General features: G+C 37.6%; 2 protein-coding genes and 2 pseudogenes across 5 annotated transcripts in view; 2 read left to right on the top strand and 2 right to left on the bottom strand.

Moving 5' to 3' along the window:
* Window positions 1-88370: 88370 nt before the first annotated feature.
* On the bottom strand, window positions 88371-88572 carry LOC123323574 (annotated as a pseudogene).
* A 6231-nt stretch (window positions 88573-94803) lies between these two features.
* LOC110572525 lies at window positions 94804-204436 on the top strand (annotated as a pseudogene).
* Window positions 204437-208553: 4117 nt separating this feature from the next.
* Window positions 208554-374392, bottom strand: ABCB7 (ATP binding cassette subfamily B member 7). 4 transcript variants are annotated; one of them, XM_044911522.1, is made up of 16 exons: window positions 374220-374392; window positions 281060-281137; window positions 279013-279099; window positions 268652-268771; window positions 251732-251864; window positions 250610-250878; window positions 249879-249967; window positions 249700-249787; window positions 248521-248695; window positions 247423-247580; window positions 246721-246884; window positions 246433-246562; window positions 242740-242911; window positions 239718-239821; window positions 235487-235594; window positions 208554-210394 (listed from the first exon to the last, which is right to left on the bottom strand). In XM_044911522.1, the coding sequence occupies exons 1-16, from the start codon at window positions 374385-374387 to the stop codon at window positions 210179-210181; spliced, it is 2259 nt and encodes a 752-aa protein (XP_044767457.1). In that variant the 5' UTR covers window positions 374388-374392; the 3' UTR covers window positions 208554-210178. The 4 variants fall into 4 exon arrangements, with proteins under 4 accessions (XP_044767457.1, XP_044767458.1, XP_021542544.2 ...); XM_044911524.1 differs by lacking the exon at window positions 208554-210394 and adding an exon at window positions 228877-229013; XM_044911523.1 differs by lacking the exon at window positions 268652-268771.
* Window positions 374393-414768: 40376 nt separating this feature from the next.
* UPRT (uracil phosphoribosyltransferase homolog) overlaps window positions 414769-423257 on the top strand; it is a 30505-nt gene continuing 22016 nt past the window's right edge. The window contains exon 1 of the mRNA XM_021686986.1: window positions 414769-415298. Within this exon, the coding sequence (XP_021542661.1) occupies window positions 414928-415298 (371 nt within the window). The 5' untranslated portion in view covers window positions 414769-414927. The remainder of the gene's footprint in view (window positions 415299-423257) is intronic.

The raw sequence follows: 423257 nt of genomic DNA, 5'->3' as shown, positions 1-423257 counted from the left end.
TATATATATATATATATATATATATATATATATATATATATATATATACCACAACTACTTTGTCCATTCATCTGTTGATGGACATCTGGACTCTTTCCACAGTTTGGCTATTGTGGACATTGCTGCTAGGAACATTGGGGTACAGGTGCCCCTTCTTTTCCCTACATTTGTATCCTTGGGGTAAATATCTAGTAGTGCAATTGCTGGGTCATAGGGTAGCTCTATTTTTAACTTCTTGAGGAACCTCCATACTGTTTTCCAGAGTGGCTGTACCAGCTTGCATTCCCACCAACAGTGTAAGAGGGTTCCCCTTTCTTTGTATCCTAGCTAACATTTGTTGTTTCCTGACCTGTTAATTTTACCCATTCTGACTCGTGAGAGATGGTATCTCATTGTGGTTTTGATTTGTATTTCCCTGATATCAAGTGATACGGAACATTTTTTCATGTGTCTGTTAACCATTTGTATGTCTTCTTTGGTGAAATGTCTGTTCATGTCTTCTACCCATTTCTTGACTGGATTATTTGTTTTTTGGGTGTTGAGTTTGAGAAATTCTTTGTAGATCTTGGATACCAGCACTTTATCTGTAATGTCATTTGCAAATATCTTCTCCCATTTCATCGGTTACCTTTTAGTTTTGTTCTTTCCTTTGCTGTGCAGAAGCTTTTTATCTTGATGAAGTCCCAATAGTTCATTTTTGCTTTTGTTTCCCTTGCCTTTAGAGACGTCTCTTGAAAGAATTTGCTTTGTCCAAGGTCAGAGGGGTTGCTGCCTCTGTTCTCCTCTAGGATTTTAATGGATTCTTATCTCACATTTAGATCTTTCATCCATTTTTAGTTTATCTTTGTGTATGGTGTAAGAGTTTCATTCTTCTGCATGTGGCTATCCAATTTTCCCACCACCATTTATTGAGGAGACTGTCTTTTCTTCCATTGGGTATTCTCTTATGCTTTGTCAAAAATTAGTTGACCATAGAGTCAACTGCACTCTCTATTCTGTTCCATTGATCTATGTGTCTGTTTCGTTGCCAGTACCATGCTGTCTTGATGACCACAGCTTTGTAATATAGCTTGAAGTCAGGCGCTGTGATGCCCCCAGCTTTCGTTCTCTTTTTCAACATTCCTCTGGCAATTTGGGGTCTTTTCTGGTTCCATATAAATTTTAGGATTGTTTGTTCCAGCTCTGTGAAAAATGTCGATGGTATTTTGATAGGGATTGCATTGACTTTGTAGATTGCTTTGAGTAACATAGACATTTAAAAAAATATTTTATTTATTTGACAGAGAGAGAGAGAGTATAAGCAGGGGGAGTGGCAGGCTTAGGGAGAGGAAGAAGCAGACTCCCCACTGAGCAGGGAGCCTGATGTGGGACTCGACCCCAGGACCCTGGGATCATGACCTGAGCTGAAGTCAGATGCTTAACCAACTGAGCCACCCAGACGTCCCAGTAGCATAGACATTTTAACAATATTTGTTCTTCCAATCCATGAGCAGGGAATGTTTTTCCATCTCTTTGTGTCCTCCTCAATTTCTTTCATAAGTGTTCTGTAGTTTTAAGAGTACAGATCCTTTACCTCTTTGGTTAGGTTTATTCCTAGGTATCTTATGGGTTTTGGTGCAATTGTAAATGGGATCCATTCCTTCATTTCTCTTTCTTCTGCCTCATTGTTAGTGTATAGAAATGCAACTGACTTCTGTGTATTGATTTCATATCCTGCCACGTTGCTGAATCACCTCTATCAGTTCTAGCAATTTTGGGATAAAGTCTTCAGGTTTTCCACATAAAATATCATGTCATCTGCGAAGAGTGAGAGTTTGACTTCTTCTTTGCCAATTTGAATACCTTTTATTTCTTTTTGTTGTCTGATAGCTGAGGCTAGGACTTTTGAGTACTATCTTGAACAATAATGGTGAGAGTGGGCATCCTTGTCATGTTCCTGACCTTACGGGAAAAGCTCTCAGTTTTTCCCCACTGAAGGTGATATTCACTGTGGGCTTTTCATAGATGGCTTTTATGATATTGAGGTATGCCTATACTTTGAAGAGTTTTAATCAAGAAGGGATGCTCTGTTTTGTCGAATGCTTTTTCTGAATCCATTGAGAGGATCATATGGTTCTTGTTCTTTATTAGTGCAATGTATCCCATTGATTGATTTGTGAATGCTGAACCAGCCTTACAGCCCAGGAATAAATCCCACTTGGTCGTGGTGAATAATCCTTTTAATGTACTATTGGATCCTATTGGCTAGTATTTTGGTTAGAATTTTGGCATCCATGTTCATCAGTGATACTGGTCTGTAATTCTCCTTTTTGATGGGGTCTTTGGTATCAGATCAAGGTAATGCTGGCCTCATACAATGAGTTTGGAAGTTTTCCTTCCATTTCGATTTTTTGAAACAGATTCAGAAGAATAGGTGTTAGTTCTTTAAGAGTTTGGTAAAATTCCCCTGGGAGGCCATCCAGCTGTGGATTCCTGTTTGTTGTGAGATTGTTGGTTACTGCTTCAATTTCCTTGCTGGTTATGGGTCTGTTCATGTTTTCTATTTCTTCCTTTTTCAGTTCTCGTAGTTTATATGTCTCTAGGAATGTATCCCTTTCTTCCAAATTGCCTAATTTGTTGGCATATAGCTGCTCATAATGTATTCTTTTTTTAAAAAAAGATTTTATTTATTTATTTGACAGAGAGAGATATAACAAGAACAGGAATACAAGCAGGGGGAGTGGGAGAGGGAGAAGCAAGCTTCCCGCCAAGCAGGGAGCCTGAGGTGGGGCTCGATCCCAGGACCCTGGGATCATGACCTGAGCCAAAGGCAGACGCTTAACGACTGAGCCACCCAGGCACCCCTCATAATATATTCTTAAAATTGTTTGTATTTCCCTGGTCATGATCTCTCCTCTTTCATCCATGATTTTATTTATTTATTTATTTGGGTCCTTTCTCTTTCCTTTTTGATATGTCTGGCTAGTGGTTTATTGATCTTTTTAATTCTTTCAAAGTACCAGCTTATACTTTCATTCATCTGTTCTTTTGGTTTCTTTTCATTGATTTCTGCTCTATTCTTTATCATTTCTCTTCTCCTGCTTGGTTTAGGCTTTATTTGCTGTTCTTTCTCCAGCTCCTTTAGGTATAAGGTTAGCTTGTGTATTTGAGACTTTTCTAATTTTTAAAGAAAGGCTTGTATTACTATGTGCTTCTCTCTTTTTAAAAATTTTTTATTAACATATAATGTATTATTTGTTTCAGGGGTACAGGTCTGTGATTCATCAGTCTTACACAGTTCACAGCACTCACCATAGTACATACCCTCCCCAAAGTCCATCACCCAACCACTCCACCCCTCCCACCCCCCTCCACTCCAGCAACCCTCAATTTGTTTCCTGAGATTAAGAGTCTCTTATAGTTTGTTTCCCTCTCTGGTTTCATCTTGTTTCATTTTTTCCTCCCTTCCCCTATGATCCTCTGTCCTGTTTCTCAAATTCCTCATATCAGTGAGATCATATGATACTTGTCTTTCTCTGATTGATTTATTTTGCTTAGCATAATACCCTCTAATTCCATCCATGTCATAGCAAATGGCAAGATTTCATTTTTTTGATGGCTGCATAATATTCCATTGTGTATATATACCACATCTTCTTTATCCATTCATCTGTGGATGGACATCTTGGCTCTTTCCATAGTTTGGCTATTGTGGGTATTGTTATCATAAACATTGGGGTGCATGTACCCCTTATGATGACTACATTTGTATCTTTAGGGTAAATACCAAGTAGTGCAATTGCTGGGTCATAGGGTAGCTCTATTTTCAACTTTTTGAGGAACCTCCATACTGTTTTCCAGAGTGGCTGCACCAGTTTGCATTCCCACCAAAAGTGTAGGAGGGTTCCCTTTTCTCTGCATCCTTGTCAACATCTGTCACTTCCTGACTAGTTAATTTCAGCCATTCTGACTGGTGAGAAATGGTATCACATTGTGGTTTTGATTTGGATTTCCCTGATGCCGAGTGATATTGAGCAATTTTTCATGTGTCTGTTGGCCATCTGGATATCTTCTTTGCAGAAATGTCTGTTCATGTCTTCTGCCCATTTCTTGATTGGATTAGTTGTTCTTTGGGTGTTGAGTTTGATAAGTTCTTTATAGATTTTGGATACTAGCCCTTTATCTGATATGTCATTTGCAAATATCTTCTCCCATTCTGTCAGTTGTCTTTGGTTTTGTTGACTGTTTCCTTTGCTGTACAAAAGCTTTTTATCTCGACGAAGTCCCAATAGTTCATTTTTGCCCTTGCTTCCCTTGCCTTTGGCAATGTTTCTAGGAAGAAGTTGCTACAGCTGAGGTCAAAGAGGTTGCTGCCTGTGTTCTTCTCAAGGATTTTGATGGATTCCTGTCTCACATTTGGTCTTTCATCCATTTTGAGTTTATCTTTATGTATCATGTAAGAGAATAGTCCACTTTCATTCTTTTGCATGTGGCTGTCCAATTTTCCCAACACCATTTGTTGAAGAGACTTTTTTTCCATTGGATATTCTTTCCTGCTTTGTTGAAGATTAGTTGCCCATAGAGTTGAGAGTCCATTTCGGGGTTCTCTATTCTGTTCCATTGATCTATGTGTCTGTTTTTGTGCCAGTAACATACTGTCTTGATGATTACACCTTTGTAATACAGTTTGAAGTCCGGAATTGTGATGCCACAGGCTTTGCTTTTCTTTTTCAACATTCCTCTGGCTATCCAGGGTCTTTTCTGGTTCCATACAAATTTTAGGATTATTTGTTCCATTTCTTTGAAAAAAATTGATAGTATTTTGATAGAGATTGCATTAAATGTATAAATCACTCTAGGTAGCATAGACATTTTCACAATATTTGTTCTTCCAATCCATGAGCATGGAACATTTTTCCATTTTTTTGTGTCTTCCTCAATTTCTTTCATGAGTATTCTATAGTTTTCTGAGTACAGACCCTTTGCTTCTTTGGTTAGATTTATTCCTAGGTATCTTTTTTTTTTTTTTTTGAGAGAGAGAGTGAGAGAGAGAAAGAGCACAAGAGGGGGGAGCGGGAGAGGGAGAAGCAGACTCCCTGCTGAGCAGGTAGCCTGATGCGGGACTCGATCCCGGGACTCCAGGATCATGACCTGAGCCGAAGGCAGTCGCTTAACCAACTGAGCCACCCAGGCGCCCTATTCCTAGGTATCTTATGGTTTTGGGTGCAATTGTAAATGGGATCGACTCCTTAATTTCTCTTTCTTCTGTCTTGTTGTTGGTGTATAGAAATTCCACTGATTTCTGTGCATTGATTTTATATCCTGCCACTTTACTGAATTCCTGTATGAGTTCTAGCAGTTTTGGGGTGGAGTCTTTTGGGTTTTCTGCATAAAGTAACATATCATCTGCAAAAAGTGAGAGTTTGACTTCTTCTTTGCTGATTCAGATGTCTTTTATTTCTTTTTGTTGTCTGATTGCTGAGACTAGGACTTCTAGTACTATGTTGAACAGCAGTGGTGATAGTGGACATCCCTGCCGTGTTCCTGACCTTAGGGGAAAATCTCTCAGTACTTCCCCATTGAAAATGATATTCGCTGTGGGTTTTTCATAGATGGCTTTTATATGGAGGTATGTACCCTCTATCCCTACACTGTGAAGAGTTTTAATCAAGAAAGGATGCTGTACCTTGTCAAATGTTTTTTCTGCATCTATTAAGAGGATCATACATTTCTTGTCCTTTCTTTTATTAATGTGATGTATCACAGTGATTGATTTGCAGATGTTGAACCACCCTTACAGCCCAGGAATAAATCCCACTTGGTCATGATAAATAATCCTTTTAATGTACTGTTGGATCTTATTGGCTAGCATTTTGGTGAGAATTTTTGCATCCATGTTTATCAGGGATATTGGTCTGTAATTCTTTTTGATGAGGTCTTTGTCTGGTTTTGGGATCAAGGTAATGCTGGCCTCATAAAATGAGTTTGGAAGTTTTCCTTCCATTTCTATTCTTTAAAACAGCTTCAGAAGAATAGGTATAAATTCTTTAAATGTTTGGTAGAATTCCCCTGGGAAGCCATCTGGCCCTGGGCTTTTGTTTGTTGGGAGATTTGTGATTACTGCTTCAATTTCCTTACTGGTTATAGGTTTTCTATTTCTATTTTCTATTTCTTCCTGGTTCAGTTTTGGTAGTTGATACATCTCTAGGAATGCATCCATTTCTTCCAGATTATCTAATTTGCTGGCATATAGTTGCTCATAATATGTTCTTATAAATGTTTGTATTTCTTTGGTGTTGGTTGTGATCTCTCCGCTTTCATTCATGATTTTATTTATTTGGGTCATTTCTCTTTTCTTTTTGATAAGTCTGGCCAGGGGTTTATCAATCTTATTTATTCTTTCAAAGAACAAGCTCCTAGTGTCATTGATCTGTTCTACTATTCTTTTGGTTTCTATTTCATTGGTTTCTGCTCTGATCTTTATTATTTCTCTTTTCCTATGGGGTTTAGGCTTTATTTGCTGTTCTTTCTCCAGCTCCTTTAGGTGTAGGGTTGTGTGTTTGAGACCTTTCTTGTTTCCCGAGAAAGGTTTGTATTGCTATATACTTTCCTCTTAGGACCGCCTTTTGCTGCATCCCAAACATTTTGAACAGTTGTGTTTTCATTTTCATTTGTCTCCATGAATTTTTTTAATTCTTCTTTAATTTCCTGGTTGACCCATTCATTCTTTAGTAGGATGCTCTTTAGCCTCCATGTATTTGAGCTCTTTCCAAGTTTCCTCTTGTGATTGAGTTCTAGTTTCAAAGCACTGTGGTCCAAAAATATGCAGGGAATGATCCCAATCTTTTGGTACCGGTTGAGACCTGATTTGTGACCCAGGATGTGATCTATTCTGGAGAATGTTCCATGTGCACTAGAGAAAAATGTGTATTCTGTTGCTTTGGGATGGAATGTTCTGAATATGTCTGTGAAGTCCATCTAGTCCAGTGTGTAAATTAAAGCCTTTATTTCCCCATTGATCTTTTGCTTAGATGATCTGTCCATTTCAGTGAGGCGGGTGTTAAAGTCCCCTACTATTATTGTATTATTGTTGATGTGTTTCTTTGCTTTTGTTATTAATTAGCTTATATAATTGGCTGCTCTCATGTTAGGGGCATAGATATTTACAATTGTTAGATCTTCTTGCTGGATAGACTCTTTAAGTATAATATAGTGTCCTTCCTCATCTCTTATGATAGTCTTTGGTTTAAAATCTAAATTGTCTAAGGATTGCCACCCCAGCTTTCTTTAGATGTCCATTAGCATGGTAAATGGTTTTCCACCCCCTCACTTTCAATCTGGAGGTGTCTTTGGGTCTAACATGAGTATCTTGCAGACAGCATATCAATGGGTCTTCTTTTCTTATCCAATCTGATACCCTGTGTCTTTTGATTGGGGCATCTAGCCTATTTACATTCAGGGTAACTATTGAAAGATGAATTTAGTGCCACTGTAGTGCCTGTAAGGTGACTGTTACTGTATATTGTCTCTGTTCCTTTCTGGTTTATGTTACTTTTAGGCTTTTTCTTTGCTTAGAGGACCCCTTTCAATATTTCTTGTAGGGCTGTTTTGGTGTTTGCAAATTCTTTTAGTTTCTGTTGTCCTGGAAGCTTTTTATCTCTCCTTCTATTTTCAATGACAGCCTAGCTGGACAGAGTATTCTTGGCTGCATATTTTTCTCATTTAGTGCTCTGAAAATATCCTGCCAGTCCTTTCTGGCCTGCCAGGTCTCTGTGCATAGGTCTGCTTCCAATCTAATGTTTCTACCATTGTAGTTTACAGACCTCTTGTCCCAAGCTCCTTTCAGGATTTTCTCTTTGTCTCTGAGACTCATAAGTTTTACTATTAGATGTTTGGGTATTGACCTATTTTTATTGATTTTGAGGGGGGTTCTCTGTGCCTCCTGGATTTTGATGCCTGTTTCCTTCCCCAAATCAGGTAAGTTCTCTGCTATAATTTGCTCCAATATGCCTTCTGCCCCTCTCTCTCTTTCTTCTTCTTCTGGGATCCCAATTATCCTAATGTTGTTCTGCTTTATGGTATCACTTATCTCTCAAATTCTCCTGTCGTGATCCAGTAGTTGTTTATCTCTCTTTTTCTCAGCTTCTTTATTTTCCATCATTTGGTATATCATTTTTATATCACTAATTCTCTCTTCTGCCTCATTTATCCTAGCAGTTAGAGCCTCCATTTTTGATTGCACCTCATTAATATCCTTTTTTTATTTCAACTTGGTTAGATTTTAGTTCTTTTATTTCTCCAGAAAGGGATTCTCTAGTATCTTCTATGCTTTTTACAAGCCCAGCTAGTATCTTTAAAATCATCATTCTGAACTCTAGTTCTGACATCTTACTGTCTGCATTGATTAGGTCCCTGGCAGTCAGCACTGCCTCTTGTTCTTTTTTTTGAGGTGAGTTTTTCTATCTTATAATTTTGTCCATGAGAGGATAAACAAATGAGAGAACAAAATGCTAAAAATATGCTAAAAGGATAACAACGACCCCAGAAAAATATACATGAAGCAAATCAGAAAAGACCCAAAACCAGGGGGAAAAGAAAGGGAAAAAAAATTTGATCAGGCTGGTGAAAATAACAGAGCCACACACTAGATTTTGGGTGTATTTTGGTCTGTTAGAAGAAATTGCTTCCCAAAATTTTAAAGAAAGAAAAACTTATATATGTACAAAAACAAGGGGAAATACGATAACAGGATGGAATATGACTGTAAAGATGAAAATTAAAAAAAGATTTCTAAAAAGGAATTGATAGATAAGAAGTTGGTTGAAAAAAGAATAAAAAATTTTTTTAAAAAAGAGAGAGAATGTGATCAGGTGGGAGAATAGGACAATGTCATACACTACATTTAGGGTATATTTTGGTCTGTTAGAAGAAACTGTATCCCAAAATTTTAAAGAAAGAAAAACTTATATATATATATAAAATAAGGTTAAATACAATGAAGAGATATGACAGTAAAAATGAAAGATTAAAAAAGATTTTAAAAAAGAAATTGCCAAGATAAGATGTTGGTTGCAAAAGGAAAGAAGAAAAATTTTAAAAAATATAAAAAGACAGAAATAAAGAAAATTTAAAAAATTAACTTTGAAAGACTAAAGAATCATGGGAAAAAAGCCATGAATTCTATGTGCTTTATTCCCCTAGCACTGGGGTTTTGCCATTCTCATTGATTGGTAAACTTGGTCTTGGCTGAATGGTCTTGCTGATCTTCTGGGGGAGGGGCCTGTTGCAGTGATTCTCAAATGTCTTTGCCTGAGGTGGAATTGCCCTGCCCTTGCCAGGGGCTGGGCTAAGTCATCTGCTCGGGTTTGCTCTCGGTAGCTTTTGTTCCCTGAAAGCTTTCCATACAGCTTTGGAGGACAAGAAAGAAAATGGTAGCCTCCCAATCTCTGGTCTTGGAGGAGCCGAGAGCTTGGCCCCCCACTCCCCAGTGCACCCTCAGAGAAAAGCAGTCAATCACTCCTGTCTCCCTGGTCTCCAGCCGCACTCCATGTTCACCCGGCCTGTGACTGAGCATTTCTATCTCTGGCACACGACCTTGTTTGAAGTCTCCAAACCCAGCAGATTCCTGTGGTGTGCTCCCGTGCTGCTCCTCCTGGGGGAGGAAGGGGAATATCCCTTGATCTGCCACTTGTTGGGTCCTTGCTCCAAGAGCAGTGGCCCGATTGTGCCACGGATGACAGTTTATGGCAACCCTGAGGTGAGAGCCCCCTCCTTGGCTCTGTCTTTACAGCTGGTTTCCCCACTCTGATACCTGGGAACTCTGCCACACTCAGGCACCCCTGGTCTTTCTGTGACCCCGAGGGTCACAGAGTCCACACTGTCCCAGCTAGTGTTCCATCCCCTGCTTAGCCACTGGAGCAATGTCCCTCAGTGGAGCCGACTTCTAAAAGTTCCAATTTTGTGCTCCGCTGCTCTATCACTTGCCAGTAGCTGGCTGACGGAGGCTCCCTCCCCCGGCAGTCTATCTTCCCGTACATTGCCTCGGATTCACTTCTCTTCACATCCTACCTTCCAGAAAGTGGTCGCCTTTCTGTTCAGAGAGTTGCTGCTATTCTTTTCTTCGATCTCCTGTTGAGTTTATAGGTGTTCTCAATGGTTTGATAACTATCTAGCTGAATTCCTGGGACCAGACAAAGTTTAAGTCTCCTACTCCTCCACCAACTTGCTCCTCCCCCTCCTATGTACTTCCCTCTTAAGACGGCCTTTGCTGTATCCCAAAGGTTTTGAACAGTTATGCTTTTGTTTCATTTGTTTCTATGAATTTTTTAAATTCTTCTTTAATTTCCTGGTTGACCCATTCACTCTTTAGGAGGATGCTCTTTAACCTCCAATTATTTCAGTTCCTTCTAAATTTCCTCTTGTGATTGAGTTCAAGTTTCAAAGCATTGAGGTCTGAAAATATGCAGGGAATAATCCCAATCTTTTGGTTCTAGTTGAGACCTGATTTGTGACCCAGTATGTGATCTATTCTGGAGAATGTTCCATGTGCACTCAAGAAGAATGTGTATTCTGTTGTTCTAGCATGGAATGCTCTGTATGTATTTGTGAAGTCCATCTGGTGCAGGGTGTCATTCAAAGCCTTTGTTTCCTGGTTGATCTTCTGCTTAGATGATCTGTCCATTGCTGTGAAGTCAGTGTTAAAATGCCTTCCTATTACTGTATTATTATCAATGCATTTCTTTAATTTTGTTATTAGTTGGTTTATATAATTGGCTGCCGCTGAGATAGGAGCATAAATATTTAGAATTGTTAGATTTTCTTGTTGGATAGACACTTTAAGTATGATATAAGGTGCCTCTTCATCCCTTACTACAATCTTTGGTTTAAAATCTAATTTGTCTGATATGATGATTGCTACCATAGCTTTCCTTTGATGTCCACTCGGATGATAGATCGTTCTCCACCCCCTCACTTTCAATCTGGAGGTGTCTTTAGGTCTAAAATGAGTCCCTTAGAGACAGCATATGGATGGGTCTTGCTTTTTTATCTAATCTGATACCCTGTGTCTTTTGATTGAAGCATTTAGCCTATTTACATTCATTGTAACTACTGACAGATATGAATTTAGTGCCATTGTATTGCCTATAAAGTCCCTGTTTCTGTAGATTGTCTCTGTTTCTTTCTGGTCTGTGTTACTTTTGGCTCTCTCTTTGCTTATAGGATCCCCTTTAATATTTCTTGTCAGGCTGGTTTAGTGATCACAGATTCTTTTAGTTTCTGTTTGTCCTGGAAGCTCTTTATCTTTCCTTCCATTCTGAATGACTGCCTTGTTGGATAAAGTATTCTTGGCTGCATGTTTTTCTCATTTAGTGCCCTGAATATATCATGCCAGCCCTTTCTGGCCTGCCAGGTCTCTGTGGATAGGTCTTCTGCCAGTCTAATGTTTCTACCTTTGTAGTTTAAGGAGCTCTTGCCTTGAGTTTCTTTCAGGATTTTCTTTTTATGTCCAAAATTTTCAATCTTCACTATTATCTGTTGGTTTGTTGACCTATTTTTATTGATTTTGGGGGCATTTCTATGTTTTGGACTTGAATGCCTGTCTCTTTCCCCAGATCAGGGACATTCACAGCTATGATTTGCTCAAATATATCTTCTTTCCATCCCCCTTTCTTCTTCCTCTGGGGACCCCAATAATTCTAATATTGTTTTACTTTATGGTATCGCTGATTTCTCGAAGCTCCCCTCATGGCCCATTAGTTGTTTTTCTCTTTTTTCCTCAACTTCCTTCCTTTCCATATCTTGTCTATGTCACTGACTCTCTCTTCTGCCTCATTTACCCTAGCTGTTAGAGCATCTATTTTAGACCTCATCTCTGTTACAGCATTTTTAATTTCAGCCTGATTAGATTTTATTTCTGCACTAAGAGATTCTATAGTGTCTTTTATGCTTTTTTCAAGCCCAGCTAGTAACTTTATAACCATTATCCTGAATTCCAGGTCTGATATTTTACTTATATCCATATCGATTAGGTCTTTGGCAGAGAGTATTACCTCTGGTTCTTTCTTTTGCTGTGAATTTCTCCTTTTAGTCGTTTTGTCCAGAGCAGAATAGATGAACAAGGGAACAAAATGAAAAATATCAACCACGACCCCAGCGAAATACACACTAGACAAATCTGAAGAGTTCAGAAACCAAAAAACAAAAGAAAAAAAAAGCAAAAAAATAGAGAATATAATCTCCCAGGTGGACAAAAAAGGGTGACCCACTTGGTTCTGGGTGTATTTTGGTCTGTTTGTTAGAAGAAACTAAATCCCAAAATAGTAAAGAAAGAAATACTTATATAAATACAAAAATAAAATTGAATACAATAAAAGGAAGCCAAACATGAAGAATATATCTATAAAATGTAAATGTAAAAATGAATGTTAAAAGATTTAAAAACAGAGAATTGGTAAAATAAGAACCTAGTTGAAAAGGAAAAAAAGAAAAAGAAAATTTTAAACTGAAAGGTAAAAGAATCATGAGAACAAACCTCGAGTTGTATATACTATTTTCCCCTAGCACTGGAGTTTTGCAGTTCTGTGTGCTTGGCGAAGTTGGTATTTTCCTAATGTTCCAGCTGATCTTCTGGTGGAGGGGCCTGCTGCACTGATTCTCTGGTGTCTTTGCCTGGGCGGGGTTGCACTGCCCCTTGCTAGGGGGTCGGGCTCAGTGTAAGCTGCTTTGGATTGTTCTATGTGGCTTTTGTTCCCTGAAGTCTTTCCACACTGGTTTAGAGGATGTAAATAAAAATAGCCATGTCCCAATCTCCAGACCCAGAGCTGAAAAATCGTGACTCCCTCTCTCCTGTAACCCCTCAGGGAAAAGTGGTCTTCACTTTTGTGTACTCCAGTCTCTGCAGGTTCCTGCAATGTGCACCAGTGCTGATCCTCCCAGGGGAGGGAGGAGGGTCACTGTAGGCCTGCCACTTTCAGGGCCCCCACTCAGAGAGTGGTCCCCTGATCCTGCCACGTTTCATGGTTTATGGCAACACCCAGATGAAGGCCACTCCAGGGCTCGCTAATTGTACCTGGCTTCCCTGCTCCAATGCTTCAGAACTCTGCCACACTGAGGCATCCCTATTCTTTCTGTGAACCCTGGGATCCTGAGACCACACTGTCCCACCTAGGGTTCTTCCCTGTTTTGCCACCTGAGCATCTTTCAGGCAGGGACATCTCTCACTGGAGCAGACTTCTAAAAGTTCCGATTTTGCACTCTGGGGCTACATCATTTTCTGGTAGCTGGCTTAAGGAAGCTCCCTCCACCCACTATTTATCTTCTAATATATCCCTTTCAATTCACTTCTCAGCACCTTCTACCTTGCAAAAAGAGGTAACTTTTCTATCTGTAGAATTCCAGCAATTCTTTTTTTACATTTCAGTTTTAATTCATAGGTGTTCAGAATGATTTGATGATTATCTAACTAAATTCAAGGGACCAGATGAAACAAAGTCTCCCACTCTTCTGCCATCTTGCCTTTATAGCTAAACAATACACTCTTAAACAATCAGTGGTCTGGTCTGACTCCAGTTTGCCTCAGTCCCAGCATGGTGGACTCCTTCCCCATAAGACCAGCAGAAAACCCTACCCACACCAAGTCTCCTAACCAGAGTTCTGCAGCACTTCAATTCTAGTGGAAGTAATAACAGCTTTCATTTATCAAGCAGACCAGAGTACACCTAGTTAAAACATGCCACATTCTGGGCAAGGACCAAATACTCCCCACTGCAGGTAAGGAGAGCCTCTGCAGAAGACTGGCCTGAAGGATAGAGCAGCTCAAACACAACAGCAGAGTGCATGCAGCACACATGAGACACTCCCTAAAGCGCCAGGCCCTGGACACTATATGACCTGTTCTTCATAAAGCCATGGTTCTCAGGACCAGAAAACATAATGGGCTTATGTAACACAGAGAAGAAGGCAGAGACTTAGGCAAAATACCAAGATGGAAGAATTCGTCCCAAATGAAAGAACAAGATAAGGTCACAGTCAGAGAGCTAAGTGAAACAATTATAAGTAAAATGCCTGATGGAGAATTTAAAGGAAAAATCATAAGGATACTAGCCGGACTTGAGAAAAGAATGGAGGACTTCAGGAAGACCATATCACAGAGATAAGAGTTAAAAAAGAATCAGTCAGAAATAAAAAACACAATAACAGATTGGAAACAGACTTGATACAATGAACAAAAGTCTGGAAGATGCAGAGGGATGAATAAATGATATAGAGGACAAAATAATGGAAAATATAAAAGCTGAACAAAAGAGAGAAATAAGAATTAGGGAACATAAAAGTAGATATAGGAAACAGTGACTCCATCAGTTATAATAACATACATATTACAGGAGCCCCAGAAAAGAAAGAAAAGGGGACAGAAAATTTATTTGAAGAAATAATAGCTGAACACTTCCCCAATCTGAGGAAGAAAACAGACATCCATATCGAGGAGGCACAGAGAACTCCCCATCAAAATCAACAAAAGCAGGCCAACACCAACACATATTATAAGTAAACTTGCAAAATATAGGACAAAGAAAAAATCTTAAAAACACCAAGACAAAAGAAGTCTTTAACTTACAGGGGAAGACCCATAAGGCTAGCTAGAGATTTCTCAACAGAAACTTGGCAAGCCAGAAGAAAGTGGCATGATATAGGCAAAGTGCCAAATGGTAAAAATCTGCAGCCAAGAATACTCTATCCAGCAAGCCTATCATTCGGAATAGAAAGAGAGATAAAGAGTTTCCCATACAAAAACTAAAGGAGCTTGTGATCACTAAATCAGCCCTGCAAGAAACATTAAAGGAGAATTTGAGTGCAAAGGAAAGACCCAAAGTGACAAAGACTAGAAAGGAACAGAGAAAATCTCCAGAAACAATGACAAAACAAGTAATAAAATGGCAATAAATACATATCTATCAATAATTACTCTGAATATAATTGAACTAAATGCTCCAATCAAAAGACATAGGGTGCCAGAATGGATAAAAAACAAACAAACAAGACCCATATGTTGCCTACTAGAGACTCATTTTAGACCTGAAGACAGCTGCAGATTGAAAGTGAGGGGATGGCAAAACATTTATTATGCAAATGGATTTCAAAAGAAAGCTAGGGTATATTGGACAAAATAGACTTTAAAACAAAGACTGCAAAAAGAGATAAAGAAGGACACTATATAATAATAAAGAGGACAATCCAACAAGATCTAATAATTGTAAATATTTATGCACCCAGCATGGGAGCACCAAAATATATAAAACAATTAATAACAAATATAAAGGAATTAATTGATAATAATACAATAATAGTAGGGGACTTTAACACCCCACTTATATCAATGGACAGATCATTGAAACAGAAAATTAACAAGTAAATGATGGTTTAAATGACACACTGGATCAGATGGACTTTTTTTTTTAAGATTTTATTTATTTATTTATTTGTCAGAGAGATAGGGAGAGCACAAACAGGGGGAGTGGCAGGCAGAGGGAGAAGTAGGCTCTAGGGAGCTTGACATGGGGCTCAATCCCAGGACCTTGGAATCATGGCCCGAGCTGAAGGCAGATGCCACCCAGGCATCCCTGGATCAGATGGACTTAATAGATACATACAGAACATTCCATCCTAAAACAGCAGGATACACATTCTTTAGGAATACAGGCCCACCTCAAGAAGTAAGAAAAATCTCAAATAAACAACCTAATCTTATACCTAAAGGAGCTAGAAAAATAACAAAAAACAAAACCTAAAACCAGCAGAAGGAAGGAAATAATAAAGACTAGAGCAAAAATAAATGGTATAGAAACAACAACAAAAACCCACAATAGAACAGATCAATGAATCCAGGTGCTGGTTCTTTGGAAACATTAATAAAATTGATAACCCCCTAGCCAGACTTATCAAAAAGAAAAGAGAAAAGATACAAATAAATAAAATCATAAATAAGAGAGGAGAAATAACAACCAACACAACAAAAATATAAAGAATTATAAGAGAATATTATTGAAAAATATATGTCAACAAATTGGACAACCTGGAAGAAATGGATAAATTCCTAGAAACATATAAACTATCAAAACTGAAACAGGAAGAAATAGAGAACTTGAACAGACTAATAACCAGCAAAGAAATGGAATCAGTAATTAAAAATCTTCCAACAAAGAAAAGTCCAGAACCACATGGCTTCACAGGTGATTTTTACCCATATTAAAGAAAATTTAATTCTTGTCAAACTATTCCAAAAAATAGAAATGGAAGGAAAACTTCCAAATTCATTCTATGAAGCCAGCATTACCCTAATACTAAAACCAGATAGACTCCACTAAAAAAGAGAACTACAGGACAATATCCCTGATGAACATGGATGCAAAAATTCTTAATAAAATACTAGCACACTGAATCCAGTGGTACATTAAAAGAATCATTCACCACAATCAAGTGGGATTTATTCCTGTATTATAAGGGTGGTTCACTATTGGCAAATCAATCAACATGATATATCACATTAATAAAAGAAAGGATAAGAACTGTATAATCATTTCAATAGATGCAAAAAAGCATTTAACAAAGTACATCAATTCACGACAAAAACCTTCAACAATGTAGGGTTAGAGTGAACTTACTTCAACATACTAAAGGTCATATATGAAAAACCCACAGCTAATATCCTCAAAAGGGAAAAACTAAGACCTTTTCCCTTATAGTAAGGAATAAGATAGGAAAGTCCATTCTCACCACTTTTATTTAACATCGTACTGGAAATCCTAGCCTCAGCAATCAGACAACAAAAAGAAATTAAGGCATCCAAATCGGCAAAGAAGTCGAAATTGCGCTATTTGCAAATGATGTGATAGTTCATATAGAAAACCCAATGGACTCCACCAAAAATTACTGGAACTGATACATGAATTCAGTCAGTCGCAGGACAAAAAAATCAACATACAGAAACCTGTTCCATTTCTATACACCAATAATGAAGCAGCATAAAGAGAGATCAAGGAATCAGTTCCATTTATAATTGCATCAAAAACAATAAGATACTTAGGATAAACCTAACCAAAGAGGTAAAAGACCTGAACTATGAAAACTATAAAATACTGATGAAAGAAATTGAAAAGGACACACATAAATAGAAAAACTTTTCATGTTCATGGACTGGAATAACAACTATTGTTAAAATGTCTATACTACCCAAAGGAATCTACACATTTAATGCAATCCCTACCAAATACTACCAGCATTTTTCAGAGCTAGAACAAACAATCCTAAAATTTGTATGGAACCACAAAAGACCCTGAATAGCCAAAGCAATCTTGATAAAGAAAAAGAAAGCTGGAGACATCACAAGTCTGGACATCAAGCTATATTACAAAGCTGTAGTCAAGACAGTATGGTACTGGCACAAAAATGGACATATAGGGGCACCTGGGTGGCTCAGTTGGTTAAGCGACTGCCTTCGGCTCAGGTCATGATCCTGGAGTCCCTGGATCGAGTCCCGCATCAGGCTCCCTGCTCGGCAGGGAGTCTGCTTCTCCCTCTGACCCTCCCCCCTCTCATGTGCTCTCTCTCTCATTCTCTCTGTCAAATAAAATAAATAAAATCTTTAAAAAAAAATGGACATATAGATCAATGGAACAGAATGAAAATCCCAGAAATAAACCCACAAATATATGGTTAATTAATCTTGCACAAAACTGGAAGGAATATCCAATGGGAAAAAGTCTCTTCAACAAATGGTGTGGGGGAAAACTGGACAGCAACATGCAAAAGAATGAAACTGTACCACTTTCTTACACCATATACAAAAATCATTTCCAAATGGATTAAAGACCTAAATGTGACACAGGAAACCATTGAAATACTAGAGGATAACACGGGCAGTAATCTCTTTGACATTAGCCATAGCAGCTTCTTACTAAGTGTTTCCTGAGGCAAAGGAAACAAAAGCAAAAATAAACTATTGGAACATCATCAAAATAAATAGCTTCTTTACAGTGAAGGAAACAATCAACAAAACTAAAAGGCAACATATGGAATGGCAGAAGATATATGCAAATGAAATATCTGATAAAGTTTTAGTACCCAAAATATATAAAGAACTTATAAAACTCAACACCCCCCAAAAATAATCCAGTTAAGAAATGGGCAGAAAACATGAATAGATATTTTACCAAAGAAGACAACCAGATGGCCTACAGACACATGAAAAGATGCTGAACATCACTCATCATCAGGGAAATACAAATCAAACCATAATGAGATATCACCTCACACCTGTCAGAATGGCTAAAATTAACAGCACAGGTAACAACAGGTGTTGGCAAAGATGCAGAAAAAGGGGAACCCTCTAATCCTGTTGGTGAGAATGCAAACTGGTCCAGCCACTCTGGGATACAGTATGGAGGTTCCTCAAAAAGTTAAAAATAGAACTACCCTATGAGCCAGCAATTGCACTACTAAGGATACAAAAATATGGACTTGAAGGGATACATGCACCCTGATGTTTATAGCAGCATTATCAACAAGAGCCAAATTATGGAAAGAGCCCACATGTCCATCGACTGATGAATAGATAAAGATGTATTATATATATATATATATATATATATATATATATATATATATATGGAATATTACTCAGCCATAAAATAGAATGAAATCTTGCCATTTACAATGACATTGATGGAGCGAGAATATTACGTTAAGTGATATAAGTCAGTCAGAGAAAGACAAATACCATATGATTTCAGAACTTCTTTTTTTTCTAAAGCTTTTATTTATTTATTTTAGAGAGAGAGAGAGCACAAGCAGGAAGGGCAGAGGGAGAGGGAAAGAGAGAATCTCAAGCAGACTCCACGCTGAGCACTGAGACAGACCCAGGGCTCAATCTCAGGACCCTGAGATCATGACCTGAGCCAAAACCAAGAGTTGGATGGCTAACTGACTGTGCAAACCAAGCACCCCAGTTTGAGAATTTCTATTCAACATTGTACTCAACACCGTAGCCAAATAAATTAGACTGGAAAAGAATAAATAAAAGGCATCAAAATTGTAAAAAAAGAAGTAAAACTATCTCTATTGACAGGTGCCATGCGCTTTTATACAGAAAATCCTAAAAAGTCCTCAAAAACACTATTATAGCAAATAAATTCACCAAATTTACAGGATATAAAATCAACACAGAAAAACTGGTTGTATTCCTATACATTGACAACGAACAATCCTTAAAGGAAGTTAAGAAACTATTTCATATTTAATTTTATCTGTAGAATAAATACATGCATCTTAAAGTGCTATTTTGGTGTGTCTAAGAATTTGTAGTTATCAGTATCTCTTATTTTTTTAAAAAAATAATTCTATCCTTTGGAAAGACCACAGTATACTTATTTCTCTATAACAGGACAATTGTATTTCTAAGTTTTTATTTATTTATTTACATATTTATTTTGATGTAGTGATCCACGATTCATTGTTTTCATATAACACCCAGTGCTCCATGCAGTATGTGCCCTCCTTAATACCCATTACCGGACTAACCCATCCACCCACCCCCTCCCCTCTAAAACCCTCAGTTTGTTTCTCAGAGTCCATAGTCTCTCATCGTTCATCTCTCCCTCTGGTTTCCCCCTCTTCATTTTTCCCTTCCTTCTCCTAATGTCCTCCATGCTATTCCTTATGTTCCACAAATAAGTGAAACCATATGATAATTGACTTTCTCTGCTTGACTTATTTCACTTAGCATAATCTCCTCCAGTCCCATCCATATTGATGTAAAAGTTGGGTATTCATCCTTTCTGATGGCTGAGTAATATTCCATTGTATATACGGACCACATCTTCTTTATCCATTCATCTGTTGAAGGGCATCTCGGCTCTTTCCACAGTTTGGCTATTGCGGACATTGCTGCTATGAACACTGGGGAGCATATGGCCTTTCTTTTCACTACATCTGTGTCTTTGGAGTAAATACCCAGTAGTGCAATTGCTGGGTCATAGGGTAGCTCTATTTTTAATTTTTTGAGGCCCCTCCACACTGTTTTCTGAAGTGGCTATACCAACTTGCATTCCCACCAACAATGTAAGAGGGTTCCCCTTTCTCCACAACCTCTCCAACATTTGTTGTTTCTTGCCTTGTCAATTTTGGCCATTCTAACTGGTGTAAGGTGGTATCTCAGTGTGGTTTTGATTTGAATTTCCCTGATGGCTAATGATGATGAACATTGTTTCATGTGTCTGTTAGACATTTTTATGTCTTCTTTGGAGAAGTGTCTGTTCATGTCTTCTGCCCATTTTTTGACTTGATTATTTGTTTTTTGGATGTTGAGTTTGAGAAGTTCTTTATAGATCTTGGATACCAGTCCTTTATCTGTAGCATCATTTGCAAATATCTTCTCCCACTCTGTGGGTGGCCTCTTTGGTTTGTCGACTGTTTCCTTTTCTGTGCAGAAGCTTTTTATCTTGATGAAGTCCCAAGAGTTCATTTTTGCTTTTGTTTCACTAGCCTTTGGAGATGTATCTTGAAAGAAGTTGCTGTGGCCGATGTCAGAGAGGTTACTGCCTATGTTCTCCTCTAGGATTTTGATGGATTCCTGTCTCACATTGAGGTCTTTCATGCATTTTGAGTTTATCTTTGTGTATGGTGTTAGAGAATGGTCGAGTTTCATTCTTCTGCATGTGGCTCTCCAATTTTCCCAGCACCATTTATTGAAGAGACTGTCTTTTTTCCATTGCATATTTTTTCCTGCTTTGATGAAGATTATTTGACCATAGAGTTGAGGGTCTATATCTGGGCTCCCTATTCTGTTTCATTGATCTATATGTCTTTTTTTGTGCCAGTACCATGCTATCTCGGTAATCACAGCTTTGTAATATAGCTTGAAATCAGGCTACGTGATGCCCCCAGCTTTGCTTTTCTTTTTCAACATTTCCTTGGCGATTCAGGGTCTTTTCTGATTCCATACAAATTTTAGGATTGTTTGTTCCAGCAGTTTTTAAAATGTCATGGAATTTTGATCGGGATGACATTGAAGGTATAGATTGCTCTGGGCAGCATAGACATTTAACAATGTTTACTCTTCCGATGCATGAGCATAGAATGTTTTTCCATCTTTTTATGTCTTCTTCAATTTCTTTCATGAGTGTTCTGTAGTTCCTAGAGTATAGATCCTTTACCTCTTTGGTTAGGTTTATTCCGAGGTATCTTATGGTTTTTGGTGCTATTGTAAGTGGAATCGTTTCTCTAATTTCTCTTTCTACAGTGGTTTTGTTAGTGTATAAGAAAGCAACTGATTTCTGTGCATTGATTTTGTATCCTGCCACATTACTGAAATGCTGGATGAGTTCTAGTAATTTGGGGGTGGAGTCTTTTGGGTTTTCCACATAAAGTGTCATGTCATCTGCAAAGAGAGAGAGTTTGGCTTCTTCTTTGCCAATCTGAATACATTTTATTTCTTTTTGTTGTCTGATTGCTGTTGCTAGGACTTCTAGTACTATGTTGAACAATAGTGGTGAGAGTGGGCATCCTTGATGTGTTCCTGATCTTAAGGGAAAGGCTCTCAGCTTTTCCCCATTGAGGATGATATTCACTGTGGGTTTTTCATAGATGGATTTTATGAACTTGAGGAATATTCCTTCTATCCCTATATTCTGAAGAGTTTTAATCAGGAAAGGATGTTGGATTTTTTCAAATGCTTTTTCTGCATCAATTGAAAGGACCATATGGTTCTTCTCTCTCCTCTTATTAATGTGTCCTATCACATTGATTGATTTGCAAATGTTGAACCACCCTTCCATCCCAAGGATAAATCCCACTTGGTCGTGGTGGATGATCCTTTTAATGTATTGTTTGATCCTCTTAACTAGGATTTTGTTGAGGATTTTGGAATCCATATTCAACAGGCATATCGGTCTGAAATTCTCCTTTTTGATGGGGTCTTCGCCTGGTTTGGGGATTAAGGTAATGCTGGCCTCATAGAATGAGTCTGGAAGCTTTCCCTCTGTTTCTATTTTTTGAAACAGCTTCAGCAGAATAGGTGTTATTTCTTCCTTGAATGTTTGGTAGAATTTCCCAGGGAATCCACCAAGCCCTGGACTCTTGTTTTTTAGGAGGTTTTTGATCAGTGCTTCAATCTCGTTACTGGTTATTGGCCTATTGAGGTTGTCAATTTCTTCCTGTTTCAGTTTTGGCAGTTTTTAGGTTTTCAGGAAGACATCCATTTCATCCAGGTTGCTCAGTTTACTGGCATATAGTTGTTGATAACAATTTCTAATAATTGTTTCTATTTCCTTGGTGTTAGTCGTGATCTCTCCCCTTTCATTCATAATTTTATTAATTTGGGTCCTTTCTCTTTTCTTTTGGATAAGTCTGGGCAGTGGTTTATCGATCATAGTAATTCTTTCAAAGAACCAGCTTCTAGTTTCATTGATCTGATCTACTGTGTTTCTGGTTTCTAATTCATTGATCTCTGCTCTAATCTTAATTATTTCTCTTCTAATGTGTGGCTTAGGCATCGTTTGTTGCTTTTTCTCTAGTTCTTTAAGGTGTAGAGTTAGTTGGTGAATTCGGGATTTTTCTATTTTTTTGAGTGAGGCTTGGATGGCTATGTATTTCCCCCTTAGGACCACCTTTGCAGTATCCCATAGGTTTTGGACTGATGTGCTTTTGTTCTCACTGGTTTCCATGAATTGTTTAAGTTCTTCTTTGATTTCCTGGTTGACCCAAACATTCTTGAGGAGAGTGGTCTTTAGCTTCCAAGTGTTTGAATTTCTGCCAAATTTTTTCTTGTGATTGAGTTCCTGTTTTAAAGCATTATGGTCTGAGAAGATGGAGGGAATAATCTCAATCTTTTGGTATCAGTTGAGACCTGATTTGTGACCCAGTTATGTGGTCTATTCTGGAGTAAGTTCCATGTGCACTTAAGAAGAATGAGTATTCTGTTGTTTCAGGGTGGAGTGTTCTGTATATATCTATGAGGTCCTTCTGGTCCAGTATGTCATTCAAAGCTCTTCTTTCTTTGTTGATTTTCTGCTTAGATGATCTGTCTATTGCTGAGAGCGGAGTATTGAGGTCTCCTGCAATTAACGTATTGTTTTCAATATGACTCTTTATTTTGGTTAACAGTTGGCTCATGTAGATGTCTGCTCCCATGCTGGGGGCATAGATATTTACAATTGTTAAATCTTCTTGTTGGATAGACCCTTTAAGAATGATATAGTGTCCTTCTGTGTCTCTAACTACAGTCTTTAGTTTAAAATCTAATTTGTCTGATATAAGAATTGCTACCCCAGCTTTCTTTTGAGGTCTGTTGGCATGGAAGATGGATCTCGATCCCTTCATTTTCAGTCTCTTGTAGACAACATATGGATGGGTCCTGTCTTTTTATCCAATCTGCAACCCTGTGCCTTTTTATGGGAGCATTTAGGCTGTTCACATTGATAGTGATTATTGAAAGATATGAATTTATTGTCATCATGTTGCCTGTGAAGAGCTTGTATTTATAGATTTTCCTTGTAAATTTCCTTTTCTATATCCCTCTTGGGGTCTTTCTCCTTTTATAGAATCCCCCTTAATAATTCTTGCAGGGCCAGCTTAGTGGTCACATATTCTTTCAGTTTCTGCTGGTCTTGGAAGCTCAGCATCTCTCCATCCATTCTAAATGACAGCCTTGGTGGATAAAGTATTCTTGGCTGCATGTTCTTCTCATTTAGTACCCTGAATATGTCTTGCCAGACCTTTCTGGCTTGCCAGGTTTCTGTGGATAGGTCTGACATTATTCTGATGTCCTTCCCTCTGTACATAAGGAATCTCTTCCCCCTAACTGCCCTTAAGATGGTTTCCTTGGTTCTAAGATTTGCGAGTTTTACTATTACATGCCAAGGTGTTGGCCTGTTTTCCTTGATCTTGGGAGGGATCCTCTCTGCCTCTAGGACACAAATGTTTGTTTCATTCCCAGATTAGGGAAGTTCTCAGGTATGATTTGCTCAAATATATCTTCTAGTCCTCTCTTTCTCTCCACCCCCTCAGGGATCCCAGTGATTCTGACATTGGAACATTTCATGGTGTCAGTTATTTCTCTGATTCTATTTTCATGGATTCTGAGTTGTTTTTCCCTGGCCTCCTCTTTTCCTTTTTTGTCTATTAGTTAGTCTTCTAGGTCACTAATTTGTCCTTCTGCCTTGCTTACCCTAGTTGTTAGATTATCTAGATTGGATTGGATCTCACTGATAGCATTTTTAAGTTCTGCCAATTCAGCTTTCATTTCTGCCCTTAGAGACTCTATGTTGCCATTAATTGATTTCTCCATTCTAGCTATTGTCTTCACAATTGCTAGCCTGAATTCCACCTCCAACATCTTGGTTACATCTGAATCCATTTGTAAATCTGTGGCATAAGTTATAGTCTGTGAGTCTGTCCTATTTTGGGGGTTCCTCCTCCTACTCATTCTGTTAAGTGGTGGTTGAGGGAATGTATAGAGTCCAAATTATTGATCACAACCCAAGCAAGATGCACTTGTTTTCTAGGGACCTTAGGGTTGCTGGCCTCTTTTTCTCCCAGCCTGTCTCCTGGGGGAGGGGCCTGCTGTGCTGTTACTCAGGCAACCCTGTTTGGGCAGAGTTGCCCTGCCCTGTGGTGGGGGTGGGCTCCGTGAAAAGCGGTGTTTGGGAGATTTGTTCTCTGGCGGCTTTCTGCATCTCTTCCAAGAGTCAGAGCAGAAGCGACCATTTCCAGCCCTCTGCCTCAGAACAGAGAGATAGCAATCTGTTCTTCAGTGAGCTCTCCAGGCCACACTATCTCTGTTTCTGTCTGTGCTGCTATAAACTGCAGTGTCTTGGGTTATGTGTCCCTCAGCAGTGCTCCCAGTCCTCGCCTCCAGGTCAGAGCACGTCTCTGCCTTTTGTGCTTCTAAAACCACTAGGTGCCCCCCGTTCCCAGCCACTGCCCACCACCCTGGGTTTCCATCCGGGGGGCTGCCCTAAAGTCCTTTCCCCATCGCTACCGGTCTGCAAGTCTGTGCCCGGTCCTCAGCGTGGGAGGCTATCTCTCCCTGGTGGTGTAGGATCCCAACAGTTCGGCTCCCTCCCCCTTCCATTTATCCTCTGATATCTGCCTGCAGAATCATGGCGCCCTGCTTTGTACCTCAAAACCAACCGCTTGCGATATTCTGTTTGTAGAGATCCAGATCTATCTTCTTACATCTCAGGCTGATTTTGTAGGTGTTCAGAGTGGTCTGGTAGATATCCAGCTCAATTCTGGGGACCTGTTAGAATAGGGTCTCCTACTCCTCTGCCATCTTTCCCCCCTCCCTGTATTTCTATGTTTTTAAATAAGAAGCTCTGTGATTATTTAAAAGGAAATCATTTCATTTACAATAGTATCAAAAAGAATAAAATACTCAGGGATAAATTTAATGAAGGAGATGTAAGACTTGTACATTTAGAACCAGAAAACACAGTTGAAGGAAATTAAATAAGACACAATGGGAAGATATTGTTAAGATAACAATACTCCCAAATCAATCTACAAATGCAATGTAATCCCTGTCAAAATCTCAGTGGCCTTTTTTGCAGAAGTAGAAAACTAATCTTCAAATTCATATGGAATTGTAAGGGACTCAGAATAACCATAATAATCTTGAAAAAAACCCCAAGCAATTGGAGGACTCACATTTCCTAATTTCTAAACTAACTGCAAAGCTACAGTAAACAAAACAGTGTGGTACTCACATGAGGATAAAAATATAGATCAATGGAATAGAATTGAGATTCCAGAAATAAACCCATACACCTAGGGTTAATTAAATTTGACAAGGGTGGTGAGGACATTCGATCAGGAAAGAATAATCTCTTCAACAAATGCTGCTGAGACAATTGTATATCGGCATGCAAAAGAATGATATACATTTATGCCACACCATATAGGAAATATTTATTGAAAATGGTTTAAAAATTTAAGTATAAGAGCTGAAACTATAAAACTCTTAGATGAAAAGCATACAGGTAAATCATCACCTTGGGTTTGATGATAGTTTCTTAGCTATGATACTAAAAGTATAAGCAACAAAAGAAAAACTAAATTTGAATTCATGAAAATTAATAACTTTTTGCCTCAAAGGAAACTATCAAGAAAGAGAAAATACAATCCACTAAATGTACTCTGGTATCCTGAACATATAAAGAAAGCTTACAACTAAACAACAAAAAGACAAATAACCCTGGGCAAAAGACTTGAAAGGACATTTCTTCAAAGAAGATATACAAATGGCTAATAAGCACATGAAAAGATGTTTAATGTCATTAGTCATTAGAGACATGCAAGCCAAAAGTACAATGAAATATCACATCACACCCAGTAGGATGACTGTAATAACAAAAATGAAGAGGAATAGTAAGTGTTGGTGAGGATGTGGAAAACATCACTGGTGGGAATGGAAAATGCTATAGCCACTATAGAAATCAGTTTCATGATTCCTCAAAAATTTGAACATATAGAACTACCATAATCCTGTAATTCCACTCCTTGGTGTATACCTAAAAGAACCAACAACGAGTGTACAAACAAAAACTCATTTGAATATTCATGGCAGTACTATTCACAATAGCACTATTCACAATAGTCATATGTCTATCAGTTGATGAATAGACAACCAAAGTGTCATATACCTGAAAGAGAGGGAGAAGGTGGTATAGTAGGAGGACCCTAGGCTTGCCTTGTCCCACAAACACAACTAGATAACTATCAAATCATTCTAAATACCCCAGAAATAGACCTGAAGACTGACAGAACAAACTCCACCAATAAAGGGAGAGAGGAGGCCACATTAAAAAGGTAGGAAGTGCAGAGATGTGGTTTGGGTGAGAAATGGATTACAGTTGCTGTGGAGGGTAGGGAGCTGTAGCCATGGAGAAGGGCGAGAGAGAGAGAGAGAGACAGAGAAAGAGAGAGAGAGAGAGGAAGGAGAGAGAGAAAGGATCACACAGGGGAATGCATAAGGAGAATATTTCCCCAAAGCCATTGGCTTGGTAAATGAGAGGGGGCAAATTTCAAGAGTTCTTACAACCAGTGAGGCTTAAAGCCTGGAGTTTGAAAGGTCAGTGGGCTTTGCTTGGATAGAGCCCAGAGGGCACTGTCCTGCTCCTGGAGAGATGGCAGGCTAACAACCCAGGGGCAGATAGCATGGAAACAGTGATCTGAAGAGCTCCTGGGGCACACAGGGGGATTATTTGCTCTTCTGAGTGTGTTCCTGAGAGGCAGTGTTCATGGAGACACCTCTTCAGGAACAAAGGAGCTGGACAGCACCATTTCCCTCCCTTGCCCCTCAGCATAAACACAGAGCCACCAGAGGGAAGTAGTGCAGAGCCAACACTGGCTGCCTAACTTGTTTATACCAAGACTCACCCTCTTGCACTCCAATGGAACTGCCCTTCTCAGTCATGCTTGCCTCAGTCCCACTGTGGTGGGTCCCTCCCCCAGAAGACAAGCAGAAAACCCTGCCCATACCATATTGCCCAACCAGAGAGTTTTGCAGGACCTCAGTTCCGATGGAGGTAGTGACAGGTCTCATTTCACAAGCAGACCAGAGCTCACTTAGTTGAAATGTGCCACACTCGGCCCAGGCACCAAACATTGCCCACTGCAGGCAAGGAGAACCTCTGCAAAAGACTGACCTTAAGGATAAAACGGCCAAAACAAAAGAGCAGAGTGCATGCAGCATGCATCAGAGACACTCCCTGAAGTGCCAGGCCCTGGGTATTATATAATCTCTTCTTCATAAAGCCATTACTTCCAGGAACAGGAGACATGTCTATCTTTTATAAAATAGAGAAGAAGAGAGAGACTTAGACAACGTGAGAAGACAGAAGAATTCATCCCAAATGAAAGAACAAGATAAGACCATGGCCAGAGATCTAAGTGGAACAAATATAAATAAAATGCCTGATGGAGAATTTAAAGCAACAATCATAAGGATACTCACTGGGCTTGAGAAAAGAATAAACAACATCAGTGAGACACTTACCACAGAGACAAAAAAAAGTTTAAAAAAGTCAATCAGAGATGAAGAGTGCAATAAATGAGGTTAGAAACACACTTGATGCAATGAATAGCAGGCTCAAAGAAGCAGAGGAGCAAATCGGTCACTTAGAAGGGAAAGTAATGGAAGGTAATAAATATGAAAGAAGAGAGAAAGAAGAAGTATGCAACATTAGAACAGACTGTGGGAACTAAGTGACTCCATCAAACATAGTAACATTCATATCATAGGAGTCCCAGAAGAACTGGAGAGAGAAAAGAGGGCAGAAAATTTATTTGAAGAAATAATAGCTGAAAACTTCACTAATCTGGAGAAGGAAACAGACATCCAGATATAGTAGGCACAGAGAACCCCCATCAAAATTAACAAAAAAAGCCAACACCATGTCAAATTGTAAAAAAATATCTTAAAAGCATCAAGACAAAAGAAGTTCTTAACTTATAAGGGAAGACTCATAAGGCCAGCTGGAGATTTCTCAACAGAAATTTGGCAAGCCAGAGGGACTGGTATGATATATTCAAAGTACTGAATGGGAAAAATCCATAGCCAAGAATACTCTATCCAGCAAGCCTATCATTCAGAATAGAAGGTGAGATAAAGAGTTCCCCAGACAAATAAAAACTAAAGGAATTCATGACACCAAACCAACCCAGCAAGAAATATAAAAGGGGACTCTTTGAGTGGAAAGGAAGACCGAAAGTGACAAAGACTAGAAAGGAACAGAGAAAAACTCCAGAAATAATGACAAAACAGATAATAAAATGGCAATAAATACATATCTATCATCAATCATTTTAAATACAAATGGACTCAATGCTCCAATCAAAATACAAAGGGGGTCAGAATGAATAAAAAACAAGACCCAACTATATGCTGCCTACAAGAGACTCATTTTAGTCCTAAGGACACCTGCAGATTGAAAGTGAGGGGATGGCTCCTACACTGTTGGAGGGAATGCAAGCTGGCACAGCCACTCTGGAAAACAGCATGGAGGTTCCTCAAAAAGTTGAAAATAGAGCTACTCTACAACCCAGCAATTGCACTACTGGGTATTTACCTCGAAGATACAAATGTAGTGATCCAAAGGGGTACGTGCACCCCAACGTTTATAGTAGCAGTGTCCACAATAGCCAAACTATGGAAAGAGCCTAGACGTCCATCAACAGATGAATGGATAAAGAAGATGTGGTGTATATATATACACAATGGAATATTATGCAGCCATCAAAAAACCCCAAAATCTTACCATTTGCAATGATGTGGATGGAACTAGAGGGTATTATGCTAAGTGAAATAAGTCAATCAGAGAAAAGACAAGTATCATATGATCTCACTGATATGAGGAATTCTTAGTCTCAGGAAACAATCTGAGGGTTGCTGGAGTGGTGGGGTGGTAGGGATGGGGTGGCCGGGTGATATACATTGGGGAAGATATGTGCTATGGTGAATGCTGTCAATTGTGTAAGACTGATGAATCACAGACCTGTACCTCTGAAACAAATAATACATTATATGTTAAAAAAAAAAAAAAAGAAGATAGTAGGAAGGAAAAAATGAAGGGGGGGAAATCTGAGGGGGAGATGAACCATGAGAGACTATGGACTCTGAGAAATAAACTGAGGGTTTTAGAGGGGAGGGGGATGGGGGATGTGTTAGCTCGGTGATGGGTATTAAGGAGGGCACATATTGAATGGAGCACTGGGTGTTATACTCAAACAATGAATCATGGAACACTACATCAAAAACTAATGATGTAATGTATGGTGACTAATATAACATAATAAAATAAAATTAAACAAAAAAAAGAGAAGAAAGGGGATGGAGAAACATTTACCACGCAAATGGATGTCAAAAGAAATCCAGAATGGCAATACTTGTATCAGACAAAATAGACTTTACACCAAAGACTGTAACAAGAGATGAAGAAGGGCACTATATCATAGTAAAGGGGACTATCCAACAAGAAGATCTAACAACTGTAAATATTTATGCACCCAACATGGGAGTAAGCAAAATATGAAACAATAACAACTATAAAGGAACTAATTGATAATAATGCAATAATAGCAAGGGACTTCAACACCCCACTTACATCAATGGACAGATCATCCAAACAGAAAAATCAACAAGGAAATAATGGCTTTGAATGACACACTGGACCACATAGATTTAACAGATATATTCAGAACATTTCATCCTAAAGCAGCAGAATACACATTCTTTTCAAGTGCACAGGGAACAATCTCCAGAATAGATCACATACTGAATCACAAATTAAGCCTCAACAAGCACAAAAAGATTGAAATCATACCACGCACCTCCTCTGACTACAATGCAATGAAACTAGAAGTCAACCACAAGAAAAAAATCTGGAAAAACCACAAACACATGAAAGTTAAATAGCATACTACTAAACAGCAAATGCGGCAACTGGGAAATCAAATCAAAGAAGAAGTTTTAAAATCCATGGAAACAAATGAAAATGAAAACACAATGGTCCAAAACATTTGGGATGCAGCAATAGCAATCCTAACAGGGCAGTATATAGCAATACAGGCCTACCTAAGAAGCAAGAAAAATCTCAAACAACCTAACCAAACACCTAAAGGAACTAATAAAAGAACAACAAACAAAGGCTAAAGCCAGCAGAAGGAAGGAAATAAAGATTAGAGCAGAAATAAATGATATAGAAACTAAAAAAAAAAAAAAACAAAAAACACAATAGAACAAATCAATAAATCCAGGAGATGGTTCTTTGAAAAAGTTAATAAAATTGATAGCCCCCTAGCTAGAGTTACCAAAAAAAAGGAGAAAGGACCTAAATAAATAAAATCACAAATGAGAGAGGAGAGATCACAACCAACACCACAGAAATATAAGCAATATAAGAGAATATTATTGAAAATATATGCCAACAAATTGGACTACCTGGAAGAAATAGATAAATTCCTAGAAACATGTAAATTACCAAAACTGAAATAGGAATAAATAGAAAACTTGAACAGACCAGTAACCAGCAAAGAAATTGAGTCAGTAATAAAAAAAAAAACCTCCCAACAAAGAAAAGTCCAGGACCACTTAGCTTCACAGGTGAATTCTCCCAAAAATTTAAAGAAGAATTAATACCATTCTTGTCAAACTATTTCAAAGAATAGAAATGGAAAGAAAACTTCCAAATTCATTTTATGAGGCCAGCATTACCCTGATACCAAAGCCAAATAAAGACTCCACTAAAAAATGGAACTATAGTCCAATATCTCTGATGAACATGGATGCAAAATTTCTCAATAAAATACCAGCAAACTGAAGCCAACAATACATTTAAAAAAATTATTCACCATAATCAAGTGAGATTCACTCCTGGGATGCAAGGGTGGTCTGGTATTCACAAATCAATCAATGTAATACATCACATTAATAAAAGAAATGATATAATCATTTTTAATAGATGCAGAAAAAGCCTTTAACAAAGTACAACATCCATTCATGATAAAAAACCCTCAACAAAGTAGAGTTAGAGGGAACATATCTCAACATAGTAAAGGCCATCTATGAAAAGCCCACAGCTAATATCATCCTTAATGGAGAAAAACTGAGACCTTTTCCTCTACAGTCAGGAACAAGACAGGGATGTCCACTCTCACCACTTTTAAGAGTACTGGAAGTCCTAACCACAGCAATCAGACAACAAAAAGAAATAAAAGGCATCCAAATAGGCAAGGAGGTAGTGATACTTTCACTATTTGCAGATGACATGATGCTCTATATAGAAAACCCAAAAGATTCCACCAAAAAACTGCTAGAACTGATACACGAATAAGTCAAGTTGAAGGATACAAAATCAACATACAGAAACATGTTGCATTTCTATACACCAATAATGAAGCAGCAAATTAAGAAATCAATCCCACTTACAGCTGAACCCAAAACAATAAGATATCTAGGAATACACCTAACCAAAGAGGTGAAAGACCTGTACTCTGAAAACTATAAAACACTGATGAAAGAAATTGAAGAGGACACAAAGAAATGAAAAGACATTCCACCCTCATGGATTGCAAGAATAAATATTGTTAAAATGTCCATACTACCCAAAGCAATCTACACATTTAATGCAATCCTTATCAAAACACCACCAGCATTTTTCACAGAGCTAGAACAAACAATCCTAAAATTTGTATGGAACCACAGAAGATCCCAAATAACCAAAGCAACCCTGAAAAAAAAGCAAAGCTGCAAGCATCAGAATTCCAGATTTCATGTTATATTACAAAGTTGTAGTGATCAAAACAGTATGGCATTGTCAAAAAAAATAGACACAGATCAATGGAACAGAATAGAAAACCCAGAAATGGACCCACAAATTGATGGTTAATTAATCTTCCACAAAATAGAAAGGAATATCCAATGGAAAAAAGACAGTCTCTTCAACAAATGTTGTGGGGGAAAACTGGACAGCAACATGCAAAAGAATGAAATTGAACAACTTTCTTACACCATACACAAAAATAATTTCAAAATGGATTAAAAACCTAAATGTGAGATAAGAAAACATTGAAATCCTAGAAAAGAACACAGGCCACAACTTCTTTGACATTAGCCATTGCAACTTCTTTATAGATAGATCTCCTGAAGCAAGGGAAGCAAAAGCAAAAAATAAACTATTGGGACTTCATCAAAATAAAAAGTTTCTGCACAGCGAAGGCAACAGTCAAGAAAACAAAAAGGCAACCTGTAGAGTGGGAGAAGATAGTTGCAAAGGACATGTCGGATAAAGTGTTAGTATCCAAAATCTATAAAGAACTTTATAAAACTCAATACCCCAAAATCAAATAATCCAATTAAATATGGGCAGAAGACCTGAATAGACATTTCTCCAAAGACATCCAGATGGCCTATGGATACATGAAAAGATGCTCAACAACACTGATCATCAGGGAAATACAAATCAAAACTACAATGAGCTATCAAGTCACACCTGTCAGAATGGCTAAAATCAACAAAGCAAGGAACAGCATATGTTGGTAAGAATGTGGAGAAAGGGGAACACTCTTGCACTGTTGGTAGGAATGCAAACTGGTGCAGCCACTCTGGAAAACAGTATGGAGGTTCCTCAAAAAATTAAAAATAAAACTACCCTATGATCCAGCAATTTCACTACTAGGTATTTACCCAAAAACTACCATTTCAAAGGGCTACATGCACCTCATGTTTATACCAGCATTATCTATAATAGCTAAATTATGGAAACAACCCAGGTTTTTATTGATTGATAAAAAAATAAGGAAGATGTTATTTATATATTCAATGGTGTTATTTATATATTCAGTGGAATATTACTCCACCACATTCACCATACAAATGAGATTCATTCCTGGGATGCACGGGTGGTCTGGTATTCACAAATCAATCAATGTAATACATCACATTAATAAAAGAAAGGATATTATCATTTTAATACATGCAGAAAAAGCATTTAACAAAGTACAACATCCATTCATGATAAAAAACCCTCAACAAAGTAGAGTTAGAGGGAACATATCTCAACATAGTAAAGGCCATCTATGAAAAACCCATCTATGAAATCTTGCCATTTGCAATGATGTGGATGGAGCTAGAGATTATTATACTAAGTGAAATATGTGAGAGAAAGACAAATACCATATGATTTCACTCATATGTGGAATTTTGGAAACAAAACAAATGAGCAAAGGTGAAAAATGAGAAAGAGTCAAACTAAGACTCATGTATAGAGAACAAACTGATGGTTACCAGAGGGGATGTGGGTGGGGGAATGGGTGCAATAAGTGATGGGGATTAAGGAGTGCACTTGTGATGAGCACCAGGTTTTTTATGTAAGGGTTCAATCACTATATTGTATACCTGAAACAAATATTATACTGTATGTTAACTAAGTGGAATTTAAATAAAAACTTAAAAAATAAGTAAGATTACAAAATAATTCAATGAAAGTAGGCTTTATCAAGAAGAAAAAAGAAAATATATCAACATTGCTTTGGCACTTTTGAAACAAAGAAAATTTCAATGTATTTTCTTCTCTAGACAGAGTAAGATAATGACTACAATTTATAAAATGAATCATCTTTGTACAACTTGAAAACTGTATTCCTTTGAAATTAGGATTTTTTTGAGAATTACCATTATGAAAACTTGTCTCGATGATAAGAGGTCTTTTGATTATATTAATTTTTAATAAATGCTGGATTTTAAGGACAAAATGGGGAGAGAAGTAAGTGTGGGGTTTTTCTACTGGGTTTACCATAAATAATGTACATTAGCATGCAAATTACTGTTCTTGCTTAATCTTGTGCCATTCATATAGCTGTAACTTTAAAAGCTACCCAATATGGTCTACCATAGCCTTGGCAGAAACAAATTAAAGTAACCTAAGCTCCAGTTTTGGGGACTATGGTGCAATGAAAAAGATATTGAATTTAGCATTAGGAAATCTGACATTATTATGTCACCTTAGGCAATCGATTTCTCTTCTAGGCTTCAGTTTTCAACCGCTCTATAAACTGGAAGTGATACAATGGCTAAACAGGAACCAACTTCATTTGCTTCTTCCAAAGCTTATTCACCAAACTGGAATCAAAGGTCTATAATGTGAGGTCCAAAGATTACTCATAATAGCTACTATTTATTGAGTACCTACAACATGATAGGCACTGAACTTTATGTACATTATCTCACTTAATATTTGCAGCATTTAATATTAATAACTATGTAAGAGAAATTATTATTACCCATATTATACAAAAGAGAAAAGTGAAGCACATGAAAGAAGCAGCAACATAGAGAAAATTCCATAGTAAATATCAGAAAGAGGAATTCAAAGCAGGTTTGTTTAAACCTCAAGGCTACCCTCTTCTAACCTTTTATAATCCAGATCACAACAAGACTTGCTCTAACTGTATATATAAACAATAAATTTTAGATTCCTCAGCCCGGTATTCAAGATCTTCCAAGATAAGACTTACATTGTTTACTTTCCAATGTCATCTCTCAGTATGACTTCCCCTTTCATTTTCCTTTTCCTTCCATATAATATCTGTAGGCTATGTGCCACAGACTGGCTCCTTCCTATAGAAAGTGTGTAAGAAAACATCCTACTTGAGTAGAAGTTGTCTCCATTTCAGGGTCTCATTGTTGATAGCATTCCCTTGTGTCTGGTGTTAAAACTACAATTCACATATTTAGCATAATCTTATAGACAAATCCAAACCCTCCATTAGCTTCAGGTATTCACTTATATCTCAATTCTTAGCTAGTAGCAGTTGTCACAGAGCGTCAATTGAGGGGACTAGCAGTGAGGGGGTAAGACTGAGTTCATATGCCTTCAGGAAAAGTCATCCATTCCTCTAAGCAAGGTAGTGTTACTTAGCCATCTCTCTGAGCCTGTTGGCTAGTTAAATTCTTTGAACCCACCCTCCTCCAGACTGGGAGACACTAGCAGCATCATATAGCCAGCTTCTCACATTCTTGGCTCCCCACAGCACAGTAACAAGATTCCTTTATTTCCCACAAGGTCCTAGGATGCTAAACTCCTAAGTGATGTAGGAAGAAAGCCTCTGTGCTCTTTGCTCTTGCCTTTCAGGCATCAAGAAAAACCTTAAAACAAGGGGGGTTGGGGTGGTATAATATATTCTCATGTGAACATAAGAGAAGGAAAAAATCTAGCTTCAAAGAGAACATTTATGTTGTTTGACTAATCCTTCTCCTTTCAACTAGATATCTAAATTATAACGTTCTGAAAAATATGCTATGATTTAGTGAAGATTAGATAGAAAGCCGAATTGGACCCTGGGAGTAATTAGGAGGTAGAGTTTCATGCTATCAGTATTTCTAGCATTCAGCCTCAGTAAACAGTAACTAACACATTTCAAAAGCTATTCTACTCACTATTAATCACTAACAATAACTCCTTTGGTACATACACTTTACACATCAGATCCAAATAACATCCAAACTTAATTAAAATTATACACATACAAATATGCAACCCCCACACCAATTTAATGCATAGTTTCCTTAGCTTGATAGCCTCTTTTTAAAAATGTATTTAAATAAACTTCTTCATTAGCTCCTTAAAGCAAAATAAATCTTTACCAAGTTATTTAGGATCTTTAATCTTCATTGTGTTTAATATTTCATATTCTTTTGATAAGCAATGAATTAAGATATTGTATCCTTTGTAAAGATGCCAAATTAGGTTCACTTTCTGTTCATTCAAGGATGATGCAAGAAACAGATCAACTAAATATTACATAGGACAATATGATACCAAGAAGATGAGGGGCAGACTAAAGAAGATCAGAGTCAGGGGTGCCTGGGTGGGTCAGTCGGTTAAGTGTCTGACTTGATTTCAGCTCAAGTCATGATTTTAGGGTCCTGAGATTGAGTCCCGTGTCTGGCTCCACACTGGGCAGGGAGCCTGCTTAAGATTCTCTCTCTCCCTCTCCCTCTGCCCCTCCCTCCCTGCTCTCACTCTCTCTCTCTAAATAAAAAAAAAAAGATCAGAGTCAAGGCTACAAGAGACAGAGCTAGTCTCAGCAGGATAAGAAATAGAAGAAAGAAAAGCTGAGTTAAAAAAAAAAAAAAACAACAAAGAGAAGATTAGAGAAAGGTATCCAAAAAGAGAGCTTTAGAAAAGCTTATCACTTATCCCATTTTACTGACATCCAGAATGCTTAACTATTTGCCCAAGGTTATAAAAGAGGCAGGACTAGGTCTAGAGGCCAAGTCCTTTGGCTCCAAATTCAGCACAATTGCCACCTTCTCTCTTGGTGTGATAGATTACTGGCTGGCTGAGTTGGGGAAAACTGCTACAGTGAACAAAGCACAAGTCGAGTAACACTGCTTTTTAATCCTAGAGGGCATTTACTTTCTTTATACCTTAGTTCCTCCTGCTGTCAAACACCAATCATAATAACAGGCCCAAAATTCCTAGGGAGGATGTGAAAATAAAGAAGAGAGGTGAGAAGACACTTAGAAAATAATTATTTTATTCAATTGAGAATCTTTAAGGAGCTGTAATAATTAGATGGCACAGCCTTAATTAAACAAAAAGAAAGCAAACAATACAGAGCCTCTACATTATTTTTCATTAAACTCAAAATCGAAACAAAACAAAAAGCAAAATGAAAGGCAGATGTATAAAATAACATGCTGGAAAAAAATGCACTGATTAACTGTCCTTAGGTCCCTCCTTGAGACAAGTCACTTTACCAAGTCCTGCCCACAGATGCCACCAGAGACCAGAGCAACTCTATGCATTCTAAAGACAAATTTTGTAAACGTTGGGTGGGATTAAACCAGTATTCTATTGGAGACAATAATCTATTTGAAGCAATAAACATCTTGTGAACGCATTTAGATAAGAACACATACATATATGAATATAAACAAAGACATATTTCTCTTACAACTAGTGAGTTAATAACTACATCAGAACTAATAGCCAGATTTCTTCACTCAGAGTTCAATCCACCAGAATGTGAGTTCCATGACAGCAGAAATTTTTATCTGTATCATCTGTATTTCCACTGATACATCGCCAACATCACCAGTACTCAATGTTTTTATTGAGCACATGGACTGATTTATCATGTATTAAGGACTCAATAAAGAAATTAATGCTTTTAACACTTTTATTTCTGTTGTGAAGGTCAAATGAGATAAGAGCTGTGAAGACTTTTTTTTACCACAAATGGCAATATACATGAAGAGGGATCGTGAACATTATAATCACAGCATTTTAGAGCTTAACAGTACCTTAATATTGGCCATATATACAGCTACTCAGAACCAGAATTTCTGAATAGATTTTTCAAAAAAGTCATTTATTGTCATCCCTGTAGCACATCTCAACAAAATGGACAATGGGTTACCTGTTCTCGCTCCCAGGAACTGGTACTGCCAGGATATTTACCTGTTATTGTATTTAATCATCACAACCAGTTGCCACGGTAGAAATTCTCATCCTATTTTGCAAATAGAGAAATTCTGAGCTCAGTGAATTTAACTAGGAGGCCCAAGTGGAAAAGCCAAGAACAGATCATTAATCAGTCAGATCCTCTCATTTTCAGATAAATATATATTTCTACTTCCCAGTTTGTGTCTGCATGATTGTATACAAACATCCCAGTATCTCTGGGACTAACTGTAATAAGAATATAAAATAATCTTGCTGGTATAAAGTCAACATTTACAGTACTGTTGTGAAATCTAAAGTGTTACAGAAGTGCACAATAGTACTATGGATCCAGACAAATATTCTAATATGCCTTATTCTACCTCAACTCTTAGCCATGTGCCAGGTATCATGCTATTCATTGGAGGGAACAAAAGGGAAGCATAGTCCCTGTCCCTGGGGAGCTTCCAGTTTACCTAGGAATACTGTGTCTGATGCATGTGAAACAAACAATTTGACAATAATAGAAGGAAAAATATGTAATTGACACAAACCAATTAGCCAACAATTCACGACTGAATATATAATTGACATGAAACAATTATAGAACAATGTGAGATTGAATATAATTGACTTCTTGCTTTTTAACTCCGTGTTGGTTCATAAATGACACCCCATACATTTTTGTGTTGTCATGGAGCCTCAGGGAACTTTCTATTGACTTTAATTTCTAGACAAAGTGGGCTGAGCTCTGGGACTGGCTTGGCAATGTTCTAGTCGCTGCTGTCAATAAGCTGCCTTGCCCTTCCAGAGACCCCCACAGAGGGCACAAAATCTTTGCATTAGTGGAATAGAGTATGTCGATTTAAATCACTAATCAAGAAGACTCAATTTAATTAATATTTCTATAAAAATGCATACTTGTTTGATTCAACCTTAATACACATTCTTTACAACTCAGATACAGAGTTTATTTTTAGGAGATATGTAGGAATATAATTAAAATAATGACTTATATTTTACATTTTTAAGATTAATTTTCAGCTTCATCATGAAACTGAATTTTTTATCTTATGTATCAAAGCTAACAGAAGTAAATTCTTTCAGGATCACTGGAAAATGCCTGGAATTAAAACTACTATCCTATTTCTGTCAAAGTCACAATCATTTCAGGGTTTCCAATCTGAGCAATTAGGAGCCATTCCTGTGCCCTAAATCTATTGGAGTCACCAAATCTAATCACTATTGTATCTTTTTGCAATTCTAATAGTACCCTATGCTAGGCCCTCATTCTCTCATAGTTGGGTTAGAGCAAGACCTTTCTAGCTGCTCTCTGTGCCTCCAAAACATTTTCTACACTGCTTAGCAAAAACATCCGCTTGAAAAACATCCTCTTTGCATATGCCCTAATCTCCCTACTCAAAAGCCATCAGTGGTTCCCCACTGCTCACAGTGGCTCCCTAGCCTGGTATTAAGGCACTTCATGATATGAACCTAATGTATTTCAACATCCTCTGCCACTATTCCCTAATATAAATTCTTGCCCCTTAAACAAACTATTGCATTACTGGCTCCCCCATACAACAATATTTCCATTTCTGTCTCTCCACCTTAACACCATTCATTAATCAAATAGGGAATTACATTATTTTCTTTAAATACTAGTTTCTTTCACTATCCTGTTCAAGTTCCATCTTTTTCAAAAAGTTTTCTTCAACTACCCTAGCTCACAATGACCTCTGGCTTCCTTTTGAAATTTATTTATTTAAATTTTCTCTTCAGCTTTATTGGGAGATAATTGACATTACCCTCTCACCAGCATCTCCCCATTTCCCTCACCCCCCAGATCCTAGCAACCACCATTCTACTTTGTTTCCATGAGTTTGGCTTTTTTAGATTCCTTTTTTTTTTGTCTGACTTATTTCACTTAGCACAATGCCTTCAAGTTCTACCCATGTTGTCCAAATGGCAGGATTTCTTTCTTTCTTATGGCTGAATAACAAACACACACACACACCTCGTATCTTTATCCATTCCTCTGCTGACACTTAGATCACTGTTTTCCAGAGTGGCTGAACCAATTTACTTTCCCACCAAAAGTGCACATGGGTACCCTTTTCTCCACATCCTTGACAACACTTGTTATCTCTTGTCTTTTTTATGATATCCATCCTAAAAGTGTGAAGTAATAACTTATCATGGTTTTGATTCGCATTTCTCTGATGATTAGTTATGTTGAGCACCTTTTCATGTACCTGTTGGCCATTTGTATATATTCTTTAGAAAAATGTCTGTTCAGTTCCTCTGTCCATTTTTTTAATTGGATTTTTTTGGTTTGTTTTTTGTTTTGTTTTGTTTGTTATTGAGTTGTGTGAGTTCCTTATCTATTTTGGATATTAATCCCTTATCAGATATATGATTTGCAAATATTTTCTCTCATTCCATAGGTTGCCTTTTCATTTTGTTGATTGTTTCTCACCAAAAACAATGAGCATTTATGCTATTTTTATTTAGAGCAAAATTATCTGTGTGTTAAATTAAGGGAACATATCTTTGAATCTTACAAATCCAAGGTAAGGGGTTTTTTTAAGAAATTCAAGCCCAGTCAATATGAAAAGAAACTAAAATATTGGCTTTTGTAGCTAATTTATTCAACCATTTTCTTTATAGATTGGAAAAGATGAGTTCCTGCTTTCTTAATTCCCAAATGATTTGTTCTATTTAGAATGAATAGGTAATGAATAAGCAAACACTTTCTTCACACTTAGAGATAAAAGCATTGCTTTTAAAAGCTAGATTAACATTTTAATGGTTCTTGATGATCCTCCTGCTTAAGTGCATCCCCCTTCACTTGATACGACTTTCTTTAAAACCTCATCAGTAAACATAGATTTCCTGAATGAGTTATACTTAGCCCTAAAATTTCTTACTTTTATTTAAAGGGATGACAGCAAAACATCCACATCACAAGTAACTCCTTTTCTCCAGCAGTTGAGGATTTGGCAAGAAAATGGGTCTAAGATAGTATAGCATCTGCTGTGACTTATTAAACCCTCCCAACAACTTAAATGATAATGTAATAAAATCTGTGAAGGTTAACATATTAAAACATACTTTGTACAGATTTCTTACACAATGCATTTTATACACTTAAAAGTCCAACCTAAAATCTGATTTCTCCATTTAAATTATTGATTCTTATTCACCCTTATCTATTTGTACCATTAGAATAGGGAAGCAAGCCATAAAAGACTCTTAACAATAGAGAACAAACCGAGGTTGATGGATAATATAAAAGTGTATTTTGTTCTCTGGTGTGAAATAAAAGAACTTGAGAGATTCAGAGATGTTTTTATTTAGTTAAACTTCTAATTTAAGCAAAAGCTCACAGTGAAACAAATATCTAGTGTTGGGAATAGAAAACTAAACAGAATTTCAATACATGAATTTGCTGTTTTTATTCTTTGTTTCTTATTTTATTCATTACAAATGGACTCACAGAATGGAAAATTATTGTAACATCAATGCTGTCGCCTAAGTCTTAAACTGTTAGTTCCTATGGAAGAAGCCCCACACTATGCTAGTCTAGCATAGTTCATACAACATCATGGTCTACCTTCCAGAAAATTAAGGCAAGACAACAAGCTTTCCACACAATCTTTTATGAATAATGAAAAATAACATGCCAGATTACTTTAATAACCCACATACCACAGGGTCAGGAAGACCTTAGAAGTCACCTAAACTAAAGCTTCATCTGATGCTGAAGTACCTCCAGTGAAGAGTCCTCTCATTGCCTCTTTTTTAAAAATGTATTATTATTTTTTGTTATTATGTTCAATTAGCCAGCATCTGGTACATCATTAGTTTTTGATGTAGTGTGCAACAATTCATTAGTTGCGTTTAACACCCAGTGCTCATCACAACACGTGCCCTCTTTCATACCCATCACCCGGTTACCTTATCCCCCCACACCCCTCCCTTTTGTAACCCTTAGTTTGGTTCCTGGAGTCCAGAGTCTCTCATGGTTTGTCTCCCTCTCTGATTTCTTCCCATTCAGTTTTCCCTCCCTTCCCTTGTGGTCCTACACTCTATTCCTTATGTTCCACATATGAGTGAAACCATATGATAATTGTCTTTCTCTGCTTGACTTATTTCACTTAGCATAATCCCCTCCAGCTGACTCCTAAAAGTAGTCACCCCATTCCATGCTCACCTATGTTGAAACAAACTTCTTTTCCATATAGCTTCTGCCATATAATAGAAGTCTAATTCTTCTTTCTTTTAAGTCCTTAAAATATGTAAAGAAAGAAATCATGCCACTTCTTTTCAGTGTTCTCTTTTCTAGGTAAACAATCCTATTTCTTTAATCTTTTCTACAACTCTACTTTCTTAATATTAATAGCCTTAATTTATTTAGTCCTAAGTGATCTTACACAGTAGAAATATTAACCTTCAATCTCAGTGCTCTAGAAGAAAACAACTGTTTGCTTTTTAAAAGAAGGAGCCTTTTCTGCCTTCTCTTCCTATACCTCCTCCATTCCTTCCCTAACATTAATTATCTTATTTCTCTCCTCCCCTTTTCTTCTTTCTCCCCCCCCCCACCACCCAGGATAATTATTTAAACTGACCATGATATAAAAGTGAAGAACATTTAAATTATTTGCGATATTTACTTGGTTCCCATTCTAAATTTTTAAAATCTGGTAGGTGAGTTTATCTTTGTATAGATTTTATGAGGCATTTATATGTGGAATCTAAAAAAAACCACCAAATTCATAGAAATAGAGTAGAATGGTGGTTGCCAGGGGCTGTGAGGTGGGAAAATGGGGAGCTGTTGGTCAAAGGTACAAACTTAGTGTCATAAGATGAATAAGTTCTGGGAATCTAATGGACATCATGGTGATTATAGTTACCGATACTTTAGTATACACTTGAAAGTTTCTAGGAGATAGATCTTAAATGTTCTCACCACGAAAAAGAAATGATAATTATGTGAGGAGATGGATGTGTTCATTAACCTTATTGTGGCAATCATTTTGCAATATATATGTGTATCAAATCATCATGTTGTATACCTTAAACTTACACAATGTTATATGTCAATTATATCTCAATAAATCTAGGAAAAAGCTATAACTAAAATAGGTTGCTTTTTTACTTTTATTTATTTGGGGTCAGGGCTTCCTGAAAGGGAAAAAAGTACTTTGTCTTTGCCATGAGGTATTTCTTTAGCACTTCCTAGTTTTCTGTTACTCCTACAGACAATCAACTCTCAATATCCTAAGATGCTAGGGGACAGAGAGAAAGTTAATGATAAAAACTACATCAAAACCTCATTTAACTCATTAGTTTTCAACCTTCTTCTTTCCCTTCTATTACCAAATTAGGAAGTTTGACTGATTTGTGGCAAAATTCTAGTAACCTGCTCAATCCTTACTTAAGATATAAATTATCCTTCTTTTCTCAAAGGAGTGCAGTCAGTTGTCACTATTAATTAAGTCCAGTAGCTATTAAAAATAATTATCCTGGGTGGGGGTGGAACATGTATTCCCTACCCTGTGATAATCTCACTCAGAGTTATTTACAGATCACTCTTATCACATCTCAGCACCTTATACCATTTAGAACAGTTAACATAATTTCCCTTGCATTGTTCTTTATTCCTCTTCATTTAATTAAACTAAAAACTATGTGGTGGCAAGGGGGTGGGATTCTGTTTATCTCTGCATCCCTGACAGAACTTTTCATGTAGTAGGTACTCAGTGCCTACTTAAGAATGACCCTTCAGGTCCTCTCCTAGAGATCTAAGAAAACTATCCCAGCTCCTGACTCTTCTTTGGGCTGCATCACTTGGGTGAGCCTTCTATTTATAACTCTGTAGCATTTGTCATTGCCTAACCTAAGATTTCAAATTATTATTATTAATGAAACCTTTCAAAACTAATGGGTCCTGTTTTGGGTTTCAATACTTTTCACTGCTTCCTAAGTCTCCTTCCTCCCCACACCATTTACCTCAAGAGAACAAAGAATAGTTGCTTGCAGTAAACCTCCTCAACTCCCCTGGCGAGCCTCATGAACACCTAATACAGGGGGGGCTAGAGAGGAGAGACTGAGGAGATTTCTAGTCCACAGATGACCTGTCTGATTTCTTTTTAAGTGAGCTAAGGTGCCTTGGTTACTCATTTAGACCAAAATAACAGACCCTCTCTATACTTTTGGCTGTAACTATATCAGAGCTCCAAAACATTTTGGAAGAGGTGTTGCTGCTGATTTGATAGTTATTCAATCTCTGATTGAACTCAATAATTCAATAAGCATTTTTTAGAGAGGGAGTGGCGGCAGAGGGAGAGAGAGAGAGAAGATCTTAAGCAGGCTCCACACCCAGCATAGAGCCTGACTTGGGGCTCGATCTCATGACCCTGAGATCATGACCTGAGCTGAAATCAAGAGTCGGGCACTTAACCAACTGAGTCACCCAGGCGCCCTCAAATAAGCATTTTTATGCTTCTTATGTACAAGGTGAGGTAAGAAAGAATACAAACTTAAGAGACTGGAATATTAACTTAGCTGTATCTAGTAATACATCTATCACCATTTTCTCAGCAAAACCAGTTGGACATAAATGTTTTAAAAGGGGGCCAGGGAAAAAAAAGGGGGGGGCAGGGTTTGCCCTGATTGCTTAGTGGTTGACAGATATAGCATGGATAGACAAACAAACAACCCAAACCCCATCAGAGCAGCTATTTGCAAAGAAAATGGTCATCTACATATATCACTTGTTAACTACTAAATGCTTAAATGCCCCCTAGCCACAGGAATTAGGATTGCTAAATTTGACCTTATTTAATGTACTGTGTACATTACTCAGTAATTGGTGCTGAGGGGGAGGAGCTACATAGAGAAGTAGAAGCCACACTAAATAAGGATGATAGAATTATAATTTTCCCTATAGTATAAAACAGAGGCCAACATAGGTCCTTGCTCTACCACTAATATGTTATGCCTTGTTTTCCTGCTTCAGGAAATGGATGATCTCCTGTGAGGATACACATGGATCAAAAATAAAAATAAAAGTTCTGTTTCCACAAAAAAAGCCCACCTACAGGGTCTCAATTGAGACATTTCAAATAACTCACATTCTATGTCCTCATTTGCAGTGAGGACTAGAAACACCAATCGAGAGATTCAAGCATGTTGGCATGCAACAGATACAGATTAAGAGTTCAGGTTGTAATGGTGGGGGACGGAAAATGAATGAGACAGTGAGAATAGAGGAAGGGAAAGTGAAGATGCTAAGTATATGCGCCTATATGGCCATTAAAGTAACAAGAGAATCAAGTTCTGCTGTTTCCAGTATACGCAGTGCTATTTCAACATCACACAAACACATTTGCAATGTAATTCAAGAATTCAAATGGACAATGTCTTTATTTTACAACTGACAAAAACTGAGCCTTTCCTCCTAAAAGTGAGTTACAATTTGCCTTAAAAATAAATAATAAAAATCCAAAGGGGGAAAAAGAACCTATACACCAAACCCCCTAAGTCCTAACTGTAACCTTCTCTCTCAAAACATTTCTAATTATCAGCTCCCAAGAACAGTATAACAGAAGAGGCACCAAGCTTATTTCATTATGCAGCTGAGTCTTTCCACATAAGTAGTAGATGCTTTACTGGCAGCAGTTTAGTTGCTCATCTAATCCTTACTTAACGTAAGTGTTTTCAAAAACCTGCTACAAGAATTTTCAAATAGAAACAATTAGCACCCATTGTAATTAACATCTTCTTTCCCAAAGCTAACAGTTCTGTTCTGCCAGAAACCATTGATTCTCCTCCTAATCACTCTGAACTGCTATAGCTGCTAGGCAAGGGGCCCAGTTTTAAAGGGTGAAATCATCTTCAATTTTATCTACTAATATTTTCTCCACACCCTTTAAAACAAATCCCCCTTTTCCAGGCAGATAGAACAAATAATATGCATACTCATCACTGTATAGGATTTAGTCAAAAGCCCCTTCACCTCACTTAAGAGATATACTCCATTCTGTTTTCAATCTGTCCAATTTTTACTTGAATTTTAAAGCCCAGTGTAAGTTCTATTTCCACCATAAAACCTTCTCAAGACCATTCTGGCCTATGGATATCCCACTTACGGAATATTTTACTAGCTCTCTGTACCACTCATTTCTCCCTTATCATACACTAGCCAGCACTATTACCTAATTATTTCAATCATATCCACCTGTCTAGAAATTCTGATATGTGAGGATGACAGAAGGACCTGAGTGTGCTTGGCCTGCAGAAGAGATGTTTCAGGGCAACATTAAGTAAATATATTTTTAAATAATTGAAGCTTTGTCATATAGAAGAAGAATTAAGAATTAACTTGTGCTGCTCCAGAAAGTAGAGTTTGTAGGAAGTACATTTGAGGACTACATGAGTAAGTTATAAACATTTATCATGTACTTACTATGTCCCATGTACTAAATTGAGCACATGCCCACATCTTGTCTCGGTTAACTATTGGAGGTTTTCCTAATAATATAACTGGGTAACAAGGGAATAGTGTACCTTACAAAGTAATCAGCTCTTTTCTTCAGAACTGTGGGAGGTAAGGATCCTATGAGAGGGGATGAGGGGTAAGTGGGGGATGGAACTAGAAGATTCAAAATGTCAAAAACTAATGATGTACTATACATTGGCTAATTGAATTTAAATTTTAAGAAATGTTCCATTTCAATGCTGATGTTATATGGAGTTTGCCCATAATGTAATGAAACAAATTTGTTTTTAGAAAACAAATACAAGTGTATGCATACACATGTGTTCTACTTCAAAGAAGTCGCCCTAGAAAACTTGAACTTGGTCCCAAATGATAAAGCTGCTCAAAGGACAAAGACCTGTCATCCCAAAGTAGATTCTAAGCAACTTGCTGCAGGCTCTGGAGATAATTTCAATAAAAGAGTACCAAAACCACCCTTAAGCAATGGCAGTTTTGTGAGGATAATATAAGTTTCCTAAAGTGATCAATTTGGAAGGGGCAATATGCATTTGCATATGCAACTGTTGGTTTTTTAAAGCAAATATTTATTACTTAATAATCACAGTTCATATACCTTGTCTCTCCACCTTGCTTGTTGGCAAGGACACTTTCAAGGTGGCAGTGTGCACAGTTTGTAACACTCTCTTCATAGCTCTTAAAAGGTAACTATGTCAATGCAAGGTCACAAGATAATTGATGGTAATGATAATAATAACATAAAATTAAAATTTAAGTCCATACTATGTGTAAAACACTTGCTGAGCATATATATTCATCTCACACATTAAATGGCTCTTCAATCAACTAAATGGTTAGGCAACTCAGAGACTTAACTGACTCCTCCCCATTCCTCCAACTGAACTGTTCAATCCTACAACTGAATTATTTCTTTGCCTTTTAATCATTGATACAGCTCATGTCTGGTCTGGGCTGCTTATTTACCAATTTTAGTCGGCATTCCCACAGACAAAAGCCCTTCCTGTTGAATAACATTCAAAGGTTATGATTATTATCTATGCCTGATTTTTCTCCTGTGATCAAAAATATGTGTCCTTGCTTATTTAAAAAATCAATAAAGCAAAACTACTGGTTGGGCAAGTAATGAACACAAATGACCTACTCCTCCATGATAAACAAAGCAAATTCAAGCCAGCTAACAAAGAAACCAGATGCTTAATAGTGATTGGGCCCATGTCCTCAAAATACTGTGGACTTAAAGCACATTAATAATTGTATTAGTTTCCTGTGGAACAGGAACATGGTGGCATAAAAGAATAGCAATTCATTCTCTCACATTTTAAGAGGCCAGAAATCTAAAATCAAGCAGTTAGCAAGCCACACTCTCCTCTGGAGGCTCCAGGGGAGAGTTCATTCCTTGCAGCTTCTGGTAGTTACTAACAATTCTTGGCTTGTGGCTGCACCTTTCTCTGCTCCATCTTCATATTGCTTTCTCCTCTACATGTCTCTTTTCTTCTGTGTATCTGTGTTATTTTCCCTTGCATATTTCTTAAAGACACATGTGATGGTGCTTAAGGACCACCCAGATAATCCATGATGATCTCCTTATTTTGAGGTCCTTAACTTAATTAAACCTACAAAGACTTCTTTTTTTTTTTTTCAAATAAGGTAACTCCCATAGATTCTGGGGATTAGGGCATTGACAGATCTTTTTGAGGGCTACCATTCAGTCCACTACAATACTCAGTGTTTAAAAAAAAGACACTTATTAGCACTTGCTTAACAAGTTCAGAATAGCTGAAAAACTAATAAGGAGATCTTGATAAGGAACTGAACATTTAAAAAAACGGTAACTATTAATATGCTTACAATTTGACAAAGTACAGCATCCTTTCTTGATCAAAACTCTTCAGAGTATAGGGATAGAGGGTACATACCTCAATATCATAAAAGCCATCTATGAAAAACCTACAGCGAATATCATTCTCAATGGGGAAAAACTGAGAGCTTTCCCCCTAAGGTCAGGAACGCGGCAGGGATGTCCACTATCACCACTGCTATTCAACATAGTATTGGAAGTCCTAGCCACAGCACTCAGACAACAAAAAGAAATCAAAGGCATCCAAATTGGCAAAGAAGAAGTCAAACTCTCACTCTTTGCAGATGATATGATACTTTATGTGGAAAATCCAAAAGACTCCACCCCAAAACTGCTAGAACTCATACAGGAATTCAGTAAAGTGGCAGGATATAAAATCAATGCACAGAAGTCAGTGGCATTCCTATACACCAACAACAAGACAGAAGAAAGAGAAATTAAGGAGTCGATCCCATTTACAATTGCACCCAAAACCATAAGATACCTAGGAATAAATCTAACCAAAGAGACAAAGGATCTGTACTCAGAAAACTATAAAATACTCATGAAAGAAATTGAGGAAGACACAAAGAAATGAAAAAACGTTCCATGCTCATGGATTGGAAGAACAAATATTGTGAAGATGTCAATGCTACCTAGAGCAATCTACACATTCAATGCAATCCCCATCAAAATACCATCCACTTTTTTCAAAGAAATGGAACAAATAATCCTAAAATTTGTATGGAACCAGAAAAGACCCTGCATAGCCAGAGGAACGTTGAAAAAGAAAAGAAAAGCAAAGCCGGCGGCATCACAATTCCGGACTTCCAGCTCTATTACAAAGCTGTCATCATCAAGACAGCATGGTACTGGCACAAAAACAGACACATAGATCAATGGAACAGAATAGAGAGCCCAGAAATGGACCCTCAACTCTATGGTCAACTCATCTTTGACAAAGCAGGAAAGAATGTCCAATGGAACAAAGACAGTCTCTTCAACAAATGGTGTTGGGAAAATTGGATAGCCACATGCAGAAGAATGAAACTGGACCATTTCCTTACACCACACACAAAAATAGACTCCAAATGGTTGAAAGACCTCAATGTGAGACAGGAGTCCATCCAAATCCTAAAGGAGAACACAGGCAGCAACCTCTTTGACCTCAGCCGAAGCAACTTCTTCCTAGAAACATCGCCAAAGGCAAGGGAAGCAAGGGCAAAAATGAACTATTGGGACTTCATCAAGATAAAAAGCTTTTGCAAAGCAAAGGAAACAGTCAACAAAACCAAAAGACAACCGACAGAATGGGAGAAGATATTTGCAAATGACATATCAGATAAAGGGCTAGTATCCAAAATCTATAAAGAACTCATCAAACTCAACACCCAAAGAACAAAGAATCCAATCAAGAAATGGGCAGAAGACATGAACAGACATTTTTCCAAAGAAGACATCCAAATGGCCAACAGACACATGAAAAAGTGCTCAATATCGCTCGGCATCAGGGAAATCCAAATCAAAACCTCAATGAGATACCACCTCACACCAGTCAGAATGGCTAAAATGAACAAGTCAGGAAACGACAGATGTTGGCGGGGATGCGGAGAAAGGGGAACCCTCCTACACTGTTGGTGGGAACGCAAGCTGGTGCAGCCACTCTGGAAAACTGTATGGAGGTTCCTCAAAAAGTTGAAAATAGAGCTACCATATGATCCAGCAATTGCACTACTGGGTATTTACCCCAAAGATACAAAAGTAGGGATCCGAAGGGGTACGTGCACCCCGATGTTTATAGCAGCAATGTCCACAATAGCCAAACTGTGGAAAGAGCCAAGATGTCCATCGACAGATGAATGGATAAAGAAGATGTGGTATATATATACAATGGAATATTATGCAGCCATCAAAAGGAATGAGATCTTGCCATTTGCAACGACGTGGATGGAACTGGAGGGTATTATGTTGAGTGAAATAAGTCAAACAGAGAAAGACATGTATCATATGATCTCACTGATATGAGGAATTCTTAATTGCAGGAAACAAACTGAGTGTTGCTGGAGTGGGGGGTGGGGTGGGAAGGATGGGGTGACTGGGTGATAGACACTGGGGAGGGTATGTGCTCTGGTAAGTGCTGTGAATTGTGCAAGACTGTTGAATCTCAGATCTGTACCTCTGAAACAAATAATGCAATATATGTTAAGAAAAAAAAAAAGAAGAAGAAGAAGGTAGCGGGAGGGGAAGAATGAAGCGGGGGAAATCGGAGTGGTAGACGAACCATGAGAGACGATGGACTCTGAAGAACAAACAGGGTTCTAGAGGGGAGGGGGGTGGGAGGATGGGTTAGCCTGGTGGTGGGTATTGAGGAGGGCACATTCTGCATGGAGCACTGGGTGTTATGCACAAACAATGAATCATGGAACACTTCATCTAAAACTAATGATGTAATGTATGGGGATTAACATAAGAATAAAAAAATAAAAAATTTAAAAAAAAACAGTGAATGTTAATTGTTGTGAACCTTTTGGAAAACATTGTAACAATATGTAACATAAACTTTTAAAACTACAAAAAAAATGTGCTTACAAAGACAATAAGGATATTAATTAAATATGCAAATGGACACAAATTTCATCTTTTCAGCTACATCTGTCTGTAAAGATAGTACAACTTGGGGTGCCTTGGTGGCTCAGTCAGTAGGACACATAACTCTTGATCTCAGGGTCATGAGTCAAGCCTCATGGTGGGCACAGAGATGCAAAAAAAAAAAAAAGTACAACTTACAGTGTCACTATGTTTAAAGTAATAAATATAAGCCTATAAAACTATAGATTTTTTTTCTTTTTTTTAGAAGGAGATAGAGAAAGCATAAGCGGGGGAGGAGAGAGGGGCAGAGGCAGAGGGAGAGGGAATCTTAAGCAGGCTCCACACTCAGCATGGAGCCTGACACAGGGCTCAATCCCATGACCCAGAGATCATGACCTGAGCTGAAATCAAGAGTCGGGTGCCTAACCAACTGAGCCACCCAGACACCCCTAATACTATAGATTTTTAATGAGAGATTATCTTGAGAGTGGAAGATGATAAGTATGGGAAGCAAGATATCAAAAAACAAACTAAAAAACACTATCTTTAAAAACGGTGATATTCTCATCAGTTTGGGATGAAGGTGGAGTATCTTCAGCACACCTTGAGGATGATTCGCCAACCAAAGGATTGTAGTAGTAACACTTCCATTCCATAGTTCTAATATACATAAGCATTCACTTACTCATTTTGGAGTACTCAGCAAACACAGGAATGTGTTAAATGCTATATAGTAGTGGTCTTAAAATTGTGGCCTGTACCATGAAGATTTTTCAGTAAATAAGAAGGCAATGATAGTTTCAAAGGAATTCATTTGAAGATCCTCAACTTCCATATGTATTCTTTCTTTAATATGAACTGCCTGAGAAAGAATCTGAGGTAAGGAGTTCCTTTTCACTATGGCTCTTCCTTGTCTTTACTCAAAAAATGTATACTTCTCACTTATTCTGAATCTTAATATGTGCAAAGTTTCAGGTACAAAAGTCTCCAAGGCATTAAATACAGAAATAATTCCAAATATTGTTGTAACTGTTGAGAAAGTCAATTATTCTGTTAACTAGGTAATGCATATTTTGCCAGGCAGATAGCATCTAATTTTTTACTTTGAACAAAATTAAAGGATGTTCAGCTTATATATAATTAAAATAATTTTTGATAATAGATCATTGTAATTTGTGTCAAATAATGTGAAAGGAGTTCAAAGAATTGGGTAACATTGATAAATAAAACTTCCATTCCCGGGGCATCTGGGTGGCTTTACCCATTCATCCATTCATCTGGCTTTATCAATTCATCTGTCAATGGACATCTGGGCTCTTTCCATATTTTGGCTATTGTGGACATTGCTGCTATAAACATTGGGGTACAAATCATAGCTGTTATATGTTAGAGATAGCAGTCAGAAGGGGAAGGAGATGCTTTTGAGACATTAAATTAAAGGAGAGAGGCAGGAGAATGCCAATGCCTAGGAATACTCTCATCATATACATGAATTCAGAAGGCTACATATCTCTCCTTTTTGCTAACTTTACAACTCTTTTTGGACCTGGGGTGGAAGGTTTCAGAATGAAGGAGAAATGAATACAGTTTCACAGGCCACTATTTAAGTTTATTTATTGAAATATTATTTCTTTTTTTTTTAAAGATTTTATTTATTTATTTGACAGAGAGAGAGATAGCAAGAGCAGGAACACAAGCAGGAGTGGGAGAGGGAGAAGCAGGCTCCCCACTGAGCAGGGAGCCCGATGTGGGGCTCGATCCCAGGACTCTGGGATCATGACCTGAGCCGAAGGCAGATGCTTAACGACTGAGCCACCCAGGCGCCCGAAATATTATTTCTAGAAAAATTACCATGGCTCTCCTCTCTTGTAAACTTATAAGCAAATAGAGGGATCCATGTAGGAGACTAAAAAGACATGACAACCGAATGTAGTACATGACTCTAGAAACAATCCTGAAATGGAGAAAAAATGCTATGGACATTATTGGGTCAATTGACAAAATAGGAATACAGAAGATAAAGTATTGCCCCAATGTTAAATATACTGAATTTGATAACTGTACTGTAACTATTTAAGAGAATTTTCTTATTCTTTGGAAACATACACTAAAGTAGTTAGTTTAAAGGGCCATAATATATGCAACTTATTCTTAAAAGGCTCAGGAAAAAGATTTTACATATATATACACACATGAGAAAAAATGATAAGTCAAATGGGGCCAAATATTAACAATAGATGAATCTGAGTGAAGAGTATGCAGGTATTTTTTGTATTATTTTTGCAAACTTTCTGTAAACTTAAAATTATTTCCAAGTAAAAAGTTAAAAAATGGTCCCACTAAGAGGACTATTTCTCCACCAACACCAGAAAAGTCAAATTAAATATCTAGGAATTCGGAGTGACATCAGTGGGAAAATCCTCTCCTTTAGTCACCCAATGAGATTACTGGCAAACAGTGTCAGAATTAATATTAAAGGTCTGCAGCAATCCAGGGAGCATTTATTCAAGAAAAATGGTTGTATCTCAGTAAGAACAGTGAACTTTGGTAGTTTTTTTTTTAACTTTTCCTATTCCTGTCTCAAGCCTTGTCTTTATTTGACTTGACTGGTAGCTCTCCCAGTGCAAATAACCTTTCCCCCAGAGGCATTTGTTGAAAACAGTCAGTGGAAATTGTTTCACATGATGGCTGTTTGGACAGTGGATAACAGATGAGGCAAACAATAGGCTAACTAAAAAGCATAAAAGGAAAGCTGGGGAAATATGTATAAGGATTTGAAATACTCTGACATATTCTTGGGGATCTCGATGGCCATATGCATGTGTAGGGCTATACTCATGCCCAGGGCTATGTACCTGCTCAGGAAATACCCGAGAAGGGTCTAAGCTCTCACCTCTGGCTGACTCCGAGGTTCTACACAAGCAGGAAGTGAAAGCTAAGGTAAAGTTGTCGACTAACTGCCTAAGTGTTGAAGACACAGCCCCAACATGCACACAGAGCTTCTTGGCAAAGACTGGGAGATTTATTGGTTCAAGGTATCTACGGAAATCTCTGTCTAATCATTACCTGACCATTAAATTAGTCAAGCGGAGACTTCAGTGGCCATATATGACAATGAATACAGACTCTACCAAATTAATTCAGAAAATCAACAATAACAAACCCTGTAGAGGTAGCAGAAGATCTGATTTCCAGATATGCCACACTGTATTATTTCAAATACCCAGTTTCCAATAAAAAACATTACCAGATATGTAAAAAGCCAAGAAAGTATGGCTCATACACAGGAAAAAAAATAGCAGTCCATAGAAACTGTCTCTGAGATAGCCCAAATGTTGAACTTACTAGACTTTAAATCAGCTATTATAAATATTTTCATGAACTAACAGGAATCATATCTAAAGAACTAAAGAAAATCATGAGAACTCTAAAGAACTGAAGAAAATTATGAGAACTGTGTCTCACCAAATAGAGAATATCAATAAAAACAGAGATATTATAAAAATGAACCAAATAGAAATTATGGAGCTGAAAAGTGTAAAATGGAAGTGAAAAATTCACTAGAAGGGCAAAACTGCACATTTGAGCAGGTAGAAGAGAGAATCAATGAACTTGAAGATAGGTTAATTTAGATTAACAAGTCTAAGGAAAAGACAAAAACATGAAGAAAATTAAACAAAGTTTTACAGACCTGTGGAATACCATTAAATACACCAACATACACATGATAAGAAGCCCAGAAGAAGAGAGAGGAAAAGGGGCAGAAAGAATATTTGAAGAAATAATAGCCAAAATCTTTCCAAATTTGATAAGAAACATTAATCAACAATCCCCAAAGCTCCAAATTCCAATAGGATAAATTCAAAAAGATCTACACCTAGACACATCAGATATCTATGATAAATTCATCAGGAATTATTTTATTTAGATGTTGGTATAAAATGGGAGAAAAGAGGCTAGTATGAAAAAAAGTAAAGAGAAAACAAAGGGGAAAATGTTAAGATATTTAGAAAATTATTTATCACTTAAAGATCAGGCCTGTGGTCTTTAGTATGTGAAAGCAACTGGGAAGTAAATTTCAGGAAAGCTATACAAAGTATACATGGTAAAGAGCATTCTCATTTCAAGAAGGTATGACATTTAGAGGGGTGGTCTGATATTGAGCCATTGCTGAACACTGGTCATGGTATCTATAGACTACATAATTAAATAATTTGTTACTTAAAGTTAATTTTCCTTGTGGATTATTTGATAATTTCTTTTTAATCCCACACTGACTTCCTATAGACTCTTGACACATGTAGGTGTTCATTTAAAAAATCATAATAATACACTTTAAAGCTCAACAGAAAAGATTTTAAAATCATCTGATGCTTGGGACCATTTGCAACACTTTTTTTCTTCCTTGCCATGGATAATGGAGAAATAATCATATATTGATATTCAAATGCATTCTCTAATTAACATACCAATAAAATATTTCCAACATTATGTGTGCATGCATAAATTCATTAGTATTCACTATTGAACCATATCATATTTGCTAATGGCTGCCAGGCTTAACTCAACCTTTAGGAACTTAAATGCATCTATTTCAAATGGCAGAGTTTTTATGCAAGGTGAACTACAATTAGAGGACTATCTCATTTCCGCATCACCTTATTTTACACCATTCGTGAGCAAACACTCCCCACTTCCCAGTGCATAAACCACACACAAACTTGGAGGGAACAGCAAAGGAGGAAGAATGGAAAGCAAACATAACTTCCTAAGGAAAGACACAGACTTAACTCCTTTTTCCAACAGCAACAGAACTCAAAGCTCAGCATAGCGCCTCCCACCTATGAATTTCATCTGACCTAATGAGGAGGGCTTAAGAGAAGAGGGAAGGAAAAAACTGGAAAAGGTCAGGTTTCCAGGACTTTACCAACACTTGCCCTTGGTTACATTTGGTGATTCCCAGAGCCCCACCCCTACATTGCAAAACTTAATATTCTGCACACTACAAGTAAAGGTTTTATAAGAGTTTGCAATTCCTTTAGGGCCACACTGAATGCACCGAAGGAATTCTTATTCCAGCCTTTGTTTTTACTCAAACACAAGCACTGTGATAAAGCCTAAAAGAATGAGCTTCATTTATTATCTATAATGTCAAAATTGAAAAGGTTAATCACCATTAATCAATGGAAATTAGGAGTGGATAGCAAATTATTTATCACATGAACGAAGGGGCTTTGAATTGAAGCCCAAATATAAAACCACAAACACATACCCAGAGGCTCAGGCATCCCTTTCACACTCCAAATGGCTACACCCCTTCCTCCCATGTGCACTGCTCTCTCTTTGGATCCCACATGTTCACATCTGTAGCAGCTGAGTGTATCACAATATCTTCTTACACATAAGACTATTGGAGAAAAGCCTAGGCAACCATCACATAAGCCACCCACCCCCAAATTTTCCTCTCAGTTCAACCTAAAAGAAAGTACCCAATTCATCTTCAAACCTCAAGAGCACTTCATTAGACAGCTTCTAGGCGCTTCTGGCCAGATTTGTGTCCTAAAGCTGACAGGAGCCGCTTATGCCTAATCTGCAAGTAAAAATTGAGGCGTATGGAGTCTGAGAATTGATAGAAGCAAGACAGATATACAAACAGCCACTCTCAGGCAAATGTTGGCAGCTGATTCTGTGTCCTTGGGTGTGTGCACTGTACCTACAACCCCAGAGGAGCCCAATACCCTTCGTGAATCTCCCCTCAAGTGGACTGTGATGCACACTCATTTCTTCACAGCACCATAATACTATGCAGGTGTTCTGAGAGCCTTTCTTACATTTACTTAGATGGATAAGCCCCAACACATGCATGCATGTGCACACACACATAAACACACACACATACACACACAGACACAGACGCACACATACAAAGCAAGTACAGGGGAAAGAAGCAGAGAGCAAATCAAAACAACTCCTATGGGACCCAGACTCTTCACTTAGGCCATAGTTTCTCAATCTGGGCACCACTGATATGGTGGGTTAGATAATCCTTTTTGTGTGTGTGTGGAGGGGACAAATGGTTCACCTATGAATAGTAGAAAGTTTAGAAGCATTCCTGGCCTTCACCCATTAGATGTCACTAGCAACCCCTCCACCCAGTTGTGACCAAAAATGTCTCCAGACATTGCCAAATGTCCCAAATTTTCTTCCTCCCTCCCTTGAAGACCACTACTTTAGACCAAAAGGGTTCCTCCAGTATGGCTCCAGTCAGCATGAAAATTGCCCCATTACAAAATACATCACAAAAATAGATGTAAGATAAACTAGTCAGTCCTTCTAGTACAGAGTCAGGGAGGAGGTTAGAGATTTTCATGACCAGAAGTCCCTCTCAGCAATGGAAAAGGGTCCCTGACATCTAGTAATGAGTCTTTTCTGTGACAGCCTAATCTAGGATTGTCTTGGCTTCTTTTCTGACATAGCTTCCCACATAGTGTTCAAGCATTAAGTGACCCAGCTGAGCCCCTCCACATGTGATTTCCTGCCAAACAATTTTCCACATTTCCTCTCTCAGCAAGTTCTCACATTTGCCAAGCAAATTCACATGTGTGTGTGTGTATATATATATATATATATGAGAGTGGGTTGTGTAGTGAAAAGTTAATCATCTAAAAACCTTATTAGCTCTATCCTTAGTTCTTAGTTAGTTGTATGGCCTTGAGTTAGAATGGGGTAATAATCCATGCTCTGCTTACCTACTGAGGTGTGGAGAGGATCAAATGAGATAGTGGATGTGAAGGTACCTTGAAAATACAAAACACTATACAGTTATAAGTTTCTCATTATTTCCATTAATGTCCAGGTCTGCAAAACTGATAAGACAAAGTCAGCTGTGTGGGGCAGGATGGGATATTTTAATTCCCAGGGTCAAAATGGAAAAGTAAGAAAGAATGGAATGGGATGGGAAAGCAAATTGTTAGGCTTTGAAATGAACACCACAGTGAGATGGATGGATGCCAAGTAATAACATTGGATGATGAAAGGTTTTCTTTTGTTGGGGCACAGAAGTGGCAAAGACCATATGGACATGGAAACCAAAATTATAAAGGAAACATCATTTGATTTAAAAGCTTCAAGTCCTCTAAATTTCAAAAACAGTGTTTCTCAAACTGTATGCATTGGAACTCAACAAGTATTTCTCAAAATATTACTAAAAGGAATTTTCAGCAAATGAGTTTGGGGAAAGTTGCATCTCCCCAGAGTCACAATATACATTAACAGAAAGACTCTGGAAACTTACAGTAAATAAATTGTTTTATTTTGCTTAATCCATTATTTCTTAAATACATTTGACTTGAGAAATTATTTATTTATTTATTTATTTATTTGTTATTTATTTATGTCTCTGTTAAGATCAGATTGAGAGATGTAACACTCAAAGGATTTCAGGATCACAATTGGACTATAAAGAAAATGAGTCAGTCAAGGTGGTTGTTGAGTGTACATGTGGTTTCATGTTACAAATACAAGACAGAAAGGTAAATCTATCTTCCCAGAGCACTGATCAAATTCTTCTTGAGGTAGCACATCTAGTTCTGGGTTCCCAAATGCCATGAAAAAGAGAGAGTTAAAAAAGACTGTGAAAGTGATAAATTCATTAAAGAAATGGGTTGAAAGATCTACACTGTGTACATCTCAGAGTCAGCTGAAAGATAATAAGAGAGAGAAACGAGGGGTGCTCAGTGAACAGCCATAACCAGAAACACACTTCTCCTCAGTTTGCTTTAGCTTCTCTCTATCTTCCTGCTTCAGGTTCTTCCTGACCCAATTTCTCTCTCTCTCTCTCTCTCTCTCTCTCTCTCCACCCCCCTCCCTCTTTCGCGCTCTCTCCCTCTCTCCCTCTTCTCTCTCTCTCTCTCTCTCTCTCTCTCTCTCTCGACCAAACTCGTATTTAGTTTCTTCCTTCTCCCCATAGCTCACTACACTACACATTCCAGCTGTTGTCCCATGGGCCTCTGTCTTCATCTTGGTTGCATGTCTGATGACCTTGATCCTATTTCAGGACTTTGATCCTAGACCTACATGTTTCTCTTAACCACCTACGGGAGAGGTTTGTGCTGCAAGTGAAGAAGATATTCCTAACAGAGGAAGTATAAGAGACAGGTTTTCACGGACAGTATTAAAACTGAATACTTATCTACCCTTATTAATTAGGTGCAATTTTACTTTGAAGAGAAAACACAAACTAGAAGAGAATAGAAGCCAGGAGAAAGAAAATCCAGAAGCTACACTTTAGAGCAACTGGAAATTGACAACTAGCCTGAAAACACATTAAGGGAATCAGGTATAGGCACACTAAAGAGTCCTAGAGAAAAATTAAAAAAGAGAAACCCCAGTATTAAATAATGTGGGCATGCTCTAAAATACATTATTTGAATTATGTACATGTTCACATATTCTTGATTAAATTAAAAAGACATTTTATTCCTTTTCCAAAAATCCTCAACAGAACCTGCAGCCACAAGGACAAACCCACACTCCACTGCAACACTTAAGCATTTCCAAACTTGGAAACTAGACTTCCAACTTTTTCAAGCCATATGTCAGAGGGACAATGACTGAATACTGAATGGCCGTGTGAAACCGCAGGAGCTAGTGAGAAATGTGGCCACAGCAAGCTATTGAAGCTTTGACCCTGCTTGCCAGAAAGCAGTACAGTGGAGGGGAACTAAACCTAACAGTGGCAAGACTACATCATAACTACATCTTGCAGTACCCATTCTGTCACTGCCACAAAGTAAATAAGGGGAGAAAAAAAATCCCTTTCTCAAAACAGACCTAGAGTGGGTGTGTAGATTTGATCTGAAAGTCTCATTTTACTTCAGTGCTTTGGGGAGGGTGGGGAAGAGGGAAGGAGAGAGAGGAGGAGGTGAGAGAAAAAACACAGCCATTTTTTTTGTAATTAAATTTCAGAACCTTTTCATTATGCAGTTTCAATTCATTGAAAGTTATTTTTCCTTCCAGCCCCCCTCCTTCCTTAAAACTCTTGCTCCACTCACTACCCGCTCCTGTATGAACACACACACACACACACACACAAGTGTTACCCTTGAAATGAATCAAAGCAGGCAGAGCAAATCCACCTCAGTACTTGCCTTTGTAACCAGGGATGTAAACAATATTCAAGAGGTTTTCTGGCCTTGAGAATGGTTTAACAATAATGGTACAGTTCCACTTTTACTCAGGAAAACCTGAAAGGAAACTAAAAGGCTTAATAGGTACAAATATTGGGCTTCAGCTACAATCAATAAATAATGCCAAAGTGGAAGAATGGCAGTGCATGGCAAGGTATTGAATGATGCTGTTTCTGGTAATCCTCCAGCAAAAGCTTTTGTGAAATTTTATGCTGCTAATCACATTAAATTGACCTCCGAGGGCCAGGACATAATGTTTTGTTATTGTTGTGTGTTTGTTTGTTTTACTATTTAATGGCTCTCATTTTTAAGCTTAATTTAAATTAGGGGATGATGCAGGGGGGAAAAAAAACAAGTAAATCCAAGGTTTGACTTGACGAATTTGTCCAGGAAAGAGTATGGGATTTGGACACAGATGCTTAGGCCTCTGGCCAAGGAGAAATTATTGCTGTGGAGCATGAGACTGAGAAGCCCAAGGCTTCAGTTTTGAATTAATCAAGCCGTGTTTTTTATATATTTGATTCAGTCTATTCTACTTCTCCAAAATGGCTCCTGCCTCCCTCACCTTTTCACAGTTCAACCCAGAGTGAAGTCATAAAGAATACAGCACAAAAAACTGGATGTTCCCAAGCTGGGCTAGTACAAAACATTTCCCCAGGGTCAGCAATACTTGCATGTACAATGACATATTTTGAGGGAAGTTTTACCAAGTCCTAAATATGTATTTTTTTTTCCTCCTGGAAATTCTACAAAGCAATATTAGTTGACTTGGCCATAGGCCATAAAACCTAATTAGTTCTGTGAAGTTGTTCAATGTTTAAGCCTAAACATTAATGGACAGAGAAACAGACCCAAAGAGGTTTTCTGAATTCAAAGCTTCAATGCAGAGGGACAAAAGCTAAAGAGAAGATAGAAAGGGATCAATTTCTCTTTAACCTGGGCTCTAAGGGAAAACAAAAACCCAGGGAGGGAAAAGAGATATTAGTGACAGGGCTTCCAGGACTCTACAGGGCTCTGGGGAATTAACCAAAGATCTTACACACAGCTAATAAAGCATCTACATTTTTCTTTTTAGGCACTCAGGCCACTGTACACATAGTATATTTGTCATTTTCCTCAGAGCCTGGTAAAGTAGGAAAAGCAGGCACTTTTATCCTCGCCACCTTAATAGAGCTTTAGAGGCTTTGTCCTCCTGTCAGAGTCCCTAGGGTTTCACTATTGAGTGATACGTAGATACATATTGCATAAGCAGAGTTGAAGCACTACCTTTAATTCAGCTACTTCATCAAATCTCAGATCCACAGAACAATGGTCAACTCTGTGTTCATTTTCCAACATCAGCTACCTCATTTAAATGGCACTATTTTAATGACAATAAATGTTGCATGGGCACTGTGAAGTGAGAAACATCACCCTGCATTAATACCCCATCTGCTTGCCATTTCCCTAAGATCCTGAGGCATGTTTCAAACCAAGCATAGGAGAATTTACACCTAATTAAAACCACAGGGGGAATGGAATGTCAGAGGCAGAATTTAGTTTCTTTCTTAGAATTAGAGTATTTTTGAGGTGTCCGACTAGTCTGTCCACTGGACTTGCTGAAGAGGGAAAGAGGGAAAGAGGGTAAGGGAGAGAGAGAGGAGAAAGAGAATGTATGTATGGGAAAGGGAGTGAGCAAGGAGGAGGAGCTAGACAGTTATATTTTTAAAACTAAAGATGATGACTTAGCTATGAAGAAATGAGAGTACTAGAAATGGACTGATTTTTATCCCCACATTTTTCTGTTTCCCTCTGCATGCCTAAGCCCTGCAACTGCTCTTCTGGTAGACTCAGAAATATAGATGATAGATAGAGAGAGAGAGATATAGAGATAGATATATCACACGTACACACACACACATATAAATTTTAGTAGAAGTTACACTGAACAGCCAAAACATAAAGAAACAAAAGTCTGAATAATCTACAAAGCAGATGACTTCAGATAATAGAAAACTGAATGTGTCTCATTGTATTATTCTAGAAGCTAAGGGGGAGAAAGGACTTTTCCTTTTTTTTAAAGTTTAGTATCTATCTTTGCCACCTAGTTCTAAGTTCTAAGTCCTAAGGCTGCAGAACAAATGGAAGAATTAAAATCTGAAAGTTTTTCTTTTGTTGTTTCTTCCTCTCACATTTTTTAAAGATTTTTATTTATTTATTTGAGAGAGAGAGAATAAGAGAGAGCACATGAGAGGGGGGAGGGTCAGAGGGAGAAGCAGACTCCCCACCGAGCAGGGAGCCCGATGCAGGACTTGATCCAGGGACTCCAGGATCATGACCTGAGCCGAAGGCAGTCGCTTAACCAACTGAGCCACCCAGGTGCCCCTTCCTCTCACATTTTTTAAAAAGACTTAAAGGGTTTATCTGATGAGGGAGCTAAGACCTGTATAGACTATCTTATGCCTGGCCTTAAGGTCACAGCTAAGCAAGCCATTTTATTTTGTGTGCAACATTATTATACTTAGTCTTGTGCATTCAGCAAACATGGGAGAAAGAAGAGATGAGAGAATGTAGGAGATTTGGCACCCAAGATGGAAATGGGAAGACTGGGTTCAGATAAGTTAGAAAATTTTCTAAATACTTGATACCCATGTACCCACAATAAGAGAATGTCTATGGATGGTGTGGAAGCTTTTCTTCAAAGTCTCATTTTGGGCTCATCAGACCCTTTAGAGAAATTCTTTTCTCCTAAATTTACTCAAAGCTGCCCGACAACCAGGGCTAGTCAAGGCCATTTGGACCTAGAGTCATTACCTGGCTCTGCCATTAATTTAGATACTCCTATCTAGGGGAAGGAACGTGTTGATCACATTTACAATGATCAATACTTTGGGGGATAAAGGAGGATTAAAAAGCTCAGGTTTCCAAAGGACTTAGGTTTTCTCCAGTTAAAAAAAAAAAAAAAAGAATTCACATTCCTTATATGTACCTCAGAACCTCTTTCAGGTATCAAAGAAATAAAGTTCATGATTTCAAGTAATTAAAAGCCCACCCCAATCTCCTCTTTTTCTAGAATAAATTCAACTACTTAGTCATGCTTACCAGGTTCCTCTATCAACCCTCCATCTCAGAGATCCATAAAGTATTAAAGCTAAAAGACCTTCCTTATCAACCTCCACTCTTGGAATAGGGATTTGTGTCTATGCTCATTTACTCCTCCTTATCCTTTGTTATCAGAGTTGAAATGTCTAGCCTTCACTCTCTTTGCTGCCTGCTTCTTTCTCCAGATACTTCCCCTCCCTCAGCCCTAAAATTCAACCCTTTCTATTTGCCAACCAAACCTCCTACCTTTCAAATAAATTACCTTTTCCATCCCCCCCCAAACCAGTAGGTGGCGCCACAGACAGCTAGCTGTTTCTTTTCAACTGATGACTCCTTGAAGGCAATAGGCTCTTTGGGTATGGCAAAAATTCATCCCCAAAAATTGTGATCTGAAATATTCTGTATACACTGCAGTTTCTGGTTTGAACAAACTGGTTTTAATATGGAGGGAGTGATCAGGTAGAAAGGGAGAAAAGTTTTCCAGCTCTTTTATTTTCTCCACACAAGTACCAGCCCGTATGACAAAGCTCCTATTATCTTCTTGCCCTGGTTATTAAAGAGCTGAGACATCTCAGTAATAAAACTTGGTGTCACTTGCCAAATCTCCCAGTGCAGTCTCCGCAACCTCCAAAATAGAAGAGAAGGGACTGGGCACTGAGGTGTGTATGTGTGACAAAATATTACTGTATAAATTATCTGGGGATTATACACTGTTGGGATTAGCTGCACCTCAGCACCTTTCCATTAGAATGTGATAAGTGGTGAAAAAGAGACAAAGCTAGCTGCCTAATATCCGCAGCAAGCAAGGACAATTAGAAAACATTTATTTTTGTTCTGTTCACACTTCTATTTCCAAAGTTAACCTATCTGCCTCACAAAAGGGTTAGAAGGGTCAAAGAAATGAGTTCCTAAGTTGCCTTGAAAAATATTAAGCTTTGCACAAAGCAGGAGCATTATACTTCTCCTAGGGGTCTTCATTCTAATAGAGGGTCATTTATTCATGATAAAGCTTGTGTACTAGGTACTATCACAAATAGTTTCCAGAAGTGAAACTACTTTTGATTTCTCTCAAACTTTATAATACAATGTTGTGGAAGGTAAAGAGAGTGGAAGGAGGTAGTTCAAGTAACTGACAAAATGGAATGTTTCCAGAAGAAAACAACAAAGAGAGAAAGGAGTCAATAAATCTGTCACATGAGGAGTGTCTAAAGGAATGGGTGGGAAATGTTTAGTCTGGAGAAGAGTAGATGGGGTAATGATGGTTGTTTTCAGAAATCTGAAGGGTTGTTACACATAACAGAGATTTTTTGTGTGTGTGGCAGAAGGCAAAACAAAAACCAACCAGGCTCAAAAGAAAATAAAATTAACCCACAATAACGGAGATATGCCAAAGGAACACAGGAGCTAATTGAAAAAGCTCCCAATGGTCAAAACTAGAATGATTTGAGAAACAATATAGAGTAGAATTGGACTATAATCCAAAGTTTAAAATAAAAATCCATCAAGGAAATGTAAATCAAAACTACAATGAGATATCACCTCACACATGTCAGAATGGCTAAAATCAACGACACAAGAAACAGCAGGTGTTGGTGAGTATGTGGAGAAAGGGGAACCATCTTGCACTGTTGGTGGGAATGCAAACTGGTGCAGCCACTCTGGAAAAGAGTATGGAGGTTCTTCAAAAAGTTAAAAATAGAACTACCCTATGATCCAGTGATTGCACTGCTTAGTACTTACCCAAAGAATACAAAAACACTAATTCAAAGGGATACATGCACCCCTAAGTTTATAGCAGTATTATTTATAATAGCCAAATTATGGAAACAGCCCAAGTGTCCATCAATAGATGAATGGATAAAGAAGTGGTATATATAAATGAAATATTATTCAGCCATAAAAATGAATGAAATCTTATCATTTGCAATGATGTGGACGGAGCTAGAGAGTATAATACTAAGGTGAAATAAGTCAGTCAGAGAAAGACAAAAACCATATGATTTCACTCATATGTGGAACTTAAGAAACAAAACAAATGAGCAAAGAGAAAAAAGGAGATAGAAATAAATGAAGAAACGGACTCTTAACTATAGAGAACAAACTGATGGTTACCAAAGGGGAGATGGGTGGGGGAATGGGTTAAATAGGTGATGGAGATTAAAGAGTACACTTATCATGATGATCACTGAGTAATGTATGGATTATTGAATCACTATATTGTATACCTGGAACTAACATAACACTGGATGTTAACTATACTGGAATTAAAATACTTTATAAAAAATCCATGAGCCCATACTGATATAAATAAATGATTGAATAAATAAATGAGAGAGAACAGACACATCTCCAGTGCACAAGAATTCCAAATAATACATGTAAATACTTCATTCTCAAGGAGGTGGTACATGATTCTGCAGTCTTAAAATGTGGACTGCCCAAAGTAACTCCTTCCAAAGAACACATTATGGAAATTTTAAAAAGTAACTTCACAGTGGAGAAACCTGACAAACACACCTTAACCAGGTCATCACAGTCAGCATCAACAGTGATAAGTCATGTTGATAGATATGTACCCATGATATGATGTGATGAGAATAGCATTTTACCTCTCTGGTCTTCCACCCTAAAACACATTAGTCTAATCATGTTAAAAACATCAGATGAATCATAAAGGAGGGACATTCTACAAAATACCTGACCACTAATCCTTAAAACTGGTAAGGGAAAGTCTGAGAAACTGTCACAGTCAAGAGGAGCTAAAGAGACATGATGACTAAATGTAATGTGGTATCCTGGATAGTCCTGGAAAAAGAACATTAGGGAATTAGTAAGAAAATACAAATACATACTTTAGTTAATAATAAAGTATTGATATTCATTTGTTAGTTGTGACAAATGTACCATAGTAATGCAAGATATTAATAATAGAGGAAACTGGATGGGGGTTTATGAAAACTCTATACTTGTCACAGTGTTTCTGTAGATCAAAAACTGTTCTAAAACAAAAAGTTTATTTAAAAAAACAGGGAGGTGCATCTGGGTGGCTCAGTTGGTTGAGCGACCAACTCTTGATTTTGACTCAGGTCACGATCTTGGGATTATGAGATCAAGCCCTGCATTGGGTTCGGCACTCAGTGTAGAATCTGCTTCATATTCTCTTTCTCCCTCTCTGCCCCTACCCTCACTCTCTTTCTCTCAAAATAAATAAATAAAATCTTTAAAAAACCCAACAGGGAAAGCTACAAGAAAACACATTTTAGCTCAGTTTAAGAATAAGTTTTCTGAAAAGAACTAAAAAGTATCCAAGTTGGAAATGAAGAAGAAATTTATCTCTATTTAGATGACATGACCTTATATATAGAAACCCCTAGAGATCCCACAAAAAAACTGTTAGAACTAATAAACCAATTCAGCAAAGTTGCAGGATACAAAACCAACACACAAATATCAGTTATGTTTCTATACACTAACAATGAACAATCCAAAAAAATTAAGAAAACTATTCCATTTACACTAGGATCAAGAAGAATAAAATATTTAGGTATAAACAACAAAGAAAGTTAAAGACTTGTACACTGAAAAGTACAAAATGTTGCTGAAAGAAATTAAAGAAAACACCAATAAATAAAAAGACATTCATGTTTATGGATTGAAAAACTTAATGTTAAGATGTTAAGATGTCAATACCACCCACAGCAATCTATAGATTCAATTCAATCCATACAAAAAAAACCCATGACAGTTTTTGCAGAAATAGAAGAATCCATCCTAAAATTCATATGGAATCATAAGGGACCTCAAATAACCAAAACAATCTTGAAAAGAAGAACAAAACTGGAGGCATTATACTTCCTGACTTCAAAAATTACTACAAAGCTACAGTAATAAGAACATTATGAAACTGGCATAAGGACAGACATATATACTAATGGAATAGAATAAAGCACAGAAATAAACCTCCAAATTAATGGTCAAATAATTTTCAACAAGGGTTCCAAGACCATTCAAGGGGAAAGGGACACTGTTTACAATAAATGGTGTTGGGAAAATAGGATATCCATATGCAAAAGAATGAAGTTGGACTCTTACCTCACACCGTATACAAAAAATTAACTCAAAATGAATCAAAGACCTAAATGCAACAGTTAAAACTATAAAACTCTTAGAAGAAAACATACAAGAAAAGTTCATAATGTTGGATTTGGCAATGATTTCTTGTCCACAATACCAAAAGCCCAGGCAACAAAAGAAAAAAACTAGATAAATTGGACTATATCAAAATTTAAAAATTTGTGCATCAAAAGATATTATCAACAAATAGAAAAAGCAATCCAGAAAGTTGAGGAAGATGGCAAAAGAATAGAGGACCCACAATTCTTTTCTGCAATTCTACAAATAGAAAAGCTAACACTTTTTGCAAGGTAGGAGGTGTGGAGACATGAATCTGGGCAGATATGTCAGAAGATAAACCCAGGAGAAGGGAGTCACCTTAAGCTGGCTACTGGAAAGTGATAGAGCAGGGGAGTGCAAAATCAGAACTTTTAGAAGTCTGCTCCTGTGAGGGACATCCCTGCCTGAAAGGTGCTCAGGTGGTGAAGTGGGGCAGAATCCTAGTTGGGACAGTGTGGTCTGAGGATCCCCAGGGTCACAGAAAGCACGTGGGTGCCTGAATGCAGCAGAGTTCCCAAACATTGAAGTGGGGAAGCCAGCTTAAATTAGCGAGCCCTGGAGTGGCCTTCAGATAGGTGTTGCCATAAACATCTGGCAACTACTCTCCAAGCAGGGGCCCAGCAAGTGACAAGCCCTGGGAGACTTTGCTCTGTCCCCTGGGAGGAGCAGCGAGGGTGTGCCCACGATCAGGCAACCTCTCCCCAGCAGGGGCCCAGCAAGAGAAGGGGTCGCAGTGAGAACCCCCTCCCCCACCCAGGATTGGTGCTGGTGTGCACCACAAGAGCCTGTGGAGTTTGGTGCACACAAAAATGATTGACTGCTTTTCCCTGAGGGTGCACTTAAGAGTGGGGGCAGAGATCTTTCAGCTCTGGGGCTGGAGATCAGGGAGCTGCCATTTTTAATTATTTTTTTTCATCCTCTAAAGCAGTGGGGAAAGTCTTCAGGGAACAAAAGCCATGTAGAGCAACCCAAAGCAGCTTATACTGAGCCTGGCACTCTGGCAAAGGGTGGTGTAACTCCTCCGAGGCAAAGACACCTGAGGATCAATGCAACAGGCCCCTCCACAAGAAGACCAGCTAGAACATCAGGTGAATACCAAGTTTATGGATCACTCAGAACTGAAAAACTCCTGGGCTAGGGGAAAATAGTATATAGAACTTGAGGTTTGTTCTCATGAATCTTCAGTACTTCAGTTTAAAATTTTCTTTTCCTTTTTCTTTTTTTCCCTTTTCAACTAGTTTCTTATTCCACCAAATCTTTGTTTTTAAGTCTTTTAATTTTCATTTTTCTAGATACATTTTATAGATATATTCTTCATTTTTGGCTTCCTTTCACTATATTCGATTTATTTTTGTATATATATGTAAGTTTTGCTTTCTTTACAATTTTGGGATTTAGTTTCTTCTAACAAACAGACCAAAATACACCCAGGACCAATTGGACCACCCTTTTTTGTCCACCTGGGAGATCATATTCTCTCTTTTTGTTTGCTTTTTTTCTTTTGTTTTTTGGTTTTTGAATGCTTCAGATTTGTCTAGTGTGTATTTCACTGGGATCGTGGTTGATATTTTTCATTTTGTTCCCTTGTTCATCAATTCTGCTCTGGACAAAATGACTAGAAGGAGAAATTCACAACAAAAGAAAGAACCAGAGGTGATACTCTGCAGAAGACCTAATCGATATGGATATAAGTAAAATATCAGGCCTGGAATTCAGGATAATGGTTATAAAGTTACTAGCTGGGCTTGAAAAAAGCATAAAAGACACTAGAGAATCTCTTAGTGCAGAAATAAAATCTAATCAGGCTGAAATTAAAAATGCTGTAACTGAGATGAGGTCTACAATGGATGCTCTAACAGCTAGGGTGAATGAGGCATAAGAGAGAGTCAGTGACATAGACAAGATATGGAAAGGAAGGAAGTTGAGGAAAAAAGAAAAAAACAACTAATGGACCATGAGGGGAGCTTTGAGAAATCTGTGATACCATAAAGTAAAACAATATTAGAATTATTGGGGTCCCCAGAGGAAGAAGAAAGAGAGAGAGGGAGGGACAGAAGATATATTTGAGCAAATCATAGCTGTGAATGTCCCTAATCTGGGGAAGAAAACAGGCATTCAAGTCCAAGACATAGAATCAAAATCTCAAAATCAATAAAATAAGTCAATGCACCAAGAGATAATAGCAAAGCTTGCAAATTTCAGACATAAAGAGAAGATCCTGAAAGAAGCTTGAGGCAAGACCTCCTTAAACTACAAAGGTAGAAACATTAGACTGGCAGCAGACCTATCCACAGAGACCTGGCAGGCCAGAAAGGGCTGGCATGATACATTCAGGGCACTAAATGAGAAAAACATGCAGCCAAGAATACTTTATCCAATAAGGCTGTCATTCAGAATGGAAGGAGAGATAAAGAGCTTCCAGGACAAACAGAAACTAAAAGAATCTGTGGTCATTAAACCAGCCCTGCAAGAAATATTAAAGGGGATCCTGTAAGTGAAGAGAGAGCCCAAAAGTAACACAGACCAGAAAGAAACAGAGACAATCAACAGAAACAGGGGCTTTACAGGCAATACAATGGCACTAAATTCATATCTGTCAGTAGTTACAATGAATGTAAATAGGCTAAATGCTTCAATCAAAAGACACAGGTGTCAGATTGGATAAAAAAGCAAGACACATCCATATGCTGTCTACAAGAGACTCATTTTAAACCCAAAGACACCTCCAGATTGAAAATAAGGGAGCGGAGAAATATTTATCATGCTGATGGACATCAAAAGAAAGCTGGGGTAGCAATTCTTATATCAGACAAATTAGATTTTAAACCAAAGACTGTAGTAAGGGATGAAGAGGGACCTTATATCATACTTAAAGGGTCTATCCAACAAGAAAATCTAACAATTCTAAACATTTATGCTCCTAACTCAGGAGCAGACAATTATATAAACCAATTAATAACAAAATTAAAGAAACATTGATAATAATACAATAATAAGAGGGGACTTTAACACCCCACTCACAGCAATGGAAAGATCATCTAAGCAGAAAATCAACAAGGAAACAAGGGCTTTGAATGACACACTAGACCAGATGGATTTCACAGATACATACAGAGCATTCTAACCTAAAGCAACAGAATACACATTATTCTTCAGTGTACATAGAACATTCTCCAGAACAGATCACATACTGGGTCACAAATCAGGTCCCAACCAGTACCAAAAGATTGGGATTATTCCCTGCATATTTTTAGACCACAGTGCTTTGAAACTTGAACTCAATCACAAGAGGAAATTTGGAAGGAACTCAAACACTTGGAGATTAAAAAGCACCCCACTAAAGAATGAATGGGTCAACCAGGAAATTAAAGAAGAAGTAAAAAATTCACGGAAACAAACAAAAAAGAAAACACAACAGTTCAAAACCTTTTGGATGTAGCAAAGCCGGTCCTAAGAGGGAAGTACATAGCAATACAAGCCTTTCTCAAAAAAATTAGAAAAGTCTCAAATACACAAGCCTAAAGAAACTGGAGAAAGAACAGCAAATAAAGCCTAAGCCAAGCACAAGAAGAGAAATAATAAAGATCAGAGCAGAAATCAATGAAATAGAAACCAAAAGAACAGTAGAACAGATCAATGAAACTAGAAGCTGGTTCTTTGAAAGAATTAATAAGATCAATAAAGCCCTAGCCACACTTATCAAAAAGGACAGAAAGGACCCAAATTAATAAAATCGTGAATGAAAGGGGAGAGATCACGAGCAACACCAAGGAAATACAATTTTAAGAACATATTATGTGCAAATACATACTAACAAATTAGGCAATCTTGAAGAAATGGATGCGTTCCTGGAAACTTATAAATTACCAAAACTGAAACAGGAAAAAATAGAAAAAGCTGAACAGACTCACAACCAGCAAGGAAATTGAAGCAGTAATCAAAAATCTCCCAACAAACAAGAGTTCAGGGCTGGATGGCTTCCCAGGGGAATTCTACCAAACATTTAAAGAAGAACTAATACCTATTCTTCTGAAGCTGTTTCAAAAAATCAAAATGGAAGGAAAACTTCCAAACTCATCTTATGAGGCCAGCATTACCTTGGTCCCAACACCAAAGACCCCATCAAAAAGGAGAATTACAGATCAGTATCACTGATGAACATGGATGCCAAAATTCTCACCAAGATACTAGCCAATAGGATCCAACAGTACATTAAAACAATTATTCACCACGACAAAGTGGGATTTATTCCTGGACTGCAAGGTTGGTTCAACATTCACAAATCAATGTGATACATCACATTAATAAAAGAAAGGACAAGAACCATATGATCCTCTCAATAGATACAGAAAAAGCATTTGACAAAATAAAGCATCCGTTCTTGATTAAAACTCTCCACAGTGTAGACATAGAGGGAACATACCTCAATATCATAAAAGCCATATACAAAAAGCCCTCAGTGAATATCATTCTCAATGGGGAAAAACTGAGAGCTTTTCCCTTAAAGTCAGGAACACGACAGGGATGCCCACTCTCACCACTGTTGTTCAACATAGAACTAGAAGTCCTAGCCTCAACAATCAGAAAACTAACTAACTAAATAAATAAATAAATGACATTCAAGTTGGCAAAGAAGAAGTCAAACTCTCACTCTTTGCAGATGACATGATAATTTATGTGGAAAACCCAAAAGACTCTATCCCAAAATTGCTAGAACTCATAGAGCAATTCAGCAATGTGGCAGGATACAAAATCAATGCACAGAAATTAGTTGCATCTCTATACACTAACAATGTGACTGAAGAAAGAGAAATTAAGAAATCGATCCCATTTATAATTGTACCAAAAACTGTAAGATACTTATGAATAAACCTAACCAAAGTGGTAAAGAATCTGCACTTTAAAAACTACAGAATGCTTGTGAAAGAAATTGAGGAAGACACAAAGAGAGGGAAAAACATTCCACACTCTTGGATTGGAGGAATAAATATTGTGAAAATGTCTATGCTACCCAGAGCAATCTACACTTTCAAAGCAATCCCTATCAAAATACCATCAATATTTTTCACACAGCTGGAACAAACAATCCTAAAATTTGTACGGAACCAGAAAAGACCCTGAATAATCATAGGAATGTTGAAAAAGAAAACCAAAGCTGGGGGCATCACAATGCCTGACTTCAAGCTATGTTACATAGATGTGATCATCAAGACAGCATGGTACTGGCACAAAAACAGACACAGATCAATGGAACAGAATAGGGAACCCAGAAATGGATCCTCAACTCTATGGGCAACTAATCTTGGACAAATCAGGAAAGACTCTCCAATGGAAAAAAGACAGTCTCTTCAATAAATGGTGCTGGGAAAATTGAACAGCCACATGTAGAAGAATGAAACTGGACCATTTTCTTACACAAAAATAAACTCAAAATGGATTAAAGACTTAAATGTGAGACAGGAATCTATCAAAATCCTAGAGGAGAACACAGGCAGCAACGTCTTTGACCTTGGCTACAGCAACTTCTTGCTAGACACATCTCTAAAGGCAAGGGAAACAAAAGTAAAAATGAACTACTGGGGATTCATCAAGACAAAAACTTTTGCACAGCAAGGGAAACAGTCAACAAAACTAGAAGTCAACCTACGGAATGGGAGAAGATATTTGCAAATGGTATATCAGATAAAGGGCTAGTACCAAGATCTATGAATAACTTACCAAACTCAACACCCAAATAACAAATAACCCAGTCAGGAAATGGGTAGAAGGCATGAACAGACATTTCTACAAAGAAGATATACAAATGGCCAACAGACACATGAAAAAAAAAATGCTCCACATCACTTGCATTTCAAAATACAATTCAAAACCATACAGTTCAAAACCATAATGAGATACCACCTTATGCCAGTCAGATTGGCTAAAATTAACAAGTCAGGAAACAACAGATGTTGGCGAGGATGTGGAGAAAGGGGAACCCTCTTCCACTGTTGATGGGAATGCAAGCTGGTACAGCCACTCTGGAAAACAGTATGGAGGTTACTCAAGACGTTAAAAATAGAGCTACCCTACCACCCAGCAATTGCACTACTAGGTATTTACCCCAGAGATACAAATGTATTGATCTGATGGGGCACCTGCACCCCAATGTTTATAGCAGCAATGTCCACAATAGCCAAACTGTGGAAGAGTCCCAATGTCCATCGACAGATAAATGGGTAAAGATGATAAAGACGTGGTATACACACACACACACACACACACATACACACACACACAATGGAATATTACTCAGCCATCATAAAGGATTAATATTTACCATTTACATTGACGTGGATGGAACTGGAGGGTTTTATGCTGAGCAAAATAAGTCAATCAGAGAAAGGAATTATTATATGGTTTCACTCATATGTGGAGCATAAGAAACTGTGCAGAGGATCATAGGGAAAGGAAGGGAAATCTGAATGAGAAGTCATCAGAGAGGGAGAAAAACCATGAGAGGTTCTTAACTATAGGAAACAAATTGAGTGTTGTTGGAGGGGGCTAGGCGGGGGGCTGGGGTAATTGGGTGCTGAGCACTGGGTGTCATAGGCAACTGATAAATTATTGAACACTACATCAAAAACTAATGATGTAGTATATGTTGGCTAATTGAATTTAAATAAAACAAATGAAAAAGGATTCCATGGAATGGGAAAAAATATTTGCAAATCATATATCTGAAAAGGGATTGGTATACAAAATATATAAAGAACTCCTACAACTTAGCAACAAAAAACACCAAATAACCCAATTTAAAAATGAGCAAAAACTTAAATAGACAATTCTCCAAGAAAGACTTTTTAAATGGCCAATAAGCACACGAAAAAATGCTCAATATCACTAATCCTTAGGGAAATGGATATTTAAACCACAGTGAGATACTACTGCACAAATATTAAGATGGTTATTGTTAGATAAAAAGGAAAATAACAAATTTTGGCAAGGATATAGATAATTTGGAACCCCTGTGCAACTCTTCGTGGGAATGTAAAATGGTACAGCTGCTATGAAAAACAGTTTTTCAAAAAATTAAAAATAGAATTATCATATGATGTATAAATTTCACTCCTGGATATATATCCAAATGATTTGAAAGCAGTCTTGAAGCAATATTTGTTCACAGAAACATTCTTCACAATAGCCAAAAGGTGGAAGCAAGTGAGTATCAACAGATGAATGGTTAAACAAAATATGATATATACATATAATATATATATACATATATGTATATAAAATATGATATATACATATAATAGAGTATTATTCAGCCTTAAAAAAGGAAATTCTGACACATGCTACAACATAGATGAAACTTGAGGACTTTATGCTAACTGAAATAAGCCAGTTACAAAAGGACAAATAAATATTGCATGATTCCATTTATGTGAGGAACCTAGAATAGACAAGTTCATAAAGACAGAAAATAATATGGTGGCACTGGGGGCTTGAGGGAGGGGGAAAGTTGGAAAATTGGAAGTTATTATTTAATGAGTACAGAGTTTTAGTTTTGCAAGATGAAAAGAGTTCTGGAGATGGATGGTGGCTATGATTGCATAACAATGTGAATGTACTTAATTTCACAACTGTACACTTAAAAATAATTAAGATGGGAAATTATATGTTATGTGTATTTAGCACAATTAAAATAATAAAATAAAATAAAAAGAATAGTGTTCTGGCATGGACTGCCTTTGGAGGTAGTTGCTTGTCTATGGATATATCTAGGCAAGGTAATCCAGAAAAGTTGATTAATGTATCAGATAAAAATGGTTTTAGATGATCTAGTTATTATCAGGAGGTAGAACAAAGAATCTTTGTGGCCAAGAGTCAATGTGAGACTTGATAAACATACAATAGCCAGGAAGGTAGTGCTTCTAAATTTTGTTGTGATTTGCTGCACAAAGCACCAGTGAGGCAAAACTTAAAACATCTGTCTTCTTCTAGCAGGCAGTTAGAAATGGTACAGTTGCTGGTTTCCTCCTTTTCCATTATACACTTTTTCCCCCAGGGATTCCTGCTGAACAAAGTATTATGTATGCAATTTACAACCCCCAGAGACATGTACTATCTTACATGTTGCCTTCAAATAGTCCTGTGCACATATTTCTCCCCTAATAAAACAGTTTCCCTGAAATGAGGGCTATTTTACTCACCTACTCACCTACTCATTATTACTCCTACCACCTCCTTCCTCCCAGCTATAGTATCTTAAACTTAGTAGGTAGTCTTTAAGTATATTATATCTATGAACAACTAAGCTTCAGATAAATGGAATGAGATAGCTCCTTTAATACACCTTCCAGAAATTGAGAGCCTGTCTCAAATCTCAAGACAATTCCAAACCACACTGTATGCCTTTAATGTATATTAAAGTCTCTCTCTGCCTGACTGTTAAGCTGGGACATTGGTCGCCTGTCCTAGGACTGGAACTTACACAATTGGCTCTCCTAAACCAAGAAGTCCATTATTCATCTATTTCCGATGTCTCAGGTAAGTATATATTGCAGTCCTCACTGGAAAAGACAAGAGAGGTAAATAGATGAGGAAGCCCAAAAGAGTTGCAAGGGACCTCAGCCACAGACCAGTTAGATCAGTTCTTCTCAATCTTTTCATTCATTTCCAAACCCTTCTAATATCTTTTTTATAAGGCCCAAGGCTTCTATGAGTTTTTTTTTCTTCTGGAAAAACTGCATTTATTAATTAATAGCTTTTCCATGTTCACGCATGCACACACACACACACATGCGTCAGACTTTCTGATCAGCATGGATAACCAATGTTACTGTGCTTGGTTGTTGTAATTTGGGGAAAAACAAACTTGACAGATAACTGGGGCAGCTGTATGATAGTTCAGTGCTCTATTTTCATTAAAGTTTGAAATACTGAAAATGACTTAAGGATCCCAATGATTACTTTTGTGGTCCATTAGAATGACCAGAGACCTCAGGCTGGGAACCACTGATGTAGTTAGCTCCTCTCCCCTCCATTTTTGAGTCACGAAGTAAGGCTTTTGCCAAATAGAAAGTTAATCTTTGAGCTGGAATTAAAACTCACCCCATTCAAGGCCAGTTGCTTTCTTGGCTTTCTTCATGACACTTTTGGCCTATAACTTTGACTCATCTATGATCAGATTTTTTGTAAATGTCATGAAAGGGACTTTTGGTCAAAATCTGTATTAGAATTCTCCAGAGAAACAGAACCTATCTATCTCTATCTCTATCTATATTGATATATCTATATTGACATATAGATATATCACTTCTCTTGTCTTTTCCAGTGAGGACTGCAATATATACTCACCTGAGACACTGGAAACAGATGAATAATGGGCTTCTTGGTCTGCCACCCTCCTTGAGTCTGAGGACAGCTGTAAGCTTTCTACAGTCCCCTTATGCTCCCTACACCCACACATTCAGACCTGACTGGTTAGGGGGGGCCTTTGGATTGGCAAAAAAATTGCAAGGTTTCCCACAGCCAAGCTGGTCAGCATGCAAGCAAGTTCTTTGGAGTCTATATGCAGTAAGTGCCACTTCACATTTCCCAAAGCCTTTGAAAGGTGTGGCAGGTTAAGACTCCCACAGAGAAGCTATCTGCCCACTTTGAAGGGGAAATGCTACTCAGTGCCTAAAGCCACTCCTTGTTAAAAGCAGCTTTAGCTCAGCAGCTTTTGCTGTGGGGAGGGGAAAAGGGTGTGGAAAGAAGCTCCCTTGAATTGAAACTTGAATCTTGGGGGTAAACACAGCTGGGACTTGTTCCAACATTGGCTTCTATGGCCTGGAAACAAGAGCACCCTATGTCCCAGCGAAATGCATGTTTGCTGAGCCTCATCCTGCCTATTTCTAAATCTCAGTCAACTGCAGAAATAAGTGTCCTTAAAAATAAAATCTTTTGGCAGGGGAGAGTGTTCTTTTTAGAGGGATTTTAAAAATTATTTCAATTTAAAATCTTAAATATTCCCAATCCTACAGTCCTCACTAATTCGCAGGCATACATGCACATGCAAACGAACACACACACACACAGACACACACACACACACAGAGCCCCCAGTAAGCTTAGGGCAGAGATGCAGCTAGCCACTGGTGTGACTCCTAGCTTTCCAGCCCTGCGCAAAAGAATAGAGCCTGGAACTGAAAAATTGAAACTGTCAGGCGCTTCTGAACAACTGCAAATAGACACTTGGCCAATGTAAAGAGAATCAAAGACAGCAAGGGCCAGCTAGCAAAGAATTAAACTGATTAAAGCAGAAGCACAGCGAGCTTCTGTGGGCTAAGTTCTGGCTTTCCAAGACCCTAAAGCCAGTGCTTTCATTTTTTTAAATTTATTTTTTAATTTCAGCATGGTGCTTTTTTGCTATGCGAACTTGAGCACGTGGCTTAATCTCTCAGTGCTTCGTTGTTTCAAACACACTGAATTGTCTAGGATGATAAACCATTACCTCTGTCCCAGCAGGTCTTAATAGTTGAATGAAGTTTTGCATGTGTTACAATAAACGCAACCAAAATTGTACTCAACAAATTCTAATCGTGTATGTGTGTGTGCATAGAAATGGTGTGGTTTGTCAGGGACGGATGCCTCTCTGTCATAGTAAATGCTGAAAAAGTTTTAAAGACTATCATCCTCTTTGTGCTCCAGCTCTGGAAAAATTACACACCCCATTCCACCCCCCTGACCAGGGAAAACAACCACTGTCCTTTCCTCAGGGTTGGCTTCTTTGAGCTGAGCATCTCCAGAACTGGTTCCCTGTGGGCCTCAAGGGCACCTCTTAACCTTGGTTTGGAGGAGGAGGGGTCTATCAGAGCATCTATTGGTCACACGCCAAGCCGTTTCTGAGCACAACTAACCATTCTGAATGAATATTTCAGGAGCAGGAATCATGGAAATATCAATCTTGTTGTTCTGTCTTTTAGAAGAATAAGATCTGGTCAAAGGACAGGAACAAACTTTCTGGGAAATATACCATAATCCTCATTTCCTTTTCTACACAAGTCCTTGCCTGTGCTATTTTAATGGCTAAATAGCAAATTGTGCCTTAAAAATTATTCACTGGCAAGATTTCAATGTAGAAATCTGCCTTTTGAAAACAGTGCATTATGACATTATAATGTTAAGTGGAAGAAAACCAAGATAGGTAAAACCACAGAAACATAAAGATACACAGGAAAAAAGATTAGAAGATCAAAATATTAAAATAGGCAGTCCTTGATTTCTTCCTATTTTTCTATTCTTTTGTTTCTCCCACATATTATTAAAATGAATTATTTTTATAATAAAAAATATAGTTTTCAATTTCTTTCCTCTCTCTTTTTCCTTTTTTGAACATGGAAAGATTTCACATACAGGACAGGGAGCCAAGAGTCTCAAGTACAATATTAAATGGATGTGTGCCCTTGCTAAGTCATTTACCTTCTCTGGGCCTCTGTTACTCTCATAAAATGGGGTAGGAGACTGACAAGAAGGTATCCCTAGAGAGGCTTCCAATTCCTTTTTTTTCTTTTTTTTAAGATTTTATTTATATATTTATTTATTTGAGAAAGAGAGAGAGAGAGAGAAACAGCATGAGAGGGGAGAGGGTCAGAGGGAGAAGCAGTCTCCCCGCTGAGCCGGGAGCCAGATGTGGGACTCAATCCCAGGACTCCGGGATCATGACCTGAGACGAAGGCAGTCGCTTAATCAACTGAGCCACACAGGCACCCGAGACGCTTCCAATTCTGGTCTTTAATGTTTTATAGCCAAAATCACTGAGCTGGCTGAGTAGCCTATAGCCTTTGCAAATTAAAATCTACAGTAGGACTTAGAGTTCTCTGGTCCTAAGAGCTATCAGTTGACAGAATTTTCCAATTTTCGGATTATATATTATTTTATCATGAAAAAGTAATGTACATGTCATTGGCTCTAGGGCATTGTTAGAGTGGAAAAGGGAATGTAAAAGGAAAATGAAATACAACCCAAACAAGATGTTGAATGAAAAAAAGAAACAGGGGACCTGGGTGGCTCAGTTGGTCAAGCATCTGCCTTTGGCTCAGGTCATGAACTCAGGGTCCTGGAATCTAGCCCCATGTCAGGCTCCCTGCTCAGCAGGGAGTCTGCTTCTCCCTTTCCCTCTTCCCCTCCCCCGCACTTGTGATCCCTCTCTCAAATAAATCTTTTAAAAAAAAAAAAAAAGACATACATTGCAGAATGACACATACATTAGGATATTACTTATGTAAATTAAGAAAAACACACAGAACAATTCTGTCTATATATTTATATATAGAATATATATTCTAGTCTATATAATATGTATTCATATGTACATGTATATGAATGAAATGGAAGAATACATGCCAAATACATACCAAATTCATTTTTGCCTCTGGGAATGGATAGAGAGGAATGGGGTTGGAAATAGGAGACAGAATTTAACTTGTCTGTAACATTTTATTTTCCCACTAGAAAAAAATATCTAAAGCAAACTTGATGTTAAAAATAGTAACAGAGAAACAATCTGGTGGTTACCAGAGGGGAGAGTGGGGATGGGTGAAATAAGGGAAAGGAATTAAAAGGTATAAAAGTCCAGTTATGGGATGCCTGGGTGGCTCAGTCGGTTAAGCGTCTGCCTTCAGCTCAGGTCATGATCCCAGGGTCCTGGGATCAAGTCCCCCATCGGGCTCCCTGCTCAGTGGGGAGTCTGCTTCTCCCTCTGCCTGCCACTCCCCCTGCTTGTGCTCTCTCTCTCTCTCTGACAAATAAATGAATAAAATCTTTAAAAAAAATAAAAGTCCAGTTATAAAATAAATAGGAGATGGGGATACAATGTACAGCATAAGGAATATAGTTAATAATATGTAACAATTTTTATGGTGACAGATGGTACCTAGATTTATTGTGATGATCACCTTATAATGCATATAAATATTAAATCACTGTTGTGCATCTGAAACTAATATAATATTTTATGTCAAATTACACTTGAATAAAAAAATCTTACAATTTTATTTGTCAATTACATCTCAATAAAGGTGAAAAAATAAAAGAAACTTAAAAATAGTAATAGTTATTATTCAACATGAATAAGTTCTAGAGGTCTGCTATATAACACAGTGCTTTACTTAACAATACCGCATTGTACACTTAAAAATTTGTTAAGTGGGTAGATATGTTAAGTGTTCTTACCACAATTTTAAAAAGTTACATTTGTCAATTCTGAGTAGAGATCCAAGTGTGTTTGTTACATTATTGATTCTTAGTGTTTTTCAGTATTTTTCTAATTACTCAAAATAAAAACATAAATCATTGTTAAAAGCAAAAAATGAGATTTCTTTTCTATATTTTTCAAAATCTGTGAAATGTTTTGATAAATGACAAATGATTTTAATCTCAAAACTAGAAAAATGGAAGAGAGGAAAAAGTAACAGGACAAAGAAAAATGAAAGAGGGGTATCACCGGGATTAGATAAAGGCCCTGGGAACCTTAGGAACTTTTTGCCCAAAAGTAACTAACAAATTCCCATTTTAGATCATAAGCCAAAGACTTAACAAGTGGACCTATTACAAGATGGGAACCCCTGAGTGTTCCAGCATCCATCCTCTACCATATATTTAAAACCCCACTGTGTTTCAATGATTTTCTCTGGACAGAAACTTCCAGTGAGTCTCCTCCAACCGCTTAGCCTTTCAGGGACAAATTTTCCATCTCAGCTTCCAAGGCGACTGTTACAACACCACAAATCACCTTCTGCCATCCCTTCTTAAGCCAAATTCCTACTGATTTCCAGGAATCATATGGGGAATGTGGCTCTCTGAATTTATTGCCTCGTAGTACTCAGCTCACAACATTTCTTAAACTAAATGTCTTACTATAAAAGCTGAACATGCTGAAGATAAAGCTTTCCTTATTCCCCTACTGGCCTCCCCCAACCTAATCCCTGTCACAGTTAGAAATGCCATTTTATCCCCCAACTCTGAAGAAATCTCAGTCATCTTGGCTCTTTGCTGCATACTGATCAATGATTGAATCCATTTGTTTTTATCAACTCACTATCTCTTGATTTCCCCCATGGCCCCTTTTGTCAGCCCTTTCCCCCAAACCCTCCTTGCTTTTTGTGGGCACTTCACAATATGATGTTTTTAAATGGCTCTTCCCCTGGCCATCTGCCACACCCAAGAGCCATAACCTCTCTCAGCTGATGTAACTTAAGTGCTGGCTCCAGACTTTGCTCTCTAAGGGTGGCAATGACCTTGCATGCATCCAGCCACACAATATGCCAGGAAAGGAGCTGCAGTCAAACAAGCTATGGATCCCAGGCAACATCAAGGGGAAGGTTAAAGGCTCTGCTGATAAGTGAGGGGGAAATTTGGGAAGGTGGTTAGGTAGGAGAGTGTTAAATGGAAAGGATAAGTACAGGCTTCATGTGTTCAGAAACCAGAATCCTCCGTACCTCACTGTTCAAAAAGACCACTGATAGGGCATTTATTTATTTATTTATTTATTTATTTATAATTTTTTTTAAAGATTTTATTTATGTATTTGACAGAGAGAAAGCAAGAGAGGGAACACAAGCAGGGGGAGTGGGAGAGGGAGAAGCAGGCTCCCCACTGAGCAGGGAGTCTGATGTGGGGCTCGATCCCAGGACCCTGGGATCATGACCTGAGCCGAAGGCAGACGCTTAACAACTGAGCCACCCAGGTGCCCCCTGATAGGGCATTCTAAGGGAAGGGATCAGGGCCTGGCCTGTAATGATCACTCTGTCCCTTATTTATACTGTGACTTTGAGCAACTCAATGTAAAGTATCTGAGACTCAATTCCCCCACCTGCAAATGTTACCATCATGGAAACTCTTACTGTGGGAAAAGCCCTTAGAGATCAACCCTCCACCAAGCCTTCAATTCAGTTTAAAAACTCTGAGGCCCAGGGAGGAGAAGTAACTTGTCATACACGGTCTTCAATATTTATCTTTCCTAAGTTCATGAGGTTGTTTGTGAGGCCAAATGAAATAAAACATTGGAGCCTTTTAAATTCTTTAGAAGAGAAGGGCTATAGAATTATAAGGTGTTATTATTGGCAGTATTAGTGCCTATACTCCCCTAACATAACTTAGTCTCTTGAATGAAGACACATCAATCTGAATTTTCACTTCCTCAGGTCTACTAAGCACACAGTTGTCTCTTTCAGCTGGCTATCTCAGCAACAAGACAGCAGCTCTCTGCCCTATTGTTCACTGCAGCCTCTCCCACCTCAAATTGTCTCAGCTGCTTGAGCACTCCTTCTACCCGATGGTCTAGAAATAGCTGGTCTTCCCTGCACCCTCCTCTGGGCCCAGATGACCAGTGATACCTTACATCTCGTGACAAACAGCATTTCAGTGCCATAAGTAGATGACATGGAGCAGGGAGAAGTTCATTACCAAGGGCCTCCTAGAGGGTTACTGGGAGTGGGGTCAGAACCACAGAGATCAGAAAAAAGCTGAAGAAGTCCAAAAGGACAGAGGGTAAAATAAAGAGGTAGGATCACACTTTTCCTTTCAGTACCTATTATGCCAAATGTCTTTTCATTTAAAAGATGGGACGCCTGGGTGGCTCAGTTGGTTAAGCATCTGCCTTCGGCTCAGCTCATGATCCTGGAATCCCGGAATTGAGCCCCGCACCAGGCTCAGTGAGAGGGAGCCTGCTTCTCCCTCTGCCCCTCATCCCGCTTGTTCTCTCTCTCTCTAAAGAAAAAAGAGTAATTTGAGGCTGCTTTTGTCTAGTATATGCCCTGGATACCTGAGGCAGTCCTGTAGACTTTTCAGTTTAATAAACTGAACTTCCAAAAAATAAAGGACCCTCATTCCTGACATTAGCCATATCCACTTAAGGCTTCCATTAGTCAATGGGACTCCATGTTGGAAGATATCAAAGTCATACCTGAGGGTAGAATGGTAGAGGTGAAAATCAAAAGAGAGAGATTAGTCCACCTACCTGTTCTTTAGCATCTTTCAGTGGTTGGCTAGAAGTAACTTGGCCTTGATGAATCATGAATCATTGGGATCAGTAATATCATGACATCACCACCTTAACTGAACAATAAACAAGTCTGACTTTCCATTTATTCAGGTGCTAAATATATAGAAATGTGTAGCTACCAAAGAACTGTTGAAATAGGACCAAAAAACAAAACAAAACAGTGGCTTATAGGAAAAGAGTGAGATCAATGGCAAGGAAGGCTGATTCTAAGTTCTCTTCCCAGATCTGTATAGCAGTATCCTGACCCTTTGGCCACTCTGCTTAACTGGTGACCACTGTCTTCAGAATTAAATAGCATATTTGGAGCCTTCTTGAGAGACAAAGTGACAAATTGGGATTTTGGTTTTTCCCACCATATCATCTCCACATCTTTGAGTAAGAGACCAGGCATATTCACCTCTTCCCACCCCCCCCCACACACAAAAGGATCAAGGTAAGCCATAGCCTTGGGTTAAACAACCAACACTTTGGCTTTGGGTTATAAAGCATGCCTATCTTTCTCTTTACCACACAAATTTCAAACTGCTTCCTCTTCAGATGCATATGTGTTTTTGTTTAGCTTTAAGTCAAACCACATAAATCCGTAAAACTCACTGTAACCTGGCACAATTCCCCTTCCTTTCACCTATTTAGCCAAATGGATTTGACTGTGTCATTTATGAAACATCTTAACATGTCAAGGCTACAGCTTTGCACATATAACATTTGCTATAGGAAAAGGCAATGTAACTCAGTAAACAGTGGGTATACTTCTTTCTTTGCCAAGAGGTACAGTAGATAGGCAGTCCATAAAAACAAGCACACAGAGATATACACACAAATACAGAGAGCCAGTAAGGAAAATGTTACTGAACTGCCCCAAGGGGAGATCAAAAACACTGAATCTACATTGAGGAAACCCCTACAAGTCAAAGGAAAGAGAGATTTCAGAAAGCAACAGTTATGCCAGTGCACAAAGAAGCTGTGTAAAAGGGTCAACTGATTCTCTGAGCCTTGGACAAAAAGTGCCAAGAAGTTAACATGGAGCTCTGTGAAGGACAGAGTTCTTTCACAAATGCTTCCCACCTGGCTGAGATGCTGGAAGCTTCAGGGATCTGAACATTGGGGCCACAAAGATGCCAGATAAACCCTAGATTCTAAAAAAAAAAAAAAAGAATAAATACCCTTTTCATAACCTACTCCTTTCTGTTAATATTTCCTCAATCGTTATTTCAGTCATGGAGATGGAGTGTGTGTTGTTATGAATAAACAAACTAACTTCTCCCCAATAGGGGAGATTATCTCTTTAACCAAACAGAGTAGTACAGGAATCTGCAGCATGTCACTCCACTTCTCTTACAAGAGTCAAGAGGAAAAAATTCAGTTAATACTATGATATAGTTTCTACCAACTCTGCTGGGTCCATACTATCCAGGTGAGTTCGCTGTTGCCCATATCTCCCTAGTATTCATCTCTGCCAAGATGACAGAGATGTTAGAATTATTTCACAAATATTTTAAAGCAGTCATGATAAAAATGTTTCAATAATCAATTATACTCTTGAAAGAAAAAAATAATAGTTTCAGCAAAGAAATAGAAGACACATGGAAGAACCAAGTGGAAATTTTAGAAATGAAAGACACAATAACTGAAACTTAAAAAAATCTCAACAGAAGGGTTCTATAGCAGAATGGAGAGGACTGTGGAAAGAATCAGCCAACTTGAAGATAGAATAATAGAAATTATTCATCTGAAGAACAGAGAAAAATAGACTGAAAAAAAAATGAACAGGGCCTCAGGGACCTATGAGACTATTAAAAATATCTAACTTTCCTGTCATTAGAGGAGGTCTGGAACAATAAAATATGAGAAGGCAAGACAGAAAAGGTATTCAAAGGAATAATGGCTGAAAACTTCCCAAATCTGGCATAAGATACATACCTACAGATTCAAGCTGAGAGTATTACAAACTGGATGAACCCAAAGAAATCCATGCCAAACACATCATAGTCAAAGTTCTGAAAACTCTAAAGACATGAAAAAAAAAATCTTGAAAGCAGTGAGAGAGCAATGATGCCTTAACTACAGGGGAAGAAAACAATTTGAATGATTTCTCATCAGAACCCATGGAGGCCAGAAGGCAGTGGCACAACCTTTTTTCAAGTGATGAAAGAAAAGAACTGTTAACTCAGAATCCTATATCTTGTGAAAACATCCTTCAAGAATAAAGGGGAAATTAAGAAATTCTCAGATGAAAGAAAATTGTTTGCCAACAAACCTGCACTAAAAGAATGGCAAAAGAAACTTCTCTAAAAGGAAAGAAATATAAAAGAAGGAATTGCAGAACCTCAGGAAGGAAGGAAGAACAACAGAAAAAACAAAAGTAAGAGTAAATACAATTGACTTTGCTTCTCCTGTTGAGTTTTCTCAGTTATGTTTGATAGTTGAAACAAAAATTGTAACACTGTCTGATGGGTTCTAAATATATGTAGAGGATATACTTAATTCAACAATATTATAAATAAGGGAGGATAAAAGTTTAAGTTTACTCAAACAGGTAAAATGTTGATACTAGTAGATTGTGATAAGTTATGTGCAGGCACTCCAGAAGATAGTTTTGCAGTTTCTTAAAAACTAAACATGCACTTACCATATGATACAGCAACCACACTCTGGCATTTTCTCCAGAGAAATGAAAATTTATGCTTACATGAAAACTTGTACACTAACCTGTACAGCTTTATTTGTAAGAGCCAAAAACTGGAGACAACCAAAATGTTCCTCAACAGGTAAGTGTTAAACAAACTGTGATACATTCATACCATGGAATACTGTTCAATAGTAAAAAAGAATGTACTGTTTATACATAAAACAACTTGGATAGATCTCAAGAGAAGCATGCTGAATAAAAAAGTCAACCTGAAAAGGTAACATACTACATGACTCCATTTATATAATATTTTTGAAATGACAAAATTATAGATATAAAAAAAGATTAATGATTGCCAGGAGTTAGGGATAGTGAGAGTGAGGGGAGTAAGTGTGACTATAAAGAAAATAAAGGAATAGCATAAGAAAGATCTTTTGTGGTGATGGAAGAGTACTTTATCTTGATTGTAGTAGTGGTTACACAAATCTACACATGTGATAAAATGACACAGAACTAAACACACCCATTGTTCCAATGTCGAGTTCATGATTTTGATCATATATATATATATATATATATATATATATGTAAGATGTAACATTTGGGGACACCGGGTGAAGGGTATATAAGACATCTCTGTCCTTACAACATACTGTGAATCTACAATTATTTCAAAAGATAAGAAAAAAAATCAAGTCAGTGTGGTAAGCAGAGTAATGACCCTTTAAAGTAGTCCACATCCTACTTCAAGAACCTGTGAATATGTTAAATTATGTATCAGGAGGGGCATTATGGTTGCAGATGAAATTATGGTTGCAAATCAACCAACCTTGAGATGAGGAAATTATTCTGTATTATCTATCCAGGTAGACTTGATGTAGCACAGAGGTCTTTAAAAGTGGAAGAGGGAGACAGAAGAGTGAGAGTCAGAGAAGGACATGAGACAACGAAAGCAAGATTGAAGGAATGCAATATAAGGAATTAATCTACCATTGCTGACTTTGAGGATGGAGGGCGCCCTTGAGCCAAGAAATGTGGGCAAACTCTAGAAGCTGGAAAAGGCAAGGAAAGAGAATCTCTCCTAGAGCCTCCAGAAAAAAATGCAGCCCTGCCCACACCTTGACTTTAGCCAAGTGAGACCTATTTCAGATTGCTAACCTCTAGAACTGTGGGAAAATAAATTAATGTTGTTTATAAACTACTAGGTTTTTGATAATTTGTTACAGCAGCCATGGCAAACTAATACAATCACCAACTAGTGGTTAAAAACTAAATCACTCAAAGATGGACAGCTGGCTTTTTGCAGAGTACATTCAATTCATTATTCAAAAGTCAGTAACTCTGTACTATAGTCTTAACTCAGTGGTTAATACACCATGGCTAATGCTATTTGCAATTCCACATTACCAATGATAGCAATGATAGAAATCTTGCCTCAGAATTGCAGGGAAAAGAAACATGTTACTCTTTATTAAATAGGGCCTCCTAAGTCAATGCAGAAATGAGAACAGAAGCATTTGTGCCATGAAGGCTGAAAATCTTGTCTCAGCTACAGATACCTGTTTGCAATGAATTTTTCTGTTGTGTTAAAACAGGGCATCTTAAATAAATTAAAAAATATATTTAAAAAAGGGGGGGGTGCCTGGGTGGCTCAGTCGGTTAAGTGTCTGCCTTCAGCTCAGGTCATGATCCCAGGGTCCTGGGATCGAGCCCTGCTTTGGGGTCCTGCTCAGCAGGGAATCTTCTTCTCCCTCTCCCTTTGCCTGGGGCTCCGCCTGCTTGTGCTCTCTCTGTCAGATAAATAAATAAAAATCTTAAAAAAAAAACAGGGCATCTACACTTATTTTCTAATGGGGAGAATATAGAAACAATAGAAAAATGCATCGAATTAGAAAAAGGCTGGGGTAAATTATTACAGATGATAAAAAGATCTAGCTAGGAACAAAGCTAATTTCCTATAAGACAAGAGAATCTGTTTTATTCTTTTCTGTCCCCAGTATCTCAGTGCTTAGCATATAGTAGGTGCTCAATAAATGTTTGCTAATTAAAGTAGATATAATGATTAACGACCTTTCCAAATTTAGGATTCTATTAGCCCTCATACTCTGCCATACTCCAGACTGCTAAGATAAAAAGCAGAGACAAGCGATAAACAGTTATTCATGGATAGGGATACCACCGATTCCTACCACCCCAACTGTAAGACACAGATATGGCATATGTTCTTGTTTGCAGAGCTTAAGGAGCTTTGCTTTTAATATATCATGTTAGATCACCAGGATGGCTAATAATCCAAAATGTCCATGAGTACCAGGGGTCCTCATGAAGATATCTGGATACCACCTTCCTCTCTCAATCGATGCTAGCAAAAGTTCCCTATTTTGGTCAAGGCCATTGGCTAAGATAAAATATAAAAAGAGGTAGATGAAAGAGAGATGCGGGCAGGCAAACATGCATGAGGTTTTATGGAATATATTTCAATTAGCAATAATCGCGCCTCGGATAAACCTCATTGGCTACGATACTGCCACTGCGCAAAGCTATGGAATATATTTCATATATTAATAATGAATTTGTGAAGAGTGAGTGTTGAACAGGCATTCTTAAGAATTTGAAAGTTGACAAATCAAGGATTTAGGGATACTATCCTTGACTTGTTTTTGGTGAGAATAGTCAGTCAAAGTGAGTGCTAAGTGATCCTTTTTCATAATAAAAATACTTGTGCAGGTTAATCAGAAAAATGCTTGTAAGAGAGCAGTGGACCAGAAGTATATTAATAAGGGGCTTTCTTGAAAGAATCATTTTCATGGCTTCCATTTCAAGCTACCATGACCATGAAAGCCGTGCAACAGGAATTCTTGTAACAACTGAGCAAAGGCTAGTGCAGAGGTTTTTAAATCAGAATGTATGGTTGGACTTCCTAAAAATGTATGCAAGTGTCATATATGTAAATGTGCACTTTTCTGTAGACAGTTTCCTTGGCATTCATCGAATTTTCACAGGAGTTCATGCCAAAAATAAGGGTTAGGAACCACTAAGCTAGGTGGTGATGGCCCACTTTTCCTACTCCCTTACTCAGTAAAGCATGTCTTCAGAATGTGTTCCAGTTATTTAGTAACTAAAGAGACAGAAGGTCTCTGTTCAAGCAAGTTACTGAGACCTGGTCTCTGGGTTAATAAATCACATGCATGCTTGGAATAACATGGCAAATATTGGAAAGGAGGCCAGAAAGAATTTAGTAGCACCACAAAATTTAGGTTACTGCAACAGGCAGGAAAGAAAAGATCACTATTAACGTTTGGACTTAAACAAACAAATTCACATGTGGATTTTACTTTTGGGGTCATCACCGAGCCACTCCACCAGGTTCTGAACAATCTCTGAAACCCTAACTATCAGCTGATAAGTACATGTTCAGGAAATGTGGACCCATTTTAACACTGGCCTAAGTAAAGCTCAATTATGAAGGAGACACTTGAAAACATTTGCAAAAGCAACTCTAAATAGCTCCACATTTTCTTCCTGTTTGCATTATTCTTTTTCCATACTGGGCCAGATTTGGCCTGTGGACCATAGTTCCTTTTGACCCCTGCCCTAGATCAGTGAAGGCCAATCATAGATACTTAGAACTGGAAAGTAGTTTAAAAGGTCATCTTCACCATTACAGAAAAAGCAAATGGAAATATATGTAATAGCTACATATAGATATATACATATAAATATAGATATAATTTATATATTTACATTTGGCAAGACCACATGCAAACTATTTGGGACAGAGAGATAATTACTTGTGCATTTCTCAAAACATATTCTAAAAAGATGAATTCACACTTCTGTTTGTACAACCTTCTTTTGTTTTAAAACAGCCATGGTAAAGATGATCTTTCTAAACCCAAATGCCTTCTGGTATGCTTTAAGCTTATTACCTATCACCAGTCTTTCATGAAAATAAGAATAGCCCTGCTCCAGCATGCAGATAGCACCTCTTTGTTTGATTTAAAGATGCCTTATAGTTAGGATGACCACAGAAATTTTGTCCAAACTGGGACGCCTTTGAGGGTGAAGTAAGTATGCTGGGACAAGAGGTTTAAACCATAACATATGGCCACACCACTTACAGACCTCCATAGGGGAAATGGTTTAACTTGCCCCAAAGAAAATCTATCTCTGTGCCTTTTCTCAATGGAGGATGGCTTGGCATTACTCTAGCAGTCAGGCCCACAGTATAATCTTGGTCTCTAATCTCTAAACCCCCTCAGGTTAAATATTAGGAGTAGCTCCTTGCTTAGGCTAGTTGTGTAATACTTGAAAGGGGCTACTAAGGGAGAAAAATGTAACTTTTTAAATGAGGTTTGGGAGTGTTTGAGAAAATAGTAGATAATTGTTTATATCAAAATCATTTTGTTGGGAATGGATACAATGACCTATTAAAATGCTTTTTAGAAAAATAAAAATTATATGCATAATAGCTGGTCCTGAAGATTTCAGTCCTTTTTCTACCAGAGAACAAGGGAGGGAAAGACATCAGGTCATAGTGCTTATCAACAGAAAAAGAGACCAAAAAGAGCACATTCCCTAGCAGAGGCCTGCAAATCACCAAGGGAAATGAAGGACTGAAGGGAAGAGAGACAAAGAGCATCCTCACCCCTTACCTATAGTTGGCCCAGGAAAGGCCCTACCATCAGTATAAGGCAGCTTCTCCCCACCACCCTCCATCCTCCAGGCTGACCCCATCCCAGACCAGATCTCCCCAAGGTTGTGATGTGCTTACTGTTGCAGAAGGCTAGTGTTGCTTAAGAAGAAAGGAATGGTGATCTCTGCCTAAAATGAAATTTTCTTGGTGAGAGAAAAGATCTGAAGTTAAAGGTAGGCCCAAGTGATGATGCAGTCTCATCCAGTGCCCTTTGTTTTGTTTTCAAGCAGCCCTGGAAACGTGGCACAAAGAGCATGGCAAGTCCTTTATGTCCAACCCTATGACCTTGGGTTTGAAAGGGTGCTTTCTGGTGGAGAAACTGTTAATGAGGGAGCTAGTTGATGGACAAATTTTTCATAGGAGGTAAAAGGAAAAATAAAAAAAAATTAAAATATCCAAACCTGAAATCTTGTTTTGTTTTGTTTTGGTTTTTTTCTGTGCAAATAGGTGTTTGTATTAAAACGTGGGGGCAAGACCTGTGGGCAGAAAGAGCTGCACTGTGATTGTGAGGAGTGATTGATTATAAACTTTTAAGTTGAGGGAGATCAACTTAATAGAGATAAAGGAAGTTTCTAAAGGGATTTTCATATGTTAAAGAAGACTTAAAAGATACTGGAGGTCTGGCTATTGTCACTGAAATCTTAGCAGAAAAGCTGGGTAGCCAGATGACCTACTCCTTATTATATCATTTCCCTTCCCTATCATCCTTGGTTCTTCTCTCTTTTTGGTTGCTACAAGCAGGAACACTTACACCACGTATGTGTCACCAGATAAATAAGTTTAAAGATAATGTGACAATCAAAGGCCAGTTAGAATCTCCTTCTCTCCCTTTACTAAGGTATTTGGAGGGGGAAAAAAGTATTCACTAGAACTGGACTTAGGAACAGAGAAACTGCAATCAATGAATGCTTTTTGGGTTAGGCTAGTGCCTCTTGGTTAAGCAAATACTTTGGTGAAACCAGGACCTCCATGGTGATTTTGTCAGATGAGCACATCTTTGAGTGTTTAAAATCCAGCACTTAATCACTTTCCTCATCTCTTTTCTCCCACTCCTAAACACAGGCAACACCACCATATCTTTAGTTCTCTCTGCTTACTGGGTAGTTTACAGGTAATCAGAGGATTGTGAAAAAAATAAAAATGGAGAAAAGAGGCAGTGAAACAGAGAGAAAGTGACAGTGTTCTGCACTTGTTTGACTTTGGCAACAGGGTGTTATAGGTTTGCGTGTGTGTGTGTGTGTGTGTGTGTGTGTGGTGTGTGTGTGCCTGTGTGTTTTAAAAAGCATTGATGCATCAAAGATTTATTCACTGAACAGGTTGATTTATTTAACAAACTTGACATATGTCAAATTCTACCATGTGCTTACATAATTGTTACCCATTAATCAAAGCTATTATTTAGCCAAATATTTGTTTTAAAAGTATTTTCCTTTAAATGACTTTTTCTAGTCCACTGCACAATCAATCAGTGGTTCATTTTTATTCTGTTCTGTTCTGTTATGTTAACAACAGCTATTTTAAATTTAATCTTCTAGGGCCATTCCATCTCCACCCAAAATCTATTCCTTTTTTTCCTAGTAACAAATTTCTGGTTAAAATCACATAATAGGGAAAAATTTAAAAATATGTACAATGTCCTTTCATGGTATTGTATTTTACACTCTTGATTTCAAAAAAAAAAAAGCAGTTTCTCAACATACTGATAAAATCACAGATCTGAATACTGTTAACCTAAGAAACTGGTTATAAGGACAAAAGGATATGATTTTGTGTGTGTGTGAGTGTGTGTTTGTGGAGTGTGGAAAGGTGGTTGGGACAGCTAGGGAAGAGCTAGGTGGATAATTAAGATAAAAGAAAGTAAATGGAGTCAAATTTCAAGTCTTGAATTTTGTTGAATCACCCTACTCCATCTGAACACATGTACACAAAAAATTATATTTTGTTCAACTCAAATGCATGCAATTGGAAGGTATTTCTGAGAAACAAAAATGTCTAATCACTAGCTACCAGTTTGAGTTCTTCTATTGCAAATATGCCATTTGCAAAAAGAAGAGGCTCATTTTGATCTCCCAGGTCAAGGTGTGAGGACTAGGAAAGATGGGGGCGGGCCGGGAGGAAGGGAAATCCCACCACCACACAATTAAATCTTTGACCTAGTAAGCAAATACGTTTTTGTTGTTACTGCTGGGTAAAATGTACAAGTCTTCCAGAAATTAGACACAGTAATAAAAATGTACCAGCCCAAATTTAAATTGCTCACTAGACAGATGGTTAATTATATTCACAGCCACATATTTCACTGGGATAGTTTCAGACACTCAGCCAGTTTTATTTGATTATCCAGTTTCCCAGTTAATATGTAAAATGACAGTTACTTAGGGCTTTTCTGTTCCCTTCTAAAAATGTATTTTAAATAAGTGTAAATTCTCCTCAGCCACGAGAACATCACTGCTGTAAATAAAATGTTTGATTATGGCACCCTATGTGTAAAAGATGTAAGGGAGATTCATCCCCTGAAACCCGAATGGTCTCTGTAGTTCAGAGAAGACTATTGGAACACCTTTTTTCACCAAGCAAAATATTTCAGGAACTATCAGCACACTCTGCTCCTCCGCCAAAAACAACCGAGGAGATATTTAAATCACTGGTTGACATGCTTTCGATGCTTTTTAAAAACAGCTCTAGCAGCCCTACACACAAATCACGTCTCTTCAGATAAGAGTCTAGAAAATGGAACGTTAGGAAAAGGCCACATAGCTAAGTACACTGCTGTGCACAGAATTCAACAATATGCTGGGAGCCAAAACCCAAAAGCAAAATATAAAACCCACTGATTCCAAAATGCAACCAGAAGCTCGACAAAAATCAAGTGTGCCGATGTTGAAATGGAGATGCCAATTTTTTTTTTTTTTTTTTTTTTTTTTAACTTCGAAAAAGACAGGAAACCTTGCGCGGGTGATTCGGTCCCTCACGAATCAGACAGAGAAGCAGTCATGCTGAAACCACTGGATTCCTCAGCAGAACGGCGCCAACTCAGCGGCGCGTTTTCCATACTTTCCCGGAGCGGGCCCCGCTCCCCACACCGGCTCGCGGCCTCCCAGCCCCACCGGGTGTGCGAGACCCCAGCGGACGTGTGCAGCGGGGCGCGGCAAAGCGAAGCACCAGAAGCCACGCAGGAAAGTGTCAATTCGATTGCCACCGAAAGCGGGAAGGGGCCGAGGGCCAATTTCCGCGAAGGTGACAAGCTGGGCGAGGCTCGCTGGGGCCCCCAACACACACCCTACCGCGGCCCTCGGTCGGGTGGCGTGTGCTGGGGAGCGCTCCTTGGTTGGCAGGGCAGCCCCAAGCGCGTAGGGGGCGCTGACGACCGTACTTCGCACCTTTGCCGCTTTGGCCCTGGCTCCCAGTCGCGGCCGCCGCGTGGGTTTTCCCGCTCGCGCGGAAGCGTGCGGTGTTGGTGCCAGTTCCCTGGCCAGGATCTCTCCGGCACCAGCCCGAAAGGAGGCGGCCCACTGCTGTCTTCGATGCCCGGCTGCGTGCGTGTGAGCCGCCAAGGCTCCGGCCCGCTCGCTTCCCCTCCCCCTTCTCCCAGCGCAAGCAGAGGCCTTTCCTAGATTGCAGTGCCTGTCAGGGCTAGCCGAGATCTCTCGCCCTTACCGCCTCGCTCCCTAGTACACAGACACACAAATGCACGCCATTCTCACACAGAGGTCCTCCCTTCCGTTTTCCCTTCCTCCTCTTTGAGCTTGGCTTCCCTCAATTCGTTCCACCCCTTGCCACCTCGAGCCAGCCGGGGAGCCTGCGAGAAGGCCAGGGAGCTGGTTGGTAACGCTCGTACTCACCTCACAGGCCGACTCAGGAGGCGCAAGTCGCTGGCGGGCTCAGGCAGCGGGCGCTGGAACTAGCGCGGTCGCAGTCAAGGCTGGGCTGCCGCCGTCGCCGCAGCTGCTTGAGCTGCCGCCGCCGCCGCTGCTACTGCTGCCGCCGCCGCCGCCGCCTCTGCCTCAGCTCCATGCGCCAGGCCCGCCAGGTGGACGCGCCTGTGTCCCTCAGGCGCCGCCGCCGCCGCGGTGCTAGATGGAGTCAGAGCTGTCGGGCTCTGGCCCTGAAACTCAGCACCGCAGTGACTATGGGCTGCTCCCGGGCTCCGTGCTTCGGGTGCACCACCGCACGCTCGGGCCGGGCTACCTCAGCAGCGGGCTGCGCGCGCGGCGTTGGAGCCCTCTCAGTGCGGTGGCTGCGGCGGTCGGCGGGAGGGAGAGAGAAGGAGGGCGGCTGCTACTGTCGCCGTAGTCGTTAAAGCTATTGCTAAATGCTGTTACTGCCGCTACTGCTACTGCTACTGGTGTGGCGGTGGCGGCTGCTGATGCTGATGCTGATGCTACTGGTTTTCCGTCCCGGGTTCTCCCCCTGCCTCGTCCCCCCTCCCCCCTCTCTCCTCCTCCTCCTCCTTCCCCTCCCTCCGCGGCTTTTCTCAGAGCCTCGGCGGGCGCTGCCTGGTCTCCCCTTCTCCCTGAGATGCCTCTGCCCATTCAGAAAGGTGCCCAGAGTGGGACTGCCTCGGCTGCCACCATCGCTATTGCCCCTGCCATTGTTTCCTCCAACACGGTTGTGCTTGCTGGCCGCGTTCCCCCCTGTATCTCCCTTCCCCAGCACAGCCTTCCCTTTCCCTCCTGCGCTCTCTACCTTGTCTACGGTCCCTTCCTCATGTGCCCCCTCCCACTCTGTCCGTCTGTCCCTCCCTCCCCTTAGGCGCCCGGGAGCGCGCACTGCGCGGCCACCTGTCATAAAGGGCGCGCACCCCCCTTCCCCACCCCACCCCGCCCCCCACTCGCATTCTTGCAGCCAGCCCAGTCCACCGCGCCGGTGGCGCGTTCTTTCCTAGGCAGACCCGCAGCCGGACACCACTCTGCCACATCTTTTAGGGCAGTTATGTGTACAGAGAGGGGCGCTCTGAAGTTTGGGGAAGAACAGTCCAATGGCTTCTTCCACCAAGCATCTAACCTTTCGATCTCGACGATCTCTACCTACCCTTAACTTCAGAGCCTAGGCCCCCAGGGGGTTGGGTCATGAAGGGTTGGATGAAGGGCCATTCCCCAGAGAATTGGAAAGGGGAGTTTTCTGGAATAAAGAAGGAGAGAAGAAGGGAACATGAATATGCCGGGAAGGAAAAGGAATCTGCCTGAATGCGGTAATTGAGAAATCCCTTAGGTGATCATTACCGAATTCAGAATTCCTGGGAACCCAACGGGAAATGGCAAGGGATTGTAGAGGAACCCAGAAGGGACTCTTTAGCACCTTGGAGCCCTGGGTGTAAGGTTGGGGCCTGAGCCTTTGAACCACCACCACTAGGAGCCAGGGCAAGAGATGGAAAGGTTGGTGCTAGAACAGAAGGGGTAAAACTAAATTATTTTGTGTATACTTGCTCCAGCAGCCCATTGCCAAAGCACAGCTTCTCCAGTCAGTCAGGGCCCAATTTCAGGTGTCTCTGCTGCCACAGCTGCAGCCTCATTTTGCTGCCACCATTCAGGCTTTCAGACTGGATGTGTGCAACTTCTCACTGTTACCCTCAGCAGAGCCTCTATGGCCTGTCACACAACCCCTCCCCAGAAATAGCACAAGTCGGGGTGGGGGGGGGAGGTTCTCTTTCTTTGGCAAAGTACAAGAGGCAAATGTTCTAGATATCCCACTGTCAACAAAATATGGGCTTCCTTCCATGGGTCTTTCATTGCTGAGCAGTATAGTGTCTGTCGGGCATAGGGGCCCTTTTACAATTTGTCATCTCCATGCCTTGGTTTCTAACATTCCACCTGCTTGGAACATTCCTGTCCTTTCCCCATCTCATTTTGTATCTTTGAAACTCATCCATAAATAATAGCTCATCCTTAAATAATGGACACTTACTGAGTCTTTATTATGTGCCAGATACTGTGCTAAGAATTTACACAAACTATTTTACTTAATCCTCACGATTGTTTTAGTCCCATTTTACAATTGAGAAAATTGGGTCACAAAGAAGTTAGATATACACACCTTGAGAATAGAAACAATATCTTCTTTATCTTGCATTTGTTAAGCACTATGCAAATACATTTGCATCTTTCAGGCACCGGGGTAAATATGAAGAAAAAAAAGATTTGGCTTCTGCCCTCAAAAACAAAAACAAATAATATTGAACATGTGAAATGCTACACTGTGTATTGGCTGGATCTCAATGGTCACAATGAATTGCTCTTTTCCCATTGTTGGAAAGCACATTGTTTTCACATGTATTAACCACATATGCTATTCTTCCTTTTTAAAGTTAGTCATTTATTAGTTACCAGTTATAATTTATGTCAGTGCTCTCCACCCGAAGACTAGCAGGAACACACCTATTGTTGAAAAAGTTAGGTTTATTACTTGTTACAGTGAGGGAGAATGCACATCATAGATGTTATGGGCTGAACTGTGTCCCCTCCCAAATTCATATGTTGAAGCCCTAACCCCCAACACCTCGGAAGGGGACTGTATTTGGAGGCAGGACTTTTAAAGAGGTGATTAAGTTAAAATGAGGCAGTTATGGTGGGCCCAAATTCAATCTGACTTGTGCTCTTATAAGAGGAAAAAATTTGTACACACAAAGAGACACCAGGGGCATATGTGTACAGAGTAAAGACAATGTGAGGACAAAACGAAAAGGCAGCCATCTGCAAGCCAAAGAGAGAAGTTGGAGGAGAAACCAAATGTGCCAATACCTTTATATTGAACTTCTAGCCTCCAGAACTGTGAGAAAATAAATTTCTGTTGTTGAACCACTCAGTCTGTGGTATTTTGTTATGGCAGTCCTAGCAGACTAATACAATAAGGAATCATAGGGTGTCTTAGTAAAAGTGTGGTAGAAAAGGAGAGTCTTAGGAAGTAGGGGTTCATTCTGTATTAAATGCCATCAGCAAGCAAGGGCAATTCTATGATTGGGCATCTTAATAAATCTTATCTGTAAGATTTGGGTAGACTAAAGTGGGGATAAAGCTTTTGTGGTTGATATAGTGACCTTGTTTTTGTTTATGCTTAGACTACATTATGAAGTGCCCTTGTTTTGTCTCACTTTATCATGTTCTCAGAGTAACCTTGTCTGATGTTGGTATTTTGTGAGATTGTGTATATCCAACAGGGGAACAACATGGCCTGCCTGTGTATGCCAAGCCAGCTTTCATGTATCAGGAGCTGCTTTTTTCCCGCTCATGTGTGACTACTTAGCACCATTTATTAGTTGTAACTAACTTGGCCTTAGGCAAGTTACTTTACTTCTCTATGCCTCAGTTTCCCCATCTATAATTGGGAGAAATGGAACTAAACATAGGGTAGTTGTGGGAACTAAATGAAAAAATATATATGATATCCTTTGAACAGTGCATGGTACTTAGGCAGCATTCATTGGATGTGGGCTATTATCCATTTTTGTTTTCTCCAACAGACCCTTGAGCACAAATTACAAATTATTATAGTTATAATTGGTACTTTCTCCTTGCTAGACTGTGAGCTCCTTGAGGGCAGGGATATTGTCTACTGCCATAGTAATCATAGCCAACTTTTACTGAATGCTTTCAATGGGCAAGGCACTGTTGTTAGTTGTAGTTATTTCAAGAAAGCTTTTGAGGCCCGATCTCTACCTGTAGCCTAGCCTAGGTGCCTTCCTCTGTGTTCCCATTGCACCTGGGTTTACCTTAAATTACTATACTCAGCATATGATACTAACACTGTCTACTTATGTATCTTCTTCCCCTTCTATACGGTTCACTTAAAGAGAGGAGAGCAGGTACTTTTTAATTTACAAATAAAATGTGTTTATATTTAAGGTGTACATTGTGATGTTTTGATATATGTATTCATTTTGAAATGGTTACCATAATCAAGCTAATTAACACGTCCATGACCTCACATAGTTATATATTTTTTTTTGGTGTAAACACTTAAGACAAATTCTCTTAGCAAATTTCAAGTATAAAATACAGTGTTAACTATAGTTATCATGCTGTACTTTAGATCTCCAGAACGTACTCATCCTGAATAACTGAAACTATACCCTTTGACCAACAGGTCCCCATTTCCCCCATCCCCAGCCCACAGTAAACACCATTCTATTCTCTGTTTTTATGAATTCAACTTTTTCAGATTCCACATGGAAGTGGGATCATGCAGTATTCGTCTTTCTGTGTCTGGCTTATTTCACTATAATGTCCTCCAGGTTCATCCATGTCACAAATGGCAAGATTTCGTTCTTTTTAAGGGCGCCTGGGTGGCTCAGTGATTAAGCATCTGCCTTCGGCTCAGGTCATGATCCCAGGGTCCTGGGATCGAGCCCCGCATTGGGCTCCCTGCTCTGCAGGAAGCCTGCTTCTCCTTCTCCCACTCCCCCTGCTTGTGTTCCCTCTCTCGCGCTCTCTCTCTCTCTGTCAAATAAATAAATAAAATCTTTAAAAAAAAGATTTCCTTCTTTTTAAAGGCTAAATAATATTTCTCTCTGTCTCTGTCTCTCTCTCCCTCTCTCTCTCTCTCTGTTTCTGTGTGTGTGTGCAATATTTTATTTATCCATTTATCCATCTACAGACACTTAGGTTGTTTCCATTCCTTGGCTATTATGAATAATGCTACAGTGAACATGGAAGTGCAGATATCTCTTCAAGATACTGATTTCACTTGACAACGGGTACTTTTAACTTTGGTGTCCAAGTCTGAACACAGTACCTAGCACAACAGAGGCACTCAATGTAAAGGCACTGATCAGATTTTCACTACATTCTTTGCTTTGTCTAGGGTGAAACTCAGGTCAAGACAGCTGTCTTGGTCAACATCATCCCTTTCCCTGGGATCTTACTGACTAAAAAAGTAACAAAGAATCTGTTCTATAGTTGCCCTCCCTATAAGGTAGATCTAAGGAGAGAATCACTGTGAGACCTTAATGCAAGAAGGTGCCATTTAGGAACTATTGGTCCCTGCTATTTAACAGTCCATTGTAGCATGTCCATTGGGGCAAATTAAGGTAATGAAAGCATATGAGACTAAGACCTAGAATCTTGGGTATTGACCTTAATTTTGCCATTGACGAACTTGTGATATTCAGCAAATCACTGAACCTCTCTGACCCTCAGTTTTTCCATGGGGGGAATTGAGAGAATAATCTATTCACCAGCTAATAGAGCTTGATAACAAAGATTAAAGAGCATTTACTAGAGTTTCTCTTTGGAGAAAACATCTAACTCCTCCATTATTTCCATGTTACATGCCTGGATAATTCTTAGCCTCTAGAATTGGTACTCCAAAATGGCCACAGCCTTTCAGATACCAACCAAGTGTCAAGGATTCTGTGGTTTTCAGCCTGCCATACTTCCTAACAGTCCCACAACTCAGCCTGTTCTCAGTGAAGGGAACTATAGTGTCTGGAAATTGGGGGGCATAAGAGATGCTGCCATCCTGAAGCTGGACCCAGGAAGTTTCTTTTTATCATGCTGAGGACAGACACAGTGTGTTTTTTCAGCTCAAATTTATGTTCTCCTTATCCAAAAGGGGTGAAGCAAGGTGAATGACAGAATAACATTATCACAGTATCATGTATGTATACAAGGGAGGAAACTACCATATTGTTTTTCATATAATGTACCATTATTGTGCCCAGAGACTATATAACAATCATAATAAGGATGCCTGGCTGGGATGTTATGGCACCTTTCCCTGGTGAATTCCAAAGAATGGCCTAAAAGGAATTCAGGGGATCCAGATCTGAAACCAGCATTGCCTGTTCCTCTTATTTTAGGGGCAGCACCCAGCACATTGAGGGCCCCCTTTAAATAGAATGGAACTAACAAGCTACCTCAGTACTTCCCTCCTTTGTCCTAAATGGCATTAAAAAACCATAGTTCTCTCCCTCTTGACAATAGACAAATGTTTCATTTTTTTCCTTCAGCATCCTAGGAGGGGCAAAGGAATCCCCATTCTATGAGTTATTCAGCTAGTGATTGGCTGGGGCCCTGTGTTAGGTATCAGGAGGAGAAAACAGAGACAGTTAAAGGCATATTATTACCTCAAAGAATCCTATAGTCTATTAGCCTAGGGAGGAAAACAATACTCTTAGGCTGTGCAGAATGAGGGCTGAATGAGAGGTGAGAATAAGGCAGGACCTCTTTGGTCAGGAGACCAAAGGAGTTTGGGGGGTCCCTTGGCATGCACCAGGTGTGGTGGTCCAGAGGGAGAAATAGAACTATGACAGGCAGTGAGGAGAAGAATATATTGAGCATGGGGAAGAGCATGAGCTGAGGAAGTGCTGAGACAGGATGGTGAGAAATGTATTTGGGAATCAGTGACATGTGTAGTGTGGCTGGAGCCAGGGCTTGCTCCACTTGCCAAATTTGGATAAGTTGAATAGGGCCAGACTGAGGAGGTTTTGGAACTCTAGGATATTTTACCTTGAATTCTTGCTCTCAACTTTATAAATGTGGACAATAAAGGTCATGGCCACATACTAGATAGATAACTAGATGAGGCACTGAATCTTTGGGTTCAGATTGTAGCAATGGTGAACATTTATGAATTATGATGAACTTTCACATACATCATGGTGTTTGTTCATAACAATCTCTTTAAAAACAATGCTCCAATGCAAATATTCCCCTCCTTGAAGCCTGCTTCCTTAAACCTTAAAACAAACAAATAAAATTTTTGGTTGAACTCATTGTTTTTATGGTGGTAGAGCTGAGTTGCAACAGCTAAGCCCACAAATTGAGACAAGATGAGCAAAATGCTGGTTCTAATCAAGAGTGTCTGGGGTGTCCTGACCCCCATTTGCCCAGCATGCTCAGGTGCCATGGCTGCTGTGTTCAAAGCCAGCCTAGGAAGAAACATCTTCTGCCACTCTCTCTCGGGGTGAGCCTTTGAAACATGCTGAGACAGGATGAGTGACTCAAAGTTAGGGAATTGAGGTCTAGAGAAAACCGTTTCCATCCTCAGTTGCCAAGGGCCATGGGAGAAGCCCTAGATGAAGCCACAGGCCAAATGTTTGTGGCCTGGCATCACTGAGGAGGTCCTGAGCAACGTGAGAGCTGAGGTGTGGGTGGTGAGGAAGTGTGTCCAGACTCAGGGCAGGACCTTGGACAGGGATCAGCAGGCTTCTTTAACCAGATCATACCAGTGTAATACAGCTCTCCAGCATGTAGCTGTGTGCCCAAGTGGCACAGCAATCTGTGGATAAATTGTCAAATGTATGATGTGGGTTTTGGGCTTCCCTGGGTTAGGCACCACCCAGAGTGCCCTGCACAGTGTGAGCTCCCTCAGGCACAAATTCACAGGTCTTATTCAGTGTGGAAGGTATTAGAAGTGTCAAATGTTCACCGTTGGAAATTGCAATGTAGTCTCATGGTTTGAACAGTAGTCCTAGAGTGAGGAGACCCAGCCAGACTGAGCTCAACTAGCCCCAGAAACATCTGGTCCAGAGCTTCTTGTACATACTTCTCTCTTCTCCTTGAAGGAAGGACCTTAAAGGACTCCTTTTCGTATAAAATCCAACACCTTAGTCTATATCTCGTTCCGACACCCCCACCAACACAGGTAGAGGAAAGCAGGGTAAGCACTGGACTTGGAATCAAATGACCTTGGGTTCTGTACCTTACTGATGTGATCCTAAGCGGTTTTACTGAGTCTTCTCAAAGCCATAATCTCCTCCTCTGTAAAAAGAAGCTAATAATAATAATCTCTACCTCACAGAGAATTTGTGAGAAGTTCATGAGTTAGGTGTATAAAAACAGTTGGCAAAAGGTTTGGCATATAGTGGCATATAATAAATATGTCTGTGCATGTACTGCAGAAGTTTCTAAAATCTCCGTTTCTGCAGGAAGGCTTTCCTAAGTCATTGATGGAGAAGTTGTGAGCTTCCTTCTATCTACATTAGCAGTACCCATAATATTCTCCTTTTGCCCTGTTAATAGCTGCTGCTCCTGCTGCTAATTTTGATAATGGTGGTTATGATGGTGATAGTGATAGTATAATGTGGAGAGTAATGACTGGCTCAGACCATATAGAAATAATATAGGTAAAGGAGAATGAGAGAAAATTACATTAGGAAGGAAACAGACTGGTCTGGAAACAAACTCTGGCTGGGTTCAAGGCCTGTGCTTCCCTGAACTAGTCTCTTTGGGTCCATACACATAGGCAATCATGCCAAATCCCCAAGGACATTGTTCTGGGGATTATGCAGTCTAAGTAGATCCTGCCCAGTATAGGTATTCAAAAGAGTAAGTGCAGAACAAGGCAAGAAAAGAGATGTTCCCATTCATCTAACACAAATACTCCCTGAGCATCCTTTTTGGCTACACACAAACCAATCCATTGGCATCTAAGAAATGTGGAATCAACACACTACCCAGTGTGGTTACTTGTTCAGAGCAGTCAGTGAGTGTCCTCAGCTTTGTTAAATAGCAGGGTATTCTCTCTTGTTACTTCAAACCTTCAAAATCTTTAATGGCTTCCTAAACTTTGAATAACAACATGTTCAAATCCCTAAACTAATAATCATGAAACAGTCCCCATACCTTTCCAGCTCTACATAGCTGGCACTCCAACCCCATGAACATTCTCCATTTTATATCTCCATGTCTTTGCTTATGCTGTTCCCTCAACCTGGAATGCCCTTTTTGCTCCTCAGCACATCAAAATCCTTCTCTTCCTTTAAGGTCTAGTTGAAGTGTCATATCCGTTCCAAGGTCTTTCTTTAGTCTTCCTGTATTATTTCCCTAGAGCTGTTCAATAAATTACCATAAACTTGGTGGCTTAAAACAACAGAAATTTATTCTTTCCCAGTTGTGGAGCCCAAAAGTCTGAAATCAAGGTGTCTGCAGGACCATGCTCCCCTCAAGGCTCTAGGGAAGGATCCTTCCTTGCCTCTTCCAACTTCTGGTGGCTCCTGGGATTCCTTGGCTTGTGGCAGCATAACTACAATCTCTGCCTCCATCTTCACATGACCTTCTTACCTGTATCTCTATTGTTCATCTTTATATATAGAGGCTTGTCATTGGATTTAGGTTTTATCCAGTTAATCCAGGATGATGTTATCTCGAGGTCCATTACTTAATTACATCTGCAAAAATCCCTTTTCCAGATAAATTTACATTCACCAGTATCAGACTTTAGAACTTGGACATATCTTTTGGGGAGCCACCATTCAATCCACTACATCCTCCAAGACTGAATTAATATCCTTTTCATTTGAATTTACTCAGCACATTCTGCCTTCTGTATCATAAGTGTGTGAATACAAGTCTGTCTCTCTGACCAGAGGGCATGTTCTTCAATGCCAGGAACTATGTCTTATTCATCTCTGTGTGACCCATTGCTTATTTCAGTGCCTGACATATATTAGGGATTCAATTAATTGTTGTTTATATTTCAAAATGGTTGCTTTACCTTTCACCTCCAGGATAAAGGGAAGCAGCTGTGGAAGGCAGGCTGGGTGCAACAATGTACTTCCTAACCATCAGAGTTATGATGTAGAATAAGTGCTTGCCTCTGGGAAAGTATTGGCTCCCCTATCACCAGGAGGCAATTGTAACTCCCTGTAGTATTATAGTTGAAACAGCAAGGATTTCTTGAGAGTTCCCAAGTCAAACTATCCTGTCTCCTTTAGCATATCTTTTAGAATTTACTAATTCATTCATTTAATTAATTGAGCCCTTATGTGCCAGACACTAGGCTTGGCATGATACGGAGATACATAAATCTACAAGATATAGGTATTTCCCTTTATAAGTTTAGAGTCTATCCAGAAAGGAAACATACACACATATGACATTTATGGGGCTGGACATAATCATCTGCAGCTAGGTATAACTGATGTACTACTGCTAAGGATAAGTTAAAGAGCCCATTGCCTAAATGGAACCATGGACTCAGTCAGGGAAGGCTGACATTTTTTCTGAAAACATCTATTGTCTTTGGGTTTCGTATGATACAGTACTCATTACCCAGGGCATGTATACCCTGCCCAGTTCGTGGATCAAAATAAAACATGTCTGATTACCACATTTTAACCACCAACCCTTTAAACACAAAAGTAACTCAATTCTTTACTCTATATTGAAGTCCTAAGAGGGTAAGGTAGACCACCAAGAGGTCTATTTGCATGATGTTTCCTAGACATACACTACTCACCCACCATGACTGGCTGTGAATACGATTTTGGAACTGACAGTCCAGGGTCCCAGAAGCTGAAATTAAGATGCTTGAATAAAGTATGAACCTTTAACAGGATGCCTGAAACTCCTGGAATGAAGTAGGGGAGCGTGGAGCAAGGAGGGGAGAGCTGAAGGATATGTGTTCCCCTTTGGGGCCCAGAGACAAAAAGATAAGGAGCTCAGGATAGGATGGGGGCTGGGTATAGGAAAATACTCTTGCTCACATATTCTCCCACATAAATGAATGAAAAGTAGCCATGGGGGTAAGGGGATAGAAGGAGGAGTCCTGGCACCAAACTAACCAGGGGAAGGATTGGAGCCAGGTGGCTGAACATTGTGGCTGAAAAGTAAACTCTTTAGCTTTCCTGGGGTGCTGTAGTTTTGACCCATGAGATTTATAATATTACCAGTGAACACATGTATGGTGCTTTATAATTTATAAAGTTATTTCACATTTACTTCCACATAGCCTTTGGAGATTGAAAAGAATAACCAAATTCATACCTCCACATGATGCTAGAATTCCGTGTTAACCATTCCATTTGATACATAGTGTGGATAAAGTGATAATTATTATATACTTACCATTTAACAAGGGAAGAAACAAGCCAAGAAGGTCAAGTGACTTAGCCCAGTGAAATAGTTGATAAGTGTTAAAGTTGAACCCTTACCAGAAATACTCAACTATTTGCTGTTCCCAGAAGCTGCATGTTCTTTCATGCTTCTATGCTTTTGCACAAGTTCTTTGTTCTGCCTGGCATGTCCTTCCCCCCTTCATCTGTCAAGGCCTAACTTAAATGCCACCTCTTTATGCCCCCCCAAAAGAATAATTGGATCCTTCCTTTGGGCTCTTATGATACCTAGTATAGTATAAATCTCTATTAAAGCACTTATTTCCATGTATTACAAGTATTTGAGCATGTGTCTGCTCAAATGAACTGAGAATTTCTATCTCTTTGAGGGCAGGGACCTTACTTTCTTCTCTTTGTTTCTCTGATCTTCAGTCAGTGTTAAGCACTTACATTTCAAGGATAAAATGTCTAAATAAGTGAGCTGAAGTTTTCATGCATACTTTTAAACCACCCATGGCCCCACAGATGAATGTTCCTAATGGATGTCTCCAAAGAATGATTGGTTCTTTTTTGAGCCTGGCTTAGTCAACATGTTTATCAAAAATATGATGAAGCTGGGTCAATTGCCAGGCTCCTTATTCAATATGAAGTCACCCTGACCAGGACCACTGTCCCTATAAGAGGTTCAGTTCCAGGGTAGGTATAACCTTGAAGACAACTTACCCCACAGAAGATGCCCTCATGTCTCCCTGACTGAACTCAGATGGCCCTAAAGATGGGGAGATGGTTGAAGGAGGAAATATGAAGAGAAAAAAGGAAAGTAGGGAGGGAAAGAGAAAAGACAAGGAGGGAAAGATGCAAGGGTGAGAAAGAGCTAGAAGGGAGGGGATATCAGAAATAATCAGATGTGCCACATGGAATCAGATGATGGATGTTGCAGAAGTTAGCTTAATTGGTACTATCCTCATATAAAATAATATTGAGTTCCCAAAAGCATGTAGCTGAGGCTTCTTGTCATGCATTCTGACAAGGAACACCTGTGCCCTTTATACTTTGCAAGAATAATAGCAAGGTACAATTGACATAGTTTCTGGTGTGAGGCAGATGTGGATTAAACTTCTGACCTGTGGGCTCAGGTCTTGATCTCAGGGTCAAGAGTTCAAGCCCTGCTCGAACAAAACAAACAAACAAACCTCTGAACTGTGGGACTTTGGGCATGGAATAACTCTCTGAGGCTCATTTTCCTCACCTGTCAGATGAGGATTATATCTACATTGTAGGGCTATTTATTTTATGAAGATTAGTGGTATTATATATAAAGTGTGTGGTAAATAGGCAGTCAACAAATGACAGCTACTATTATTATGTGCTGTCAGGAGGTTGCATAGTGAAAAAAGCACAGACTTTAGAGAAAGACCAAGGTTTGAACCCTATTTCTGCTATTTACTAGTCAGATTTCATAAACTCCTTCTGAGACATTAACTCCATCACCCTTTGAATTGCTACCTAGGCAGTGTAGTATGAAAGTTAGGAGCATGGCCTCTAGAGTTTTATTTTTTTATTTTTATTTATTTATTTATTTATTTATTTATTTATTTATTTATTTATTTTAAATTTTATTATGTTATGGTAGTCACCATACAATACATCATTAGTTTTTGATGTAGTGATCCACGATTCATTGTTTTCGTATAACACTCAGTGCTCCATGCAGTACGTGCCCTCCTAAATCCTGGTTTACTGTGTCACCTTGAGTAAATCACTTAACATTTTTGAGCGCCAGTTTCCCCATCTGTAAAGTGGGAGGAATAAAAATAGTATCAATTCCCTAGGGTTGTTGTGGGGATCAAATGAGTTAATTTATGTCAAATGCTTAAAACTGTTCCTGGCAGATACTAAGACCTCAATAAAAATTAGCTATTGCTATCCTAAAATACTTTCCATATTCATCATCTCATTTATTTCTCCCAACATCCTGTGAAAGATGTATTCCAATTCTCATTTTACAGGAGAGGAAACTGAGGTTCAGACTTGTTCAAACTTATATAGGTAGTAAATGACAGAGCCCAGACTAAAAAGCGTGTTTGCTCACCAGCTATAAAGTCTCCCTTCTCTCCACTTTAAACCCAATACTACATTATTTCTCAGTGCTTTCTTTAATGCCATGCAATGTGTCAAGTGTGTCAGAAACTCACATTGTGGAAATGCAGTATAGACTCATCCTTTATAAATATGCTGATGGACTTTGACTTGCTTATTTATTAGAGGACACATGAGTTCTGAACATTCAGCTACATATCACCACCTGTGAAAGCCAGATCCACCACTTCCCTGCCTTGCAGAAGTCATTGAATATTGTCTTCCCCCAGAAGTCAGAATTATCTTCCTTTGCACATTTGGTCATTCTGCCAATATGCTTTCAACTTTGGCCTAATCAGCTAGAATTTAAAGCTCTAAAATATTAATTTCCACAAACATGTTTGCAACCCAAGAAAGTTGGCTAAAAACACATTTCTGTAAAGAGAATCCTAATTCTCTAATTTATGGGATGGAGCAGAGGGTCTTAGCTTAAGCACATACCTTTTAGCATAGGATTCAGACATGTCTAGAGTACTGATGGGGTAGTCTCTTTTGGGATCTATTTAGATGAGAGACTGAGAAGTCTTCTGGAAAAGAATTCAGCCTAAGGGAAAAAAGAATAGAGGCCCACAAGATTGGATCAATAGCATGAGAAAGAAAGGTAAAACTGAATAGAGCTCTGTTGCAGTGTCTACCACTTAGCTTGTTCTTTGGCCCAGATCTTGGGACACTCAAGATCTGATTTTTAAAGTGTGTGACAGGAGGAAAAACAGTGACAGCTCTTTTGCCAAAAACAGAGCAGATATAAGAAACATAAGGCAGTTCTGCTTTGGGAGCTTTCTTGTTAAATGTAGCTCGAAAATGGAGGCATATACTGGATCAAGGAAGGCACATGGTGCAGCAAATAAGGCCCTTAACATTAATTTCTGGTGGTAGCACCATCGTTGGTGTACAGTGGCAGTGATGGCAGAAGTGGCCACAGGAGCTCTGGAATAACAGAGGCCTTCAGCTAAGTACCACAGGAAAAAGAAAATGGTGGAAAACAAGCTTCAACTGAGAGGACTGTGCTTGTAAGCACATTTCCTGGTTAACGCTTGACTATAATTAGGTTATAATATTCTAGTCCCTGCCCAGGAATTTACTTTATAGAATTTACTTTGCCAACTCTAGGATGTTCTTTGTCCTGTAATCACCTAGTCTCAGCTGCCCCAGTCACTCCAGCAATTTTCAGCATCATTCATATCTCTCTCCCCCCATGCATTCGACTGGTTATGGTTTATATTTTATTAAAAATAATAGCTTGGGGGGCGCCTGGGTGGCTCAGTTGGTTAAGCGACTGCCTTCGGCTCAGGTCATGATCCTGGAGTCCCTGGATCGAGTCCCGCATCGGGCTCCCTGCTCGGCAGGGAGTCTGCTTCTCCCTCTGACCCTCCCCCCTCTCATGTGCTCTCTGTCTCATTCTCTCTGTCAAATAAATAAATAAAATCTTTAAAAAAAAAAAAAAAAAAAAAAAAAAAATAAAATAGCTTGGGGCGCCGGGGTGGCTCAGTCGGTTAAGCGTCTGTCTTTGGCTCAGGTCATGATCTCAGGGTCCTGGGATCAAGCCCCGCAACGGGCTCCCTGCTCAGCGGGGAGCCTGCTTCTCCCTCTCCCTCTGCCTGCCGCTCTATCTGTGCTCTCTATGTCTCTGTCAAATAAATAAGTAAACTCTTTAAAAAAAAATAAAAGCTTTACTGAGACATAACACACTAAACATTTCACCATTTTAAAGTGTACAGGTCAATGGTTTTGTTTTTTATTTTTTAGGTTTTTTATTTTAATTCCAGTATAGTTGACATACAGTGTTAAATTAGTATCAGATATACAATATAGTGATTCCACAATTCCATACATCACGCAGTGCTCATTATGACAAGTGCAATCCTCAGTCCCCATCACCTATTTAACCCATTCCCTCTATCCCCTTCCCATCTGGTAACCAACAGTTTGGTCTCTATAGTTAACAGTCTGTTTCTGGGTTTGCCTCACTCTTTCTTTTTTTTTCCTTTATTCATTTTTTTCTTTCTTAAATTCCATATATGAGTGAAATCATAGGGTGTTTGTCTTTGACTGACTTATTTTGCTTACCATTATACTCTCTAGCTCCATCCATGTTGTTGCAAATGGCAAGATTTCATTCTTTCTTATGGCTGAATAATATTCCATTGTATGTATATGCCACTTCATCTTTATCCATTCATCTATGGATGGACACTTGGACTGCTTCAATAATTTGACTATTGTAGATAATGCTGCAGTAAACATAGGTGTGTATGTATCCCTTTGAATAAGCGTTCTCATATTTTTTGGGTAAATACCCAGTAGTGCGACTACTGGGTCATAGGTTAGTTCTACTTTTAACTTTTTTTTTTTTTTCGGAAAGAGAGACCACGAGCGGGGGCGGTGGGGGGGGGGGGGAGCAGAGGAAGAGGGAGGGAGAGAGAGAATCTTAAACAGGCTTCACGGCCAGGGTGAAGCCTGATGCAGGGCCCAATCCCACAACCCTGAGATCATGACCTAAGTCAAAATCAGAAGTCTGATGCTTAACTGACTGAGCCACCCAGCGCCCCTATTTTTAACTTTTTAGTGAAACTCTATACTACTTTCCACAATGACTGCACCAGTTAGCTTTCCCATCACCAGTGCACAAGTGTTCCTTTTTCTCCACATCTTCACCAACACCTGTTGTTTCTTGTGTTTTTTATTTTAGCCATTCTGACAGGTGTAAGGAGATATCTCACTATACTTTTGATTTGCATTTCCCTGATGATAAGTGATGTTGAGCATCTATTCATGTGTCTATTGGCCATCTGTATGTCTTCTTTGGAGAAATGTCTATTCATGTCTTCTGCCCATTTTTAATTGGATTATTTGTTTTTTGGGTGTTGAGTTGTATTAGTTCTTTATATATTTTGGATACTAACCCTTTATCAGATATGTCATTTGCAAATATCTTCTTCCATTTAGTAGGTTGCCTTTCAGTTTTGTTGATTGTTTCCTTTACTGTGCAGAAAATTTTATTTTTATGTAGCCCCAATAGTTGACTTCTACTTTTATTTACCTTGCCTTAGGAGTCATATCTAGAAAAATGTTGCTACAGCTGATGTCAGAGACATTACTCTCTGTGCTCTCGTCTAGGATTTTTATGATTTCATGTCTCACATGTAAGTCTTCGATCCGTTCTGAGTTTAATTTTGTGTATGGTGTAAGAAAGTGATGCATTTTCATTCTTTTGCATGTAGCTGTCAGGTTTTCCCAGGACTATTTGTTGAAGAGACATCTTTCACATTGTGTATTCTTTCCTCCTTTGTCAAAGATTTATTGACGATATAACTGTGGATGTATTTCTGGGTTTTCTACTCTGTTCCATTGATCTGTGTGTCTGTTTTTGTGCCAGTACCATATTGTTTTGATCACTACAGCTTTGTAATATAAATTGAAGTCTGAAATTGTGATACTTCCAGTTTTGTTTTTCTTTTTCAAGATTGCTTTTGCTATTCAGGGTCTTTTGTGTTTCCATAAAAACTTTAAAATTGTTTGTTCCAGTGGAGTGAAAAAATGCTGTTGGTATTTTGATAGGGATTGCATTAAATGTGTACATTGTTTTGGGTTGTATAGACGTTTTAATAATATTTGTTCTTCCAATCTATAAGCATAGACTATCTTTACACTTCTTTGTGTCATCTTAAATTTCTTTCATCGATGTTTTATAGTTTTCCGAATACAGGTCTTTCACCTCTTTGGTTAATTTTATTCCTACTTATTTTATTTTTTGGTGCAATTGTTAAAGAGATGGTTTTCTTAATTTTTCCTTCTGCTGCTTCGTTATTAGTTTATAAAATGTAACAGATTTCTGTACACTGAATTTGTATCCTGCAACTTTATTGAGCCCATTTACCAGTTCTGGTAGTTTTTTAGTGGTGTCTTCAGGGTTTTGTTTATATAGTACCAGGTCATCTGCAAATAGTGAAAGTTTTACTTCTTCTTTATCAATTTGGATGCCTTTTATTTCTTTCTGTTGTCTCATTGCTGTGGTTAGGACTTCCAGTACCGTGTTGAATAAAAGTGGTGAGAGTGGACATCCTTGTCTCATTCCTGACCTTAGAGGAAAAGCTATCAGTTTTTCCCCATTGAGTATGATGCTCACTGTGTGTTTTTCATATAAGGCCTTTATTATGTTGAGGTACGTTCCTTCTAGACCTACCATGTTGAGATTTTTTTTATCATGAATGGATGTTGTATTTTGTCAAATGCTTTTTCTGCATCTATTTAGATGATCTTATGGTTTTTATCCTTTCTCTTTTTGATGTGATGTATCACACTGATTGATTTGTGAATATCTAACTGCTCTTGCAACCCAGGAATAAATCCCATTTGATCATGGTGAATGATTTCTTTAATGTACTATTGGATTTGGTTTGCTAGTATTTTGTTGAGGATTTTTACATCTATGTTCATCAGAGATTTGTGACATCTTTATTTGGTTTTGGTATCAGAGTAATGCTGGCTTCACAGAATGAATTTAGAAGTTTTCCTTCCATGTCTATTTTTCGTAATAGTTTGAGAAGAATAGGTATTAACTCTTCTTTAAACGTTTGGTAGAAGAAATAAAAGGCATCGAAATCAGCAAAGAAGAAGTCAAACTCTCACTCTTTGCAGATGATATGATACTTTATGTGGAAAGCCCAAAAGACCCCACCCCAAAACTGCTAGAACTCACACAGGAATTCAGTAAAGTGGCAGGATATAAAATCAATACACAGAAATCAGTGGCATTCCTATACACCAACAATAAGACAGAAGAAAGAGAAATTAAGGAGTCGATTCCATTTACAATTGCACCCAAAACCATAAGATACCTAGGAATAAATCTAACCAGAGAGGCAAAGAATCTGTACTCAGAAAACTATAAAATACTCATGAAAGAAGTTGAGGAAGACACAAAGAAATGGAAAAACATTCCATGCTCATGGATTGGAAGAACAAATATTGTGAAGACGTCAATGCTACCTAGAGCAATCTACACATTTAATGCAATCCCTATCAAAATACCATCAACTTTTTTCAAAGAAATGGAACAAATAATCCTAAAATTTGTATGGAACTAAATGTTTGGTAGAATGCACCTATGAAGCTGTCTGGTCCTGATTTGTTGGGAAATTTTTTTATTACTGATTCAATTTCATTGCTGGTAATAGGTCTATTCATATTTTCTATTTCTTCCTGCTTCAGTTTTGGTAAGTTATACATTTCTAGAGATTTATCCATTTCTTCTAGGTTGTCCAATTTGTTAGCATATAATTTTTCATAATATCCTGTTACAATTGTTTGTATTTCTGTGGTGTTGGTTGTTATTTCTCCTCTCTCATTTGTGATTTTCTTTGAGTCTCGCTCTCTCGCTCTCTCCCTTTCTCTCTCTCTGATGAGTCTGGCTAGAGATTTGTCAATTTTGTAGATCTTTTCAAACAACCAGCTCCTGGTTTCATTAATCTGTTCTATTGTTTTTTTAAGTTTCCATATTATTGATTTCTGCTCTAATCTTTATGATTTCCTTTCTTCTTCTGGTTTTGGGTTTTTTTCCTAGCTCCTTTAAGTGTAAAGTTAGGTTATTTGAGCTTTTACTTGCTTCTTGAGTAGACCTCTATTGCTATATATATCCCTCTTAGAATCACTTTTGCTGCATTCCAAAGATTTTGGAGAATTTTGTTTTCATTTTCATTTGCTTCCATGTACTTTTTATTTCTTTGTTAACCCATTCATTGTTTAATAGCATGTTATTTAACCTCTATGTATTTGTGGTCTTTCCAGATTTTTTCTTGTGTTTGATTTCTAGTTTCACAGTGCTGTGATCATAAAAGACTAATGGTATGACTTTGATCTTTTTGAATTTTTTGAGGTTGTTTTTGTGGCTGAATATGTGATCTATCCTGGAGAATATTCCATGTGCATTTGAAAAGAATATGCATTCTGCTGTTTTAGGATGGAATGTTCTGAAATTGTCTGTTAAGTCCATCTGCTCCAGTGTGTCCTTCAAAGCCACTGTCTCCTTGTTCATTTTCTGTTTGGATGATTTGTCCATTGATGTAAGTTGAAGCCTCCTTCTATTTTTGTATTACTATCAATTAGTTCCTTTACATTTGTTATTAGCTGTTTTATGTATTTGGGTGCTTCCTCATTGTATGGATAAATATTTACAATTGTTATATCTTCTTGTTGGGTTGTCCCCTTTATGATTATATAGTGTCCTTCCTTGTCTCTTGTTACAGTCTTTGTTTTAATGTCTATTTGGTCAGATATAAGTTTTGCTACCCTGGCTTTCTTTTGACATACATTTGCGTGATAAATATTTCTCCATCCCCTCACTTTTTTCAATCTGCACATGGCTTTAGGTCTAAAATGAGTCTCTAGGGGCACCTGGCTGGCTCAATTGGTAGAGCATGTGACTCTTGATCTCAGGGTTATGAGTTTGAGCACCTTGTTGGGCATACACTTGAAATGAATCTCTTGTAGGTAATACATGGGTGGGTCTTGTTTTTTTCCTCTCTGTCACCCTATGTCTTTTGATTGGAGCATTTAGTCCATTTACTTCACAGTAATTATTGACAGATATATATTTGTTGCCATTTTATTACTTGTTTTGTGATTGTTTTTGTAGATTTTCTATGATCCTTTCTCGTATTCTTTCATGGTTTGTTGGTTTTCTTTAGTTATATTCTTGGATTTCCTTCTTTTTATTCTTTGCATATCTATTGCTGGTTCTTTATTTGTGATTACCATTAGGTTTGTGCATAATATTTTCTGCATATAGCCGTCTATAGTAAGTTGAAGGTCACTTAAGTTTGAACCCATCTTTTACTCCTCTCCCCACCATGTTTTAGGTATATGGTGTCATATTTTACATCCTTTTATTTTTTGAATCCCTTGACTGATTTTTACAGATACACTTATTTTTATTCCTTTTGTGTTTTCTACTTTTCATACTCTCAACTATGGTCTTTCCTTTCTAATCAAAAAGTCCCCTTTAATATTTCTTTTAGGGCTGGTTTAGTGGTCATGACATCCTTCAGCATTTGTTTGTCTGAGAAAACTCTTTATCTCTCCTATTCTGAGTGATAGCCTTGTTCAATAGGGTATTCTTGGCAGATTTTTTCCTTTCAGCACTTTGAATCCATCATACCAATCCCTTTTAGCCTACAAAGTTTCTGATGAAAAATCCACTGATTGCCTTATGAAGTTTCCCTTGTATGTAACCATCTTCTTTTTTTTTCTTGCTGCTTTAAATTTTTTTCCTTATCACTACCTTTTGCCATTTTAATTACATGTGTCTTGGTATAGACCTCCTTGAGTTGATTTTGCTGGGCATCTTTGTGCCTCTTGGATCTGAATATCTGTTTCCTTCCCTAGATTAGGACAGTTTTTCAGCCATTATTTCTTCAAATAAATCTTCTGCCCCCTTTTCTCTCTCTTCTTCTCTGGGATCCCTATAATGTGAATGTTATTATGCTTGATGGAGTCACTGAGTTCCCTAAGTCTATTCTCATTTTGCTTAATTTCTTTGTCTCATTTATTCAGCTTGATTACTTTCCATTACTCTGTCTTCTAGGTCATTAATTCATTCACCTGCTTCCCCTAGCCTGCTATTTATTACATCAAGTATATTTTTAATTTCATTTATTGTGTTCTTCATCTCTGATTTTTTCTTTTTTATCTCTTTGTTAAGCGTTTCACTGATGCCCTCCACTCTTTTCTCAAGTCCAGTGAATATCCTTATGATCATTCCTTTAAATTCTTTATCAGGCATATTACTTATATCCATTTTGCTTAGGTCTCTTGCTGTGCTTTTGTCCTGTTCTTTCATTTGGGACAGATTCTCTGTCTCCTCCTTTTGTTTAACACTCTTAGTCTGTTTCTCTGTGTTAGGAAATCCAGCTATGTCTCTTGCTCTTGAAGGTAATGGCTTTATGAGGAATAGGTCCTGTAGTGCCTTGCAGTACAGTGCCCCCTATTCTCCAGGACCAGGTACTTCAGAGAGTGTCTTCTATGTGTGCTGCATGTGCCCTGCTGTTGTGTTCTGACTGACTTTTCCTTCAGTCTAGTCATCTGCAGAGGCTGTCTTTGCCTGTTGTGGGCAGTGTTTTGTCCCCAGCTGGGTGTGGTGCATTTTAACAAGGTGTGTGCTGTTTTGCCTGCACAACGAGACCTGCTTCTGCCACTACTGAAACTGAGGCCCCAGGTGGGAAGAAGCAGTGCTGGTGGGACTAGAGCTAGTCTTTTAGGAGAGGGGACTTGTAGCATAAGGACTGAGGCAATTGTGACTGAAGCAAAGGGTGGATCCACTGAAGCCAGTGAGTGCAGGGCATAGTGTAAGCAAGTTAGGTAGACAGTGTTGGCCCTGTGCTGGTTCCTGCAGGTGGCCTTGTATTTATGCTGAGAAGCAGGGGCGGGAGATGATGCCTGTCACCTCCTTTGTTCCTGGAGGGATCTTCCTGGGATCTCTGCCTTTCTAGGCCATACTCTGTGATGAGTAAATAACTCTCCCTCCCTTGTGCCCCAGGCTTTTTTCAGACTGCTGTATCCATGCTGTATTTACACAGGCTGTTTGGCATGCTGTCTTATTAAGGGCAGGCACCCAACTTCTTAATGCCCTCTTGGCTCTCCAAGAGCCAAGCTCACTGATTTTTAAAATCCAGGATTTAAGAGTGAGGAGTTAAGATGGCAGAAGTGTAGAGAGACCCTAAGCTTGTCTCATCCCTCGAACACAGCTAGTAGTTATCAAATCATTCTGAACACCTGAGAAATCAATAAGAGACCTGAGAAAACAAACACTTCAAGTCTACAAGTAGAAAAGTGACCACTTTTTGGAAGGTAGGAAGTGTGGAGACTTGAACCCAGTGTGATATAGCTGAGGATATGGCAGTGGGGAGAGGGTCTGCATAAGGAGGCTACTGCAAATTAAAATAAGCAGTGGAGTACAAAATCTGAACTTTTAGAAGTCTGCTACTGAGGGGGACCTGCTTGGCTTAAAGGGGCTCAGGTGATGTAGCAGGGCAGAATCGTAGGAGTGACAACATGGTCTGAAGATCCCCTGGGTTGCAAGAAGATCAGATGATGCCAATGTGCTGCACTGTTCCCAGGCATAGGAGCAAGAAAGCCAGCTGGGAGCTTGGTGCTGATTTTCTGTTCTGTGTTGCCATAAACTGCAAACCATTGCATGTGACCAGACTTTCCCTGGAGGAACAGTGTGGCTCTGCACCATGGGAGTCCCTAAAATTAGGAGTTTTGAAACTTAATCACCTGCCTGAAAAAAAAAAAAAAGCTTGGACACATGTAGGGTTCAGACAGAAACCAGAGACACAACAGAGCTGATTGATTGCTCTTCTGTGAGGGCTCACTGGAGAGTGGAGGACGCAAATTTTAAGCTCCAGTGGTAGAGGGCAGGGCACCACCATATTCATCCCACCCATCCGCACTGAAAGACTTCAGGGAGCAAAAGAACACCATCTAGTGGAGGCTGGAGCCACTTACACCAAGCCCGCCCACCTGTGCTCTGGAGCATATTTCTACTGAAACAAGTCAGCCTAAGAATCAGCACAGCAGTTCCCTCCCCCAGAGGACTAGATAAACAACTTGCTCACACCAAGTCTACTGAACATGGTACTGCAAAGCTTCAGCTCTAGGGGACACAGGACATAGCTTCCTTTTTACTTTTATTCTTTATTTTTACCATTATTTTTCATTTATTTTCTTATTTTTTTCAGTTCTTTATTTTTATTTCCCTTATTATTTTTTATTCATATATATATATTTTATTTTTTGTTTATTTTCATTACATATATAGGTATATATATGTATATGTGTATATATATGTATATATATACACACACATATATATTGTATTTGGGGATCTAGATTCTTTTAACAAACAGATGAAAACACACCCAAGACCTAGTTTTTTGTTTTTTTGGTTGTTTTTTCTTTTTTATCTTTGCTTTAAAAGCGTTTTGCTTTTTGTTTTTTTTTCTCCTTCTTCTTTTCTTTTCTGGACAAAATGATGATATAGAGAAAATCACCCCAAAAGAAAAAACAAGAAGTATAACTCATGACCAGGGATTTAATCAATACAAATATAAGTAAGATCACTGAACTAGAATTTAAAACAATGATTATAAAGATACTAGCTGGGTTTGAAAAAAGCATAGAAGACATTAGAGAATCTGGAGAGATGAAAGAACTAAAATCTAGTCAGACAGAAATTAAAAATGCTAGAAACGAAATGCAAACCCAGTTGAAGCCATAAAAATGAGGATGGATGAAACAGAGAAGTGAATTGGTGGTATAGAAGATAAAATTATAGAAAATAATGAAGTTGAAACAGAGAGGGAAAGAAAAGTAATGGATCATGAAAGTAGACTTAGGAACTCAGACTTACTAAGATATAATAACATTCGTATCATAGGAATCCCAGAAAATGAAGACAGAGAAAAAGGGACAGAAAGTTTATTTGACAAATTATAGCTGAAAACTTCCCTAATCTGGGGAAGGACACAGATAATAAAATCCAAGAAGCACAGAGAACTCACATTAAATTCAACAAAAACCAACATTTGCCAAGGCATATCAGAGTCAAATTCACAAAATACATAGACAAGGAAAGAATTCTGAAAGCAGCAAGGGGAAAAAAGTCTTTAAACTACAAAGGAAGACAGATCAGGTTTGCAACAGATCTGTCCACAGAAACATGGCAGGCCAGAAGCAAGTGACAGGAGATATTCAACATGTTGAATGGGAAAAATAAGCAGCCAAGGATTCTTTATCCAGTAAGGCTGTCATTCCAAATTGAAGGACAGATAAAGAGGTTCCCAGACCAAAACAAAAACAAAAACAAAAAACCCTACAAGAGTTCATGAACACTAAACCAGCCCTGAAAAATTTTTAAGGGGGAATCCTTGAGTAGAGAAAAAAAGACCCAAGTTATCAAAGACTAGAAAGAGCAGAGAACATCACTAAAAACACCAACTCTACAAGTAACAAAATGGTACTAAATTCATATCTTTCAATAATCACTCTGAATATAGATGGACTAAATGCTCCAATCAAAAGACATAGGGAATCAGATTGTATTAAAAAATAAGATCTATCTATATGCTGCCTACAAGAGACTCATTTTAGACCTAAAGACACCTGAAGTTTGAAAGTGAGAGGATGGAGAACCATCTATCATGTTAATAGATGTCAAAATAAAGCTGGAGTAGCAATACTTATATCAAACAAGCTAGATTTTAAACCAAAGACTGTAACAAGAGATGAGGAAGGGCATTATATCATAATTAAGGTGTTGATACATCAAGAAGATCTAACAATTATAAATACTTATGCCCTCAACTTGGGAATAACCAAATATATACAACAATTAATAGACATAAATAAACTCGTTAATAATAATACTATAATAGTAGGGGACTTTAACACCCCACTTACAGCAATGGACAGATCATCTAAGCAGAAGATCAACAAGGAAACAAAGGCTTTGAATGACAAACTGGACCAGATGGACTTCACAGATATATTCAGAGCATTTCATCTTAAAGCAGCAGAATACACATTCTCTTTGAGTGCACATGGAACATTCTCCAGAATATATCACATACTGGCTCACAAATTAGGCCTCAACAAGTACAAAAAGACTGAGATCATACCATGCATATTTTCAGACCACAACACTATGAAACGTGAGGTCAACCACAAGAGAAAAATTGGAAAGACTTCAAAACATGGATGTTAAAGAATATCCTATTAAAGAATGAATGCCTTAACCAGGAAATTAAGTAAGAAATAAAAAAATACATGAAAACAAATGAAATTAAAAACACGACAGTCCGGGCACCTGGGTGGCTCAGTCGTTAAGCATCTGCCCTCGGCTCAGGTCATGATCCCAGGGTCCTGGGATCGAGTCCCACATCAGGCTCCCTGCTCTGCGGGAAGCCTGCTTCTCCCTCTCCCACTCCCCCTGCTTGTGTTCCTGCTCTCACTATGTCTCTCTCTGTCAAATAAATAAATAAAAAATCTTAAAAAAAAAAAAACACGACAGTCCAAAGCCTTTGGGATGCAGCAAAGGCAGTCCCAAGAGGGAAGCACATTGCAATACAAGCCTACCTCAAGAAGCAAAAGTCTCAAATACACAACCTAAAATTACACCTAAAGTAGGTAGAAAAGGAACAGCAAATAAAGCCTAAATCCAGCAGAAGAGAAATAATAATGATTAGAGCAGAAACAAATGATACAGAAACAAACAAATAAACAAAAGTAGAACGGATTAACAAAACTAAGAGGTGGTTCATCAAAAGAGTTTAAAAAAATTGATAAGCCCCTAGCCAGACTTAACAGAAATAAAAGTGAAAGGACCCAAATAAATAAAATCATGAATGAAAGAGGAGAGATTGCAAAACAACACCACAGAAATACAAACAATGATAAGAGAGTAGTATGAAAAAGTATATGCCAACAAACTGGGCAACTTGGAAGAAATGGACAAATTCCTAAGAACCTACAAACTACCAAAACTAAAATAGGAAGAAATAGAAAATTTGAACAGACCCATAACCAGCAAATAAATTGAATCAGTAATCAAAAATCTCCCAACAAACAGAAATCCAGGTCCATATAGATTCCCAGGGGAATTCTATGAGACCATTTATTTTAGAGAGAGAGAAAGAGATAGAGATAGAATGAGAGTGGGGGGCAGGGGAAGGGGCAGAGGGAGAGGTAGAGAGAGAATCTTAAGCAGACTCCATGCTCAGCACAGAGCTGAATGCAGGGCTTGATCTCATGACCCTGAGATCATGACCTGAGCCAAAATCGAGTCAGATGCTTAACCAACTGTGCCACCCAAGTGTCCCCTACCAGACATTTAATGAAGAGTTAATACCTGTCCTCCTCAAACTGTTCAAAAAATAGAAATGGAAGGAAAATTACCAAACTCATTCTATGAAGCCAGAATTACCCTGATTCCAAAATCAGACGAAGATCCCACTAAAAAGGAGAATTACAGGTCAATATCCCTATGAACATGAATGCAAAAATTCTCAAGAAAATATTAGCAAATCAAGGGATGCCTGGGTGGCTCAGTTGGTTAAGGGACCAACTCCTGATTTTGGCTCCAGTCATGATCTCAGGGTTGTGAGATCGAGCTCGGCATCAGGCTCCATGCTGGGTGTGGAGCCTGCTTAAGATTCTCTTTCTCCATCTCTCTCTGCTCCTGTCTCCACTCACACTCTCTTTCTCTCTCAATAGAGAATAGAATAGAATAGAATAGAATAGAATAGAATAGAATAGAATAGAATAGAATAGAATAGAATAGAATAGAATAATAAAATTAAAATAAAATAAAATAGATGGTTGTTGGTATTCAGGGTTCAGCCTGATCTCTTTCCCTATTGACATACCCCTGTTGCAACAGTCTTCCTGAATAGCCTTCCTTCCTGTTTTAACAGGTCTCAGAATGATTTTTCCTTTAACAATGTATGAAAATGTGGTGTATTTTTTGCATTTCCAGATGATTAATGAGATTGAACTTGACTTCCTTTGTTTATATCCACTGGGACTTCCTTTTCTGTGAGTTTCTAGTAAATATTTTTTACCAGATATTTAGCCGGTTGACTAATTATCGATTTTTAGAAGTTCTTTATATATTCTGGATAATAATTTTTTGTCTGTTATATATGTTGTAAAAATATTCACTGATATAATGTATCATTTGTTTTGTTTTGTTTTTTACTTTCACTGATGTTGATGATTCTTTCAGGTATTAAATGATTTGTTTATTCTCAAAAAAAATAGATGGTGGTTTCAGTTTCACTAAAAAGTATTAGAAAATTGAATATTCAACAGTACATTAAAAGAATTATGCACCACTATCAAGTGGGATTTATTCCTTGAGTGCAGGGGTGGTTCAACATTGGCAAATCAATCAACATGATATACCACATTAATAAAAGAAAGGATAAGAACTATATGATCCTGTCAATAGATGCAGAAAGAGCATTTGACAAAGTGCAGCATCCTTTCTTGATAAAAACCCTCAACAAAGTAGGGGTAAATGTAACATATGTCAACATCATAAAGCCATATAGGAAAGTCCCACAGCTAATATCATCCTCAATGGGGAAAAACTGAGAGCTTTTCTGCTACAGTCAGGAAAAAGACAAGGATATCACTCTCACCATTACTATTTAAATTTCTGCCCTTCCTACCTTCTTTGATGTGGCCTCCTCTCTACCTTTAGTTTTGGAGTTGTTCTGCCAGTCTTCAGTTCATTTTCTGGGTTATTTACACTGAGGTAAGTGTTATCTAGTTGTATCTATGACATGAGGCAAGCTTAGGATCCTCCTACTCCACCATCTTTCCAGCCTCACCTCAGTGGTTTTAATACCTTGACAGAATTTTGCAATCAATTTTAGAATACTATCATTACCCCTAAAAGAAACAAGAAACCCTGTACCCATTAGCAGTAACTTTCCATTTCCCCCAACCTCCCTGAGCCTAGGCAACCACTAATTTCTTTTCTGTCTCTATCAATTTACCTATTCTGAATATTTCATGTAACTGAATGGGTCATACAGTGTTGTGACTGACTTCTTTTACATACTATAATGTTTTCAAGGCTCATCCATGTTGTGCCACATATCAAAATGTCATTCCTTTTTATTGATTAATAATACTCCATTGAGTAGCTATATCATATCTTATTTATCCATTCATCAATTGATGGACATTTGGGTTGTTTCCATTTTTTGGCTACTATAAATAATGCTGCTATGAACATTCCTGTACAACTTTTTGTTTTCATTTCTCTATGTATATACCTGAGGGCAGGATTTCTTGATTATATAAAAAATCTATGTTTCATCTTTGGAGTACCTGCCAGATTGTTTTCCGTTTTCCCTCTATGATTTTACATTCCCACCAATGTATGAGGATTTCAATTTTTCCACATTCTCACCAACACGTGTTATTATGTCTTCCTAGGGGGTGAAATGGTATACCATTGTGGTCTTTATTTGCATAGACATAATGAGTAATGATGTTGAGCATCTTTTAATGTTCTTATTGGCAATTTGTATATCTTCTTTGGAAAAAAAGTTTATTCATTTTCTTTCCCCACTTTTAATTGGGTTATATGTCTTTTCATTATTGAGTTGTAAGAGTTCTCTATATATTCCGTGTAAAAGTCATTGGCAAAAATGCAGCTTGCAAATATTTTCTCCCATTAATTGGGTTATCCTTTTACTTTCCTAATGATATCTTTTAAAACCCAAAATATTTTAATTTTGGTGAAGTCAAATTATCTATTTTTGCTTTCTCACTTGTGCTTTTGATGTCATATTTTGGAAACTAATGTCTAATCCAAAGTCATGTTAGAAGGTGGAGGAGGGATGGTAAAGTATCCTCTAGACCCAGAAGGCACTTTAAGACTGAAAAACAAAGCAAGCTACTCCATACCATTTACACAATTTTATTCAGGGTAATGTACTGATTGGGGGAATGAGCAGACAAAGGATCCAGGTGCCATGCAGCTATTGTCTACCCAGTCTAGATTGTCATACACAGCTTTTATACAGTGAGCTGCACTGCAGTGAGGTCAAAGGGTAATTATCTAATGTCATGCCATCTGTGTGCCAGTCATCTCTACTAGTTATCTAAAGTGGCACATTCTGTGTGCCATGTTAGGGAAGATCAGAACAAGCCTTCAAAATTCCACTCAGGGCATGCATTAACCTCCAAGGGGCCTGGAACACATAGCCTCAAGGGAGGTCATTGCACAGGCATGAATAAGATGGAGGGCCAAAATGGGGTCAGTGTTGTCAGCTCTCCTACAAGTCACAAAGATTTATTCATGTTTTCTTCTAAGATTTTTATAATTTTAGCATTTACTTTTAGGTCTCTGATCAATCTTGAATTAATATTTTTATGTGGTGTGAGGTAGGTGTCCAACCTAGGTCTTTTGCAGATGGATATTCAGTTGTCCCAGTACCATACATTGAAAACACTATTCTTCCCCCACCCCACTAAATTGTCTTGGCACACTTGTTGAAAAGCAAGTGAACATAAATGTATGGTTTTTTTCTGGACTCTCAATTGTATTGCACTGATATATATTTCTATGCTTAAGCCAATACCACAGTCTTGATTACTATACCTTTTGCAGTATGTTTTTAAATTGGCAAGTGTGAATGCTCTAACTTTGTTCTTTTTAAAAAATGTTTTGGCTATTCTTCATCCATTAAACTATATAAATTTTATGATCAGCTTGTAACATTCCATGTTCATGGATTGGAAGAAAAAATATTGTTAAAATGTCTATATTGCCCAAAGCAATCTACACATTTAATGCAATCCTTATCAAAACACCACCAACATTTTTCAAAGAGCTAGAGCAAACAATCCTAAAATTTATATGGAACCAGAAAAGACACCAAATAGACCAAGCAACCTTGAAAAAGGAAAGCAAAGCTGCAGGCATCACAATTATGGACTTCAAGTTATATTACAAAGCTGTAGTGATCAAGACAGTATGGTACTAGCACAAAAATAGACACATAGATCAATGGAACAAAATAAAAAACTCAGAAATGAAATAAATAGCAAATAGCAAAAATAAACTATTGGGACCTCATAAAAATAAATAACTTCCTCACAGTGAAGGAAAAAAATCAACAAAACTAAAAGGCAACTTACAGAATGGAGAAGATATTTTTTTCTTTTTTTTTATTATTAGGTTCTGTTAATCACCATATATTACATCATTAGTTTTTGATGTAGAGCTCCATGATTCACTGTTTGCGTATAACACCCAGTGCTCCATGCAGAACGTGCCCTCCTTAATACCCATCACCAGGCTAACCCATCCCCCCACCCCCTCCTCTCTAGAACCTTCAGTTTGTTTTTCAGAGTCCATAGTCTCTCATGGTTTGTCTCCCCCTCCAATTTCCCCCCCTTCATTCTTCCCCTCCTGCTATCTTCTTCTTTCTTTTCTTTTCTTTTTTTTAAAGATTTTATTTATTTATTTGACAGAGAGAGACACAGCGAGAGAGGGAACACAAGCAGGTGGAGGGGGAGAGGGAGAAGCAGGCTTCCCACGGAGCAGGGAGCCCGATGCGGGGCTTGATCCCAGAACCCTGAGATCATGACCTGAGCTGAAGGCAGACGCTTAACGACTGAGCCACCCAGGCACCCCATCTTTTTTCTTTTTTTTTTTAACATATAATGTATTATTTGATTGAGAGGTACAGGTCTGTGATTCAACAGTCTTACACAACTCACAGCGCTCAACATAGCACATACCCTCCCCAATGTCTATCACCCAGCCACCCCATCCCTCCCACCCCTCACCACTCCAGCAACCCTCAGTTTTTTTCCTGAGATTAAGAATTCCTCATATCAGTGAGGTCATATGATACATGTCTTTCTCTGATTGACTTATTTCGCTCAGCATAATACCCTCCAGTTCCATCCATGTTGTTGCAAATGGCAAGATTTCATTCCTTTTGATGGCTGCATATATTTTTAAATGCCATAGCTGATAAATGGTTAATATCCAAAATCTATAAAGAACTTTTCAAACTCAACACCAAAAATCAAAGAAGACTCCAGTTACAAAATGGGCAGAAGACATGAATAGACATTTTTCCAAAGAGGACCTATAGATGACTAACAGACACATGAAAAAGTGCTCAACATCACTCATCATCAGGGAAATACAAATCAAAACTACAATGAGATATCACCTCACACTTGTCAGAATGGCAAAAATGAACAACACAGGAAACAACAGGTGTCAGTGAGGATGTGGAAAAAGGGGAACACTCTTACACTGTCTGTGGGAATACAAATTGGTGCAGCCACTCTGGAAAACAGTATGAAGTTTCCTCAAAAAGTTAGAGATAGAACTATCCTATGACCCAGCAATTGCATACCAGGTATTTACCCAAAGGGTGTAAAAATACTAATTCAAAAGGATAAATGCACCCAGATGTTTATAGCAGCATTATCAACAATAGCCAAATTATGGAAAGAGCCCAGATGTCCATCGACTGATGAATAGATAAAGAAGATGTGGTATATACATACAATGGAATATCACTCAGCCACAAAAAAGAATGAAATCTTGCCATTTGTAATGATGTGTAGAAAGTATTATGCTAAGTGAAATAAGTCAGTCAGAGAAAGACAAATACCATATGATTTCACTCATATGTGGAATTTAAGAAACAAACAATTAACATAGGGGAGAAAAAGAGGCAAACCAAGAAATAGAGTCTTAACTATAGAGAACAAACTGTTCTAAATATTACCAGAAGGGAGTTGGGCAGGGGGATACATTAAATAGGTGATGGGTATTAAAGAGGGCACTTGTGATGAGCACTGGGTGTTGTATGTAAGTGATGAATCACTAAATTCTACACCTGAAACTAGTATTACAGTGTATGTTAACTAATTTGAATTTAAATAAAAATTTGGAGAAAGAAAGGAAAAAGAAATAATTCAGCTGGGATTTTGTAGGGACCTGTAGATCAAAGTGGGAGTATTGTCATTTTAGCAATATTAAATCTCAATCCATAAACATGGGATGTTTTATTTTTTTATGTCTTCTTAAATTTCTTATAAGAATGTTTTATAGTTTTTAAGATATGTTTTGTTCTTTTATTTTTAGATTTATTCCTAAGTATTTTATTATTTTTGATGTTATTATAAATGGAATTATTTTCCAGATTTCATTTTTGAATTGTTCATTGCTACTGTATAGAAATACTAGTGATTTTGTGCATTGATTTTATATCCTATAACTTTGCCTAATTTGTGTATTAGCTCTAATAGGTTTTTTGTGGATTTTGAGGGTTTCTGAGATATATTATGTCATCTATGAAGAGGAATAGTGTTACATTTTCCTTTCCAATTTGGATGTTTTTTATTTCTTTTTCTTGTCTAAATACTCTGGTTAGCATTTCCCTTCCAATATTGAACAGAAATTATGAAAGCGGGCATCCTTATCTTGTTCCTGATCTTAGGGGAAAAGCTTTTAGTCTTTCATCATTGAATATTATGTTATCTGTGGGCTTTTTCATATATGGCTTTTATTATGTTGAGGAAGTTCCCTCCTATACCTAGTATAATGAATTTTTTTTTATCATGAAAAGGTATTAGGTTTTGCCAAAAAGCTTTTTTCTTTGTATCAAATGAGATGAAATAAAAAATCCAAGAAAAAAAGAAAAATATGAGAAAATCAACATTATTTTTAAAATGGAAAGAAAAAAAGAGATACTACTTTGTATAAGAGCAAGTACAATAACCTAAGTCACTGCTTCAGCAGGCACATTCTTTTTTTAAGATTTTATTTATTTATTTGAGAGAGAGAGAGCAGGGGGAGGGGCAGAGGGAGAGGGAGATAATCAAGCAGACTCCACACTGCAGAGCCCATATCAGGGCTCAATCTCATGACCCTGAGAACATGACTTGAGCCAAAACCAAGAGTTGGACACTTAACTGATTGAGTCACCCAAGCGCCCCCAACAGGCACACTCTTGACAACCTCTTTGCTTTGAGGCTTTACACTACTCCCACAGAAGGAAAAAATAAAGTACACATGTGAGAAAAAAATATAATCAGTTTGGTGAAAATTAAGTGCTTTAATGACCTTGGTGTTTTAGCCATTATAATTAGAATTCTGTTCTCCCGAAATAAAGACAAAAATCTATATGACAGAAACATTTCTAAGTAAGTACAAACCAATAGCCCACTTCTTGCTGTAAAATTGTAAAGCAATGGCTGATGAAGTTGAAGTCTCTGCAGGAATTTCACCTTAATATGACTTCAAGTTAGAAAGACAATGGGCGGGGGTGGGGGGTGCGTTAGCCTGGTGATGGGTATTAAAGAGGGCACATACTGAATGGAGCACTGGGTGTTATACACAAACAATGAATCATGGAACACTACATCAAAAACTAACGATGTAATGTATGGTGATTAACATAACATAATAAAATAAAAAAAAGAAAGACAATGGCTTGCTCTTTTCAAAGCTTACCCACATTCTCCCCAAATCTGGGTTAAATGCCAGAAGAACAGGTAGTTGACTTTAATGTTTGAGGGAATATCAGAAAGACTTCTACATACTTCTCACTAGGCCCTGAGAATTGGGAGGGCTGAAACTAAATCTCACTCATCCTGGTATCCTCAGCATCTAGTACAGGGCCTGGCCTAGAAAATAGACATTCAACAGGAACTGGAGAACCAATCTATGTGCATTCTGAGACTGATGTGAAATAGAAATGATAGTAAAACAGCTTAGAAAAGTGTTCTTAGCAAATCAACAAGTCTCAAAGGTTTACAAAGTACCTTCACACTAGAATATGTGGCTCTCTCTCTCAGAGAATTGTCAATAACTGGACCTTGCCAAGACTAAAAGAATCTGACATAAATGTCTAGCAAGCATCCTGCCACAACATTATCTGGCATATATTTCTGAACTAAATAAGTATAGAACATGCTCTTTCTATATAGCTGTCCTTCAGGACTTTCAAACTGAACTTGTTACCCTCCCTACAATTTTACCCTGTATCCTGGAAATCTGAGTCATCCTTGTCTCCCTTCTCTCCTTTATCCAAATCTATTCTACCTCAGAAATGTCTTGTGGATATGCTCCCTTCCCTTTTTCTCCTTATGCCACTGTCCTAGGTCAAACCCTCATTCTGGACTACCATAGAAACCTCACCAGTTTCACTACTTTAAGTCTTGTTGACCCTATTTAATCTTTCATATCACAGCTGGTGTGACCTTTTTAAAAGCTACAAAACTCATCCTATCATTTCCTTGTTGAAAACCATTAATAACATTTCAATGCCGACAGGAAAAGCATCCTTACATCTTTAGCAAACAGGGTTCTTCACAAGCTATAGCTGATCCATCCTTTCAACCTCATATCCTACCACTTAATTACCACATGTGTATGCTCCAGTCATACTAACCTTTTAAAAAGTTTCCTAATATGCCATGCTTATTCATACCTCCATGCTTTTGTACATCTTATTCCCTCTGCTTGGAATGCCCTGCCCATTATCTCTGCTTGGTGAACTCCTATTTATCTATCAGTTCAACTCATAAGTCAGTTCCTTTGTGAAGACTTCCCTGACTTCCTAAGGCAGAGGTAGTCAATTTGTTCTCTATGTTGTGTACAATCCTGTTATAGCACATTGCATTATAATTGTTTTTTAGCATCTCTGGCCCACCATTGAACTCAATGGTAAGGATTGGATCTGAGTTGGAATTATCTTTACATCCCCAGCCTCCAGCACAGCACTGGGTATAAAGCAGGCACTCAGAAAATATTCGTCAATGATCAATCCTTCAACAATATAGTCTTGCTGTTGAGGCTTGCTACAAAGTCACACTGGCAAATGAATAGAAAGCCCATACATACCTGAATTCAGATGCTCACGGGGATGGATCTGGGTTATAATCCTAGAAAGCTTCATATACAGATAAAGAGGGATTATTTTCTCCCATTAGACATTTTCATTTTTGAGAATTTTGAAAATATAAAAAAAGAATATTAGTCTTTCAAGCGTACAAATAGAATGTTGAAGATGAAAACCAAGTTCTTTACTAAAATATTTTTAGTTTTATGGATGGAAAGGGACTTGATTTTTATTTAAAATTTTAGTTAAATATACACTTACATCACTAAGTGAACAATTTGAGAGTTCATATTCATTTCTTATTAAAATAAATATATATGTTTTAGGAAAGGAAAATATTCCAGAAAAGGTTGTTTTTGTTAAAATAAAACACCTTAATTCCTTTTTTTAAATATGGTCTAGCCAAAAATAACTTAACAATATCAATGATTAGTCTGCTGAATAGTAAATGATTTGCCTTCCAATGACCCCACAAGCATCTACTTCAATTAGCTTTAGCAAATTAAAAAAAAAAGACATTATTTAGTTTCCTTATGTAAGTGCAAAATTAATCTGAAAAGAGTGAAAAAATGATACATCGCTTTAAAGTGTATTAGTGTGTACCTTCTAAAATGAAATCTACTGTGAGTTAAAGAACCTGCATCAAGGCTACAGCAAACAGCAAGAAAACATTTTTCCAAGAAAAATGTCAGAGATGTTGTAGTTAATAATCTGATTCATGAGTCAAATACAGGATTATTCTCACTGACCCCTAACTTTCCTTCAAATGCCAATATTTTGTAGTTCTATAAAATCAAGTCTTCCTTACCTGTGATTTAAATATATTGACTTTAAATAAAATCTGCCTTATCACAAAGCATATTTGTTAATTAAATCCAATTTTCTTTTTTTATTGAGGTATAATTAACAGTGTTATATAAGTTTCAGGTAACAATATAATGCTCCAACAATTCTTTACATTTTTCAGTGCTCATCAATATAACTTTACTCTTAATCCCTTTTATCTATTTCACTCATCCCCCAACCTCCCAACTGGCAACCACCAATTTGTTCTCTGTATATAAGAGTCTGATTTTTTGTTTCTCATTTTCCTTGTTTGCTCATTTGTTTTCTTTCTTTAATTCCACATATGAGTGAAATCATATGGTATTTGTTTTTCTCTGACTTATTTTACTTTTTTAAATCCTATTTTATTTAAATTCAATTAACATATAGTGTATCATTAGTTTCAGATGTAGAGTTCAATTATTCATCAATTGCATATAACACCCAGTGCTCATTACATCATGTGCCCTCCTTAATGCCCATCACCCAGTCACCCCACCACCTCACCCACCTCCCTTCCAGCAACCCTGTTTGTTTCCTATAGTGAAGAGTTTCTTATGGTTTGTCTCCCCCCCTGATTTTCTCTTATTTTATTTTTCCCTCCCTCCCCCTATGATCCTCTGTTTTGTTTCTTAAATTCCACGAATGAGTGAAACCATATGATAATTTTCTTTCTCTGACTGATTTCGATTAACATAATACCTTCCAATTCCATCCATGGCATTGCAAATAGTAAGATTTCATCCTTTTTGATGGTTGAGTAATATTCCATTGTGTATATATACCATATTTTCTTTATCCATTCATCTGTCTATGGACATCTGGGCTCTTTCCATACTCTGGCTATTGTGGACATTGCTGCTATAAACATTGGGGTGCAGGTGCCCCTTCAGATCACAATGTTTGTATCCTTTGGATAAATATTTAGTAGTACAATTGCTGCATCATAAGGTAGCTCTATTTTTAATTTACTTATTTTACTTAGCTTATACACTATATCTCTATCCATGTCATAGTGAAAGGCAAAATTTCCATTCTTTTTATAACCAAATAATATTCCAGTGTGTGTGTGTGTGTGTGTGCACGTGTGTGTGTATACATCTTTTTTTATCCTTTCATTTATGGATAGACACTTGGGCTGCTCCATATCTTGGATGCTATAAATAATGCTGCAATAAACATGGAGGTGCATATATCTTTTCAAATTAGTGATTTTGTTTTCTTTGGGTAAATACCCAGTAGTGGAATTACTGGATCATATGGTAATTCTATTTTTAATGTTTTGAGGAACCGCCATACTGTTTTTCACAGTGGCTACACCAATGGACATTCCTACCAGCATTACCCTGATACCAAAATCAGATAAAGTCACTACAAAAAAAGAAAACTACAGGCTAATATCTCTGATGAACATGTTTGCAAAAAATCCTCAACAAAATGTTAGCAAACCTAATCCAATAATACATTTAAAAAATCACTCACCACAACCAAGTGGGATTTATTCCAAGGATACAATATTCTCAAATCTATCAACATGATACATCACATCAACAAGAGAAAGGATAAAAACCATATGATCATCTAAACAGATGCAGAATAAGCATTTGACAAAGTACAACATCCATTCATGATAAAAGCTTTCAACGAAATAGGTTTGGGGGAGCATACCTCAACATGATAAAGGCCATACATGAAACACCCACAGCCAACATCATACTCTTTGGTGAAAAATCTGAGAACTTTTCCTCTAAGATCAGGAACAAGGACAAAGATGTCCAATCTTACCACTTTTATTCAACATAGTACTGGAAGTAGAGATTCAAATTGGTAAAGAAGAAGTAAAACTTTCACTATTTGCAGACAATATGATACTATATATAGAAAACCCCAAAGAGTCCACCAAAAAATGACTAGAACTGATAAACAAATTCAGTACAGTTGCAGGATAAAAAATTAATATACAGAAATCTGTTGCATTTCTATACACTAATAATGAAGTAGCAGAAAGAGAATTAAGATAACAATCCCACTTAGAATTGCACTAAAAAGAATAAAATACCTAGGAATAAACTTAACCAAGGAAGTGAAAGACCTGTACTCCAAAAAGTATAAAACATTGATAAAATTGAAGATGACCCAAAGAAATGCATAGATGTTCCATTATCATGGATTGGAAGAACCAATATTGTTAAAATGCCCATACTATCCAAAGAAATCCACAGATTTAATACAATCCCTATCAAATCACATTTTCAATGCCTTTCATTACAAAACCAGAGATGGCCTTCCATAATAGGAAGAATTGGGACCAAATGATAAATTAAAAAACACACATTCAAGAATGCAAGAGCTCTTTTAAAATGACAGTTAAGGGGGGGTGGAGTTCATTTTCTGAAAAAGTATTAATAACAATTCTCAATACAATTCAAAAAGTACAAATAGTACCCTGCATTGGAAAAATAAGAAACTAATCACCTTTAATAAATATCCTTTTAAAATAATAAGTTGCTAGTCTCTTTTTATTTAATCAATAGTTTTTGAACTGCTTGTAATTTAAAGTTACAATCTCTTGATAGATTCAGGATACATTTTTCTGTAAAGATCATTCTTTATCCCATGATTTCTTTTAGGGCCAATTTTCCCACATACTGGTTTTCCCTCATGTGTAGAAAATCTCTAGCAAGCTTTTGAGAGGAACATAACATAGTTAGTCAAGGTCACTGACTCTAGTATCAGTCAGTCTTGGGGGTTTAGATCCCTGGTGACCATAAGCAAGTTTCTTTAACTAACTGAAGTTCAGTTTTACCAGATATGCAATAAGTTCTAATAAGGATTAAGTGAGGTAACATTCTTCTAATAAGAAGTGATCAATAATGGTTGTTATTATTATAGTGCAGCCTACAAATGATCATCTGGAGCTGCTTGAATTTTGCACTATGTAGAGTTTTTCAATTAAAAGTATCTTGGTTTTTTTTAACTTCATAAAACTTTGATTTAGTCTTTACATAAAGAGAAAAATATAAAAGGCCAGGAATTTTTATTATTTATTTGTTCATTTATTTTTACTTCAGTATAATTGACACAAAATGCTTCAGGTATGCAACATAGTGATTAAACTTCTCTATATGTTATGCTATGCCCACAACTGTGACTACAATCTGACACCATATAACAGTATCACTGACTATAGTCCCTACACTGCCTTTTATTCCCCTGAGTTATTGATTCCATAACTGGGAAACTTCATTCATGCCCCACCATTCCCCTCCTCTCAGGCAACTATCAGTTTGTTCTAACTATTTATAGATCTGATTCTGCTTTTTGTTTGTTTATTCATTTGTTTTTTAAAATTCCACATATGAAAGGACTCATATGGCATTTGTCTTTCTCAGTCTAACTTATTTCACTTAGCATAATACCCTCTAGGTCTATGCATTTTGTTGCAAATGGCATGATCCCATTCTTTTTTATAGCTGCATAATATTCCATTATATATATATAATCTCCTTATCCATTCACCTATCAATGGACACTTGGTTGCTTCTAAATCTTGGTTATTGTAACTTTATTTTTTAAAGATATAAGTGATTTAATTTTAGTATTTTAAATTTTTTAAATTTTAATTCCACTATAGTTAACATATAGTACTATAGTAGTTTCAGTTGTATAATATACTTATTCAACAATTCCATGCATCACCCAGTGCTCATCATGACATGTATACTTCTGAATCCCCATCACCTATTTCATACATCCCCCAGCCCCTCCTCTCTGATAACCATCAATTTATTCTCTATAGTTCAGAGTCTGTTTCTTGCTTTGCCTCTCTCACAATCTCTTATTCATGCTCATTTGTTTTGTTTCTTAAATTCCACATATGAGTTAAATCATATGGTATTTGTCTTTCCCTAACTTATTTTGCTTAGCATTATACTCTCTAGCTCCATCCATGTCATTGCAAATGGCAAGATTTCATTATTTTAATGGCTGAATATTCCAGTGTGTGTGTCTGTGTGTGTGTCTGTGTGTCACTTCTTTATCCATTAATTAATCAATCTATGGACACTTGGGCTGCTCCCATAATTTGGCTATTGTAAATAATGCTGCTATAAACATAGGGGTGCATGTATCCCTTTGAATTAGTGTTATTGTATTCATTGGGTAAATACCCAGTAGTCTGATTACTGGATCCTAGGATAGTTCTATTTTTAACTTTTTGAGGAACCTCCATACTGTTTCCCAGAGTGGCTGCACCAGTTTTCTTTTCCACCAACAGTGCAAGAGGGTTCCCTTTTTTCCACATCCTCACCAACACCTGTTATTTCTTGTGTTTTTTATTTTAGCCATTCTGACAGATGAATGATATCTCATTGAAGTTTTGATTTGCATTTCCCTGATGATAATTAATGATGAAAATCTTTCATATGTCTGTTGGCTATCTGGATGTCTTCTTTGAAGAAATGCCAGTTTATGCCTTATGCCCACTTTTTAATAAGGTTGTTTTTTGGATGTTGAGTTCTATAAGATCTTTATATATTTTGGATGATAACCCCTTAGTGGATATGACATTTGCAAATACCTTCTTCCATTCCATAGGTTGCCTTTTAATTTTGTTGATTCTTTCCTTGCTGGTGCAGAAGTCTTTTATTTTGATGCAATCCTAATAGTTTATTTTTGCTTTTGTTTCCCTTACCTCAGGGGACCTATATAGAAAAAGTTGCTAAAGCAGAGGTCAAATAGGTTACTCCCAGTGTTCTCTTTGAGGATTTTTAAGGTTTCAGGTCTCACCTTTAGGTCTTTAGTCCATTTTGAATTTATGTTTGTGTATGGTGAAACAAAGGGGTCCAGTTTCTTTCTTTTGCACGTTGCCATCCAGTTTTCCAAACACCATTTGTTCAAGAGATTGTTCTTTTCCCATTGGATATTCTTCCCAGCTTTGTTGAAAATTAACTAACCATAGAGTTGTGGGTTTATTTCGGTTCCATTGATCTATATATGTATTTTTGTACCAGTACCATCTTGTTTTTGATTACTACAGCTTTGTAATATAACTTGAAGTTCAGAATTGTGATGCCTTCAGCTTCACTTTTCTTTTTCCAGGTTGCTTTGGCTATTTGGGGTCTTCTGTACTTCCATACAAATTTCAGGATTGTTTGCTCTAGTTCTGTGAATAATACTGTTGGTATTTTGATGGGGAGAGCATTACATGTGTAGATTGATTTGGGTAATATAGACATTTTAACAATATTTTTTTCTTCCAATTCATGAGCATGGAATGTGTTTCCATTCCTTTGTATCATCTTCAATTTCTTTCATCATTGTTTTATAATTTTCAGAGTACATATCTGTTACCTCTTTGGTTAGGTTTATTCCTAGGTATCTTATGGTTTTTGGTGCAATTGTAAATGGGATTGATTCCTTATTTTCTCTTTCTGCTACTTCATTATTGATGTATAGAAATGCAACAGATTTCTGAACATTGATTTTTTATCCTGTGACTTTGCTGAATTCTTTTATCAGCTGTTGTGTGGAGTCTTTCAGGTTTTCTATCTATAGTATCCTGTCATCTACAAATAGTTTAAGTTTTGCTTGTTTGCTACTGATTCGAATGACTTTTATTTCTTTTTGTTGTCTGATTGCTGTGGCTAGAACTTCCAGTAGTATGTTGAATAGAAGTAGTGAGGGTGGACATCTTTGTCTTCTTCCTGACCTTAGGGGAAAAGATCTCAGTTTTTCCCCATTGAGAATGATGTTAGCTGTGGATTTTTCATATATGGTGCTATTATGTTGAGGTATGTTGCCTCTATTTTGTGGAGGGTTTTTATCGAGAATGGATGCTGTACTTTGTCAAATACTTTTTATGCATTTATTGAAATGATCATATGGTTCTTATCATTTCTCTTATTGTTACATTGATTGATTATTACATTGATTGATTAAGGAATACTGAACCACCCTTGCAAGTCAGGAATAAATCCCACTTGATCATAGTGAATAATTTTGTAATGTATTGTTCAATTTGGTTTGTTGGTATTTTCTTAAGGATTTTTGAATCTCTGTTTATCAAGAACATTGGCCTGTAGTTCTCTATTTTAGTGGTACCTTTATCCAGTTTTGGTATCAGGATAATGCTGGCTTCACAGAATGAATTTGGAAATTTTCCTCCCTTTTCTATTTTTTTTGGAATAGCTCAAGAATAATGGGTATTAACTCTTCTTCAAATGTTTGGTAGAATTTACCTGTGAAGCCATCTGGCCCTGGACTTTTGTTTTCTGGGGAGATTTTTTTTATTACAGATTCAATTTCATTGCTGGTTATCAGCCTGTTCAAATTTTCTGTTTCTTCCTATTTCATTTTGGTTATTTATGTTTCTAGGAATTTATCCATTTCTTCCAGGTTGTCCAGTTTGTTGGCATATAGTTTCTCATAGTATTCTCTTATAATTCTATTTCTGTGGTGTTGGTTGTTATTTCTCCTTTCTCATTTGTAATTTTATTTATTTGAGTCCTTTCTCTTTTTTTCTTGATAAGTCTGGCTATAGGTTTATCAATTTTATTGAGTTTTTTCAGAGAATGAGCACCTGTTTGGATGCCGGTGTGGCTCAGTTGGTTATGCATCTGCCTTCAGCTCAGGTCGTGCTTCTGGGGTCCTGGGATCAAGCCCCATATTGGGCTCCCTGCTCACTGGGGAGTCTGCTTCTCCTTCTCCCTCTGCCCCTCCCCCCTGCTCATGTGCTCTCTCTCTCTCTGCTCTCTCTCTCAAATAAATAAATAAAATCTTTTAAAAAAATAATGAGCATCTGTTTTTATTAATCTATCCTTTTTTTTCTCAGTTTCTATATCATTTATTTCTGCTTTCATCTTTACTTCCTTCCTTCTGCTGGTTTTAGGGTTTTGTTGTTGTTCTTTCTCTATCTTCTTTAGGTGTAAGCTTGGGTGGTTTGAGATTTTTCTTGCTTCTTTACGTAGGCTTGTAATGCTATAAACTTCCTTCTTAGAACCACTATTGCTGCATCCAGAGGTTTTGGACTGTTGTGTTTTCATTTTCATTTGTTTCCATGTTCTTTTTCATTTCCTCTTTGATTTAGTGGTTGACCCATTCATTGTTTAGTAGCATGTTCTTTAACCTCCAGGTATTTGTGGTCTTTCCAGATTTTTTTCTTGTGGTTGACTTCTAGTTTCATAGCATTCATGTTATAACTTCAGTCTTTCTTAATTTGTTAAGGCTAATTTTGTGGCCTTATATGTTATCTATTCTGGAGAATATTCCATGGGCATTTGAAAAGAACGTGTATTCTGCTGTTTTAGGATGAAATGTTCTGAATATATCTGTTAAAACCATCTGGTCCAGTGTGTCATTCAAACAACCATTTCCTTGTTGATGTTCTGTTTAGATGATCTGTCCATTGATGTAAGTGGGGTGTTAAAGTCTCCTACTATTGTTGTATTATTATTAATTAGTTCCTTTATGTTTGTTATTATCTGTTTTATATATTTGGGTGCTCCCATGTTGGATGCATATATATTTACAATTGTTAGCTCTTCTTGTTGGATTGTCCCTTTAGTTTTATGTAGTGTCCTTCTTTGTCTCTTGTTACAGTGTTTGTTTTAAAATCTAGTTTTTCTGTTGTAAGTATTGTTACTCTTTCTTTTGACATCAGTTTTTATGGTAAATATTTTTCCATCCTCTGACTTTCAATCTGCCCATGTTTTTAGGTCTGAAATGAGTCTCTTATTGGCAGCATATGGATAGGTCTTTTTTTTTTTTAAGATTTATTTATTTATTTTAGAGAGAGCATGAGTGGGGGGAAGGGCAGAGGGAGAAAAAGAGAATCTCAAGAAGACTCCTCACTGAGCACAGAGCCCAACACGTGGCTCAATCCCACAACCCTGAGATCATGACCTGAGCCAAAATCAAGAGTTGGACACTTAACCAACTGAGCCACCCAGGTGCCCCTGGATATGTTTTTTTTGTTTTTTTTTAATTCACTCTGACACCGTATGTCTTTTGTTTGGAGCATTTAGTCCACATTCAAAGTAATTATTGATAGATACGTATTTATTGCCATTTTGTTACTTGTTTTGTCGTTGTTTTGTAGCCTTTCTCTAATCCTTTCCACTCTTTCTCTCTCTCATGGTTTGTTGTTTTTCTTTAACGATATACTTGGGTTCCTTACTCTTTATTTTTTGTACATCTATTACTGCTTTTTGATTTGTGTTTACCATTGAGTTTACCTCTTTTGTCTGTTTCAAATTTTATTTAAATTCCATTTAGTTAACATATAATGTAATATTAGTTTCAGGCATGGAATTTAGTGATTCATCACTTACATATAACACCCAGTGCTCATTACAACAAATGCCCTCCTTAATACCCATCACCCATTTAGCCCCTTCCCCACCTACCTCCCCTCCAACAACCCACAATTTGTTCTATATAGTTAAGAGTCTGTTTTATAGTTTGCCTCTCTTTTTCTCCCTATGTTCATCTGTTTTGTTTCTTAAATTCCATCTTCTGCATATAGCAATCTATATTAAGCAGATGGTTGCTTAATGTTGAATTCATTCTTTAATCCTCTCCCCTCCATGTTTGAGATATTTGGTATCTTAATTTACATCTTTTTGTTATATGAATCCCTGGACTGATTTTTACAGAAATACTTCCTTTTCTTCTTTTGTGTTTTCTTTGTGTTTTATATTCTCACATATGGTCTTCCTTTCTACTCAGAGAGTCCCCTTTAATATTTCTTGTAGAGCTGGTTAAGTGGTCAAGGACCCCCTTAGTTTGTTTGAGAAACCATCTCTTTTTCTATTCTGAATGTTAGCCTTGCTTGGATACAATATTGTTGGCAGCAGATTTTTGCCTTTCAGCACTTTGAATATATCATGCCACTCTCTTCTGGCCTACAACGTTTCTGCTGAAAAATCCCGATAGCCTTATGATATTTCCTTTGAATGTAACTGTCTTCTTTTGCAACCTTTAAATTTTTTTCTTTATCACTATTTTTTTTGCCATTTTAATTATTATGTGTTTCAGTGTAGACCTCTTTGAGTTGGGTTTGTTGGGGGATATTTATGCCTCCTGAATCTCTATGCCTCCTGAATCTGGATCTCTAATCCTCTCCTCACATTTGGGAAGTTTTCAGCTATTATTTCTTCAAATACATTTTCTGTCCCCTTTTCTCTCCCTTCTCTTTCTGGGAACCCTATAATGCAACTGTTATTATGCTTGATGAAGTCACTTCATCCCCATGATGAAGTCACTGAGTTCTCTACATCTATTCTCACTATACAGTACTTGTTTGTCTCCCACCTGTTCAGCTTGATTGCTTTCCATTACTCTATCCTCCAGGGCACTGGGACATTCTTCTGCTTCCTGTAGCCTACTATTTATTCCATCTATTGTATTTTTAATTTCATTTATTGAGTTCCTCATTTCTGATGTTAGTTTTTATCTCTTTGTAACTGATATCCTTCACCCTTTTCTGAAGTCTGGTGAATACCTTTATGATCATTATTTTAAATTCTCTATCAAGCATACTACTTATTTCTGTTTCATTTAGATCTCCTGCTGTGATTTTATTGTGATCTTTCATTTGAGACAAATTCCTCTGTCTCCTCATTTTGTCTACCTCTCTGTGACTGTTTCTGTGTTAGGAATGTCAGCTATGTCTTCTGCTCTTGAGAGTAGTGGCACTATGAAGAAGAGAACCTGGAGTACTTTGCAGTGCAGTGTCCCCTGTTCACCAGAAACTGGCACTTCAGGGGAGTCTCCTATGTGTGATGTTTGTGTCCTGCTATTATGTCTGAGTCACTTTTCCTTTCAGTCCAGATGTCTGCACTGACTGTCTGCTGTGAGCTATGCTTTCTCTCTGTGGTGTTAGCGAGACCAAGGCAGGCCAGCTCTGAGGGGACATGACAGTAGGAGGACTTGGGGGCAGGGCAGCAGTGTTAGCAAAATTTGCACTGAGCTGCTAGTCCTAGGCCAGATCCCCTGAAGCATGGCAGTGGCTTGTGGCATGGCATGACTTAGCAGCAGTGGCTAGGGACAAGGCCCGTGGAAGCAGCCAGGGGTGGAGGTTGTCTCTCTTTGTGGTGGCTGAATGTGAAGTGAAATGGCAGCTAGGGGCATTCGGTGTCTGTGCAAAGTGGATGTGTGGGGTGCACCTGACATTAGCAAAATTTGAGCTGAGCCATTAGTCCTAGACCAGACGCACTGAAGTTTGATGGCCACTGGAGTGCAGTGCAGAGGCAGCAGCTGGGAGAGGCCTGTTCAGGGTTAAATTTGTGCTGAGCTCTGGGCCTAGGCTTAGAGTGGGTGAGTCCTCAGGAACACTCATGGGCTGGGCACACTACTAGCAGGTTAGGTAACTAAGTGTCTGTGCAGTGCCACCTCCCACAGGTGATTGTGTTTATGTTGGGAGTAGGGGGAGGAAAATGGTGCCTGCCAGCTCCTTATTCCTGGAGAAGTCTTCCAACACACTCCAAAATCTTTACTAACAGATGTCCTTCCTGTCTATCCCAGGCATTGCACAAACTGTCAATTCTATGTTACCTTTCTGTGGGCTGTTGTCTTTTTAAAAGCAAGGGACCTAGCTATCACTCACCTAAGGCTAAGTTAGCTGACTTTTAAAGTCCCCAGAATCCAAGTCCTGCTCGTTATACAAACTCATGGAATTCAGCCCTTCTGGTTTCAAGGCCAGATGTTATAGGGATTTATTTCCCTGTGTGGGTTCCCTGGCGTTTTCCCCTCTCCATGGCCACAGCTCCCTCCCTCCTGCTGCCTGCTCCCAACCACAGGTAGTCTGGCCTACCTAAACTCTCTGATGTGGCTTCTTCTGTACATTTAATTGTGGGGTTTATTCTGCCAGTGTTCTGATTGCTCTTCAGTTTATTGACTAGGATGTGAGTCATAACTACTTGTAAACATGGGACAGAATGAACTTAGGGTCTTCCAACTCTGCCATCTTCCTCCACAAGCTATTGTAAGTTTTTTTAATTTAATTTAATTTTATTATGTTATGTTAGTCACCATACAGTACATCATTAGTTTTTGATGTAGTGTTCCATGATTCATTGTTTTAATAAAACACCCAGTGCTCCATGCAATACGTGCCCTCCTTAATACCCATCACCGGGCTTACCCATCCCCCCCCTCCCGTCTAAAACCCTCAGTTTCTCAGAGTCCATAGTCTTTCATGGTTCATCTCCCCCTCCAATATCCCCCCCTTCATTTTTCCCTTCCTTCTAATAATGTCCTCCATGCTATTCCTTATGTTCCACAAATAAGTGAAACCATATGATAATTGACTTTCTCTGCTTGACTTATTTCACTTAGCATAATCTCCTCCAGTCCCATCCATGTTGATGTAAAAGTTGGGTATTCATCCTTTCTGATGGCTGAGTCATATTCCATTGTATATATGGACCACATCTTCTTTATCCATTCATCTGTTGAAGGGCATCTCGGCTCTTTCCACAGTTTGGCTATTGTGGACATTGCCGCTATGAATATTGGGGTGCATATGGCCCTTCTTTTCACTACATCTGTGTCTTTGGGGTAAATACCCAGGAGTGCAATTGCTGGGTCATAGGGTAGCTCTATTTTTAATTTTTTGAGGCACCTCCACACCGTTTTCCAAAGTGGCTATACCAACATGCATTTGCACCAACAGTGTAAGAGGATTCCCCTTTCTCCACAACCTCTCCAACATTTGTTGTTTCTTGCCTTGTCAATTTTGGCCATTCTAACTGGTGTAAGTTGGTATCTCAATGTGGTTTTGATTTGAATTTCCCTGATGGCTAATGATGATGAACATTTTTTCATGTGTCTGTTAGCTGTTTGTATGTCTTCTTTTGATAAGTGTCTGTTCATGTCTTCTGCCCATTTTTTGACTGAATTATTTGTTTTTTGGGTGTTGAGTTTGAGAAGTTCTTTATAGACCTTGGAAATTAGCGCTTTGCCTGTAGAGTCATTTGTAAATATGTTCTCCCATTCTCTGAGTTGCCTCTTTGTTTTGTTGACTGTTTCTTTTGCTGTGCAGAAGCTTTTTATCTTGATGAAGTCCCAAGAGTTCATTTTTGCTTTTGTTTCACTAGCTTTTGGAGATGTATCCTGAAAGAAGTTGCTATGGCCGATGTGAAAGAGGTTATTGCCTATGTTGTCCTCTAGGATTTCAATGGATTCCTGTCTCACATTGAGGTCTTTCATCCATTTTGAGTTTAACTTTGTGTGTGGTGTTAGAGATGGTCAAGTTTCACTCTTCTGCATGTGCCTGTCCAATTTTCCCAGCACCATTTATTGAAGAGACTGTCTTTTTTCCATTGCATGTTTTTCCCTGCTTTGTCAAAGATTAGTTGACCATAGAGTTGAGGGTCCATATCTAGGCTCTCTCTTCTGTTCCATTGGTCTATATGTTTTTGTGCTAGTAGCTGTCTTGGTGATCACTGCTTTGTAATATAGCTTGAAATCGGGCAACGTGATGCCCCCAGCTTTGTTTTTCTTTTTCAACATCTCCTTGGCGATTCGGGGTCTTTTCTGATTCCATACAAATTTTAGGATTGTTTGTTCCAGCACCTTGAAAAATGTCATTGGAATTTTGATCGGGATGGCATTGAAGGTATAGATTGCTCTGGGTAGCATAGACATTTTAACAATGTTTATTCTTCCGATCCATAAGCATGGAATGTTTTTCCATCTTTTTGTGTCTTCTTCAATTTCTTTCATTAGTGTTCTGTAGTTCCTAGAGTATAGATCCTTTACCTCTTTGGATAGGTTTATTTGGAGGTATCTTATGGTTTTTGGTGCTATTGTAAATGGAATCATTTCTCTAATTTCTCTTTCTACAGCTGCATTGTTAGTGTATAAGAAAGGAATGGGGGTTTCTGTGCATTGATTTTGTATCCTGCCACATTACTGAATTGCTGTATGAGTTCTATTAATTTGGGGGTGGAGTCTTGAATTTTTCACATAAAGTATCATGTCATCTGCGAAGAGAGAGAGTTTGACTTCTTCTTTGCCAATTTGAATACATTTTATTTCTTTTCGTTGCCTGATTGCTGTTGCTAGGACTTCTAGTACTATGTTGAACAATAGTGGCAAGGGTGGGCATCTTTGACTCGTTCCTAATATTAAGGAGATGGCTCTCATCTTTTCCCCATTGAGGATGATATTCGCTGTGGGTTTTTCATAGGTGGATTTTTATTAACTTAAGGAATGTTCCCTCTATCCCTATACTTTGAAGAGTTTTAATCAGGAAAGGATGCTGTATTTTGTCAAATGCTTTTTCTGCATCAATTGAGAGGACCATATGGTTCTTCTCTCTCCTTTTATTAATGTGTTCTATCATTGATTGATTTGTAAATGTTCAACCACCCTTGCATCCCGGGGCTAAATCCCACTTGGTTGTGGTGGATGATCCTTTTAATGTATTGTTGGATGCTATTAGCTAGGATTTTGTTGAGAATTTTGGAATAAATATTCATCAGGGATATCAGTCTGAAATTTTCTTTTTTGATGGGGTTTTTGCCTGGTTTGGGGATTAAGGTAATGCTGGCTTCCTAGAATGAGTCTGGAAGCTTTCCCTCTGTTTCTATTTTTTGAAACAGCTTCAGGAGAATAGGTATTATGTCTTCTTTGAATGTTTGGTAGAATTTCCCAGGGAATCCATCAGGCTCTGGACTCTTGTTTTTTGGGAGGTTTTAGGTCACTGCTTCAATCTTGTTACTGGTTATTGGCCTATTCAGGTTGTCAATTTCTTCCTCTTTCAGTCTTGGTAGTTTATAGGTTTCCAGGAAGGCGTCCATTTCATCCAGGTTGCTCAGCTTATTGGCATATAGTTGTTGATAATAATTTCTAATAATCGTTTCTATTTCCTTGTTGTTAGTCGTGATCTCTCCCCTTTCATTCATAATTTTATTAATTTGGGTCCTTTCTCTTTTCTTTTGGCTAAATCTGGCCAGTGGTTTATCGATCTTATTAATTCCTTCAAAGAACCAACTTCTAGTTTCATTGATCTGATCTACTGTGTTTCTGGTTTCTATTTCATTGATCTCTGCTCTAATCTTAATTATTTCTCTTCTAATTTGTGGATTAGGCATCGTTTGTTGCTTTTTCTCTCGTTCTTTAAGGTGTAAAGTTAGTTGATGAATGCGGGATTTTTCTATTTTTTTGGGTGAGGCTTGGATGGCTAGGTATTTCCCCCTTAGGACTGCCTTTGCAGTATCCAATGGGTTTGGACTGATGTGCTTTCGTTCTCATTGGTTTCCATGAATTGTTTAAGTTCTTCTTTGATTTCCTGGTTGACCCAAACATTCTTGAGCAGAGTGGTCTTTAGCTTCCAAGTGTTTGAATTTCTTCCAAATTTTTTCTTGTGATTGAGTTCCTGTTTTAAAGCATTATGGTCTGAGAATAGGCAGGGAATCATAGTCATTTGGTGTCGGTTGAGACATGATTTGTGACCCAGTATGTGGTCTATTCTGGAGAAAGTTCCGTGTGCACTGGAGAAGAATGAGTATTCTGTTGTTTTAGGGTGGAATGTTCTGTATTTATCTATGAGGTCCATCTGGTCCAGTCTGTCATTCAAAGCTCTTGTTTCTTTGTTGATTTTCTACTTAGATGATCTGTCTATTGCTGAGAGTGGAGTATTGAGGTCTCCTACAATTAACATATTATTATCAATATGTCTCTTTGTTTTGGTTAACAGTTGGCTTATGTAGATGGCTGCTCCCATGTTGGGGGCATAGATATTCACAATCATTAGATCTTCTTGTTGGATAGACCCTTTAAGAATGATAGAGTGTCCTTCTGTGTCTCTAAGTTCAGTCTTTAGTTTAAAATCTAACTTGTCTGATATAAGAATTGCTAACCCAGCTTTCTTTTGAAGTCCGTTGGCATGGAAGATGGATCTCCATCCCTTCACTTTCAGTCTGGATGTACGTTTAGGTTCAAAATGAGTCTCTTGTAGGCAGCATATGGCTGGGTTCTGTCTTTGTATCCAATCTGCAACCTTGTGCTGTTTTATGGGAGCATTTAGGCCATTCACGTTGAGATTATTGAAAGATATGAATTTATTGTCATCATGTTGACTGTGAAGTCCTTGTTTCTATAGATTATCTCTGTAAACTTCTGTTGTATATCCCTCTTGAGGTCTTCCTCCTTTTATAGAACCCCCCTTAATATTTCTTGCAGGGCCGGCTTAGTGGTCATATATTCTTTCAGTTTCTGCCAGTCTTGGAAGCTCTGCATCTCTCATCCATTCTAAATGACAGCCTTGCCGGATATTCTTGGCTGCGTGTTCTTCTCGTTTAGTACCCTGAATATGACTTGCCAGGCCTTTCTGGCTTGCCAGGTCTCTGTGGATAGGTCTGACGTTATTCTGATGTTCCTCCCTCTGTACACAAGGAATCTCTTCCCCCTAACTGCCCTTAAGATGGTTTCTTTGGTTCTAAGATTTGCGAGTTTTACTACTACATGCTGGGGTGTTGGCCTGTTTTCCTTGATCTTGGGAGGGGTCCTCTCTGTCTCTAGGACATGAATGTTTCATTCCCCAGATTAGGGAAGTTCTCAGCTACGATTTGTTCAAATATATCTTCTAGTCCTCTCTGTCTCTCCACCCCCTCAGGGTCCCCAGTGATTCTGGCATTGGAACGTTTCATGGTGTCATTTATTCCTCTGATTCTGTTTTCATGGATTTTGAGTTGTTTCTTCCTGGCCTCCCCTTTATCCTTCTTTTCTATCAATTGGTCTTCTAGATCACTAATTTGTTCTTCTGCCTAATTTACCCTAGCTGTTAGATTATCTAGATTAGATTGGATCTCATTGATAGCATTTTTAAGTTCTGCCAGCTCAGCTTTCTTTTCGGCCCTTAGAGACTTTATGTTGCCATTAATCAATCTTTCCATTGTAGCTATTGTCTTCACAACTGCTACCCTGAAGTCCATTTTTGACATCTTGGTTATACCTGTACCCATTTGTAAATCTGTGGTAGAAGTCACAACCTCTGAGTCTTTCCTATTTTGGGGGTTCCTCTTCCTAGTCATTCTGTTGAGGGGTGGTTGAGGGAATATATGGAGTCCAATTTATTGACCACAACCCAAGCAAGATGCACCTGTTTTATTGGGACCTTAGGGTTGTTGGCCTCTTGTTCTCCCAGCCCGTCTTCTGGGGGAGGGGCCTGGTGGGCTGTTACTCAGGCAATCCTGTTATGGCAGAGTTGCCCTGCCCCTTGTGGGGGGCTGCTGACCTCAGTGAAAACCATTTTGGGGGGATTTTTGTTCTCTGGCAGCTCTCCCTGGAGGTTTTCCATGTCTCTTCCAAGAGTCAAGGCAGAAGAGATCATTTTCAACCCTCAGAACAGAGAGATTGCAGTCTGTTCTTCAGTGAGCTCTCCAGGCCACACTATCTCCACTTCTGTCTGTGCTGCTATAAACTGTAGCATCCTGGGTTATGCTCCCCTCAGCAGGGCTCCCAGTCCTCGCCTCCAGGTCAGGGCATGTCTTTACCCTTTGTGCTTCTAAAACACACGTTTGCACACATGGCCCCACCACTCCAGGTTTCAGTCCAAGGGAGCTGCCCTAAAGTCCTTTCCCCGCTGCTACTGGTCTTCAGGTCTGTGCCTTGTCTCCAGTGCAGGAGGCTATTGCTCACCAGTGGTAGGATCCCCACTACTCCCTCTCCCTTCCGTTTATCTTTGGATATGTACCCATGGAATCACGGCTCCCTGCTTCATACCTGGAAACCAACCGCTTGTGATATTCTGTTTGTAGAGATCCAGATATATCTTCTTACATATCAGGCTGATTTCGTGGGTGTTCAGAGTGGTCTGGTAGATATCCAGCTCAATTCTGGGGACCAATTGGAATAGGGTTCCCTATTCCTCCATCATCTTTTCCTCCCCCCCAGCTATTGTAACTTTTAAAGATCACAAGTGTTGGTTAATGAAGGTTGCTAGTACTTTTAGCTGTTCACTTAGATTTACAAACTTAATTTCACTTATGACTTTTCATTATGGGATGAAACAAGATAGCCTTTTCATTTCACTTCACAAAGTGGATAACAGGATGAAAATCATTGGCTTAAGCTATAAAAAATGAAAGAGCTGATTGATTCACTAAACAAGTAGTTATTTATCTAGTGTCTATAATATGCAAAGTCTAAGTCAAATTCCCACCAAATTCCCACCCAGATAAGAAAGATGCCTTCTTTGCTCATTTGAAGCTTACTGTTCAGTGGATGAGATATAAAATACAACTTTAGGGGTCCTTGGGTGGCTCAGTTGGTTAAGCATCTAACTTCTGCTCATGTTGTGATCTTGGGGACCTGGGATCAAGCCCCGCATTGGGGCACTGACCGGGGAGTCTGCTTCTCCCTCTCCTTCTGTCCCTCCCTCTGCTTGTGCTCTATCTCAAATAAACAAATTAAAAATAAAAATAAATAGATAAATAAACTTTGTTCTTAGAAAACACAACTTTAATGCAAAGCCCAATGTGGTTAGTACAAATAGGTTAACACAAAGTGTGGTCAATTTCTCCTAATTTCTTGAAACTTTATCTCTTGACATAGATTCTTTATTCTTTTAAATAATTTATCCATGTATCTTAACTAAAGATCCAGAATCATGTTACCATCTACTTGTTCTCAGTGAAAACAGAGTTTAGGTCCACCTTTAGTTCTCCATACAAATGAGGAAGGGCAGAAATTTTTCACATAAGTCAAAGATCTCATTTTTCTATAATTGTTTCAACTGCTTTCCCACAAATTTCTGTTGTTACATATTGTTATTGGTATTTCTGCAGACAGCCAAATGGGTTGCCATTTCTCTGGCAGGCTCAGTCCACCTCTTTGAATTAAATTGGGCAAATTAACAGGTTGCTATATCTCTAAGTGAGGTAGTGGAGATGCTGATCTGTGGTGGTAAGGACAAGCACAATATTAGAGACCTTGGTTTGAGTGCTGACTCTACCACTAGCCAGCTGTGTGACCTTGGGAGAGTCATTCCTATCTCTATGTCTTTATTTCCTCATATTCTAAAAATAAGGATAGCAATATTAATCTCACAGTGTTGATGTGAGCCTCAAATGTGAAACTGCTTCATAACCTACACAATTGTGTACCTGTGGTTGCGCAGTTGTTGTTGTTGTTTTTTTAGAGGAAGCTGGTCTTCTTCAACCCAGGACATCTAACAATTATTGGGCCTTCTCGTCCAAACTGATTATATTCCTTATCGCAGAAGGCTTGTGATTATCCTAAAGGAAGCTTGCAGGTTCTTAGCTAACCACTGGTAGTTTATTCATTTGGATGAGATATTTAAGGGCCTCATGATAATTTCTAACCTCTCTCTTAATAAAAAGCTAAAATTTCCACCATCTCAGAGTTGGGGTTTTTGGATAGCAAGTATAAGAGGGAGCAAGAAGATGATGATAATAGTGTTTAAGATGTCAAGGGATTTTAGAAATTAAGTAGTCCAGTTATCTCATTTTACAGTTGAGGAAACAGAGCCTGATTATGAAGATGAATTGTTATGATAATAACAACATCTAGCATTTACAGAATGCTTCCTTTGTGCCAGGAACTGTCTTAAGTGCTTTACACACATTATCTCACTTAATCCTTACAATTACTCTCTGGAATAGGAATTGTTATTATACCCATTTTACAAATGAGGAAACTGAAGCACAGAGAGGTTAACTTGACCAGGGTCACATGATTAGAGAGTAACAAAACAAATAATACAAGGACTCTTTGGCATACTTTTTCTTTATAAAATCATTCTGTCTACTGAAAATAATTGAAACTTTTAAATATGGCATTCAAGACCCTCCATGATCTGGCTGCAGCTTATTTCTCCAGCCTTGTCTCCTAGATTGGTCTTCATGTATCTTGCACTCTATCAAACAGCTTGCTGAATATGTCACATGCTTTCCTAACTTGCTTTGGCTGTGTTTCCTTCTATTCTCTCCCTTGGCCTCTCCCCAGGTCCAAGTGTTACCCATCTTTTAATACTCTGTTGAAATGTCATTTGGTTCACTTAGAAATGACCTGAACCTCCTCTGTGCTTCTGAAGCTCTTTTCAGGGAAGGGAAGTGCTTGTATTCTGGTTTAGTCAGAAAGAAGGACCGACAAGAGAACCTCTACCTTTTGTCAGTTTCTGGAGTCCTGCTTGCCTTGCAAGCTTGTCATAAGGATGTGATGAGGCAATGGATTTGAATGGGCCTCTTGAACTGTACTGTACTGTACTGTAAAGGACATTATTACATTTTCAGTATCCTTTTATTGTCCAGGTTTGGGAAAGCAGAGCCCTTCCAATGTATGCCTGTTTTTAGGAGGGAAAATTTTCATTTTTAGTCTATATTAAAGAAAACTGAAAATGTCAAAATTGGATAAACAAAATGGCAAGGAGTGAAAGGTAACACGGACAAATAAAAATACAGACTTGTATTAGGTGATGACAATGTGGACAAGTACAGTTACAAATTTCTGTTGTTTTTACAACAGAGGAACATGAAAAGATAGAAAAGTGAAGACAGTTGCTTGGATTGTGTATGTTAATAGCTTCTGTTTGATTTGCAAAATCTGTGTTCATTTAAAATTCCTAAGAGAGAGCTTATGCTCTTTGCTGATAGAGTGATAGGGCCATAGTGCAATAAAATGAAGGGTAGCTACAGGCCAAGGCTTATTTATGTCTATGTGTACACATAAAAACCCACCTCCATGTTGAAAGATGACACTCAAAAGCCTTCAGAGAGACAGTGGCATCTGCTATGGGGGAGTCACACTTGGGACAACTTGATTGACCATTTTTGGCATATGCTGGTCTAAATTAGTTTGTCTATTGGCTAACAATCTTTTCTGAATTAAGTCCAACTCTCAGCAGGCACATTTCCATCTGGTTAAGTTTAGAACTCAAGCTGTTTTTTTAAACTACCTTACACCAATACTAGTTGAGGCAAAGGTTTGTATATATTATATCACTTTTGTCCTCCTTTGAAAAATTGTCATTTCCCTTCACTTATGCCAGGGTTGAATGATGTGGTCACTGGGGCTTTTTGAGCCTGGAGTTTGAAAAAGAGCAAGGATGGATTTTTTAAAAAAGACGTGAAGGGAGAAAAGAAGGAAGAAAATGAAGACATCTGCAAAAACTGGTGTGTTTGTATGGTAAAACAGGAAGCTAACGTGTTAGGAGCCTGAATTTTCTCAGGAGGGAGGTAGCCCTGATGAACAGCTGCTTAGGGCAGACAGAGCCTTTTGCTCCTTGAGTGTCTCACTGTTTCTATGTCACGCACTAGCCTTTGGGACAGTGCATCATATTACCAAGTCACATACGTGATTAGAAGAGAGATGACAATAAGCAAAGTCATGTGGCATATGACATGTAAATCAGAGGCCTGAGGGCTTTGTTTGCAATCAGCTCAATAACAATGTTGTTGACCTTTCCTTAGCACAACTCTGCTCCTCATTTCTGGGTGTTAATTCCAATAACACAGTTGGCTGGTTTAGGGATGAAGGCGAAGAGTGAGTTAGAGAATTGAGAGACATGGTTAGTATTTCTTCAGAATGTGTTCACATCCTTGATATTGATAGAGCAGTCTCAGACAGAGCCTCTCATTTCCAGGTGTTTTGTGATTCTGTTGTAGGGCTGGGATTTAGCAGTTGTCTCATGGTTAACACTTTGTAAAAACACTTTTCACTTGATCCATAGTCTGGATCAGGCTAGCAATCAGGAAATTTCTGGGATGGTGCCAGAAATCTAAGGATGGTCAGTTCTTTTTTTTTTTTTTTTCAATTAAACAGTTTTAATCTTGAAATAAGTGAAGACTCCGGAGAAATTGCAAAAATAATAGAGTTCCCATATACTCTACCCAGCTTTCCACAATGATAAAATCTTATATAACCATAGTACATTATCAAAACCAGGACATTGACATTGGTACAATACTATTAAGTAAATCATAGACCTTATACAGATTTCATCAAATTTTACATGCATTCAACCATTTATTTGTGTATTTTTTTAATTTTATTTTACTTTATTATGTTATGTTAGTCACCATACATCATCAAAACATTAGTTTTGATGTAATGATTTGTGTATTTTTTTATAAATCCTACCACGTATAACTACCACAACCATCAGAATACAAAAGTATACTATCACCAGAAAGAAGCTCTCTTCTGCTACCCTTTCACAATCAGTCATACAGGAGTGTTCAATTTTAAAATTTTTAAATTTATTTATTTATTTATTTATTTATTTATTTATTTATGTATGTATGTATGTATGTATGTAATCTCAACACCCAATGTGGGGCTTGAACCCATGACCCCGAGATCAAGAGTCACATGCTCTTGTGAATGAGCCAGCCAGGCACCCCCCAGGAGTGTTCAACTTTAACTAAATTTTACTTTGTTTTTTTTTTTTTTGTTTATCATTAGTTTCAGAGGTAGAATTTAGTGATTCATTAGTTGCATATAACATCCAGTTATCCCATCCCCCCACCCACTTCCCCTTCAGGATCCCTTAGTTTGTTTCTTAGAGTTCAGCATCTCTTATGGTTTACCTCCCTCTCTGTTTTTATTTTATTTTTCCTTCCTTTCCCAATGTTCATCTGTTTTGTGTCTTAAATTCCATGTACGGGTGAAATCATATGACATTTGTCTTTCTCTGACTGATCTATTTCCCTTAGCATAGTACACTCTAGTTCCATCCATGTCATTACAAATGGCAAGATTTCATTCTTTTTGATGGCTGAATAATATTCCATTGGTATACACACCACATCTTCTTTATCCATTCATCTGTCAAAGGACATCTGAGCTCTTGGCTCCATAGTTTGGCTATTGTGGACATTGCTGTTATAAACATTGGGGTACATGTGCCCCATCAGATCAATACATTTGTATCTTTGTGATAAATACTTAGTAGCACAATTGCTGGGTTTAGGTCTATTTTTAACTTCTTGAGGAACCTCCATACTGTTTTCCACAGTGGCTGTACCAGCTTGCATTCACACCAACAGTGTAAGAGGGTTCCCCTTTCTCTGCATCCTCGCCAACATTTGTTGTTTCCTGTGTTGTTAATTTTAGCCATTCTGACTGGTCAGAAGGGTTATCTCATTGTGGTTTTGATTTGTATTTCCCTGATTCCCAGTGATGTGGAGCATTTTTTCATGTGTCTGTTGACCATTTGTATATCTTCTTTGGAGAAATGTCTGTTCATGTCTTCTGCTCATTTCTTGACTGGACTATTTGTTTTTTGGATGTTGAGTTCGATAAGTTATTCATAGATCTTGGATACTAGCCCTTTTATCTGATATGTCATTAACAAATATCTTCTCCCATTCTGTAGGTTGCCTTTAAGTTTGTTAACTGTTTCTTTTGCTGTGCAGAAGCTTTTTATCTTGATGAAGTCCCAATAATTCATTTTTGCTTTTGCTTCCCTTGCTTTTAGAGATGTGTCTAGCAAGAAGTTGCTGCAGCCAAGATCAAAGAGGGCACTGCCTGTTTTCTCCTCTAGGATTTTGATGCATTCATTTAGGTCTTTCATCCATTTCGAGTTTATTGTTTTGTATGGTGTAAGAAAATGGTCCAGTTTCATTCCTGGACATGTGGCTGCCCAATTTTACCAACACCATTTTTGAAGAAACTGCCTTTTTCCATTGGAACTTCTTTCCTGCTTTGTCAAAGATTACTTGATCACAGAGTTGAGGGTCCATTTCTGGGCACTCTATTCTGTTTCACTTATCTATGAGTCTGTTTTTGTGCCAGGACCATACACTCTTGATGATTACAGCTTTGTAATATAGCTTGAAGTACAGCATTGTGATGCCACCAGATTTGGTTTTCTTTTTCAACATTCTTCTGGCTGTTCAGGGTCTTATCTGATTCCATACAAATTTTAGGATTATTCCATCTCTGTGAAAAATGTTGATGGTATTTTGATAGAGATTGCATTGAATGTGTAGATTGTTCTGTGTAGCATAGACAGGTTAATAATATTTGTTCTTCAAATCCATGAGCATGGAATGTTTTTCCATTTCTTTGTGTCATCCTCAACTTCTTTCATAAATGTTCTGTAATTTTTAGAGTACAGATCCTTTACTTATTTAGTTAGGTTTATTCTTAGATATCTTATGGTTTTGGGTGCAATTGTAAGTGGGATCAATTCCTTAATTTCTCTTTCTTCTGTCTCATTGTTAGACTCTAGAAATGCAACTGATTTCCGTGCATTGATTTTATATCTTGCCACAATTCTGAATTCCTGTATGAGTTCTAGCAATTTTAGGGTGGAGTCTTTTGGGTTTTCCACATAAAGTATCATGTCGTCTGTGATGAGTGAGATTTTGACTTCTTTGCCAAGTTGAATGCCTTTTATTTCCTTTTGTTGTCTGATTGCTGAGGCTAGGACTTTCAGTACTGTGCTCAACAATAGTGGTAAGAATGGGCATCACTGTCATGTTCCTGACTTTAAGGGAAAAGCTCTCAGTTTTTCTCCATTGAGAATTATATTCACTGTGGGCTTTTTGTATATGGCTTTTATGATATTGAGGTATGTTCCCTCTATCCCTACACTATAGAGATATTTAATCAAGAAAGGATGCTGTATTTTGTCAATTTTTTTTTTGCATCAATTGAGAGGATCATATGGTTCTTGTCCTTTCTTTTATTAATGTGATGTGTGTTGATTGATTTGCCAATGTTGAACCACCCTTGAAGACCAAGAATAAAACCCCCTTGGTGGTGGTGAATAATCATTTTAATGTACTGTTGGATCCTTTTGGTTGTTACCTTCATGAGAATTTTGGCATCCATGTTCATCAGGGATATTGGTCTGTAATTCTCCTTTTTGATGGGGTCTTTGGTTTTAATATCAAGGTAATGCTGGCCTCATAGAATGAATTTGGAGGTTTTCCTTACATTTCTAATATTTTGAAAACTTTAAGAAGAATAGGTATTAATTCTTCCTTAAATGTTTCATAGAATTCCCCTGGGAAGCCATCTGGCACTGGACTCTTTTTTTTGTTGGGAGATTTTTGATAACTGATTCAATTTCTTTGTTGGTTATAGGTCTGTTCAGGTTTTCTATTTCTTCTTGTGTCAGTTTTGATGTTTATATGTTTCTAGGAATGCATCCATTTCTTCTAAATTGCTTAATTTGTTGGCATATAGTTGTTCGTAATATGTTCTTAAAATTGTTTGTATTTCTTTGTTGTTGGTCGCGATCTCTCATCTTTCATTCATGATTTTGTTAATTTGGGTCCTTTCTCTTTTCTTTTTGATAAGTCTGGCCAGGGGTTTACTGATCTTATTATTTCCTTCAAAGAACCAGCTTCTAGTTTCATTGTTTGTTCTTCTGTTCTTTTGGTTTCTATTTCATTGATTTCTGCTCTAATTTTTATTATTTCTCTGTTTCTGCTTGGTTTAGGTTTTATTTGCTTTCCTTCTCCTGCTCTTTTAGGTGTAAGTTTAGCTTAGATATTTGAGACTTTTCTAATTTTTTGAGAAAGGCTTGTATTGCTATGTTCTTCCCTCTTAGGACTGCCTTTGCAGCATCCCAGTGGTTTTGGTAGCTGTGTTTCATTTTCATTTGTTTCCATGACTTTTAAATTCTTCTTTAATTTTCTGGTTGACCCATTCATTCTTTTTTTTTTTTTTTTTTTTTTTAAGATTTTATTTATTTATTTGAGAGAGAGACTGAGATAGAGAGAGCATGAGAGGGGGGAGGGTCAGAGGGAGGAGCAGACTCCCCGCTGAGCAGGGAGCCCGATGTGGGACTCGATCCCGGGACTCCAGGATCATGACCTGAGCCGAAGGCAGTCGCTTAACCAACTGAGCCACCCAGGCGCCCCAACCCATTCATTCTTTAGTGGGGTGCTTTTTAACCTCCAAGTGTTTGAGTTCCTTCCAAATTTCCTCTTGTAATTGAGTTTATGTTTCAAAACATTGTGGTCTAAAAATATACAGGGAATAATCCCAATCTTTTGGTTCTAGTTGAGATCTGATTTGTGAACCAGTATGTGATCAATTTTGGAGAATGTTCCATGTGCACTGGAGAAGAATGTGTATTCTGTTGCTTTAGGATAGAATGCTCTGTATATATCTGTGAAGTCCATCTAGTCCTGGGTGTCATTCAAAGCCCTTGTTTCCTTGTTGATCTTCTGCTTAGATGATCTTTCCACTGCTGTGAGTGGGGTGTTGAATTCCCCTCCTATTATTGTATTATTATCAATGTTTCTTTAATTTTGTTATTAATTGGTTTATATAATTGTCTGCTCCTGTGTTAGGAACATAAATATTTATAATTGCTAGATCTTCCTGTTGGATAGACCCTTTAAGTATGATATAGGGTCTCTCTTAATCTCTTACTGCAGTCTTTGGTTTAAAATCTAATTTGTCTGATATGAGAATTGCTACTCCAGCTTTCTTTTGATGTCCATTTCCATTATCAATGGTACTCCATCCCCTCACTTTCAATCTGGAGGTGTCTTTAGGTCTAAAATGAGTCCCTTAGAGACAGCATATGGATGGGTCTTGCTTTTTTTTTTAGCCAATCTGATACCCCGTGTCTTTTGATTGGAGCATTTAGACCATTTACATTCATTGTAACTACTGACAGATATGAATTTAGTGCCATTGTATTGCCTGTAAAGTCCCTGTTTCTGTAGATTGTCTCTGTTTCTTTCTGGTCTGTGTTACTTTTGGGCTCTCTCTTCGCTTACAGGATCCCCTTTAATATTTCTTGCAGGGCTGGTGTAGTGATCACAAATTCTTTTAGTTTCTGTTTGTCCTGGAAGCTCTTTATCTCTCCTTCCATTTTGAATGACAGCCTTGCTGGATAAAGTATTCTTGGCTACATGTTTTTCTCATTTTGTGCCCTGAATATATCATGCCAGCCCTTTCTGGCCTGCCAGGTGTCTGTGGATAGGTCTACTGCCAGTCTAATGTTTCTACCATTGTATGTTAAGGAGTTCCTGCTTTGAGCTGCTTTCAGGATTTTCTCTTTATTTCTGAAATTTGCAAGCTTCACTATTATATGTCTGAGTGTTGAAATATTTTTATTGATTTTGAGGGGGCTTCTCTTTACCTCCTGGACTTAAATGCCTGTTTCCTTCCCCACATTAGGGAAGTTCACAGTTATGCTTTGTTCAAATATACCTTCTGTCCCTCTCTCTCTCTTCTTCTTCTTGGACCCCAATATCTAATAATTTTTGTTTTATGGTATCACTGATTTCTCAAAGCCTCTCCTCATGGTTCATTAGTTGATTTTCTCTCCTTTCCTCAGCTCCTTCCTTCCCATCATCTTGTCTTCTATGTCCCTGACTCTCTTCTGCCTCAATCACCCTAGCTGTTAAACCATCCATTTTAGAATGCATCTCAGTTAAAACATTTTTAATTTTGGCCTGATTAGATTTTATATCTGCACTAAGATCCTCTAGTGTCTTTTATGCTTTTTTTAAAGCCCAAGTAGTAACTTTATAATCGTTATCCTGAATTTCAGCTCTGACATTTTACATATAGCCATATCAATTAGTTTTGTGTCAGAGAGTATTACCTTCTTCTAGACATTTTGCCCAGAGAAGAATGGATTAATGAGAGAACAAAATCAAAAATATCAACCACAACCCAAGCGAAATCCACACTAGACAAATCCGAAGAGGTCAGAAACCAAAAAAGAAAAGAAAAAGAAGGAAAAAGAAAAAGGAAAAAAAGAGAGAATATAATCGCCCAAGTGGACAGAATAGGCAATCCATTTGGTCCTGAGTGTATTTTGGTCTGTTCGTTAGGAGACACAAAAATCCCAAAATTGTAAATAAAGCAAAACTTCTATATATACAAAAATAAATTAAATACAGTGAAAGGAAGCAAAAAATGAAGTATATATCTATAAAATGTAAATGTAAAAATAAAAATTAAAAGGAAACTTAAAAACAATTGATAAAATAAGAACCTAGTTGAAAAGGAAAAATTTAAACTGAAAGATAAAAGAATCATGAAGGAAAAACCTCAAATTCTATATACTAATTTCCCCTAGCACTGGAGTTTTGCAGTTCTGTGTGTTTGGTAAAGTTGGTATTCACCTGATGTTCTAGCTGGTCTTCTGGGGGAAAGGCCTGCTGCACTGATTCTCAGGTGTCTTTACTTGGGTGGAGTTTCACCATCCCTTTCAGGGGGCCGGGCTCAATGTAAGTTGCTTTGGGTTGCTCTATGTAGGTTTTGTTCCCTGAAGGCTTTCTGCATGGCTTTAGAAGATGAAAATTAAAATGGCAGCGCCTGAATCTCCAGCACCAGAGGTGAAATATTGTGGCCCCCTCTCTTTAGTAACCCTCAGGGAAATGCACTCTTCACTTTTGTGTGCCCCAAACTCTGCAGACTCCTGTGGTGTGCACCTGCGCTGATCCTCCCAAGGGAAGGAGGAGGGTCACCACCAGCCTGCCACTTGCAGGGCCCCCACCCGGAAAGCATTCACCCAATCCTGCAGTGTGTGCTGGTTATGGCAAACCAAGCTGAGAGCCCACTCCTGGACTCACTGACCATAGCTGGTTTACCACTCCAGTGCTTGGGAACTATGCCAGCTCAGGCACCCCCATTCTTTCTGTGACCCTGTGGGGATCCTGAGACCACACTGTCCCACCTAGGATTCTGCCCTGCTTCATCACCTGAGCACCTTTCAAACCAGGATGTCTCTCACTGGAGAAGACTTCTAAAAGTTCTGATTTTGAGCTCCACTGCTTTACCATTTTCCAGTAGCTGGCTTTTGGAGGCTCCCCCCCACCCCCAGATTCACTTCTTTGCACATCCTACCTTGTGAAATATGGTCACTGTTTTATTTGTAATATTGCAGCAATTTTTTTCTTACATCTCAGGTTGAATTCATAGGTGCTCAGAATGATTTGATAGATATCTAGCTAAATTCAAGGGATCACACGAAATGAGGTCCCCTATCTTCCACCATCTTGGCAGAAGTCTAGCTATGCTTTGCTTTTTCAAAATTGCTTTGGCAATGCAGGGTCTTTTATGGCTAAACTCATCTTTTAGAAATTTTTTTTTAATTCTGTGAAAAATGCTCTTGGTATTTTGATAGAGATTGCATTAAATGTGCAGATTGCTTTGAGTAGTATAACTATTTTAAAATTATTTGTTCTTCCAATCCATGAGAAGGGAATGTCTTTCCATTTCTTTGTGTCATCTTCAATTTCTTTCATCAGTGTTTTCTAGCTTTCAGAGTACAGGTCTTTCACCTCTGTGGTTAGTTTTATTCCTAGGTATCTTATTATTTTTGTTGCAATTGTACATGGGACTGATTCCTTATTTTCTCTTTCTGCTGCTTCATTATTGATGTATAGCAATGCAACAGATTTCTGTATGTTGATGTTGTATCCTGTGACCTGACTGAATTCCTGTGTCAGTTCTGGCACTTTTTTGGTGGAATCTTTCAGGTTTTCTACATAAAGTATGATGTCATCTGCAAATAGTGAGAGTTTGACTTCCCTGTTGACTTGGATGCCTTTTTTTTTTTCTTTTTGTTATCTGATTGCTGTGGTTAGGACTTCCAGTACTATGTTGAATAGAAGTGGTGAGAGTTGACATTCCTGTCTTGTTCCTGACTGTAGAGGAAAAGATTTCAGTTTTTCTTTATTGAGGATGACTTTAGCTGTGGGTTTTTCATATATGGCCTTTATTGTGTTGAAGTATACCCATCTCAACAAACTTTGTTGAGGGCTTTTAACATGAATGGATATTGTACTTTCTCAAATGTTTTTTCTGCAATCTATTGAAATGATCTTATGGTTCTTATCCTTTCACTTATTGATGTGATGTATCACATTGATTGATTTGTGAATATTGAACCATTTGTGCAACCCAGGAATAAATTTCACTTGATTGTGTGAATGATTTTTTAAGGTATCCTTCAATTCGGTTTGCTAGTATTTCATTGAGGATTTTTACATCTATTCTCATCAGGAATATTAGCTGCAATTCTCTGTTAGTGGTAACTCATTCCAGTTTTGGTATCAGAACATTGCTGGCCTCACAGAATTAACTTGGAAGTTTTCCTTCCTCTTCTTTTTTAATTTAAATTCAATTTAGTTAACATATAATATATTACTAGTTTCAGGGGTAGAATTTGGTGATTCATCAATTGCTTCTAACACCCAGTGCTCATAACATCACGTGCCCTCCTTAATATCCATCACGCAATTACTCCATCACCCCACCCACTTCCCCTGCAGCAACCCTCAGTTTGTTACCTATATTTACAAGTCTCTATGGTTTGCATCCCTCTCTGTTTTCATCTTATTTTATTTTTCTTCCCTTCACCTATATTAATCTGTTTTATTTCTTAAATTCCACATATGAGTGAAATCATATGGTATTTGTCTTTCTCTGACTGACTTATTTCATTTAGCATAATACCCTCTAGTTCCATCCACATCCTTGCAAATAGCAAGATTTCATTCTTTTTGATGGCTGAGTAATATTCCATTATATCTCTTTATCCATTCATCTGTTGATGGACATCTGAGCTCTTTCCATATTTTGGTTATTTTGGACATTGTTGCTATAAACATTGTGGTGCATGTGCCCCTTGAAATCACTATGATTTGTTTGTTTGTTTTTTCTTTTTTCTTTTTTTTTATTTTATTATGTTATGTTAATCACCATACATTACATCATTAGTTTTTGATGTAGTGTTCCATGATTCATTGTTTGCATATAACACCCAGTGCTCCATTCAGTACATGCCCTCTTTAATACCTATCACCAGGCTAACCTATCCCCCCACCCGCCTCCCCTCTAGAACCCTCAGTTTGTTTCTCAGCGTCCATAGTTTCTCATGGTTCATCTCCCCTCAGATTTCCCCCCCTTAATTTTTCCCTTCCTGCTATCTTCTTCTTCTTTTTTTTTTTTTAACATATAATGAATTATTTGTTTCAGAGGTACAGGTCTGTGATTCAACAGTCTTACACAATTCACAGCACTCACCATAGCACATACCCTCCCCAATGTCTATCACCCAGCCATCCCATCCCTCCCAACCCCCACCACTCCAGCAACCCTCAGTTTGTTTCCTCAGATTAAGAATTCCTCATATCAGTGAGGTCATATGATACATGTCTTTCTCTGATTGACTTATTTCGCTCAGCCTAATACCCTCCAGTTCCATCCATGTTGTTGAAAATGGCAAGATTTCATTCCTTTGGATGGCTGCATAATATTCCATTGTATATATATACCACCTCTTCTTTATCCACTCATCTGTCGATGGACATCTTGGCTCTTTCCATAGCTTGGCTATTGTGGACATTGCTGCTATAAACATCGGGGTGCACATACCCCTTTGGATCACTACATTTGTATCTTTGGGGTAAATACCCAGTAGTGCAATTGCTGGGTCGTAGGGTAGCTCTATTTTCAACTTTTTGAGGAACCTCCATACTGTTTTCCAGAGTGGCCGCACCAGTTTGCGTTCCCACCAACAGTGTAAGAGGGTTCCCTTTTCTCCACATCCTTGTGAACATCCGTCGTTTCCTGACTTGTTAATTTTAGCCATTCTGACTGGTGTGAGGTGGTATCTCATTGAGGTTTTGATTTGGATTTCCCTGATGCCAAGTGATGTTGAGCACTTTTTCATGTGTTGGCCATTTGGATGTCTTCTTTGGAAAAATGTCTGTTCATGTCTTCTGCCCATTTCTTGATTGGATCATTTGTTTTTTGGGTGTTGAGTTTGATAAGTTCTTTATAGATTTTGGATACTAGCCCTTTATCTGATATGTCATTTGCAAATATCTTCTCCCATTCTGGCAGTTGTCTTTTGTTTGTAGCCTTTGGATAAATACTTAGTAGTAGAATTGATGGACTGTAGGGCAGTTCCATTTTTAACTTTTTGAGGAAACTCCAAACTGTTCTCCAGAGTGGTTGTATCAGTTTTCATTCCCACCAACAGTGTAAGAGGGTTCCCTTATTTCCAGATCCTCACCAACATCTGTTGTGTCCTAGGTTGTTAATTTTATCTGGTATAAGGTGTCATTTGGATGCTGCTTATTTCTTATTGTTATCTGATTGCTAAGGCTAGGATTTCCAGTGCTATGTTGAACAACAGTGGTGAGACTGGACATTTCTGTCATGTTCCTGACTTTAGGGGAAAAGCTCTCAGGTTTTCTCCATTGAGGATATTAGCTTTCATATATGGCTTTTATGATGTTGAGGTATATTCCCTGTATCCCTACATTGTGGAGAGTTTTTATCAAGAAAGGATGCTGTATTTTGTCAAATGCTTTTTCTGCATCTGTTGAGAGGATCATGTGTTTCTTATCCTTTATTTTATTAATGTGGGGTATCACATTGATTGATTTGTGGATGTTGAACCACCCCTGCAGCCTGGGATAAATCCTGCTTGGTGGTTGTGAATAATCCTTTTTATGTCCTATTGGATTCGATTAGCAAGTATCTTTTGAGAATTTTTGCATCCATGTTCATCAGGGATATTGATCTGTAATTCTCCTTTTAATTTGTCTCTGTCTGGTTTTGGGATCAAGGTAATGCTGCTAGGATGAGTTTGGAAGTTTTCATTCATTTCTGTTTTTTGGAACCATTTCAGAAGAATAGGTATTAAATTCTTCTTTAAATGTTTGTTAGAGGAGGAGTTAAGATAGCAGAGAAGTAGGGGACCCTAAGTTCATCTGGTCCCTGGAATTCAGTTATCAAATCAAAGTTATCAAATCATTCTGAACATCTGCAAAATAAATCGGAGATCTGAGAAAAAAAAATGCTGCAATTCTACAAATAGAAAAGTGACCACTTTTTGGAAGGTAGGAGGTGTGGAAACTTGAATCCGGGGCTATATATCAGAGGATATGGGAGTGGGGATAGAGTCAGTTTAAGGAGGTTACTGCAAATTATTATAGGCAGTAGAGCACAAAGTTGGAACTTTTAGAATTCTGCTACAGTAGGGGGAACTTTTACAATTCTACTACAGTGGGGGATGTCCCTGGCTTAAAGGTGCTCAGGTGGTGAAGCAGGGGGAATCCCAGGTGGGACAGCATGGTCTCAGAATCCCCGGGGTCACAAGAAGAATGGGTGTGCTTGAGTGTGGCAGAGTTCCCAGGTATTGGAGCAGGGAAGCTGGGTGAAAACAATGAGTCTTGGTGCTGGCTTTCTGCTCTGTGTTGCCATAAACTGCAAACTGCTGCATGGTCACAGGACCACTCTTCTGGCAGGGGCCCAGCAATAGGCAGAAATGTGACAAGACACCCCACCCTCCCCTGGGAGTAACAACATGGGTCCACAATGTAGGAGTCCATAAAATTTGGAGACTTGAAACTCAGTCATGTGCCTGAGATAAAAATGACCAAGCAGTCATGGACTAGGTGAACACAAAGTTTGGATGGAAACCAGGGAGAGAAAAGTGATTGACTGCTTTCTGTGAGGGCTTGCTGAAGAGTGGGGGTGCAAACTTTCAGCTCTGGGGCTAGAGAGTGGGGCACCATATTTTCATCCAGCCCATCTGGGTTGAAAGACTTCAAAAAGCAAAACAGTGCCACATAGTGGAATCTGGAGCCACTTACACTGAGCCTGTGCCCTGGTAATGGAAGTGCATTTCTACAAGTGCAGGTGCACCCGAGAATCAGTGCAACAGGACCTTCCCCCAGAAGACCGGCAGGAACAACTGGCTAGCACCAAGTTTCCTGATCATAGAGAACTGCAAAGCTTCAGCACTTGGGGAAAAACGAATATAGCATTTGTGGGGGGTTTTTTCTTTTTAATTCTTCAGGCTTTCAGTATAATTTTTTCAGCAATTTACGAATTTTCTCAGCTACGATTTGCTCAAATATATCTTCTAGTCCTCCCTCTCTCTCCAACCCCTCAGGGATCCCAATAATTCTGACATTGGAACGTTTCATGGTGTCACTTATTTCTCTGATTCTGTTTTCATGGATTTTAAATTGTTTCTCCCAGGCCTCCTCTTTTTCCTTCTTTTCTATCAGTTGGTCTTCTAGATCACTAATTCATTCTTCTGCCTTGCTTACCCTAGCTGTTAGATTATCTAGATTAGATTGGATCTCAATGATAGCATTTTTAAGTTCTGCCAGTTCAGCTTTCATTTCTACCCTTAGAGACTTTATGTTGCCATTAATCGATTTCTCCATTCTAGCTATCACCTTCATAACTGTTACCCTGAAGTCCATTTCCGACATCTTGTTTATATTTCTACCTATTTGTAAATCTGTGGCAGAAGTCACAGTTCCTGAGTCTTTCCTATTTGGGGGTTCCTCCTCCTAGTCATTCTGTTGAGGGGTGGTTCAGGGAGTGTACAGAGTCTAAATTATTGACCACAACCCAAGCAAGATGCAGCTGTTTTATATGGACCTTAGGGTTGTCAGTCTCTTGTTCTCCCAGCCTGTCTTCTGGGAGAGGGTCCTGCTGTGCTGTTACTCAGGCAACCCTGTTTGGGCAGAGTTGCCCTGCCCCCTGTGGGGGGGGATGGGGTCAGTGAAAACCCGTTTTGGGGGGCTTTTGTTCCCTGGCGGCTTTCCCTGGCGGCTTTCCGCATCTCTTCCGAGAGTCAGAGCAGAAGAGACCATTTCCAACCCTCTGCCTCATAACAGAGAGATCACAGCCTGTTCTTCAGTGAGCTCTCTGGGCCACGCTATCTCTGTTTCTGTCTGTGCTGCTAAAAACTGCAGCGTCCTGGGTTGTGCACCCCTCAGAAGCACTCCCAGTCCTTGCTTTCAAGTTCTGATATGTCTCTGACTTTTGTGCTTCTTTCCCACAGGCAGCCCTGCTGCTCCAGGTTTCAGTCCAGGGAGCCGCCCTAAAGTCCATTTCCCACCGCTACCAGTCTGAGTCTGTGCCCCATCCCCATGGTAGGCTTTTGTGCACCAGCAGGCAGGATCCCGAAGTTTCCCTCCTCCTTCCGTTTATCTTCTGATATCTGCCCAGGGAATCATGGCTCCCTGCTTCATACCTTGAAACCAACTGCCTGCGTTATTCTGTTTGTAGAGATCCAGATATATCTTCTTACATCTCAGGCTGATTTCATGGGTGTTCAGAGCGGTCTGGTAGATATTCAGCTCAATTCAGGGGACCAGTGGAATAATCCACCATCTTTTCGAGTTTCATCTTACACATTTGTGAGTGGGGCTTTTTTGGACAAAATTTAAGTTCTATTCTCTTAGAATTTCAGTTATACATTTACACACCATTCTTGAATTAAAAAATGTAACCAAGAGGGTTTAAATGTCTGCTGATAAAGTGGTAAAGTTTAGTATCTGGGTCTTATACGACCATATCACATCCACTTAATGACAACAAGGAGAGCAGTGAGAACACACCATTTAGGAAATGGGTCCTATGAGGCTGATTTTACCAAATGAAAGTTGACATTGGGGTGTCATTCACTAGACAAGTATTTCTTCAGCACCTATTATGTATAAAGCATTGTGCTATACTCAATTTTATGTTTGTAAAGATCCATGAACTTTCACAATGTAGCATATGCTGTGGGGGGATGCATACTTCTGCCTCCAAGGAGCCTACAGTTTAGTAGAGGATATAGGACATATACAAAAAAGATATACAGAAATATAAAATTAACAGTGGTTTAGTGCCATGTTAGTGGTACACATGACTATGAAAGTTCAGAGATGAAGAAATAATTTCCTAGCAGAATTAAAATGGAAGTTTTACAGAGGGATGGACAGGATTTCATGTGTGCATGTGTTTGGAGTTCTTTGAAAATGTGAAAAGAGACTATAAGGAGGATGACAGAGCATCTGTTCTTGGATTCTAGCAACAGTAGGTAGGGAATAGTTTTAAAATACATCAGAGTAATTTGGGGTAACATATGAAAAGCAGCTTCCTGATTCTATGGGCAGTAAGACACTGGAAGACACAAGAAAACTTAGAAGTTTACAACTTTTTTAGGTTGAAGGTTAGATAATCATACACCTGTGATAGTTTAAAATGAGTACTTTTACAAGCGGGTAAATGGGACTACCTCTTTGGATGTCTTCCATAAGCACAGCTACAACATGCTTGAAAGGGAATTCATCTTTTTTCCACTCACCACCTTAAATTAGCTCCTCTTCCTGGGTTATCCACCTCAATGAATGACTCGACCATGCACCTGCTCAAGGTCAGAATCCTTAATGCTCTTTTCTCTCCTTCACTTCCCACATCCAAAATGCCACTAAGTCCTGGTTATTCTAGTTCTGGAATCTCTCTTGAGTTTTCCCACTTTTCCCCACCTCATTCTCACTTCCCTAGTAGAGTTCCCCATCATTTCCCCCTAAAGTACCATGTTAGCCTCCAAAGTGGTCTCACTGTGTGCAAATGTAAGATAAAAGGTTCCAGGGAAAGCTAAGTGCCCAACTTAAATTAATATGAAGTTTCTGTTATTTTAAGCTCTAGGATAGGCTCTTCCTCCATTGGTTGCCCAAACACCTGCCCTAATAAAATCCTAATTTTTCAACCTGGCATTCAAGACCCTCCAAAATTTTTACTCCTAGATTATCTCCAGTTTGTCTTTCATCATTCTCATTTCCCTAGTTTCAGCTCTTATTACTTCAAACGCCCATTCCCTTCATTACTTTAAAATGGAAGTTGAAACATATTAAGTGGCCTATACCACTGCTATCATCTCCCCATCAGTACATTTTACCTGCATCCCTCAATCCTGAAACACGTGTCTAAACTTGGGTTTAATTCTTTTTGTATTTAAATTCAATTAGCCAATGTAATTATCATTAGTTTTTGATATAATGTTCAAAGATTCATTAGTTGAGTATATCAGCCAGTGCTCATCATATTAAGTGCCCTCTTTAATGCCCAACACCCAATTGCCCATCTCCCCACCCACCTCCCTTTCCACAACCCTCAGTTTGTTTACTGGAGTCATGAGTTTCATATGGTTTGTCTCCCTCTCTGATTTCTCCCCAATTATTTTCACCCCTCTACTCCTATTGTCCTCTGCACTATTCCATATGTTCCACATATGAGTGAAACCATATGATAATTGTCTTTCTCTGCTTGACTTATTTCACTTAACATAATCCTCTCCAGTTCCACCCCTGTTGATGTAAATGGTAGATATTCATCCTTTCTGATGGTTGAGTAATATTCCATTGTATATATGAACTACATCTCCTTTACCCATTCATCTGTTGATGGACAGCTTGATTCCTTACACAGTTTGGCTATTGTGGACATTGCTGCTATGAACATTGGGGTGCATGTGCTCCTTCTTTCACTACATCTGTATCTTTGGGGTAAATACCCAGTAGTGCAATTGCTGGGTCATAGGGTAGCTCCATTTTTAACGTCTTGAGGAACCTCCATACTGTTTTCCAGAGTGGCTGTACCAGCTTGCATTCCCACCAACAGTGTAAGAGGGTTTCCCCTTTTCCACATTCTTGTCAACATTTACTGTTCCTTGTCTTGTCAATTTTAGCCATTTGGACTTATGTAAGGTGGTATCTCATTATGGTTTTGATTTGTATTTCCCTGGTGGCAAGTGATGTGGAGCATTTTTTCATGTGTCTGTTAAACATTTGTATGTCTTCTTTGGTGAAATGTCTGTTCATGTCTTCTACCCATTTCTTGACTAGATTATTTGTTTTTTGGGTGTTGAGTTTGAGAAGTTCTTTATAGATCTTGGATACCAGCCCTTTATCTGTAATGTCATTTGCAAATATCTTCTCCCATTTCATCGGTTACCTTTTAGTTTTGTTCTTTCCTTTGCTGTGCAGAAGCTTTTTATCTTGATGAAGTCCCAATAGTTCATTTTTGCTTTTGTTTCCCTTGCCTTTAGAGACATATCTTGAAAGAAGTTATTTTGTCCAAGGTCAGAGAGGTTGCTGCCTCTGTTCTCCTCTAGGAGTTTAATGGATTCCTATCTCACATTTAGATCTTTCATCCATTTTTAGTTTATCTTTGTGTATGGTGCAAAAGAATGGTCCAGCTTCATTTTTCTGCATGTGGCTGTCCAATGTTCCCAACATCATTTATTGAGACTGTCTTTTATTCCATTGGATATTCTCTCCTGCTTTGTCAAAGATTAGTTGAACATAGAGTCAACTGCACTCTCTATTCTGTTCCATTGATTTATGTGTCTGTTTCTGTGCTAGTACCATGCTGTCTTGATGACCACAGCTTTGTAATATAGCTTGAAGTCAGGCATTGTGATGCCCCCAGCTTTGATTTTCTTTTTCAACATTCCTCTGGCTATTTGGGGTCTTTTCTGGTTCCATATAAATTTTAGGATTGTTTGTTCCAGCTCTGTGAAAAATGTCAATGGTATTGTGATAAGGATTGCATTGAATGTGTAGATTGCTCTGGGCAGCATAAACATTTTAACAATGTTTATTTTTCCAATCTATAAGCATGAAATGTTTTTCCATCTCTTTGTGTCTTCCTCAATTTCTTTCATCAGTGTTCTGTAGTTTCTCGAGTACAGATCCTTTACTTCTTTGGTTAGGTTTATTCCTAGGTATCCTATGGTTTTGGATGCAATTGTAAATGGGATCAATTCCTTAATTTCTCTTTCTTCAGTCACATTGTTAGTATATAGAAAAGCAACAGATTTCAGTGCATTGATTTTGTGTCTTGCCACGTTGCTGAATTCTTCTATGAGTTCAAGCAATTTTGAGGTGCAGTCTTTTGGGTTTTCCACATAAAATATCATGTCATCTGTGAGCAGTTAGATTTTGACTTCTTCTTTGCCAAGTTGAATGCCTTTTATTTCTTTTTGTTGTCTGATTGCTGAGGCCAAGACTTCTAATACTATGTTGAACAATATTGGTGAGAGTGGGCATCCCTGTCGTGTTCCTGACTTTAAGGGAAAAACTCTGAGTTTTTCCCCATTGAGAATGATATTCACTGTGGGCTTTTTGTATATGGCGTTATGATGTTGAGGTCTGTTCCCTCTATCCCTATACTTCAAAGAGTTTTAATCAAGAAAGGATGTTGTATTTTGTCAAATGCTTTTTTTTTTGCATCAATTGAGAGGATCATATGGTTCTTCTCTCTCCTCTTATTAATGTGTTCTATCACATTGATTGATTTCCAAATGTTGAACCATGCTTGCCTCCCAGGAATAAATCCCACCTGGTCATGGTGAATAATCTTTTTAATGTACTTTTGGATCCTATTGGCTAAAATCTTGGCATCCATATTCATCAGGGATATTGGTTTGTCATTCTCCTTTTTGACGGGGTCTTTGTCTGGTTTGGGATCAAGGTAATGTTGGCCTCATAGAATGAGTTTGGAAGTTTTCCTTCCATTTCTATTTTTTGAAACATCTTCAGTAGAATGGGTATTATTTCTTCCTTAAATGTTTGGTAGAATTCCCCTGGGAAGCCGTCTGGCCCTGGACTCTTGTTTTTTGGGAGGTTTTTGATGACTGATTCAATTTCCTTGCTGGTTATTGTTCTGTTCAGATTTTCTATTTCTTCCTGTTTCAGTTTTGGTAGTTTATAAGTTTCCAGGAATGCATCCATTTCTTCCAGATTGCTTAATTTGTTGGCATATAGTTGCTGATAAAAATTTCTAACAATTGTTTCTATTTCCTTGGTATTAATCATGATCTCTCCCTTTTCATTCATGATTTTATTTATTTGGGTCCTTTCTCTTTTCTTTTGGATAAGTCTGGCCAGAGGTTTATCGATCTTATTAATTCTTTCAGAGAACTAGCTTCTTGTTTTGTTGATCTGTTCTACTGTTTTTCTGGTTTCTATTTCATTGAATTCTGCTCTAATCTTTATTATTTCTCTTCTCCTGCTTGGTTTAGGTTTTATTTGTTGTTCTTTCTCCAGGGCCTTTAGGTATAAGGTTAACTTGTGCATTTGGGATTTTTCTAATTTTTTGAGAGAGGCTTGGATGGCTATGCATTTCCCTCTTAGGCCGGCCTATGCAGTATCCCATAGGTTTTGAACTGATGTGTTTTCATTCTCATTAGTTTCAATGAATTGTTTAAGTTCTTCTTTAATTTCCTGGGTGACCCAATAATTCTTTAGCAGGATGCTTTTAAGCTCCAAGTGTTTGAGTTCCTTCTAAATGTCTTCTTGTGATTGAGTTCACGTTTCAAAGCATTGTGGTCTGAAAATATGCAGGGAATAATCTCAATCTTTTGGTATCAGTTGAGACATGATTTGTGACCCAATATGTGGTCTATTCTGGAGAAAGTTCCATGTGCACTTGAGAGGAATGAGTATTCTGTTGTTTTAGGATTGAATGTTTTTCATACATCTGTGAAATCCATCTGGTCCAATGTGTCATTCAAAGCTCTTGTTTCTTCGTTGATCTTCTGCTATATGATCTGTCCATTGCTGTGAGTGGAGTGTTGAAGTTTCCTACTATTAATGTATTATTATTGATATGTTTCTTCACTTTGGTTATTAATTGGTTTATATAACTGGCTGTTTCCATGTTGGGGGCATAGGTATTTACAAATGTTAGATCTTCTTGTTGGATAGGCCCTTTAAGTAGAATACAGTGTCCCTCTAAACCAAACAGTCTTTGGTTTAAAATCTAATTTGTCTGATATGAGGATTGCTACTCCAGCTTTTTTTGAGGTCCATTAGTGTGGTAAATTGTTCTCCATCCCCTCACTTTCAATTTGGAGGTGTTGTTAGGTTCAAAATGAGTCTCTTGTGGAGCAGATGGGTCCTGCTTTTTTATCCAAGCTGAAACCCTGTGTCTTTTCATGAGGGCATACAACCCATTTGCATTCAGAGTGACTACTGAAAGATATGAATTTGGTGCCATTGTATTGCTTGTAAAGTTCCTGTTTCTGTAGATTGTCTCAGTTTCTTTCTGGTCTATGTTCCTCTTGGGATCTCTCTTTGCTTACAGAATTCCCATTAATATTTCTTGCAGGACTGGCTTGGTGGTCACATATTCTTTCAGTTTCTGTCTGTCCTGGAAGCTCTTTATCTCTCCTTCCATTCTGAATGACAGCCTTGCTGGATAAAGTATTCTTGGCTGCATTTTCTTTTCATTTAGTACCCTGAATATGTCTTGCCAGCCCTTTCTGGCCTGCCAGGTTTCTGTGGATAGGTCTGATGTTATTATGATGTTCCTCCCTCTGTATATAAGAAATCTCTTCCCCCTAACTGCTCTCAGGATAGCTTCCTTGTCTCTAAGATTTGCAAGCTTCACTATTATATGTTGGGATGATTTGATCTATTTTTATTGATTTGGGGAAGGGTCCTCTCTGCCTCTTGGACATGAATGCTTGTTTCCTTCCCCAGATTAGGGAAGTTCTCAGCCATGATTTGCTCAAAGATACCTTCTACCCCCCCTCTCTATTTCCACCTTCTCTTGGATCTTGATGATCCTATTATTGTTTTTTTTCAATGTATCATTAAATTCTCTATGTCTCTCTTCATGTTCTATGAGTTGTTTTTCTCTGTTTTCTTCAATTTCCTTCATTTCCATCATCCTGTCTTCTAGATCACTTATTCTCTCTTCTGCCTCATTTACCCTAGCTGTTAGAGCATCCAATTTAGAATGCATCTCATTCATAGTATTTTTAAGTTTGGCCTGATTAGATCTCATTTATGCCTTCAGAGGTTCTGTATTGCATGCTGCTTTCTTCAAGCCTAGCTATTAGCTTTATAATTGCTATCCAGAATTCCATCTCTGGCATCTTGGTTATATCCATATCCATGAGTTCTGTGGCAGAGGGCATTGCCTCTGATTCTTAATTTATTGTGAGTTCCTCCTCCTAGTCATCCTGCTGAAGGATGGTTGAGCAAATGAACAGAGTCCAAAATATCAACCACAACCAAAGAAAAATGCACCTTACAAAAATCCAAAGTGGGCTTACTTCTTTATAATATTTTTTCCTACAAAGGCCAAATACCATTTAGAACACATTCTTTGTTCAATTTATGATAATAAAAGTCTGATGGCCTCTTAAACATGAGGAGTAATAGGAAGAACAAGCTGGAGAGAGAATGATAGGAATAGAAAAAGTTGTTTGCTGAGAGCCTTATTTGTTCAATGGAAGTAGGGAGGCTACTCAAAAGGTTATTACAAGAATTAAAAGGTGAGAGCCTCTACAACAAATTTTACACTAAGAATCTATTTTCATTTAACACACATTTACTAGACCATAGACAAGGGCCTTACTAGATGCTGTGGGAGTTACAAAGGTGGACAATTTGGTCACCACTCTTTGGAGCTTACAGTCTACTATGATATAGACAAGAAAAAAATCACAATGAGTACAAGGTTGAGTAACTAACTGGAAGGGTAACTGGTGCTTAAGTAGAGGCAAGAAAAAACCCCATGTTTGTTTTTTATTGGAACACCTGATTTTTTTTTTTTTGTCAGGGTCCATGGATTGTAACATGACCTACATGATACACTATGTTTATTATTTTTGTTAAGTTTTTAAATTCCAGTTACTTAACATACAGTGCAGTATTAGTTTCAGGTGTACACTTTGTTTATTTTAATAGTTCTCAAAATGTGTGAACGAGTGGAAATGGGGCATGTTGGATTGGAAAATAAAAGACAGCTTTATTTTTAAGTCTAGCTGTGACATTCAACTTTTTATATTAAGGAGTTCAATATATTTTCACATATAGTTTATCTCTCTTATGCCATACCTCTGAGATACAAGGAGACAGACATTATCCAGAATATGCAGTGAGGTCATATTTCCAAAGTCCCTCAACAACGAATAGGAGAAACAGGACTGGAATGTAGGTTTTCTAATTCCCACTCTAATATCCCCTAGTTTAAACTCTACTCCTTCCCAAGATGAAACTTAGAAAATATTAAGTAAAATACTCTCTGTTCAGTACTGTCAACTATGATTCATTTATTACATTTTGTTTATTTCAAATCTTAGTCCTTTGAAATGTTTTAAAGACATTGCATTGGAATTTATTGGAGATGGCATTTTAAGCCTAGGCAGACTTGGCAGGGTCTATAGTCTGAATTCCCAATAAATCTCACCATTAACAGGGTCTTTTAAAAGTCTGAGGTGTAGGTTAGGGTCTTAAAATGACAAGATTTTTAAAAAATGGGGGAAGGAGTTAAGATGGTGGTGTAGTAGAGGGACTCTGAACTTGCATTCAAGTCCAGGAGATACAGAGGACCCCTCACAATCAACAAAACCAGGTTAACACCCTTACATATAAATAATGAAGCTTGCAAATTTCAGAGATCAAGAGAAAATCCTGAAAGCAGCTCCGGGATAAGAGGTCCCTAATCTACAAGGGTAAAAACATAAGTCTGACAGCAGACCTGTCCACAGAGATCTGGCACACTGGAAAGGACTGCCATGATATATTTAATATGCTAAATGGTAAAAATATGCAGCCAAGAATACTTTATCCAGTAAGGCTGTCATTCAGAATGGAAGGAGAGATAAAGAGCTTTGCTGGACAAACAAAATCTAAAGGAATTCATGAACACTAAACCAGCCCTGCAAGAAATATTAAAGGGGATCCTTTGAGCAGAGAGAGAACACAAAAGTAATGAAGACCCAAAAGGAACAGAGAAGAGATAATCTAAAGGAACACTGACATTACAAGTAATACAATGGCACTAAATTCATATCTTTCAATAGTTACTCTGAATGTAAATGGACTAAATGCTCCCATAAAAAGACACAGGGTATCAGAATGGCTAAAAACAACCAAGACATATCGATATGTTGTCTTCAAGAGACTCATTTTAGACCCAAAGACACCCCCAGATTGAAAGTGAGGGGGTGGGAAACCATTTATCATGCTAATGGACATCAAAAGAAAGCTGAACCAGCAATTCTTATATCAGACAAGCTATGTTTTAAAACAAAGACTGTAATAAGAGATGAAGAAGGGCACTATATCATAATAAAAGGGTCTATTCAACAAGATCTAATAATTGTAAATATTTATGCACCTAACTTTGGAGTAACTAATTATATCAACCAATTAATAACCACATTAAAGAAACATAATGATAATAATATAGTAATAGTAGGGGACATTAACACCCCACTCACAACAATGGACAGATCAACAAGGAAACAAGGGCCTTTGAATGACTCACTGGACAAGGTGTACTTCACAGATATATTCAGAACATTACTTCCTAAAGCAAATAGAATACACATTCTTCTTGAGTACACATGGAACATTGTCCAGAATAGATCACATACTGGGTGACAAGTCAGGCCACAAGAGGTACCAAAAGGTTGACTTATACCATGCACGTTGTTAGCTTTAAAGCTTTAAAACTTGAACTCAATCACAAGAGAAAATTTGGAAGGAACACAAATACATCCTACTAAAGAATGAATTGGTCAACCATGAAATTAAAGAATAATTTTAAAAATACATGGAAACAAATGAAAATGAAAACATGACAGTTCAGAAACTTTGGGATGCAGCAAAGTCAGTCCTAAGAGGGAAGTATATTGCAATAGAGGCCTTTCTCAAGAAACAAGAAAAATCTCAAATACACAGGCTAACCTTACACATAAAGGACCTGGAAAAAGAACAGCAAAGAAAGCCTAAATCCAGCAGAAGAGAAATAATAAAGATTAGAGCAGAAATCAATGACATAGAAATCAAAATAACAGTAGAACAGATCAACAAAACTAGGAGCTGGTTCTTTGAAAGAATTGACAAGATTGATAAACCCCCAGCCAGATTCATCAAAAAGAAAAGAGAAAGGACCCAAATAAATAAAATCATCAATGAAAGAGGAGAAATCACAACCAACACTGAAGAAATTGACAAACAATTATGAGAGAATATTATGAGCAATTGTAAGCCAACAAATTAAGCAATCTGGAAGAAATGGATGCATTCCTAGAAGCAAATAAACTACCAAAACTGAAAAAGGAAGAAATAGAAAACCTGAAGAGACCCATAACCAGCAAAGAAATTGCATCAGTCATCAAAAATCTCCAACAGACAAGAGTCCAGGGCCAAATGGCCTCACAGTGGAAATCTACCAAATATTTAAAGAAGAATTAATACCTATTTTTCTGAAGCTGTTTCAAAAAATAGAAATAGAAGGAAAACTTCCAAACTCATTCTATGAGGCCAGCATTACCTTGATCTCAAAACCAGACAACGACCCCACCAGAAAAGAGAATTATAGAACAATATCCCTGATGAGCATGAATGCAAGAATTCTCACTAACATACTAGTTAATAGGATCCAACAGGACATTAAAAGGATTATTCATCAGGACCAAGTGGGATTTATTCCTGGGCTGCAAGTGTGGTTCAACATCCCCAATTCAATCAATGTGATATATTACATTAATAAAAGAAAGGACAAGAACAGTATGATCCTCTTGATACATGCGGAAAAAGCATTTGACAAAATATAGCATCCTTTCTTGATAAAAACCCTCCACAAGGTAGGGATAGAGGGAACATAACTCAGCATCATAAAAGCCATATACAAAAGTCCTACAGCAAATATCATCGTCAATGGGGAAAAACAGAGCTTTTCCCCTAAGGTCAGGAACATGACAGGGATGTCCATTCTAATTACTGCTGTTCAACATAGTACTGGAAGTCCTGGCCTCAGCAATCAGACAACAAAAAGAAATAAAAGGCATTCAAATCAGCAAAGAAGAAGTCAAATTTTCACTCATTACAGACATGATGCTCTATGTAGAAAACCCAAAAGACTCCACCAAAAAATTGTTAGAACTGATACAGGAATTCAGCAAAGTTGTGGGATATAAAATCAATGCACAGAAGTCAGTTGCATTTCCATACACTAACAATGAGGCAGAAGTAAGAGAAATTAAGGAATAGATCACATGTACAATTGTACCAAAAATGATAAGATATGTAGAAATAAACTTTACCAGAGAGGTAAAGGATCTGTACTCTAGAAACTACAGAACACTTATGAAAGAAATTGAGGAAGACAAAGAAATGGAAAAAAACATTCCATGCTCATGGGTTGGAGGAATAAACATTGTGAAAATGTCTATGCTGCCCAGAGCAATCTACACATTCAATGCAATCCCTATCAAAATGCCATCAACATTTTTCACAGAGCTGGAACAAACAACCTTAAAATTTGTATGGAACTAGAAAAGACCCTGAATAGCCAAGCAGAGAAAGTCAATTATCATATGGTTTCACTTATTTGTGTTATATAAGGAATAGCATGGAGGACATTAGGAGAAGGAAGGGAAAAGTGAAGGGGGTGATATTGGAGTGGGAGATGAACCATGAGAGACTATGGACTCTGAGAAACAAACTGAGGTTTTAGAGGGGAGGGGGTGGGGGGATGGGTTAGCCCAGTGATGGGTATTAAGGAGGGCACGTATTGCATGGAGCCCTGGGTGTTATACACAAACAATGAATCATGGAACACTACATCAAAAACTAATGATGTACTGTATGGTGACTAACATAACATAATAAAATTAAATTAAATTAAAAAAAAAAAAAGAAAACCAAAGCTGGAGTTCTCACAATTCTGGACTTCAAGCTGTCTTACAAGGCTGTAATCAACAAGACATTATGACACTGAAACAAAAACAAAAATAGATCAATGGAACAGAAGAGAAAACCCAGAAACAGACTCTCAACACTATGGTCAACTACTCTTTGACAAATCAGGAAAGAATATCCAACGGAAAAAGACAGTCTCTTCAATAAATGGTACTGGGAAATTTGGACAGCCACATGTAGAAGAATGAAAGTGTACCATTTTCTTACACCATATACAAAGATAAACTCAAAATGGATGAAAGACCTCAATGAGAGACAGGAATCTATCAAAATCCTAGAGGAGAACAGAGGCAACAACCTCTTAGACCTCGGCCGCAGTAACTTTTTGCTAGACACGTTTCCAAAGGCAAGGGAAACAAAAGCAAAAGTGAACTACTGGGACTTCAAGATAAAAAGCTTCTGCACAGCAAAGGAAACAGTCTACAAAACTAAAAGGCAAGAGATGTATGTGGATGTGTTCATATTTACATTGTAATGATAACTGTTAATGTGTGTGCGTCTCTTTGGCTGTACTATAGGAATAAATTGATTCAATGGAAATGTAAAAAAAAAAAAAACTAAAACTAAAAGGCAACCTATGGAACGGGAGAAGTTAGCTGCAAATGACATAACAGATAAAGGGATTATATCCAAGATCTATAAAGGACTTACCAAACTTAACACCCCCCAAAACAAATAATCCAGTGAAGAAATGGGCAGAAGACATGAACAGAAACTTCTCCAAAGAAGACATACAAATGGTTAACAGACACATGAAAAAGTGTTCAACATCACTAGCCATCAGGGAATTACAAATCAAAACCACAATGAGATACCACCTTACTAGTCAGAATGGCTAAAATTGACAAGACAGGGAACAACAAATGTTGGCGAGTATGTGGAGAAAGGGGAACCCTCTTACACTGTTGGTGGGAATGCAAGCTGGTACAGCCACTCTGGAAAACAGTATGGAGGTTCCTCAAGATGTTAAAAATAGAGCTACCCTATGACCCAGCAATTGCACTACTGGGTATTTACCCCAAAGATACAGATGTAGTGAAAAGAAGGGGCACATGCACCCCAATGTTCATAGCAGCAATGTCCACAATAACCAAACTGTGTAAGGAGCCAAGATGTCCTTTGACAGATGAATGGATAAAGAAGATGTGGTTCATATATACAGTGGAATATTACTCAGCCATCAGAAAGGATGAATGCTTACCATTTACATTGACATGGATGGAACTTGAGGGGATTATGCTAAGTGAAATAAGTCAAGCAGAGAAAGACAATTATCATACGGTTTCACTCATATGTGGAACATGAGGAATAGTGTGGAGGACCACTGGGGAAGGTCGGGAAAACTGAATGGGAAGAAATCAGAGGGGGAGACAAACTATGAGAGACTCTGGACTCTGGGAAACAAACTGAGGATTACAAAAGGGAGGGGTTGGGGGTAGGCAGTAGCTGGGTGATGGGTATGAAGGAGGGCACGTGTTGTGATGAGTACTGGGTATTATACACAACTAATAAATCATTGAACACAACATCAAAAACTAATGATGTACTACATATTGGCTAACTGAACATAAGCAAACAAACAAACAAATAAATAAATAAAAAGAAAGGATGACTACTGATCATTTGCATTAACATGGATGGAACTGGATGGGATTATGCTAAGTGAAATAAGTCAAGCAGAGAAAGACAATTATCATATGGCTTCACTCACATGAAGATCATAAGTAATAGTGCGGAGAACCACAGGGGAAGGGAGGGAAAACTGAATGGGAAGAAATCAGAGAGGGAGACTAACCATGAGGGACTCTGGACTCTGAGAAATAAACTGAAGGTTACAGAAGGGAGGTGGGTGGGGGCATGGGGTAAAAGGGTGATGGATATTAAGGAGGGCACATGTTGTGATGAGCATTGGGGGTTATATGCAACTAATGAATCATTGAACACTACATCATAAACTAATGACATACTATATGTTGGTTAACTGAAAATAATAAAAAATAAATTAATTCAAAATGATGTTTCTATTTAACTGATATATTATCTGACAGTGTTGTCACATGAGACTCAATAGGTTGAATTATTAACATCTATAAAGCTAAGAGAAATAGTTTCATCATATTTTAATTTACAGTTTTTCCAGTATATTTGGAGTATAGTCCTCCCTTCCTTGAGTCAAAAAACTCTACTGTGACATCAGCTTCAAGGTGAAAATGATTTTCAGCATCTTTAGAAATGGTTAGAGCAGTTATGAGTTTAGAAAATGATTCTTTGGGATGCCTGGGTGGCTCAGTCAGTTAAGCGTCTGCTTTTGGCTCAGGTCATGATCCCCAGGTCCTGGGATTGAGTCCCAAATTGGGTTCCCTGCTCAGCAGTGAGTCTGCTTCTCCCTCTGCCTCTGCTCTTCCCCCCACTCGAACTCTCTCAAATAAATAAATAAAATCTTAAGAAAAAGAAAGTGATTCTTCTACTCTACCAATTGTAATCCAGTGATCCATCTCTTAAGTATAAGAAAAAAATAAGTAAAACTTTGTTTTACTATTAAGATTATTAAAATCTAAAATAAGTTTTAGATAAAATTAAAACATTTAGAAGTTTTAAAAAATTTATAAACTATAACTGTAAAACCAGAAAAATAAAATGTACATCATGTGTCTCCACAAAGGCATTAAGGAAACTCTAGAATTTTAAAGTGGTGATTTGGTGAATAAAATTACAGAGATTTTTGCAGGTATAACAATAGATAGCCAGTATGAAGACAGAAGTAATGAGAACAAATGGAGTCATTTGTAAAGTATGAACATACCCATATTTATACCCTAGGCACAAGAACATACCCATTAACTGTCAGAATAATAATGTCATCATATATAATATGGCTTTTAGGAAGCAGTGTATACTTGTTAGAAAATGAGAGTGAAAAAAGCAAGTGTCTTACTATGATTATAAAAACCGATTTGGCCTCACGAACTCTAAAAGAATCTCAGGAACCCCCAAATTCCACTCTGAGAACCTTTGATCTAGACTTCCCACTTCCCAATATGACATGGAACCACTCAATCAATTTGTACATTTTTTTTTTATTGGCAAGATGAAGAAAAACTAGACTAGGTGACCTTCTGTAATTGCTTAGAAATCTCAGATATGAAGGTGAATAATTAACAGAATAATTACTCATCAGCCCCTCCAGGTCTCCTCTTATTTCCCATTAGATCTTGCTTATTATTCAGTTGAAATTGGGTGATGTGACAACCCCAGTCAAAAATGAAATATTGGGAACAGAGAATTCACAGAAAAGTCGCCAGTACATTTTCTCTCCCGAAGCAACATACAGAATTCCCAGTACTTCCCTCCTTTTCACCTGCCAATCCAGTTTCTGGAATAGAAAAATCTACAGAAATATGTTCCCAAGTGTCATGAACAATTAAAATATCTATTACTGTACTTTGGTGTCCACAAAGAAAATACCTACAGAAGTTGCACAAAGAAAAAGAGAAAGGAATCAAAACCTAAGAGAATGGTTGAGCTTCATTCTATCAACACAACAACAAAAATCGAACACAAAGACAGTAAGAGAAAAAAAAGAGGAATAAAATAACTACAAGACAAACAAAAAACCAGTTAACAAAATGGTGATAGTAAATCCTTCCCTATCAATAATCACTTTATTTTTAAGATTTTATTTATTTATTTGACAGAGAGAGAGCACGTAAAGCAGGGGGAGCAGCAGAGAGAGAGAGAGAGACAGAAGCAGGCTCTCCACTGAGCAGGTAGCCCAATGTGGGGCTGGAGCCCGATGTGGGGCTCAATTCCAGGACCCTGGGATCATGACCAGAGCCAAAGGCAGATGCTTAACTGACTGAGCCACCCAGGCACCCCTTTATCAATAATTACTTTAAATGAAAATGGAGTAAAATCCCCAATAAAAAGATACAGAATGGCTGAGTAGATTAAAAAAAACAAGATCCAACTATATTATGTTTACAAGAAACTCACTGTAGATTCAAGGACATACATAGACTGAAGGGAAAGGGAAGGAAAGAAATATCCCATGCAAATAGTAAGTAACCAAAATAGAGCAGGAGTGGCTATAATTATATCAGGCAAAGTAGACTTTAAGTCAAAAACCATCTCTAGAAACAAAGGTCAATATACAATGATAAAAGGATCAATTCAACGGGAAGATATAACAAAGGCAAATACATATGCATCAAACATCAGGGCATCTAAGTATATAAAGCAAATATGGATAGATCTGAAAGGAGAAGTTGACAGAAATGCAATAACTGTAGATTTCAGTACCCCTTTTCAATAATGGATATAACATCTAGACAGAAAATGAATAAAGAAATAGCTGACTTAACATCAAATGTACATAACAGACAGATATAGAACTTTTCACCTAATGGTAGAATACACATCCTTCTCAAATGCACATAAAACATCTTCAGGATAGATCACACGTTATATCATGAAACATCTCTTAATAAATTTAAGATCAAAGTCATACCAAGTATCTTTCCAACCACAATGGAATGAAACTAGAAATCAATAACAGCAAGAGTGGAAAAATCAAATACATGCAACTAAATGATATATACTTGAAAAATCAGTGGATTAAATAGGAAATCAAAAGGGAATTTAAATAATACCTTGAGACAAACCAAAATACAGCATACCAAAATGTATGGGATGCAGCAAAAGTGGTACTAAGGGAGAATTTTATAGTGATAAATGCCTACATTAAAAAAGAAAGATACCGGGCTCCTGGGTGGCTCAGTCATTAAGCGTCTGCCTTCGGCTCAGGTCATGATCCCAGGGTCCTGGGATCGAGTCCCACATTGGGCTCCCTGCTTGGCAGGAAGCCTGCTTCTCCCTCTCCCACTCCCCCTGCTTGTGTTCCTGCTCTCACTATCTCTCTCTCTCTCAAATAAATAAATGAAATCTTTTTAAAAATAAATAAATAAAAAAGAAAGATACCTTATAAACAGCCCAACTTTATGCCTCAAGGAACTAGGAAAGAAGAATAAACTAAGCCCAAAGTTAGAAGAAGGAAGGAAAATCAGAGAATGGAAAAAAAAATAGAAAAAAATCAACAAAACTAAGAGTTGGGTTTTTAAAAAAATGAACAAAATAGACAAACTCTTAGACTAGGAAAAAAACAGAATTCTCAAATAAACAAAAGTAGACATAAAAGAGGAGACATTGCAATGAATGCCTGAGGAATAAAAATGACAATAAGGGACCATTATGAACAATTACATGTCAGCAAAATACATAATATAGAAGAAATGGATAAATTTCTAGAAACATACAACTTACCAAGACTGAATCAAGAAGAAATAGAAAGTATGAACAGACCAGTAGAAATAAGAGGACTGAAGTAGTAACTTAAAAAAAAAAAAACCCAACAAAGAATATCCCAGGACTAGATGGCTTCACAACTGAATTCTAACATACTTTAAAAGAATTAATACCAATCCTTCTCAAACTCTTCCAAAAAATAGTAAAGGGAATACTTCTAAACTCATTGTAGGAGGCCAGCATCACCCTGATACCAAAGTCAGAAAAAGAGTACAATAAAACTACAGGCCAATATCTCTGATGAACATAGATGGGAAAATCCTCAACAAAATACCAGCAGACTAAATTCAACAACACATTAAAAAGATTACACACCATAACCAAGTGAGATTTAACCCTGAGACACAAGGTTGGCTTAACATATTCAAATCAATCAACGTGATACACCCCATTAATAAAATAAAAGATAAAAAATATATGATAATCTCAATAGATGTAGAAAAAGCATTTGGAAAATTCAATAATCATTCATGATAAAAACTCTCAACAAAATGGGTATGAAAGGAACTTACCTCAACACAGTAGAAGCTATCTATGAAAGTCCCATAAATAACATAATCAATGGGGAAAAACAAAAATTTTACCTCTAAGATCTGGTTACAAGGCAAGGATGGCCATTTTCACCACTTCTATTCAACATAGTACTGGAAGTACTAGCAAGAGCAATTAGACAACAAAAAGAAAAGCATCCAATTCTGAAAAGAAGTAAAAGTATCTGTTTGCAGATGACATGATCCTATATGTAGAAAACCCTAAAGACTTCAGTTAAAAAAAAAAACAAACCTCTTATAACTAATAAGCAAATTCAGTAAAGTTGGGGGATATAAAGTCAACATGCAAAAATCAGTTGCATTTCTTTACACCAAAAGTGATCTAACCAAAAAGGAAATCAAGGAAACAATCCCATTTACAATAGCACAAAAAGAATACAATATTTAGGAATAAATTTAACCAAGGTACACTGAAAACTAAAATATTGATGAAAGAAACTGAAGAAAGCACAACTAAACATAGATGCCCCATGTTTATGCAATGGAAGAATATTGTTACAATGTTCATACTACCCAAAGTGATCTATAGATTCAATGAAATCCATAACAAAATTCCAATGGCATTTTTTAAAGAAAAAGAACAAACCTAAATTTTGTATGGAACTACAAAAGACCCTGAATATTCAAAGCAATCTTAAGAAAGAAGAATAAAGTTGGAAGCATCATATTTCCTGATCTCAAATTATATTATGAATCTATAGTAATCAAAATAGTATGGTACTGGTATAAAAACAGACACATAGACCAATAGAACAGAATAGAGAGCCTGGAAATAAACCCAAGCATATATGGTAAATGAATTTTCAACAAGAGTGTTAAGAATATACAATGGAGAAAGGATAGTCTCTTCAAATGGTGCTGGGAAAACAGAATATCCACATACAGAAGAATAAAATTGGACCTGTATATTACCATACAAAATAATCAATTTAAAGTGGATTAAAGACTTAAATGTAAGATCTAGAACCATGAAACTCCTAGAAGAAAACATAAGGAGAAATCTCCTTGATATTGATCTTGACAATAATTTTTTGGATACAACACCAAAAGCTTGGGCAACAAAAGCAAAAATAAACTAGTGGAACTACATCAAATGAACAAGCTTATGCATAACAAAGGAACTTTCCTGACGCAGGACATTGATGAAAGCAAATATATTGTATTATCTATGGCTTCAATTTTTTCATAATTTAATTTTTTCCTTAGCCCCTGATTTGCAAATAATTGCTTGGAAGTCTCCTGTGACTCTTAGAAAAAAATCCCATAGGCTTGGTTAGCAAAACCATATTAAAACTGAACATAGAAGACACCAATTAGAATTAATTAGGCGAATTTACAAATATAAAACTTTCTTATCTTCCATAAATACATAGTGTAAGGAATCTTTGTAGTTCTTGGACCTGGCATTAAGATCCTAGGAGGCCAGATATGAAGAAGTAGTTCCCACATGACCTTATTAAGAGAAGTTGTGAGAAAAGATTTAAACCACCATCTGAAAAACTTGGATTTTTGTTTTGTTTAGTTTTGAGCTTTATTGTCTTAGGACAGCTAAACTGTATAGACTAGTAATTGGATTAAAATATTAAATGTAATAAAACTCCAGAGAAGACATTAGATTGCTCATTTTAATTGATGTTCTCTCACCCTAGTCATTATGCACCCTAATTAGCTTTGCAGTATGATGCTGTCAGAATGGACTAAAAATAGAATCCTCCAGTGATTTCTCCTCATACCCTGACCACATCTTTGGAAACTCTCACCCATTAGGCTTGGGTTCTTCAATTTCCCTGGGTTCTTCAAATATGTTGAAGAGTTGAAGGAGCTGAGAACCACTTCTTCACTCCAACAAAACTGAAGATCCATTGGTTAGCTGAGATGTGGAACAGATACCACCTCTGCTTGGTGTCAGTTGGCTGACTCCGGGCTTGTTGCCCAACCTCTCTGTACCACTATTTCATCATAGTTCTGAAGGCTAGATTTCTAAAATCAAGGTGTTAGTGGGGTCATCATCCTTTCAAAACCTCGGGAGGAGAATTCTTTCTTGTCCCTTCCAGCTTCTGGTAGCCCCAGGCATTCCTTGGCTTGTGGATGCAATCACCCCAATTTCTGCCTCTGTCATCACATGGCTGTGTTCTCCCTGTGTCCTCACATTTTCACATTTTTCCCCACACTATTTATTGAATGAATGATATTACTTACTATGAAATCTTTTCAATGAACCCTTGTTACCAGGGCCTGAAATCTTTTCATTGTTAACCAGGAAGTTCATTCAAAATTGCTACCAAATCTGTATTAGAGCTGGTCATGTTAATCATCACTTTCATAGACCATTAACTCAAAACATTAAATTAAAATGGCTACACAAATGGATGCAGAGAGCATACAAACAGTATTCTACAGGTTAAATGATACACTGATGAATTCCATGTGATCTTAAGATATGAAGAGGAATGTTAATATCTCTAAAACCGTAAAGAGGCATGACCATTTGAAATCAGTATGAAAGTTCCACTAAATTATACTTTTCACTTTTTCTTTTTCCTAAATCAGAGGGATTATGAGAAATGGCAATACCTTAGGAAAACCAAACTCCTGAGCAGAAATATAATTTTTGAGGACATTCAGCAACAAATCTAGAAAGCTGTTCTTTTCATTCTTTTTGAGTGATCTGCTTAAGAAAGTCATCTCACCAGAGTTTTATCAGGAGTGGAAGTGAGCTGGGAGAACAACTGGCTCAACCAGGGTTTATTTAGTCAATTCCTAATTATTCCATAATTGAAAATTTGATTCCCATATTATCAATGTCTAAACTTTCTTCTTCCTCTGGATTTTAGACCTGTGGTCATTTTTCTGCTCCCCCACTACCAGTAGGCTAAAGTGAGATAAAAGAAAGGATAATCAACCAATTTTCCTATGTTAATGAATATAGTTGGTGAGTAGGAAGGTGAAATGGGACTTAATAATTTATGGATTTCATGTATTTCTGAGAATTCCTGACCACCATGAAGATAGCTAACAGTTCATTGTTTTAGTGCCAGTTATTTATTATATAAATGAGTGTTAGGTACTGCATTAAAAGAAAAATAAACAGAAGGAAGGAGCATGCATGACCAGGAAACTTGCAAGGTAAATTAAGGAGCCAAACATAGGAAAAATCAGAAACTTTCAGGACCGTGGAATATTTTAGATACACTTTTTACAAAAAAGTTTGCTGATCCCTGAACTAAGGCATCTGAGATTTCCTCCAATTTTGATATTCCATACAACTATGAAATTAATTTAATAATGAATTTAATTTATAATAACTTATTAACTAATAACTTAGAGTTGCATTTTTTGTATAATCTTGCAACTTCTAATTTATGCAGTGGCTTTTCTTTATAGACAACTTGGCATCTAATATTACTAGTAGAAGGATTTGTTCTTCATGTTTCATGAGTACAGTTAAGGGCAGCATCTGTAGAGGGTTTACTTTTTTAAACCATCATCATTAAAAATATTTTAAGTGTGGTAAATGAACCTTTACAAATAGCAGTTAGAGACTCCGGTAATTAAAATCAGAAGAAAAACTGAGGATATTGATTTCTTATTTCATGGGCATGACTTCTTGGAATACAGAAGTAAAATAGTAGTAATATACTACAATGTCAATTATGAAAAGGAAACCTCATTAAAATAGAGTCTAGAGGTTTAGCAGGGGGAGCTCTCATGCCACCACTCATACTCTACTACAGACCAAGAGGAAAAGACAGACCTTGCAGGTGGATACTACTTTACTACACCAGCAAGAGGAAGGAAGACTTCCTCCTCCCTCAGCAACAGCACAGCCAATAAGAGACAGTCACAGCTCAGCCAATGAAAAGCTACTATACTTAGAACTCCCAATTTACTCCAATAAACTTTTTGTTTGCAACAGCCTTCCAAACTTCCCAATTTCCTCTATAAAAGAGCACTTCTCTCCTTTGTTGGGTAGATTTGCCTATGGTTTTGTCATAGCTTGGTTGTCCTAGATTGGAATTCTCTGCTTTTCCTGAATAAACGCATCTTTTGCTGATAATAATAGGCAGTTTTATTTTTTAAGGTTAACATTACTTGGTAGCCTTCATAGGGGTCCAAAGGAAATCTCCAAATGACTCCAAGGTTGGGGGAACAAACAGATGCTGGTACCCAGAGCTGATTGTGCTGTTTTCTTGCTGACTCTGATGTTTGAGGGTAAGTTTTCTCCTGGATTTAAAGCACTATGCCTTGTATCTGAGCTCTCCAGGCTTTATTTGGGATCTGTTTTAAGGCCTTGCTTTTTGTTTTTAACTGTGAGTGTACTCCTTGGCTTTCAGTCTCACTCCTTTTCAGAATCAGACTATTCCTGATGGAACTGTGCTAGCCTTTGGTCTGACTCCTTTTAGGAACCAGACTGTTCTTTTTGGAACTGTGCCAGTTGGAAATGGGTAGGCCTTTGTCTGACTCCTTCTTAAGATTGGACTGTTTTGGTTGGTACTGTGCCTGTTGAAACTGCACTAGCCTTTGGTTGAGTCCTACCTGGGACTGGACTATTCCTACTGGAACTGTGCTGGTCTTTGGTCTGATTCCTTCTGGAACCGGGCAGTTCCTGAAAAACCTCTTTTTTTTTTTAGAGGAATCCCAGTCATCAAAATATTTTGCCCCTTTCTGAGACTTCAGCCAGTTTTATGGTTAAAATCTAAGGTCCCTTAGCATGCACATTTATAATTATGTGGACTAACTTAGTCAAAAGTGATTTATTTATTTTTTTACTTTTTTGTTTTTATTTAAATTTCAGTTAACATACAATGCCATATTAGTTATAGGTGTAAATTTAGTGGTTACACACTTACATACCACACCTGGTGCTCATCACAAGTGCACTCCCTAATCCCCATCACCTATTTAACCCATCCCCCACCCACCTTCCTCTGGTAACCATCAGTTTGTTCTCTATTGTTAAGAGTCTGTTTCCTGGTTTGCCTCTCTCTCTTTTTCCCTTTGCTCATTTGTTTTGTTTCTTAAATTCCACATATGAGTGAAATAATATGGTTGTCTTTCTCTGACTGACTTATTTCACTTAGCATAATACTCTCTAGCTCTATCCATGTCCTTGCAAATGGCAAGATTTCATTCTTTTTTATGGCTGAGTAATATTCCATTGCATATATATACCACAGCTTCTTTATCCATTCATCACTTGATGGGCATTGGGGCTCTTTCCATAATTTGGCTATTGTAGATAATGCTGCTACAAACTGGGGTGCATGTATTCCTTTGAATTAGTATTTTTGTGTTCTTTGGGTAAATACCTACTAGTGCAATTACTGGATCATGGGGTAGTTCTATTTTTAACTTTTTGAGGAATCTCCATACTATTTTCCAGAGTGGCTGCACCAGTTTGCATTACCCTGAAGACGGTTCCCCGTTCTCCACATCCTCACCAACACCTGTTGTTTCTTGTGTTGTTCATTTTAGCCATTCTGACAGGTGTGCAGTTATATCTCACTGTAGTTTTGATTTGTAATTTTTCCCTGATGATGAGTGATATTGAGTATCTTTTCATGTGTCTGTTGGCCATTTGGATGTCTTCTTTGGAAAAATGTCTATTCATGTCTTCTGCCCATTTTTTAACTGGATTATTTGTTTTTTGGGTGTTGAGTTTGATAAGTTCTTTATATATTTTTGGATATGAACCCTTTATCAGATATGTCATTTGCAGCTATCTTCTCCCATTCCATATGTTGCCTCTTAGTTTTATTGATTGTTTCCTTCACTGTGCAGTTTTTTATTTTGATAAAGTCCCAATAGTTTATTTTTGTTTTTGTTTCCCTTGCCTCAGTAGACATACTAGCAAGAAGTTAGTATGGACAATGTCAAAGAGGTTACTGCCTGTGTTCCCCTCCAGGATTTTGATGGTGTCCTGTATCACATGTAGGTCTTTCATCCATTTTGAATTTATTTTTGTGTTTGGTGTAAGACAGTGGTCCAGTTTCATTCTTCTGCATGTGGCTGTCCTGTTTTCCCCAACACCATTTGTTGAGGAGACTGTCTTTTTTCCATTGGATAGTCTTTCCTGCTTTGTCAAAGATTATTTGACCATATAATTCTGGGTCCATTTCTGGGTTCTCTATTCTGTTCCATTGATCTATGTGTCTATTTTTGTGGCAGTATCATACTATTTTGATCACTACAGCTTTGTAATATAAGTTGAAGTCTGGAATTGTGATACTTCCAGCTTTGCTTTTTTTTTTTTTTTCAAGGTTGCTTTGACTATTCAGGGTCTTTGTGGTTCCATGCAAATTTTAGGATTGTTTGTTCTTGCTCTGTGAAAAACACTGTTGGTATTTTTGTAAAGATTTTATTTATTTATTTATTTGAGAGAGAGGAGAGAGCGAGCATGAGTGGGGGGAAGGGCAGGGGAGAGGAAGTAGCAGACTCCCTGCTGAGCAAGGAGCTTATGTGGGGCTTGATCCCAGGACCCTGGGATCATGACCTGAGCTGAAGGCAGACGCTTAACCAACTAAGCCACTCAGGTGTCCCTATTGGTATTTTTCCCCCATTGGTATTTTGATAGAGATTGCTTTGGATAGTATAGACATTTTAACAATATTTGGTCTTCCAATCCATGAGCAGGGAATGTCTTTCCATTTCTTTGTGTCATCTTCAATTTCTTTCATCAGTGTTTTATAGTTTTCAGAATACAGGTCTTTTACCTCTTTGGTTAGGTTTAATCCTATGTATCTTATGGTTTTTGGTGCAATTGCAAAGGAGATTGATTCCTTGATTTCTCTTTCTGCTGCTTCATTATTAGGGTATAGAAATGCAACAGATTTCTATACTTTGATTTTGTATTCTGCAACTTTACTGAGTTCATGAATCAGTTCTAGCAATTTTTTTTTGTGGAGTCTTTTAAACAAAAGCAATTTAGAAATTCAATTGCCATTAGGGAAAACTTCCGATCTCACCAAACTTGTTTCACTCAAAAGCAAATTAGAAAACCATGGCTTCTCAAGAGAAAAGAAAAAAAAAAAACTGAATGGGGTGCCAATTTTAAATGGTACCTTGGGGCTTCCAGATGTTTCATGATTCTAGGTTTCTTCTGCAAAATACCATTTCTAGGGCACCTGGGTGGCTCAGTCAGTTAGCATCTGCCTTCAGCTCAGGTCATGATCCCAGGGTTCTGGGATCAACCCCCACATCAGGCTCCCTGCTCAGCAGGGAGTCTGCTCCTCCCTCTCCTTCTGCCCCTCTCCCTGCTTGTGTGCTCTCTCTCTCTCTCATAAATAAATAAAATCTTTAAAAAATAAAAAAATACTGTTTCTAAATTAACTGAAGAAAACAATTGAAAGAAGTCAACATGACTTGTGAGACCTCCTTTTTTCCCCTCCCCAATCTTCCTTGTAGACATGTGGTGGCCACATTGTGCTTGGGCTCTGCCTCTGGCACCATTTCCTATATTCTCTCTGCCAAACTTTCCTTGTCCTCTGATTCTTTCCCCACTCCTCTCCTGAACCTACTGAAACCTGCCTCTTTAAATAAATCTTCTGAGGATTGAAATAAATATCAGGTTTCTTATGTTCTCTGGAATAAGGGTGAATTGCAAACCGTAGTTAGAGTTTCTTACAGTGACTGAGGGCCCCCATAGGTTTGCTAAAATTTTAGGGTAGCTATTTCAGCTTATCAACTTGGATTCTCAGATTTATATCAGTTAGTCCACATATTTGTTGTGAGGATAAGGCCAAACATTGAATGAAACTAGCCAGAAGGGAACATCCTGAAAGGGATTTAGAGAAACAAAGCCCTAACTTTTGACAAGATGCTAAATCACTCACTGGAAATCACAAAGCAATTACAGTAGCTTTTTCTAAGCCTGCTGATTGGAACAAAATTCAGGCTTGCACACAAAAGTCTCATGAACCTGTTCATGACTATTACAGTCAAATCCAAATTGTCTTTTAAAGAAAATTCTGGTCTCTCTTTAGATGTTAAAACCACCTGGGTAGCATTTAATTCTATGTTCATTAATGGGCTGAATCAGGATTATTCTCTTTTAGTTAAAAGGGCCTGCTCATTTACATCCTAGATGAGCCACCTAAAAGAAAGACCATTAAAATTCTCAATTTTTAACTTCAGCAAATGAAGGCCCCTAAACAAAACCAAAAGCCTTCTAGTTTATGGTGTTATTGGAAAGAACCAAGACATTAAAAAAAAAAGATTGTTACAAATTTAAGTGCTCCAGGCACCTTGAGCCCTCTAACCAACCTTTCCAATGTCTTCCTAATTTACAATAATCGGGCTCTGAAGAACTACAGGGGTTCTTCCCAATCTTCCTTCTTAAATGGCTCAGAAAAAGCACTCTCCAGATTGGGAGTGAACCTCTCTCTTTGTCCTTATTGACACTGGAGCTACACTCTTGGTGCTTAACCCCACTGCTATAAAGCAGTCCCTGCCTTAGAGTACTAAGATTGTTCAAATAGTGGTGGTATCCAATAAACCTTAACAGATTCCTGTCTCTTAACCTATTCCCTTCTGCCTAGGCCCTTTGAAGGATACTCACCCTTTTTCTTCTTAGTTCCTCCACCCCTATGCATTTATTGGGCCAAGATTTCATAGAAAATTGTCATGCCAGAATTTTTCCCAAAAGGGGGAAACAATTCTATTATTTGACAGTAGTAACCAAAATAGCCAACCAGGGGAAATAAATGACCCTTCACCATCTTTTCTGTCCTCTGTCTCTGATGGCACTATAGCTTAATTTGGGGACACTGATCATTTATACCTATTAAATCAGCTACCATCCTCTTAATGGGCAAAATCCTCAATATCCTTCTGATATTGGCAGAATCAGTGGTGTACCTCCAAGATGCAAATAGATTGCTCAAAATCCCTCTCCAGAACTAATCAATGCTTATAAGTGAAGAAGACCTTCAGGGCATCAAGCCCATACTAAATTATAAGGCCCAGGGTCTGCATTAGTCCCTGTAACACCCCTATTTTACTCGTGAGAAAACCCAAGTCTGAGGATGGTGGTTTGCCTAGGAGCTCTGAATAATAAATAACATTGTTATCCCTCGGTACCCCATTGTTCCTAACCTCCATACACTAGTGATATCCATTACCACTGAAAGCAAATTTTTCACTGTAATCAACTTATACAGTGCATTTTTAGTATTCCAGTTGATTAAGGGTAGCTGATATCTTTTTGCTTTCACTTGGGAAGAATGGAAATACACCTGGGCAGTAATGCTCCAGGGTTTCACAGAGAGTCCTTCTTACTTTTCACAAACCTTGCAAACTGATTTAAATGATAATAAAATTTTCTGTAGGCTCTACTTTGTTACAATATGCAGATAATTTGCTTCTCTGCTCCCCGTTCTCAAACCTCTTCACAGGAAGACAGCATTCACCTGTTTAACTTTTGGCCATAAAGGACATAAAATCTCCAGAGAACAAATGCAGTTTACTCGACTCAGGTTAGATACTGAAGGCATCAGATCTCAAAACGTGGACTACATTTGGATCCAGATGAAACCCCTCACACCTGCTTAATACTGACAGGTTAACTTTTGACTCCCCATGACAATTTAGAAATAACTCCTCTAACCAATGCAGATTTTTCACAGTTTACTGATAGTTCTAATTTACAGAACAAAAATGGTAAATATTGTATTGGGTATGCTATTATAACTCCTTTTGAAGCGATTAAGATGGCACCTTTACAGTTTGGCTACTTCAGCCCAACAGGCTGAATTATACACCTTTACTCAAGCTTCTTGTACTTTAGGCAAAGGCAAAACTACAAACATTTATACCAATAGTTGGTGTGTCTTTGGGGTAGCTCATGACTTTAAAATATTATGGAAACAATGAGATGTCCTTACCTTCAATGGGAACAATATTGAAAATGGTTCCTATGTCCAAACATTTATTTGATGTCATACTCTTGTCAGCTGCTCTGGCTATTAAGGTTCCTGGGCATTCCAGACTCCACATCCTGGAGGCCAAACTAATCCACCTCACTGATATTTCCAACAAAAATATTGTTCTCAAGGATACCAATAGCCAAACTCTGGTCATTTTCCAAGGGTTATGTTCTCCCAAATTATAAGTTTTAGAAAAATTGTCAAGAGATACCCAACAATTGGCCCCAGAAAGGGAAAAAATGGAAATCTAATAATTTTTGGCTCAATACAAAGAGAACTCTGGTTTGGACCAAATAACAATCCAGCCTACCAGACATTCTAAAATTCCCACTATTTACAACTGTATATGCATTAAACCATTGATCTACTGACAAAATGATAGCATTTATGAACCAATATTGGTGGGCAAAAGTTAATAAGGCTGCAAGAGGTGCCTACTTTGCTTGTCCCACCTGTCCAAACCACAATCCAGGGAAACCTGTTTGTACAAATGGATTTCACACAGCTTCTCCATCTCACGGATGTACATATGTTTTAGTCATGGTTTGTATGTTTTCTCATTGGACCTAAGCTTTCTCTTGTAGATAGGCCAATACCTCTTCTGTTAGAAAAGATTATCCCTACCTGGGGAACCCCTCTTGAACTTTATAGTTATTGGGGAACATATTTTACTGTGTTGTTTTGCCAGTGTTACAACACTTTCATTGTTCATACCATCCTCAATCCTCATAGTTAGTCACACTCACTAATGGCACTATTAAGACCTAATTGACAAAATTTGTAGAGACTCTCCAAAAACTTTGGCCTAAAGCATGGTTGCTGATCCTTCTAAATCTCAGATCCAGCCCCTTGGGAACTCATAAACTCATAAATCCCTTAAGATAGTCATAGGATGTCCACTGCATTTGTCCCCTGCCTCCTCTGACCCACAGTTGATATAAGGAGATACACTTCAATACTGTAAATACTTAATTGTTTCTATTAAAGTAACCATACTTTGGTAGAGCAGTCTTTTCACAGCGCACTCCTGGGAGATGATGACTTTAAGCATCACACCTTGCAACCTGGAGATTTTGTCTGTTGGAAAAGACACCTCCATAAAGACTCTTCAACCTCACTGGAAAGGCCTCCATCAGGAACTGCTAACAAACCCATGTGCCACCAAACCCCAGGGAATAGACTCTTGGATTTACATGACACATCTAAAAAAGAAAAGTACCCTGACTGAACCTACACACTATGTAATGAACGGAAAGTAAAAACTTCCTGGAATTGAAGCAGATGACATCTGATGAGACAGCTTTCCCAAGATATCTGGAGTAGGCTTGTATACATTTTTCTCATGGTCACATCTTCTAGCTCTTTTGTGGAAAGAAAATGCTCTTGTCGGCTTTTCCCAAACTCTTACAAAAGGGGGAAACTTCTCCTATGGCCTTTTGGAAACAGCCTCATCATGGTCCTGTGACAAATTAATTTTTCACTTGCCTTTTCTGAAAGGTTGGAAGGTTCAGAGTTCACAAAAGTCTTTCTTTCATCTAAACTGTTAACTAACTTTGGATTCTTATCCAAATTCATGGTCTCTGAATTTACAACCTTACAGACTGTATTATCAATAACACATATGGTTCTAACTAGTTCTTTTAAGATAAAAATACGGTTTTATATTGTTTTCAAAGTTTTACTGTTTTATAAAAAGTTCATCAGCTATTGCTTCATGTATATACCTGTACTATACCTTCTCAAATGCACTCAGTTAATTCTTTCAGTGTGCTCCTGCAGTGTTCACTATTTTGCTTTCATTGTTGCTTTAAGCAGAGACTTCCAAGAGGTATACATGACTCCAGGTTCGCCTTTATAGGGAGAAACTTTCTCCCCTAAGTTGTAATAAGTGCCAATCAATATTTCAGTTTGCTACTTTCAGTCCTAGAGTCCTGGTTTAGAACCATCATATATAACTTGGAATTGTTATGTTACTTATGTTTTGTATAATTAAGTTTTATATTTTGTTGACTGTTAAACCTTTTTTGTAGAAAAGATGTACCCAGTAAAGTAATGATGGGTTAGTGCATCAAGATGATCTTCCACACTTACGACCTTGAGAAGATGTAGACTTTAAGTAGGAAGTGCCTGAGAGTTTCTTCCTCCTAATCTTCCTTGTTACTCAAATGTGGCTTTAAGTGGTTTCCAAATACCATGCACTTTCCCTCTGATGTAAGATATGACAGCCATAAAATATTCTTCCTGGCTCTATGGAAAAAAACCACTAAATATAAAGAACCTGACTATTGATCAGTGATGCTTTCAAAGAAAGATCTTGATCAGAAGGGGGAAAGGTTAAAATTAATAAAAGGAAATAGAGTTGGGAGGTTCAGCAGGGGGAGCTATCACACTCTACCACTCATAGTCAATTGCAGACCCAACAGGAAGAGACCTTGGAAGAGACCTTGCCCCATGACCCATGGACATTACTCCAGCAGAAGGAAGGAAGGCATCCTCCTACCCCAGCAACATCTCAGCCACTATACTTAGAACTCCCAATTTACTTCAATAAACTTTCTGTTTACAAACAGCCTTCCCAACTTCTCACTTTCCTCTATAAAAGAGCTTTCCTCTCCTTTGTTTGGGGGACTTGCCCAAGGTTTTGTCATAGCTTGCTTTCCCTAGATTGGAATTCTCTGCTATTCCTGAATAAACCCATCTTTTGCTGATAGAATAATGGGCAGTTTTATTTTTTAAGGTTAATGCAGCATATGTACAAAAGACATCTTGTGTCGTGAGCCACATGACCACACAGGCTATAGTAAAGATACTTTACCTTGTACCCATTAACAACAACTTCCCATTCCTCCACAACACAGTCCTATTCTTAGGCAGCCATTAATCTACCTTCTGTTTCTATAGATTTGCATGTTCTAGAATGGAAGCATATAATATATGGGATCCATATGTAACACGTAACATGGATTAGTACTTCATTCTTCATTTTTACTGCCATATAATATTCCATGATATGGATATAAAATATTTTATTTATCCATTCATCAGTTGATGGGCATTTAGGTCGTTCACATATTTGGGCTGTTATGAATGATGTTACTATCTAGGAGTGATACTTTGAGGAACCATCAGACTCTTTTCCAAAATAGCTGCACCATTTTACATTCCTACCAGCAATGTAGGAAGGTTCAAATTTCTCCACATCCTTGCCAACAATCTTATTTTGTCTTATTTATTTTACCCATCCAGTGAGTTTGAACTGGTATTTCCCTGTGGTTTTGATTTGTACTTCCCTAATGGCAAATGCTGTTGAGCAACTTTTCATGTGCTTATTGGATATTTGTATATCTTCTCTGGAAAATTTATATTCAGATCTTCTGCACATTTTTAATTGGGTTATTAGGTTTTTTTGTTATTGAGTTGTAATTGTATTTATATATTCTAGACACAGTTTCTTATCAGATATATTATTGGAAAATATTTTCTCCCATTCTAAGGGTCTTTTCACTTTTAAAAAATTATCTATTATTTATTATTTATTATTTATTTATTTATATTTATTATGTTTAACCAACATATACTATATCATTAGTTTTTTTTAAATTTTTTATTGTTACATTAATCACCATACATTACATCATTAGTTTTAGATGTAGTGTTCCATGATTCATTGTTTGTGCATAACACCCAGTGCTCCATGCAGAACGTGCCCTCTTTAATACCCATCACCAGGCTAACACATCCTCCCACCCCCCTCCCCTCTAGAACCCTCAGTTTGTTTTTCAGAGTCCATTGTCTCTCATGGTTCGTCTCCCCCTCCGATTCCCCCCCTTCATTCTTCCCCTCCTGCTATCTCCTTTTTTTTTTTTTCTTAACATATATTGCATTATTTGTTTCAGAGGTGCAGATCTGAGATTCAACAGTCTTGCACAATTCACAGCGCTTACCAGAGCACATACCCTCCCCAGTGTCTATCACCTACTCACCCCATTCCTCCCATCCCAACCTCCACTCCAGCAACCGTCAGTTTGTTTCCTGAGATTAAGAATTCCTCATATCAGTGAGGTCACATGATACATGTCTTTCCCTGATTGACTTATTTCGCTCAGCATAATACCCTCCAGTTCCATCCACATCATTGCAAATGGCAAGATCTCATTCCTTTTGATGGTTGCATAATATTCCATTGTATATATATACCACCTCTTCTTTATCCATTCATCTGTCGATGGACATCTTGGCTCTTTCCACAGTTTGGCTATTGTGGACATTGCTGCTATAAACATCAGGGTGCACGTACTCCTTCAGATCCCTACATTTGTATCTTTGGGGTAAATACCCAGTAGTGCAATTGCTGGATCGTATGGTAGCTCTATTTTCAACTTTTTGAGGAACCTCCATACAGTTTTCCAGAGTGGCTGCACCAGCTTGCATTCCCACCAACAGTGTAGGAGGGTTCCCCTTTCTCCGCATCATCGCCAACATCTGTCATTTCCTGACTTGTTAATTTTAGCCATTCTGACTGGTGTGAGGTGGTATCTCATTGAGGTTTTGATTTGGAGTTCCCTGACGCCGAGCGATGTTGAGCACTTTTTCATGTGTCTGTTGGCCATTTGGATGTCTTCTTTGGAAAAATATCTGTTCATGTCTTCTGCCCATTTCTTGATGGGATTCTTTGTTCTTTGGGTGTTGAGTTTGATAAGTTCTTTATAAATTTTGGATACTAGCCCTTTATCTGATATGTCATTTGCAAATATCTTCTCCCATTCTGTCGGTTGTCTTTTGGTTTTGTTGACTGTTTCTTTCGCTGTGCAAAAGCTTTTCATCTTGATGAAGTCCCAATAGTTCATTTTTGCCCTTGCTTCCTTTGCCTTTGGTGATGTTTCTAGGAAGAAGTTGCTGTGGCTGAGGTCGAAGAGGTTGTGCCTGTGTTCTCCTTTAGGATTTTGATGGACTCTTGTCTCACATTTAGGTCTTTCAACGATTTGGAGTCTATTTTTGTGTGTGGTGTAAGGAAATGGTCCAGTTTCATTCTTCTGCATGTGGCTGTCCAATTTTCCCAACACCATTTGTTGAAGAGACTGTCTTTTTTCCATTGGACATTCTTTCCTGCTTTGTCAAAGATGAGTTGACCATAGAGTTGAGGGTCCATTTCTGGGCTATCTATTCTGTTCCATTGATCTATGTGTCTGTTTTTGTGCCAGTACCATGCGGTCTTGATGATGACAGCTTTGTAATAGAGCTGGAAGTCCGGAATTGTGATGCTGCCGGCTTTGCTTTTCTTTTTCAACATTCCTCTGGCTATGCGGGGTCTTCTCTGGTTCCATACAAATTTTAGGATGATTTGTCCCATTTCTTTGAAAAAAGTGGATGGTATTTTGATGGGGATTGCATTGAATGTGTAGATGGCTCTAGGTAGCATTGACATCTTCACAATATTGGTTCTTCCAATCCATGAGCATGGAATGTTTTTCCATTTCTTTGTGTCTTCCTCAATTTCTTTCATGAGTATTTTATAGTTTTCTGAGTACAGATCCTTTGTGTCTTTGGTTAGATTTATTCCTAGGTATCTTATGGTTTTGGGTGCAATTGTAAATGGGATCGACTCCTTAATTTCTCTTTCTTCTGTCTTGTTGTTGGTGTATAGGAATGCCACTGACTTCTGTGCATTGATTTTATATCCTGCCACTTGACTGAATTCCTGTATGAGTTCTAGCAGTTTTGGGGTGGAGTCTTTTGGGTTTTCCACATAAAGTATCATATCATCTGCAAAGAGTGAGAGTTTGACTTCTTCCTTGCCAATTTGGATGCCTTTGATTTCTTTTTGTTGTCTGATTGCTGTGGCTAGGACTTCCAATACTATGTTGAATAGCAGTGGTGATAGTGGACATCCCTGCCGCGTTCCTGACCTTAGGGGGAAAGCTCTCAGTTTTTCCCCATTGAGAATGATATTCGCTGTAGGTTTTTCATAGATGGCTTTTATGATATTGAGGTATGTACCCTCTATGCCTATACTCTGAAGAGTTTTGATCAAGAAAGGATGCTGTACTTTGTCAAATGCTTTTTCTGCATCTATTGAGAGGATCATATGATTCTTGTTCTTTCTTTTGTTAATGTATTGTATCACATTGATTGATTTGCGGATGTTGAACCAACCTTGCAGCCCAGGGATAAATCCCACTTGGTCATGGTGAATAATCCTTTTAATGTACTGTTGGATCCTATTGGCTAGTATTTTGGTGAGAATTTTTGCATCCATGTTCATCAGGGATATTGGTCTGTAATTCTCCTTTTTGATGGGGTCTTTGTCTGGTTTTGGGATCAAGGTAATGCTGGCCTCATAAAATGAGTTGGGAAGTTTTCCTTCCATTTCTATTTTTTGGAACAGTTTCAGAAGAATAGGTATTAATTCTTCTTGAAATGTTTGGTAGAATTCCCCTGGGAAGCCATCTGGCCCTGGGCTTTTGTTTTTTGGGAGATTTTTGATGACTGCTTCAATTTCCTTAGTGGTTATAGGTCTGTTCAGGTTTTCTATTTCATCCTGGTTCAGTTTTGGTTGTTGGTACATCTCTAGAAATGCATCCATTTCTTCCAGGTTATTTAATTTGCTGGCATAGAGTTGCTCATAATATGTTCTTATAATTGTTTGTATTTCTTTGGTGTTGGTTGTGATCTCTCCTCTTTCATTCATGATTTTGTTGATGTGGGTCATTTCTCTTCTCTTTTTGATAAGTCTGGCCAGGGGTTTATCAATCTTGTTAATTCTTTCAAAGAACCAGCTCCTAGTTTCGTTGATGTGTTCTACTGTTCTTTTAGTTTCTATTTCATTGATTTCTGCTCTGATCTTGATTATTTCTCTTCTCCTGCTGGGTTTAGGCTTTATTTGCTGTTCTTTCTCCAGCTCCTTTAGGTGTAGGGTTAGGTTGTGTATTTGAGACCTTTCTTGCTTCTTGAGAAAGGCTTGTATTGCTATATACTTTCCTCTTAGGACTGCCTTTGCTGCATCCCAAAGATTTTGAATAGTTGTGTTTTCATTTTCATTGGTTTCCATGTATTTTTTTAATTCTTCTTTAATTTCCTGGTTGACCCATTCGTTCTTTAGTAGGATGCTCTTTAGCCTCCATGTATTTGAGTTCTTTCTGACTTTTGTCTTGTGATTGAGCTCTAGTTTCAAAGCATTGTGGTCTGAAAATAGGCAGGGAATGATTCCAATCTTTTGGTACCGGTTGAGACCTGATTTATGACCTAGGATGTGATCTATTCTGGAGAATGTTCCATGGGCACTAGAGAAGAATGTGTATTCCGTTGCTTTGGGGTGGAATGTTCTGAATATGTCTGTAAAGTCCATTTGGTCCAGTGTGTCATTTAAAGTCTTTATTTCCTTGTTGATCTTTTGCTTAGATGATCTGTCCATTTCAGTGAGGGGGGTGTTAAAGTCCCCCACTATTATTGTATTGTTGTCAATGTGTTTCTTTGCTTTTGTTATTAATTGGCTTATATAATTGGCTGCTCCCATGTTAGGGGCATAGATATTTACAATTGTTAGATCTCTTGTTGGATAGATCCTTTAAGTATGATATAGTGTCCTTTCTCATCTCTTATTACAGTCTTTGGTTTAAAATCGAATTTGTCTGATATAAGGATTGCCACCCCAGCTTTCTTTTGGTGTCCATTAGCATGGTAAATGGTTTTCCACCCCCTCACTTTCAATCTGGGGCTGTCTTTGGGTCGAAAATGAGTCTCTTGCAGACAGCATATCGATGGGTCTTGTTTTTTAATCCAGTCTGATAGCCTGTGTCTTTTGATTGGGGCATTGAGCCCATTTACATTCAGGGTAACTATTGAAAGATAGGAATTTAGTGCCATTGTATTGCCTGTAAGGTGACTGTTACCGTATATTGTCTGTGTTCCTTTCTGGTCTATGTTGCTTTTGGGGTCTCTCTTTGCTTAGAGGACTCCTTTCAAGATTTCCTGTAGGGCTGGTTTTGTGTTTGCAAATTCCTTTAGTTTTTGTTTGTCCTGGAAGCTTTTTATCTCTCCTTCAATTTTCAATGACAGCCTAGCTGGATAGAGTATTCTTGGCTGCATATTTTTCTCGTTTAGTGCTCTGAATATATCCTGCCAGTCCTTTCTGGCCTGCCAGGTCTCTGTGGATAGGTCTGTTGCCAATCTAATGTTTCTACCCTTGTAGGTTACATATCTCTTCTCCCGAGCTGCTTTCAGGATTTTCTCTTTGTCTATGAGACTCGTAAGTTTTACTATTAGATGTCGGGGTGTTGACCTATTTTTATTGATTTTGAGAGGGGTTCTCTGTGCTTCCTGGATTTTCATGCCTGTTTCCTTCCCCAAATTAGGGAAGTTCTCTGCTATAATTTGCTCCATTATACCTTCTGCCCCTCTCTCTCTTTCTTCTTCTTCTGGGATCCCAATTATTCTAATGTTGTTTCGTCTTATGGTATCGCTTATCTCTCGAATTCTGCCCTCGTGATCCAGTAGTTGTTTATCTCTCTTTTTCTCAGCTTCTTTATTTTCCATCATTTCATCTTCTATATTACTGATTCTCTCTTCTGCCTCATTTATTCTAGCAGTTAGCGCCCCCATTTTTGATTGCACCTCATTAATAGCCTTTTTGATTTCTACTTGGTTGGATTTTAGTTCTTTTACTTCTCCAGAAAGGGTTTCTCTAATAACTTCCATATTTTTTTCAAGCCCAGCTAGTATCTTTAAAGTGATGATTCTGAACTCTAGATCTGACATTGTACTAATGTCCGTATTGAGTAGGTCCCTGGCAGTCGGTACTACCTCTTGTTCTTTTTGTTGAGGTGATTTTTTCCGTCTTGTCATTTTGTGCAGAGGAGAATAGATTAATGAGAGAACAAAATGCTAGCAGAGTAACAACGTCCCCAGAAAATATACTCTAAACAAATCAGAAAAAACCTGAAGCAGTGGGAAAAGAAAGGGAAAGAGAGAAAAAAGAAAAAGAAAAAAAAGAAAAAGATAAAGATAAAAACAAAAACAAACAAAACAAAACAACAACAAAAAAACCAGAATGTGATCAAATATGATCAGTGCCACACACTAGATTTGGGGTGTATTTTGGTCTTTTAGAAGAAAGTGCCTCCCAAAATTTTAAAGAAAGAAAAACTTATATATGTACAAAAATAAGGGTTGATATGATGAAGGGATGGAATATGACTGTAAAGATGGAAATTATAAAAAATTTTATAAAAGGAATTGATAAGAAGTTGTTTAAAAAAAGAAAGAAGAGGATTTAAAAAAAGAAAGAAAAAAGGGAGAGGATGTGATCAGGCAGGGGAACAGAAAACACCATATACTAGAGATTTAGGGTATATTTTGATCTGTTAGAAGAAACTATCTCAAAATTTTAAAGAGAGAACAACTTATATATATAAGCCAAAAATATGGGTAACTACTATGAAGGGATAGAATATGACTCTAAAAATGAAAAATAAAAATGTTTTTTTTTAAAAAAAAAGGGATTGATAAGATTTTGGTTGAAAAAGGGAAAAAGAAAAATTCAAAAAGAATAAAAAAAGAAAAAAAGACAGTTAAAAAAAAAATTAACTTTGAAAGACTACAGAATCATGGTAAAAAAGCCATGAATTCTACGTGCAGTAGTCCCCTAGAGCTGGAGTTCTGCCGTTCTCATTGATGGGTAAACTTGGTCTTGGCTGGCTGTTCTCGCTGATCTTCTGGGGAGGGGCCTGTTGCCTTGGTTTCCAAATGTCTTTGCTGGAGGCAGAATTGCCCCGCCCTTGCCCCCTCCCAGCTAAGTAATCTGCTGCGGTTTGCTCTCCGGGGCTTTTGTTCCCTGCGAGCTTTCCGTACAGCTTTGGAGGCGGAGAGTGAAAATGGCGGCCTCCCAATCTCCGCCCCGGATGAGCCGACAACTCGGGGCCCCGCTTCTCAGTGAGCCCCCAGAGAAAAGCCGTCAGTCACTCCCGTCTCCCCGGTCTCCAGCCGCACTCCGTGCTCACCCGGCCTGTGACCGCGCGTTTCTATCTCTGGCACCCGACCCCGGGTGGAGTCTCCAAACCCAGCAGATCCCTGCGGCGCACTCACGCGCGGCTCCTCCCGGGGGAGGAAGGTGAGTCTCCCCGGATCTGCCGCTTGTTGGGTCCCTGCTGGAGGAGCAGTGGCCTGACTGTGCCGCGGATCACAGTTTATGGCAACCCCGAGCTGAGAGCCCGCGCCTGGGCTCCGCCTCTGCAGCCGGCTTCCCTGCTCCGATACCTGGGAGCTCTGCCACACTCAGGCACCCCCGGTCTTTCTGTGACCCGTGGGTCCTGAGACCACACTGTCCCGGAGGGTCCCACCCCCCGCTTAGCCACCAGAGTGACGTCCCTCGGCCGAGCAGACTTTTAAAAGTTCCGATTTTGTGCTCCGCGGCTCTATCACTTGCCAGAAGCGGCCGACGGAGGCCCCTCCCCCGCCGTCTATCCTCCCGAATATCGCCTCAGATTCACTTCTCCGCCCAACCTACCTTCCAGAAAGTGGTCGCTTTTCTGATGAGAGAGTTGTTGCTCTTCTTTTCTTCGATCTCCTGTTGAGTTTGTAGGTGTTCAGAATGGTTTGATCCCTATCCAGCTGAATTCCTGAGAGGAGACGAAATCCAGGTCTCCTACTCCTCCGCCATCTTGCTCCGCCCCCCTGTTCTATCCATTATTGAAAGAGATTTTGAAATTTTCCACTATTATTGTTGAGTTGTCTATTTCTCCCTTCAATTCTGTCAGTTTTGTTTCATGTATTTGGATAGGTTCTTAGGTGCATATATGTTTAAAATTGTCATATCGTCCTGATAGAATTTCTAATATTATGAAATATCCCTTTTTATCTCTAGTAGCATTTATTTGTTATAAAGTTTATTTTGTCTGATATTAGTATAGGTACTTCAACTCTTATGGTTCATTTTTGCAGAATATATATATGTATATGTATATATATATTTCCCATTCTTTAAAAAAAAGATTTATTTGAGAGTGGGGGGAGGGGCAGAGGGAGAAAATATTCAAGCAGACTCCTCACTGAACATGGAACCTGATATGGGGCTCAATCTCACAACCCATGAGATTATGACCTGAGCCAAAACCAAGAGTTAGATGCTAACCTACTGAGCCACCCAGGCACCCTTCCCATCCTTTATTTTCAACCTATTTGTATCTTCGAATATGAAGTGCTTCTATAGACAGGATACCTGTTGGATCAAGTTGGATCTTGATTTTTTAATTCAATCTGACAAGCTCTGCCTTTTGACTTCTTTAATTCATATTTAATATTGTTACATCTTCCACTTTAATTTTTTTCTATATGCCTCATGTCTTTTTTTTCTATTCCTACCTTATTGCCTTCCTCTTGTATTAAGTGGATATGTTCCAGTGTAACATTTTGATCCCTTTAATATTTTAAGTATATTTCTTAGTTACTTTCTTAGTGGTTCTTCTAGGGCTTACAATATACATCCTATCTTCTCAGAATTTATTTCGTATTTCCACCGAAATGTGTTCCAATGAAGTATATAACCTTTACTCCTATATAGCTCCTTTCCATACCACCTTTTTGTACTATTGTTATATCTAATACATTTATATATGTTACATTTATATATATGTGTGTGTGTATCTCAAACTCAATAATACATAATTAAAACTATTAGTTTGTATGATCTTATATCTTTCAAAACATGTAAGAGACGGGAGGTGTATATTCATAGCTTGTTATATTAATCATTGTATATACCATTTACCATTTCTGGCTCTCTTCATTTGTTCTTGTGGATTCTGGATATCATCTGGTTTCATTTCCCAAGAGTTACTTTCATTACTCCAAGACAGCTTTGTTTCCACTCCCAACAAAAGAATACACATTGCTTCATGTGGTTGTTTTCTAAGTCAGCTTAAGTTTTAAAAATTTTCTTGCTCTACTGGCAGCATTCGGTGGCAGAACGTCTCATAGGAAATTCTCTATTCCCAGACATGGGTCCCTGGGCTTCTTGCCCCAGAAACACAGTGGCTGGCACCATGGAAGGTGAAGAGCTTCCCCAAGGATGACTCTTCCAAGCCTATCCACCTCACAACTTTGCTCAACTACAAGGCTGGCATGACTCACATTGTGTGAGAGGTCAACAGACCTGGATCCAAGGTGAAAAAGAAGGAAATTGTGGAGGATGTGACCATTGTGGAGGCACCATCCATGGTGGTGGTGGGCATCATGGGCTGTGAAGAAACCGCTCAAGGTCTCTGTACTTTTAAGACCATCTTTGCTGAACACATCCAGGATGAGTGCAAAAGACACTTCTATAAGAATTGGCATAAGTCTAAGAAAGCCTTCAACCAAATACTGCAAGTGGCAGGATGATGATGGCAAGCAGCAGCTAGAAAAGGAGTTCAACAGCATGAAGAAGTACTGCCAAATCATCCATGTCATCACCCACACCCAGGTGCCCCTGCTTCCTCTATGCCAGAAGAAAACCCACCTCATGGAGATCCAGGTGAATAGAGGCACAGTGGCTGAGAAGCTGAACTAGGCCCATGAGAGCCTGGAATAGCAGGTGCTTGTGAACCAAGTGTTTGGGTAGGATGAGATGATAAATGTCATTGGTGTCACCAAGGGCAAAGGTAACAAGAGGTCACCAGCCACTGGCACACCAAGAAGCTACCCTGCAAGACCCACCAGGGACTGTGCAAGGTGGGCTGTATTGGGGCACGGCATCCTGCCCAAGTGGCCTCCATGGCATGGGCTGGGCAGAAAGGCTACCATCACTGCATTGAGATCAACAAGAAGATCTACAAGATTGGCCAGGCCTATCTCATCAAGGATGGCAAACTGATCACGAACAATGCTTCTACTGATTATGATCTGACAAGAGCATCAACCGAGTTGACTTTGTCCACTATGATGAAGTGACTAATGACTTTGTCATGCAGAAAGGCTGTGTGATGAGAACCAAGAAGCAAGTGCTTACTCTCCACAAGTTGTTGCTGGTGCAGATCAAATAGCAGGCCCTGAAGATTGACCTTAAGTTCATTGACACCACTTCCAAGTTTGGCCATGGCTGATTACAGACTGTGGAGGATAAGAAAGCATTCATGGGACCACTTATGAAAGACTGAACTGCAAGAAGAAGCTGCTTAATGTCAGAAGCAGATTGTGCAACTGGTGGGATCTCAATAAACATTATTTTCCAGTGGAAAAAAATTTTCCTAAAAGAAAGAAGAAACATGCAATTATACTGTCTTTTACTAAGTATCTACATGAGTGACTTTATTGGTGCTGTGTGTGTGTGCATGCACACATGCGTGTGTGAATTACTGTCTGGTGTCACCTGCTTTTTGCCTGAATAATTTCCTTTGTATTTCTTGTAATATAGATTTACTTGCAATGCAATTTCTTTTTACTTATATGGTAACATCTTTATTTCACTTCATTTTTGAATGATAGTTTTGTATATAATATTAATAGTTTATTTTCAAAAAAATTTTAAAGGTTTTTATTTGTCAGAGAGAGAGAGCACAAGCACAAGCAGGGGGAGCGGGGAGCCCCATGTGGGACCCCATCCCAACACCCTGGGATCATGACCTGAGCCAAGGCAGACGCTTAACCAACTGAGCCACCCAGGCATCCCTTGATTTTTAATTTCAGCAATTTGAATATGCAATCCCTCTGTCTTCTGGCTTTCACTGTTTATGAGAAACCTCACCTATTAATCATATTGGTGTTTCCCTGTGTTTTCCCTTATGTCATTTATCTCTTACTGCTTTTACAATTTTCACCTTATCTTTAGCTTTGAACATCTGTTTTTCCTAATTGGTGTTTGTTGAGCTTTTTTGATGTTTAATATTTTTCGTCAAATTTAGATGTTTCCATTCATCTCTTTGAATATTTTTTTCTGCTCCTTTCCTCTCCTCTGCTACTTACATTTTGAGGTACATTGGTATTTTTAATGGTGTCCCACATCTCTCTTCAAGACATTTTTCATTTTTCTCTCTGTTCTTCGGATTGCATAATCTCTATTGATCTATCTTCAAGTTTGTGGATTCTTTCTTTGGCCAGCTCAAATATACTATTGAGTTCCTCTAGTAAATACTTCTCAACTCCAGAATTTCCATTTGGTTCTTTTAAAGTAATTTCTATTTCTTTATTTATAAATCTTTATATGCTATAGCTACCATCTGGGCCCCCTTAAGCAGTATTTACCGCCTGTTTTTCCTGTGTATGCATGACACTTTCCTGTTTCGTTGCATTTCTTATAATCTTTTGTTATAAAGCGGACATTTTATTATAGTATCTTATAGCAACTCTGGATAATGATCCTCCTCCCATAAGGGATTAGTATTTGCTTGGTTATTTCCCCTGCAGTGTGCAGCCTGTTATCTCTTTTAGTCTAGCCACCTAAGGGTTATCTCTGGGTGGGCATAATGCACTTATTGGCAAGATTTTTACCCTTTACCATTGGATGTGTATGTGCTTGGAGGCTGCTATGTCAGGGGGTTTTCTTTTGACCCATGTTCAGCCAGGACTAGTAACTGGGAGTTTCCTTCTCTTTTCTGGGAGGGCAGTTTTAGACATATACATAGTCTTCCAGATTGCCAAGGAGGCGTGTGATTTTATTTTTAAGCCTGTGTTCCTAATAGTCGCCTCTAGATCAGAACAATCTATTGTTCAGTGTTTGGTCAAGTTCCTTGACCCAGCAAAGCTTTTGCTCTGTGTTGACGGGTCTGCATGTACTGGGAAATGCTTTTAAGTCTGCCCCATGTTCTGCTCTAATTGTCCTGAGTAGGTGCAGCCTAGCACATGCACACAGTCTTTTCAATCCCCAGAGTTGACTGTGCTCCCAGGAAGGCTCTTTTTGGTTCCCTCTTGGTTTCTCTTTATTAAAATTCTGGCTGCTCTGCTGCTTTGTTTGCACCAGCTCCGCCTAATTGCTCTCCACCAAGATCTCCATTGTTTTTGACAATGTCCTTAGGGACAAAGTTCTCCATGCTCTTTCAAATGAAGTCAGTCCCCCAGGCAGAGTGGTGGAATTCTTTGTCCTCACTGCATACCGTCCCACTTAGAAAGAACCTGTGCACCACTGAACTGAAGCTGGGGCTAAAAGGGCCCAGAGTGAAAACACCACTCTATGAGTGGTGCGGCACTGGGGCATGGTGTCAGTTCCTGGTATTCTCAGTTTTCCTCTCCTTGAGTGAAACATCCAAACTTTGAGTAAGCTGGGGTGGAAAAAATCAGGGCCTCACTATTCTCAGCCTGCACACATAATAGTGCCTCCACTCAAAGAATGGAGGCTGGGTGGTAGAAGGTATCACCAGTCCTCTTGGCTGTGCCTGTGTGGAATAAATTTCTGCAACACAGAGTTGGGGGTAAGAAATGCAGGCAGCTACCCTGCCAAGGTGAAACCACAACCCTGGAGTGGGAGCTGGGGGAGGAGCCCTACCTCCTCCCAACATCTTCACCACACCTGCCTAAATAGAGTACCCAAGGTTGAGCTTCTGTAACACAGACCTGGTATGGCAGAGGATATGCAGGTAATTCAAATGCCAGAATCTTCCTGTTCTTACTGATAAGTAATAGGTTTTCTTGAATCAATGTTTTCCCAATTGATATATGCTCTTTGGACAATTTCTAGAGATTTTAAATTATTGTTAAAAAAAATAATTTCAAACAGTTAAGTTGTTTTGCTGGAGAGAAGGTCTACTGAGCTCTTCAATTCAACATTCTGGAAGTCTCAGCCTTCAATATATTTTTAAACTTAGCTTCTGAGTAGAAATGTCCAGCCAAAAGAGAAATGGAGTAGGTGTCAAGAACCAGGGTTTTCATTCCAAGTTGGTCGCTAGCAAGACCAGTGATTCCTCCTGAAATTCAGTTTCCGAATGAGGAAATTACATTAAAGGCCTCTATATTCCTTCCAACTCTAAAAATCCTACAATTTTATGAACTAGAAATGGAATAGAAAGTAATCGGTGAAAAACATTGTTCTGTAGCTGTGTGAGAACAGGATATATGAAAACAATCCACTGCCTTTTTAAACCAAAACTGTTCCAACTTGTTTTTATTTAGAACAATTAATTCTAATTCTACTTAATCAAAATGCTAGTTTTGCATGCTTTGCAGTCAAGAAATTTCTCCACCCCAAAGGTTTCCTTCCTAACCATTAGAACTGAAAAACTTGGGGCAACGGAAAGTTGCCTTTCACTGGTTGGTCATCAAGAATATGACAGCTTAATGCTAAGTGAAAGCACTATAATTTACTACCATTTTACCCATATTATGAACTCTGCAAACAATTACTTTCTCTCTGAGACAATTCCAAGTTTTCACCTTCTGCATAAGGCTCTAAGGCCATACCCTTAGAGTGTCTATTGATTATCCATACTTACTCTGAATGTGTGAATGACAAAATATCAGTTCTCCCTATGCATTACAGAAACGAGTTGCTTCAATGGGCCACCCATTTCTAGTCACAAAGACATATTGTTTATTTAGTAATGATTATCTGCACAAATTGCAGATATAAACTGGTAACAATAAAACTGGTAAAGAGCCTCCCTTTCGAGTCATTTTGTCTTAACTAATCAGTTTTAACCAGCTTATTTGACTTAATACTGTCATTTACTATACAGTTTACATTCAAAATCTATATACTCAAAGCAGGGGGGAAAGGGACTTCCTATAATTTAAGAAAGCTGCCAATGCAAATATATTTAAAACCTTTCAACTACTAATCTACAACAGAATATCCTATGATAAAGGCAGAAGGTATATATGAATTATGAATATACACTGGCAAAAGATGCTACTCACCAACACACCGAGCAATTAGGAAGGATGACAGCAAGACGACAACATAGACAAAGTGACCCGGAAACAAGAATTCATATAATCTTTAAATATCTTACCCTTAAGCAAAATTAATTTATTATTTATTTATTTGGGGGGGGGGCAGAGGGAGAGAGAGTATCTTAAGCAGGTTTCATGTTCAGCTCAGAGACCAATGCAGGGCTTGATCTCACGACCCTGAGATCATGACCTGAAATCAAGAGTTGAACGCTTAACAGACTGAGCCATGGAGGTGCCCTTTAAAACTTATTTTTAAACTAGCCATTTGTACAAAATGATCTTTGTCAACATCTAAGGGAAAAGGCAAAATATTTATCTTAAAGGTATGTAAAAGGTGCACATCCCTGTAAAGGAAAAATAAATGCATACTTCGAATTTGTCCAAATGCCTAGGCCTCTTTCTGATTCTCACAGCTGACCCTCAGACTTGAACTGTCGAAAAAATTTCCAAATGAACCTATCTGTCCACCAAGATATTTCTATGTTAAAAACCTTCAGGAAGGCATCAGTTTTTCTGATCCCAAATTACTCTTGTTTCAATTTAATTTTTGTAAACTGGGATTTGCTTAGGAAGGAAATATGCAATTTTTAAAATAGAGGGATGTAAGAAATAAAACCCTATCATCTTGCTCCATTTTCAGAGCCCATATTCTAAAACTGTAGCTTATTCATCCCAATCCATTAAAAAAAAAGTTTCAACATTTAAAAATTTATACTTTATACCTTTTTATGTGAATATGTAATATTGTAATGTAAAATTATTGTTATAATAAATGCCCCTTTTTTGACATTTTCTTCTCAGTGAATCTTTTGTCTATTATTTCACTGTATAGAACCATCTTAATATGATGAAAATATTTAAGACTTACTTAATGGCCCTTACAATAACTGTGTTTTTTAAGTTATTCAAGTTTTTATTAGCTGAAAATACTGGTTAATGACCACATGATCCAGTGGCCTAGAGACCACCTCTAATCATATGAAAAGAAAACAGCTTCTTCAAAAAGAAAAGAAGATACTCAAATTGGAAAAGAGAGGAGCTTCTAAGTGAACATATACCAACATTTTATTAACAGGTAAAACCTGATCATTTTGTTTGGGCTCTTGTTATGACACATTTAAAGGAACTCATTAAATTACTGAAAAAGGAAGGGATGACCTTGTAATAAATTCTGACGTGTCACTGATTAAAGTCCCAATCATCTAGAGTACATATACATAATATTCTCCTATTTACCTCAAGGTCATTAATAATTTTTAAGTGGTTGCTGCTTTATATACAAGTGTGAGCATGTGCACACACACATATATGTGCATGCATACATTCCATTTAGTTGTTTCTTTATATAACTTCAGACACCAAAAGCACTAGAGTTAAGATGGAAATAGGAGGGCAATTAACTTCCTAAGCTTTTTAGATCATTCCCAGTATGACAACTGTCAAATTACATCAGGGTTTTAAGTGTTTGAAGAGAAAGGCATAAATTTTGGTCCCAAACAAGAGCAATAACTCATTTTGATGAAAAAATAAAATTCCCGTCACTAGAGATGCTGGTTAATGATGAAGAACATTCTACATACATACATGAGAATTAAGGTTTTTCCTCCAAAAGATATACAGTGGCAAAGACTTTAAAAAATGAAAGTGTAGGTATCTATCACTGAAGTATGTCAGTGGGGAGGGAGGAGAAACAATGAACCTACACTGTCCTCTTAAAAAAAAAAAAGAAATGGATACTTTCCATCTAAACTGTCAGCATAAAGGAAATTTAAAAAACTATTAAAATTTGGAATCCAATGTAATTCATCTGGTTATGGATATCAAATGGCTATCAGGCCCCCAAAATGGAAATGGGGCAAAGTGAAATAGTAACAAAAACGATGCTTTGGGCACAAATAAGGCAGTAACAAGAAAATAATTCGTGGCTAAATACAGACATCACATGAAATATTGTGAAAGATGTAAAACTCAAATTGCTTTTCAAATAAATCTTACCTAAAAAAAGGATTATAGAAATGGGAATGTATGATTTCTTTTTTAATAAAACAATTCTGCTTCAGTGCAAATGTGTCAAAAAAAAAATGTCTTGTGCAACTTAGCAGGAACAGTTTCCACAGCCTTTCACGCTGTTGACAATTTCTTCTTGTAGTTTCTTCCTTTCCTCCTCTTTGGACACATTTTCTTTCTTTGCATCCCATGTGGGGTTATTATGGTTCTGCACACGGCTACTCTGTGTATGCCACATTTCTGAATAGATACTGCCAGGGTTTGCAAGCAAACCATGGTGGGTACCACGTTCAGCTATCTTACCCTAAAAAGCAAAAGCAAGAGAAACATAGAAAAAGGTCATATAACTAGCGTAATAACTGAAAATACATAATAATTTCTAACTAACGATTTTGAAGGATTTGCATTCATTAAAATACCTCTCCCAATTCCTCATCCATAGTATAAGTAGGAAAAATTGAGGTGGGAATGCTTTCTTCCCTGTTAAGCTATTAGTCCAGTGAACAAACAAAAAGCTGTGAAATTCCATATACTGTAAACCATTTCACTTAAATAAAATTTTAATGTTTTATTTTTAATTCTGAAGGGCAGAAAAGGAAGGTGAAAAAATTTTAAAGGTAACTGTAATTGGTAAATATTTAATCAAAAGCATTGTTATTTATTACAGGGACATAAAAATAATACCCTGAAATCGTTATGTATACTTTAAAATAAAAAAGATTTCTCCATGAAAAGCTACTTCTTCCAGTAGCTATTTTTGTTAACAGTGGATATTAAACTTAACATTGCAGATTTGGTATAGATTCCAAACTCTTATCTACAATTAATTTGTCTCTTGACAGCTACTGTTAAACATGGTGGGAGACAAAAGGAGTTTTGTCACTTTTACTGGTACTCCCAGTTTTAGGACCTTTACAAATATACCCTTAAGCAAAACAACTAAAATTTGTTCCCACATCTGAGTGGTTAATTTAAGACTCCTCTTTCATTGCTAGCTAGGCAGTTTAAAAAAGAACTATTTTGCTCAGCTATTTAAATTCCTCTGGATTGTGAAGAACACAGTTCTCAACCTTGGTATGTGTGGACCACTTCATTGGCACAAAACTCCCCATGGGTTACATGTTTTATATTTTTCTATTTACCACTGTCAAAAACAAAATCCTCCGTGAAAACTTCATCAAAAGCTACTAGAAAAAATGGAATTATTTTTGTGGAAATACCAATGAAATAAATCACAAATAATTACCCTGTAGTAAAAATGTATTTTAAATTATTTTTATTTGTATTAAAGTACAAATGTATATATCCTAAAAAGTTAAGATTAAAAAGCTTATAACAAAAAGGTCTTTTGTCTCCTCCTTCATGCCTATCGCCTTCCTATCCCCAAATTCATAGCTATTTCTTCGGTATTTACACATACATATATGCATATATACATGTATTATGAAATTCAGCACTCCTATACTATCCCACATTACCACTATTTCATTTTTACACTCTTCCAATAACATTGGTTATAGCACAAGTGTTGTTTAAGTTAATATTCAGTGTTTACCTTATTATGACCATGTAAAGTATTACCTGTTGAGTCAAGTAGATACTAGAATTTTATGTATTTTTTCTTGTAAAATTTTTTATTCTTAGTAATTGCCTTGTTTTTTCATTTTCTAATTTTTCTAAGTCACTATTGGTAATTCTCTCTAAACTTTCTTCCAGAATTATAAAGCCCATCTGAATACTATTTTTCTCATAATCAATTATATTAGGTAATCTATTAGTTCAATCCTCCATGACTACCTCCCCTTTGAGACATTCCTCTCACAACTTTTAAGGTTGTTTTATTTATCCTCAACTTTGAAATTTTATGATAATGTGTTCTGGTGTGTGTGTGTTTTCCTTTCCATTCATTGTGCTGGGTACTTGGTGGGCCCTTTCAATCTGGAAACTCATGCTTTTCCCAGTTTGACAACTACCACATTTTTCTCACTTCATCCTCTCTCTAAATTTACACTATTTTTTTGCTAATTCATTTGAGAATGAGTTACAGACATCACTACATTTCACTCCTACATATTTCATTAGCATGTATCTCCTAAAAACAAGAATATTTTCATACTGACTAGAATACAAATATTATCACACCCAAGAAATTTATCTAACATATAATCCATAGTCAGATTTCACCTACTGTCCCAATAATATATCCTTTATATACATATTTTTCCACCCAGAATCCAATCGGGATCAATACATTGAATTTATAAGTTTTCAAGTCTGTGTTAGGTATGTGTTACACTGACATTTCTAAAACATCCAGGTGCGGTTTTTTTTTTTTTAAAGATTTTACTTATTTATTTGACAGAGAGAGAGAGAGACAGCGAGAGAGAGAACACAAGCAGGGGGAGTGGGAGAGGGAGAAGCAGGCTTCCCGTGGAGCAGGGAGCCTGATGTGGGGCTTGATCCCAGGACCCTGGGATCATGACCTGAGCGGAAGGCAGACACTTAACGACTGAGCCATCCAGGTGTCCCCAGGTGCGTTTTTAAAGAATGCCATTTAAGTTGTTTTTGTTTAGTTGTTTCTGATTATTAGATTCAGGCTAAACATTTTTGGTAGAAATACAATATAGGTGATGATGCGCCCCACTGCATCAGATCAGGAGGTACAGAATGTCAATTTACTCCACAATTAATAATAAGTTTGATCATTTGGTTAAGGGAATTACATTTCTCTATTTTAAAGGTAATTTTTCTCTTTGAAATTAATAAGTAATCTATGGGTTACATTTTCAAACTGTGTAAATATTCCATTCCTCAATAATTTTTTCACCATTTGGTTTTAGCAACCAGTGATGATCCTTACCTGCAGTCATTATTACAATGGTAGCTGCAAAATATGACTTTTTTCTAAATTCGTCATTCTTTCTACAAGTGTTACTTGGCATTCTTCTTAAAGAAGAGCTTTCCCTTTCCCCATACTTTTGTATTGTTGTGAAATTATAGGTTAGGTTTTTTTTTAAAGATTTTATTTATTTATTTGACAGAGAGAGACACTGCGAGAGAGGGAACACAAGCAGTGGAAGTGGCAGGCAGAGGAGAAGCAGGCTTCCCACGGAGCAGGGAGCCTGTTGTGGGGCTCGATACCAGGACCCTGGGATCATGACCTGAGCCAAAGGCAGACACTTAATGACTGAGTCACCCAGGCGCCCCTATAGGTTAGTTTTTTATTGAACATATCATAATTCATTAAGTATCGTTATTTTTTTTTATGTTCAAATTATCCCACATTGGGCCAGTGGGAGCCCACAAAAAAATGGTTCTTGTGTCTTTGTGATAGGTATTCATTAGTTTTCTCACTCCAGATACTGAATCAGTCATATATTCAAAGAATTTTGGTTCCTTTTAGTGAGGAATAGTATTTAGTGCTCAAGATTTATGCGCCTGTTATACTTATTACTACTGGGATTTCACTGCTTCTAGGCCTTTTCACTGAAAAGTTAGGAACTTTATCATTTTGAATACCTACTGATAATTCTGTTCCAATATAACATCACAAGGTTGCTCTTCTTCTTGCATTCCATTATTACTATCTTGACCACTGTTTTACAACATGGGTATATTTACTCATATGCTCACTCTTAAAATATACAGAAAACAATTTCAAATAGGCTATTTCCATACTACTACTAATAACAAAATTAGGTTCAAATTTTGATTTATTTTTGTCCTTATATTCCACTAAGGGTAAATAATCAGAGTAATGTGTTCAACAGTTACTTAGATTGTTTTGCTTCTGCATGTCTTGTTATCAATTTGTTATGCAGTTTCACTTCTTTCTGTTTGTAATCACTTTTTGCTTTTCCCCATCCTTGCTGACTTTCAAAATTTTAAATATATAAAAACATTGCCATGGTTCAAAAGTAAAAATAATAAAGTAGCTAAGATGGTAGAGTAGGAGGACCGTAGGCTTGCTGCATCCCTCAAACACAGCTAGATAAATATCAACTCATTCTGAATACCCAAGAAATTGATCTGAGGACTGACAGAACAAACTGCACAACTAGAGGGAAAGAAGAGGCCACATTGTGGTAGATAGGAGATGCAGAGACCTGGTTTGGGGAAGAAATGGATCATGGATGCTGCAGAGGGGAAGGCGCCCAGGTTGCAGAGGGAGGCGAGAGAGAGAGAGAGAGAGAGAGAGAGAGAAGCACAGAGGGGATCACACAATGAAAACACTTCCCAAACCCATTAACTGAGAAACTGACAGGATGATTCAAAAAGTACACACTGCACTACAACAGTAAGGCAAGAAACCCAGACACAGACAGAAAACAATAATCTAAAACACACTTAGTGTACATGAAGGGACTTTATTTGCTCCTTGGGAGTGCTTCCCTGACGAACTGCCCTCTCAGGGGACAAAGGAACTGGCTGGTGCCACTTCCCTCCACTGGCCTTCAGCATCAACTAGTAACTTCAGTAAATAGAAGAGTGACAACACAGGCTGCTTAACTGCTTACACCAACCCTGCCCCTCTGCTCTCTACTGGTGTTGCTTCTCTCAGGCAAGTGTGCCTGAGAACCAGCACAGCGGGCTCCTCCCCCAGAAAACCAGCACAATCCCCCACAGGCACCATATCTACTGACCACAGACTTCTGCAAATCTTCAGCTCTAGTGGAAATGGCACCAGGTCTTTTTAAACAAGCAGACAAGAGCACAACTAATTAAAACTCGCCACACTCTGGCCAAGGTCCAGACACTACTCACTGCAGGCAAGGAGAAACTCTGCAGAGCACTGATCTGAGGGATAGAGCAGCCATAACACAGCAGCAGAGTGCACACAGCAGACAGCAGAGACACTTCATGAAGCGACAGGCCCTGGACATTATATGACCTCTTCTTCATAAAGTCATTACTCTCAAAAGCAGGAAACATAACAGGCTTTCCTAACACAGAGAAGAAAATAGATACCTCAGCCAAGACTGAGGAATTCATCACAAAAGAAAGAACAAGGTCATGGCCAGGGATCTAAACAAAATACATGTAAGTAACACGCCTGACCCATAAATTAAAGCAACAATCTTAAGGATACTAGCTGGGCTTGAGAAAAGCATAGAAGAGACCTGGGAGATGCTTAATCACAGACATACAAGAGCTTAAAAACAATCATGCCAAAATGAAAAATGCAATAACTGAGATTCAAAAATGACTGGATGCAATGACCACACGAAAGGAAGAAGAAAAGAAACGAGTAAGTGATATACAAGGTACAATTATGGAAAATAAGGAAGCCGATAAAAAGGGGGGAAAAATCTAGGGACACGAAAGTAGACTAAAGGAACTCAGTGACTCCATGAAACATAATTACATTTGTATCACAGGAGTCCCAGAAGAAGAGAAAAGGGGACAGAAGATTAATTCGAGGAAATTAGAGCTGAAAAATTATAATCTGGGGAAGGAAACAGACTTCCAAGTCCAGGAGGCACAGAGAACTCCCATCAAAATCAACAAAAGCAGGCCAACATCAAGACATATTGTAGTTAAATGAACAAAAAAGCAGAGATATAGAAAAAAAATCCTAAGAGTAGCAAGACAAAAGGAGTGCCTAACTTAAGAGGGAAGACAAACTATATTAGCAGCAGACCTGTTCATAAAAATTTAGCAGGCCGGAAGAGAGAGGCATGATATATTCAATGTGCTGAATGGGAAAAATATGCAGGTAAGAATACTGTATCCAGCAAGGCTGTCATTCAGAATAGAAAGAGAGAGAGAGTTTCCCAGACAAACAGAAACTAAAGGATTTCATGACCACTAAACCATCCCTGCAAGAATTATTAAAAGGAAATTTTTGAGTGGGAAAGAAAGACCAAAACTGACAAAGACTAGAGAGTAACACAGAAAATCTCAAGAAACAATGACAAAACAAGTAATAAAATGGCACTAAATTCATATCTAACAATAATTACTCTGAATGTAAATGGACTAAATGCTCCAATCAAAAGAGATATGGTGTCAGACTGGATGAAAAAAAAAAAAAAAAAACAAGACCCATCTATATACTGCCTAGAAGAGACTCATTTTAGATCTAAAGACACCTGCAGATTCAAAGTGAGGGGATGAAGAAATATTTACCATGCAAACAGACTTCAAGAAAAGCCAGAGTAGCAATATTTATAACAGACAAACTAGACTTTAAACCAAAGACTGTAACAAGAGATGAAAAAGGGCATTATATAATAAAAAAGGGGTCTATCCAATAAGAAGATCTCCCCCAGAAGCATTCAAATACATAAAACAATTTAAAAAAAACATAAAGGAACTCATTGATAATACAAAAACAGTAGGGCATGCTTATATCAAGGGACAGATCATCTAAGCAGAAAAATCAATAAGGAAACAATGACTTTGAAGACACACTGGACTAGATGGACTTAACAGACAGATTCAGAACATTGCATCTTTTTTTTTTTTTAAAGATTTTATTTATTTATTTGAGACAGAGAGAATGAGAGAGAGAGAGCACATGAGAGGGGGGAGGGTCAGAGGGAGAAGCAGACTCCCTGCCGAGCAGAGAGCCCGATGCGGGACTCGATCCAGGGACTCCAGGATCATGACCTGAGCCGAAGGCAGTCGCTTAACCAACTGAACCACCCAGGCACCCCCAGAACATTGCATCTTAAAAGCAGCAGAATACACATTCTTTTCAAATACACATGGGACATTCTCCAGAACAGATCACGTACTGGTCACAAATCAAGCCTCAACAAGTACAAAAAGAATGAAATCATACCATGCATACTTTCTGACCACAATGCTATGACCTTGAAATCAACCACAAGATAAAATTTGAGAAAAACCACAAATACTGGAAGGTAAATAACATGCTACTAAACAATGAATGAGTCAACCAGAAAATAAAAGAAATTAGGAAAAAACACAGAAACAAATGAAAATGAAAACATGGCAGTCCATAACATTTGGGATGCAGCAAAAACAGTCATAAGAGGGAGTATATAGCAATACAGGCCTACCTCAAGTAGGAAGATCTCCAATATGCAACCTAACCTTACATATAAAGGAGCTAGAAAAAGAACAACAGTCATGAAAACTGGGTGTTATATGCAACTAATTAATCAGTGAACATTATATCAAAACCTAAATACATTGGCTTAATTGAATTTAAATTAAAAAAAAGAAAAAAAAAGAAAAAGAACAAATGAAGGCTAACACCAGCAGAAGACATGAAATAATAAGATTAGAGCAGAAATAAATAATATCAGAATCAAAAAAACAGCAGACAGATCAATGAAACTGGGAGCTGGTTCTCTGAAAAAATGAATGAAATTGATAACCCTCTGGCTAGATTTATAAAAAAGAAAAGAGAAAGGACCCAAATAAATAAAATCATGAAAGATAGAGAACTCACAAACAATAATACAAAAATACAAATATAAGATAATATTATGAAAAATTATAAGCCAACAAATTGAGTAATCTGGAAGAAATGGATAAATTGCTAAAATCATATGAAATACCAAAACTGAAACAAGAAGAAACAGAAACCTTGAACAGACGGATAACCAGTGAAGAAACTGAATCAGTAATAAAAAATCTGCCAACAAACAAGACCATGGCGAGATGGCTTCACAGGGGAATGCTATCAAATCTTTAAAGAAAAGTTAATACCTATTCTTCTTATTAGAAATGGAAGGAAAACTTCCACTCATCCTACGAGGCCCGCATTATTCTGATTCCAAAATCAAAGACTCCACTAAAAATGAGAACTATAGGCCAATATCCCTGATGGACATAGATGCAAAATTTCTCAACAAAATACTAGCAAATCGAATACAGCAGTATAGGAAAAGAATCATTCACCATGATCAAGTGGGATTTATTCCTGCGCTACAGGAATGGTTCAATATTTGCAAATCACTCAATGTGATATACCACATTAATAAAAAAGAGGCTAAGAACCATATGATCCTCTCAATAGATGCAGAAAAAACACTTGACAACATAAGCATCCATTCTTGATTAAAAACCATCAACAACAGAGGGACAGAGGGAACATACCTTGACATCATAAAGGCCATATAGGAAAGACTCACATCTAGTATCATCCTCAGTGGAGAAAAACCGCTTTTCATTTATAATCAGTAAAAAGACAAGGATGTCCACTCTCACTACTTTTATTTAACATAGTACTGGAAGTACCAGCCTCAGCAATCAGACAACAAAAAGAAATAAAAGGCATCCAAATCAGCAAAGAAGTCAAACTTTCACTATTTGCAGATGACATGATACTCTATATAGAAAAACCAAAAGACTCCACCAAAAAATTGCTAGAACTCATACATGCATTCTGTCCATTTGCAAGATACAGAATCAATGTACAGAAATCTGTTGCATTTCTATACACCTATAATAAAACAGGAGAAAGAAAAATCAAGAAATCAATCACATTTACAATTATACCAAAAACCATAAGACACCTAGGAATAAACCTAAACAAAGAGGTAAAAGATCTGTACTATGAAAACTTAAAAAACACTATGAAAGAAACTGAAGATGACACCAAAAAAGGGAAAAACATTCTACGTTCATGGACTGGAAGAACAAATACTGTTGAAATGTCTATACTACCCAAAGCAATCTATACATTTAATGCAATCCCTATCAAAATACAAACAGCATTTTTCACAGAGCTAGAACAAATAATCTTAAAATTTGTATGGAAAAACAAAAGACCCCAAAATGCCAAAGCAACTTTGAAAAACAAAGTTGGAGGCATCACAATTCTGAACTTGAAGTTATTTGTAGTAATCAGGACGGTATAGTATTGGCACAAAACAGACACATAGATCAATGGAACAGAATAGAGAACCCAGAAATGGACCCACAAATATATGGTCAACTCATGTTCAACAACACAGGAAAAAATGTCCAAAGGGACAGACAGTCTCTTCAAGATATGGTGTTGGAAAAACTGGACAGCAACATGGAAGAGAATGAAACTGGACCACTTTCTTACACCATACACAAAAATAATTTCAAAATGGATGAAAGACCTAAATGTGAGACAGAAAACCATCAAAATCCTAGAGGAGAAAACAGGCAGTAACCTCTCTGACATCAGCTGTAGCAACTTCATACTTGGTATTTCTCCAGAGGCAAGGAAAACAAAAGCAATAATAAACTATTGGGACTTTTACTGCCACTTTATTGAATTCATGTATGAATTCTAAAAACTTTGGGGTGGAGTCTTTTGGGTTTTCCACATAAAGTACCATGTCATCTGCAAAGAGTGAGAGTTTGACTTCTTTGCCAATTCGGATGCCTTTTGTTTGTGTTGTCTGATTGCTGAGGCCAGACTTCTAGTACTATGTTGGACAGCAGTGGTGATAGTGGACATCCCTGCCATGTTCCTGACCTTAGGGGAAAAGCTCTCAGTTTTTCCCCACTGAGAATCATATTCACTGTGGATTTTTCATAGATGGCTTTTATGATATTGAGGTATGTTCCCTCTATCCCTTCACTGTGAAGAGTTTTAACCAAAGGATGCTGTACTTTGTCAAATGCTTTTTCTGCATCTATTGAGAGGATCATATGGTTCTTCTCTTTTATTTATGTAGTGTATCACACTGGTTGATTTGTGGATGTTGAACTACCCTTGCAGCCCACAAATAAATCCCACTTAATCCTGGTGAATAATCCTTTTAATGTACTGTTGGATCCTATTGGCTAGTATTTTGGTGAGAATTTTTGCATCCATGATCATCAGGGACATTGGTCTGTTACTTCTCATTTTTACTGGGGTCTTTGGTTTTGGGATGAGGGTAATGCTGGCCCCATAGAATGAGTTTGAAAGCTTTCCTTCCATTTCGATTTTTTTTTTTTAATTTTACCTACCATTTCGATTTTTTGAAACACCTTAAGAAGAATAGGTATTAATTCTTTAAACATTTGGTAGAATTACCATGGGAAGCCATCTGGCCTTGGACTCTTGTTTGTTGGAAGATTTTTGATTACTGCTTCAATTTCCTTGATGGTTATGGGTCTGTTCAGGTTTTCTATGTCTTCCTGGTTCAGTTTTGGTAGTTTATAGGTCTCTAGAAATGCATCCATTTCTTTCAGACTGCTTGATTTGTTGACATATTCAGTAAAGTGGTAGGATATAAAATCAATGCACAGAAATCAGTTGCATTTCTATACACCAACAACAAGACAGATGAAAGAGAAATTAAGGAGTCATCCCGTTTACAATTGCACCCAAAACTGTAAGATACCTAGGAATAAATCTAACCAAAGAGGTAAAGAATCTGTACTCAGAAAATTATAGAATACTCATGAAAGAAATTGAGGAAGACACAAAGAAATGAAAAAACGTCCCATGCTCATGGATTGGAAGAACAAATACTGTGAAAATGTCTATGCTACCTAGAGCAATCTACACATTTAATGCAATCCCTTTCAAAATGCCACCAACTTTTTTCAAAGAAATGGAAGAAATATTCCTAAAATTTGTATGGAACCAGAGAAGACCCCGAATAGCCAGAGGAATGTTGAAAAAGAAAAGCAAAGATGGTGGCATCACAATTCCGGGCTTCAAGCTCTATTACAAAGCTGTAATCTTATCAAGACAGTATGGTACTGGCACAAAAACAGACACATAGATCAATGGAACACAACAGAGACCCCAGAAATGGACCCTCAACACTATGGTCAACTGATCTTCGACAAAGCAGGAAAGAATGTCCAATGGAAAAAAAGACAGTCTCTTCAACAAATGGTGTTGGGAAAATTGGACAGCCACATGCAGAAGAATGAAACTGGACCTTTTCCTTACAACACACACAAAAACAGACTCAATGAATCAAAGACTTAAATGTGAGATGGGAATCCATCAAAATCCTAAAGGAGAACACGGGCAGCAAACTGTTCGACCTCAGCCGCAGCAACTTCTTCCTAGAAACATCACCAAAGGCAAGGGAAGCAAAGGCAAAAATGAACTATTGGGACTTCATCAAGATAAAAAGCTTTTGCACAGCAAAGGGAACAGTGTGACAAAACCAAAAGACGACCAACAGAATGGGAGAAGATACTTGCAAATGACATACCAATAAAGGGCTAGTATCCAAAATCTATAAAGAATTTATCAAACTCAACACCCAAAGAACAAATAATCCAATCAAGAAATGGGCAGTAGACATGAACAGACATTTCTGCAAAGACAACATCCAAATGGCCAACAGACACATGAAAAAGTGCTCAAGATCACTTGGCATCAGGGAAATACAAATCAAAACCACAGTGAGATACCACCTTACACCAGTCAGAGTGGCTAAAATTAACAAGTCAAGAAAGGACAGATGTTGGCGAGGATGAGGAGAAAGGGGAACCCTCCTACGCTGTTGGTGGGAATGCAAGCTGGTGCAGCCACTCTGGAAAAGAGTGTGGAGGCTACTCAGAAAGTTGAAAATAGAGCTACCTACAACCCAGGAATTGCACAACTAGGTATTTATCCAAAGGACACAAACATAGTGATCTGAAGGGGCACCTGCACCCCAATGTTTATAGCAGCAATGTCCACAATAGCCAAACTATGGAAAGAGCCCAGATGTCCACTGACAGATGAATGGATAAAGATGATGTGGTACAGAAATTAGTTGCTTTCTTATACACTAACAATGCAACTGTAGAAAGAGAAATTAGAGAAACGATTCCATTTACAATAGCACCAAAGACCATAAGATACCTCCAAATAAACCTAACCAAAGAGGTAAAAGATCTATACTCTAGGAACTACAAAACACTCATGAAAGAAATTGAAGAAGACACAAAAAGATGGAAAAATATTCCATGCTCATGGATTGGAAGAATAAACATTGTTAAAACGTCTATGCTACCCAGAGCAATCTATACCTTCAATGCCATCCCAATCAAAATTCCAATGACATTTTTCAAAGTGCTGGAACAAACAATCCTAAAATTTGTATGGAATCAGAAAAGACCCCGAATCGCCATGGAAATGTTGAAAAAGAAAAACAAAGCTGGGGGCATCTCGTTGCCCAATTTCAAGCTATATTACAAAGCTGTGATCACCAAGACAGCATGGTACTGGCACAAAAACAGACATACAGACCAATGGAACAGAAGAGAGAACCCAGATATGGACCCTCAACTCTATGGTCAAATAATCTTTGACAAAGCAGGAAAAAAAATGCAATGGAAAAAAGACAGTCCCTTCAATAAATGGCGCTGGGAAAATTGGACAGCCACATGCAGAAGAATGAAACTCGACCATTCTCTAACACCATACACAAAGATAAACTCAAAATGCATGAAAGACCTCAATGTGAGACAGGAATCCATCAAAATCCTAGAGGAGAACATAGGCACTAACCTCTTTGACATCGCCCACAGCAACTTCTTTCAAGATACATCTCCAAAAGCTAGTGAAACAAAAGCAAAAATGAACTTTTGGGACTTCATCAAGGTAAAAAGCTTCTGCACAGCAAAGGAAACAGTCAACACAACAAAGAGGCAACCCACAGAATGGGAGAAGATATTTGCAAATGACACTACAGATGAAGGGCTGGTACCCAAGATCTATAAAGAACTTCTCAAACTCAACACCCCAAACAACAAATAATCAAGTCAAAAAGTGGGCAGAAGATATGAAAAGACACTTCTCTGAAGAAGACATACAAATGGCTAAAAGACACATGAAAAAATGTTCATCATCATTAGCCATCAGGGAAATTCAAATCAAAACCACATTGAGATACCACCTTATACCAGTTAGAATGGCAAAAATGGACAGGGAAAGAAACAACAAATGTTGGAGAGGTTGTGGAGAAAGGGGAACCCTCTTACACTGTTGGTGGGAATGCAAGTTGGTACAGCCACTTTGGAAAACAGTGTGGAGGTGCCTCAAAAATTTAAAAATAGAGCTACCCTATGACCCAGCAATTGCACTCCTGGGTATTTACCCCAAGGACACAGATGTAGTGAAAAGGGCCATATGCACCCCAATGTTCATAGCGGCAATGTCCACAATAGCCAAACTGTGGAAAGAGCCGAGATGCCCTTCAACAGATGAATGGATGAAGAAGATGTGGTCCATATATACAATGGAATATTACTCAGCCATCAGAAAAGACGAATACCCAACTTTTACATCAAAATGGATGGGACTGGAGGAGATTATGCTAAGTGAAATAAGTCAAGCAGAGAAAGTCAATTATCATATGGTTTCACTTATTTGTGGAACATAAGGAACAGCATGGAGGACATTAGGAGAAGGAAGGGAACAATGAGGGGGGGATCAGAGGGAGAGATGAACCATGAGAGACTATGGACTCTGAGAAACAAACAGGGTTTTAGAGGGGAAGGGGGCAGGGGGATTTGTTAGCCTGGTGATGGGTATTAAGGAGGGCACGTACTGCAGGGAGCACTGGGTGTTATACGAAAACAATGGATCGTGGATCACCACATCAAAATCCAATGATGTACTGCATGGTGACTAACATAATAAAATTTAAAAAAAAAGTATGACAAAAAAAAGATGATGTGGTATATATATACATAATAGAGTATTACTCAGCCATCAAAAATTGAAATCGTGCCATTTGCAATCATGTGGATGGAACTACAGGGTATTAAGCTAAGCAAAATATGTCAGTCCGAGAAAGAATTATCATATGATCTCACTGGTATGTGGACTTTAAGAAACAAAACAGAGGATCATAGGGGAAGAGAAGAAAAAATAAAACAAGACGAAATGAGAGAGGGAGACAAACCATAAGAGACTCTTAACCTTAGAATACAAACTGAAGTTTGCTGGAGGGGAGAGAAGTTAGCAGGATGGGGTAATTGGGTGATGGACATTGGGGAGGGTATGTGTTGTAATTAGCACTGTGTATTATATAAGACTGATGAATCACAGACCTGTACCCTTGAAACAAATAATACATTATATGTTAAAAAATAAATAAATAAACTATTGGGACTTTTCAAGTTAAAAAGCTTCTGCACAGTGAAGGAAACACATGACAAGACTAAAAGGCAACCTCCAGAATGGGAGAAGGTATTTGCAAATGACATACCTGATAAAAGGGCAGTATCCAAAATCTATAAAGAACTTATCAAACTCAACACCCAAGAAACAAATATCCAGTTAAAAAATGGGCAGAAGACGTGAACAGACATTTTTCCAAAGAAGGTATCCAGATGGCTAACAGGTGCATGAAAAGATGCTCAACATCTCTCACCATAAGGGGAATACAAATCAAAACCATGGTGATATACCATCTCACACCTGTCAGGATGGGTATAATTAACACAAGAAACAACAGGCACTGGCGAGGATGTGGAGAAAAAGGAACCCTCTTACACTGTTGGTGGGAATGCAAACTGGTTCAGCCATTCTGGAAAACAGTAGGAAGGTTCCACAAAAAGTTAAAAAGAGAACTACCCTACCATCCAGCAATTCCACTTGTAGGTATTTACTGAAAGGTTACAAAAATACAGATTCAAAGGTATACATGCACCCCGATGTTTAAAGCAGCAGTATCAACAACAGCCAAACTATGAGAAGAGTACAAATGCCCACTGACTGATGAATGGATTATGAGGATGTGGTATACACACAGGCATTGCACATGCGCGTGCTTGTGCACGCACACATACACACATCACATACACACACTGGAATATTACTCAGCCATCAAAAATAATGAAATTCTGCCCTTTGCAAGGGTGTGGATGGAGGTAGAGAGTATTATGCTAAGCGAAATAAGTCAGAGAAAGACAAATACCATATGATTTCACTTGCATGTAGAATTTAAGATAGAAAACAGATGAACATGGGGGGAAAAGTGACAAATCATAAAACAGACTCTTAACTATAGAGAACAGACTGAGGGTTGCTGGAGGGGAGGTGGGTGGGGGGATGGGTATTAAGGAGGGCACTTGTGATGAGCACTGGGTGCTGTGATGATTCACTAATTTCTATCCCTGAAACTAATATCACACTCTACGTTAGGTGGAATTTAAAAACTTGAAAGTAAAAAAATACATATATAAAAAAGTATAATCAGGAAAGTCATGTTCCCTTTCCTATCTCTTCTACTTCTTTCTATCCCCACTCCACAAGCAGTCAATGTCTTTAGTTTCTAGTTTATGCTTCCTGAGTTTGTTGTTGTTATTTTCTCTTTTGCTAATAGTTCTTTTTATTTGGCACTGATATACAAAAATGAAAGGCTTTAGTATATTTTATGTTAATCAAACTCTTAAACACTGTTCTGAATTGCCTTAGTATAGTAGTAATTAATATCCATGATCATACCTCTGAGCCAGTGAAAGACTGTGAATCATCAAATACTAAATTCTTTCCAGCTCAATTTAGGACAATACCATTTTTTGTAATTTTTTATTGAAATATAATTGACATACAATGTTATATTACTTTCAGGTGTATGACATAGTGATTAGACAATTGTATACATTATTCAGTGCTGGTCATGGTAATGTAGTCACCATCTGTCACCATAAGGCATTATTATAATATTATTGACAGTATTACTTATGCTATACTTTTCATCTCCGTGACTTATTTATTTTGTAAGTGGAAGTCTGTACCTCTTAATTAGAGAACAAACTGGTAGTTGCCAGAGGGAAGGTGGATGAGAGAATGGGCAAAATGAAGTGGATTAAGAGGTACAAACTCTGAGTTTCTTTTTTACAAAAATAAGTAAATATAACATATTAGTGTTTTTCCCCATCCTCCTTGCAAATAGCAGCACACAATAGATTGTGAATTGTTCTTTCTTTCATTTAACAATGTATCTGGACCTCATGCCATATAAAACTCCCTTTACTCTTTTTTCTTAACAGCATTTGTCCTTATTTTAAAAATGCTTCATTTTCCATGACCTGTGACGATATTAATTATATAAATTGCCTTATGCTCTTTGCATTTTCTACTGAGTTCCTTTTTTTCCTGCTTGTTTAAGAGGTCTTCCTTTATTATGCACTGACAATAATGGAGCATTAGAAAACTGACTGGAAACTCTACGTGCATGGGAACAGGATTTTCAACTGTGGGGTTTCACTGAAGGATGATCATATGGATACATGGTCATTTTTGCTGGGGTCTCCAAATACAAATATCTTTTTTTTCTGGGGCTACTTGTGTTTTCTGCAGAGAATTCTTCAATTATCTCCTGATGAAGGAAGGAGTGGTGATAGTAGAAATAAATAAATGGTTAGCAAGGTTCTTGGAGTCAGTGGCAGAAGGGGCTCTACTGTCTTCTTTTTTGGTGTGTTTTGATTTCCAGTTAATCTTCCCCATCTTTGTTCATGTGCTTGATAGTTTCCTGTCTAGAGCCTCTTTGACTCCATTTCCTGACAAGTCAACCTACAGCCTCTTGCCAAGGCTGGGGAGCAGTAATCACCAGGTTGTGGGGGTAAGGAGGGACCTTGAGAATTCTATTTCTTATGTAGATGTAACATTAATACTACAAGGCACTGCTGACAGAACATATGAGATCACATAAGTTTCACTAGAAAATGAAAGCCTCTGATCTTCATAATCAAGCAAATACAGAATTATCAAATTATAAACATAAAGATATTTTAGATAATGTGCTATAATCATTAATAAATTAGTTCCAATTATAATCCAAACTTCAAGTGGCAATGTTGTGATATAACTGTAGATACTGTCAACCCCATGGCATGAGACAAGAGCGCACAAGCTTGTTCAAGTACTTTTACTATTTTATAAGACTATCTGCATGCCTGCATACAATGGAAAAGTTAGTAAAAAAGCACCAACAGCAGATTTTATTTCAGATTCTGTCTTTATAATTTTTTTCCTCCAAGTTTTTATTTAAATTCCAGTTAGTTAACACATAGTGTAATGTTAGTTTCTGGTGTAGAATTCAGTGATTCATCACGTACATACAACACCCAGTGCTTATCACAACAACTGCCCTCTTTTGAACATCAACTGGATAATAAAGTATATTTACAACATTTCATATTTAAGGCATTGTGGTATATAATCATACTGAAAACAATTAGTTTATTTTCTAATGAATGTAAGCACTTATGAAAAAACCAACAAAAAGATCTAGGGTTGCTCAAGTACACACAGGTAAGACTATATAACTATATGTATGTATATAAAACACATATATACAAACACATACACACCAATTTATATGAGGTGTGAAAAATTCTCTCTCAATAACTGAATATAGAAAGCACATGGGAATGCTTTTTCTCTCTCAACATCCAGTATTCAGGCTTTCAAAATGATAAAGAACTGAAGGTTTATTTATTAGAAGGGAAACATAATCATAGAAAAGGCTAAATGGAAGGTGAAAAACTGAACAATATTAGAAATAACCAAGTACTAGGATATGGGAAAATATATCCTTACAAAGAGTGGAGAAAGGGAAAATTATCACAATTTTTATTTTTTTATTTTTTTAAAGATTTTATTTATTTATTTGAGACAGAATGAGAGAGAGAGAGAGCTCATGAGAGGGGGGAGGGTCAGAGGGAGAAGCAGGCTCCCCGCCGAGCAGGGAGCCCGATGTGGGACTCGATCCCGGGACTCCAGGATCATGACCTGAGCCGAAGGCAGTCGCTTAACCGACTGAGCCACCCAGGCGCCCCTATCACAATTTTTAAATCTACCAATCACTATAGTGGTATTCTGAGTTGATCAGAACACTTAGATAGTACACTCTTAAAGTAAATCCCTCAGAAGGGATAAAGCAGGCTATCCATTTCCCCAGGAGGAAAAAAATGAAAATAATCATGTTTGCAAGTGACTATTTTATGGTAATTTTCTTTTAGACATCAAGGGTATGTGCAGATATTAGAAAAAATAAAAATAGAAAATACAAAAACAATAATGAACAATGATTCTGTACAAAGCAAAACTGAATGCAAAAAATTATTTTATATATACACTCTCTAAAACCTGATTCTATCATATGAGGCTTTAAGGCTTTCCTGATATAAGTTTGCTTTTAATACTTCAATGAAAAGGGAGTTAATAGTTTATTTCTTCTTGGAAGAAAAATGCCTTTGTTTTCCCATCAAAAGGAAGTAAAAATGAAGTCCTATCAGGATTCAATCTCATTTAAAGAACACAAATTCTGCATTTTTCTTTAGAAACAATATTTAAGTTCTTTGTGTTTGTGACAATTTGCAATGTTCTTCACGTACTAAACTTTTTTCTGATTGAACTGCAACTAAGATACAGTGTTATATTAGTGTAAGTTTCAGGTTTAAAATACAATTATTCAACAATTCTATAAATTTCCCAGTGCTCATCAAGTGAAGTGTACTCTTATTCTCCTTTACCTATTTCACCCATCCCCCCACACACCACCCCTCTGACAACCACCAATTTGTTCTCTGTATTTAAAGGGTCTATTTTTGGTGTCCCTTTTTCTTTGTTTGAATTGTTTCTTAAATTCCACACATGAGTGAAATGGTATGGTATTCATCTTTCTCTGACTGATATCACTTATCATTATACCCTCTAGGTTCATGCATGTTGCTGCAAATGGCAAGATTTCATTTTTTTTATGGCCAGGTAATACTCTTCCTTATCCATTCACCTATGGATGGACACTTGAGATGCTTCCATATCTTGGCTATTGTAAATAATGCTGCAATAAACATAGAGGTGCATATATCTTTGCAAGTTAGCAGTTTCATTTTCTTTGGGTAAATACCCAGTAGTGGAATTACCTATTTTCAAATTTTTGAAGAACCTCCAGTTTGTTTTCCACAGTGGCTGCACCAATTTGCATTCCCAGCAACAGTGCATGAGGGTTCCTTTTTCTCTGTATCATCGTCAACATTTCTTATTTCTTGTGTGTTTGATTTTAGCCATTCTGAAAGGTATAAAGTGATATCTCATTGTGGTTTTAATTTGCATTTCCCTGATGATTACTTATGGTGAGCATCTTTTCATGTGTTTGTTGGCCATCTATATGGCTTCTCTGGAAAAATGTATATTCAAGTCCTCTGCCCATTTTTTTAAATCAGATTATTTGGTTTTTTGGGTGTTGAGTAGTATAAGTTCTTTATATATTTTGGATATTAAGCCCTTATCAAATATATCATTTTACAAATATCTTCTCCCATTCAATAGGTTGCCTTGTAGTTCTGTTGATGGTTTCTGTCATTATGCAAAAGCGTTTCAGTTTGGTGTACTCACAACAGTTTAATTTTGCCTGATTCTCCCTTGCCTGAAAAGACTTACCTAAAAAAAAGTTTCTACAGCCAATGTCAAAGAAATTATTGCCTATGTTTTCTTCTAGAATGTTTACAGTTTCAGGTCTCACATTTAGGTCTTTAATCCATTTTAAGTTTATTTTTGTGTATAGTGTAAGAAAGTGATCTGGTTTCATTTGTTTGCATGTAGCTGTTCAGTTTTCCAAGCACCATTTGTTGAAGAGACTCTTTCCTCACTGTATATTCTTGCCTCCTCTGTCATAGATTAACTGACCATATAAGTGTGGGTTCTTTTCTAGATCCTCTATTTTCTTCCAGTGATCTATGTGTCTATTTTTGTGCCAGTACCATACGTATCACAGCTTTATAATATATCTTGAAATCAGGGATTCTGATACATCCTGCTTTGCTCTTCTTTTTTGGATTGCTTTGGCTATTTGAGGTCTTTTGTGGTTCCATCCAAATTTTAAAATTATTTGTTACAGTTCTGAGAAACATGTTGTTGGTATTTTGAAAGGGATTACACTGAATCTGTATAGATTGCTTTGGGTAGTATAGACCCTTCACCGATATTAATTCTTCTAATTCATGAACAAGAAATATCTATTTGTGTCATCTTCAATTTCTTTCATCAATACTTTATAGTTTCCATGGTACAGAACTTTCATCTCCTTAAGTTTATTCCTAAGTATTTTATTAATTTTGGTACAAGTGTAAGCGAGATTGTTTTAATTTCTCTTTCTGCTACTTCATTATCAGTGTGTAGAAATGCAATAGATTTCTGTACATTAATCTTGTAATCTGTGACTTTACTGAATTCATTTCTATGAAAAATTTTACTTCTTCCTTATGAATTTGGATGCCTTTTATTTCTTTTTCTTGTCTCATTCCTGCAGCTAGGATTCCTAGTACTCTATTAAATAAAAGTGAAAGTTGACATTCTGTCTTGTTCCTGTTAAGAGGAAAAGCTCTGTTTTTCACCGAGTATGATGTGAGCTGTGGGTTTCCATATATGGCCTGATGATGTTGAGGTATGTTTGCTTTAAACCTACTTTGTTGAAAATTTTTATCATGAATGGACGCTGTACTTTGCAAATGATTTTCCTGCATCTATTGAGAATAACATATGGTTTTGTTCTTTTCTCTTATTGATATGACCTATTATATTAATTGATTTACAAATACTGAATCACCCTTGCATCCTGGGAATAAATCCCACATGATCGTGGTGAATGATTTTTTTAAATTTACTGTTGGATTCGGTTGGCTAATATTTTGTTGAGGATTTTTGCATCTATATTCATCAGAGATACTGGCCTGTAGTTTGCTTTTTTTGTAATATCTTTATGTGGTTTTGGTATCAGGGTAATGCTGGCCTCACAGAATGAATTTGGAAGCTTTCCTTCCTCATCTATTTCTTGGAATAGTTTGAGAAGAATAGGTATTAACTTTTATTTAAATGTTTGGCAGAATTCACCTGTGAAGCCATATGGTCCTGAACTTTTGTTTGTTGGGAGTTTTTTGTTTTTGTTTTTTTGTTTTTTTAAAGATTTTATTTATTTGAGAGAGAGAGCACATGAGATGGGGGAGGGTCAGAGGGAGAAGCAGACTCCCTGCTGAGCAGGGAGCCCGATGCGGGACTCGATCCAGGGACTCCAGGATCATGACCTGAGCCGAAGGCAGTCGCTTAACCAACTGAGCCACCCAGGCGCCCATGTTGGGAGTTTTTGATTACTGATTCAATATCATTTCTAGTAATTGGTTTGTTCAAATTTTCTATTGTGTCCTGATTCAGTTTGGGAAGGTTATATATTTCTATAATTTATCCATTTCTTTTAGCTGTCCAAATTGTTGGTATACAGTTTTTCATAGTATTCTCCTATCATCTTTTGTATTTCAGTGTTCTCGGCTGTTATTTCTTCTCTATTTCTGAATTTGAGTCCTCTCTCTCTCGGTAAGTCTGGCTAAAGGTTTATCAATTTTGTTGGTCTTTTCAAATAACCAGCTCCTGGTTTCATTGATCTATTCTATTTTGGTTTTTTTAGTCCCTATTTCATCCATTTTTGCTCTAATCTTTATTTCTTCCTTCTACTGACTTTGGGCTTTTTTGTTGTTGTTGTTCTTTCTTTTCTAGCCCCTTTAGGTGTAAGGTTAGGTTGTTTATTCAAGATTTTTATTCTTTCACAAGATAGGCCTATATTGGTATAATCTTCATCTGAGAACACTTTTTGCTGCATCTGAATGACTTAGAACCATTGTGTTTTCATTTTCATTTGTCTCCATGTATTTTTTGATTTCTTCTTTGATTCTTTGTTGATCCATTGGTTGTTTAGTAGTATGTTGCTAAGCTTTAAGTGTTTGTGTTTTTTTCCATATTTTTCTCACAATTGATTTTTAGTTTTATATCTTTTTGTTTGGGAATGATGCTTGATGTGGTTTTATCTTCTTAAATTCAGAGACTTGTTTTGTGCCCTAATATGAGATCTGTTCTGGAGAATGCTTTGTGTGCACTTGAAAATAAGTGTATAAGGCTGTTTTTTGATAGAATGTTCTGAATCTATATGATGTTAATTTCATCTGGTCCAATATGTCATTCAAAGTCACTGTTTCCTTTATTTTTCTGTATAGATGATGTACCCACTAATGTAAGTGGGGTGTTAAAGTCAATTATTATTGTATTAATTTCTTCTTTTATGTCTGTTAACACATGATGTTTTTGGGTGCTCCCATGTTGGGTGCACAAATATTTACAACTATTATATCTTCTTCCTGGCTTTTCCCCTTTATCATTATGTAGTGTCCTTGTCTCTTGTTACAATATTTGTTTTAAAGCATGTTTTGTGCAATAGAAGTATTGCTCTCCTGGCTTTCTTTTCACTTCTACTTACATGGTAAATGTTTGTGTCTTTCCTTTCAATCTCCATGTGTCTTTAGGTCTGAACTGAGTCTCATGTAGGTAGCACTTAGATGGCGCTTGTATTTTTTATCCATTCAGTCATCCTATGTGTTTTGATTGGAGCATTTATAGTCCATTGACAGTCAAAGTAATTAATGATAGGTATGTAGTTATTGCCATTTTGTAACTTGTTTTATGGTTGTTTTTGTAGTTCTTTTCTTTCCTCCCCCCATCTTCCCCTTTCCCTTGTGATTTGATGGCTTTCTTCAGTGTTATGCGTGGATTACGTTCTCTTTACTTTTTGTGTATCTACCACAGGTTTTTGCTTTGTGGTTACCATTAAGTTCATATATAATATTTTATGCATATAACAGTCTATGTTAGGTTGATGGTCAGTTAAGTTTGAAGTCATTTTTAAAGTAGTAAAATTTTACTTCTCCCACATTTTATGTATATCATACTTTACATCCTTTTATTTTATGAATCTCTTGATTACTTTTATAGATATAATTTATTTTGTTTTTCTGCTTTAACCTCCATACTGGTTTTAAAAGTGATTAATACACCATTTTTATTATATGTTTGCATTTACCTGTGAAATTTTTTCCTTTCATAATTTTCTTACTCCTAATTATGGCCTTTTCTTTCCAAAGATTTCCCTTTAATTTTTCTTAAAGGCTGGTTTAATGGTGATGAACTCCTTGAACTTTTATTTGCCTGGAAAACCCTTTATCTCTCCTTGTATTCTGAAGATAGCCTTACTGTGTAGAGTATTCTTGGTTACAGGTTATTTTTCTGTTAGTAGTCTGAATATACCATGCCACCCCTGTCTGGCCTATGAAGTTTCTGCTGAAAAATCAGGTGAAAGCCTTAAGGGGTTTTCCTTGTATATAACTGTTTTCTTTTCTCTTGATGCTTTTAACATTCTCTCTTTATCACTACTTTTTGCCATTTAGTTATTATGTGTCTTGGTGTGGACCTCTTTGGGTTGATTTTGTTGTGAGTTCTGTGTACCTCCAGAATCTGGATGTCTGTTTCCTTCCCCAGGTTAGGAAAATTTTCAGCTACTATTTCTTCAAACAATTTTTCTGCATCCTTCTCTCTCCTCCTTCTGGGATTGCTATAATGTGAATGTTATAATCCTTAATGATGTTCCTGGGTTCCCTTAATCTATTCTCATTTTTTATTATTCTTTTTTCTTTTTGCTGTTCAGCTTGATTCTTTTCATTACTCTGTCTTCTAGCTCACTGATCCATTCTTCTGTCTCCTCTAATCTGCCATTGATTCCCTCTAGTGTAGTTTTTTTTTTAAAGATTTTATTTCTTTATTTGACAGAGAGAGAGAGAGAGAGAGCGCAATCAGGGAGAGCAGCAGAGGGAGAGGGAGAAGCAGGCTCTTCACTGAGCAGGAAGCCCAATGCAGGGCTCGATCCCAGGGATCATGACCTGAGCTGAAGGCAGATGCTTAACTGACTGAGCCACCCAAGTGCCCCCCACCTAGTGTATTTTTAATTTCAGTCATTAAGTTCTTCATCTCTCATTGCTTCTTTTTTATATTTTCTATCTCTTTATTAAAGGTTCATTGAAATTCTCCACTCTTCTGTCTAGTCCAGTGAGTATCTTTATGACCATTAATTTGAATTCTTTATCAGGCATATTGTTTATCTCTGTTTCAATTAGTTCTGTTGCTTTACTTTTGTCCCATTCTCTCATCTGGGACATATTCATCTGTCTCCTAATTTTGCCTCTTTGTGTTTGTTTCTATGTATTAGGAAATTCTGCTAAGTCTCCTGATCTTGAAAGTAGTGGCCTTATGAAGAAGAGGTCCTGTGGTGTCCTGTAGCATAATGTCCACTGTTCACCAGAACCAGGAGCTTCAGGTGTATCATCTAGTGAGTTGTGTGTACCCTACTGCTGCGGCTAAGCTGTCATGCCTTCAGTCATTAGATGCAATGGTCCACTTTTCATGTTCTGGGTGTACCAGGCAGGGTTTGGTCCCTGTGCTGTTAAGGGAAGAGTCTGGGGCCACTGTGGGCTTGTAATTCAGTAGTGTGAGCAGCCAGACCAGATGCCTGTTCTCAGCCCCTCTGCCTGGGCTGCAGTCATATCAAATTGCGGGGTGTTCTCCCTCTGTTGCCCCCAAGAGGCTTTCATTGGTGGGCGGGGCCTGTAGTCAAACCAGATGCCTGGCCCCAGTCCATGTGTTAGGGCTGCAGTAGCATCAACCTTTAGGGTGCTCTTCTTGCCTTTTCCTGACAGGCTTTTGATGGTGGGTGGGGCCAACAGTCAGACCAGATGCCTGCCCAGTCTGTCTGCTGTTGCCGCAGTTGCACTGCTGTATGTGGTTATCTTCTCCTCTCCTGTCTCCCCAGGACAGGAGTCACTTTGGAGTGGTGCAGGTCCCTGCCAGGGCTGCTTGCAGTATGTGTTTTGGCAGGAACTGCTTTGGAGGGATGCTTGCTAAGTGGGGCAGATCCCCAGAATGCAGGATGTGGTGTATGTTGTGTTGGCAAGATAGGTGGAAGAGTGTTCCTGCTGATTCCTGCAACTGTCTAGCTATCTAGGCTGGGGGTGGGGGCAGAGAAATGGATGCCCACTAGCTCTTCTGTTCTTAGACAAATCTCCTAAAGATCTCTGCCCCTCCAGCACACATTCTGAGATTAGTAAATAAATGTCCTTCATGTGTACACCAGGCACTTTTCAAACTGCTGCTTCTATGCTATTTTGGTAGGGGTTTTTTTTGGTTTTGCTGGCTCTTTAAGGCCAAGCCTCAGTTTCTAATTGCTCTGTGGGCCTCCCACAGCTAAGCCAGATGATTTTTAAAGCACCTGGCATTATGTTCCACTACTGTAAAAACTCAGAAAGTTAAGCCCCATAACTTCTTAAAGCCTAATATTTTGGGGACCTGTCTTTCCAGTGTAGTTTCCCCTCCTGCCTAAGATGCCTAGTGTGGGATCTGCTCCTCTCCCTTTTCCATGCTTATGGTGTTCCTTCCATTCATGGTTAATCTCAGTGGGATTTTGGTTCCAGACTGTGTCTGCCCCTCCTACCCTTTTCAATGTGGCCTCCCATCTGCAGTCAACTACAAAGTCTGTTCTGCCAGGGTGTTCTTGTGTTATTTGCACTGATGTGATTATCTAGATGTGTCTGTGGGACAGGTGAGCTCAGGATCCTCCTATTCTGTCATATTCCCCAAAATCCCCCACATACTAAACTTTAAAGTTAAATCTCTTACCTGGTCCAAGACAATGATTTCATCTGCATCAACCACTGTTGACAATCTGTGTGCAATGAAAATAGAAGTTCTGTGTTTGACTGCATCCTTCATTGCACTAAGAATAGTCTGCAAGTTTGACAAGAAGAGTAGGAAAAAAGATTAGGTAAATGCAAATTAAAATAATCATATATTTCTTAAAGGAACATATAAAATGCCAATGAATTTTTTATTTTTTTATTATTTTTTCAAGATTTTATTTATTTATTTGACAGCAAGATAGCGAGAGAGGGAACACAAGCAGGAGGCGTGGGAGAGGAAGAAGCAGGCTTCCCGCGGAGCAGGGAGCCTGAGGCGGGGCTCAATCCCAGGACCCCAGGATCATGACCTGAGCCGGAGGCAGATAAGCTTAACGGCTGAGCCACCCAGGTGCCCCTGAATTTTTTATTATATAAACTTTATATCACAAGCATATTCGACCTAATCTAGTAATTACTAAGAGGAGAAAACTGATCAAAAAGGGAAGGCAAATATGACATTATCATGGAAAAAATGATCTTTTAGATAGGCAACATTTCTTTAAATTAGAAAAACTCAGAGAAGGTGGATATTTCTATACTTAAAAATAAACAAATAAACAATAATGATGAATCCAGTGATATCAGGAACATAGCTGGGTATGATGTTTATCTGGCCAATGAGAACAAAAATAAAATGAGATAGGACTCAAGTGATAAGATGTAGAAAATTTCAAATCAATAGAAAGATAGGAGATTCAAAGGGTACAAGAACATTTGCTTTTCATTAGTTCAAACTCAGAGGACAGAAGGGGCAACAAAGACAACTGTGTATGGTAACTTGAGCAAACTTCCTTTTCAAAAGTATTCTGACTTCTTTATCCATCATCAATTGATGGACAGCTGGGCTACTTCCATATCTTGGCTATTGTAAATAATGTTGCTATACACATAGGACTGCATGTATTACTTTGAATTGGTGTTTCTGTATTTTTTGGGTAAATACCCAGTAGCACAATCACTGGATCGTACAGTAGTTCTATTTTTAACTTTCTGAAGAACCTCCATTCTGTTCCCCAAAGTGGCTACACCAGTTTGCATTCCCATCAACAGGGCACCAATGTTCCTTTTTCTCTACAACCTCGCCAACACCTGTTGTTTCTTGTGTTTTTGATTTTAGCCACTCTGACAGGTATGAGGTGAGATCTCGTAGTTCTGAATTGCATTTCCCTGATGACAAGTGATGTTGAGCATCTTTTCATGTGTCTGTTTGCCATTTGGATGTATTCTTTGGAAAAATGTCGTTTATGTCTTCTGCCCATTTTAAAAATTTATTAGAAAGTTTTTATTTAAATATACAATGAAAAATAATTCAGCCATAAAAATAAAAAAAGAATGAAATCCTGCCATTTGCAATGACATGCATGGAGGTAGAGAGTATAATGCTAAGTGAAATATGTTAGTCAGAAAAAAAAAACAAATACCATACAATTTCACTCATAATAATAATTTAAGAAACAAAACAAACAAGCAAAGGAAAAAAGAGAAAAAAAATGAGACAGAGACAAATCAAGAAACAGACTCTTAAGTATAGAAAAGAAACGAATGGTTACCAGAGGAGAGATGGGTAGGAGGACGGATGAAATAGGTAATGGGAATTAAGGAGTACAATTGTTGTGATAAGCACTGAATAATGTATGAAATTGTTGAATCACTATATTGTACACCTGAAACTAATATAACACTCTATGTTAACTATACTGGAACTAAAATAAAATTAAAAAAGAACAAAAACCCTTATATCATAATGAACTAAAAAAAAAAAGAAAAACAGCAAGAGGATGGAAATGGTTACACAGAGAGCAAAGCTGTCATTTTAGAAGACAGTGTAATAAAGCTGAGAATGAAATGTCTAGCTCCATTTCCCCTTGCCCCAGAAGCAAGGACAGCTTCCTCCCAACACCTCTGGCCTTTCCTGAACACAAGCATTCTATGCAGGGCACACTGAAATGGTGTGGGACTATCTTTGTCAAAATAATTCTGAAGAGTAAGTTTTTAGAATGCTTTTTTCCCTCCAAAATATCCAAGATCCGGAAGAAATAGGCCAGCCTCCCCAGTTATAAACAGAGGGAATGACTCTGAGACACCGGCCCTGAATAGCCAACTGAATAAAGAGCAAAAGGAAGGAAATGGGGGGAAAATATTCTGACTTCTTAATTCTGGAAAACACTTTTTATTACAGTATAATTAACAGTGTTATATTAATTTCAGGTGTACAATATAATGATTCAATAATTTTATACATTACTCAGTGCTCATTATGATCAGTGTACTCTTTTTTTTTAAGATTTTATTTATTTATTTGAGACAGAGAGAATGAGAGACAGAGAGCATGAGAGGGAGGAGGGTCAGAGGGAGAAGCAGACTCCCCGCCGAGCAGGGAGCCCGATGCGGGACTCGATCCCGGGACTCCAGGATCATGACCTGAGCCGAAGGCAGTCGCTTAACCAACTGAGCCACCCAGGCGCCCATGATCAGTGTACTCTTAATCCCCTTTATTTCACCCATCCTCCCACCAACCTCACCTTTGACAACCACCAATTTGTTCTCTGTATTTAAGAATCTGTTTGGAAAACACATTTTTATTTACTGCCTTTAAAGTGTAAGAGAGTTGTATATATATTCAGCTATACTTAGAAACCTGGGTCTAAGTATAGCTAGCAGGATGGAAACAGCAATGTGTGGTTGGGCATATACCCAATGGCTCCCTACAGATATTTCTAAACATTGTATTTATTAAAGGAATAAAATTATCAAGAGTAGATGGCTACCCAGGAAGGGAAGACCTTATATTTTACTAAGGCAGACGGAAAATCAAATGCAGGGCCAATTCTAAGAAAAACTGTGATGTTTGTGGGGACTCATCTTCCTTATTCTCAAGAACTTAAGCTCTGACATCCTACTAAGTGCTATGGAACTTTTAAAAAGGCCCATTAAAATTTACCAAATATTCTGGTCACTCATTCCCTTGGGGGGTTCTCTACTAGCTCTTAATGGGTTATGCTCTGTGATATAATAAAGCTACATGACTCAAATAATGACTGTTAGGACTTTTAATTTGTGGTAAACATGGATAATACATTTGTAAGTATAAAGTTCTTGTAAGCAGATTCCTACTCTGCCTATGAATAGGAGAGGGAGAGAGAGGGGGAAGGGACAGAAGGAGAAGGAGAGGGAGAGAAAGAATCTTAAGCAGGCTCCACGCCCATTGCAGAACCCTATCCTGGACTCCATCTCACAACCCTGAGATCATGACCTGAGCCTAAATCAAGAGTCAGACGCTTAACCGACTGTCACCCAGGCGCCCCAGGGTTCCCTTTAAATATAACAAATCCTTAGGCTGAACAAGTCACTTAAGATATTAAACTGTTTTAAACATATGGCAGATCGAATAATATGACCTGAAACTTAACGACATATGCAAATATAATGCCATACATGCTGCAAAGCTGAAATTAAGCCTATCCTTCAACACTGGGTTTTTTCTATATATTTGAGTAAAATGTAGATGAATGGAGGTAACTGACAGATAGTATCTGCCTATCTTCAGTTCTAGATTAAGGGAATCCATTCATGAAATTATCATTATTGTTAAGACTTTTATATTTAATGCAAAGATGTTGTTATAAAGTCTAATGTAGTTGCTGAGTTGTACCACAACATCAAGTGTTACAACTTCTTGGTGCTGCACAGTATTTTTTGTGAAATGAATATAAATTTATACCAGCACCACAGGCTGTGTGTGCCTGACTTGTACTTTAGTGAGTTGCTCCATGATAAGTGCAAGGTTTTCTGGTGTGTACTGTGTCACAATCACTTACATGACCTATTTTCATGAGTGTTAAGTAGCAATAGCAGAAAAACTAAAACATTCTTCCTTTATCAGCAGATTAGGCAATTCTTAGAAGCTTTACAAGATGTAAGGATAACACAATAGTCACAAGGTTCCAAAAGGAGACCCTTTTGCAAATGGACTTAGCAATGTGATAGTTCAATGCGACCTGGCATTCTTATTATCAACACTTGCTATATGGGGACAAAGGGCCAGGTATATTGCCCTACAGTATCTCCTAAAGTTCATTCAAAATAGAAAAGAATGTAGCCATTTTACTGAAACTTTCAAGGAGAAAAGTTAAGCATTGAGAATTGAGTTCTGTATTTTCATCATCATTTACCTCTTCAGTAATTGAATCTAATGATGAAGTGGCTTCATCATAGAGAATGACTGCAGGATCCTTCAAAATGGCTCTTGCAATTGCTACTCTTTGCTTTTCTCCTCCTGGTAAAGAAAAATTTAGTTTAGGGAAATATAATACAAAGACATATTTTATGTTTCTAGTATTTCCACTGATCATAACCATGAAGCAATGCCTTCAACATGTACTTCTACTCTGACCACTGTTCAGTTTACTCAGAAGAGTATAAGTTCATATATGATATCCTTTGACAAACTATATACCCTGGAACATAAATATAACTCTGGATTCTGACTTTGTGGCAGGCGAAGAAAACAAGGAGGAGCGGTAACAGCTTCGATTCCACAATTATTCCTCTCACTGAGAATATGCTCATTACATGTGTTACTTTATATTACTTCCCAATGGACAGCAACCAAAGATAGAAAAATTTCAATATTAGAGAATCAACAAAGCTAAAACCAAGTTTAGTAACTGAAACCTGGCAATTTGAAAACATGAAACTATGAATATCTATATTTATTTCTTAACAAAAATGTATCTATCATTCAGCCAGTATTCTTCTCAAGGATTCTTTTGACAGATATTATTTTCACAGCACTCTTCAAAGTTAAAGGTGTACACTAGATACCTCTAATTTCACCTTAGTTATTTGCTTTGGGTCTCTAGAACAGCAGAATTTTAAAACAGAAAGGAAACAGAGGCCCAGAAAGGTTTAGTGATTTGCCCAAGATCACAGAGCAACTTCCAGTGGAATCTGGACTAGTCCTGACTCCCAGTTCAATGCTCTTCCTATCATAATATGCAAGCCCGTATTTGTTCCTAAATATACTCTAGTGAAAATAAACCAATCTTCCTTTCCTCACTGGGACGCTTAAAGGTCTAAGGTCATCAATCTTAAATAGAACTATAGCTGGAAGTACAGAGGATGATGGTTTGCTGAATATGTCCCCTTTGGCTTCTTTTCTTTTTCCATTATCCATTAATTTATCAATGTCTGAAAAAACTTGTATTTTTCAGTTTCAGTAACCCCTTCAGGAAAAAAGCTCCACCTATTTATTATCTGGTACACCAAATATTGTTTCAGTTTTATTTTTTTCTGCATAATTTTCAACTTGTAAAGACGGCTCTATATATCTAATATTAGTAAGTTTATATTTATACTATCCACATTCTTCCCCATTTAATAAGATCAAAATTCTCCCACCAAAGCAGGCATCATGCCAGAACTATCTCCTTATCTACCTAGCAACTCAGTGGCAGAAACCTCCTAAAAGATGTAGTAGATACTCAGAGGAAGGACTAGTTTAGACATGCCTCTCAAATTTCAAGTGGAAACCAACCCAGTTTCAATTCTATTCAATAGAATTTTGGAACTGGAGAAGAAACATTTGTTTGTTCCCTACCATAAATATTAGCATAGATGCTAAATAATACAATGCTCATTTGAAAAGGTCTAGCTGTAGGGCAATGGATATTAGGCAAGAATAAAATTTCTTATTTCTACTCCCAAAGGCATGCAGAGAGGAAAAAAAGAACAATGGGAAAATGGCATGTGGCATAGCTATCTGAGGCAGTCTTATGTTGAGAGGCCTAGTTTACATTATGTGAAAACTTGGAGATATTTAGAATTAGCCAACTGGACAAATCATCTAGGGGTGGTCTAGTTAGCTGGGCACTACTCCTGTTAAGAGCAATGGTGAAGTACAAACAGGAACTGGAATGATGCAAGAATCTTATACTACCAGGTGTTAATCAAAAAACTACTACAAACCAACCTAACTTGAAAATGATCTTTGCTTAACATTTTCTAAACCTAAATCAAAACTTTCTTTCTTTTTTTTTTTTTTTAAAGATTTTATTTATTTATGTGACACAGAGAGACACAGCGAGAGAGGGAACACAAGCAGGGGGTGTGGGAGAGGGAGAAGCAGGCTTCCCGCCGAGCAGGGAGCCCGATGCGGGGCTTGATCCCAGGACCCTGGGATCATGACCTGAGCCGAAGGCAGTCGCTTAACCGACTGAGCCACCCAGGCGCCCCAAATCAAAACTTTCTAATGGACTGCAAATTCCTTGATGGCAAGTCCATTTATGCTTCATCTTTTTAACTCTCAAATCATTTAGCATGTTAGCCTGTACATAGTATGTACCTAATCAATGTTGTGAATAAATGAAGACAGTTTGTAATGAAAAGGAATGGGGATTCATTAAAATTCATGCAGAGTATTCTTTATTCTCTTTTTTGCCTCACCTTGATCCCTAATTTATATATTTCCTCCCTAAATTAAACTAGAATAAAGAATAAATGTAAAGGATATAGTGTGTTTATATGAGTTACATTAATACTTTCAGGCATAGATATCATGCTTTTGGAATTCAAATAATTTTGGGTGAAAAACCATTCTTATGTATCCCCCCAAAATTCAGTCATTGTAGGATATTAACCTAGCAATCTCATAATTAAACACTTAAATAGAAATGTACAAGCCCCAAAATTTACTTGTCCACTGAACCAACAAGGACATGAAAATGAAACTGGCTGTAATGAAAGTACAGCAGTTAAGTACATCAAGTATAAGGAAGTCTAAAGTATTGAAAACATCCCATAATGATCTAGGAAATTATAATGAGATACACTATTTACTATCAAATTACTTTTCCCTACTCTTACTACTTTCTCAGGTAAATAATGATGTTGGCTTTCCTTTAATATTAAAATTATGGTTAGTTAACGCTGACCTGAGCATGTATTAGCCATTTAATTTTAAGCATTTCCAGTTTGCGGCTGCAAGTGCAAAAAAAGAGAGACCTTCATGACTTGAGAACAGTTATTGCCAACATGTTGAATTATTTAGTGATGGCTGAGACTGGGACCTTTTTGAAAGTGACTAGATGAGCACTAGGTGTGTACTCTGTCATTACATTTTCTAGAAAATGGCTCTGACAAATTAAAGTTTAAAGGGAGTACACAAGTGGGAGCAGATCTAAAATCTCTGATTACCTGAAAGTTTGAGTCCTCGTTCCCCTACTTGTGTGTCATATCCATGTGGCATTCGGAGAATTGCATCATGGAGTCCAGCTAATTTTGCCACTGCATACACCTCCTCAGGTGAAGCATGGATGTTTCCATATAAGAGGTTGTAGTAAATGGTATTATGGAAGAGGACAGCATCCTAGAGAAGATTTATATATATGTACATATATATGTATGTTCATTACAAAAAGTTCAAACAACTTAGTAAAGACATAAAGGCATAAAGAGTAAAACATGATAACTCCTTTATCACCCCCCTCATCCCTGCAATCCCATTTCCCTTCCGAGCTCTAATCACCATGAACAATTGTTGATTATCGGTGCAGACTTTTCTTGATGCATCTATATGCCATATACTTTTTTCTTCAACACAGTGGGATCATACTATACATAGATATTATTTTTATAAATCGCTTTTTTCACTTAACATACGCTGGAAACTGCTCACGTCAGTAACAGAATCCTACCTCACTTTTTAAAAGATTTTATTTATTCATTTGAGAGAGAGAGAGAGCACAAGCAGGGGGAGAGGCAGAGAGAGAGGGAGAAGCAGACTCCCTGTTGAGCTGGGAGCCCGACATGGGGCTCAATCCCAGGACCTGGAGATCATAAGACAGACCCTTAACCATCTGAGCCACCCAGACGCCCCCTACCTCACTTTTTTAACAGTTGTATGATACTATTTATTTATTTCTCTGATAGACATTAATGTAGTTTCCAAATCTTTGCTACTATAAACAATGCTGGAATAAAATATTATTGTATATAGGACTTTGTACACTTGCATATTTCTGTAAGAAGGACTCCTAGGAATAGACTGATGAGTTAAAAGGTTCTGGCTCCCTGCCCAGCGGGGAGCCTGCTTCTCCCTCTCCCTCTGCCCCTTCCTCCTCCCCTCCTCATGCTCTCTCTCACCTCTCTCTCTGTCATTTAAATAAAATCTTAAAAAAAGGTAAGCATATACTTATCCTTTGATAGTACTGCCCAACTGTCTTCCAAAATGCTCCAACAGTATACATACTCCAACCCATAGTGTATGAGGGTGTCAAATCCCCGTATCTTCAACAACTCTGCATATTAATAAGTTTCAGTTGTTGCTACTTTTTGGGGTAAAATGTGCTGTTTAAATTAGCACTTCCCTAATTACTAATGAAGTTGAATATGAAGCTTTTAAATTGGGACACAGAAAACAACTTTTTTACTTGGACACAGAAAACAAAGGATTTATACACTATAGATATTTTTCGGAGAAAGGTCACTGCAAGCATTCATTTGATATTTCATTTTATTCTGACATAGCACACTAAAGCTAATTTACTTAAAGTGAACATCCATCTCCCACTTTCCTTTTAGTCTCTAAATGGTTGGAGGGCAACAGTTAGTAAGATGAAATAAAACGGCTCCATTAGTTCACATTAGCCAAGATAATTAAGATCTTATTTAACATCATAATCAGCCCGTTTCAGATATTACTTCAAATAATATTTTAATCATTTTTATACCAACTACTAATATAAAATGTTCTTATATTGAAATGGTACTTAAACCCAATAAACTTAAAGTTCTATAAAGAGAAAATACTTATTTTTAAGTATTTTATATTCAAAAAAGAGCTAACAAATGCTACCTGGAAACTTTGAAAATACAAAAAAATATGGTAAAATAAAAATTTATTAAATAATCCATAATCCTACCATGTATCAATAACTGCTATCAACATTTTGGTTTATTTTCTCCTTTCTTCTCTAGTTACATGTATTCATTTAGTATTATAAAATTGGGATGTTATATTTTGCTTGGTATCCTCTTTTTAAGAAACTTTGAGTATTTTTCTATGACACTCAATATTCTTTACAAGCAGCGTATTTATAAATCGCTGTGTGACATTTGATCCTATGGTGATAAATTTAACCATCTACTTATTGTCGGATATTCACACTGTGAATTTCAACTTCTGATATTATAAATAATGGTGTAATGAACATCTTTGCATATAAAAATCTGTTCACACCTCTGTTAATTTCCTTACTAAAACTTCCTAGAGGCAGAATTATTGGAATAAAGGGTATCAATATTTTTCTGGCTCTTGATACATATTGCTAAGTTGCTTGTCAGGAAAACTGTATACTTCCATCAGCCAAACAACAGACTAGCCATTTTACACAGCCTTGCCCAAACTAGATATTATGAATTCTAAAATCCTTGCTGACAGGTGAAAAATGGTATTCCATTGTTGATTTAGTTTGCATTGGTAAGCCCTCCAGTGAGGATCAGCATCTTTTCTTTCACTTATTAACCGTGTATATTTTTCCTTAGTGAATAAAATGTTTTATTTTTTAAAAGGTCAGCGTAACTGTTATATAGCCTAAGAGAATGGCAGCAATCTAGTTGAATGGATGAGGACACTGAGCCCTAAGCAGACACAGCCCAGAATTCAACTCACTTTATATACAGGTCAGTGTTTCTCAATACAGACTCTACGGATCACCTATATCAGAATCATCTAGGAGGCGTATTAAAAAATGCAGGTTCTTGGGCCCCACACAGCCCTCCTAAACCAGAACTAAGGTGTGTGAAAGAGTTGGAATTTCAATAATCTCCCTAGGCAATTCATGCACACTAACATTGGAGATTCTCAGTGAAGAGGGAGAACAGTACAGAGTGTCAGTTCATTTGGGAACCTTTTATAAGTTACATATCCCTGTCTGATCCCTTTCTTACAGTTGTCTCAAGAACTTAATTCAGATTCTAGGCTGCAACTTGTTCCCAGGTCTCTCTATTGGCTAACATAAGAAAAATTCACATCCTATAAGGCATCCTTTTTGTCTTCTCAGGTTTTGCTCTGAATTTATTTTTCCCCCTGAAGTCATTCAACAAATACTTATTAAATACTTACTACAGGTCAGGCACAAAGAGGACAGTGGTAAACAAGGCATACAAACATGGAAGCAGATAGCCAAACTGCTTCACTATGTCAAAAACTGCTCAAAATCACAGTAATAGTTTTCATTTACTGAACAATTATGTAATGGACATTGTGCTGTGCTTTTTATAAGATATTATCTCTAATTCGTAATAATTCTATCCTGTAAGATAAATGGTTATTATCCTTATTTTAAAGATAAGGAAACTGAGGACCAAGACCATAGAACTTATAAGGGTTAGAGATGGGGTTAGAATCCAGATCTGTTTGTCTTTAGTCTGGGCTCTTTCCTTTATATTATGCTATCTTTCTAAGACTTAAACAAAAATCTTTCCATCATGCAGATTTTCCATTCACATTTTTTTAGTCTTTTTGGTAACATAATTTAAACTGTAGGGTCTAATGCTTCCTACTTAGTTAGCATATATTGACCGTTTTGGTTTTTTTTCTTTTTTTGGGAGAGAGAACGAGCCTGCACACAAGCAGAACGGGGAGGGGCAGAGGGAGAGGGAGAGAGATAATCCCAAGCAAGCTCTACATGTCCAGTGCAGAGTCCAACGTGGGGCTCGATCTCACGATCCCTGAGATCATGACTTGAGCTGAAATCAAGAGTCAGACGCTTAACCGACTGAGCCACCCAGGTGCCCCTATATTGACTCTCTGAATTCAAATTATTCTAACAAAAGATCTACCAATCTAATCTTCCCCCAAATAGGTTTTTTCTTTTTTTTAAATACCTGAGGTACCACTCCCACTGCCCTCCGAAGGCTTTCCAGGCTCACATCTTGTATATTTTGACCAGCAAGGTAAATGTTACCCTTTTGAGGCTCATAGAAGCGAAACAACAGCCTTACTATTGTGCTTTTTCTGAAATTGGAGACAAGGAAAAGTTATTTAGCTCTTATTGGCATTAGGGAACCCCTGTTTTAAACCACTGTAATCATTTTATTATGATAAAGAAAAAATATTACATTGGGGATCATCAATCAATGATGCAGAATTTTATAAATAACTGAATTACCCACCCTGACCCACTACCTCCTACAATGGCCACTTTCTTTCCTGCAGGGACTTCAAAAGATATTCCCCTAAGGACTTTCTGCCCCTCAATGTATTCAAAATGCACATTGTCAAAGGCCACCGAAGCTGTCTGTGGTGTGATCCGAATGGGAGATGCCATTGCTTTGTCCTAGTAGGGAAGAGAAAAAAAGGCACTTTATACACCATGTAGAGTATAGCCATACAGACAATTTTCTAATTCACAGAGAAAAAAAGGGGAAATGGGGAAAGAAGAGGTTTATAAGTATGGTTAGACCACTTCCAAGCATGCTTTTAAAGATTTTTTTCAGTCCTAAGGTCAAAAACTGTTTTTGAGCAATTTTGGGGGGCAGGCAGGGGGATGGTGGGCAGGGGCATAAGGAAGTTGAGGATGTGAGGAAAGACAATCACACATTTTATATCATTTTTAGCAGAAGTAAATCAAGTGCAAGTACAAATAATTCAAGTTAACAAAATGTAGCTTCTAGGTATAATATTTGCTAACACTGTAAGGTTTCTAAACATGGAAGTAAAAAGCTCTAACAACCTCTTAATACATATGATAGCTCCAATTCCTACAGAAAAGAAACCAGTTTGCTAACGTGGTGATGTAAATATTCCCTTAGAATAATCTTATTAATGGGATGATGCCCACATGCTTTTAAAAAGGTACTGAATAGATTACTTACTTTAATTCGAGTGTCTACCTTGAGTAGAGTAAACAAGGTGTTCATATCTATGAGTGCTTGTCTAGTTTCTCTATATACAGTTCCCAGAAAGTTAAGGGGTAATGAAAGTTGAAAAAGCAGTCCATTCACCATTACTAGATCTCCAACGGTAAGGGTACCTTAATATGTAGTTGGCAGAAGGAAAAAAAGGGGGGGGGGCAGTTAGATGTTATAAATTTTTCCAGATTAAGATAGAAAGTTTATAGTCTATTATTCTGGAATATACTTCAAAATACATATAACTAGCAACTCTTAAGATCTACTCAAATCTCAAAGCATTTTAATCCATGATTTAGGAATACAGGGAACTTGATGTAAGTAGAATGGGAACCGCTCACCCATACACTATACATAATATTAAAAAAAAAAGGAATGGTTTAAGGGAAGATAGAAATGGATGGCTAGAGCCTCTCTTTTCTTCCTAGGACAGTTGCAAGTTTCTTTGTAATGTGAAATAGAAAATTTTTTAAAAAGTATGTATTAAAAAATTGGAGCAAATGAGTATCATGATTGGGAATGATAAACCATGTATTAAGGTCACAGTGAATGAATAAATCCTGAGTGGGCAGGTTACAGAAAGGAGGCAGAGACATTATTTACTTTTGAAATATTTTTACAAATCCATCTTTCTAGATTAAAATGTAACTAGTAATTGTAAAAAAGAAAGTGTTTGCATTTTGGTCCTTTGGACTAAACACTAAATTAATTACATTGCTTTCCAGGTCCACAAGAGAAATTAGAAATATTAGATGCTAAAAAAAGAAATTACTCCTGAAAGAATCAGTATGTAGCCCCACAAAATGTATAAACAGTAGTCCTAATTAATGAGGGAGCTAGTGCTAACTAAACTTGTAGTGTCAAACAAAAGGAAGTTAAAAAAACATTATCATACAATTAAGAAAACACATTCTGATACAAAAAGGAAAGTACTCCAAGGATGTTAAAGCACCTTATTGAATATGCTTTATAATAAGACTAATATATACATTCCTTTCATTAATCTTTATTTACAAAGGTTAAGTAAAACATCTAAAAATGTGAAAACTGCAGATCCATTACCTGCCACAATTCCCTGACTGGCGAGCACCATAATGGCCGTTAAACCAACACTGAAAATAGCACTTTGACCAAAGTTCAGCATAGCCAGAGTAGAGGTACTTTTCAGTGAAGCAGTCTCATATGTCTTCAGAAATCTATCATATCTTTGTGCTTCATAGTTTTCATTATTAAAATACTACAAAACATAATACAAAAGTAGTAATTACATGCAAGTACAATTAGAATTTATTCTCTTAAGTGATTAGTATCCTTTTCTTCAGACCTTATGTATGGATACAGTTTTATACTGCATACTCCATTTTAAAAACCGACTTTTAATACATTGGACTATGGTATTCCTGCAGTTTTCCACAATGAACTGTATTTGAAAAGTCCATGAAATTTATCCCATTTTGATGAATGCCTGGTTAATTTAAACCCAGATCTAAAAAAGCTGTTAATGGGAATGCCTGGCTGGCTTAGTCGGTGGAACAGACAACTCTTGATCTCGAGGTTTTGAATTCGAGCCCCACAATGGGTGTAGAGATTACTTAAAAACAATAAATTTTTTTTTTAAAAAGCTGTTAATGGCATTTCCTTCACAAAGCCTTCCCCTGATCCTCCGAGACTGAACTGACAGTTCTCATTGCGCCCATGGCCATTAAGCCTTCTTATATAGTCACCTGCATACTTACTTTAATTCTCCCAGTTGATGGAGTTCATTCTGGGAGGTCAAGGATTAAATGTTAATCATTTTTTTTACCACCCTCCCCCATCACAAGACCTAGCATAGTGCTTTGGACACAAGAGGCATTCAGTAATATTTGTTAAATGGAAAAATGAACACATAAATGAAATAATTAATGAAAAGCACTATGCTAGGTACTCTGGTAGAGAGTCAAGAACTTACACGTCAGTGTGATTAGCTTAGTGTTCATTCTGAATCAAGGTGCTACTTATACTCATCTCACTTATGAATTAATTCAGAAGGTAAAATTCTGATGCTGCCACACAAAAACGGAGGCGGAAAGAGAGGGCGATTGCCAAACAAAGAAAAATAATAAAGTACAATTACTCCCTCATACCTAGAGATTCTATCCTAATCTGAAACTCTAACTTAACAGCACCTATTCAATTACATGGCAGAACAAATCTGTGTGCAGTGTGAAAGGCAGGGGAAAGTATAATTAAACATATTACCTTCACAGTTTCATAATTCAGCAGCGAGTCTATGGCAGCGTTACCTGCATCATTATCCGCTTTGTTCATTTCTATTCTAAATCTAGTTCTGTAAGACAAAGATGTGCATAGGCATGAAATTTTTGCCATAAATGCATTACTAATTTCTGAACCTTGCCTGGCTCCTGGGAAATATTTACCTCCACCGTGTAACAGCAACTGTGAATGCTGTGTATGCACCAAGTGTCCCAAGGGTTACCAGTGCAAACTGGGCACCACACCTGTAATACTGGAGAAGCCAAAGAAGAAATGATAAACAGTCATTGTTCTTGCCAAATAGTTTCTAATATACAACAGCAAATATCAGTCAAAAGATTTTAATAAAAATATGTTGATGGGAAGTTGTATAAATAAATAATTGTGTGAGGAATCAAATACCTTAGAAAAGCTACTTTTGGTAGCAAGGGAAGAAAGCCAAACACTTGCCACATTGATACTATTGTCAAATGCTGATAAAAAATAAGCATTAAGCATAAGAGGAATAAAGAGTGTATATATATATACACTTTTAATTACAAAATATGAAATTGTTTAGAATGTTATAAATGGTGAATAAAAATCTAGATAATCTGAGCATACCAGTCCAAAGTCATATACAAATATGACTGCCAACAAAAAAATTACAAGCACTAGTTAATGACGTGATCTATGTGTAGAACTGACCAGCTCTTTACAATAACAACATGATAAAGATTTTGGACAGTCCCGTGAAGCTTGTGGCAAAATAATTAAATTAACTGTATAACCCTTCTGATACGACGTAATTTTGTTTTCAAACCATGAGCATTCAATAGCACAACAGCTTCAAGTACTAAATAACCACTAATGAGAATGTAAGATAAAAGCTTGTTACGAAAAATGTTTTACTTACCAAAATACCACTGACAAGAGTCACCTCAAACATGATGGGAAGAAGATTAAATACTAAAGCACTCAGGACAAAACTGATACCCCTTGTCCCTCTGTCAATAGCCTTTGATAAAGCTCCTGTCTGTCTACTCAGGTGGAAAGCCAGATCCAGGTTGTGAAGATGAAGAAAGACATTTCTGGCAATTCTTCGGATGGAGTTTTGGGCTACCTTGCCAAATACTGCATTTCGAACTTCATTAAAAAAGGCAGCTCCAGCCCTTGATACACCATCTAACAATACATTCAAAAGAAAAAAATGGGTTGTAAAAACATTAGAATCATAGGAGTGTAAAATGATAAGTATATAGTAAGAAAGTGTTTATACAATAAATGAATACATCACAGAATACTTACATTAAAAGAAACCTAGAAAGAAAGCATCTAGCCTAGTGAGTACCAATCTTTCCACTACTATGGATCCATCTCATTGTTATTTTCCTCTATAAATTCCAGATGTTGAAAGATTGTTTCCAACTAAATACTTCTAATAAATAGCAGTCCATATGGCCTTATTGTGGACAAATTTTAATCTACTTCAATTCCCCCAAACAGCAAATGATAAAATCGAGGTCCTGAAAAATCAAGTGCCTTGACTAAAGCATGCCCCCATTCAAGTCTCTTGAGTCTCATAAAGTGTCCTTTCTAATGCATAAGGGAACAAAGCAACATGTTCTGTTCTTTACAAATGGTAAATTTGTGTCATGGCTATTGACTATAATTTAATAAAACATTAATGTACATATATCATTATTTAGTTATTTCCCATTAAACAATTAACAACAACAGCAAGAAAATAACTAGAATTACTGAAAAGCTTATCTGATAAAGAGACTATTAGAGTGGTTGTTAAGAACGTCTTATTTCATGTTATTTTTTTCTAGAACTTGAAAAATGAGGCTGTTATAGAATTTTTAGAAAGTATATCATAAAAAGAATTTTTAAAAACTATGTATCAAAAATCTCACATAAAATGATAAACATCCAAAATGTTGTGTTTGTGGTAAAAAGGTCATCTGCTCTAAATATGATGAAACCCTCTTGAAGAAAGTCAACACCTGTAGACAGATCAAAGAATCACACATACAGCCAATCAGAACTGCTGTTGCCATGGTTGCAACTGTATTTGGTGCATCACTCAGGTTCAGCATGTTTCCCGACATCTGGTTGAGGCTGTCTACAGCATATTTAAACATGAAGGGGACCACAATATTCATGGCCTAAAAATATAAAAGCAGCAATTAACCATCATATACAAATATATTTTCTTAAAAGTACAAATATTTACCTTAAGTTAGTATTTATGGGAATGTTTAGATATTAATCATTTACTAGTAATGAAATGATTTTCCCAGTTTATAAAGATAAAATCTTTGGCACTGGAGAGCTGTCATTTCAGAATTCCTAACTCACACTGACTGCCATGTTAATATTCATTTAAAAGCTACATGCATTAGTCAAATGCTCATGCCTCCATGAAATAATCCCTGATCATCCACTCAAAATGCTCTCGCCATTATCTGAAATTGCTACAGAGCTTACGGCACTTAAGGCAAACTGCCTTATTGTTATTTATAATGTATATATTTTTCTTTCTTACTAGATCATTGATGATCTGTACCATATTCCTTTTTTTTGCCCCACACTTGTTGAGTACTACTATGCTTTGTTATTTAGTGGGTATTCAATCAAATATGTAAAATTATTTGTTCACCAAAATAAGAGCAAAACTAAAATTATTTAGCAAAAATGTATCTCAAAAGCAGATAAATTACAAGCATCTGTGGCTGATTCACTACTGAGGAAAAAAACACAACACTGGTAGATCTATTTGCCCCACAAAAAGATTATTTTGGCCACAGAAGAGGTGGGGGAATGAGTGAAATAGGTGAAGGGAATTAAGAGGTACAAATTTCCAGTTATAAAATAAATAAGTCATGGAGACAAAAAGTACAGCATAAGAAATATAGTCAGTAACACTGTAATAATGTTGTATGGTGACTACATTTTTGTGGTGAGCACTGAGTAATGTATAGAATTGTTGGATCACTTTGCTGTACACCTGAATATTGACATTGTATGTATGTCAACTATAACTCAATAATAAAAATTTAAGAAGATTCCTTTGCTCCAATACTAAACAAAACCCACTAAATACCAAACTAAGCTTTCAAAAACCAACCTATTTCTCCATGAGAATACACCAAAAAATAAGAAAATTATGGGTATACTGCTTTCATATATTCAAGGCAAATATTCAATCACATTTCACATTTTCTGCAAGGTTATAGTAACAAAAACACCAACTATCATTTAAGAACAGAAAACTGATTAGACTGCCAAAGCTTTAAAGAAATTAAATTCATGTACATTAATAACATGTGAAAGCAATTCTTTTTTTTAAAGACTTTATTTATTTGAGAGAAAGCACGAGCAGTGCGGGTGGGCAGAGGGAGAGGAAGAAGCAGACTCCCTGCTGAGCAGGGAGCCCAAAGCAAGGCTTGATCCCAGGACCCTGCGATCATGACCTGAGCCGAAGGCAGCTGCTCAACCGACTTAGCCACCCAGGCGCCCTGAAAGCAATTCTATAAGGCTTAACAAAAACAATGAAATCCCAGCTCTTGTTGATGTCCCATTATTATATCATTCATCTTTGTTAAACATAAAAAATATTGTCAACAAGCCTAAGTTTAGCTGACAGCTGACAGGAGCTACGCAGATCTTACCAATCAAGATTTCAAAGTATACAAGTGTCCTAGCAACCAAGCAGGTTCAACAATATCATTAAAATACAAAGCAGATGTTGGAACACTTTAAAAAATGTAACATTGTGATAACTGATCTCACTGATATGAGGAATTTGAGAAACAAGACAGAGGATCATAGGGGAAGGGCGGGAAAAATGAAACAAGATGAAACCAGAGAGGGAGATAAACCGTAAGAGACTCTCAATCTCAGGAAACAAACTGAGGGTTGCTGGAGTGGAGGGGGGTGGGAGGGATGGGGTGGCTGGGTGATGGACACTGGGGAGGGTATGTGCTATGGTGAGCGCTGTGAATTGTGTAAGACTGATGAATCACAGACCTGTACCCCTGAAACAAACATTATATGTTAATTTAAAAAAAGAACGTAACACTATGGGATTAATTGCTTAAAATTTTTTCTAACTTCTAAAATATAATCTAATAGAATAGCAGGTTTGAAGTATGATAAATTTCTCAATTTTGACTTCTACAGAATCATGTAACCTCAAGCTCTTGCTTCTGCTTGAAATGGTCTGCCTGCCTGATTTACCTTTCTTCCTCTCCATTTTTTAAAACCCACTCTGAATACCATCCCCATCATGATGCCATCTCTGAAACCTGCAGCCCATTTGGCACTTTCCATTTTCCAACTCCTCTTTTTCAGAGTTTATACCTCAGTATTTGTCTTTTTTACTATATATTTATCATTTGCTTTCTAGGTACAATGTTCATGGATATACTAGCTTCTCAACCTCAGTTCACAAACCTTTTGTGGCAAAACAAACATTTTGAGAACAACAGTTACCAGAGACATGTATGGTGCTAGGTAATTTCACAAAGGTGAAAGCTGAATGAAATAATAATTCTGTTCAATAGACAACCCTGTAATTGAGGAAACAGGTTCCATGAGGTTTAACGATCTGTCTGGTAAGCAACAGAGCTAGGATTAAAATCCAAGACTGACTTGAAATTCAGAATTTTTCCTAGTATACCACAGCCATATTAGCAGCTCATAAGGCAAGGGACCATATTATTCTACTTCATTTGTACCCTAAAGTAGATGCTCTCAAATGTGCTGCTGAAACCAGCATAGAGTATGGCACAAGTAATTTAAAAAAATTTGAGCAGATTCCAGGGTTTCTGTATAATAAGACCACATCCCCTCACTTGCATTCTAATACAATTTCTTGAGTGGGAAAAAAAGTGACAGTTACAGCTAGCACGCAATTCTCGTAACTTACAGTCTATTATATCTTTGCCACAGCCAGAGTGAGTAGTGACTAAAACTAATATATCACCAAGAAAGTTGTGTTATTTTACCTTCTTGAAAATATGTTTTGGTTTGGTCGAATTTGGGAGCATCCTTGTAAATGTGTAAAGAATGTGAATATCATCTGTCCTGTATTTTTATTGACAGAAAAAAGGGAGTTAGCACACTGCTAAGAACATGTACTACCTCTAATAATAACTGTTGATTACTTCCAGTTTTCCCAAAAAAAGTAATTTTAGAAAGGAAAGAAATTTAAAAACACCAAAGACATAGAAAGGAGTATATTATGTGTAGGTGTTTGTATTAGTACATGTGTGTTGGCTGCACTGGCCTTGTGGTATTTTGAGCATAGAGGGTGGCACATATTGGTTTTCCCTAATGTTCTGCTTTCACGAGAACTACACTTAAACCACCTCAAGAGAAATGTTAATTTTTAAAAACTTTTTTCTTTTGAAGTAATTGTAGACTCACAGGAAGTTGCAAAAGTAGTACAAAGAGACTCATAACCCTTCACTGTGTCTCCTAATGATAACATCTTATATAGCTGTAGTTGAATATCAAGACCAAAAACATACACTGGCACATTAATATTAAATAAACTACAGAACTCATTCAGTTTTTAACCATATTTAAATGTGTATTCATGTATGTGTGTGGTTTGTATGTGTTGCCTATATGGTTCTATGCTATTTATCCCATCTTCAGATCCATGTAACCATCACCACAATCAAGATACAGAACTATTCCATCACAACAAAAGAAACCTCTTGTGCTACCTCTTTATATTCACTTCCATCCCACCTTGCCCCACACCTAAATCCCTGTCCCCTGGCAATCACTAATCTGTACTTGATCTCTACAGTTTAGTCATTTTGAGAATATTATATGTATGGAATCATGCAGTTTGTAATCTTTTGAGAATGACCTTTTTCTTCACTCAGCATGATGCCCCTGAGGTTCATCAAGGATGATGCATGTATCAATAGCTTATTTTTAAAGATTTATTTATTCGAGATAGAGAAAAAGCATGCACGTGCATGGCGGGAAGGGATGGGGGAGAGGGAGAGAGAGAGAGTCTTAAGCAGACTCTGCACTGAATGTGGAGCCCAACATGGGGCTCAATCTCATGACTCTGATATCACGACCTGAACTGAAACCAGGAGTCTGATGCTTAATCAACTGTGCCACCCAGGTGCCCCTCAATAGGTCATTTTTTATAGCTAAGTACTATTCCATGGATGTACCAAGTTTATTCAACCATTCATCTCTAAAGGACATTTTCATTGTTTGTAGTTTTGGACTACAAATAAAAAGATGCTGTGGAAATTTTCATACAGGTGGTCGTAAGTTTTCATTTCTCTAGGATAAATGCCCAAGAGTAATTGGTAAATCATATGCTAATTCTATACTGAACTTTTAAGGAAACTGCCATACTCTTTCTGAGTGGCTGTACCATTTTATATTCCCACCACCAGTAAAGTATGAGTGATCCAATTCCTCTGCATCCTCACCAACATTTGATATCATCACTATTTTTTATTTTAAAGCTTTTTTTTTTAAGTAGGCTACACATTGGAGCCCAATGTGGGGCCTGAACTCATGACCCTGAGACGAGGACCTGAGCTGAGATCGAGAGTCAGCCGCTCAACCGACTGAGCCACCCAGGCACCCCTTTATTTTGAAACTATTTTAATAAGTGTATAGTGATATCTTGTGGTTTTAATTTGTGTTTCCCTAACAGCAATGACGTTGAACATCTTTTCATATTCTGATTTTCCACCCATATATCCTCTTTGGTTAAATATCTGTTCATGTCTTTTGCAAATTTTTAACTGGACTGGTTTTTTGTTTTTGTTTTTTGATACTGAGTTTAAGAGTTCTCTCTATATTTTCTAGATATAGAGGTCTTTGTTGGGTATATGATTTGCAAATATTTTCTCCTAGTGTGTAGCTTGTCTTTCATCCTGCTGAGGAGCCTAAACTCCTACCCCACCTAGCAGCCATGAGGAGTCCCTTTCTTTAGGAGTCAATGGAGGCCAAGGTAAGAACCTGGACTTTTAACCCCACCTGAAGTAATGAGGCAGCAGCCCATCCCCACTGGAGCACTATCATAGGAGGCCTGCTAAACAAAAGATTTTTTAAAAAGCCAGAGTCTCATACCATAATGCCCAAAATATCCAAGATTTCAATAAAAAATCACTCATTATACCAAGAACTACTAAGATATCAACTTGAAATAAAAGAATATAATCAACTGACACAAATGTTAGAACTACCTGATAAGGATTTCAGAATAGCCATCACAAAAGTGCTTCGAGGAGCACTTATGAACATGCTTCAAACAACAAAAAGTAGAATGTCTCAGCAAATAAACAGAGGACATAAAGAACCAAATGAAAAATCTGGAACCAAAAAATATAATGACTGAATTAAAAAAAATAACTGAATGTCTGGGCTCCATGCAGAATGGAGAGGACAAAGGAAAGACTCAGTCAACTTGAAAACAGAATAAAATTTATTGAGTATGAACAACAGAGAAAAAAACACTAAAAAAAAGGGAGAGAGGGTAGAAGACTCTGCGATCTATGGGACTATAAAAAAAGATCTATCACTCCTCTTTAGAGTCTCAGAAGATTAGAAGAGAAAGTCTGAGGCTGGAAAAAGTATTCAAAGACATAATGACTAAAAATTCCCCAAATTTGGCAAAAGACATAAACTTACAGATTCAAGAAGCTGAGCAACCCCCTGATTAGGGAAAACCCAAAGAAATTCACACCAAGACACATTATAATTAAAATTCCAAAAGCTAAAGACAAATTTAAAAATCTTAAAAGCAGCCAGATAGAAACAATACATTATGTATAAGGGGAAAAACAATTTGAAGAAACCAGATTTCCAGGGAGGCCAGCAGGAAGTGGCACATTTTTCAAGTGGTAAAAGAAAAGAACTGTCAACTTAGAATCCTGTAATCAGCAAAATTAGCCTTCAGGAATGAAAGGAATATCAAGACATTTCAGGTTAAGGAAAACAAAAAATTAGTCACTAGCAGACCTCCTCTAAAAAAACTGCTAAAGGAAACTCTTCATACACATGGGAAATGGAAGCAGACAGAAACTGGAACATGAGAAATGAAGGAAAAGCAACAGAAATAGTAAATATCTGTGCAAATATAGTAGCCTATTCTCTTAAGTTCTTTAAAATATGTTTGATGGGCACCTGGGTGGCTCAGTTGGTTAAGCGACTGCCTTCGGCTCAGGTCATGATCCTGGAGTCCCGAGATCGAGTCCCACATCGGGCTCCCTGCTCAGCAGGGAGTCTGCTTCTCCCTCTGACCCTCCCCCCTCTCATGTGCTCTCTCTCTCTCCTCTCATCCTCTCTCTCAAATAAATAAATAAAATCTTTAAAAAAAAATAAAATAAAATATGTTTGATGGACAAAAAGTTAAATCATTGTGAAAGTTAAATCATTGACTAATAGGGTTTTCAATGTATACAGATGTAATGCAAAAGTTAACCTGTAAACATAAAGGGGGAAGATAAAAGGACTTAAAGGGTAGTAAGGTTTTTACATATCACTTGAAATGGTAAAATACTGATTCTAAGTAAGCTATAAAAAGTTCAGTATCAATACTGTAATTCCTAGAGCAAATACAAAAAAATTATATGAATAGATAGACTTAAATGGCACAATAGATAAAATGGGATAGTAAAACATGCTTAAATAACACAAAAGATGGCAGTAAAGGTGAAACAGAGTAACAAGAGAAAGAGGAAACTGGCATAAAACAAATAATAAAATGGTAGGCCAAACTCCAAATTTATCAATAATTATCAATATAATTATCAACAAATTATAATGACCAGCATAAGCAAATAATTACTAATGTATCAATATACTAGCAATGAATGACTGGAAACCAACATTTTTAAAAATTACAATACCCAGGTGCCTGGGTGGCTTAGCCAGTTAAGTGTCTGCCCTCGGCTCAGGTCATGATCCCAGGGTCCTGGGATGGAGTTCCACATCAGGCTCCCTGCTCAGTGGGGAGTCTGCTTTTCCCTCTCTCTCTGCCCCTCCCCCTGGCTCGTGCTCTCTCATGCTCTCTAATAAATAAATAAAATCTTTAAAAAAATTACAATACCCACCCACCACAAAGAAATCCTTAAGTATAAACTTAACCCAGGATTTCTCAACCTTCAGCACTATAGACATTCTGGGTTAGATAATTCTTTCTTATGGAAAGATATTCTGTGCACTTTAAGGTGTTTAGCAGTGTCCCTGACGTCTACCTACTATATGCTAGTGGCACCCTCATCACCAACTGTGACCATCAAAAATATCTCCAGATAGTGCCAAATGTCCCCTGAAGGGCAAAATCATCCCTGGCCGGAAACCAATGGTCTAATCAAACATGTTCAGTGTCTGTATGCTGAAAGCTACAAGGACATATGAAATAAATGAAACAAGATCTAAGTAAATGGGAGAGATATTTTATGTTCACTGACTGGGAACACTCAATATAGTAGGGATGTCAATTCTCCCAGTTGGTCTAGAGATTTAATAAAAATCCATTTAAAAACCCTACATGGCTTCGGGCGCCTGGGTGGCTCAGTTGGTTAAGCGACTGCCTTCGGCTCAGGTCATGATCCTGGAGTCCCAGGATCGAGTCCCGCATCGGGCTCCCTGCTCGGCAGGGAGTCTGCTTCTCCCTCTGACCCTCCTCCCTCTCATGCTCTCTGTCTCTCATTCTGTCTGTCTCAAATTAAAAAAAAAAAAAAATCTTTAAAAACCCTACATGGCTTCTTTGTAGCTATACACAAGATTATTCTAAAATTATATGGACAGACAAAAAAACTAGAATAGCCAAAACAATTTTAAAAAGAAAAACACTGGAAGAATCACACTATCTTTACGTCTTACTATAAAGCTACAACAATAAAGTCAATGTGGTGTTGATGAATGGAGAGACACATACATATAGATCAACAGACAATAACAAAGTCCAGAAAAGGATAGACACACACTATGGTAGAGAGAATAATGGCGCCATAAAATCTCCATGTACTAATGTACTAATCTCCAGAACCTGTGAAGATGATACCTTACATAGCAAAACAAACTTTGCATGTGATTAAACTAAAGAATATGAGCTGGGGAGAGTATTGTGAATTTCCTGGGTGGGCCAAGTGTAATCAAAAGGGTCCTTATAATAAGAGGGAGACGGGGGGCAGGGGATCCAAAGTCAAGAGAAAAGATATGACTATAGAAGCCAAGAGTCAGAGTCAGAGAGATTGCAGATGCTGCTGGCTTTAAGATAGAAGGAGGGGCCACAAGTCAAGGACTGCCAATGGAAAAGGCATGGAAATGGATTCTCCCCCAAGAGGCTCTGGAGGGAACACAGCCCTGACAAATGCTTTTATTCTCACCCAGGAACCTAATTTTGGACTTCTGACCTTTACAAAATAATACATATGTGTTGTTTTAAGCTATCAAGTATGAAAAGTTTTTACAGCAGCAATAGGATACAAAGGAAATTCAATTGGGAGAGTATAGCCTTTATGTTATGAACTACACAAAACAATGAACTTTCAACTAAACTGGATACAATAATTAACTCAAAATGGAGCATAAATATAAAAGGTGAAAATATAACTTTTAGAAGAAAACTCAGGAGAAAATTGTAATGAACTTGAGTTAGGCAAAAAGTTCTTAGATATAACAACTAAAACATAATCCATAAAGAAAAAAATGATAAACTGGAACCTATCAAAATTACAGATGGGAGAAAATATTTGCAAATTATATATCTGAGAAAGGTCTCATATCCAGAATGTATAAATACAGCACTTTTCTGTATCCTGACTGTGGCAGTAATTACACTAATATATCCATGTACTAAAAGTCATAAAAGAGTACACTTTACTGCATGCATATAAAAAGTAAAATTTAAAAAAGCCAATGTCTCAGGCCACACCAGACCTGGCTCCCCAGAGGCTGGAGAGGTCTAAAAATAAGGCTAGGGGCGCCTGGGCGGCTCTGTTGTGAAGCGTCTGCCTTCAGCTCAGGTCATGATCCCAGGGTCCTGGGATTGAGCCCCACATGGGGCTCCCTGCTCCGCGGGAAGCCTGCTTCTCCCTCTCCCACTCCCCCTGCCTGTGTTCTCTCTCTCGCTGTCTCTCTCTGTGTCAAATAAATAAATAAAATCTTTAAAAAAAAATAAGGCTAGATTAATGTATTTCAATCAAAATTGACACAGTATGGGGTTTAATCCCCCTGTTGTTTTCTAAAGATTGAGAACCTGTTTTTTACTGGATTATAATCATGTGACAGAAGTTGTTTTACCTATAACTGCAATGTGCCCATTAATTTACCATTAAGTACAAGAGAAATAAAAGGACTTATTATCACAATTATTTTTCTTTCCTAGATCAAAAGTTTAAATCACATATATAAATAATCTTCTAAATTCTTGAATTTTCAGAGACTGGTATATCATCAGGAAATTGAATTTGTTTAATTTTAACTTGGAAATGCACAGGTTGGGACATTAATTAAATAATGGAATTAAGGAAAAAGTACAATCACCATAAAGGACAGCCAAAAGTATGCTGTATCTATAGGATGCCAAATTTACTGGTCCATATGATCAGTTTGTTGAGGGTCTCAAATTCAAGATTTTACAGTGACTTTTCCCTTCTTGGTCATGAAAGTATTGTCTATATCTGACGAACCCAATTCTTCCAGACCTCTTTAATACCTAAATTCCTCAGTAATTAATCTCTTTCACAGCAGCCTCTGATAATTAAGGACTCTGTAACTAGTGCTGCCAAGAAGGGCCCAATATATGTGAATAGGTAAAAGACCGCTCCAGTTTCAAAAGGATCAGAAGGAGAAAAAGAACATAAAGGACAAGAGCACTAAATGGAGATATGATTTGCAAGGCAAAACAAGGAGAAAATAAAAGTATACAACATACTCAGACAATTTGTAAATACCATCCCTTCCAGAAAACAGAGATAGAGGGAAAATTTCTGAACTAATTCTAGGAGGCCAGCACTACCCTAATACCAAAACCAGGCAGACATTACAAAAAAGGAAAACTCTGGACCACTATCTCTCATGATCACAGATAAAAAATTCTCACAAAATATCAGCAAACCAAATCCAATAATGTATAAAAATAATTATAAAACATGACCAAGGGGAATTCATTCCAGGTATGCATAGCTCGTTCAACATTGGAAAATCAATTAATGTAATCCATCACATCAACAGGCTAAAGAAAAAATATCATGATATCAATAGAGGCAAAAAAGGCACTAGACAAAATCCAACACCTATTCATGATAAAAATTCTCAGCAAACTAGGAATAGAATAGAAAGAAACTTCTTCAACTTGATTAAGGACACCTACAAAAAACCCTAAAGCTAACAATATACTTAATGATGAGAAACTAACTAGATGCTTTATCCCTAAATTTGGGAACAAAGCAAAGATGCCCTCTCTTATCGCTCTTGTTCAAGATGGTACTGGAAGTTGTAGCTAATGCAATAAGAAAAGGAAATAGAAGGCACACATAATAGGAAGAAGAAATAAAACCATTTTTGCAGATGATACGATTATCTATGTAGAAAATCCAAAAGAACTGACAACAACAACAACAGCAACAACAAAAAACCCTCCTGAAACTAATAAACAACTCTAGCAAGGTTGCAGGATACAAAGTTAATATACAAAAGTCAATTGCTTCCCTATATATCTCCAGTGAACAATACATGATTTGAAATAAAAAAAAATACCAGTTAAATTAGTACCCAAAATGATATAATTAGGTATAAATCTAACAAAGCATGTTCAAGATCTGTATGAGGAAAACTACAATACTCTGATGAAAGAAATAAAAAAGGAACTAAATGAATAGATTCCATGTTCATGGATGGAATGACTCAATATTGTCAAGATGTCAGCTGTTCCTAAACTTGCTCTATATAATCAATGCAGTCCAAATCAAAATCCCAGCAAGTAGTTATGGAAGATGGTCCCAAGTTCTTGAAATCTGGTGATGCTGCCATTGTTGATATGGTTCCTGGCAAGCCTATGTGCGTTGAGAGCTTCTCTGACTCTCATCCTCTGGGCCGTTTTGCTGTTCATGACATGAGACAGATGGCTGCTGTGGGTGTCATCAAAGCAGTGGACAAGAAGGCAGCTAGAGTTGGCAAGGTCACCAAATCTGCCCAGAAAGCTCAGAAGGCTAAATGAATATTATCCCCAATACCTGCCACCCCAGTCTTAATCAGTGGTGGAAGAACGGTCTCAGAACTGTTTGTGTCAAATGGCCATTTAAGTTTATAAAAGTAAAAGACTGGTTAATGATAACAATGCATCATAAAACCTTCAGAAGGAAAGGAAAATGTTTTGTGGACCATTTGTTTGTGTATGTGTGTGTGTTGTGTGTGTGTGTGTGTGTGTGTGTGTGTGGCAGTTTTAAATAGTTTTTAAAATCAGTACTTTTTAATGGAAACAACTTGACCAAAAATCTGTCACAGAATTTTGAGACCCATTAAAACAAAAGTTTAATGAGAAAAAAAAAGAATAATGTATTTTTAAATAATTGGTTCATCAGTTACAACAACTGTACCATATTAATGCAAGATGTTAGTAGTAGAAGAAATTGAGCGGGATTTGGGGTGGGGGGATATAGAGGAATTCTCTGTCCTTACTGCTCAATTTTTCGGTAAGACTAAAACTTCTCTAAAATATAAAGTCTTTTAATTAAAAAAAAATACTCCAGGATATAAATCATACCTCTCAACTAAAGGCTTTAGGTAGCAATGTTTCATTTTAAAAAGTGTTTTTAAGAAAATTTTTTAAGAATCAAAGTTAAGCAAAAAGTGCATGAATCTTTTGAAGTTGCAAATGTCAAGACAGTAACTAGAAAACTCTAGCTCTTCCATGAAGCCTTCCCTTAAATGACTAATTGCTGAAACTCCCATATATCTTCATTTGTGACTCCCTTTGGATATTTATATATAATCATTATTTGTGTATTTTTCTCCTTCAGTACACTGCAACTCCAGGAGGGAAGGCAAGGCCCACATTTTATTCATTTTTGCATTCCCAGCTGCCTAGAACCGTATCTTGTACCTAATAGTCACTAACGAATGTTGCTCAATACATATTTCTATGATCTGAATGTCCCCCTGGCAAATTCACATGTTGAATCCTAACCCCCCAGGGTGATGATATCGGAAATGGGGCCTTTAAGAGGTGATCAGGCCTTTATGGAATTAGTGCCCTTACAAAAAAGCCCCCAAAGACCCTTCTTAAGCTTTTACACCATGTAGGTTACAACAAAAAGACAGCCATCTATGAACCATCTAGTTTATGGTGTTTTTTATAGCAGTGTAAATGGACTAAGACAAATATATTATTCCTTACTAATAATAATACATATATTATTCCTTAAAATAGATGCATTCTTGAAAAAAGGGATATTATTTATATTTTTGGAAAATACCCTCTCCCTTGAAATTATAATTTTAAATAAAGCTTATTTTCATTTGCAGGTTTTTAATTGAGGTATCTTTTTGTACTTGATACTTTAATGTTCTGTGCTTGCAAGTTCTCTGTCAACTAAATGGTTCCAAAGATGGTGCTGGTTAGAGAATATGAGTAAACTTTCTTTTTTTTTTATGATTTTATTTATTTATTTGACAGAGAGAGACACAGCGAGAGAGGGAACACAAGCAGGGGGAGTGGGAGAGGGAGAGGCAGGCTTCCTGCCGAGCAGGGAGCCCGATGCAGGACTTGATCCCAGGACCCTGGGATCATGACCTGAGCCAAAGGCAGATGCTTAAAGACTGAGCCACCCAGGCACCCGGAGTAAACTTTTTTATAACATTAAAATAAACACTTATTTTATGAAAACAGATGATTTTAGTAAATATGTTTTATATTTTCCTTAAATCCTGACACAGCTGTATGTGATATACTAACAGAAAGGTTAAATTAAAAAAAAAAATCCTTAGACCTCAAAATCCCCAGATTAATAATAATGTGATACTCCTAGGATATATGTGTGGATGGTAAGAAAAGGCACTGCATATGATTTGTAGGGATTTAAGGAATGAAGGCAAATAGTGTTCTATCTCTGTCTGTCTCTATCTCTGTCTCTCTCTTGGCAGCAGAACCCCTAAAATATATCTCATATAGGACTCCAACATATTAAAAATAGAATTGCTGCAACTCAGAAGAAATACCAACCCATCCTTCTTGGCCTTCTCTGGGCTGCAAGGCATCTTTACATAATACAGTTTATCTTAAAAAATCTTTGCTGGAGACAATGATAGCCTTAAGACCTTCAGAATGAGAAGAGCATTAATAGACAAGTAAGCAGATGGTATGCTGTGGCCCCATATGTTAAGCATGGAATTCTCCTCCCTTTTTCTTCTTCTCACTTGATATTTCTCTTTTTCTGTCCTCCTTCTCCCTCAGGGATGCTTCTGGCCTTGCTATGAAACCACCACATGCTCCTCAGATGCTGGGTGGCATTCGTTAATAGTAATAGCTGAGAAGATTCCTGAACCTGCCCTAAGAGTCCCACAAGTACATGGAGGAGGTCAGGAAGACCAGAGTATAAAGGGGAATAGATTGGTCCAAAGTGCTTATATGCCAAAGCATGTAATCAGGTTGAAAAAAAAAAATAGGAAGCCAACGAATGAAAGGGATAACAATCCACCTTTGCATACCAAGTATAAATCATACTTGCAATACTACCAAAATTAAACAATGACCAGGTTTTAAAGATTGGGAGAATAATAATCACTTTTAAACTGAGGACAGTAGAGAAGCTAGAAAAATGATATTAGGAATGGTTATACGCTACTACTATATATTTCTAAAGTTATTCTATGGTCTAGTTCCTGTCTAGTGAAAAGTAAACTGTTTTTCTATATGTTCTGAAAGTAGAAGCATGCAATCATTATAATATCAGGTAATTTATTTCTTTTCCTAACTCAAAAGGAATCAAACATACTTTCTGAGGACTGATTTTTCTATATTAATTTCTGCTTACTTATTAGTTTATATGAGGTTAGTACAGCACTATCCATTCTATCAGTGCTCAGTATTTACTGAGAGAAAAATCAAATATTAGCCTTCTAAAAATATTTCAGTCCTTAAGAAAGTTACCTTGACCTATTTTTTATACCCTGACATTGACCTGTCACCAAGCAACAGAAATCTGTATTTTGAACAACTGAAATTCACTCCAAAAATAAAATCTAATATAAATGTCATTATTTAACACTCCTCCCTTCAACTAACCTAATTAGTCATGTTCTAACCTGTTCTCTTCAATTCAAGAGGAAGTCCAGAAAACAATCTGTCTTTAACTTGTCAGCCAAGTACTTTCAGTCAGCTAATAAAGCATAAAGGCCAATTTGCTAATCCTGCCTTGCACAAGAGCTCAGAATAATCTTTATCCTTAAGTAATTTGTAGGTAAAAGACAATTCTGCTACCAGTACTGTGCTAAAAATATGAGTTCAAAGAATTTCAACATTAGCTACCAAAATTAGATTTATAATATTATCCTCTCTGTTCAGCTTAAATAAACAATAAAGTATGGATTCTTGGTCTGTTGTTTAGTATCCTGATTTAGTCTTCTCCCAGGGAAGGGGTCTGGTTCATTGGGAGAGTACTCAACAGAACCAATACAATAGATGAGAGAGAAGAAAAGACAATGAACAGTCGGACTGAATTATTCTAGTTTTACTCTCCAATCACTCCTTTCCTGTTTCCATTACTGTTTATTACCCTATAGGAGCACATTTATCACAGGTTCTGTCTGTAGTCATCTTCTATTTCTGCTCTATTCCTTGGTGAACTAATCTGCATTGTTTTACCTACACCCCCCCCCCCCAACTATTACCTCTTAATCTCTCTAGCCTGGGGCTCCTTCCTGAACTTGTCTTGCATTTTATATTATCAGCTAAATATCTCTGTCTCAACGTTCCTTTAGCATCTCAAACTTAACTTGCACCAAACCAAAATTTTCATCTTCCCAAACAAGACCTCCTAACTTCCTACCTACTTCTGTTAAAAGCATTTTTCTTCTCTAATCCTTGGCATCAACTTTGAAACCTATTTCTCTTTTACTTCTAATATCTGATCCATTGCTAAATCTTGTTGATTCTACTTCCCTTACCTCACAATATCTCTGGCATCTTCTCCCTCCATATTACCATTTCTACCACTACTCCAGTACAAAGTGCTATTACTTTTCATTTAGATTATTACATCAGCCTCATAACTGGCCAGTAAATATTTGCTGAATGAATACATGAAATGAAAATCAATAGTATCCCTACTTTAGTTCTCTTACCACCCTAATCCATCTTATGCAACAGGATCAGATTAATTTCCTAAAGTATAGCTCTAACATTATTATTCTTCTACTCAAAATATATATTCCTAGTTCCAACATAATTAAATTTTTGTTTCACAGTTAAGGTATTTCACATTAGGAGCTCCATCTATCTTTCCAAGGTTACTTCTAGTTTCTCTGAAACACTATCCCCTCACTAGAGCAAAGCTGGACTATTTACTACTCCACACACACTACATGTCCTCTCTCATCCTGTCCATGTTACTCCTATACCTATAACAATCCTACCTCAATCCAAGACTATCTCAGACATCACCTCCTCTGTGAAACCTTTCCAGACTCCCCATCTTGGTGGTTTTTTCCTATGAAATCACCCAATATGTGAATGGTACTTCTTTTAAATTATTTATGACTTACTTTGCAGTATAGCAATAAAATGTAACTTGTCTTATCCTGTATGATTTGAGAGAAGAAATATGCTTTATTTATGTTTGAATACTCTGCAGGGCCAAGAACAGTCCTTTGTATGACAAGTTCTCAATACACATTTTTAGAGTAAGGAAAAGAATAAGTAAATAAAAGGCAACATACCTGACACAGAGAAGAAATAACTGATATGACCTGGGTTCTAAAACAATGTATTAACCCTTACACATAAGAGTGGCAGTCAAACGTCATTTATACTTTTCAGCAGACTTTTTAACCATATTTTTGATGGAAATCTAAATTAATTTATTTTTATTTTAACACATATGTTTTACTACGTGCCAAACACTGTTTCAAGTCTTTTGTATGTTAATTTATTTAATCCTTATGAAAACAGTATTTTACCTTATTTTACAACTTGGGAAACTGAGGCATGAAGACTAAGCAATTTGCCCAATGTTACGTTAGTAAGTGCCAGAGCCCAGGAATTCTGACTCCAAAGACTACATATGTACCATAATACATATTGTACCTAAAGATATATACTTCACTGACTTTAAAATCTGAGTAAATTGAAAATAAGGTTTTTTCCTTCAAAGTTCAGAGTCATTATAACTGCCTTATTAAAATGCGCTACATACATTACAGAGATAAACTGAAGAAGCTGCTAAGATATAGAGGACCCCTATACTGAGTGGTACAAAAATGCCCAGCTTTTGTGGGTGTATTTTTTTTTAAGTTTTCCTGTTTTTTTCCCTTCACCTTGTTGTTTACCACTTATGGCTATCAGTGTGTCTAAATGTGTTTTCATCCTCTTTTCAGTTTACTAGGAGCTGAAAACCAAGCTTACTAGAAATATGTATTAAAGAAAGAGCCAACAGGGCTCTGAGGAGATTCTTTTATAAAGTTCCTAATGCTTTGTCACAACTAATGATCCTTTATCTTACACTGGTTTCAGGAGTGAATTACATTAAGTTGAGGCCCTTAAATCTGATCCACAGATAAACTGGGCATTACCATATAATTTCTGACTGCATAAAATAGTTATGTAAATGAGGGTCCTAAAAGTTAACAGTGCTACCCCAAAGTAGCTTTTATCAGCTCAAGTTTCATTATTAGAAAATGCCATACTATTTCTTAGTTACAGCAACAAACAATGTATAATTTCTCCCATTCTTACCTTTGCGCCACCCAAAAATCCCAAGGAAATGGCAACCCTAGCTCGTAGATCTGGCCTGTCTTTGGGCCACACATAAGAAAGCATTGCTTTTATGATTTTCCGAGTATCAACATCTTTTAACTGTTGAAAGAGAGAAAACAAAGCAGTAAGTAACATGTCATTTCAAATATAACTGCATTTCAATAATGTAGAATTATGTACATATTTGAGAAAAATTTGCAAACATTTCAAACATAACTTTTTTTATTCAAGTATAATTAACATACAGTGTTAATGCAATCCCTATCAAAATACCAACAACATTTTTCACAGAACTAGAAAAAGTAATACTAAAATTTGTATGGAAACACAAAAGACCCTGAATAGCCAAAGCAATCTTGAAAAAGGAAGAACAACCCTATGATCCAGCAATCACACTACTGGGTATTTGCCCAAAGAATACAAAAACACTAATTCAAAGAGATACATGCACCCCTATGTTTATAGCAGCATTATTTATAATAGCCAAATTATGGAAGCAGCCCAACTGTCCACTGATTAATAAAGACATAGTAGTAGGATATATACAATGGAATATTACTCAGCCATAAAAAGAATGAAATCTTGCCATCTGTAATGACATGGATGGAGCTAGAGGGTATAATGAAAGTTAAGTCAGTCAGAGAGAGACAAATACCATATGATTTTACTCATGTGGAATTTAAGAAACAAAACAAATGTGAGAAAAGAAAAAAAAAAAGAGAGAGAGAAACAGACTCTTAATTAGAGAAAACAAACTAATGGTTACCAGAGGGGAAGGGAGTGGGGGGGGACGGATGACAATTACGGAGAGTACTTGTCATGATGAGCACTGGGTGATATGTGGAATTGCTGTATCACCATATTATAACTTGGAACTAATATTACACTATACGTTAACTGGAATTAAAATTAAAACTAACAAAAAGACCTAAACTGGAGGTATCGTAGTCCCAGATTTCAAGATATACTACAAAGCTGTAGTAATTAAAACAGTATGGTACTGGCACAAAAATAGACACATAGATCAATGGAACAGAATAGAGTGTCCAGAAATAAACTCACACTTTTATGGTGAATTAATCTATGACAAAGGAGGCAAGAATATACAATGGGAAGAAAACAGTCTCTTCAAAAAACGGTGCTGGGAAAACTGGACAGCTACATGCGAAAGAATGAAACTGGACCACTTTCTTACCACCACACACAAAAATAAATTCAAAATGGATGAAAGACCTAAATGTGAGACAGGAAACCATAAAATTCCTAGAAGAAAACATCGGCAGTAATTTCTTTGACACTAGCTGCAGAAACATTTCCCTAGATGTCTCTTCTGGCAGGGAAACAAAAGCAAAATTACACTATTGGGACTACACCAAAATAAAAAGCTTTTGCACAGTGAAGAAAACTATCAAAAAGCCAAAACGATAGGGGAGAAGATATTTGCAAACATAACTTTTATTCTGAATCTAAGGTCAGTATCTTTCAAGCTCAAACTATCCTGGAGAAAAAGAAACTATACAAATTTCTTTTAAAAAGCTACTTATGAATGGATAAAGAAGATGTGGTGTATATATACAATGGAATATTATGCAGCCATCAAAAAAATGAAATCTTGGGGCTCCTGGGTGGCTCAGTTGATTAAGCGTCTGCCTTCGGCTCAGGTCATGATCCCAGGGTCCTGGGATCGAGCCCTGCATCGGGCTCCTTGCTCAGCGGGAGGCCTGCTTCTCCCTCTCCCTCTGCCTGCCACTCCTCCTGCTTGTGCTCTCTCTCTCTCTCTGTGTCAAATAAATAAAATCTTTAAAAAAATGAAATCTTGCCATTTGCAATGACTGGATGGAACTAGAGGGTATTATGCTAAGCGAAATAAGTCAGAGAAAGACAATTATCATATGATCTCACTGATATGTGGAATTTGAGAAACAAAGCAGAGGATCATAGGGGAAGGGAGGGAAAAATGAAACAAGATGAAACCAGAGAGGGAGACAAACCGTAAGAGACTCTTAATCTCAGGAAACAAACTGAGGGCTGCTGGAGTGGAGGGGGGTGGGAGGGATGGGGTGGCTGCGTGATGGACACTGGGGAGGGTATGTGCTATGGTGAGCGCTGTGAATTGTGTAAGACTGATGAATCACAGACCTGTACCCCTGAAACAAATAATACATTATATATTATATATTAATAAAAAAATAAATATGAATATAACTTGAATGGAAAAAAAAAGCTACTTAATTTTTTACTTCCAGCTACAGCCATCCTCATATTGCCAAAAAGTTATTCAGTGGGGGCAAGAGGACATGTACTGTACATTTATTTCTCATCTATTAAGCTATCAGTACATTACACAAACTTTAATCAACATTTCAATATTTCCATCTTTGTGGTCAAAATCTTTATATACTTTTGGGCTCTTTATCAATATGTTTATTTAAAAGAGTTTGGAGCCCTCAGTCAAAACTCATGATAAAGTAGAGTTGTAATGCAATGTTTAGGAAAGTAGGAGTCTTGATATTAATTATACAGAACAGAGGTTGGATTATTAAATATTTTAACAAAAATACAATTTTCCAGTCATGTTTCATCTGACCTAAATCATCTTCCATTTTTCTTTCTCTCAAGTTCCTGAGGCAACACTCCCATGAAATCTTTTTGTTTTAGTTTCAGCTTTTAGAGACAGAATATTAAGAATCAAAACCACACTTTGTAAAGCCAAAATAAGATCAATACATATATATTCCAAAACTACTATGTTATTATAGCTGGCAAAATAATCTCCATTTAAAAAACTGAAGTATCTACTCACTTTCTGGAATATTTAAAAAAAAAACCCAAAAGTTAATGCTCATTGATGGTGAAGTTGTATTGAAATGGGCGCTCTAACACACTATTAATGGGAGAGTAAACTGAAACAATCTATCCAGAAAGCATTTTGATATCTACCATCAGCTTTTAAAATTATTTGCCCTTTGTGTCAAGAATTCCATTTCTGGAAACTTATGCGTCACAAAATACTTAAGAGTATGAGCCAAGCTGAATCAATTTTACTTCATAAAAATTTCTTGAATCTGTCTACTTCTATTTTTACTACCAACCTAATCCAAGCTATCGTAACCTCTCACCTCAACTACTTGCAACATCCTCCTAAATGATTTCTCTGTGTCCACTCTGCTCCCTGTTCAATGAGTATACCCTGCAATCATATATTACTCATAGTTTAAAACCCCTCAGGTGCATCCTACCACTCTTAAGATGAAGATCAAAGTCTGTAACATTGCTTGTGAGGCTCTGCTTGGCTTGGCCCCTGACTACATCTCTAGCGATGTCTTACACCACTGCTTTCAGTGTTCATGCCATACTAGCTTTCTTTTCTTTTAGTTCCTCAAATATGCTATAAACCCTCCTGCCACACGGCATTTGCATAATACCATTCATTCTGTCTGGAATAATCTCCTTCTGTGCAACACCAACCCACTCTCCAACCTCTCCAATGAGTGAACTGCTAGCTCAAGCAGCAGTTCTTCAATGAGGTCTTCCCTAACCCCAGTCAGGATCCTTGTCTGTATTCTTTCACAGAGCGTATTCCTTCTTCCAGAGCATCCATTTCAATTATAAACTACATATACAGAAGTGTGATTATTTGATTAACATCTGCTCTCCTGTTAGAATTTAATTCTATGTGAGTAGTAACTTGGTGTTTTGTGCTCACTATTGTAACCCAATACCAATATAGTGGCTAACATACAGTAGGTACTCAACAAGTATCCACTGAATAAAGGAACAAAATATTTAGCTATAGGACGTTTATTCTCATGCTGTTTTAACAGGAAAAATTTGGAAACAGCCTAAATGATCAATAATGGGGAACTGTACAAACAACTTACAGTGAATGTATACAACAAAGTGTAGCTGTTCAGAAATATATGTAGTGACACAAAAACATGTAAAGTGAAAAAAGCAGAGTACAAAACTTATTTTTCATGTTAAAAAAAGTGATGTGTGTATGAGTTTACACATGCAAACAAATGGGCCTGAAAGCAATACCCCCAAAAGTGTTAAAATAAATAGCTGTGAGTAGATGGAATCATTGATAATTTTTTACATTCTTTTTGCTTGCTTATATTTTCTGTAGTTCATATATAAGAAAAAATTTAGTTCACTTTGAGGGAGGAAAGTTACACAATTTCAAGTAGATTTACATAGCAAGGAATGGAGGAAAACTGTCAACATATAAGAAACCGAGGACAACACATTATGTTATACAGGGCAGTTTCATATTATGGTTATTGCCCCCAAAGCTCAGCAAACTATTTTTCTAGTTTAAGTCTCAGTTTACTGAGTAAAGAGCAACAGCAATAAAACTGTCCATATTGTACTAAATACAGGACTACATTTCTGGCTGCTTTAAAGATAAAAGTTGGCAAAAATATGAAATGCTGAAAGTACAGTTGTTAATGTTTTATTTTTTACACACATATATATGCTCTCATAACCAGTAAGGTATTTTTAAAAATGGGAATAAGGCTATAATTTTAAAATTCACTTTTTTTCAATCAAACTATTACTAAATAAATATAATTTAATGCATTATAACACAAACTGAGGCATTTCAACCACTTTCCCATTTCACTAGTTTTATCTTATTTTTTCTTGATGGAATAATGACAAAAAGGCCCTGTTTCTGCATATCTTTCTAAACATTCTCTCCTGTCAAAACCTTCTACAACACACCCCAAAATTTTTCAATAAGGACACAGAGAAGTTATGGCTAAGAGCAAGAAAATTATTCTAGTTGGCTTAATATTGCATAAAATGTCACCATTTCACTTAACAAAATGGGTTCTGAAGTTGTGTAATCATGCATTATGAGTCCATTCAGCTATAAAGTATATGACTTCAGTTATACTTTAGATACACTATAAAGTTTGAAAAATGTCTTTTTTTAAGTGGAGGCCAAATCAAAAAGGCATATCAGAGGCTGAGGCACACTTTTAAAGAATTTCAAACTAACTCATTCCTGCTGCACAAGAGTAAAATAACACTGGAGGTCTCAATACAGATTCTGAAAGACCATACACCATCTTTCAAAATCACCAGAATCATCATACTGTGGATACCCATAATTCATACACTGGACACACAATGGTAATCCTGAAAGACAATACTAAAGCCACAAGCTGGAGACTGAATTCGAAATCACCTTCATTTCAACTTACTTTTCTTTTTTGTTTGTTTGTTTGTTTGTTTGTTTTTTAAAGATTTTATTTGAGAGAGAGAATGAGAGAGAGAGAGAGCATGAGAGGGGGGAGGGTCAGAGGAAGAAGCAGACACCCCGCTGAACAGGGAGCCCGATGTGGGACTTGATCCCGGGACTCCAGGATCATGACCTGAGCCGAAAGCAGTCACTTAACCAACTGAGCCACCCAGGAGCCCTCAACTTACTTTTCATTTCAGACTAAGCAACACAAATAGCATACATACCCCTTTAAGATCATATTCTTAAAGAAAGGGTGGAAAATATAGGAAATAGTCAAGGAGGATAAGAAATTGGCTTATTTGAAAACATACTGTGTAAGGAGTAATTACAGTATAGGAAAAAAAAACCCAATGATTTAAGGAAAGGAAGTTCTTTCTCGGGCGTCAAAATTCCTGAAGCAACCAACGGTTGATATCATAATTTTTATTTAAGCCTCACTTACATGTAAACAGGAAACATAAAATTCCTTCACTTTTCTGTTTATCATTTTCACAATAAGTAAAATTTAGAAGTTATTTTAAAAACATAACTGTGATGACATATCATGATAACAAAAGCTCCCTAAATTCGAATGCTATAGAAATACCATTGAAAGGCCTATAAAAGTAGAAGTGAATCTACTTTCCTCTTTGCTAACAAGAAATACAATGAGGCCTTCTTGCTATAGCTAAATAGCTTCAAATTTAAAATGTGGAACTGACATTTTAAGCCCCATTAAAACTAGTACTATGTTAGTATGAGGAATAAAAGTTTTTACAAAGGTCTCAAATACATACTAGAATTAGCTTGCCATAATAAAGGAAATCAATTGGATTCAGAAAGAAAACACAAAGGTCATACAAGAGAGAATTCAAATAGGCTCCCTATCCCTCTGTACGGTAGCAAATTATATCTTTTTATCCTAGAAAAGAGTTTGGAAGAAAAGACTTGGGAACATCAGAGAGCTGTCAAAGAGGAGATGAAAGTGACTGAAAATAAGGTAGGCCAACAGAAAAAAAAGCAGATGCCACAAAAAGAAATCTGATACCAGAAATAATGCTCACTAAATATTTATTCAATTAATAAATTAACTATTCTTAAACACATGAGTACAAATTGTTATTTATTATATTTAGGAGGTATACCTATTACTTGATTTATGAAGTCATCTTAACTTCTGACAGGTTTTTAAATATTTACTTATTTGGTATTAATATATAGTTTCATAAGCCTTATGAGGCAGGGCAGGTAGAAAGAAATAATGAAAGGAATATCTATTTATATACAGGGAGCTGAAACAGCACGAACATAGCACGGTGGGCCAAAAACAAATGCATAAATAAAACTGGGAGCATCTGACCCAATAGGGTATAAGTGGAAAGGCACAAACTGCACTGTTTATATGCAGCAGTACTGAATTCAACAGTATGACCTGAGGGAGAGATGTAGTCTTGCATAGCCGTAAGTGCTATAAGTGAATACCTATAACTAATAACTACGTGGATAGGGCACAAAAAGGACACTAAAAAAATCAAAACACATATGGAGCAGCTCACTTGGTAGAATTTTAAGATATTGAAGAAAACTGCATATTAATAAGCTAAATATGTGTTTTGCTTCTCAGGTCAGTAGCTTCGTCTCTTTCAGCAGAAAAGGTTGTCAAGCACTGAAGCAAGAACAATTTTTTCCACCAAGAGTCCACTGCTTCCAAGGGTGTGCAGCTCACTGGATTTTGATAAGAAAATAAAAGAGTAAGAAAAAAGAAAATGATCATTTTTTTAAAGATTTTATTTATTTATTTGACACAGAGAGAGAGAGAGAGATCACAAGCCGGGGGGGAGGGGGCAGAGGGAGAGGGAGAAGCAGGCTCCCAGCCGAGCAGGGAGTCTGATGTGGGGCTTGATCCCAGGACCCTGGGATCATGACCTGAGCTGAAGGCAGACGCTTAACCAACTGAGCCACCCAGGCACCCCAGAAAACGATCATTTGATAAAGGTAACAGAATTACCTTTTCTTTAACTGATATGGAATGTATCTAAGAATTCTGGTTTTAAAGACATTCCTGAATTGAGGGGCACTTGGCTCAGTCAGTAGAGCATGTGACTCTTGATCTTGGGGTCATGAGTTTGAGCCCCATATTGGGTGTAGAGATTACTTTAAAAAAAAAAAAAAAGACATTCCTGAATTCTAATAGCAAGAAATTTTCTAATCCTAGATCAAGGGACTAGTTAATAAAGAAACTATTTGGGGGCAAAATCTGTGATGAGGAAAAATAAAATATATACTAAAAACTTTGGATGCAATTTGTTTTGTATAAATGTGCATGACAGACTGAATGTTTTCTCCCTAAAGAACCAATTTAGCAGCAGATAATTTGGAAGTGCCCAAAGTGGACAGTGGAAACTGTCCAGAGAAGAGAACTGTTGTTTCAATTCGTGCTAAAGATAACTAACTGCAATTAAAGGAATAAATTCAACCACTACTTCAATATTATTAGAAATAACAGTGGTTTGATAAAAGCTAGGTCAAAGGACAAGAAAGTTGAACAGATGTCTAATGGAAAAATGGAGGGTAACTGATATTATTGGGGATGTAAGTATATAGTAAGTTTACGGATGGGAGATGAAAGATATATTGTCAGGAAAAGCTTTACTATTATTGTTACTTTCTCTATACCTTAAGGTTTGTTTTCTATTCTCTGTTGGTCTAATACCACAAATGAAGAGTTTATCTAGCAGTAAAAAGGCCCTAAAACTAGCTTATGGTACATATGAGATGCATTTGTACCCATAAGTTGATTTAATAATATATAATAAAAAATAACAAGTTGACTGATATTCACATTGGCCAATCAGTTAATCCCCTATCCCAAAAGGAAGTCAGCTGGAAAAATCAAATAAAGATCATAAGGCTGCTTGATGATGAATAAAATCAGAGCTAGAAAACAGCCTCTCCACTTCATCCTGGTATTCTTATCCATTGGTCTAAGTGTCCACTCATCTTAACAAGCCTGGAGATTCATTATTCCATTATCTCCCCAGACCTTCAATTTTTTAATACTCCAAGTTGCTGTTCCACTCCTTTTGATTATATCAAGATTTGTACCAAAGCTCTCTGATTGCGCTAGTAAGTGCTAATCTCTCTTTTAATACTACTAGCTTCTGACTATATCCAATGAGGATCTATTGCTAACATAAAAAAAAAGTATGTCAAGCAAAGTCTGGAAAGTCGTCCTTATTTTAAGTTCTTCATTACTTGTGTTATAATGAGCACAGAATGAACTAAATTTACTAATAGATAATTCTTCAAAAGCAGCACAATAAAAAAGTTTAAATGCAGGAGTATAGCACCAAAATTCTTCAAAAATCTGAAGATTCTTAATAGAAGACATTAATTTTATAATTAAAACAAATAATTTCTTAATTTATCTATTTTAAAAACAAGAGCTTCCAAATACTGAAACTGTCACTCTTTTTTCACAATCCCTTTTACTACAGGGATTGGGTAAACAGATGATTTAAATACCTTCTGAGCAGCATTATTAATTTTTATTAGTAGTGTTAAGAACACGCAAGTGGTGCAGCCCACTGTGGAAAACAGTATGGAGTTTCCTCAAAAAGTTAAAAATAGAACTACTTTACCATCTGGCAATCTCACAACTGGCTATTTACACAAGGAATACAAGAACACTAATTCAAAGGGATATATGCAGCCCTATGCTTATAACAGTATTATTATTATTATTATTATTTTTTATTATTCATGAGAGACAGAGAGAGAGAGAGAGGTAGAGGGAGAAGCAGGCTCCCAAGGAGCAGGGAGCCCGATGTGGGACTCGATCCCAGGACCCTGGGATCATGACCTGAGCCGAAGGCAGACGCTTAACCATCTGAGCCACCCAGGCGCCCAATATAACAGTATTATTTACAATAGCCAAGATATGGAAGCAGCCCAAGTGTCCATCAACTGATGAATAAAGATGATATGGTGTGTGGGTGTGTGTGTGTGCGCGCGTGCGTGCATATATATAATGGAATATTCAGTCATAAAAATGAAATCTTGCCATTTGCAACGACATGGATAGAGCTAGAGAGTATAATCCTAAGTGAAATAAGTCAGTCAGAGAAAGACAAATACCCACATGATTCCAATCATATGGAATTTAAAAAACAAACAAGGAAAGGTAAAAAAAATAAGAGAGAGAGACACACACACAAAGCAAGAAACAGACTCTTAATTATATAGAACAAACTGATGGTTACCAGAGGACAGGGGGTGGGGGATGCGTTAAATAGGTGATGGGGATTAAGGAGTGCACTTGTGATGAGCACAGGGTGATGTATGGAAGTGTTGAATCACTATACTGTACACCTGAAACTTATATAACACTGTTAACTAACTGGAATTAAAATAAAAATTTTTTAAAAAGAATATGGGTAATTAAATAAATGGATTAGGTAAATGAAGGATTTATCAGGAAGCTGCGGGACATTCTAGGATCTTTCTCAACTAAGTGTATAGAAGGGGAAATTTTTTTTTTAAAGATTTTATTTATTTATTTGACAGAGAGAGAGAAAGCACAAGCAGGCAGAGCTGCAGGCAGAGGGAGAGGGAGAAGCAGGTTCCCCACTGAGCAGGGAGCCGGATGTGGGGTTCGATCCCAGGATCCCGGTATCATGACCTGAGCCGAAGGCAACCGCTTAACTGACTGAGCCACCCAGGCACCCTAGAAGGGGAAATGTTAACCTCAAAACACACACACACACAAACTGCTTGTAAGTGCTAAATCTAATTTACCTATTTATTTATAAGGCTGGATTATATAAAAACCTCAACCAATGCTATTTTAAACAAAGAACTAAAATATTTAGATTGATAACTTTTTTCTTTTTTAGAAAATCATGAAATTTTTTGTTTGTTTTAAGCCCAAGAGAATCTCATCCGTATAACCATGGTCAATTCATAAGGTTTTGTATTAGAAAACCTGTAGTTATATGAGTCAATCAAAATATTCTGGAAGACAATAATCTTGAATGCTTGTGTGTGTGTGTTCTATGCAAGTACGATCATGTATAAGAATCTCCAGTTACTTGCTATTTGCTCTTACCCCTTCTTTTGGGTCCGTGTGGAGTCCTCCTCCTGCATGACCATGCCAACATGTCCTCTTTTCTATCAGTGGCCAGGCCTGGAGAGCCTAGTTGAAGATGATACCAAGTCATCCATTAGCTATTATAGAATTTCGGATCTTTAAAACTCTGACTTAGGAAGTTTAATCTAATGTCCCATACAAATTCATAGGCATAGCTTCTAGCTTAGCATAATAAAGCAAAACACCTTCACGATTAGCTTACAGATACACTTACACAAAGAATGTTGAAATGTAACCAATACTCATACAGAAGTTACTTTCTCTAAATAGCTTTTGAAATGTTTGAAAACTTATATTACACTTCTACTTGATTTATACCAGTTTTCTTACTGTCATTTGCTATTACGGTACTATGTAACCTATTACTCTATCACTGGCAAGCAGAGTATATCATACAGTTAACTAATTATATCCCACTTGCTTTCCACATGTATACAATTTTTTTTGCTTTATTGTTCATTTTACATAGCTGATTCTTTTCCTTATTCTTGCTCATATGTGTGTGTGGATGTGTGTGTGTATTTTTAATACTTCCTGTCTGTCATATGCTATAGTAATATGCATGCATGTTTTGTCTTTCTTATTACATGGTAAATTTCTTGAAATTAAAGACAGCCTCTTTTATCCTTGTATCTCCCATGGCCTATACCACAGTGTCTTGCACATGGGCAGGGTAGATTTCAATGCCTAATGAATTAGCTTATAAAACAGAGCTATCTATAAATCTCCCAACTAGCCTTGAAAATATGCAAACATCTTGCCTACTTTTAAAAAAGGCCTTAAGTAAGACTGATTCTTAGGTTAGATAAACATAAAAGTTTTACTGGAGAAAATATAATAGTCATTTGAGAAAATAAAATAGTTCATAAAGACAGTAAAGATTAGGCTCAAAATGTAAACTTGCTAATATTTAAAGGTTTTCCTCAATTAAAACATACTTAATGAAAGAAATGCATATAATAATGCTCCTTCAGCAGCCATAATAATAATAATTAATGAATTAATGAACAGCAAGTTCTTTATAAACACAAATGTGTATCAATGCCAAAGCTCTGGGCCAAGCTACGAAAATGGAATCACAAAAAGCAAAAGTGCTTTCTTATTCACACCAGTTTAGAACAAAAAAATAATTGCTATAAATGGGTTATTAATTCTTGGATCAACAATCTTAAAGCATTTTTAAGGGGAAAACATCAAAATATAAATTTTAGTCTGACAATATCTTTTTGTGACATCTTTTTCCATCTAAAAGACTAAGCAACAAATTTTATCAAGGGGTCTGATGAATACCACACAAGATAATGAGGTCTTTGACAAAGCAAAAGATTTTGAAATGTAATTCACTTTTACAGCCTCTGCATAAATTAGAACAACGCCTTGTACCTTGTAATGGCAAATAATTGTTAATCAAAAAGAAATAATAAAGGAAGTACTCAGGGTTTAGGTTGTCTTCTAATTTTCTAGCCTTTTTCTCTCTTGAAGAATTGCCTGTATAATTTTAGAGCACTGAGAAATTTTAAAGTTGTCTTTCACTTACATTAACAATGAAAAATAACCCTTATCAACAAGTAAACTAAGTATCAGGCTCTAATAAGCTTAGAGTCCCTTGATACTCTGCCATCTGAACATCTTCTAAGGTAAAGGAGCTTCACTCACTTGCAAAGCTTACAAGCATTCCATATATCACATACAAATTACTGGGAAAAATTTAAGTGTCAACAAGCTGCCATTACATTTATAAAAGCATTCTAAAAATGTTACTGTAGCTGGCACTGATCTCAAGAGATTCTGACAGAGTTCTCCAGGAGTAGAAAAATAATCAAGATATCTATCCCTATTTCTACTAGCAGGAACATAATTTCTTATTCATCTCTCAGTATTTAGAAAAAAATGAAAAGTATTTAGAAAGAAATGAGAAACACAAAATATGTAGTATAAATTTGAAAAGGCTCAAAGGGCTTGCTAATTTTTTTAGTTATACGTAGAAGTATCTGCTTAATCTTACCCTGGTAACATCTAATATCTGTCTTGAGTTGCCTTTTCCCAGTCTCTGCCATGTAGTATGTCTAAATGACTCTGGGATCTGCAGAAGAAAAAAAAAGGAGGAAAAATTTTCATAGTAAACAATTAATATTAAAAGATTTCCTCTACTCTCCTGTATACATTTGTTAGGTCCATCTGGCCTAAATGTCATTGAAAGTGACTATTTCCTTCTTGACCTTCTGACTAGTTCATCTATTCACTGATGTAAGTGTGGTGTTAATGTTCTCTACTATTACTGTATTACTACCAATTTCTTCATGTCTCTTAATAGTTGCTTTATATATTTAGATGCCTCCATGTTGGATGCATAGATATTTAAAATTGTTATATTCTCAATCTGGATTGTTCCTTTTATAATTATGTAGTGTTCTATTTTGTATCTTGTTACAGTCTTTGTTTTAAAGTGTATTTCATCTGATATAAGTATGGCTACCCCAGCTTTCCTTTCACTTCAGTCCATGATAAATGTTTTTCAGACCTTCACTATCAACCCACATATGTATTTAGGTCTGAATGGAATCTCTTATAGCAAGCATACAGATGGGTCTTGCAATTTTGTCAATTCAGTCACCCTATGTCTTGTAATTGGAGCATTCAGTCCATTTATATTTAGATCAATTGACAGGTGTGTACTTAATTGCCATTTTGTTACTTCTTTTACAGTTGTTTTTGTAGTTCTTTTCTCTTCCTTTCTTTTCTTGCTCTCTTCCCTTGTGGTTTGATGGCTTTCTTTAGTGTTATGCTTGGATTCTTTTCTTTTTATTTTTTGTGTGTCTACTACACGTTTGGGAATTGTTGTTACCATTAAGTTCATATATAACATCTAAAGTGTGTAGCAGTCTATACTCAGTTAGTGGTCGCTTAAGATCAAACCCATTCTAAAAGTACTCAATTTTTTACCACCTCCACATTTTATGTATATGATGTCATACTTTATATCCTTTTATTTTGTGAATCCTTTGACTGATTTTTGAATATGTAACTGACTTGAATGTTTTTGTATTTAACCTCCATACTGATTTTATAAGTTATTAATCTAGTACTTTTATTTTATGTTTGCATTTACTTGTGAATTTTTTTCCTTTCATAATTTTCTTACTCCTGATTATGGCCCTTTCTTTCCACTGAAAGAGTTCCCTTTAATTTTTCTTGAAGGCCAGTTTAAAGGTTATGAACTGCTTTAGTTTTTGTTTATCTGGGAAACACTTTATCTGTCCTTCTATTCTGAATGATAACTTGCTGGGTAAAGTATTCTTGGTTGCAGATATTTTCCTTTCAGCACTTTAAATACATCATGCCACTTTCTTATTAACTGCAATGTTTCTGATGAGAAATCAGTTGACAGCCTTATGGGGTTTCCCACATGATATACATAATATATATACAAAATTCCATCCAAAAATAGCACAGTACACATTCTTTTCAAGTGCACATGGAATATTTTCCAGGACAGATCACATGCTAGGCCACAAAACAAGTCTCAACAAATTCTAAGACTGAAGTCATTATCATGCATATTTTCTGACCACAACGGCATGAAACGAGGAATCAGTAGCAAGAACAATTTGAAAAGAACACAAATACATGGAGGCTAAATAACATGCTACTAAACAATGAATGGTCAACCAAGAAATCAAAGAGAAAATCAAAAAATTACATGGAGATAAAGGAAAACGAAATGACAGGAGTATAAAATCTTTGAGATGCAGAAAAGCTGTACTAAGAGGAAAGCCTATAGCAAGAGGCCTACTTCAGGAAACAAGAAAAATCTAAAATAAACAACCTAACCTTACACCTAAAGGAGTTACAAAAAGAAGAACATGCAAAGCCCAAAGCAAGTAGAAGAAAATAAATTAAAAAATTATACCAGAAATAAAGGAAACAGAGACTAATAAAACAATAGAACAGATCAATGAAACCAGGAGCTGGTTCTATGAGAAGATAAAGAAAATTGATAAGCCCTAGTGCAGACTCATCAAGAAAAAAAGAGAGATGACTCAAATGAATCAGAACTGAAGGAGAAATAATGACTGACACCACAGAAATACAGGATTACAAGAGAATAATATGAAAACTTATATGCCAATAACTTGGCAAACTAGAACAAATAGATAAATTCCTAAAACATATAACCTTCCAACACTAACTCAGAAAGAAAGAGAAAATTTGAACAGACCGATTATGAGCAAGGAAATTGTATCAGTAATCAAAAACCTCCCAACAAAAAAGCCCAGGACCAGACGGTGAATTCTATCAAACATTTAAAACAGATTTAATACCTATTCTTTCAAACTATTCATAAAAATCAAGAAAAAGGAAAGCTTCCAAATTCATTCTATGAGGCCAAACATTGCTGATACCAAAACCAGATAAAGACAAACACAAACAAGAAAACTACAAGCCAATATCCCTGATGAACGATACAAAAATCCTTTATAAAATACTAGCAAAGCAAATCCAACAATATATTAAAAAAATTAGGGGCGCCTGGGTGGCTCAGTCATTAAGTGTCTCCTTCGGCTCAGGTCGTGATCCCGGGGTCCTGGGATCGAGCCCTGCATCGGGGGGGGGGGGGTCCCTGCTCAGCGGGAGGCCTGCTTCTCCCTCTCCCATTCCCCTTGCTTGTGTTTCCTCTTTCGCTGTCTCCCTCTCTGTCAAATAAATAAATAAAATCTTTAAAAAAAATCATTCACCATGATCAAGTGGGATTTACTCCAGTGATGCAAGGGTGGTTCAATATTCACAAATCAATCAACAGGATACATCCCATTAACAAGAGAAAGGATAAAAACCATAAGATCATTTCAATAGATTTGGAGAAAGCATTTGACAAAGGACTACATCCATTCGTGATAAAAAAAATTCTCAATAGTAAGTTTAAAGAGAACATACCTCAACATGATAAACGATATATATGAAAAATGCAGAACTAACATCATACTCAATGGTGAAAAACCGAGAGCTTTTCCTCTAAGATCAGGAACAACACAAAGAAGGGTGTCTACTCTCACCACTTTTATTCAACATAGTACTAGAAGTCCTAGCCACAGCAATCAGACAACAAAAAGAATATAAATAAGACATCCATATTGGTAAGGAAGAAGTAAAACTTTCACTATTTGCAGATGACAGAATATTATATATAAAAAAACCCAAAGCACCAAAAAGACTAGAGCTGATAAATTCAGTAAAGTCACAGGATACAAAATTAATACACAGAAATCTCCTGCAATTCTATACATTAATAATGAAGTAGCATAAAGAGAAATTAAGAAAACAATCCCGGTTACAACTGCACCAAAAAGAATAAGATACCTAGGAATAAACTTAAAAGATTTCTTGTACTGCCAATAAATGTACATAAATCCAAAACCACAACGAATATTAGAGAGATAATTATGCTTTTATACATGCCTAAAAAGATAAAAAAAAAAATGTGTGGTCAGGTATTAAGTAATTGCATCACTTATTTAAAGTGTCAAATTGTATTTTCTTTTTTCCTTCTTTTAATCTAGGCTTGTGTTTTTTTCCTAAAGCCCTCAAAGTCTTCAACCCCAATTCTTTCTTCCTTTTTTTTTAAGATTTTATTTATTTATTTGACAGAGAGAGACAGTGAGAGAGGGAACACATGCAGGGGGAGTGGGAGAGGGAGAAGTAGGCTTCCCGCGGAGCAGGGAGCCCGATGGGGGGCTCGATCCCAGAACCCTGGGATCATGACCCGGGCCAAAGGCAGACGCTTAACAACTGAGCCACCCAGGTGCCCCCCAATTCTTTCTTTCTTTTTTTTTTTTTTAATTTTTTTTATTTATTTATTTGACAGAGAGAGACACAGTGAGAGAGGGAACACAAGCAGGGGGAGTGGAAGAGGGAGAAGCAGGCCTCCCACCGAGCAGAGAGCCCGATGCAGGGCTCGACCCCAGGATCCCGGAACCATGACCCGAGCCGAAGGCAGGCGCCCAACGACTGAGCCACCCAGGCGCCCCCCGCCAATTCTTTCTTAAATGGCTTTTATGCACTTTTCAAACACTCCTCCCTTTACTAATTCCCTTTACTGTATTTTACTATGTTCTACACCTTGTATCTGTTCCCTGTTTAGCCTTAATCTAAATGCTAAATTTAAAGAGTGGTCCTAAGATCAGTTTTGCCAAATACTTCTATGTAACTAGCAGACGGCCTCTAACGAAAGATTCCTTGAGCCAAGTATCTGTTTTAATATTGTTCAAAATGTGAAGTTATAGCAGGCAGAATAAACAACCTCTCCATGGTTACCAGAGACATCTGTAAAATGCACATACATCCTTCTGAAATGCACCATCAATTTAGTGAGGGAGAAATGTGGTTTTTAGGTCAAATCTCTCCTAAATGGCAGATAATATTTAGGCTTTCCATTAGCTATAAATACATTGTACAAATGGATTAATGCCTCAGTATGAATGTTAATGTTGTACACTGCAAAATAGAAAAAAGTCAAATCAACCAAAAAATAACATCCATGTACAAAAGAGCTAACCAAATTATTGAGAAAATTAACTCCGTTGTTTTCCAAAATGTAATGAACAGTAGTACATTCCTGCTTATGTATGTTTATGAATATATATATATTACATACCCTGAACTATAAAAACTTCAAAAATACTAATGGCTGTTTGCACACTGACTTGCCAAACCCAAGCTCCTACATGACTCCACTATCCTCAAACTCCACAAGCCAACCACTGTCATTGGTACCTTTCTGGGGCTTAACTCAATTGTTACCCTCCCTGACTTTTTCCATACTCATACCTCATACAATCTTTACTCTCAAATTTCCTGTTTTCCATAAGCTCCCAGTTCAAGTAACTAGACATCAAGGAAGATCTTGCACATGTTTGCACATTTATATGAATTTAATCTTCTTTGCCTTTCAAACTTTGCCCAGTTATCTCAAGTAAATAACTATCCACCTTCTTCTTTGCTCTCTCAAAATGATGCCTGGATATGGCCAATAGCTAACAGGTGAATGTTGGTAATACACTTAAATTGATAGCAAAAACATACATTCTCAAGTGTTGTTGGTTAAAATTAAAACAACTTACCATAAAATATAGACCCTTGAAAGTATCTATAAACCCCTTCAGAATTTCCAGTTATCTCTTTAAACTTCTTTAATCAAACCATTTTGTCCCATAAGCATCAGGATTCAAGGTGAATAATTTTAAACTGTTCATATTCAAATTGAACTTCTAGTACTAAAATAGCATTGTTAAAATTATAAACTATTTCAAGCACATAAAAAGTTCAGAAACAATAAAATGAACACAGGTACAGTCAGTATCCAGCCTAAGAAATAACAGATAAAAAGAAACCCCTGACATGCTCTTCTATGTTAACCACTTCTTATTCCTCAGAGAGAATCAGCATTGATTATTTAAAATCTTTCATTAAACAAGGAAAAATAATGGTCACATAATGGGTTAACTTCTTCTGAGGGCTAGTCCCTCCACTTAAAATATTGTTTCAATTAGACTCAGGGAAGATGGCAGAATAGGGGGATCCTGAGCTCAACTTGTCCTACAAACATACTGAGGTAACAGCCACATCTATGTGTTAACTCTGTAAAGGACCTGAAGACTGACAGGACAGACCTTCCACAGTTAATTGTAGACAGAAGGCCACATAGAAAAGGGTAAAATGGGTGGAGACATGGTTGGGAACTAAACACCTAGCACAACTAACCACAAATGGGAGGGGACATCACAAGCAGTGAAAAGAAGAGCACCAGATCCCATACTCAGGAATCTCCACCACTGGGAACCCACACAGGGAAGTCCCCATCAAGTCTGGCTTTGAATACCAACAGGGCTTAACTCCAGGAGGCCTGAGGGTGATAGGAAACCCAGTCTGTAGCCTTAAAGTGCCAGCATACTAAATAACTCAGCCTGAGACACAGCACAGGAGCAGCAGTTTAAAAAGCACCTGGGGTATAAGTGAAGATTTATTGACTAATCTTAGAATGGACAGGAAATGATCTGCAGATTTCTCTAGGAACAAAAGTGCTGGCACGTGCCACTTCTCTTCCTCTCCCAGCCTAGAAAGCTGAATGTTTGTTAGAGCCAGCACTAACACTCTCCATCTACCTTGCTAGCACTGCATGCCCCACCCCAGAGGAAATAGGAATATTTCCCAAATTAAAGAACAAGGCAAAATCACACTATAAGGTTAAATGAAATGGAGATAAGCAATATGCCTGATAAAGAATTCAGAATAATGGCCATAAAGATACTCACTGGACTTGAGAAAAGGGTGGATAAACACATTGAGAATTTCAACAGAGACTGAAAATATAAAAAGAACTACTCATATCTGAAAAATTTGGTAACTGAAGCAAAAAAAAAAACACTATAGGGAATCAACAGCAGATTAGAGGATGCAGAAGAATTAGTCATCAATCTATTAGACAAGGTAATGGAAAGTAACCAAGCTGAAGAGCAAAAAGAATAAATAATAAGCTAAGGGACAGTGCAACATCATCAAACATAATAGCATTTGCATTATAGGAATCCTAGAATAAGACAGAGAGAAGGAGACCAAAAACTTTTTCATATAAATTGGTGCAACCACCGTGGAAAACCATGGTATACAGAAATACCGTATCATCCAGTAATGCCACTACTGGGTATTGAACTCAAAGAAAACAAAAACTTATTTGAAAAGATATATGTACCTCTATGTTTATTTCACTACTATTTACAGTAGCCAAGATTTGGAAACAGCCCAAGTGTACATCAATAGATGAATAGATAAAAAAAGATGTGGCTTCAACTACTGGCAAAATGGCAGAGTAGGAGGATCCTGGGCTCAATTTTTCCCGTGGACACACCAAGATAATAGCTACACCTGTGAAACTAACTCTGAAAATGATCTGAAGACTGACAGAAAAGACTTTCCACAGTTAATCTTAGAGAAAAGGTCACATAAAAAAGGGTAGGAGGGACAGAGATGCAGTTGAGAACCAAACCCCCAGTGAGACTTAACCAGCGGGGCTTAACTTCATGAGTTTTTACAATCAGTGGGGATAAACTCTGGGTACTTTAAAACCGGTTTAGCTCCAGGGGAGCCAGAGGGCCATAGGAAACTGAGTGCCTGCCCTTAAAGAGCCCGCATAAAAAATAACCCAACCAAGACACAGCACAGAACCAGCAGTTTAAAATGCACCTAAGATAAATATAAAGGGCATTTATTCATTAGTTACAGAATGTGTGCTGGTGGGGATAGGGATCTTCAGCACACTTCTCTAAGAACAAGTGCTAGCGATCACGCTTTCTCTCCCCAAACCCCAGGCTTGATGGCCAGATACGTGAGGGAATGAACAAGAACACTCTATCTTGCTAGCACATGACTCACACCTGAGTTCTCCTGCTTATCTGCCCCATCCAACTTGGCCCACTTGGCACGCATCCCTCTGAAGCAGCTCCTGCCCCCAAACACCCAACAATCAACCCTGAAAGTGACCGGTGCCACTACAAAGTGACTCCTGCCCTAAGGAAGATGACCACATACAACTGTGAGCCCACAGTCTGAGCAGCTGAATCGTATTCCTGGCAGCTAAAGGAGAGTGCCCTGCAGTTTGGGATGACTGCAGCCCTGGCAGATGGACTGTGGGTAGGCACTTGATCTGACTGCTGCCCTGCCCCACCAACAAAAAACTCCCAGGGGGCATCGCAGAGAGAGCATCCTACAGTTCCCTGTGACTGCAACCCAAAAAAGCCTTGGGGCAGAAATCTGGTCTGAGTACTACTAGCCACACGCACCAATGAAAGTCTCCCTGGAGGCAGCACAGGGAGACCATCCTGCCAATGAGTGCAACTGCTGTCCTGGCAGAGGGGAGGCATCTGTTCTGACCAATGACACCACCCAACAAGTCTGCAACATGTCCAGACAAGCCCATTTAACAACAAAGACACAAATCCTGCTCAGTGATCCCCAAACTGGCAAAGTGAGCAACTATAATGACTAGATTGAGGGTGAATGTGACTTAGCCTCTGAGGTAGGGCCAACGCCACCCACAAAGGACATACCAGCATCTGGTTCTTATGAACAGGGGTCACTGCATTACAGGGAACTATAGAGTTCTTTTTAATAAGGCCACTACTTTAAAGATCAGGAGATGTAGCCGACATTCCTAATAAACAGAAACAAACCAAGAGCTATACAAAGTGAGAAGACAGAGAAATATGTCCCAATGAAAGAACAGGACAAAGCCACAGCAAAAGAGCTAAATGAAACAAAGATGAACAATATGCCTAATAAAGAATACAAAGTAATGGTCATACTCAGTGGACTTGAGAAGAGCAGAGGATCTCAGTGAGACCTTCAACAAAGAGAGAAAATATAAAAAAGAACCAAGCAGGGGCACTTGGATGGCTCACTGATAAAACCAGCATGAAGGTTAAAGTGCAAAAGCTGTAAAATCAATTAAATCTATAATAATCAGTCAAAGGATTCACAAAATAAAAGGATGTAAAATATAATACCATAAACATAAAATGTGGGGGTAAGGGGTGAAAGTTTAGTACTTTTAGAATGGGTTCAATCTTAACCAACCATCAACTTAGTATAGACTGCTATGCACATAAGATGTTATATATGAACCAAACGGTAACCACAATCAAAAACCAATCATATATGGACTCTGAAAAACAAACAGGGTTCTAGAGGGGAGGGGGGTGGGAGGATGGGTTAGCCTGGTGGTGGGTATTGAGGAGGGCACATTCTGCATGGAGCACTGGGTGTTATGCACAAACAATGAATCATGGAACACTTCATCTAAAACTAATGATGTAATGTATGGGGATTAAAATAAGAATAAAAAAATAAATTAATTAAAAAAATATTTTTTAAACAAAAAAAAAATCATATATACAAAAAATAAAAAACAAAGAAAAAGGAATCCAAGCATGACACTAAAGAAAGCCATCAAATCACAAGGAAGAGAGCAAGAGAAGAAGAGAGACTACAAAAACAACCATAAATCAAGTAACAAAATGGCAATACATACCTACCATTAACTACTTCAAATGTAAATGGACTAAATGCTCAAATCAAAAAATACAGTGACTGAACTGACAAAATAGCAAGACAAAATTATATGCTACCTACAAGAGACTTATTTCAAACCTAAAGACACATGCAGACTGAAAGTGAAAGGAAGGAAAACATTTACCATGCAAGTGGAAGTAAAAAGAAAGCCAGGACAGCAATACTTATATCAGACAAAATACACTTTAAAACAAAGACACAGCACAAGACAAAGAACATCTGTCATTACTACATAATGATAAAGGGAACAATCCAAAATGAGAATATAACAATTTTAAGCATCTATGCACCAACATGGGGGCACCTAAATATTTAAAGAAATTATTAAAAGACATAAAGGAAGAAATTGACAGTAATACAGTAATAATAGGGGACATTAACACCAAACTTACATCAATGAATACATCATCCAAAGTGAAAATCTACATAGAAACAGTGGCTTTAAATGACACATAAGAACAGATGGACCTAACATATAGGTAGAGAACTATCCAACCCAAAACTGTGAGATCCACATTCTTTTCAAGTGCACATTGTACATTCTCTGTAATATATGACATGATAGGCCACAAAACAAGTCCCAATAAATTTAAAAAGACTGAAATCATATCATGCATATTTTCTGACCTCAAGAGTATGAAACAAGAAATCAATGAAAAAAATCTGGAAAGAACACAAATACATGGAGGCTAAATAACATGTTACTAAACAATGAAATGAGTCAACCAAGAAATCAAAGAGGAATAGAATAAATGTAGAGATAAATGGAAATGATAACAGAAGAGTCCCAAATCTTTAGGATGAAGTAAAAGTTATTCTAAGAGGGGAGATTATACCAATATAGGCCTACCTTGAGAAATAAGTAAACCTCAAAGAACAAATTGGTGACTGCCAGAGAGGAGCTCGTGAGTGGGGGGCATGGGTGAAATAAAGGGGACTGTGACTGAGTAATGCATAAAATTTTTGAATCATTATATTGTACACCAGAAGCTAATATAACACTGTATGTTAATCATACTTAAATTTAAAAAATGTGGATTTTTTTTTTAAGATTTTATTTATTTATTTGACAGAGAGAGACACAGCGAGAGAGGGAACACAAGCAGGGGGAGGGGGAGAGAGAGAAGCAGGCTTCCCGCCAAGCATGGAGCCCGACGCGGGGCTCGATCCCAGGACCCTGGGATCATGACCTGAGCCGAAGGCAGACACTTAACGACTGAGCCACCCAGGTGCCCCAAAAATGTGGTATATTCTTACACAGAATATTACTCATAAAAAAGAATGAGATCTTGCTATATGCAATAACATGGATGGACCGAGAGTATAAGGTTAAGTGAAATATGTCAGACAGAGAAAGACAAATATCATATGAATTCACTTATATGTAGAATCCAAAAAACAAAACAAAGAAACAAAAACACTCTTAATTACAAAGAACAATCTGACGGTTGCCAGAGGAGAGGTGGGTCAGTCAATCAGCAAAATTGATATAGATGAAGAGGTACACTTCCAGTTATGTAATAAATAAGTCACAGGAATAAAAGTACAACTTCAGTAATAAAGTCGTAGTGAGAGTAGCATAACCTATAGAGATGCTGAATCACTATGCTGTACATCTGAAACTAATGTAACATTGTGTTAACTATACTCAAAAAAATTTTTTAAATATATTGTAATAAAATCGTATGGTGATAGATGGTGACTACACTTATCATTGTGAGAAATGAGTAATGTATAGAACTGTCAAGTCAGTATGCTGCACAACTGAAACTAATATAACATTGTGTGTTAATTATACTTCAATAAAAAATATTCTTCATATAAAAATGTTCTGGGTTCTTAACAATATACTTACAAATACTTCTGAAATATAATGCATTTGTAAGTTATGGACTACCTCTACTTTTAAAACCCTGAATGAAGGATTTATATCACAAAAACTCTTTCATATATAAATGGAGATGGAGAAAAGCAGTCCAGGATGGCAGCACAGGAAAATCCTGTACTCCTCTCCTCCCACAGATACACCAAATCTACTACATATGGTTTGTTTCCCTCTGAAAATTGGATTAACTGCTCTCCACAAAAAGAATAAAAGGATCACACTGAGATGGGTAGAAGAGTCAGAGACACAAAAACCAACCTCCCTCTCAGCAACACACAATAAGTAGGAATCTCACCAGACAGGTGCTTCTTTCAGAGAAGATAGGTTTTGGTGCCCCACTTTGGGTACCCTACCAGAAAGACAAGACCTGCAGAGGAGAGACAAGACTCCAGAACATCCAGCTTGTAAAACCATGAATGGGCTGATGTCAGGGGATCCCAAAGTGCTATGGAAAACTAAGATTCTTCTTTTAGAGGGCTAACTTGTGGTCTTACTAGCCCCCATGATGCAGCAAAGAAACAGATGTTTTAAAAGAGACTAGAATATCTGTGAGGGAGATTTATCTGCTGATCTGAGGGCTTTGCCAGTCACAGAGGACAGCTGAGATACTCCACGGACAAAGATGTTGGTTCACACCATTACTTCACTCTCCACATATACTGCTAGCAAAGGCAGGTAAGCACAGATGTGGCACTCACACCACTTGCTGGGATGGGCAGGATGAGTGGTCATGACACTTGCTGAGGCCAGAGAGTGGGAGCAGTTTCAGTGCTCCCTTGCTCCATGGCTGGGGCAGATGAGTATGAACAGTCACAAAGTTCTCCCACTCCCTAGCTAAACTCTGTGAGCATGAGTGACTGTGACACTCTCCTGCCCCCTGGCTGGGGCTGGCAAGAGGCAGTTGTGGCATTCTCCAAATCACAGCCGAAAGGCAGCACACAGGGAAGGACAGGGTATTCTGTAGCTGCAATACAGAAGCCCATGAGTACACAGAGTCAAGATCTTTCACTGCTGCCTTTCTGAACCAGGCAAGTGGCATTTCCTGATTTCTACACCATCCAGCTGCCTTGCTAAAGTAAGTGGGCCCATGTAAAACACAGAGGACACCCCCGACTGCCTAGCCCTGGTCCCAAGAGGGGTGGCATTTCAGAGCTCCGAGGGAATATAACAATTGGAAAGACAGTCCCTAGCAGGCCTCCACCCCCACGGCACTGTACAGACAGCAGACTAAAACACAACTACAGCCTTCCTGCCAAAAAAAAAAGGCCAATTCACTTAGCCTGAAGCTTGTCTGAGGGACAAACTTCACTTATATGTATATGTATACATCCAGATGTTGAGGAGGAGCTATCAGGGAACGTAAGCAAAAAGACAGCATCCTTATGCACACCCCTGACCTTGCTACAGCTCAATAAGAATTACCAGAAAAGAGCTTATATATTTGTTTGGAGCCCTAATTTTTTAAAATGTCACCCAGGGGACAACTTCAGATCTCCTGATCTGTTAGCCAGCAGGGATTATGATAGTGGCCCCACAGAACTATATATATTTGCATACTTCAAAAGCTACTGTCTAAAGGTCTGACTTCGTCAGCCTGAAACTAGGTGTTAAATTAGATTCCTCCCCTGAGATCAGTGACAGGTCTTGGCACACCATAAAGGAAACATACCAAGAATAAGCCAGGTGGTTTAGAAAATCACAAAGGTTCAAAAGACAACCAAGAGTTTGGGCAACGTTAAACAAGAAGGGCCATCACCTACACTACACCACTCCTTCAAGAATTAGAAAGGTAGCTATTTTGCCTAATAGATACGTACAGTCAAGCAAAATGAGTAAAAAAAGAAATATGTTCCAAATGAAAAAATAAGACAAAACCTCACAAAATGATCTTGATGATACAGAGATAAATAATCCACCTGCTAAAGAATTCAAAATAAAGGTCATTAAAGATGCTCACCAAAAGTGGGAGAAGAATGGATGAACACAGTGAGAACTTCAACAAAGAGAAAGCCTAAGAAAATACCAAACAGAAGTCACGAAACTGAAGATTACCATAACTGAACTGAAAAATAAACTAGAGAGCTTCAAAATCTGACTGGACAAGTCAGAAGTCTGAATCAGCAAGTTGGAAGATAAAGTAATGAAAATCAGCCAGGCAGAGAAAACATAATTTTAAAAATTGAATATAACTTAAGGGACCTCTAGAACAACATCAAGTGGAATTTTATTCGCACTATAGGGATCCCAAAGAAGAAGGAAGAAAGAAGCAGAAATCTTATATGAAGAAATAATGGCTGAATCCTTTCCTCAACTGTGGAGGCAAACAGACATCTAGGTCCAGGAAGCAAAGAGAGTTCCCAATAAAATGACCCAAAGAGAACCACACCAAGACACACTATAATTAAAATGTCAAAAGTTAAAGATGAAGAATCTTAAAAGCAGTAAGAAAAAACCAAATTGTTACTTACAAAAGAAACCCCATAAGGCTGTCAGCAGCTAAAGGTAGTGGCATGACATACTCAAAGTGCTGAAAGAAAAAAACTTCTAACCAAGAGTACTCTCCTCAGCAAGGTTATCATTCATACTTGAAGGACAGATAACTAATGAATTCTACAGAAAATAAATTGTCCTTAAAAGAAATATTAAGAGACTTCTTTAAGCTGAAAGGAAATGGCACTGATTAATAACAAAAATACATATAAAAGTAAAAAACACACTAAACAGGTAAATATATAGTAAAAGTAGATTACTTATAAAGCTACTAAGATGGTTAAAAGACAAAAGTAGTGAAATTAAAACTACAATAATTAGATAAAGGATACATAAAGATATAAAAAGTGAGATCAAAAATATAACATGTAAGGGGGTTAAAAATGTGGAGTTCTGAAACGTTTTCAAATTTAAGTTGCTACTAAAATAGACGTGTGTGTGTGTGTGTGTGTGTGTGTATAATGATATAGGGGAACCTCACAGTAAACATAAAGTAAAAACCTATAGCAAATACACAAAAGAAAATTAAAAAGGAATCTAAACAGAATACTAAGGAAACTCAGCAAACCACAAGGGAAGAGAGAAAGAGAAGAAAGGAACAGAGAGAAACCAGAAAAACAACCAGAAAACAATGAAAAAAAAAAAAAACGGCATTAAGTACAAACTATTAACAATGACTTTAAATGTAAATGGACTAAATTCTTTAATCAAAAAACAGAGTTGTCACATGGATTAAAAAAATAAAACATCTGTATACTGTGCCTACAAGAAGCTCACTTCAGAAGGACACACACAAACTTGAAGGGATGAAAAAAGATATTTCATAAAATGGAAATGAAAAGAAAGCTGGTGTAGCTATACTTATATCAGACAAAATAGACTTTAAAACAAAGACTTCAATAAAAAGCAATAAGGGGTACACAAAATAAACAAAGGAGTAATTCAGTAAGAAGATATAACATTCATAAATATATGAGCATTCACCATAGGACCATCAAAATACATAAAGCAAATATTAACAGACTTACAGGGAAAAATTAAAAGCAATTCAATAATACAATATTCCCCACTTACATCAATGGATAGATCATCTAGACAGAAAATCAATACAGAAACATCAGCCTTATTAGACCAAATGGGCTAAAATAAATACATATATATATAGAACATTCCATCCCAAAGCAGCAGAATACACATCCTTCTCAAGAGTACATGGAAAATTACCCAGGATGGATCACCTGTTAGTACATAAAACAAGTCTCAATAAATTTAAGAAGATTGAAATCATATCAAGCATTTTTCCAACCACAATGGTATGAAACTACAAATCAATGATAAGAAAACTGGAAAAACCACAAATATGTGGAAATTAAACAACATGTTACTAAACAAACACTGGGTGATAGAAGAAGTCAAAGGAGAACTAAAAAAAAATACTTAAATGAAAACAGAAATGTAAACATATCAAACCTATGCAGGAAAAGTGATTCTATGATGGAATTTCATGGTACTACCAGCCTACCTCAAAAAAGAGAAAATCTCAAATAAATGATCTAACTTTACACCTAAAAGAACCAAAAAAGAAAAAAAAAAGCCCAAAGTTAGTAGAAAGAAGGAAATAATAAAAATCAGAGGAGAAATAATGAAATAGAGTCCAAAAAGACAATAGAAAAAAAAAAATCAATGAAACTAAGAGCTGGTTCTTTTAAAAGATAAAATTAGGGCGCCTGGGTGGCTCAGTTGGTTAAGCGACTGCCTTCGGCTCAGGTCATGATCCTGGAGTCCCTGGATTGAGTCCCGCATCGGGCTCCCTGCTCGGCAGGGAGTCTGCTTCTCCCTCTGACCCTCCCCCCTCTCATGTACTCGCTCTCTCATTCTCTCTCTCAAATAAATAAAATCTTTAAAAAAAAAAAAAGATAAAATTAACAAACCTTTAGCTAGATTCACTAAAAAAGAGGTATCAAATAAATACAATCAGAAATGAAAGAGGATATGTTACACCAATAACCAGAGAAATACAAAGGATCAGAGGAAACTATTATGAACAATTATATGCCAAAAATTTGAACAACCTAGAACAAATGTATAAATTCCTAGAAACACAGTCTTCCAAGACTGAATCATGAAGAAAGAGAAAATCTGAATAGACCAATTTCTAGTAAGAAAATTGAATCGGGGGGCGCCTGGGTGGCTCAGTTGGTTAAGCGACTGCCTTCGGCTCAGGTCATGATCCTGGAGTCCCGGGATCGAGTCCCGCATCGGGCTCCCTGCTGGGCAGGGAGTCTGCTTCTCCCTCTGACCCTCCCCCCTCTCATGTGCTCTCTCTCTCTCATTCTCTCTCTTTCAAATAAATAAATAAAATCTTTAAAAAAAAAAAGAAAATTGAATCGGGAATCAAAACCCACCAAACAAAGGCCTGTAGCAGATGGTTTCACTAGCGAATTCTACCAAATATTCAAAGAAGATTTAATACCTATCATTCCAAAATACTTCCAAAAAACTGAAGAGGAGGGAAAGCTTCCAAACTCAGTTTCCAGGGCTGGCAGTACCCTGATACCAAAACCACATAAGGATACAACAAAACAAAAAACAAACAAAAAACAGTCAACAACAACAAAAACAATGGGCAATATCCCTTAAGAACACAGATGCAAAAATCCTCAACAAGATATTAGCAAACTGAATTCAACAATACATTAAACAGATCATACACCACAATCAAGTGGGATTTATTTTAGGGATGCAAGGATGGTTCAACATAGGTAAATCAATCAACTTGATACACAATGTTAGCAAAATGAAAGATAAAAATCATGAACACGCTGGAAAATAGTATGGAGTTTCCTCAAAAAGTTAAAAAAAAAAAAAGGGGGTGCCTGGGTGGTTCAGTCAGTTAAGCATCTGCCTTTGGCTCAGGTCATGATCCCAGAGTCCTGGGATCCAGCCCTGCATCGGGCTCCCTGCTAAGCTGGGAGCCTGCTTCGACCTCTCCCTCTGCCTGCCACTCCCCCTTGCTTGTGCTCTCTCCCTCTCTATCAAATAAATAAATAAATAAAATTAAAAAAAAAAAAAAGGAAAAGTTAAAAACAGAGCTACTCTATGACCTAGCAATTGCACTGCTAGGTATTTATCCAAAGGATCCAATCATAGTGATCTGAAGGGGCACCTGCACTCCAATGTTAATGGATGTCCAGCAACAGATGAATGGATAAAGAAATGGTACACACACACACACACACACACACACACACACACACACACACTGGAACATTACTCAGCCATCAAAAAAATGAAATCTTACCATTTGCAACAACGTGGATGGAACTAGAGGGTATTATGCTAAGCGAAATAAGTCAATCAGAGAAAGACAATTATCATACGGTTTCATTCATATGTGGAATTTAAGAAACAAAACAGGATCATAGGGGAAGGGAGGGAAAAAGATGAAATCAGAGAGGGAGACAAACCATAAGAGACTCTTAACTATAGGAAACAAACTGAGGGTTGCTGGAGGGGAGGTGGGTGGGGGGATGGGGTAACTGGGTGATGGGCATTAAGGAGGGCACGTGTTGTAATGAGCACTGGGTGTTATATGCAACTGATGAATTACTGAACTCTACCTCTGAAACTAATTATACACTATGTTAATTAATTGAATTTAAATAAAATTTTTTAAAAACCATATGACCATTTCAATAGATGCAGAAAAGCATCTCACAAAACTGAAATTCCATTTATGTTTAAAAACTCAACAAACTGGATATAGAGGGAATGTACCTCAATGTAATAAAGACCATATATGAAAAACCCACAGCTAATATACTCAACAGTGAAAAGCTGAAAGTTTTTCCTGTAAGATCAGGAACAAGAAAAAGATGCCAACTATCCCGACTTTTACTCAACACAGTATTGACAGGCAACAAAAAGAAATCCAAATCAGAAAAGAATAAAACTTTCACTATTTGCAGATGACATGATACTCTACATAGAAAACCTTAGAAGACTACCAAAAAACTGTTAGAACTAATAACTGAATTAAGTAAAACTGCAGGATATAAAATTGACATACAAAAATCTGTTGTGTTTCTATACCCTAATAACAAGGTATCAAAAAGAGAAATCAAGAAAAAAAATTCTATTTGCAATCACATCAAAAAGAACAAAATGTCTAGAAATAAATTTAACCAAAAAGATGAAAGACCTTCCTTTACAAGGAAAATTTTAAGACACTGATGAAATAAATAGAAGATAAAAATAAATGGAAAGGTACTCCTTGCTCATGTTTTCAAAGACTTAATATTGTTAAAATGTCCATAATACCCAAGGCAATCTATGGATTCTATGCAATCCCTATCAAAATTCCAATTTTAGGACTAGCAAAAATAATTATAAAATTTTAAGAAGCACAAACTTCCAGTTATAAAATAATCATGGGAAATTGATATGCAGCATGGGGGATACTGCCAATGAACTGTGTATGGTGACAGATGGTAACTAGACTTACAGTGCAATGTATACAAATATTGAATCACTATGTTGTACACCTGAAACTAATATAATATTATACATCAATTATAACTCAATAAACTAAAAAAAGTAGTCTTAGGCAGCAAAAGAAAACAAGATGATTAATTTTGTGAAACTTGATTTGAAAATTAAGAGGCCTGGATTAGATGTCCTCTAAGGTCCCTTCCAACTCTGAAATTCTATGGTTTTCATGAAATGAAATGGAAAGGATGCTATTATTAACATGTTTTTAAAAAATCTTAACTGAGTAGATTACAATTTATTTGCTCAATATATCTAGCATCTGAATTTATTTACACCATCCCTTGAAACACACACAAAGCAACAAACCATGAAGATAACAGAAATGACTAATGTGCACAGATACCAAATAAATGCAGTATAGTGAAAATGACAATCTGCCAGTCCATTTGAAGAGGCAGGTAAGTTAAAAAGTTTACGCTGTAGAGTTATGTTTATTTTACCTAAGGAAAAAAAATAAATTCTAGAAGAACCTAAGACTTAAGGATTCTGTGGCCCCTGAACATAATAATGTATACTCTCATTTAGATCAGTACTATTCATCCACTAATCATTAAAAATATTAATCCTAGTGGGGGATACAGGCTTCCAGTTATGGAATGAATACACTATAGGAATAAAAGGCACAGCACAGAGAATACAGTCAGTGATATTGTAATAGTGCTGTATGGTAATAGATGGTAGCCACACTTGCAGTGAACATAGTATAAGGGATAGAGAAGTTGAATCACTATGTTGTACACCTGAAACTAATGTAACACTGTGTGTCAACTATACTCAAAAATGTTTTTAAAATATTAACCCTTGATAGACAATTGCATAGGCAGAATATCTTGCTCTGTGTAGACATTAAATAAACATTTATAAAATAATTATCAACACTAAAGCCATCAATTTGGCAGACAAAACTACCTCCATGTAAATGAGACCAAGAACTAAGCAAGGAGGCTAATAAAACTGAAACATATTCCATTACAACTGTATTTTTTAAGGTAAAAATTCAATCTTTACTAAAAATAAACCCATTAAATAACTTCTTTAGTAATGACTACATATGAATGTATACTTATTTATAATAGTTAACCTTCATAATTTAAGGTATACTCAAGGTTTATGACACTCGAAGAATTATCTAATAATAAAAAGAGATTAGAGAACAACTTATAAATTGTCAACCCATCAGGGATTTTGGAGTCAATTATATATTCTTCATTCATGAAGCTTTGGAAACAAAACTAAGTTTACAAATATCCATCCACGATGCATGTGATGCTGAACAGTATCAAACAGTCATGTGTGGATATTGTTATAATCTGATCATTACAAAACTTAAAATATTTAAAATTAAGCTCTCAATAATGTTTTAAGAGAAAGTGTTATAATTTAAAATTACAGTTAACCTAATTTAAAAGCACGAAAGTGTGAGATACATGTTATTTAAAGTTGGTTTTCTTTCCAACTGCCTAGAAACTAGCTGAGAGGGAGATAAAAGAAAAGGGAGGAGGGGAATGGGAATGGAGAGCAGGGGAAGAAGTGAGAAAAGACAGAGGGTAAGAGCAGGAGAAAGGGAAAATATGACAGATTTCTTAGATTTTATAATGGTATTTCTCAGCTAAAAGTTGAAGGATAAAGGATTCCCTTCATTGTGTTAGATATTCAATAAATACTTGCTTAATAGAATAAATGGCAGTGTAGCGTAAGGATTTTAGACAGCTTAATAGAATAAATGGCAGTGTAGCGTAAGGATTTTAGACAGCTCCTGTCACCCAAGTCTTCATTCATTAAGCCATAAAACTGTCAGACTGAACTCCACTGCTATCAAATTTGATGACTTTAGAACAGGGGTTAGCAAACTTTTTCTCTAAATGGTCAGACAGTAAATATTTTAGGGTCTGTAGGCATATAATCTGTCACAACTACTCTGTCATTGTAGTGCAAAAGCAATCACAGATAATAAATAAATGAGTGTGGCTGTGTTCAAATAAAACTTTATTTAGGGACACTGAAATTTGAATTTCATATAATTGTTGTCATGTCACAAAAATATTATTCTTCTTTTGATGGTTTTCCCAGCCATTAACAAATGTAAAAAAAAAAAATTCTTAACATGGAGGCCTTCTAATAATATTGGTGGCATACTGGATTTGGCCCAAGGGTCATAGATTGCCGATCTTGCTCTAGATGACTTCTAAAATCCCTGCAGCCTCCAAAGATTCTGTGAATGCCATAGCAAAGCAAATGAAAACACCTCCACCAAAAAATTGCCACCACCACCATCACAGAAAACCAACTCATGAACAAACAATATCCACAAAATTCCCCTCTTCCTCAACTAAATTTTCACATCTCTGGGGGGCTTAACACCAGCAGCAAGGCCTATTTAGCGCATAGCATAAAAACTCTCCATAGAGTTTTTAAGTTTTTTAGGCAACTTCTGTGAAGTAAGTTTAGACACTGTTCTGTTCATATAACAACCTTATTTGACATTTCTGTCATCATGAAACTTGGTCACTGCTTCATACATTTCAGCTAAGTGTGTGAGATTCCACGCTGTTTGTTAATAATGTAACAAGGAACAATGTATTTGCCAAATTCAAGGCAATAAAAATCAGTGACGAAATTTTAAAGTAAGAAAAAACTTTAGAACCAAGTCCTTTTAAATCATGAAATTAGGGCACACCTAAAGAGAATTTTATTGTTAGAGTGATTCACTAAGGATACATTTTAGACATGTTTAATAATCGATTATTTCATTGAGTTGGCTTATTAGAACCCAAGAACTTTAGGAAATTGGTATGAATCACCTAGTCTTTTAAGATTCCTAGCCTTACTATATTTGTGCACAAAATGGAGATGTTACCACACATTCCACACTATAGCGGGAATGATGAGATAATGTGAAAGAAATTGAGAAAGTGGAATTGAACCTATTTTCTGCTACTTAACAGTTTTAACTTTCAGTCTTTATGTTTACTAATATGGACTTGGGAGAGAACTCTCAAGCATATTTCTTAAATTTAAGTTCCATTAGCTGGACAATTTGAACCAACAGCAGATCTGCCACTTTCTTTTTTTCTATAAATGCTCATTTATCTTTAATACTTCTTATGGATGTGTCAGATTGCTGCTGATGAGTCAGTTACCTGGAAAATTATACTAAACTCATACAAGATAGGATATTCATTTACTTGGTTACTCTGCAAGACTCGCTATGCAAATCATATCCAAAATACCTTAGTTTTCTTAATAAGCATTCCAACAAAGTCTAGTAACAGGCAGTCTTTTGGTAGGAAGTACGTGGCATAAGCTTTGCTTATAACGCAAGTACAGAGTAAGAGAATATTGACGTAAACACAACCCCAACTCCAGGGCCCACAAATGATACCTAATGAGTTCCTGTTAAGCACTAGATGGAAAAGGTATTTTAAATAAAGCATTTGGTTTTGTGAATTTTAAATTCCTTTCAGCTTATCCATATCAAGTCTCTTTTTAGCACACTGAAAGCTAATTTCTACTATAGAGGTAGATAAACATGGGCCTTGGGGAACTGACAGCAACCTGCCACTGCCCTCAACATGGGTGTCTCCTTTCTATCTCCTTGCTACTTCCTTTTTTGTTTCTCTCTTTTTATGTGTTGGTAGATTTCTCTTTCTCTTCTATCTGCATATGTTTTAATTATTAGTTTAGTACGGCTAATAGCACTCAAACCTGAGAAGGTTGTTAACCTCTATTCCATTACCGCCTCATGGTCTAATAAAACAGAGATGTGATGTAAAACACAACTATGTATTTCTGGTAACACAATTAGGGCCCCAAACAAATGAATTAGCTTCTCAAATAAGAAAAAAATAACCTTTTCAAAAGATACTGTACACCCTCTCAAATATAATACACAAAAATGTCTTAATTTTTCTTTCTCTCATTTATCTCATATATCTATTTGAGCCCTGAAAACCTGTCAGAGTTTTTTTCTAAAAATATCCACTCCTCGTTTCAACTGCACTTTGAAAATTCCATAAGGTGACCATAATTCACACAATGACTAGAACACTTGTTTTCACATAATGCCAGGAAGAAAACTGGCAGCTCTCTTAGAAGCATTTTAAGAGCTGTACTTCTTCTAAATGCCTTAAAGAGAAGCTTAAAAGCCTTAAAGTCACTCTAGATTGTTTCAAGAGTAAACAAACCTTGCTCTAAATTGCCATATCAACCTTCTTAAATTGTATTCACTGTTTTAATACCAAAAGGTTATTATCTTACACATTGTACACAACAAAAACTTTAAATGCATGATCCTTATACTTGAGTTTATAATCTAAAACTAACAGATGCAGGCATAAATATCACAGAAATACAAATGCAATGGTAAGATATATATTGACTGCCTTCCCAATATCATCCACCCAAAAAACACTTCAATTTTAGTTCGTCCTTGGAGGTGCTCAGCCCACAACAGAACAGATTCGCTGAAGGCCAGGGTAGTTAGTATTTTATCTACTTTTCATATTTTCATTCTGCTTTTGGTTTGCAAAAGTACTTTTGCATTACAAACAATGTGGATGAGAAATAGCTATAATCATTTTTAGTAAAAACCACAGCAGCTACCATTCACTAAGCAGTCACTATTTGGCTAGTCTTCTGTCCAATGCTACATTATCTCATACCGTTCTCACTACAACGGTACAAGGTATCTACTATTATTCCCATTTACAGACTAGATGCTGAGGCTCAGTGAGGTTGCTATGCCCAAATTCACATAGCCAGTAAGTGGTGGACTGGAGATGTACATCCCTAACATTATCAATACTAACAATATCTATGATGTATTAGACCTAGTAAGTTTACTATAATCTTCCTGATTGGTAACCTTGAAATGTCTAGGTTAATTTTTCTATTGTTAATAAAACACATGTGATGTTTCTGGTAAGAGCATCAATGCAGGGCACCTGAGTGGCTCAGTCGGTTAAGCATCTGCCTTCAGATCAGGTCATGATCCCAGGGTCCTGGGATAGAGTCCTGCATCAGGCTCCCTGCTCAGTAGGGAGTCTGCTTCTCCCTCTCCCTCTGCCCCTCCCCCCTTCTCGTGCTTGCTCTCTCTCACACACACATAAATTTTAAAAAATCAAAAAAAAGAGCATCAATGCAACTGTGATCCTAAAAATAAAGAGTGACATCACCAAAAGTTTCAGAGTATGGAAATTCAAAAATACATACCTCCACTGAAGCAATGATTAAGCTGTCAAAAACTGATAGAAACAACTTTTTTAGAACTCTGGAATCTAATTTAAAAACTATTAACAACCAGAGAGTGAATAATGAAGAAAGAAGTTGCTAAATTTCAGTAGAAAGTGTTGACATTTGTGCTTACTTGCCCACCATCCCCAATTCCCCAGATCAGAGGCAGCCATGGGGATGGACAGCATCTCTCGTTTCTGGTATGGCTTCCTGGTACCAGAAGGGGAAATATGGGCTTTGTGCTCAAAGAAATGTGGTTGTGTATTCTGACTTGCCTGGCAGCTTCCTGAACACCTGGCTCAGGGGCTTAACCTATTCTGCATCCATCAGAACTCTCTTCAGATTGGAGCACCCTTCAGTGTTGTTGTTTGCTGTAAGCACATAAAGGCATATACTAGCTGCAGATGCCTGGGGCAAGGAGTAACAGGGCCAAGCAGGAGACAAAATAAAAGAAAAGAGAATAGCAATATTAGATTTTAAAAGTAACAAAAGTTAAATAAAGGAACACAAAGTCTAAGTATTAACAACTATTTAATATGATACCAAGAAAAAATTAAAATTTAAAGTAACTGGAGGTTCCTCAAAAACTTAAAAACAGAATTACCATATGATCCAGTAATTCCATTATTTCATATTTACCCAAAGGAAATGAAAATATTAATTCAAAAAGATAGGTGCATCCCTATGTTTATTGCAGCATTATTTACAATAGCCAAGTTATGGAAGCAGCCCACATGCCCATCAATAGATGAATGGACAAAGAAAATTTGGTATATATACACAATGGATTATTACTCAGCCACTAAAAAAGAATATCTTGTCATTTGCAACAAGGATGGACCTAGAGGGTATAATGCTAAATAAATTAAGTCAGAGAAAAACAAATACCATATTATTTCACTCATATGTGGAATTTAAGAAACAAAACAAACAAAGAAGAAAGAGACAAACCAAAAAACCCAGACTCTTATACAGAGAACAAACTGGTTGCCAGAGGGGAGGTGGGTGGAGGGAATGGGTGAAATAGGTGAACAGGATTAAGAATATACTTATCATGATGAACACTGAGTAATATATAGAATTGAATCATATTGTACACCTGAAACTAACACTGTATGTTAATTATAATTTAATTAAAAACAAAGTATAAAAAATTAAATACAAAGAGATTAAATTTGCCAAAATTAAAGATGGAAGATACCATATTGGAAAAGCATATAGAGTGCCAAGAGGAGAAATAACAAAAAAAATCTATCATCTAGACATATTCACAACAAAACTTAGGAATATCAAAATAAAATAATATATTCTAAAAGAATCTAGAAAGACTTTTCAATAAGTTATACCGATGTAAAAACAGTAGAGGATTTTCAGAGCATTAAAAAAATGTCAAACCTAGAGTTTTAGATACAACTAAATTGTCCTTCAAATCTGATACAGATTTACATGTGTCTGTTCAGTTTGTAGAAAGTCATCAAGCTCTATACTCATGATGTTTGCATTTTTCTGCTCATATATTACACTTAAAAAAGAGTTAAAGGAGTGACATCACAAGATGTCAGAAAAGAAAACCCTAGCTTTACCACAAAAACACTGATTTGATGAGGATACATGGACCAAAATACCTTAATGAGAATTTCACATTCCAAACTGCAATACCCAAGACAAGGACAAAGTTGAAAACAGCTGCACTGAAGAACGTAAGAATAGCAAATCCACTTTATCCACAATGAACCCCTCCCCTAAGCCAGCAGAGCTCAATGCCAAGACAGATCATTCTGGCCTGCAACTTTTTTCTTGAAGGGAAGAGTAGTGAAACCTGTGTTCAACATCTCAGAATTATAGAGTGTTTCCCGAGGTACTGGTTTCTGCCTCAGCTTACTTGGAGTGCTGATGGAACCAGAATAGTTTGGATTTCTCGGGGCAGCTAAGAACAAAGGAAAGTGGCTGGTGCATTACTATAGTTGGCACAGCTTTGCACAACAGGAAGGAGGCTTCCTTCCTGACAGCGAGGGAGAAACATGCATCCAACATCCTAGCCTTTCAGAGTGCTGCCCACGGCGATAGTTTCTGTCTCACCTCACCCAAAGCTCTGACAGAACCAACACAGTCTGGATGCCTGGGGGCTGCTGAGAACAACAGAGAGTGGTGAGCAGTATACTCAGCATGATCAGGAGAAGATGCACAACTCAAGGCTTCTACTTTGGGAAGGAGGGAAGGAGGGAAGGAGTGGAGCAAGCATCTAACATTCTGACTCATCAGCAGGCTGTCCAAGGGTCTGGTTTCTGTCTTGCCTGACTTAGAGTACTGGTTAGACATGGCATATTACAGATGCATGGGGAAGTTGAGAACAAAAAAATACCTTGGTGATGTGTTACTGTTTCAGAGAACCAGCAGTATAGCAGACACCCAAGTGAGCAAGAAATTACAAGCTTCAAATCCCTCTAATTAAAAATCTACATACACAGGGGCGCCTGGGTGGCTCAGTTGGTTAAGCGACTGCCTTCGGCTCAGGTCATGATCCCGGAGTCCCGGGATCGAGTCCCGCATCGGGCTCCCTGCTCGGCAGGGGGTCTGCTTCTCCCTCTGCCCTCTTCCCTCTCGTGCTCTCTGTCTCTCATTCTCTCTCTCAAATAAATAAATAAAATCTTTAAAAAAAAAAAAATCTACATACACAAGTCCAGAGAAGATATATTCATAGGCCCTCAGAATGTCTAGCTGGGATGATTGGTGAAGGCCTTTTCTTCCAGAGCCAGTACATAAAGACTAGGAAATATGGTTGTTTCCTCATATGTGCAGATACCAATGCAAAGCAAAAAGGAACATGAAAAAAAGAGAGAAATAAAGTCTCATCAAAGGGATAAAATAAAGATTCAGAAACTGACACTAAAGAAATGAAGGTATATGAGTGACCTGGCAAAAAGTTCAAAATAATTGTCAAAAAGTTGTTCAATGAGCTTATTAAAATGGTACATGAGCAAAATGAGAGTATCAAGAAAAAGACAGGAAATATAAAAAAGAAAATTTTGGACCTAAATAGTACTAAACCTGAACTGAAAAATTCAATACCTGGGTTCAAGAACAGACTTGGTCAAGTAGAAGAATTAGCCAACGTGAAGAACGGTCATTAGAAATTATCCACCCAGAGGAGTAAAAAGAAAAAAAGAAAAAGGAGTGAAGAAAGCCTAAGGGACTTAAGATGTACCATAAAACAAATCACCTTTCATATTATGGGAGTCTCAGAACAAGAAGAGAGAGAGCAAGATGCAAAAAGATTATCTCAATAGGTAATGTCTGAAAACTTCCCAAATCTGGAGAGGGAAACTGACAATGAGAGTCAATAAACCCAAAGGGACCAAAAAACAATCCAAAAAAATCCACAAGACACATTATAATCAAATTATAAAAACTCAAGGACAAGGAATTTTGCAAGCAGAAAGTGACTCATCTCAGAGAAGAGGGCCTCAATTAAGACTAAGAGCAGACTTCTCATCAGAAATGTCATAGACCAGAAGAGAATGAGATGACATATTCCAGGTGACAAAAAAAAAAAAAAAATTGCTAACCAAGAATACTATATCCAGCAAAAACAGCCTTCAAAAAGTAGAGGTAAAGACTTTGAGATAAACAAAAGCTGACCGGTTTTATCAAATGCTAGACCTGCCTTAGAAGATAAAGGGAGTTCCTCAAATTGAAAAGAAAGGACACTGAACAGTAACACAAAAGCACACGAAAGCATGAAGCTAGTTGGTAAAAGGAGATATACAGACAAAGAATACTATAATAATGCAAAAGTGGTACAAAAATAACTTTTTTCTATTATAGGGTTAAAAGATAAAATCATAAATAATAACTATAACTAGAAATATTTAATGGACATACACTATAAAAAGGTGTAATTCTGGGGCACCTGGGTAGCTCAGTCGTTAAGCGTCTGCCTTCGGCTCGGGTCATGATCCCAGGGTCCTGGGATCGAGCCCCACATCAGGCTCCCTGCTTGGCTGGGAGCCTGCTTCTCCCTCTCCCACTCCCCCTGCCTGTGTTCCCTCTCTAGCTGTCTCTCTCTCTCTCTGTCAAATAAATAAATAGAATCTTAAAAAAAAAATTTAAAAAAAGGTGTAATTCTGACATCAATAATATAAAGTATATGTGGAAGAGTAAAACTATAGCATTTTTCATAAGTGATCAAAATTAAGTTGTTAGCATAAAATATATTGCTATAAGATGTTTTATGAAAGCCCCACGATAATCACAAAAAAATACCTGTAAAAGATACACAAAAGAAAATGAAAAGGAATCAAAGAATATCACTAAAAAAAAAAAAAAATCAATGAAACACAAAAGAAGCAAGAAATGAAAGGCAGGACAAAAGAAGTACAAGACAGAACACAATTACAAATATGGCAACAGTTAAAGAAAAATACAAATCAAAACCTCAGTGAGATATTACTTCGTAACTGTTAGGATGGTCATTATGAAAAAAACAAATGCTGGTGAAGATGTGGAAAGTTTGGAACTCTATGCACTGTTGGTAGAAATGTGGAATGGTACAGCTGCTATGGAAAACAGTATGGATGCTCCTCAATAAGTTAAAAATAGAACTACCATATAAACTACCAATCCCAGACCTGGGTATTTATCCAAAACAAACTGAAATCAAAATCTTGAAGAGATATTTGTGCTCCCATATTGACTGAAGCATTATTCACAATAGCCAAAATGTGGAAGCAACCTAAATGTCCATCAGTGGATGAGTAAAGAAAATGTGATATATACTTATAATTGAATGTTTTTCAACCTTAAAAAAAGAAGTATGTCATATGTAGCAACTTGGATTAACCTGGAGGAGAACATGGTAAGTAAAATAAGCCACTTATGGAGGGACAAATACTACATGATTCCATTGAGGTATCTAAAGCAGTCAAACTCACAGAAGCAGAAAGTAGAAAGGTGGGTGCCAGGAGCTGGTGGGGTGGAAGAAATAGGAAGCTGCTTTTCAATAAATATAAAGGTTCAGTTATATAAGATCAAAAAGAGATTTCCTGTACAACACTTTCCTTACAGTTAACAATATTGTACTGCACACTAAAAATTTTTTAAGAGGGTAATATATTATGTGTTATTTTTTACCACAATAAAAAAAAATAATTAAACATGACAGGGGAGATGGCAGGGCAGTGGAAGCATAATATTTTCATATTCCTGAATTCTCACATTACAGACAGAATACACAAAACCAAGAACAGAACTTATATACAACATTTATAACAAAATTAGGACATAAGAAATTCCCTTGAACCTCAAAAAACAAGCACAGGACAGAAACTACCATGGCCACATGATCTGCATGGTATCAGCAATTCTGTGGTAATAAGTAGAAGCCATATGCAGACCTGAAACCAAGAGAATACCCATATAGTATTCACTGGAAAACCTAGTGGCCACATTGGGAACAGTAGGTGAAACTGGAAGGCCTTCTGTCCATTCCAGTAGTGGATGATTGCAAGGAGTCAAGGATAATAAAATCTGAAACAGCTGGAGCAGTCTTAACCCCATCAGTCCTCAAAACTGACTTAAAAAGTCCCTTTCAAGACACAGTGAGGAGAGACTGTTGGAATTAGAATTAAAATTGGACGCTATATAAGGACAATAGGAACAAAGGAAAAGAAGGCCCACACAAAAGCAAGGGGAAGAGAGAAAGGATATCACAGAAAATAAGCTGAAACAAGCTGAAAACAACACAAAAGGGAGCTCTGTAAAGTTAGAAAAGCTAGCTGAACCAAGCCTCCTTCGAAAAACTTAGGCAAAATCATTTCACATAAAAATGAGCAACAGAAAACTATCAAGATCAAACCCTAAACTTGGTATTAAAAAATAATAAACAGAATGACAACACCATAGACAAGGAAAGCACAACACATGCTTATAAAACAAGATCAGAAATATAAAATATCTCAAAATAAGCTACAGATTTTAAGAGAAAAACACAATATATAAAAGAACATAAAGCAAAATTGGGTACATTCAGAAATAATATGAGAGAATTCAAAAATAATTACAAATAAAAGGAAAAAAGCACATTTTAGAAATAAAGTCCAAATCAGAAGGAATACAAAAGCAAATACACAAGGGCAAATAAACTCAACAAATAATGTCTTAATAAAAGGAGAATATATTAATAAAAATGTATAAGACAAATAAGGATTCAAGAAAAAGTGACATAATTGGAGCTAGGAAAAGATGATCCAGCATATGAATAATGTCCCTGAAGAAGAAAACTGAAGGCATTTCTTGATTTCAAAACTTACTATGAAACTACAGTCATTAAGACAAGGTGGTACTGGCATAGACACAGAAATACAGATCAATGGAACAAGACTGAGAGTCCAGAAATGAACCAATACATTTACTGTCAACTGATTTTTGAGGAGGGTGTCAAGAAAAAAAATGGAAGAAATACTACTCATTTCAACAAAATGTTTCATTATTTTGTCAAATGTCTCTGGCTAGGACTTCTAGTACTATGTTGAACTTAAAAATGTAAGAGTGGGAACCTTGTCTTGTTCCAGATCTTAGAGGAAAAGCTTTTAGCTTTTCACTATGAATATGATGTTAACTGTGGGCTTGTCATATATGGCCTTTATTATGTTGAGGTATTTTCCTTCTATACCTAATTTTTTGAAAGCTTTTCTAATCACGAAAGGATGTTGAATTTTGACAAATGCTTTTTCTCCATCTATCGACATGATCATATGATTTTATCCTTCATTCTGTTGATGTGTATATCAATTTTATTAATTTGCAGCCAAAGAGCCAAGGTCTAGAGCACAAGCATGTGCAGGATGGTCACAGTTCTGACGTACAGGGCATGGGTATATGGTCAGGGGGTTGGCGGTGCAACAGCAGCTCCTTCTTGGTGGGAGGACAGTAGTATCTCACTCTCTGGGGGAGGGGGTCCATGGTGGTGATGGCTTTTGGTTACCTCAGTGGTAAAAGCTGCCAGTGTCTTCAGCAGAGGAGGCCACTAAGGTCTACACAGAAAAACATTCTGAGAACATCAGCTGTGAAAGCTGCAAAGTGAGGCTGAGGCTGTTGCAGAAGCTGTTGAGGTCCTCAGCAAAGAAGGCCACTAGGGATCAGTGCCACATGGCTGATACTGATGTCTCCTGCCCTTCTTTGTTCTTAGCTTTTCTAGATGTCTCAGCTATTATGCCTATCTCCCCAGAAATCGTTTCTGCACGGCTGTTCTCCATTTATTTTTTGTTCCATTGTTCCCATACTTTTTCATTAGACTCTGGAGCACCCTCCTCCGGGGCTATTTTTTTCATAGGTAGCTGTCTAATTGTTACTTTTGGTGTGGGTCAGAAAGCTAGTATCACCTACTCTACAAAATTTTGCTGACATTTCCCCAGGCATAAACATTTTTAAGGTTTTTGATCCATTTGGCAAATTGCCCTCCAGAAATGTTGTGCCATCTTACATTCCCAGTAGCACTGACTAAGAATCATTTCACTATAGGAACAGTGCATATGCTTTTACTATTGTCAACTGAGCAGAAAGTAAAAGATTCAGCTGTTGTTTAGAACTTGTATTTGTGGGTTGTTTTTGTTTCTTGTTTTTTTATACTGAATTTGATAATCGTTTCATACGCTTATTGATTATTCATCCAGTATTTCTTTTTCTATGAATGGTCTTTTTACCTCTTAGCCTATCTTTCAATTACATTTTTGTCTTTTAAAAAATTATTTGTGTGAGTTCATTATATGTTAGAGGTATCACTTCTGTTACAAGAATTGCTTTGTTGTATCATCTTTGACAAAGAATATGTACATTTACATCATCACAGTTGTCCATTTTATTTGGTTATGCCATTCTCTCATACTTAGAAATGCCATTATACCCTGAGAATAAATGGCCATATCATATATTTTCATTGATTTAAGGTATAATTTATAATATTTAATCATTAATACATTCACAGTTTATTTTGCCTATGGTATTAGGTAAAAATCTAAGTCTTTTTTCCCCTACTAATCTGAAATTTAAAGAATTTGCAAACACTAAATATATATGTAGGTCTGTTTCAAATTTGATATTTGGTCTCATTAATATCCCTGTCTACTCATATGCCAGTATCACTGCTTAATTTATATAGTCTTATATCTGGTAGAGTAAGTTCCTCCCCCCAAAAAACACATGCAGTACTTTTATTCACTAAAATCTTCATGGCTTTTCTCACCAGTTTATTCTTCCAGAGAAGCTACTGAGATAATTCTGTGGAGGTCTTGTCAAAAAATCCTGTAGAAATTTGGATTGGAATACGCCTAAAGCTATTAATTAATTTAAGAAGAATCAATATCTGTATAATATTGAGTACTCTAGTACTTTCTCTAATTATTCAAATTTTCTTTTATGATCTTCAGTAATGATTATTAGCTTTGGTCATAAGGGTCTTAAAACAGTCTACATATGTTTATTCTGAATGTGTGTGCGTGTACTGTTGATATTATGAGAATTCCCCCCCCGATGTATTTCCTATAAACTAAGTGCATCTTCACAATGCATGAAAGAATTTAGAACTGTTTTATTAGTATGCACAATCACACACTTACAGATTAAAAGCTTATATGTAGAAATCTGTCCTGATATTATCGATCAGAATTACTTGAGATTTAAAGAATATAATATTCCCCCCACTCCTACTGCACTTCAACACAGCTTCTTGAAACACCTGACTACCTCATAAGTACCTAAGAATAAGTTGTTATGATCATTAACATTACTGGCTTCTTAATACGACCCAGAAGGCCCTGTATACTTAGGTTGCCACCTATCTCTCCAGTTGTATCTTGCAGCAACTTATCATGTGCTCCTATACTTCCTATCACCACAGAGCTTTTAGACATGGGTTTCCCTCAGCCTAGAACTCTTTTCTTCTTTGCCTTACTTACATCCTACTCATTCTTCAGAACCCAGCTTAGGCATAACTATCTCAGGAAAGCCTTCCTTAACTTCTCTGATTAGGTCAAACTATACATAACAAAGAATATAATGGCAGCACACATCTCTGAAAATAGCACTTGTTACATTTCCAAATTTGCATTTAAATTTTCTGTCATTATTTAACGTTTGTATTCGTATCACCCCTTCCATTTGGTCCACAAATGTAAGGTCCATGTCTGTTTCCTGCTCTGACTCACAACCTATCACACTTCCTGGCATTCAATATAGTCTTTCTATCAGTAACTGCCAAATAAAGTTAAACGAATGAATCTGAGGTAATTTGATGTTTTAGTTACTAGCAACTCTCATTCAAAATTGGCTCAACTTTTCAGTTGATTTTGAATGTCCTGATGATACAGAAGCCCAAGAAAAAAAAGAGAAAGCTTCATCAATACCCAGATTTCTCTCTGAATTTCCCTCTAACAATAGTCCTTCTATCAAAATCCCAGGAAGGGTTGAGCAAGGATTAATTATACAAAATAAAAGTAATCTGAAATGAACTGAATAAAAAAACCCAAAATAATGTAGCAAGACAAACATTGTACCAGAAGTTAGGAGATCTTGGGTCTGTGATTCATTCACTATCTCTTTGTACTGGGCATATCATTCTTCAGTTTCTCATTTGTAAGATTAGCAAAATAGAGTAGATTACCCCCAAAGTCTATTTGAATGCTAACATCTGATGAATCTATGAGTCATGTGTAATTGCTTTGTGTACTTAAAAAGCAACTGCCTTTGCTGGCAATTAAAGCATTAGTTAACTACAAATTCAAATGTCATCCAAAAGTAAGTAAAGCTTACTTAAATGAAATTTGGATAGAATACAATATTTGCCCTTCCCATATAACTATCACTGAAATCTGTCCATTATTCACAATTTTATAAAGTAAAACTCTTAAATGAAGTTCTTATGCAGTTACAGAAGTTAATAAATCAAAATTAAAAGTAAACTTACTAAAAGACAACTACATTACATAATTCTTCATGTTCTCAGCCAATTTAATAAAATTAAATATATAAAGATAGTGTGTCCTATGACTAATCACTTTAAAATCACACTAGCTCCAAAACGATGTTCTCACTTGCTATTCAGTGTTCTTCTATCATATGTGCCAAGCTACTTTCCAGTGTACAACAGTAATTCCACAAGTCTGTACATTATGCTATGCTCACCACAAGTGTAGCTACCATCACTCACCATACAATGCTATTCCAATACCATTCACTATATTCTTTATATTCCTTTTAATCACGTGACTTATTTTTTTCAAGATATAAATGTGTAATTGAAGGATAATTAGCATACAGTGCTATATCAGCCTTCAGTATATACTATAAAAATTGAACAATTCGGGACACCTGGGTGGCTCAGTCAGTTAAGCAGCTGCCTCTGGCTCAGGTCATGATACCAGGGTCCAAGGATCGAGTCCCACATTGGGCTCCTTGCTCAGCGGGGAGCCTGCTTCTCCCTCTGCCTGCCTCTCCCCCTGTGTGTGCTCTCTCTCTCTGACAAATAAATAAATAAAATCTTAAAAAAATTAAACAATTCTATGCATTATTCAGTGCTCCTCAATATATCTATAGTCTTAATCCCATTTACATCTTTCACCCATGTCCCAAACCACCTCCCCTCTGGCAACCAACAATTTGTTCTATGTATGTTAGAGTCATACTCTGTTGTTGTTGCTGTTTGCTTCCTTTTGTTTCTTTGTTCATTTGTTTTGTTTCTGAAATTCCACATGAGTGAAATCATGTGATATTTGTCTCTCTGACTCACTTATTTTTCTTAGCATTATACCCTCTAGGTCCATCCATGTTGTTACAAATAGCAAGATTTCATCTTTTCTTGGCTGAGTAATATTCCATTATATATATATATATCACTTCTTTATCCATTAATCTGTCAATGGACATTTAGGTTGCTTACATATCTTGGCTATTGTAATTAATGTTGCAGTAAACACAGAGATGCATATATCTTTTCAAACTACTTTTTTCCCCCATTTGTAAATATCCAGTAGGGGAATTACTGGACCATTTGGTAATTCTGTTTAACCTTTTGCGGAATCTCCATACTATTTTCCACACTGTCTGCACCAATCTGCATTACCACCAACAGTGTACAAGGCTTCCTTTTTCTCCACACCCTTGCCAATACTTGTTATTTCTTATCTTTTTTATTCTAGCCATTCTGATGGGCATATGGTGATATCTCACAGTGCTTTTGATTTACATTTCCCTGATAATTACTGATGTCGAGCATCATTTCATGTTGTCTGCTGGCCATCTGTATGAGTTCTTTGGAAAAATGTCCATGTGGGTCCTCTGTCCATTTTCTATTTGACAGAGAGAGCAAGAGAGAGAGAGTACAAGCGGCGGGGGGAGGAGGGAGAAGCAGACTCCCCACTGAGCAAGTGAGCAGGGAGCGCAATGTGGAGTTCGATCCCTGGACCCTGGGATCATGTCCCGAGCAGAAGGCAGATGCTTAACCGAATGAGCCATCCAGGCGCCCCTACTTTGAATTCTTTATGAAGCATATTGATTATATCTGTTGCATTTAGCTCTATTGCTTGGTTTTTGCTGTTCTTTCACTTGGGACATATTCCTCTGCCTCCTCATTTTGCCTAACTCTCTGTGTTTGTTCCTATGTATTAGGTAAGTCAGGCATGTCCCCTAATCTTTAGAGTAGCTATGTTATGAAGAAGAGGTCCTGTGGTGTCCTGCAGCACAATGCCCCCTTTCATGAGAACCAGGCACTTCATGGGTGTCTGCTATGTTGGGTGCATGTGCCCTGTTGTGGCTGAGCCACGTATGCCTTCAGCAGAGAGTTGACTACAATGCTCACTTTGCCTGCTGTAGGCACACAGGGCAGGGTTTGGTCCCTTTGTTGTTATGGTGGCAGTCTGGGCTGCCATGGGCTTATATCTGAGTGGTGTCAGCAGTCACACCATATGTCTGCCACCAGCCAGGCTTCAGGTCATTTTCAGAGTTACTTGAACTGATGTGCCTATTTTCTTAGTGTTACTGTGGGATTAGGTAAGCTCAGGATCCTCCTACTCTGCCAATGTTCCAGAAAGGTATGAAGGCTGGAAGTTCTATACCAAGGAAACAGCATGGTCAGGTTTCTGGAGAAGGCTACTTCTCCCCATGACTTATTCTTTCTGTAACTGGAAGCCTTTACCCCTTTCACCCATTTGGCCCATCCTCTCAACCCTCAGATACAAGTGACTTTAAATATCACAAGCTAAATAACCACACAGAAAAATAACTAGGATAATTAACTTTGGTTATAATACCAAGAATCTTAGCTAATGACATGACTGCAAAATGGAAGAGCAGAGAGCTTGAAAAACCCATTCCTCAACAGAAACACTGAAAACAATCAGAAACTGAAAGAACCAACCTCATCAGAGAGTGTCTTTAGTTAGCTGACCTGTCTTACAAGAAATGCTAAAGGAAATGTAAGGGAAGGAACATGAGACAGTACCTCAAAGACATATAAATAAATAAAAATTTCCAGTAAAGACGACTACTAGGTAAATATTAAACATTATTATATTTCTGGATTGTAACTCCATGTTTTACTTCAAACATGACACTAAAGATAAACATAAAAATATTTATAAATCCATGGTAAAGGTCATACAATGTATAAAGAAGTAATATATGATAACAATAAAGAAGGAAGACTCCACCTATATAGAAGCAGCATTTTCTTTATGTTATTGAAGTTAAATTGGTATCAATTCAAAATAGATTGTTATAAATTTCAAATTTTAGTTGTAATCCCTATACTAAACACTAATTTCTTATATATATATATGTATATATATATGTATATACATATATATACACAAAATGAAATGAGAAGTGAATCACTATGACATGCCAAAATAATCAACTAAACCTCAAAAAGGCAAGATATGAGGGACAAAAATGGTACACAACATAGTGAAATCAAATAGAATGAAAGTGGAACAGGGCTGAGGATGGTGGAATATAGGAGGACACTATGCTTGACTCGTGCCTCAAACACAGCTAGATAAATATCAAATCATTCTAAACACACAAGAAATCAATCTGAGAACTGAGAGAACAAACTGTACAAAGAGAGGGTGAGAAGAGGACACATCCTGGAAGGTAGGAGGTGTGAAGATGTGATTTGAGGGAGAAGAGGATTGCAGGTGCTGGAGAGGGGAGAGCGCCCTGATCATGGAGAGAGGAGAGAGAGAGAGAGAGGGAGACAGGGAAAGAGAAAGAAGCACACATGGGATCACACAAGAAAAACACTTCCCCAAAACCACTGACTGGGAAAACGAGAAGGGCTGATTATTGTGAGTTTTTGCAACCAGTGGAGCTCAAAAACTGGGGTTTTAGAAGTCTGCACCATGGTCAGTGTAGAGCCCAGCAGGTGCAGCAGCACTTCTGTGGAGGAGAGCAGAGGCCCGGGAGTGCACAGCACAATCTGAGGAACCCCTGGGACACACTGGGAGAAAGAGTTACCCCTTCCTGGAGTGCATCCAGCATACCACTCAGGGGCCAAATGCCAGTGAGCCACTGGGCTACCTGGTTCCTAAGCATGGGGGCAGAAACACCTGGTGAGGGCAGCAAACCTGGATGATGCCTTTTTTGTACCATTCTACTATATATAAACTCCAAGCTCCTGCACATTGCTGCAACTACTCTTCTGAGACAAACCAGCACCAGCCCCAGTGCTGCAACACTCTCCCACAGAGGACCAGCATGGGTCCAAGCTGCGCCAGGTCCCTAAAGTTTGGAGTTTTGAAACTCAGCCGGCATTACTAAGATAAAACATAGGTGCACTGCACTGCTGGGCAGGCAGATGACCCAGACACAGATAGGTTGAAGGCAGGGATCTGAGGGACACCTGCAATTCACAAGAGGAGATTGTTTGCTATTGTGTGAGGCCTTCCCAGACAGCAGCAGGTGCAAACTCCCCTCTCTGGGCATGAGGAAGACGGCTGGCGCCATTTTTCTCCCCCAAATTTCAGCTCGGACTGACTTCACTGAGCAGAACAGCACCAACAGTGAAGGCCCTAGCAGCTTACATCAAGCCTCACCACCCTGTGCTCTGCAGGTGCTTCTGTACTAAGGCAAGTGTGCCTGAGAACCAGAGCAGGGGGCCCTCCCACAGAAGACTAGCACAAATCCCCCATATACACCAAGCCTACTGACAAGAGAGTGCAGCAAAGCTTCAGCTCTAGTGGAAACAGGAAATGGCCTCTTTTAACAAGCAGACCAGAGCACACCTAGTTAAAACTCACCATACTCTGAAAAAGGTCCAAACACTCCGCACTGCAGGCAAGGAGAAACTCTGCAGAAGAGTGACCTGAAATAAAGAGCAGCCAAAACACAGAAGCAAACTGCACACGGCAAACACCAGAATCACTCCCTGAAGAGCCAGGCCCTAGATATTATAAGATCTCTTCTTCCTAAAACCATTACTCTCAGGAGCAAGAAACACAGCAGGATTTCCTAACAAATAGAAGACAAGAGACCGAGACAAAATGCCAAGACAGAAGAATTCATGCCAAAAGAAAGAACAAGGAAAGGACACAGCCAGGGACCTAATTGAAACAGAAATAAGTAATATGCCTGATCCAAAATTTAAAGTGACAAACATAGGGATACTAACTGGGCTTGAGGAAAGCATAAAAGACACCAAGGGAGTCCCACACGGCAGAGATAAAAGACTGAAAAACTAGTCGGGTCAAAATAAAAAATGCTATAACTGAGACACGAAACTGATTGGTTGTAATAACCACAAGGATGGAAGAAGCAGAGAAAAAATAAGTGATATAGAAGACAAAATTATGGAAAATAATGAAGCCATAGAGGAAAAGAAAAATACTGGATCATGAATATAGACTTAAGGAACTCAGCGGCTCCATACAGCATAAAAACATGGGTATCATAGCAGTCCCAGAAGAAGAGAGGGGAAAAAAGAAGAGAAGGTTTATTTGACCAATTATAGCTGAAAACATCCCTAATCTGAGGAAGGAAGAGACATCAAAATCCAGGAGGCACAGACTCCAATCAAAATCAACCAAAACAGGCCAACACTAAGACATACTGTAATGAAATATGCAAAATACAGAGATAAGGAAAAAACTCCTTAAAGCAGCAAGGAAAGAGAAATCCCTAACTTACAAGGTAAGACAAACAGGTTAGCAACATACCTATCCACAGAAACCTGGCAGGCCAGAAGAGAGTGGCATGATATATTCAAGGCACTGAGTGGGAAAATTCTGCAATCAGGAATACTTTATCCAGCAAGGCTATCATTCAGAAAAGAAAAAGAACTAGTTTCCCAGACAAACAAAATTTAAAGAGTTGATGACCACTAAAACAGTCCTACAAGACATACTAAATGGCACTCTTTGAGTGGGAAAGAAAGACCAAAAGCAAGAAAAATTAGAAGGGAACAGAGAAAATCTCCAGAAACAATGACAAAACCAGTAATAAAATGGAACTAAATTCATATCTAACAATAATTATTCAATATAAATAGAGTAAACGTTCCAATCAAAAGACAAAGAGTGTCAGAGTGGATAAAAAAGCAGACCCATCCATATGCAGCATATTTTACACTTAAAACTACCTGCAGATTGAAAGTGAGGGGATGGAGAAACATTTATCATGCTAATGGACATCAAAAGAACTAGAGTAGCAATATTTACATCAGACGAACTAAATTTTAAACCAAAGACTAACAAGAAATGAGGAAAGGCAATATATCATAATAAAGGGGTCTATCCAACAAGATTTAGCAATTGTAAATATTTATGCCCCCAAAGTGGGAACACACAAATATATATATCACTTACTAAAAAACATAAAGGAACTGATCGATAATAATACAATAATAGTAGGGGACTTTTAACACCTCAATTACATCAAAGGACAAATCATCTACACAGAAAATCAACAAGGGAACAATGGCATTGAATGACACACTGGACCAGATGGACTTCACAGATATGCTCAGAACATTTAATCCTAATTTACTGTGATTTGGGTCACAAATCAGGCTTCAACAAGTAAAAAAAGACTCAAATCATACCACGCATACTTTCTGACCACAATACTATGAAACTTAAAGTCAACCACAAGAAAAAAATTGGAAAGACCACAAATACATGGAGGCTAAGCAACATGGTACTAAACAATGAGTGGGTCAATATGGAAATCAAGGAAAAAACAAAAAAAGTATGCAAACAATTGAAAATGAAAACACAACAATCCAAAACTTTTGGAATGCAACAAAAGCAGTCCCAAAAAAGATATATATATAACAATACAGGCCTACCTTAAGAAACAAGAAAAATCTCAATTAAAAACTTAACCTTACATCTAAAGGACCTAGAAAAACAATTAATGAAGCCTAAAGCCTGCAGAACAAGGGAAATAATAAAGATTACAGCAGAAATAATTGATAGAGAAACTAAAAAAAAAAATAGATCAGTGGAACCAGGAGATGGTTCCTTGAAAAAATTACTAAAATTGATAAAACTATATGCAGGCCTATCAAAAAGAAAAGAGAAAGAACCCAAATAAATAAAATTATAAATGAGAGAGGAGAGATCACAAACAACAACACAAAAATAAAAATATAAGAGTATATTATGATAAATTATATGTCAACAAATTGGGCAATCTGGAAGAAATGGATAAATTCCTAGAAACATATAAACTACAAAAACTGAAACAGGAAGAAACCATACGATCCTCTCAATAGATACAGAAAGGAATTGACAAAGTCCAGTATCAATTCTTGATAAAAACCCTCAACAAAGAACGTATAGATGGAACATACCTCAACATCATAAAAGCCATATATGAAAGACCTACAGCTAAAATCCTCAATGGGGAAAAACTGACAGCTTTTCTTCTGTGGTCAGGTACAAGATAGAGATGTCCATTCTCATCACTCTTATTTAACACTGTACTGGAAGTCCTAGCCTCAGCAATCAGGCAAGAAGAAATAAAAGGCATGCAAATCTGCAAGGAAGAAGGAAAACTTTCACTATTCACAGATGACATGATACTCTATGTAAAAAAGCAAAAAGACTCCACCAAAAAACTGCTAGAACTGATACATGAATTCCATCCAGTCTCAGGATACAAAATCAATGTACAGAAATCTGCTGCATTTATATACACCTATAATAAAGCAACAGAAAGAGAAATCAAGGAATTGATCCCATGTACAATTGCATCAAAAACCGTAAGATACCTAGGATAAACCTAACCAAAGAGGCAAAAGATCTGTTCACTGAAAACTATAGAACACTTATAAAAGGAATTGAAGACACAACGAAATGGAGAAATATTCCATGCTCACGGATTGGAAGAACAAACACTATTAAAGTGTCTTTCGTACCCAACGCATAGTACACATTTAATGCCATCCCTATCAAAATACCAACAGCATTTTTCAGAGGTGGAACAAACAATTCTAAAATTTGTATGGAACCACAAAAGATGCTGAATTGCCAAAGCAATCTTGGAAAAAAAAAAAAAAAAGCAAAGCTGGTAGCATCACAATTCCAGACTTCGAGCTATTATTAAAAAGCTGTAGTTATCAAGACACTGTGGTACGGGCACAAAAACAGATAATACAGATCAACGGAACAGAAGAGAAAATCCAGAAATGGACCCAAAACTATATGGTCCAGTAGTCTTTAACAAAGCAGGAAAGAATATCTAATGGAAAAAGAAGACAATCTCTTCAACAAATGGTGTTAAGAAAACTAGACAGCAACTTGCAGAAGAATAAATTGGACCACTTTCTTTCCATACACAAAAATAAATTCTAAGTGGATTAAAGACCTAAATGTGCGAGAGGAAACCATCAAAATCCTAAAGGAGAACACAGGCAGCAACCTTTTGACCTTAACTGTAGCAACTTCTTACTAATCACGCCTCTGGAGGCAAGGAAAACAAAAGAAAAAGTGAACTATTCATGCTTCTTCAAGGTACAAAGCTTCTGCACAGTGAAGGAAACAATCAACAAAACTAAAAGGCAACCTACGGGATGGGAGAAGATATTTGCAAATGATATACCAGATAAAGAGTTCGTATCCAAAATATATAAAGAAATTATAAAACTCAATACCCAAAAAACAAGTAATACAGTGAAGAAATGGGCAGAAGACATGAACAGAAATTTTTCCAAAGAAAACATCCAGATGGCTAACAGACATATGAAAAGATGCTCAACATCACTCATCATCAGGGAAATACAAATCAAAACTACAACGATATACCACCTCACATCAGTCAGAATGGCGAAAATTAGCAACACAGGAAACAACAGATCTTGGCGAGGATGCAGAGAATGGGGAATACTCTTACACTGTTGGTGAGAATGCAAACTTGGTGGAGCCACTCTGGAAAACAGTAAAACAGTATAGAGGTTCCTCAAAAAGTTAAAAATAGAGCTACCATACAATCCAGCAATTGTACTACTAGGTACAATGAAGATCTTATATGCTGGTAAATGGGTGAATCCAAATCAACCAGACAGAAAATCAATAAGGAAATGAAAGATTTAAACAACACTATAGAGCAATATATGGAACACTCCACCCAACAAAAGTGGAATACATAGTCTTTCTAAGTGTGCATGGAACATTTCCCAGGATAGACCACATGTATGATCACAAAACAGGACTTAACAAATTTAAGAAGACTGAATTTATATGAAATATTTTTTACCACCAAAATGGAATGAAAGTAGAAATCAACAGAAGAAAAATGAAAATCCACAAATATGAGGAAATTAAACAACATATACTGTTAACCAATGGTTCAAAGAAGAAATCACAAGGGAAATTAGAGCATATCTTGAGAGAAATAAAACTAAAACACAACATATGAAAAGTAAAGAAACACAGCAAAATCAGGACTAAAAAAAGTGTAGCTATAAGTACTAACATTAAAAAAGAAGAAAGGACTCAAATCATCCACCTAACTATATCTCAAAGAACTAGAAAGAGAGTAACAAACTACCACCAAGGTTAATGAAAGTATGAAAATAAAAAATATTGGAGCAGAGATTTAAAAACTGAGATGACTAAAGCAATAGAAAAAAAGAAATGAAATTGAGTTGGATTCTTAAAAACATCAACAAAAGTGAAAAACCCTTAGGTAGACTGGTACGAAAAAATGATTCAAATAAAATCAGGAATGAACAAGGGTACATTACAACTGATGGCACAGAAATAAAAAGGATTACAAGAGAACATTATGAATGACAATATGCCAACAAATTCGATAACCTACAAGAAACAGATAAATTCCTATAAACATACAAACCTACCAAGACTGAATGATAAAAAAATAAAAAAGTAGGAACAGACCTATAACTAAGTAGACTGAATAAGTAATCAAAAATTTCTCAAAAAAAAAAGAAAGAAAAGCCCAAGATGGGTTCATAGAAGCATTCTACCAAATATTTTAAATGTTAATATCAACCTTTCTTAAACTCTCCCAAGATGCTGAAGAGGAGAAAACACTTTGAAATTTATACCCTGTAAACAAAAGCAGAAAAAGACACTAAAGAAAGAGGAAATTATATAGGAATATCCCCTAATAAATACTGATAGAAAAATGTTCAAAAACATATTAAGAAATCTAATTCAATAGCACATTAACATGAGTATACACCATGACCAAGTTCTCATTCTTGACATACAAGGATAGATCAACATCTAAAAATTAAATAATGTAATATACACATTAATGGAATGAAGGATAAAAACCACATTATCATATCATTTGATACAGAAACAGCATCTGATAATACTCAACATCCTTTCATAAAGAAAACACACTAAAAATTCTAGGAAAAGAGGGAAACCACCTCAACAAAATAAAGTTCATAAATTAAAAAACCACAGCTAACATCATACCTAACAGGGAAAGCCTGAAAGAATTTTTTAAGATCCAGAGCAACACAAGGCATTCACTTTCACCATTTCTAGTCTATGTGGTACTGGACACCCTACCCACAGTAATTAGACCAAAAAAAAAAGGGGGGGGGCAGATGGGGGAGAAAGGAAGGAAGGCATCCAAAATGGGTAAGTAAAATTATCTCTATTCACCTGTGACATAACCTTATATAAGAAAACCCTAAAGATTCCTGAAATAAACTGTTAACACTAATAAAAGAATTCAGCAAAATTGCAGAATGCAAAATCAAAACAAAAAAACAGATGTGTCTCTACAAACTAAAAATGAAGGTTACAAAAACAATCCTATTTACAACAGTATCAAAAGTAGTACAGTAATCAGGAATAAACTTAACCAAGGAGGCAAAAGACTTCTACTCTAAAAACTATAAAATATTACTAAAAGAAAGAAGACACAAATAAATGGTAAGATATCCTATATTCATGGATTGGAAGATTTAATACTGTTAAAACACTCATACTACCCATAGCAATTTATACAATCAATGCAAACCCAATCAAACTCTCAATGTCATTTTTTTTTGCAGAAATAGAAAAAAAGTCCAAAACTTCATATGGAAACTCATGAGCCCCTGAAAAGCCACAACAATCTTGAGGGGGAAAAGTTGGAGGCCTCACACTTATGGATTTCAAAATACGTCACAATGCAACAGTAAACAAACAGTTGGGACTGGCATAACAACAAACATATAGACCAAAAGAATGGAATAGAAAGCCCAGAAATATTATCTTGCCCATACATTAAAATAGTCTCCTATGAGTGCCAAGACCACACAATGAGAGAGTACAGTCTCTTAAACAAATGGTAAGGGTAAACTGGATATTCACATACAAAAAAACTACAGCTGGATTCTTACATAATACCATACACAAAAATCAACTCAAAATAGATTAAATACTTAAATATAAGATATCTAATATCTTATCTAAAATCTGTAAGACTTCGGGGCACCTGGGTGGCTCAGCTTTTGGGCGTCTGCCTTTGGCTCAGGTCATGATCCCAGGGTTCTGGGATCAAGCCCCGCATCAGGCTCCCTGCTCAGCGGGAAGCCTGCTTCTCCCTCTCCCACTCCCCCTGCTTGTGTTCCCTCTCTCGCTGTGTCTCTCTCTGTCAAATAAATAAAATATTTAAAAAAAATAAAATCTGTAAGACTTCAAGAAGAAAACAGGAGGAAAACATTGCGACATTGGATTTGGCAAAGTTTTCTTGGATATGACATCAAAAGTATAGGAAAGTAAAAATACACAAATGAGAGTACATCAAACTCTAAAACTTCTGCACTTCAAAGGAAACAATCAACACAGAGAAAATCTAACCTATGGAATACGAGAAATTATTTGCAAACCATATAACTCATAAGGGGTTGATATCTAAAATATATATTTGGAACTCCTATAATTCAGTAGCAAAATAACAAATGCCACAATTTCAAAGTGGGCAGAGTAAGTAAATAGACATTTCTACAGAGAAGACATATAAATGGCTAATAAGTACATGAAAAGGTATTCAACATCATTAATCATAACAGAAAGGCAAATCAAAACCACAATTAGATATCACCCCACATGTATTGGAATGGCTAAAATCAAAAATAGAAGAAATAAGTGCTGGTGAGGATGTGGAGAAAAAGGAACTGTCATACACTGTTGGTGGAAATGTGAATTGGTATAGCCACTGTGGAACACAGTATGGAGGTCTGTCAAAAAATTAAAACTATATATACCATAATGATCCAATAATTACACTACTGGGCATTTACCCAACGAAAATGAAAACATTAATTTGAAAAGATTAATACACTCCTTTGTTTATGGCAGCTTTATTGATATTAGCCAAGATATAGAGGCAACCTAAGTGTTCATCAATAGACAACTGGATAAGGAAGATGTGGTGTGCGTATGTGCTTGTGTGCACGCACGTGTGTGCGCGCACACACACACACGCGCACACACAGAATATTACATCGCCATAAAAAAGGATGGCATTGTGCAATGTAAGACAACATGGATGGACCCAGAAGGTATTACGCTAAGTAAAATAAGTCAGACTGAGAAAGATAAAACCATATGATTTCAATCATAAGTGGGATTAGAACACCAAATAAATAAACAACAACAAAAAAAGAATGAGACCTATAAATACAGCGGATAATCTGATGGTTTCCAGAGAGGATTGGGGTGGGAGTGTTGGGCAAAATGGGCGAAGAAAAGTGGGAGATACAGACTTCCAGTTATGGAATGCTTAAGTCATGAGAATAAAAGACACAGCATAAGGAATATACTCAAAGATATTATAATATCAATGTATTGTGACAGACGGTAACTATACTTGTGATGAACAGAGCATAATTTATAAACTTGATTTCTATGTTATACACCTAAAACTAATATAACGCTGAATGTCAGTTACAAAGAAAGAAAGAAGAGAAAAGAAAAGGAAGAGAAAAGAAGAGAAGAGAAGGGGGGAGGAAGGAAGGAAGGAATGACAGAAGGAGGGAGGGGAAAAAATAAAAAGTATTTTGAGACAGGGTCACCTGGATGGCTCAGTCAGTTAAGCATCCAACTCTTGGCTTTGGCTCAGGTCATCATCTCATAGGTCAGGAGATGGAGCTCCTTGTCCAGCTCTGTGCTCAGCGTGGAATCTGCTTGAAGATTCTCTCCCTCTACCCCTCCCCCCATTCACGTGCACACTTGCCCTCTCTCTCTCAAATATATACATAAACCTTTAAGAAAAAGTATCTTGAGAAAAACAGGAAAACACAGCATACCAAAATTTAAGGGATGCAACAAAAGTAGTAGTTAGATGCAACTTTATAGTGTTAAGTGCCTACATTAAAAAAGATATCTGTAACAGAGTGCATTTTTGGGCCCCCCACCCATATTCATGTTAAAACGTAATCCAAGGGCGCCTGGGTGGCTCAGTCAGTTAAGCGTCTTCCTTCGGCTCAGCTCATGATCCCAGGGTCCTGGGACTGGGATCCCTGCTCAGCGGGGAGGCTGCTTCTCCCTCTCCCTCTGCCTGCTGTTGCCTCTGCTTGTGCTCTCTGTCAAATGAATAAATAAAATCTTAAAAAAAAACCTAATCCACAATGCAATAGTATTTGCAGGTAGGGCCTTTCAAAGATGATTAGGTCATGAAAGTACAGCCTCATTAACAGGATTACTTCCCATATGAAAGAGATCTGAGAGAGATCCTTAGGCTATTCCATCACGTAAGGAAGAAGACAGCCATCTATGAACCAGAAGGTGGGCCCTCATCAGACACTGAATCTCCTGACACCTTGATCTTGGACCTTCCAGCCTTCGAAACTGTGAAAAATAAATTACTGGTGTTTATAAAGCACCAATCTATTTTATTAGAGCAGCCTGAACTAAGAGAGTCTCAAACAAACAACCTTACTTTTCACCTCAAGGTAGATAAAGAAGAACAAACCAAACCTGAAGTCAGTGGAAGAAAAGAAATCATAAAGACCAGAACATAAATGAAACAAATAGAGTATTGTAAAACAACAGGAAAAAAACCCAACAAACTAAGAGTTAATTTTTTGAAAACAAAATCAAAAACCCCTTAGCTAGACTAAGGGAAAAAAAAGACTCAAATAAATAAAATTAAAAAATAGGGGCACCTGGGTGGCTCAGTAAGTTGAGCGTCTGCCTTCGGCTCAGGTCATGATCCCAGGGTCCTGGGATGGAGCCCTGCGTCAACCTCTCCCTCTGCCTGCTGCTCTGCCTGCTTGTGCTCTCTCTATATATCTGTCAAATAAATAAATAAATAAAATCTTTAAAGAAAGAAAAATAGACAATACTACATTTTCTTCACAGATAAAAAGGAACATAAGAGACTATTGTGAACTCTATGTCAGAAAACAAAAGCCTAGAAAAAATGGGTAAATTCCTAGAAACATATAAAATACCAATACTGAGTCAAAAAGAAAACAGACTCTACAGACCAATGACAAGAGATAGAATCAGTAATCAAAACCATCCCACAAAGAAAAGCCCAAGACAAGATGGCTACAAGGATAAACTCTACCAAACATTCAAAGAAGAATTCATACCGATTTCTTAAACTCTTCCAAAAACGAGATGAAGTAGTATTTCCAAACCCTCTATGAGGCCAGCATCATACTGATACCAAAACCAAAGACACTACAAGAAAAGAAAACTACAGGCCAATATTCCTGATGAATGCAGATGTAAAAATCCTCAATAAAATACTAGTAAACCAAATTCAATAGCACATTAAAAGGATCATACACCATGACCAAGTGGGATTTATCCCTGGGGTACAAGGATGGTTCAGTATAAGTAAATCAATGTGATACACCACATTAACCATATGAAGGGAAAAGGATGATCATCTTAGTAGAAGAAGAAAAAACATTTAACAAAGTTCAGCAACTACTCACAATTAAAACTTCTCAACAAAATAAATATAGTAGAAACTTACCTCAACATAATAAAGGCCACATATGAAAAGCTCACAGCTAACATCATACTCAATGGAGAAAAACTGAAAGCTTTCCCTTTAAGATCCAATACAAGGAAAGGATGCCCACTCTGGCCACTTCTTCTCAACATAGTACTGGAAGTCCTAGCCAGAGCAATTAAACAAGAAAAAGAAATAATATTAGGCAACCAAATCAGAAAGAAATAAAATTATCTTTGTTTACAGATGACAGGATCATATATGTAGAAAACCCTAATGGGTCAATAAAAATACTGTTAGAATAAACAAATTCAGTAAAGTTGCAGGATACAAAATCAATACATGAAAATCAGTCATGTTTCCATACACAAAGAACAAACTATCCAAGTAGTTAATTAAGAAAACAATCTCATTCACAATAGGAACAAAAAAATTAAAATAGGAATAAACTGATCTAAATACGTGGAAGACTTACACACTAAAAATTATAAAATATTGATGAAAAAATTAAAGAAGACATGAATGAAAAGACATCATGTTCATGGTTCAGAAATATTGATATTGTTAAAATGTCCATACCACCCAAAACCTTCTATATAGTCAATGCAATCCCTATTAAAATTCCAATGGCTTTTTTCATAGAATAAAATCCTAAAATTCATAAGGAACCACAAAAGGCCCTGAAGAGTCAAGGCAATCTTGAGCAAGAAGAACAAGGCTGGAAGCATATTTCCTGATTTCAAAATATATTACAAAGCTGCAATAACCAAAATAATATGGTCATATCATAAAAATAAACATATAGACCAATGGAACAGAAGAGAGCCCAGAAATAAAGCTATGTATCTATACTGAAATGATTGTTGACGATAGTGTCAAGACCATTCAGTGGCGAAAGAACAGCCTCTTCAACAAATTATGGTGGCAAAAGTAAATGTCCACATGCAAGAAATGAAGTTGGACCCTTATCTAACAAGAAATACAAAAATTAACTCAAACAGACCAAAGACGTAAATATAACAGCTAAAACTATAAAACTCTTAGGAGAAATTATAATGGAGGTTTCATCATATTGGATTTAGCAATGATTTCCTAAATGTAACATCAAACACACAGGCAACAAAAGAAAAAGAGACAAACTAGATTTCATCAAAATTAAAAACTATATAAAAGGATACTGTCAACAGAGTAAAAGGCAATCCATGGAATGAGAGAAACTATTTAAAAATCACATTAATATCCACAATATATAAAGAACTCCTATATTAGGGAACAACAAAGAAAAGCTCAAAAATTGAGTGAAAGATTTCAATATACATTTCCTCAAAGAAGATATAAAAATGGGCAATAACCATATGAAGAGATGCTCAACATTATGAATCATGAGAAGATTGCATATCAAAATCACAATGAGATACCACTTCACACTCTTTAGGATGGCTATGATAAAACAAAAAAACACAAACAGAAAATAACCAGTGTTGGCAAGGATAATAAGAAACTGGAACTCTTGTGCTTTCCTGGTGAGAAGGTAAATGGTGTAGTCACTGTGGAAAACACAATAGCAGTTCCTCAAAACATTAAAAATAGGATTACCATATGATCTAGCTGTTCCACTTTTGGGTATATAACCAAAATAATTCAAAGCAGGAATTCAGACACTTGTACATCCACATTCACGTTATTCACAATACCCAAAAGGTGGAAGCAACTCAGTGTCCACTGACAGATGAACAGATGATAAACAAAATGTAGTAAATGCATAAAATGGAATACTATACAGCCTTAAAAAGGGAGGAAATTCAGACACATGCTATAACATGGATGAACCCTGATAACATTATTCTAAGTAAAAATACTAGTCACAAAAAGACAATATAAATATTTTATGATTCCACTTATATGAAGTACCTAGAATAATCAAATTTATAGAGACAGAAAGACGAACGGTGGTTGCCAGAGGTAGGAAAAAGAAGGGAAGAGAACTAATTAGTATTTAATGGGTACAGAGTATCAATTGGGAAAGATGAAAAAGTTGTAGACATGGACGATAGTGATCATTGCACAATATGAATATACTTAATGCTACAGAGTTGTACATTTCAAAATGGTGAAAGTGAAAAATGTTATATATATTTAACTATAAAAAATGACCCAAATGTTAAAAAGAAACCAACATATCAGAACATATGCAATGCAATGAAAGCAGTGCTCAGAGGGAAAATTGTAGCACTAAAAGCCTACATTAAAAACACAGACATATTTCCAATAAATAACCTAACTTTACATCTTAAGTTGAAAAAGAAGGGGACGCCTGGGTGGCTCAGTCGTTAAGCGTCTGCCTTCGGCTCAGGTCACGATCCCAGGGTCCTAGGATCGAGTCCCACATCGGGCTCCTTGCTCAGTGGGGAGCCTGTTTCTCCCTCTCCCTCTGCTGCTCCCCCTGCTTGTGCTCTCTCTCTCTCTGACAAATAAATAAAAAATCTTAATAAAAAAAAAAAGAAGACTAAACTAAATTCAAAGACACTAGAAGAAAGGAAACAATAAAGATACGAGGGGAGATAAATGAAAGAAAGAAAAAAGAACAAAACAGCAATGAAAGTAAAAGTTCATCCTTTGGCAGGAGGGAGGTTAAGATGGCGGAGTAGGGTAACTGTAAGTCTGACTCCTCACTCGAACACAGCTAAATATCAAATCATTCTGAACACACAAGAAATCAATAGGAAGTCTTAAAGAATGCTGCTGCACTTCTATAAACCAGAAAAACTACCTGTTGAAGGTGGCACTGTGGAGAGTTGATACATGGGAGATAAGAGTGGTGGGCGCTCCCCAGGTGAGGGAGCCCTGACTGAAGACAGAGTAGCAAGAGAGAAGGAGAAGAGAGAGAAAAAGCGTGGAAGAAAAAAAATGAAAACTCGTGCAGAGGACACACAAGAAAACTATTGCTCAAAACAACTGACGGGGGGAAAAGAAGAAGGCTACAATACTGCTAGTTTTCTATAAACAGCAAAGCACATATTCCGCGGTTTCAGAAGTTTGTGACATACGCAGGTTCACACCTGGGGAGCTGAGTGGTGCTCCAGTGGGGGAGCAGAGCTGAGCCCCAGGAGCAAACAGCCTGCGGATCCCCAGGGCCACATGGGGAGAAGCAGTTCTCTTGCTTGCAATGCATTTGGGAGAGGTGATATGGCATCTCTGTGGGCAAAAGACCCTGTGGGGACATCCAGCTGCCCAACCCACTAGTATAAGAAAAGACTCCAGCTGAGGACTACAAACCCAGGTACAGGCTGTGTGTTGCAATTTCCATAAACACCAAGGGCTGCATGGTCTTGCAACAGTCTTCTGGGACAAGCCAGCACCAGAAACAGCTTGAAGGCATTTGGGAGTGGTGATATGGCCTCTCTGTGGGCAAAGGCAAAGTGACATTGAGCTGCCCTGCCCACCAGTACAGGAAAAAAGACACGGGCTGGGGTCTACAAAATCTGCCACTGGCTGTGTATTGCAATTCACCATGACTCTCAACTGCTGCACCATTCTTCCACTGTCTTCTGCTACAAGCCAGCACTGTACACAATACAGGGAAACCCTCCCCCAGAGGATCAGTGCAGATCTGCACCTCAGGGGTCTCTAAAGCATGGGGTTTTGAAACACAGCCCCACTTGACAAAAAACAGGAGTGCTGTGCCATTTGGCAGGCAGCCAGCTCCAACACAGACAGGGTTAAGGCGGGGATCTGAAAGAAACCAGGAACGCAGGAGGGGTCATTGTTTGCATGTCTCTGAGGGCTCATTAAAGAGGGGTGGTGCCCATTTCCCCACTGCAGAGACAAGAGAACGCTGCAAAACCATTTTCTCCCTGCACCCACCAGCATGATCCACCTCAATGAGCTAAAGAGCACCAAGTGGATTACAGGCCACTATACCTAGCCCGCCCCCTCCCCCTGCCAAGCAGGCACACTTCTACTAGAGGAATTCCACCTGAAAATCAGAGCAACTGGTCCCTCCCAAAAAAACCCAGCACAATCCCCTCACCCACACCAAGTCTGCTTATTATACCGTGCTGCAAAGCTTTAGCTCTAGGACCTAGTTTCCTCTGAGTTTTTTGTTCTTTGTTTGATATTTGTTTCTTCTTTTTTTTTTGGTTTTTGTCTGTTTTGTTTCCTTTTTAAAATACAAAAACAACATTTATTATTTTCTTTTATTTTACATATTTTTTATTTTATTTTTTGTTTTTGTTTCTTTTTCTTCTCTTTCTACTTTTTGTACCAAGCTTCCCATAAAAAGCAGATGAAAACACACCTAGAATCTAGCTTCCTTTATGTATTCTATTTTATTTTTTTAATTTTTTTAAAATTATTGATTATTTTTATTTTTGTTGTTTTATTATTTTTTTCCTCCAAAATGATGAGACAAAGGATTTTACCCCAAAAGGAAGAACAGGAAGAAATGATGGCCAGCATTTATTTAATCAATGGAGATATAAGTAAGATGTCTGAAATAGAATTTAAAACAATTATACGGCTACTAGCTGGGCTTGAGAAAAGCACAGAAGACACCAGAGACTCCCTTACTGCAGACATAAAAGAACTAAAATCTAGTCAGGCCAAAATTAAAATTGCTATAACCGAGATGCAAGCCCAAATGGAGGCCATAAAAATGAGAACGGACGAAGCAGAGAAACAAATCAGTGATATAGAAGATAAAATAATGGAAAATAATGAAGCTGAAAAGAAGAGGAAAACAATGGTAATGGATCACAAAGGGAGACTTAGCTACCTCAATGACTTATTAAAACAGAATAACATCTATATCATAGAAGTCCCCGAAGATGAAGAGAGAAAAAAGGGGCAGGAGGTTTACTGTATCTGAAAATTCCCCTAATCTGGGGAAGGATTCAGCCATAAAAATCCAAGTAGCACAGAGAACTCCCATTAAATTAAACAAAAATCAATGATCACCAAGGCATATCATAATCAAATTCACAAAATACACAGACAAGTAAAGAATCCTGAAAGCAGCAAGGAAAAAAAACCCTTAACCTATAAGGGAAGACAGACCAGATTCACAGCAGATCTCGCCACAGAAACTTGGCAGGCCAGAAGAGAATGGAAGGGTATGTTCAAATTGCTGAATGGGAAAAATCTGCAGCCAAGAATTCCTTATCCAGCAAGGCTGCCATTCAGAATAGGAGAGATAGAGTTTCCCAGACAAACAAAAACTAAAGAAATTTGTGACCACTAAACCATCCTTGCAAGAAATATTGAGGATTCTGTGAGTGGGGGAAAAGAACGAACGCAAGAAAGACTAGAAAGGACCAGAGAACATCATCAGAAACACCAACTCTACAGATAACACAATGACACTAAATTCTTATCTTCCAATAAACACTCTGAATGTAAACAGACTAAAAGTTCCAATCAAAAGACATAGGGTATCAGAATATATAGAAAAAAAGATCTATATGCTTCCTTTACAAGAGACTCATTTTAGACCTAAAGCATCTGAAAACTGTAAGTGAGTGAATGGATAACCATCTATCATGCAAACGGACGTCAAAAGAAAGCTGGAGTAGGCATCCATATATCAGCTAAACTAGATTTTAAAACAAAGACTGCAACAAGAAATGAAGAAGGGCCTTATATCATAACTAAGGAGTCTATACATCAAGATGATCTAATAATTGAAAATATTTATACACCTAACTTGGTAGTACCCAAATATATAAATCAATTACTAAAAAACTTAAGAGAAACTCATTGATAATTATACAATAATAGTAGGGGACTTTAACACCCCACTCACAGCAATGGACAGATCATCTAAGCAGAAGATCAAAAAGGAAACAATGACATTAAATGATACACTAGACCAGATGGACATAACAGATACATTCAGAACATTTCATTCTAAAGCAGCACAGTACACATTCTTTTTTTTTTTTTAAAGATTTTATTTATTTGAGAGAGAATGAGAGAGAGCACATGAGAGGGGGGAGGGTCAGAGGGAGAAGCAGACTCCCTGCCGAGCAGGGAGCCCGACGCGGGAATCGATCCAGGGACTCCAGGATCATGACCTGAGCCGAAGGCAGTCGCTTAACCAACTAAGCCACCCAGGCACCCAGTACACATTCTTTTTGAATGCAGTGGAACATTCTCCAGAATAGATCACATACTGGGTCACAAATCAGCCCTAAACAAGTACAAAAAGACTGATATCATACCATGCATATTTTTGGACCACAACACTGGGAAACTTGAAGTCAAACAGAAGAAAAAATTTGGAAAGACCTCAAATACATGGACCCTCAACAAATAGAAGGATACATGGAACATACCTCAACATCATAAAGGTCACATATAGAAGACTCACAGCTAATATCATCCTCACTGCGGAAAAATTGAGAGCCCTTCTGCTACAGTGAGGAACAAAACAGGTATGTCCACTCTCACCATTACTATTTAACATACTACTAGAAGTCTTAGGATAAGGAATGAGACAACACAAAGAAAAAAAAAGGCATCCAAAACGGCAAGAAGTCAAACTTCCACTATTTGCATATGACATGATACTCTATGTAGAAAACCTAAAAGATTCCAAAAAATTGCTAAAACTAATACATGAATTCAGCAAAGCTGCAGGATATAAAATCAATGTGCAGAAATCTGTTGCATTTCTCTACACCAATAATGAAGCAGCAGAAAGAGATATCAAGAACTGATCCCATTTACAACTGCACCAAAAACAGACAGATACCTAGGAATAAACCTAACTAAAAAATGTAAAAGATATTTATGCTGAAAACTATAACACTTATGAAATAAATTGAAGAGGACACAAAAAAATGGGAAAAGCATTCCATGCTCAAGGATTGGAAGAACATATATTGTTAAAATATCTATACTACCCAATGTAATCCACACATTTAATGCAATCCCTATCAAAATACCACCAGTATTTTTCACAGAGCTAGAACAAACAATTCTAAAATTTGTATGGAACCACAAAAGACCCCGAATAGCCAAAGCAATCCTGAAAAAAAAATAACTGAGGCATTACGATTCTGGATTTCAAACTATATTACAAAGCCATACTCATCAAGACAGTATGGTAGTGGCATAAAAGTAGAAACAGACATCAATGGGACAGAACAGAGAACCCAGAATTGGAACCACAACCACACTAATCTTTGATAAAGCAGGAAAGAATATCCAATGGAAAAAAGTCTCTTCAACGAACGGTGTTAAGAAAACTGGACAGCAACATGCAGAAGAACGAAACGGGACCACTTTCCAATACCATACACAAAAATAAATTCAAAATGGATGAAAGACCTAAATATGAGACAAGGAGCCATCAAAATTCTAAGGAACACAGGCAGCAACCTCTTTGACCTCAGCCGTAGCAACCTATTAGACATTTTGCCGAAGGCAAGGGAAACAAAAGCAAAAGTTAACTATTGGGACTTCATCAAAATAAAAAGATTCTGCACAGCAAAGGAAGCAATCAACAAAACTAAAAGGCAGCCTATGGAGGGAGAGAAGATATTTGCAAATGACATATCTAGTAAAGGGTTGATACCCAAAATCTATAAAGAACTTATCAAATTCAACACCCAAAAAACAAATAATCCAGTTAAGAAATGGGCAGAAGACATGAATAGACACTTTTCCAAAGAAGACACACAGATGGCTAACAGACACATGAAAAGATGCTCAATATCACTCATCATCAGGGAAATACAAATCAAAACTACAATGAGATATCACCTCACAACCTGTCAGATGCCTAAAATTAACAACACAAGAAACAACAGGTGTTGGAAAGGATGCAGAGAAATGGGAAACCTCTTACACTGTTGGTGAGAATGCAAACTGGTGCAGCCACTCTGGAAAACAGTATGGAGGTTCCTCAAAAAAGTTAAAAATACAACTACCATATGATCTAGCAATTGCACTACTAGGTATTTTTACCCAAAGGATAAAAAAAATACAGATTCAAAGTTATACATGTACTCTGATGTTTATATTAGCATTATCAACAATAGGCAAACTATGGAGATACCCCACCAATGTCCATCAACTGATGAATGGATAAAGAAGCTGTGGTACATATATATATAATGGAATATTACTCAGACATCAAAAAATGAAATCTTGTTGTTTGCAACTACATAGATGGAGCTAGAGTGTATTATGCTAAGTGAAATAAGTCAGTTAGAGAAAGACAAATACCATGTGATCTCATATGTGAAATTTAAGAAAGAAAACAGATGAACATATGGGAAGGGGATAAGGGAGAAAGGGAAATAAAGCATAAGAGACTCTTTTTTTACTTACTTAAAGCTTTTATTTTTTTTAACTTAAATTAAATTAAATAACCTATAATGTATTATCCGTTTCAGGGGTACAGGTCTGTGATTCATCAGTCTTATATAATACCCACTGCTCATCACAATACATACCCTCCCCAATGACCATAAGAGACTCTTAACAAGAGAGAACAAACTGAGGGTTGATGGAGGGAGGTTGGTGGGGGGATGGGATAGATAGGTGAAGGGTATTAAGTAGGGCACTTGTGATGAGCACTGGGTGTTGAATGTAAATGATGAATCTCTGAATTCTACTCCAGAAACCAATATTGCACTGCATGTTAACTAAGTAAAAATTTTAAAAATTTCATTCTCTGAAAACATCAACAAAATTGACAAACTTTTAGTTAGAATGACAAAGAATAAAAAAAGAAAAAGATACACACAATTAAAATAAAAAATGAAAGAAGGAACATTATTATTGACCTTATAGAAATAACAAGGACAAACAACCATATCACAACAAATAAGATAAACTAGATAATAAGAACAAATTCTTATTATAATATAAATTACCAAACACAAGTTACTTTAAGAAGAAACAGAAAATCTGAACAGACCCACAACAAAGACACTGAATCAGTAATGAAAAATTTTGAATAAAAAAGTCCTAGATCATATGGCTTCACTGGTGACTTCTACAAGTATTTCAAGAAAAAAATAACATATCTTTTTCAAACTCTTATAAAAAAAAAATTTAAATGGAGGGAATACTTCCTATCTCATTCCATAAAGCTAGCATTACCTGCATAGCCCGATAAAGACATTAGAAAAAACTATACAACAAAATTCCTTATTATAGATGTAAAAGCCTTAACAAACAACAAACAAATTGAATTAAGAAGCATGTTCAAAGTATTATACATCATGACCAGGTGGGATTTATCCTAGAAAAGCTACAATGGTTCAATATAAGATAATGAATCAATACAAAAACTCATACTATCAGCTGGGTAGGAACATGGGAAAATGGCAGAGCAGGAGGATCCTGAGCTCACTATGTCCCACATTTTCAAGTATATATAATTTACACCCAAGGCAATAAACCAGACAGTGATCCAAAGACTGGCAGAACAAACTCCACAACTACACACAGGAAAGATGCTACATCTGAAAGGTTACGAAGGTCAGAAAGGCAGAGGGAGGGAACTGTGCACACAGAGAGGGCAGAGAAATGGGACTATGCAACAGGGAACTCACACTGGGAAAACTAATCTCCATAGCATTTGGCTTTAAAACCAGAGGGGCTGAGTTCTATGAGTTTGTATAACCAATGTGTCTTGGACCCTGGAACTTTAGAGGTCAGCTGACTCAGCACTCCAAACCAGAAGGTCAAGTGATAGCTGGGTGACTGCCCTAAAAGAGACAGCAGCCTGAGAGGAGAGACAACATAAAAAGGGCAGTTTCCACAATGCTGCAGGCAAATAGGAGACAGATCTGTGCAAACTGATTTCAGCGTGTGTTGTTCAACATCTCTGAAAATGAGAAAGCTGGCATGTGCCATTTTCCTCCCCTGCCCCCCAGCATAAACACAGACACCTGCAGGAGACAGAGCCCCATAGACACTTGCTACCTAACCTGCTGGCAGTGGCTCCTACCACAAGTTCTCCTGACTACTGCTAACTCCAAGCCTGCTAACCTCGACCCTAGGCTCAGAGCAAATTTTGTTAAAAGCCCAGCCACCAGGTGCACAGCAGTGGTTGAGTGCCATACCCATCCACCCCACCATGCCCAACCTTGTGCCCCTATGCATCATCATGCCCCACACCCAGCCTCATGTCCCCAGTTGCCCAAATATACCACAGCACTTCAGGGAATCTAGGAAAGGACTAGTGGCCCAGAGCAAATTTGATTAACACTATGGCCCCAATCTCAAGTTCCCTGGCAGGCATGCATCCTAAAAGCAGGCCTGTCTGGGTCCCACTAACACCACAGAGAGGAAGCAAAGAACACAAAAGGCACAGTCAGTGCACACAACAGCACTGAAAATAAAAATGATGCAGACACAACACCAAGACATAAACCAAACACATAGGATACTCTCCCCAAGTGTCAGGTTCTGGTGAACAGGGGACACTGCACTGCAGAAGACACCAAGACCTATTCTTCATATAATCACTACTTTTAAGAGCAGAAGACACAACTGACTTTCTCACCACACAGAAACAGAGAGGCAAACAAAATGATGAGACAGAGAAATTTATCCTGAATGAAACAGGGCAATGGACAGTCAGAGAACTAAGCAAAACAGATATAAGTGACATGCCTGATAGAGAATTTGAAGCAGTGATCAGAAGGATACTCACTAGACTTGAGAAGAGAATGGAAGACACGAGTGAGACACAGATAAGGAATAACAGAGGACAAATAAAGGGCACAATAAATGAAACGAGAAACACACTTAATGGGGCGTCTGGGTGGCTCAGATGGTTAAGCGACTGCCTTGGGCTCAGATCATGAATCCAGGGTACTGGGATCAAGCCCCGCATCGGGCTCCCTGCTCAGCGGGGGCCTGCTTCTCCCCTCCCTCTGCTTCTCCCCCTGCTCATATTCTCTCTCTATCTCTGTGTCTCAAATGAATAAATTTAAAAAAACCTTTAAAAAAAAAAGAGAAACACTTGATGTAATTAACAGCAGGATGGAAGAAGCAGAGGAACAAGTTAGTGACATAGAAGATAAACTAATAGAAAGTAACCAAAAAGAACAAAAAAGAAAGAAAAGAATTAGACGAAACAAAAATAGAATTTGGGGGGCGCCTGGGTGGCTCAGTTGGTTAAGCGACTGCCTTCGGCTCAGGTCATGATCCTGGAGTCCCTGGATCGAGTCCCGCATCGGGCTCCCTGCTTGGCAGGGAGTCTGCTTCTCCCTCTGACCCTCCCCCCTCTCATGTGCTCTCTCTCTCTCTCTCATTCTGTCTCAAATAAATAAATAAAATCTTTTAAAAAAATAGAATTTGGAAACTCAGTGACTCCATCAAACATAATAAAATTCATATTACAGAACTCCGTGAAGAGGAGACAAAAGAAGGGGGAAGAAAATGTATTTGAAGAAATAATAGCTGAAAACTTCCCTAATATGGGAAAGGAAACAGATATCCAGATACACAAGGATGAGAAAGCGCAACAAAATCAACAAAAGGAGACCCACACCAAACCATATTGTAATTAAATTGGCAAAATAGAGTGATAAAGAAAAAATTCTTCAAAGCAGCAAGAAAAAGATGTCAGTAACTTACAAGGGAAGAGCCAGAAGACTAGTAGGATGTTTTTGAATAGAAACATTGCAAGTCAGAAAAGATTGTCACGATATAGTCAAAGTTCTGAATGTGAAAAATCTGCAGCCAAGAATACTCTACATACCAAGGCATCATTCAGAATAGAAGGGGAGACAGAGTTTCCCCGACAGAAGTTTGTGATCATGAAAACAGCTCTGCAAGAAATATTAAAAAGGACTCTGAGTGGAAAGGAGACACCTAAAGTGATAGTATAGAGGAAGGAAACACAAAAGCAGTAAAAATGAATATTCAAGGAGCTCACAATAAAGGATATAAAATATAATATATACCTAAAATGTGGGGACGAGAGAAAAAAGAATGGTTCAAATTTAAACAACCATCAACTTAAGAGAGACTCTGAAATGCAGAAAAGGTTATATACAAACCTAATCATCACCAAAACCACTAATAAATATGCAAAGAATAAAGAGAAAGAAATCCAAATATATCACTAAATCAGCAAAAAATGAAAGACAAGAAAGGATGAAAAGAATATTTTCAGAAACAATGATGAAACAAGTAATAAAATGGCTATAAATAAATATCTACCAATGATTACTTTGAATGTAAATAGACTGAATGCTCAAATCAAAAGATAAATGGTGAAATAATGGATTAAAAAAAAGGACCCATCTATATGCTAGCTAAAAGTTAGACCTAGAGACATCTGCAGATTGAAACTGAAGGATGGAGAAACATCTATCACGAAAATGGATATCAAAAAAAAAAAAAAAAGTCGAGTAGTCTGACAAAACAGACACGTTATTTTATTTCATTTATTTATTTTTTTTACTGAATACCAACTTTAAATTTTTACTAGGGCTTCCCAGAATAGTTTTTTCCCCAAAGTTTTTATTTAAGTTCCACATAGTTAACATACAGTGTAACATCAGTTTCAGGTGTAGAATTTAGTAATTCATCACTTATATACAACATCCAGTGCCAATCACAAGTACCCTCCTTAATATCCATCACCAATTTAACCCATCCCCCTGCCTACCTCCCCTACAGCAACCCTAATTCGTTCTCTATAGTTGAGTCTGTTTTATGGTTTGACTCTCTCTTTTTTTTCTCTTATGTTCACCTGCTTTCTTTTGTAAATTCCACATACGAGAGAAATCATATGGTATTTGTCTTTCTCTGACATATTTCCCTTAGGATAATACCCTCTAGCCCATCGACCCTATTGCAATGACAAGATTTCATTCTTCTTTATGCCTGAGTAATATTCCAGTGTGTGTGTGTGTGTGTGTGTGTGTGCGCGCGCGCGCGTGTGTGTGTGTACATACCACATCTTCATTCATTAGTTGATGGACATTTGGGCTCTAAAAGACTGTAACAAGAAAGTCACTACGTAATAATAAAGGGAATGCCCAACAAGAAAGTATAACAATTGTGAAAATTTATGCACCCAACACAGGAGCACCCAAATCCATAAAAACAGTTAATAACAAACATAAAAGATCTAACTGATAATACTAGTAGGGAAATTTAACACCCCACTTAAATCAATAAACAGATCATATGAATAGAACATCTTATTTTTTAAAGGTTTATAATTTATTTGAGGGAGAGAGAGAGAGAGAAAGAGAGCAAGAGAGAGGAAATGGGAGAAGGGGCATAGGGAGAGAATATCCAAGCAGACACCCGCTGAGCATAGAGCCTGATGTGGAATTCAATCTCATGAACCATAAGATCATGACCTGAGCTGAAACCAAGAGTCAGGTGCCCAACCAACTAAGCCACCCAGGCAACCCTGAATAGAACATTAACAAGGAAACAATAGCTTGGAATGACACACTGGAAAAGATGGACTTGGCAGATACTTTCACAACCTTCCAACCTAAGACAGGAAAACACACATTCTTTTCATAGGCATAGAGAACATTCTCTAGAACAGATCACATGGTAGCCCACAAAACAAACCTCAAGAATTCAGAAAATTGAAATCATACTGTGAATATTGTTTTTAATTTTATTATGTTATGTTAGTCACCATACAATATCTCATTAGTTTTTGATGTAGTGATCCATGATTCATTGTTTCTGTATAACACCCAGTGCTCCATGCAATATGTGCCCTCCTTAATACCAATCACCAGGCTAAACCATCCCCCCAGCCCCATCCCCTCTAAAACCCTCACTTTGTTTCTTGGAGTCCATAGTCTCTCATAGATCGACTCCCCGTCCAATTTCCCCCCTTTCATTATTCCCTTCTTTCTCCTAATGACCTCCATGCTATTCCTTATGTTCCACAAGTAAGTGAAACCATAAGATAATAAACTTTCTCTGCTTGACTTACTTCACTTAGCATAATCTCCTCCAGTCTAATCCATATTGATGTAAAAGTTGGGTATTCATCCTTTCTGATGGCTGAGTAATATTCCATTGTATATATGGACCACATCTTCTTTATCCATTCATCTGTTGAAGGGCATCTTGGTTCCCTCCACAGTTTGGCTTTTATGGACATTGCTGCTATGAACACTGGGGTGCATATGGCTCTTCTTTGCAGTATATCTGTATCTTTGGGGTAAATACCCAGTACTGCAATTGCTGGGTCATAGGGTAGCTCTATTTTTAAATTTTTGAGGCACCTCCACACTGTTTTCCAAAGTGGCTGTACCAACTTGCATTCCCACCAACACTGTAAGAGGGTTCCCCTTTCTCCACATCCTCGCCAACACTTGCTGTTTCTTGCCTTCTCAATTTTTGCCATTCTAACTGGTGTAAGGTGGTATCTCAATGTGGTTTTGATTTGAATTTCCCCGATGGCTAATGATGATGAACACTGTTTCATGTTTCTGTTAGCCATTTGTATGTCTTCCTTGGAGAAGTGTCTGTTCATGTCTTCTGCCCATATTTTGACTGAATTATTTGTTTTTTGGGAGTTGAGTTTGAGTTCTTTATACATCTTGGAAATCAGCGCTTTGTCTGTAGTGTCATTTGCAAATATCTTCTCCCATTCTGTGGGCTGCCTCTTTGTTTTGCTGTTTCCTTTGCTGTGCAGAAGCTTTTTATCTTGATGAAGTCCCAAAAGTTCATTTTTGCTTTTGTTTCACTAGCCTTTGAAGATGTATCTTGAAAGAAGTTGCTGTGGCCGATGTCAGAGGTTACTGCCTATGTTCTCCTTTAGGATTTTGATGGATTCCTATCTCACACTGAGGTCTTTCATCCACTTTGAGTTTATCTTTGTGTATAGTGTTAGAGAAAGGTCAAGTTTCATTCTTCTGCATGTGGCCGTCCAATTTTCCCAGCACCATTTATTGAAGAGACTGTCTTTTTTCCATTGCATATTTTTTCCTGCTTTGTTGAAGATTATTTGACCATAGAGTTGAGGGTCCATATCTGGGCTCTCTATTCTGTTACATTGATCTATATATCTGTTTTTGTGCCAGTACCATGCTGTCTTGGTGATCACTGCTTTGTAATATAGCTTGAAATCAGGCAATGTGATGCTCCCAGCTTTGTTTTCCTTTTTCAACATCTCCTTGGCATTTCAGGGTCTTTTCTGGCAATTATAGAACTGTCTGTTCCAGCACTTTGAGAAATAGCATTGGAATTTTGATCGGGACGGTGCCGAAGGTATACACTTCTCTGGGAAACAAAGATATTTTAACAATGTGTATTCTTCTGATCCATGAGCATGGAATGTTTTTCCATCTTTTTGTGTCTTCCTCAATTGCTTTCATGAGTGTTCTGTAGTTCCTAGAGTATAGATCCTTTACCTCTTTGGTTAGGTTTAATCCGAGTTATCTTATGGTGTTCGGTGCTATTGTAAATGGAATCGTTTCTCTAATTTCTCTTTCTACACTGGCATTGTTAGTGTATAAGAAAGCAACTGATTTCTGTGCACTGATTTTGTATCCTGTCACATTACTGAATTGCTGGATGAGTTCTAGTAATTTAGGGGTGGAGTCTTTTGGATTTTCCACATAAAGTATCATGTCATCTGTAAAGAGAGAGAGTTTGACTTCTTCTTTGCCAATCTGAATACCTTTTATTTCTTTTTGTTGTCTGATTGATGTTTCTAGGACTTCTAGTACTATGTTGAACAACAGTGGCAAGAGTGGGCATCCTTGTCGTGTTCCTGATCTTAAGAGAAAGGCTCTCAGCTTTTCCAATTGGGGATGATATTCACTGTAAGTTTTTCATAGATGGATTTTATGAACTTGAGAAATTTTCCCTCTATTCCCTATACTCTGAAGAGTTTTAATCAGGAAAGGATGCTGTATTTTGTCAAATGCTTTTTCTGCATCAATTGAGAGGACCATACAATTCTTCTCTCTCCTCTTATTAATGTCTTCTATCACACTGATTGACTTTCAAATGTTGAAATGGGATACTGCAAAGGCTGTCCTAAGGGGGAAATACATAGTATTTCCCTTGCATCCTGGGGATAAATCCCACTTGGTCGTGGTGGATGATCCTTTTAATGTATTGTTGGATCCTATTAGGTAGGATTTTGTTGAGAATTTTGGAATCCATATTCATCAGGGATATCGGTCTGAAATTCTCCTTTTTGATGGGGTCTTTGCCTGGTTTGGGGATGAAGGTAATGCTGGAAGCTCTCCGTCTGTTTCTATTTTTTGAAACAGCTTCAGCAGAATAGGTATTATGTCTTCTTTGAATGTTTGGTAGAATTCCCCAGGGAATCCATCAGGCCCTGGACTCTTGTTTTTTCGGAGGTTTTAGGTCACTGCTTCAATCTTGTTACTGGTTACTGGCCTATTCAGGTTGTCAATTTCTTCCTGTTTCAGTCTTGGCAGTTTATAGGTTTCCAGGAAGGCATCCATTTCATCCAGGTTGCTCAGTTTACTGGCATATAGTTGTTGATAATAATTTCTAATAATTGTTTCTATTTCCTTGGTGTTAGTCGTGATCTCTCCCCTTTCATTCATAATTTTATTAATTTGGGTTCTTTCTTTTTTCTTTTGGAAAAGTCTGGCCAGTGGTTTATTGATCTTATTAATTCCTTCAAAGAACCAGCTTCTACTTTCATTGATCCGATCTACTATGTTTCTGGTTTCTAATTCATTGATCTCTGCTCTAATCTTAATTATTTCTCTTCTAATGTGTGGCTTAGGCATCATTTGTTGCTTTTTCTCTAGTTCTTTAAAATATAAGCCAGTTGGTGAATGTGGGATTTTTCTTTTTTTTTTTGAGTGAGGCTTGGATGACTATGTATTTCCCCCTTAGGACAGCCTTTGCAGTATCCCATAGGTTTTGAACTGATGTGTTTTCATTCTCATTGGTTTCCATGAATTGTTTAAGTTCTTCTTTGATTTCCTGGTTGACCCAAACATTCTTCAGCATGATGGTCTTTAGCTTCCAATCGTCTGAATTCCTTCCAAATTTTTTCTTTTGACTGAGTTCCAGTTTCAAAGCTTTATGGTCTGAGAATATGCAGGGAATTATGTCAATCTTTTGGTATCGGTTGAGATCTGATTTTTGACCCAGTATGTGGTCTATTCTGGAGAAGTTTCCATGTGCGCTTGAGAAGAATGAGTATTCTGTTGTTTTAAGGTGGAATGTTCTGTATATATCTATGAGGTCCATCTGGTCCAGTGTGTCTTTCAACACTCTTGTTTCTTTGTTGATTTTCTGCTTAGATGATCTGTCTATTGCTGAGAGTGGAGTATTGAGGTCTCCTGCAATTAACGTATTGTTATCAGTATGAATCTTTATTTTGGTTAACAGTTGGCTTATGTAGATGGCTGCTCCCATGTTGGGGCTGTAGATATTTACAACTGTTAGATCTTCTAGTTGGATAGATCTTTTAAGAATGATGTAGTGTCCTTCCATGTCTCTAACTACAGTCTTTAGTTTAAAATCTAATTTCTCTGATATAAGAATTGCTACCCCAGCTTTCTTTTGAGGTCCACTGGCATGGAAGATGGATCTCCATCCTTTCACTTTCAGTCTGGATGTATCTTTACGTTCAAAATGAGTCTCTTGTAGACAGCGTAAGGACGGGTCCTGTCTTTTTATCCAATCTGCAACCCTGTGCTGTTTTACAGGAGCATTTAGGCCGTTCATGTTGAGAGTGATTATTGAATGATATGAATTTACTGTCATCATGTTGCCTGTGAAGTCCTTGTTTCTATAGATTGTCTCCATAAATTTTTGTTCTGTATCAGTCTTGGGGTCTTTCTCCTTTTAGAAAACCCCCCTTAATATTTCGTGCAGGGCCAGCTTAGTGGTCACATATTCTTTCAGTTTCTGCTGGTCGTGGAAGCTCTGCATCTTTCCATCCATTCTAAATGACAGCCTTGCTGAATAAAGTATTCTTGGCTGCATGTTCTTCTCATTTTGTACCCTGAATATGTCTTACCAGGCCTTTCTGGCTTGCCAGGTCTCTGTGGATAGGCCTGACCTTATTCTGATGTTCCTCCCTCTATACGTAAGGAATCTCTTACCCCTAACTGCCCTTAAGATTGTTTCCTTGGGGGGCGCCTGGGTGGCTCAGTTGGTTAAGCGACTGCCTTCGGCTCAGGTCATGATCCTGGAGTCCTGGGATCGAGTCCTGCATCGGGCTCCCTGCTCGGCAGGGAGTCTGCTTCTCTCTCTGACCCTCCTCCCTCTCATTCTCTCTGTCTCAAATAAATAAATAAAATCTTTAAAAAAATAAAAATAAAAAAAGGATTGTTTCCTTGGTTCTAAGATTTGTGAGTTTTACTTTTACGTGCCAGGGTGTTGGCCCGTTTTCCTTGATCTTGGGAGGGGACCTCTCTGCCTCTAGGACACGAATGTTTGTTTCATTCCCCAGATTAGGGAAGTTCTCAGCTATGATTTGCTCAAATATATCTTCTAGTCCTCTCTCTCTCTCTCCACCCCCTCAGGGATCCCAATGATTCTGACATTGGAACATACCATGGTGTCACTTATTTCTCTGATTCTATTTTCATGGATTCTGAGTTGTTTTTCCCTGGCCTCCTCTTTTCCCTCTTTGTCTATTAATTAGTCTTCTAGGTCACTAATTCGTTCTTCTGCCTCACTTACCCTAGTTGTTAGATTATCTAGATTAGACTGGATCTCATTGATAGCAGTTTTAAATTCTGCCAGTTCAGCTTTCATTATTGCCCTTAGATACTCTATGTTGCTGTTAATTGATTTCTCCATTCTAACTATTGTCTTCACGATTGCTAGCCTGAATTCCATCTCCGACTTCTTGGTTATATCTGAATCCATTTGTAAATCTGTGGCATAAGTTATAGTCTCTGAGTCATTCCTATTTTGGTGGTTCCTCCTCCTAGTCATTCTGTTGAGGGGTGGTTGAGGGAAATGTATAGAGTCCAAATTATTGACCACAACCCAAGCAAGATGCCCCTGTTTTATAGGAACCTTAGGGTTGCCAGCCTCTTGTTCTCCCAGCCTTTCTTCTGCGGGAGGGGCCTGCCATGCTGTTACTCAGGCAACCCTGTTTGGGCAGAATTGCCCTGACCCCTGTGGTGGGGGATGTGCTCAGTGAAAATTGGTTTTGGGGGGCTTTTGTTCTCTGGTGGCTTTCCCTGGCACCTTTCCTCATCTCTTCCGAGAGTCAGAGCAGAAGAGACGATTTTCAACCCTCTGCCTTAGAGCAGAGAGATCGCAGTCTGTTTTTCAGTGCGCTCTCCAGACCATACTATCTCCGTTTCTGTCTGTGCTGCTATAACCTGCATCGCCCTGACTTGTGCGCCCCTCAGCAGTGCTCCTAGTCCTCGCCGTCCAGTTGGGGCACGTCTCTGTCCTTTGTGCTTCTTTTTTTTTTTTTCCTTTTTAAGATTTTATTTATTTATCTGACAGAGACAGACACAGTGAGAGAGGGAACACAAGCAGTGGGAGTGAGAGAGGGAGAAGCAGGCCTCCTGCGGAGCATGGAGCCCGATGCAGGGCTCGATCCCAGGACCCCGGGATCACGACCCAAGCTGAAGGCAGACGCTCAACGACTGAGCCACCCAGGTGCCCCTGTCCTTTGTGCTTCTAAAACCACCAGCCACCCCCAGTTCGCACGCACGGTCCCGCCTCTCTGGGTTTCAGTCCAGGGGGCTGCCCTAAAGTACTTTCCCCATCGCTACCAGTCTGCGAAGTCTGTGCCCCATCCCCAGCCCGGGAGTCTGTTGCGCTCCTGTGTTATTTCATTTTCCTGGCGCCAGCGCTTATGGCAGCTCCCACCCTCTTCCATTATCCTCCGATATCTGCCTGCAGAATCACGGCTCCCCGCTTCATACCTCGAAACCAACCGCCTGCGATATTCTGTTTGTAGAGCTCCAGATTTATCTTCTTACATCTCAGGCTGATTTCGTGGGTATTTAGAGTGGTCTGGTAGATATCCAGCTCAATTCCGGGTACTGGTTAGATTAGGGTCCCCTACTCCTCCACCATCTTTTCCTCTCCCCTCGCATGAATATTTTCTGACCACAACTATGAAATATGAACTCAACCACAATAAAAAATCTGGAAGGACCAAATACATGGAGGTTAAATAACAGGCTACTAAACAGTGATGGGTCAACCAGGAAATCCATGAAGAAAGTTAAAAATACACGGTAACCAACGAAAAGGAAAACACAACAGTCCAAAACCTCTGGGATGTAGCAAAAGCAATTCTAAGGAAAGTTTTTCCAATACAAACCTACTAGAAGAAACAAGAAAAATCTCAAATAAACAACCTAAACTTGCACCTGAAGGAGTTAGAAAAACAACAAACAAAACCTAAAAACAGCAGAAGGATGGAAATAATAAATATTAGAGAGCAAAAATAAATGATAAACTAAAAAAAACCCCAAAACAATAGAACAGATCAACAAAACCAGGAGCTGTTTCTTTGAAATAAAATGAAAAAAAATTGATAAACCTCTAGACAAACTTGGAAAAAAAGGAGAGAAAGGAGCCAAATAAATAAAATCACAGTTGAGATAGGACAAATAACAACCAATACTACAGAAATACAATCATAAGAGAATATTATGAGTAAGTATATGCCAACAAACTGGGCAACCTAGAATAAATTGCTATAAACATATAAACTACTGAAAGTGAAACAGAAGGAAGCAGAAAATTTGAACACACCAAAAACCAACACAGAAATTGAGTTAGTAATCAAAAAACAAAAGTCCAGGGCCAGACAGCTTCACAGGCAAATTCTACCAAACATTTAAAAAAGAGTTGATGCCTATTCTTTGCAAAGTACTTCAAAAAATAAAAAAAGAAGGAAAACTTCCCAATTCATTCTATAAGACCAGCATTATTCTTATACCAAAACTAGGTAAGACTCCACTAAAAAAGAGACTTCAGGCCAATATCCCTGATGAACACAGATGTAAAAAATTCTCAATAAAATACTAGGAAACCCAGTACAACAATACATTAAAAAATTCATTCACCATGGTCAAATGGAATTTATTCCTGAGATGCAAGTAGAGGGGTTTCAACATTCACAAATCAATCAGTGTGATACAGCACATCAATAAGAGAAAAGATAAGAACCATATGATCACTCAATAGATGCAGAAAAAGCATTTGACAAAAGTACAACATCCATTCATGATAAAAACCCTCAAAAAAGCAGGGTTAGAGAGAACATACCTCCACATAACAAAGGTCACATATGAAATACCCACAGCCAACATTATTCTCAATGGGGAAAAATTGAGAGCTTTCCCTCTAAGGTTAGGAACAAGACAAGGATGTCCACTCTCACCACTCTTATTCAACATGTTACCTGAAGTTTGAGCCATAGCATTCAGACAACAAAAAGAAATAGAAGGAATCTAAATTGGTAAGGAAGAATTAAAACTGTCAGTATTTGCAGATGACTAAATACCATTTATAGAAAACCCTACAGACCACCAAAAACCTGCTAGAACTGATACATGAATTCAGTAAATCACAGGATACAAAATCAATGTACAGAAATCTATTGCATTTCTATACATCAATAATGAAGTTGTATATACAGAAATTAAGGAATCAATCCCATTTACAATTGCCACAAAAATAATAAGATACCTAGTAATAAATCTAACCAAGGAGGTGAAAGACCTATATTGTGAAAACTATAGAAGACCTGTACTGTGAAAACTATAGAACAGTTATGAAAAAATTCAAGATGACACAAAGAAATGGAAAAGATGAAAAGATGCTCATCATCACTCATCATCAGGAAAATCCAAATCAAAACCACAAGATTATCAACTCACAGCTGTCAGAATGGCTAAAATCAACAACACAAGAAACAACAGGTGTTGTTGAAGATGTGGAAAAAAAGGAACACTCACGCAGTATTGGTGGGAATGCAAACTGGTATAGCCACTGAGGAAAACAATATGGAGGTTCTTCAAAAAGTTAAAAATACCTTATGATCCAGCAATCACACTGCTGGGTATTTACACCAGGAACACAAGAACACTAATTCAAAGGGATACATGCACCTCTATGTTTATAGCAGCATTATTTACAACAGCCAAGATATGGAAGCAGACCACATGTACATCAATTGATGAATGGATAAAGAAAATGTGGTATACATATACAACAGACTATTATTCAGCCATAAAAAATGAAATCTTGCCATATACAATAACACAGATGGAGCTAGAGAGTATAATGCTAAGCAAAGTGAGTCAGAAAAGGACAAATACCATATGATTTCACTCATATGTGGAATTTAAGAAACAAAATAAGCCAAGGGGAAAAAAATGAGAGACAAAGCAAGAGAACAATCTGATGGTTAGCAGAAGGGAGAGGTGTTGGGGGATGGGTTAAATAGGTGATGGGGATTAAGGAGTGCACTTGTTTTGATGAGCACCAGGTGCTGTATGGATGTGTTGAATGACCATACTGTACACCTGAAATTAATATAATAGTGTATGTAAACTAATTGAAATTAAAATAAAAACCTAAAAAAATTTAGTGTAAAAATGTAAAAATTTAAAAATAAAAGCAGATTTTCAGCTCTCAACCATTACAATAGGTGTAAGAAATAAAATGTATACTGAGAGTTTTAAAAGCTACCCAGGTGATTCTAATGTGTGGCAAAGTTTTAGAATCCCTGCTATATGCAATGCATGAAGAATCATCGGATGCAATATCTGAGTATTCCCCAGTAATCTTTGATTTACTGATTCATTCCTTTATTCACTGTACATTTGCATGAATAAACACCATACCAACTACACGCCAGGCAGTATACAAGTGCAAGGCACAGTGGGGAATGAAAAAGGAATAGCCTTGCCCTCATGGAATTTTAGTCTGGCAAAGACAGACAATATAAAAGTAAATAAACTGACACTTAAAAAGTGTTATTAAAGACTGGAAAGTGAGACAAAGGTCATGAACAAGATGCTGTAATGGAAAATATATTGGAATCCAGGCAGCAAGAGAGCTTCAATGAATACTCCAAGGCAGGATAGAGTTTGGCAAGTCCTACGGGCAAACACAGGGCTGACATGGCCCATGGGAGAGGCTAAAGAGTAAATTGGAGAGGGTCATCTATGCAAGGCACTTGGAGCCATGTCAGTGAATTCTAACTTGGACTTTGAACACTGTGAAGTTGGTTATTTTTAAGCAAGGGAGTAAGGAGGGGGAAGAGACAAGGTTCCAATGAACCATTTTATCTATTTTTTGAAAAGAAGTTTACTTAGCCACTTAATGGAAGTGATTACTTAAAACAGTTTTCTAAAGGACTGGGTGATGAATAGAATTACTGAATCACTATACTGTACATGTGAAACTAATATAACAGTGTATGTTATTTGTAATATATAATTGTTAATTGTAATAATATAATTACAGTGTATTAAGTACAGTTAATTACACTATGATATAATAGTGTATGTTAACTATACTGGAATTAAAATTTTTTAAATCTCAATGAGCCATTTTAAAAATTAAAATTTAAAAAGTCATACTATCATCTCAATTGATGAAGAAAAAGCACGTGAAAAACGCAACACCCTTTTGTGATAAAAACACTCAGAGAATTGGGACTAGAAATAGATTTCTTCAACATAATAAAACATGTAAAAAACATAGCTAATATTATATTCAATGGTGAAAAACTCAAAGTGTTCCCCTTAAGATCAGGAATAAGACATGGGCAATAGTTTTCACTACTGCTACTCGATATTGTACTGAAGTTCTAGCCAGAGCAATCAGGCAAGAAAAAAGAAGAAAGCGGCTGGGGGAGTTGGAGGACACACACCTCCTGATTTCAAAGCCTACTACAAAGATACAATAATTGAAAGTGTGGTAGTGACTTAAGGATAGACATATAGACTAGTGGAATAGAATTTAGAGTCCAGAAACACACCCATATAACTATGGCAATTGATTTTTTGACAAGGGTGCCACGTTCATTCCATGGTGAAAGAATAGTCTCCTCAATAAATGGTATCGGACAAATGGATATACACATACAAAAGAATGAAGTTGGACCCCCACCTCAAATCACATACAAAAAGACAACCCAAAACTGGATCAATGACCTAAATAGAAGAGTTAAAACAATTAAACTCTTAAAAGAAAGCATAGGGGGAAATTCTCATTACCTCAGATTTGGCAATAGATAAACAAATGGCCAACAACCATGGGAAAATATTCTCAACATCATTAGTCATTAGGGAAAGGCATATCAAAACCACCATAAGGGTTGGATATGAAGAAAGGGATATGAAGAAACTGGAACCTCCACACACTACTGGTAGGAATACAAATTGGTTCAGCTGCTGTGCTGTGTTCATTAGGGACTACCTTCTACAAATCCCTATTCTAATCTTTATTTCTTTGTCCTCTGCATCAAACCACTCATAACTCCTGTCAACTTTACCTCCTACTAAATAGCTCTACAATCACGGTCACAGCCTTAGTCAAGGTCATCATCCCTTACCTCCAATATTACCATTAAACCCTCTAAATGTTCCATCAAACTAAAGGTCTCCCTACTTCCAATCTTGTCCACTTCCAAACCACCCTCCAAACTACAGCTTTTCCAAAGAAAACATGTCATTTAATACCTTTTGCCCTTTTTCTTCATTCATCCATCAAGCCAACGCCTACCTACAAGTCCTTCAATACTCATCTATAGGGGTGCCTGGGTGGCTCAGTCGTTAAGCATCTGCCTTCGGCTCAGGTCCTGATCCCAGGGTCCTGGGATGAAGCCCCACATTGGGCTCCCTGCTCTGCAGGAAGCCTGCTTCTCCCTCCCCACTCCCCCTGCTTGTGTTCCCTCTCTCACTGTGTCTCTCTGTCAAATAAATAAATAAAATCTTTAAAAAAAAAATACTCATCTATAAATCCTGTGGAAAGCCTTCCCTGACCTCTCTAGGGTGAAGACGGTTCTCCACCTCTGGGCTCCCATATAATCCTGCAATTAACCCTATGAAAGCATTTACCATACCTTATTTGAATAGTTGGTTACCTGTTTTCTACTCTAAATTGTGATCTCCAGGAGGGCAAAGACTTATGCCTCGCTCATGGTTGTATTTCCAGTGTCTCAAAGAATGTCTGCCAAATGGCAGGTACCCAATAAATGTTTGTTAAAGGACTGTCTGGAGATGATGGTGGCATATTCTTTTTGTAAATGTACAGCTCTGTTATGTGGTGATAAAATCTAAAAATATTAGTGTGGTATAATTTTGCTACTTTTGTATGTATTACAATACTCTAAGCTAATAATATATAAGAATTCATTTAAGGGTGCCTGGGTGGCTCAGTTGGTTAAATGTCTGCCTTCAGCTCAGGTCATGATCTCAGGGTCCTGGGATGGAGTCCTACATTGGGCTGCCTGCTCAGCAGGGAGTCTGCTACTCCCTCTGCCCCTCCCCCCACTCATGCTCGTGCTCTCTCTCTCAAAAATAAATAAAATCTTTAAAAAGATGATTCATTTAAAAGATAACTTAATACTAGTTTTATCTAAATAGATTCTAGCTATTCATCAGTGCAATAGAGTATAATTGCACAAAGGGTCCTAAATAAGTAAAATTCATCCATTAGAGTTGTGAAAATACAGCTGATAAGATGAAGGGGAAAGAGATGAATGAAAAGCCTTGGGTTGCAGTGTCAGTTCTGTCACTAATTAGCTAGGGTGTCACTGGACTGCTTGAGAAGCATTCAAAACAGAAGTAATAGTAGCTTACCCACGAGTTCTATAGGCAGTCCCCACAAAACTGATTACAAAAGATGGTGTTTTATTACAGAAGCATTAGCTAAAATTGTAATGGCAAAATTTAACACACTTTATACTTCACAAGTCCATTTTATAGCTTAAAGATCCTGAGACTGAGAAGAGTAGCTAAGACAGAGTGTTACTCTCCTGCTTCAAAATCTTTCATCATATTTAAAAATATTTCAAAATCATGTCATGATACAAGAATGATTGGTGGTAAATCCTAACAATGCTTCCTCATGACAGGCAGTACAGGCACTGACCACTTCTCTCCTATATTACTTCAGTATCCTCCTAAATGATGTCCATATCGCCAATTACTACCTATTTTCAAACTATCCTTCAAACTTCAGCCAGAATCATATTCCTAAAACAGATCTGATAATATCATTCCCTACTTAAAATTATTTTCTAAGCCAGCCATGTCCAGCAGAACGTTCTGTGATAACAGAAATGTTCTCTATCTGTGGTCAAATACAATAACTACTTAGTCAAATGTGGCTATTGAGCACTTGAAATATATCTAGTGTGACTAAGCTACTAAGTTTATTTAATCTCAACTAATTTTAATTGAAATTTAAATAATGGCATGGGGCTAATGTCTACTGTACTGGGCAATATAGCTCTAAGCAATAGGAAGCCTTTATTTTTTTGGGTCCTGGTGAAAAATAACACATAAAATAGGAACAGGAAGAAATGAAATGTTAAAGAATTTTGTGACCTATAAAAACACTAAGACATATCAGAGCGAAACTTGCAAAATACAAACATAAAGAGAGAATTCTGAAAGCAGCTAGGGATAAAAGGTCCTTAACCCAAAATCCTAGACACATAAGATTAGCTGCAAACCTGTCTACAGAAACTTGGCAGGGCAGAAAGCAGTAGCAGGATATATTTAACATGCTAAATGGGGAAAAAAATGCAGCAAAGAATACTATATCCAGCAACAGTGTCATTCAGAATAGCAAAGAGAGTTTCCAAGACAAGCAAAAACTAAAAGAGTTCATGAACACTAAACCAGTCCTGCAAGAAATACTAAAGGGGACCCTTTGAGCAGTAAAGAGAGACCAAAAGCAACAAAGACTAGTAAGGAACAGAGAAAATCTACAGGTACCGTGACTTTACAGGTACTACAATGGCCATTAATTCCTATCTACCAATAATTACTCTGAATATAAATGGACTCAATGACACAATGCAAAGACACAGGCTATCAGAAGGGATAAAAAAACAATACCCACCGATATGCTTAGAAAAGACTCATTTTGGCCTCAGAGACACCTCCAGATGCAAAGTGAGGGGGTGGAGAGCCATTTATCATGCTAACGGACATCCAAAGAAAGCTGGAGTAGCCATCGTTTTATCAGAAAAACTAGATTTTAAACCAAACACTGTAATAAGAGATGAAGGACACTATATCATAATAAAAGGGTCTTCCAACAAGAAGATCTAAAAATTGTAAATATTTATGCCTCAACTTAGGAGCTCCCAAATATATAAATCAATTACTAAAAAACTTAAGAGAAACTCACTGATAATAATACAATAATAGTAGGGGACTTCAACACACCACTCACAGCAATGGACAGATCCTCTAAGCAGAAGATCAAAAAGGAAACAATGGCTTTAAAGGACACACTGGACCAGATGGACTTAATAGATATATTCAGAGCATTTCATCCTAAAGCAGGAGAATACACATTCTTTTCAAATACACATGGAACATTCTCCAGAAAACATCACATACTGGGTCACAAACCAAATCTCAACCGATAAAAAAAGACTGAGATCACCATGTATATTTTCAGACCACAACACTAAGAAGCTCGAAGTCAACCACATGAAAAAATTTAGAAAGAACACAAATACATGGAGGTTAAAGAACATCCTACTAAAGAATGAATGGATCAACCAGGAAATGAAAGAAGAAATTAAAAATACAAGGAAACAAATGAAAATGTAAACATGACAGTCCAAAAGCTTTGGGATGTAGCAAAGATGGTCTTAAGGAGGAGGTATACAGCAATACAGGCCTTCCTCAAGAAAGAAGAAAATCTCAAATACCTAAAAGACCTGGAAAAAGAACAGCAAATAAAAGCTAAGTCCAGCAAATGGTTGGAAATAATTAAAATTAGAGCAGGAAAAAAATTGTATAGAAATTAAAAAAAAAAAACAGAACAGATTAACAAAACTAGGAGCTGGTTCTTTGAAAGAATTAGTAAATTTGATAAACCCCTAGCCAGACTTATCAAAAGGAAAAAAGAAAGGACCCAAATATATAAAGTCATGAATGAAAGAGGAGAGATCACAAGCAACAATGAAGAAATACAAACAACTATAAGAGAATATTATGAGCAATTATATGCCAACAATTTAGGCAATCTGGAAGAAATAGCTAAATTCCTAGAAAAAATAAACTACCAAAACTGAAACAGGATGAAATAGAAAACCTGAACAGACCCATAACCAGCAAAGAAATTGAATCAGTCATCAAAAATCTCCCAACAAACAAGAGTCCAGGGCCAGATGGCTTCCCAAGGGAATTCTACCAAACATTTAAAGAAAAATCGTAACTATTCTTCTGAAGCTATTCCAAAAAATAGAAATGGAAGGAAAACTTCCAAACTCATTCTATGAGGCCAGCTTTATTACCTTGATCCCAAAACCAGACAAAGACCTCACTAAAAAGGAGAACTGAAGACCAATATCCCTGATAAACATGGATGCAAATATTCTCACCAAGATACCAGCTAACAGGATCTAACAGTACATTAAAAGGATTATTTGCCACAATCAAGTGGGATTTATTCCTGGGCTGCAGGGGTGGTTCAACATCCACAAATCAATGTGATACACCAAATTAATAAAAGAGTAAGAACCATACAATCCTCTCAATAGATGCAGAAAAAGCATTTGACAAAATACAGCACCCTTTCTTGATAAAAACCCTCCACCATGTAGGGATAGAGGGAACATACCTCAACATGATAAAGGTCATATATGAAAGACCCACAGCTAATATCATACTCAATGGGGGAAAAACTGAGAGCTTTTCCCCTAAGGTCAGGAACAAAACAGGGATGTCCACTCTCATCACTGTTGTTCCACACAGTACTGGCAGTCCTAGCCTCAGTAATCAGACAATGCAAAGAAATAAAAGGCATCCAAATCTGCAAAGAAGTCAAACTTTCACTCTTCACAGATGACTTGATACTCTATGTAGAAAACCTGAGAGATGCCACCAAAAAAACACTGCTAGTACTGATACCCGAATTCAGCAAAGTCACAGGATATAAAATCAACATACAGAAATCTGTTGCGTTTCTCTACACCAATAATGAAGCAGCAGAAAGAGAAATCCCATTTACAATTGCACCAAAAACTGTAAGATACTTAGGAATAAACCTTACGAAGGAGGTAAAAGATCTGTACACTGAAAACTATAGAACAGTTATGAAAGAAATTGAGGAAGACACAAAGAAATGGAAAAATATTCCATGTGCACGGACTGGAAAAACAATGTTCTTAAAATGTCTATACTACCCAAAGCAATCTACACATGTAATACAATCCTGATCAAATTACACCAGCATTTTTCACAGAGCTAGAACAAACAATTCTAAAATTTGTATGGAACTCGAAAAGACCTAAATAGCCAAAATAATGTTGAAAAAGAAAAGCAAAGCTGGAGGTATCACAATTCTAGACATCAATCTGCATTACAAAGCTGTAATCATCAAGACAGTATGGTATTGTCACAAAAACAGAGAAACCAATCAGTGGAACAGAACAGAGAACCCAGAAATGGACCCACTACTATATGGACAACTAATCTTCAACAAAGCAGGAAAGAATATCCAATGGAAAAAATATGGTCTCTTCAACAAATGGTGTTGGGAAAATTGGACAGCAACATGCAGAAGAATGAAACTGGACCACTTTCTTACACCATACAAAAAAATAGACTCAAAATGGATGAAAGACCTAAATTTGAGACAGGAGTCCATTAAAATCCTAGAGGAGAACACAGGCAGCAACCTCTTTTACCTTGGCTGTAGCAACTTCTTACTAGAAACGCCTCCAGAGGCAAGGGAAACAAAAGCAAAAATGAACTATTGGGACTACATGATGATGAAAAGCTTCTGCACAGCAAAGGAAGCAATCAACAAACTAAAATACAACGGATAGAATGGGAGAAGATACTTTCAAATGACGTATCAGATAAAGGGCTAGTATCCAAAATCTATAAAGAACTTATATAACTCAACACCCAAAAAACAAATAATCCAGTCAAGAAATGGGCAGAAGACATGAACAGACATTTCTCCAAAGAAGACATACAAATGGCCAACAGACACATGAAAAAATACTCAACATCACTCATCATCAGGGAAATATAAATCAAAACCACAATGAGATACCACCTCACACCAGTCAGAATGGCTAAAGTCAACAACACAGGAAATGACAGATTTTGTGAGGATTTGGTAAAAGGGGAACCCTCTTACACTGTTGGTGGGAGTGCAAACTGATGTAGCCACTCTGGAAAACCGTATGGTGGTTCCTCATAAAGTTAAAAATAGAACTACCCTATGATCCGGCAATTGTACTACTGGGTATTTATCCAAAGGATATAAAAATACTGATTTGAGGGGCACATGCACCCCAATGTTTATAGCAGCACTATCAACAATAGCCAAAGTATGGAAAGAGTCCAAATGCCCATCAGCTCATGAATGGATAAAGAAGATGTGGTATATACATACAATGGAATATTATGAGCTATCAAAAACAATGAAATCTTACCGTTGGCAATGACGTGGATGGAAGTATATTATGAGTGTATTATGCTAAGCGAAATAAGTCAGTGAGAGAAAGACAAATACTGTATGATTCACTCATATGTGGAATTTAAGAAACAAAACAGATGAACATAGGGGAAAGAAAAGAAAAATAAAATAAGATAAAAACAGAGAAGGAGGGAAACCATAAGCGACTTTTTTTTTTAAGATTTTATTTGACAGAGAGAGAGAGAGCAAGTGAGAGCGAGAGTAAGAACACAAGCAGGGGGAGTGGGAGAGGGAGAAGCAGGCTTCCTGCTGAGCAGGGAGCCCGATGTGGGGCTCGATCCCAGGACCCTGGGATCATGACCTGAGCCGAAGGCAGACGCTTAATGACTGAGCCACCCAGGTGTTCCACCATAAGTGACTCTTAACTAGAGAACAAACTGAGGGTTGCTGGAAGGGAGGTGGGTGGGGGGATTGGCTAAAAGGGCATTAAGGAAGGCACTTGTGATGAGCTCCAGGTGTTATACGTAAGCAATGAATCACTAGATTCTACTCCCGAAACTAATATTACATTATATGTTAAGTAATTTGAATTTAAATAAAATCTTGAAGAAAAAAAAAAAACAAAAAGGTCAGGTCATCAATTGAAAAGTTTACACATAAAATTTTTTCATTACAACAAGCATATCAGGATGTCTGGGTGGCTCAGTCTGTTAAGTGTCCAGCTTGATTTCGGCTCAGGTCATTATCTCAGGGCCGTGAGCTCAAGCCCTGCATCAGAGCTCCCTCTCCCTTTACCCCTCCCTACCGGGTCATGTGCATGCGTGTGCATTCTCTCTCTTGCACTCTTGTAATAAATGAGTAAATAAATACAAGCATAACAAACAATACTAAAGTATCTATAATATCAAGTGAAAGGTCCTTTTTACTGTCCTTTAGCTCCCCAACCCATACCCTCTTCTGAGCTATGTTTAAGTATATCCTTCCAATTTTCTATGTGTTTGCGCATGCGCGAACGAACACACACACACACACACACACACACACACACACACACACACACACAGTTATGGATTGAATTGTCTCTCTCCCAAAATTTCATGTTTAAATCCTAACCCCAAATAACCTCAAATGTGACTATATTTGATGACCGGGCCTTTAAAGAGGTAATTACCGTTAAATGAGGTCATTAGAGTAGGCCCTAATCTGCCTGGTGTATTTAGAAGAGATTAAGACACAGACATGCGGGGCACCTGGGTGGCTCAGTCGTTAGGCGTCTGCCTTCGGCTCGGGTCACGATCCCAGGGTCCTGGGATCGAGCCCCGCATCGGGTTCCCTGCTCGGCGGGAAGCCTGCTTCTCCCTCTCCCACTCCCCCGCTTGTGTTCCCTCTCTCTGTCAAATAAATAAAAATAAAAAATAAAAAAATCTTAAAAAAAAAAAAAGACACAGACATGCACAGAGGAAAGACCTTGCGAACGCAGAGAAGACAATCATCTGCAAGTCAAAGAGAGAGGTCAGAGAAGAAATCAACCCTGCCAACACCTTGATCTCAGACTTCTAGCCTCCAGAACTGTGAGAAAATAAATTTCTGCTGTTTAAGTCACCCAGTCTGTGGTACTTTGTTAGGGCAGCCCTAGAAAACTAATACATACATGTACACACACACAGCTGTAAAGTCAACATAGTTAAGAGTAGTTGAAGTTCATACTTGGCAAATATTCACACACTTAAAAATATGAATATATTACAATGACAAGTCATAATACAAGTTACTCAAGATCAATAAAAATAATTTGATAAATAAACCAAAATAGAAACCTCAACTTCTCTTTTTTATTATGCTTTGAAAAGCATGATAACAATTTAAAAACCTACTTTCCTAAAATGTCAGTATCTAAGAAACTACCCCCACAGGATACAATTTCTCCACTCTAACATCTCTGCCCTCTGAATGTGGAAAAGAAAATTTAATTGGAGAACTAACGAATAAGCCAAAATATAACCTGCAGTTAAAATTTCTATGAAGAGTAAAATTTTATATCTTATTCCTCAAAGAACTTCATCTTTTAAGCCATTCTTTTTCAAGATTTATTTATTCATTTTAGAGATAGAAAGCACACGTGAAAGGGGTGGGGCAGAAGGAGAGGGAGAGACAGAATCTCAAGCAGACTCTGTGCTGAGTGTGGAGCCTGACACAGGGCTCAATCTCACAACGCTTAGATCATGACCTGAGCTGAAACCAGAGTCGGATGCTCAACCGATTGAGCACCCCAGGTGCCCCTTAAGTCATTTTTTCTTAGCAAAAGATGCCTACTAATAAAGTAATCCAAAAACTTTAGGATAAAAAAGCATGTGTGGGCGCCTGGGTGGCTCAGTTGGTTAAACCACTGCCTTCGGCTCAGGTCATGATCCCAGGGTCCTGGGATCGAGTCCCACGTCGGGCTCCCGGCTCAGCGGGAAGCCTGCTTCTCCCTCTCCCACTCCCCCTGCTTGTGTTCCTGCTCTCGCTGTCTCTGTCTCTGTCAAATAAATAAATAAAATCTTTAAAAAAAAAAAAGCATGTGTGCTTTGGTTATCAAACTAAAAACTGACATTCAGTGCGACCCTACCACAGTACCACCTAATGACAGAAACACAGTGGACAAACTTAAGAGGTTATCCTCAGGGGTGCCTGGGTGGCTCAGTTGGTTAAGCGTCCAACTCTTGATTTCGGCTCAGGTCATGATCTCAGGGCCATGAGATCTAGTCCTGTGTGGGGCTTTGCACTGAGCATGGAGCCTGCTTGGGATTCTCTCTCTCCCTCTCCCTCTGCCCACCCCCTGCACATGCTCATGCGCGTGCTCTCTCTCTCTCTCAAAAAAAGAGGTTATCCTCAAACTTAATGACTCCACAATCTGATTATGATTTTGCTAAAACAAACATTTAATGTAGAAAGTGAGCCTTTGATTCCAAATGTATAGCACCAAAGCAAATATTATTTATTTTTATGTTAAACTTTGTTGTCATTTGGTTATAGGGTTTAATCATTCATTTCACAAATATTTTCTGAGTGCCTACTACATGGAAGAGACCATTCCTGGCTCTGTAGAAGATAAAAAAGATGACTGGAATGTATCTGCCTTTTAAGCATCTAAAATCTTATCTCTTCAACAAGATACACATGATAACTACTTGCAGAAGATGTTACAGGAGTTCAGAGGAGGAAGAAATCAATGTCTTTCAAGCTTATAAAGAATGGTTCTTGGGGCACCTGGGTGGCAAAGTTGGTTAAGCGTCTGCCTCTTGGTTTCGGCTCAGGTCGTGATATCAGGGTCATGAGCTCAAGCCCCGAGTAAGGCTCTGCACTCAGTGCGGAGTCTGCTTAAGATTCTTTCTCCCGGGGCGCCTGGGTGGCTCAGCCATTAAGCGTGTGCCTTTGGCTCAGGTCATGATCCCAGGATCCTGGGATCCCCTGCATCAGGCTCCCTGTTCGGCGGGAGGCCTGCTTCTCCCTCTCCCACTCCCCCTGCTTGTGTTCCCTCTCTAGCTATCTCTCTGTCAAATAAATAAATAAAATCTTTAAAAAAAAAAAAGATTCTTTCTCCCTCTGCCCACCCCAAATAAATAAATAAAATCTTTAAAAAAAAAAAAAAAAAGGAAGAATGGTTCTATAGAATAAACTGGGCTTTAGCTAAGATTTGAAAAACAGAGAGGAGTTAGAAGGCATTTCAGACAGAGAGTATGGCAAAAATGAAGGAAAAAAACAGAAAAACACAAGGTCCAAGGAACAGGGAGCAATCCAGAGTGACTGGAAAAGCAGGGTATTTATAAGAAAATATTTAACAATATGGCTAGCAAGCTAGTTATGTGGGGGATCCTCTAGGGCCTTGAACACTAGGCTAAGGTATAGATACCACTGAAGTCCATAAGCAGAGAAATGACACTTAACTAGAGTTGTTATTTAGGAAAAATAATCTTGATGTGTTGTGAGGGATGGACTGGAAGGGTAGTAAATACCTGTAAGCAGTGAGAAAGTCATGCATAAAGTTACAAGGGCCTAAAACTATAGCATAAGTTGAGAGAATGAAAAGGACAGGATAGGTCATGGTTACTACAATGAAATGTACACCTACCTCCCAGAGTTACTGTGAAGATCAAATGACATAATAATATAATAGACTTGAAAAGTATATTTACTCACTAGTAACAAAACCTACAAGGGTGTCGAGAGCATAAATGAGGATTTTAGGAAGACAAATTCTAGAAAAGGAAGAAGAAAATCAAAACAACAAAAATGTCACCTTTTGCAGACAATTAAATATACCTATTAAAATTACTAAAATATTAAATAATTAAAAGACCTAATTTTGGTAAAGACTGAGCACCAAGAAAAATAATGCTTATAAATAAAAATTTAAAATTATCTCAGCATTGTAAAAATAATGTACATATAACAACTAGTATTCAAGGGGAAAACGGAAAATTACTTAAGAGGTAAAACTATGGGTTATTTTTCTCATGTTTTTTTTTTTTTAAAGATTTTATTTATTTATTTGAGAGAGAGAATGAGAGAGAGAGAGCACATGAGAGGGGGGAGGGTCAGAGGGAGAAGCAGACTCCCCGCCAAGCAGGGAGCCTGATGCGGGACTCGATCCCGGGACTCCAGGATCATGACCTGAGCCGAAGGCAGTCGCTTAACCAACTGAGCCACCCAGGCGCCCCTCTCATGTTTTTATTAGATGCAGTTTTGTACAATTAAAAAGAGAAATTTATAAATAAAATAAAGAGGGAAAACTGTAAGGATCATATATAGAACAGGCAATTTCGCTTCTATTTTAAACTCTATAACATGGGAAGGAACATACTCCTATTTGAAAAACCAAAAACTTTCAGATAAACACTGAGTATCAATTTATTACTGTATTTTCCATTTAATCAAAATTTTGATACGAGCAAAGTTTCCATTCCACTTCTACCCCCAACTGCCCAGTGACAAGTGCCCTTTACTCTGTCACTGGATACTCAGGAACTCCATTAGAGAACCCCACCCTGAAATATTATATTTATCAGGGATTCTCTGATCCTCCCAAAATTGTATGCAAAATGAAGTATGTGTGTATGCCCATTTTCCTAGGGAGAAGGTTCATGGCTTTTATCAGATTCTTGAAGGGCCTAGTATTCTAAAAGAAAATTTAGAAATAATCTGAACTTTTCTTCCCCCGCCTTTTAATTTTGATAGCCAATTCAAATAAGTATGTCAATGGCTTAAAGAAAGTTATTTATTCGACTATTTTCAAATAAGGGATCTTCTGAATTCCTCTTCTCAATTCCCAGTGCCACTTCAGACTAAGACCTTTATATTTCCATTCTTTATCATTTATAGCCCAGGTAAGCTTCATCTTTATTCACAACTTTTACAGCACTGCTGCCACTCTCCACCACCTCCTCAGAACCTATTTGATGATTTTATTTTATTATTTTTTTAAAGATTTTATTTATTTATTTGAAAGCGAGAATGAGAGAGAGAGAGAGAGAGCATGAGAGGGGGAGGGTCAGAGGGAGAAGCAGACTCCCTGCCGAGCAGGGAGCCCGATGCGGGACTCAATCCCAGGACTCCAGGATCATGACCTGAGCCGAAGGCAGTCGCTTAACCAACTGAGCCACCCAGGCGCCCCCCTATTTGATAATTTTAGAACATAGCTTACTCTTCCCCCACTCTAATTCCATCTCCCCAACACTAGCAAATACTGAACTCATCACCAATCTCATTTTTTTTTTACTCCTGTTCTTAGATCAACAAGTACTATAAGAGGCAGAACCATATAAATTTGCCCCATTAAAAACTTAACATCAATTTAAATGTAGCCTATGTTGCTCCTGGAAAACTACTAACAGTAATAAACTAGGCTCACAAAGTAGAGTTTCTATTTACACAAAGGACAACTCCCAAAAGGTCAGAGTCAGGAAACTAAAGAATTGAAGAAACTTTAGAGATCAAGTAGTTGAATCTTATTTTAGAGAAACCAAGTCCAAAGGAACAAGTGATCTGTCCAAGATAACCAAGAGTAGAAACAGAGCTCAGGTAGTCAGGTGTCCTGATGACAATGTTCGTTCCACTATACCATGCTATGTCCTTTGTACGCGAGCTGTTTATCCTCTTTAATACTTATAAATCAAAATCTTTCAAATTATCTGTATTTTCTCCAGTAAGATTTACTTACTACTACACTACTACCTCAAGACCCCTTAACAGTATACAACATCATTCCTTCCTGGCTTGTTGAGTGAGAATGATACAAGGGAAAATAACTGAAAGCCTTACTGAAATCAAGATAGACTACATTTTAAGTACCCTATAACTCTCTCATATGAAGAACTGAATTGGTTTGGTATGTCTTGCTTTCCTCAAAACTAAGTCACTGCTTCTTAATAACTTATATTCTTCTAATGATTGCAAATTATTGTTTAATGATTTGTTCTAGTGTCTCCTAACACCAAAGCCAAGACTAGAATCCAACTCTTCTGTTTACCCATATTCTTTCTGCCAAATCACCCTTTTTAAGGTGAGTTCTGATCCTGAATGATATAAATTTAAGTCAGTTCTATCTTCAAGAAGATACCTATTTAAATTATAATTAATGGTTATTTATTCTGCCCCTTAGGTTATTTAAAGTCTTCCTTGCTCTCCTAATAAAAAGACTATTAATTTAAGAAATTCTTTTTATATGCATGTTAAATCCCTCTTCCTACAACTGAAGTCTATGTCTCTTTTTATAAACTAATGTCCCAGTAAGTTCAGGTATCACTAAACTACTATTGAAGGATAGCCTTTAATTAAAAAAAAATGCCCTTCAGGTACTTTAAATGTCACTGAATCACCTCTCACCTTCTTTAAGGTCCATGCAAAATCCACTTAAAAATACCCTTAATTTTTTCCTCTTAAATTCTGTTCTTAATTTTCTTATTACATTTTATGTCTTCTCAGTAATCACTGTCATTTCTTGATATGCATCTTATAATATAAAACCTGTATCTTAAAACTAGGATCTCTAAAAAGCAAAGTAGGAGAATTGTTTCATTAGTGTAATTATATTCTACTTCAATTAATATGAAGGACAGAAGTAAAGTCTCTTAACAGCATCCAGTCAGCAGTGGGAGCGCAGGAAGGGGGAATTTACTACTGGGAGATAGTAAAGCTCTCATCCATTGTCCATGATGAAAACAAATGAAATGTGAACCAACAAATGAAAACAAAACAGTACCTATCCAAAAGAACTACTAAATAGAATATACAAGGTAAATACACTAAAGTAAAAGGTGTGCCAGACAGACCTCAATGGAAATACCTACTACAAACCAAAGAGAAAGGACAGACCATTTTGTTGCATGCAGTATAAACCAAAGAACACAAGCCAGTCAAAATCAAATGAAGAGTTCCACTTCCGGCATGACAAGATCTCCTTAGACCCACTCCCCAGCAAAACTGGTAAAAGTTATAAAAGGACCACCATTTAAAGTCCCTAGAAATGGTCCTGGGGCATATAGCAAATGAAATAACATTTACTCAAGAAAAGCTACTAGAGCTCAGTAAGAATAGCAAGTCTGTGGTGTTTGAACCAGGACATACTCCCTGCCTCCCCACTCCCAGTCTGGCAATATGGAAACTCCACTTGAGACTGGTATAGCCGAGCACAGTACATCGCCCCCCCTTCCCTTTCATGAGCTCCTAGTCAGAAGACTGTCTTCCTGGGAAAGACAGGACATCAGCATTTCTCTCATCTTTCCCCCAGTGGGCTAACGTGGTCAAGAAATAGGGGCTCCCTTCTTCCACACACCCCCACAGAAGGGACAGAGGCTGACCCTGGGTGTGCTGCCACTGAGAATACTTGATTGTTGAAGGCCCAATCACCCTAACCCTGACTCCTAAGAGGCTGGTTCCATACCAGGAGAAGCATGCCAAAAAGAACTCCTCTTACTCCCCACTAGCACTCAACACCTAAAGTGGGGGTATCACTCAGAGAGTGGCCACCACTGTCCCCACCCCCAGCTTCAGACCTGTGGCTGGTAGATTTTTGCCTGGGAGAAGAAGACCCTAAAACAGATAGCTCCTAATCTCTTCCCACAGGAATTGACTTAATGCGAAGTTCAAGCCTCAGGTTACTCTCAAAAACAGTGGAGGTTCTCATGAAAGGCCAAGTGGGAGAAAACTGATGGAATCATCGGACATAGAAGCTAAACTGTGGGTCAGCTGGTTTGCCCCAGAGAACCAGAAAATCAAGAAGGGAGGCAGCTCGGAGGAGCTTGCCTGGGATCAGAACAAATCTCAAATGTTGTCCTCAGGAACTATCACTTCAAAGCAACACCAATTTGATTCCTTTAGTCTGTGGAACAATTTCTGCCCCAGGGCACTGTTGAAAACAGCAGTGCAATCTGCCAACAACTAATGGACCATAACTGGGAAAGAAAAATCCTCAACAAAACTACGGTCATCCCAAGGTAACTATGGACATACCCAAGGCTATGCCCCTTAAGGAGCAACGTCAGAGGCATTAACACTGCAAAATAGGAAGCAGGTGGGAGAGTGAAGAAAGACATCACTAAAATAATCCAGCCAGTCTTTAACCAAATAAACAAGCAAGTAAATAACAATAACAAACCCTGGGAAGGAGGGGACCAGTACCCCGAGTTACTACATTATCTAAAATGTCCAGTTTCCAAAAAATTGCAAGACAGGCAAAGAAACAGGAAAGTATAACCTATACACTGGGAAAAAGCAGGCAAGAGAAACTGCCTGTGGTTTTGACCAAATGTCAGATTGAAAAGAAAAAGCCTTCAAAGTAGTCATTATAAATACGTCCAAAGACTAAAAGAAATCATGTTAAAGAAATGAAAGAAGGTGTGATGACAATGTAACATTACATGGAGAATATCAATAAACAGGAATTATTTAAAAAGAACTAAATGGAAATTCTACAGTTGAAAATTACAGTAACTAAAATGAAAAATTCACTAGAGGGGACTGACAGCAGATGTGAATTGGCAGAAGAAATAATTAGTAAACTTGAAGACAGAACAATAGGGATTATCCAATATGAAGAACAAAGATAAAAAAAGTGAAGAAAAATGAACAGAGCTTCAGAGAAATGAGGGCCATTATTAAGCACACCAACATATGCATAATGTGTGTACCAGAAGAAAAGGAGAATGATAAAGGAAAAGAAAAACTACTCGATGAAATAATGGCTGAAAATTTCCAAAGCTTATTAAAAAGAACTTACTTATTAAAATGTAATTTACACATCCAGGAAGTGCAACAAACTCCAAGGAGGAAGCATACAAAGAGATCCACCAACACATTATAGTAAAAACATTAAAAGCCAAAACAAGGGGAACATCTTGAAAGTAGCAAGAAGAAAAAAAGACTCCTTACTAACAAGGGGACCCCAGTAAGAATAACAGCTGATTTCTTAGCAAAAACAATGTGTAGGCTGGAAGGCAGTAGGATAATATTCAAAGCACTAAAAAAAAAACAAAAAAAACTGTCAAGCAAGAATCCTATTATCCAGAAAATATACTGTTCAAAAATGAAGACAAAATAAAGACATTCCCAGATAAACAAAAACTGGGAAAATGTGCTACTAACAGAACCACCTTATAAGAAATACTAAAGGAAGTTCTGTAGGCTGAAAACAAGTGACCCCAGACTGTAATCCAAATACACACACACAAAACAAAGAGCACCAGAATGTATAAATGCACACTTTTTTTATCTTTTTTTTTTTTAAAGATTTTATTTATTTTCACAGAGAGAGCACAAGCAGAGGGAGAGAGAGGGAGAAGCAGGCTCCCCGCTGAGCAAGGAGCCCGATGCGGGACTTGATCCCAAGACCCCGGGATCATGACCTGGGCCAAAGGCAGCTGCCTAACCGACTGAGACACCCAGGCGTCCCTACCTTCTTCTTTGAACCAATTTAAAAAGCAACTGTATAAAATAATATGGATAAAATTGTTGAGCCTATGACATATAGAGATGCAATATATTTGCCAATAATATCACATAAGAGATGGGTGGGAGCACAGCTATAGTGGGATAAGGAAATGACTCCAGATGGTAAATCAAACACAAGAGAAGAAATGAAGAGAACTAGAAATGATAAATACAAAGGCTAGTATAACAAAATAAATATTTACTTCCTGTCTTCTCTCAGCATCTTTTAAAGTCATAAATTATATAAAGTAATAATTATGACAATGTATTGTTAGGATTGTAACATTTATAAATGTAATATTTATGAAAATAAAACAACAAAGTGGGGAAACGGAACTAGACTATACAAGAGTAATGTTTCTATATCTCACTAGGATTACATTATAAAATTCTTAGAAGAAAACAGGTAAATCTTCATGACCTCAGATTTGACAATGGATTCATAGCTATAACACAAAAAAATATGACCAACAAAAGAAAAAATAGGTAAATTTGACTTTATCAAAATGAAAAGCTTTTGTGCTTCAAAGGCCATTATCAAGAAAGTCAAAAGATAACCCACAGAATGGGAGAAAATATTTGCAAATCATGTATCAGATAAAGGACTTGAATCTGTAATTTATAAAGAACTCTGACAACAATAAAAAGACCGGTAACCCAATTAAAAAATGGGCAAAAGACCTGACTAGACTTTCCTCAAAAAAAGATACTTAAATGGCCAATAAGCACATGGATAGATGTCCAGTGTCTTTTGACATCAGGGAAATACAAATCAAAACCAAAATGAGAGAACACGTCACACTAGGATAGCTAAACTAAAAAAGTAAGATAAGAATAACTATTGGTGAGGATGTGGAGAAATTGGAATCCTCCTGTACTTCTGATGGTAATGTAAAATGGTGTAGTCCTTTGAAAACCAGTCTTGCAGTTCCTTATAGAATTAAACACAGTTACCATATGGCCCAGCAATTCTACTCCTAGATATATACCCAAGAGAAATGAAAACTTATGTACTTATAAAACTTGTACATGAATGTTGACAGCAGCATTATTCCTAACAGCCAAAAGATGGGGAAAAAAACCTGAATGCCCACCAACTGACAAATGCATAAAGACAATATTGCATATCCACACTGAGTATTATTTAGCCATAAAAACAAGTGAAATACTTAATACATGCCATGACATGGATGTGCCTTGAAAACATAATACTAATTGAAAGAAGCCAGTCTCAAAAAACTACGTATTATATGATTCCATCTATGTGAAAAGTCCAAAATGGACAAATTATAGAAACTGAACATCGATTGGTGGTTTCTTAGGGCTGGTGAGGGAGGGAGATGGGGGGTGATAGCCAAAAGGATAGCAAGTTTGTTTTTGAGGTAATAAAAATGTAAAATTGGCTACGGTAACAGTGGTACAGATCATTAAATATACTAAAATCCACTGAATTGCACACTTTAAATGGGTGAATTATATAGTATGTGAATTAATCTCAAAAAAGATGTTTTTAAAAAGCAAATGAAGAAAAGTATATGATCAGTGTCCGGATCAAGAATTAAGAACTTTTTAAACTTAGATAAAAAGTGCTGTGGACTAACTGTATGATACCTCAGTTTCTACCATATAATTATTGATGAAAAAAATTTTATCACTCAAAATTTGTCTTTTTAATATTAACTAATGTAGTAGAGAGACAACTGTATAATAAATCATTACAATTTAAATCTTACCATACTAACAATTTTAATAAAAAACTTTAATGTTTAAGGTGTTTCCCTCTATTAACAGTGCTCTAGTACAAGTATCTTTAGAGGGCACTTGGGTGGCTCAGTCTGTTAAGCGTCTGCCTTCAGCCCAGGTTATGATCCGGGAGTCCCAGGATCCAGCCCGGTGATGGGCTCCTGGCTCAGCGGGAGTCTGCTTCTCCCTCTGACCCTCCTCCCTCTCGTGCTCTCTCTCACTCTCTCCTCTCTCTCTCAAATAAATAAAATCTTTAAAAAAGGAAATATCTTTACAATTCAACATTTATTGTATGCTTAAGGTCTGCCAGAATCTTATTTACCTTCATATCAATACCTGACACACAGAAGGCAATAAATGAATGAGTGGCCTTAAAGGCTGTCATTTATCTATACTAGGATATAGTTACCTCATCTGTAAAATTAGAAGGCTGGATATGATCTTCTCTAAAGTAGCACCGTTTGAACAGAACTTTTTGCAACGATGGAAATGTTCCATACCTATGTGCTTTTTAGCCCTTGAAATGCAGCTAATGGAATTACATTTTTAATTTAATTTAAATTTAAACAGCCACATGAAGCTAGTGACTACCATATTGCACAGCATAGTTCTAGGGTATAATCCTGTGTGAAAAACACATTTTACAATGCATCCCAGTAATCACATACATGTGGGGGTGTGTATATATATATATACACATAAAAAGAATAGTACATAAGGCATTACTTCCCTTAATATGTATAAAGTACTGATATTTTTTTTCTTATTCTACTGAATTTCATATAAAAAAAGTGCTGATCCAACCTATTAACATGATTTCATAACACTGCACTAAGGTTCTTTTCAGCTCTAAAATATTATGCTATATAATAATGACTGTCTTAAAAAATATGTATTAATATTTATTTTGTAATCTTTCTTTAAAGATTTATTTATTGGAGAGGGGAAGGGCAGAGGGAGAGGGAGAGAGAAACCCAAGCAGACTCCACACACAGCCCAATGGAGGGCTCAATCTCCCAACCCTGAGATCATGACCTGAGCTGAAACCAAGAGTCAGACGCTCAACTGACTGCACCACCCAGGAGCACCTATTTTGTAATCTTCATCACAAGTCACTATGTGAAGGTGCCTCAGGTTATATCAGATTCTACTAAAAGCCTTATAACCATTCCTTCATCTCCCCGTTAAATCTACATTTTTTTAAATTATGGCAAGAGTTGCATGCCTTTAAGAAGTAGAAAACAAAAGTAACATCTTTCCCTTGTTTTTCACACTTTGGAAATGGTAACCAAAAGGAATGGTAGGATATAGAGAAGACAGTGGAGGAAGAAAGTTGTGGCGACAGTGTTCATGAAAACAGAGAAAGCTAATTTTTTATTTCCATCACTTCCTCTGAAACTCCCAATGACTTCTCCATCCCCCTCAACCTCCCAGCCTGACAAAGTCCTACAAATTTTATCTTAACTTCATCAGACTTTTTAGAGGACCACAGAACAAGAATGGTTCCCAAGAAATGATGTGTTACAACTTTCAACTATAAAGTGTTTTTAAAACCTTAATAAAATGGTCTGGATTTGTTCCCCTAGCCTAATCTGCCACTTCTATCTTAAACTCTTCAGTAACCTAAAATTATATGTAGTTCTACAAAAGGTCCATGTTCTCTCTTACCTGCGGGCCTCTGCACACACTATTCCCTCTTTAGCTAATTTCTCTTCATTTTTAAGGTCTTGGCTTAGCTTAGATATCAGTGACTCAAGGCATTTTTCCCACCTCAAAATTAGACTTGATGCCCTTCACGTATACTCTGTATATGTGTACTTTGTACCCTCCCCATCACTGCACTACTGTATTATATCTGCCTGTTTACTTACCTTTTTCCCTTACTAGATCTTAAACTCTTTAAGGATAGGCCTATATTTTATTCTGTTCACTGCTGTAAAGGTGTTCAGTAATTATTGGATGAACAAATGGATATAATTTCTCCAGCACTCCCCATGCCTAGTGTCATTCCATATTCTCCCTGCTTAAAATGTTCTCCCCAGTTCTATCACCAGCAAGAGCTCCTCTCTGTAATCTGGTCCTTAATTATCACCATTTCCTCTAGATGCTTACTGTCTTTATTGTTTATACTATTCATTTGATATTTAACCTACATTGTCTTTTAGTTATTCTTGTAATGGATAGATTCAATCTCCTTAACTAAATTGATCAATCTTGAAGGCATTAATGTATGTTTCTCTTGGTACCCCCATTATCAAGCATAGCCCTAAGTACATAATAGATATTAAATATCTGTTCACGCAGAATCAAAATTTATGAGGGTGCTTCTCATACAAAACTGACAATACTTCAGTGATACTGATGAAGAAGTGGTGGGAATTAAACTTTTTGTCAATATATAGGAAATAAAAGATATACTAAAGTACAAGTACAAATAATTTTTTTTAAACCGCTGAGTGAGGGATAACAATGGACACAAATATTAAGAGGCACTATAACAAAAACTACATTCATTAATTGAAGAAAACTAGCTTTATGGTTTCCAAAGCGACCTGTATGCACAGAACACTATTTTCAGATCAAAGGACAATCGTGTTTACATATGAATTTAGGGCGGTCAATGTTTTGGAAAGAAAGACAGTTAAGGTTTTGGCCTATCAAGAAGCACTGTCAGCAGAGAGTTAACTGGTGCCAACTCAACTTGCCTCTTGTTTACAGGTAGGTTTGCCGTCATCTTACAGTGCCCCCCTCATTGCTACTTCCAAATGAGTAAAATCTGAACCATGGACATACTGGTTCCAAATTCCATTACTAACTTTGGAAAGTAGCCCAGTTTTCCTTGCATTTAGAAGGATAAGCAATCTGGGAATCCTGTCTACCCCATCTCTTAAACTCAGAAGAAAAAAAACATGTAAATCCTAAGAGAGTCCCTAGCGCTTAGGTGCCCTCTGCCCGAAACCTTCCGTCCCATTCCCCTGTGCTATACCACGAAGGTTTTCTTCACCCCTTCCTCAAATTACTAACCCCAATTTCCTTCACTTACTGATGTTTCGAGTTAGCCCTGACAACCTTTCTTCTTGGCGTTCTCTCTGACCCAAGGACACGAGGGCAAACTTTTCCCTATAGGTCCCTTTGTCCTTCACCCTACTCTACCACGTGAATGGCATCTCACCTGGGAAATTCGAGCGGTTCCTGAAGCGCCGCGCTGACGTGATCTCCATTGAGAACCTGCGCCACGGACAGAGACTAGAGACCGGATCAGAAACACGACATGCCGGCGCTTTTCGAAAGCGGCCGCTGCGACTGCCCAGCGTGAAGAAGGTATCGCGAGCAGCGCCATCTTGAGCGAGGAAAGAGGAACCGAGAGCAAAGGATTCTGGGACTCTGGCGGACCCAACCCCGCTACCTTAATCTTCGCTCCCCTCCCCCTCGTTTTCTCAGGGCCCCAGACCGGAAATAGCTTCTCAGTGAAGAGTCCAGTCAGACGCTTGGGCTCAACCGTTTTTATCTTCCAGGGTAAAATACACAGCGGGTAATATCAGAATAACGTTGTCTTTCTCTGTTTTCCTAGATTTTACACATAAAATACAGGCTGCGCAGTTAAATTGAGATAAACCAGTCATTTTTTTAGTATAATTATGTCTCAAATACAGCATTTTGCTAGATCTGCCAACCCTATCTTGTCCAAGCATTCCACTTTTCTCTTACAGCCTCCAACTCAGTGCGACGCTTCACACCATTTTCCCTCTGCATGTTCTTATCTTCACTCTCCGTAGCACTAACTCTTAGGGTAGATTAAACTACGATACTAACTTCCCCAGGGAGGAGACTTCATGAACCATGAGATACACTGGGTTGAAACCCCTGAAAGCTGATGGTTGAGTGTCAGGCTGATTGTTCACTTTTGCGCAAACCTTGGGGCAGTTTTCCTTTGGTCTGTTGCTCTTGGGACAGTTTTACACACACACACAAAGACACACACATCTTTGCTAATTTGCTTCGCTTTCTAGCTCTTCCATTTGGTTTCTGCAAATGTATGTAGAGAAGCCCATGTTTAAAGACAGGTTTATATTCTTTTCTCACTGATGCGGGAAACAAAGGCAGAAGAAAAATTATTAAATTTCCTTACTATCTACAACCCATTGACAAATCCTTGAAACAGGCAGAGTGACATTCCTCTAGGAACTCAGCTGCCTCCGTGTTAATATTTTGCTAAGGGCAAAAGGCATCTTAGCTCCCCACCCCCAGGATCCTGTAAGTCTACTTTAACATATAAAAATTCCTTTGGAAACTTCCTTTATCTCTACCCCCATCACCCCAGGTACATGTTGGCCATCACCCTCCAAGCATATTACCCACAGATACACATCTGAAGAGTCTCATGACTGAGTTTTTACTCAACAATAATAAATGACCTTTCCCAACAATAGCTAGCCCCCTCAGGATCCTGGAAACCTTGTTTTCAAAATTCCTTAGAGACTTATGCTATCCCTAACCCCCTCCCAACTTGAAAGTATATAATGGGCCACTCCTCATGACCCATTGCAGCTCTTTCTGCCCATGGGTCCTGTCCCTGTGCTTTCATAAAACCACTCTTCTTGCACCAAAGACATTTCTAGAATTCTTTCTTGGTCGTTGGCTTTGAACCCTAAGGTCTTTTCTTACATCACTCACCACTATCATCAAACAAAATATTTAAATATATTTACAGTTGTCTGGAAAACTGCATCTCCAAGTGTCAGCGTTGCCTAAAATCCTGTAGGCAGTGATGCAGTTGCAATTTTATATTCACTGCTGCGTTCTCAAACTTTTTACACAAGACAGGCAAATAATTATGTTGCCACTGAATCTTTCTACCCAGGTAAAGCATTGTCCAATAATGTGCTAATTTTTTTTAAAAATATAGTAATCTAGGGACACCTGGGTGGCTCAGTCAGTTAAGCGGCTGCCTTCAGCTCAAGTCATGATCCCAGGGTCCTGGGATCGAGTCCCGCATCGGGCTCTTTGCTCAGCAGGGAGCCTGCTTCTCCCTCTGCCTGCAGCTCCCCCTGCTTGTACTCTCGCTCACTCTCTCTCACCTATGCTCTCTCTAGCAAATAAATAAATAAAATCTAAATATATATATATAGTAATCTATGTACCATTATATCCTGTGAGAGATTGTTAGATAGAAGGTGGCAAAATAATATTTTGAATTTTTATACTTGCAGAAACACTCATACACATTATTTTGCTCATTCTTAACAATAGTTTTTTGGGGGTATTCCTCATTCCTAGTAGATAAAGAAGACCAGGGCCATGTGGTATTAGAGTCAGAATTAGAACAGAGGTATTATGGCTGCTATTACGCTGTTCTTTACACTAAAGATGTTGTCTATGCTCAAAGACAAGGTTTGATTGAAAGTCTCTAGGGGCCATATAGAATCATAAGATTTTAAATGAGCTAAGACCTCAGAATTCTGAAACACCTAACCCTATAGATGATTTCTCAGGATTCTTGAGAAGTTTCATTAGAATTATCTAAAGGCTTTATTGGCATGGATCAACAGTTATGAGGTCTTTGAATGGAGTCAACATATTTTTACTGAAGTAGTATTCACTGAAAGTCAACTCTTCTGATTAAGAAATATGACTAGCATTGGAATATCCAAGTAGTTACTCTGTAAGGAGCTAAAGTGGGTCAAACATGAGCCAAATGAGTCAAAGAAAATTTTCAGTGTACCCAGAAATAGAACATGAAGCATAGTGAAAGTTGTGCGCTGTTAGAACTGCAGCAACAGACAGGCCAAGTTGGCCTACAGCAACTTGACGCATAAGTGTCTAAAATAATTAAAGAGACATAGGAGCACACAATAAAAGCACTATAAATAGCTGTTGGAGACTCAGATCACATGACAGCACTTTAATTATGCAATAATTATACTTACATGTGTATAGTATTTTGCAATTTACAAAGTGCTTTTTAATATCTTATTTAATACCCACATCAACACTGGAGAATAGGCATTATTCATTAATATTCACATATTTAGGGGCACCTGGGTGGCTCGGTTGGTTAGGCATTGGCCTTCAGCTCAGGTCGTGATCCCAGGATCCTGGGATCAAGCCCTGCATCAGGCTCCCTGCTCAGCGGGGAGTCTGCTTCTCCCTCTCCCACTCCCCTGCTTGTGCTCCTTCTCTCTCTCTCTCTCTCTCTCTCTCTGTCAAATAAATAAATAAAATCTTTAAAAATATATTCACATATTTATGAGGAAACCACATATTTATGTGGCTTGACAGAGGTCCCAGAGCTAATGGGATGAAAACCAAACCTAGGTTTTATGACTCCAAATACTGTGATATTTTCACTTAATTACACCTGAAATGTGGAAGAAACACTTAAGTCCTTTAAGAAGGCTACAGTGGCCTCTTCTGTTTCTCGAAAATGCCAGAAGTTATTCCCACCTGAGTGCTTTTGCACTTGCTTTTTCCTCTACTTGGAACATCCTCCCTTCTTTGAGACTTTTTAATGACTCAAATATCATTTTTTAGAGAAGCTTTTCAAGAGTACCTTCTTTAAAGAAACTATTTCCTGTCCCTGCTGCTATCACATTGCCTTGTTTAATTTCCATTAAAATCTTGCTACTCAAAGAGTGGTCCGTGGACCACCAGCATTGACATCACTTGGGAGCTAATTAGAAATGCAGAATCTCAGGCCCCACTCCAGACCTAATGATTCAGTATCTGCATTTTAATAAGAACTCCCTAGGTTATTCATATGCACATTAAAATTTGAGAAGTACTTTTAGAGCACATATAACTTCCTGAAATTAACTTCATTTTTTGTGCATTTTTAACATTAAGAAATATTTCATCATAACTAAAAATTATGAAGGAAAAGATAATGGACACCCATGTACCTGCAACCCAGCTTAGTCATATCTTAACATTTTATTGTATTTGCTTTAGATCTTAGGGCGCCTGGGTGGCTCAGTTGGTTAAGCGGCTGCCTTCAGCTCAGGTCATGATCCCAGGGTCCTGGGATCGAGTCCCGCATTGGGCTCCCTGCTGAGCGGAGAACCTGCTTCTGCCTCTCCCTCTGCCTGCCCCTCTGCCTACTTGTGCTCTCTCTCTATCTCTGTCAAATAAATAAATAAAAATCTTTATATATATATATATAGAAAAGAAAAGAAAAAGGGGCACCTGGATGGCACAGCCAGTCAAGCCTCCAACTCTTGATTTCGGCTCAGGTCATGATCTCAGGGTTGTGAGATCAAGACCTGTGTTGGGCTCCATGCTCAGCACAGAGTCTTCTTGTCCCTCTCCCTACTCCTCTGCCGCCCCTCTTGCTCACTCTCTTGCTCCCTCTTTCTCTCTCTCAAATAAATAAATAAAATCTTTTTTTAAAAAAAGAAAAAAATACCCCAGATTTTGTCTTACATCTATATCTGATTCCTCTATGGGTCATGTGGCTTCAACACTGTTTATTGTTCTGGCTTTGAGTTTCCTCTTTGTTTAGGACCCCTAGAGAGTTTCTTTGTTTGACTTCAAACTCAACTATGCAATTTCAAAACTGTGCGGGAAGGGTGTTGTAATTTGTTGTTGTTGCTGTAATTTTTATCCAACTTGTCTATGTATTTGGAGTATATATAATGATTTTTTTCAAACAAAAATTGCTGTATCATAGGATAGTGCTATATTTAACTTTTTGAGGAACCTCCATAATGTTCTTCACAGTGGCTGCACCAGTTTGCATTCCCACCAACAGTATAATTGAAAATATAAAACTCAACACCCAAAAAACAAATAACTCAGTTACAAAATGGGCAAGAGACATGGATACTCATTTTTCCAAAGAAGACATCCAGATGGCTAACAGACACATGAAAAGATGCTCCAGCATTTGCATTCAAATAAAAAATTATCAATAATGTTTTACAGTTTTATAGTTTCTTTATATGTATGTATACACACACTCACACATATCCACATTTATCACTATTACGATTTCAAAAGAATACAGTATAAAATAAATAGTTGACTTAATAAAGTTATGTTTATCACTTTTCCCCCTTTTTGGGGGGGAACATTTATTGAACATTTATTTTTTTCTAAGCACTGAACTGGGTGCTTTAACTCATATCATCTAATTTTGTATTCTCAAAAGCCCATACAGAGCAGGTTCTAATATAACACTTTTCAAATGAAGAAAAGGAAGCTTAGGGGTTGCCCAAGGATACATAGCTTGGAAGTGGTAGAACTTATATCCAAATCCAGAGGGTCTCACTCAAAAGCCCATGCTCCTTATTACTATACCATAGAGTGTTTTAAGTATACCATAGAGTGTTTTAATTATAGTTACCTATTTAAATTTTTTAACTCATTAAGGGATTAGTTATTTTTCCCCAAATTTTTATTTAAATTCTAGTTAGTTAACATACAGTGTAATACCAGTATCAGGTGTAGAATTTAGTGATTCATCACTTACATACAATACCCAGTGCTCATCACAATTGCCCTCTTCCATACCCATCATCTACTGAACCCATCCCCATGCTCATGCCCCTCCCAGCAACATCAGATTTTTCTCTATACTTAAGTCTGCTTTGTGCTTTGCCTCTCTCTTTTTCCCTATGTTCATTTGTTTTATTTCTTAAATTGCACACATGAGTGAAATTATATGGTATTTGTCTTACTCTGACTGATGGATTTCACTTAGCATTATACTCTCTAGCTCCATCCATGTTGTTTCAAGTGGCAAGATTTCATTCTTTTGATGGCTCAGTAATATTCCATTGTGTATATAAACTACTTCTTCTTAATCCATTCATCAATCAATGGATATTGGGGCTCATTTCCATATTTGGGCTATAGTTGATAATGCTACTATAAACATCAGGGTGCACATATCTCTTCACATCAGTATTTTTGTATCCTTTTTGTGAACACCTAGGAATGCAATTGCTGGATCATAGGGTAGTTATATATATAACTTTTTGAGGAAACTTCATAATGTTCTCCACAGTGGCTGCACCAGTTTGCATTCCCACCAACAGTATAAAAGTGTTCCCACTCTCCACATCCTTGCCAACACCTGTTGTTCCCTATGTTGTTAAATTTAACCATTCTAACTGTTGTGAGGTAATATCTCATTGTGGTTTTGATTTGTATTTCCCAGATGATGAGTCATGTTGAGCATCTTCTCATGTGTCTGTTAGCCATCTGGATGTCTTCTTTGGAAAAATGTCTATTCATGTCTTCTGACCATTTTGTAACTGGATTATTTGTTTTTGGGTGTTGAGTTTTATAGTTTCATTATATATTTTGGATACTAACCTTTTATCAGATATATAATTTGCAAATATCTTTCCCCATTCCTAGTGTTGCCGTTTAGTTTTGTTGATTGTTTCCTTCTCTGTGCAGAAAAGTATTTATTTTTTATAAAGTTCCAATAGTTTATTTTTGCTTTTGTTTTCCTTGCCTTGGGAGACATAACTACCTAGAAGTTGCTACAGCCAATGTCAAAGAGGCTACTGCCTGTGTTGTCCTCTAGGATTCTGATGGTTTCCTGTCTCACATTTAGGTCTTTCATCCATTTTGAATTTATTTTTGTGTATGGTATAATAAAATGATCCAGTTTCATTCTTTTGCATGTTGCTCTCCAGTTTTCCCAACACCATTAGTTGAAGAAACTGTCTTTAACCATTGGATATTGTTTCTGGCTTGGCAAAGATTATTTGACCATAGAGTTGAGGGTCCATTTCTGGGTTTTCTATTCTGTTCTATTTATCTATGTGTCTGTTTTTGTGCCAGTACCATACTGTCTTGATGACTACAGCTCTGTAATATAGCTTGAAGTCCGGAATTGTGATGCCTCTAGCTCTCCTTTTCTTTTTCAAGATTGTTTTGGCTATTTGGGGTCTTTTGTGGTTCCATACAAATTTTAGTATTGTTTGTTCTAGCTCTGTGAAAAATGCTGGTGGTACTTTGATAGGGAATGTATTGAATGTGTAGATGGCTTTGGGTAGTATAGACATTTTAACAGTATTTTTTCTTACAATCCATGCACTTGAATTGTTTTTCCCTTTCTTTGTGTCATCTTCAATTTATTTTATCAGTGTTTTCTAGTTTTTGGAATACAAATCTTTTATCTCTTTGGTTAGGTTTATTCCTAGGTATCTTATGGGTTTTGCTGCAATTATAAATGGGATTGATTCCTTGATTTCTCTTTATGTTGCCTCAATATTGGTGTAGAGAAATGCAATAGATTTCTCTACATTGATTTTGTATTCTGTGACTACTGAATTCATGTATCAGTTCTAGTAATTTTTTGGTGGAGTCTTTTGGGTTTTCTACATAAGGTATGATGTCATATGCAAATAGTGAGAGCTTGACGTCTTCCTTGTGGATTTGGGTGTTTTTATTTCATTTTGTTGTCCAATTGCTAAGGCTAGGATTTCCAGCACTATGTTAAATAAAAGTGGTGAGAGTCGACATCCCTGTCTTGTTCCTGACCATGGAGGAGAAGCTCTCGGTTGCTCCCCATTGAGGATGATATTAGCTGTGGGTCTTTTGTATATGGCCTTCATGATGTTGAGGTATGTTCCCACAATCCTACTTTGTAGAGGGTTTTTTATCATGAAAGGATGTTGTACTTTGTCAAATGTTTTTCTGCATCTATTGGAAGGATAATGTGGTTCTTTTCCTTTTTTTTATTAATGTGGTGTATCATGGTGATTGATTTGTGAATATTTAACCAACCCTGCAGCCCAGGAAAAAATCCCACTTGATCGTAGTGAATGATTCTTTTAATGTATTGTTGAATTTGATTCGCTAGTATTTTATTGAGAATTTTTGCATCCATGTTCATCAGGGATATTGGCCTGTAGTTCTCTTTTTTAGTGGAGTCATTGTCTGGTTTTGGAATCAGGGTAATGTGGGCCTAATAGAATGAATTTGGAAGTTTCCCTTCTTTTTCCATTTTTTGGAGTAGTTTAAGAATAGGTTTTAACTCTTCTGTAAATGTTTGGTAGAATTTCCCTTTGAAGTCATCTGAACATGGACTTTTGTTGGAGATTTTTTGATTACTGATTCAATTTCTTTGTTGATTATGAGTCTGTTCAAGTTTTCTATTTCTTTCTGTTTTAGTTTTAGTAGTTTATATGTTTCTAGGAATTTATCCATTTCTTCCAGGTTGCCCAGTTTGTTGGCATATAATTTTCGATAATATTCTCTTATACTTTACATTTCTGTGGTGTTGGTTGTGATCTCCTTCATTTCTGATTTTATTTATTTGGGTCATTTTTCTTTTTGATAAGTCTGGCTAGAGGTTTATCAATTTTATTAATGTTCTCAAAGAACTACCACCTGGTCATTGATCTGTTCTATTGGTTTTTTGTTTATTTATTTATTTTGGTTTCTGTATCATTTATTTTTGCTCTAATCTTTATCATCTCCCTTCTTTTGCTGGCTTTAGACTTCATTTTTTGTTATTTTTCTAACTCCTTTTAGAGTAAGGTTAGATTTTTTTAGAATTTTCTTGCTTCTTGAGGTAGGCCTGTTTTGCTATATACTTCTCTCTTGGGACTGCTTTTGCTCTATCCCAAAAGTTTTGGGTCATCGTGTTTTCATTTGTCCCCATGTATTTTTTTATTTCCTCTTTGATTTCTGGGTTAACCCATTCATTGTGTGGTAGTATGTTGTTTAACCTCCATGTATTTGTGGTCTGTCCAGATTTTTTCTTGTGCTCGACTTCAAGTTTCATGCCACTATAGTTGGAAAAGATGCATGGTATAATCTCAATCTTTTTGTACTTGTTGAGGCCTGGTTTGTGACCTAGTGTGGCCCTGTCCTGGAGAATGCCCCATGTGCACTTGAAAAAAATGTGTATTCTGCTCCTTTAGGATGAAATGTTTTGCATATTTCTGTTAAGTCCATCTGATCCAGTATGTCATTCAAAGCCATTGTTTCCTTGTTAATTTTCTGCTTAGATGGTCAGTTCATAGCTGTAAGTGGGGTGTTAAAATCCCCTACTATTACTGTATTATTATCAATAATATGTTTGTTATTATGTGTTCATGTTTGTTATTAAGTGTTACTAAGGGTGCTCCCCTTTGGGGTGCATAAACATTGACAATTATTAGATCTTCTTGTTGGATGGACCCCTTTTTATGATATAGTGCCCTTCTTCATCTCTTGATACAGTCTTTGGATTAAAATCTAGTTTGTGTGATAGAAGTATTGCTACTCTGGCTTTCTTTTGACTTCCATATGCATGGTAAACATTCCTCCAGCCCCTCACTTTCAATCTGCAAGTGTCATTAGGTCTAAAATGAGTCTCTTGTAGGCAGCATATAGATGGATCTTGTTTTTATCCATTCTGACACCTTTATGTCTTTTGATTAAAGCATTTAGTCCATTTGCATTCAGAGTAACCATTGTTATATATGAATTTAGTGCCATTTATTACTTGTTTTGTCATTGTTTCTGGAGATTTTCTCTGTTCCTTTCTAGTCTTTGTCAATTTTGGTCTTTCCTTTCCATTCAAATAGTCCTCTTTAATATTTCTTTTTTTTTTAAGATTTTATTTATTTATTTGAGAGAGCGAGAATGAGAGAGAGAGAGAGAGAGCATGAGAGGGGGAGGGTCAGAGGGAGAAGCAGACTCCCTGCTGAGCAGGGAGCCCAATGTGGGACTCGATCCCAGGACTCCAGGATCATGACCTGAGCCGAAGGCAGTCACCCAACCAACTGAGCCACCCAGGCGCCCCTCCCCTTTAATATTTCTTGCAGGGCTTGTACCCTTGGTCATCATTTTACCTTGAATCTTTCTTTTAGGAAACGTCTGGATCCTCTTATAAAGGGCTTGCTTGGTTATGTGAGGCCTACTTAGAATAATCTCCCTTTTGATTAATTTAAAGTCAATTGATTAAAGACCTTAATACATTTGCAATTTCCTTCACCTTTGCCATATAACCTTTCTAAATCAAGAGAGTGATATCACGTTATATTCACAAATTCTGCGAAACTCAAGGGGAAGTGATTATATAGGGCATATAATGTATGGGGTAGGAATCTTGAGGACCATCTTAGAATTTTGCCTCTGATAAAAAATAGGTTCAAGGGGGAGGAGAAAGATGGCAGAGGATTAGGCGACCTAAATATCATCTGCTCCCAGGAATTCAGCTAGATAGGGATGAAACCATTCTGAACACCTACGAACTCAACAGGAGATTGAAGAAAAGAATAGTGGCAACTCTCTGAACAGAAAAGCGACCACTTTCTGGAAGGTAGGACGTGCACAGAAGTGAATCCGAGGCGATATTCAGGAAGATAGATGGCAGGCAGGGGGCCCCCGTCAGCCGCTACCAGGAAGTGATAGAGCAGCGGAGCACAAAATCAGAACTTTTAGAAGTCGGCTTCGCTGAGGGACAGTGCTCCAGTGGCTAAGCGGGGAGTGCAACCCTCACTGGGACAGTGTGGTCACAGGGCCCTCGGGGTCACAGAAAGACCAGGGGTGCCTGAGTGTGGCAGAGCTCCCAGGTATTGGAGCAGGGAAGCCGGCAGCAGAGACAGAGCCGAGGAGTGGGCTCGCAGCTTGGGGTTGCCATAAACGGTAATCTGCAGCACAGTTGGGATCCAACAAGCAGCATATCCGGGGAGACTCCCCTTCCTCCCCTGGAGGAGTGGTATGGGAGCGCACCGCAAGGATCTGCTGGGTTTGGAGACTCCACACAGGGCCAGGTGCCAGAGATAGAAATGCTCAGTCACAGGCCGGTGAACACTGACTGCAGCCAGAGACCGGGGAGACGGGAGTGATTGACTGCTTTTCTCTGGGGGCTCACTGAGGAGTGGGGCCCCGAGTTCTCAGCACCTCTGGGGCAGAGATTGGGAGGCCACCATTTCCACTATCGTCCTCCAAAGCTGTATGGAAAGCTTGCAGGGAACAAAAGCTCCCGAGAGCAAACCCGAGCAGACGACTTAGCCCAGACCCGGCAAGGGCGGGGCAATTCCACCTCTGGCAAAGACATTTGGGAACCACTGCAACAGGCCACTGCCCCAGAAGATCAGCAAGAACAGCCAGCCAAGACCAAGTTTACCGATCAATGAGAATGGCAGAACTCCAGCACTAGGGGAATACAACACATAGAATTCATGGCTTTTTTCCCTCTGATTTTTTAGTCTTTCAAAGTTAATTTTTTTTAATTTCATTTTTTCTTTTTCTTTTTTTTGAATTTTTCTTTTTCCCTTTTTCAACCAACATCTTATCAATCTCTTTTTTAAAAAAATCTTTTTTATTTTTCATTTTTAGAGTCATATTCTATCCCTTCATAGTAGTTAACCTTATTTTTGGTGTATATATATATAAATTGTTCTCTCTTTAAAATTTTGGGATACAGTTTCTTCTAACAGACCAAAATATACCCTAAATCTCTAGTGCATGGCTTTGTTCTAGTCTCCTGCCTAATCACATTCTCTCCTTTTTTTTTTAAATCCCCTTCTTTCTTTTTTCAACCAACTTCTTATCTTATCAATTCCTTTTATAAAATATTTTATAATTTTCAGCTTTACAGTCATATTCCATTCCTTCATCATATTTACCCTTATTTTTGTACATATATAAGTTTTTCTTTCTTTAAACTTTTGGGAGGCACTTTCTCATAACAGACCAAAATACGCCCAAAATCTAGTGTGTGGCACTGATCTATGCACCAGCCTGATCATATTTGATCACATTCTGTTTTTTGGGGTTTTTTTATCTTTATCTTTTTCTTTTTCTTTTTTCTTTCTTTCCCTTTCTTTTCCCCCGGACTCAGGTCTCTTCTGATTTGTTTAGTGTATATTTTTCTGGGGTCATTGTTACCCTATTAGCATTTTGTTCTCTCATTCATGTATTCTCCTCTGGACAAAATGACAAGACAGAAAAAAATCACCTCAAAAAAAAGAACAAGAGGCAGTACTGACTGTCAGCGACCTAATCAATACGGACATTAGTAAGATGTCAGAACTAGAGTTCAGAATGACGATTTTAAAGATACTAGCTGGGCTTGAAAAAAGCATGGAAGATATTAGAGAAACCCTTTCTGGAGAAATAAAAGAACTGAAATCTAAACAAGTCGAACTCAAAAAGGTTATTAATGCGGTGCAATAAAAAATGGAGGCTCTAACTGCTAGGATAAATGAGGCAGAAGAGAGAATTAGTGATATAGAAGAACAAATGATGGAAAATAAAGAAGTGGAGAAAAAGAGACATAAACAACTACTGGATCATGAGGGCAGAACTTGAGAGATAAGTGATACCATAAGATGAAACAATATTAGAATAATTGGGATCCCAGCAGAAGAAAAAAGAGAGAGAAGGGCAGAAGGTGTATTGGAGCAAATTATAGCAGAGAACTTCCCTAATTTGGGGAAGGAAACAGGCATCAAACTCAGGAGGCACAGAGAACCTCCCTCAAAATCAATAAAAATAGGTCAACACCCCGACATCTAATAGTAAAACTTACGAGTCTCAGAGACAAAGAGAAAATCGTGAAAGCAGCTCAGGAGAACAGATCTGTAACCTACAATAATAGAAATATTAGATTGGCAACAGATTTATCCACAGACAGCTGGCAGGCCAGAAAGGACTGGCATGATATATTCAGAGCACTAAATGAGAAAAATATGCAGCCGAGAAGACTATATCCAGCTAGGCTGTCCTTGAAAATAGAAGGAGAGATAAAAAGCTTCCAGCACAAACAAAAACTAAAGGAATCTGCAAACACAAAACCAGCCCTACAAGAAATATTGAAAGGGGTCCTCTAAGCAAAGAGAGAGCCTAAAAGTAACATAGACCAGAAAGGAACACAGACAATATACAGTAACAGTCACCTTACAAGCAAAACAATGGCACTAAGTTCATATCTTTCAATAGTTACCCTAATGTAAATGGGCTAAATGCCCCAATCAAAAGACACAGGCTATCAGATTGGATTAAAAAAAACAAGATCCATCGATATGCTGTCTGCAAGAGACTCATTTTAGAAAGAAAGACACCCCCAGATTGAAAGTGAGGGGGTGGAAAACCGTTTACCATGCTAATGGACACCAAAAGAAAGCTGGGGTGTCAATCCTTAGCTCAGACAAATTAGATTTTAAACCAAAGACTGTAATAAGAGATGAGGAAGGACACTATATCATACTTAAAGGGTCTATCCAAAAAGGAGATCTAACAATTGTAAATATCTATGCCCCTAACATGGGAGCAGCCAGTTATATGAGCCAATTAATTAAAAAAGCAAAGAAACATATTGACAACAATACAATAATAGTGGGGGACTTTAACACCCCCCTCACTGAAATGGACAGATCATCTAAGCAAAAGATCAACAAGGAAATAAAGACTTTAAATGACACACTGGACCAAATGGACTTCACAGACATATTCAGAACATTCCATCCCAAAGCAACAGAATACACATTCATGTCTAGTGCCCATGGAACATTCTCCAGAATAGATCACATCCTAGGTCACAATTCGGGTCTCAACTGGTACCAAAGATTGGGATCATTCTCTCTGCATATTTTCAGACCACAGTGCTTTGAAACTAGAACTCAATCACAAGAGGAAAGTCAGAAAGAACTCAAATACATGGAGGCTAAAGAGCATCCTACTAAAGAATGAATGGGTCAACCAGAAAATTAAAGAAGAATTAAAAACATTCATGGAAACCAATGAAAATGAAAACACAACTGTTCAAAATCTTTGGGATGCAGCAAAGGCAGTCCTAAAAGGAAAGTATATAACAATACAAGCCTTTCTCAAGAAACAAGAAAGGTCTCAAATACACAACCTAACCCTACATCTAAAGGAGCTGGAGAAAGAACAACAAATAAAGCCTAAACCCAGCAGGAGAAGAGAAATAATAAAGATCAGAGCAGAAACCAATGAAATAGAAACCAAAAGAACAGTAGAACAGATCAACAAAACTTGGAGCTGGTTCTTTGAAATTATTAACAAGATTGATAAACCTCTGGCCAGACTTATCAAAAAGAAAAGAGAAATGACCCAAATCAACAAATCATGAATGAAAGAGGAGAGATCACAACCAACACCAAAGAAATACAAACAATGATAAGAACATATTAGAAGCAAATATATGCCAGCAAATTAGATAATCTGGAAGAAATGGATGCATTCCTAGAGATGTATCAACTACCAAAACTGAACCAGGAAGAAATAGAAAACTCGAACAGACCTATAACCACTAAGGAAAATTGAAGCAGTCATCAAAAATCTCCCAACAAACAAAAGCCCAGGGCCAGATGGCTTCCCAGGGGAATTCTACCCAACATTTAAAGAAGAATTAATACCTATTCTTTTGAAACTGTTCCAAAAAATAGAAATGGAAGGAAAACTTCCAAACTCGTTTTATGAGTCCACCATTACCTTGATCCCCAAACCAGACAAAGACCCCATCAAAAAGGAGAATTACAGACCAATATCCTTGATGAACATGGATGCAAAAATTCTCACCAAAATACTAGCCAATAGGATCCAACAGTACATTAAAAGGATTATTTACCATGACCAAGTGGGATTTATTCCTGGGCTGCAAGGTTGGTTCAACATCCGCAAATCAATCAATGTGATACAATACACTAATAAAAGAAAGAACAAGAACCATATGATCCTCTCAATATATGCAGAAAAAGCATTTGACAAAGTACAGCATCCTTTCTTGATCAAAACTCTTCAGAGAAGAGGGATAGAAGGTACATACTTCAATATCATAAAAGCCATCTATGAAAAACCTGCAGCGAATATCATTCTTATGGGGAAACGCTCTCAGTTTTTCCCCTAAAGTCAGGAACACAGCAGGGATGTCCACTGTCACCACTGCTATTCAACATAGTACTAGAAGTCCTAGCCTCAGCAATCAGACAACAAAAATAAATAAAAGGAATTCAAATTGGCAAAGAAGAAGTCAAACTCTCACTCTTTGCAGATGATATGATACTTTATGTGGAAAACCCAAAAGACTCCACCCCAAAACTGCTAGAACTCATACAGGAATTCAGTAAAGTGGCAGGATATAAAATCAATGCACAGAAATCAGTGGCATTCCTATACACCAACAACAAGACAGAAGAAAGAGAAATTAAGGAGTTGATCCCATTTACAATTGCACCCAAAACCATAAGATACCTAGGAATAAATCTAACCAAAGAGGCAAAGGATCTGTACTCAGAAAACTATAAAATACTCATAAAAGAAATTGAGGAAGACACAAAGAAATGGAAAAACATTCCATGCTCATGGATTGGAAGGACCAATATTGTGAAGATGTCAATGCTACCTAGAGCAATCTACACATTTAATGCAACCCTATCAAAATACCATCAACTTTTTTCACAGAAACAGAACAAATAATCCTAAAATTTGTATGGAACCAGAAAAGACCCTGAATACCCAGAGGAATGTTGAAAAAGAAAAGCAAAGCTGGTGGCATCACAATTCCGGACTTCAAGCTCTATTACAAAGCTGTCATCATCAAGACAGTATGGTACTGGCACAAAAACAGACACATAGATCAGTGGATTAGAATAAGCCCAGAAATGGACCCTCAACTCTATGGTCAACTAATCTTCGACAAAGCAGGAAAGACTATCCAATGGAAAAAAGACAGTCTCTTCAACAAATGGTGTTGGAAAAATTGGACAGCCACATGCAGAAGAATGAAACTGGACCATTTCCTTACACCACACACAAAAATAGACTCAAAATGATTGAAAGACCTCAATGTGAGACAGGAGTCCATCAAAATCCTAAAGGAGAACACAGGCAGCCACCTCTTCGACCTCAGCCGCAGCAACTTCTTCCTAGAAACATCACCAAAGGCAAGGGAAGCAAGGGCAAAAATGAACTATTGGGATTTCATCAAGATAAAAAGCTTTTGCACAGTGAAGGAAACAGTCAACAAAACCAAAAGACAACCGACAGAAGGGGAGAAGATATTTGCAAATGACATATCGGATAAAGGGCTAGTATCCAAAATCTATAAAGAACTTATCAAACTCAACACCCAAAGAACAACTGTTCTAATCAAGAAATGGGCAGAAGACATGAAGAGACATTTTTCCAAAGAAGACATCCAAATGGCCAACAGACACATGAAAATGTGCTCAATATCACTCAGCATCAGGGAAATACAAATCAAAACCTCAATGAGATACCACCTCACACCAGTCAGAATGGCTAAAATTAACAAGTCAGGAAACGATGGATCTTTGAGGGGATGAGGAGAAAGGGGAACCCTCCTACACTGTTGGTGGGAATGCAAGCTGGTGCAGCCACTCTGGAAAATAGTATGGAGGTTCCTCAAAAAGTTGAAAATAGAGCTACCATATGACCCAGCAATTGCACTACTGTGTATTTACCCCAAAGATACAAATGTAGTGATCCAAACGGGTACATGTGCCCCAATATTTATAGCAGCAATGTCCACAATAGCCAAACTATGGAAAGAGCCAAGATGTCCATCAACAGATGAATGGATAAAGAAGAGGTGGTATATATATACAATGGAATATTATGTAGCCATCAAAAGGAAGGAAATCTTGCCATTTGCAACGACATGGATGGAACTGGAGGGTATTATGCTGAGTGAAATAAGTCAAACAGAGAAAGACATGTATCATATGATCTCACTGATATGAGGAATTCTTAATTGCAGGAAACAAACTGAGGGTTGCTGGAGTGGTGGGGGGTGGGAGGGTATGGGCTATGGTGAGAGCTGTGAATTGTGTAAGACTGTTGAATCACAGATGTGTACCTCTGAAACAAATAATACATTATATGTTAAAAAAAAAAAAGAAGATAGCAGGAAGGGAAAAATGAAGGAGGGGAAATCGGAGGGGGAGATGAACCATGAGAGACTATGGACTCTAAGAAACAAACTGAGAGTTCTAGAGGGGAGGGGGGGTGGGGGCATGGGTTAGCCTGGTGATGGTTATTAAAGAGGGCATGTACTGAATGGAGCACTGGTTGTTATACACAAACAATGAATCATGGAACACTACATCAAAAACTAATGATGTAATGTAAGCTGATTAACATAACATAATAAAATTAAATTAAATTAAAAAATTTTTTAAAAAATTGGTTCAAGACCAAGTTGCAAATGAACACGTGTCCACACAAAAGCATGTACATGAGTGTTCATAGCAGCATTTACAGCATTCATTAGATTTTAATATATTCATAATAGCCATGATAGTCCATGAGTGTCAACCACTCAAATGTCCATGAACTGATGACAGGATAAACAAAATATCCATATCCATACAATGGAATATTATTTGTCTATAAAAAGGGATGAAGTATTGATACATGTCACAATATGGATGGACCTTGAAAACATTATTCTAAATGAAAAAAATCCAAAAGAACATACATTATGGTTCTATTTATATCATATGTGCAGAATAAGGACATTTGTAGAGACAGAATGCAGATTTTGTATAAAACTGGGATGTTTAGGGGTAAATGGTGGAGTGGCTGTTAATGGGAATAGGGTTTTCTTACTGGGGTGATAAAATGTTCTAAAATTGATCATGGTTGCACAACTCTATAAATAAACCAAAATGCCTTGAATCGTACACCTTAAATAGGTTAATTTTATGGTATGTGAATTATATCTCAATAACGCGGTTAAAAGATCAAACTGTAGAATTTGCTAAATTCTTTGAAATTCAGTAACTCATTCTCAATTTCCTCACCTTTAAGTGCATATAATGCCTACTTCATAAGGTTGCTGTGAGGATCAAATGAAATAATTAGGGGGAATTGTTTTGTAAACTGCAAAATGGTATCCACATTTTAAAACAATTATTATGTAGTCTGTAACTTTGCAACGAAGTCAAGATCAACTTAATAATTTTTTTCAGTCTCTCTTTATAATAGCACTCTAGGGGCACCTGGGTGTCTCAGTCAGTTAAGCTGCCGACTCTTGGTTTTTGCTTGGGTCATGGTCTCAGGGTCATGGGATTGAGCCCTGCATTGGGCTCTATGCTGGGCTCGGAGTCTGCTTGGGATTCTCTCTCCCTCTCCCTCTCCCCCTCCCCCTACTCTCTTGTTCTTTCCTTCTCTCAAATAAATAAATAAAATACTTGGAAAAAATGGTACTCTATTTATTCTGATAGCTGGATATCAATTCTATATTTCCAAACCTAAATTCTCTAATACATTTCCTTTCACTCTCAACAGAAATGGAGAACAGTTTCTCAATCCTATCTTTCATCTATTTGAAGTCTTTTATTTAAAATTCCTGAAACTTCTCACCCAAAAAGCTAATTCAGTTTCAATTTCTGTAATCTTCTCTCAGAAATCCTCATAAATTAAATATTATTGCCCCTCATCTGATTCTTTTATATTTAGGAGATAAACATAGGCCCCAGGCTTAAAAGTAAGATCTGCCTTGAGGTTTATCTACACCAGGCAATGTTTAAAGCAAAGGTCAAGGATAATAGGAGATCAGAAACTGGAAGAGACATTTTATTTGATTGAAACTAAAAAGAATCTGCAGGGATTATAATTCTCTAAGGTTTGAAGTAGCAGATGAAATAAAAAAGGTAAAGGTTCACAGACATGTCAATGACATGTTAAAATGCTTGGACTATAATACTAAAGGGAAAGGCTAAATTAAAAAATAGTAGATACAGTACATTTATGTGGAGAAAAATTTTTTAAAATGGAAACAGCTGATTGGTCAATTTTTTGATTAGTCTATTATTAAAAGTATAATAGTTCTCTAATATTGTTTTCTGCTTTTTAAATAATGAATCTAGTACATATAAAAATGAGAAAATATTCACATATCATGGAAAGTTCATGAAATAAATCATTCTATAGTGTGATTCTGGAGACAGATTATTAATTAGGTTAAGGTAAAAAAAAGCGAACCTATGGAACAGGAGAAGATATTTGCAAATGACATACATGATAAAGGATTAGCATCCAAAATATGTAAAGAAATCATAAAACTCAACACCCAAAAAATGAATAATCCAATTAAAAAATGGGCAGAAGATATGAATAGACATTTCTCCAAAGAACATATACAGGTGGCCAACACACAAATGAAAAGATGCTCATCATCACTTACCATCAGGGAAATGCAAATCAAAACTACAATAAGATATCACCTCACACCTGTCAGAATGGCTCAAATCAACAACACAAGAAACAACAGGTTTTGACAAGGGTGTGCAGAAAAAAGAACCCTCTTGCACTGTTGGTGAAAATGCAAACTCATGCAGCCACGGTGGAAAACAGTATAGAGGTTTCTCAAAAAGTTAAATGATCCAGGAATCACATTATTGGGTATTACCCAAAGAATACAAAAATGCTAATTCAAAGGGACACTTGTACCCCTATGTTTATAGCAGCATTATTTACTATATCCAAATTATGGAAGCAGCCCACGTGTCCATCAGTTGATGAGTGGATAAAAAAGTGATATATATGTGTGTGTATACACACACACACACACACACACACACACAAAATGGAATATTATTCAGCCATAAAAAAGAATGAAATCTTGCCATTTGCAATGACATGGAGCTAGAGAGTATAATGTTAAGCAAAATAAGTCAGTCAGAGAAAGACGAATACCATATGATTTCATTCATATATGGAATTTAAGAAACAAAACAAATGTACAAAGGGAAAAAAAGAGGCAAAGCAAAAAACACTCTTTTTTTTTTTAAAGATTTTATTTATTTATTTGAGAGAGAGAGAATGAGAGACAGAGAGCATGAGAGGGAAGAGGGCAGAGGGAGAAGCAGGCTTCCCGCTGAGCGGGGAGCCCGATGCGGGACTCGATCCCAGGACTCCGGGATCATGACCTGAGCCGAAGGCAGTCGCTTAACCAACTGAGCCACCCAGGTGCCCGCAAAAAACACTCTTAACTAAAGACAACAAACTGATGGTTACCAGAAGGGAGGTGGGTGAGGGGATGGGTTAAATAGGTGTTGAGGATTAAGGAGTGCACTTGAAGTGATGAGCACAGGGTGATGTATGGAATTGTTGAATCACTGTATTGTACACCTGAAACTAATATAACACTGTATATTAACAAACTGGAATTTACATAAAACTTTAAATAAAATAAAATGGAAAACTAAATTTTAATAAAGGGCAAAAGTAGTACATGAACTTCAATTACAGCTATGTAAGCATGTTTTTATAAATATGAATACAGACTGGAAAGAAACATTGACAAATAAAAATAGCTTTGTTATATTAATGGAGAATAGAATTTTTTTCTTTTCAAAAATTGTATAGTGTATTTCTTTAATATAATTCTTTTTTCGTTCTTTTTTTCCTTTTTAAGAGTAAGTAATGATTGTGACAAAAGCAAAACATTTAGGGAGTAAAGAACTGTGGAAAGGAAATGTAAAAATTCTTTCACATTAATTTACACATATTTCTGCATATAATAGAAGGATAAGTCCAGATCCTCATTTTGGACAATTAGGGCATTATTGAAGATTACACTCTTGGTTCTCTTCTTTTTCTCACTGTATCCTTTTTGTAGCTGATGTTGTAAAATGACCTCACCTGTCATGTTTCATTGATTCTCAAATCTTGACTTTCAGTGTATGTATCTCTTCTGAGCTTCAGACTCCTATGTCTATCAGCTAACCAAATAATTTCCACCTGCATATACCATAGGTACCACAAATTCAAAATTTCTATCATCTCCCCACCTCTCAAACCTGCTTCTTCTCATTTCCTACTTTATTTATTTACTGTTTCCTTATTTCTTACTTTAAATAATCATCACTCTAGTCATACAAATGAAATTCCTTGGCTCCTTCATCTTCCTCACCAGCAACACTAAAGTAATTTCCCTATTCCCTCTATTTCACTTCCAGAGTATCTTTTTTTTAAAGATTTTTATTTATTAATTTGAGAGAGAGAGAAAGCTTTGATTATTGATTATTGTATCCTAGGAAGTATCATAGTGCCTGAACATTGAAGAGACTGTTTTGAATTGAATTAAATTGAATTTGGTGCCTTGAGACTGATCAGAGTTTGTCCTTCCTTGCCTTTTCTCACAACAACTACAGGCCTCAAGATATGGTTTGTTTTTAAAGAAACCTGTATATCAGAGAGCTCTTCTTAACCAGAATGTGTTCTGTTTTTCTCTGACCTGGAAACAAGTTAAGAAGCCAAGTCCCAGGCCCAAATCTCTAAGTGTTCCTTTTTCTTTCCAGTAATAAACCTAGACTGAGCACAGGGAAGCCAGTGGAAACAGCAGCAATCCTATCAGTGTAGTGAGAAAAACATGATTCATTTATCATCTAGCTGGAGTTTGAAAAGGAATTGAGAAAACCATCTGTCGAAATCTTACCATCAGCAGTACATTGCCCTGGGCAGCCAGCCTGCTGTTACAGACGAACTAATTATAGGTTGTTTTGCTCTTCTCACAAAGGTTCTTGGGTTAACTTATGGACTGTATAAAAATAATCAGAAAAACAACCACAAACTGTGGGATTAACGTTCACTCAAGTGTCAGGAAACTTAAACTCTAATCATTATTCTGCTTCTAACGTGCTATGAAATATTGTGTAAATGGCTTTCTACCTCTGTGCTTAGTTCCTCTAATCTACTCATTTCTTTAAAATCTTTTTCTTTGTAATTTGTAATCTAATCTGTACTTTTTTAAATGTTTAAAACAGTTTTAATTAAAGATAACAATTTCATAAAAGGAAAAAAGAAAGAATGGCATGACAGGAGTATTTGGTCTTAATAAAGCAATACAAAATAGATCCATTATCAAAGATCATTTAATTTTCAAAGATCAATAATACCAAAAGTACAAAGTGGGGTGTAAGAAAATATTTTTATAAATATGATTTAATTACAGCTGTTTATACTTATTCTCTCCCATGTAGTAAAACATGGATTTAAAAAAGAATAAGAGTTGAGAAAAACAAGCACACACAGCACACAGGGTTAGAGGACGCAACATGCAAAATCTGTAAAAGGAATAAGTTAGATTTGGTCATATCTAAAATCCTTTTTGCTGTGACATTGTGTAGGCTGTGGCAATGGTAATAAACCCAGCAAAACAGTAGGTGCTCAATAAATTCTTATTGAACACATTGGGTAAAAATCATTAAATACTTGAGTTTGTGGCATATGTTGTATATGCTGAAGAACTTCATATAGAAGCCAGTTTGGAGAAAAAGAGAAAAAGGGGAAGATAGTCCAACCAAGACATCACTTCAGTGTTTAACTTTGAGTTTTGGGTTAAATTTTTTTATTCCAGTATAGTTAACATACAGTGCTGTATTAGTTTTAGGTGTACAATATAGTGATTCAACAATTATATACATTACTCAGTGCTCATCATGATAAGTGTACTCTTTAAACCCCAGCACCTATTTCACCCATCTTCCCATCCATCTCCCTCTGGTAACCATCACTTTGTTCTCTGTAGTTGAGTCCGTTTTTTGTTTTCTCTTTGTTTTTCATTGTTTATTTGTTCTGTTTCTTGAATTCCGCATATGAGTGAAATCATATGGTACTTGTCTTTCTCTGACTATTTCACTTAGCATTATACTCTCTAAATCCATCCATGCTGTTGGAAATGGTAAGATTTTATTCTTTTTATGGCTGAGTAATATTCCAGGGTGTGTGTGTGTGTGTGTGTGTGTGTGTGTGTGTGTATAACATCCTCTTTATCCATTCATCTATGGATGGATACATGGGGTGCTTCCATAATTTGGCTATTGTAAATAATGCTGCAATAAACATAGGGGTGCATATAACTTTTCAAATTACTGTTTTAGGACTATAAATGCTTCTCCTTTCCCCACATCTCATACCACAGTACTAAAGTTTTATTTATTGCAGTTTCTTTTACCCACTACATCATGTCCAACTATCAAGAAGAAATTACAAGGCATACTAAAGGCAAAAAACTGTTTGAAGAGACAGAGCAAATTGTCAAACTCAGACTCAGATTGGCAGGGACGTTGGAATTACCACACCAGAAATTTAAAACAACTGATTAGTATGCTAAGAGCTTTAATGCGTGAAGTAGACAGTATGCAAGAACATGGCAATGTAAGCAAAAACATGGACATTGTATGAAAGAACCAAAAAGAAGTGCTAGAAATAAAAAACACTATAACAGAAATGAAGGACACCTTTGATAGCCACATTAGTGGCCTGAACATGGCTGAGGAAAGAATTTCTGACTTTGAGGATATATCAATAGAGACTTTTAAATCTAAAAAGAAAAAAGAAAAAAAAATACTGAAAAAGTAGAACAGAATACCCAAGAACTGTGGGACACTTAAAAGGTAACATGCACATAATGGGAATACTAGAAGGAGAAGAAAGAGAGAAAGGAATGGAAGAAATGTTTGAAACCATAATAATTGAGAATTTCCCCAAATTAATATCAGACATCAAACCACAGTTCCAGGAAGAGGAGAGAACTCTAAGCAGGATAAATAGCAAAAGATTACTCCTAGGCATGTCTTATTAGAATTGCAGAAAACAAACTTTTGGGACTTCATCAAGATAAAAAGGTTCTGCACAGGAAAGGAAACAGTCAACAAAACTAAGAGGCAACGCATGGATTGGAGAAGATCTTTGCAAATGACATTACAGATAAAGGGCTGATATCCAGGATCTATAAAGAACTTCTCAAATTCAACACCCAAAGGACAAATAATCCAGTCAAGAAATGGGCAGAAGACATGAACAGACATTTCTCTGAAGAAGACATACAAATGGCTAACAGACACAGGAAAAAATGTTCAACATCACTAGCCATCAGGGAAATACAAATCAAAATCACAATGAGATACCACCTTACATCTGTTGAAATGGCAAAAATTAACAAGGCAGGAAACAACAAGTGTTGGCAAGGATGTAGAGAAGGGAACCCTCTTACACTGTTGGGGGGAATGCAAGCTGGTGCAGTCACTCTGGAAAACAGTATGGAGGTTCCTCAAGATGTTAAAAATAGAGCTACCCTATGACTCAGCAATTGCACTACTAGGTATTTACCCCAAAGATACAGATGTAGTGAAAAGAAGGGGCACATGCACCTCAATGTTCATAGCAGCAATATCCACAGTAGCCAAACTGTGGAAGGAGCCAAGATGTTCTTCAACAGATGAATGGATAAAGAAGATGTGGTTCACATATACAATGGAATATTACTCAGCCATCAGAAAGGATGAATACCTGCCATTTGCACTGACATGGATAGAACTAGAGGGGATTATGCTAAGTGAAATAAGTCAAACAGAGAAGAACAATTAACATATGCTTTCACTCAGAGGTGGAACATAAAAAATAGGACAGAGGACCATAAGGTAAGGGAGGGAAAAATGAATGGGAAGAAATCAGAGAGGGAGACAAACCATGAGAGACTCTGGACTCCAGGAAACAAACTGAGGGTTACAGAAGGGAGGGGGGATGGGGTAGTTGGGTGATGGGTATTAAGGAGGGTGTGTGTTATGATAAGCACTGGGTGTTATACACAATTAATGAATCATTGAACACTACATCAAAAATTAATGGTGTACTATATGTTGGCTAATTGAACATAATAATAAAAAAAAGAAAAAGAAAGAAAATTGCAGAAAAATAAAGATAAAGGAAAAGATCTTGAAAGACACCAGAGTAAAAAAGCACCTTACCTATATAGGAGCACAGATAAGAACTGTATCCAACTTCTCCTTAGAACCATGCAAACAAAAAAGAGTGGAGTGAGGGCGCCTGGGTGGCTCAGTCGGTTAAGCGTCTGCCTTCAGCTCAGGTCATGATCCTGGAGTCCTGGGATCGAGTCCCGCAATGGGCTCCCTGCTCGGCGGGGAGTCTGCTTCTCCCTCTGCCCCTCCCCCCTCTCATGCTCTCTCTCTCATTCTCTCTCTCAAATAAATAAAAAATCTTTAAAAAATATAATAAAAAAAAAAGAGTGGAGTGAAATATTTAAAGTGTTGAAAGAAAACCCCACCATTCTAGAATTCTGTGCTTTGTGAAATTATCCTTCAAAAGTGAAGAGGAAATAAAGATTTTCTCAAACAATCAAAATTGAGGAACTTTGTTTGCAGTAGATCTGCCATGCAAGAAATGTTAAAAGAAATTCTTCAGAAATAAAGAAAATAATATAGGTCACAAACTCAGATCTATGTAAAGAAAGGGAGAGAATTGAGAAGGAATAAATGGAGGTAAAATAGAAAATTGTATTTTTTTTTAAAGATTTTATTTATTTATTTGAGAGAGAGAATGAGAGAGAGCAAGCACATGAGAGGGGGGAGGGTCAGAGGGAGAAGCAGACTCCCTGCCGAGCAGGGAGCCCGATGCGGGACTCGATCCAGGGACTCCAGGATCATGACCTGAGCCGAAGGCAGTCGCTTAACCAACTGAGCCACCCAGGCGCCCTAGAAAATTGTATTTTTCTTATTCTTAATTGATTTAACAGATAGCAGTTTGTTTAAAATTATAATAGCAAAAAAAGTATTCTATATATATGATAGAATGTACACCATACACAAATGTAGGTGAAATGAGTAACAACAATCATATATGGGATGGGAGGGAGTAATTAGGATTATTTTGTTATTAGAAGGGACTCAACACTACCCATGAAGTACTGTATTGTTATTTGAATGCGGATTTGGATTAGTTGTAAAGGTATATTGCAAAATGTAGGGCAAGTTAAAAAAAAAAAAAAACAGAAAAAGAATTAGTAAAACTGACATGCTAATAAAGGAGAGAATATAGATCCATATAAAATGCTCACTTAAAACAAAAAATGCAGAACAAAATTGGAAGACAAAAACAGGAACAAAGAACAAGGGAAACAAACAGTAATACATGATAAATACTGATCCAACTACATCAATGATTACTTTAAACATCAGTGGTGTAAATACATCAATTAAAAGACAGAAATCATCAGAGTGGACCAAAAAACAATATCCAATTATATCTTGTCTACAGAAAACCAACTTTAAGTATAAAGACACATAGAGATTAAATGTAAATCAGGACGGGTGCCTGGGTAGCTCAGTCAGTTAAGTGGCTGCCTTTGGCTCAGGTCATGATCCCAGGGTCCTGGGATTGAGCCCCGCATCAGGCTCTCCACTTAGTGGGAAACCTGCTTCTCCCTCTCCGTCTGCCTGCTGCTCTCCCTACTTGTGCTCTCTCTCTGTCAAATAAATAAATAAAATCTTTTTTTAAAAAAAGTAAATCAGGAAACAGACTCTTAACTATAGAGAACAAACTGATGTTTACCGGAGGGGAGGTGGGTGGGGGTGATGGGTTATATATGTGATGGGGATTAAGGAGTGCACTTGTCCTGATGAATTGTATGAAAGTGTTGAATTACTCTATCGTACACCTGAAACTAATACTATATGGTATGTTAACTAACTGGAATTTAAATAAAAACTTAAAGAGTCCTGGGTGGCTCAGTTGGTTAAGCTTCCAACTCTTGATCTCAGCTCAGGTCTTGATCTCAGGGTCATGAATTCAAGTCCCATGTTGGGCTCCATGGAGTCTACTTAAGAAAATAAATAAAGAAATAAGTAAAAATAAAAACTTAAAAAAAAAAAACACCACCAAAACCAACCAACCAACAGAGAAACAAAAATTGAAACAGACTCATGAATACAGAAAAGAGCTCATCACATCACGTGCCTTCCTTAATACCCATCACCCGGTTAACCCACTGGGTGTTATATGCAACTAATGAATCATTGAACACTACATTAAAAATCTAATGATGTACTATATGTTGGCTAATTGAACATAATAAAAAATAAATACAGAAAAGAAACTGTGGGGGGAGGGTGAGGAGATGGGTAAAATAAGTGACGGGAATTAAAAGGTACAAACTCCCAGTTAAAAAATAAATGTCATGGCCAGCCACACGGAGAAGAATGAAACTTGACCATTCTCTAACACCATACACAAAGATAAACTCAAAATGGATGAAAGACCTCGATGTGAGACAGGAATCCATCAAAACCCTAGAGGATAACATAGGCAGTAACCTCTTTGACATTGCCCACAGCACTTCTTTTAAGATACATCTCCAAAAGCTAGTTAAACAAAAGGAAAAATGAACTTTTGGGACTTCATAAAAATAAAAAGCTTCTGCACAGCAAAGGAAACAGTCAACAAAACAAAGAGGCCACCCACAGAATGGGAGAAGATATTTGCAAATGACACTACAGATAAAGGGCTGGTATCCAAGATCTATAAAGAACTTCTCAAACTCAACACCCAAAAACAAATAATCTAGTCAAAAAATGGGCAGAAGATATGAAAAGACACTTCTCTGAAGAAGACATACAAATAGCTAACAGACACATGAAAAAATGTTCATCATCATTAGCCATCAGGGAAATTCAAATCAAAACCACATTGAGATACCACCTTACACCAGTTAGAATGGCAAAAATGGACTGGGAAAGAAACAACAAATGTTGGAGAGGTTGTGGAGAAAGGGGAACCCTCTTACACTGTTGGGAATGCAAGTTGGTACAGCCACTTTGGAAAACAGTGTGGAGGTTCCTCAAAAATTTAAAAATAGAGCTACCCAATGACCCAGCAATTGCACTCCTGGGTATTTACCCCAAAGACACAGATGTAGTGAAAAGAAGGGCCATATGCACCCCAATGTTCATAGCAGCAATGTCCGCAATAGCCAAACTGTGGGAAGAGCCGAGATGCCCTTCAACAGACAAATGGATAAAGAAGATGTGGTCCCTATATACAATGGAATATGACTCAGCCATCAGAAAGGATGAATACTCAACTTTTACATCAACATGGATGGGACTGGAGGAGATTATGCTAAGTGAAATAAGTCAAGCAGAGAAAGTCAATTATCATATGGTTTCACTTATTTGTGGAACATAAGGAATAGCATGGAGGACATTAGGAGAAGGAAGGGAAAAATGAAGGGGGGAAATCAGAGGGAGAGATGAACCATGAGAGACTATGGACTCTGAGAAACAAACAGGGTTTTAGAGGGGAAGGGGGTGGGGGGATTGGTTAGCCCGGTGATGGATATCAAGGAGGGCACGTACTGCATGGAGCACTGGGTGTTATACGAAAACAATAGATCATGGATTACCACATCAAAAAGTAACGATGTATTGTATGGTGACTAACATAACACAACAAAATTTTTAAAAAAAGAAAAAAACAAAAACAAAACAAAAAAAATAAGTGTCATGGAGATGAAAAGAACAGCATAGTGAATATAGTCAATAATATTATAATAATGTCGTATGATGACTACATTTATTGAATCACTGTGTTGTATACCTGAAACTAATATAACATTGTATGTCAACTATACTTCAATAATATATACAAAAAAAGATATTAGTTCTTCCCAATGTGATCTATAGACTCAGTGCAATCCCAATCAAAATTCCACCAAGTTATTTTGTGAATATCAACAAACTGATTCCAAAGTTTATATGGAGAGGCAGGATCCAGAATAGCCAAGACAATATTAATGGAGAAGAACAAACTTGGAGGACTGACACTACCAGACTTCAAGACTTACTATAAAGCTACTGTATTTAAGACCGTGGCATGGCAAAAAGAATAGAGAAATAGATCAATGGACCAGAATTGAGAGCCCAGAAATAAACCCACATAAATATAGTCAAGTGATTTTTGGCAAAAGAACAATGGAACAAAGATACCCTTTTTCAACAAATGGTGCTGGAGCAACTGGACATCAACATGCAAGAAAAAAAAAAAAAGGACTCTAGACAAAGACCTAAAATCCTTCACAAAAATTAACTCAAGATGGATCACAGGCCTAAATGTAAAATGCAAATCTATAAAATTTGTAGAAGGCAACATGAGAGGAAACCTAAATGACCTGGGGTATGGCAATGACTTTTTAGAAACAACAACAAAGGCACAATCATAAAAGAAAGAATTAATAAGCTGGACTTCATTAAAATAAAAATTTTCTGCTCTGTGAAAGACACAGTCAAGAAAATGAGAAAAAGGGTGCCTCGGTGGCTAAGTTGGTTAAGCGACTGTCTTCGGTTCAGTTCATGATCCCGGAGTCCTGGGATTGAGTCCCACATTGGGCTCCCAGATCAGTAGGGAGCCTGCTTCTCCCTCTGACCCTCTTCCCTCTCATGCTGTTTCTCTCTCCCTCAAATAAATAAATAAATAAAATCTTTAAAAAAGAGAGAGAGAATGAGAAAAGTAACAACAGAAAATATTTGCAAAACAGAGATTTGATGAAAAACTGTTATCCAAAATATATAAAGAACTCTCAAATTTCAGCAATAAGAAAACAAACAGCCCAATTAAAAAATGGGCAAAAGATTTGAACAGATACCTCACCAATGAAGATATACAGAGAGCAAATAAATATATGAAAAGATGCTCAACACTATGTCATTAGGGAATTTCAAATTAAAAAGCAATAAGATACCACTACACACCTTTTAGAAAGGCTAAAATCCAAAGCACTAAATCACGTGCTGGCAAGGATGTGAAGCTACAGGAACTCTCATTCATTGCTGGTGGGAATGCAAAATGATACAACCTTTGGAACACAGTTTGGCAGTTTTACAAAGCTAAACATACTCTTACTACATGATCCAGTAACTGTGCTCCTTAGTATTTACCCAGATGAGTTGAAAACGTATGTCCACGTAAAAACCTGCACATGAATGTTTATAGCAGCTTTATTCGTAGTTGTCAAAACTTGGAAGCAACAAAGATGTTTTTCATTTAGGTAAATCAATAAACAAACTGTGGTACATCCAGACAGTGGAATATTATTCAGTGCTCAAAAGAAATGAGCTAACAAGTCATGAAAAGACATGGAGGAATCTCAAATACATATTTCTAAGTAAAAGAAGGCAATCTGAAAAGACCATGCATGGCATTATTCCAAGTATATGACATCCTGGAAAAGGCAAAACTATGGACACAGTGAAAGATCAGTGGTTGCCAGGGATTCAAGAAGAGCAAGGGATGAATAGGCAGAGCACAGAGGATACTTAGGGCAGTGAAGCTATTCTGTATCATACTATAATGGTGGACACACTTCATTACACATCTGTCAAAAAATGTAAAATGTATAAACCAAGAGTTTTAATGTAAACTATGAAATTTGGAAAATAATGATGTGTCAATGTAGGTTTATTGATTGTAATAAATGTACCACTCTGGTGTGTGATTTTAATAGTGGGAGAGATTGTGCTGTGTGAGGGCAGGGGATATATGGGAAATCTCTTTATCTTCTGTTCAATTTTGCTGGGACCCTAAAACTTCTCTCCAAGTTTTTATTTAAACTCCAGTTAACACACTGTAATATTAGTTTCAGGTGTAGAATTTAGTCATTCATCACTTACATACAACACCCAGTGCTCATCACAAGTGCCCTCGTTAATACCCATCACCTATTTAACCCATCCCCCAATCCAGCTCCCCTCCAGCAACACTGTTTGTTCTCTTTACTTAAGACTCTGTTTTATGTGTTGCCTCTCTTTTCCCCCCATGTTTATCTGTTCTACTGCTTAAATTCCACATATGAATGAAATCATATGGAATTTGTCTTACTCTGACTGATTTTGCTTAGCATAATACTCTCTAGCTCCATCCATATCAAGTGGCAAGATTTCATTCTTTTCTATGGCTGAGTAATATTCCATTGTATATACATACCACTTCTTCGTTATCCATTCCTCACTCGATGGACATTGAGGCTCTTGCCATAATTTGGCTATTGTTGATAATGCTGCTATAAACAATGAGGTGCATGTATCACTTTGAATCAGTATTTTTTTATCCTTTGGGTCAATACCTAGGAGTGCAATTGCTGGATCATATGGTAGTTCTATTTTTAACTTTTTGAGGAACCTCCATACTGTTTTCCAGAGTGCCTGCACCAGTTTGCATTCCCACCAACAGTGTAAGAGGGTTCCCCTTTCTCCACATCTTCACCAACACCTGTTGTTTCCTGTGTTGTTAATTTTAGCCATTCTGACAGGTGTGATGTGATAGCTCATTGTAGTTTTGATTTGTATTTCCCTGATGATGAGTGATGTTGAGCATCTTTTCATGTTTCTGTTGGATACCTGGATATCTTTGGAAAAATGTCTATTCATGTCTTTTGCCCATTTTTTAACTGGATTACTTATTTTTTTATGTGTTGACTTTTATAACTTCTTTATAGATTTTGGGCACTAACCCTTTATCACCTATGTCATTTGCAGCTATCTTCTCCTATTCCATATGTTGCCTTTTAGTTTTGTTGATCATTTCCTTCACTGTGCAAAAGCTTTGTATCTTGATGAAGTCCCAATACTTTATTTTTTGCTTTTGTTTCCCTTGCCTCAGGAGACGTATCTAGTAAGAAGTTGCTATGGCTGATGTCAAAGAGGTCACTGCATAGGATTTTGATGGTCTCCTGTCTCACATTGATGTCTTTCATCCATTTTGAATTCATTTTTGTGTATGGTGTAAGAATATGGTAGTTTCATTCTTTTGCATGTTGCTGTCCAGTTTTCTCAATACCATTAGTTGAAGATACTGCCTTTTATCACTGGATATTCTTTCCTGCTTTGTCAAAGATCAGTTGACCACATAGTTGTGGGTCCATTTCTGAGTATTCTATTCTGTTTTATTTATCTATGCATCTGCCTTTGTGACAGTATCATACTGTCTTGATCACTACACCTTTGTAATATAATTTGAAGTCTGGAATTGTGATGCCTCCAGCCTTGCTTTTGTTCTTCAAGATTACTTTGATTATTTGGGGTTTCTTGAGGTTCCATACAAATTTTAGGATTGTTTGTTCTAGCTTTGTGAAAAATGCTGGTGGTACTTTGATAGGGACTGCTTTGAATGTGTAGATGGCTTTGGGTACTATAGACATTTTAACAGCATTTGTTCTTCCAATCCATGAGCATGGAAAGTTTTTCCCTTTTTTTGTGTCATCTTTGATTTATTTAATCAGTGTTTTCTAGTTTTCAGAGTACAGATCTTTTATCTCTTTTCTTAGGTTTATTCCTAGGTATCAGGTACAATTGTAAATGGGATTGATTCTTGATTCTCTTTCTGCTGCTTCGTTATAGGTGTATAGAAATGCGACAAATTTTTTCACGTTGATTTTGTATCCTGTAGCTTGACTGAATTTGTGTATCAGTTCTAGCAATTTTTTGGTGGAGTCTTTTGGGGTTTGTATATAGAGTATCAAGTCATCTGCAAATAGTGAGAGTTTGACTTCCTCCTTTCTGATTTGGATGCCTTTTAATTCTTCTTGTTGTCTGATTACTGTGGCGAGGACTTCTAGTACTACGTTAAATAACAGTGGTGAGAGTGGACATCCCTATCTTCTTTCTGACCATAGAGGAAAAGCTCTCCGTTGTTCCCCACTGAGGGTGATACTAGCATAGGTTTTTGGTATATGGCCTTTATGATGTTGAGGTATGTTACTTCTATCCCCACTTGGTTGAGAGTTTTCATCAAGAATGGATGTTGTAGGGGTGCCTGGGTGGTACAGTTGGTTAAGTGTCCAACTCTGTTTTCAGCTCAGGTCATGATCTCAGGGTCATGAGATCGAGCCCCACATCAAGCTTGGCACTCAGCATGGAGTCTGCTTGTCCCTCTCCCTCCCTCTGTACCCCTCCCCCATGCCCCTCCCCTCGCTCGCTCTCTCTAAAATAAATAAATAAATCTCTTAAACAATGGGTATTGTACTTTGTCAAATGCTTTTTCTCCATCTATTGAAAGGATAATGTGGTTCTTATCTTTTCTTTATTAATGTGGTGTATCACATTGATTGATTTGGGAATACTGAACCACCCTTGCAACCCAAGAACAAATCCCACTTTACAGTGGTGAATGATTCTTTTAATGGACTGTTGTATTTGATTTGCTATTATTTTGTTGAGAATTTTTGCATCCATGTTCATATTGGCCTGTAATTCTCTTTTTTAGTGGAGTCTTTATCTGGTTTTGGAATGAGGGAAATGCTGGCCTTGTAGAATGAGTTTGGAGGTTTTACTTCCATTTCTAATTTTTGGACTAGTTTAAGAAGAATAGGTATTAACTCTTCTCTAAATGTTTCGTAGAATTCCCCTGGGAAGCTATCTAGCTCTGGATTTTGTTTGTTGGGAGATTTTTTCATTACTGATTCAGTTTCTTTGCTGGTTATGTGTCTGATCAAGTTTTCTTTTTCTTCCTATTTCAGTTTTGGTTGTTATACGTTTCTAGGAACTTATCCATTTCTTCCAGATTGCCCAGTTTGTTGGCATATAATTTTTCATAATATTCTCTTATACTTGTTTGCATTTCTGTGGTGTTGGTTGTTCTTTCTTCTCTCCCATTTGCGATTTTATTTATTTGGGTTCTTTCATTTCTCTTTTTATAAGTCTGGCTAGAGGTTTATCAATTTTATTAATGTTCTCAAAAAACTACCACCTGGTCATTGATCTGTTCTATTGGATTTTTGTATATTTATTTATTTAGTTTTTTGGTTTCTGTATCATTTATTTCTGCTCTAATCTTTATTATCTCCCTTCTTTTGCTGGCTTTAGACTTCATTTGTTGTTATTTTTCTAACTCCATTTGGAGTAAGGTTAGATTTTTTATTTGAGACTTTTCTTGCTTCTTGAGGTAGGCCTGTTTTGCTATATACTTCCCCCTTGGGACTGCTTTTGCTGTATCCCAAAAGTTTTGGGTCATTGTGTTTCATTTTCATTTGGCCCCATGTATTTTTTTTTATTTCCTCTTTGATTTCTGGGTTAACCCATTCATTGTGTAGTAGTATGTTGTTTAACCTCCATGTATTTGTGGTCTTTCCAGATGTTTTTCTTGTGATCGACCAAGTTTCATACCATTGTATTTGGAAAAGATGCATGGTATAATCTCAATTTTTTGTTGAGGCCTGATTTGTAACCTAGTATGGGCTCTGTCCTGGAGAATGTCCCATGTGCACTTGAAAAGAATGTGTATTCTGCTCCTTTAGGATGAAATGTTCTGCATAATTCTGTTAAGTCCATCTGGTCAAGTAAGTCATTCAAAGCCATTGTTTCCCTGTTAATTTTCTGCTTAGATGGTCTGTCCATAGCTGTAAGTGGGGTGTTAAAGTCCCCTACTATTATTGTATTATTATTAATAATATGTTTGTTATTATGTGTTCCTTTTGTTTGTTATTAAGTGTTATTAAGGGTGCTCCTCTTTGGGGTGCATAGACATTGACAATTATTAGATCTTGTTGGATGGAAATTTTTTATGATATAGTGCCCTTCTTCATCTATTATTACAGTCTTTGGATTAAAATCTAGTTTGTGTGATAGAAGTATTGCTACTCTGGCTTTCTTTTGACATCCATTTGCATGATAAATATTTCTCTGTCCCTCACTTTCAACCTGCAGGTGTCTTTAGGTCTAAAATGAGTCTCTTGTAGGCAGCATATAGATGGATCTTGTTTTTATCCATTCTGACACCCTTATGTCTTTTGATTGAAGCATTTAGTCTATTTGCATTCAGAGTAATCATTGTTATAGATGAATTCAGTGCCATTTTATTACTTGTTTTGTCATTGTTTCTGGAGATTTTCTCTGTTCCTTTCTAGTCTTTGTCACTTTTTGTCTTTCTTTCCCACTCAAAAAGTTCCCTTTGATAGTTCTTGCAGGGCTAGTTTAGTGGTCACAAACTCCTTTAGTGTTTGTTTGTCTGGGAAACTCTTTATCTCTCCTTCTATTCTGAATGACAGCGTTGCTGGATAGAGTATTCTTGACTGCATATTTTTCCCATTCAGCACATTGAATATAACATGCCACTCTCTTCTGGCCTGCCAAATTTTTGTGGAGAGATCTGCTGATAATCTTATTCATCTTCCCTTGTAAGGGACTTCTTTTGTCTTGCTGCTTTTATGATTTTTTTTTCTTTATCTCTATATATTGCAAATTTAACCACAATACATCTTGGTGTTGGCCTGCTTTTGTTGATTTTGATGGGATTTCTCTCTGCCTCCTGGATTTGGAAGTCTGTTTCCTTCCCTAGATTAGGTAATTTTTCAGCTATAATTTCCTCAAATAAACCTTCTCCCTTTTCTCTCTTCTTCCTCTGGGGATATGATAAGAGTGTTATTATGTTATGTTATTATGTTTCATGAGTCACTCCGTTCCCCAAGTCTACTTTCAGGATTCAAGATTTTTCTTTCCCTCCTCTTTTCAGTTTCATTTTTTCCCATAATTGCATCTTCTGTATCACTTATTCTTTCCTCTGATTCTTCCATCCTTGAAGTCATTACATCCAGTCAGTTTCATATCTCTGTTATCGCATTTTTCATTTTGGCCTGATTTGTTTGTAGCTCTTTTATCTTTATGGTAAGGCTCTCCCTGATGACTTCTATGCTCTTCTCAAGTCCAACTGGTATCCTTATGATTGTTGCTTTAAATTCTGGCTCAGGCATATTACGTATCTCTCTTTTGATTAGATCCCTGAACATGGCCTTTTCTTGTTCTTTCTTTTGTGATGAATTCCTCCATCTTGACATTTTGTCTAGGTCTCTGTCTTTCCCTGTATGTTAAGAAAGTCTGTTACAGTTCCTCCTCCTGAAAGCAATGGCTTTATGAAGAATAGGTTTACAATAGCCAAATTATGGAATGAGCCCCAATGTCCATCGAGTGACGAATGGATAAAGAAGCTGTGGCATATACATGCAATGGAATATTACTCAGCCATAAAAAGGAATGAAATCTTGCCATTTATAACAACGTTGATAGAGCTAGAGAGTATTATGCTAAGCAAAATCAGTCAGTCATAGTAAGACTAATATCATATGATGTCACTCATATGTGGAAGTTAAGAAACAACACAGATGAACATGGGGAAAAAAAGAGAGAGGAAAGCATAAATGGACTCTTAGCTATAGAGAACAAACTGAGTGTTGCTGGAGGGGAGATTGGTGGGGGGATGTGTTAATAGGGTGATGGCTATTCAGGAAGGCATTTGTGATGAGCAATGGGTGTTGTATGTAAGTGATGCATCAATGAATCCTACACCTGAAACTAATATTACACCATATGTTAACTAATTGAAATTTAAATATAAACTTGGAAGAAGAAAAATGAAAGAGAGATAAAGACTGTCCAAATAAAATCTGAGGGACTTCATCCCCACCAGACCTGCCTTTTAAGAAATGCTGAAAGGAGTTCTTCAAGTTGAAACAAAGGGACACTAAACAGCAACTCAATTCTAATAAAATATGAAACTCATTGGTCAAGGTAAATATATAGACAAATCAAAGAACACTGCATTAGTATAATGGTGGTGAGTAAACGAATTTAAATTCAAATATAAAAGTTAAAAGAAAATTATTATAGGGGTGCCTGGCTTGCTCAGTCAGTAGAGCATGTGACTCTTGATCTCAGGATCATGAGTTCAAGCCCCACGCTGGGCATAGAACGTACTTAATAAAAGAAAATTATTACAAATAACTGCAAGTAAAATATGTTTAATGATACATAATAGGAAAAAATGTAAATTGTGACAATAAGTTAAAGTGGGGCAGGAGAAGTTAAAGTGTAGAGTTTTTATTGATTGAACTTAAGTTGTTATCAACTTAAACTATACTATTACAAAATATGTTATGTAAGTCCCAAGGTAACCAGAAAAAAAGTACCTTTGGAATTTACACTAAAGAAAAATCTAAATGTTTCAAAGCATACAATACAAAAAATCAACAAAACACAAAAAAAGACACCTCAGGGGGTGCCTGGGTTGCTCAGTCGGTGTAGCGTCTGCCTTTGGCTCAGGTCATGATCCCAGGGTTCTGGGATTGGGTCCCGCATCAGGCTCCTTGCTCAGTGGTGAGCCTGCTTCTTCCTCTGCCCCTCCCCTTGCTCATGCTCCCTCTCCTTCTCTCTCAAATAAATAAAATCTTTTTAAAAAAGACACCTCAGTTATTAATATGTCAGATTAACAGGTTCTATTTTATACCTCTTATACAAGGTATTTTCTTTCTTAGAACAAGGAATAATCCTTTATAAATGATCTGCCTGTCCTGCCCCATACACCCTACCAGAAATTGTTTAAGATCTACAGGAGGATCTTTGTACTTACAAGTAAACTAACTTCAAAAGGCTGGAAATATGTAGTTCAAAAGTGATTCAAAAATTTTGAAAGCAGGAGGAGTAAATGGCAAAAAAATAAGGTATACACTTGAAAAGATATGCAAATAGAAATTTTGAGATTATTGGAAGCCATAGAACTAAGGCATACATCTAAAAGTTGGTGTAGCTATTCGTTTGGAAAGAAACAAATCACAGTATTTGTTCAGATCATTGGCTATCCTTTTAATTAAAGTTTTTGTTCATAAGACATTTAAAATAACAATGCAATGGCTTAAGCATCACCAGAGTCAACTTGAATTAAAGAACTCTTGGAGCTTAGGGCACAAAGGGATTGTCAAGGAGTTCATCTGAGAACTATGTATTAACATAATTATATCAGGATCCCCCAGATCAGTCATATAGCACAATTTTTGGTTCATAAGTTAAATCTGGTATTTCAGGTGAGATACTATCCAGCACAAACATGATGAAGTGTGGTCTATAGCAGAGGAATATAACTTGGACAAATCTGAGGACCTGGGTTATAGGAACAGTCAAATTGACCTGATCATACTTCAGTTCAAATCTCTGCTCCTGGGACACCTGGGTGGCTCAGTAGGTTAAGCATCTGCCTTCGGCTCAGGTCACGATTGAGACTGGTCCCGAATCGACTCCTTGCTCAGTGGGGAGCCTGCCTCTCCCTCGGCCTGCCACTCCTCCTGCTTGTGCTCTCTCTCTCTCTCTGACAAAAAAATAAAATCTTTAAAAAAAAATCTGCTCCTGCACTTAGTACCTGTGTGACAGTGTCAAGTTAATCTCATTACATTTGTTTTGTTATCAGTAAAATAACAGATAATAGATAACAAATACAGCGTACCTCCTAAGGTTGTTGAAAGACTTAAATGAGATAACTAAAGCATACTGCATAGAAAATAGAGTTTATATTAATATGAATTCTCTTTTGCCTTCTCCCAACTCTACTATTCAGGATGTAACTGTAAATTAGTTCCCTAAGTCTCAATTTTCTCACCTGTAAAACAGGAATTATAATACTGAGCCTCACTACTCCACAATGTTGAATGAAATAACCTATATATAAGTGCTTTCTAAAGGTACTATGTAGATGTATGCGAAGGATTTCTATTGATACAAACAATTGGTTTGTTGCTTCCCATAATTTTTAGGGATTATATCAAATTTAGAGCTCACGACCTAAAATGAAGTTTACAGTCATCTCAATTACTACAGGAGAATTTTCCAGCTTTTGCTTTATCTGGCTTCATGCTTCCATAAAAATGTGAGCAAGAAAGCTAAATTCAAATTTGTCAATTCTGTTATTAGCATTTTTGGTTTCGGTTTCCATGCTGCTTAATATTGTCCTTTGGTTTTCAAAGATCCATGCTATCCATGACCTCTACCACCATGGAGAATTTCAAGATCTTCACTCATTTTTCTTTGTATCTGTTCTAGCACACAGCAACATGCCTGGCAAATAGTAAGGGCTCAACTAGTATTTGTTAACTGAATGATTTCATGGTTCTGTCGGTATGTGTGGAGAAGGCTGCACTTGAAGTCAAAACACTGGGGTTTCTGCCTTGGCTCTGCTTTTTTTGGATGTGTGACCTTGGACAAGTCACTTAGGAAAAAGAATCACACAGATAAGTTCTCTAAAGGGTGCTTAGTAAACCTCAAGCTTTTTTTGAAAATTAAATGAGAGAATGTGTAGAAGCGTTTTGTAAATTATGAACACCAAATTTTAGGTGTTATTATGAATACTCATTAGTGAATTGTGCTTTAATAGCATCTTAAATAACTAGATACATAGATTTTCTAATGATTATTGGTTAATATAGGTAAGTGTATGTATGGGTATTTCCTTTTTTTTTAAAAGATTTTTTTATTATTTATTTATTTGAGAGAGAGAATGAGATAGAGAGAGCATGAGAGGGGGGAGGGGCAGAGGGAGAAGCAGACTCCCCGCTGAGCAGGGAGCCCGATGCGGGACTCGATCCCAGGACTCCGGGATCATGACCTGAGCCGAAGGCAGTCGCTTAACCAGCTGAGCCACCCAGGCGCCCCGTATGGGTATTTCCTATGAGTGAAAATACAAGACACACTAGCAATTGTACTGTCCTAACTCATATTCTGTGGCATTGAGAACAAAGCCATTTGCCTGATGAGAAACTAGACAAAAATGACTACAGTACAGTTTTAGTCGTGTAATATCTCAAGATACCATTTTAAAGTCATTACTTCATTTAAATTACTGATAACGAAACAATACCGTACTGCAGTGTTTTCCTGTAGAGCATCCATTGGCAAAGTAGCCAGATTTGTCTTTTAAACCCAGAGACCCTTTGAACTACATTCAGTGCTAGGTGGAAAAATGCACAAGCTTTCAAAAGTGACTGGGATTACAGTTCTAGGCTGCAATTCTTATCAACCAAATTTAAACTCTCTATAATTACAGATAATAGTGTACTGACCTAGAGGGTTAGGAACAAAGCAGAGAAAATGGGAGTGAAACAAAGGGATACAAATACCATGAATACCAATACCAAAACAACAAACAAACAAAAAATTGAAAACAGAGAGCCAGATCAAGGCTCAAGGCCCGCCAGAGGCGAGGATATTCCTCTTACCTGTTACTCATGTTACTTTGAATCTCTCATGTGTTGCTTATGTGCCTCTGTGGAAAAGAAAATTTTAAGAATTGGGTTTTTTGGAAGGCAAAATAGAATTATAGAATGTCAAAATTGGAAGAACATTTAGGAGTCAAATAGCTAATGCATCTCACTGATAGATGGGGAAAGGCAAGTCCAGAGAGGGAGAGGGACTTGTTAAATGCCGCTCAACATTTTTTTTTAGCAGAACTAGCAGGTTTCTGATGTTCACGTTATAGCTCAAAGGTAGGCCATGAGAACCTGCATTTTAACAAGATCTCCGGTTGTTCTACCACCACACTGGTGTTGAAAAGTACTGCTGCCTTGACATTCTTTCTCAAAAGAATCAAAAAAGTTGTTTTTCCAAGTCCTTAAAATAAACAAAGTGGTCGTGGATCTGAAATGCTGTCAGAATCCCCATGGTAACCGTTCAGTGTAGGTCCCAGCGAATAAAGAAGATAAGGAAAACACTAGTGGTCAAGCACACTCGGGAAGCTGCAGTTTGTGGAACGGTCTAGTAGAGGGCGGGCTCTTTGGCAGTTTGCCAGGCAGTTTTTACTTCCCTTTTGGTGACACAGACAAGCTAACTGAAGATGCAGTTATCGAAGTATAATCTCTCGGCCAAGACACAAAGTCTAAAACCAATGGGCCTTATATATGTAATCATTTTATCACTCTCCACCGCTAGATTTTTCTGGCTCTACCACACACTCAAAGTTTTGCATGCAGAACCCCTAAGGGCTCCCGGAAGACCCTGCCACCAACCAACCCTGGCCTCATCCCGTCCGCCAGGCTAACGTGTGGGAACCCAGGCAGCCGGGGCACTCCAAGGGTTACAAGCAGTTCGCTGGAGAGTGACAGGGAGAGAAGCCAATAGTGTCGAGGCAGGCCGTACATCCGGTGTGGGCGGGGCAGGGACGCAGCGCGCCGAGGGGAACCTACGGAGGCCGGGGGGTGAGAGGGGCAACGCCGGGTAAGAGTTTGGAAGCGTCCGGGGCGAACAGGAGAGCTGATGAGCATCGGCCCCTTCTCCCTGCCCTCCTGCAGCCTTCGGGGTCGGTAGCCGCAGGGACAGCCCGGGGCCTGGTGTACGGCCATGGACTTACGGTGTTCGGACTCCGTGCCTTGTCACAACCAGAAAGCAAACTCTGTCTCTACCCCAAGCTCCGAGCCGCTGCGACCTGGCGACCTGATCTCAGACCAGGCCGAGGGAAACAGCGCCTCCAAGGCCAAGCCGACTCTCCTCGCAGGGCATGCTCTTTCTAGCGTTCCGGCTGAGCTGGGTCCTCCGGCGTGCGGCGCGGCCAGCCTCAACTCCGAGAGCAGCGGTGGCGGTGGCAACTGTGACGCACCAACCAGCGAATCCCTCCTAGAGGACCGCGAAGTCTCCGAGCAGATCGGGGCGCAGCTTAAACTGCTGCCTATGAATGATCAGATCCGGGAGCTGCAGACCATCATCCGGGACAAGTGAGCCGAGATCAGAAGGGGAAGGGGACGTGGAGGGTGTCTCAAGGCGGGGGAGGAGGGGACAGGGACTGGAAATAAAAGGGCTCAGGGGTAACGTTTTGGACTCTGGGAAACTAGTTTGTGCCGATGGGGCAGGGCAGGGTGTCACGTGACTCAGGCCGCCAACCCTGTCTTTCCTAGTCCCTGCGTTTAACATCGTCGGGTAAAAGGAGGAATACTTTTAAGTAGCCCCCGGCTCCCTCTTTGTCTCTTCTGAGCGAATCCTAATCCTCAGCCAGTCCTGGCTGTAAACGCGCCCACGCTATCTGTCCAGTGCTGGTCTGTCACCCAGAAATGGTTGCTGCCGAGGTTATGCCCTACCACAAATCACCTCGGGCTCACAAATAGAAATAAAACAATTTCAAGGGAATTCTGTTGTGCTCAACAAGTTCTCTGGCCGTTTAGTGTTTGCTACTGCAAATATGTCATTTTGCCTAAGGGCTTTTAGTGTTGGAGTTTGGGTTTTGTTGGTCACGTGGAAGCTTATCATTCAACTCTTATCAGGATTCATTTTTGTAAAGTTACAGAACCTCAAATGTTTCCTGTAGAGTTAATGGCGCAAAGGGAACCTAAAGGAATCTTTGGCGCCCCCTCCTAATCCCACAAACAGCCAAGTAAAATCCCACAAATAGCCAAAGAAGTAATGTTAAAATTCTGTCTTGAGGAGATCTCAAAACTCATGTTGTAGATGGGGTTTTTCAAGGGAGATATGTACTATGATGAACCACAGCTGGTTTCCATATTGGCAGCACCTTAAATGAGTAGCTACTGCATGTCAAAGCACTCCTTTTTCAGTGGGTGCCTTAATCTTTTAAAATGGCTGCTGGGTCAAGATGTCATTCTCTAAATCATACTGTAGTAACTTTTTCTTCATACTATTGTTAATAGGCTCCCTATTTGTTTCCTGGCCTTCAGTTTTTCTGCCGTCCGCATACTCCCACATATTCCTGAACAATCTTAATATAGAGCTTTGATTACCCTACTCAGCAGCCTTCCTTGGCTTCTTAGAGCCTATCAATTAAAGTCCAGGGTCCTGACCTTGACATTAAGGCCTCTCTTCATGGTTCCTAGGAACTATTCCAAAACATCCCTGATTCTGCTCTCCTCTGAAATTCTCTTTACTCCTTCCTTTACTCCTTCTCTTCGTTTTCATATCCTACCTATTCAAGATCAAACCCAGCATTCCTCTGTCAAGAAGCTTTCCTTTAATCATTCTTCCTTGCTGATCTTCCCTGGCTTTTTAAATAGAAGATTCACTTTCTGTTTTGTATGTTGTTGTGTATCAGTCTTGTCTCACCTATTAGATATAATGAATCACTATTGAAAACTACTGTGGTCATGTGATCTAATAGGTGGAAATGGTGATCTTAAAAAGTAGGAGGTATAGGTTTGGTAGTTGCTGTAGGGGAAGCTGAAATAAAACTCATCTGTAGAACAAAGAAAATAGGATGGTGAGTCTTGTTCCTGTAGATCAGGAGTTACTGACTTTGACTCTTGGACACCACCGCACCTGTGGATGGGTTTCAGGGCCTTGGTGAACTATCAGCAATGATTTGGGAAATATTCTTCATTATGTGTATTTTAGTGATTGTTTTTAAATAGCATCTTTATTGAGATATAATTTGCATGCCATATAATACACCATTTAAAGTGCACAATTGAGTGGTTTTTCAGTATGTTCATGGCTGTGCACCCATCACCACAATTGATTTTAGAACATCTTCATCACCTCAGCAAGAAAGCCCGTACACATGAGCAGTCACTCCCCATTGCCCCTCAACCCACCCAACCACTAATCTCGACAACTGCTGATATACTTTCTGTCTCTGTTCAAAGTTGCCTATTTTGGACATTTCATATAAATGGAGTCATATTAACATATGGTCTTTTGTGTGACTAGTTTCATTTAGCATAATGTTTTCAAGTGTCATCCACATTGTATCAGTACACCATTCCTTTTTTAGCTGAGTGATATTCCACTGTGTTGATGATATACCACATTTTGTTTATCTGTCCTCAGATGATGGATGTTTGGGTGGTTTCCACTCTTTGGCTATTATGAATAATGCTACTATGAACATTTGCATATGTGCCTTTTTTTAATGGGGTAAGGATTCGTTAGCTTTCATTACATTTCACAAAGGGGTCTTCATGACAATGTAAGGGTAAACTGTTGCTGTAGGATTTGGAGAGGGCATGGAGTTCAGCATTCATATATGACAGCATCAATACTTGATTTTACTGCATTGTTCAGAAAATCCTGGGTTGTATAGTAAACCTGAGTGTAAGTGAAATCTTTTTTTTTTTTTTCTTTTGTGAGTTTGGAAAGAGACAGCAGGACCCAGAGTGATCTTAGGCAAGATGTTTAGCATCTCTGTGCTTCAGCTTTATCATTTGTTAAATGAGGATGTGGTAGTATCTCATGGAACTCCTGGGATGCTGAAACAAGATACTGTCTGAACGTTTGTTACAAACTGTGAAGAGCTGTGCCAGCCGTTGTGTTTTGATTTGTGCATGGTTCTAATTGCATTCATAAGGGCCAGGAGACAGTAAAAGGAGTTTACCTATACATAGAACTCACATTCTTTTTTCTTTTTAACTTTAAAAGATTTTATTTATTTATTTATTAGAGAGAGAGAGAGAGAGAGAGAGCACAAGCAGGGGGAGTGGCGGGCAGAGGAAGAGGGAGAAGCAGGCTCCCCACTGAGCAGGGAGCCCGATGCAGGGCTCGATCCCAGGACCCTGGGATCATGACCTGAGCTGAAGGCAGATGCTTAACTGACTGAGCCATCCAGGCGCTCCTACACGTGAATTTTCTAACTGGCTTTTAGGCCAGGAAGGAGGAGTCACCTCTTTAAACTATGCATACCCTTGTTAATAATGTTTATGGGGCATATCCTAGTAACGTCTCACCAACTAGTCTGTACTCCAGGGAGGCACAGAGAAAATCTGGCCTGGCACAGTACCAGACACATAAGGGAATTAATATTCAATCATTATAAAAAAAATAACCTTCTGAATGACTGAAGCCTGGGTTCTAAGAGAAAATGATAGTTTCTCTTCTTTTTCTACCTGATTTTGAACACTTAGATTAAACTCTGCTTTGAGGTGCAAGTAAATATTGACACTATTTTAACAGCTTTTTAAGAAGGTGCTAGAGATTGTGGCCTTGCTGATTGTATCTGGCAGGTAGTAAAAGCAATATATATATATTTTTAGTTTTTCACATCAGATTAGTTTTCCTCCAAGTACTTCACTGGGGGGAGGGGGTTTCTGAGGGTGACGGAAGGAGGCAGAAAATCATTTACAAAACATCTGCATACCATGGCAAACCTTGGAGTTATTCTTTATTGTAGTGATCACATTATACAAAATAGCTCTGGAAGTAGAGTTTATGTTTTCAGAGCTTTAACTAACCATTAACTCTAAATAAAACATTCCTTTGGTTTAAACCTGCTGGAAAAGCTTTTATGTCCCACTTCGCTTTTACCTGTTGCTTAAAAAAATCAAAATCAAAAACAAACAAAACCATAATAGAACTGAATTTGAGTCTATTTAGTTCTTTTTTCTTAGGTTACCAGGTAAAATATAGGACACCCAGTTAAATTTGAATTCAGATAAACAATGAACTTTTTTTTCGTGTATCCTAAACATTGAATGGGACATACTTCTGAAGTACAAATTTAACTGGGTGTCCTGTATTTTTATTTGCTATATCTGGCAACCCTATGTTAACCCTAACTTTTCCCACCCCAAATGTTGAAAATAATCCTTGTTTTTAATTAATTAATTTAAAAAAAACGTTATTTCTAGTTAATTAAAATATAGTGTAATATTGGTTTCAGGGGTAGAATTTAGTGATTCATCACTTACATATAAAACGCAGTGCTTGGGCGCCTGGGTGGCTCAGTTGGTTAAGCGACTGCCTTCGGCTCAGGTCATGATCCTGGAGTCCCTGGATCGAGTCCTGCATCGGGCTCCCTGCTCGGCGGGGAGTCTGCTTCTCCCTCTGACCCTCCCCCCTCTCATGTGCTTGCTCTCTCTCATTCTCTCTCTCTCTCAAATAAATAAATAAAAATCTTTAAAAAAAAAAAAAAAACGCAGTGCTTATCATAACAAGTGTCCTCCTTAATACCCACCACCCATCTAGCCCATCCCCCACCCACCTCTTCCATTAACCCTCAGTTTGTTCTCTATCCTTAAGTCTCTTAGGGTTTGTTTCACTCTCTCTTTTTTTCTTTTTTCTCCTTCACATATGTTCATCTTTTTTGCTTCTTAAATTCCACGTATGAGTGAAATCATACGGTATTTGTCTTTCTCTGACTTATTTTGCTTAGCATAAAACACTCTAGCACCATCCACCTTGTTGCAAATGGCAAAAATTCATTCTTTTTATGACTGAGTAATATTCCATTGTATGTATATACCACTTCTTTATCCATTCATCGGTCGTTGGGCATTTGGGCTCTTCCCATAGTTTGGCTGTTGTGGATAGTGCTGCAATAAACATCCAGGTGCATGTACCCCTTCAAATCTATACTTTTGAATCCTTTGGGGGAAATACCTAGGAGTGCAATTGCTGGGCCCTAGGGTAGCTCTATTTTTAACTTTTTGAGGAACGTCCATACTGTTTTCCAGAGTGACTGCACCAGCTTGCATTCCCACCAACAGTGTAGGAGGGTTCCCCTTTCTCCACATCCTTGCCAGGATGCAAAGTTGTTGACTTTAGCCATTCTGACAGGTGTGGGGTGGTATCTCATTGTGCTTCAGATTTGTATTTCCCTGATGTTGAGTGATGTTGAGCATCTTTTCATGTGTCTGCTGGCCATCTGGATGTCTTCTTTGGAGAAATGCCTATTCATGTCTTCTGCCCATTTTTAAACTGGATTATTTGTGTTTTGAGTGCTGAGTTTTGTAAGTTCTTTATAGATTTTGGGTACTAACCCTTTATCAGATATGTCATTTGAAAATATGTTTTCTTCCTCCAAAGGCTCCCTTTTTTTTTGTTGTTGATTGTTTCCTATGCTGTGCAGAAGCTTTATATCTTTATGAAGTCCCAATAGTTCATTTTTCCTTTTGTTTCCCTTGCCTCAGGAGATGGATCTAGTAAGAAGTTACTACTGCCGATGTCACAGTAGTTAACTGCCAGTGTTCTCCTCTAGGATTTTAATAGTTTAATAGATTTTAATAGTTTCCTTTCTCACATTCAGGTTTTCTGCATTTTGAATTTATTTTGTGTTTGGTGTAAGAAAGAGTTCCAGCTTCATTCTTCTGCATGTTGCTGTCCAGTTTTCCCAAAACCATTTGTTGAAGAGACTGTCTTTTTTTCCATTGGATTTCCTGTTTTATCAAAGATTAGTTGATCACATAGCTGTGGGTCCATTTCGGGGTTCTCTGTTCTGTTCCATTGATCTATGTGTCTGTTTTTGTGCCAGTACCATACTGTCTTGATGATGACAGCTTTGTAATAGAGCTTGACGTCCGGAATCATGATGCCTCCAGCTTTGCTTTTCTTCAAAATTGCTTTGGCTATTCAGGGTCTTTTGTAGTTCCATACAAATTATAGGATTGTTTGTTCTAGCTCTATGAAAAATGCTGGTGGTATTTTGATAGGGATTGCATTAAATGTGTAGGTTGCTTTGGGTACTATAGACATGTTAATAATGTTTGTTCTTGGGGCGCCTGGGTGGCTCAGTCCTTAAGCATCTGCCTTCAGCTCAGGTCATGATCCCAGCGTCCTGGGATCGAGCCCCGCATCAGGCTCTCTGCTCGGCGGGAAGCCTGCTTCTCCCTCTCCCACTCCCCCTGCTTGTGTTCCCTCTTTCGCTGTGTTTCTCTCTGTCAAATAAAAAAAAAAAAAATCTTTAAAAAAAAAAAAAATAATAATGTTCTTCCAATCCATGACATTGGAATTTTTTCCCATTTCTTTGTGTCTTCCATTTCTTTCTTAAGTTTCTATAGTTTTCAGAGTATAGATCTTTTATCTCGTTGGTTAGGTTTATTCCTAGGTATCTTATGGTTTTGGGTGCATTTGTAAATGGGATGGATCCCTTGATTTCTTTTTCTGCTGCTCCGTTATTGGTGTGTGCAACAGATTTCTTTTTTTTTTTTTTTTTTAAGATTTTATTTATTTATTTGACAGAGAGACAGCGAGAGAGGGAACACCAGCAGAGAAGTGGGAGAGGGAGAAGCAGGCTTCCCGCCGAGCAGGGAGCCCGATGCGGGGCTCGATCCCAGGACCCTGGGATCATGACCTGAGCCGAAGGCAGACGCTTAACGACTGAGCCACCCAGGCGCCCCTGCAACAGATTTCTATACACTAATTTTATATCTTGCAACTTTGCTGAATTAATTAATTAATTAATTCATTACTTACATATAAAATGCAGTGCTAATCATAACAAGTGTCCTTCTTAATACCCACCACCCATCTAGCCCATCCCCCACCCACCTCTTCCATTAACCCTCAGTTTGTTCTCGGTCCTTAAGAGTCTCTTATGGTTTGTTTCACTCTCTCTTTTTGCTTTTTTTCCCCTTCATATATGTTTATCTTTTTTGCTTCTTAAATTCCACATTTGACAATGGATCGTGGATCACCACATCAAAAACTAATGAGGTATTGTATGGTGACATAACATAATAAAATTTAAAAATTAAAAAAAGATAATAAATTCTCATTTTTCAGGTAGTCCCTTTAAAAAAAAATTCCACATTGGGCGCCTGGGTGGCTCAGTTGGTTAAGCGACTGCCTTCGGCTCAGGTCATGATCCTGGAGTCCCTGGATCGAGTCCCGCATCGGGCTCCCTGCTCAGCAAGGAGCCTGCTTCTCCCTCTGACCCTCCCCCCTCTCATGTGCTCTCTCTCTCTCTCATTCTCTCTGTCTCAAATAAATAATAAAATAAAATCTTTAAAAAAAAATTTCCACATTTGAGTGAAATCATATGGTATTTGTCTTTCTCCAACTTATTAAAAGTGTAGCACTTTTGTGGTGGAGTCTTTCGGTTTTCTATATAGAGTATCATGTTGTGTACAAGTAGTGACAGTTTGACTTCTTTGCCAATTTGTGAGCCTTTTATTTTTTTTTAATTTTTTTTTGTGTACACATTTAGTTTTATTGTAACAAAGCAACTTGTACACTTTTAACGTTTAAAACTGAGCATCATCTTTCCTTTCCAGTGAAACAAAAAGAAAATTTAAAAATAAACAGGAACAAAATTACAATAGAGAATGTCAATTCCAAATAAGATCCTACAGGTTCTGCTGATTCTCCCATCGAGTGGCAGGGCTCAAGTCATCATTAGGAGAGAGTTTTATTTTAAAAGTGTCCTCTTAAACTGCAAGGATATCCGTTAAACATCACAATTAAACATGCCAAAGGAGAAGCCATGTTGTCAAAATGCCCACTTAACCCACCCAAACATCTCAAACCCACCCTTTGCTGTCCTTCTATAACCCCATTTTTTTAAGTTTTTTTTTCTTTTTTTTAAACAAGAGAAAGTAGACAGTTACATGTTGGTAAATGCTAACTGTCCATATTCACATAGAGACACAGTGTAATCTCTGAGCCCAATATACAGAGAAAGGAGGAAAAAAGCTAGAATTCTATGCACTACTACACAGGGGCCTAGCACCCTCCAGCTTCCAGCAGAGCTAAGGGAGCAGAAGGTTTTTCTTTTTTCCCACAGAGCACGGTGGTGTTGATTCCATAAAGTTTTTGTTGAGACAGGAAGGGATAAAAATGAATTTGGAACAGAAAGGGGTAGAGATTCTTTTCCCACTGTATTCTGCTCAAGGTATTTCCCCCCAAAATAAGTTGAGAACCATGGTATAAAGGGAGAGAAAAGAGACTTCAAAAAACAGGGCGAATGAGCACAAGAGGAGAAAAAAAAAAAAAAAAAAAAAAAAAAAAAAAAAAAAAAA

This window comes from Neomonachus schauinslandi, chromosome X (genome assembly GCF_002201575.2).
Source record: "Neomonachus schauinslandi chromosome X, ASM220157v2, whole genome shotgun sequence".
In the NCBI taxonomy this organism is placed as follows: Eukaryota; Metazoa; Chordata; class Mammalia; order Carnivora; family Phocidae; genus Neomonachus; species Neomonachus schauinslandi.
Note: the sequence above shows the minus strand (reverse complement) of the source record. Positions and strands in the feature narration are given on the sequence as shown.

What these genes read in the sequence shown, in the direction of transcription:
- ABCB7 (XM_044911522.1), bottom strand. Translation starts at nt 374,387, where the DNA reads ATGGCGCTGCTCGCGATACCTTCTTCACGCTGGGCAGTCGCAGCGGCC. An exon ending in TGAATTATGAAACTGTGAAG is followed by an intron (nt 248,696 to 249,699) that starts GTAATATGTTTA and finishes TATGTTTTGTAG; the next exon opens with TATTTTAATAATGAAAACTA. An exon ending in AAATCATTGTCTTGGACCAG is followed by an intron (nt 210,395 to 235,486) that starts GTAAGAGATTTA and finishes TTTGCTTTTTAG; the next exon opens with GGTAAGATAGCTGAACGTGG.